This window comes from Carcharodon carcharias, chromosome 15 (genome assembly GCF_017639515.1).
Source record: "Carcharodon carcharias isolate sCarCar2 chromosome 15, sCarCar2.pri, whole genome shotgun sequence".
Lineage (NCBI taxonomy): Eukaryota > Metazoa > Chordata > Chondrichthyes > Lamniformes > Lamnidae > Carcharodon > Carcharodon carcharias.
Genome location: NC_054481.1, coordinates 57,205,012 through 57,764,130, shown reverse-complemented (window position 1 = coordinate 57,764,130; position 559,119 = coordinate 57,205,012). Strand labels below are relative to the sequence as shown.

The following is a 559,119-nucleotide window of genomic DNA, read 5'->3' as shown; positions in this document are numbered from 1 at the left end:
TGTAACGGGTGAGGGCTTATGTGGGTGTGTGTAAGGGGTGAATGTGTGTGATAGACTGTATATGTATGACGGTTGAGTGTGAGTGAGGTGTGTGTGAGGACTGGGTATGCGAGTGAGTCGTTTGTGTGTGTGGGGGGGTGAGGGGTGCATGTGCATGTGAGGGGTGAGCATGTGTGTAAGGGGTGAGTATATGTGTGTGTGTGAGAGCGTGTGTGTGTGAGGGGTGAGTGTGTGTGTGAGGCGTGAGCGTGTGTGTGAGGCATGAGCGTGTGTGTGTGTGGGAGGAGTGAGCGTGTGTGCGTCTGTGTGTAAGGGGTGAGCATGTGTGTGTCTGTGTGTGGGGGTGAGCGTGTCTGCATCTGTGTGTGAGGGGCGAGCCTGTCTGCGTCTGTGTGTGAGGGGTGAGCGTGTGCGTGCGTGTGAGGGGCCAGTCTGTGCACGTGTGAGGGGACAGCGTGTGTGTGTGTGTGTGTGTGTGTGAGAGGTGAGCATGAATGTGTGTGTGTGTGTGTGTGTGTGTGTGTGTGTGAGGGGTGAGCGTGAATGTGTGTGTGTGAGTGTGTGTGAGGGGCAAGCGTGTATATGTGTGAGGGACAAGCGTGTATGTGTGAGAGGGGTTAACGTGTATGTGTGCGTGTGAGGGGTGAGCGTGTGTGTGTGTGTGTGTGTGTGTGTGTGTGTGTGTGTGTTGGGTGAACGTGTGTGTGTGTATGTGTGTGTGTGTGAAGGTTCAGCGTGTGTGTGTGGGGCAAGCATGCGAGGGGCAAGCTTCCGCGTGTGAGGGGTGAACGTCCGTCTGCGAGGGGCGAGCGTCCACGTGCGAGGGGCGAGCGTCCGCGTGCGAGGGGCGAGCGTGCGCGTGCGAGGGGCGAGCGTGCGCGTGCGAGGGACGAGCGCCCACGTGCGAGGGGCGAGCATGCGAGGGGCGAGCGTGCGAGGGGCGAGCGTGCGAGGGGCGAGCGTGCGCGTGCGAGGGGCGAGCGTACGCTTGAGGGGTGAGCGTACGCTTGAGGGGCGAGCGTGCGCGTGAGAAGCGAGCGTGCGTGCGTGTGTGAGGGGTGAGCACGTGCGTGTGTGCATGTGTGAGGTGTGAGCATGTATGTATGTGTGTGTGTGAGGGGTGAGCGTGTGTGTGTGTGTGTGTGTGTGTGTGTGAGGGGTGAGCATGTGTGTGTGTGTGTGTGAGAGAGAGGTGAGCATGAATATGTGCGTGTGAGGGGTGAGCATGAATGTGTGTGTGTGTGTGTAAGGGGCAAGCGGGTATGTGTGTGATGGGCAAGCGTGTATGTGTGAGGGGGTAAGCATGTATGTGTGTCTGTGAGGGATGAGCGCATGTGTGTGTGAGGGGTGAGCGTGTGTGTGTGTGTGTGTGTGTGTGTGTGAGGGGTGAGCGTTTGTGTGTGTGTTGGGTGAGCGTGTGTGTGTATGTGTCTGTGAGATGGGTGAGCATGTGTGTGTGTGTGTGTCTGTGCGTGCGGTGAGCGAGCGTGTGTGTGTGTGCGCACGTGTGTGTGGGGTGTGTGTGTGAGGGGTGTGTGTGCGTGTGCATGTGACTCTGTGTGAAGGGTTAGCATGTGAGTGTGTGCACTTTGTGTGTGTGTGAGGGGTGATCGTGCGCGTGTTTGTGTGTGTGAGGGGTGAGCGTGTGCGTGTGAGGGGTGAGCATGTATATGTGTGCGAGGGCTGAACATGTGTATCTGTGTGTGAGGGGTGAGCGTGTGTGTGTGTGTGTGTGTGTGTGTGCGTGTGTGTGTCTGTGTGTTGGGGTGAGCGGGGGTGTGTCTCTGTATGAGGAGTGAGCGAGTGTGTGTATGTGTGTGTGCGTGTGAGGAGTGAGCGTGTGTGTGTATGTGTGTGTGCACGTGCGTATGACTCTGTGTGAGTGGTGAGCATGTCTGAGGGACGAATGTTTGTGTGACTGTGTGTGAGTGGTGAGCGTGTGTGTGTCTGTGTGTATGTAACGGGTGAGAGAAGGTGGGTGTGTGTGCACACACGCATTTGTTTGCGTGAGGGGTGAGTGTGTGTGCGTGATAGAGTGTATGTGTATGAGGGGTGTGTGTGAGTGCGTGGGGTGTGTGTGGGGTGAGCGTGTGTATGTGTAACAGGTGAGAGAGTGTGTGTGTGTGTGTGTGTGTGTGGGTGGGTGATGACTGTGTGTGTGAGGTGTGTGTCAACGTGTGAGGTGTGAACGTGTGTGTGTCTGTGTGTGAGGGGTGAGCGTGTGTCAGGGGTGATCGTGTGTGTCTGTGTTTGAGGGATGAGCATGTGTGTGTGTCTGTGTGTGAGGGATGAGCTGGTGTGTGTGTCTGTGTGAGGGGTGAGCATGTGTGTGTCTGTGTGTGTAAGGGGTGACCGTGTGTGTATGTGCATGTGTGTGTAACGGGTGAGAGAGTGTGTGTGTGTTTGTGCACATGCGCATTTTTGTGTTTGAGGGGTGAGTGTGTGTGTGATAGAGCGTATGTGTGTTAGTGTGTGGGGTGTGTGTGTGACGTGCTGTGTGTAATAGGTGAGTGCGTGTGCATCTGTGTGTGTAATAAAGTGAGTGCGTGTGCGTGTGTGTCTGAGGCGTGAGCGCGCGAGCGTGAGGGCTGAGCGCAAGTGCATCTGTGCTTGAGGGCTGAGCGTGAGTGCGTCTGTGTGAGGGCTGAGCACGAGTGCGACTGTGCGTGAGGGCTGAGCGCGAGTGCGTCTGTGTGAGGGCTGAGTTCGAGTGCGTCTGTGCGTGAGGGCTGAGCTCGAGTGCGTCTGTGTGAGGGCTGAGTTCGAGTGCGTCTGTGCGTGAGGGCTGAGCACGAGTGCGTCTGTGTAAGGGCTGAGTTCGAGTGCGTCTGTGCGTGAGGGCTGAGCACGAGTGCGTCTGTGCTTGAGGGCTGAGCGCGAGTGCGTCTGTGTGAGGGCTGAGTTCGAGTGCGTCTGTGCGTGAGGGCTGAGCACAAAAGTGCGTCTGCGTGAGGGCTGAGCGCGAGTGCGTCTGTGCGTGTGAGGGCTGAGGGCACGTGCATCTGTCCGTGAGGGCTGAGCGCGAGTGCGTCGGTGCATGAGGGCTGAGCGCAAGTGCGTCTGTGCGTGAGGGCTGAGCGCACGTGCATCTGTGCGTGTGAGGGTGGAGCGCGCGGGCATCTGTGTGTGAGGGGTGGGCGCGCCTGCATCTGTGCGTGAGGGGTGGGCGCGCCCGCGTCTGTACGTGAGGGGTGGCCGCGCCCGCAAGTGAGGAGTATGCCTGTGTGTGTGTGAAGGGTGTGTGTGTGTGTGAGGGTGTGTGTGTGTGAAGGGTGTGTGTGTGTGAAGGGTGTGTGAGTGTGAGGAGTGAGCATGTGTGAGGTGAGCATGTGTGTGTGTGTGTGTGTGTGCGTGATGGGTGTGTGTGCGTGTGTGAGGGGTGAGAGCATGTGTGTGTGTAACGAGTGAGAGTGTATGAGTGTGTGTGTGTAACGGATGAGTGGGTGTGTGTGATAGAGTGTATATGTATGAGAGGTGTTTGTGAGTGTGTGGGGTGTGTGTGGGGTGAGCATGTGTGTGTGAGATGGGTGCGCGTGTGTGTGTCTGTGTGTGATGGGTGAGACTGTGTGCGTGTGTGTAACGGGTGAGGACTGGTTATGCATGTGAGGAGTCTGCGTGTGCATGTGTGTGGTGAGGGGTGCGTGTGTGTGAGGGATGAGGGGGTGTGCGTGAGGGGTGTGAGAGGGTTGTGTGAGAGTGGTGTGCGTGTATATGTGTGGGGTGGGTATGTGTGTGTGGGGCAAGTGTGTGAGTAGCGAGCGTGCGCATGTGAGGGGCGAGTGTGTGTATGTGTGTGGGGCGAGCGTGCCCATGTGAGGGGCGAGCTTGAGCGTATGAGGGGCGAGCTTGAGCGTGTGAGGGGCGAACGTGTGAGGGGCGAGCGTGCGCACGTGTGTTAGGGGTGAGCACATGTGTGTGTGCATGTGTGAGGGGTGAGAGTGTGTGTGTGTGTGGGTGTGTGTGTGTGTGTGTGAGAGAGAGGCAAGTGTGTGTGTGTGTGAGGGGTGAGCGTGTATGTGTGTGTGTGTGTGTGTGTGTGTGTGAGGAGTGAGCATGTGTGTGTGTGTGTGGGGTGAGCGTGTGTGTGTGAGAGATGGGTGAGCATGTGTGGGTGTGTGTGTGAGGGGTGAGCATGTGTGTGTCTGTGTGTGAGGGGTGAGCATGTGTGTGTGTAAGGAGTGAGCATATGTGTGTATGTATATGTGTGTGCATGTGCATGTGTGTGAGGAGTGTGCATGTGTGTGTAACGGGTGAGAGTGTGTGTGTAACGGGGGAGAGAGGGTTTATGTGTGTGTGTGTGTGTAAGCGATGAGTGGGTGTGTGTGATAGACTGTATATGTATGACAGTTGAGTGTGAGTGAGGTGTGTGTGAGGACTGGGTATGTGTGTGAGGAGTGTGTGTGTGGGGGGGTGTGGGGTGCATGTACATGTGAGGGGTGAGCATGTGTGTAAGGGGTGAGTGAGTATGTGTGTGAGTATGAGTGTGAGTGTGAGCGTGTATGTGTATGTGAGTGAGCGTGTGTGTGTGAGGGGTGAGCGTGTGTGCGTCTGTGTGTGAGGGGCAAGCATTTCTGTGTCTGTGTGTGAGGGGTGAGCGTGTGCTTGCATGAGTGGACAGCCTGTGTGTGTGTGTGTGTGTGTGTGTGTGTGTGTGTTTGTGTGCGTGAGTGGCGAGTGAGTGTGTGTGTGTGTGTGTGTGTGTGTGTGTGTGAGAGAGGTGAGCATGAATGTGTGTGTGTGAGGGGCAAGCGTGTATGTGTGAGAGGGGTAAGCATGTATGTATGTGTGTGTGTGAGGGGTGAGCGTGTGTGTGTGTGTGTGTGTGTGTGTGTGAGGGGTGAGTGTGTGTGTGTGTATGTGTCTGTGTGTGTGAAGGGTCAGCATGTGTGTGTGTTGGGTGAGCGTGTGTGTGTGTGTACCTGTGTGTATGTGTGTGTGTGAGGGGTGAGCATGTGTGTGTCTGTGTGTGAGGGGTGACCATGTGTGTGTGTAAGGAGTGAGCATATGTGTGTATGTATATGTGTGTGCATGCGCATGTGTGTGAGGAGTGTGCATGTGTGTGTAACGGGTGGGAGTGTGTGTGTAACGGGTGAGAGAGGGTTTATGTGTGTGTGTGTGTGTAAGCAATGAGTGGGTGTGTATGATAGACTGTATATGTATGACAGTTGAGTGTGTGTGAGGTGTGTGTGAGGACTGGGTATGTGTGTGAGGAGTGTGTGTGTGGGGGGGTGAGGGGTGCATGTGCATGTGAGGGGTGAGCATGTGTGTAAGGGGTGAGTGAGTGTGTGTGTGAGTGTGAGTGTGAGTGTGTGTGTGTATGTGAGTGAGCGTGTGTGTGTGAGGGGTGAGCGTGTGTGCGTCTGTGTGTGAGGGGCAAGCATTTCTGCATCTGTGTGTGAGGGGTGAGCATGTGCGTGCGTGAGTGGACAGCCTGTGTGTGTGTGTGTGTGTGTGTGTGTTTGTGTGCGTGAGGGGCGAGTGTGTGTGTGTGTGTGTGTGTGTGTGAGAGAGAGGTGAGCATGAATGTGTGTGTGTGAGGGGCAAGCGTGTATGTGTGAGAGGGGTAAGCATGTATGTATGTGTGTGTGAGGGGTGAGCGTGTGTGTGTGTGTGTGTGTGTGTGTGTGTGAGGGGTGAGCATGTGTGTGTGTACGTGTCTGTGTGTGTGAAGGGTCAGCATGTGTGTGTGTTGGGTGAGCGTGTGTGTGTGTACATGTGTGTATGTGTGTGTGTGTGAAGGGTCAGCGTGTGTGTGTGTGAAGGGTCAGCGTGTGTGTATGTGTGTGTGAAGGGTCAGCGTGTGTGTGTGTGTGTGTGTGTGTGTGTGTGTGTGTGTGAAGGGTCAGCGTGCGCGTGTCTGTGACGAGCGTGTGAGAGGCGAGTGTGCACGTGTGTGGCAAGCGTGAGAGGGGCAAGCGTGCGCGTGTGTGTGGCGAGCGTGCGCATGTGTGTGACGAGCGTGTGAGGGGCGAGCGTGCGCGTGTGTGGCGAGCGTGTGAGAGGCGAGCGTGCGCATGTTAGGGGCGAGCGTGCGCATGTGTGCGGCGAGCGTGTTTGTGGCGAGCGTGTTTGTGGCGAGCGTGTGAGGGGCGAGCGTGTGAAGGGCGAGCGTGTGAGGGGCGAGCGTGTGCGCGTGTTTGAGGGGTGACAACATGTGCGTGTGCATGTGTGAGGGGTGAGTGTGTGTGTGCGAGAGAGGCAAGTGTGTGTGTGTGAGGGGTGAGCATGTGTGTGCGTGTCTGTGTCTGTGTGTGTGAGGGGTGAGCATGTGTGTTTGTGTGTATGTGTGTGTGTGTTTGTCTGTGAGATGGGTGAGCATGTGCATGTGTGAACGGTGAGCGAGTGTGTGTGTGTGCGCCCGTGGGGTGAGCGAGTGTGTGTGTGTGTGCACGCGTGTTTGTGGGGTGTGTATGTGTGTGTGTGTGTGAGGCGTGTGTGTGTGTGTGAGGGGTGTGTGTGTGTGCGTGTGTGTGCGTGTGCTTGTGACTCTGTGTGAGGGGTTAGCATGTGAGTGTTTGCACTTGTGTGTCTGTGAGGGGTGAGCATGCACGTGTTTGTGTGTGTGAGGGGTGAGCGTGTGCGTGTGAGGGGTGACCATGTACATATGTGTGTGAGGGCTGAACGTGTGTATCTGTGTGTGATTGGTGAGCGTGTGTGTGTGTGCGCCCATGTGTGTGTCTGTGTGTTGGGGTGAGCGTGTTTGTGTCTATGTGAGTGGTGAGTGTGTGTGTGTGTGTGTGTGTGTGAGGGGTGAGCATGTGTGTGTCTCTGTATCAGGGGTGAGCGAGTGTGTGTCTGTGTGTGTGTGTGTGTGTGTGTGTGTGTGCACGTGCATGTGACTCTGTGTGAGGGGTGAGAATGTCTGAGGGATGAACATTTGTGCGACTGTGTGTGAGGGGTGAGCGTGTGTGCGTGTGTTGTCTGCGTGTGAGGGGTGAGCGTGTGTGTGTGTGTGAGGCGTGAGCATGTGTGTGTGTGTGCACGCATGTGTGTGTAACGGGTGAGAGAAGGTGCGTGTGTGTGCGCACACACGTTTGTTTGCATGATGGGTGAGTGTGTGTGTGATAGAGTGTATGTGTATGAGGGGTGTGTGTGAGTGCGTGGGGTGTGTGTGGGGTGAGCGTGTGTATGGGTAACAGGTGAGAGAGTGTGTGTGTGTGTGTGTGTGTGCGTGTGTGTGTGTGTGTGGGGGTGGGTGATGAGTGTGTGTGTGTGTGAGGTGTGTGTCAATGTGTGAGGTGTGAACGTGTGTGTGTCTGTGTGAGGGATGAGCGTGTGTGTGTCTGTGTGTGAGGGCTGAGCGTGTGTGTGTCTGTGTGTGAGGGCTGAGCGTGTGTCAGGGGTGAGCGTGTTTGTGTCTGTGTGTGAGGAATGAGCGTGTGTGTGTCTGTGTGTGAGGAATGAGCTGGTGTGTGTGTCTGTGTGAGGGGTGAGCATGTGTGTGTCTGTGTGTGTAAGGGGTGACCATGTGTGTGTGTGTGTGTACACGCGTGTGTGTATGTGCATGTGTGTGTAACGGGTGAGAGAGTGTGTGTGTGTGTGCACACGTGCATTTTTGTATTTGAGGGGTGAGTGTGTGCGTGATAGAGCGAATGTGTGTTAGTGTGTGGAGTGCGTGTGTGACGTGTGAGACTGTGTGTGTAATAGGTGAGCGCGCGTGTATGTGTGTCTGAGGGGTGAGCGCGCATGCGTCTGTGTGTGAGGGGTGAACGCGCGTGCGTCTGTGCGTGATGGGTGAGCGCAAGTGCGTCTGTGCGTGAGGGGAGAGCGCGAGGGCGTCTGTGTGTGAGGGGTGAGCGTGTGTGCGTCTGCGTGAGGGGTGAGCGCGTGCGCGTCTGCAGGAGGGGTGAGTGCGCGTGCGTCTGCAGGAGGGGTGAGCGCGCGTGCATCTGCAGGAGGGGTGAGCGCGCGTGCGTCTGCAGGAGAGGTGAGCGCGCGTGCATCTGCGTGAGTGGGGAGCGCGTGTGCGTCTGCGTGAGTGGGGAGCGTGCGTGCGTCTGCGTGAGTGGGGAGCGTGTGTGCATCTGCGTGAGTGGGGAGCGCGCGTGCGTCTGCGTGAGGGGAGAGACGCGTGCGTCTGCGTCAGGGGTGGGCACACCTGCGTCTGTGCGTGAGGGGTGGGCGCACCTGCATCTGTGCGTGAGGGGTGGGCGCGCCTGTATCTGTGCGTGAGGGGTGGGCGTGCGTACGTCTGCGCGCGAGGGGTGGGCAAATGTCTGTGTGAGGGGTGACCGTGCACCTGTGTGTGAGGGGTATACGTGCACCTGTGTGTGAGTGTGAAGGGTGTGTGAGTGTGAAGGGTGTGTGAGTGTGAGGGGTGTGTGAGTGTAAAGGGTGTGTGAGTGTGAAGGGTGTGTGGGAGTGAGGGGTGTGTGAGAGTGAAGGGTGTGTGTGTGTGAAGTGTGTGTGTGTGTGAAGGGTGCGTGTGTGTGAAGGGTGAGTGCGTGTGTGAAGGGTGTGTGTGTGTGAAGGGTGTGTGTGTGTGAATGGTGTGTGTGTGTGAAGGGTGTGTGAGTGTGAGGGGTGAGCATGTGTGAGAGGTGAGCATGTGTGTGTGTGTGTGTGTGATGGGTGTGTGTGTGTGAGAGGGATGAGCACGTGTGTGTGTGCGTGTGTGAGGGGTGAGAGTGTGTGTGTGTGTGTAACGGGTGAGCGTGTGTGTGCCTCTGTGCGAGGGGTGAGCATGTGTGTGTCTGTGTGAGGGGTGACCGTGTGTGTGTGTGTGTGTGTGTGTGTGTGTGTGTATAGCATGTGTGTTGTGTGTACACGTGTGTGTGTATGTGTATGTGTATAATGGGTGAGAGAGGGTGTGTGTGTGTGTGTGTGAGCGGTGAGAGTGTGTGTGTGTGTAACGAGTGAGAGTGTATGAGTGTGTGTGTGTAACGGGTGAGTGGGAGTGTGTGATAGAGTGTATATGTATGAGAGGTGTTTGTGAGTGTGTGGGGTGTGTGTGAGGGGTGTGTGTGTGTGTCTGTGTGTGATGGGTGAGACTGTGTGTGTGTGTGTGAAACGGGTGTGTGTGTGTCTGTGTGTGACGACTGGTTATGCATGTGAGGCATGTGCGTGTGCATGTGTGTGGTGAGGGGTGCATGTGCGTGAAGGGTGAGCATGTGTGTGAGGGATGAGGGTGTGTGCATGAGGGGCTTGAGAGGATTGTGTGAGAGTGGTGTGCGTGTATATGTGTGTGGGGTGTGTATGTGTGCGAGGGGTGAGCGTGTGCATGTTTGTGTGTGAGGGGTGAGCATGTGTATGTGTGAGGAGTGAGCATCTGTGTGTGTATGTGTGAAGGGTGACAGAGGGTTTGTGTGTGTGTAATGGGTGAGTGGGTGTGTGTGATAGACTGTATATGTATGAGGGTTGTGTGTGAGTGAGGTGTGTGTGTGTGAGGACTGGGTATGCATGTGAGAAGTGTGTGTGTGTGTGTGTATGTATGTGTGTGTGTGAGTGCGTTGGGTGAGGAGGACATGTGCATGCTGGGAGTGTGTATGTGAGGGGTGACCATGTGTGTAAGGGGTGAGTATGTGTGTGAGAGAGGTGAGCATGTGTGTGTGTGAGGGGTGAGCGTGTGTGTGTCTGTGTGTGAGGGCTGAGCGTGTGTGTGCGCGTGTGTGTGTGCGCGTATGTGAGGGGCGAGCCTGTGTGTGTGAGGGGTGAGTGTGTGTGTGTCTGAGGCAGCGAGCGCGTGTGTGTGTGAGGGGTGAGCATGTCTGTGTGTGTATGTGTGATGGGTGAGCGTGCACGTGTGATGGGTGAGCATACGCGCGTGAGGGGCGAGCGTGCGCGCGTGAGGGGGGCGAGCATGTGCGCGAGGAGCGAGCGGCGCGCGTGAGGGGCGAGCGTGTGCGCGTGAGGGGCGAGCCGGTGAGGGGTGAATGTGCGTGTGTGTGTGAGGGTGAGCACGTGTGTGTGTGAGATGCGTGACCTTGTGTGTATGTGTGTGTGAGGGGTGAGCATGTGTGTGTGTGTGTGTGAGGGGTGAGCGTGTGTGTGTGAGGTGTGAGCGTGTGTGTGTGAGGGGTGAGCATGTGCATGTCTGTATGTGAGGGGTGAGCACATGTGTGTGTGTAAGGAGTGAGCATGTGTGTGTATGTATATGTGTGTGCATGTGCATGTGTGTGTGAGGGGTGTGCATGTGTGTGTAACGGATGAGAGTATTTGTGCGTGTAACGGGTGAGAGAGGGTTTATATGTGTGTGTGTGTGTAAGGGGTGAGTGTGTGTGTGAGATAGACTGTATGAGTGTGAGCGTGGTGTGTGTGAGGACTGGGTATGTGAGTGTGTGTGTGGGGGGGTGAGGGGTGCATGTGCATGTGAGGGGTGAGCATATGTGTAAGGGGTGAGTGAGTGTGTTTGTGTGTGTGAGTGAGCGTGTGTGTGTGAGGGGTGAGTGTGTGTGTGAGGTTTGAGCGTGTATATGTGTGTGTGTGTGTGTGTGCGTGAGTGTGTGTGAGGGGTGAGCGTGTATGCGTCTGTGTGTGAGGTGTGAGCATGTGTGCGTCTGTGTGTGAGGGGTGAGCATGTCTGCGTCTGTGTGTGAGGGGTGAGCATGTCTGCGTCTGTGTGTGAGGGGCGAGCATGTCTGCGTCTGTGTGTGAGGGGCGAGCGTGCGCGTGTGAGGGGCGAGCGTGCGCGTGTGAGGGGCGAGCTTGAGCATGTGAGGGGCGAGCGTGCGCGTGGAAGGGGCAAGCGTGCGCGTGTGAGGGGCGAGCTTGGGCGTGTGAGGGGTGAGCGTGGGCGTGTGAGGGGCAAGCGTGGGCATGTGAGGGGCGAGCGTGCGCGTGTGAGGGGTGAGCATGCGCGTGTGAGCGGACAGCATGTGTGTGTGTTTCTGTGTGTGAGGGGCGAGTGTGTGTGTGTGTGTGTGTGTGTGTGTGTGTGTGTGTGTGAGAGAGAGAGAGGTGAGCATGAATGCGTGTGTGTGAGGGGTGAGCATGAATCTGTGTGTGTGAGGGGCAAGAATATATGTGTGTGAGGGGCAAGCATGTATGTGTGTGTGTGAGGGGTAAGCATGTATGTGTGTGTGTGAGGGATGAGCATGTGTGTGTGTGAGGGATGAGCGTGTGTGTGTCTGTGTGAGGGGTGAGCGTGTGTGTGTCTGTGTGTGTAAGGGGTGAGCGTGTGTGTGTGTGTGTGTGTACGCGCGTGTGTGTATGTGCATGTGTGTGTAACAGGTGAGAGAGTGTGTGTGTGTGTTGTGTGCACGCGCATTTTTGTGTTTGAGGGGTGTGTGTGCTCGAGTATATGTGTGTTAGTGTGTGGGCTGTGTGTGTGACGTGTAAGACTGTGTGTAATAGGTGAGCGCGCGTGCATTTGTGTCTGAGGGGTGAGCGTGTGTGTGTCTGTGTGTGAGTGGTGAGCAGGTGTATCTGTGTGTGAGGGGCCAGTGTGTGTGTGTGTGAGGGGTGAGTGTATGTTTGCGTGTGTGAGGCGCTAGAGTGTGTGTGTGTGTGTGTGTGTGTGTGTGTGAGAGAGAGAGGGGTGAGTGAGTGTGTGTGTGAGGGACGAGCTTTTGTGTGTGAGAGGGGTGAGCGTGTATGTGTGTATGTGTGTGTGTGAGGGGTGAGCGTGTGTGCGTGTGTTGGGTGAGCATGCGTGTGTGTATGTGTCTGCATGTGTGAAGGGTCAGCATGTGTGTGTGAGGGATGAGCATGTGTATGTGTGTGTGAGGGGTGAGCGTGTGTGTGTATGTGTGTGTGTGTATGTGAGGGGCGAGACTGTGTGTTTGAGTGGTGAGTGTGTGTGTGTCTGAGGCAGCGAGCGCCTGTGTGTGTGAGGGGTGAGCATGTATGTGTCTGTGTGTATGTGTGTCTGTGTGAGAGGCAAGTATGTGTGAGGTGTGAGCGTGTGTGTGCACATGTGATGGGTGAGCGTGTGTGTGTGAGGGGTAAGCACGTGTGTGTCTGTGTGTGAGGGCTGAGTGTGTGTGTGTGTGTGTGTGTGTGTGTGAGAGAGAGGTGAGCATGTGTGTGTGCGTGCGTGTGACCCTGTGTGAGGTTGTGAGCATGTGAGTGTGTCGTGTGTGTGTGAGGGATGAGTGTGCACGTGTGTGTGTGAGGGGTGAGCGTGCACATGCTTCTGTGTGTGAGGGTTGAGCGTGTATGTGTGAGGGGTAAGTGTGTATATCTGTGTGTGCGGGCAGAGCGTGTGTGTGTCGCGCGTACGTGTAACTCTGTGTAAGGGGTGAGCGAGTGTGCGTGTGTGAGGGGTGAGCGTGTGTGTGTGTGTGGGTGTGGGTGTATGTGAGGGGCGAGCCTGTGTATGTGAGGGGTGAGTGTGTGTGTGTGTCTGAGGCAGCAAACACGCGTGTGTGTGAGGGGTGAGCATGTATGTGTCTGTATGTTTGTGTGTGTGTATGTGTGTGTGTGTGTGAGTGAGAAGCAAGTGCGGGTGAGGGGTGAGCGTGTGTGTGTGTGTGTGTGTATGTGTGATGGGTTAGCATGTGTGTGTGAGGGGTGAGCATGTGTGTGTGAGGGGTGAGCGTGTGTGTGTCTGTGTGTGAGGGGTGAGTGTGTGTGGGTCTGTGTGTCAGGGCTGAGCGTGTGTCGGGGTGAGCGTGTGTGTGTCTGTGAGGGATGAGCGTGTGTGTGCCTCTGTGTGAGGGGTGAGTGTCTCTGTGTGAGGAGTGACCGTGTGTGTGTGTGCGTGTATGTGTGTGTGTGTAACGTGTGACAGAGGGTTTGTGTGTGTGTAATGGGTGAGTGGGTGTGTGTGATAGACTGTATATGTATGAGGGTTGTGTGTGAGTGAGGTGTGTGTGTGTGTGTATGTGTGTGTGAATGTGTTGGGTGAGGAGGACATGAGCATGTTAGGAGTGTGTGTGTGAGGGGTGACCACGTGTGTAAGGGGTGAGTATGTGTGTGAGAGGTGAGCATGTGTGTGTGCGAGGGGTGAGCATGTGTGTGTCTGTGTGTGAGGGGTGAGCATGTGTATCTGTGTGTGAGGGGCCAGTGTGTGTGTGTGAGGGGTGAGCGTGTGTGTGCACGTGTGAGGGGCTAGCATGCATGTGTGTGTGTGTGTGAGGGACGAGCGTCTGTATGTGTGAGGGGTGAACGTGTGGGTGTGTGTGCGTGTGAGGGATGAGCTTGTGTGTGTGAGAGGGGTGAGCGTGTATGTGTGCGTGTGTGTGGGTGTGAGGGGTGCGTGTGTGTGTGTGTGTGTGTGTGCGTGGGGTGAGCGTGTGTATGTGTGTGTTGGGTGAGCGTGCGTGTGTGTATGTGTCTGCTGGTGTGAAGGGTCAGCATGTGTGTGTGTGAGGGATGAGCATGTGTATCTGTGTGTGAGGGGTGAGCGTGTGTGTGTGTGTGTATGTGTGTGTGTGTAAGTGAGGGGCGAGCCTGTGTGTGAGGGATGAGTGTGTGTGTGTGTGTGTGTGTGTGTAAGTGAGGGGCGAGCCTGTGTGTGAGGGGTGAGTGTGTGTGTGTCTGAGGCAGCAAGCGCATGTCTGTGTGGGGCGAGCATGTATGGGTCTGTGTGTGTGTATGTGTGTGTGTGTGTGTGTGCGTGTGTGCGTGTGTGCGTGTGTGCGTGTGTGTGTGTGTGTGAGAGAGGCAAGTGTGTGTGAGGGGTGATCATGTGTGTGTGTGTGTGTGATGGGTGAGCGTGTGTGTGTGTGAGGGGTGAGCGTGTGTGCGTGTGTTGGGTGAGCATGCGTGTGTGTATGTGTCTGCATGTGTGAAGGGTCAGCATGTGTGTGTGAGGGATGAGCATGTGTATGTGTGTGTGAGGGGTGAGCGTGTGTGTGTATGTGTGTGTGTGTATGTGAGGGGCGAGACTGTGTGTTTGAGTGGTGAGTGTGTGTGTGTCTGAGGCAGCAAGCGCCTGTGTGTGTGAGGGGTGAGCATGTATGTGTCTGTGTGTATGTGTGTCTGTGTGAGAGGCAAGTATGTGTGAGGTGTGAGCGTGTGTGTGCACATGTGATGGGTGAGCGTGTGTGTGTGAGGGGTAAGCACGTGTGTGTCTGTGTGTGAGGGCTGAGTGTGTCTGTGTGTGTGTGTGTGTGTGAGAGAGAGGTGAGCATGTGTGTGTGTGCGTGCGTGTGACCCTGTGTGAAGTTGTGAGCATGTGAGTGTGTCGTGTGTGTGTGAGGGATGAGTGTGCACGTGTGTGTGTGAGGGGTGAGCGTGCACATGCTTCTGTGTGTGAGGGTTGAGCGTGTGTGTGAGGGGTAAGTGTGTATATCTGTGTGTGCGGGCAGAGCGTGTGTGTGTCGCGCGTACGTGTAACTCTGTGTAAGGGGTGAGCGAGTGTGCGTGTGTGAGGGGTGAGCGTGTGTGTGTGTGTGGGTGTGGGTGTATGTGAGGGGCGAGCCTGTGTATGTGAGGGGTGAGTGTGTGTGTGTGTCTGAGGCAGCGAACACGCGTGTGTGTGAGGGGTGAGCATGTATGTGTCTGTATGTTTGTGTGTGTGTATGTGTGTGTGTGTGTGTGAGTGAGAAGCAAGTGCGGGTGAGGGGTGAGCGTGTGTGTGTGTGTGTGTGTGTGTGTGTGATGGGTGAGCGTGTGTGTGTGAGGGGTGAGCATGTGTGTGTGAGGGGTGAGCGTGTGTGTGTCTGTGTGTGCGGGGTGAGTGTGTGTGGGTCTGTGTGTCAGGGCTGAGCGTGTGTCGGGGTGAGCGTGTGTGTGTCTGTGAGGGATGAGCGTGTGTGTGCCTCTGTGTGAGGGGTGAGTGTCTCTGTGTGAGGGGTGACCGTGTGTGTGTGTACGTGTGTGTGTGTGTGTGTGTGTGTAATGTGTGACAGAGGGTTTGTGTGTGTGTAATGGGTGAGTGGGTGTGTGTGATAGACTGTATATGTATGAGGGTTGTGTGTGAGTGAGGTGTGTGTGTGTGTGTATGTGTGTGTGAATGTGTTGGGTGAGGAGGACATGAGCATGTTAGGAGTGTGTGTGTGAGGGGTGACCACGTGTGTAAGGGGTGAGTATGTGTGTGAGAGGTGAGCATGTGTGTGTGCGAGGGGTGAGCATGTGTGTGTCTGTGTGTGAGGGGTGAGCATGTGTATCTGTGTGTGAGGGGCCAGTGTGTGTGTGTGAGGGGTGAGCGTGTGTGTGCACGTGTGAGGGGCTAGCATGCATGTGTGTGTGTGTGTGTGAGGGACGAGCGTCTGTATGTGTGAGGGGTGAACGTGTGGGTGTGTGTGCGTGTGAGGGATGAGCTTGTGGGTGTGAGAGGGGTGAGCGTGTATGTGTGCGTGTGTGTGGGTGTGAGGGGTGAGCGTGTGTCTGTGGTTGTGAAGGGTGCGTGTGTGTGTGTGTGCGTGGGGTGAGCGTGTGTGTGTGTGTTGGGTGAGCGTGCGTGTGTGTATGTGTCTGCGGGTGTGAAGGGTCAGCATGTGTGTGTGAGGGATGAGCATGTGTATCTGTGTGTGAGGGGTGAGCGTGTGTGTGTGTGTGTGTGTGTGTGTGTAAGTGAGGGGCGAGCCTGTGTGTGAGGGGTGAGTGTGTGTGTGTGTGTGTGTAAGTGAGGGGCGAGCCTGTGTGTGAGGGGTGAGTGTGTGTGTCTGAGGCAGCAAGCGCATGTGTGTGTGGGGCGAGCATGTATGGGTCTGTGTGTGTGTATGTGTGTGTGTGTGTGCGTGTGTGCGTGTGTGTGTGTGTGTGTGTGAGAGAGGCAAGTGTGTGTGAGGGGTGAGCATGTGTGTGTGTGTGTGTGATGGGTGAGCGTGTGTGTGTGAGGGGTGAGCGTGTGTGTGTGTGAAGGGTCAGCGTGTGTGTGAGCGTGCGAGGGGCGAGCGTGCGAGGGGCGAGCGTGCGATGGGCGAGCGTGCGAGGGGCGAGCGTGCGAGGGGCGAGCGTGCGAGGGGCGAGCGTGTGAGGGGCGAGCGTGCGAGGGGCAAGCGTGCGAGGGGCAAACGTGCGAGGGGCGAGCGTGCACGCAGCGAGCGTGCGCGTGTGTTTCAGGGGTGAGAACATGTGTGTGTGAGGGGTGAGAGTGTGTGTGTGTGCAAGAGAGGCAAGTGTGTGTGTGTGAGGGGTGAGCATGTGTGTGTGTGTGTCTGTGTATGTGTGTGAGGGGTGAGCGTGTGTGTGTGTGTGTATGTGTGAGGGGTGAGCATGTGTGTGTGAGGGGTGAGCGTGTGTGTGTCTGTGTGTGAGGGTTGAGTGTGTGTGTGTCTGTGTGTGAGGGCTGAGCGTGTGTCGGGGTGAGCATGTGTGTGTCTGTGAGGGATGAGCGTGTGTGTGCCTCTGTGTGAGGGGTGAGCGTCTCTGTGTGAGGGGTGACCGTGTGTGTGTGTACGTGTGTGTGTGTGTGTGTAACGTGTGACAGAGGGTTTGTGTGTTTGTAATGGGTGAGTGGGTGTGTGTGATAGACTGTATATGTATGAGGGTTGTGTGTGAGTGAGGTGTGTGTGTGTGTGTATGTGTGTGTGAATGTGTTGGGTGAGGAGGACATGAGCATGTTAGGAGTGTGTGTGTGAGGGGTGACCACGTGTGTAAGGGGTGAGTATGTGTGTGAGAGGTGAGCATGTGTGTGTGTGAGGGGTGAGCATGTGTGTGTCTGTGTGTGAGGCGTGAGCATGTGTATCTGTGTGTGAGGGGCCAGTGTGTGTGTGTGAGGGGCGAGCGTGCACGCAGCAAGCGTGTGAGGGGCGAGCGTGCGCGCGTGTTTGAGGGGTGACAACATGTGTGTGTGCATGTGTGAGGGCTGAGAGTGTGTGTGTGCGAGAGAGGCAAGTGTGTGTGTGTGAGGGGTGAGCATGTGTGTGTGTGTCTGTGTGTGTGTGTGAGGGGTGAGCGTGCGCGTGTTTGTGTGTGTGAGGGGTGAGCGTGCGCGTGTTTGTGTGTGCACGCGTGTGTGTGTCTGTGTTTTGGGGTGAGCGGGTTTGTGTCTGTGTGAGTGGTGAGTGTGTGTGTGTGTGTGTGTCTGTGTGAGGGGTGAGTGTGTGTCTCTCTGTATGAGGGGTGATCGAATGTGTGTCTGTGTGTGTATGTGTGTGTGTGAGGAGTGAGCGTGTGTGTGTGTATGCGTGTGTGTGCACATGCTTGTGACTCTGTGTGAGGGGTGAGCATGTCTGAGAGACGAACGTTTGTGTGACTGTGTGACGGGTGAGCATGTGTGTTTGTGCGTGTGTGTGTGGTTGTCTGCGAGATGGGTGAGCATGTGCATGTGTGAGGGGTGAGCGAGTGTGTGTGTCCGCGCGTGGGGTGAGCAAGTGAGTGTGTGTGTGTGCGCGCGCGCGTGTGTGTGAGGGGTGTGTGTGTGTGTGTGAGGGGTGTGTGTGTGTGAGGGGTGTGTGTGTGAGGGGTGTGTGTGTGTGAGGGGTGTGTGTGTGTGTGTATGAGGGGTGTGTGTGTGTGTGTGCGTGTGCGTGTGACTCTGTGTGAGGGGTTAGCATGTGAGTGTTTGCACTTGTGTGTGTGTGAGGGGTGAGCGTGCGGTGTTTGTGTGTGTGAGGGGTGAGCGTGTGCGTGTGAGGGGTGTGCATGTACATGTGTGTGAGGGCTGAACGTGTGTATCTGTGTGTGAGGGGTGATCGTGTGTGTGTGTGTGTGTGCGCGTGTGTGTGTCTGTGTGTTGGGGTGAGCGGGTTTGTGTCTGTGTGAGTGCTGTGTGTGCGTGTGTGTGTGTGTGTGTGTCTGTGTGAGGGGTGAGTGTGTGTCTCTCTGTATGAGGGGTGAGCAAGTGTGTGTCTGTGTGTGTATGTGTGACTGTGTGAGGGGTGAGCGTGTGTGCGTGTGTTGTCTGCGTGTGAGGGGTGAGTGTGTGTGTGTCTGTGTGTGTGTGTATGCTTGTGTGTGTAACGGGTGAGAGAAGGTGGGTGTGTGTGCGCACACGCGTTTGTTTGCGTGATGGGTGAGTGTGTGTGTGTGATAGAGTGTATGTGTATGAGGGGTGTGTGTGTGTGCGTGGGGTGTGTGTGGGGTGAGCGTGTGTATGTGTAACAGGTGAGAGAGTGTGTGTGTGTGTGTGTGTGTGGGTGGGTGATGAGTGTGTGTGTGAGGTGTGTGTCAACATGTGAGGTGTGAACATGTGTGTGTCTATGTGTGAGGGCTGAGCGTGTGTGTGTCTGTGTGTGAGGGCTGAGCGTGTGTCAGGGGTGAGCGTGTGTGTCTGTGTGTGAGGGATGAGCATGTGTGTGTCTGTGTGTGAGGGATGAGCTGGTGTGTGTTTCTGTGTGAGGGGTGAGCATGTGTGTGTCTGTGTATGTAAGGGGTGACCGTGCGTGTGTGTGTGTGTGTGTGTGTGTGTGTGTGTGGGTGTGTGTGTGTACGCGCGTGTGTGTATGTGCATGTGCGTGTAACGGGTGAGAGAGTGTGTGTGTGTGTGTGTTTGTGCGCACGTGCATTTTTGTGTTTGAGGGGTGAGTGTGTGTGTGATACAGCGTATGTGTGTTAGTGTGTGGGGTGTGTGTGTGACCTGTGAGACTGTGTGTGTAATAGGTGAGCGCGCATGCATCTCGGTCTGTAATAGGTGAGCGCGCATGCATCTCAGGCTGTAATAGGTGAGCGCGCATGTATGTGTGTCTGAGGGGGGAGCGTGCGTGCGTCTGTGTGTGAGGGATGAACGCGGGTGCATGAGGGTTGAGCGCGAGTGCGTCTGTGCGTGATGGATGAGCGCAAATGCGTCTGTGCGTGAGGGGTGAGCGCAAGTGCGACAGTGCATGTGAGGGCTGAGCGCACATGTGTCAGTGCCTGTGAGGGCTGAGTGCGCGTGCGTCAGTGCGTGTGAGGGCTGATTGCGCATGCGTCAGTGCATGTGAGGGCTGAGTGCGTGTGCGTCTGCGCGTGTGAGGGCTGAACGCATGTGCGTCTGTGCATGTGAGGGTGGAGCACGTGTGCGTCTGTGCATGAGGGGTGAGCGCAACTGCGTCTGTGCATGTGAGGGCTGAGCGCGCACGTGTCAGTGCGTGTGAGGGCTGAGTGCGCGTGCATCAGTGCGTGTGAGGGCTGAGTGCACGTGCGTCTGTGTGTGTGAGGGTGGAGCACGTGTGCGTCTGTGCGTGAGGGGAGAGCGCGAGGGCGTCTGTGCATGTGAGGGCTGAGCGCGCATGTGTCAGTGCGTGTGAGGGCTGAGTGCGCGTGCGTCAGTGCGTGTGAGGGCTGAACGCACGTGCGTCTGTGCGTGTGAGGGTGGAGCACGTGTGCGTCTGTGCGTGAGGGGTGAGCGCAACTGCGTCTGTGCATGTGAGGGCTGAGCGCGCACGTGTGAGGGCTGTGTGCACGTGCGTCAGTGCGTGTGAGGGCTGATTGCGCGTGCGTCAGTGCGTGTGAGGGCTGAGTGCGCGTGCGTCTGCGCGTGTGAGGGCTGAGCGCATGTGCGTCTGCGCGTGTGAGGGCTGAACGCACGTGCGTCTGTGCGTGTGAGGGTGGAGCACATGTGCGTCTGTGCGTGAGGGCTGAGCGCAAGTGCATCAGTGCATGTGAGGGCTGAGCGCGCGTGTGTCAGTGCGTGTGAGGGCTGAGTGCGCGTGCGTCAGTGCGTGTGAGGGCTGAGTGCGCGTGCGTCTGCGCGTGAGGGCTGAGCGCACGTGCGTCTGTGCGTGTGAGGGTGGAGCACGTGTGCGTCTGTGCGTGAGGGGAGAGCGCGAGGGCGTCTGTGCGTGAGGGGTGAGCGCGCGTGCTTCTGCGTGAGTGGAGAGCGCGCGTGCGTCTGCGTGAGTGGGGAGCGCGCGCGCGTCTGCGTGAGTGGAGAGCGCGCGTGCGTCTGCGTGAGTGGGGAGCGCGCGTGCGTCTGCGTGAGTGGGGAGCGCGCATGCGTCTGCGTGAGGGGTGGGCACGCCTGCGTCTGTGCGTGAGGGGTGGGCGCGCCTGCATCTGTGCATGAGGTGTGGGCATGCGTACGTCTGCGCGCGAGGGGTGGGCAAATGTGCGTGTGAGGGGTGACCGTGCACCTGTGTGTGAGGGGTTTTGCGTGCGCCTGTGTGTGAGTGTGAAGGGTGTGTGTGTGAGGGGTGTGTGAGCGTGAAGGGTGTGTGAGTGTGAAAGGTGTGTGTGTGTGTGAGGGGTGTGTGGGAGTGAGGGGTGTGTGAGAGTGAAGGGTGTGTGTGTTTGAAGGGTGAGTGAGTGTGAAGGGTGTGTGTGTGTGTGAAAGGTGTGTGGGAGTGAGGGGTGTGTGAGAGTGAAGGGTGTGTGTGTGTGAAGGGTGTGTGAAGGGTGTGTGTGTGTGAAGGGTGTCTGAGTGTGAAGGGTGTATGTGTGTGAAATGTGTGTGTGTGTGGTGTGTGAGTGTGAGGGGTGAGCGTGTGTGAGAGGTGAGCATGTGTGTGTGTGTGTGTGTGATGGGTGAGAGTGGTCTGTGTGAGGGGTGAACACATGTGTGTGTGTGTGTGAGGGGTGAGAGTGTGTGTGTGTGTGTAACGAGTGAGAGTGTATGAGTGTGTGTGTGTGTGTAACGGGAGAGCGTGTGTGTGTCTGTGAGGGATGAGCGTGTGTGTGCCTCTGTGCGAGGGGTGAGCATGTGTGTGTCTCTGTGTGAGGGGTGACCATGTGTGTGTATGTGTGTGTGTGTGTGTGTGTGTGTGTGTGTGTGTATAGCATGTGTGTTGTGTGTACAAGTGTGTCTGTATGTGCATTTGTATAATGGGTGAGAGAGGGTGTGTGTGTGTGTGTGAGTGGTGAGAGTGTGTGTGCGTGTAACGAGTGACAGTGTATGAGTGTGTGTGTGTAACGGGTGAGTGGGAGTGTGTGATAGAGTGTATATGTATGAGAGGTGTTTGCGAGTGTGTGGGGTGTGTGTGGGGGGTGTGTGTGTGTGTGTGAGATGGGTGCGCGTGTGTGTGTCTGTGTGTGATGGGTGAGACTGTGTGTGTGTAACGGGTGTGTCTGTGTCTGTGTGTGAGGACTGGTTATGCATGTGAGGAGTGTGCGTGTGCATGTGTATGGTGAGGGGTGCATGTGCGTGAGGGGTGAGCATGTGTGTGAGGGATGAGGGTGTGTGCATGAGGGGTTTGAGAGGGTTGTGTGAGAGTGGTGTGCTTGTATATGTGTGTGGGGTGTGTATGTGTGCGAGGGGTGAGCGTGTGCATGTTTGTGTGTGAGGGGTGAGCATGTGTATGTGTGAGGAGTGAGCATCTGTATGTGTATGTGTATGCGTGCGCTTGAGTGTGAGGGGTGAGCGTGTGTGTGTAACGGGTGACAGAGGGTTTGTATGTGTGTAATGGGTGAGTGGGTGTGTGTGTGATAGACTGTATATGTATGAGGGTTGTGTGTGAGTGAGGTGTGTGTGTGTGAGGACTGGGTATGCATGTGAGAAGTGTGTGTGTGTCTGTGTGTATGTGTGTGTGTGAATGCGTTGGGTGAGGAGGACATGTGCATTTTGGGAGTGTGTATGTGAGGGGTGACCATGTGTGTAAGGGGTGAGTATGTGTGTGAGAGAGGTGAGCATGTGTGTGTGTGAGGGGTGAGCGTGTGTGTGTCTGTGTGTGAGGGTTGAGTGTGTGTGTGTGAGGGGTAAGTGTGTATATCTGTGTGTGAGGGCTGAGCATGTGTGTGTGTGTGTGTGCGTGTGTGTGTGTGCATGTGTGAGGGCTGAGCGTGTGTCAGGGTGAGCTTGTGTGTGTCTGTGAGGGATGAGCGTGTGTGTGCCTCTGTGTGAGGGGTGAGCGTGTGTGTGTCTCTGTGTGAGGGGTGACCATGTGTGTGTGTACATGTGTGTGTGTGTGTGTGTGTGTGTGTGTGTAATGGGTGACAGAGGGTTGTGTGTGTGTAATGGGTGAGTGGGTGTGTGTGATAGACTGTATACGTATGAGGGTTGTGTATGAGTGAGGTGTGTGTGTGTGTGAGGACCTGGTATGCATGTGAGAAGTGTGTGTGCATGTGTGTGTGTATGTGTGAGTGAATGTGTTGGGTAAGGAGGACATGAGCATGTTAGGAGTATATGTGTGAGAGGTGAGCATGTGTGTATGCGAGGGGTGAGCATGTGTGTGTCTGTGTATGAGGGGTGAGCATGTGTATCTGTGTGTGAGGGGCCAGTGTGTGTGTGTGAGGGGTGAGCGTGTGTGTGCACGTGTGAGGGGCTAGCATGTATGTGTGTGTGTGTGGGTGCGTGAGGGACGAGCGTGTGTATGTGTGAGGGGGTGAACGTGTGTGTGTGTGTGTGTGTGTGTGTGTGTGTGTGTGCGTGTGAGGGATGAGCTTGTGTGTGTGTGAGGGATGAGCATGTGTATCTGTGTGTGAGGGGTGAGCGTGTGTGTGTGCGTGTGTTTGTGTGTGTGTGTGTGTGTGTAAGTGAGGGGCGAGCCTGTGTGTGAGGGGTGAGTGTGTGTGTGTCTGAGGCAGCGAGCGCGTGTGTGTGGGGCGAGCATGTATGCGTCTCTGTGTGTGTGTTTGTGTGTGTGTGTGTGTGTGTGTGTGTGTGTGTGTATATGTGTGTTTGTGTGTGTGAGAGAGGCTAGTGTGTGTGAGGGATGAGTGTGTGTGTGTGTATGTGTGTGTGTGTGATGGGTGAGCATGTGTGTGTGAGGGGTGAGCGTGTGTGTGTGAGGGGTGAGCGTGTGTGTGTGAGGGGTGAGCGTGTGTGTGTCTATGTGTGTGTGGGGTGAGCAAGTGTGTGCCTGTGTGTGAGGGCTAAGTGTGTGTGTTTGTGTGTGTGTGTGTGTGTGTGTGTGTGTGTGTGTGTGTGTGTGAGATGGGTGCGCGTGTGTGTGTCTGTGTGTGATGGGTGAGACAGTGTGTGTGTGTAACGGGTGTGTCTGTGTCTGTGTGTGAGGACTGGTTATGCATGTGAGGAGTGTGCGTGTGCATGTGTGTGGTGAGGGGTGCAGGTGCGTGAGGGGTGAGCATGTGTGTGAGGGATGAGGGTGTGTGCATGAGGGGTTTGAGCGGGTTGTGTGAGAGTGGTGTGCGTGTATATGTGTGTGGGGTGTGTATGTGTGCGAGGGGTGAGCATGTGCATGTTTGTGTGTGAGGGGTGAGCATGTGTATGTGTGAGGAGTGAGCATCTGTATGTGTATGTGTGTGCGTGCGCTTGAGTGTGAGGGGTGAGCGTGTGTGTGTAACGGGTGACAGAGGGTTTGTGTGTGTGTAATGGGTGAGTGGGTGTGTGTGATAGACTGTATATGTATGAGGGTTGTGTGTGAGTGAGGTGTGTGTGTGTGAGGACTGGGTATGCATGTGAGAAGTGTGTGTGTGTCTGTGTGTATGTGTGTGTGTGAGTGCGTTGGGTGAGGAGGACATGTGCATTTTGGGAGTGTGTATGGGTGACCATGTGTGTAAGGGGTGAGTATGTGTGTGAGAGAGGTGAGCAAGTGTGTGTGTGAGGGGTGAGCGTGTGTGTGTCTGTGTGTGAGGGTTGAGCGTGTGTGTGTGAGGGGCAAGTGTGTATATCAGTGTGTGAGGGCTGAGCATGTGTGTGTGTGCGCGTGTGTGTGTGCATGTGTGAGGGGGCGAGCCTGTGTGTGTGAGGGGTGAGTGTGTGTGTGTCTGAGGCAGTGAGCGCGTGTGTGTGTGAGGGGTGAGCATGTCTCTGTGTGTGTGGGTGTGTGTGTGTGTGTATGTGTGAGGGGTGGGCGTGCATGTGAGGGGCGAACGTGCGCCGTGAGGGGCGAGCGTGTGAGGGATCAACGTGCGCACGTGTGTGCGGGTGAGCACATGCGTGTGTGTGTGTGAGGGGTGAACGCGTGTGTGTGTGAGATGCGTGAGCATGTGTGTATGTGGGGTGAGCGTGTGCGTGTGTGTGTGAGGGGTGAGCATGTGCGTGTCTGTATGTGAGGGGTGAGCACGTGTGTGTGTGAGGGTGTGCATGGGTGTGTAACAGATGAGAGTATTTGTGCGTGTAACGGGTGAGAGAGGGTTTATATGTGTGTGTGTGTGTGTAAGGGGTGAGTGTGTGTGTGAGATAGACTATATGAGTGTGAGTGAGGTGTGTGTGAGGACTGGGTATGCAAGTGAGGATTGTGTGTGTGGGGGGGTGAGGGGTGCATGTGCATGTGAGGGGTGAGCATGTGTGTAAGGGGTGAGTGAGTGTGTGTGTGTGTGTGTGAGTGTGTGTGTGTGAGGGGTGAGTGTGTGTGTGAGGCGTGAGCGTGTATATGTGTGTGTGTGTGTGTGTGTGCCTGAGTGTGTGTAAGGGGTGAGCGTGTATGCATCTGTGTGTGAGGGGGCGAGCATGTCTGCGTCTGTGTGTGAGGGGTGAGCGTGTGCGTGCGTGTGAGCGGCCAGCATGTGTGTGCGTGTGAGAGGACAGCCTGTGTGTGTGTTTGTGTGTGTGAGAGGTGAGCAGGAATGTGGGTGTCTGTGTGTGAGGGGCAAGCGTGTATGTGCGTGAGGGGCAAATGTGTATGTGTGAGAGGGGTTAGCATGTATGGGTGTGTGCGTGGGGTGAGCGGGTTTGTGTGTGTGTGTGTATGTGTCTGTATGTGTGTGTATGTGTCTGTATGTGTGTGTATGTGTCTGTATGTGTGTGTATGTGTGAAGGGTCAGCGTGTGTGTGTGTGTGTGTGTGGGGCAAGCGTGCGAGGGGCGAGCGTGCGAGGGGCGTGCGTGTGTGAGGGACGAGCGTGTGTGAGGGGCGAGCGTGTGTGAGGGGCGAGCATTCGCGTGTGAAGGGCGAGAGTGCGCGTGTGAGGGGCGAGCGTGGACGTGTGAGGGGCGAGTGTGGGCGTGTGAGGGGCGAGCGTGGGCGTGTGAGGGGCGAGCGTGCACGTGTGAGGGGCGAGCGTGCGCATGTGAGCAGACAGCATGTGTGTGTTTGTGTGTGTGAGGGGCGAGTGTGTGTGTGTGTGTGAGAGAGGTGAGCATGAATGTGTGTGTGAGAGAGGTGAGCATGAATGTGTGTGTGTGAGGGGTGAGCATGAATGTGTGTGTGTGTGTGAGGGGCAAGCATATATGTGTGTGAGGGGTAAGCATGTATGTGTGTGTGTGAGGGGTAAGCATGTATGTGTGTTTGTGAGGGGTGAGCGTGTGTGTGTGTGAGGGGTGAGCGTGTGTGTGTGTGAAAGTGAGCATGTGTGTGAGCGTGTGAGGGGTGAGCGTGCAAGGGGTGAGCGTGTGAGGGGCGAGCGTGCGAGGGGAGAGCGTGCACGCGGCGAGCGTGCGCGCGTATTTGAGGGGTGAGAACATGTGTGTGTGCATGTGTGAGGGATGAGAGTGTGTGTGTGTGCGAGAGAGGCAAGTGTGTGTGCGTGAGGGGTGAGCATGTATGTGTGTGTGTCTGTGTATCTGTGTGAGGGGTGAGCATGTGTGTGTGTGTGTGTGTGTGCACGTGGGGTGAGCGAGTGTGTGCGTGTGTGTGCGCGTGTGTGGGGGGTGTGTGCATGTGTGAGGGGTGTGTGTGTGTGAGGGGTGTGTGTGTATGTGTGAGGGGTGTGTGTGTGTTTGTGTGCGTGTGACTCTGTGCGAGGGGTTAGCATGTGAGTGTTTGCACTTGTGTGTGTGTGTGAGGGGTGAGCGTGCGCGTGTTTGTGTGTGTGAGGGGTGAGCGTGTGCGTGTGAGGGGTGAGCATGTACATATGTGTGTGAGGGCTAAATGTGTGTATATGTGTGTGAGGGGTGAGCATGTGTGTGTGCGCGCGTGTGTGTGTCTGTGTGTTGGGGTGAGCGTGTATGTGTCTGTGTGAGGGGTGAGTGTGTGTGCGTGTGTGTGTGTGTCTGTGTGAGGGGTGAGTGTGTGTGTGTCTCTGTATGAGGGGTGAGCGTGTGTGCGTGTGTTGTCTGCGTGTGAGGGGTGAGCATGTGTGTATGTGTGTATGCGTGTGTGTGTGTGTATGCGTGTGTGTGTAACAGGTGAGAGAAGGTGGGTGTGTGTGCGCACACGCAGTTGTTTGCATGAGGGGTGAGTGTGTGTGTGTGATAGAGTGTATGTGTATGCGGGGAGTGTGTGAGTGCGTGGGGTGTGTGTGGGGTGAGCGTGTGTATGTGTAACAGGTGAGAGTGTGTGTGTGTGTGTGTGTGGGTGATGAGTGTGTGTGTGAGGTGTGTGTCTATGTGTGAGGTGTGAACGTGTGTGTGTCTGTGTGTGAGGGGTGAGCGTGTGTGTGTCTGTGTGTGAGGGCTGAGCGTGTGTCGGGGCGAGCATGAGTGTGTCTGCGTGTGAGGGATGAGCGTGTGTATGTGTCTGTGCGTGAGGGATGAGCTGGTGTGTGTGTCTGTGAGGGGTGAGCGTGTGTGTGTCTGTGTGAGGGGTGAACGTGTGTGTGTCTGTGTGTGTAAGGGGCGACCGTGTGTGTGTGTGTGTGTGTGTGTACGCGCGTGCGTGTATGTGCATGTGTGTGTAACGGGTGAGAGAGTGTGTGTTTGTTTGTGTGCACGCGCATTTTTGTGTTTGAGGGGTGTGTGTGTGATAGAGCATATGTGTGTTAGTGTGTGGGGTGTGTGTGTGACGTGTAAGACTGTGTGTGTAATAGGTGAGCGCGTGTGCATCTGTGTGTGTAATAGTTGAGCACGCATGCATCTTGGTCTGTAATAGGTGAGCGCGCGTGCATGTGTGTCTGAGGGGTGAGCGTGTGTGTGTCTGTGTGTGAGGGATGAGCATGTGTATCTGTGTGTGAGGGGCCAGTGTGTGTGTGTGAGGGGTGAGTGTGTGTGTGCGTGTGTGAGGCGCTAGAGTGTATGTATGTGTGTATGTGTGTGTGTGCGCGTCTGAGAGAAGGGCAAGCGAGTGTGTATGTGTGAGGGACAAGCTTTTGTGTGTGAGAGGGTTGAGCGTGTATGTGTGTGTGTGAGGGGTGAGCATGTGTGTGTCTGTGTGTGAGGGGTGAGTGTGTGTGTGTCTGTGTGTGAGGGCTGAGCGTGTGTCGGGGTGAGCGTGTGTGTGTCTGTGAGGGATGAGCGTGTGTGTGCCTCTGTGTGAGGGGTGAGCGTCTCTGTGTGAGGGGTGACCGTGTGTGTGTACGTGTGTGTGTGTGTGTGTGTGTGAGGGATGAGCATCTGTATGTGTGAGGGGTGAACGTGTGTGCGTGTGTGTGTGTGTTTGTGCATGTGTGCGTGTGAGGGATGAGCTTGTGTGTGTGAGAGGGGTGAGCGGATCTGTGGTTGTGAAGGGTGTGTGTATGTGTGTTGGGTGAGCGTGCGTGTGTGTATGTGTCTTCGTGTGTGAAGGGTCAGCATGTGTGTGTGAGGGATGAGCAAGTGTATCTGTGTGTGAGGGGTGAGCGTGTGTGTGTGTGTGTGTGTGTGTGTAAGTGAGGGGCGAGCCTGTGTGTGAGGGGTGAGTGTGTGTGTGTGTGTGTGTGTGTAAGTGAGGGGCGAGCCTGTGTGTGAGGGGTGAGTGTGTGTGTGTCTGAGGCAGCGAGCGCGTGTGTGTGTGGGGCGAGCATGTATGCGTCTGTGTGTTTGTATGTGTGTGTGTGTATATGTGTGATGGGTGAGCATGTGTGTGTGAGGGGTGAGCTTGTGTGTGTGTATGTGCGATGGGTGAGCATGTGTGTGTGAGGGGTGAGCGTGTGTGTGTAAGGAGTGAGCGTGTGTGTGCCTGTGTGTGTGTGTGGGGTGAGCAAGTGTGTGTCTGTGCGTGAGGGCTGAGCGTGTGTGTTTGTGTGTGTGCGTGTGTGTGTGTGTGTATGTGTGAGGGGTGAGCATGTGTGTGTGCGCTTGCGTGTGACTCTGTGTGAGGGGTGAGCATGTGAGTGTGTGCGCGTGTGAGGGGTGAGTGTGCGCGTGTGTGTGTGCGAGGGGTGAGCGTGCGCATGTTTGTGTGTGTGAGGGTTGAGCGTGTGTGTGCGAGGGGTAAGTATGTATATCTGTGTGTGAGGGGTGAGCATCTGTGTGTGTGCGCGTGTGTGTCTGCGTGTCAGGAGTGAGCGTGTGTGTGCCTGTGTGACGGGTGAGTGTGTGTGTCTCGGTGTGAGGGGTGAGCGAGTGTGTGGTTGTATGTGGGGGCTGAGCATGTCTGTGTGTGTGTGTGTGTGTGTGTTTGTGTGAGGGGTAAGCATGTGTGTGTGCATGTGTGTGTGACTCTGTGTGAGGGGTGAGCATGTGAGTCTGTGCGCGTGTTTGTGAGGGGTGAGTCTGCGCATGTGTGTGTGTGAGGGATGAGCGTGCGCGTGTTTCTGTGTGTGTGTTGAACGTGTGTGTGTGAGGGGTAAGTGTGTACATCTGTGTGTGAGGGCTGAGCATGTGTGTGTGTGCATCAGGGGTGAGCGTGTGTGTGCCTGTGTGACGGGTGAGTGTGTGTGTGTGTGTGTGTGTGTGTGTGTGTGTGTCTCTGTGTGAGGGATGAGCGAGTGTGTGTGTGTGAGGGGTGAGCGTGTGTGTGTGAGGGGCGAGCATTCGCGTGTGAAGGGCGAGAGTACGCGTGTGAGGGGCGAGCGTGGACGTGTGAGGGGCGAGCGTGTGTGAGGGGCGAGCGTGCGCGTGTGAGGGGTGAGCGTTCGCGTGTGAAGGGCGAGAGTGCGCGTGTGAGGGGCGAGCGTGGACGTGTGAGGGGCGAGTGTGGGCGTGTGAGGGGCGAGCGTGGGCGTGTGAGGGGCGAGCGTGCGCGTGTGAGGGGCGAGCGTGCGCATGTGAGCAGACAGCATGTGTGTGTGTTTGTGTGTGTGAGGGGCGAGTGTGTGTGTGTGTGTGTGTGTGAGAGAGGTGAGCATGAATGTGTGTGTGTGAGGGGTGAGCATGAATGTGTGTGTGTGTGTGAGGGGCAAGCATATATGTGTGTGAGGGGTAAGCATGTATGTGTGTGTGTGTGAGGGGTAAGCATGTATGTGTGTTTGTGAGGGGTGAGCGTGTGTGTGTGTGAGGGGTGAGCGTGTGTGTGTGTGAAAGTGAGCATGTGTGTGAGCATGTGAGGGGTGAGCGTGCACGCGGCGAGCGTGCGCGCTTATTTGAGGGGTGAGAACATGTGTGTGTGCATGTGTGAGGGATGAGAGTGTGTGTGTGTGCGAGAGAGGCAAGTGTGTGTGCGTGAGGGGTGAGCATGTATGTGTGTGTGTCTGTGTATCTGTGTGAGGGGTGAGCATGTGTGTGTGTGTGTGTGTGTGTGTGTGCGCGTGGGGTGAGCGAGTGTGTGCGTGTGTGTGCGCGTGTGTGGGGGGTGTGTGCATGTGTGAGGGGTGTGTGTGTGTGAGGGGTGTGTGTGTATGTGTGAGGGGTGTGTGTGTGTGTGCGTGTGACTCTGTGCGAGGGGTTAGCATGTGAGTGTTTGCACTTGTGTGTGTGTGTGAGGGGTGAGCATGCGCGTGTTTGTGTGTGTGAGGGGTGAGCGTGTGCGTGTGAGGGGTGAGCATGTGTGTGTGCGCGCGTGTGTGTGTCTGTGTGTTGGGGTGAGCGTGTATGTGTCTGTGTGAGGGGTGAGTGTGTGTGCGTGTGTGTGTGTGTCTGTGTGAGGGGTGAGTGTGTGTGTGTCTCTGTATGAGGGGTGAGCGAGTGTGTGTGTGTGTGCATGTGCACGTGCGTGTGACTCTGTGTGAGGGGTGGGCATGTCCGAGGGACGAACGTTTGTGTGACTGTGTGTGAGGGGTGAGCGTGTGTGCGTGTGTTGTCTGCGTGTGAGGGTTGAGCATGTGTGTATGTGTGTATGCGTGTGTGTGTGTGTGTATGCGTGTGTGTGTAACGGGTGAGAGAAGGTGGGTGTGTGTGCGCACACGCAGTTGTTTGCGTGAGGGGTGAGTGTGTGTGTGTGATAGAGTGTATGTGTATGCGGGGAGTGTGTGAGTGCATGGGGTGTGTGTGGGGTGAGCGTGTGTATGTGTAACAGGTGAGAGTGTGTGTGTGTGTGTGGGTGATGAGTGTGTGTGTGAGGTGTGTGTCTATGTGTGAGGTGTGAACGTGTGTGTGTCTGTGTGTGAGGGGTGAGCGTGTGTGTGTCTGTGTGTGAGGGCTGAGCGTGTGTCAGGGGCGAGCATGTGTGTGTCTGCGTGTGAGGGATGAGCGTGTGTATGTGTCTGTGTGTGAGGGATGAGCTGGTGTGTGTGTCTGTGAGGGGTGAGCGTGTGTGTGTCTGTGTGAGGGGTGAACGTGTGTGTGTCTGTGTGTGTAAGGGGCGACCGTGTGTGTGTGTGTGTGTGTGTGTGTGTGTGTACGCGCGTGCGTGTATGTGCATGTGTGTGTAACGGGTGAGAGAGTGTGAGTTTGTTTGTGTGCACGCGCATTTTTGTGTTTGAGGGGTGTGTGTGTGATAGAGCATATGTGTGTTAGTGTGTGGGGTGTGTGTGTGACGTGTAAGACTGTGTGTGTAATAGGTGAGCGCGTGTGCATCTGTGTGTGTAATAGGTGAGCACGCATGCATCTTGGTCTGTAATAGGTGAGCGCGCGTGCATGTGTGTCGGAGGGGTGAGCGTGTGTGTGTCTGTGTGTGAGGGATGAGCATGTGTATCTGTGTGTGAGGGGCCAGTGTGTGTGTGAGGGGTGAGTGTGTGTGTGTGTGTGTGTGTGTGTGCGTCTGAGAGAAGGGCAAGCGAGTGTGTATGTGTGAGGGACAAGCTTTTGTGTGTGCGAGGGATGAGCGTGTATGTGTGTGTGTGAGGGGTGAGCATGTGTGTGTCTGTGTGTGAGGGGTGAGTGTGTGTGTGTCTGTGTGTGAGGGCTGAGCGTGTGTCGGGGTGAGAGTGTGTGTGCCTGTGAGGGATGAGCGTGTGTGTGCCTCTGTGTGAGGGGTGAGCGTCTCTGTGTGAGGGGTGACCGTGTGTGTGTACGTGTGTGTGTGTGTGTGTGTGTGTGTGTGTGTGAGGGATGAGCATCTGTATGTGTGAGGGGTGAACGTGTGTGCGTGTGTGTGTGTGTGTTTGTGCATGTGTGCGTGTGAGGGATGAGCTTGTGTGTGTGAGAGGGGTGAGCGGGTCTGTGGTTGTGAAGGGTGTGTGTATGTGTGTTGGGTGAGCGTGCGTGTGTGTATGTGTCTTCGTGTGTGAAGGGTCAGCATGTGTGTGTGAGGGATGAGCATGTGTATCTGTGTGTGAGGGGTGAGCGTGTGTGTGTGTGTGTGTGTGTGTGTGTGTGTGTAAGTGAGGGGCGAGCCTGTGTGTGAGGGCTGAGCGTGTGTGTGTGTGTGTGTGTGTGAGGGGTGAGCATGTGTGTGCGAGGGGTGTGTATATCTGTATGTGAGGGCTGAGCATGTGTATGTGTGATGGGTGAGCGTGTGTGTGTGAGGGGTGAGCATGTGTGTGTGAGGGGTGAGCGTGTGTGTGTGCCCGTGCGTGTGACTCTTTGTGAGGGGTGAGCATGTGAGTGTGTGCGCATGTGTGTGTGTGTATGTGTATGTGTGTGTGAGTGGGTTGGGTGAGGAAGACATGTGCATGTTGGGAGGGTGTGTGTGAGTGGTGAGCGTGTGAGTGTGTGCACGTGTGAATGTGAGGGGTGAGCGTGTGTGTGTGTGTGAGGGGTAAGTGTATATATCTGTGTGTGAGGGCTGAGTGTGTGTGTGTGTGTGTGCGCGTCTGTGTGTCTGCCTGTCAGGAGTGAGCGTGTGTGTGCCTGTGTGACGGGTGAGTGTGTGTGTGTGTGTCTGTGTGTCTCTGTGTGAGGGGTAAGCGAGTGTGTGTATATGAGAGGCGAGCCTGTGTGTGTGTGAGGGGTGAGCATGTATGTGTCTGTGTGTGTGTGTGTGTGTGTGTGTGTGTGTATGTGTGTGAGAGGGATGTGTGTGTGAGGGGTGAGCGTGTGTGTGTGTGTGTGTGTGTGTGTATGTGTGATGGGTCAGTATGTGTGTGTGTGTGAGGAGTGAGCATGTGTGTGTCTGTGTGTGCGTGGGGTGAGCGAGTGTGTGGTTGTATGTGAGGGCTGAGCATGTCTGTGTGTGTGTGTGTGTGTGTGTGTGTGTGTGTGAGGGGTAAGCATGTGTGTGTGCATGTGTGTGTGACTCTGTGTGAGGGGTGAGCATGTGAGTCTGTGCGCGTGTTTGTGAGGGGTGAGTCTGCGCATGTGTGTGTGTGAGGGATGAGCGTGCGCGTGTTTCTGTGTGTGAGTGTTGAACGTGTGTGTGTGAGGGGTAAGTGTGTATATCTGTGTGTGAGGGCTGAGCATGTGTGTGTGTGCATCAGGGGTGAGCGTGTGTGTGCCTATGTGACGGGTGAGTGTGTGTGTGTGTGTGTGTGTGTGTGTCTCTGTGTGAGGGATGAGCGAGTGTGTGTGTGTGAGGGGTGAGCGTGTGTGTGTGACTGTGTGCGCGTGCTTGTGACTCTGAGGGGTGAGCATGTGTGAGGGACGAGCGTTTGTGTGACTGTGTGAGGGGTGAGCATGTGTGTGTCTGTGTGTGTGTGTGAGGGGTGAGCATGTGTGTGTGTGTGCGCGTGTGGGTGTCTGCCTGTCAGGATTGAGTGTGTGTGTGCCTGTGTGACGGGTGAGTGTGTGTGTGTGTGTGTGTGTGTCTGTGTGTCTGTGTGTGTGTGTGTCTCTGTGTGAGGGGCGAGCCTGTGTGTGTGTCAGGGGTGAGTGTGTGTGTGTCTGAGGCAGCGAGCGCATGTGTGTGTGTGAGGGGTGAGCATGTATGTGTCTGTGCGCGTGTGTGTGTGTGTGTGTGTATGTGTGTGAGAGGCAAGTGTGTGTGAGGGGTGAGCGTGTGTGTGTGTGTGTGTGTGTGTATGTGTGATGGGTCAGTGTGTGTGTGAGGAGTGAGCATGTGTGTGTCTGTGTGTGCGTGGGGTGACCGAGTGTGTGGCTGTGTGTGAGGGCTGAGCGTGTGTGTGTGTGTGTGTGTGTGTGTGTGTGTTTGTGAGGGGTAAGCATGTGTGTGTGCATGTGCGTGAGACTCTGTGTGAGGGGTGAGCATGTGAGTCTGTGCGCGTGTGTGTGAGGGGTGAGTGTGCGCGTGTTTCTGTGTGTGAGGGTTGAGCGTGTGTGTGTGAGGGGAAGTGTGTATATCTGTGTGTGAGGGCTGAGCATGTGTGTGTGTGCGTGTGTGTGTCTGCATGTCAGGGGTGAGCGTGTGTGTGTGCCTGTGTGAGGGTTGACCGTGTGTGTGTGTGTGTGTGTGTGTGTGTGTGTATGTGCATGTGTGTAATGGGTGAGAGAGGGTGTGTGTGTGTGAGAGTCGTGAGAGTGTGTGTCTGTGTAACGAGTGAGAGTGTATGAGTGTGTGTGTGTAATGGGTGAGTGGGCATCTGTGATAGAGTGTATATGTATGAGAGGTGTTTGTGAGTGTGTACGGGTGAGCATGAGTGTGTGAGATGGGTGCACGTGTGTGTGTCTGTGTGTGATGGGTGAGACTGTGTGTGTGTGTGTAACGGGTGTGTATGTGTCTGTGTGAGAGGACTGGTTATGCATGTGAGGAGTGTGCGTGTGCATGTGTGTGGTGAGGGGTGCATGTGCGTGAGGGGTGACCGTGTGTGTGAGGGATGAGGGTGTGTGCATGAGGGGTGTGAGAGGGTTGTGGGAGAGTGGTGTGCGTGTACATGTGTTTGGGGTGTGTGTGTGAGGGGTAAGCGTGTGCATGTTTGTGTGTGAGGGATGAGCATGTGTATGTGTGAGGAGTGAGCATCTGTATGTGTATGTGTGTGCATGCATGTGTGTGTGAGGGGTGAGCGTGTGTGTGTAACGGGTGAGAGTGTGTGTGTGTGTAACGGGTAAGTGGGTGTGTGTGATAGACAGTATAGGTACGAGGGTTGTGTGTGAGTGAGGTGTGGGTGTGTGTGTGTATATGTGTGTGAGTGTGTGGGGTGAGGAGGGCATGTGCATGTTAGGAGTGTGTGAGTGAGGGGTGAGCATGTGTGTGTGAGGGTTGAGCGTGTGTGTGTGTGTGTGTGTGTGTGTGGGGAGAGCAAGTGTGTGTCTGTGTGTGAGGGCTGAGCGTGTGTGTTTGTGTGTGTGTGTGTGTGTGTGCGCGTGAGGGGTGAGCAAGTGTGTGTGTGCATGCGTGTGACTCTGTGTGAGGGGTGAGCATGTGAGTGTGTGCGCGTGTGTGAGGTGTGAGTGTGCGCGTGTGTGTGTGAGAGGGGTGAGCGTGCGCATGTTTGTGTGTGTGAGGGTTCAGCGTGTGTGTGCGAGGGGTAAGTGTGAATATCTGTGTGTGAGGGCTGAGCATGTGTGTGTGTGTGCGCGTGTGTGTGTCTGCGTGTCAGGAGTGAGCGTGTGTGTGCCTGTGTGACGGGTGAGTGTGTGTGTGTGTCTCTGTGTGAGCGGTGAGCATGTGTGTGTCTGAGGCAGCGAGCGCGTGTGTGTGAGGGGTGAGCATGTATATGTCTGTGTGTGTGTGTGTATGTGTGTGTGTGTGTGTGCGTGAGGCAAGTGTGTGTGAGGGGTGAGCATGTGTGTGTGTATGTGTGATGGGTGAGTGTGTGTGTGTGATGGGCGAGCATGTGTATGTGAGGAGTGAGCTTGTGTGTGTGAGGGGTGAGCTTGTGTGTGTGAGGGGTGAGCTTGTGTGTGTCTGTGTGTGCATGGAGTCAGCGAGTGTGTTGGTGTGTGAGGGCTGAGCGTGTGTGTGTGTGTGTGTGTGTGTGTGTGTGTGTGAGGGGTGAGCTTGTGTGTGCCAGGGGTAAGTGTGTATATCTGTGTGTGAGGGCTGAGCGTGTGTGTGTGTGTGTATGTGTGTGTGTGTGAGGGGTGAGCATGTGTGTGTGAGGGGTGAGCATGTGTGTGTGTCTGTGTGTGTGTGGGGTGAGCGAGTGTGTATGTGTGTTTGAGGGCTGAGCGTGTGTGTATGTGTGTGTGTGTGTGTGAGTGTGTGAGGGGTGAGCATGTGTGTGTGCGCATGCATGTGACTCTTTGTGAGGGGTGAGCATGTGAGTGTGTGCGCGTGTGTGTGTGTGTGTGTGTGTGTATGTGTGTGTGAGTGTGTTGGGTGAGGAGGACATGTGCATGTTGGGAGGGTGTGTGTAAGTGGTGAGCATGTGAGTGTGTGCACATGTGAGTGTGAGGGGTGAGTGTGCACGTGCGTGTGTGCGAGGGGTGAGCGTGCGCGTGTTTGTGTGTGTGAGGGTTGAGCGTGTGTGTGCGAGGGGTAAGTGTGTATATCTGTGTGTGAGGGGTGAGCATCTGTGTGTGTGCACGTGTGTGTCTGCGTGTCAGGAGTGAGCGTGTGTGTGCCTGTGTGACGGGTGAGTGTGTGTGTCTCGGTGTGAGGGGTGAGCGAGTGTGTGTGTGTGAGAGGTGAGCGTGTGTGCGTCTGAGGCAGCGAGCGCGTGTGTGTGTGAGGGGTGAGCATGTATATGTCTGTGTGTGCATGTGTATGTGTGTGTGTATGTATGTGTAATGGGTGAGTGTGTGAGAGGGGTGAGCGTGTGAGTGTGTGCACGTGTGAATGTGAGGGGTGAACGTGTGTGTGTGTGTGAGGGGTGAGTATGCGCATGATTCTGTGTGTGAGGGTTGAGCGTGTGTGTGTGAGGGGTAAGTGTATATATCTGTGTGTGAGGGCTGAGTGTGTGTGTGTGTGTGTATGCGCCTGTGTGTCTGCCTGTCAGGAGTGAGCGTGTGTGTGCCTGTGTGACGGGTGAGTGTGTGTGTGTGTGTCTGTGTGTGTGTGTGTCTCTGTGTGAGGGGTGAGCGAGTGTGTGTATATGAGAGGCGAGCCTGTGTGTGTGTGAGGGGTGAGCATGTATGTGTCTGTGTGTGTGTGTGTGTGTGTATGTGTGTGAGAGGGATGTGTGTGTGAGGGGTGAGCGTGTGTGTGTGTGTGTGTGTGTGTGTGTATGTGTGATGGGTCAGTGTGTGTGTGTGTGTGAGGAGTGAGCATGTGTGTGTCTGTGTGTGCGTGGGGTGAGCGAGTATGTGGTTGTATGTGAGGGCTGAGCATGTCTGTGTGTGTGTGTGTGTGTATGTGTGATGGGTCAGTGTGTGTGTGTGTGTGAGGAGTGAGCATGTGTGTGTCTGTGTGTGCGTGGGGTGAGCGAGTGTGTGGTTGTATGTGAGGGCTGAGCATGTCTGTGTGTGTGTGTGTGTGTGTGTGTGTGTGTGTGTGAGGGGTAAGCATGTGTGTGTGCATGTGTGTGTGACTCTGTGTGAGGGGTGAGCATGTGAGTCTGTGCGCGTGTTTGTGAGGGGTGAGTCTGCGCATGTGTGTGTGTGAGGGATGAGCGTGCGCGTGTTTCTGTGTGTGAGTGTTGAACGTGTGTGTGTGAGGGGTAAGTGTGTATATCTGTGTGTGAGGGCTGAGCATGTGTGTGTGTGCATCAGGGTTGAGCGTGTGTGTGCCTATGTGACGGGTGAGTGTGTGTGTGTGTGTGTGTGTGTGTGTGTCTCTGTGTGAGGGATGAGCAAGTGTGTGTGTGTGAGGGGTGAGCGTGTGTGTGTGACTGTGTGCGCGTGTTTGTGACTCTGAGGGGTGAGCATGTGTGAGGGACGAGCGTTTGTGTGACTGTGTGAGGGGTGAGCATGTGTGTGTCTGTGTGTGTGTGTGAGGGGTGAGCATGTGTGTGTGTGTGTGCGCGTGTGGGTGTCTGCCTGTCAGGATTGAGTGTGTGTGTGCCTGTGTGACGGGTGAGTGTGTGTGTGTGTGTGTGTGTCTGTGTGTCTGTGTGTGTGTGTGTCTCTGTGTGAGGGGCGAGCCTGTGTGTGTGTCAGGGGTGAGTGTGTGTGTGTCTGAGGCAGCGAGCGCATGTGTGTGTGTGAGGGGTGAGCATGTATGTGTCTGTGCGCGTGTGTGTGTGTGTGTGTGTATGTGTGTGAGAGGCAAGTGTGTGTGAGGGGTGAGCGTGTGTGTGTGTGTGTGTGTATGTGTGATGGGTCAGTGTGTGTGTGAGGAGTGAGCATGTGTGTGTCTGTGTGTGCGTGGGGTGACCGAGTGTGTGGCTGTGTGTGAGGGCTGAGCGTGTGTGTGTGTGTGTGTGTGTGTGTTTGTGAGGGGTAAGCATGTGTGTGTGCATGTGCGTGTGATTCTGTGTGAGGGGTGAGCATGTGAGTCTGTGCGCGTGTGTGTGAGGGGTGAGTGTGCGCGTGTTTCTGTGTGTGAGGGTTGAGCGTGTGTGTGTGAGGGGAAGTGTGTATATCTGTGTATGAGGGCTGAGCATGTGTGTGTGTGCGTGTGTGTGTCTGCATGTCAGGGGTGAGCGTGTGTGTGTGCCTGTGTGAGGGTTGACCGTGTGTGTGTGTGTGTGTATAGCATGTGTGTGTTGCGTGTACACGTATGTGTGTATGTGCATGTGTGTAATGGGTGAGAGAGGGTGTGTGTGTGTGAGAGTCGTGAGAGTGTGTGTCTGTGTAACGAGTGAGAGTGTATGAGTGTGTGTGTGTAATGGGTGAGTGGGCATCTGTGATAGAGTGTATATGTATGAGAGGTGTTTGTGAGTGTGTACGGGTGAGCATGAGTGTGTGAGATGGGTGCACGTGTGTGTGTCTGTGTGTGATGGGTGAGACTGTGTGTGTGTGTGTAACGGGTGTGTGTGTGTCTGTGTGAGAGGACTGGTTATGCATGTGAGGAGTGTGCGTGTGCATGTGTGTGGTGAGGGGTGCATGTGCGTGAGGGGTGACCGTGTGTGTGAGGGATGAGGGTGTGTGCATGAGGGGTGTGAGAGGGTTGTGGGAGAGTGGTGTGCGTGTATATGTGTTTGGGGTGTGTGTGTGAGGGGTAAGCGTGTGCATGTTTGTGTGTGAGGGATGAGCATGTGTATGTGTGAGGAGTGAGCATCTGTATGTGTATGTGTGTGCATGCATGTGTGTGTGAGGGGTGAGCGTGTGTGTGTAACGGGTAAGTGGGTGTGTGTGATAGACAGTATAGGTACGAGGGTTGTGTGTGAGTGAGGTGTGGGTGTGTGTGTGTATATGTGTGTGAGTGTGTGGGGTGAGGAGGGCATGTGCATGTTAGGAGTGTGTGAGTGAGGGGTGAGCATGTGTGTGTGAGGGTTGAGCGTGTGTGTGTGTGTGTGTGGGGAGAGCAAGTGTGTGTCTGTGTGTGAGGGCTGAGCGTGTGTGTTTGTGTGTGTGTGTGTGTGTGTGCGCGTGAGGGGTGAGCAAGTGTGTGTGTGCATGCGTGTGACTCTGTGTGAGGGGTGAGCATGTGAGTGTGTGCGCGTGTGTGAGGCGTGAGTGTGCGCGTGTGTGTGTGTGAGAGGGGTGAGCGTGCGCATGTTTGTGTGTGTGAGGGTTCAGCGTGTGTGTGAATATCTGTGTGTGAGGGCTGAGCATGTGTGTGTGTGTGCGCGTGTATGTGTCTGCGTGTCAGGAGTGAGCGTGTGTGTGCCTGTGTGACGGGTGAGTGTGTGTGTGTGTCTCTGTGTGAGCGGTGAGCATGTGTGTGTCTGAGGCAGCGAGCGCGTGTGTGTGAGGGGTGAGCATGTATATGTCTGTGTGTGTGTGTGTATGTGTGTGTGTGTGTGTGCGAGGCAAGTGTGTGTGAGGGGTGAGCGTGTGTGTGTGTGTGTGTATGTGTGATGGGTCAGTGTGTGTGTGTATGTGAAGAATGAGCATGTGTGTGTCTGTGTGTGCGTGAGTTGAGCAAGTGTGTAGCTGTGTGTGAGGGCTGAGCATGTGTGTGTGAGGGGTAAGCATGTATGTGTGCATGTGCGTGTGTCTGTGTGAGGGGTGAGCATGTGAGTCTGTGCGCGTGTGTGTGAGGGGTGAGTGTGTGCGTGTTTCTGTGTGTGAGGGTTGAGTGTGTGTGTGTGAGGGGTGAGTGTGTATATCTGTGTGTGAGGGGTGAGCATGTGTGTGTGTGTCTGCATGTCAGGGGTGAGCGTGTGTGTGCCTGTGTGACAGGTGAGTGTGTGTGTGTGTGTGTGTGTGTTTGTGTGTCACTGTGTGAGGGATGAGCGAGTGTGTGTATGTGAGGGGTGAGGGGTGAGCGTGTGTGTGTGTGTGTGTGAGGAGTGTGTGTGTGAGGTGTGGGTGTCTGTGTGTGAGGGGTGAGCTTGTGTGTGTGAGGGGTGAGCTTGTGTGTGTGAGGGGTGAGCTTGTGTGTGTCTGTGTGTGAGTGGGGTGAGCGAGTGTGTGTTGGTGTGTGAGGGCTGTGTGTGCGCGTGTGTGTGTGTATGTGTGTGTGAGTGTGTTGGGTGAGGAGGACATGTGCATGTTGGGGAGGGTGTGTGTGAGTGGTGAGCATGTGAGTGTGTGCACATGTGAGTGTGAGGGGTGAGTGTGCGCGTGTGTGTGTGTGAGAGGTGAGCATGCGCATGTTTCTATGTGTAAGGGTTGAGCATGTGTGTATGAGGGGTAAGTGTATATATCTGTGTGTGAGGGCTGAGCATGTGTGTGTGTGCGCGTGTGGGCGTCTGTCTGTCAGGATTGAGCGTGTGTGTGCCTGTGTGACGGGTGAGTGTGTGTGTGTGTCTTTGTGTGTGTGTGTCTCTGTGTGAGGGGTGAGCGAGTGTGTGTATGTGAGGGGCAAGCCTGTGTGTGTGTGAGGGGTGAGCGTGTGTGTGTCTGAGGCAGCGAGCGCATGTGTGTGTGTGAGGGGTGAGCATGTATGTGTCTGTGTGCGTGTGTGTGTGTGTGCGTGTGAGAGGCAAGTGTGTGTGAGGGGTGAGCGTGTGTGTGTGTATGTGTGATGGGTCAATGTGTGTGTGTGAGGAGTGAGCATGTGTGTGTCTGTGTGTGCATGGGGTGAGCGAGTGTGTGGCTGTGTGAGGGCTGAGCATGTGTGTGTGTGTGTGTGTGTGTGTGTGTGAGGGGTAAGCATGTGTGTGTGCATGTGTGTGTGACTCTGTGTGAGGGGTGAGCATGTGAGTCTGCGCGTGTGTGTGAGGGGTGAGTGTGCGCGTGTTTCTGTGTGTGAGGGTTGAGCGTGTGTGTTGAGGGGAAGTGTGTATATCTGTGTGTGAGAGCTGAGCATGTGTGTGTGTGCGTGTGTGTGTCTGCGTGTCAGGGGTGAGCGTGTGTGTGCCTGTGTGACGGGTGAGTGTGTGTGTGTGTGTGTCTCTGTGTGAGGGATGAGCGAGTGTGTGTGTGTGAGGGGTGAGCGTGTGTGTGAGGGGTAAGTGTATATATCTGTGTGTGAGGGCTGAGTGTGTGTGTGTGTGCACGTGTGTGTGTCTGCCTGTTAGGTGTGAGCGTGTGTGTGCCTGTGTGACGGGTGAGTGTGTGTTTGTGTGTGTGTCTGTGTGTCTGTGTGTCTCTGTGTGAGGGGTGAGCGAGTGTGTGTATGTGAGGGGCGAGCCTGTGTGTGTGTGAGGGGTGAGCATGTATGTGTCTGTGTGTGTGTGTGTGTGTGTATGTGTGTGAGAGGCAAGTGTGTGTGAGGGGTGAGCGTGTGTGTGTGTGTGTATGTGTGATGGGTCAGTGTGTGTGTGTATGTGAAGAATGAGCATGTGTGTGTCTGTGTGTGCGTGAGGTGAGCAAGTGTGTAGCTGTGTGTGAGGGCTGAGCATGTGTGTGTGTGAGGGGTAAGCATGTATGTGTGCATGTGCGTGTGTCTGTGTGAGGGGTGAGCATGTGAGTCTGTGCGCGTGTGTGTGAGGGGTGAGTGTGTGCGTGTTTCTGTGTGTGAGGGTTGAGTGTGTGTGTGTGAGGGGTGAGTGTGTATATCTGTGTGTGAGGGGTGAGCATGTGTGTGTGTGTCTGCATGTCAGGGGTGAGCGTGTGTGTGCCTGTGTGACAGGTGAGTGTGTGTGTGTGTGTGTGTGTTTGTGTGTCACTGTGTGAGGGATGAGCGAGTGTGTGTATGTGAGGGGTGAGGGGTGAGCGTGTGTGTGTGTGTGTGAGGAGTGTGTGTGTGAGGTGTGGGTGTCTGTGTGTGAGGGGTGAGCTTGTGTGTGTGAGGGGTGAGCTTGTGTGTGTGAGGGGTGAGCTTGTGTGTGTCTGTGTGTGAGTGGGGTGAGCAAGTGTGTGTTGGTGTGTGAGGGCTGTGTGTGTGTGTGTGTGTGAGGGGTGAGCATGTGTGTGCGAGGGGTAAGTGTGTATATCTGTGTGTGAGGGCTGAGCGTGCGTGTGTGCGTGTGTGTGTGTGTATATGTGATGGGTCAGTGTGTGTGTGAGGGGTGAGCATGTGTGTGAGGGGTGAGCATGTGTGTGTGTGGGGTGAGCAAGTGCGTATCTGTGTGAGGGCTGAGCGCGTGTGTGTGTGTGTGTATATGTGATGGGTCAGTGTGTGTGTGAGGGGTGAGCATGTGTGTGAGGGGTGAGCATGTGTGTGTGGGGTGAGCAAGTGTGTATCTGTGTGAGGGCTGAGCGCGTGTGTGTGTGTGTGTGTGTGTGTGTGAAGGGTGAGCATGTGTGTGTGCACGTGCGTGTGACTCTTTGTGAGGGGTGAGCATGTGAGTGTGTGCGCGTGTGTGTGTGTATGTGTGTGTGAGTGTGTTGGGTGAGGAGGACATGTGCATGTTGGGGAGGGTGTGTGTGAGTGGTGAGCATGTGAGTGTGTGCACATGTGAGTGTGAGGGGTGAGTGTGCGCGTGTGTGTGTGTGAGAGGTGAGCATGCGCATGTTTCTATGTGTAAGGGTTGAGCATGTGTGTGTGAGGGGTAAGTGTATATATCTGTGTGTGAGGGCTGAGCATGTGTGTGTGTGCGCGTGTGGGCGTCTGTCTGTCAGGATTGAGCGTGTGTGTGCCTGTGTGACGGGTGAGTGTGTGTGTGTGTGTCTTTGTGTGTGTGTGTCTCTGTGTGAGGGGTGAGCGAGTGTGTGTATGTGAGGGGCAAGCCTGTGTGTGTGTGAGGGGTGAGCGTGTGTGTGTCTGAGGCAGCGAGCGCATGTGTGTGTGTGAGGGGTGAGCATGTATGTGTCTGTGTGCGTGTGTGTGTGTGTGCGTGTGAGAGGCAAGTGTGTGTGAGGGGTGAGCGTGTGTGTGTGTATGTGTGATGGGTCAATGTGTGTGTGTGAGGAGTGAGCATGTGTGTGTCTGTGTGTGCATGGGGTGAGCGAGTGTGTGGCTGTGTGAGGGCTGAGCATGTGTGTGTGTGTGTGTGTGTGTGTGTGTGTGAGGGGTAAGCATGTGTGTGTGCATGTGTGTGTGACTCTGTGTGAGGGGTGAGCATGTGAGTCTGCGCGTGTGTGTGAGGGGTGAGTGTGCGCGTGTTTCTGTGTGTGAGGGTTGAGTGTGTGTGTTGAGGTGAAGTGTGTATATCTGTGTGTGAGAGCTGAGCATGTGTGTGTGTGCGTGTGTGTGTCTGCGTGTCAGGGGTGAGCGTGTGTGTGCCTGTGTGACGGGTGAGTGTGTGTGTGTGTGTGTCTCTGTGTGAGGGGTGAGCGAGTGTGTGTATGTGAGGGGTGAGCGTGTGTGTGTGTGTGTGTGTGTGTGTGTGTGTGTGTGCGCGTGCTTGTGACTGAGGGGAGAGCATGTGTGAGGGACGAGCGTTTGTGTGACTGTGTGTGAGGGGTGAGCGTGTGTGAGGGGTGAGCGTGTGTGTGTGTGTACGCATGTGTGCAACAGGTGAGAGAGGGTATGTGTGTGTGCGGACATGCATTTGTGTGCTTGAGGGGTGAGTGTATGTGTATGAGGGGTGTGTGAGTGTGCGGGGTGTGTGTGGGGTGAGCGTATGTGTGTGTAACAGGTGAGAGTGGGTGTGTGAGTGAAGAGTGTGTGTGTGTGTGTGTGTGAGGAGTGTGTGTGCGAGGTGTGTGTGTCTGTGTGTGAGGGGTGAACGTGTGTGTGTCTGTGTGAGGGGTGAGTGTGTGTGTGTTTGTGTGTGAGGGCTGAGCGTGAGTCGCGGTGAGCGTGTGTGTGTCTGTGAGGGATGAGCGTGTGCGTGTGTCTGTGTGAGGGGTGAGCGTGTGTGTGTGTCTGTGTGTGTGTGTGTATAGCACGTGTGTTTAGTGTACACGTATGTGTGTATGTGCATGTGTGTAATGGGTGAGAGAGGGTGTGTGTGTGTGAGAGTCGTGTGAGTGTGTGTCTGTGTAACGAGTGAGAGTGTATGAGTGTGTGTGATAGAGTGTATACGTATGAGAGGTGTTTGTGAGTGTGTGGGGTGTGTGTGGGGGGTGACCATGTGTGTGTGAGATGGGTGCGCGTGTGTGCGTCTGTGTGTGATGGGTGAGACTCTGTGTGTGTGTGTAACGGGTGTGTGTGTGTCTGTGTGAGAGGACTGGTTATGCATGTGAGGAGTGTGCGTGTGCATGTGTGTGGTGAGGGGTGCATGTGCGTGAGGGGTGACCGTGTGTGTGAGGGATGAGGGTGTGCGTGAGGGGTGTGAGAGGGTTGTGGGAGAGTGGTGTGTGTGTATATGTGTGCGGGGTGTGTGTGTGAGGGATGAGCGTGTGCATGTTTGTGTGTGAGGGATGAGCATCTGTATGTGTGAGGAGTGAGCATTTGTATGTGCATGTGTGTGCATGCATGTGTGTGTGAGGGGTGAGAGTGTGTGTGTGTGTGTGTGTGTGTGTGTGTAACGGGTAATTGGGTGTGTGTGATAGACTGTATATGTACGAGGGTTGTGTGTGAGTGAGGTGTGTGTGTGTGTATGTGTGTGTGAGTGTGTGGGGTGAGGAGGGCATGTGCATGTTAGGAGTGTGTGAGTGAGGGGTGAGCATGTGTGTAAGGGGTGAATATGTGTGTGTGTGTGAGAGGTGAGCATGTGTGTGTGAGGGGTGAGCGTGTGTGTGTCTGTGTGTGAGGGCTGAGCATGTGTATCCATGTGTGAGGGGCCAGTGTGTGTGTGTGAGGGGTGAGCATGTGTGTGCGTGTGTGAGGCGCTAGAGTGTATGTGTGTGTGTGTGTGTGTGTGTGTGTGTGTGTGTGTGAGGGGCGAGCGAGTGCGTGTGTGTGAGGGATGAGCTTTTGTGTGTGAGAGGGGTGAGTGTGTATTTGTGAGTGTAAGAGGTGAGCGTGTGTCTGTGGTTGTGAAGGGTGTGTGTGTGTGTGTGTGTGCGTGGGGTGAGCGTGTGTATGTGTGTGTTGGGTGAGCGTGTGTGTGTGTGTATGTGTCTGCATGTGTGAAGGGTCAGCATGTGTGTGTGAGGGATGAGCATGTGTATCTGTGTGTGAGGGGTGAGCATGTGTGTGTGTGTGTGTGTGTGTGTGTGTATGTGTGATGGGTGAGCATGTGTGTGTGTGATGGGTCAACGTGTGTGTGTGAGGGGTGAGCATGTGTGTGTGAGGGGTGAGCGTGTGTGTGTCTATGAGGGATGAGCGTGTGTGTGCCTCTGTGTGAGGGGTGAGCGTGTGTGTGCCTCTGTGTGAGGGGTGAGCGTGTGTGTGTCTCTGTGTGAGGAGTGACCGTGTGTATGTGTATGTGTGTGTGTGTGTGTGTGTAGCGGGTGACAGAGTGTTTGTGTGTGTGTAATGGGTGAGTGGGTGTGTGTGATAGACTGTATATGTATGAGGGTTGTGTGTGAGTAAGGTGTGTGTGTGTGCGTGAGGACCTGGTATGCGTGTGAGAAGTGTGTGTGTATGTGTCTATGTGTGTGTGAATGTGTTGGGTGAGGAGGACATGCGCATGTTAGGAGTGTGTATGTGAGGGGTGACCATGTGTGTAAGGGGTGAGTATGTGTGTGAGAGGTGAGCATGTGTGTGTGTGAGGGGTGAGCATGTGTGTGTCTGTGTGTGAGGGATGAGCATGTGTATCTGTGTGTCAGGGGCCAGTGTGTGTGTGTGAGGGGTGACCGTGTGTGTGTGTGTGTGTGTGTGTGTGTGTGTGTAGCATGTGTGTGTTTAGTGTACACGTATGTGTGTATGTGCATGTGTGTAATGGGTGAGAGAGGGTGTGTGTGTGTGAGAGTCGTGAGAGTGTGTGTCTGTGTAACGAACGACAGTGTATGAGTGTGTGTGATAGAGTGTATATGTATTAGAGGTGTTTATGAGTGTGTGGGGTGTGTGTGTGGGGTGAGCATGTGTGTGTGAGATGGGTGCGTGTGTGTGTGTCTGTGTGTGATGGGTGAGACTCTGTGTGTGTCTGTAACAGGTGTGTGTGCGTCTGTGTGAGAGGACTGGTTATGCATGTGAGGAGTGTGCGTGTGCATGTGTGTGGTGAGGGGTGCATGTGCGTGAGGGGTGACCGTGTGTGTGAGTGATGAGGGTGTGTGCGTGAGGGGTGTGAGAGGGTTGTGGGAGAGTGGTGTATGTGTATATGTGTGTGGGGTGTGTGTGTGAGGGATGACCGTGTGCATGTTTGTGTGTGAGGGATGAGCATGTGTATGTGTGAGGAGTGAGCATTTGTATGTGCATGTGTGTGCATGCATGTGTGTGTGAGGGGTGAGAGTGTGTGTGTGTGTGTATGTAGCGGGTAATTGGGTGTGTGTGATAGACTGTATATGTACGAGCGTTGTGTGTGAGTGAGGTGTGTGTGTGTGTATGTGTGTGTGAGTGTGTGGGGTGAGGAGGGCATGTGCATGTTAGGAGTGTGTGAGTGAGGGGTGAGCATGTGTGTAAGGGGTGAGTATGTGTGTGTGTGGGAGAGGTGAGCATGTGTGTGTGAGGGGTGAGCGTGTGTGTGTCTGTGTGTGAGGGGTGAGCATGGGTATCTATGTGTGAGGGGCCAGTGTGTGTGTGTGTGAGGCGCTACAGTGTATGTGTGTGTGTGTTTGTGTGTGCGTGTGAGGGGCGAGCGAGTGTGTGTGTGTGAGGGACGAGCTTTTGTGTGTGAGAGGGGTGAGCGTGTATGTGTGAGGGGTGAGCATGTGTATCCATGTGTGAGGGGCCAGTGTGTGTGTGTGAGAGGTGAGCATGTGTGTGCGTGTATGAGGCGCTAGAGTGTATGTGTGTGTGTGTCTGTGTGTGCGTGTGAGGGGCGAGTGAGTGCGTGTGTGTGAGGGACGAGCTTTTGTGTGTGAGAGGGGTGAGCGTGTATGTGTGTATGTGTGAGTGTAAGGGGTGAGCGTGCGTCTGTGGTTGTGAAGGGTGTGTGTGTGTGTGTGGGGTGAGCGTGTGTGCATGTGTTGGGTGAGCATGTGTGTGTGTGTATGTGTCTGCATGTGTGAAGGGTCAACATGTGTGTGTGAGGGATGAGCATATGTATCTGTGTGTGAGGGGTGAGCATGTGTGTGTGATGGGTGAACGTGTGTGTGTGAGGGGTGAGCGTGTCTGTGTCTGTGTGTGAGGGATGAGTGTGTGTGTCTGTGTGTGAGGGCTGAGCGTGTGTCGGGGTGAGCGTGTGTGTGTCTGTGAGGGATGGGCGTGTGTGTGCCTCTGTGTGAGGGGTGAGCGTGTGTGTGTGTGTACGTGCGTGTGTGTGTAACGGGTAACAGGGGTTTGTGTGTGTGTAATGGGTGAGTGGGTGTGTGTGACAGACTGTATATGTATGAGGGTTGTGTGTGAGTGAGATGTGTGTGTGTGCGTGAGGACCTGGTATGCATGTGAGAAGTGTGTGTGTGTGTTTTTATGTGTGTGTGAATGTGTTGGGTGAGGAGGACATGCGCATGTTAGGAGTGTGTGTGTGAGGGGTGACCATGTGTGTAAGGGGTGAGTATGTGTGTAAGAGGTGAGCATGTGTGTGTGTGAGGGGTGAGCATGTGTGTGTCTGTGTGTGAGGGGTGAGCAAGTGTATCTGTGTGTGAGGGGCCAGTGTGTGTGTGTGAGGGGTGAGCATGTGTGTGCACGTGTGAGGGGCTAGCATGTATGTGTGTGTGTGTGTGTGTGTGTGTGTGTGTGTGTGAGCGACGAGCGTCTGTATGTGTGAGGGGTGAACGTGTGTGTGTTTGGCTGTGTATGTGTGAGAGGGGTGAGTGTGTGTGTGTGTGTGTGTGTGTGTGTGTGTGAGGGACGAGCTTGTGTGTGTGAGAGGGGTGAGCGTGTATGTGTGCATGTGTGTGTGTGAGGGGTGAGCATGTGTCTGTGGTTGTGAGGGTGTGTGTGTGTGAGGGGTGTGTGTGTGTGTGAGGGGTGTGTGTGTGTGTGAGGGGTGAGCGTGCGTGTATGTATGTGTCTGCGTGTGTAAAGGGTCAGCATGTGTGTGTGAGGGATGAGCATGTGTTTCTGTGTGTGAGGGGTGAGCTTGTGTGTGTGTGTGTGTGTGTGTGTAAGTGAGGGGCGAGCCTGTGTGTGTAAGGGGTGAGTTTGTGTGTGTCTGAGGCAGCGAGCGTGTGTATGTGAGGGGCGAGCATGTATGCGTCTGCGTGTGTGTGTGTGTATGTGTGTGTGTGAGAGGCAAGTGTGTGTGAGGGGTGAGCATGTGTGTGTGAGGGGTGAGCGTGTATGTGTCTGTGTGTGTGTGGGTGAGCAAGCGTGTGTCTGTGTGTGAGGGCTGAGCGGGTGTGTTTGTGTGTGTGTGTGTGAGCGGTGAGCATGTGTGTGTGCGCATGCATGTGAATCTGTGTGAGGGGTGAGCATGTGAGTGTGTGCGTGTGTGTGTGAGGGGTGAGTGTGCACATGTGTGTGTGTGTGTGGGGGGTGAGCGTGCACGTGTTTCTGTGTGTGAGGGTTGAGTGTGTGTATGCGAGGGGAAAGTGTGTATATCTCTGTGTGCGGGCTCAGCGTGTGTGTGTGTGCACGTGTGTGTGACTGCATGTCAGGACTGAGCGTGTGTGTGCCTCTGTGACAGCTGAGTGTGTGTGTGTCTCTGTGTGAGGAGTGAGCGAGTGTGTGTGTGTGTGTGATGGGTGAGACTGTGTGTGTGTGTGTGTGTGTGTGTGTAACGGGTGTGTGTGTGTCTGTGTGAGAGGACTGGTTATGCAGTGAGGACTGTGCGTGTGCATGTGTGTGGTGAGGGGTGCATGTGCGTGAGGGGTGACTGTGCGTGTGATGGTTGAGGGTGTGTGCGTGAGGGGTGTGAGAGGGTAGTGGGAGAGTGGTGTGTGTGTATATGTGTGTGAGGGATGAGCGTGTGCATGTTTGTGTGTGAGGGATGAGCATGTGTATGTGTGAGGAGCGAGCATCTGTATGTGTATGTGTGTGCATGCATGTGTATGTAAGGGGTGAGCGTGGGTGTGTAATGGGTGACAGTGCGTGTGTGTGTAACGGGTAAGTGGGTGTGTGTGATAGACTGTATATGTACGAGGGTTGTGTGTGTGAGGTGTGTGTGTGTGTATGTGTGTGTGAGTGTGTGGGGTGAGGAGGGCATGTGCATGTTAGGAGTGTGTGAGTGAGGGGTGAGCATGTGTGTAAGGGGTGAGTATGTGTGTGTGTGTGAGAGGTGAGCATGTGTGTGTGAGGGGTGAGCGTGTGTGTGTCTGTGTGTGAGGGGTGAGCGTGTGTGTGTCTGTGTGTGAGGGGTGAGCGTGTGTATCCATGTGTGAGGGGCCAGTGTGTGTGTGTGAGGGGTGAGCATGTGTGTGCGTGTATGAGGCGCTAGAGTGTATGTGTGTGTGTGTGTGTGTGTGTGTGTGAGAGGGGCGAGCTAGTGCATGTGTGTGAGGGACGAGCTTTTGTGTGTGAGAGGGGTGATCGTGTATGTGTGTATGTGTGAGTGTAAGGGGTGAGCGTGTGTCTGTGGTTGTGAAGGGTGTGTGTGTGTGTGTGGGGTGAGCGTGTGTGCATGTGTTGGGTGAGCGTGTGTGTGTGTATGTGTCTGCATGTATGAAGGATCTGCATGTGTGTGTGAGGGATGAGCATATGTATCTGTGTGTGAGGGGTGAGCATGTGTGTGTGTGTGTGTGTGTGTCTGTGTGAGGGGTGGCCATGTGTGTGTGTACGTGTGTGTGTGTGTGTGTGTGTGTGTGTGTAATGGGTAACAGAGGGTTTGTGTGTGTGTAATGGGTGAGTGGGTGTGTGTGATAGACTGTATATGTATGAGGGTTGTGTGTGAGTGAGGTGTGTGTGTGTGCGTGAGGACCTGGTATGCGTGTGAGAAGTGTGCATGTGTGTTTATGTGTGTGTGAATGTGTTGGGTGAGGAGGACATGCGCATGTTAGGAGTGTGTGTGTGAGGGGTGACCATGTGTGTAAGGGGTGAGTATGTGTGTGAGAGGTGAGCATGTGTGTGTGTGAGGGGTGAGCATGTGTGTGTCTGTGTGTAAGGGGTGAGCATGTGTATCTGTGTGTCAGGGGCCAGTGTGTGTGTGTGAGGGGTGAGCGTGTGTGTGCACGTGTGAGGGGCTAGCATGTATGTGTGTGTGTGTGTGTGTGTGTGTGTGAGGGACGAGCGTCTGTATGTGTGAGGGGTGAACGTGTGTGTGTTTGGCTGTGTATGTGTGAGAGGGGCGAGCGTGTGTGTGTGTGTGTGTGTGTGTGTGTGTGCATGTGTGTGTGAGGGACGAGCTTGTGTGTGAGAGAGGGGTGAGCGTGTATGTGTGCATGTGTGTGTGTGAGGGGTGAGCGTGTGTCTGTGGTTGTGAGGGGTGTGTGTGTGTGAGGGGTGTGTGTGTGTGAGGGGTGAGCGTGCGTGTATGTATGTGTCTGCGTGTGTAAAGGGTCAGCATGTGTGTGTGAGGGATGAGCATGTGTTTCTGTGTGTGAGGGGTGAGCGTGTGTGTGTGTGTGTAAGTGAGGGGCGAGCCTGTGTGTGTGAGGGGTGAGTGTGTGTGTGTCTGAGGCAGCGAGCGTGTGTATGTGAGGGGCGAGCATGTATGTGTCTGCGTGTGTGTGTGTGTATGTGTGTGTGTATGTGTGAGAGGCAAGTGTGTGTGAGGGGTGAGCGTGTGTGTGTGAGAGGTGAGCGTGTATGTGTCTGTGTGTGTGTGGATGAGCAAGCGTGTGTCTGTGTTTGAGGGCTGAGCGTGTGTGTTTGTGTGTGTGTGTGTGTGTGTGTGTGTGAGGGGTGAGCATGTGTGTGTGCGCATGCATGTGAATCTGTGTGAGAGGTGAGCATGTGAGTGTGTGCGTGTGTGTGTGAGGGGTGAGTGTGCACATGTGTGTGTGTGTGTGAGGAGTGAGCGTGCACGTGTTTCTGTGTGTGAGGGTTGAGTGTGTTTATGCGAGGGGTAAGTGTGTATATCTGTGTGTGAGGGCTGAGTGTGTGTGTGTGTGCACGTGTGTGTGTCTGCGTGTCAGGAGTGAGCGTGTGTGTGCCTCTGTGACGGCTGAGTGTGTGTGTGTCTCTGTGTGAGGGGTGAGCGAGTGTGTGTGTGTGTGAGAGGTGAGCGTGTGTGTGTCTGTGTGTGATGGGTGAGACTGTGTGTGTGTGAGTGTAACGGGTGTGTGTGTCTGTGTGAGAGGACTGGTTATGCATGTGAGGAGTGTGCGTGCGCATGTGTGTGGTGAGGGGTGCATGTGCGTGAGGGGTGACTGTGCATGTGAGGGATGAGGGTGTGCGTGAGGGGTGTGAGAGGGTTGTGGGAGAGTGGTGTGTGTGTATATGTGTGTGGGGTGTGTGTGTGAGGGATGAGCGTGTGCATGTTTGTGTGTGAGGGATGAGCATGTGTATGTGTGAGGAGCGAGCATCTGTATGTGTATGTGTGTGCATGCATGTGTGTGTAAGGGGTGAGCGTGGGTGTGTAACGGGTGACAGTGTGTGTGTGTGTAACGGGTAAGTGGGTGTGTGTGATAGACTGTATATGTACGAGGGTTGTGTGTGTGAGGTGTGTGTGTGTGTGTGTATGTGTGTGTGAGTGTGTGGGGTGAGGAGGGCATGTGCATGTTAGGAGTGTGTGAGTGAGGGGTGAGCATGTGTGTAAGGGGTGAGTATGTGTGTGTGTGTGAGAGGTGAGCATGTGTGTGTGAGGGGTGAGCATGTGTGTGTCTGTGTGTGAGGGGTGAGCGTGTGTGTGTCTGTGTGTGAGGGGTGAGCGTGTGTGTGTCTGTGTGTGAGGGGTGAACGTGTGTGTGTCTGTGTGTGAGGGGTGAGCGTGTGTATCCATGTGTGAGGGGCCAGTGTGTGTGTGTGAGGGGTGAGCATGTGTGTGCGTGTATGAGGCGCTAGAGTGTATGTGTGTGTGTGTGTGTGTGTGTGTGTGTGTGTGAGAGGGGCGAGCTAGTGCATGTGTGTGAGGGACGAGCTTTTGTGTGTGAGAGGGGTGATCGTGTATGTGTGTATGTGTGAGTGTAAGGGGTGAGCGTGTGTCTGTGGTTGTGAAGGGTGTGTGTGTGTGTGTGTGGGGTGAGCGTGTGTGCATGTGTTGGGTGAGCGTGTGTGTGTGTATGTGTCTGCATGTATGAAGGATCAGCATGTGTGTGTGAGGGATGAGCATATGTATCTGTGTGTGAGGGGTGAGCATGTGTGTGTGTGTGTGTGTGTGTGTCTGTGTGAGGGGTGACCATGTGTTTGTGTACGTGTGTGTGTGTGTGTGTGTGTGTAATGGGTAACAGAGGGTTTGTGTGTGTGTAATGGGTGAGTGGGTGTGTGTGATAGACTGTATATTTATGGGGGTTGTGTGTGAGTGAGGTGTGTGTGTGTGCGTGAGGACCTGGTATGCGTGTGAGAAGTGTGCATGTGTGTTTATGTGTGTGTGAATGTGTTGGGTGAGGAGGACATGCACATGTTAGGAGTGTGTGTGTGAGGGTGACCATGTGTGTAAGGGGTGAGTATGTGTGTGAGAGGTGAGCATGTGTGTGTGTGAGGGGTGAGCATGTGTGTGTCTGTGTGTGAGGGGTGAGCATGTGTATCTGTGTGTCAGGGGCCAGTGTGTGTGTGTGAGGGGTGAGCGTGTGTGTGCACATGTGAGGGGCTAGCATGTATGTGTGTGTGTGTGTGTGTGTGTGTGAGGGACGAGCGTCTGTATGTGTGAGGGGTGAACGTGTGTGTGTTTGGCTGTGAGAGGGGCGAGCGTGTGTGTGTGTGTGTGTGCATGTGTGTGTGAGGGACGAGCTTGTGTGTGTGAGAAGGTTGAGCGTGTATGTGTGCATGTGTGTGTGTGAGGGGTGAGCGTGTGTCTGTGGTTGTGAGGGGTGTGTGTGTGTGAGGGGTGTGTGTGTGTGTGTGAGGGGTGAGCGTGTGTCTGTGGTTGTGAGGGGTGTGTGTGTGTGAGGGGTGTGTGTGTGTGAGGGGTGTGTGTGTGTGAGGGGTGAGCGTGCGTGTATGTATGTATCTGCGTGCGTAAAGGTTCAGCATGTGTGTGTGAGGGATGAGCATGTGTTTCTGTGTGTGAGGGGTGAGCTTGTGTGTGTGTGTGTGTGTGTGTGTGTGTGTGTGTAAGTGAGGGGCGAGCCTGTGTGTGTGAGGGGTGAGTGTGTGTGTGTGTCTGAGGCAGCGGGCGTGTGTATGTGAGTGGGCGAGCATGTATGTGTCTGCGTGTGTGTGTGTGTATGTGTGTGTGTGTGAGAGGCAAGTGTGTGTGAGGGGTGAGCGTGTGTGTGTGAGGGGTGAGCGTGTATGTGTCTGTGTGTGTGTGGGTGAGCAAGCGTGTGTCTGTGTGTGAGGGCTGAGCATGTTTGTTTGTGTGTGTGTGTGTGTGTGTGTGTGTGAGGGGTGAGCATGTGTGTGTGCGCATGCATGTGAATCTGTGTGAGGGGTGAGCATGTGAGTGTGTGCGTGTGTGTGTGAGGGGTGAGTGTGCACATGTGTGTGTGTGTGTGTGAGGGGTGAGCGTGCACGTGTTTCTGTGTGTGAGGGTTGAGTGTGTGTATGCAAGGGGTAAGTGTGTATATCTGTGTGTGAGGGCTGAGCATGTGTGTGTGTGTGCACGTGTGTGTGTCTGCGTGTCAGGAGTGAGCGTGTGTGTGCCTCTGTGACGGCTGAGTGTGTGTGTGTCTCTGTGTGAGGGGTGAGCGAGTGTGTGTGTGTGTGAGAGGTGAGCGTGTGTGTGTCTGTGTGTGATGGGTGAGACTGTGTGTGTGTGAGTGTAACGGGTGTGTGTGTCTGTGTGAGAGGACTGGTTATGCATGTGAGGAGTGTGCGTGCGCATGTGTGTGGTGAGGGGTGCATGTGCGTGAGGGGTGACTGTGCATGTGAGGGATGAGGGTGTGCGTGAGGGGTGTGAGAGGGTTGTGGGAGAGTGGTGTGTGTCTATATGTGTGTGGGGTGTGTGTGTGAGGGATGAGCGTGTGCATGTTTGTGTGTGAGGGATGAGCATGTGTATGTGTGAGGAGCGAGCGTCTGTATGTGTATGTGTGTGCATGCATGTGTGTGTAAGGGGTGAGCGTGGGTGTGTAACGGGTGACAGTGTGTGTGTGTGTAACGGGTAAGTGGGTGTGTGTGATAGACTGTATATGTACGAGGGTTGTGTGTGTGAGGTGTGTGTGTGTGTGTATGTGTGTGTGAGTGTGTGGGGTGAGGAGGGCATGTGCATGTTAGGAGTGTGTGAGTGAGGGGTGAGCATGTGTGTAAGGGGTGAGTATGTGTGTGTGTGTGAGAGGTGAGCATGTGTGTGTGAGGGGTGAGCATGTGTGTGTCTGTGTGTGAGGGGTGAGCGTGTGTGTGTCTGTGTGTGAGGGGTGAGCGTGTGTGTGACTGTGTGTGAGGGGTGAGCGTGTGTGTGTCTGTGTGTGAGGGGTGAGCGTGTGTATCCATGTGTGAGGGGCCAGTGTGTGTGTGTGAGGGGTGAGCATGTGTGTGCGTGTATGAGGCGCTAGAGTGTATGTGTGTGTGTGTGTGTGTGTGTGTGTGTGAGAGGGGCGAGCTAGTGCATGTGTGTGAGGGACGAGCTTTTGTGTGTGAGAGGGGTGATCGTGTATGTGTGTATGTGTGAGTGTAAGGGGTGAGCGTGTGTCTGTGGTTGTGAAGGGTGTGTGTGTGTGTGGGGTGAGCGTGTGTGCATGTGTTGGGTGAGCGTGTGTGTGTGTGTATGTGTCTGCATGTATGAAGGATCAGCATGTGTGTGTGAGGGATGAGCATATGTATCTGTGTGTGAGGGGTGAGCATGTGTGTGTGTGTGTGTGTGTGTGTGTCTGTGTGAGGGGTGACCATGTGTGTGTGTACGTGTGTGTGTGTGTGTGTGTGTAATGGGTAACAGAGGGTTTGTGTGTGTGTAATGGGTGAGTGGGTGTGTGTGATAGACTGTATATGTATGGGGGTTGTGTGTGAGTGAGGTGTGTGTGTGTGCGTGAGGACCTGGTATGCGTGTGAGAAGTGTGCATGTGTGTTTATGTGTGTGTGAATGTGTTGGGTGAGGAGGACATGCGCATGTTAGGAGTGTGTGTGTGAGGGTGACCATGTGTGTAAGGGGTGAGTATGTGTGTGAGAGGTGAGCATGTGTGTGTGTGAGGGGTGAGCATGTGTGTGTCTGTGTGTGAGGGGTGAGCATGTGTATCTGTGTGTCAGGGGCCAGTGTGTGTGTGTGAGGGGTGAGCGTGTGTGTGCACATGTGAGGGGCTAGCATGTATGTGTGTGTGTGTGTGTGTGTGTGAGGGACGAGCGTCTGTATGTGTGAGGGGTGAACGTGTGTGTGTTTGGCTGTGAGAGGGGCGAGCGTGTGTGTGTGTGTGTGTGTGCATGTGTGTGTGAGGGACGAGCTTGTGTGTGTGAGAAGGTTGAGCGTGTATGTGTGCATGTGTGTGTGTGAGGGGTGAGCGTGTGTCTGTGGTTGTGAGGGGTGTGTGTGTGTGAGGAGTGTGTGTGTGTGTGAGGGGTGAGCGTGTGTCTGTGGTTGTGAGGGGTGTGTGTGTGTGAGGGGTGTGTGTGTGTGAGGGGTGTGTGTGTGTGAGGGGTGAGCGTGCGTGTATGTATGTATCTGCGTGCGTAAAGGTTCAGCATGTGTGTGTGAGGGATGAGCATGTGTTTCTGTGTGTGAGGGGTGAGCTTGTGTGTGTGTGTGTGTGTGTGTGTGTGTGTGTGTGTGTAAGTGAGGGGCGAGCCTGTGTGTGTGAGGGGTGAGTGTGTGTGTGTGTCTGAGGCAGCGGGCGTGTGTATGTGAGTGGGCGAGCATGTATGTGTCTGCGTGTGTGTGTGTGTATGTGTGTGTGTGTGAGAGGCAAGTGTGTGTGAGGGGTGAGCGTGTGTGTGTGAGGGGTGAGCGTGTATGTGTCTGTGTGTGTGTGGGTGAGCAAGCGTGTGTCTGTGTGTGAGGGCTGAGCATGTGTGTTTGTGTGTGTGTGTGTGTGTGTGTGTGTGAGGGGTGAGCATGTGTGTGTGCGCATGCATGTGAATCTGTGTGAGGGGTAAGCATGTGAGTGTGTGCGTGTGTGTGTGAGGGGTGAGTGTGCACATGTGTGTGTGTGTGTGAGGGGTGAGCGTGCACGTGTTTCTGTGTGTGAGGGTTGAGTGTGTGTATGCAAGGGGTAAGTGTGTATATCTGTGTGTGAGGGCTGAGCATGTGTGTGTGTGTGCACGTGTGTGTGTCTGCGTGTCAGGAGTGAGCGTGTGTGTGCCTCTGTGACGGCTGAGTGTGTGTGTGTCTCTGTGTGAGGGGTGAGCGAGTGTGTGTGTGTGTGAGGGGTGAGCGTGTGTGTGTCTGTGTGTGATGGGTGAGACTGTGTGTGTGTGTGTAACGGGTGTGTGTGTGTCTGTGTGAGAGGACTGGTTATGCATGTGAGGAGTGTGCGTGCGCATGTGTGTGGTGAGGGGTGCATGTGTGTGAGGGGTGACCATGCGTGTGAGGGTTGAGGGTGTGTGCGTGAGGGGTGTGAGAGGGTTGTGGGAGAGTGGTGTGTGTGTATATGTGTGTGGGGTGTGTGTGTGAGGGATGAGCGTGTGCATGTTTGTGTGTGAGGGATGAGCATGTGTATGTGTGAGTAGCGAGCATCTGTATGTGTATGTGTGTGCATGCATGTGTGTCTAAGGGGTGAGAGTGTGTGTGTAACGGGTGAGAGTGTGTGTGTGTGTAACGGGTAAGTGGGTGTGTGTGATAGACTGTATATGTACGAGGGTTGTGTGTGTGAGGTGTGTGTGTGTATGTGTGTGTGAGTGTGTGGGGTGAGGAGGGCATGTGCATGTTAGGAGTGTGTGAGTGAGGGGTGAGCATGTGTGTAAGGGGTGAGTATGTGTGTGTGTGGGAGAGGTGAGCATGTGTGTGTGATGGGTGAGCGTGTGTGTGTCTGTGTGTGAGGGGTGAGCATGTGTATCTATGTGTGAGGGGCCAGTGTGTGTGTGTGAGGGGTGAGCATGTGTGCGCGTGCGCGAGGCGCTAGAGTGTATGTGTTTGTGTGTGTGTGTGTGTGAGAGGGGCGAGCGAGAGCGTGTGTGAGAGGGACGAGCTTTTGTGTGTGAGAGGGGTGAGCATGTATGTGTGTATGTGTGAGTGTAAGGGGTGAACGTGTGTCTGTGGTTGTGAAGGGTGTGTGTGTGTGTGTGTGTGGGGTGAGCGTGTGTGCATGTGTTGGGTGAGCATGTGTGTGTGTGTATGTGTCTGCATGTATGAAGGGTCAGCATGTGTGTGTGAGGAATGAGCATGTGTATCTGTGTGTGAGGGGTGAGCATGTGTGTGTGTGTGTGTGTATGTGTGATGGGTGAGCGTGTGTGTGTGATGGGTGAACGTGTGTGTGTGAGGGGTGAGCATGTGTGTGTGAGGGGTGAGCATGTGTGTGTGAGGGGTGAGCGTGTGTGTGTCTGTGTGCGGGATGAGTGTGTGTGTGTCTGTGTGTGAGGGCTGAGCGTGTGTCGGGGTGAGCGTGTGTGTGTCTGTGAGGGATGAGCGTGTGTGTGCCTCTGTGTGAGGGGTGAGCGTGTGTGTGTGTGTGTGTGTGTATACCATGTGTGTGTTTAGTGTACACGTATGTGTGTATGTGCAGGTGTGTAATAGGTGAGAGAGGGTGTGTGTGTGTGAGAATCGTGAGAGTGTGTGTCTGTGTAACGAGTGACAGTGTATGAGTGTGTGTGTGTAACGGGTGAGTGGGCGTGTGTGATGGAGTGTATATGTATGAGAGGTGATTGTGAGTGTGTGGGGTGTGTGTGGGGGGTGAGCATGTGTGTGTGACATGGGTGCGCGTGTGTGTGTCTGTGTGTGATGGGTGAGACTGTGTGTGTTTGTGTAACGGGTGTGTGTGTGTCTGTGTGAGAGGATTGGTTATGCATGTGAGGAGTGTGCGTGTGCATGTGTGTGGTGAGGGGTGCATGTGCGTGAGGGGTGACCATGCGTGTGAGGGATGAGGGTGTGCGTGAGGGGTGTGAGAGGGTTGTGGAAGAGTGGTGTGTGTATATGTGTGTGGGGTGTGTGTGTGAGGGATGAGCGTGTGCATGTCTGTGTGTGAGTGATGAGCATATGTATGTGTGAGAAGTGAGCATCTGTATGTGTATGTGTGTGCATGCATGTGTGTGTGAGGGGTGAGCGTGTATGTGTAACGGGTGAGAGTGTGTGTGTGTGTGTGTGTAACGGGTAAGTGGGTGTGTGTGATAGACTGTATATGTACGAGGGTTGTGTGTGAGTGAGGTGTGTGTGTGTGTATGTGTGTGTGAGGGTGTGGGGTGAGGAGGGCATGTGCATGTTAGGAGTGTGTGAGTGAGGGGTGAGCATGTGTGTAAGGGGTGAGTATGTGTGTGTGTGTGAGAGGTGAGCATGTGTGTGTGAGGGGTGAGCGTGTGTGTGTCTGTGTGTGAGGGGTGTGCATGTGTATCCATGTGTGAGGGGCCAGTGTGTGTGTGTGAGGGGTGAACATGTGTGTGCGTGTGTGAGGCGCTAGAGTGTATGTTTGTGTGTGTGTGTGAGAGGGGCGAGCGAGTGAATGTGTGTGAGGGACGAGCTTTTGTGTGTGAGAGGGGTGAGCGTGTATGTGTGTATGTGTGAGTGTAAGGGGTGAGTGTGTATCTGTGGTTGTGAAGGGTGTGTGTGTGTGTGTGTGGGGTGAGCGTGTGTGCATGTGTTGGGTGAGCGTGTGTGTGTGTACGTGTCTGCATGTGTGAAGGGTCAGCATGTGTGTGTGAGGGATGAGCATGTGTATCTGTGTGTGAGGGGTGAGCATGTGTGTCAGAGGGTTTGTGTGTGTGTAATGGGTGCGTGGGTGTGTGTGATAGACTGTATATGTATGAGGGTTGTGTGTGAGTGAGGTGTGTGTGTGTGCGTGAGGACCTGGTATGCGTGTGAGAAGTGTGTGTGTGTGTGTTTATGTGTGTGTGAATGTGTTGGGTGAGGAGGACATGCGCATGTTAGGAGTGTGTGTGTGAGGGGTGACCATGTGTGTAAGGGGTGAATATGTGTGTGAGAGGTGAGCATGTGTGTGTGTGAGGGGTGAGCATGTGTGTATCTGTGTGTGAGGGGCCAGTGTGTGTGTGTGAGGGGTGAGCGTGTGTGTGCACGTGTGAGGGGCTAGCACGTATGTGTGTGTGTGTGAGTGTGTGAGGGACAAGCGTCTGTATGTGTGAGGGGTGAACGTGTATGTGTTTGGCTGTGTATGTGTGAGAGGGGCGAGTGTGTGTGTGTGTGTGTGTGTGTGTGTGCGTGTGAGGGACAAGCTTGTGCGTGTGAGAGGGGTGAGCGTGTATGTGTGCATGTGTGTGTGAAGGGTGAGCGTGTATGTGGTTGTGAGGGGTGTGTGTGTGTGAGGGGTGAGCGTGTATGTGTGCATGTGTGTGAGGGGTGAGCGTGTGTCTGTGGTTGTGAGGGGTGTGTGTGTGTGAGGGGGGTGTGTGTGTGAGGGGTGAGCGTGCGTGTATGTATGTGTCTGCGTGTGTAAAGGGTCAGCATGTGTGTGTGAGGGATGAGCATGTGTTTCTGTGTGTGAGGGGTGAGCGTGTGTGTGTGTTTGTGTGTGTGTGTAAGTGAGGGGCGAGCCTGTGTGTGTGAGGGGTGAGTGTGTGTGAGTCTGAGGCAGCGAGCATGTGTATGTGAGGGGCGAGCATGTATGTGTCTGCGTGTGTGTGTATGTGTGTGTGTGTGTGTGTGTGTGTGTGTGTGTGTGAGAGAGGCAAGTGTGTGTGAGGGGTGAGCGTGTGTGTGTGTATGTATGTGTGATGGGTGAGCATGTGTGTGAGGGATGAGTATGTGTGTGTGAGGGGTGACCGTGTGTGTATCTGTGTGTGTGTGGGTGAGCAAGCGTGTGTGTGTGTGTGAGGGGTGAGCATGTGTGTGTGCGCATGCATGTGAATCTGTGTGAGGGGTGAGCAAGTGGGTGTGTGCGCTTGTGTGTGTGTGTGAGGGGTGAGCGTGCATGTGTTTCTGTGTGTGAGGGTTGAGTGTGTGTATGCAAGGGGTAAGTGTGTATATCTGTGTGTGAGGGCTGAACGTGTGTGTGTGTGCACGTGTGTGTGTCTGCGTGTCAGGAGTGAGCGTGTGTGCGCCTCTGTGACGGCTGGGTGTGTGTGTGTCTCTGTGTGAGGGGTGAGCGAGTGTGTGTGTGTGTGAGGGGTGAGCGTGTGTGTGTCTGTGTGTGATGGGTGAGACTGTGTGTGTGTGTGTAACGGGTGTGTGTGTGTGTCTGTGTGAGAGGACTGGTTATGCATGTGAGGAGTGTGCGTGTGCATGTGTGTGGTGAGGGGTGCATGTGCGTGAGGGGTGACTGTGCGTGTGAGGGTTGAGGGTGTGTGCGTGAGGGGTGTGAGAGGGTTGTGGAAGAGCGGTGTGTGTGTATATGTGTGTGGGGTGTGTGTGTGAGGGATGAGCGTGTGCATGTTTGTGTGTGAGGGATGAGCATGTGTATGTGTGAGGAGTGAGCATCTGTATGTGTATGTGTGTGCATGCATGTGTGTGTGAGGGGTGAGCGTGTGTGTGTAACGGGTGAGAGTGTGTGTGTGTGTAACGGGTAAGTGGGTGTGTGTCATAGACTGTATATGTACGAGGTTTGTGTGTGTGAGGTGTGTGTGTGTATGTGTGTGTGAGTGTGTGGGCTGAGGAGGGCATGTGCATGTTAGGAGTGTGTGAGTGAAGGGTGAGCACATTTGTAAGGGGTGAGTATGTGTGTGTGTGTGAGAGGTGAGCATGTGTGTGTGAGGGGTGAGCGTGTGTGTGTCTGTGTGTGAGGTGTGAGCATGTGTATCTATGTGTGAGGGGCCAGTGTGTGTGTGTGAGGGGTGAGCATGTTTGTGCGTGTGTGAGGCGCTAGAGTGTATGTGTGTGTGTGTGTGTGAGAGGGGCGAGTGAGTGCGTGTGTGTGAGGGACGAGCTTTTGTGTGTGAGAGGGGTGAGCGTGTATATGTGTATGTGTGAGTGTAAGGGGTGAGCGTGTGTCTGTGGTTGTGAAGGGTGTGTGTGTGTGTGTGTGTGGGGTGAGCATGTGTGCATGTGTTGGGTGAGCGTGTGTGTGTTTGTGTGTGTATGTGTCTGCATGTGTGAAGGGTCAGCATGTGTGTGTGAGGGATGAGCATGTGTATCTGTGTGTGAGGGGTGATCATGTGTGTGTGTGTGTGTGTGTGCATGTGTGATGGGTGAGCGTGTGTGTGTGTGATGGGTGAACGTGTGTGTGTGGGGGGGTGAGCATGTGTGTGTGAGGCGTGAGCATGTGTGTGTGAGGGATGAGCATGTGTATCTGTGTGTGAGGGGTGATCATGTGTGTGTGTGTGTGTGTGCATGTGTGATGGGTGAGCGTGTGTGTGTGTGATGGGTGAACGTGTGTGTGTGAGGCGTGAGCATGTGTGTGTGAGGGGTGAGCATGTGTGTGTCTGTGTGTGAGGGCTGAGCGTGGGTTGGGGTGAGCGTGTGTGTGTCTGTGAGGGATGAGCGTGTGTGTGCCACTGTGTGAGGGGTGAGCGTGTGTGTGTGTCTGTATGAGGGGTGACCGTGTGTGTGTGTGTGTGTGTATAGCATGTGTGTGTTTAGTGTACACGTATGTGTGTATGTGCATGTGTGTAATGGGTGAGAGAGGGTGTGTGTGTGTGAGAGTCGTGAGAGTGTGTGTCTGTGTAACGAGTGACAGTGTATGAGTGTGTGTGTGTAACGGGTGAGTGGGCGTGTGTGATAGAGTGTATATGTATGAGAGGTGTTTGTGAGTGTGTGGGGTGTGTGTGGGGGGTGAGCATGTGTGTTTGAGATGGGTGCGCGTGTGTGTGTCTGTGTGTGATGGGTGAGACTGTGTGTGTTTGTGTAACGGGTGTGTGTGTGTCTGTGTGAGAGGACTGGTTATGCATGTGAGGAGTGTGCGTGTGCATGTGTGTGGTGAGGGGTGCATGTGCGTGAGAGGTGACCATGCGTGTGAGGGATGAGGGTGTGCGTGAGGGGTGTGAGAGGGTTGTGGGAGAGTGGTGTGTGTGTATATGTGTGTGGGGTGTGTGTGTGAGGGATGAGCGTGTGCATGTCTGTGTGTGAGGGATGAGCATGTGTATGTGTGAGGAGTGAGCATCTGTATGTGTATGTGTGTGCATGCATGTGTGTGTGAGGGGTGAGCGTGTGTGTGTAACGGGTGAGAGTGTGTGTGTGTGTGTAACGGGTAAGTGGGTGTGTGTGATAGACTGTATATGTACGAGGGTTGTGTGTGAGTGAGGTGTGTGTGTGTGTATGTGTGTGTGAGTGTGTGGGGTGAGGAGGGCATGTGCATGTTAGGAGTGTGTGCGTGAGGGGTGAGCATGTGTGTAAGGGGTGAGTATGTGTGTGTGTGTGAGAGGTGAGCATGTGTATGTGAGGGGTGAGCGTGTGTGTGTCTGTGTGTGAGGGCTGAGCATGTGTATCCATGTGTGAGGGGCCAGTGTGTCTGTGTGAGGGGTGAGCATGTGTGTGCGTGTATGAGGCGCTAGAGTGTATGTGTGTGTGTGTGTGTGTGTGTGAGAGAGGGGCGAGCTAGTGCGTGTGTTTGAGGGACGAGATTTTGTGTGTGAGGGGGTGAGCGTGTATGTGTGTATGTGTGAGTGTAAGGGGTGAGCGTGTGTCTGTGGTTGTGAAGGGTGTGTGTGTGTGTGGGATGAGCGTGTGTGCAGGTGTTGGGTGAGCGTGTGTGTGTGTATGTGTCTGCATGTGTGAAGGGTCAGCATGTGTGTGTGAGTGATGAGCATGTGTATCTGTGTGTGAGGGGTGAGCATGTGTGTGTGTGTGTGTGTGGATGTGTGATGGGTGAGCGTGTGTGTGATGGGTTAACGTGTCTGTGTGTGAGGGGTGAGCATGTGTGTGTGAGGGGTGAGCATGTGTGTGTGAGGGGTGAGCGTGTGTGTGTCTGTGTGTGAGAGATGAGTGTGTGTGTGTCTGTGTGTGAGGGCTGAGCGTGTGTCGGGGTGAGCGTGTGTGTGTCTGTGAGGGATGAGCGTGTGTGTGCCTCTGTGTGAGGGGTGAGCGTGTGTGTGTCTCTGTGTGAGGAGTGACCGTGTGTATGTGTATGTGTGTGCGTGTGTGTAACGGGTGACAGAGGCTTTGTTTGTGTGTAATGGGTGAGTGTGTGTGTGTGATAGACTGTATATGTATGAGGGTTGTGTGTGAGTGAGGTGTGTGTGTGTGTGCGTGAGGACCTGGTATGCGTGTGAGAAGTGTGTGTGTGTGTGTTTATGTGTGTGTGAATGTGTTGGGTGAGGAGGACATGCGCATGTTAGGAGTGTGTGTGTGAGGGGTGACCATGTGTGTAAGGGGTGAGTATGTGTGTGAGAGGTGAGCATGTGTGTGTGTGAGGGGTGAGCATGTGTGTGTCTGTGTGTGAGAGGTGAGCATGTGTATCTGTGTGTGAGGGGCCAGTGTGTGTGTGTGAGGGGTGAGCATGTGTGTGCACGTCTGAGTGGCTAGCGTGTCTGTGTGTGTGTGTGTGTGTGAAGGACGAGCGTCTGTATGTGTGAGGGGTGAACGTGTGTGTGTGTGGTTGTGTATGTGTGAGAGGGGCGAGCGTGTGTGTGTGTGTGTGTGTGTGAGGGACGAGCATGTGTGTGTGAGAGGGGTGAGCGTGTATGTGTGCATGTGTGTGTGAGGGGTGAGCGTGTGTCTGTGGTTGTGAGGGGTGTGTGTGTGTGTGTGAGGGGTGAGCGTGTGTCTGTGGTTGTGAGGGTGTGTGTGTGTGTGAGGGGTGTGTGTGTGTGAGGGGTGAGCATGTGTGTATGTATGTGTCTGCATGTGTAAAGGGTCAGCATGTGTGTGTGAGGGGTGAGCATGTGTGTGTGTGTGAGGGGTGAGCATGTGTGTGTGTGTGTGTGTGTGTGTAAGTGAGGGGTGAGCCTGTGTGTGTGAGGGGTGAGTGTGTGTGTGTCTGAGGCAGCGAGCGTGTGTATGTGAGGGGCGAGCATGTATGTGTGAGGCAAGTGTGTGTGAGGGGTGAGCGTGTGTGTGTCTGTGTGTGTGTGTGGGTGAGCAAGCGTGTGTCTGTGTGTGAGGGCTGAGCATGTGTGTGTGTGAGGGGTAAGCATGTGTGTGTGCATGTGCGTGTGACTCTGTGTGAGGGGTGAGCATGTGAGTCTGTGCGCGAGTGTGTGAGGGGTGAGTGTGCGCGTGTTTCTGTGTGTGAGGGTTGAGCATGTGTGTGTGAGGGGAAGTGTGTATATCTGTGTGTGAGGACTGAGCATGTGTGTGTGTGCGTGTGTGTGTCTGTGTGTCAGGGGTGAGCGTGTGTGTGCCTGTGTGACGGGTGAGTGTGTGTGTGTGTGTGTGTGTGTGTGCTTGTGACTCTGAGGGGTGAGCATGTGTGAGGGACGAGCGTTTGTGTGACTGTGTGTGAGGGGTGAGCGTGTGTGTCTTTGTGTGTGTGTATAGCATGTGTGTGTTTAGTGTACACGTATGTGTGTATGTGCATGTGTGTAATGGGTGAGAGAGGGTGTGCGTGTGAGAGTCGTGAGAGTGTGTGTCTGTGTAACGAATGAGAGTGTATGAGTGTGTGTGTGTAACGAGTGAGTGGGCGTGTGTGATAGAGTATATATGTATGAGAGGTGTTTGTGAGTGTGTGGGGTGTGTGTGGGGGGTGAGCATGTGTGTGTGAGATGGGTGCGAGTGTGTGTGTCTGTGTGTGATGGGTGAGACTGTGTGTGTGTGTGTAACGGGTGTGTGTGTGTCTGTGTTAGAGGACTGGTTATGCATGTGAGGAGTGTGCGTGTGCATGTGTGTGGTAAGGGGTGCATGTGCGTGAGGGGTGACTGTGCATGTGAGGGATGAGGGTGTGCGTGAGGGGTGTGAGAGGGTTGTGGGAGAGTGGTGTGTGTGTATATGTGTGTGGGGTGTGTGTGTGAGGGATGAGCGTGTGCATGTTTGTGTGTGAGGGATGAGCATGTGTATGTGTGAGGAGTGAGCATCTGTATGTGTATGTGTGTGCATGCATTTGTGTGTGAGGGGTGAGCGTATGTGTGTAACGGGTGAGAGTGTATGTGTGTGTTTGTAACGGGTAAGTGGGTGTGTGTGACAGAGTGTATATGTACGAGGGTTGTGTGTGAGTGAGGTGTGTGTGTGTGTATGTGTGTGTGAGTTTGTGGGGTGAGGAGGGCATGTGCATGTTAGGAGTGTGTGAGTGAGGGGTGAGCATGTGTGTAAGGGGTGAGTATGTGTGCGTGTGTGTGAGGTGAGCATGTGTGTGCGTGTGTGAGGCGCTAGAGTGTATGTGTGTGTGTGTGTGTGTGTGTGTGTGTGTGTTGAGAGGGGCGAGCGAGTGCGTGTGTGTGAGGGACGAGCTTTTGTGTGTGATGGGTGAGCGTGTGTGTGTGTTGGGTGAGCGTGTGTGTGTGAGGGGTGAGCATGTGTGTGTGAGGGGTGAGCGTGTGTGTGTCTGTGTGTGAGGGATGAGTGTGTGTGTGTCTGTGTGTGAGGGCTGAGCGTGTGTTGGGGTGAGCGTGTGTGTGTCTGTGAGGGATGAGCGTGTGTGTGCCTCTGTGTGAGGGGTGAGCGTGTGTGTGTCTCTGTGTGAGGGGTGACCATGTGTGTGTGTACGTGTGTGTGTATGTGTGTGTGTTACGGGTAACAGAGGGTTTGTGTGTGTGTAATGGGTGAGTGGGTGTGTGTGATAGATTGTATATGTATGAGGGTTGTGTGTGAGTGAGGTGTGTGTGTGTGCGTGAGGACCTGGTATACGTGTGAGAAGTATGTGTGTGTGTGTTTATGTGTGTGTGAATGTGTTGGGTGAGGAGGACATGCGCATGTTAGGAGTGTGTGTGTGAGGGGTGACCATGTGTGTAAGGGGTGAGTATGTGTGTGAGAGGTGAGCATGTGTGTGTGAGGGGTGAGCATGTGTGTGTCTGTGTGTGAGGGGTGAGCATGTGTATCTGTGTGTGAGGGGCCAGTGTGTGTGTGTGAGGGGTGAGCGTGTGTGTGCACATGTGAGGGGCTAGCATGTATGTGTGTGTGTGTGTGTGTGTGTGTGTGTGTGTGTGAGGAACGAGCGTCTGTATGTGTGAGGGGTGAACGTGTGTGTGTTTGGCTGTGTATGTGTGAGAGGGGCGAGCGTGTGTGTGTGTGTGTGTGTGTGCGTGTGTGTGGGACGAGCTTGTGTGTGTGAGAGGGGTGAGCGTGTATGTGTGCATGTGTGTGTGTGAGGGGTGAGCGTGTGTCTGTGGTTGTGAGGGGTGTGTGTGTGTGAGGGGTGTGTGTGTGTGAGGGGTGAGCGTGCGTGTATGTATGTGTCTGCATGTGTAAAGGGTCAGCATGTGTGTGTGAGGGATGAGCATGTGTTTCTGTGTGTGAGGGGTGAGCGTGTGTGTGTGTGTGTGTGTGTGTGTGTGTGTGTGTGTGTAAGTGAGGGGCGAGCCTGTGTGTGTGAGGGGTGAGTGTGTGTGAGTCTGAGGCAACGAGCATGTGTATGTGAGGGGCGAGCATGTATGTGTCTGTGTGTGTGTGTGTGTGTATGTGTGTGAGTGTGTGTGAGAGGCAAGTGTGTGTGAGGGGTGAGCATGTGTGTGTGTGTGTATGTGTGTGTGTGATGGGTGAGCATGTGTGTGTGAGGGGTGAGTATGTGTGTGTGAGGGGTGAGCGTGTGTGTGTCTGTGTGCGTGTGGGTGAGCAAGCGTGTGTCTGTGTGTGAGGGCTGAGCGTGTGTGTTTGTGTGTGTGTGTGTGTGTGTGAGGGGTGAGCATGTGTGTGTGCGCATGCATGTGAATCTGTGTGAGGGGTGAGCATGTGGGTGTGTGCGCTTGTGTGTGTGTGTGTGAGGGGTGAGCCTGCATGTGTTTCTGCGTGTGAGGGTTGAGTGTGTGTACGTGAGGGGTAAGTGTGTATATCTGTGTGCGTGGGGCGCGCGTGTGCGTGTGCGTGGGGCGCGCGTGTGCGTGTGGTGCGCGTGTGCGTGTAGTGCGCGTCTGCGTGAGGCGTGCGTCTGCGTGTGGCGCGCGTGTGCGTATGCGTGGGGCGCGCGTGTGCGTGTGGTGCGCGTGTGCGTGAGGTGTGCGTGTGGTGCGCGTCTGCGTGTGGTGCGCGTGTACGTGTGGCACGCTTCTGCGTGTGCGTGAGGCGCGCATGTGCTTGAGGCGCCCGTGTGCGTGGTGCGCGCGTGTGCGAGGCGCGTCTGCATGTGCGAGGCGCGTCTCTGTGTGCGAGGTGCGTCTCTGTGTGCGAGGCGCGTCTCTGTGTGCGAGGCGCGTCTCTGTGTGCGAGGCGCATCTGTGTCTGTGCGTGAAGCGCGTCTGTGTCTGGGCGTGAGGCACGTCTGTGTCTGTGCGTGAGGTGCGTGTGTGTCTGTGTGTGAGGCGCTTGTGTGTCTGTGCGTGAGGTGCGTGTGTATCTGTGTGTGAGGTGCGTGTGTGTCTGTGCGTGAGGTGCGTGTGTGTCTGTGCGTGAGGCGCTTGTGTGTCTGTGCGCGAGGTGCGTGTGTATCTGTGTGTGAGGCGCGTGTGTGTCTGTGCGTGAGGTGCGTGCGTGTCTGTGTGGGAGGCGCAAGCGCGCGTCAGCGCGGGAGGGGGTGAGCGCTTGCGGGCGTCAACGCGGGAGAGGGTGAGCGCGCGCGCATCTGCGTGGGAGGGGTGAGCGCGCGCGTCAACGCGGCCGGGTGAGCATGTGTGTGCGTGTGAGGGGCCTGTGTGTGTGTGTGTGTGAGGGGCGAACGTCTGTATATGTGAGGGGCGAGTGTCAGTATATGTGAGGGATGAGCGTCTGTGCGTGTGTGAGGGGCGAGCGAGTGTGCGTGCGCGAGGATCGAGCGAGTGTGCGTGAGGCGCGAGCGAGTGTGCGTGAGGCACGCACGTGTGCGTGAGGCGTGCGCGTGTGGTGCGCGTGTGCGTGAGGCACGTGTGAGCGTGTGCGTGAGGCGAGCGTGTGCGTGGGGCGCGCGTGTGTGGGGCGCGCGTGTGCGTGGGGCGTGCGTGTGTGGGGCGCGCGTGTGCTTGTGCGTGAGGCGCGCATGTGCTTGTGCGTGAGGCGCGTGTGTGCGTGGGGTGCGCATGTGCATGGGCGCGTGTGTGCGTGGGGCGCACGTGTGCGTGTGCGTGGGGCGCGCGTGTGCATGTCAGTGGGGCACGCGCGTGTGCGTGAGGCGCGCGCGTGTGCGTGAGACATGCTCTTGTGCGTGAGGCACGCGTGTGCGTGAGGCGCACGTGTGCGTGAGGCGCGCCTGTGTGTGCGAGGCGCGTCTCTGTGTGCGAGGCGCATCTCTGTGTGCGAGGCGCGTCTGTTTCTGTGCGTGAGGCGCGTCTGTGTCTGTGCGTGAGGCGTGTGTGTGTCTGTGTGTGAGGCACGTGTGTGAGGCACGCGCGCGATTCAGCGCAGGAGGGGGTGAGCGCTCGCGCACGTCAGCACGGGAGAGGGTGAGTGCGCGCGCATCAGCGCGGGAGGGGGTGAGCGCGCGCGCGTCAGCGCGGGAGGGCTGAGCATGTGTGTGCGTTTGAGGGTCCTGTGTGTGTGTATGTGTGTGTGTGAGGGGCGAGCGTCTGTATATGTGAGGGGCAAGCGTCTGTATATGTGAGGGGCGAGCGAGTGTGCATGCGTGCGTGCGTGAGGGGCGAGCGAGTGTGCGTGCGTGCGTGAGGGGCGAGCGAGTGTGCATGCGTGAGGGGCAAGCGAGTGTGCATGTGTGCGTGAGGAGCGAGCGAGTGTGCATGCGTGAGGGGCGAGCCAGTGTGCGTGCGTGCGTGAGGGGCGAGCGAGTGTGCGTGCGTGAGGGGCGAGCGAGTGTGCGTGCGTGAGGGGCGAGCGAGTGTGCGTGCGTGAGGGGCGAGCGAGTGTGCGCATGAGGGGTGAGTGCATGAGGGGCGAGTGCGTGCGTGTGAGGGGCGAGCGCATGCGCGAGGGGCGAGCGCGTGCGCAAGGGGCGAGCGTGTGCCGGAGGGGCAAGCGCGTGCACGAGGGGCAAGCGTGTGTGCGTGAGGGGCGAGCGTGTGTGCGTGAGGGGCGAACGTGTGCGCGTGTGTGTGAGGGGCGAGCGTGTGTGCGTGAGGGGCGAGCATGTGCGTGGGTGCGTGAGGGGCGAGCGTGTGTGTGTGAGGGACCAGCATGTGTCTGTGTGTGTGTGTATGTGTGAGAGGGCAAGTGTGTGTGCGTGTGTGAGGGGAGAGCTTGTGTGTGAGGGGTGAATGTGTGTGTGTGTGTGTATGTGCAAGGGGTGAGTGTGTGTGTGTGTGTGCGCAAGGGGTGAGCGTTTGTGTGTGTGTGCGGGGTGAGCGTGTGTGTGTGTGTGTGTGTGTATGTGTGTGTGGACAGCGCGCATGTGTGTGTGTGTGTGTGTGGCTGCTAAGCTACCACTGTTTGTGGTGAAAGGCAACTCCCCAGCTTCAGTTGGAAGATCCAGTTAAACTGGGCAGAAGTACATAGCTTTGCAAAAGAAGAAACTGGTCTGGCAGTTATTATTGAAAACAACAGTATGTGTTTTTAAGGAGATTTGGGAAGAATGAAAGTGATCACCACAAAATTGAATGTCATAGGTGACTCTCAACCAAAATTTCTGAAGGCCAGAACCATGCCTTATGACATAAGACCAAAAGTCAAAGCTAACCTGAAGCGTCTGGTCAAGACAGGAGTCTTGGTACCTGTCTCCCTTGGCAAATGGGCAACACCCATTGTTCCAGTGCTCAAGAAAGACAGCTCCATACGTATCTGTGGAGATTTCAAAGTTACTGTTAACCCCGTGTTGTGTGCTGAACAATATCCACTTCCCTATATTGAAGACCTTTTTGCTGGCCTGGCTGGTGGACAGAAATTCTGCAAAATACATCTATTTTAGGTCTACTTACAAATGCATGTTGATGAGAAATCACAAGAATATTTTACCATCACAACACACAAGGGACTATACCAATATTGGTATTTGCCTTTTGGAACAACATCTGCTCCAGCCTTGTTCCAGAGGGTATGGACCAGATCCTGAGTGGCTTGCTTGGAGTTCAGTGCTACCTTAGTGACATCTTGGTAACGGGCAGGACTGATAAGGTTCATCTCAAGAGCTTGGATGCCACCCTGCAAAGGCTAGAGGAGTATGGCCTTAGGGTTTGCAAAGACAAATCTGAGTTTTTTCAGCCCCTGTGGAATAGTTGGGGCACGTCATTGATGCTGCTGGGCTTCACAAAGCACCCTCCAAGGTCAAGGCTATTGTGAGGGCTCCAGCTCCTCCAAATGCAGCCAGCTTCGCTCGTTCTTGAGACTATTGAATTATTATGGGAGATTTATTCCACAGCTGCCAATCCTGCTGAAATCACTGCATGAGCTTCTATGTCAGAACAAAGCCTGGCAATGGACAAAAGCCTATGACGCTGTGTTCAAAAAGACTAAAACAGCGCTAACAGATTCCAAGGTACTGACACACTTTGACCCCTCCTTACCTCTACAATTTGCACGTGATGCATTGCCTTATGGAGTTGGGGCCATTGTTTCACAAATAATTCTCTCAGATGTGGAAAGGCCCAAAACATTTGCTTCACGGACTTTCAGCAAAGCAGAGAGCCAAAACGCTCAAATCGATCGCGAAGCACTGGGAATCCTTTTCGGAATCCGGAAATTTCACCAGTACCTGTTTGGACGGAAATTCACGCTGCTGACTGATCATGGACCACTCACCTCAATATTCGGTCCACATACAGGCATCCCTTCTTTAGCTGCAAGCAAAATGCAGCGTTGGGCATTGATGTTGAGTACTCACACACATGACATCAAATATCAAAAATCTGCCTCGCATGGCAATGTGAATGGCTTTGTGAGGCTGCCGCTGCTAGTCAGCCACGTGGACACTGCTCAGCAAGACATTTTTACATTGCACACGTGGAGAACACACCCATCACTTCAGTCCAAATCAAGAAGAGCATTTGAGCGGACCCAACATTGTCCAAAGTTGTGGATCTTGTGATTTATGGCAACTCTTCCCTGAACATCCGAATCTCTCCTCACCTTCATCCTTCCGTTTCCAAGAGGATGGATTTATCAGTCACTTCAGGATGTATGCTTTGAGGCATGAGAGTTATTCCACCAACATTAAGGAAACCAATGTTGGACCAACTGCATTCTGGACACTGTGGAATAGTTTACTTGAAAGAGATTGCTAGATGCTACTTTTGGTGGCCTGGCCTGGACCAAGACATTGAAGCCTGGGCAAGACCCTGTCCTTCATGTCAGAGTGTGAGAAACATGCCTCAATTGGCATCCCTCCAACCATGGGATTGACCAGAAAACCCTTGGCAGCGCAGCCACATAAATTTCACTCAACCATTTGAAGGAACAATGCTCATAGTGGTTGTGGATGCTCATTCCAAACGCCAGAAGTTTCAGTGATGTCCTCGACCACAACTGAAAGTACAATTCAAAGGCTAAGAGAAATGATCAGTCATTACGGGTTACCAGAACAACTTACGACTGACAATGGACCTCAGTTTGTCTCGCAGGAGTTTGAGAATTTTTTTGAGAAATAATGTAATTCATCACATCGCCTCAGCACTATACCGCCCATCCACAATGGATTAGCTGAGAGATTTGATCAAACCATGAAATGTGCTTTAAGTTCGCCACGAGGACATTCCTCTATTCAAAAGCACCCAGACACATTTCTGCTGACATACCGAAACACACCACAATCTATGACTAAAGCATCTCCAGTATTCCGATTAATGGGACGGCAATTGCACACTTGCTTTGATCTGCTGACACCAACAAAAACAAGACAAGTTGTGCAAGATCAACAGCACAACCAAGTGGGGAGAAGAGCACAAAGATCAAAGCCAAGAATTTTCTGTTCTGGATAAAAAGTTCTAACTTGTAATCACGCTACCAGAGCTAAAAAAAATTCTGCTACAGTAATTGCTCAGACAGGACCTGTTTCACACACAATCCAAATTGTGAATGATCTCACCTATCAGAGACATGCTAACCAACTATTGCCAAGTCAAGCACCATCAAAGGATACATCTCTTGTGGAATAGCCACCTCCAAGTCAAGGAAAAAAAGCAAAAAACTGCAGATGCTGGAAATCTAAAACAAAAATAAAAATACCTGGAAAAACTCAGCAGGTCTGGCAGCATCTGCAAAGAGGAACACAGTTAACATTTCGAATCCGTATGACTCTTCAACAGAACTAAGTAAAAATAGAAAAGAGGTGAAATATAAGCTGGTTTGTTATATTTCACCTCTTTTCTATTTTTACTTAGTTCTGTTGAAGAGTCATTCAGACTTGAAACGTTAACTGCGTTCCTCTCCGTATATGCTGCCAGACCTGCTGAGTTTTTCCAAGTATTTTTATTTTGTTTCCAAGTCAAGGAATACTGACTCCAGTCCCAACTCCTCACTCTAGCTCGATTGAAGTTGAAGTCATCTCACCTTCGCCTGCATTAGACACAACTTCAGATTCTGCTACCAATCCCAAATTGCCATCAGTCTCTGATGAACATGACCCTGTAAAAGCACTAGAAGACCACCGTAAACCACACTAGGAGAGAAGACCTCCTGAGCGTCTGAATTTATAAAGTCAGAGTCTTGAGACGGGCTCAGTGGAAATAGAGACAGTCTACCCTCTTTCCCTTGTTCAGAAAATGTTTTGTTAAACTGAAATTTCCAATAAAGAGGGAGGAATATGTTATATATTGAATGTCTTGCTTAGCTTGCTGCACTTTGCAAGCCAGTGCATTTCGAGATTGCAGAACCTATGCTGTTTTGTTAGTTCTGTTACTGTAGTAGAATAAACCAGAGCTGCAATGTTCAATCACCTCCACGCCTCCGTGAGTATCGATTAGTCTTTAAAAAGTTATCGGTGGTACCAATATTAAAACATAACAGTAAGGGTAACGCTGTTGTTCCACAGTCGCCCAGCAAATATAATCGAAATAAATGCCTCATTTCCCATGTCAACAGTGACAACACTTACAAAGTATTTAATTGGCTGTAAAGCACCTTGAGACACCCAATGGTCTTCACTGAACGGTGCAATATAAATGCAAGTATTTTTCCTCAAGCAGGTTGGTCAACAGCATCCGCAGTTTTTTTGTTTTTATCTTATTATTTTTATGATCAACTTCTGAGGTCAGGTTAGCTCTTATTGGGTAATTATTGGTACTTAATAAGATACGTAGTATTCCACTGGGGAATTTTCACGGGAGGTGCAAAATTAGTACAATTGGCCACATTAACTTTAAAAAGTTCAAAGGACTTGAGTGGGCATGGAGATAATTGTACAGATTTTCGTCAATACCTGACAATATGAGGCACAAACATTGCTTCAAGTGTTTTTTGGCTCCACTAAAGACAGACTCAAGCTGCCATTTGCAGGCGGCTTTTCTCAGGTCGCCTCTCAGCCGCAGGGCTCCCGTTGCCTGGTTACCGCCCGAGGGCGTCTTTATCTTCCGCGCATGCGCAGAGATTGCGTTGCTGTTAAACCCCGATGCCCGAGGAGCAGCCAATCGGCGGGCCGGAACTGTGATCACCATGGAGGCCATTTGAGTGACACTCAGCATTTCCGGCACAGCAGCCAATTTAGAATCACAGGTTCCTGAGGAATATTAGCAGGTAAAAAAACTCAGGAGAGTGAAGATGCCCGGGGGAGGAACGCGGAGAGGGTGGGGGCTAGGCCAGGGGAAACGGGAGACTAATAGGGATGGGGCAAATGGCGACGGGGCTGGATTAACAGGGTGAGGTTAAACTGGAGGAATGTGGTGGTTCGGGCTAGAGAGTGGGACAGGGTGGAGCTGGGCTGTGGATGAGGTGAGATGGGGCCTGATGGTCTACGCTGTAGGTTTCTAAAATAGATAGCTGCATAGATAGTGGATGCATTAGTAATGATTTGCCTAAATTCCATAGATTTTGGTGCAGTCCAGCAGATTGGAAGTTAGCAGATGTAACACTGTTACTTCAGAAAGTAGAGAGCGAAAATAGAGAACTGTGGGCCAGTTGGCTTAATATCAGTCATCGGAAAAGTGCTAGAATCCATTATTAACAAAGTCTAAATGCACTTAGAAAGTCATAGTATGATGAAAGTCAACATAGTTTTATGAAAAGGAACAAAAACAAAAAATGTTGATAAAACTCAGCAGATTTGACAGCATCTGTGGAGAGAGAGACAGAGATAATGTTTCAAGTCCATACTCCCTTTAGATCTGAAGAAGTCATATGGACTTGAAACGTTACTCTGTCTCTCCACAGATGCTGTCAGACCTGCTGAGTTTTAGCATTTTTTGTTTTTGTTTCAGATTTCCAGCATCCACAGTATTTTGCCTTTATTTTTATGAAAAGGAAATTGTGCTTGACAAATTTATTAGAGTATTTTGAGGATGTAACTAGTAGGGTAGATAAAGGGGAATCAGTACATGTAGTATACCTGGCCCAAAAAACATTCGATAAGGTGCTGCATAAAAGATTAATAGGCAACCTAAGTGCTCATGAAGTTGTGGGTAATATATTAGCATGGATAAAGGGTTGGTTAACAGACAGGAAGCAAAGAGTAGGCATAAATGGGGCATTTTCAAGTTGGTAGGCTGTGCCTAATGGAGGGCTGCAAGAATCAGTGCTGGAGCCTCTGCTATTTACAATCTACATTAATGACTTAGACAAAGATACGGAGTGTAATGTATCTAAGTGTGCTAATGATACAAAGTTAGGTGGAAATATAAGCTGTGAGGAAGACATAGAGTGCAAAGAGATATAGACAGGTTAAGTAAATGGGCAAGAAGATTGCAGATGAAGTATAATTTGGGGAAGTGTGAGGTTATTCGCTTTGGTCATAAGAATGGAAAAGCAGAATATTTTTTAAAAGGTGTGAAACTTGTATACATTGATGTTCAGAGAGACTTGGGTGTGCTAGTATACAAGGTTAGCATGCAGGTACAGCAAGCAACTAGGAAGACAAATGGCATGTTGGCCTTTGTTGCAAGGGGACTGGAATACAGAAATAAAGAAGTCTTACTGCAGTTGTACAAGACTTTGGTGAGACCAAGTCTGGAATACCATGTGCAGTTTTGGTTTCCATATTTAAGAAAGAATATAATTGCATTGGATGCAGTACATCAATGGTTCACTACATTGGGCCTTGGAATGAGAGGGTTGTCCTATGATAAGAGGCTGAGTAAATTGGGCCTAAATTCTCTGCAGTTTGGAAGGATGAGGTAAAACATACTACATTCTGAAGGAGCTTGACCGGGTGGATACTGAGAGATTGTTTCCACTGGCTGGGAGCATGGTTTCAAGGTAAGGGGCCGATCATTTAGGACTGAGATAGGGAGAAATTATTTCACTCAAAGGGTTGTGAATCTTTGGAATTCTGTACTCCAAAGGGTTGTGCATACTCCATCATTGAATATATTTAAGGCAGGGATGGTCACATTTTTGTCATGAGGAATATGGGGAGAGGGTAGGAAAGTGGAATTGAAGTCCAGGATCAATAATGCTCGTATTGAAAGGCGGAGCAGGCTTAAGGGGCTGTATGATCTACTTCGTCCTACCTCTTGTGTTTTTTGAGAGCAGAAGGGATGTGGTTGGACAAAAGGAGAGGCAGGGATACTGGTGACGTGGTGGGGTGGGTGGGTGGGGTGGGGGGGGATACTGGGGGAGTGGGGGGAAAGAGTGTGGGGATACTTAGGGGGGAGAAGTGCAGGCATACTTGGGGGGATGGGGAGGGGGAAGTGCAGGCATACTGGTGGTAGGGGGAAGTGCGGGCATACCGGTGTGGGGGAGGGGAAGTGCGGGCTCACCTGGTGGGGGGGGGGGGGGGGGAAGTGCGGGGACACCTGGTGGGGGGGGGGGGGGGGGGGGGGAAGTGCGGGGACACCTGGTGGTGGGGGGGAAGTGCGGGGACACCTGGTTGGGGGGGGGCTGGTGCGGGAATATTTGGTGGTGGGGGGGGGAAGTGCAGGGATATTTGGTGGGGGGGGGGAAGTGCAGGGATACTTGGGGGGAAGTGCGGGGATACTGGGGTGGTGGGGGGTCGGAAGTGCAAGGACATTGGGGGTGGGGAGTGCGAGGATACCGGGGGGGTTGGGGGTGGAATGCGGTGTGCGGAAGTAGTGCGAGGACACCGGGGCCGTTTGTGGGGGGGAGTGCAGGGATACCGGGGGGTTGGGTTTGGGGAAGAATGCAGGGAAACCGGGGGCGGTGGTGGTTGGGAAAGGGTGCGGAGATACCGGGGGCAGTTGGGTTTGGGGAACAGTGCGAGGATGCTGGGGGCGCGGTTGGGGAAGAGTGTGTGGTGACGGGGTTGGTGAGTGTTGGAGAGTGCAGGGCTGGGGGAGGGCAGTGCGGGTAGGACAGAAGTGGGCAAAGGGGATAGATTGCAGGAAGAATGGAGTGTGTACTTATGGCAGGGAACAGTGCGAGGATGTCATAGTGCTGAGCCTTGAGGGAGACAGAGTGCAGAAGGGAGGGAGTGCGGGGACTGTACTGGTTTGGCGCAGAAAGGGAGCGGTAAACAAAAATATCTGGTGCTCAGTTGGCACCAAGATCACATAGAAAATTGTAACCAAGTCATCTCAGTGCAGCAGGCTCAATAAGCCAGTAACTGAAACAGGAAGGTCTGCCACCATAATCCAGGGCTCTGCTGATGATTGGCCAGCCAGCATGGCACATGGATGGAATACCAAAGTGTAAACCTGTCACTTGGGGCCAGGATTCTTCCATTCCGCTTCAGAAATTTTTCCTTGTAAAAGAGCAGCATATCTCCTAATAGGAAAATTGATTCTAGGTGACAAACACTGGAAAGCTTAGCAACGTTATAGAATTATACACCACTGGTGGCAACCATCTGGCCCATGTATCACTGCCAACTCTTTGAAAAAACTGTCCAATTAGACCCACTCCCCTGCTCCATAGCCCTGCAAATTTTTCCTTTTCTGTACTGGTGAAAATGTGATTTTAATTCTTAATCTTTAGCAGTCTCGTTGTTTAGCCATGCCAACTTGCACCTGAACTATTTGCATGAATGTGATGTATCCTCCAGGAGCTATAGTGTTTGCTCCATGTTAAGCAAACAGGAATCCTCAGTATAGCGTTCTAGTAGCTTGGTCCATAGACTTTTAGAACGTATCGATGGCTTATGTGTCAGTCACCTAGCTCACTCAACATAGACCCCTGACGTCCGAAGCTCTGATATTGTCCCACATGGCACCTAGATCATAGCGCAACTCCCTTTCAGTCCCTGTATCTAATGCAATATTACTCCAAACCGCTGATATCTTAAAGGTGCTTTAAGTGAGTGCATTTGTTATTCCTCTGAAACTTGAATTTTTGATGTTTTATGTTATTAAAATTTATGTTGGTGAGATAAGACAATTTCAAGTGACAGAGACTGGTGTGAGACTTCCAACGTTAGTTCCCCTCTCAGTTATTCCTAACTTATTCCGTTTTCTTGGCTCAAATTCTGATTGTAATGCAAGATATACTTTGTGAGCCTACTGCCCTAACATTCAAAGGTACTAGTAAAATGCAACAGTAAACTCAACTATTTTGATGTGGTTTCTTCTGTCTCTCAGGTGCTGACTTCAACAGCTGCACAGGTCCTGGCTGTGATACTGAGCTATATTTTTAGGCACGGAGATGGATTTCCTTATTCTGTTCCTAATTTACTTGGCCATTTGCATCTCCTGCATGGTGGTCGCTATCAAATTCTCAAGGCAAAGCCAGGAATGTTTTGCAAGGATCTCACACCATGTGACTCGGGTAACTGCAATTTAATAGGAATGTGTTTCCATCCCAGATCTGTGTTGAGCCAGCTGTTCTCACCAATAGCAGTAGAAGTGCTAAAATTGGGCTCTATGTCCCAGGGCTGGTAAAGGGAAAAGCAACCAGGGTCCTTACTCCTCATCGCTACTGAGTGACCTTTGCTGAAAAGTAAAATTAGAAAATGCTGGAAAACTCAGGTCTGGCAGTATCTGTGGAGAGAGAAAAGTAGAGTTACTGTTTCAGGTTGATAACTTTTCATCAGAATCTTTAGAAGAAACTGCTTGGCTGTGATGTCGTCTATAACTAAGTGACTTGCTGAACTGAAATGAATGCTCTGAAACAGTGAATGGAAACTCTTGAGTAAAATTGGAGACCTTGGCCTGAGCTAGTGCGAGATCCACCCAGTTGCTTTTTATTGGCCAAACAGCAAAACAGTGCCTGGAAATTTGCCATCAAATGAATGCAACTTTTTGCTTAAATGTTGCTCTGCAAGTTGCCTGTGGGAAGATTTTCTAACTGGTTTTGTATGTTGTTGATATACTAATTTTTTTTTCTCAGACTTTTTTGTTTCTATCAATTATCTATGTTTTTTCCTTGTTTTTTCCTTCTCTCTAGAAATTCCTATGATTCTACTCACGATTTCTGAAACAGATGCAATCACTATATTTAAAGGTGAACAGGATAAATAGCACATATCAAAGCACAGAAACAAGACATTTGACACAACTGGTCCATGTTCCACATGAGCTTCCTCCCACAGCTCATTATCTAACCCCATCAGCATATCCTTCTAGCATCTGGGTGTCCTTGTACATGAATTACAAAAAGGTTAGCATGCAGGTACAGAGGATATTTAGGAAGGGAAATGGAATGTTGGCCTTTATTGCAAAGAGGATACATTATAAAAGTAGGGAAGTCTTGCTACAACTGTACAGGGCATTAGTGAGACCGCACCAGCAGTACTGTGTACAGTTTTGGTCTCCTTACTTAAGGAAGGATATTCTTGTAAGCAGCTCAGAGAAGGTTCACTAGGCTGATTCCTGGGATGAAGCAGCGGTAGTCTTGTGCAGAAAGATTTAACAGGTTAGGCCTATACTCATTGAAGTTTAGAAGAATGAGAGGTGATCGTATTGAAACATGAGATTCAGAGGGGGCTTGACAGGGTAAATGCTGAAAGGTTGTTTCCCTTTGAGGGGGAATCTAGAACTAGGGGGCATAGTTTAAAAGTAAGGGGTCTCCCATTTAAGATGTAGATGAGGAGGAATTTCTTCTCTGAGGATCATTAGTCTTTGGAATTCTCTTCCACAGAGAGCAATGGAGACTGGATCATTGAATATATTCAAGGCTGAGTTAGACAGATTTTTGATCAACAAGGGAGTTAAGGGTTTTAGGGAACGGGTAGGAAAGTGGAATTAAGGCCACAATCGGATCAGCCATGATCTTATCAGATGGTGAATCAGGCTCACTGGCCAAATGACCTACTCCTTCTATTTCTTATGTTATCACACTTTACACGCAAAAGGTCTTTGGTTTGTTCCCAGGCAAAAGATCATGCAGTGTCAGCTGTAGCTCAGTTGGTAACATTCTCTCGTTTCTGAGTCAGAAGGTTTTGTGTTCAAGTCCAACTCCAGGACTTATAATCACAAAAAGCTGACACTCCAATGCAATACTGAGGGAATTCTGTACTGTTGGAGTTGCCATCATTCAGATGAGACATTAAACTAAGGCTCCAATTGACCCTCAGTCACATGTTTAAGATTCTATGACACTATTTTGAAAAAGAGCTGAGGAATTATCCCTGGTGCCCTGGCCAATATATATCCCTTGATCAACATTTGAAAAACAACTATCTGGTCATTATCACTTTGGACTATGTGGGAGATTGCTGTGTGCAAATTGGTTGCTGGGTTCCCTACAACAGTGACACACCTCAAGATTACTTCATTGGCTGTTAAGCACTTTGGAGCATCCAGTGGTTATGAAAGGTGCTATATAAATGCAAGTCTTTGTTCTTATTACCTGCCACAGACCCAGTCAGGAAATTATGTCTTTCATGAATCAGCCAGTTTGGTCAGTACTGGTGTTACAGTTCCACTGTTGGTGATGGACATTGAAGTTCCCCATCCAGAGAACATTCTGTGCCCTTGCTACCCTCAATGCTTCTTCTAAGTGGTGTTCATACAAAGAAGTATTGATCCATCGGCTGAGGGAGGATGGTAGTTGGTATAACAGCAGGAGGTTTCTTTATCCATGTTTGACCTGATGCTATCAAACTCTAAGGTTCAGGGTCAATGTTGAGGACTCCAAGAACCATGCCCTCACTCTGCTGTCACCTCTGATGGTTATATCCTGCCAATAGGACAGATATACCCAGGGGTGGTGATGATGGAGTTTGGGACATTGGCTAAAAGGTGAGTGTTAGGCTTTTGCTTGACTGGTGTGAGAGACAGATCTTCCAATTTTACTAGCAATTTCTCAATAGGCAGTATCCAAAGCCTGGGAGGTTTTAGAAAGTGATTTTCTTTTACTTAATGTCACTGAAATTGATTGGGCTGCAATTAGATTGGTAATTGTATTGCCTCTTGTTCAATATATGTTAGTATCTTGGTCCTGTCGAAGGCAGAGAATGGTGAGGGTTGTATGGATCTAGGGTTTGTCACAAAGAAGAGGTTTGTGATTTTTTTTATAACCTATGATACTGGTGAGGGAGCTGTGTTGCCAAGAAAATGGGTTGCTTTCATGGAGTAATTGATAAGGATTAGTAATATTTTAATACAAGAATATATAATTGGTCCATTTCAATTCACTGTTGAGCTTGCCACAACATTACTTTTGACCCGTTTATAGAAAAATATTGGAATCACTAGACAAAAAATGACCAAAGTCCATCTAGTCAACCTTCCACCACAGGTAGAATGACAATTGCATGATACAAGATAATGGCATTTTTAACAAATTGTAGCAATCAATCTTTATCAATTAGCCTACAACCAACCAAGATGTGAAACAAGGAAAACCACAGTAATGGAGAAGTTTGGGAACCGTAGGTTCAAAACCTCCTGTTCCTCCCAAGACATACTACACTCACCACACATCATGTCTCAAATTATACATATACCATATCCCAAAATATTATTCCATATTTATTCTTAGGATGCATGACACAGCAAAGCCACATTCCTAGTAAGGCTAATAACCCTGTTTTCCATTGCCCTTCCTGCATCCCTGTTTGAACCTCCTTATAGTTTCTCGTTCTGCCATCCATGCTGATTGTTTGTTCCAGATCTTTACTACTTTTTTATTGAAAAAAATTACCTTGATTTCCTATTTTTGTTTTGCCATGCTTCATTTGAATTTGTTGCTGAATTTTGTATGCAGCTGAAAATATGCTTGGATCTAAATACTCCAAACTCACAATAAACAAGCTGAAATGGTGCAATGGGCATGAGAAGGGCCACCTCATCGTGCTGGTTATCAGGAGGGACTGTGTTTGTGTTCCATTTTCATAACAGTGCCATTGCTTTTCTCAGCCTTTGTTCAGTGGTTAGTGCATTCTTTTGTGTCATTAGGTCATGGGCTCAAGACCCGGTCAGAAACTTGAGCACATAATCTAGGCTGACACTCCATTGTAGTACTGATGAAATGGTGCACTGTTGGGGGTATCGCCTTTTGGACAAGAAGTTAAATCAACGTCTTGCCCTCTTGGGTGAATCTGAAAGATTCCAAGGCATTAATTAAAAAAGAACAGGGGCATTTTCCTTGGTGGCCTGGTCAATACTTGGCCTCCTTTCAACATTACTAAAACAAAATGGACCATCTAGTCATTATTGCATTATTGTTTGCAAGAGCTTGATGTGTGCAAATTGCCAGATTTCCTACATTACAATAGTGCTTACACTTCACAATAACCTAATTAGTTGTAAAGTGCATCAGGATGCTCCATGGTCACAAAAGTCACTAAATAAATAAATGCCAGTCCTTTCTTCCTTTTTCACATCTCCATTTTCTTTTTGTTACTAACAGGTGATTGGGCCAGTGATTCCTCAATGGCTGCAGTTAGTAGTGCAGCTTGCTTTACGTAGGCTCATCCACCAGAGGTAAGTGTGGACATTCTGAAATCACCTGTGCATATCTACGATCAATCAGTTTGTACAAACAGAGTGAGCAACCGTCTATTCGCCACAATACTGCATTCAACTGAGGTTGGGAAAATTCCTGGTTGGCTGAATCAGTTGGGTATAAAACCATTTAAGAATTTTAGATGCTTCTATCAGATCCCCCATTTACCTTGTCTAATGAATAGTTTTCCAATGAATAGTGTCAGCTGTGGCTCAGTTCATAGAGCTCTCGCCTCTAAATCACAAGATTCCAAATTCAAGTCCCACTCCAGGGCTTGAGCAGAAAAATCAAGGCTGACAATCCAGTACAGTACTGAGGGAGTGCTGCACTGTTGAGGGTGACTTCGGTGAGCCATTAAACAAAGGCCCCATATGCTTGCTTGGTGGATATAAGAGATCCCATGGCACCATTTTGAAGAAGAGCAGGGGAGTTATTCCTTTTGTCTTGGCCAACATTTATCCCTTAATCAACATCACAAAAACAGATCATCCAGTCATTATTAACTTGATGTTTGTGGGAATTTGCTGTGCAAAAATTGGCTGCTACTTTTCCTACTTAACAAGTAGTTCAGTACCCGTGCCATGTGCTAGTGAGGCTAGAAATAGGAAGATAATGCAGCTAAATACGTGGCTAAGGAGATGGTACAGGAGGGAGGGTTTCATGTTTCTTGACAATTGGGTTCTGTTCCAGGGAAGGTGGGACCTGTTCCGACGGGACGGTTTGCACCTGAACTGGAGGGGGACTAACATCCTTGTGGGTAGGTTTGCTAGTACTGGTTCGGGGCTTTTAAACTAGATTTTCAGGGGGAGGGGAACCAGAGTGTTAGAGCAGATAGTGAGGTAGAGGAGGATAAAGGTCAAGGGAGGAATGCATGTATAGATAGAAATCAAGGGTCTGTCCGTGATAGAAATGTTCTCAGGTGCATCTATTTTAATGCAAGGAGTATTGTCGGAAAGGCAGATGAGCTTATGGCGTGGATTGGCACGTGGGATTATGACATTGTTGCTGTTAGTGAGACTTGGTTGCAGGTGGGGCAGGACTGGCAGCTCAATGTTCTGGGGTTCCGTTGTTTCAGACATGATAGAGGGGGGAGGAATGAAAGGGGGAGGAGTGGCATTACTAGTCAGGGAAAATATCGTAGCTGTACGTAAGCAGGACAGCCCAGAGGGCTCGCCTACAGAGGCCATATGGGTGAAGCTGAGGAATGGGAAAGGTGTGACCACACTAATAGGGTTGTATTATAAACTGCCCAATAGTTAGAGAGAATTGGAGGAGCAAATCTGTAGAGAGATAGCAGACCGATGTAAGAAACAGCAAGTTGTGATAGTAGGAGATTTTAACTTTCCACATGTAGACTGGGATTCCCATATTGTAAAAGGGCTGGATGGCTTGGAGTTTGTCAAATGTGTTCAGGAAAGTTTTCTAAATCAATATATAGAGGTACCAACGAGAGAGGATGCAATACTTGATCTCCTATTAGGGAATCAGACAGGTCAGGTGACAGAAGTATGTGTAGGCGAACATTTTGGGTCCAGTGACCACAATGTCATTAGTTTTAAGCTAATTATGGATAAGGATAGGTCTGGTCCTCGAGTTGAGATTCTAAATTGGAGAAAGGCCAATTTTGTGGAAATGAGAAAGGATCTAGGAAGAGTAGATTGACATAAGTTGTTTTCTGGCAAGGATGTGTTCAGTAAGTAGAAGGCATTCAAAGGCGAAATTTTGAGAGTGCAGAGTTTGCATGTTCCTATCAGGATTAAAGGCAAAGTTAACAGGCATAGGGAACTTTGGTTTTCAAGGGATATTGGCGATCTGGTTAAGAAGAAGAGAGAGGTGTATAACAGGTATAGGCAACAAGAAGCAAATGAGGTACTTGTAGAGTATGGAAAATGTAAGAAAATACTAAAAAAAGAAATCAGGAAGGCAAAAAGAAGACATGAGGTTGCTTTGGCAGATAACGTGAAGGTAAACCCGAAGGATTTCTACAAGTATATTAAGAGTAAAAGGGACATAAGAGTGAGGGACACAATTGGTCCCCTTGAAGATCAGAGTGGTCGTCTATGTGTGGAGCCTCATGAAATGGGGGCGATCTTAAACAGTTTTTTTGCATCAGTATTTACTTAGGAAACTGGCATAGTGTATAAGGAAGGAAGGGAAACAAGCAGTAGTTTCATGGAACAAATAGAGATTAAAGAGGAGGAGGTGCTTGCTGCCTTACAGCGAATAAAGATAGATAAATCCCCTGGGCCTGACATGATATTCCCTCGGACCTTGAGGGAGACTAGTGCAGAAATTGCAGGGGCCCTGGCAGAAATATTTAAAATGTCCTTAGCCACGGGTGAGGTGCCAGAGGATTGGAGGGTAGCTCATGTTCCGTTGTTTAAAAAAGGCTCCTAAAGTAAACCAGGTAATTACAGGCCAGTGAGTCTGACGTCAGTAGTAGGTAAATTATTGGAAGGTGTTCTGAGAGATTGGATATATAATTATTTGGACAGCCAAGGGCTGATTAAGGATAGTCAGCATGGCTTTGTGTGTGGTAGGTTGTGTTTAACGAACCTTGTAGAGTTTTTCGAGGAGGTTACCAAGAAAGTAGATGAAGGAAAGGCTGTCGATGTTGTCTACATAGACTTTAGTAAGACTTTGACAAGGTCCCACATGGGAGGTTAGTTCAGAAGGTTCAGACACTTGGTATCCATGGAGAGGTTGTAAACTGGATTCGAAATTGGCTGTGTGGGAGAAGACAGAGAGTGGTAGTGGATGATTGCTTCTCAGACTGGAGGTCTGTGAATAGTGGTGTGCCCCAGGGATCTGTGCTGGGACCATTGTTGTTTGTTGTCTATATCAATGATTTGGATGATAATGTGGTGAATTGGATCAGCAAGTTTGCTGATGTCACTAAGATTGGAGGCGTTGTGGACAGCGAGGAAGGCTTTCAAAGCTTGCAGAGAGATCTGGACCAACTGGAAAAATAGGCCAGAAAATGGCAGGTGGAATTTAATGCGGAAAAGTGTGTAGTGTTACATTTTGGAAGGTCAAGCCAAGGTAGGACATATACAGTAAATGGTAGGGCATTGAGGAGTGCGGAGGAACAAAGGGATCTGGGAGTTCAGATACATAGTTCCCTGAAAGTGGCGTCACAGGTAGACAAGGTTGTAAAGAAAGCTTTTGGCATACTGGCCTTCATAAATCAAAGTATTGAGTATAGGAGTTGGGATGTTATGGTGAGGTTGTATAAGACATTGGTGAGGCCAACTTTGGAGTATTGTGTGCAGTTCTGGTCGCCTAACTACAGGAAGGATATGAGTATGATTGAGAGAGTGCAGAGAAGATTTACTAGGATGTTGCCAGGTCTTAAGGAGTTGAGTTACAGGGAAAGATTAAACAGGTGAAGACTTTATTCCTTGGAGTGTAGAAGAATGAGGGGAGGTATGAAAGAAGTTTACAAAATTATGAGGAGTATAGACAGAGTAAATGCGAGTAGGCTCTTTCCACTTAGGTTAGGAGAAATAAACACGAGAGGACTTGGCTTTAGGGTGAAAGGGGAACATTAGGGGGAACTTCTTCACTCTGAGAGTGGTGAGAGTGTGGAACGAGCTACCATCTGACGTGGTAAATGCGGGCTCTCTCTTAAGTTTTAAGAATAAATTAGATAGATACATGGATGGGAGAGGTCTGGAGGGTTAGGACTAGGTGCAGGTCAATGGGACTAGCCAAATAATATTGCGGCACAGACTAGAAGGGCCAAATGGCCTGTTTTCTGTGCTGTAGTGTTCTATGGTTCAGAAGTACTTCATTGGCTGTAAAGTGCTTTGAGATGTCAGGTGGTCATAAAAAGGTGCTACACAAATGCCAATCATTATTTTTTCAAGCCTCTCATATTTTTCCATTCAAGTTTTGTCCTATTTAATCTACAATGCATCTTTTTTATGTTTCCAATATCCTTTGTATCCCAAAGTGCACGGTATTCCCAAATGAATAATCAGTGCCTAAGAGATTCTTTGTCACCCACACGGTTTTATATTCAAGAGCCTACTTATAAAAGTCAGGATATCATTTTGGTCTCCTGGCATTGCACTTGGGATCCTGTATATCTGCATCTTTCAATCCCATTGAGCATTTCGCCATTTATAGTCATTTGCTAGTGCAGAACTTTAGTATTGCTGAAAAAAAGAGACTTTTTTTGTCGAAGCTTTGTCTTTCACTCATCAGGACAATTCATAAGAAAATAGAGTCAATGGCAGTAAAAACAACATATTTATACTCCATGAGAGTATTGATTGGTTGGCAAGTGGACTCTGATTGGTAGATGCGTTGCTATGGAGTATATGAGAAACAGTATAAATATGTTGTTTCCCCTGTCATTGGTATTTTCTTGTGAATTTCCTGATCAGTACAAGACAAAAAACTTTGACAAAAAGTCTTTTTCCAGCAATATTCATCATTTATCTTTCTATTCTCTGTTCCAAAATGTGCCATATTACATTTATCTACATTTGCCACATATCTACCCACTTCCCTAAAGTTCCTGCATTCTACTTCAGTTTGCCACAATTCCTAATTTCGTATTGTTGACAAATATTGTTTATTTCCTCTTGGCTCCAAGTTCAAATCATTTCTGTATGTGGAAAATGTTAAGGCCTGACATAAATACCTGTGTTCCTGGAATTTCATTCCAAAGTTTGTATTAGTTCGTGCAAGTGGGGGCCAGGTAGCTATGACAATGATATAGAATTGTCCCAGAGAAGACAGAAGTTGTTGAACCAATGCATTTGCACAATGCAAAAGTGAAATTACCCTGAGCAAAGACTTAACTGGTAAATAGACAGGATAATTCCTTATGAATACAAGAATGTATTAACTTTTAGAGGTACTGAGGGAATATTAGGCACAATAAAGCAAATCAAGAATCTGATATTTCACTTTTTTCTTCTTTTAACAGAAGCTCCTTTTTCCTGGTCCTGCATCTTGTGTTAGAAGTAGCTGTGTATGGAGAGTATTCATGGGAAGTGTTTCCTTCCAGCTTGGAGCTGGGATTCAGACGAAGTATTTTGCTGCTGCCTTACATCCTGGTGCTTGGGAAGATGTACTTTTTCTATCAATGCTGCACCAAAGACCCTGGTAAGAAACTGCCTAATTGCTTTAATAGTCTGACAGATGTCTCACCCTAATCTGCTGTCACCCTTTCTCAGCTGACTGAGGCCATTCCTCAATGTTACCTGCAGCTCTTAACTGGCTGCTGTTGGTAGCACTCTTGCCACTGAGTCAAAGGTTTGGGTTCAAATCCCACTCCAAAAACTTGAGCACGTATCTAGACCAGCATTCCAGTGCGGTTCTGAACGAGAGCTGCACTGTCGGATTTGCCCTTTTTGGATGAGACCTTAAACCAAAGCCCTATCTGTCTCCTCTGACGGACGTACAATATTCCATGGCATTATTTTGGAGAATAGCAGGGGAGTTCTCTCCTGTTGTCCTGAACAATATTTATTCTTCAAACATAATTACTGACAAACAGATTTTCTGGTCATTAACTCATTGCTGTTTATGAGACCTTGCTGTGCACAACTGGCTGCCATATCTCCAAAATACAATGGTAACTCCACTTTAAAAGAGTATTTAATTGGCTGTAAAGTGCTTTGGATCATCCTGAGGTTGTGAAACGTGTTTTAGAAGTTACGTTTCTTCTTTAAGACAACACCTCTGCCTGCCTTTTGCATCTGGACAAATTAGTTTTTCTTTTATTCTTTCATGGAATTTGGGCATCACTGGCAAGGCCAACATTTGTTGCCCATCCCTCATTGCCCTTGAATTGTTTCAGAGGGCAGTTAAGAGTCAACAGTATTACCATGGGTCTGGAGTCACAAGTAGCCAGACCAAGGAAGGATGGCAGATTTCTTTCCCTAAAGGATATCAGTAGGCCAGATGTTTTTTTTTGTAACAATCTATGATAGTTTTATAAAAACAAAAAACTGCGGATGCTGGAAATCCAAAACAAAAACAGAATTACCTGGAAAAACTCAGCAGGTCTGGCAGCATCGGCGGAGAAGAAAAGAGTTGGCGTTTCAAGTCCTCATGACCCTTCAACAGAACCGAGAACTATGATAGTTTTATGGTCATTACTGAGACTAGCTTTCAATTCCATATTTTTATTAATTGAATTAAAATTTCACCAGCTGCCATGGTGGGATTTGAACACATGCCCCTAAAGCATTAGGCTGGAACTCTGGATTACTAGTCCAGTAATAATATCACTACACCACCATCTCTCCTAGCATAGTCTTTGATTACAATGTACAAATTAAACATAATTGAATGGTGCTGCATCATCTCTGCTGTTTGTTTAAAATTTTCTAAACTGGAAACAGTGCATTGAGCCAGATCTCTTCTAGGAACTTGCTGCAGAAGTGCTGCCTGTATTTCCAATCTTATCCTGGTTGCCAGATGGAACTAGCAGGTAAAAGCCTAGTGCTTTCCCCAAGAAAGGAGAGGAACGTAGAACATCGATCAATTGTTTACTTGAAGCATGCAGCACCCTTAACAGACTGGACAGAAGTCAGGGAGTTACAGGAATTATTACAAGTCAGATCAAAGAATTTTAGACACAAAAACAAAAGTAGATGCTGAAGATTTGAAATTAAAAACCAAAAATGCTGGAAACACTCAGCAGGTCAGGTAGCATCAGTGGAGAGAGAAACAGAGTTAACATTTCAGGTTATTGACCTTTCATGAGAACTTAGTTTCAGACACTTTCAATTTGTGGCTGTGATTGCCTCAACTGATTCACAGAATTTGCAACAGTTAAATTATTTGAGCTTAATGTGTATTTCTTGTTTGTTTCTCAAAGGTATGATTTCTCCTTCAAACCATAAGCAGCTGCTGAAAGTGTATATGTATGATGGAATTTTGTATCAACAATCCCATGTCTGCCCTACGTGTAAACTCGCAAAGCCAGCACGGTCAAAGCACTGCCGTAAGAAACTTACGTTTCTTGTTATTGTTCTGATAAACAGACAATGATTTTCAAATTCTGATGGACTTGCTGTGTATTTGCAGAAATGTTTTTTTCTCCCCTACCACAGTAGTGAATTCTCCTCTCCAGCCAGGGAAAGCACATGGCCAGTCAGGTCTTTGTGAGAGACTGCAGATGATTTGGGTCCTGCACTCTTACTGTACAAACAGTGGCTACCAACTTCTGATAATTGTAGAAAATTCATAAGAATGAATGAATTTGCAAGAATTCCTCTTTTTGAGCCATATATAAAACATGCAACTATTTTTTAAAAACTCAATTGCAGATTGAAAATGGTAAAACCCAGTCGACAGCACAATCAGTGGGGTGAATGGGGTTGGAGAAATAGTAGGCTTTTGCATATTGTACTATAGAAAACTAAAGGGACCAAGAGCAACTCGGCTACTAATGGCCACTAACATAAATTAACAAGTCCCTGGTGCTCCACAGGGTTGAGCAGAGCATATGGGCATTAATGGTGCACTGGTTCTGCCAGCTGAGATACGAAAACCAAAACATGGTTTCTTTCATAAAGGTCCCGATGACTCTTGGCCATAGAGCCACATATGCCATCCAGTAGTTCACCTGAGCAGCCACAAAAGCACATGTTCTAATATTATTTCCTAAAATCCAAAGGCGCCTCATATTTTGGCAGATACAGTCCTTTCTAGTGGATCAATTGTCCTCTGGGAATTCTCTCGTTTTAATCAGGATTTGGTAGAATAGCAGCGAGAAAAGACTTCTGTCTCTCCTACGTGGGCTGGATTTGGTGCTGGGTATTGGGGATGAAAGGAGAGTGCCCAACCCCTGGCACCAGTCATCTGCTAATGATTTCCTCTTCTCCTCAGGTGTGTGTAACCGGTGCATCCATCGATTTGACCATCATTGTGTCTGGGTGAATAACTGCATAGGGGCATTAAACATACGCTACTTCCTGTTGTACCTGGTGACCCTGTCAGGGATGGCAGCTGCTGTGGGAACCGTGACTGTGAGGTTCCTTATCCAGGTGGCACTGGTGTCTAACCTACATCAGGCAATGTATGTAAATACTGATGGTGAACATGTGCCTGTTGGCATCCTGTATATAGTCCAGGTAGAGTTATTTTTGATTCTTTAAATCTGTGGCCAATCTACATTGTTTGTTCAGGATTTTGTAAAAAAGTAAGTTGCTGTTGGATGATCTTCCAGAATCCTTGTACTATATAAAGGTTGTTAGTTCCACATAATTGGCAGCCAAGCCAAGCCATTTACTAGGAAATAGAATTTAGCTTGTAAGTGTAGAACCTGCTTTTAAAAAAGTAAAATATCAGTTAAATGCCAGATGCAACTCTGAAAAATGTTCAATCTTTCCCTCGAATGGGCATGCCCAGGAATTAACCTGTAACTGCCCCATTTTATCATTTCAAAAACTTGTTTTATCACACGATTTCACATGATCTTTTTTTGTCTTTGGCAGAACAATGCTATGCTTTGACAGGCTTCAATTGCTATACACATTTATTAAACAATAGAAAAATAGTGATAACATAATTTTACATTAACTAATGCCAGTTCATCTTGTTTTGTTAATGTATTTTATTTTGAGATGCATGCCTTGAATTCAGTAGTAATAAGTCCACCGAGGCTGAGGTATTTTTTTACAAAACTAAATTAAACATTTATTAATAGAAGAAAAGATTTTAAGCACATACATAGGTCTACAAATTACTGCTATAATAACTCCTAAATACCCTAATTAATCTGGCTCCCAGTTACAACTCTGTTAAGGCAACAGTAAAAAAATAATAAGTTTCAACAGACCCAGGCAAAGCACACAATACCCTGGACAGTGATATTCAAAGTGATTTTCTTAGCTTCGATTTCTATAGACAGCAACTTGATGCACATAGGCTGGAGGCTTTTCACACTTGTGTTAGATCTTAGAATTCCTTCACCTTTGCACATAATTTCATCTCCTTTATACATATTTCTCCCTTTTTAATGTAAATTCCGTTGTTCCAATATGTCTTTGCAACTTTACTTTCCTCATAATATAAATCATTCATAGTACTTATCAGTAACCTTTGGGAAAAATAAACACACTGCTTGGCTTTTTTTTTAAGCTCGGTGTAATATCCTACCATTTCTTTGAAATTCAAACTACTCTAATTTATCTAAAAATGCAAATTTTCCTCACGTTCTAAAACTTCAACCATGTTTATGCTTTTAGCATTTCAAACCTAGCTTCCCTTTTGATAACTCAAAGGCTCCAGACCAGCTGTCTCCAATGCAATTAAATCCCCCCCCACACACAAACTAATCCAAACCCCACTATTTATCTACCTTTACCATAAATCACAATATTATGAAAATTATTATATTTTCATGACAATTCCAATAATTGACAGCAAGGTTGTCTAACATACTAGGCCACAATCTAGGCTGCTGTACCTCTCTATCCAGTCCATGGACTCACTGTTAAAGATATAGGTACTTCCAAGTGAAAGATCTGCAAGAAGTGGCTCCTCCAATCATGCTGTTTCTCTCCTGTGTTTGCTGTGCACCAGTGAGCCTATCAGCAGCATATGTGGGAGAGTTACAGATTGTGATTGGGGGAGCAGTGTGAAGGTAAGTAGCCAAGGTCTATTCTCTCTCACCTTCCTGTATAGGCACCGGCCTCATAAAAGAGCACAGAGATCAAAAATGGAGAGCAGACCACGGTGACCACAAGGAACAGCAGTTGCAGAAACAGCGCCGACCAGGCCCCCCCAGGGCAGTTATAGTCTCAGATAGGGCAGAGTGTGGAAGTGCACCTTGACACTATCACAGCCATCCTGAATTCCTCCTTGGCAGTAACGTGTCTAAACCTTACAGGTCCCATATAGGGAGTGAGAGAGATTCTGCATGAATGTGAGAGAGACAGCAAGAGCCCTCAGACTTGGAGTGAGTCAGACACACATGCGCTTCCCGTCCTCCCTCCCCAAAAACCTATCCACAAAGCAGGCAGGGAGAGGAGGCAACCCACTTCTGATGCCCACTTCATATGACTCCCACCAAGACCAGCTCGGAGTATATGCTGTTAGAGGCAAACACAAGGTCAGCTTAAGTTAAACACAACTCCTTAGCTCAACCCGTCTCCAGCTCTGCTTCAGAAGCAAAAATGTTTTTATGGTTAGCTCTGCTGCTTGGCACTTTTTAGTAATGTTTATTTACTTTTTTTAAATTATCAATTTATTGCTTTGACATTGCTTTCATGTTGAATGTTGTGCCAAACTTTCTTTCCAAAATTTGCTCATTGACCCCTTGAGTAAGAAAAAAATTGGTGTGGTCAACCCTAATCTACAGGTTTTTTAAAGCCCAAGCCCCTCAATTTATTCACTGCACACTGATTATGTCTTCTCTCCTAGCTGGTGTCCTGAACTGAGTATTACTTTGCTCAATGTTATAAAATGACTAATTTGCTGAACTGATATGAAGAAGCATCTAATGTGAAATCTGTACCTTATCCTCTGGTTTCCAGGTTGCTCTCTGCTTCTGCAGTCACTAGGGTTAAAATCGCTGAGACATCTATGCTGGGCTCTGACTACACCATTGTACAAGTCATCAACATAGGTAACACTCTAGCCTGAGTCAGTAGGTCTTGGGTTCACGTCTTACTCTAGAGACACGAGCACAAAATCTAGGCTGACACTTCAATGCAGCACTATCTAATGAGATATTTAAATCAAGATCCCAGCATGATTCAAAGAGGGGCAGGGCCTGGCCAATGTTTGCCCCTCATATCACCAAATCAGATTGAGTCATTACAACAATGCTGTTTGCAAAATCTTGCTTTATGCAAATTGACCGCCACATTTTCTACATTAAAGCTGCACTTTAAAAGCAATATGGAACAACCTGAGGATGGGAAAGGTGTGATATCCATTGAAAAAAAATTGATTGTAACAGTAAGTAAGGACAAATAGCTGCAGAGGAGGAATAGGATGGACTGGTTCTTATTGCTATCTGAGTTACTGATGCTTTCTCTTATTCCATGTCTTTAATTACTAACACATTGTCCTTTTTGCAGAAACTGTTCCTGACCTTTCCTCGGATTCTTTTCATGCTGGGCTTCACGCTCCTCACCTTCTTTCTGCTGGCAGGCTACACTGCTTTTCACTTCTACCTGGTGATGACCAATCAGACTTCAAATGAGTGGTACAAACTTAAGAACAGTTGCCAGTGCCACATAGACAACAGCCGGCCAGACAAACGCATATGGGGCAACATCTATCATAGAGGGATCATCACAAATGTGAAAGAAATCATCAGCCCTGAGACAGAACAGAAAAAAATCAGATAAGAGACAGAAACTGACATTTTTGTTCACTTTCACCGAAAGATCCTTTGGTCAATGGTGAAATATTTGTACATTTTTTAAAAATTTATAGTTTCCACCAACTTTTTTTTACTGTGTCCAACAAATTAAAATTGAGAATGAGTTGATTTCTCCTTAGCCTCATTCCTCCACTCCATTGTGCAAATTGTACAGAGAGTCAGCATCACTTGGGCTAGTTCAGGCACTTTGTCCACAACATCCATGACTTTCTTCACTTTGTGCTCAATCCCCCTGACCTGAGAGGCTAAGGAGGACCATTTTTTCTGAGAAGGTGAGGAAATTAGTTTGATTTCAACAAGAGTTTGCCACTGTTACAGTGGGCCTGAATCTGCAATGCTAGTGAAGTGAGAGAACAGGTTAAATTAAATCTGGAGTGGTAGAGAATTGCACAATCAGGAAGCAGGCACAGTGATGGATGTGACAACATGATGTGGAAATCTAGATGTCTGTATGCATGAATTGCCAAAGTTGTGCGCACACGAGAAATCTGAAGCTTGTGGACCAATTGGGTACATGGCAATGGATGTGGTGAGGAAAGGTTTCTATAGGGATCACACTTGAGAGAGAAAGTGAAATAGGAGGAAAAGGAGTAATTAGCTTCTGGGTGAGGACAGAATGCAGGAGGCATCAGAGGAAAACTGAGTAATTAATAAGTTAAGATTCAATGTTTCTTCATTGTTGGAATTTCACAACTCTCTTACCACGTGGGTGAAATGTTCTGCCCAGCTTTTCTAATATTAACATTTCTGATTGATGCCTTTTAGTCAGAACTTGTATATTCAAAAAGATTGGCCTGGTGAAAGTGTTTTGGGATGGTTTGGGCTGTTGGTCAAAGAAGTAGCAGAGTCCCAATGAGGCCTTTGGGCCAGAACGCTGGCAAAGGGTGGTTAGAAGTGTCGCAGATATAGATGGGCGGGAATGAAAAGTTATCAACCTGCAATGTAAACTCCGGTTTTTCTCTCCACAGATGCTGCCTACCAGATTCTCCCAGCATTTTCTATTTTCGTACTACATCATGCCCCTAAGTATGAACTTATCTGTATCAGGTTGACAGTTCTTTTCACAACCTTATTTTAATTAGACCTTAAACTTTAACCCTTGAAGAAAAGAAACCCAACCTTGCTTAGCCTTTCCTCAAATCACACAAATCAACTTAATCTTAGTACCAGCTCAAGGGCAAAAGAGGGTTATTGTTTAGTGCCTAGAACTGTATGGGTAAACACCAAACAGATTCTTTGACAATTAAATGGTACACAAAGGAGTGATGTTCAAACTCCACCTTTATTTGCGGTCAACCAGGTCACATAGTGAGGATCAGCAAAGTAGTTATCTTGACACATGCCTTGAGTACACTGAAAATAAAACATTAAATTAATATAAAAGGATGAAATTCTCATACAGAACCACATGGCATTTTCATTCATAAAATACATCCGTTCCACAGAGCATGTCCCATGTCCAGGACACTGTAATGCAGCAGCCCTTGCTGATGGGAATGCCCCAATGCAGCAGTTAGCCATTGCACTTGCAAACAAGAGTGAAAAAAAATGTCCATCAGCAGGAAGATCCTGCAGTAGAGTTAAGCACATCTGTGCCTATTCTAAACTCTGCTACCCATCTTGAGTTTTAGTTCCTGAAACAATGACCCTGTGAATGGGCAATTATCTGTACTCCAGGCACACAGTTCATTACCAAGTAGCAAAAGCACTGTTGGCAATATCTAAAAGGAATACTTTACAATCTATACAATGCTAACATAATCTTTCTGCTATGAAAAGCTTGACAGGTAATCTCTGAAGGGACACATACCTTGCATCACGTGGATCTGTCACATGCAATTTGTTTTTTTTTTGTCACAATCCAGTTAGTTTTGTTCATACTTAAGGCCACTTTCTGCAGATATACCCGTCTGTTTTCCAAAATAAGTTTAAAAGTCCTCCACATTTGTGAAAAACGTCCCTGAAACAACTACCTAAATATTATTCATAAATGCATTATTTGATTAAATGAACTGTAATCTGGGGTAGAAAACATGCTGTTATAGAGAATCGGTTTAAAAAATCCTGCATTTTTATTTACAGCGAGATAGGCAACTCTCGAATCTTATTTACAACAGAGGCAGTTAGCGGTGGATGGCCTGGAACAGTACAAGTAAGCTCATTGTGTACATGCAACAAACCTGTACATGCAACAAACTATCACACAATATAAAAACAGCACTCCATCATGAAGAGTCCTGTACATTTAATGGAAGTAGAAGTACTACATCCAGTTTAACAGTCTCAAGGAGAGCAGAATCACTGTCAGGGCCATTGGCTCATATGTTACAATAACCAATATTCCATTTTTAATACAAAGGGCTCTGAGGTCTTTAACCAAGATATTGGGGATTAAATTCTTGAATTCTAGTTTTCCGTGACTCTGTTCACTATACGTCACATTCCTGGCGCAGAATTGAAAATAAATTCTTGTCCTTTTAAGAGATGAAACGAGAGGGTGCAGGATTCTCTTCAGGATTCCAACAGAGTTCAGAGGTGAGTGCCACAAGGTATCATTTATCAAAGGAAAGAGTAATCCAATGATACTTAATGCACAGAGCTACTCTTTGCCAAGATTGTTACTCCAAGTTGCCATCACTGCAGCTGAAACAGCAAGACAGAAACTTGTCATGACTATTTCATGAATCGTTTTTTAAATAAATGAGTCGACAAAGGTTGCATCAAATCAAGTGTCCTGCTGGGAACAACTCTGAACTACATTGACTCAAAAGATTGTGAATCTCTGGAATTTTCTCCCTGAGACAGTTGTCAATGCTCAATGGTTGGATGTCTTCAAGTCAGAGATGGTTACACTTTTGGATACCAAGGTGAGCAAGGGATATGGCAATAGTGCAGCTGGTGTATCTGACATAGAAGATCAACCGCAACATTATTGAATGATGGAGCAGGCTCAAAAGGCTAAGTAGCCTACTCCTGCTCCTATTTCTCATGTTCTTATGCTCAGCATGTCAGGCAGCAACTGTGGAGAGAAAACCATAAGATACCATTTCATGTCTATGACCTTTTTGGCAGAAGTGGAAGAAATTAGAGATGTGGCAGTTTTTAAGTAACTACAGAGAGGTAGGAGAAAGCAAAGAATCGGATACACAAAGTAACTGCGAGGAGAAGCTTAGCTGTTGGTCAACACTAATCCAGTTTATCAGCCCATCACATTGTCTCTTCCTGCCCTGCTCTCACCATCAGCAGAATACCTGTGGGCACAGACCCACCACTCATGTCATTGCCCAGTAACTGGGTCACATATCAACTCCATGCCCTGGGTACAAGTGCTAAATAGACTGCTCAGTCACAGTACGAAGTAACTGGATATCTCAGCACAATCAGTTGCAAACTGGCTCACAGCTTGAGTGATGCAGGAAGACCTTAAGCTCAAGTTTCATTAATATAATTTAATACAATCAGTATTGACACGCATCAATCTGTGGCTCGGAAAGCGACCTTTACATGGAGCTACCAGGCATCGAATTCCTGGTGTGAAGCAGTGACCAGTAGTGCAGTATTCAGGGTTCTTGCATCCACCCTATGAATTATTTCTTTTCCCTGAGTAGTGATGTGGGGAGGGTCAGTAAGAGCTCCCGTCATTCATTCATTCACCCACCACCACTGTCTGTATTTCCACATCTCCATCCTGGGTAGCAATCATGTATTCATCAGCGTGTTCCAGCATCTCAATGTCATCAGCTCCCACCATAGTGACAGTGTCGTGGCTGGTCTCCAGGCTGCTATCGGTCGTCAAGGCCTCTCCTTCCTCAATGCTGGAGGCCAGAGTCATTGCAACCTGCTCGGTGAGGCTATCAGGGGTTGCTATGGTGATTGCATCTGCTATTTCCTCATTGCTGTCTTCCATGGAAACATTTTGGACAATGATCTGATGGCCAGAGTTGGCCTGGTTCATGATTTGCTGCACAACTTTCATGAGCTGGTTGTCAACCTGAAGAGAAAATCAAGAAAGCTGAACAACAGAAACATTAATGCCAGAGAGGCCAAATAGAAATATTTAAATAATAAGTAGTAAAATCAAAACTGTAGACCCAGGAAATGACCAATTCTCTCTCTTCTGGCGTCAAAGAGCAACCACAAACCACCAACCTGGTGCTTAGAGCCTTGGATCAGAGTGCCCATATCACTGCTTCCAGCAACTTCAGCAGGACCCTGGCAAAGAAACACAAAAATAAAAGGAATGTTGAATATGACAGCTTTAAAAAAGTTACCACCAGCTCAGAAGACATATACACTGCTGCCCACATGCAAATCACACCTACATGATTGCCTCAATGCAATTAACATGTACACACAGCTATCCTCACACACACACATTACATGTGGACTGATAATCCGCATACAATTCTTATGCACAGTAATAACCACACACATAACATGTACACTAACCCACAAGCAATTGATGCAAACTAATAACAAATGTTCCCTCAAATTTGCCTTTGCTGTGCATAGACATTTGTTGCACTTTGTAGTTCCTTTATGATTGGTGTGCAGTTGTACTTGGGCACATCTTCAAGGGACCGCTTCACATGTGTGGTCTGTTTGCCCTTGCACGGCCAGGGGTCCATGCAGCTCAGTGGGAATGTTGCTAATAACACACAAGCGACTCAAGTACACCAATATGTTGTCACAACTCACGTGTACACTGACACATAGATCATGTGCACTAATAACTGACACATAGATCATGTGCACTAATAACTGACACATAGATCATGTGCACTAATAACTGACACATAGATCATGTGCACTGCTGCCCCATGCAACACATCATGCTCGGCTACACTTCAGGGAGATCAATGGCTGTACCACTGCTACCATTCTTCAGAAGTGTGGTGAAACCCACTGTTTTTGAATGTTGCGAGTGCCCCAAGTACCTCAATAATATACTCCTGTGTATTGGCCACCACCGAAGAGAACTCCACCAGCACTGTATGGGGGTCATCAGTGATGATAGTTGCAGCAACGCTATCTGTGGACTGGTCTGGTGACACCTCCAACTGGTCCAGTTCTTTACACCCAACATGACAACCTCCTCCAGAGAAAAGAAAAACACATTAATTTCAGACAGATTACATTCAGCAATGCAGCCCCTGAGCCTGTTCAGTTAGATTATGGCCGATATTTATCTTAACTTGGTTCTGTAATCCTTAATACACTCCTCTAACAAAATCTATCAACCGCAATTTTTTTTGGGGGGGGCGGGGGAGTGTGTTCCGGATTTCCACTATCCTCTGTGTGCAGAAGTGCTTCCTGACTTCACCTAAGATTGGCCTGGCTCTAATTATAAGGTTATGCCCCCTTGGTTCAGTACAAAGAATCACAGAATTGTGACAGCACAGAAGGAGGCCATCCGGCCCATCAGGTCTGCTCCAGCTCTCCAAATGAGTATTATGACTAAAGAACATGAGGAGGAGGCCATTTGGCCCCTCAATCCTGCCCCACCATTCAATAAGATATGGCTGATCTGCCCCAGACCTCAACTCCTCTTTCACGCCAGCTCCTCATAGCCCTCAACTCCCCAATATTTCAAGAATCTATCTACCTCCTCTTTAAATACTTTGTGATCTGGCCTCCACAACTCTCTGAGGTAGAGAATTCTAGATATTCAGTACCCTCTAATAAAAGAAATTCCTTCGCATCTCAGTTTTAAATAAGTGTCCCCTTATTCTGCAATTATGTCCCCTAGTTCAAGGTTCCCCCACGAGTGGAAACATCTTCTCAACATCTACCCTGTCAAGCCCCTTTAGAATCTTGTACATTTCAATAAGATCACTGCTTATTCTTCTGAACTCTATAGAATAAAGGCCTAATCTGTTTAGCCGTTCTTGATAAGTCAACCCTTTCATCCCAGGAATCAGCTTAGTGAATCTCTTTTGAACTACCTCCAACTTTATTTCTTAAATAAGGGAACCAAAAATGTACACAGTACTCCAGCTGTGGCCTCACCAACACCCATTCTCCTGCCTTTTCCCCGTACCGTTGCACATTTGTTTCTATGCAAATAATCATCTAATGCCCTCTTGAATGACTCAACTGAACCTGCCTCCACCACACTTCCAAGCAGTGCATTCCAGACTCAAACCACTCGCTGTGTGAACAAGTTTCTCCCCCCATACATTTGCTTCTTTTGCTAATCAATTTAAATCTGTGCGCTCTCATTCTCTTTTACAAGCGGGAACAGTTTCTCCCTATGGGCCTAAGTGCTGGAAAATGGGATTAGAATAGTTAGTTACTTGTTTGACTCGATACAGACGCGATGGGCCGAAGGGCCTTTTTCTGTGTTGTAGACCTCTATGACTATGAGGGAAATTGTTTTACTATGAGTGGTTAGGATCTGGAATGCACTGCCTAAGGATGTGGTTGTCGTAGATTTTGTTACGGCTTTCAACAGGGTATTGGATAATTATCTGAAGGAAAATAATTTGCAAAGCTCTGAAGGAGGCAGGGGAGTGGGAATAGCTGAATTGCTCTTAGACAGCCAGCATGAATACAATGGGCCAAAGGGCCTGTTTCAGTGCTGTAACTATTCCCAGATTCTAATAACCAGGGAGTTTTTGCAGCTCCCAGCAAAACCATTAGATTTCAGCTGTCTATGCTTTAGAGTCTTGAGTTTCCCCAAAATTTCCTCAATTCTCTACCTCTCTCTGCTTCTTTAAGGTCTTCTTAAAACCCACCTCTTTGACCAAATGTTTGGTCATTTGTCCTAAAATCACCATGTCAACTTTTGCCTGATTATTCTCCTGTAAAGCACATTGGAACATTTCACTACATTAGAAGGACCATATAAATGCAAGTTTCTGTTATTAAAAATAGCGACTGGAACTTAAGACCAATTTAAGCAAATGGCAGACGCAAATTGTTAAATTCCAATCCCACCCAGTGATGCCCTCCATCCCTACCAGGTGCCCACCTGATTTCACACCCACCTTTGGCACGTAAATGTCGATTGAGGGTCCCATGTTCAGCAAAGCCTCGACCACATTTGTAGCACGTGAATGGCTTCTCTCCTGTGTGGAGTCGCACATGTCGGATGAGGGAGCCCTTTTCTCGAAATGCCCGGGTACAGTAGTCACAAGCAAACGGCTTGTCCTCAGAGTGTGTCCTCAAGTGAACTTGCTGTGCGTTCTGGGAAAAGAGATATAAGCAACAGTAAACAGATCTCTCTGCATTGCGTAGAGTCACCACTGAGTGTACAAAGAAAAAAAACTTGTATTTATATAGTGCCTTTCACAACCTACGGACAGAAAGGACTAAATTCAAATTAGAGAGGTGAGTAGCTACACCTGGAATGCAGAGATACAAAGTTACAACTAGAACATATCAGGAACATAGCTGTAATCATAACTTGCATTGATACAATCAGAATGACAGAGTGTGCTATGATTGCACCGACAGCACTGTAATCAGAAACTAGAGATACAATAAGGCTACAACTAAACATACACAGACAGGGCTGTGACAGGAATGTACAAGAAGAACGGGTGACAGTCAAAGCACAGAAATACGCTAGCCACAGGACTGCCAGTCAGAGCTATGATCAAACAGAGAGCAAGACTGGGCTACAATCAAATGTGCAGAGAAACAGGTCTACTCCAATGCTGCCCTCATTAAGTCTCAGTGATACAGTGTATAAGATTTCTCAAATTCTTTTAAAATGCTGCTTCTACAATGCTAATCATCAGATTATTCACAATGATTATCTAGGGATTATACAAGGAAAGTAGGCCATTTGGCCTATCTAGCTGACAGTCGCATATAAGCGTTTGATCACTGATTACACCATCTAACTGCGACTCACATGACTTCAAAGATGTTGCCTTCAGTATCCCATCCAGAGGCTGAAACTTACATTCCACATGGCTGCTCTCACACAAAATATCAAATCCGGAAGCAAATCATTAATGCAGATGGAATTCCCCAATGTTCTCATATAAAGTGCATGATCGGAGTCAAGCCAGTTCTAAAATAGCCTTAGTCATCATATCAGGTGCCTATATAGGTGTCAATTCTGTTTCAGAGGGTAGCATTCTCAATTCTGAATCTGAAGTTTGTGGTTTTAAGATGGCGTCCTGAGACTTGGGCACAAAAATCTCTCTGATACACCCAGTGCAGTGCTGCACTATCATAGGTGCCATCTTTCCAATAAGATATAAAAGATTCCATTACTATTTTGAGCAGTGGAGTTCACTCCAGTGTCCTGGCCAATAGTTATCCCTTAATTAGCATCACTAAAACAGATTATGCAGTTATCATCACATGGCTGTTTATGGGATCTTGCTGTGTGCAACTGACTGCCATGTTTTCTAATTACAAATGACTACACTTCAAAATGACTTTTATTGGGTGTGAAGTGCTTATGGACATCCCAAGTCAAGACAGTCACTATAAGAATGCAAGTCTTTCTTTCACATAGCTAAACATGTCATGGTACTGGTTTACATATCATCCTGTTATTGTGCTGTCTCTCTGACCTTGGTCTTGTATCTTTTGCCACATTTTGGGCATGGGTATGGCCGATCATCCGAATGCGCCCTCATGTGTTCCTTTACATGGGCAATGCTCTTGTACAGTTTGCCACACTCCCCACATTTGAAGCGCCGCTCATTGTAGTGAGACTCCAAGTGCTTCCTCAGAATGTAGGCCGTCATAAACTCCTTCCCACACAGCTCACACCTGTGGGGCTTGTAACCTGGAAAAACATAGGTCAGGCTTAGCAAATATCTATGAGTCATGCTGCACAGTCCGATAATGGAGACCACTGAAGCTTGGGCTCTCCCTCAACTCTTTCTACTCAGCAGAAAGTCAACTTCAGGGGCTGACCCACATCTTCTATGATTTTAAATTGAAAATTATCAATGGGACTGTGCGCTAGAGACTAATTCCCCCTTTAACTCTGTGTTAAACTCACCCTATCCACACTGAAAGATAATATGTTCCAGAATGTCTTCTGCGTAGGATCACTGAACTCTTCACTATCTCTATACCGCATCTTTACAGATCAGTGCATTGATCCTCCACCATCCTGCCCAGCCTTCATTATCCAAATATACAAAAATAGGTGGCCAGAGATCCAGTGAAGTAAATGCACAGCATCAGAACTGAGCAACCAATGCAGTAAATGCACAGTAGCAAGCAGTTGGGAAGCTACTGTGGTAAGAGAACAACTGTGGCCTGCATCAGTATCCAGTGCAGCATATTCCATTCCTGGCATTAGGGGATCTTTATTTAACAACAACATGCATTTGTAAAATACTTTTACCAGAGTAAAACATTCTAAGGCACTTCACAGGAGCAATTATTTGACCTTGAGCCACATAAAGAGATATGAGGACCTGCCAATAAGGTATGTTTTAAGGAGCGTTAAAAAGGAGGAAATAGAGCCAGTGAGATTTAGAGGGAATTCCAGAGCTTAGGGCCTCAGTAGCTGAGGGCACTGCGACAATGGTGGAGCAAGAAAATCAGGGATGCGCAAAAGGCCAGAAATGAACTGAGTGCAGAGATCTTACAGGGTTGTAGGAGGTTATAGAGAAGTGACTGTATGTTAGGGGACTAAATTCACTTTTACCACCATGTCAAATTTGGTAAGAACACATGCTGAAAGGCAACAATAAAACATTGTGACCTCCGTATGTCAGTGCTCAGTCAGTGTTCCATTTTTTCTCTACACTTTCTCTCCTGTAGGGTCAATGCATTGTGATCTTGTTAAACACAAGACCAATAAGGCAGCATAACCTAACAATCATATTCACGATCATGGTTAATACAGGACTGAAGCGCTCACTTCTATCATTCCTCAGGTATGAAGCATGGAATCTGGCTGCAAAGGGAGTGCTATGAGCAAAGTAGATAACCTGGATTTGCAGACAAATTGAATCAGAGGGTGACAGCAACAGACCTACTCCTTCAATGTCCAGACCAGCACATATGGTAAAAGCAGCACCCACACATTGACCAGCAGAGAGCTGCATTGATGGGCTCATTGAGAGAGAAGGGACTGAAAGACAAGGTGATAAGTTGGGATTGATCAATGAAGAATGAACAGAATTATTGGAAATAATTGTCTCGTTTAATTCCTAAAATTTCTAGTGAGTTGATCTGAAGATACGTTTAATTGGGTGACCCTCTGTGATCTCTACACTCCCCCCAACTCTGGCCTCTTGCACATCCCCAATTTCCTTCCCTCCACCATTGACCTTCAGCACCCCCGACCCAAAATCTAGAATTACCTTCCTAAACCTCCCTGCCTCTCTCCCCTAGAACCACAGAAAAGTTAGAACACAGAAAGAGGCCATTCAGACCGTGGTGTCTACACCAGCCAAAAGAGAAAAAAAACAGCCATTCATTTTTAATCCCACTTTCCAGTACCTGGTCCGTAGCCTAGCAGGTTACACCACTTCAGGTGCAGATCCAGGTACTTTTAAATGAGTTGGGTGCTTCAGCCTTAACCACCAATTTAGGCAGTGAATTCCAGATGCCCACCACCCTCTGGGTGAAAAAGCTTTTCCTCATGTCCCCTCTAATCCTTCTACCAATCACCTTAAATCTATGCCCCCAACCCCCTGACCCCTCAGCTAGGGAAACAGATCTTTCCTGTCTACCCTTTCTAGGCCCCTAATAATTTTGTACACCTCAATTAGTTCACCCCTCAGCCTCCTCTGTTCTAAGGAAAACCACCGAAGCCTATCCAATTTTTTATTATAGCAGCAATTTCCAAGCCTTGGCAACATTCTTGTAAATCTCCTCTGTACTGTCACCAGGGCAATTATGTCCTTCCTGTAACGTGGTGACCAGAACTGTCCAAAACTCCAGCTGTGACCCAATCAGCATTTTATACAATTCCATCATGACATCCCTGCTTTTGTCTTCAATAACTCACCCAATAAAGGAAAGCATTCCATATGCTTTCTTTATCACCTTCTCCACCTGCCCTGCCAACTTCAGGAACTTGTGGACATGCACTTCAAGGTCTCTCACTTACTCAAACCCTCTTAATATCCTGTTTATTGAGTATTCCCTTGCTTTGGTTACACTCCCCAAATGCATTACCTCACATTTTTCCAGATTGAATTCCATTTGCCACTTTTCTGTCCACTCAACCAAACCATTAATATCTTTCTGGAGACAACAGCTATCCACTTCAGTATTAACTACACGGCCAATTTTTGTGTCATCTGCAAATTTTCCAATCATGCCTTTCACATTTAAGTCCAACTCATTAATATATACAGCAAACAGCAAGAACTCAACACCGAGCCCTATGGAATGCCACGAGAAACTGCTTTCCATTCACATAAATCGACCAGAACCATTTGTTTCCTGTCGCTGAGCCAATTTTGGATCCAACTCTCCACCTTTCTCTGTATCCCATGGGATCTCACTTTTCTGACCGGTCTGCCATGTGGGACCTTGTCCAGTGCCTTAATAAAATCCATCTAGACAACATCCATTACACTACCCTCATCAAACCTCCTTGTTACTTCCTCAAAAAATTCTATTAAGTTAGTAGGACACAATCTTCTACTAATAAAACCATGCTGACTCTCCCTGATAAATTTGTGCCTTTCTAAGTGATAGTTTATCTTGTCTCTCAGAATTGATTCCAATAATTTGCCCACCACTGAAATCAGACTGGCCGGTCTATAATTTTCTGGCTTGTCCCTCGCATCCTTTTTAAATATTGGTACAACGCTTGCAGACCTCCAATCCTCTGGTACCACGCCTGCATCTAATGAGGATTGTAAAATGATCCTCAGAGCATCTGCTATTTCTTCCCTGGCTTCCTTTAACAACTTAGGAGACAATCCATCTGGCCCTGGTGATTTATCCACCTTCAAGGATGCCAGTCCCTCCAGTACTTCTCCTCTCATTATGCTTTTGTATCTAATATTTCATACTCCTCCTCAATTAGAATGTCTGCATCATCCCTCTCCTTAGTGAGGATAGAGGCAAAGTACTCAATGAGAACCCTGCCCACATCTTCAGCATCAACACACAAGTTACCATGTACATCTCTGATAGGCCCTACTCTTTTTTTTAGTTATCCTCTTGCTCTTAATGTACTTCTAAAACCTCTTAGGGTTTTCTTTGATTTTGCCTGCCAATATTATTTCGTATCCTCTCTTTGCTTTTCTAATTTCCTTTTTTACTTCACCCCTGTACTTCCTAGGCTCCTCTAGGTTTTCTATAGCATTAAGCTTTTTATGACTGTCATAAGATTTCTTTTTTTTTGCTTTATCTTACCCTGTATGCTTCTTGATAACCAGGGGGCTCTAGATTTGGCAGTACCACCTTTTTTCTTTGTGGGGACATGTCTACATTGTGCCCATAGAATCTCACTTTTAAATACCTCAAACTGATTTGACATCGTTTTCCCTTGCAGTAGCTGTATATAATCCATTTTTGCCAGTTCACCTCTCAGCTTTGTAAAATTTGTCTTCCCCAAATTTAGAACTTTCGCTCCTGTTCTATCTTTGTCCTCCTTTATAGTGATAATAAATCTAACTGTATTATGGTCACTATCTCCAAAATGGTCACCCAATGCTACTTCATCCACTTGTCCAGCTTCACTTCCTAAGACTAAATCTAGAATTGCATCCACTCTCATTGGGCTTGTTACATGATGGCTGAAAAAGTTCTCTTGAATGCAGTTCAAGAATTTTTGTGCCCTTCACACTGTTTGTATCTCAATTGGTGTTAGGGTAGTTGAAGTCTCCAACTATCATTGCTCTACTGATTTTGTACTCCGAAATCTGCCTACATATTTGTGCTTCTAACTTCCTTCTACTGTTTGGGGGTCTATAGTAGAGTCCTAGCAATGTGGCTGCCCCTTTTTTATTTCTCAACTCAACCTATATGGCTGCATTTGATGCTTCATTTAGTATATCATTCCTTCTCACAGCGGTTTCCTTAACCAATAATGCTACACCCCCATCTTTTTTTATCCACCCACTATCCTGACTGCAAACTCTACATCCAGAGATGTTGAGCTACCATTTTTGACCCTCTTTAAGCCAAGTTTCCGTTATAGCTATGATATCATGCTGCCATGTATCTATCTGTGCCTACAGATCACTGGCTTTATTTGCTATACTCCTTGCATTTAAATATACACCTTTTAACAATGCCAAATTCTTGTGCTGCACACTTTTTAACCAGTGCTTCTTTCTGTCTTTCAGAGTCACTCACTAATTCTCCATCTCCCGTTCCCTGCTCTGAATTTGCCCCAACCTCTGCCAATCTAGTTTAAATCCCCCTTAGACAGCACTAGCAAATCTCCATGTGAAGATATTCACCCAGTCCTGTTCAAGTGTAGACCATCCGGCTTGTAAAGGTGCCACCTTCCCCAGAACCTGTCCCAATGCCTCAGAAATTTGATGCCCTCCCTCTTATGCCAGCCATGTTTTCAATCGCTCAATTCTCCTATTTCGATATTCACTTGCACATGGCACTGGGAATAATCTGAGATTACTGCTTTAGAGATCCTGCTTTTCAATCTCCTTCCTACATCCTTAAAAACTGCTTTCAGGACCTCATCCCTTTTCTTACTTAAGTCATTGCTACCAACATGCACCACGGCCTCTGGCTGATCACCCTCCCCCAGATGAATGTTCTGCAGCCACTCCGTTACATCCTTGACCCTGGCACCAGGGAAGCAATATTACATCCTGGAGTCACGCCTACGGCCATAGAAGCGCCTTTTTGTTGTTACTCACAATAAGTGCTTACATTGGAAGAAATGAGTCCAAAGCTCGTCTTTTAGTTCAAGACAGCTCTGCATGTAGCAGGCTCTCCCAGTCCCTTCCACACCATGGTGTTGCAGCTATACCCATTTATAGATGAGCCAATGCCCATCACCTGTTTTAACAATGCAATTGCCTTAACAATGTAATTGCCAGTCAACAAGATGATTGTTATTGGACAATGTAATCACTGACACACTGACAATTGTTCCCCTAACTAACAGATCCCTCGTGGCTGGGTGTCCCTGGATATGGAGCACGTGGTGTCTGCCGGCACCGTCAAGGCCTTCCATGCCCGGTGGGCACCGCAGGGTCTGGGGTGCTTTATCGACCCCCTTAATCACATTTTGATTTGAGGTTTGTAAGTTTTCTTTAAACTTTGTCTTTGGTTTTACAACTAACCTAACTTAGGGGCTGTGTTTACTTTATCCTTCATTTTGTTGATTTAGTTAATTAGGTTGGCTTTAAAAGAGCTAACTAACAGATCCCCTATCACTACTGGTCTTCCCCTCTGTACAGTAGAACTGCCTGTGGTGCCATAAACCTGGCTCTGACTGCACTCCTCCGAGGTACCAACACCCTTACCAGTACCCAAAACGGAAAACCAATTGGCGAGCGGGACCCCAGGGGACCCCTGCACTACCTGCCTAGTGGTCACCCATTGCCTTTCTGCCTTCAAGCTCCTAAGCTGCAGTGTGACTATCTCTCTGAACATGCTATCCACGTAGCAGTCAGCCTCACAGATGCACCACATTGACTTCAGCCATCACTCGGATTCCAAAACCCGGAGCTCAAGGTTCTGCAGCTTGTGACGCTTCCGGCACATGTGGTCGTCTAGGACAGCAGCAGCATCTAGGACTTCCCACATGTTATGGGACACGCATTCCATACAACTGAGCTGTCCTGCCATGATAAAAGCAAAAAACTGCGGATGCTGGAAATCCAAAACAAAAATAAAAATACCTGGAAAAGCTCAGCATGTCTGGCAGCATCTGCGGAGAGGAACACAGTTAACGTTTCAAGTCATTAAGACTCTTCAGAGTCATATGGACTCGAAACATTAACTGTGTTTCTCTCCGCAGATGCTGCCAAACCTGCTGAGTTTTTCCAGGTATTTTTATTTCTGTCCTGCCGTGACTTCAACTTACTTCCCTTATGTTAACTTTACTTTGTTTTGCTTATACTATTTTATTTTAACTGGCCTTGACTTAACTTTACTTCCCTATTGCTTGTGTTTCTTACTGAAATCTAAGTAGCTTCTTCTTTTAAAAATAATGTGTTTTTCTCATTTTCAACTACTGAAGACCCTCCCGTTCAGCTTTTCAATTCCTGGTCTCCAGCAGGCTGAGAAAGATAAAGGAAAAGAGAAAGCACCACCCTCCCCTCCTCACCAAACTTGCAGTGATTCCAGTCTGTACCAATGCACTCCGTGACGGGGCACCTAACCTCTCTTATTTATATTACTGAGATTCAGATGAATCTGGCAGTTACAGAACCAGATTAGGCCAGGTCCTTCGTTTGCTGATCTCACCTACTCTGCAGCAGAGGGCTTGATTTGCTTGATTAGCCCTGCCCAAGCCTCTAAGAAACTTAAAACTTAAAAACAGTAAATTTAAGTCAAATGCTAAATTGCAAGCAAGGTGTACTAGATTTTGTAAAAGATTAGCCCTTAAAATTTAAAATTTCACTCCCTTCTCACCAAACTTGCAGTAATTCCACTCCGTATCAGTGCACTCCTCTTTAAAGATGCTTCTTAAAACCTACTTCTTTGATCAAACTGTCCTAATATCCTTGTAATGTGACTCGATGTCAAACTTTGTCTGCTAATTGATCCTGTGAAGCAATTGGGACATTTTACTATTGCGAAGGTACTATATAAATGCAAGTTGTTGTTGAAGTGAAGAAGAAACTATAACTCTCATCACACTCAATAAATATTTGAGCACATGAGGCAATAACACAAGTGTGTGGCTCATGTGCCGGGTGCACTTACCTAAATGTGCTTTAATGTGCAGACGTAGGTAGCTGGACCCTCGGAACACTCGACTGCAGTGAGGGCACTGGAAGCCATTGTAGCTGCTCTCGCTTTTTGAGTTTATCTATTTATATAATAAAAAAGTGCAATACACATTTAAATGGAAAGTGCCAGAAAAAGTACTAAACCATCAGATCCTTCTGCACAGCCCAATCCTTGGGGAAGGTGCTAGGCTTAGAAGGAACTTGGCAGGGGACTTCCCCAGCCCCAGGATCTACGATCAGATTAAAACACATAGACATGAGAAAGAAAGTCTTACTGATTCAGAGACATTCAAGGCAGGTGATCAGAGTGAAATATGGATCCCCCACTGAGCTTCCTGCTCAAAACTCATGTTCAAGATCTGGAAGGAGACAGATTTCCCTGTGTGGCACAAGGCTGATATCAGGGATCAGAGAATATAATTAGGACTGACATGAGAAACTGGGACTAGTTCCACTTCAGTACACAAGGCTAAGAGGAAATTTAAATATTTTTTAAAGTCCTGAATGGCTTAGATGCAGCGAATAGAGAAAAACTATTTCTATTGGTCAGGAAGTGAGTTATGAGATCATTTAAAATTATTAGGGAATGAGGAGGAGGAGGAGGACTAGGCAAATTTCCTTATGCACAAGCTTATTTGAAGTTTGACATGCTTTGCCAGAGAGATTTTTTGAGTCAAACATCATTGTATCTTGTCATAGCAAAGCAAATAAACATTTGAATTATCACTCATTATTTATTCTCCAGATGTGGGTGTTGCTGACGTGGCCAACATTTATTAGCCATCTCTAGTTGTCTCTGGAGAAGGTGGCAGTGAGTCTTCTTGAACCGCTGCAATCCAAGTGGTGAAGATGCTCACACAGTGCTGTTAAGTTGGCAGTTAGAGGATAGGGATGAGGGGGGTGTGGGGTTCCAGGATCTTGACACAGCACACGTCAGGATGATGTGTGACTTGGAGGTGGTGATGTTCCCAAGCACATGTTGCCCTTGTCATTTTGGTGGTGAAGGCTGTGGGTTTGAAAGGAGCTGCAGATGAAGCCTTGGTGAGATGCTGCAGTACACCTTAGACAATGTACACTTCAGCCAAGGTGTGAGATCTTCTCTTGTGCAATGAACTTTCATGAGAATGAAGAAAGATGAGGGAAATGGAAATACCATCGAAATGTAAAAGATTAATAATTAAAAAGAAAAGTTAGGATTTATATCAAACCTTTCCAATCCTTATGATACCCTAAAACATTTCATTCATTGCCCATTAATTAGACTTGAAGTGTCATCTCTGTTGATAAGAAGGCAAAAACAGAAGTCAAGATCCCACAAACACCCAACAAGATCATTCATCAATTAGTCTCTGATTGATACTGTTGTTTGAAGGCTGGAAGTTAACACAGAGGGAATTGTTATTTATATTAATTGTGCTTAATTGTATGCAAATGCTAGACATTAAATGGGGATTCAGGTGTGCCCTATAAATAGATACAGACTGAAACTATGGTTGTTGGGTTAGGAGGTGTATGTTTGTAACTGTAACTGTAAATAAATGCTTATAAAAGTGTGTACAGATTGGATTCAATTTTATCCTTCGCCAAATGGCTTTCTGGATTATAACATGGTATTAGAGGATGGTTGCCTAAAGGTGAAAGTTTGAAACTAAGAAAAGATTTTTCAGACAGAAAATACAGTGGCCATTCTGGAAAACAGGAGAAAGTAATTGCAAATTGTCGGGGTATGATTACCCTCCAATGTTACTGAAGTCTGAACCATATGAACTGTGGAAGAATGAAATGGTCATGTGAACACTGATTAGGCCCTCTCAAAAGGAAACAAAGTATGACCTTGGCAATGTTGATTCCTACAAGAAGTAAAATTAAAAGTGAAGTGTGAATGCCAATCAGTTGGAAAGCGATAAAGGTTTAGACCTTCTAGAGTTCTTGGATAAAATCTACAAGGAAGATGACATGTTAAATGTCTGAGGTGTGGTAAGACTTTGATAAGATTTCAGAAAACAGATGGTCATTCCATGGAAGAATCTAACTTTAACAGATTGCATAAAAGAATGATGAAATTCAATTTGGGGATTTTTGGATTTTAAATTGCTGGATTGCAAGGAGAACAACGAAGAAAAAAACATGAACACCCTCCAAGACACAGATATACCAAGTATAGAGGCCATGATAATCTCACATCAGCTGAGATGGATGGGACATGCTGACAGAATGTCTGACTCAAGACTGCCCAAACAGGTGCTCTATTCAGAGCTACACCAGGGAACCTGCTCACATGAGAGCCAAAAGAAATGTTTTGAAAACAATCTCAAAGCCTCCATAAAGGTCTGATCTACTAATATCAACACATGGGAAGGAGATGCCCAATTGTGACCAAAATAACTATTCATTATTAAAAATGGTGTCAAGGCTGTCCAATCAACAAGAGTAGCCATTAAAAGAAAATGGCAAGAGAGAGACAGAAAGGGGAGCTGCTTAAACCAAAAATCTGCCACTAGTTCTGCTGACCAATAACCAATGCCTGCACTGTGGAAGAGCCTCCAAAGCTCATAAGCCATCAGTGAAACCACAGTCAACACTAACAACTCACTTCCACCCAGTCTTCTGCAAGGAAGAATCATCCTCGACAAGAGGGATTGCCGTGATAAATGAGAGTGATCATGACACAGGAAAAAGCTAAAAATCCAAATGCGAATTGCCTAGAGTGGGTACTTGGGTGATAAATATTCCAGAGGGGTCTTGTGAATGCAGGGATGTGGCAATTGTAGGACATGCAGGAAAATGTACAGGTAAGTTTAAATGTTGGTTGAATAATGATGGCCAAGAAGTGAGATCCATGGGCTAGCAGAATGGGATGAAAGAGTGGAGTATGAAAATATATTGCAAGTACTGATAGTGTGTCCGGAAGTGATTCGTGTCAGAAAACAATCACATACTGGAGAAACATCCTCTGATAGCGCAAGAGGGAGATCTCACGAGAATAGACCTGACAAGATAAAAGTGTAAGTAGATGCTGTGCTTGAATAGATTAGGCAATACAATAAAGGCCATAGAACATTTTCAGAACAGAACAAGAAGCAGGAATCCTTGCGGCTGTCAAGTTTTGGTGGCTGCCAATAAATTTGAGGATAAACTAATAAAATAGGCAAAACAAAGCAAATTAGATATTTGGAGGGAGTTTGAAGTATTATTCTGAGGTACTAGATAAAGGACAATCAGCTTTGTCACACAGTTGGATTTGTACTGAAAATGTCCTTGCAAATGGGGCATAAGGTCAAAGGGAGTCTGATTACTAGGGGATTTGAAGAGTGACAGTGATACAGATGTTAGAGTGGACTCACTCACAAATGGAAAAATAATCTTGAAAGTCATTTTAGCTATTTTAGCCATATATTCATGGAAAAGTAGATCAATCGACATAAGAGCCAAATTTCTGCAGGGTGATATTTTTCAGAGAAGTGTTTCTGAAATCACAAAAAGAAGCAGCAGATGCAAAAGGAAACTATGGAAATGAAAGAAATGTGTCTACGGTCTGAATGATTCTTCCAGCGTGTGGTATTTTCAATTGGATCTGTTTTGCTGAAAATAGTTGTGTTCAACTAAAAACAGATTCCACAGATTGGAGAGTCCACATCTCATGTTATGCTTGAATCAACATTGGGTAAAATAGTGCACTAGAGGTACCATATCATCTTCCTCCATCTCAATGCAATCGTCCTCTATGACATCCTCCTCAATGCCTCCCTCGACAGTCAATGGAGAATCTTCTGCGGATTTCTCAGAATCTCCAATTGTTACAGTTTCTATGACAATCCCAGAATTCCTCATGGCCTGACAGATCAGGTTCTCATTGCCAGTCTCCCCCTCTGGAGGCAGCACAGTGGAAGCAGGTGACTGTAGAATAAAGAAAAATATTGATCATCATCTCTTCAATAATTCAATAAGTACACATCCTTTGGGTAAAAGTATTCTTCTATAACACAGCTTTAGAATCATGCCTCACATATACACAGATTTCCCTAAATGGGACTGATCAATACTTCCAAGATTAAAAGATGATTGTGGATGAGGAAGGCCATTTGGCCCATCTTAGTCTGTTCAACCATCCAAATAGACTCCACAATCCATCATTAGAACATCTAATTGTTCCTTCAATAATTCCAGCACTTTCAGTTCCCCTGCTCTATCCGGAAGCCCGTTCCTGTTATCAGCTCTACTTATACTAATCTGAACCTTTGTCCTACCACACAATTTAATTTCAAGTAATATTCCACATTTACTTTGAATATCCTTTTGTCAAAATAAAACAGAATGTTGAATGAGATAGGCAGAATGGTAGAACATAAGATCAGAATAAGCCACAGTCAAACTGCACTTTGAACACTTTATCCATTTCTGGGTGATGAGACATGAGGAAGATATTTGAGCATTGGTGACAGTATAGGGATGAAGCATGAGACTGGTGGCCGGGGTCAGACTAGACTTTTCAGCCTTGAAAGGAGACATTTGAAGGGTGACACCCAATTCAAGAGAGTCAGGGCAGCCAATAGTTCTCAAGGTGTATGCATATAACGAATAAAGAGTTCGTTTAAAAAGAAAGGGATCATTTTGTACTTTTTGTTTTTTTAACTTACATAGCACCATTCATAACCTCACGATACCCCAAAGTACTTTACGGCCAAGAAAATATTTTTGATATGTAGCCACTATTGCAACAAAAGAAAAATGGCAGTTTACACACCTTAAACATTCACTCCCTCCACCACTGGCGCACCATGTCTGCAGTGTGCACCATCTACAAGATCCGCAGCAGCGACTCACCATATCTCCTTCGACAGCTTCCAAGTCCTCAACCCCTAAAAAACATCTATAAAACAAGGGCAGCAAGCACGTGGGAATGTCACCATCTCCAAGGATCTCTCCAAGTCACACATTATCCTGACTTGGAAATATATCATTAGTCCTTCATTATCTCTGGGTCAATATCCTAAAACTCCCCAACAGCATTGCGCAAGTACCTTCACCACAAAAACTGCAGTGCTTCAAAACAAGTGGCTCACATCACCTACTCAAGGGCAATTAGGGATGGGCAATAAATGCTGACCTTGCCAGCAGTACTAACATCCCATGAATGAATTGAAAAAAGCGAATTTACACACAAGCTCCCACAACAGCAATATGATAATAACCTGATTATATATTTTTTTGATGTTTGTGATGAATAAGTATGAGCTGTGACATCTGTTACGATCCAGTTAGGGACCAGTAATTTTTGTTTGAAAATAGACAAAATTAGCAATTCCAGTTACTAAGAGAATAAAGCCATATGATTCCACAGTTTCAAACAAACAGTAGAAATTTTACTATGTAAAAGTCAGCAAAGTAAACAGTCAATACTAACTGTCTTATACTCTAACATATAGAATTAACAGGCAAACTGTGGTCCAACACACTACAAACTGCACATTAAATGGCGGACCCAACCAAGACAGGTCCCATGAGTTTCTCAGCAACCTCCCATACATCAGTCATCACTAAGAGTCACAAAAATTCTTTAAAACTCTGTCTTCCTCATGAGAAATTTCAGTTTTTCTCCTTCAAAGAGCTCGTCTGACAGTAGCTCTACTCCACCCAAGTTTCACAGGCACAATGCTCACCCAAAAGGCACGCCATTCCAGATCTCTCTCAAATCGGCTCTCTCACACTGAGCAAATGGTGTTCCTGGGCTTCCCTAAGCCCCAGCCCCTTCAGCAGCACAGAACAAACGGCAGCACTTCAGATGCATGGAGCTGACTGTCCCCACCGTCTGTTCCTGACGTCCAACACGAGCTTGTTTCTGTGCTGTAAAACCCTAGTCCCAAAATTCGGTTTTCGCACCGTCTCCAAGCGGATTGTACTTGTGCATGTGTCAGTGTCAGCCCTCATCTCCAAGGCAACAAGCCCCAGCAGCACCGATAACAGGAGATGCTCTCACTGTCGGCCCTCACTCCACTCTGCACTTGCGCCAGAGCCCTAGTCATGAAGGGAGTTTTGGTCCTCAACCTCTACCCTGAAAACCCACAAACCCAACAATACAGATTCCCGTACACACCCCGGAGGAACTTCCTTGTCCTTTTTTGAAATAGTGCACTTCCTCAGTACTGCACTGGAGTGCCAGCTTAGAATTTTGTGTTCAAGGTTCTCGGGTAGAAATTGAACTCACAGCCTTCAACTCAGAGGTGAGAGTTCCACCCAAGAAATAATGAAGCTGTTATTAAGTATTTTGCTTCAGTTTTCAACGGATGAAGGTGAAAGACAGGGAGAGCTATCTGATGAGGAACAGTAACTAATGTAAATATCCAAAAGGAAACAGCTTTCAAAAATTACTGGGAGCAAAAACAAAAAGTCAATCAGTGTAAGTCCTAAATACTGAAGGAGTTTGGCAGGGAGATAACAGAAGCACTAACCAAAATTTTCTAACATTCTTTGGAAATGGGAATTGGCCCAAAGGATTGAAGAATGGCAAATGTTATAATCCTGTTCAAGGGATTTTTAAAAATTCATTTATGGGATGTTGGTGTCGCTGGCTAGGCCAGCATTTATTGCCCATTGCTAATTGCCCTTGAGAAGGTGGTGTGATCTGCCTTCTTGAACCGCTGCAGTCCATGTGGTGTAGGTACACCTAGAGTGCTGTTAGGAAGGGAGTTCCAAGATTTTGACCCAGTGACAGTAAAGGAATGGTGATTTATTTGCAAGTTAGGATGGTGAGTGGCTTGAAGGGGAACTTGCAGGTGTTCCCACGTGCAAGGTGTCTGCTGTCCTTTTCCTTCTAGATGGTAGTGGTTGTGGGTGTGGAAGGTGCTGTCTAAGGAGCCTTGGTGAATTGTTGCAGTGCATCTTGTAGATGGTACACACTGCTGCTACTGTGCGTTGGTGGTGGACGGAGTGAAAGTTTGTAGATGCGGTGCCAATCAAGCGGGCTGCTTTGTCCTGGATGGTGCCAACCTTCTTGAGAGTTGCTGGAGCTGCACCCATCCAGGCAAGTAGAGATTATTCCATCACACTCCTGACTTTTAGGGAATCAGGAGGTGAGTTACTCGCAACAGGATTGCTAGCCTCTGATCTGCTCTTGTAGTCACAGTATTTATATGGCTAGTCCAGTTTCTGGTCAAAGGTAACCCCCAGGATGTTGATAGTGGGGGAAGTCAGTGATGGTCATCATGCCATTGCCTGTAGGTGAACGGAATTATAAAATTGTAAGGTTCCACTTAATAATGGAGATAAATCATATCTTGTACAAATGATAAGTTTCTTTCTGTATTATCTCCTTCTTTATTTAACATGAAAGGGGATGACATTTTAAACAGAAGATATCAGAGCGTGTTGGTAAGGTTTACCTCTGGTTTTTGTTCAACCTCAGGATCCAGATCGTGGCTCACATTATGGACCTGCACTTCCTCGATATTTCCTTCAGAATTCGTCAGCACATTGATCATTGCTGTCGTTTCTGGGGAATTCGGTGTTGCCAGTTCTTCAATCTGTTTGTTTACTGGAAGTTAAAAAATAAGGATCGGGGAGCAGGAAGTGAGAAAACACTTGCTGAGTGTTACATCACTTGAACTCTCAGCTGCTTTTACCAAATACAAGGCTCACCATAGCATTTGGCTCAATACAATAAACACATAGCAATGGCTGGTGATGTAAAGGGGCTCTGGACACCTGTGGCAGAGAACACAGGACCACCAATAATCTCTCTCTCTCCTCCAGACAACAAGAGTGAGTTTCTAATACAATATTAACCAACTCCATATATATGCTGTCTAACCATTTTAAGGGGCACCTTGGTAAATTTGCCTGTTATTTTTGTATTTTTAATCAACTTTTCCTTCAACTGCTTGACCACAGCTGAAGAAGGTGGCCATTTCGCACGTTCAACCAAGATGTCTCAACAGACTACCTCATTCTTTCCCTCCCTTTTTTGAGGACATTTGAACTCTGCTTGGCATTGCTCAGGCTGGAATATAAGAAGGAACATAGGAACAGCAGGAGGTCATTCAACCATTTGAGCCTATTCTGCCATTCAATTCGATCACCCAACAACATCCACAACATTTTGGAAGAGAAAACTCAGGTTTCCACTACCCTTTGTGTGAAGAAGTCCATTCTGATATCATCAGAATCAGTTATGCCCCCTTATTTTAGATTCCTAGTTTCTCTTTCTACCCTACAATTTCCTTTAATCATTTTAAAACCTCAATTTAGATCACTCCTTAATCTTCTCTACTCAAAGGGATACAAGTCTAGTCTGTACACTGTCCTCAAATTTAATCCTTTCAGCCACAGTTACATTCTGGTAATTTACTCTGAACCGTCTCCAAGGACTCTATACCTTTTCCCAGAACTGAACTATATTCTCCATTGGGGGTCTAATCAGAGCTCTGAATGACTATTTGAATAAAGAACTTCCCTTTGTACTTCGCTCCCTTAAGATAAGAACAAACCCTCCTATAGCCTTTGTAATTAGGAACTGACATGAGCCTGCTTCTATGATTAGTCTGAGTCTTAATCTGCTACAATCCACATTTAAAACCACCTCAATCCAACATGTTAAGCATGACCAGAGTTTCTAATGGATCAACATGTTGCAGAACATGTGGTCAGTGTAGTACCTTCCTGAATCTCAGGTTTATTCACTGGCTCAGGCTCCTCCTGGTATGGTGTCGAAACAAGTTTCATTTGCTGGAACTTTACTTTCTCTGTACAAGGAGTGATGGCCTTCATATGGCGAGTGAGGGCTCCAGATTCTCGGAAACTCATTCCACACATTCGGCATTTGTAAGGCCGCTCATCTGAGGAGACACCGTGACAGTTGTTAGACCTCCAGTCTAAACTCTGACAAACCTTCCAACACAGGTCAAGTATGCTGGACCTTTACAGCCCCTCCTGAGAGATCAGTGATTTTATACCAATACTGAGCTGCTGAACAATGAAACATTTTTAAGGACTAATCAACAGATAGATTGATCAAATAAAACTCACTTTTACAAAGGGGACACCACCTCGGAATTCACTGGAAATCTGAATGAGATTATTCCAGACTTATGACATGTGTGGAGCATAAACACTAGCACAAACCAGATGGACCAATTGGCCTGTTTCTGTGCTATAATTAAGTAATTATAAAGTTTTCCTTAAAATAGACATAGGGTTAGAATTACACTGAGGAATTTGCCTTTATCAACAGGGTGTGTGCAAAAGTACACAGGTGAAAAGCAACAGAGAGTGGGGAAAGGGAAGCACAAAGTAACAATTGGGGTAAATCTGCCTGGAAGGAGATACTGAGCCTCACACTGTCAGGGAGCTTGATTGAAATCAAAGAAAGGCAGTCAGCAGCATTGGGAGCTCTTCAATTTGTGAAAGATGTGAAATGTCGGATGCCCCAGTGCCCACTGGGGGGAAATGAGGGGATTATAGGATCACTCAGATCACAGATGGCCTCAACAAGGAACAGAGTGGACACAGAGAAAAGTGCCAAAGGCAGCCAGCGAAACAGAGGCTTTAAAAATGCCTAATATCTGAATGGAGGAAGAAAGACAGAAGCTAAGAAAGCACTCACTGCTCACTGAAACATAAACTGTGTTACAACCAGACCTGGTCGCCTTGCCTGGTTTTTCTCACCTGTGTGCCGTCGGTTGTGTCGAACTAAAGATCCCTTTGTTCTAAATGCCATCCCACAAATCTTGCATTTGAAAGCCTTCTTGTCACTATGGGTAACCATGTGAGCCTTTAGGATGACAGCCTGCAAGTACAGCATCAGACCCTCTGAAAACAGGTGCAGGACTGGCAGATTCAAGTTACTGTTGTACACACACAAACAAACACACACACACACACACATACACACATCTTTCTAGAGGCATTTCTTGCAATCATGTCAAATTATCAGGATATCTTGAATCTCTGAGCTGATATTTCTGGCACTGTAGCAATTAACTCCATTTAGCACGTCAATGAGTTACTAATCAGTTCTTTATTAATGGACAGTATTGTGCCTCCAAATAGGAAAGGGGGGTGGGGGTGTGGTTCCACAACTGTAACTTTTGCACACCCCACTTTTCAAGGCATCCAAGCTGCTCAGGGCTCACAAGAAACTGGGACACCCCTGGATAGGGACACCCCTAGCTACAAAAGGTCAACAGCTCTTACAAGTGTTGTACATGGAGGATGTATATATTTTTTGAATTACAACATTTTGCTTGTTTATTTTTTAAAATTCTTCCATCTATTTCTCCTCAACCACCCCCAACCTTGCACAGCATACTATTCCTAAGGCAAGACACAATCTGCCATTATCACTCAGCCAACAGTTAAGTGACGCATTAGTGCTGCGCAGAACAACTCCCTTACACCAGTCTCAAAGGTTTACTGAACCCAAATGGAGACTGAATTAGGAAAGAAAAAACTGGGTTAAAACCCTACATGTCCACACACCTAACACTAGCAGAGGGGCAGTTCCATTTCATTCACTCCCCACAATTTACTCATGCTAGCAGTTTTGCAACCATACAGTCTGTAATTACAATCCGTCCCCAAAGTCCAGGTGATTTAACTGACCGTTTTGAAAGTTTTTTCGCAGATCTGACACACGAATCGCCCTTCATCAGTTAGAATCATCTCAAATCTCTTCTTTTCAGCCCCACTCTCTTCCTCCGAGCTTTTCTGACAACTGTGGCCATCAGCTCCATCACTGGTGGGATGTTCATTCTGCTGTAGCTGAGGGTATTCACACAATTGTTCCTCTGAGATCTGGCATGTCTTGTTGCTCCCATCAACTAGAAACAAGATTATAACTTAGGAGATGAAGCCCAGCACTGCACTGATGCAAGGCAAGCACAGCTACCCATCTTAAAAGAGGTCCTAGACAACAGTGACTCTTAGGTTACTGCAGCGTTTAAAGCTGCAGCATCATCCAAATTTCTCAAGGTTTTAGCTCCTCATAAAATCCTAAATTTGAAAAACAGAAAATTGCATGGGGCAGAGAATTTGATCTGGAACCTGCGTTCAAATTCCACCTGAGCTAATGGGCTCTGTCTGCTTTTCTAAGTGAAATGAGCTTGGCTAGTCTCAACCCAGTTCTCGTGCATCGTGAGCCACATTACAAGGCTGCACTTAATTAGCCAAATCATTCACAAAGGCACAGGATAGCTACAGTCCAGAGCATTATTCTGATGTTGGGATTGAGAAACATTAAAGGTACACCGTAATGGGAACAAAACTCTGCACCTGAACCATGTCATACCTGACCTGGGAGTGCTTAGTGTCAGCACTGGATGCCTGAAATGGCAATTGTTCTAAATCCCAGAGCTGAAACCTCTCACCTGTGATAAACTTCACAAAAATAAAGTAAATCTTTCCCGGAATTCCTCACCTGAGTGCGATTTACTGTTTGCTTCGGGCTGTGATAGGGAAGCCACAACCAACTGCGTGAGAGTGATTGCCGAGTCCAAGGACACTGACTCCTGGAAGCAGAGAGGGAAAGAGATTTAAGAGGCACATGGGTCTCCAAGCTGACTTGGAACCTGCCTCAGTTCCACAAATGTTTCACCTTCCATCAGAAAGGCAATTCAAACAAAAGGAGTTTCTGCTGCCCCATCAAATTTAAACAGGAGCTCTCTCCACCAGCTAAACCCCTTCCCAAAATAGAAACCTTACCACCCAGGTCTCTTTCAAATGATCTCCACCCATATCATCTATAGAGAATCAAAATCCTGTTTTTTTGTTTTTTTGGTTACCTCTAAATTTGGTATGGGGAGGTGGGTGGTAGGTAAAAGAAGGAGGAGGAGAGACAGAGAAAGACAGAGAAATTGCAAGAGAGAAAGAAAAAGAAAAAAATAGAGAGGGAATGAGGGAGGGAACAAGAGCCAGAAAGGGAAAAAGGAGAAAGAGAGAAAGAAAAAAAGATTATATAGCACTCTTCACAACCTCAGGACATCACAAAGTGCTTCACAGTCAATAAAGTACTTTGAACTGTAGTCACTGGTAATGTAAAAAATAATAACAGCAAGGTGCAGATGATGGAGATCCAGGCAGGGAGATGAAGAATGAATAGAGAAGGAACTAAAAAAAGTGAAGTGGGCAAGAAAAACAAAAGCAAAGAGCAGAGTAAGTACAGAAATTGATCACAGATGAACCTCCAACACATGAAATTGGAAGCACCAAATACCTTGGGAGTTGCCTGGTAGATATGCAGATGGTCAGAGTCACCAGTGGACAGCGCCTGGATCCGCTGGCATGCTTTCTGTAGTTTGTGGGTAATGAAAGCCTCCAGGTTGCAAAACTCTGTCTGACAACGGCCACATTTGTGAACATCATGCTCTTCTGCAAGGAAGATCCCAGAGTTAGTGCAGCAAATATATCACCCCCACCATCCCACCCAGAGACAATACAACAAATATTATTCGACTGAGACACTCATAAATTTTTGTTAAACAATGATATCAAAAGTTACAGAATAAAGGCAGGTAAATGGAGCTGAGGTACAGATCACCTATTATCTAAACAGGCAGAACATGCTGGAGGACCAGTTAGTCTTACTTCAGCTTTTACTGCATTGTGTGTTAGATCAGGACTAGTCAGCACTTGTGTCCTAAAACATTTTGACTACCTATAAATAATTCTTTGAAGAAACAAAAGGGCAGACTAGATAAACACATTGGAAATTGCTGATATAAAAATAATGTTTGAAAATCCACATGATAACATACAAGAGACTTATGGCAAAAGTAATGTCACAAACAATTAAGGGAATGTGGCCCCCTAGATGGACAAATGGTCAAGGGATAAAAAACAACTGATAGTGGTAAAATGAAGTCTTGGACTGGAAATATATCGTATGTGATGTTTCACAAAAGTTGAGTAAGACTCTATTTATTTTATGTACATGTTCTGAACTTGGGGATTCATGAACAAAACTGAAATAAGCTAATGCCTGCAAATTGGGAGGCATTGCAAATTATGAAGATTGTAAAAGACTACAGGGCATTGATGGGCAACCAGGAGGAGTAGGTAGGTGCCAGATGCAGTTCAATGTGGAAAGTATTGAAGTAAATCATTTTGTAAGTGCTTTTGATAAAGGAAGCAAAGTTTTAAAAGGCACAATTTTATCTGGCATATTGGAACAAACGATTTTGATAATTAGATACACCTAAAACAAAAAATGATGTAATCTTCCACTCATTCACTGCTTGGGGGACCCGAGTTTAGGATAAACTGGCAACTATTTCTGTTACACTTCTAAATATACTTGGGCATAAAGCACTTTGGGATATTCCAAGATCTCCCGAGTGAGGGAAATGAGTGAGAGGTTACTTTATAGCAATAGCAGAGGCTGTTAACAAAGTGTGACCAGCAGATATAACAGGAAGTGTGACATTTGCTGTATGTGCAACATTAAAATTGCTGAGACAGCAAAGAGTGGACGTAGAGTTACTTTAGGCTGGTTTCCTGGAACATTCACCCTAATTCTTTTATGATCTCAAGGGAGACCTTTGACTTTTAAAAAGAAATTTGAATGCCCAGTTATGAACTGAAAGAATTATGCCACAAGGTTTCACGTCTTAAACAAAAACCTTTACTGTACAAGGTTAAACAAAGTAAGGACTACTAACTTAACATTATACATTTAAATCCAAAAATCTCAACAGTACAATCCTTGTTCCATTGTTATTTCCACCCATTAGTTCCCCTATACTTTACAGGATCTTGAGGGTTCTCTCATTTGTGCCAGGTGTGCTACAGCTCTCAGGAGTTCTCTTTGATTCTCCTCAGTGTCCCCGTCATTCTCCAGGGTATGAGATTTCTTGGGGTCCTTCCATTAGCATCTGGCTAGGCGACCCTTCACATCTCTTTAAGCAGCTTATGATTCTGGACACCCAAGATCAAGCATGGGCCTCACTGCTTTCTTGTTCAGTGACTCCAAAATCGGAAAACACCCTTGGTTTTTGATAGCCCTTTTACTACTGATCTAGAGCTTCTGGCAAATTCTCTCCCTGCTTCTCAAAACTGCTCCCAGGACTGAACTGTAACTGCTGGAAGCTTTCTCTCTCTGTTTCTGAGCTGTTCCTGCTCCAGTCATGAACTCTGTCTGAAAAATCGCACAGGTAAACCCAAAACAAAATAGTACACCCCTGCAATTTATATCCACGTGACTTGGCACCCCAGGATGAACCAGATAGAGATTTCAACTAATTAACTTCATCTTCCAAAGCATATACTTTGATCTGAAAAGTCTATAGATTCTGAAAAGTATATAGAATCTTTATGAGTTTACCTTATTTACCAGTTGCTTTCCAATCTTTCTTTGATGCGAGAAATTACATGAATAACTTAATCCACTTACGAAGACAACTGCAGACATCGTGTCCAACAAGACTCAGAAAGGACACCCCACCCCCCGGCATTATTCAGCGTTTTCCCACTTCGCATTTGCCCAGATTAAATAAATACAGGACACCCTTTGAGTTTTAAAAACTTCAATCCCCAAGCTAAAAGTTATATTTCTAAAACATACGAATCATGAAATTAGACATTTTCATAACTCTGTCCCATGCCCTCCCATTGTAACCTTTGTCACTTGCTTCAAAAACATTGTCAAAAGCTACTTCACAAAACTCAGTTGATTACAATTCCAATCCGTATCAATCTACATCTTGGCTCGTTATCTTCACTGCTATGAAGCAATTTGGAGTATTTTGTTACATTAAAAAGCACTATAAGTAAAAATTATGCATAAACATAACATTTTCCATCTGTGGAGCGGTTCACAGGAAAATTAACAAACAAAATTTGACACCAAGTTACACAAGGAGATATGAAGGTGACCAAAAGCTTGATTTTAAGGAGCATTTTAAAGAAGAAAGAGACAGACAGGTTTAGGGAGGGAATTCGAAAGCTCAGGGTCTAGGCAACTGAAGACAAGTTCACCAATGGTGGGGTGCAGGAAGTGGGGAATGCCAAATAGGCTACAATTAGGAGCGCTGAGATCTTTAAGGGTGGTAGAAATGGGGGTGAGAGAGGTTGGGGTGAGGCTACAGAGAGAATTGAAAGCAAGGATATGCATTATAAGGCATTGAGAGACAGGGAGTTAGTGTAAGTCAGCTGAGATATAAATATTAATTCTTGATTAGAACCACAAAGCAACTGGTGGCAACAGATGATGGAAGGCTGCCAATATGTGATACCACCCTCTGAAAACTGCCAAATTTTAAGGGTGGCTCCAGTGACTCACCTGAAAAAAACACCGTTCAGCAATACAAAGTAAGCACATGCCTCAGTTTAGGACAAACTATCTTTGAAGGACAGTAAAACAAATCAGACAGCAGCCACCAACAAGGTGAATTGACTGGTCACTTTTGGCATGTTTGCTGTTGTTTGTTAGCTGCCTTCTAGCGACTGAAAATATAGGTCTCCTTTGCTTATGGGAGAATAGACTCAATGTTTTACACTCTACAGATGTGCAGAAATGTTCCCATGCTTTGCAAATGTGCCTCATACACAAACTACCTTTACATATATGCCCTTACAAATCTCCTGTGGCATTGCTCGTGTTAAACCGTGGATACATTAATTTTGAAGAACTTGAATTTTCTATAGCGTTTTTCACCGAATCCAGACATACTAAATGCTTCAAAGCCATTGAATTGTTTTGAGGTCTTATAATGTAGACAAATGCAACAGATAAATGTTGGTTCTGATGAAAGGTCATCAACCTGAAACATTAACTCTGTTTCTCTCCACTGATGCTGCCTGACGTGCTGAGTATTTCCAGCATTTTCTGTTTTTATTTGTGATAAATTTTGCTATTGTTGATTGAGGGATAAATGTTGGCCCAACTTCTTCAATTTATGCTGTTACATTGTTTACATAGACGAGAACTGGCAGAGGGGTCTTTGAATTAATGACTATTCTAAAAGACAGCATCTGACAATGCAGCACGAAAATGTCAACCTAGATAACGCACTCAAATCTCTGGAGTGTTGCTCAAACGCACAACAGTCCAGCTTAGGGGTTATATACTACCACTGAGCCAAGACTGACACATTACAGGACTATTGTGTGAATTAATGCAAAGCCAAAAAAGGGCATGCATTTCCACAGCACCTTTCACAGCTCTAGGAATTCCAAAATGTTTTACAGTCAATTAAATACATTTGAAATGCTGTCACTGTTGTAATGTAAGAAATGCATGAGCCAATTTGTGCACAAGGTCCCACAAACAACAATCTGATCATCACTAGATACATTGCATTTGTAGCGATATTGTTGGCCAGAAAACTGGGAAGAACTCCCCTGCTCTTCTTCAAGATAGAGTCATGGGATCTTTTATGTCCGGCTGGAAGCGAAGGTGTGGCTCAGATTTGCTTTTCATCCAAAACATGGCACCTCTGACAGTACTCCCTCAGTACTGTACTGGAGTATCAGCCTGTATAATAGACTCAAGTCTATGGAATAGAATTTAAGCCTATGACCTTCAGACTCAGAGGCAAGACTGCTCCCAATAAGCCAGCAGACACCTACAATTTTGCTGTGTGCACCTAGGTCCGTTCCTTTAAGGCCACACAGTTTACCTGCCATAAACTGGCACAACCAGAGATTAGAGGGTAATTATTTATCTGAAAATCCATGACCTCTGCCTCAAGGTCAGAAAAAATAGCAGAAAATGACTGGTTGGCTTTTTGTTTTAAAAGAAAGATATGACCCAGAATAAAGCATGATGAATTCAAACTTTTCTGGTCCTGTCATTGTACTGCTCAAATGAAGTTAGCTGATGCATGCAGACAGGATCATTCTATAAGATAAATGTTATTCTGATGAGGTAAATCTATGTCTTTTGAAGCCACAAAGTTGAATTACTGTTAGTTGGTGAGGAATTATGGTTTAGGTTACAGGCCTTATGCTACAATGAAATGTTTGGTTTACTTTCTAATAACAAACGTTATTTGAAAAATCAGTCACCTTCTGTGTGAATAAGGCATTTTGAATTAGTTGTCAGCTCATCTGTACATTGTAAATAATTTTCTTGCTTTCTTTACACCTTCTTCGCACTTTCTTTGCATTCAGGGATTCAAAACTAAGGTCTTCAGGTGAAGTGGAGTAAGAAGGTTGGAATTGTTAGACCATAGCACACGATTCCATCCCCATTTTCAAATTTGCACTCAGCAAACTTCCACAAACAGTAATGTGATATGGATCATATTTGTGATGTTGATTTAAGGATAAATATTGGCCTGAACACCAGGGTAACACCCTGATCTTTTTTGAGATTGTGTCAATATTTGTTTCTATTTTGATATATTATCTTTATTTGATTTGACATTGTATGCATTTAAATACAAAACCTTTAGGCATCTGGAAGATGTAAGTGGCTAGGAGATTCAAAACTGAGGTGCTCTAGCTCCACTACTGGGGGAGGGTGTAATTACAGAATGACATGTTGGCATTTTTCATTATGAGAGAGACAGATTTGCGTTTACATAGCCCTTTTTATGATCACCAGACTGCTCAAATTAATTATAGCCAATTAATTACTTTTGGAAGTGCAGTCACTATTGTAATGTAGGAAGCACAGCAGCTAATTTGCACTCAGCAAACTTCCACAAACAGTAATGTGATATGGATCATATTTGTGATGTTGATTTAAGGATAAATATTGGCCCGAACACCAGGGTAACTCCCTGCTCTTTTTTTGAGATTGTGCCAACGGCATCTTTCACATTCACCTGAACAGACAGGCCTCAGTTTAACATGCTATCTGAAAGGCAACAGCTCTAACAGTGCAAAGCTCCCCATTATATACACAGGCATTGGCATTTTTATTAAAAAAATTGAGAGTGACATGGAAAGTAAAGTTTTATAGAAAGGAATTTTGCACAGATACAAGATCTTTTTAAAATATATCATGGTTATTGCCCCACCACCCTCACCCCATTACTTCTAATGGTGAATTTGTAGACCTTAGTCAAACTGTTGCTAGTGTAGATTGGGTCTGGGAGGTTTTGTCTTCAGTTGTATTTCCAGTGACCATGTGCCATGATCCCGGTCTGAGGCTGTGGCCACTATGTCTGTGCTCAGTGTCAAAGCACTTAATGATGGATTGTACGAGGTAGAGCTAAGAGAGGGGAACAGAGATAAGAGATGAAGGTATTTTTACAATAGATAGAAGCTATGATGTGCTGGAATTTATAAATACTAGAGTGTTACTGTAGGTTCAAATGTGGAGTAATGCAACTAGAATTTCAACAGTCGGTTAAACAGCCAATGTACCCACTGTGCACGACTGCATGTACTCTATGTGTGAACTGCAGTTACTTTAGAACATCAATGGGGCATGGAAATAGGAAAAGGGGAGAGAGCGCAATGGAGGTTGGCACAGGGGAGAGGTGAGCCACAGAGGGCAGAGGTAGAAGTGGGCAGAGAGGTCAATAGTGGGCACAGAAGGCAGAGGTAGAAGTGGACAGAGATAGTGGGTGCAGGGGGCATAGGTAGGGCAGGGGGGTGGATGTGGGCAGGGGCACTTGTGGGCAGGGTCAGGGGGCGGGGGCAGGGGACGGATGCGGGTGGGCGGATGCGGCCGGGCGCACCGGGCGGATGCAGGCGCAGGGGGCAGATATGGACAGGCGCTGGGGTCGGATATGAGCGGGCAGAGGGAGCAGAAATACCGGCAGGCACAGGGGTAAAAGAGGGCACAGCAGGCAGAGTCTACAGGAGAGGTGGACACAGATAGCAGAGAGAGGGCAGCTAGACACAGGGGATGAGTGGATACGAAGTGGAAACGGGGGCGGCGGTGCAGAATAGGCTCGGGAACTGTTAATGGAGACCCAGGGCTAAGTATCAACCGGTAAGGTGATGCAGCGGGTCTTGCTTGAAAAGACGACCCTTCAGTCTCCGGCCTGGCCTGACTGACCGACCGACCCTGGCCTTTACTAAGGCTTGGCCGCCTCCGGCCCAGATTTTCCAAGAAAACGCTAAAGCCGGAGCCTCAGCCAGGGCATCACGTTACCTTCCTCCCCGACACCGCTCGGGGCCACCACAGGCTGCCTCTCTGCCGTATTCTCGGAATTCATCGGGACTTCCTCTCCCTTGTCGCAAGGAGCACAAAATGGCGGGTTTACGACCTGCCGCCAAGGGTGGAGCCAGCAGCGGAGCGTGCGCGCGTTACTGCGGCTGCGCGGTGCAGGGCGAGCTGGGAAATGTAGTCCACTAATTTGTTGCGCAACGTGGTTCAAGCTACCACTTTAAACCCGGTTTAAAATTAGATGGTAACTAGGTGGAGATGGGATCTTAGCTGAGTTCTTATGTTTGTTTTGCACCTGATCAAAATGAATTAAAAATGAATGGGATAGTGCCAGTTGTAGAAATGATTGTACAGTACAATTGTTCAGTTCACTCCTGAATATAAAACAAAAACAGAATTACCTGGAAAAACTCAGCAGGTCCCTTCGACAGGGCCATGAGGACTCGAAACGTCAACTCTTTTCTTCTCCGCCGATGCTGCCAGACCTGCTGAGTTTTTCCAGGTAATTCTGTTTTTGTTTTGGATTTCCAGCATCCGCAGTTTTTTTGTTTTTATCACTCCTGAATATCATATGTGGTCCAGGTCTCAACGCAGTAGAGGAGTGTGCTGAGTTGCAGTTTAACGTTCTAAACAATGACCCTAACAACATATGCTGGGCAGAAGAAAAGGCTGAACAGTTTTTCCAGGTAATTCTGTTTTTGTTTTTGTTGTGAACAGTTTTCATCTTCGCTGTCAGACGTCTCCTCGGCTCTCATAGTAGGGCAAGGACACCAACTCAGAGGTCCTGGAGTGCACTAATTCCATCAGCATGCACTCGTTGCTAAGCCAATGAAGTCTGTGCTGGCTCAGCCATGTTAGGTGGATGGTAGGCTCACAGTTAGGGTTATACCTGCCACATTGCTGTTTTTCATTCTCTTACTCAACAAAGGCATATCAGCTGCAACTTTTGCAATGTGCATCTTGTTTTTAGCATCACGTGGCAGATTGCTTGTAATTATGGGGCCTAGATATGTGAAGCTATCAAAACCTCCAGCATCACACTATCAATGACAATTAATGGCACTATGGCAACATGCTGGACCACAGCATTCACCTCCTTGATGCTGATAGTCAAACCAAATTCTTTATAAACATGAGAGTGTGTCCACTTGCCCATGAAGGTGTTCCTCAAGAATGGAATACTGGTTGGCAAATACTGACAATCTAGTGATCTATGAGAAATATTGGCTTTTCTGTCGTTTACCATTATACTTTAGAAATAATCTATCCACTGTCCTGACACAAATGTTAATTCATTTCAAATGGGTAATACATCATGTAAAATAGCAAATAACAACTGTATAACTATTGTTTGTATATACAGGGGCGTGTGGTTTGGGGAAATGGTGTAGAGGGTGTGGTTTGGGGGAAATGGTGTTGAGAGTGTGGTTTGGGGTAATGTGTGGAGAAGGTTGGGATCAGCCTGGCCATCTTCCTGGTTTAGGGACGGGCATTGGAGAAGGGGCGGGACCAGACTAGGTCCTTCGCCGGTTCCGCACTGGACGGTCTCTGCATTTGGCCATGGCCGCTGGTTGTGTTCAGTTGTCTCGGCCTCTTTGCTCACAGATTCTAGCATCGGTCGATACGCTGCTGTTTGACTGCGATGGGGTGTTGTGGAGAGGGGAAAGCCCGATCCCCGGGGCGGTACAGCTGATTAACCGTCTGCAGGAGCAGGGGAAGCGGGTTTTCTTCCTAACCAACAACAGCACCAAGAGCCGGCAGATGTACGGGGAGAAGCTGCGGGCTCTGGGCTTTCAGGCTCGGCCTGAGCAGGTCTTTGGCACCGCACCCTGCAGCGCGCTCTACCTGCGGCAAGAGGCCAGGCTCCGAGGATCCGTCTACCTGATCGGCGGCGCGACCCTCCGCGGGGAACTGCAGACCCAGGGCATCGCCTGCTCCGGCTCCGGCCCGGGACCTGAGCTCACTCCTGGGCCTGGACCCACGCAGGTTTGGGCGGCCGAGCCCCTCGACCCCGCTGTGGGTGCCGTGCTGGTCGGCTTCGACGAGCATTTCACTTACATGAAGTTGTGCCGGGCCACCCGCTACCTGCAGAATCCCGCCTGCATCTTCCTGGCCACAAATACCGACACCCTGCTCCCATTGGAGGGAGGCGGGGTCCCGGGTAAGAACTGGTAGAAAGAGGGAGAGGAGCTTTGATAGAGATCGGAGAGGATGAAGCTTCGAGTCATGTCTGGTGAAGTATCGCACAAGGGTACTGGTTTCCAGGAAATAAGTCAAATTCTGTTGTTGCACAGTTATTTCGTGATGATTTGGAGATTGGATTGTATAATTCGGATTTAATCCTGAATCAAAAACAGTGGCATAGAATGAAGAGAAAATTTGGTGTTTGCTGCAGTCAGCCGGATTATTTAATCCTTTGGTTTGTCTCAATAAGAGAAAGTACACCAGTATTACGAGCATCTGCGTGCTTTATACTGGGAAATTAAAATGTGGTAAGTGCATTATTATGCTCCATTCTTCCAACAGGAAGTTGGAACCAACAGCTGATGTTTGTCCGACTCTGGGTTCATTTGTGCCCAGTTACAATGGCCTTGGGCTTGGCCTAAATAGCCAAGTGGTTATGGTTCTGGGTTTGTAAACCCAAGATCAAGAGTTCAAATCTCACAATGGCAAAACTATGAAACAAAGTAACTTCATCTGAATTGGAACAGATGGAAATGTGTTTGTACTCGAAAGAGTTACAATGGCCTTGTCAGTCACTGCTTGCTCGGTTATCATGTACCATTGTATTGAAGTTCATAAATCAGCAGAGTTTGGTCCTATAGATGGATATACTGTGAAATTGACAGGCAGGAAAAGACCAGCTGATCCTTCAAGTCTGTCCCACACTCACGATGGTTGGAACATGGTTGGTTAGACACTTCCTGTCCTCACCCTGCGACCATATCTCTTGGGAGAGGCAAAAACAAAAAATCTCAATAAAGGAGAAAAATTAATCTGGGAAATTTTGCTCTGACCCCATTGCATAAACAACCAGTTCAGGACCCTGGATCAAGTGTTAAGTTATATAGCCACTCACCTTCTAAATGATGAATTAATTCTGACACATGAGAGGAGAAGCTGAAGCAGTGTGCATATTTCTTATATGATGCTTTTAAACCACTATGTTTGAGTCAGAAAATAGCCATGGAAGAGTAAGCAAAATGAGCAGAGCTGGACCCCATTACTAAGCCTCCTACAGTGCAAGAAATTCATTTACAGCCTCAACAATAAAACAATTATGTTGGGAATGTCCGTTCTGTCCGCAAGCACGACCCAGACCTCCCTGTCGCTTGCCATTTCAATACTCCACTCTGCTCTCATGCCCACATGTCCGTCCTTGGCCTGCTGCATTGTTCCAGTGAAGCTCAATGCAAACTGGAGGAACAGCATCTCATCTTCCGATTAGGCACTTTACAGCCTTCCGGACTGAATATTGAGTTCAACAATCTTAGATCATGAACTCTCTCCTCCATCCCACCCCATTTCCGATCCCCCCCTTTTCCAATAATTTATATAGATTTTTCTTTCCCCACCTATTTCCATTATTTTTAAATGTATTTCCATCCATTGTTTTACCTCTACCTTTTAGCATATTTCGATCCCTTCCCTTCACCCCCATCCCCGCCAGGGCTATCTGTATCCTGCTTGTCCTGCTTTCTACCCTTAATTAGCACATTCCATAGATAATATCACCGCCTTCATGACATCTTTTGGCTATCTCCACCTAAGACTGGCCCTCTATCCAGCTTTACCCAGCTTTATTCCCCCCCCCCAACCAGCTTATATTTCACCTCTTTTCTATTTTTACTTAGTTGTGTTGAAGAGTCATACGGACTCGATACATTAACTGTGTTTCTCTCTGCAGATGCTGCCAGAACTGCTGAGTTTTTCCAGGTGTTTTTATTTATGTTGGGAATGTGATGAGCATTTGCCAGGTGTGACCGTCTTATTCAAGCCAATTCTTAGGGTGGAGTGAAGATCTTTTCCATGGTAATTTTAACCCCGCTTTTCACTGACCACCTAATTGTGTCCCCCACAATTTGTACTAAAGCTGCAGCCCTTCCAAAGTTATCCTTTTAACTAGCGTAATACATGATTACAATACCTTGACACTAACTCTTTTCTTTCCCTCTCTCTTCACAGGCACAGGCTGCTTGGTGAAGGCCATTGAAGCAGCATCGAATCGCACTGCTCATGTCATCGGCAAGCCCAGCACCTTTATGTTAGAGTGTATGGTGAAAGAGCATGGCATCAATCCAAGCAGGACGGTTATGGTGGGAGATCGGCTGGACACTGACATCCTCATGGGGTCTAACTGTGGACTCCGCACCATCCTGACCCTGACTGGTGTTTCCACTCTGGAAGAGGCAAGGGCCCATCAGGAAAGTAACTCCCCTGACCGCCACAAGCTGGTTCCCAGCTTTTATGTGGAAAGTGTAGCTGACTTGCTTCCAGCACTTGATTGACAAAAGCAGAGCATCCTGTTGCTTTTATGAATGGATTTTATTTTATCCTGAGTTATCGTGTGTACTGTACGATCACTGTAAGATTCTGAATACCTCTGCAAAAACAAAATTAAAAATACCTGGAAAAACTCAGCAGGTCTGATAGCATCTGCGGAGAGGAACACAGTCACCGTTTCGAGTCCGTATGACTCTTCAACAGTCATACGGACTCAAAACATTGACTATGTTCCTCTCCGCAGATGCTGTCAGACCTGCTGAGTTTTTCCAGGTATTTTTATTTTTGTTTTGGATTTCCAGCATCTGCAGTTTTTTGCTTTTATCTGAATACCTCTGTAATGACAAGTGTTAAATGTTCTTGTGTAAAGTCTTTTTAATAACTGCCTGTAACAATGCCGATGCTTGTTGTGAATGAAGCTGAAACAATGTTGTGTTTCAGTGACAGATCAGGTGCACTTCACTGTGATATGGCAGCATAGTGCCCACATGAAGGGGAGGTGGTTGACACCATGTCTGTTAATGACATTGTCTGCTAGGGTACAGTAATGCTGGTCTTTCTGTATCCTACGAGATGCATTTTGACACAATCAAAATAAAATGTTATTGTTCTTTAGTTGTAGTGCTGTAGCGTTTGATTACTTCCAGGGGTGGATTGTGCTTTACTGTTGAAATTTATTGGATCATAGCTTTGGTCAATTTTGTCATTTCTGTCTATCAAAATGTGCCAGTGCTACATCATCAATGGCACGTCTATACTGTAGGCCTAGTTTAGTAACTGACCTTCACCAGTTCTAAATACTGTCAATCCTGGAATAGTAACAGGAGCTTTAGCTCTGCTTCAAATCTGCACCTGGTGACCTTAGCAGGGATGATAAGAAATGGGCCTTGTTCCAATGCTGGATGTTAATTCCTCATCTTGGCTGTATTGCTAAGGTTGTTCCTCACTCTACATAGCTCCTAATCATACACCATGTGGTTAATTGCCTAGGAAAGATGAACGATAAGTGAAAGCAGTTTCTGCACACCCTGCATCAAAACACTGAGTGGACCCAGCTCTCTATTTATTTCTCAGTTTCTATTTTATCAAGATCCTAAATGGGGATTGGGCACTCCCCTTTCCACATTATCCCATCGCAGTCAAACAGTAACACATGGACTGATGCTAGAATCTGTGGGTATCTCTGTTCACAATCAGAGTTACTGTGACATTGACCTGATCTTGTGATTATGGACTGATATTTGATTTGGTCTTTAAAGTCCAGAGCTGTTGGGTGAAATCTGACTACCCTAGTTTCAAAACGAATAGCAGGTCTATTTGTGGATCATGAGCACAACCTCCTGAATAGTAGACCTGTCAGTTGCCCTTTCCCAGAACCAATCAATTAAAAGCCCACCTCTGGGTTGCTGTCCATTAAAGGGGAGGGGAAGAAAAATATCTGAAACATTAATGAAGGATATCTAAAAGGATCACATGCTCGGTGCGATTCGCTTACTGAGAGACAGGAGGAAAATAGATGGAAGGTGTGGGATGGCTGCCACCATTCCCCCCACCCCGAGTTCACCGATGTGATCCTAGAGGTAATACTGAAAGCAGTCAGGGCACAGAAAGAAATCCTCTTTCCTGGGGGTGGTAGGAGGAGACCAAACAACCTCCTCAAAAAGCTTGACTTGAGGTTGCAGAGGAGGTGAGCAGCTGGAGTGTAGTGTGTCCTAAAGATTTCAGTGAGCTCCTGAGGTCCAGCAAGGTGAATGCCCTGCAACTCTCAGGCGGTAGCTGTTGCCATCACTCACTTCCTTAGCAATCTTCCGCACAATTATCATCTCAATCACACACTCTGCTGACAGAATCATTTCTCAACCTCAACAGATAGCACTAACGCCAAACTGCAATCTGGTTCCCTGTCACTCCCCATCCCACAGTTGTCCCCCTCAAATAGCTTAACTCCATCCTCAGCAACCATTTAACTCATCACAGATCCAACTCCCTGGCCTGGAACATTGCACTCATCCTATCAAAGACTCCTACAGAAGTTAGTTCTGCACCCCCCCACCCCATGAAAGAGTCCATTTTACCATGAGTGCCATGATGTCTCAGGCATTTGTGCTCATGATCACCCTTCCCTCATTGATAAACAAGGCAACTTCACGGAGAGTCATACGTGGCAAGTCACCACAATGAGGACCCATGACAATGACCTGCAAACTATGGCAGCAATCTTGCAAAGCTTTCAGCCATCATGGCGGATCAGCGCTACACTCAACTGCAGCTAAAGGTTCTCTCTTGTTTAGCAGGGAACTGCCGGCGGTGGGCCCTGAGAGGAAAGAGGAAGGCAGGGATAGTGACAGTGAGGGATGTTCTAAAGATCCCTCCAGATCACGACCCTTCCCCCTCTGACAGTCTGCCCTGCACAGATGCAGATGGTGCAGTGACAGGCTCCAAAACTCAGAGGATGTTTGCCATGGGCATCTTGTATCAGAGCAGGGGAATGAGCAGCCTGCCTGCATAAATTGTCTCAGCTGCACAAAGGGAGTCATTTGGGTGCTTATTACACTGTTACTGCCACATGGATTACATGTATTTCAATGAAGGCAATGATAATAAGTGACCTGATAAGTGTTATGGGATCATTTGTGTTCCACGCCACATTGAGCCTGAGTAAGTACGTGATGGTGAATTGGAATGAGAATTGATGTGGATGCAAGGCTTAAATAGAACATATTGGATTGATGTGTGTTTGTACCAAGCAAGTTAGTTATAGGGGTGGGGGGGTGGTGGTGCAGGGGGAAGCTAGCTTCCACAGGAGTCGTGACAGGACAAGTACAATGCCCCAAGCCCAGCACCCAGCTGAAGCATGTCTGGATGAGGGCATTATGAACTTCGTAGGTCTTTAACCACAGGCACCAACAGCATTTCAGGCTGTTACTGTGGCTACTCCATCTCAACCTCCTCCTAAGGACACCAGCATTCTCCACCATCCTCTGGTATCAGTATCAATGTTTTCTGAAGTACTAAATTGTGCAGGGTGCAGCATGACTATCCAGAATACCCTTGCTAGGCCATATTGAACAGTGGCCCCTGATTGGTCAAGGCATTGGAACCCCATTTTGAGCAAGCCAATGGTTTGCTCTTTTGTGGCCCTGGTAGTAAGACAGCTCTGGTTGTACCTCTGCTGTGCCTCTGTGCTGGGGTTCCTCAATGGGGCCATCAGCCAGCTCCTGAACAGATACCGCTTGTTCCCCAGGAACCATCCACTGAGGCCATTCTGTAGAAGGAAGACCTAAGTGAATAAAAAATAAAAATGAATGTAGAAAAAAGGGATTTAAAAAGGGGTGAGGATAGAGGAGAGAGTTCATGGTCTGAAGCTGTTGAACTCAATGTTAAATCCGGAAGGCTGTAAAGTGCCTAATCGGAAGATGAGATGCTGTTCTTCCAGTTTGTGTTGGGCTTCACTGGAATATCGCAGCAGGCCAAGAATGGACATGTGGGCATGAAAGCAGGATGGTGTGTTGAAATGGCAAGCAACAGGAAGGTCTGGGTCATGCTTGCAGACAGACCGAAGGTGTTCTGCAAAGCGGTCACCCAGTCTGTATTTGGTCTCGCCACTGTAGAGGAGACTGCATTGGGAGCAGTGAATGCAGTAGACGAAATTGAAGGAGGTGCAAGTGAAGCGAAGTGAAGCGCTGCTTCACCTGAAAGGAATGTTTGCGCCCTTGGATGGTTAGGAGGGAGGAGGTAAAGGGGCAAGTATTGCACCTTCTGCAATTGCATGGGAAAGGTGCTGTGGGAAGGGGATGAGGGTGGAGTTGGGGGTGATGGAGGAGTGGACTAGGATGTCCCAGAGGGAATGATCCCTATGGAATGCGGACAGTGAGGGGGGGAGGTGCGAGGGCAAGATGTGTTTGGTGGTGACATCATGCTGGAGTTGGTGGAAATAGCGGAGGATGATGCTTTGAATGCAGAAGTTGGTGGGGTGAAAAGTGAGGACAAGGGGGACCCAATCAAGATTCTTTGCAGGACACCGCCTTCCTGTCGCTTGCCGTTTCAAAACACCATCCTGCTCTTATGCCCACATGTCCGTCCTTGGCCTGCTGCAATGTTTCAGTCAAGCCCAACACAAACTGGAGGACAGCACCTCATCTTCCGATTAGGTATTTTACAGCCTTCCAGACTTAACATTGAATTACAAAACTTCAGACCATAAACTCTCTCCTCTAACCTCATCCCTTATAAATCCTTTTTCTACATTTATTTTTCTTATCCACTTATTTTTATTCATTTATTGTTTTATCCCCTTTTTATCCCCCTTTTATCCCATTTTCTATCCTTTTATTCCCACCACCTTCCCTCCCCCACCCCAAAAGGGTTACTTGTTCCATGTTGTTCTTTCACATAGTGCTTTGTTCTGCTATTATTACATTCTGCTTTCTTACCTTAACGCCACTATCAGCACCTTTTTTTGCCCTTACCACTACCATTAACACTCTCTTTGTCCATGACATCTTTGGCAATCTCTGCTTTGTCTGTACCTATCACTGGCCTTCTATCCAGCTTCACCTGCTCCATCCCCCTTAAACAGTATAAATTTTATCACGTTTCTACAACGTTAACTTTGATTCTCTCTCCACAGATGCTGCTAGAGCTGCAGAGCTTTTCCAGTATTTTCTGTTTTTGTTGTAGCTGACCTTAGCCAGTTTCACCCTTTGTAAGGCTGAGATCATGTCAATCTCAGTGACTTTTGGCTGTGCACTCGTCTTCTCCAATCTGATTTGCCGTTCCATTCCTAAAATAGCTTTAATTGCCTTTTTAAGTGCCTCAATTGGCTTCTCACTGGAACCATGTGGGTTGTCCGCTGCACTCGCAACCCATCCATGGGAAAGCAGAAGTGGGATCACGTCAGGATCTCAACCCAACACATTACGTACAATTTTCCTACCTCGACTGCTCTCAATCCCACCTCCAACTGTCTGGAAACGCTCCCCTGATTATGTTCATTTGCTTCCACTTTTTCACTCCCTACTCTTGGTGTTATTCTCTTCTTCAACCTTTGTGACTCGTGTTCTCTTGCTGCCACCACCCCTCATTCTAATTGCTCTGGTGATTGTTGAGTCAATTGTCTTCTTTTTGTTACATTTATTCAATTTCCTCTCCTCTGTGCTCCAGCCCACCCCAAAAGGTGCCGACACCATAGTGCAATACAATTCCCCAAGTGCTGGCTGAACACCAGTGCCTATTCTAATATAGGGATCTGTTCAGTGAGCTTTTGGCAGGGTACTCCATCATTGAGGCATCATAGCCTAGCCAAACATGTCTTCCCCGATGCCTCAAGCACACACTTTACAGCAAGGAGTTGGAACCTGAATGACACTCTGGCCCAACACTTCGAGGTCAATTACAGAGGGCATTTTAATAATATTACATCATCTACAGCAACTTACATTTATATAGTACCTTTATGAGGAAAAAAATCCCAACGCACCTCAGGGGCAAAACCAGACAAAAATGGATGCTGAGACACAGGAGACATTCAGAGTGGTGACCACTGGCTTGGTCACAGTTGGTTTTAAGGAATGCATTAAAGAAGGAGAAGTGGGTTAATGGAGGGAAGTTCAGAGCAGGGGCATAGATAGCTGAAGACATGACTGTCATGGGTGAATTGGGGAGTGGGGTGCACAAAAAGCCAGGTCAGGAACACAGAGTTCCAGTGTTGCAGGGATGAGGAAGGGGATTTTGGGGGGGGGGGGGGGGGGGGGGGGGGATTGTGAGGTGGGAGGAGGTCACAGAGATAGGGAGGTGCAAGGCCGTGAAGACATTTCAATATGAGGATGAAGGAGAAGATACAAGCAACAGAGTTTTCAAAAAGATTAAGTTTATGGAAAGCAGAGGATGGGGAGGTTGGATAGGAGAACATAGGAATAGTTGAGACTGGAAGTAACAAAGGCATGGAGAAAGCCAGGGTGCTAATACGATTTGACGGATATGAAGATGTGGGAAGAACTTGCATTTGCATACTGTCTTTCACAACTTCAGGACTTGCCAAGGTGCTTTATAGCCAGTGAAGAAATAAGTAGTCACTAATGTAGGAATAGCCTGAGTGCAGTTCACATGGGCTGGTTTCTTTACCTCTTTTAGTATCTCAGTCTTATTTGAAGTGTTTAACATTCTTATTTCTTCAGCTTTCCCTGGAAATTACACCTGTGTTTTAGAAATTGAGCTCATGATTTCCTGTGAAAATCAATGCAAAGCAGCTACTTAGAAAGGAAATGCATATGCGCTTGAGGGGGAAAGATTTGTAGGGCTATCAGGAAAAAGCAAGGGAGTGGAACTAATTGGATAGCCCTTTCAAGGAATGAGTACAGGGACAATGGGCTGAATAGCTTCCTTCTGTGGGGTATGACTCTAGAATATTGTTGCACAACACCCACTCCATCACTAATATCATGTCTTTAAATATTAATATCACCATTTGGATCTCTTAGGGTCCCCAACATTCCCCTGAAAAGAGTAAGTATATAACTCATGAAGATTAAATATCAACATAAAATATATGTCAATCCTTAAAATGGATAAATGAGTAACTGAAAGGCAAAAAAAAAACCATACTGCACAAAGCATGTGGTAAGAGGAGAGATTCTCTGGGAAGAGTGTGGGAGTTTACTGAAACAGGTGAAGAAAATATATTAGAGAAGATATAAAAGAGCCCAAGAGAAGGGTTGAACAACAGATATTAAACACAGTACTAAACAATATTCCAGTATTACGAGACAAACAGAACAATTAGAGAGGAAATGAGAATTCTAAATTATATATGTCATTGAATATGAAGAAACTACTTGTCAGCATTAATGTGGCATTGAGCTGACCTTTGACACAAACTGTGACTCAGCTCAGAGCTGTTGTGTCCCTCACTTACATCCTCTTTTTCATTTTCTTGATATAATTCTCCTCCTCATCTCTTTGCTGCCTTCTGTTGCTGTCATTTGTCTTATTCCTGCTGCTTTGCAGATTGTTAGTTTCCTCTGTTTTGCTTTCATGTTCCAAAGTTTCACCCCTCTTTTCCCAGTACTCCTCAGATACATTGGAACATACATTAACCAACCTCAGATATATGGAACATATTAAAGCTGAACATGTTCCAATTCCCTTCAAATACACCAAAACATTCTCTTACTCACGTTAGATTTTAAGGTCCCTCTAATATACCTGAACATATTCTAATTGCTATCAATGACTGTTTATCATTGCGCACCCGTATAGACTTTTAACTCCCCTCACATTCCTGAACATGCTCTTGCCGTCTCAGGGACTCTCTGGCACCAGCTGCTCTCTTGCTCCTGCCTTGTAATACTGGCATTCTTCAGTCCTCCACTTATTGTTGTTCAATCAGACCTGGCATCAGGTTGCAGCCCTTGGCTCCAACAAGCTGAGGCTCAGGAAAGGGAGTTCATGCACACAAGTTTCGGCTCCATCAATGAACAGTGTCGATATCCACAGCAGCAGCAGGAGCCAGACAGGAGAGGAGAATTGCAGGCAGCATTCTCAGAGTATGGAGAGAAGCAGAAGGATTGCAAATACCCTGAAGGGGGTTTTCCCATTTGTAAGTATAAGGTATCAGTGACATTCTAGGATCCACTGTTACCTTTAATTGGTTGTGTGTGTGTGTGTGTGTGTGTGTGTGTGTGTGTGTGGGGGGGGGGGGGGGGGGGGGGGGGGGGGGTTGGGTTGGGTGCAGGGGGGATTTTCTTCACGTTCAGCATGCAGTATATGACCAGCAACACCTTGGGTTGGCTGATCTGGAGAGAAATTGCTTAGTGCTAGTGACTAGTCTTTTTGACAGCTGCCAGTTTTATTATTTCAGAACTCTGGACTTTAATGTCAAGCAGAATTGGGCTGAATGCTCAGTCAGACAGGACTGCAGCAGGTTTCTAAGAAGCTGATGCTCCACAATGAGCTCAATCAATGGGCTCTTAGTTACTCTTAGTATTTAATTCTGATTGAAACTCGAGTTTGTCTTGTACCAAGGAAGAATTCCTTTCTGAGCAGCTCATCCCACAGACCTAAGATAAATCTCACTTCCTCTTCATTCCTGCAATTTAGAAAAGAATTCCATCTCATTCAACTAAAAGTGAATGAAAGTTGTGCCTATTCTGCAGACCCAACACTCGAACTTTCTCCTTACACTGTCCCCATTGCAGGTACAAGCAGATCGCTTGGGAGCCGAAGCCAGGACTGGGCTGCGCATCTTGTGGGGAGCTTTACTTTTTCTGGTCATGGCAGCAGTTATCGGGGTCTCAGCTGTGGGCATACTGAATCTGAGAGAAAGCAACCGGCAGGTAAGTTAAACTCTCAGCTTTGTCCCCTGCCTGTCCTCCAGGCTCAGGGCAATGGGCGGTTCAGGGACGGTTACAGAAAGTGAAAAGTTGTTGGAAACTGAACAGGAATTGGCCAGTTTGTAAATTTGAGACACCATGGTTCAGGGACCTTTACAACAAACTGGGAATTTTAGAAACAGTCAGGAACTGAACAAGGGGAGCCAGCCCAGAATCTTTAAAAGTTTAAAAGAAGCTGGGTATTTCACAGACTCTGACCTGTTTGCTGTATGTTTCCTGGAGTTTCTGGATCTATCTCTGCCACACGTTTTTGGCTCTGGCTTAACGTTTTACCCAAGTTACTCGTCCCCATCAGAAACACTGCATTTCATTTCAATTAATGGTTCATTTGGCTAATTTTAAAATACTTTGGACTATTGTGAGATTTTTGATCCATAGAATCATATAGCACAGGTGGTCATACTAAGAGGACTTCCAGATAGTGAACTTTGAGTGTGATGGTTCCTGATTGTATGTTTTCTGTAAATTTCAGCTCCTTGGACATATTCTGTGCTGTTTCGAAGTGATTCACGTTGCTTCTTTTATTTCCAGAGTTAACTCTGTAGAATGTAATAAAGATGCACGGTTAATGGACTGATTTTCCAGATTTTTGAAACTGATTTCATATTAATTGTTTAGTGGTACGCAACTTGAGTTTTGCTGAAAAAAGGAGACATGCTGCCTAAGTTTTTCATCTTGCACTCATCAGGACAGTTCACAAGAATAACAACAGGAAAGGAAACAACAATTTATACTGCTGATTGGTTAGCAACTGGACTCTGGTAGAGGTATTGACATGGAGAATGCAGCAGGGAACAGTTAATGGCCAAACCTTTCAAATTCAAACCAGACAGATGAATCTGATTGGTCAAGGCATCGCCATGGGGAATGAACCAGGAAATGGCAGTCCCCCAAGCTTCTGGTTAGTTGAAAAAGGCACAATCCGTGGGCATGCTCCTTCTGTCTGTGCGTGAATATATGTGACTTTTAGCATGCGTAAGTGAGCCACACTGTGAGCCAGACTAATAATCTCAAATTGGTTTTCAATGTCATTCTTAGCAACAGGCAAAGTGCTGATGGTACCCAACCAGCCCATGCTTGCAAAACTCAAAACATAGTTTCCAACATTAGATGTGATTCCACAATAGGACAACGCTTGCTAAACATTCCTGACTGTGCTTGAGTCGACCTGCTTGGTCTTGTGATCTGTCCTGACGAGTGTAAGACAAAAAGGTTGAATTCAAATTGTCAAAGTTTGAGGGGGTTTAAACTCTCATTCCCTGGATTGGTCCAGGCCTCTGAAGTAGTGCTCCAATAAAGAAAGAACTTTCATTTATGTGAAGCTTTTATATCTTAAAGCACTTTACAGCCAATAAAGTATGTAATGTAGGAAATTCAACAGTGAATTTGCATACAGCAAGCTCTTACAAATAGCAATGAGATAAATGGCCAGGTAATATGTTTTTAGTGATGTTGGCTAAGAGATAAATATTGGCTAGGCCACCAGGAGAATTCCATGCTTTTCAAAACACTGCAGTGGGATCTTTTATGTCTACCCTTGCTTTAAAATCTCAGCTGAAAGTCAGCACCTCCAACAGTGCCACACTCTCTTGGCACTGGAGTGCCAGTCTACATTTAACATTAAGATCTCTGCAGTGGGACTTAAATCCATAACATACTGTGTGAGATGTAAGAGTTCTACCCATTGAACCACCACTGCCACCTTGCTTTCCCAGGTAAGCTCACCAGCTAGGTTGATCGTCTCACCGTAATCCTGCTCATGCTGTAAACTCATCTCCAAGGGAAGACAAATGCATTTTTCATGTACAAATGCATACACATGTTTTTTCTATCTGTATGCATCTGTATTGTCCAGTCTGCCTTTTTTTCTCTAATAAGGTTTGTGTTGCCATGTTTGTTGCAATTCAGTAAAACCAAGATTGAGGAGACCACAGCCACAGATTTGAGGTTTTCTCTGGTTTTAATATTTGAGTTTCTACTCTCCCCAGGTTGTTCAGATAACATTACACGATGTGCAGGGTGCCATGGTCAGTCAGTCAGTGGTTGTGAACAAGGAGGAGGATCTGGTAACTTACCACATAATGGACAGGAACCACACAACAGTGGTGCTGTTTGACAGTAAGAATGTAAGTAAGGGGCTGAAGTGGCTCCATTGATGAAGAATGTTTTATGAATTCAGTTACGACTTGCTACTCAGATCTTTCTCAGAAGAATCCTCAGACTATAACTGTTACATAGAATTTATTGCGCGACAACAGGTCTATTCCAATGTTTATGCTTCACATAATCCTCCTTCCACCTTACTTCATCTAACCCTATCAGCATGCCCTTCCATTCCTTTCTTCCTCATGTATTTAACTAGCTGCTCCCTATACTATATGCATCTATTCTAATTGCTTCAATAACACCATGTGGTAGCAAGTTCAACATTCTAAGCATTTCCTAGGTAAAGAATTACAGAATCACAGTGCAGAAGAGGCCCTTCGGCCTATCGAGTCTGCACCGACACATGAGAAACACTGACCTACCTGCCTAATCCCATTTACCAGCACTTGGCCCATAGCCTTGAATGTTATGATGTGCCAAGTGCTCAACCAGGTACTTTTTAAAGGATGTGAGGCAACCCGCCGCCACCACGCTCCCAGGCAGCACATTCCAGGCCGTCACCACCCTCTGGGTAAAAAAGTTTTTCCTCACATTCCCCCCTAAACTTCCTGCCCCTCACCTTGAACTTGTGTCCCCTTGTGACTGATCCTTCAACTAAGGGGAACAGCTGCTCCCTATCCACCCTGTCCATGCCCCTCATAATCTTGTACACTTCGATCAGGTCGCCACTCAGTCTTCTCTACTCCAACAAAAACAACCCAAGTCTATCCAACCTCTCTTCATAACTTAAATGTTTCATTCCAGGCAACATCCTGGTGAACCTTCTCTGCACCCCCTCCAGTGCAATCACATCCTTCCTATAATGTGGCGACCAGAACTGCACACAGTACTCCAGCTGTGGCCTCACCAAGGCTCTATACGACTCCAACATGACCTCCCTACTTTTGTAATATATGCCTCGATTGATAAAGGCAAGTGTCCCATATGCCTTTTTCACCATCCCACTAACATGCCCCTCCACCTGAATTCGCTATTGGATTTTTTTTGTGACTGCTGCATACTTATTGACCCCTAGTTTGGACTCCCCCACAAGTGGAAACATCTTTCAGGTGGAAAACTTGGAAATCCAGATTTTCCTGTATTCTGTGGAGTTTTAGCCCAGAGGTCAGCCTGAGTGACAGGCTCGGTTTTCACTTGGGCAGGGAAAATTTCACAGCAAGTGACAGGAGCAGGTAGGAAGTATTTTGCTGTTGCTACTGGGAGTGTGGCAGGGCTGGGTGTCTAATGCATTACTCCGAAATGGCTGCCTGACCCCTTATACCACTAGACTTTGTATGTGGGGAGGGGGAAAAAGAGAATTTGGGGAGCTGGGGAAGCACTCCTGCTCCACCTAGCCTACAGACAGAGCTGTAAGGGCACTTCTCCCCAAATCTGTCCTTGCCTCAGCTAATGAGGCCTCAACCAGCCTCATTAAAATATTTAAATTGCCAACCCGGCTCCTGAGAGCAGGTTGTCTGCCCACCCTTTCTCCGTCTTCTGTTAAACCCAGAAACGGGTGGGTCAAGGTCAGGTTTGAGACTTTTAAAATTTTAAATATAACCCGACTCCAACCCACCCATTTTTCGGTGTTAAAATTCATCCCATTATTTTCAGACTCATGACTTTGACACCACAAGACTAGAGTGACCAACCTTCCTGTATTTTAAGGGACTGTCCCTTATTTTGTCTGTTTGTCCTGTGTCCCTTAAGGGATGCCTTTTGTCCCTTATTTTTAGGACAGTCTGTAGGAGTCTGGTCCTGGGAGTTTCCAGTGTAAGTTTGGGTGATTTGATCAGGTCTACAGGTAAGTGAGTAGGTCAGCAGAGAGATGATACTGTTTTGACTCAACAAGATAAGATTTAGATCATTTAACACGCCCCCACTCCCTTGCTCTCACACATATGAAACCCCCTCGCCCCCTTTGCCCCACTCTCATGGTCACAAGCAAAACTCAACCCCTCATTCCATGGTTAAAGTGTCCGTTATTTTAATTCATAAGAACTGGTCACCCTACATGAGTTACCTGCTTGTATTACAACATTCACAAACTCAAGCAATACTTTTGCAACACATTTGAAAAAGATAAAGTCACCTAGTGACTAAGGTCCCCAGCAACAGAATATTACCAAACCCTCAGGTCCTTGATTTCTCAAACATTCTGTTACTGCTCAGCTAAAACGTCTTAACGGGTGCAGTGGAAGCTCAATTTCTGTACATAAATTGAGCCTGAAGAAATATATGATTTTCTTGCTTTACCTGAGAGGTGCAGAGGTAAATTATCGGGTCTCATATGTACACAGACTGAACAATATTTTTCCCCTTGGCAGGGTTTAGTTTGTTACCAGCCTGGAGGGAGTAACATCTGTCTTGTTCGAAAAATGCTGGCTGCCGACCAGGAGAATATTCACACTGTTATCACTGCCCAGAAGCAGAAGGTAAGGCAATGTTAGCACCTCTTAGAGGCAGAGTCCAAATTGGAATATAGCTTCAAGGAGCTCCACAAACCAGGCATTCCAGCTGCCATTTCCCAGACATGCCCAGGTGCAGTTATGATAAAACTGTATGGAGAAAGGGAGCAAAGAAATTGTCTAGATTTGGTCAGCTGATAACATTGGTTCTTCAGCAGCAATGAGTGATATCAGTGATGAAATGGGTCTGGTACTTGTGATAGTGAGTTGTGATGAGTTACAAAAAAGTCCAGTTGCAATGAATGAAATCAGCTATCATGAGTGACCTCACTTATTTCCTCCAGATAAAAGTTGTTATTCCTGGGTTACACCTACACATCTTTGTGAGATTGGTGGAACACTGGGTACCATTCCTAATTGGGCTCCCTTCCTGATCTCTTCCTTAGACTTTGTTGATGTTGCTTCTGACTCTCTCCCTGGTCTTGAAAATTTCATTTATATTTCTGATTCCTCACTTTTACATGACCTATTTCTGGCTCTTCTCTTCCCTTTCTGGACTCTATTGCTCTATCTCTGGCAATAAGCTTAACTGACTTAAAATTTAAAAGTTAGTAGTAACAATAGGTCCACATTCCAGAATAGTAAGAAAAATTAATGATGAAACAGCAGAGGCACTGACCATAATTTTCCAAAAAAAATGTCTGTGGAAACAGGAATTGTAAGGCAGCAAATGTGGTTAAAAAAAGAGAATGAACATAATTCCCTAGAGCAAAATTGAAGTAAACTGAACTGTTAATGTACCTCACCTGCTTTAACATAAAGACAAGCAAGATAATTAACAAGGTATCAAACAAAAGGCAGTTTAAAGGGTAAGATGGTAGGTAAACTGTGGCAGCCATTTAATGAGCTCTTTCATAACTCTCATGGAAGATATAGTCTATTGAGAAAAAAGACTGAGAAGGATGAACCATCCATGGTTAACCAAGGAAGTTAAGAACGGTATCAAATTGGAAAAAAAGGCCACAATGCTGCAAAGATTAGTGGTAGGCCAGAAGACTGGGGAAATTTTAGCAACCAGCAAAAAGATGACTAAAGAAATAATGAGGGAAAATTATAATATGAGAGTAACCTAACAAGTAATAGAAAAACAGATGGTAAGAGTTTCTACAAGTATAAAAAAGGATGAGTAGCTAAAGTAAACAAGGAAAAGGCAGAGACTTTGACCAAGTATTTTGTATCTGTTTCCATAGTAGAAGATACTAAAAGCATCCTGATTATAGTAGAAAGTCAAGGTGTAAAAGGGAGGGAGGAACCTAAAACAATCATTATCACTAGAGAAAAAGTATTGGGAAAGCTAACGGGAAAGGCTGACACGTCCCCTGGACCCGAAGGATTTCATCCTAGGATATTAAAGAAGTGGCTGCAGAGATAGTGGATGCATTGGTTGTAATCTTCCAAAATACCCTGCATCTGGAAAGGTCCCAGCTGACTGGAAAACTGCAAATGTAGTACCTCTACTCAAGAAAGGAGGGAGACAGAAAACAGGAAGGAAGAGGTCTGTTATTCTAACATCTGTCATTTAGAAAATGCTGGAATCCATAATTAAGAGAGTAGTAGCAGGACATTTAGAAAATCAAGTAGAGTCAACATGGTTTTATGGAAGGGAAATCATGTTTAACAGATTTGTCAGAATTTTTTGAGGCATAACAAACAAGGTGGATAAAGGGGATCCAGTAGATGTAGTTTATTTGGATTTCCAAAGACATTTGATAAGGTACTTCATTAAAGATTACTACAGAAGATAAGAACCCATGGTGTTGGGGGTAATATATTAGCACAGATAAAGAATTGGCTAACTAGAAAACAGAAAGTCAGGATAAATGGGTCATTATCAAGTTGGCAAACCGTAACTGGGGGGTGCCACAGGAATCAATGTTGGGGCTTCAAATATTTTCAATCTGTACAATGACTTGGATGAAGGGACAGAGTGTATTGTAGCCAGATTTGCTGATGATACAAAGATAGGTAGGAAAGTAAGTTGTGGGGAGGATACAAAGAGTCTGAAAATGTACAAACATAAGAATTAGGAGCAGAGTAGGACATTCGGCAGGGGGAGTGTGTGGGGGAAGCAGAAAAGTGAAGTTGAGGCCATAATCAGATCAGCCATGATCGAATTGAATGGCAGAGCAGGCTCATGGGACTGAAATGTCGATTCCTGCTCCTATTTTTTGTTATGCTCTGAAATTCAAACTGTGAAATTATTAGTGTAATGCAGTTACAGTGGATATTTTTTGAAGACTATGTTGAAGCAGAAACCCTGTCCTGTAACTTGCAGCTTGCTTGAATCCCAGTGAAATTTACTGTATTTCATTTTAACTCATTGGCAGGAAATGTAAGTAACTCACTACAAGCCAGTAATGTTTTTGAAATCCAACTTCAGTTTGAAGTGAAACCATGACTAAGGACTGAGTGAGCTTATGGGGGTTTCTACTTGGACATCTACAGCACAGAAGGATTTACAGAGGTGAGGCAGGTGCAGCCTATTTACAAATATTCAAAGGCAGTTCTCATATTAAATAGGATAATAACTAATTAAGAAATACACTAATCTTCTCATACGCCTGGACATTAAATTCATTAAAAATTACAATATGCTACAGGCATATTTCTCATGGATATTAGCACATTAACACAAGCCATTGCACCAGCAAACAGAGTTCACCTGTGTATTTTGGCAGTGTGCTGTTGTCCAGAATGAAATGCATCCCTTGATGAGTGGCCATTGATTTAACACAGAGCCTGCTTTGTTTCACTCTCACTATAGAAGTTGTAACATTGATGTGGAATGCTGTGCTGAAACATCATCTCAGCTCTGTCTTCAAGTCAATTCCAATCAAGGAACTCATCGTTGAGGAGAACTAGAATTCAGTGAAATTTAGGGCACTCATTTGAATCTGTAGTGGCTACAAAAGGTCCTCCCTTCTTCTTCTGATGGCACTGACCAAGGCTGGGATACAGTTCCACGGGCTCCAGTAACCTCCCCCCCATGCAGCTATTCTTCACGTGCAAGCCCAAACAGTGAACTGGTCAACTGCGAGGAGAAGTCATAGAGTGTGAGATCAAAGCATCACCTGATACCCACTTTTCAGCAGAGGCCAGTGTACAGTAATCAGAATGTGGGACCCAGGCTGATTTTCACTTGCCTAATCAAAGCTCGCTAAAGCCAATTGTGCCACCTGCATTCTCTTGGCTAATTTCAGTTAAGTCAGCACTAATATGAAATCAGACCTTCTGTTCTGTATGGCTCATTACTGCTCTAAGCAATTAATTTACCGAATGGTAGGTTTGTCACTCATTTATAAAAGATGCTTTGCTGTTAAAAGACAGCCATAATTGCAGTGTTTGTAATCATACATCTTATAGGAATTTCATTTCTTCAGTATTTCATTTGCTATATAAAACAACTTATTTGTTTCTTCCTGACTCTGTGTTGGGAATTCCTTTCTCTAATGACCTTGCCCATTGCAGTCTCAGTCTGTTGCCTCATGTAGAGGAAGCTGTGTAGTAGATAAGTCTGACCTGGCAGTGGTGCAAGAGGATGTTGGTCAGGGTAGGCAAGATCTTGAAGTAAAATCAAGATTGTAATTTAAAAAGTGTCTCAAATTCTACATTGTATTTGCAGCACAGGGCAGGCCTTTCAGCATAGCTGCTCTGCACCAGTTGTTATGCTGCACATAAGCATCCGTCCTCCATTACTTTATTAAATCCTATCAGCATAATTCCTTTCTCCCTCATGTACTTATCTAAATTCCTTTTAAATGCTCAGGTTTGTTTTTAAACTCTTAAGTTTCATCTTTGCCCACTTTACATCCCATGTTATTATCTGATTAGTTACTTTCCTTAGCAGACATGTTCCCCAATTTTTGATGCTCTTTCTGTACAGGTCCTTCCAGTCCTATCCTACAGATATCTATCAATCTTTGTTCTTGAAAATATTTATTCAATTTTCCTTTGAAAGATGTAATGATCTCTGCCTCAAATGCTCCTGGCAAAATGTTCCAAAATCCAACAATCCTACATATAAAGGAGTGTCTCCTAACATCTCTTCACTCTTTAAGGGATAACTTTAAATTAATGACCCCTTATTGGCTCCCTAGGTAAAAAAAGCACCCTATCAAATTCTTTCATAATTTTAAACACATTTATTAGATCTTCTCTTGCCTTTTGTGTTTCAGTTTAAACAATCCCAGTTTCTCAACTCTCTTCTAGGGAGACTAGAACTGTGTGTCACAGTCTCATAATAAGGGGTCAGCCATTTAGATTTGTGTTCCTGCCCTCTGTGAGCTCTGCTCTCACTGTTGTTTCTCCATTGCTCCTGCTCTCCTCCCTGCTCTAAAAGCAATTTCTCTGTCCTCTGCTTTCCCAGAGCTACTGCCAAGGGTAGATATGCTCTGCAGTAAGAAGCAAGAATACTCATCTTACTGATATCAAGTAAATGCCTGTTCTTGTAAATAACATTATTAAAACATGTTTTATAGGCAGCATTTTCATAGTGTTCTATACTATAATTTAGATGGCGGAGGGGTCTGTGATTACTAATCAATTTCAAAATAGGTCTTTCAACCAAAAAGGTGTGAGAAACACTGATTTATGCTGTACATTTTATATGGTGTATAAATGCAAGTTCCATTTAATATCCTTCCTGTAAGAGGATGGCTAAAGCTGCACATATTACTCTAACCATGGAGCATTTTGGCAGAGGAGCATTTGAGGCAGGGAACAATACACAGTTTAAGGGAAAACTGGATAAATATGTTGAAGCAAAGAAAGATGGTCAAATATCTATAGAATGGGACTGAGGACTGTAAGGATCAATACCGAGAGAGCCAATTGGATCTGCCACCTGCATACCCAATTATTAATCCATGTCTTCCTAAAACCTTTTGCAGTCTGCTTGGTGTTTATTAATTCCTCTACTTCTGTGTTGTTGGCAAACTGCAAGATTACATTCCCTGTACTCAAATACATATACCAAGTTGTTTTTTAAATTCATTCATGGGATGTGGGGGTCACTGACTAGGCCAGCATTTATTGCCCATCCCTAATCGCCCTTGAGAAGGTGGTGGTGAGCTGCCTTGAAACACTGCAATCCATGTGGTGCAGGTACACCCACAGTGATGTTAGGGAGTTCCAGGATTTTTGGTTCAATCATGGACAAAAGAGCTGAACTCCCGAGGTGAGGTGAGAGTGGCTGCCCTTGATATCAAGGCAGCATTTGACAGAGTGTGGTATCAAGGAGGCCTAGCAAAACTGGAGTCAATGGGAATCAGAGGGAAATCTCTCCACTGGTTGCAGTCATACCTAGCACAAAGGAAGATGGTTGTGGTTGTTGGAGGTCAGTCATCTCAGCTCCAGGACATCACTGCAGGAGTTCCTCAGGGTAGCGTCCTCGGCCCAACTATCTTCAGCTGCTTCATCAATGACCTTGCTTCGATCATGAGGTCAGAAGTGGGGATGTTCACTGATGATTGCACAATATTCAGCACCATTCGCAACTCCTCAGATACTGAAGCATTCTACGTCCAAATGCAGCAAGACTTGCACAATATTCAGGTTTGGGCTGACAAGTGGCAAGTAACATTCCTCACCACACAAAGTGTCAGGCAATGACCATCTCCAACAATAAAGAATCCAACCATCGCCACTTGATGTTCAATGGCATTACCATCACTGAATCCCCCATTATCAACACCCTGGGGGTGACCAGAAACTGGATTGGACTAGCCATATAAATACTGCAGCTACAAGGGCAAGTCAGAGACTAGGAATAGTGTGACAAGTAACCCACCTCCTGACTCCCAAAAGCCTGTCCACCATCTACAAGGCACAAGTCAGGAGTCTGATGGAATACTGCACTGGATGAGTGCAGCTCCAACAACACTCAAGAAGCTTGACACCATCCAGGACAAAACAGCCCATTTGATTGGCACCACATTCACAAACATTCACTCCCTTCACCACCGACACACCGTAGCAGCAGAGTGTACCATCTACAAGGTGCACTGCAGGAATTCACCAAGGCTCCTTCGACAGCACCTTCCAAACCCATGCCCACTACCATCTAGAAGGATAAGGGCAGCAGATAGATGGGAAGACCACCACCTAGAAGTTCCTCTCCAAGTTACTCACTGTCCTGACCTGGAAACATATCGCTGTTCCTTCACCGTCGCTGGGTCAAAATTCTGGAACTGTGGGTATACCCACACCACATGAACTGCAGCAGTTCAAGAAGGCAGCTCACCACCACCTTCTCAAAGGCAACTAGGAATGGGCAATAAATGCTGGCCCAGCCAGCGAAGCCCACGTCCCATGAATTAATTTTTTTTAAATTTTGACCCAGCGACAGTGAAGTTGAAATTCAGTTTGATACAGAGACAACAATCTACAGTCCTGACAGAGGAAAACAGAAGGAAATACAGAGACATAATAATTAGATATATATATTTAATATGTTGTTCCCACTGAGCTATTGTAATCAGATTGCTCAGGAGTTGGAAACAGTGAGATTAGTTATAACCAAGATCAGCCAGGCAAAAAGTGAAGTTTAACAAGGCAGCATTCACATTTCACCATTCCTGGAGATCATGCTTAGCTGAGCCCACCCTTTGATATTTAAACATAATGATGATTTGATTCCAGCTTATCTGCAGTTTAGGAAAGAGGGCTGTGGAGAGAGATTGTTGGATTTTGCTGAACTAGAATAAGGGATCAGTTTAGTATTGTTTACAAATTTATAAAAAGTTAGAGGTCATTGCTTACTCCACAGGTACATGCTCATTTTACACAGTAGTCACGTTGTAGCCCGAGTGGGATTGCCCAATTAATGCTGAACAAGGGGCACATTTGTACACTACACTTATAGCCTCCAAACTCACCACAAAGATACAAGCATTTTTTCCACTCAAATGGTCATAAATGTTTGGAATAATCTATCAAGATAAGAGGCAAAGACTTTGAAGTTATCCAAGGTATAATTGGATCTCATAATGAGAATGAGAATATTAATATAGCTGAGGGATGAACTGAGGGTGGACTTTAGGTGGGGGGGAATGGACATGGACAGCGTTGTTATTACAAAACAATTCAGAGTCCAACAGCTGAGATGCCAGATGGGAAAATTGAGTGGTGGAGTGGCATTGAAGAAATGGGAAGCTGAGGCTGTGGAGGGATTTTGAAATCAATACATGGCGGGCAAGGAACCAGTGGAGGTTTGTGAAGGTATGGGGCGATATATGAATAACACTTAAATAATATATAGTTATATACCACCTTTGACGTCAAGGTAAGCCACAGGAGCATTGTAAAACAAAAGTATGCCACCAAGCCACGAGGAAATATTAGGTCAGATGACCAAAAGTTTCGTTAATGAGGTTGATTTTATCTTAAAGGAAGAAAGTGAGGAAGAGAGGTGGGGAGGGAATTCCAGAGCTTAAGGCATAGGCAACTGAAGGCATAGTGGTGGAGCAATTATTATTGGGAATGCACAAGAGACCAGGATTAGAGGAGTGCAGAGATCTCAGAGGGCTGAGGCTGGAGGAGATTAGAGAGATAGGGAGGGACAAGGCCATGGAGGGATTTGAAAACAAGGACATGAGTTCAGGATGTATAAAGTTTAAGCAGCAAATTTATCGTTTGGAAAAACGTAAGAATTATACAGAGAAAACATTGCTTATTTTAGTTCAACCAATTGTTGCTGCTGAGAAATGAAACCCAATTCTCCAGGGAGTATCTCGGAATTCTGAGTAGAAACAAAGTGGATCCGCTGGCTCTGGGACAGCACATTGACAGTCTCTGCAATCACATCCCTGTTTACTGGCTCCAGAAAAGTAACAGTAAGTACTATACTTAAAACAAAAAAATCAATGATTGCACAATGATATTTTATAAAACAGCAAGCCTCAGGTTAGGAATAACGTCCTTTCACTTATTTCATTTATATCTGGCAGAATTCAAAAAGTCAGATGTATAATTCCTTCATCTGCTCTACAATAAACTCCATTTGTCTATTGCTAGGATTCTTAGACAGGCAAAAACATGATGCAAAATGTTTACCACAAGGCTCTGTGGTTTAACAAGTGACATTGTAGCCTCAGACGTTTACAGCACAGAAGGAGGCCTTTCGGCCTATCACGTCCACGTCAGTCAACAAAGATCTGACTACACTAATCCCATTTTCCAGCAGTTGGCCCATAGCCCTGGAGGTTTTGGCAACACAAGTGAATATCTAAATACTTCTTAAATGTTACAAAAGTCTCTGACTCAACCACCTTTTCAGGCAGTGAGTTCCCGACTCCCACCACCCTCTGGGGTGAAAAAAATTCTCTACTCCCTCTCTTATCCTTCTACCTCTTACCTTAAATCTATGCCCCTTGGTTATTGACCCCGCGACTAATGGAAAAAGTGCCTTCCTATCCGTCCTATCCATGCCCCTCATAATCTTATACACCTCTTGCATACCAAGATCCTTCTGATCTTCAGTACTTTCCACGGTCCTTCCATTCATAGTGTAATCCCTTGCCTTGTTAGCCTTCCCCAAGTGCATTACCTCGCACTTTTCCAAGGTTGAATTCCACTTGCCACTGCTCTACCCATCTGACCAGTCCATCAATAGTCTCCTACAATTTATGGCTATCCTCCTCACTAATTACCACCCTACCAATTTTAATGTCATCCATGAACTTCTTGATCATATCCCCTACATTTAAGTCCAAATCATTTATGTACACCACAAACAGTAAAGGCCCCAGCACTGAGCCCTGCGGAACCCCACTGGAAACAGACTTCCAGTCACAGAAACATCCCTCTACCATCACCCTCTGCTTCCTGCCTCTCAGCCAATTTTGGATCCAGCGTGCCACTTTGCCTTGGATCCCATAGGCTCTTACTTTCTTGACCAGTCTACCATGAGGGACCTTATCAGAAGTCTTGCTAAAGTCCATGTAGACCACATCAAATGCACTGCCTTCATCAACATTCCTAGTTACCTCCTCAAAAAATTCGATCAAATTTGTCAAACACGACCTTCCCTTAACAAATCCATGCTGACTATCCCCGATTAATCCATGTCTCTCCAAGTGCAGATATAATCTGTCCCTCAGAATTCTTTCTTGTAACTTCCCCACCACTAAGGTTAGACTGACCGGTCTGTAATTTCCTGGTCTATTCCTTCCTCCTTTTCTAAATATTGGGACGACGTTAGCAGTCCTCCAGGTCTCTGGCACCTCACCTGTGGCCAGAGAGGATTTGAAAATTACTGCCAGGGCCCCTGATATCTCTTCCCTTGCCTCCCTCAACAGCCTGGGATACATCACATCCGGGGCCTGCAGATTTATCTATTTTTAAGGCTGCTAAACCCACTAGTACCTCCTCTCTTTCCAATGTTAATTTCCAATTTCCCCTAATATTTCACAGTCCTCCACCCTGATGTCTATACCTGTGTTGTCCTTTTCCATTGTGAAAACCGATGCAACGTATTCATTGAGGACTGTACCCACGTCCTCCAGGTCCACACACATTAACTCTATGGTCCCTAATTAGCCCTTCTCTTTCCTACTCTTTCCCTAGTTATTCACTCGCTCATTATAATTTTTTTAAAAACCTTTGGGTTTTCCTTTACTTTCCTAATTTCCTTTTTAAGTTCCCCATGCACTTTTTGTACTCCCCTACAGACTCTGCCATATTGAGCCCTTTGTATCTGCCATAAGCTCCTCTTTTTCTCTTAATCGTAAACTTTATGTCCCTTGACATCCAGGGTTCTCCAGACTTGGTCCCCACCTTTGTCTTTACAGGAACATATTTGCCCTGTACTCTCGCTATTACCTCCTTGAATGCCTCCCACTGCTCTGACAGTTTTATCTGCAAGTAGCTGCTTCCAGTCCACTTGGGCCAAATCGTATCTCATCTTAGTAAAATTAGCCTTTCCCCAATTTAGAACTTTTATCCCTGGCCCAACCTTATCTTTTTCCATAACTATCCTAAATCTAACTGAGTTAACTAACAGCAATTTGCACAAGTCCCACTCATGGAGCTCGTTGCACTCACAACCTAAACAATATTGTGCCATCTGGCCCATGAATCAGCTCTGAGAGGGTGCGGCTATGCTGTGAATTCAGTCAGTAATTAAATGGATGCTAGTGATCCTAATGGCTGAATTCCATTTGGCTGCTGTTTTTCTCACAATGCTACCTTTCTGCTTCAACAGGGCCTGGGATGCAACGGCTGATCTACTTCTGCATCGATATCTGTTTTCCAAACAACGTCTGTGTCTCCGTGTGTTTTTACTATCTGCCAGATTAAACACCCCTTGCTGCATCTTTCCTATGTTAGTCTTTACGATGACAGAACATAGCCAATTGTTAAAAAACAGAATTTAATGTACAATTCTCAGTCTTTTCTTTATTTTGACAATTCCAATTCCCTTCTTTCCCAGTTCTTATTCAGCATTCTAGCAATTGGTTACTGAACCTCAATGCAAGGACATGTAGCAACCTATGCAGAGAGAGGGAGGAAGGGGAATGAAGTTAGTTTTGATGGTCTAGTTGGTCTGTTGAAAAAAAAAAGTCACTGTTTGCCCCTTTTTCAGAATGAAGATCTTTCCCTTTTATTAGTGCTAAAAATTAGCAAAATTCAAGATTTTACAATGGCATCAGAAAACTAGTTTCTTTACACTGCTTTATGCACTGTTCTGGTTTGTGTTACTGAGATGTATACCGTCCATATATCTGTTTTTGAGCTTTTCAGAGAAACAATAAAATTGATCAAGTCAACATGGATAAACTTCTGCCATAGTCTGTAACATCCAGACATTGAAACACACATCACTCATCAAATCTTCAAAACTACACTCTATCTACAGAATGGGGAAATGGGAGTTCCGGAAGAGTGAGGCCATTCATTGCAGAGTGAAAGATACAAACTGAGTACTGATAGGAGAGAAAGGGGTCACTTAATGTAGAGTGGCAGAAGGACGTGCACAAAAAGAGTGAGATGGAAGAAAGAACTTGCATTTTTTCAGTGCATTCCATGATCTCAGGGCATCCCAAAGTGTTTTACAGCCAAAGTACTCTTGAGGTGTTGTCACTATTGTAATATAAGAAACATGGCATCAAATTTGCACACAGTAAGTTCTCACAAACAGCAATGTAATAACGGCCAGATAATCTGTTTTAATAATGCTGGTTGATGGATCAATATTGGCCAAGACATTGGAAGAACTCCCCTACTCTTTGAATAGTGCCATAGATCTTTTATGTCCACTTGAGAGGCTAGACACAATCTTAATTTAATGTCTCATCTGAAGGATAGCCCCTCCAACAATACAACACTCTGTGCTGCACTGAAGTGTCAATCTAAATTACAGGCTCAAGTCTTTGAATGGGGCTTGAAACCAGAATCTTCTGACTCAGAGGTGAGAGTTCTATCCCTGAGCCACAGCTGACAACCAAGACATACCAACAGAAGGAGGTCACTCAATGCAAAGCGCAAAAAGGAGCTGCTGCACAATTGTATGTAACGGATATAAAGAGTGTAAGGGATAGAGAAGCCATGCAAAGCACAGTTTGAGATGACAGAGATGACTCAGTGCAAACAGAATGCAAGGGATAGAGAGGACCAAAGGTACTGGAGTAGGCTATTTAGACTCTCCAGCCTGTTCTGCCATTCAATGAGATCATGGCTGATCTGCGACCTAATTACATCTATCCATGTTTGCCACATATCCCTTAATGTGTTTGGTTAACAAAATCTTAGAGTTAAAATTAGCAATTGATGCTAGGTCAATTGCCATCTGTGAAAAGTGTTCCAAATTTCTAACACCCTTTTCATGTAGAATTGTTTCCTAATTTTAAGTCCTGAAAAGTCTGGTTTTAATCTTTAGACTATACCCGGTAGTCGTAGACCCAACCAGTGGGAACAAGAAAAATTGCATTTATATAGCATCTTTCATGATCCAGGATATCCGAATGCTTTACAGCCAATTAAAAACAAAATAAGAAATGGAGAAAGAGATGAAGGGAGAGACAGACAGATAGATAGAAAAAGAAACAGACACCACTTAAAAGCCAATGAACACAGCAAAGACCATAGCAGTGTGAAACATAAAATTGGAACTTCAAGAGTAGATAAGATGTTGCAACAGACAGATGGACAAACACGCACTCACACACACACACACAATGAGATCTGTATCAAATTCAATAACAGACTGAAATGAATTCCATCTGCTTTGCACTTTTGTCCTGGTGTTGATTAGACATGGGATTTAATATTTCAATAAAAATTTGTTTAAAAGTACTTAAATGGCTCTCCTTTACCTGAACTTAATTTTAATATTCAATCCAAAAAAGTCTGAACTGGGAGGGAAGAAATGCGCCATACTATTTATCAGGGTCCATGTGCTCTATGGCACCACGTCCTTTGAGATCCCAGATTCAAGCAGTTGGTGAAAGGTCAACAACCCAAAATGTTAATTCTGTCTCTCTCCATAGATGCTGCCTGACCCGCTGAGTATTTCCAACACTTTCTGTTTTTATTTCAAATTTCCAGTATTTTATTTTTGTAAATGTGCAGCGACACAAGCGGATTCTATAACTACACCAGCTATTCAGAGCCAAAAGAGGAAAATTACTTGCATTTATATAGTTCCTTTTGTCTCCACACAGCACCCCAAAGATGGTAGCTTACTGATAGTATCTTAATACCCTTATCCTCTTGCACAAAGAACGAAAGCAGCATCCAGTCAGGTGTAGAAATAATTTATATTTGTGCGCAATTTTAATGATTTTACTCAGCAGATTAATGATTCAGGCACTCACTGACTGCATTGTAAAATCATTGGTCCATATTGTCTCACTGTGCAAATTGATATGTGGTTCTGGCGCTGGCACAAACGTTCTCCTGGATCAATACTAGTACATAGCAGGAAAAGTAACAACAGAGAGCTTACATTTTAACATTGCTCAAGATATCCTTAACTTATAACCTCAAAATAGTCACATCGTCACCACCAGCAATAAAATTGTACTTACCAATACCTCAGTCCAATATAAGAAAGTTCATTATATACTTCAGATGGTCCAAGTTTGGAAGTACAGAATCTAGAATTATGCTGTTGGGCACTTTTTCCACAGTTCAGGTGGACAAGATATGAAAATTTCACCCAGCTCTGCGCTTTACTGAAATCTTGGTGTCAGAACTGAGGCTTACCAGGCCATGAGTTACAACCTCACATGTCATGTGATGGTTGAGCCTGCCAAATGTCCACAAAGAAATGTTCCAGCCCTCAGCAACTTGAATTGATTTTGTCTTTTCATAGAGGCTTCAAAAAACTAATCTGGCTGGGAGCAATTTCAACAAGAGCTTGGAATGGGAATGGGGCGAAGAAAGGGATGGAAGGGTGAAAGAGCAGAGGGGGCAAGCTTCTTATGGAAATCTTCAGCCCAGCACGCTGTCATTGAAGGCCAGGCATACGACTGCTTTCTGATGGCCACTGTACTCCCGTTTAATTTCACCAGTCTCCACACACCACAACCGCGCAAGGTTATCTGAAGAGGCTGCAAGTGGAAAGGAGAATGTTATCCATCAATATGCAAAGAACTTCCATAATTCAGACTTATGGATTAAAATAATTTTAACGTACTTTATAAATGGCTTGAGGTAATTCAAGTGCAAAACCCTCACAAGCAGCCTCATTTAGTTGATAAAATAAGTGCTATCTAAATGGCTTCTTCAGGCTAATGTACTTTTAGACAAGAATCATCTGCATTTATATAACATCTCTCACAACCTCGGGATGTTCCAATGCTTTTTAGAGCTAATCAAGAACTTTTGAAGTGTGATCGTTGTTGTAGTGTAATAAACAAAGCAGCCAATTTAAAGACAGGAGGCCCCACAAACAGCAGAGAGATACATAACCAGTCTGTTTCAGTGATGTTGGTTGAGGGATAAATAATTGGCCAGGACACTAGGAGAATTTGCTAGTTTTCGAAATATACCATGGAATCTTTTACATCCACCCAAGGGATCAGTTGGGGCCTCAGTATAACTACTCATCCTAAAGACAGTAGCTCCAACAGCATAGCACTCTCTCAGTACTAGTCTGGAATGTCAGCTTAGATTATGCGCTCAAGTACCCAAGTGGGGTTTGACTTGACAACCTTCTGATTCAGGGCCACTGAGCCAAAGTTCGACTTGCCAAGCAGAGATGTAAAGTATTGCAAACCCAATACATTTCCAAACTGTCATTTCCACTACCTTAGCACTTGAGACCTTTGCTTTGGCATCATGATGTAAAGTAAGAAATCAATGAGACTTTTCAGAGATCCAAATCATAAATTCTTCCCGGAACACAATTGTAACCTAGAGCACCTCATCATCAGTCTTTGTGAAGCCTGGTGATAATAACAGAGCAGTTCTGGGCACAAGCATAAACAGTGCTAAAATGGAACCAGTTCCTTATTTTTATGGTAGACTTCTTACCTGTGACAATATACTGTGAATCGCCAGAGAATGCACAGTCCCACATCCAGCCCCGTGATGTCTCTCCTGGATTGTTGCTCTTGATACTAAGCTCTGTCATCAGCGAGAAGTTTGAAGTCCTCCATATCTTACAGGTCTGGTCAGCTGAGCATGTAGCAAGAAGTCTGTTGGGAAAGAGTAACAGGCCTTATAATGGGACTGTAATATAATGCACATTAGTAGGCTGGCTTAAAGTGTGATTGTTCTAGAATACATATGATGATGATTTCAAGCAGGATTGTTATTAAAATGCTACAAATGGTGCGTTTTAAGTGAAATCAACCCACAATAATGGGGGAGTTAAAGAGGGATTGTTCTAAAATACACGTCAGGCTTCTTTAGTCTCAACTTTCTTAGTGGTAGCCTTTCTGACACTCCGGTGTTTTGACGTTGATGTTGGTGATATATCCATTAGAAGGGTAATTCCCAGCACAGGTGATTCAGCTTTGATAAGGCCTCCTTTCAATGGATTGTAATTTTCCAGGTCCATTTAGACATTGGTCCCATGTTCCCACTGTTTAGTTAGAGAAATGAACAAAAAAATCTTGGGAGCAGGGGGAACATTTAAATCAGCAACACGACCAGTAGAGGCACAATAGTTCTCACCAGGAAAATTGATACTCCAAAAGAAAGGACAGAGGACAAAGAAACTATAAGCAGCACAAAGCACTGCTAACTGATGGATACACACCAGCTATCTATAGTGGCAGGTGGCAGCTGGTGCACCTCAGTACCTTATTCTGCCAGCTGTCATTGCAGTTCTCTCACCAGCTTTTATTACAATAGATTCTTGTGCAAATCCAGGTGAAACATTAAACAGGATTTTGTGCAATGTTTTTGGCTTGACTACTAACAAGCAATTAACAACCACAAATAACTAGTGTGTACACATACACACACACTAATATCCATACTGAAAGAATTCAGGAGTTAAGAATCCCACATATTCATAAATTCTATAAACAGAGTGTGGGGGCAAAGGTTTTTACAGCCAAAACAGATAATAAGCACTTTATTGAGACAAATTGTTATACACTTTTATTTTTAGTGCCAAATTAAGATTACTTTCTTCTCAGTTGGCTGTTGCACTGACAATTCATGATTTAAATAGAGGAAAGACTTGTGTTTATAAGACACCATACCATACCTCCAGAAACATCTCAAAGGGCTTAATACACAACTAATTATTTTGAAATGTAGCAACTGTCATGTAGGGAGACTTGGCAGCCATCTGCAAACAACAGGATGCCTTCAACAGCAACGAAGGATATAAAGGTCCTTGGAATGGTGCAAAGAAGATTTACCCAAATAGTCCCAAAAAGAGGCTACAAGGTTAGGTTGGAGCAGAGGAGATTGAGGGGAGATCTAGTAGAGGTTTACAAGATCAGGTTTGGATAATGGTAGATAAAGAAAAGCTGTTCCCATTAGCGAAAGGTACAAGGACCAGAGGACACAGATTTAACATTCTGGACAAGAGATACAGGGGGAGGGGTTGCAAGGAAGAATTTTTTTTATACATCAAATGCTGACGACCTGGAACTTGCTGCCTATGAGGGTAGTGGAAGTGGAGGCAACAAATTATTTCAAAAGGAAACTGGATAGACACTTGAGGGAAATAAACTTACAGGACTACAAGGATAGAGGGGAAGAAAGAGGCTGAGAGCCAGCATGGACTCAATGGGCTGAATGGCCTCCTTCTCTGCTGGAATCACTCAATGAGATGAATCTTCTGCTAATTTGTTTTGGGGGTATTGACTAATTGAGGAATGTCAGCAGGAAAACTATCTGCTCCAAGAAGGAGAAGCACTAGCTGAAGCACACAGAGGCTGAATGTCAATGTGACAAGCAGAGAAACATCACTGGTAATCCTACATAAAGTTTGAAGGACAAGGAAAAGAAGCATCAGTGTCATCATGTTATTGAATTAGTGGACCAAGGCACATTGACAGCAAGTACTGTAAGAGAGAGTCCACCAATTCAGTACAATGCTCGGAGCAGAGACATTTCACCAAGTCTAGTCTTACACTATACTTTAAAGGAAACATAATAGATGGATTAATCAAATTACAAAGTTTTCAGATATGTATTACTTTGAAACAGTTTTAAAGTATTGGTGACAAATCAAGTCTTTTAGCATAATAATCTGGTGAAGTCTGCTAATGGTTTTGTTTAATTTTGCCTCAAATAATCTTGACTGTACGTACACTATCAGGGTACCACTTGCCCATGTATGGATTTACTGGTTCTACTGCACACTTTCACAGGAAACAGAGTAATTGTTCGCCTAGACTATGCTCTCTTGCAGAATAATTTGTAAATATGTCATGTTTGTGTCACAATCAAGGCACATTGCAGCAGCCACAAGTTGAAGTATCTTCTCCCAACACCCTTCACACTCACTTCACATACTGACCAGTGAAAGACCAGTGAGAGTGTGGTAGTGGTTAGTGCATCACATGAACTAAAGGACTTACGTGGAATCAGGGCTGAACTTGCAGCGCAGAGCATAGCGTTTGTGAGCTGGGATTTTAGTCTTGGGAATAAGCTGGGTGACATCGTCGCCAATCCCTCCTGTCAGGTTCCACACATAGCAATTACCCTGGAGAGGAAGAAAAAGTAGAGAAACATGGTGCGATGCAGACAGCAACATCAGTTGGACCATTGGTTGCGCAGCTACCACCGACCAGCACAGACCCCGCAGCTCCCCCACCCCACCCTATCCTCACCCCAGCACAGGCCCTTCAGCTCCCACACTCCCAGCCCCCAGCATAGACCCTGCAGTTCCCACCTCCCCCAGCACAGGCCCTGCAGCTCCCACCACAGGTCCCACAATTCAGGTCCTGCAGCTCCTACCCCACCCCCAGCACAGGCCCTGCAGTTCCCATCATCCAGCACAGATCCTGCAGGTCTCATCCATGCTGCTACCTATGAAAATCTATGCCACTCATGGTTCCAAGTCACTTACCGAACTATTGATTGCTGCCATGTAGCTTGCATCTGGATCAATGTGCACTGCATTGACTGAAACATCTGGCTCAGGAATCAGCTGCTCGTTGTGGTCAGTTTTCAGATCCCAGATGTGAATGGCTCCACTCTGATCACCAACAATCAGCTCCGCCTACAAAATAATCCACATGGTTCAGAGTCCAAAGCAGAGTTTTACACTTCACAATGAGAATGGGTGGGTCAACACTTGAAGATTCCTAGAACTTCTTTTGGTTATCTCCACCTATTACTGGCCCTTTATCCAGCTCTACTTGTCCCACCCCCCTTAAACCAGCTTATACTTCACCTCTTTTCTATTTTTACTTAGTTCTGTTGAAGGGTTATTCAGACTCGAAACGCTAACTGTGCTCCTATCCGCAGATGCTGCCAGACCTGCTGAGTTTTTCCAAGTATTTTTGTTTTTGTTTAGAATTCCTAGAACTGTTGCTGTTAATGTTCTTGAATGCTGTGCCTGATAATTCTACAATGACATTCAGACAATTGACATCTCTAGGAATGAGGGACTAATCGAGAATCTGGGTTGTTCTCCTTAAAGCAGAGAAGTTTAAAGGTAGATTTAATAGGAGTTTTGATAGATTAGATAAGGTAAAACTGTTTCTACCAGGAGGAGGATCAGAAACCAGAGGATACAGATTTAAATGCCTTTGGCAAAGAAACAGGGGGGATTAGGGGAATTTTTCTTTTACAAAGCGAGTTATGATTTGGAACGCACTGCCAAAAAGGATAGTGGAAGCAGACTCTATATTAATTTTCAAAAAGAAATTGGATATATATTTGAAAAGAAAAAAAATTAGCAGGCTAAGAGGAAAGAGTGGAGCTAGTTGGATAGCTCTTTCAAAGACCAGCATTGACATAATAGGCTGAATGGCCTCCCTCTGTGCAGTCAGATTCTATCATTAACCCATTCTTTAAAAGAATATTCTATTTTCCTCATATCCCACGATATGGAGATATGGTTAGTTACTGAGGTATACATCAGCATCAGAACTCAAGTCACGAGCTGTCCTGCCACCCCCTGACCACTACTATCCAACCACTGTCCGACTTTAGCATTGCTACCTTCTTTCCAGTAGTAAGATTTACTAGGAGTAACAAGGTTATTAACTAACAGAGAAATGGCAGGGCTGTTCCAACCTCTGGAGGGCACATCCTTTGCTTTGTGGGAACTCTAGGACGCTTCCCGTGTCCTGGATAACCATTTCTGCAGGAAGTGTCATCAGTTGCAGCAGCTGGAGCTCCAGCTTTCGGAACTTGAGCAGAAGTTGGTGTCACTGCAATACATCCATGAGGCTGAGCTTCGTGGGTAGCACATTTATAAATGTGCTCACCCTCCAGCTTAAGAGTATGCAAGGAGAGAGGGAATGGGTGAGCACCAGTCAAAAAGCAAGTGGCAGGTAATGCAGGAGTCTCCTGGTTGCATCCCACTCTGTAATCAATATTCAGTTCTGAACTGATGAGAGTGATAGTTCATCTGGGGAGTGCAGCCAGAGCCAAGCCCAGGGCACCACAGGTGGCTCAGCTGTACAGGGTGGTACAAGGAAGACTGGAAGAGCAATCGTGAAGGCAAGTTGATAGTTAAGAGAATAGATAGGTGTTTCTGTGGCCACCGACATGAATCCAGGATGGTATGTTGCCTCCTTGGTGCCAGGGTCAAAGGTGTGACTGAGCAACTACAAAGCATCTTGAGGGAGGAGGGTAAAGACCCAGCAGTCGTGGTCCACATGAGTACACGTGACATAGGCAGAAATAGCTTAGTGGTCCTGCAGTCAGAATTTAGGAAGCTAGGTCAGAAATTAGCCAGCAGGGCCTTAAAAGTAGCAATCTCTGGATTACTCCCAGTACCATGCACAAGTGAGTATCAAAATAGGAGGACAAATCAAATGAATGTTTGGCTGGAAAGATAGCACAAGAGGGAGGGCTTTAGATTCTTGGAACATTAGGACCGGCTCTGGGGAGATGGGACCTGTACAGGCTGGATGGGTTACACCTAAATAGAGTGGTGCCAAAGTTCCTTGCAGGGCATTTTTCTTATGCTTTTGGGGGGGGGGGGGGGTTTAAGCTAACTTGGTAGGGGTGTGGAAACCAGGAGATAATATCACAGAGGAATACTAGGGTGCACAGAATACTGGGAGAGATAGATCGCACTAGAATAAAAAATAAGTAGCTAATAGGTGGGGTCAGAGTAAGGGAGTAGGTAATAAAGTCTAAATCAAATTTACTGTGCTGTATGTGAATGCATAGAGTGTGATAAATAAGATTGATAAATTACAGGCAGGTTGCCATATGGAAATATAATGTTGTGGCTATAACAGAGATCTGGCTCAAAGAAGGGCAGGATTGGGCATTAAATGTTTCTGGACACAAGGTGTTCAGGAAAGATAGAAAAGGAAAAAGAAAAGGGGAAGGAGTGGCAGTATTCATAAGGAGAGCATCAAGTGCTGGAGAAAGAGGATGTCCTAGATGAGCGTCGAGGACAGAATCTATTTGGCTAGCGCTAAGGAACAAAAATGGTACAATTACATTGCTCGGTGTAATCTATAGGCCATCAACTAATGGGAAGGATGTAGAAGGATAAATTTTCAAGGAAATTACAGAGAGGTGCAAAAATTATAGAGTGGCTATAAGGGGGGACTTTCTATATTTGGATAATTACTGGGCTAGTAGTAATGTAAAGGGTAAAGAGGGGCAAAAATTCCTAGAGTGTGTGTTCAGGAAAATTTTCTACAACAGTATGTTTCCAGTCCAACGAGAAAGGAGGCACTGCACTCATTCTTAGGAATGAGGTGAATCAAGTGTCAGTAGGAGAACATTTAGGGGACAATGATTATTGTATCATAAGGTTTAGGCTGACGATGGAAAAGGACAAAGAACAGTCTCAAGAAAGAATACTTAACTGGGGGAAAGCCGACTTCAATGGGATAAGAACAGATCTGGGCTGAATTAATTGAAATCAAAGATTGGCAGGGAAAACGGTAGCTGCTCAATGGGCTACCTTCAGAGAAGAGATAGTTCAGGCAGTCCAGGTATATTCCCTCAAAAGGGAAAGGTAGGGCAAACAAAGCTAGAGCTCCCTTTATGACAAAAGAAACAGAAATTAAGACAAAGGAGAAAAAAGTATGCTTATGACAGGTGTAAGGTAGAAAACACAAATTGAGAACCAGGCTGAACATAGAAGGTTCTGAGGGGAGGTGAAAAAGCAAATAAGAGAAGCAAAGGGGACATATGAAAAAAGACCGGCATATAAATGATAAAGGGAGGAGTAGAGCCGATTAGGGACCAAAAAGGGAATTTATACATGGAGGTAGATGGCATAGCTGCGGTATTAAATGAATACTTTACATTTGTCTTTACCAAAGAAGATGCAACCCAGGTCACGGTTGAGGATAAGGTAATTCAGACACTAGAAGGGTTTTAAATTGATAAAGAGGCAGTATTGGACAGGCTGTCTCTACTTACAAGTTGATAAGGCACCAGGAGCGGGTGAGTTGCATCCAAGAATATTGAGAGAAGTGAGAATGGAAATTGCAGAGGCACTGGCCATAATTTTTCAGTCTTCCTTAGACTCAGGTGCCAAGGACTGAAGAATTGCAAATCCTTGTTCAAAAAAGGGTGTAAAGATAAGCCTGACAACTACAAACCAGTCACAGAATCACAGTGCAGAAGAGGCCCTTCGGCCTATCGAGTCTGCACCGACATGTGAGAAACACCTGACCTACCTGCCTAATCCCATTTACCAACACTTGGCCCAGAGCCTTGAATGTTATGACGTGCCAAGTGCTCATCCAGGTACTTTTTAAAGGATGTGACCCGCCTCCACCACCCTCCCAAGCAGTGCATTCTAGACTGTCACCACCCTCTGGGTAAAAAGGTTTTTCCTCTCATCCCCCCTAAACCTCCTGCCCCTCACCATGAATTTATGCCCCCTCGTGACTGATCCTTCAACCAAGGGGAACAGCTGCTCCCTATCCACCCTGTCCATGCCCCTCATAATCTTGTACACCTCGATCAGGTCGCCCCTCAGTCTTCTCTACTCCAACAAAAACAACCCAAGTCTATCCAACCTCTCTTCATAACTTAAATGTTTCATCCCAGGCAACATCTTGGTGAACCTCCTCTGCACCCACTCCAGTGCAATCACATTCTTCCAATAATGTGGTGACCAGAACTGCACACATTACTCCAGCTGTGGCCTCACCAAGGTTCTACACAACTCCAACATGACCTCCCTACTTTTGTAACCTATGCCTCGATTGATAAAGGCAAGTGTCCCAAATGCCTTTTTCACCACCCCACTAACATGCCCCTCCGCCTTCAGAGATCTATGGACACACACACACCAAGGTCCCTCTGTTCCTCAGAACTTCCTAGTGTCATGCCATTCATTGAATATTTCCTTGTCAAATTACTCCTTCCAAAGTGCATCACTTCACACTTTTCAGGTTTAAATTCCATCTGCCACTTATCTGCCCATTTGACCATCCCGTCTATATCTTCCTGTAGCCCAAGGCACTCAACCTCACTGTTAACCACCTGGCCAATCTCTGTGTCAACCGCAAACTTACTAATGCTACCCCCAACATAGTCATCTATGTCGTTTATATAAATGACAAATAATAGGGGACCGAGCACAGATCCCTGTGGTACCCCACTGGACACTGGCTTCCAGCCACTAAAGCATCCTTCTGTTATCACCCTCTGCCTCCTACAACTAAGCCAGTTTTGAATCCACCTTATCAAATTACCCTGTATCCCATGTGCATTTGCCTTCCTTATAAGTTTCCCATGTGGGGCCTTGTCAAAGGCTTTGCTGAAATCCATATAAATTACATACACTGCACTACCCTTATCTACACACCTGGTCACCTCCTCAAAACATTCAGTCAAATTTGTTAGGCATGACCTCCCTCTGACAAAGCCATGCTGACTATCCTTGATCAAACCTTGCCTCTCCAAGTGGAGATAGATACTCTCGCTCAGAACTTTCTCCAATAGTTTCCCTACCACTGACGTGAGACTCACTGGCCCGTAGTTCCCTGGCTTATCTCTACCACCCTTCTTAAATAGCGGAACCACATCAGCTGTTCTCCAGTCCTCTGGCACCTCCCCCGTGGCCAGAGAGGAATTAAAAATTTGGGTCAGAGCCCCTGCCTCCCTCAGCAGTCTGGGACACAAATGAGTTTAGTAATTAGTCACTTTAACTTCGGTGGTGAGGAAACTTCTAGAAATGATAATCCAGGACAAAATTGTCAAATGGACAAATGTAAGTTAATTAAGGAAAGCCAGCATGGATTTCTTAAGGGAAAATTATGTTTAACTAACTTGTTGGAGTTTTTTGATGAGGTAACAGAGAGGATTGATGAGGGCAATGTTGTTGATGTGGTATGCATGAACTTCCAAAAGGCATAGATACAATGCCACACAATAGACTCGTGAACAAAAAGGTATAGCTCATGGAATAAAAGGGGGTAGGAACATGGATTGACTGAGTGACAAGAAACAAAGAATAATGGTTAATGGATGTTTTTCAGGCTGGAGGGAGGTTTGTAGTGGAGTTCCCCAGGAGGCAGTGTTGGGATTCTTGATTTTCCTAATATATATTAATGACCTAGGCCTTGGTTTACAGGATACTACAACATTTGCAGATGATATGAAACTTGGAAGCATTGTGAGGAAGATAACGAAGAACTTCCAAAAGACATAGACAAGTTGGTGGAATGGGCTAACAGGTGGCAGATGAAGTTCAATTTCATGCAATGCGAAGTAATTCATTTTGGCAGGAAGAACATGGAGAGACAATATAAAATAAACAGTACGATTCTAAAGGGGGTGCAAGAGCAGAGGCATCTGGGTGTACATGTACATAAGTTATTCAAGATGTCAGGACAGGTTGAGAGAGTGGTTAATAAAGCATATTGTATCCAAGGCTTTCTTAAAGCAGCATAGAGTACTAGAGCAAGGTGATTATGTTGAACTTGTGTAAGATACTAGTTTGGCCTCAGCTGGAATATTGCGTCCACTTCTGGGCGCTGCACTTCAGGGAGGATGTGAAGGCATTAAGTGCAGAAAAGATTCATGTGAATGGTTTCAGGGATAAGGAACTTCACTTGTGAAGATAGACTCGTGAGGTTAGGACAGTTTTCCTTGGAGAAAAGACGCCTGAGAGGAAATTTGATGGAGGTATTCAAAATCATGAGCGGTCTGGACAGTGTAGATAGGGAGAAACTGTTCCCACTAGTGGAAGGATTGAGAACGAGAGGGAACAGATTTGAAGTAATTGACAAAAGAGGCAAAAGCGATATCAGAAAAAACTTTTTCATGCAGTGATTGGTTAAGGTCTGGAATGCACTGCCTGAGATTGTGGTGGAAGCAGGTTCAACTGAAGCATTCTAAAGGGAATTAGACTTTTATCTGAAAAGGGAGAATGTGCAGGATTATGGGGAGAAGGTGGGAGAATAGCACTAAGGGAATTGTTCATTCGGAGTGTTGGTGCAGACACAATGGGCTGAATGGCCTTCTTCTGCACAATAACAAATCTGTGATTCACTCACTTCCTTACATTTCATTTCCTCAAGAGATGGATGGGGTTAACGTCAATTAGGCTGCACTTTTCGCTCATTCTTTCTGTCCTGAAGTAGTTATGATATAGTGATACTTTTAGAGCTGAATAATTCGCCAGAATTCAGAGAGCAGAGTCACCTAAGTAATGTAGATCTGTCATCACTTTTAGATCAGATTATGAGGGTTGGTGTGCGGGGAGCATGGCTTCCCTTTCCTGGGTGAATTGGGCTCTTCGTGGTCATTTTTAATGGTGCAAGCCCATGATTGATCAGATTTATTGAATTCAGCTTTCTACAACTAAAGCTGATCCTCTCCTCAACATGCGTACGACTTCAAGCACTTAAAAACTTTGGTGTAGCAACATAACCATTACCAGAGCATTCAATCCTGTTCAACACCTTCATTTTCATATAGTTAAAAGAAGATTTTAGCCCTTAGACTGTGATCTTGTGAGTCAGCAGGTGCTGAGCCAGGGCAGGTGAGGTCAGGCTGGATCAGATCACAGGTTCATTAAGTACTGACAAGCTATGAAGAGACTGCAAAGTGCATCAGCGCCACACACTGGCAGGCAATGCATACTGTGGGCAGCCTGAACAACGGATTTCCAGCTTCAACTCTTTTTATGTCTCCACTAGAGAACAAACACAGAGCTTCTCAGCATGTCCTGGAGTTTAGGTGTTGGGTAATGTTCCCTCTTACCTGATTGGGATGCAGGCAGACACAATTGATAGGAGCATTGACCTGGAAGATTCTTTGACACTGCAAGTTACGTGACCTGTCAAGAGAGGATTGCAGTCTAAGTTTCAGATGGACAACAACTTGCATTTAAATAGCACCTTTAATATCATAAAACGTCCCAAGACACTTCGTAGGAGCATTTGTTAGGAAATAGAGATAGTTTAAGTTAGTTATATGTGTATTTGGGTGTGTTAAGAATAAAGATATATCTTTAATGTTTAAGTTTGGTCTATACTTCTGTATTTGTCTGTTAAGAGAATATTAGTTTCAGTTTCACTTTAAAAAATACATGAATTCTAATGAGATTTATATGATTCTTGAAGAGAGTAAAGCAAACAAGGTTAGAAAAACTGTGCTGTTGCTGAGCAACTGGAGGCCCCAAAGAGAAAGAAAGGTAGTTTTGAGTTCAGATGGAAGCAGTTTGAGTTCAGTTGGAAGCAGATGCCAGAGAGACTGGACAGCAGAAGGACAGATAGCATGTCCTAAACTGAAGTTGAAGCCAGGATTCCAGAGAGACTGGATACTGGGAGAGGGAATTGCAGAGAGGACAGATTTCCCAAAAGAACTGAAAGGTCTTAAAGCCAAGGAGTGAGACAGAAAAGAGGGGTCCCAAGAAAACCTTCAAGTTAAAGGAAGAACAGGAGACCATAAGAAAAAGTCCTGGTTTGTGGAAGTGACAGTAAGGAGCAGAGAGGAAGGCTCCAAGTTTCAAGCTAACAGGGAGAAAGTTGCAGGAAGTAGATTTAAAGCGATATAGGCATGCGAGTAGTCAGGAGGGCCAAGGAGACAGTTGAAGATCTGTAACTCTTTACTATGGGCATGTGAAGCAGTAGTGTACTGTTGACAGCTGAGTCAGTGAGAGAGAGAATGTGTGTGAAAAAAAGCTTGAAAGCACGTGGTAATCCAGGGAAGAGGAACATTGGAAGGACAGTTCAAAACCCTGGAGGTGGACCCTTGTGGAAGGCATCTGAGAGAAAGCGTTGGTTTGGGAGAAGATTCCAAAGCAAGTTCTTAGAGAGTGGAGATAGGAAACCCTCATGTGAAAGACAGAGTTCAATGGGACTGGTTGGCTCACTGTGTGACAAGCGTCTGCGGGGAGCTGAGAGATCCATAGCATCTGTTTGGGATGGCATCTGTCACTTGGTTTCAGAGTGTGGTGTGTCTGACTACAGGTCGCCTATTGGTTTACATGGATTGTGAACATTAGAGTATAAGATAGCTTTTGTAACTTGTGTTATCCTACAAATTTGTATACATCTGTAAAGGTACAGTTGTGCTTGAAGGAGTATTGTAACACAGTTCATCTCTTCTTATTCAATAAATGTTTTATTCTTTTGTTAAAAGTTCATCAGTTGACTCTGTTCTGTAGCCACTCTCCACATATCTAAACAAAAAATAAAATTTAGGATCTATCAAGTCGAGTTCCACCCAGAGATTTGGCTTGTCCAGTAGTAACATTAGCTGGGATCATAACACAATATAAAGGAAAATATGACACTGAGTAATATAATGAGAAATTAGGGCAGGTGTTCAAAAGCTTGGTCAAAGAGGTAGGTTTTAAGGAGCATCTTAATGGAGGAATGTAAAGTAAAGGTTTAGGAAGGGAATTCCAAGTTTAGGGTCCAGACAGCTGAAGGCACGTACACCAAAGGTGCAGCGATTGAAATTGGGGATGCTCAAGAAAGCCAGAACTGCAGGAGTGCAGATATCTCGTTAGGTTGTGGGGCCAGAGGGGGTTACAAAGGTAGGAAGGGTAAAGGCCATGGAGGGTTGTCTGAACTTGAAAAAACATGGTGGATAGATCTGAAGATTCAAGAGAGAAATAAAAGTGGATTCAACAGCAAATATACCTCTAGAGAGCTAATACAAAAACAAAAAACTGTGAATGCTGGACATCTGACAAGAACAGAAAATGCTGAAACACCCAGCAGATCAGACAGCATCTGTGGAAAGAGAAACAGAGTTAATGTTTCAAGACTTATGATAAAAGATCATCAACCTGAAATGTTAACTTTGTCTCTATCTTCATAAAGGCTGCTTAACCTGCTGAGTATTTCCAGCATTTTCTGTTTTTATATCTATAGAAGGAAAAACTGTGGAGACCTTTTGCTGGATGCATGGCACTGGTTTCTTATGTGAATAAAGACGATTAAGTGAAGTCATTGTGAAACCAAAATCCAGATGGAAAAGGAGAAGGCAAGTGAAGTGATTGGAGATGGACCTGGGGGTGAAGTGGGGGATCTGGAGGCAGTGAGTGAAATAAAATATATTTGGAAACTCAATAGTGAGAAATATGATTAGTGAGCTTTATAGCTAATGAGCAGAATTTTAATCTCTGGAACCACTCATTTTGGCAGCAGGGCCCAAAAGACAGTAAAGTGGGTTTTGCCATGGCTCTTTAGTTCAGCCACAGAATTAGCATCCCACCTTTGGGATTCCGAACCAATTGGAGTGGATAGTGGAGTGGGTAGACCTGCATCTGAGTATTAAAACATCAATATTTAAAAGACAATGCCTTCATCAGTGTCGACCTGCCTAGTTTTGAATTTAAATAAAAGCTTGGCAGTTAACTGTTCCCTGGTATATTCTCCATGGCAACGACTCTATCAGAGTTTACTTGCCAACCTTTTCTCATGCAATATAAATTGTTATACCCTTTGAAATTTGGTATTCCTGTGAATCTGTCCTAAAGCAGCTGCTGTTCTGGTTAAGTTTTTAAAGGATTTCTAGGCAGTCATTTTCACAGGCCCATCAATCTCCATTGTACTCTCAACCCTGTTAACCCTCTAAGTTTCAGAGTGCATGGGAAACCCGCATGCTGGCAGTTAAAGCCAGAAGGAGGGTTAAATCTTCAGATAACTTCCTTTCTGAATATCTAAATCACTGACCTACCAGTCCCACAGGGGTTTTTCACACACTTCGAATTGTGCACCAATTAAATGTGGAGATGGGCAGGTTCATATTGGCTTCCGTGACATTTTCTCTTTCTTTAACGCCTTCTCCACATGTACATACATATGTGCCCCCTCTTGTAAGTTAAAATTCACCCCAATGTCACTAAGTTTGTGCACTATTTTCCAGGACAATTGGAAAAGATTTTTTTTTTAAATCATGATTTAATGAGGGGGAAGGAGTCAAACTACTGGTGATACTATGTAAAGACATTGGTGAGAGTCACTGCTGCAAATCCATATCTTACTAGTTATGTACCTCAGTGTTTTCTTTCATTTATAAATTAACAATCCTTCTGCCTTTTCTAAACAGTTCATTCAAACTGCAGATATACTACAACTTTCATAGTACTGCAGCACAATTCATGTATTTCAGTGATGGAAAAAGTGACAGTATAGCTCTGGGGTCATATCATCAATCCTTAGTAGTTGTAGGTTTTGAAATGTTCAGTGGTAGTAAAACTTTGGTTTTATGAAATTCTAACAGCTGGTTATCAGATGAATGCATTGTGTCATGATGTCAAGAATGATAGCATGAAGACTGCAAAACCATTCCTCAGCAAAATTGTTTGCTATATGTTGAGTGAAAATGTCACTTTAAACACATGCATGTGATATGATGTGCATATAAAAGGGGGTACATTAACATTCAGACATCCATAGGATATGTATGCTTAGAGGTTAGACACAGCTTCAGAATTCAAATGTGAATACGAACATAATCTGTATCCATGGCTGTGACAAAAGCTTAAAGAGGTTGTGGGCTCAAGCCCCACTCCTGACACTCAAACACAAATCCAAGCAGACACTCCAGTGCAGTACTGAGGAAGCATTGCACTATCAGAGGTGCCGTCTTTCAGGTAAGATGTTAAAGCTGAGGCCTCATCTCCCCTCGAGTGGTCATAAAAAAATCCCATGGCAATATTTTGAGGAAGAGTAGGAGAGTTCTCCCTGGCAAATATCGATCCCTAATTCATTTCACAAAGAAAAAAAGATGTGTTAACACATTGCTATTTGTGGGACCTTGATGTATGTAAATTGGCTGCTGCATTTTTTAAATTAGAAGAGATTATATTTCAAAAAGTTCTTCACTGCTTGTGAAGTGCTAAGCATCATCCCAATGTCGTGAACAACTGGTATTTATGTAGTGCCTTTAGTGTAATAAAATGACCCAAGGCATTTCACAGGGGCAACAAAATATGACAACAGGCCAGACAAGGGTATATTAGGGCTTTCACTTGCTGGGGCAGCAAACCTACTCAAGCAAAAGGCTGATTAGGATTGTGGCCTTTGATTAGTGTGTGACAGTTCATTACTGTAGTATTCATTTCTCCTTGGTTAGGGAAATACTAAGGATTGTTGCAATTTTTAAGTTTATTTTTTTAAAGAAGGCTCCTCCAATCTGAATTTTAAAAACTTGCATTTATACAACACTTTCACTTCCTCAAAATGTCCCAAAGAGCCTCACAATTAAGTACTTTTTGAAGAACACTCACTTATGTAATGTAGAAAATGCAGCAGCCAAGTTATGCACAGCAAGATCCTATAACAGTAATACAGGAACCTATTTTAGTGACATGGTTGAGGGGAAGATATACTGAGAAGCAACACACTATTCTTCATCAGGACAATGCTGTGGGATCTTTTACATACACCTGAGAGGGCAAACATGGCCTCTGGTTAATTTTGCACTCAAAAGACAGCTCCCCAACAGTACTAAGGGAAGGCTACACTATCAGCCTAGACTATGTACTCAAGTCTCTGGAGTGGTAACTCTTTTGTTAAGATGATGTAGCTCTTTTACTTGAACTTACAACTTTCTAACTCAAATGTCAGAATGCTACCAAGTGACCCACAGCTAACTTGTTGTTAATCTCTTGATAAATACCTGAGATCCCAGATCCGGGCCATGCAGTCCTCCCCACCAGTGTACATCCAACGCCCGTCCTCATGAAACCCCACTGAGGTGATGTTTTTGCTGACCCCATCGTAGTTGATGACTGGGTTTGGGTTGTTGGAATTCAGGTCATACATTCGGATATGTTGGTACCCTACAAGGTGAGACAAAGAAGGGAAACGTCATTATGTCAGATGAGACTTGCAACAGGAGAACCATTTAAACTGCATTACTTGATTCAAGTTGTGCTCCATGCTGCAAGACTGAGCAGCAACATAGTTAAAAATGAAGTCCCTTCTAAAAAGTGGGCATAAAACTACGCAAATTAAGATGCATCAGACCTTTCCCTGGTGGGCACTCACTTTCACCTTTCAGGAAAATTAAGTGTTTCAGGGCACAAGTAAAAAATTCACCAACCTTGAGCAAGATTAGAGAGTTTAAAAAAACATTCCCTCCTTCCTTCCTTTCTTCCCTCCCTTTCCCATAGGGGATGGATGTACCAATCTTAGTAATGTTAGGCATACTTCATATGAGTATGCTTCAGATACTAACTCCATTTCAACTACACAGGAGTTGTGTGTCAAATTGTGCTCAGACCTTCATCATTATTATTATTAATAATAATAATACCATTCAATAATCACACATTTCAGTGTGAAGTTTGGTACAAGGATCATGACCCCCAGGGCTGGCTAAAAAACATCATGATGAATGGAGTGCACAAGTGCTTGCTATTCTGCTTACCCGCCGCTGCGATCATACTGCGGTCCGGGGTGATTTCCAAGGCATTCACCTGCTGAGAACTTTATTAAGGAAGCAGAAAGAATGAAGCAGAGATTTACAGTAATTCATCGACCCAGCTCCTAGCACAAGTAACACACAAAGTTTCACTGGTGCCTGCTCTTCACCATGTGACCACAGGTAGTGGAAAAGCGGGTGGGCAGGGGTCGCCTCAGTCACTCAAGTTGTTACAGGATGTGAACCCAGCCAAAGACACCAAGAGTAAGGCATGCTCACGGCATTGCAGTTTTAGGTCCATTCTCACCATAAGATGAGTGCTCAAATGATGCAAAATTACAAAGAACAAGAGAATGCAGAAAGAGAGGGTAAATGTTGTAAATCTGAGATAGGAATAAGGAATGCTGGAAATTGACTATAAATTCAGTTGAGTTAGATGGAGACAATCCTTCAAAACCTGCTTCTATTTCAGTTTTTCAACACAGTTTTTCTTTCTATCTATTTTGTATTCTACATTTCTACATACATTCCTATGCTCTTATTGTTTGAACACAGAATGAACTTGTTTTGTTCCACTTAAAAGCAGTGTTTATCCTCAAGAAGCCTCATACAGGAAGCTCCCATGCATTTTAATATTATAACGAGTGCTGAATTCTGCATATTTCTGACATTTCAGGAAGTACACAACCAAACACAATGTTCACTTTAAAGAAAAAATGATGCATCAACTACTGCTTATTGCTGTATAACTATAATCATGTTTACAAAGCAGGATAGTGTCACCGACTGTGTAACTGTATTAAATTGCTATTTATCTGATCACTATGTATATGCACAGTGATGTTGTTTATGCAACAAGGTGACAGTCTATCTAAATCAGTGCTTTACAAACTGGAATCCACGGATCTCTGGGGATCCATAGGGACTTTTCAGGGACTGTGCACAATGGTTGAATGGCATGTGAATGAGCAACAGCCAGAGGCAGAGGTGATGAGAGTCAAGAGATGGGAAAGGGATGCAGCCACCACAAGTGCAGCATAGAGTGGGCAGGCTCTCTCACCTTGGGCAGTGTGCACAGAGGGGTACTCACAGCAGCAGGAAGATCATCAGTTAGACCTGCAATTACTGAGACTAGGGGTTGAGGGTTCAGCCTTGTTCAAAGGAGGGGGAATTTAAAAGAAAATATTTAATTTGGATGCATTGGTTTTTATTTTCCAGAGCTCCTTAGATTTTAGAAGAGTTCCCAAGGATTGGACAGGGGCAAACGTAACTTGCTGTTTAAAAAGGAGGAAGAGTCAAAACGGAGAATGATAGGCCAGTTAGCATAACATCAGTAGTAGGCAAAATCCTGGAACCTATTGTTGGGATGGGGTAACAGGACACTTCGAAAATTATAATATGATTAAGTAGAGTCAACATGGATTTATGACTGACCAATCTGTTTTTTGAGGTTATAACTAGGAGGATGGATAAAAGGGGAACCAATGGATATAGTATATTTGGATTTTCAAAAACCATTCGATAATTTGTCACACAAAATTAGGACTCATGGGATTTGGAATAATATATTTGTATGAGGTGAGGATTGCTTAAAAGACAGAAAACAAGAAAGTAAGAATAAAAGTAATATTTTCATGTTGGCAGGCTGTAACTAACAGGTTATGGCGTGAATCAGTACTTGGGCCTCAGCTATTTACAAGCCATCTTAATGACTTAGATGAGGGGACTGGGTACAATATATCCTAATTTGTACACAATGCAAAGTTAGGTGAGAAAGTTAGCAGTGAGGAGCACGCAAAAAAGCTGTAGGGGGATATAGGCAAGTTGGGTGAGTGGGCAAGGACGTGGTAGAGAGAATACATGTGATGAAGTGTGAAGTTATCCACATTGGTAGAGAAAATAAAAAAGCAGAATATTTTTTGAATGGTGAGAATGTGTGAAATTTTTGCATTCAGAGCGACCTGGTGTCTTTGTACATGAATCACAGAAATATATAGGTACAATCATACCTTAAAGCCCAGAATCCTCCATCACCATCCAAGGAAACATGCCATCTCACCAGCAGGGCCAGAGGTGCCGGCACATTGGTATAGTCAGGAGGGAGTAGTCCTGGGAGCTCCCAACATTGGCTCCAAACCCCACGAAGTTTGATCGCATTAGGTCAAATATGGACAAGGAAACCTCCTGCTGATTAGCACTGATTGCCCTCCATCAGCTAATGAAACAGTGCTCCTCCATGCTGAACTCCACTTGAAAGAAGCGGAGTAGCAAGGACACTTCAATAACCATCACCAAGAGTGGCTCAGTAGCACCACTACTGACCAGGTAAGCTGAATCCTGAAGGGAATATCTGCCAGACTTGGCCTGCGGCAGGTGGTGAGAGAACAAACATGAGGGAAAAACCTATTTGACATCTTTCTCATCAACCTACCTAGCGAAGGATTCACCTTTCTATGACTATCTATAGGTAGGAGTGACCACCGCACAGTCCTTGTGGGGACAAAGTCCCACCTTCACACTGAGGACACCGTCCATCATGTTGTATCACTATACCGTTTTAAATGGGATAGATTCAGAACAGATCTAGCAGCTCAAAACTGGACATCCATCAGCACTGTGGGCCTTAGCAGCAGCAGAATGGAATTCCACCATAATTTGTAACATCTTGACTCAGCATATCCCTCACTCTAGCATTACTATCAAGCCAAACCAACCATAGTTCAATGAGTGCACATGAGCATGCCAGGAGCAGAACCAGGCATACCTAGAAATGAAATGTCAACCTGGTGAAGCTACAGAAAAAAAAAGCGCCAAATGCATGTTAAACAGCAGAAGCAGCATACGATAGACAAAACATAAGTGATTCCACAACCAATGGACAATATCAAAGCTCCGCAGTCCTGCCACGTGCAGTCAGTAATGTGGTGGACAATTAACCTAACTGGAGGAGGCGGCACCACAAACATGAGCATCCTCAACGAAAGTGAAACTCAGCAAGTCAGTGCCAAAGACAAGGCAGAAGTATTTCTAACCACCTTCTGCCAGAAGTGCCAAGCGGATGATGCATCTCATTCACAACATCTCAGATAGTGAAGCAGTCCATGCCCTTATGTAGCTAGAACTGGACAACATTCAGGCTTGGGCTGATAAATGGCAAGTAACATTCATGCTACACAAGTGCCAGGCTATGACTGTCTCCAACAAGAGATAACCTAACCATTGACATTCAAAGGCATCACCATCACTGAATCAATATCATCCTGGGAGGTTACCATCGCTCAAAAACATAATTGGACCAGGCACATAAATATTTTGGCTACAACAGTAGGTCAGAGGCTGGGAATTCTGCAGTACCTTACCTCCTGACTCCCCAAAGTCAATCCACTGGGATGGTCCATGTTCTCTGAAAGATTTCTGATAAATTGCAGCTTGCTTCCATATTAGTATTCATGTTCTTTGATTTTTTTGATCATGTGACCAAGCTGCCTGGGAGATGAATAGTAGGGGAAAAAAGTCAACCAGAAGTTAATTATAAAGGTGAATAGGTTCCTGGGTGTGGTTCTGTGTTCAAGGAGTTTAGGTTTAGGTTACAACAATCTGACTACAGGAAAGGGAACATCTCTTTTCAACAGAATTCAGCTCCTGACTAAAGGAGTTTAAAACTCTGGTTAATTGAAGGACTCCACTAACAGTGAATCAGACTTCTGGGATAGCCAAGCTGAGGAGAGAGAGAGAGAGTGAATTTAGATCAAAGCTCCAGAGTTAAAGAATATTAGAAACAGGAAAGTTTCTGAGATGGCTATGCTTAAGACATTAGCGATGCCTGTGCAGAACTGGGAATTTACAACCATGGGACGGTTGGAGGAGATTCAGGAGTAAACCTTATTGGAAGTAGGCAGAAGACCCAAAAATTCTCAACCCTAATATGAATCTTCAAAGCAGTGCTCGGACCAAGTGGTTAATCCTGCAATTCCTGATAAGTATCAGACTTGCAAGTTTTGGGGGGGGGGGGGGCGGAGGAGAGGGGGTGTAACATCAAATGGATGTAGAAGGAAATTTGAGTTAAGAGGTTTGGTTTAGAAAATAAGTAACTATATTCATTGTACTTTTAATATCTTTAACATAACTGACAATTTGAGATAGAGTGTAATTATTAGTATTCATGTTCTTTATTTTCATGTAGTAAAATTCCTTCATTTTAAACAATGAATCTTGTCGTTTCATTCTTTTAGTAAGTACCTGGGTTTTCAGATTTTAAAAATAGCATGTCTCTACCAAGATCATTACATCATCATTGACAAGGCACAAGCAAGTCAGGAGTGCGATGAACTACTCTCCACTTGCCTGGTTGACTGCAGCTCCACCACTCAAGAAGCTGACCAACTATCCAAGGCAAGGCAGCCTGCTTGACAGGCACCCCATCCACCATCTTAAACATTTACTCTTTCCACCACCAGCATAGTGGCAGCAGCATCTACAAGATTAACTGTAGCTACTTGCCATGGTTCCTTCAACAGTATCTTTCAAACCCACAACCTCTATCACCTGGAAGAACAAGGGCAATAAACACATGGGAACACCACCACCTATAAGTTCCCCTCCAAGACATGCACCACCCTGACCTCGAACTATACTGTCGCACATTCACACTGTGGGTATACCTACAGCACAAATGAAAATATGAAATAGGATCATAAGTAGGCCATTCAGCCCCTTCGGCCTACCCCACCATTCAATAAGATTATGGCTGATCTGTTTCTGTTGAGTTCCACATACCCATCTACCCCCAGTAACCTTTGATTCCCTTGCCTAACAAGAATCTATCTACCTCTGCCTTAAAAATATTCAGTGACCCCCACCTCCACCGCCCTCTGAGGCAGAGATTCAAGGTCACACAACCCTCAGAAAAAATTTCTCCTCATCTCTGTCCTTTGGGGCGACCCCTAATTTTAAAACAGTGCCCCCTCGAGTGGTTCAAAGTGATGGCTGACCACCATCTTCCCAAGACTAAATAGGAATGGGCAATAAATCCGGGCCTAGTTGTTACTGCTCACATTCCATGAGTGAATAAAAAAAATTAGGAAGCAATGCAGTATGCTAACTTTTGTTACACAGGGTTTAGAATATACAAGTGAAGAAATATGACTATAATCATACAGGGTACTAGTGAGGCCATACCTGGAGCAGCGTGGAGTTTTGGTCTCCTGAAGAAGGATATATTTGACCTAAAGGGAGTACAACAAACATACACGAGACTGGCTCCTGGGATGAGTGGCAAAATAAATAGAAATGGCTGGAAATACTTAGCAGGTCAGGCAGTATCTATGGAGACTGAAACAGAGTTAACAGTTTAGGTCAATGACTTTTCATCAGAAATGGAAAAAATTAGAATGTAAGAGATATTAAACAAGTGAAGGGATGGGTGGAGAAAGCTTGGAAAAAGAACAAAAAGGTCAGCAACAGAATGAAACACAAGAGAGATTAAGTGACAAGAGTTAGTAGGATGAGGGATTGCTTATGAGGAGAAAATGAGTAAACTAGACCTATATTTCCTAGAGTTAACAAGAATCAGAGTAATCTAATTGAATCATATAAAATTCTTAAGGGACTTGATAGGATAGATGCAGAGAAACTGTTTCCCCAAGCTGGGCAATCTAGAACATGGGGTTACCCTCAGAATAGAGAGCTGTGGATGTTCAGTTGTTGAGTGTATTTTTGGGTACTAAGGGAATTAAAAGATATGTGGTTAGTGTGGGAAGGTGGAATTGAGCCATGATTTTGTTGAATGATGGAGCAGGCTCAAATGGCCTACCCCAGTTCAGATTTCTTATGTTCTTAAGTACTACTTAAGCTCGAAGGACACCAAAATGCAACTTGCTCAGATATTAAGAAGCATTATAATTTAGATGAAAGCACCATGAACACTAATCCATTTGAAAAGGGAACCTCCAACCAAAACAGTTTAAGAAATACTGAATTAAATGATTGCCAGCTGCAGAGACAGGAAATCTGATTATATTTATTAACATCAAATTTTATGGACGAGTGATTACAAAAGTACAAGACTTGAGCACATAATCTAGGCTGACACTCCAGTGCAGTACTGAGGGAGTGCTGCACAGCTGTAGGTGCTGTCCTTTAGAAGGGACATTAAACTGAGGTCCCACCTGCCATCTCAGGTGGACATAAAGGATCCCTTGGTATTATATGAAGAGCAGGTAAGATCTCCTGGTTGTGCCTGACCAATAATGATCACTCAACTAACATCACTAAATCAATCCAAATGGTCATTCAGTTCATTTGATGTTTGTGGGACCTTGCCACGTGCAAATTGGCTGGGACCAAGATGCAAGGATACAGAGTCCTGATGCTGCACAGTTCGGGTGCAGATGCCGCTGTGCGCCTGCCAGAAGCGGACGGTGTGATCATAACCAGCAGTGGCCAAGATGACAGGGTCACTGCCCACTGTGCCTGGGCTTGTGTTCATGGTGCAGGCCTCAATCAGTTACACCTGCAACAAGAAAAAATATCAGTATCATTGCCAAAGCTGTCAACCATCCAGTCCTTAGCCCTTTTGCCAGTGTGGTAGTATAGTGGCTACAGTGCTCGGTGAGAAACCCGAGGGTTGTGCCTTCAAATCAAGTCAAAATGTAAAACTGAATTCAACAGAGTGTGGCTATGTGTGGCCTGCCAGATTGTCGTAAAAATCCAGCTGCCAAGACAAGTCGATCAATTATAGTACCTGGGCTAGATTTGTAAATCCACCTTTCTCTGGGCTCATTTCCCTACTCAGGCCTGCCCAGCCCCCAGCGGGATAGTTACCCTCCATCCCACTGCCCCCTCCCCACCCCCGGCTCATTCCCATTCCCCTCCCGCTCCAGCCTGCACTTCCGCAGCTAACGTCTTTAAATGGCCGAGCCGATACGGAGCTACTGATCCCGGCTTCATCTCACTTTTTATCAGCTCGCGGCTTTTACTCACAACTAGGCCCAGTCCGTCTGTAAATGTGTCTCCCGGGTCTAGTCTTCTAAATGCGCCGACCTGCTGCACCGTCCACGAACAATCGGTCCGCCCGAGCAGCGGCTCCCCTGACCCTTCTCACCCCCTTCCCCCCCCCACCCCCTCTCCCCCCTCCCCCCCCACCCCCTTCTCACCCCCTTTCCCCCCCCCCCACTCCCTTCTCACCCCCTTCCCCTCCCCTTCCCCCTCCTATCTCCCCCTCCCTCCCTTTCCCTCTCCCTCTCCCGTGCGACCGGGTCTACTCGCAGCTTTGGTCCCCAGCATTTTTCTCACAGCCCTACAATATGGTTCTGTTCAAGTACATGTCCAATTGCCTTTGGAATTTCCTACAGAATCTGCTTCTACCATCTTTTCGGGCAGTGCATTCCCGTCCTTAACATCCCTGAAGGTCAAGCCCTGAGTTTTCGCTCCTGGGTCAGGGGTGCGGATTCGGGACATTTCCCGGCTCTGCAAACCCAACCCCGGGAGGAAAAGTCCCCCACAAGGTCAAGAGTTTTGGTCCAGGGCGGTGGGTGAAAATGGGAGTCGTGGCGGACGACCCCAGAACAAGTGCAGAGACAGCTGGGTGCGGAGGCAGGCTGGGCAGAAGGCTTCCCTCTGTGCCCCAGCACTGTGTGGAAGCTTTCAAAAAAAACAATAAAACAGTTCTCCAATTCTTACCCCTTTCACCCACCCCATGCCAAATCAAGGCACTTCATGTTCTCCACCCATCTGGCATGGCCCTCAAACCATCCATGCCAACCTATGCCCCTCTACCAATAATCCCCATGGACCCTCATGCACTCCATGCCACGCTTTGGCCTTCTACCCATCCTCTATGACCCTTTATAGCTCCTATGCCAACAGTGCCAGCACATGCCCCCCTACCACCCCTCTTTTAAATGTCTTGATAGTTCCTTTGACAGTTCCAGTGAGGTATGTACTTTTTATGCACATTCATGCTTAATTTTAACAATCCCAAAGGGCATCTTACCTCTCCAAAAGGTGTCCCAGAACCATATCCAAAAGGATACCTCACCTATCCAAGCAACTCAGCAAAGTTGAGAGCTGCTTCTAACAGGTATAATCTTCACATATTGTGTTTCCTACTCCTAGCTGGTGAAAATCTGATATCACTGGAGGCAGCTGCTGTTTTATATGGGTAGCTGTCTCCATGAACCACAGATATGCAACTTAGAACCCGCCCCATTCCCCATCTCTCCCCCCCCCCACTACAAAAATGTTCGGTGCCATGCTTTGGGGCAAGACTTCTGGGTCAAGCCCTCCACAGCCATTTTCATAACTATGGGGAGGCTCTCTATCTTTTCAAAAATTCATTGTTTCCCAAATTGTCACTGATCTCATCTCATTTGGGGATTACCCTCCAAGTCCTCCAACATCATGGTCTCCCAGCCATAAACAGTAAACATCTAGCTCCTTCTCAAGACCCACAAACAGGACTGTCCTGCTGCACCCATAATTTCAATCTGTTCTTCCCCCATGGAATTGATTTCTTCCTATTTAAATTCAACAGTTTCCAGTTTCCTGGCCCTAATCATCTCCTTTTTGTCATGAATGTCCAATTCCTTTTCACCTCCATCCCCTCAAGAATGGTCTGAGGGCTCTCTGTTTCTCCCTTGAACAAGACTCAATCAGCCCCCATTCACCCCTCGCATTCCATCATTGGCTGAACTTGTTCTTACATTGAAAAACATCTCCTTTGAATCCATTCAGTTCCTCGAAATATGAGGGCTTTAAACTATATAGCTGCAGGAGGCCAGCGGGGGAGGCGGGGCAACAAATCACATGAGGGAAGATGTGGTAAAATGAAGGTAAGGGACAAAGTTAGAGCAAAGTTCTTGCAAAAATAGGAAAAAGACAGAACTAAAGGCTGCGTATCCTGTTACGATTGGTTAGGGATCAGTAACTTTATGTTTAAAGTAGACAAAGTTTGAAATCTCAATTAACCAGTTCAATTTTTAAGGAGGTTGCAGCACTTAGAAAATCCTAATGCGATCAGGCAGAATCAACATGGTTTTGTGAAAGTGAAATCGTGTTTGATTAATTTATTCGAGTTCTTTGAGGCAGTAACAAGCAATGTGCATAAAGGGAAACCTGTAGTTGTAGTGTACTTGGATTTCCATAAGGCATTTGATAGGGCGGCTATTCCACAAAATAAGATCTCATGGTGTAGACGGTAACATATAACATACAAACATACAAATCAGGAGCAGGAGTAGGCCACTCGGCCCTTGAGCCTGCTCCACCATTCAATAAGATCTACTTGTGACTCTCTGAGAGAAAAAAAATCTCCTCATCTCTGTCTTAAATGGGCAATCCCTTATTTATAAAAATGACCCCTAGTTCTAGATTCTCCCACAAGAGGAAACATCCTTTCCACATCCACTCTGTCAAGACCCCTCAGGATCTTATATGTTTCAATCAAGTTGCCTCCCACGGATACAAGCCTAGCCTGTCCAACATTTCCTTGCAAGACAACCTGGCCCATTCCAGGTATTACTCTAGTAAACCTTCTCTGAATTGCTTCCAATGCATTTACATCCTTTCTTAAATAAGGAGACCAATACTGTACAAAATACTCCAGATGTGGTCTCACCAATGCTCTGTGTAACTGTGTAACTCTACTTTAGTATAGAATTCTCCTTGCAATAAATGATAAAATTCTATTAGCTTTCCTAATTACTTGCTGTACCTGCATACTAACCTTTTGCGATTCATGCATTGGGACATCCAGATCCCTCTGCATCTCAGAGCTCTGCAATCTCTCACCATTTAGATGATACGCTTCTTTTTTATTCTTCCTGCCAAAATTGACAATTTCACATTTTCCCACATTATACTCCATTTGCCACTCACTTAAGCTATCTATATCCCTTTGTAGCCTCCTTATGTCCTCTTCACAACTTACTTTCCTACCAATATTCAGATCCTTGTGGGACACCACCTTTTACATCTTGCCAACCAGAAAATTAACCATTTCTGCCTACTCTCTGTTTCTTGTTATCCAGCCAATCTTCTATCCATGCCAATATGTTACCCCCTACACCATGAGCTTTTATTTTCCACAATAACCTTTGATGCGGCACCTTATCAAATGCCTTCTGGAAATTTAAATATTGTACATCCACTGGTTCCCCTTTATCCACAGCACCTGATACTTCTTCTTCAAAGAACTCCAATAAATTGGTTAAAGATGATTTTCCCTTCACAAAACCATACTGACTCTGCTGATTACCTTATCTAAATACCCTGCTAAAATGTCTTTAATAATAGCTTCTAACATTTTCCCTATGAGATATGTTAAGCTAACTAGCCTGTAGTTTCCTGTTTTCTGTATTCCTCCCTTTTAGAATAAAGAAGTTACGTTCGTTATTTTTCAATCTAATGGAACTTTCCATGAATCTAGGAAATTTTGGGAAATTAAAACCAACACAACAACTATCACACTAGCCACTTCTTTCAAGACCCAAGGATGAAGTCCCTCAGGACCCAGGTTAATCGCAGCTCCAACAATCTGCTCAGTACTGCCCTCCCTGGTGATTGTAATTTTCTTAAGTTCCTCCCTTCATTCCATTTCCTGATTTACAGCTATTTCTGGGATGTTATTCGTCTCATCTGTAGTGAAGACCGATGCAAAATACCCGTTCAATTCATCTGCCATCTCCTTATTTTCCATTATTAATTCCCCAGACTCACAGTCTAAAGGACCAAGGATCATTTTGTTAACTCTTTTTTAAAATATCTATACTTAGTATCTACACTTGCTATCTGTTCTAATATTTCTAGCTAATTTTCTCTTATACTCTAGTTTTTCCCTACTTATCAATTTTTTAGTCATTTGTTTTTGTTTTGTTTGTTATATTCTGTCCGATCTTTTGAACTGCCACCCGTCTTTGCGCAATTATATGTTTTTTCTTTAAGCTTGATACTAACTTTTTTCCTTGGATTTTCTCTTTCTCATTGAAATGCATTTATTCTATGTATTCTGAAATATCCCTTTAATATCCCTATCCCTGAACCTAATTTGCTAGAATATTATTGCCCACCTCTAATTGCCCTTGAGAAGGTGAGCTTCCATCTTGAACTGTTGAAGTACATGTGGTGTAGGTACACCCACAGAACTGTTAGGTATAAGTTCCACGATTCTAATTCAGTGATGATATATTTCCAAATCAGGGTGATGCGTGACTTGGAGGGGAGCTTGCACGTGATGGTGTTCCTATAGGCAGAATATAATGCCCTTCCCTGTGGTAAGTTTAATGGCGGGGGGAGCACCTCCATTCTGATTAAGTCCATGATGGGATGACCATTGTCAATTGTCATAAATACCAATCTGATTCACCAATGCCCTTTAGGGAGGGAAAACTGCTGTCCTTATTTGGTCTGGCCTACATACGACTCCAGACCCACAGCAATGTGGTTGACTGTTAAAAAATGCCCTCTGAACAAGGGCATTTAGGGATGAGCAACAAATGCTGGCCTGGCCTGTGATGCACACATCCCATGAATGAATTTTTTTTAAAAGGCACTGTCTGCCGTGACAAGCAGAGTTCAACTGCACTGACTGTAGGGCCAAGTGGACACAAACTGCACCGACTGCAGGGCTAAGCAGATAGAGCCTGTGCTGATTGTAGGACAAGTGGGTAAAAACTGCACCAGCTGCCGGACAAGTGAGCACAAACTGCACCGACTGCAGGACATGTAGACACAAACTGCATGGACTGCAGGACATGTGGACACAAAAAGTGCTGACTGCAATACAAGCAGACAGGGTGCAATGACGTAGTGGTATTGTCACTGGACTGGTATTCCAGAGAACCAGAGTAGTGCTCTAGGGACCTGGGTTTGAATCCCATCATGGCAGATGGTGGAATTTGAATTCAATAGAAATCTGGAATTAAAAGTCTAATGATGACTATGAAACCATTGTCGTAAAAACCCATCTGATTCACTAATCCCCTTTAGAGAAGGAAAACTGCTGTCCTTATCTGGTCTGGCCTACATATGACTCCAGACACACAGCAATGTGGTTGACTGTTAAAAAATGCTCCCTGAACAAGGGCAATTAGGGATGAGCAACAAATGCTGGCCTGGCCAGTGATGCCCACATCCCATGAATGAATTTTTAAAATGGCACCATCTGCAGGATAGGTGGACGCTGACTGCGGGACTAAACAGGCACCAACTGCTGGACACGTAGACACAAACATGCTCAGACTACAGAACAAATAGACACAAATCGCACCAACTCTAGGGCCAAGCAGACACAAACGGTACTGACTGTTGGACAAGTAGGCACCGATTGCAGAACAAATGGACATAACCTGCACTGACTGCAGAACAAATGGACGCAAACTGCACCGACTGCAGGACAAGCGAGCACAAACTGCACCGACTGCAGGACAAGTGGACACAAACTGCACTGACCGCAGGACAAGTGGACACAAACTACACCAACTGCAGGACAAGTGGACACAAACTGCACCAACTGCAGGACAAGTTGACACCGACTGCAGGACAAGTGGACACAAACTGCACCGACTGCAAGACAAATGGACACGAACTGCATCGACCGCGGGGCCAAGTGGAAACAAACTGTGCTGACTGCTGGACAAGTGGAAACAAACTGTGCTGACTGTGGGACAAATGGACATAACCTTCGTTGACTGGAGGGCCAAGAGGACACAAACTGCACCGACTACAGGACATGTGGACACAAGCTGCACCGACTGTTTGTGTCCACGTGTCCAGCAGACCGACTGCAGGTCAAATGGACACAAACTGCACCAACTGCAGGTCAAGTGGATACAAACTGTGCTGACTGCCGTACAAAGAGGCAGGTCTAGAATGCATGCGCAAACCTAAATTTAGTTTGAACACATTCCACACCTGCTGAATAATTGGGAAAACTGAAACTGGTACATTTGAACCATTTTGAGGAAATGGTCAGGACACCACGACATTTAATCAAAAACTGGGACTGTCCCAGCAATACTGGGATATCTGGTCACCATATGTATTCCATCACTCTCCTGAGTTGTGCCTTGTATATCATGGAAAGGCTTTGGGGAGTCAGAAGAGCAATTATTCACTGCAGAATATCCAGCCTCTGAACTATTCTTGTGGTCACAGTATTTATGCTGCTGGTTTAGTTTAGTTTCTGCTCAATGATGACTCCCATGATGTTAATGGTGGTGAATTCAGCAGTGGTAATGCTATTGGATGTCAAGGGGAAATGTTTAGCTTCTCTCTTGTTGGAGATAGTTATTGCCTGATAATTGTGTGACTGAACTGAACACTGCAATCTTCAGTAAACCTCTCCACTTCTGACCTTATGATGAAAGGAATGTAACTGGTGAAGCAGCTGAAAATGATTGGACTTCTTGGAGCCCCAAGAAGCTCCTGCAGCAATGTCCTGGGTTGAGATGGTTGGGCCTCCAGTAACTACAATCATCTTCTGTGCTCAGTATGACTCCAACCAGTGGAGAGTTTCACTTCAACTACCACTGACATTAATTGTGTTAGGACTCCTTGATTCCATGTTCAAGTCAAATGCTGCCTTGATGTCAAGGGCTGTCATCCTCACCTCACCTCTGAAATTCATCTCTTTTATCCATGTTTGGACCAAGGCTGTAATTAGATCTAGGGTGGAGTGGCTCTGGCAGAAACCAAACTGAGCATCAGTGAGTAGGCTATTGGTCAGTAAGTGCCATTTGGCAGCTCTGTCAACAGCATCTTCCATCAATTTTCTGATGATTGTGAGTAGACTGATGGGACAGTAATTGGCTGGATTGGATTTGTCCTGCTTTTTTGGACACAACTGGGTATTTTTCCATTTTGTCGGGTAAACGGCAGTGTTAGAGTTGTACTTCTCGGTGGTGTCTTGGATGGTGTTGAGCTTCCTGAGTGTTGGAGCTGCACTCAGCCAGGCAAGTGGAGAGTATTCCATCACACTCCTGACTTGTGCTTAGTGGATAGGCTTTGGAGAGTCAGGAGATGATTTACTTGCTGCAGGATTCCCAGCCTCTGTCCTGATCTTAGAGCCACAGTATTTATATGGCTGGTCCAGTTAAGTTTCTGGTCAATGGTAACCCCAAGAATGTTGATGGTGAGAGATTCAGCAATTAATGCCATTGAATACCAAGGAGAGATGTTTAGATTCTCTCTTGTTGGAGATGGTCATTGCCTGGCATTTGTATGGTATGAATGTCCTTTGCTGCTTATCAGCCCAATCCTAAATGCTGTGCAGCTCTTGCTGCATGCAGGCATTGATTATACCTGAGGAATTGTGAATAGTGCTGAACACTGTGCACTCATCAGTGAATATCCCCACTTCTGACCTTATGTTGGCCGAAATGTAATTCATGAAGCAGCTGAAGGTGGTTGGGCCTAGGACACTGCTCTGAGGAACTTAGTAACGATGTCCTGTATTGTAAGTATCCAGCAATATAACAATATCTGATTTTTTTTCATTAGAATGATATTGTGCAGGAGGGAAAATGTTGAGAAACTGTTTTTATTTGTGGGTAACTCCAAGAAAGGGTATACATATGAGATAATAAATTAAGTGAAGAATTTAAAAGGAATGTCTTTATACAGTTTCTAAATGGAATTCACTGCCACATGGAATGGTTGAAGGAGATAGAATTGTTTCATTTAAGGGAAGGCATGATGGAGACAAGAATAGAGTATTAATAGAGGGTCTGGAATGCAAAAATGTATTTGGAGTGGGAGGCAGCCCATATAAATTATAAACACTGGCATGGACCAGTTGGGCAGAATGATTCATTTCTGCTCTGTAGATTCTATATAGTTTAGGTTGACGAGTCAGTACTGAACTGAGAGAGTACAGCACTGTTGGATGGCCATGTTAAACCAAGACCCCCACAAGTCTGCCCACTTGAGTGAATAAAAAAGATCCCATGGCACTTTATAAGAACAGCAGGGGCGGCCTCCTGGTTTGCTGGCAATTTTTTATCCCTTAGTCAGCATCTCAAACAGATATCTAGGTATCTATCTCAATACTGTGTAGGGGTTCCCCGTTTCCCTCAGAGAACCTCCCAACACTCAAGTTCGTGACACCAGATTCACGAGTGTATGGCTTGAACAGAATGACCAACAGTTTCTTCTGATAATTCACAATTGTTTATTGAATCACCCACAAACCCACAGTACAAAACAGCAAAATTTAAAACAACCTATTCCCAGTACCTGACACAAAGTCACCACGACTCGGTAAAAATTTACAAAAACACAGGCAAAACACCACGTCCTATCGTCAAACCTTAAGAAAAAAACCCTCAGACCAATATCACCAAGATATGGCTGAAACGAGTTACAAGGTACCGGCAAAAAAACACCAAGTTTTCACCCCAAATCTTCACAAAATCCTCAGACAAATATCACAAAGATTTGCCTGAAACTTACAATCCCCAAAATGGCTGGTCTGTCCACTGTTGACAATAGGCCTGAGTCAAGGTGACCAAACTCAACCCTTCTTCCGACTGCAGCCCAAAACCTTCAGGCCAATATCACCACGATATGGCTGAAAATACTTACAAACCCCAACATGGCTGGTGTATCTAGTGTAGACTGTAGGCCTGAATCAAGGTCACCAAACTCGACCCTTCTTCTAGCTGTAGCCCAGATGCTCAGATCTGCTCTGCTTTTATAATAATTTAATTCAGACATGTCAAAACATATTTCCTGTTGTTCCAATATCCATTTAGTTGATTCCATGCAAAGTCCAGACAAATGTCAACAGCTCCTGCTGGTTGAAATAATACAGGGTTTTCCATGGAAGATGTATCCAGATGAATATTATCAGTTCTCATTGTATGAGGAATTCTCCTGCTTTTTGAGGTGGCACAGTAGCAGCGCTTGATTCCAAAATTAATGAAGGTTTGAATGACCCTATTCCAGTATTATTGTCTGTGGTGGTTGAATAATTCCTTGAGTGTTTGCACTGATGATATGCCCTTTGTGCCATTGTATTGGTTAATCAGACTTCTTGATTGCGTTAGTCAATGTCCAAATCCTTTTGATGAATCTCTGTGTTTTCACTAACTGTCCGAATTGACCCCTTGCTGTCCAGCCCTGTACTGCTGACTGCAGCTTATTTTTTTTGAAATTTATAGTACCAATCATGAGGTCAAAATGTGTCCATGGGTTTGAAATTATATTCCATAAATTTCCCAGTTAGAAGGGATCTTGATCCTACAGTTGTGTGTTGACATCTGTTGTGTGCAAAATGGCTGCTGTGTTACACTACAATAGTGACAACAATTTAAATGGAACTAACTGGCCATGAAGCACTTTGGGACATCCAGCATTCTTCCTTTCTGTATCACGGGAAGTTTATCCACTTTGTAAATAAATTGAAATTGTACATTTTTACACATTTTGTGTGAAAGACTTACAGTAAAATCACTACATGTGAAGCACATTAGAATGGGCTAAAACATATGATAAGAAACTACACAAATACAATCATTATCTCAATTGTAAAAACAAAAATACCTGGAAAAACTCAGCAAGTCTGGCAGCATCTGTGGAGAGGAACACAGTTAACGTTTCAAGTCCGCATGACTCTTCAACAGAACTAAGGAGAAATAGAAAAGGGGTGAAATATAAGCTGGTTTAAGGGGGAGGGTGGGACAAGAAGAGCTGGATAGAGGGCCAGTGATAGGTGGAGATAAACAAAAGATGTCACAGACAAAAGGACAAAGAGGTGTTGAAGTGGTGATATTATCTAAAGGAATGTGCTAATTAAGGGTGTAAAGCAGGACGAGCAAGGTACAAATAGCCCTTGTGGGGGTGGGGTGAAGGAATCGATAAAGGCTAAAAAGTAGAGATAAAACAATGGATGGAAATACAGTTAAGAATAATGGAAATAGGTGGGAAAAGAAAAATCTATATAAATTATTGGAAAAAACAAAAAGGAGGGGGAAAATTGGAAAGGGGGTGGGGATGGAGGAGAGAGTTCATGATCTAAATTGTTGAACTCAATATTCAGTCCGGCAGGCTGTAAAGTGCCTAGTCGGAAGATGAGGTGCTGTTCCTCCAGTTTGCGTTGAGCTTCACTGGAACAATGCAGCAAGCCAAGGACGGACATGTGGGCATGAGAGCGGGGTGGAATGTTGAAATGGCAAGCGACAGGGAGGTCTGGGTAATGCTTGCGGACCGACCAAAGGTGTTCTGCAAAGCGGTCACCCAGTCTGGGTTTGGTCTCTCCAATGTAGAGGAAACCGCATTAGGAGCAACGAATGCAATAGACTAAGTTGAGGGAAGTGCAAGTCAAATGCTGCTTCACTTGAAATGAGTGTTTGGGCCCTTGGACGGTGAAGAGAGGGGAAGTAAAGGGGCAGGTGTTGCATCTTCTGCGGTTGCATGGGAAGGTGCCATGGGAGGGGGTTGAGGTGTAGGGGGTGATGGAGGAGTGGACCAGGGTGTCACAGAGGGAACGATCCCTATGGAATGCCGCTGGGGGGGTGAAGGGAAGATGTGTTTGGTGGTGGCATCATGCTGGAGTTGACGGAAATGGTGGAGGATGATCCTTTGAATGCGCAGGCTGGTGGGGTGATAAGTGAGGGCAAGGGGGACCCTATCATGTTTCTGGGAGGGAGAAGAAGGTGTGAGGGCGATTGCGCGGGAGATGGGCCGGACACGGTTGAGGGCCCTGTCAACCACCGTTGGCGGAAAATCTCGGTTAAGGAAGAAGGAAGACATGTCAGAGGAACTGTTTTTGAAAGTGGCATCTTTCAGAACAGATGCAACGGAGGTGAAAGAACTGAGAGAATGGGATGGAGTCCTTACAGGAAGCGGGGTGTGAGGAGCTGTAGTTGAGGTAGCTGTGGGAGTCGGTAGGCTTGTAATGGATATTGGTGGACAGTCTATCACCAAAAATTGAGACAGAGAGGTCAAGGAAGGGAAGGGAAGTTCCAGAGATGGACCATGTGAAAATGATGGAGGGGTGGAAATTGGAAGCAAAATTAATAAATTTTTCCAGGTCCAGACAAGATCATGAAGCAGCACCGAAGTAATCATCGATGTACTGGAGAAAGAGTTGCGGGAGGGGGCCAGAGTAGGACTGGAACAAGGAATGTTCCACATACCCCATTAAGAGACAGGCATAACTGGGGCCCATGCGGGTACCCATAGCCACACCTTTTATTTGGAGGAAGTGATAGGAGTTAAAGGAGAAATTGTTCAATGTGAGAACAAGTTCAGCCAGATGGAGGAGAGTAGTGGTGGATGGGGATTGTTCGGGCCTCTGTTCGAGGAAGAACCGGAAAGCAATCAGACTATCCCAGTGGGGGATGGAGATGTACAGGGATTGGACATCCATGGTGAAGAGGAGGCAGTTGGGGCCAGGGAACTGGAAATTGTTGATATGATGCAGGGTGTCAGAGGAATCACGGATGTAGGTGGGAAGGGACTGGACAAGGGGAGAGAGAATGGAGTCAAGATAGCAGGAAATGAGGTCCATGGGGCAGGAACAGGCTGACATGATCGGTCTGCCGGGACAGTCCTGTTTGTGGATTTTGGGTAGGAGGTAGAAGCGGGCCATCTGAGGTTGGGAGGCTATCAGGTTGAAAGCTGTGGAAGGAAGATCTCCAGAGGAGATGAGGTCAGTAACAGTCCTGGAAACAATGGCTTGATGTTCAGTGGTGGGGCCATGATCCAGGGAGAGGTAGGAGGAAGTGTCTGCGAGTTGACGCTCAGCCTCTGCGAGGTAGATGTCAGTGCGCCAGACAACAACAGCACCACCCTTGTCAGCGGGTTTGATGACAATGTCAGGGTTGGACCTGAGAGAACAGAGTGCAGCAAGTTCAGAGAGAGATAGGTTAGAATGGGTGAGAGGAGCAGAGAAATTGAGACAATTAATGTCATGTCGACAGTTCTCAATGAAAAGATCATGAGAAGGTAAGAATCCAGAGGGAGGGGTCCAAATGGAGGGAGAATATTGCACGTTGGTAAAAGGATCCATTGAACGGGGAGAGGACTCCTGCCCAAGGAAGTGAGCATGGAGACGAAGGCGGCGGAAGAAGAGTTCAGCATCATGCCGAGCCCGAAATTCATTGAGATGAGGGCGTAAGGGTATGAAACTAAGAGCTTTGCTGAGCACTGAATGTTCAGCGTTGGAGAGGGGAAGGTCAGGGGGTATGGTGAATACACGGCCGGGGCTGGGATTGGAAGATGGGATGGGGATAGAGGGACAGGCAGGGGTGGAGGGTCCTGGATGGGTGTTGATGTCGATGAGTTGTTGGAGTTTGCATTCCTTTGCACCTGAAAGAAAGAGACAAAGTTTCTTGTTGAGGCGTCGGATGAGACGAAGAATAAAATGAAACTGGGGGCACATACAGCTTTAAAAAAGGGTGCAGCGGTGCTGCTGAAGGGAGTGTTCTAGTGTGTTCATTTGGCGGTGCATGGCACTGAGAGTGGATCTCAGAATGCCATGAGAACAGCAGTCTGAGGAGTGTTATATGTCCCGGAGAAACCTATAATCCTGGGTGGGTTCAAAACGTGAGGGATGGAACTTCAGTTGATATCCATGTGGGGTAAGTTGGAGACGGAGACAGTCACTGAGGAAGGAAATATGGCTGTGAAAGCGGGTTTTAGTAAACACCTTGTCAAACACCAGGAGAGAAATGGAAAGCAATGAAGGTGAACAAGGCAAAAGAGAGATACGAAAATCCTGACAGAGAGAAGAGCAAAACTTCTTCAAGGTAGGCATTCCTTGGCAGTCATTTAAACACTAAGATAAAAGCAAAAAACTGTGGATGCTGGAAATCCAAAACAAAAACAAAAATACCTGGAAAGATTCAGCAGGTCTGGCAGAATCTGTGGAGAGGAGCACAGTTAACATTTCGAGTCCACATGACACTTCAACAGAACTAAGGAAAAATAGAAAAGGGATGAAATATAAGCTGGTTTAAGGGGGGTGGTGGGATAAGAAGAGCTGGATAGAGGGCCAGTGATAGGTGGAGATAAACAAAAGATGTCACAGACAAAAGGACAAAGAGGTGTTGAAGGTGGTGATATTATCTAAAGGAATGTGCTAATTAAGGTGGAAAGCAGGACGAGCAAGGTACAGATAGCCCTAGTGGGGGTGGAGTGAGGTGAAGGAATCGAAAAAGGCTAAAAGGTAGAGATAAAACAATGGATGGAAATACATTTAAAAATAATGGAAATAGTGGGAAAAGAAAAATCTATATAAATTATTGGAAAAAACAAAAAGGAGGGGGAAAATTGGAAAGGGGGTGGGAATGGAGGAGAGAGTTCATGATCTAAAATTGTTGAACTCAATATTCAGTCCGGCAGGCTGTAAAGTGCCTAGTTGGAAGATGAGTTGCTGTTCCTCCAGTTTGCGTTGAGCTTCACTGGAACAATGCAGCAAGCCAAGGATGGACATGTGGGCATGAGAGCAGGGTGGAATGTTGAAATGGCAAGTGATAGGGAGGTCTGGGTAATGCTTGCGGACAGACCGAAGATGTTCTGCAAAGCGGTCACCCAGTCTCAAAACCCTCCCACGGCACCTTCCCATGCAATCGCAGAAGATGCAACACTTGCCCCTTCACTTGCTCTCTCCTCACCGTCCGAGGTCCCAAACACTCGTTTCAAGTGAAGCAGCATTTCACTTGCACTTCCCTCAACTTAGTCTACTGCATTCGTTGCTCCCAATGCGGTTTCCTCTACATTGGAGAGACCAAACGCAGACTGGGTGACCGCTTTGCAGAACACCTTCGGTCTGTCCGCAAGCATTACCCAGACCTCCCTGTCGTTTTTCCAGGTATTTTTGTTTTTGTTTTGGATTTCCAGCATCTGCAGTTTTTTGCTATTATTTCAATTGCTCCTGCCTTCTGCACCTGTTTCTTAACAATACTTTACCACAATGTTATAATGTTTACTAGACTCTCCACATATACACAACTCAAGGTAGAATCGAGAACTGGGTGACTTCCAAAGTTTAGATGACCACAGGTGAAAATTTTGCTCATCTATTATTGTTCTTCACTGAAATTAGGGTTCATTTTGTGGGTTATATATTTTTTGTAGGTTAAATACATAGACAGATTAATATTTTATATATCAATATTTTTCTGCATTGAATATTTTTACACTTTGTAACTGGCCTCTTGGATGTCGCCCGGCGCTGGCGCTGCCGCTTTAAGGCAGGTGAGAGGAATTTAGGTCCTTGGACGGTAAGTGCCAGCTGTGCTGGGGACGCCTCGACCAGGCAGCACCCCAAGGCTAGGGGGCTCACGGAAGGGAGCGCGGCCGAAGCTAAGCAGAGACCGAACGGAGAGGGAAGGTGGGGCGCTGGGTGACTTGCTTTAAATGGGCTGCGGGGAAGCGGAAAAGAACAAAATTGGTAGAGACGGAACCGAGGGGACGGGGTGAGTATTTGGTGTCGGGGACGGGCACAGATCACAGCAAAGACTCTGGTGGATCAAACTCCTCCCGCACACCCGGGCATTGGGGAGGGACGGGGACTCTTCACCTCCCATTGAATAACTCACTGCCTTCATGCTAAATAACAGGGAGGCACGGTGAGGGTTCCTGGCCGCCCATTATTTATCCCTCGGAGCCCGGGGTCAGTCCCAGCATCGACAGGGCGCTAACCCTTCAGGAATGTCCTGGATCTCCCACGCCCAGGGCATTGCTGCCAGCAAACCAGGAAGAAACAGCCCCGAGGCATTTGGTTTCCTTTCTTAATTTTATTAGTTATAAAAATATTGGAAATGGTGGCTGGAGGGGGGGGCGGGGATGGTGGTGGAAGGTTGCATGATGGAGATGTCAGAAGCAGGTAGTAATATGTAATCTCCAGGGTGTGTGTCCAACCAGAACTGGCAACCTTGGCTGATAGTGAGCCGGATGTGTTTATCTGACTGAACTTGTTCTCACACTAAACAATTTCTCCTTCAACTCCTCTCACTTCCTCCAAATAAAAGGTGTGGCTATGGGTAACCGCATGGGCCCCAGCTATGCCTGTCTCTTTATTGGATATGTGGAACATTCCTTGTCCCAGTCCTACTCTGGCCCCCTCCCACAACTCTTTCTCCGGTACATCGATGATTACTTCAGTGCTGCTTCATGCTTTCATCTGGACCTGGAAAAATTTATTAATTTTGCTTCCAATTTCCACCCCTCCATCATTTTCACATGGTCCAGCTCTGACACTTCCCTTCCCTTCCTTGACCTCTCTGTCTTAATTTCTGGTGATAGACTGTCCACCAATATCCATTACAAGCCTACCGACTCCCACAGCTACCTCGAATACAGCTCCTCACACCCCGCTTCCTGTAAGGACTCCATCCCTTCTCTCAGTTCCTCCGCCTCCGTTGCATCTGTTCTGATGATGCTACCTTCAAAAACAGTTCCTCTGACATGTCTTCCTTCTTCCTTAACTGAGGTTTTTCACCGACGGTGGTTGACAGGGCCCTCAATCGTGTCCGGCCCATCTCCCGCGCATCCGCCCTCACACCTTCTTCTCCCTCCCAGAAACATGATAGGGTCCCCCTTGCCCTCACTTATCACCCCACCAGCCTGCGCATTCAAAGGATCATCCTCCACCATTTCCGTCAACTCCAGCATGATGCCACCACCAAACACATCTTCCCTTCACCCCCCCCAGCGGCATTCCATAGGGATCGTTCCCTCTGTGACACCCTGGTCCACTCCTCCATCACCCCCTACACCTCAACCCCCTCCCATGGCACTTTCCCATGCAATCGCAGAAGATGCAACACCTGCCCCTTCACTTGCTCTCTCCTCACCGTCCAAGGTCCCAAACACTCCTTTCAAGTGAAGCAGCATTTCACTTGCACTTCCCTCAACTTAGTCTACTGCATTCGTTGCTCCCAACGTGGTTTCCTCTACATTGGAGAGACCAAACCCAGACTGGGTGACAGCCTTGCAGAACACCTTTGGTCGGTCCGCAAGCATTACCCAGACCTCCCTGTCGCTTGCCATTTCAACATTCCACCCTGCTCTCGTGCCCACATGTCCGTCCTTGGCTTGCTGCATTGTTCCAGTGAAGCTCAACGCAAACTGGAGGAATAGCACCTCATCTTCTGGCACTTTACAGCCTTCCGGACTGAATATTGAGTTCAACAATTTTAGATCATGAACTCTCTCCTCCATCCCCACCCCCTTTCCGATTTTCCCCCTCCTTCTTGTTTTTCCAATAATTTATATAGATTTTTCTTTTCCCACCTATTTCCATTATTCTTAAATGTACTTCCATCCATTGTTTTATCTCTACCTTTTAGCCTTTTTCGATTCCTTCACCCCACCCCCACAAGGGCTATTTGTACCTTGCTCGTCCTGCTATCCACCCTTAATTAGCACATTCCTTTAGATAATATCACCACCTTCAACACCTCTGTGTCCTTTTGTCTGTGACATCTCTTGTTTATCTCCACCTATCACTGGCTCTCTATCCAGCTCTTCTTGTCCCACCCTCCCCCTTAAACCAGCTTATATTTCACCCCTTTTCTATTTTTCCTTAGATCTGTTGAAGAGTCATGTGGACTTCAAACGTTAACTGTGCTTCTCTCCACAGATGCTGCCTGCTGAATTTTTCCAGGTATTTTTATTTTTGTTTTTGTTTTGGATTTCCAGCATCCGCAGTTTTTTGCTTTTATCTGTGTATGTCATTGGATTTGGATATCCAGATGGCTGGCACAACACAAGTTGGCCCATGCAGTTTCTTCTGCTGTGCTAAATGTATGTCTTACTGTATTGAGATGTGGGACCTTGGCAGGATGGATTAAAGCATGGGTCTATGAAGCATGGGTCTATGGAGCCTGGCCTCTGCAAGTTCAAATGAATGGCTTCTTTTAATTGTAATATGATCTTTGTTTACACACTGCATTAATAACTTGCATTTTACTACACCCTTGAGTTTTAATGGATTAGGAGGAAATGGGAGTTGTGGAGAAGCTGTGATGATCTTGGTGCCTATAGGTCTAAGAATTCCTCAGGACTGAAAGGTATTACTTAGAGGCTGGCATGTGTCCAGCTTTACCACCACTCTCGTGCAGCACTGAGGGAGTGTTGCACTGTTGGAAGTTTCATGTTTTAGATGAGACATTACATTGAGTCTCTGTTTGCCCTCTTCAGTGGACATAAAAGATCCCATGGTACTATCTGAAGAGCAGGGGGTTCTCCCTGGTGTCTTGGCCTATATTTATGCAAATTGAAATGCAAGGTTTTTTATAAAGGGTGGCCTATCTACAATGCTAGGCCACAAACTGAAAATCTACCTCCCTGTTTCTGTTTGATATTGTAAAGATCATCTTTTTACAAGATTAATTCTTGAGCTGTGTGCTTTGCTGGAAAGGTCAAATTTTATTGCCTGGTTTTAGCTGCCCTTGAGATGGTGGGCCGCCTTCTTGAACAGCTACAGTTGGTACAGTATATAACTTGTCTGTAACTGTTTTGTTTCCCATACTTACTTCTACAGTACATAACAGGCAAGAAAGAATGATTGTTTGGTTTGGTGTGTGCAGTTCTTTATGTAACTATGGATATTGGCCATTCTGGAAACAATGATAGCAATGCAGTTGGCAGAAGTCTGATTCTCTCAGCTCACACTAACACTTTCAAATGAAATGAGTTTTAAAAATGTTTATATTGAGTTTAGAGACCAGAATTTCTCAGTATCTGGAAATGCCCATCAATTTGAGTCATACCCTACCTTAATCTGCATCATTTGGTCAAGCCGGATTCCGTAAGGTTTCAGGTTCTGAGGGAAACTGTGTGTGGTTATTGTTCATGCATGGATTTCTGTGTTAGGGAGATGCAGTTCTGACTCAGATTCAGGGGCCCAGCCCTGTGACAACGTGGCTGAACTCCAGTATATTTACCCTTATTGATTGCAGAGTACACAAACATTCTATGTTGCAACACCCTGTAAAATTAAGATCTATCCACGTTTGTTTCTTTTTAGTGATTCATCTTTTTATTTGATCCCAGAAATGAGGGAGGCACTATTTATTTCCTAACCAATTGCTGAAGTCATTACAGCTGAGTGGCATGCTAAGGCCCCTTCAGAGGGCATTCAGATTCAAACGTTACAGAAGTGAATTTCTTTGCTGTTTCAACAACAATTTGTATTTATATACCTATTTTAACATAGTAAAACACCCCAAGACGCTTCACTTGTGCGTTACCAGACAAAATTTGACATATCTAAAGATGGATACATTAGGACAGCTGACCGAACACTTGGTCAAAGATGTAGGGGTGAAAGATGTAGGTTTTAAACAGTGTCTTAAAGTTGGAGGGGTTTAGAGAGGGCATTCCAGAGCTTGGGTTCTGTCTGCAGACATCTACTTCTCAGAGGGTCAAACCACTGTTGGCAGATTTTCAGGCCTTTGTCCCCATCCCTTATCCACAGTCAAAGCTTCTTAAGGCAGTGGTTGGATCTACTTTGGGAATACTTTTGTTTACTATTATCATGGGCAGGCAGCAGCACCACATGCAGACTCGAGCAGCATTTCCAACTAAGACAAGACAGCACCACATCGCTGAAATCATCTCATCTGTGGTACAAAGTCTACCTTTGACATTGCAGCCTTGCCTCCTTTTATCTATCCCCTTCCCCTGCCAATAGTGGAACAATCCCTCATAGAACGAATTGTCCTAACACACAGCAACACAGTAGCACCTCACCCGTACATTGTCATTGCAAGATGTGAAGACATCAACTCGTATGACTTTTTCCTACATGAAGAATATGCCAGTGTGCATTCTATTTTACTACAGTGAATTCCAATGTGTAATCAATTTACCTACTTCACATTGTGCTGCTGTGGGTGCAAATTTTTTTCAAAAGCTCCTCCTGTACTGTTCCAGGGTGTGGTGGGGGTGGGAGTGGTTGGGTAGGGGTGGGAGGGTGGGTGGGTGGGGCAGATTTCAATATTTTCTCACTTGAGGGGCTGACGAGCAAATTTCAGAAAGATAAGGTTTGGCACAACATTAAACATTAATTTTAAAAAAAAGGCAAACATTTGAAAAGAAACAACTTGCTGAGCAAAACAACAAAGCCAAAGCGATAGATTGATAATTTAGAAGAATGAGTAATAAATAAAGATGATGATTAGAGTGTGTGAGGGTGAATCTTTGTGTCTGGCACACTCCTAGTCTCAAGGTGTTCACTCACTCAGTCACTCTGGAAGTGAGTGAGAGTGTGTGTTGGTGTGGGGGGAGGGTGAATGAGAATCCCAAGGCATGTGTGCACATGCATACACTCTCACCTCTCTCACATGCACACACTCACTCTCTTTCTCAGATACATACATACACACATTCTCCCCTCTCTCACATGCACTCCCTCTCATATACACACACACACACACACACACACACACACACACACACACACACACACACACACACTCTCTCTCTCTCACATGCACACTCTCTCTCTCACACATACACACACTGTTCCCCGCTGTCTCTCATACGCTCTTCCCCTCTCTCTCTCACTCACTCACACAAACACACACACACAATAACTCTCCCCTCTCTCACATGCACACACTCTTCCCCCCTCTCTCTTTCGCATGCACACACTCTCCCCTCTCTCTCTCTCTCTCTCATATACGCACTCTTCCCCTCTCTCTCACACTCACTCACACACAAACACACACAATCACTCTCCCCCCTCACATGCACAAGCTCTGCCCTCTCACACACTGGTGGGCCCCGCTCCTCCCCTTGCCCTTTACCCCCCTTGCTTCATGGCCCACTCACTCACTTTCTCTCCACTCACCCACTCACTCACTCTCACACACACCCACACACACAATCACTCTTCCCTCTCACAGGCACACACTCTGCCTTCTCTTTCACACACTGATGGGCCCTGGTCCTCCCTTTGCCCCCCTTGCTCCAAGGCCCACTCTCACCCTGGGCCCTGGAACTTACCTTGGAAAGTTACTTTCCCACTCTATTCTACTCATCCAATCACTGGTGAGCCAGTCAGCAGCAAATGCAGGGAGAAATTAGCCTCTGATTGGAGGAGCAACTTTACAGCATTTTTCAAATGTAAGTCAGTTGAATGTACAAGTTTGGCAGGCCCAGTCCTGAGGCCTTGGGGGCCACAATGTGACCCGCAGGCGGTGAGTTGAACAAGCTTGCATTAAACCAAGGTCATGTTCAGGTGGACTTAAAAGGCCTCACAGCATCTTTTCAGTACAAGTCCTCAGCTTTCAGCTAATATAGTTCCTGCCACTTATTGCAGGCGCTTTCATGTGTGTATGATTTGCCTGCTACAGCCAGTATAACATGATAACATTATTTTAGTAAGGGGCAGGAATGCACCTTCTGTGTAGCTTCATTCTGATTTGCAGCTTTTCTTAAATTGCATTAAAAACTGCAACCCCATTATAAATACACAAAATGTAATTGAATGTTAATGAAATGCTATTTAGAGATGTTTGTACTTGCATTCAGTGCACCTTAATGAGTTTTGAATTAGTGAGTAATCTCAGTTGCTTCTGCCCAAATTAAACTGAGCCCTTAAGACGCTATCAGCGGCAATTTTGAAATTGATATTTGTGCAAATGGAAAATGGCTTGTTTTTAAGTAGTGGAGACTGTAACATTCAAATGGGATAACTGATCACTCATCACGTTACGGTTTGTGGGACCTTCCTGTGCACAAATTGTTTCCCCTGCATTACAAAAGTAGTTAATTGACTGTGAAGCACTTTCATATGTTCTGCAGTTGTGCTGGAGCACTGTATGGACACAAGTCTATATTTTAGGCAGCATAAGTTCTGCTAATTTAAGATTTTTTTAAATCAACATTAATGATCTTGTTTTCTCTGTCCTGTCGGATTACAGATAAACATGACCCGGTTGAACTTCATGAACGTGTTGCGGCTCCTGGTTTTATTGATTGTAGTAATTGTGGGCTTGAAGATGTTTCCTATATTAAAGTAAGTTTATTTTTAAATTTATTTTCAGCATGCGGGTACCACTGGCACAGCCAACATTTTATAGATCACCCCTAGTTATCCTTGAGAACTTGGTGGCGAGCCGCCTTCCTGAATTGCTGCTGTCTGTGTGATGAAGATGTTCCTACTGTGCAGTTAGGGAGGGAGTTCCAAAATTTTGACCGAGCGACAATATATGTCGGTGTCAGTATGGTGTGTGGCTTGAAGGGGAAGCTAGAGATGATGGTGTTCCCAGGCCCCTGCTGCCCTTGTCCTTCTAGGCTGCTGAGGTCACGGGTTTGAAAGTCTTTCCTCAAAGAAAATAACCCAAAATGAGGTGTAGATTCAGCTTGGCCTGGGCATGATCACAGCGGCGTTCAAAGCCTGGCTGCAGGTCGGTGTAGAGTGTGACGGTAATTTCTTTTCATTGCAGATTCCAGCCCACTGAGGCACTGGATGAGCTATTCATGATAATTGCAGCTGAAAGATAGGATAATGAGAATCTCCATGGGAACACATTACCATGGCAGGATAAGTGTCAGTTAATTACTTGCTCTGTTTGCTTGTACCACAGTGTTCCAGCCCTGTACCAAATCACAGACTCAATTTTCTGCTTGAGGTACACTGGTTTCCATTCTACCCCACCCCTACCCAGTTGGGCCTCCAGCCCTTCCCTCCAATGACTGAAAGGAAAAAGAGAAAGGCTTGCAATTATATAGTGATCTTCACAACCATTGGGCATGTTAAAGTGCTTTACAACCAATAAAGTACCTTTGAGCTGTAGTCACTGTTGTAGAACTTTGGGCATTCCCCCAGTGAATTCTGTTTTTCATGACAATCTTTTACTCCATTCCCCAAGTTATTAACTTTCCCAAGTTGTTTCTAGGTTACTGTAGATTCCTTGTGTTTTGTTCTGCCAAGTTTTTCCTGACCACTAATCGAATCTTTCAGCTTGTTCTCCATTCCCATCAGTGTCAGTTCTCCTCTCCAATCTGGCTTCTGGGCCTCACTCTGCTGGCCTCTCTCTTTCCTCATCCCTGTAGCTGCTAACTTTCCTCTACCTTTACCTTAATTTAACTCCTTTCAAGCCATTTCTTCTCTTCATTAGTTTTGAACCTGGAGATTTACAATTTAATGGATAAACTACTGTCTTCACCAACCTCAATCCCACCAATATCCTAAATTGGAGGACCTTTTATGATAAATTGTGTTTAAGTGACTCTGCTGACTGAAGGTAAATGGCTCTCTATTTTAGAACAAAACAATCGGATGCTCTTGCAAAAGATAGCTTTTGGGATGAACATGGAGGAGCAATGCCAAATAGCCAAGAAATGGAGATTAACCAAAAAATGGAGCATGAAGCAATACAGAATGTTCAGCAGGAAAAGGATAAGGGAATGGTGGAAGTAAATCCAAAGCCACAGCAACAGAGGGATCACAGCGCTTCACTGATGAGAATTGTGCACTTGGACCTCAAAGGAGCTGCACCCAAACTTTCATATTTGCAACAGGTAGGAGGTGTCAGAGTTGAGTAGTTGAGGTGAATAGATGCATTAATGGGGGAATCTATAGAATTACATGAAGGAGAAAGGAATAGAAGATTCTGTTGATAAGGTTAGATGAGTGAGTTGGGAAATGTTTATATTCAGCGTAAGCACCTGTTGGGCCAAATGACCTGATTTAGTGCTTTAAATATTGTATAATGTTCGCTTCATTAAAGGGTTTGAAATCCTGAATGACTGATGGAGGCTGGCAAGGGGACAATATTGAGTGTTGTGTCTGGGAAGAATGTCTGGCTGTACTTGTGAGAGAGCAGAAGCATCTACAGTTGAATAGCTGCATCATGCTTTTACAATTGTTCGGTTTCCAGCTGCTAGTTTGCACCTTGTCACTGGCAAGGGGCAGGAAGTACTTGGGAGATGGGTTGGGCAGTGGGGATTGTAATAGATTGGAAAATGTCTACATTTAATTTTTATCGTAAATGGGCAACATAGTGGGGGGTAAAGGTTTAAATTATCAGGACAAGTTGCATAAACTGACCCTGTATTCTTTTGAGAATAGAATGTTGAGGGATTATCTGATCGAGATATTGGCAGATGGAGAGAAACTATTTTCTTTGGGGGAATCAATGACAAGGGGACATAATAAAATTAAAGCTAGACCAATGGGGAAGAAAATCAAGAGGTGCTCTGTAGGTCTGACAGTAGCTGTGCAGGGAGAAAAACAGTTAATGTTTCAGTTCGGTGACCTTTTATCACAATTTCTGATGAAAGGTCATTGATGTGAAACATTAACTCTGCTTCTTGTAGTACAAGAGTCTGGCATAGAAAGGGTTAACGTGGGACTGGGTACAGTACTGCCACACTTTGGTGTAAAAGAACATATGTCTTGTGTTGATCTGTTTCACTTCGGAGGAAAGAAGATCGGAAATGAATTTTAAAACAATCCATCAGCTTGGCTGTCGCCAAATCAGAAGTTTGTGGGTTCAATTCCTATTACAGCATTTAATCTAGGCTGGTGCTAAGGGAGTTGCTGCCTTTCAGATGAGATGTTGGACAGAAGGTGGTTATAAAAGATTTCATGGACCCTTTTAGTTTGAATAAGAGCAACGAGTTCTCATGATCCAGACGTTCAATTCAACATTACTAAAACAACATAACTTGTCACTTATCTCATTGCTGTTAATTGATCTCTACATGGTATAAACAGACCAGCAATTTCCCAACCTCAAATGAATTACATTAAAGGACATCTGTCAACTCCCCTAATTTATCTCGATCAGCCTACAATATGATGATTTTAATCTGTATTACTCACCTCTTGAACCAATGTCATCTTCTAAGCCATTAATAAAATTGAACTGCATTGCCCTTTGGCAGTGCTTTGGTTTCAAATTATGACGAGGCCCCGTTCAGATTCTCCCACTAATGAGATCTATGATATCTCACCCAGTTAGCTATGTAGCACAATTTCTATCCAATAATATCATGTAATCTAATTGTATCCTTCTATGAGGTACTTTAGCAAATGCTTTTTGGAAATCTAGATATACAGCATAAACAGGAATGCCATTATCCACTATATTAGACATTTGCTCGAAAGAGTTAATCAGGCTAGAGAGGTGAAGCCTACCGTTGCTTGCTGGGACCCCCAATTAATGGCAAAAGTTGCAAAGTTATCATAAATCTTATCCCATATATCGCTTTCCCACAATTTGCAGCAAGTTCGTGGGCCAATAATTCTTGGAATCCAGTTTTTTTCCCCTTTAATATGACCACATCATTTGGATACATTAGCACATCTGTGTACACAACTCCACAAGAGAGAAACACATAGGGTGATATCTACATGCTGACTGGTGTCTGAGAGGGAGTTACAAAGACAACAACAACTTGCATTATATAGTGCCTTTTACTGTAGTAAAATATCCTAAGTGCTTCACGAGTATAACCAGACAATTTGACACTGAACGACATATGGAGAGATTAGGATGGTGATCAAAAGCTTGGTCAGAGTGGTAAGTTTTAGGGTGCCTTAAAGGGGAGCAAGCTCGAGAGCACAGAGGTTTGGGGTACAGACTCCAGAAGCCATTGCCACCAATGGTGGTGCAAAGATTTTTTGAATAGTGTAGCATGGAAGTAGGACATGTGGCCAATTGAGTCTGCTCTGGCTCTTTCAAATCCTACTTCCCCACTCTTTCCCTATATCCCTGCAATTTTGTTTTCATTCATGTATTTATCCAAATTCCTTTTGAAATCAACTATTGAATCTGTTTCCACCACTGTATCAGTGCATTGCAAATCCTAATACTCGTTACAAAAAAAAATGTCTTCTCCTATCACCTCAATTGTTTAGATCTTGGCCAAACAAAAACAGAAAATGCTGGAAAAACTCAGCAGGTCTGGCAGCATCTGTGGAGAGAGAAACAGTTAGCGTTTCAAATCGGTATGACTTCTTCAGATTCTTCTTTCAGCTCTGAGTTTTTCCAGCATTTTCTGTCTTTTGTTTCAGATTTACAGCATCTGCAGTATTTGCTTAAATATTGAGCCCTTTGGTAAAGTGGGAGATGCACAAAAATATATAACATGTGGATTTCTCCCTGAGAGAGCAGAACTGAAAGGGAATTAGTACAAATGCAGCCTGGGTGTAAATGTGCTACTTTTTTTTCTTTGCAGATCTTTCCCCTTCTGGCCAGCGCTGGGGTCAATGGTATATTAATGGAGTATGAGGATGCCTTTCCTTACTATGATGGTCTTGAAATCCTCAAGTCCAACTATGCTTACAGGTAGCACTAAGCAAGAGCTGCTGGCCTTGCTCCATGAGTTCCTGATGTGATTATTTAAAATTACGTGTTCTACTATTTTGAAATTTAAGGAAGTGTCTCTTTTACCCCTGTTATGGTTCTCCACTCAGTTTGTACTGCAATCTGTACATAGTGCTGTTTTCCCACTGATGGCACTGACTCTTGCTGGGGTGCAGTTTGTTACAAGACTTTGTCTCCGGGTGTGATGCCCGGTAGAGGTAAAGGTGGTGGTTAAGTGGCACTGGAAAGTCCTCCGAGATAATATCCTGGGAATTACTAAACCCACCATTTGCCGCCTCACTCAACATTAAATGCATCTCTGGCCTCATTTACAAGGAAACTGGCGGGGTTCTTGGAAAATATCATCCGGGACTCGGTCACCTACACGGAACACGCTAAGCGGAAGACTCTTCCCGCCATGGAAGTGGTCTGTGCCCTGAAACGCCAAGGGTGAACTCTGTATGGGTTTGGTGGCTGAGGACAGTTAACAAAAACATTTCCACCAGTCCCAGCTGTGCTCTAGCACCCCACTTAAATATCTATTCTCCTTGGATGATGAATGTTGGCAGGCTATTTGATTTTTGAAATTAACCAAACCTTTCCTTGCCTGACATTACACGCATAATTTCTAGTGGGGGTCACCTGGTAATGAGCATAAATGGGGAAACCTAGTTGTTTTCCTCTGCTCCTTTCCTTTCCCCCATCCCATGGCTCTGTAGGCTGGGATGCTGCAGCCAATAATTGACATGGATGAGTTAATTTCTGGCTGAATCTTATCAATAGGCCTAAATGGTTTAGCTATGGAATAAGAAGATACTCAGGAGTAAGTTACAAGCAACAAGAATCATGGATACCTGGGAGTGAATTATGGGCTGAAATGTAATTGAAGGATTCAGGTGGTTTATATATAGACTAATGGATACCTGACAGCGAGCTACATGGCATTCAGTATTCCTTAACTCTAGAATATCTGTGTAATTTATAGATTTGTGTTAATTCCATCTTATTTTCACTGTGCAGTTCTGCCGATATTGACAAGATCCAACAATTAGCTGAGAACAATAATCTGGAGATTATTCCCTTAATTCAAACCTTTGGACACATGGAGGTAAGGTTAATGAGTGAGTGTGGGAGGGAATGTGAGTGTGCAGATGACTCTATCTCTGAATGGACTTCCTTTGGACTAGGTTTGTACCCTCAATAACAAGATGTATTGTAGATGTACAGCAGGTCTGAGGCCATCTGAAAGATAAAACAGGTTAATGTTTCCAGTGGGATCCTTCATGAGAAAACTGTCTGGTTTAGGTTTCAATCCAAATTCAGGAATCTAGTACTACTTGTTCACAGAGCTGCTGTACCTTACCAGTTTTTTTCTATTTTTAATTCTGCATTTTAATTTCTGTTTTAATCTCCATTCATTGACTGAAGCGCTGCCAGCTAAGCAGCTTGTTGCAACGTTGAAGTCCTCACCTATATTCATGGGCAGGGTTCCATTGCCTGGCCCCTCTGGTTCAAAATAAGGAATCTTTTTGAATTTCTCACGCAGCAATGGAACTGTTAGTGAGCAGCAAAATGGGGGATGGATAAAATTTGATCACTGGATGTGAACTTTGTGAGCATGGCCAGCATTTATTGTCCATCCTTAACTGCCCTTCAGAAGGTGGCAGTGAGATATCTTCTTGAATCGCCGTAATCCATGTGGTGTAGGTACATTGTGCTGTTATGGAAGAAGTTCCAGGATTTTTGACCCAGTGAATGAAGAAATGGGGATATAGTCCCAAATCAGGATGGTGTTTGGCATGGAGGGGAACATGTAGGTGGTGGTGTTCCCATGCATCTGCTGTCCCTGTTCTTCTAGGTGGTAGAGATCACTGGTTTGGAAGATGTTGTTGAAGGAGCTTTGTTGAGTTGTTGAAGGAGCTTTGTTGAGTTGTTGCAGTGCATCTTGTAGATGATACATGCTGTTGCCACACTGTGTTGGTGGCTGAGGGAATGAATATTTAAGCTGGTGGATGGGTGCTGATTAAGAGAGCTGCCTAGTCCTGGATGGCGTCAAGCTTATTGAGTGTTTTTAGAGCTAAACTCATCTTGGCAAGTGCTCCTGATTTATGCCTTGTAGATAGTGGACAGGCTTTGGGAAGTCAAAAGGTGAATTACTCTCCGCAGAATTGCCAGCCTCTGACTGCTCTTGTAGCCGCAATGTTTATGTTACTGGTCCAGTTAAGTTTCCGATCAATAGTAACCCCCAGGATGCTGTTAGTGGGAATTCAGTGATGGTAATGCCATTGAATGTCAAGCAGCCATGATCAAATTCTTTCTTGTTGGAGATGGCCATTGCCTAGCACTTGTGTGGTGCCTATATTACTTGCCACTTATCAGCCCAATTCTCTATGTTGCCCAGGTCTTGCTGCAAGCGGTCATGGACTGCTTCAGAATCTGAGGAGTTGCAAATGAATTACAGAATTGTTACAGCTCAGGAGGAGGCCATTTGGCCCATCGTATCTGCACTGGCTCTCTGAGCAATTCACCTAATGCCATTCCCCTACCTTCTCCCTGTAACCTTGTTTGAACCTTCCTCCACCACACTCTCAGGTGGTACATTCCAGAACTTAACCATTCGCTGCATGAAAAAGTTTTTCCACAGGCCACCTTTGCTTATTTTGCCGATTACTTTAAATCTGTGCCCTCTCATTCTCAATCCTCTCACAAGTGGAAACAGTTTCTCCCTATCTACTCTGTCCAGCCCCCTCATAATTTTGAATATCTCTATCAAATCTCCTCTCGGTCTTCTCTTGTCCAAGGAAAATAATCCCAATTTTCCATTCAGTCTTTATAATGGAAATACCTCATCTTTGGAACCATTCGCCTGAAACTTTTTTATACTCTCTTCAATGCCTTAACATCTTTCCTAAAGTGCAGCGCCAAGAAATAGATGCAATACTCCAGCTGAGGCCGAACTAACGTCTTATACAAATTCAACATAATCAAGAGTGGTACTAATCATTGTGCAATCAGCAGCGAACATCCCCACATCTGACCTTACGATGGAGGGAAGGTCATTGATGAAGTGGCTAAAGATGCTTGGGCCTAGAACACTACCCTGAAGAACTCTTGCAGCGATGTCCTGGACTGAGATGATTGGCCTCCAACAATCACAACCATCTCCCCCTGTGTTAGATACTACTCCAACCAGTGGAGAGTTTTGCACCTGATTTCCATTGACTTCAATTTTGCCAGGGCTCCTTGATGCTACACTCAGTCAAATGCTGCCTTGATATCAAGGGCAATCACTCTCACCTCCCCTCTGGAATTCAGCTCTTTTGTCCATGTTTGGACCAAGGTTGTGATGAAGTCAAGAGCTGAATAGCCCTGGCAGAGCCAAACTGAACACTGGTGAGCAGTTTATTACTTAGTAAGTGCCGCTTGATTACATTGTCAGTGACACCGTGCATCACTTTGCTGATGATTGAGGGTAGACTTATGGGTACGATAATTGTCTGGATCGGATTTGTCCTGCTTTTTGTGGACAGGACATGCCTGGGCAATGTTCGACATTGTCGGATAGATGCCCATGTTACAGCTGCACTAGCACAGCTTGGCTAGGGTTGTGATAATTCTGGAGCACAAGTTTTCAGTACTACCGCTGGGATATTGCCATGCCCCATCACCTTTGCTGTATCCAGTGTGTTCAACCATTTCTTGATATCAAATGGAGTGATTCAAATTGGCTGAAGTTTGGCATATGTGATATTGGGGAGCTCAGTAGGCCTTGATGTATCATTCACTTGGCACTTTTGGCTAAGATTGCTGCAAGTGCTTCAGTCTTGTGCTTTGCACTGGCATGCTGGACTCCCCTATCATTGAGGATAGTAATGTTTGTGGAATCTCCTCCAGTTAATTGTTAATTGACCCCTTCACTCATGGCTGGATATGGCAGGATTGCAGAGTTGGGTGTGGAATCACTTAGTTCTGTCTATACCATGCTGCTTTCACTGTTTAGCACGCATGTTGTCCTGAGTTATACCTTCACCAGGTTTGCATTCATTTTTAGTTATGCCTGGTGCGCAGTCTGGAAGATATATAGAACTTGACTAACTGAGTCAGTGGTAGTGCTACCAAGCCACTCTTGTTGATAAACCTTGAAGTCTCCCATCCAGAGTACCTTCTGTGTCCTTGTTACCCTCAGTGCTTCTTCCAAGTGGTATTCAACATGGAGGAGTATTGATTTCTCCGTTAAGGGAGGGCAATAGGTGGTAATCAGCAGAAAATTTCCCTCCCCCTGTTTCACCTGATGCTATGAGACTTCATAACAGTGTGTTTCCAGTCCCTTGCTTGATGCCAGCTGGATTGTCAGGTTTTATTCTTCAGCTTTTCTGTAGTGGTTTGATATGACTGATTTCAGAGGGCAGTTAAGAATCAACCACTTTGCTGTGGGCCTGGAGGTAGACCAGACCAGGAAAGGATGGCAGATTTCTTTCCCTAAGAGACATTTGTGAACCAGATGGTAGTTTCATTATCATCATTACTGAAGTTAGTTTTTGCGGCATTAGCCCAGGCCTCTGGATTACTAGTCCAGTAATATTACCTTTATGCTACCATTCCCTTATGCTGACATTACAATGTTCTGCAAAGGTTTTGTGTGCTAAAAAAACACACTGATGTTTTGGCATACTGCTACTCCATTTGATGGCCCTTGCACAGTGGTAACCAAGTCTGGTATTTATTTTTTTAATTTTTGATTTACTACGCCTCCCCTCTTGAAGGAATTGATTCCATCCTGCACCTGGGAGGCTCTAACCTGTTGACTCAGTGCTGCATCAGGTAGGGTTGCCCAGGAAGCAGTGGGAGGAGTATATTTCATAACAGCCTATTCAAAGTTATTTTCTGCTAATTTAAAAAAAAATCTAATGCTTTCAAATAAATGGGAATTTAGAGCTGGAAAAGGTGTGAACTGTTAGATAATTTGAAGTAAGTGAATTTGAACTAATTGTGATTAGTGTTGATTTCAGCTCATTCTAGTTGTGAGGAAAAGCTTTGTACTGAGGTGCTCCCCCTTAATCAAAGGAATTGAAACAAATGCAAGAAATGGGCTCAGGGCGTTGAACAGGTTGTGTGTTCCTGATGAAGATCCGTTTGAAAATTTGGTTATGGCTCTGGTTTTTTTTTCCTATCTCTAGTAGGACATGGAATATAACGAGTCTCAATCTGCCTGAGTGAATTTAGATCAAATGTTAAGGGGAAGCCCCTACTGTAATGCTAGTGCATTATAATGTAATCTTCCTTTGAGTACTTCTGCTGCCAGCAATTTCATTAGTTAGGGAAGTTTATTACTGCAAGATGGCATGTCATCTAAACTACTGCCAGTTTCCAATTTCAACATCAATATTGAAGTCTCTTGGATACATTCAAATGACTTGGCTTTATTCATCTTACTTTCTGGCCTATAACCTATAACTGTAGACCATATTATTGTATAATTGTAGATTGTTTCCTCAACAGTTTGTTCTCAAGCATGGTAAATATCGAAACCTCAGGGAGGTAGAGAGATTTCCCAATAGCCTGAATCCCCATTTGCCTGGCTCTCTGAATTTGGTGAAGGAGATGCTCTCCCAAGTACTCGATAAACACAGCAAATCTGGCTGGATCCACATAGGAGCCGATGAGGTATGTACTATGCAGTGATGTTCATTAAGTATATGGTACGTAACCATAGTGCTGTGGTGTTAACCCATCACCCCACCCATTGTCTAGCATATTATCAAATTTTTGTATTTATGCAGTTTCCATATCAAACCTCAACAGCTTACAATAATATGTAGTAATGGCTTTAAGGATGGAGCTTCAAGTGTGGTGGGTGGGGAGAGAGGATTAAGAAAAACTAAATGTATTGGGGGAGGGTGGAGGAATGACAGATGGAGGTGGTTGATGTGGACAGGTTGTGATAGGAATATAGAGTAGAATAGAAGCTACAGTACTCCAAATGAGCTGGAGATACATAGGGTGGAGAATGGATGTTCCCAACTTGTTGCTCAATGGGAATTTTCATTATGTCTCAATTCAGCCAGTCAATAAGTTGGATGTTTCCTATCATTCCTGGGAATTCAGTTGACAAAGGCATTGCTTACATTTTTCCAACTGGAAAACATTTAAAATTAAAGGGTTTTATAGTGATTATTGGCTTGATAGAATATTGACCTCATACAGTGTATAATTGGAGGAAGTGAGTGTAAAATTAATGAGAAATGAGTTATATACAGAGAGAATAAAATGAACTGGGAAAAGTGGGAAAGTGTTGCTCTTGTTAGACTGCAGTTCCTGGCTGTGCACATCTACCCTGAATCCCAGTGTGGTTTCAGAACTGGAAGATCTATATCTGATGTGCTCTTGTCAGTCTGGCAGCTGATAGAGAAATGCCATGAACAAAGGAGACCACTACATATTGCCTTCATTGATCTCACCAAAGCATTCGGCCATGTGATCAGAGGAGGTCTATTTAAGTTGCTGGAGAAAACTGGCTGCCATGCTGAAGCTGCTCAATGCGATCTCCTCTTTCCTTGACAAGTTGAGTAAGGTCAGCTATGACGGGAAAACATCGGAACCCTTTGTGATCCACAATGAGGTTAAGCAGGGTTGTGTTCTGTCCCCAACACTCTTTGGCATATTTTTCTTTGCTACCATCATATGCCTCAGGTCATATATAGAGGGTACCTATATGACATACCAGAACTGATGGAAAGATGTTTAACCTGAGATCCAAGATAAACGTGTGCCAAGTCCTCATTAGAGCGTTGCTATATGTTGACGACGTCGGGCTAGCATTCCATACCAAGAAACGCCTTCAATGTCAAATGGTCAGACTGTCTCATGCCTGTAAAGAGTTTGTTTCGACCATCAGCATTGTCAATATGCAGGCACGGTCCTGGATGTTGCCATACCATCATCTGTCAGCATTGACAATGTGGTACTGGAGGATGTTGATAGCTTCACATATCTAGGCTGCACAATCACCAGCAATCTGTCACTTGATGCTGAAATCAACACACACCACACAGCATCACAAAACCTGCAGGTGTTATGTCCAAGCTGAGTGTAAATGAGACAGCAGTTTGAAAAAGCTGAGTTCTTTTTAAAAAAAAACCCTAGAGGGAAACTTTAAACAACTGTTATAACCTATATTTTAAGTGGTATGTTTGAGATGCAACTCGAAGCTCAGGAATTGGACCACCAGTTCTCGAGAGGATTTATATTAAACTAAATGAAACGTTCTATTAAGTTACACAAGTTAAAATATATATACGTGGCTACAAATTACTACTATCACAACTTTTAACACATTCCCAAAATAATCTCCATTAAGGCAACAGCAACCCATAGACTTAACCAGACACCAGGCAAAGCATTTTCATCTTAAGAATTCAAAATGAGGCTCCTTTCACTTTGGTTCCTGTGGAGACAGTTGTAGGCTTACTTTGATATTACATTGCCCCTGCCCTGCACGGACTAAAACTTCCTATCCTTATACCTAGAACAGCTCATTAAATGTAAATTCTCATTGCATCACCAACCTCTTCTAACAATAAAACCCCTTTCAAAGTACCAATGTTATTAGTAATATAAACATATTGCTTGGTCTCTGCTAGCTAGGTACCAGATTTCACTCGCCTTCTTGAATGCTCTATTCAAAAAATGCAAATGCACGCTACCTCTCTTACATCTCAAAACTAGTACACGTCAAAGCACCCAGACTAGCTGGCTTTAATCCAATTAAGACACACCCATAGACTAAACCTCTATTTTAAAAGAAAAATATTTTCCAATAATATAATATACATTTAATAGCTTCATGACACTGAGTAAGAGTGTGGAACAACAGCAACCTGACTGAAAACACCAAACTGTGAGTTTTACCACAGGGAGGAGTCTGCATCCTTGTACTCTTTTACAGTGGTGAGACCTGGACAACATATGCAAGTCAAGAGAAAAGGCTGAACAGTTTCCACCTTCGCTGTCTCAAACGTATCCTCGACATTTATTGGCAAGCCATGTTCACCAATTCAGCACATTCCAGGACCTTTAATTCCATCAGCATACATTAATTGCTAAGCCAGTGATGTCAGTGCTGGCAAGGCCTCGTTTAACAATGGCCGTATACCCAAAGACCTTCTGTATGGTGAACAGGCCACTGGGTCATGACCTCCTGAATGTCCATACCTCTGCTACATGGACACCTGCAAGCGAGATGTGAAGATGGTGGTCATGATTCTGACAACTGGGCGACAGTCACTAATGGTCATGACCTCTGGAGGCTGAACGTTGGAAGGGCATTGTAAGAGGCTAGCAGAAACAAAAATCTCAGCTGGCTGAGAAGAAGGCCCAGAGAAAACAGGCTAGTAAATAGTGCACCTTCTCGGCCCACTGTCTTTTATTTAATTATTTCATGGGATATGGGCGTTGCAGGCTAGGCCAGCATTTTTATTGTCCATCCCTAATTGCCCTTGAGAAGGTGGTAGTGAGCCATCTTCTTGAACAGTTGTAGTTCATGTGGTGTAGGTACACCCACAGTGCTGTTAGGAAGGGAGTTCCAGGATTCTGACCCAACGACAGTGAAGGAATGACAATATAGTTCCAAGTCACGATGGTGAGTGGCTTGGAGGGGAACTTGCAGGTGATGGTGTTCCCTTGCATCTGCTGCCCTGAGATGAACACTGGCCAATGCAAGCCTCCCAGGGCTTTTGGTGGGGGTTGGTTTTCCCAGTGCTTTTGGCATAGGTGCTTTCAAAGAACTTCAGCTGCAGATCAAATGCAGTTTAAGTGTAATTGTCTGAACCGTTAGATTGCGAGATAGGTGAAGACCATTTGCAAATCAGCATCTACCACAAACATTATAACATATCCAGGAACAGCAGCTGCATTCTATGGAGGATTTCTACAATGAATCGAGGGTCATTGAAAATTCAGTGAGGAAGCTAAAATCCGTAATTAAGTATGTTTATTGCTGTTAACTGGTAAAACCTTGTCTTCCCCTTCCAGCTACTCAGTTGCGATAAATTCTATTGAGAATGTTCTGTGATTAGGTGGGGGGTTGGTGGTGGAGTGGATGCCATTTGCTGTAGGAACACTGAGGTTAGATAGTAGAATATTTGAAAAGCATGTGATATTGTGTATTTTATAATGTAATGTGATAAAACATCCGAAGCTACTTCACAGGAACATCATAAAACAATGTACAATACCAAGCCACAAAAGGAGATATTCGGTCAGAAGACCAAAAGCTTGGTCAAGGAGATGGATTTTAGGGAGTATCTTAAATGAGGAAAGCAAGGGAGAGTGGCAGAAAGGTATGGGAAGGTTATTCCAGAGCTTGAGGCATAGGCAATTGAAGGCATGGTTACCAATGGTGGAGCAGTTCAAATCAGGGATACACGAGAGGCCAGAATTACAAGAGAGCAGATACCTTGGAGGGTTCTGGGGCTGGAGAAGATTACAAGGATAAGGATTTTATAAAGAGTTTAACTTTCTTCCTTGTTATTTTCTGGAGGTTTTTAGTCTTGGAGAAAGTCCTGAATCCAAACAGTGGCTCAGTGAACAACGAGGAGACATTGGAAAGCTGTTCTTGGACCATGTCAAAGAAATTGGGAGTTTTTTGGTTAACAAGTATCCTGGGCTTAAGCTCCTCATGTGGGACGACATGATGCGGAAGATTAGTAAAGAAAGAATCAGTGGTGAGTCTTTTTAATCGCTTGTCAAATGGAAATGATGAGGTTTTGTGATTTTTGAATTATTCTGCAGCATGTTATGAAAATTAGTGCCAAAGTCAAAGGTCTGCAGTCTGTCTGCTGTATTGAAGGAGTTTGGTAAAAAAGAGTTTGAAGAGAGTATCATTTTGTTTAATGCTCAGATACAGCGAGGTTAGGTGCATTCTAGATAAATTATACTTGCTTTCATATAGTACCTTTCATGACCTCAGGACATCCTCAAGCACTTTACAACCCATTAGGTACTTTTGAAGTTTTTGAAGTGTGGTCACTGCTGCTATGTAGGAAACGCAGCAGCCAAGCTCCCATAAAACAGCAGTAAGGTCATGACCACAATCAGTTTTTTAATGATGCTGGCTATGGGATAAATAGTGGCCAACTGGGTTTGGGGGACTTCACTGATGGATGCAAGTTGCTCTCCTCAAGGAATCCCCATTTGAGACTTGCTAGCCTCTAGCAGCGCTATGATGGAGATACTCTGGAAGTACAGGCCTGTTCAGAAGTGCTGAGTGATTTCTGTGACCAGAGGCTAAATAACGTTTCTGATAAAAATGGATCTCTTTCACAGCCAGTGTGTTGGTTGCATATAGCTGGAATTCGTCTCTTCCCTTATGTAAAACTACATATGGTCTTTTTGGTCCCAGCCATTGTTTTGGGGAGCTGGCAGCAATCACAGCTGGTCACTGCACATTACAATGCACAGCAAAACAGATGAGTTGCATTTGGGTTTCTTGGAGTTGTTTCTGATTCCCCGTTCTGCTGCTGTGAATTAAGCAAATATTTGGTGTTTATATCAGTGTCCCAGTTTATTAATAAATTGAGACTCTGTTAATGATTTGGTTTTCAGCCAATCAAAACGGAAAAAGTGAATTGTATACGCATTACATTGCTGCTTTCACACAATCTCATTCTCTGACACAATTCCTGGAGTTTAGCCATGGCACTGTAGCTTTCTCATGCACTTAGTGTTATCTGCCCTGTGGATCAGGGGGAACACTCTTGCCTCCTAAGTCATTAGTTTGCAGGTTTTATTTCCAACCTGAGACTTCAGCACAAAATCTAGTTCAGACAATTCATGCATTAATAAAGGAGTGCTGCAGTGGGACTGTAAAGAGCTTTGGGACATCCCAAGACCATGAAAGGTACTACATAAATGTGTGTTTTTTTCATGCAATCGCTGCAGGAATAGCTAATTATAGATACTGTACCTTTCCAATCTGTTGAGACCTGGAACACCTTGTGTTTGGCAGCTTGATTGATCTTCTGGATTGCTCTCTCCTCAGAATCTGGTGTAACTGAATATATTGCCCCTGTGGTGTGGTTCTATCAGCCAGACTTTAACATTGAGCACGTAGGTAAGAAGAAATGGTCCTCAATTGTATGACTGTTTGACAGTCTTGCAGCTGATAATCATTTAAGATTTGTGTGATGATTTCAATCAAACCCTTTATTTTTAAATAAGAACCTTTTGACTTTTAGAAACATTGCTTGCCAAGTACATGGACAGTGGATTCAGGAGCATCTGGTTCGCAAGTGCCTTCAAAGGGGCGACAGGTGTTAGCCAGGTTTGGACCCCCATTAAGTTCCACCTAGAAAATCACCTTCGGTGGCTGCAGGTGATTAAATCCATCTCAAAGTTCCCATCCCTTCACTTCCAAGGGTTGGCATTAACAGGCTGGCAAAGGTGAGATACTTTATGCCCTTACTAATTCTCAACAGTATTGAAATTGGATTAGAAATTCTTGTGTTTGAATAGTGATATCAGGTCTATCTATTCTCATTTTAAATACTGTGCTATGGTGTCTTATTTGGGAACCTTTCGATGTCCCCTTAGGGACTTGTAGATTTACAAGCATAGTGGAAAGGTATTTAAATGAAACTTGTAGGGCAGCATTTATTGCTTGAATGGGCAATCTTGAAGCACTTGATGTACAACTGAGTGGTTTTAGGTCAGTTCAGTGAGAGTGGGATCAGTAAGGCTATAGCTTTCAATGTACCATGAACTCTACCGAACCAATGATTAAAAATAGTGACTGCCTAACTGTCATTCCGATTCAGCCAACCTGTACATCGAGCCTTTCTGGGAATGTATATTATGGAAGTTCTGATAATTTAGGAAGAAGATGATTTTGTTCAAAAGTTCTTCTAAAGAGATGTCAATTAGAAAGACATTTCAGACAATTTTATGTTTTTTCTATACCCTCCTCAGGTACGATCATTTCTCAACTCTGTGTGAGCTGCTGCCAGTTGCGATCCCATCCTTGGTGGTCTGCATACAAACTGTGATACATGGTGAGTTCCCTTTGAGTAATTGACTCTCGTTGTTTGTTTTGTTTTTGGACACCATTCACATTTTCTCTAGACAGCGTTTTTGTTATTTCACTTGTCCCATTACCATTTCCTTTTGTCTTGCACATGCAGCCCTTCTGCTATTGATCTCTTCTGCCTTCCAACCTCTTTTTTTTGTTATTTTTCCTACCCTTCCTCCTTTCACTGACTCACTTAAGACCTATTATATCTTTAACTTTTCCCAGTTCTAATGAAAGGTCATCGATCTTAAACATTAACTGTTTTCCCTCCACAGATGCTGCTAGACCTCCTGAGTATTTCCAACATTTTCTATTTTCATTTAGATTTCTAGCAACCACAGTATTTTGCTCCCATATTCTGCACCACTTGCCATAACCTGCTGATTTGGTGTACAGCTTGCACACTGCTCCTGCCAGCTACACTGGCAGTACAATGTATGGTTTTAACACTTCTCACTCCAAATATTTCATTCACTACTTTCTCCTTTTTTGTGATAACCTAGATTTAATATAGATTGTCTTCCCATGTACCTGCAATCAAAATATTCATTGGTGCAACTTATAGTCTTTATGCTCTGCTACAGAGAAACCTTGTCAAACATGTCTGTACATTATGTATCATGTCAATGCAGTACCTGACCCCTGTAAAGTCTCTGAAGTCAGAAACTTGATACTTCTGTTAAAGCAGGAACCCCACAACTTACTTAATACCAGCCACTCTGATTAAAAGATCACCTTTTCTTTATTGATGGGACCTTGTTTATGCAACTTAAGATAAAGAATGGTGGTGCTGGAGAACTGCACCAAAAATCATTAATAAGCACACCCAAATCTGATACAGCAAGGGTTCGATGTAGAGTTAAACTCCTTTTATACTGTCCCATCCAACATTCCTAGGGCAGGTAGGTACAGCACAGGTTTGATACAGAGTGAAGTTCCTTCTACTTTCGAATGAGTTTATCGGTGAGAAATGGAGCCCCTTCAGTGTGAAGATCTTTCTCTGACGTTTTTTTTTCCATTCACTCCTTCAGGCTCTTTCACAGATGAGGCAAAAACCAAATCACAGCAGATTTTGGGATTTAAAAATATTAATCTAGAAAACAATGTGAGGTAAATAATCTTTTCTGAAATTTTGTTTTTGGGGTGGTGATGAAGGAAAATGGGTTCTGACATAACAAGAAGCAATCACATAGGAGTTTGTGACCTGAAGCAACAAGGCTATGTGGGAATTAAAGCTAAGCAGGTGGAAGACAATAGTTTGGGGTAGAGGTGTCCTGGACCAGCCAGAATTTCTTGTGTCAACTATGACAATGCTGAACTCATCCTTTTCCATCTTTGCCAAAGCTGTTCACTTGATCCCTCACCCAGTGGATGCCCACCTTAAGTACAATCCAACAATACACATCATAATTTACCCTGGGCCTGGCTTCAAACCCAAAGATAACTTGCATTTATATACTGCCTTTAACATGGTTAAGAGCCCAATCCATGTCACCAAGAACAGTGGCTTCCTTCTGTCTCCATTCCTCATCCCACTACTACTAAAGCTCTCATCAATGTCTTCAGAATCAACCACCAGCCTCCCTAGATCCATCCTACACAAACTCTAAGTGATCCCTAGTCCTACTGCCTGCATCCTATCCCACAAGACCTGTTTACCTGGGCTGTTTCAACCTTCATTGGTTGCTCATCCCAGAACAACTTCAAAATTCTCCCTCATCTACAAGTCACTCCATATCATTATCACTCCCAATCTTACAATTTCTTCCAGTCTTAAGTCCCTGTTGGCACCTTCCACAGTTCTAACTCTGGCCTACCATGTGTTCTTGTCATACCCTTACTGTCTCCCCACCATTATCAGTGGTCTAGCCTTTGCTCATCTTGCCCCCCACAGTCTGAAACTCTTTTTCTCTAAGCCCTTTCACCTTGCTCTCTTCACTTTCACAGGCTTGCTAAAAGCATACCTTCTTGGTCATATCTTTGATTTCTTACTTTCCCTCCTGCTCTAGTCTGATTCCCAACTATAAAGCACCTTGGGATATTATGCTACGTTCAAGGTGCAATATACATGCAAGCTATTGAGATGTAGTCTAATGCTTTTGCGGATGCTCTAGGACCAGTGCTGGAGTTGTCCTTTGGAACTAAATGCCCAATGTGGTAATGGGAACTAACGCATGGTGTGTGAATATCACAATTCCTACTGGAAGAGATAGCCCAGAGAGGAGGGAAGAAAACTGAAAGGGTAGTGTGGAGACTTACAAGTCCTTTTGTGTTCTGATCTGTCTCTGATGCTTTGAAACACTAATGGCTGCATTTATGTTTTATCAGACCCATGTTGTCAGCCTCAGTTCCTGACATTGGGTGTTTTGTTGTTAGTTGCAACCCATGGGTAATTTTGTTGGATTTCCTAAGGCCAAAAAGTTTTCCTGGCTGCCAGCCTTGACAGGTTTACCTTCTGGATTGCAGACAGTTGCTTGAGACTAAGCATCAGGAGACAGCTGTGAAAGGACAGATCTCACACAATACATAAGCAGCTTAAATGTCATGTTCATCAGATATTCAGTATGCCTTTGATAAATACTTCTGTTTTTCTCCCATATTTTAGCACTGTTCTATTGCCAAATTGCGTATACACCCTTCTATTGTTTTTAGAATGCTTTCTGTACTTCTCAGCTATTGCTAACTCTGTGTCTGCTCTTTAACCTCTACAGTGAAGGAGATGGCACATTTGCAGGGGCTGAGATTTATCAAATGGTTCACTGGATTTATCAAAATCTGAAACCTGAAGCAACTCGTGTTCTAGAAAGTAACAGGTGAGGTGTACAGATGCATAGAAATTTCAGTACGGGAGATGTCTGTGACTGCCTATTGTGGCTATGTGATTGTGTTAGCTTTCATCAATCCCAATTTCCTGTTCTTCCACTTTCTACTTTAGTATTTTACTTCAAAACCCATCTGGGTTCTCTCAAATATTGTGATTAGATCAGCTTTGTTAGTTCCTTGTGCTAATCTATTCCATAGAAAGTACAAGACAAATGAGCTATTTATCCCAACCAGTCCATGTGTTATCTTATCCTCCACAGCTGTAGTTCTAATCCCATATATTCACTCTGTTCCCACATTCCTTTACTCCCCTAGCCTTGAACCACCTACCTAAACTATTCTTAAATGGTGGTACGGGCTCTGTTTCAATCTCTGACAGCCTCACAACCCTCTGCTTAAGAAATATATTTTCCTGCTATTTGCCTTACATCTTCTTGCTTTTGATCTTATATCTATATTCTCTTAATTCCAGATCCTTGAGTCATTAGAAATGATTGATTTCTACTTGTCTTGTTCCAACCCTTAATAATTTTAAATAACTCTTGAGTGAGATAAATCTTTCTAATTTCCCTGGCTTGTGCTGGATATTTGCACTCCAGTGAACTCTCGTATTGATTAAAAAGTTTGATGTTTACTACCCAATGATTAGAATGTTCCATCATTTCAATTTGGCCAGGGAAAGAACTGAGATGGAAACAGAAAAATGGAGTCTGTTCACACACTAGCCCCTCTTCACTCGTGAACCCCTTTTCATCCTCTCAAAGGCCCTGCTTTCACTTCTCTCTCTTTTTCACACTGTCTATCTCTCTATAAACTTTCATCTCTGGATTGCAATAATTGCACAGTTATTTGGTGTTTTGAGGATCCATCTCCTCGCCTGCATTATTTACCTCTATCTTTCCCAGATGGTTGCAATCTGCAACCCACCGTGTGAAAGACAGCTCAAAATTTGCTGGTACGACACATTTTGCCCCAGGTGGCAATAATTAGATGGTTGAGTGTCCTGATCCTCCAATGACAACTGTTGCCAAGATTTGCTGTTTTTCATAAACAGATGATTCAGTGTATTTTGTTTGAACTTATGCTCTGTTTAAACAGTGAGATACAGGGATGGTTCAGTTATTACAACAGGAAATACCGCTTTGCAAATCCTCGGAACATGGAGCATTTTGGCAGCGAAGTACTTAGGTGAGTTCCATTTGAGATTGGTAGCTTCTCTGAACCTTGGGTTGCCTGGAGTCTCCAGGACTTATACTATTGTTCCCTTGGTCTGGAGAATAGTCTATTGGTTATGTTACTGGGCTAGTAATCTAGATGCCGGGCTATCTACCACAGGGGCTGGGGATTATAAACTGTTAATAAATACAATCTGGAGTAAGGAGCTAGTATCAATTATGGTGACCATGTAACTACTGGATTGTCATTTAAAAATTTATCTGGTGCACTAATGTGCTTCAGGGAATGAAATCTGCCCTTCTTACTCAGTCTGGTTTATATTTGATTCCATACTCTCAATAATTGAGTTAATTCTTAACTGGCCAAAAAACTCCTCAATTAAGGGAAATTGGGGATGGGCAATAAATGCTGACCTTGCTGATGACGGCCACATCCAGTGAATGAATAAAAAAGGTTGCTGCAAGCAACTCTGGAGGAAAATTATCGGCAATAAAAAGTGCAGCTTATGTAAAAAAAATTTATTAGTTGTAAGAAAATCGGACATGGGACATTGTGGGGTTGGGGGGGGTGGTGAGTGTTGGGAATGGCTATTTGCATGATTTATAACGGTTAGTCAATCAGGTCTATCGCTTTCCAATTGGCATGGGAAGGCAGAGCATGGATGTGTTTGATGATCAATAGCAGGAATTTGGAGCAGGAACTCATGTGATGACACTTCCAGAAATTATATCCTTAAAGTGCTGGCTACAGGATACTGGCTGCCTCCCCCCTAAGGTACTTCACAACCTGATGTCACTGAAACCAGATAAAGCTACTCTATCATTGCAAGTAGATTTGTTACTGTCCTATTAAAATGTTAGTAGAATTTGATAGGGTAAATTCAGAGAAACTGTTTCCTCTGGTTGGGGAACCAAGAACAAAGGACATTATCTTAAAATTTGAGCTGGGCCATTCAGAAACCATATCAAGGCACACATCTTCAAATAAATTTGAGACACTCTCGTCCAAATGGCTGTGACCAAGATCGGTAAGTTGGAAAAAACAAAAAAACTGCGGATGCTGGAAATCCAAAACAAAAACAGAATTACCTGGAAAAACTCAGCAGGTCTGGCAGCATCGGCGGAGAAGAAAAGAGTTGACGTTTCGACTGTCGAAGGGTCATGAGGACTCGAAACGTCAACTCTTTTCTTCTCCGCCGATGCTGCCAGACCTGCTGAGTTTTTCCAGGTAATTCTGTTTTTGTTTCGGTAAGTTGGAGTTAGGTGTGGATATCAAAGGATATGGAGCAAAGGCAGGAAAAAGGAGTTGAGGTGAAGATCAATCACAATCTAATTGAATGGCGGAGCAGGCCCGAGGGTTGAATGGCCAACACCTTTTCCTATGTTCCTAAACAACAGATGAAAGATAACATTTTTATTCTTCTTTTGTCTGACCCTATTAATTATGCTGACAATAAAATTTATTTGCATTTTCTCACGCCTGCTGTTGCACCCAGAATCTGTCATTCATTTCTGAACATATTTTGAATCATATTTTTGAAGGATATTCAACTCTGGTTTGGGTTTGTGTAAAAGCTTTACCATCTCTCCATCTACAGTCAGTAGGGGATCCTTGCCTTATCACCCAAACAGCTGATACTGTGGTATTGGAAGAAGTATCTGTTTTATACAAAGGATATGCTCTTAATAAATAAAATAAGCTATTGCGCATCAGCGTTCAGAGAAGTAGCAGTAGCAGATATACGTACCAGCAACAGATTCTGATTTGGTGCAAAGTGAACTTGGAAAGTCTGTTAGTACTGGGCCTGACTGGGTAGTATGTGGCAGGACAATTTCTAATGGTGGAAAGTGTCCTATCTGCTAGGGCAATTGGTGTTGGTGCAAGAGGTATTGACTCAGTTTGTGCCTGATCAAGGAAAGCTTACTAGATTCTTCGCAGCTGAGTCACTGCAGTACATCCCTGAGAATGAGCGTTTTGTGGATAGCATGTTTATAGATATGGTCACCTCTCAGCTTACACAGGCAGAGGGAATGGATGACAGGCAGGCAGTAAAGGAATGCCCTGAATGCATACACCTTTATAAATAGGGGCATATAGAACAGAAGCAAAGACATTGTGATAAATCTCTATAAAACACTGGTTCAGCCTCAACTTTGGGCACCACACTTTAGGAAGGATGCGAAAGCATTAGAGAGGGTGCAGAAAAGATTCATGAGAAAGGTTCCAGGGATCAGGAACTTGAGTAACTGGATAGATTTGGAGAAGCTTGGGCTGTTCTCCTTTGAAAAGGGATTAAGAGGAGATTTGATAGAGGTATTCAAAATGATGATGGGTCTAGATAGAGTGGATAGGGAGAAACTCTCCGCTGGCGGAAACATCAAGAACCAGAGCACACCGATTTAAGCTGATTGGCAAAAGGAAGGGCAATGTGAGGAAAAACCTCTTTACACAGCGAGGGGATAGCATCTGAAATGCACTCCCTGAGAGTGTGGTGGAGGCATATTCAATTGTGCATTTCAAAAGGGAATTTGGATAATTTCTGAAGATAAAAATATTTGCAGGGTTACAGGGAAAAAGTGGGACTATTTGAGTTGCTGTTGCAGAGAGCCAGGAAGGACATAAGGGGCCAAATGGTCTCCTTCTGTGCTGTACCATTCAATGATTCTATGCTAGTGCAGTCTTATGTTATCTCAGGGTTTGTCAGTGTATTCTAGTTTGTGGCACAAATGCATGGTGGTGGAGGGGTTATTGGCTCATTATGTGTCAGTGCGTTTTGTATTCTTTGAGGGTTCATCAGTACTGGGTATGCTAATGCAGTCTGTTAATTCAGCATTCATCATTACAATCTGACTGCTTGTGCTTATAGAGCAATATGGTTAATGCAATTGTAAAATGTGTTCAGAATTCACAAGCAGTGGGAAGAGTACTTGGGAAATTTCCGCATGCAGATGGAAAAGATGTACTTCTCCGACACTGTGGAGGAATGGATGGAAGTGAATGTGAACCCATACATGGACCCGATTAGAAAGTTTGTGAAGGACTATAAGGAAATTATAGCACTAATGGGTGCACCAAAACAAAACTAGAAAATCAGCAAGAAACAACAAATTTGGGAATGCACAGCCACTGGTGGAATAACTGGAAACCATCCATCTACCCTATTTCTGTTATGACACATTAACAACTAGAGATCCAGGATCAAAACCCAACAAAGCACAAGAACTGGGTCCTACTTCAGAGCATATTATTTTAATTTGGGGAAAGAATCTGAGCTGCTGAGACTGAGATTTCTTGCTTTATTAGTTTTGGATCTTATCGTGATTGCACTCCAGAACTTAAACATTCACAGCAGCAGGAAGTTCTATCACTGCCTCTCATTCTTGGCCTATCCAATTCCACTTGGAATCCTGTTTTTCTACATGGCTTGCCGAGTACCACCATGACCAACCACTGCTGCCGAGCATGGCAGGTGATTTCACCTGGAGGAATTGCAGAAGCAAAGCAACTCGCTCCAGCTAAGGCACTTCTTCGGGATCTTGCACAGCGAACTCTTAATGAGTAGGTGATTTCTGTTGTGCAGAGACATGCTTGTTGTACACCCATTTAGAGGATGCGTGAGCAGTGCAATAAGGACTTGGACTATGTAATAGGTTAATTGGTTTGGAGTGGATTTACCAAAATCTTGGAGATGATCTTTGATTTAGATTTTTTTTTAAAGTATCGTTTTCACCTGGCATTTTCCCCATTTCATCTGATGTGGTGGATTGTAATCAATTGATTGTCCATGTTGATATTCTGGTCAACTAGGGGAATTTACTGTGTTCTCTGTAATTGCTGCTTTCTATTGGGGTAAATCACTATTTGACAACTAATTGAATATAAATAAATAACTACTTGACTAATCTGATACCAGATAATTAAGAATGATGTATATGGTCTAAGAAGGGTATGCCATGTGAGGTTAAACTGAAGCTAAAGTACAAAAGAAAATAAATTGAGGAGCTGTTTCCTAGAATGTTTAAGACTTGGGACTTTGCTCAGTAGCTGATGTCAGAGAGGAATCATTTGCAAAAGAACAGATACAAAGACTGAACTGTACAAAGGATTCTTAATTTAGAAATGTTTAAATGAAAGGACTCTATTAAAACAAAGAGGTGGAGAGTCCAGGCTCCAAGAGGGACTCTTTTCTTCCAATTTACACAAGTGACCTTGTAGAACTGATCTTGTTATTTGCACTGAACACCCATGGCACTTGGTAAGCTGTTGGTGGACACATTTGCTGCTTTTGCTCTTCTACAGTTATTCTACACCCTGCCCCCTGCACCCCCACCCACCCAACTTATAAAGTTGCAGTTTCCAGTTACATTAGATGTCTTTTAAATTTGCTTTTAAAAGCTCTTGTCCTGCAAAGGTCACAATGGGATGGAGAGAACAGAAAGTTTCTATTGTCAAGTAGACACAAGAATCAGAGGTGAGATGAGAAGAATTTTTTTAAGCAAAGCAAGTAGTTATGATCTAGATTGCACTGAAATGATGGTAGAAGCAGATTCAATAATAACTTTTAAAAAAGAAGTGGATTAATACTTGAAAAGGAAAAAAATGTAGAGCTGTGGGGAAAGAGCAGGGGAGTGGGACTAATTGGATAACTTTTTAAACAAACCAGCAAAGATACAGTGGACGAAATGGCCTCCTTATGTGCTGTAGGAGATGGGTGAAAATGCACGCTGGATATTGCCTACGTGCGTGAGCACTATTGCATTGCATGAGCACATGTGAGGAATGAACGTCAATCCTACTTTCTGAATAATACCCAATTCTTGCCAGAGTTCAGTTTCTCTCAGCCCAGTCTGAAAATGGTGCAGATCAGATTAGCTGGGCTCCCAGCTCAACCCTGTGGGATTTCTAGATTAGCCTGATCTATCCATTTGAGCCTGCTTGGATTTGCAAGTGTTTATTTCTGAAATTCCAAATTAGCCAAGTCTTACATTTTTTAACAGTGGGAGAAAATGAAGTGAATGAAGAAAATGAATAAAGAAATAACACCAATGAATGCAAACACAGCAGCTGCTATATTTTACCCTGGTCTTCTTTTAATACTCGATTAACTAAGGGATGAACAGAGCTTTTTTTCAAATTCCATTCCTTTATAATCTGGTCAAGGATTAATAGTGAATGTCTTCATCCCAGTTAATATACAAGCTTGTTGCTGCTACCTGGATGGAATTTTAGTGAGAAGGAGTGGAACTTATACATGAAGGGGAAGAAAATTGCAGGGTTCTGGGGGTGGGGGGGGGGAAAAGGGCAGGGACTGGGACTAATTGGATAGCTCTTTCAAAGAACTGGCACATAGATGATGGATTGACTGGCTTCCTTCAGTGCAGTATTATTCTATAACGACCATTCCTGTGCACCTCATAGCAACTGGTGAGCACATAGGAATGACTCTGGGTGGCTATATTTCAAATTTCTTCATTTCCCTTGGGGAACTGTTTGGGCTTTCGTTTTGCACTCTCACTGACACAACAGCCAAAGCCCATTAATAGTGCAGTCAAAATTCACATCTCTCATCTAAACATAAGCTGACGTAGGCACCTGCCTCTAACAGCACAATCCAGATCAGCTCCTCACACCAACAATACAAGTAAGAGGGCATTCAGATTGCATACGTCCGCCATGCTATGTTACTCAATGTTATTACAATTGTGCAGTTCTTCCTTGAGGCGTTTCCTTGCCTGGTTGAAGCTCTGTAACTACAAAGCTGGAAAAAAGAAATATTTTTATTAAGAGCTTCCATCTCACTGAGGAGGCTTCAGCCCAATCCAACAACTTGCTCTGAAAGCTCTGCTCACATTTTCACAGCTGTGACATTCCACCACGGCAGCTGAGACAATCCATAACCATTCTACAGAAAACAACTCATAACATTCTTAAAAAAGTCAATTTCCTCAATGTCCCAATGTTAATGGATTCTTTAAAAAAAAAAATTTCCAGGATCTGGATCTTCATCAAAAACTAATCAATTCTTCCTTCGTCCAGGTCGTAACCTGTGTACTAAGTTTCATTGAAATTCATCCATTAGTTTTTGAGATACATTGTTTACAGACTAACTAACAGTGGCGAAAACATTACCACCATCTGCCTTCGGTGGTGGAGGTAACTAGAGTCACTAACCGTAACTGGTGTCAGCTATGGTTTGGTGTTAGCAATCTTGCCATAGTAGGGAGGTTGTGAATTCAAGATCCATTTCGGAGCATGCAAAATCTAGCCTAACACTCAAGTGCAGTGATGTTAAACTAAGGTATCATTGCACCTCTAGATGTAAAAGTACACATTACACTACATTATTTCAAAGAAGAGCAAGGGAGTTCTCTCTGGTGTTCTGGTCAATATTTATCTTTCAATCAATACTACTAAAATGGTTTATCCAGTCATTAGCAACCTTGCTGTTTGTGGGACCTTGCTATGCTCGTATTGGCTACCCTGTTTCCCAACATTATGACAGTGACTACATTTTGATAAGTACTTAATTGTCTGTAAAGTGCATTGGGATGTTCTGAGATTGTGTCTGGTGCTATATAAATACAAGTCTTTTTTTCTCAACATCAAATATATGTAGCTTTGACCAGTGTGTTTAATTTGTATAAAACTTCAGTGTTTGTAACAATCGGCAGCCTCCAGAAATAAAAAGGCTGAAAGTCAAATATATTAAATGGTACGAACTCAAACACTATTCAGTACTTAAACCAAATAAGCAAGTTCATCAACAGGCCCCAAATCATGGGATAAAGGCAATTGTTTTGAATGTGGATACAGGTTGATTAGTCTGCTGGGTAGAATATTGAAATTGGTCGGTCTGGTGGTGAGTACTTCTGGTACTGGGCAGGAGGGTTAGCTTTTTATGGCAATCTCCTAATGCATGTCATTGCACCTTACCTCAGCATGGAACCGTTACCATTTTTAAAAATATGGTATCATGGGTTACCCACCGTTTTTGCCTATACTAATGTGATCCTGTGTTTTCAGTGCATAATTTGTTCATGTACCTGTGTACAATCTATATCGTGTAATGCTGTTGTGATTTTAATCCTTTTGCTGTAATACTTGAGTTCTCAATAAAATAGTTTCACAATAACTGAATTTGTGCAGTAGCTTCAAAAGATTACTTCAGTTGAGATTCTCCAAATATATAGCTGTTGGGTTTTCTTTGACCTAGCAGGCTATTTACAGTGTAATATTTAGCTCATTCCAGATGAATTTTCACTTTATGAAAAGGTAAACATGTTGATACTTGGTGTCATCTTGGCCCAGTTGGCAGCACTCCTGACTCTGTCAAAATGTTGTAAATTCAAGCCATACTGCAGGATTTGATCTAAACCTACAGTTGACTGCAAAACCGAGGGAATGCTACACTCTCGGAGATGCCATCTTTCAGCTGAAATGTTAAACAGTCCTCTGTTCAAGCAGAAATTAAAATCCCAAGGTCCTGTGCAAAGAGGAACTGCTGGTGTCCTGGCCAACATTTTTTACCCTCTAATTACAACACAAACAGATAAATTGGTCATTTGTGCTGTTTGCAGGACTTCAATCAGGCACAATTGGCTATGTGTCTGCTTAATGATAGTAAGTACACTTCTAAAGCAATTGCACTGAAACCTAATTGATGTGGCAGATACCACCATGCGTGGCCTGGAACAATTTGTGGTATGAAGCTTTGTGTTGTAATGTTTTTATTTCTATAAGAGGAAATACACATTAAATACACATTATTCAGCAGCAGATAATACAATTCTGCAGCACCCTGTTATCTAAAGCAGAGGCAAGAAAGACAAAGATTCCTTTGACACATCCGGATGTAGGTCCCCGAGCAGCAATTGTTGCACCTTTGTGTCTTGTCTCCTCAGAAACACCCCTTTCATTTCACTTGTGTGTTAAATTCATATCCTTTTTGTATTATGCAAAGAGCAACAAAGATTAATGAAGAAAAGTATTGGGTGGGAGAAGGGGAGGAGGATAGGGTGAAGGAAACACCTGAAATGACAAAATGGTAGATATATACATCAAAACCCAGTAACGTGGAAAAAAGTAACAGCCAAAGCTACCTTAAAATTCAAATTACAAAACTTTTTTTCAAAGATAATTTTTCCTTAATAAGGCTCTCTAAGTGGGCCTAGCTAGTGACAAGCACAATAAGGGCATAAACAAGAGCAAGGGTAGGCTAGTCAGCTCTTCAAGCCTGTTCTACCATTCGATAGTCTACCTCAGCTACACCTTCCTGCATAATCTCCATGTTCCTTGATTTTCCTTTAGTATCCCAAAATGCACTCATTTGTCTGGAATATATTCTCAATGGCTGAGCATCCATCTTGGACAGAAAATTCTATGGATTCACAAACCTTTGAGTGAAGAAATTTTTTATCTCAATCCTAAAAACACTTGACCCCTTATTCTGAGACTGTGACACACAATTCTAGACTCTACAGCCAGCGGAAAAATCCTCCCAGCATCTACCCCGTCAAGCTCCTTAAGAATTTTATATGTTTCATAGGATCATAAATAAGATCATAAGAAATAGCAGCAGGAGTAGTGCATTGAACCCAATCCTTCAATCAATAATATCATGGCTGATCTGATTGTGGCCTTAACTCCACAATCCTGCCTGTCCCCTACAACCCTTGACTCCCTTACCAAACAAAAATCTGTCTAACAGCCTTGAATATATTCAAAGACCTAGCCTCCATGGCTCTCTGTGGAAGAGAATTCCAAACATTAACCACCCTCCAAGAGAAGAAATTCCTCTTCATCAGCGATAAATGGGAGACTCCTTATTTTTGAACTGTGCCCCCTAGTTCTAGATTCCTTCACGACAGAAAACATTCTTTCAGCATCAACTCTGTTGAGCCCCCTCAAAATCTTATATGTTTCAATAAGATCACCTCTCATTCTTCTAGACTCCAATGAATATAGGCTGAACCTGCTCAACCTTTCCTCCGTAAGACAACCCTTTCATCCCAGGAATCAGCTTAGTGAACTATCTAAACTTCTTCCAATGCAAGAATATACTTCCTTAAGTAAGGAGACCAAAACTGTACACAGTACTCCAAATGCGGTCTCACTAATGCCTGTACAGTTGTAGCAAGACTTCCCTACTATTATTCTCTGTCCACCTTGCAAGAAAGGCCAACGTTTTATTTGCCTTCCTAATTGTACCTACGTGCCAACTTTTTGCAATTCATATACAAGAATACCCAGATCCCCCTGTACCGCCGGGACCTTTCCAGAAACTAGGGAATTTTGGAAGATTACAACTAATGCATCCAATATCTCTGCAGCCACTTCCTTTAAGACCCTAGTATGCAGGCCGTCAGGTCCCGAGGACTTGCAACATTCAGTCCCATTTTCCTAGTATTTTTTACTCCAGTTATTGTGATTGTCTTCAGTGCCTCTCTATCTCTCTTTTGCCCCTGCTTGTCTACTATGCTTAGGATGCTTTTTGTGTCTTGTGATCACATCCACAAACATTCACTTGCATCACTGACGCACAGTAGCAGCAGTGTGTACCATCTACAAGATGCACTGCAGGAATTCACCAATGCTGCTTCGACATCACCTTCCAAATCCATGACCACTACCATCCAGAAGGACAAGGGCAGCAGACAGGTGGGAATATCACCTGCAAGTTCCCCTCCAAGTCACTCACCACCCTGACTTGGAAATATATTGCTATTCCTTCACTGTCACTGGGTCAAAATCCTGGAACTCCCTTCCTAACAGCACTGTGGGTGTACCTACATCACATGGACTGCAGTGGTTCAAGAAGGCAGCTCACCACCACCTTCTCAAGGGCAATTAGACATAGGTAATAAATGCTGGCCCAGCCAGTGAAGTGCACATCCCGTGAATGAATAAAAAAATGAGCTAGAGTGACGGCAAGGGTCTAAAATCAACAGTAAGAAGTGGCTTTGATATGTTAATGAACCAAGAGAAACTTCAATCAGAGATTTACATAAAGCCATAATGGACTAGTTTGAATTGAGTTGTTTTAGTTCAAAGGAGATATATGCAGGCTGTAAAAAGGTGTAACTCTGAGGGTGGTTAAGTTAAGATTTGCAGAACTGTTTTAAAGTACTATTTACTGTGTAAAGCCATTCTTGTAGTTAAGTGTAATTGTGTTTTATTTTTTCACTAGTCTTTAAATAAAAGTTTACTATAAAAACATCACAATTAGTCGGGGACATCATTTCCTGATTTCAGAACCTCCTAATACTATACAAATTGAAAAAACCGTTTTGGCAGCCATTTAAAGTTTCCCTTTGGGATTCGGGCAGCTTGGCATTTATCATCAGTCATGCCATAACAACCCGCAAGTTGACTTTGTGATTTGTGCACAACGACATCCAGATCCCTCAGAGTACCAACATTTTCCAGTCTCACCTGGACAAAATTCAGGCTTGGGCTGATAAGTGGGAAGTAACATTTGTGCCACACAAATGCCAGGCAATAACTGTCTCCAACAACAGAGAATCTAACCAACTTCCCTTGACATTCAATGGCATTACCATCGTTGAATCTCCCCCCAACAACATCCTGGGGGGTTACCATTGACCAGAAACTGAACTGGTCAAGCCATATACATACTACGACTTTAATAGTAGGTCAGAGGCTGGGAATTCTGCGAACTCACTTCCTGACTCCCTAACGCTGTCCATCATGTACATACTCCCCACTTGCCCGGATGAGTGCAGTTCCAACAACACTCAAGAAGCTTTACATTGTCCAGGACAAATCAGCCCGCTTGATTGACACCCCATCCACCACCTTAAACATCCACTCCCTCCACCACCAATGCAGTGGCAGCAGTGTATACCATCTACAAGATGCACTGCAGCAACACACCCAAGTTCCTTTGACAGCACCTTCCAAACCCACAACCTCTACCATTTAGAAGGACAAGGGCAGCAGGTGCATGGGAGCACCACCACCTGAAAGTTCCCTTCCAAGCCACTCACCATCCTGATTTGGAACTATGTTGTCATCTCTCACTGTTGTTGGGTCAAAAAGCTGGAACTCCCTCCCTACACCACATGGACTGCAGCGATTCCAGAACATGGCTCAGCACCACCTTCTGAAGGAAAATTAAGGTTAGGCAATAAATGCTGGCCTACCCAGCAACTCCCACATCCCCTGAACAAATATATATAAAAAATGTTTTCTACTTTTCCTACTAAAGTGGTTAACTTAACACTTCTCCACATTATATTCTATCTAGTTTTGAATGAGGGAAAACTCTCACCTGCTCCTCCCATATTTCTCACCTCTTTCTTCCCCAAGGCCCATCATCTTGAACTGAACATGTGTACGTCAAGACGTTCAACATCTGGGCTGACGCGTTTACGTCAGACGTCCTGTGAGCATTTGGCGCGCGGCATGTGGTTCAGTCTCTTGATGAAAGCGGCTCCATGATATTCGCTGTGTCGGTTTGGCGGAGCCTCCTGGCGGTGGTGGGCCTCTCTCTAGCAGCCGAAGGACTCTACTACCTGATCCGTTACCTAAAGCGGCTCCGTGAGCGGCGGCCGCAGGTGCTTTTCTTCCCGGCGCCGGTGACATGCGTGCGGCCACTATTGCTGTCAAGTCCCGGGCATTGCGACTGCGGCCTGTCGCACCGGGAGAGCTCCCTGAGCTGCCTGGCCCGCTTGCTGCTCAGTGCTCGACACTCGCTTGATGTTTGCGTGTTCACCATCTCCAGCCTGGAGCTGAGCAACTCGGTGCTGGCGGTGCATGGCCGTGGGGTGCGGGTCCGGGTCATTACCGACTCCGACTACATGGCGCTGGCTGGCTCTCAGGTCGGCACCTTCAGGAGGGCTGGTGAGTGAATTAGGTCTTCAACCGACCCTCATCCATCTCTGTTAACTCCAGACCCGACTATTCAACAGTTCGCTTGACTGCCTCAGCACCCGCCCCTCCTCACCCCTCACCCCCACCGATGGCGTTTGGAAGGTTCACTAAGTTGACTCCTGGGATGAAAGGGTTGCCTAATAAGAAAAGGTTGTATAGGTTGGAGCTATACTCATTGGAGTTCAGAAGAATGAAAGGTAATTAGGCAGTCTACATTGGACGTCTCTCCATTACAGTGAGATTGTTGGTTAAATATATCTTGAGGGGCTCAACTCTGTAAATGTGGGGTAAGGTGAGGAAGGCAGGCCTCTATGAACTACCACAGCTGGTACAGGGATTAAACCCATGCCATTGGCTTCATTCTGCATCACACTCTACTCATATAGCTAACTGAGAAGAATAAGAGGTGTTTGTAGTATAAGCATATCTGGCAAAGCATGGGTTAATGTGGGACTGGGAAACAGTACTGCCTACAGTGTGATTTAAAGAGATACATGACCTGAGACTAGGGTCAGTTGTGGACTGGACAGAGACCTGTGTAGAAGCAAGAATGGAGGTAGCTTGGGCTATACCCTGTATATGTGTGCATAGTTACGTGTCATCAATAAACACTAAATGTTCAACCATACAAGGCTCAGAATCTTTGTGAGACCTACTGAACATACAACAGTGTTCTTAATGAAACATACAAGATTCTGAGGGGGCTTGATGATGAGAGGATCTTTCTCTCGTGGGGAATCTAGAACTGGTGAGGGGGAAGCACAGTTTGACAATAAAAGGTGTCTGCTAGTTAAACCTGAGATGAGGAGGAATTCCTTTTGAGAGCTGTTAATCTTGGGACTTATCTACCCCAGAGAGCTGTGGAGGTTGGGTCGTTGAATATATTCAAGGCTGTTAGACAGATCTTAGATCTACAAGGGAGTCAAAGGTTATGGGGACAGGTAGAAAAGTGGAGTTAAGGCTCAAGGAGCCAAATTGTCTAAACCTGCTCATTTGGCTGTAGTTTTATGCTCTGCAGTATTACTGACATAACTTCCAACTACAAAGTGGGCATGAGCATAAATGTATAACCAGCAGTTTTGCAATTGTTTCAGTGCTATATGCCCTTTGCATAAATGTGGTGTCCTGCTAGGACCAGTACATTTTTTTTTTGCTGAGAAACTGACTACTCTATCACTATGAATTGCAGTCCCCCACTTAGGTGGAGTAAGGTTAACTGATGTACTTCAACAAAAACAAATATGATATTTGTGAAGTCAGTACACACTAGCATAACCTACCCCAAAGGCTTTCATTATCCTTCAGAGAGGCCTTGATGATACAATTGAACTGTGAAGATGATCTAAAATCACTCTTTGTTGACAGGTATAGAAGTCCGACATGATCAGGATACAAACTACATGCACCACAAATTCGCACTAATTGACGGATTGACCCTTGTGACTGGATCTTTGAATTGGAGTGCCCAGGGTATTTTTGGAAATAAAGAAAATGTAATTATAATTAAAAACACTGATATTGTGAAGGCATTTGTAGAAGAATTTGGACGACTTTGGAATGAATATGATCCAGCAAAGTACAGCTTTTCTCCTCAAAGATGAATAGAACCCCACTAGTTTTGAGCAAGCATGGATTCTGCAGTAGTCCATTGGCAGTACTATTGGAGACAGCGGCAAGTAATACTTAAAATGTATCATAATTTCGATTGGATAAAATACGTTTGGCTTTGAAACTGTATTTCTATGAATCACATACATTTGTGAGAAAAAGATGACAGAACAACATATGTTCTCAGAAATAGAATATTTTAAGACGTTGCCATATGAATTTAAAAACTGAAATAGTGAATAGTGTGTAAGGACTCTAAAATATTTACAACAGCTTCCATTTATATAGTGCCTATAACATATGAAAGAGCCCAAGATGCTTAACAGAAATGTAATCAGAAAAAACGAGATATGAGGGGTGACAAAAAATTGGTCAGAGAGGTAGGTTTTAAGGAGATACTTGAATGAAAGAGATGTAGAGGTTTAAGAAGGAAATGCTAGAGCTTAGGGCCTGGACAGCTGAAGGCATGGCTGTCAACGGTTGGGCAAAAGGAGTGGGGGATACACAAGAGGTAATTGTTAAAAGAACACAGTTCTGAATTGTGGGGCTCGAGAAGGTTATAGAAATAGCGAGAGACAAGGCCACGAAGGAAAGTTCAGTTTGTAAATCAGAATTCATTTGATTTCGCCCTCTCCACATCCTTTCCAGCTTTCAATTATCCTGAAACCCCTGCAAATGTGTATTGTTTATGGAAGACCCCATTAATAATTATTGTACCAGTGGGCAAATTGTTTGAGAAATCATCTTTTATAAGCATTTATAATTGGAGAATTGAGGTTTGCTGTACTGTGAACTGTGATAATTTGAAACACTGAATGAATGTTGTTTTGTAGCCACATGTATTTCACTTTCAATCCATTCCGTGATTGCTGTAGCATTTTAATCATGCATGATAGTTTGAATGTCAAATTGTCCGACAGTGTTTTGCTAGAGTTTTCATTGAGTTTGCATTAATGATACTTGTTTGTACCTGAGGTCAGTACAGATGGAACTTCTTATTGATGAGGAATAGCATGCAAAATAATCACTCCTCATGCCTTGTAGAAATGATTCTGCTTGATTTCAGTTTTCATGTCCTTGCAAGAATTGGATTCTTTAAACAACTCAAATTATTCACTCCACTTCGATTTTAACACTACTGTTGATTTGACAGCAGCAAGAGAATAGTTTGCAGCTATCATGTTTAATGGAAGTCAACTTTCTAGTATGTGTAGCTGTTGAACTTCTAGTTTTAAAAGTTGCTAATTTTTTTTTAGCTGTTTGCAATATGAATACGAATTGGAGGGGTTCACCATGCAACAACAGGATTTGTGTCCTGAGTTTAGAACTAAAGTGGCTGTTTGGGTAGGGTAGAGGGAGTTTTATTCTGAAGCTGATTGTTGTGCTGACATGAGTCCTTGATGTTGACAGTAGAAAACAGAAATGGAAGGTATTCCATTCCCAGCTTTGACTTTTACCTAAAGAGGTTTGTAGCTTTACAGCTTTGTAGGCTGTAATTCTCAAATTTAATTAACTGTATGTCCAGAACTTTTTTTTTTGCATATGGCATTTTGTTTTGCAACCATGTCAAAGAATAAAGATGACTGATGTGTTTCAATGTTAATTCTAGATCCATTACTAAAACAGGAAAATCAATTAAATGGCAAAACACTGTTTAGAATTAAAGTCCATGTCTGCCTTTGCCCTATATCTCTGAACTCTTCTACTGCCACACAGTGGTGGATCATATCTCTTGTACCAATAACCCGCCTTTTGTAGTCTTTAAATTTCAGTAGCATTCCTCATGTCAATATCAGCACACTGCACTGGTTGATCACAATAGCCAAGTAAGGAGAGGAGTGGATGGGGATTGCGTATCAGTTCCTAAAAGTAAGCACAAGAAGCATAACATGCATGTAGTAACTTTATAAAATACTGAATTGGTCAATTTTGGAAAAATCATTATTTGTTTTAAAACACATTGGATTGAAAGAAAGTAAAAATATACATTTATATAGCAACTTCAGGACATTAGTGTTCCAAAGCACCTTGCAGCCAATGAAATACTTTTAAAAATGTAGTTACTCTTATGGGAAAACCATACAGTCAGTTTGCACACAGCAATGTCTCTCCAACAGCTGTGAGATAAATTACCAGATAGCCCTTAACTAACATCACTAAAACAGATTAAATTTTGGCCTAGATCTTGGAAGAACTCCCCTACTTTCTTGGGAGTCTTATACATCCATCTGAAAGGGAAGCTGGGACCTCAGTTTAAAGTCTCAACTGAAATACATCTCTGTTGGTGCACTACATATTTAGTACTGCACAAGTATCAGCAGCCTAGATTATGTATCCAAGTCTGGAGTAAAGCTTGAACCCCCTAACTCCAAGGCAGGAGTGTGACCACTGAATCAACGTTGATAACTTTTATCCCCAACAATTGAAATTTTTCCCAGTCAACTGCTTCGGCTCTGTTCTTTTAAATATTGCTATCTAGCTGCAAATCCATATCTTAAGAACTGGGATCATTTCCTTGCTCTGCGAGAAAGCGTCCAACTTCCACTCCCAATCTCTCATAACAGTGCTGAAGTTTGGTAGCACTGTTTAGCACTGCTAAAAGTTTGCATTTTAACAGCCTGTAAATTGGAAGGGGAAAGGAAATCCAAACATGAAAAGGGTGAGAAACTAGACTGCACTGTATGGATTTCAAAATGAGAAGAACTTGTAGAATGGTGCACTTACAGCTTGGAATGAATTAAATGGATGCAATTGTGTGGGTCCAATCCAGGATTATTACTCCTTTTTAATTTGACATTGACAAATATTTGTTATCAAAATTGCTTTTAAGTTCTTATGAAAAAGAGCCAGTAGCACATTAAGTGGAAAGGGAAATGCAGAAATAGGTTATTGTTTTGAAACCAGCAGTCCAGCTGGTCGATTAACCATATATTTGCAATGCAAATAAGAGCCAGGTGGCACCTAAATAAAGTTGTAAATTTAAAGAGCATAAATTTAAAAAACTTGTAATTTAAAAGCTTATATTTTAACATCCCACGATGAGCAAACTAGTTAACTAAAACATTTGCAAAAATATTGAAATTAATGTTTTAAGATTGATTTAGAATTCATTGAAATCTTTCCTGTTCCAAAAATTGTATGTCGCTGACTGCTGTAAAAAAATTTGTCATGAGCTCCAGCTTTCACATTGCTGCAACAACTTCAAAATCAAAATTCATTGGGTATTTTTGTAAGCTCCCACTGATGGGACGATTCACTAAGTTTATTACAAAAACATCCAACTGTAGCTGATTTTTAATGCGTTGTATGGTAGCTGAGAAATGGTAGCTACAATGGAACCTGGACTTGATTTAAGCCTAGATGAATGTGTACTTTTAGTTCAGGGCTCACAACCTTGCATAATGCCTTCGATTGTATTAAAGAGCAGGTAAATCAAGGCATGATTAGATGATAAAAGTTTGCATTTTAACAGCCTGTAAATTGGAAGGGGAAAGGAAATCCAAATATGAAAAGGGTGAGAAACTAGACTGCACTGTATGGATTTCAAAATGAGAAGAACTTGTAGAATGGTGCACTTACAGCTTGGAATGAATTAAAGTTCCGAGGAGTATTAACCATTGTAATAAGTTACAAAGCTTGTGATGTGGTGAGAAATTGGATGTTGAATGAGGGATCGCCTATCTCACCAAGGCTCCATCAACAGCACTTTACAAACCTGTGATGTCTACCACCTAGAAGGACAAGGGCAGCAGATGCATGGAATATCACCACTTGCAAGTTCCTTTCCAAGCTACACACCACCCTGACTTAGAACTATACCACCATTTCTTTACTGTCACTGGGTCAAAAGGCATGGAGGTGGTGAAGATGTGTAACAACTTTGTGACATTTTGCTATGTTAAAGGTACTATATAAATGCAAGTTGTTGTAGTAAATCAGCCATTACATTGTAATAGATTACCACAACGTAGTGCAGTTGTCAACAAAATCATGAATTTGGACAATGAGTCGAGATCATTGATTTTTCTTTAAACAAGTTGGGAGAAAGGACAGAACCCTGGGGAATCCCTGAGTTGACGTTAAAAAGAACTAACGACTCCTATGACTCAATCAGTATTTGGAAACTAGACAGCTATGAGTATAGATTTTTGTGCAAGACCATTTGGTAACAACCCAGAATATAAATTGCAGCAATTATTGATTAGCCCTCTGGCTCACACCTTGAGTTCAGTTCTAATCACCACAAAACAAGTGATTTGCTGCATGTCCATCGTCTTACAGACAGAAGGATGTTCATGACATCAAGAAACAAGGGAGATCTTTGTGCACTGTAGAGAACGCAAAGAAAAGCCGCAAGTTTGATCTCTAGTGGCAAAGTTGAACTTGGAAAAACTTGGGATTTTCAGCCTGGAAAGTAGGTGTCTGAGACAGTTTGCATTTATATTATACCTTTCATGACCTCTATGTCCTGAAGTGCTTTATAAATAATGTAACACCCAAAACATGTTTGAAGGTTGGCAAAACGATTGTACCAGTGCATCAAATAGGTGCTGCATAAATTTCTGGCTAAACAAAAGACTGAAGTGAGTGAAGGGCTGAATTCTTCAACTCCTACAAATTATGTTTTTCAGCTCATGCTTCGCAGTTAATTTTTTAAAAATTTAATCATTGGAAATTGCCTAATTATCTCTGAAGAAAGGTTGATGGCATTGTAGAGTAGAAGAGATTAGCAGTGATGCCAATTCTGGTGGGTTCTAGTCAAACACATTAAAACATTGAACCAATGTGAAACAGTTGGTCAGTACAAGCTTGCATTTCCCTAACTTTAATTAAGTGCGTTAAGTTACAAAAAGAGAATTCAGTAGCGAATAAACAAGTTATCAGTTCAATAACATTCTTTAAACATAATATTACTGACAATTCTGTGCAGCTACTGTAGGTAAAGTTATATTTTGTAATTAAAACTTTAAAAAAAACCTAAAGTTTTGCTTCACAGAACAGAACCTGAGGACAAACATGGAACTCATTCACGAATTCGATATCCAAGGACCTTTTGTAGAAAGTACTTAGCAAAAAAAAGGTGGAACAGTTCTTGACTCAGGTTCTGCTGCACAGAAAACACATACAGAGTTCAGTAGCACAATGTGATGCAGAGTTTGTGTTCATCATCACTCTCATGACAATTAATTCTCATCTCCATTTCTGCATGTGATCCTTCAAACAACAGCCTCAGGAACTTTGCATTTACTAAAAAATCAGAGGAGGCTAGATGGGCAGAAAGTAGTCTTGGCAAGCAGTGCTGCAAGCACAGCATTGCATGTGCTGTATTTTCTTTATTTGTGTTCTTTATATCCTGTATATAAACTGAACTGTTGCTTTCAGTTTGAAATATATTTAAGATTAGTTCTAGCACCATGGATGTATCAAATGCTGGAATAGCTCCATTTCATCAGCCATCACATGAAACTTTAGTGATAAATGACATGCATGATTATGGGGGGAATCCCATTGCTGTGTACACATTGTACTGTTACATATTACAGGGAAATGAATTCGTTTGTTTGAAATGGTCTTTAAGTTAAGACTCTAATTTGTTGCATTACTTTTGTCCCCTTCAGACTGGGTTTTCCACTTTGGGAATGGAACATTGACCATTTAAGGTACCCGTTAACAGCATCAAAGCACTCTCAGATCAGGGACACCACAGATTAGAAACTGCAAAATTTGCTCAAGCATAGCTGTGACATAATTAAGTTCCTTCCACATTTCCCAAGCGTGTGCCTCAAGGACCCTACTGCACAGTAGGAATTTCTATTCCTTGGTGAGCTTGTCAATTTAGTAACCATTTATGAACAGCTGTTATGAAGGTGAACAGTAATGGAGTGAATTCAACTTTGATCCATATACAAGATGCAGAAGTGAAAGGATACCATTTAACTTACTGCAGCACCCATTCTCCATGCCAAATTCACTATTTCTCAAAGATGGCTTCCCATCACCACAGCCTGATACTGGGAGAGGGAAGGCCAAGATCAACTCAGGTTAACATCTATTCCTGTTTCCTTTCTGCCCACTAGAATTAGGTTTGGGTTTAAAGCTACCACATTTGCTTCCTGTTTTACGTGAAGTTTTGACATTAGGGCCTAGAAATTTGACTGAGCAGCACCTATTTTTTGGGTGCTAAACAGCCACTTAAGACTTGAATATGGCAGGCATGAGCAGGATGTGCACCAACCAACACCCACACCTGAGGCAGGAGATAGGCTCATTATTTACATATGCAAAGGATTCAACACCTGCTTGAAGCCTCCTCTGCAACATTAGTTTACCCTGAAGCAGCTGCAATAGGAAAATTCAGGTGTGCAAGCATTCTAACAGACTGTCCTTAAAGGAACTGCTGCAGGCAGCAACCAAGGTAAATATTTAAAATATACTGCACATCCTGACCCCACATTAAACCATTGTAATGCTGCTGGACAGTGTTCCCTGTCATCTCATCCACTGGCATCCACCCCCTTCCCTCCCAACCACTACCACCCTTCCAACCTATTGGGGTTGATTGTCCATGCCTGTTTAGGTCTACATCAGTGGCAATAGCCAGCTATTTAAGAACAGTAGCAAAAAGGAATCTTGCACTGATCCTTGGCCTACTGTCAATTTACTGGGTCCTGTGTTTGCTGCATGCCTCTTCATTGCTCTGATCTGGGAGGAGTTCAGTATAAGGCATTCTTCTGGATGCCTTTCCAGAAACAAACAGGAAAATAGGATCAGTGAGCCAGGAAACCTCCTTTTTGCCTCACTACTATTGCAGCACCTGACATATACCCATTTGTTCGGAGTCTGGGCAATAAACGATCCCCAGGTGTGATGGACAGCAAAGTCGGATTTATTTTATGTAGAGGATAGAAATGTTTTTCCTAAAAGTAACAGGGAAGAAGAATTCCCAGATATTAAAACAATTTTTGGTTACTTTACTCAAGGGATTCATTGGTATTTAACACAGGTCAAGCATAACTTCAAGACATGGACTGCAAATCTGATTGTTAATAAAATGTCACATTATGGGTTAATGTGCAAAGTCAGGATGAACCAGATGTTTGTTCCCTGTAAGATTAATGATTGCTAACGTGAGGCAGTCTATTTAATTGAAGAGAGAGTAGCCATGGCCCAAAGGAATGTTGAATGCAGCAATCTTCTAGTCCTTGGGTTCAAAGAGCTTCATCCGTTCTTGCACTGTGAGACCTTCTTTTAGGCTCTATAGAGGAAGAGGGAAATGATTTATTCATGTGGTTATTTTGGGCGTCCTTTTCACCACAAAAACATGATGCTTGCTTTTATCCAGAATATGAACTGAATTGCAGTCAATGAGTTAAATATTCTGGTTAAACTATTGTAGAATCACAGAATTTTTACAACGCATCAAGTCTGCACTGGCTCACTGAAAGAGCAATCTACCTAGTCCCACTTCCCTGGCTTATCCCCGTGAAACTGTACGTTCTTTCTTTTCACATAGAAATTAAATTCCTTTTTGAACACCTCAATGAAACCTGCCTCTAACACCCTCTCCTTGCTTTTCTTATTAGTTTTTTCACTTCCCCTCTGGTGCTTCTGTATTCAGCCTGATTCTTAGTTGTATTTTCTACATGACATCTGTCATACATGCACTTCTTCCTTTTCATCTTCAGCTCTAACTCTCGTCATCAAGGGCACTCAGGATTTATTTGTCCTACCTTTCCCCTTCAAGGGAATATACTTTGATATTGCCTACAATACTGTTCCTTTGAAGGTGGCCCATTGTTCAGCCACCATCTTTTCTGCCAACATTTGATTCCAACTCACTGGAGCTGGATGCATTTTCATCCCATCAAATTTGACTTTCCCCCAATTAATTATCCCTGCAACGGATTGTTCCTTGTCCTTTCCCATGGCTAACCTAAACCTTATGATACAATGGTCACTTTCCCCAAAATGCTGTCCCACTGATAATTGATCCACTTGGGCCAACTCATTCCCCAGAACCAGGTCCAACCTGCCCTCTTGATGGACTGGAAACACACTGCTGCAGAAAATTATCTTGAACGCATTCCAGGAACTCTCGCCCCTCTTGTTCCTTTGCACTATTCCTATCTTAGTCTATATTTTGATAATTGAACCCCCCATTACAATAACTATGGTTGGGATTCATTGTGCCCGATTGGAAAATCTCGTAAGACGACCCTAGATGCGTTTCCTGGCACTGTAAATCCCAGTGATTGTCCCCACCCCCAGTGGCAAGTTGCATTTCCCGCTGTCGGATATCGGAAACTTAATGTGAATACATTTGCATATCATTATTGTGACCACACACCGGAATCTCCCTCCATCCCCCCCAAGTCAAACTTAAACCCCACATTGGCGTAATTTTAGAATGGCATGATTTACAACTGACTGAACTTCAAGGGGAACTAGGAGGTGAGTGCACACAACTTAGTGCAGCGCTCACAAGGATCCTGATGCAAGGAAGCAGCTCTGCAGATTCGGAGCAGTCAAACAATTCTCCACAGCGGGTTCTTTGTGGCTGGCTTGTGGTGCTGGGGCTAGGGCAACAGTGCCAGAGAGAAGGAGACCTTGGGACAATGGCAAGTGCCAGAGAGGAGACAACATTGAGGCTAGGGCAACAGTGCAGAGGGGATTCGTATAGACCGAAGATTGTACACTAATACATGCCGGGGGTGGGGTGGGGGTGAGGAAAACAGCAAGGCCAATGGAAAAATGTCAAAGGTGAGCACTCTTCCGCAGCTGAGACCATCTAGCTTGAACTCAGTTTACATGCTTGGAGTCAGGCTAGTCAAGCAACTGTGCCCACTCAAGCAGCACTAATTCCTGAGAGTGCTAATGATTGCTCCTCTACTTTCAACCCCTCTTGCGCAAACTTCAAAAGTGCTATGGTGCTGCAGAACCATTGGGCGACTGGCAAGCTTGAGGATCTCCTTGGGAAAGGTGGCCATGGAACAATGACAGAGGGGTGAACTCCTAATCCCTGGTACTATGTTTAAGTAGACATTGAAAAGTCACCCTCATGGTCCAAGCAAACCACAAAGCCTTGGAGTGCAGGTTAGGACCATGCCTGTGCCTGAGATGAGAGTTCAGGATGCAGTTGAGTAGCTGAAGCTGTCACTAATCGGTCACATGGTGTGGGGTAGTGATGGGTGGCGTTATGGTCAACCATCATGTGTACTAAACATTGGGCATCCATGTAGTGGCCAGGACTTTCTGACATGCATAAAGGGGCCTTGAGAGGCAGCTGCAGGTGATGAGTTGGCCAAGATTGATCCTTAGGACACAATTGCTGACCCTCATGTCTCTCTCTCTGATACTGCAGTGAGGAGACCATCAGGAAGATGGAGCCTGGTGATCTCACAGTCTGCCTCATCACATATATGCAGGAGAGAAGATGGGTGAGAGTTGGGTGTAATATGTGAATAATAGAATTTAGGGAGTAAATCACTCCTTAATGTCGAAATTACACAATGTGCATCAGCCTCTGACATTCAAAAATTACCATAGAAGCCACACATGAAACAAGCCAGTCTTACTGCCAGAGCCATGCATGATGGATGTCAGTCACTCTGCTAAATAATTAATGTAGGAACCATGAATGACATGTCAGCTTCAGTGTTTAAAACGCACTGTAGGAGCCACACAATGTAAGTCTCCCTCCATATTTAACATTGGTTGAACCACACATGCTGAACTGATCCATGTTCCACACACAATTGTTTTCACGTGCTCACACTTCTAACTAATTATCACTAGACGCTGCGAACAGCCAGATATAAGTTTTGATTTAATAAAGGATGAGCATTCGGCATACAAATTCTTACTGGGCGAAAGGGACTGTGGTATAACATGCACCGCACAATGTCAGATACAACTGTATGCTGACTTCATTGTGTAAGTGGACAGAACAATTCAATTTCTTACATACAAGTGATTCCATTCACTACTCAAACAATTCCTCACTGTAATTGTAGGTCATGTTTTGTATATCACGCAAAGACACGAGTCTCATTCTATAGAGAGAGCATTCTGTCTCTGATAGCATTCCAAAATGTTCTCACAAGAAACAAATATTGCATTCAGATGTCATTTTAGGAGGAAAACTCTCTGCAGCTCCAATAGATCTCAAACATAACAGTATTCCATTGCTTTGCAAAGAAATCTGAGCGAATGGGATGTTCAGTGGCAAATATCACTGCATAGACAAACACAAGGCAATAAGACTGGGTGAAGTAATCATTGGAGATGCAAACAACTTGAGGTTTCACAGTACAATGCAGAAGAGAGATTTAGGAGTACTGGTAAATAGCTCACTGGAACTAACAACACAATGTATGACAACAGTAAGAAAAGCTAACTGTACTTTGGGATACATTACCAAAGGGAAAGAGTGCAAACCGCAGGAAGTGATGATGATACAAGGCACCACACTTGAATACCTAGTCCTGCTCTCTGTACAATACAGCAGGCACATAAGATATTGCAGAAAAAGCCAACTGAGTTATAAGGAGTAGTTGAAGAACTTGGATTGTTAATGATAAGGCTCAGGGACGATATTACTCAAAATTCTTGAGAGTATAGATTGACAGAACTGCAGTAATGTGTTCAGAACTGCCATTAACTCTAAAACTAGGTTATGTGGGCTATTGCATTGATGAAGGAAGGTTCACAGTTTAGATTTAACTATTTTGCAGAAGGTAGTGACTGAGTGAAATGCACTGCCCATGGAGGCTGTGGAGTAGACTTCTTGGCCTCAGCTAAGAAGTGGGAAGAAAGAAGTAGGTAAAGGAATTAAGGTTCCAGAAGCTCCAGGACAATTAGCAGTCACCAGTTACAAAGTAGCATTAACTAACTCTGCATGCAATCGATCCAAAGCTGGATGGTATGATTAGCATTGAGTGATGCACCCACTGACTCATCATCCTAGATCACCTTTGCCAGTTGCAAACAGATATTCTCCAGGTAAGCAAACACAAAGCACTAAGATATTTCTGCAACTTATCATTTGAACCTACTTCTTCCATGCATCGTACTTGGGCAACAGCAGAACTTAAGACAAGGTAGGACCTTCAAAAATGATGCAAAACAGGGCATTCACCATCCTGATACCTACACAACAGCAAACTCGGCACAGGTACCTTTCAACTTTTCCACGAGACCTGCGCTATTTCAAACTAAGGGAGAACAAGTAAAATAACTGCAGATACGGCATTTTTTTAATGTAAAAACAGACTAGACTTTTCTCAGACCAGGAAACTACACAAAAGTATTTATTTTGAATGGATAGTGTAGTACCCTTGAAGCACGGTCAATGGAATAAAGCACAACATATTGATTATCTGACTGGGACACAATCTACAATATATCATTTGGATTTGGAATAGTGGAGTGCAGACCCTATACTGTCAGTGATGGAAGGTCTGAGAGACTGGATCAAAAAAAACTCACCTGCAAACAGTGTTGATGAGGGACAGCTCAAGGTTTGAGAAAATTCTCCTGAGACAGTAAACCTGGGTTCCAGACAGCAGTGGAACTGAGGAAAATCAACTGATCAAGGCAGTGCGACTGAGTAAAGTGCACCCTTGAGATTGACAAAGTTCATCCAACTTACAACAGCGAGTCAGAGTGACAGGCAGCTCCAGAACTGGGGTTGAGGCAGTGTCATCAATGATGGATAGTTAGGTTCATGAATAAAATCCAACTACCACCTTCTCAGAGCAACTAGGGACAGAAATAAAGGTGACCTTGCCTGCTTCGCCCACAGCCCAAGATCAAATTTTTTTACAAAGACTTGGGAATGAGAAAAACTCAGCAATAATGAAATACTGGCAATCGCTGGATTAGAAACTCTCCACTGAGGCATTGAGACTTTGTAATGAACAAAGCAGACTCTGAAATCCAGCACCTTTGGCTGGGAGTTGAGCCCATACTGAACTGATCATAAGAACTTTTTAAATAGGCGCAGGAGTAGGACACCTAGCCCTTCGAGCTTGCTCCACCATCCAGTAAGATCATGGCTGAACTTATATCTCAATTCCACCTTCCTGCACTAAATCATATCCTTTGATTCCCTTAGTATCCACAAATCCACTGATTCTCTTGAATATACTCAACAACCGAGCATCCATGGATCTCTGGAACAGAGAATGCCAAAGATTCATAATCCTTTGAGTGAAGAAATTTCTCATCTCAGTACTAAATGGCTGACCCCTGATTCTGAGACTGTTACCACTAGTTCTAGACTTCCCAGCTAGGAGAAACATCCTCCCAGCATCAACCCTATCAAGCTCCTTAAGAATTTTATCGGTTTCAATGAAAACACCTCTCTTTCCTCTCCACCTTAGGGAATATAGGCCCAGTCTACTAAACCTCGGCAAATAGGGCAATCACCTCATCCCAGGAATCAGTCAAGTGAACCTTTGATGAGCTCCTTAAAAGACAATCCTCTAGGTAAGGAGGTCAAGATTTTACACGGTACTCCATGTATGGTCTCACCAAGGCTCTATCTAAAATTCTTGACTCATGTTCCAATCCCCTTTATAATATAGGCTAACACATCATTTGCTATCCTAATTTTTTTAATTCATTTATGAGATGTGGGCGTCACTGGCTAGGCCATCATTTATTGTCCATCCCTAATTGAGAAGGCGGTGCAGAGCTGCATTCTTGAACCTGCAGTCCCTATGGTGTAGGTATACCCACATTGCTGTTAGAGAGAGAGTTCCAGGATTTTGACCCAGTGACAGTGAAGGAACAGCGATATATATTTCCAAGTCAGGATGTTGAGTGGCTTGGAGGAGAACTTTCAGGTGCTGGTGTTCCCATCTATCTGCTACCCTTGTTCTTCTAGATGGTAGCGGTTATGGATTTGGAAGGTGCTGCCTAAGGAGCCTTGGTGAGTTTCTCCAGTGCATCTTGTAGATGGTACACACTGCTGCTACTGTTCGTCAGCAGTGGAGGGAGTGAATGTTTGTGGAAGGGGCGCCAATCAAGCAGGCTGCTTTGCCCTGGATGGTGTCAAGCTTCTCGAGTGTTGTTGGAGCTGCACTCATCAGGGCAAGTGGAGAATATTCCATCACACTCCTTACTTGTGCCTTGTAGATGGTGGACAGGCTTTGGGGAATCAGGAGGTGAGTTAATCGCTGCAGGATTCCCAGCCTCTGACCTGCCCTTGTAGCCACAGTATTTATATGGCAGTTCAGTTCAGTTTCTGGTCAATAGTAACCCCCAGGATGTTGATACTGGGAGATTCAAAGATGGTTATGCCATTAAATGTCAGGGGGAATTGGTTAAATTCTCTCTTGTTGGAGATGGTGATTGCCTGGCACTTGTGCGGTGCGAATGTTATTTGCTACTTGTCAGCCCAAGCCTAGATATTGTCCAGGTCTCGCTGCATTTGGACATGGACCACTTCAGTATCTGAGGAGTTGTGAATGGTGCTGAACATTGTGCAATCATCCGTGAACATCCCCACTTCTGACCTTATGATGGGAGGAAGGTCATTGATGAAGCAGCTGAAGATAGTTGGGCCGAAGACACTACCCTGAGGAACGCCTGCAGTGATGTCCTGGAACTGAGATGATTGACTTCCAACAACCTCAACCATCTTCCTATGTACCAGGGATGACTCCAACCAATGGAGAGTTCCTCCACACCGATTCCCATTGACTCCAGTTTTGCTAGAGCTCGTTGATGCCACACTCGGTCAAGTACTACCTTGATGTCAAGAACAAGTCACTCTCACCTGACCTCTGGAGTTCAGCTCTTTGTCCATGTTTGAACCAAGACTGTATTGAGAACAGGAGCTGAGTGATCCTGACGGAACCCTAACTGAGCATCAGTAAGCAGGTTATTCCTAAGCAAATGCCGCTTGATAGTACTGTTGATGACCCCTTCCATCACTGTACTGATGATTGAGAGTAGACTGATGAGACAATAATTGCCCAGGATGGATTTGACTTGCTTTTTGTTTACAAGACATACCTAGGCAATTTTCCACATTGTCAGGTAAATGCCAGCATTGTAGCTGTATTGGAACAGCTTGGCTAGGGACGGGGCAAGTTTTGGAGCATGTCTTCAGTACTATTGCTGGAATATTGTCTGGACCCATAGCCTTTACAGTATCCAGTACCTTCAGCTGTTTCTTGATACAATATGGAGTAAATAGAATTGGCTGAAGACTGGCATACGTGATACTGGGGATCTCTGGAGGAGGCTGAGATGGATCATCCATTTGGCACTTCTGGCTGAAGATTGTTGCGAATGCTTCAGCCTTATTTTTTGCACTGATGTGCTGGGCTCCTCCATCATTGGGACGGGAATATTTATGGAGCCTCCTCCTCCATCGAGTTGTTTAATTGGCCACCACCATTCACAACGGGATGTGGTAGGACAGCAGAGCTAAGATCTGATCTGTTGGTTGTGGAATCACTTAGCCCTGTCTATCATTTGCTGCTTATGCTGTTTGGCACACAAGTAATCCTATGCTGTAGCTTCACCAGGTTGACACCATGCCTGGTGTTGGTCCTGGTATACCCTCCTGTACTCTTCATTGAACCAGGGTTTATCCCCTGGCTTGGTGGTAATGGTAGAGTGGGGTATATGCCGGGTCATGAGGTTACAGATTGTGGTTGAGTACAATTATGCTGCTGTTGATGGCCCACAATGCCTCATGGATGCCCAGTTTTGAGTTACTAGATCTGTTCAAAATATATCCCGTTTAGAATGGTGGTAGTACTACACAACACGATGGAGGGTATCTTCAACTTGAAGATGGGACTTCGTCTCCACAAGAACTGTGCAGTGGCCACTTCTACCAATACTGTTATGGATAGATGCATCTGCAGTTGGCAGGTTGGTGAGGATGAGGCCAAGTATGTTTTTCCCTCTTGTTGGTTCCCTCACTACCGATGTCCTTTAGGGCTTGGTCTGTGGTGGTGCTACCGAGCCACTCTTGGTGACGGACATTGAAGTCCCCCACCCAGAGTACATTCTGCACCCTTGCCACACTCCGTGCTTCCTCCAAATGGTGTTCAACATGGACGAGTACTGATTCATCAGCTGATGGGGAGTAGTACGTGGCAATCAGCAGGAGGTTTCCTTGCCCATGTTTGACCTGATGAGACTTCATGGAGGCCAGAGTTGATGGTGAGGACTCTCAGGGCAACTCCCGGCTGTATACCACTGCCGCCAGGGTCTGTCCTGCCAGTGGGATGGTGGTGTCTGCGACGTGATCTGTAAGGTATGATTCCGTGAGTATGAATATGTCAGGCTGTTGCTTGACTAGTCTGTGAGACAGCCCTTCCCATTTTGACACAAGTTAGTAAGGACGACTCCGCAGGGTCGACAGGGCTGGTTTACTGTTGTTGCTTCCAGTACTAGGCCGATGCCGGGTGGCCTGTCTGGTTTCATTCCTTTTTCTTGACTTTTTAGCAGTTTCATGCAACTGAGTGGCTTTTAAGAGGGCATTTAAGGGTCAACCACATTTCTGTGGATCTGGAATCACATGTAGGCCAGATCAGGTGAGGACAACAGAATTCCTTCTCTAAAGGGAAGCATATTAACTTTCTGTGATTTGTATACAAGGATATCCAGGATGAATACCAACATTTCCCCATTTCTCACCATTTAAAAAATATTCTGCTTTTCTATTTTTTCTAATAAATTGGAAAATAATGTCGGCAAGTTTGAAGTTATCCATCTGCCCTGTTCTTGCCCACTCTCTTAATCTATCTATATCCCTTTACATCCACCTCACAACTTATTTTCTAACCTAACTAAAAGGCTGTTTTCAAGTAAGTTGAGAGGAGATTTGATAAAAGTTTTCAAACGGATCTAGGCAGAGTAGGTAGAGAATGCTCCCATTGGCCGAAGGGTCAAGAACCAGAATACACAGATTTTAAAGTGATGGGCAAAAGAACCAAAGGCAAAACAAGAAAGAACTTCTTTTCCACATCGAGTGATTACTCTGTGGAATGTGCTGCCTGAAAGGGTGGAGAAGCCAGCTTTCAAAGGGGAAGTGAATAAAATTACAGGGCTACAAGAAAAGGGTTGGAGAGTGGGTCAGCTAAATTACTCTTGTAGAGTTGGCACAGACACGATGGGCTGAATGGCCTGTGTTGTAACCATTCTAGGTGAATCTATCTTTGTATCAACAGCAAGATTGGATGCATTAAACTTAGCTGTCCCCACCATCTAAATCTTTGATATAGATTCTATAAGAGGTCCAAGCACTGATTGCTTGCAGTACCGCCAACCTGAAAATGATCTGTTTATTCTTACCCTCATGTTTTTCTCTTATAACCAGTCCTCAATCCATGCTATTACCCCGAATCCCATGAGCCATATTTTTTTGCAATTACGTTTTCTGTGGCATCTTTTTGAATGCTTTTTGAAAATTCAAATGCACTAGATCTACTGCTGCCCCTTATAAGTTGGCTACAATCTCAAAAAACCCTTAGAATTGTCAAACATGATTTCCCTTTTATAAATCTGTGCTGACTTTACTCAATCCTATGATGATTTTCTAAGTGCTCCATTACCATGACCCTAATAATAGATTCTAGCATTTCCCTACTACTTGTCAGGCTAATTGGTCTATATAGTTCCCTGTTTTCTCCTCTTCTCCTTTCTTGAATAGTGGAGTTACATTTGCTACCTTCTAATCCACTGGAATTCCCGAAAATTGAGAGAAAATCAAAACCAACGTATCCACTATCTCTGTAGCCACCTCTTCAAACACTAGGACATAGTAGTCCAGGGGATTTGTTGGCTTTTAGTCCCTTTAATTTCTCCAGTACTATTTCTTTACTAATATTAATTTGCAGTTCCTCATTGCAGCAAGGCCTATCTATTCTGCACCATTTCCAATGTTTTTTTTAAACTAAGAAGCCTGATAAAAACTTTAGATTGAGCTCCTGAGTGAAATCCACTGATGCAGCTGGCAACAAATAACAATGTTCAATCCAATATTTTAGGTACAGTTCTGCTCATCTTAACTGGGCTTACATGCACTATTCATCATAAAGTGAAGACCGCTTGTCAATAGTTGTTTGTTTCTTTCCCCAGCAACTCAGAACCTCATCTCCCAACATTTTGAGTGCTGTTTGCTTACTGGAGATTAATTTCTTGAATTTCCGGAGTCAAACAGAGTATTGAGAACATGCAAGACTGTGAAAGTCAGATTCAAGTGAGTGGGAATCCGCCCATTCATTTCTCAAAGAGTGTAGAGGTGTTTAATACCCACCTTCGACCTCAGGGTCCTCAGCAGCCTGCTACTGGTTGGCTTGTTATTCTTCAAAAAATCTGGGTTACTTCTTGATTTCATGATATCTGGCAGCGGAATAAGTGGAGGCAACAGTTAATAATCTCATAAAACATTTAAATTGCAGTAATGCAGGAAAACATCAGTTTGAGAGGGTAATGGGTCTGCCGAACTGAAGTATGCTGCATCTTCCAGCATTGAGAGAAGCATATACAAGAGACTAGAACAAAAAACATGAGCTGGGAACCATGCCCAGAGCACAGCCCAACACTCAGAAGGCAGCAGATGGATAAACACAACTCTACTAACCTCTGTCATGTGTATACTCCGTTCCTTGTACCATTTGGCATTTGCAAACCAAACTGCAATAATCTGTGATAACTCAGGCAAAACTGTGCAGTGTGTGGTGAAGAATATAGGAAAAAGGGAAGGACTAGGCCATTCTGTCCATCAAGCACGTTCTGCCATTTTTGTTAACCACGGCAGCTTCTTCACAGAACCGCAATTGTTACGTTGCAGAAGGTGGCCATTCAGCCCATCTGCACCAGACCTCCGAATGAGCATTTCAACTAGTGCCATTCTCCTGCCTTCTCCCCATAACCCTGCACATTGTTTCTTTTCAAATAATCATCTAACTCCCTCTTGAATGCCTCTCAGGTAGTGCGTTCCAGACCCTAACCACTCACTGTGTGAATTTTTTTTCTCATATCGCTTTTGCTTCTTCTTCCAATTAATTTAAATCTGTGCCCTCTTGTTCTCGATCCTGTCACAAGTGGGAATGGTTTCCCCCTGTCTACTCTTTTCAGGACCCTCATGATTTTTAATACTTCTATCAAATCTCCTCTCAGCCTTCTTTTCTCCAAGGAAAAGGCTTCGACTTCTCTAATCTATCTTCATAACTGAAGTTTCTCATCCCTGGAACCATTCTTGTAAACCCTTTTCTCTACTCTCTCTAGTGCCTTCACACCCTTCCTAAAATGCGGTGCCCAGAACTGGACGCAATACTCGAGCTGAAGTCTAGCTAGTGTCTTATACAAGTTCAACATAATCTCCTTGCTATTACACTCTATGCCCCTATTAATAAAGTCTAGGATACTGTATTACTTTATTTCCTGTTCTCTCAACCTATTCTGCCACCTTTAATGACTTATTCATATGTATACACAGGGCCCTCTGCTCCTGCAGCCCCTTTAGAATAGTACCCTTTATTTTGTACTGTCTCTTCATGTTTTCCTACCAAAATGCATCACCTCACTTTTCTCCACACTGAACATCTGCCATATAGCTACCCATTCTACTAACTTGTTTATGCCCTTTTAAAGTTCTATACTGTCCTCCTCACAGTTTGCAATACTTCCAAATTTTGTATTATCCCCAAATTTTGAAAGTGTTCCCTGTACAACAAGGTCTAGATCAATAATATATATCAGGAAAAGCAAGGGTTCCAATACCAACCCCTGGGGAACTCCATTACTTCCTCCAGCCCGAAAAATGTCCATTAACCATTACTCTAAATTTCCTGTCACTCAGCCAATTTTGTATTCATGCTGCTACTGTCCCTTTTATATTATGAGCTGTTCTCACAAGTCTGTTGTGCGGCACTGGATCAAATGCCTTTTGGAAGTCCATGTACACCACATCAACAGCATTTCCCTCATCTACCCTCTGTTAACTCCTTGAAAAACTCCAGCAAGTTAGTTAAACATAATTTTCCCTTAGGAAATCCATGCTGGCTCTCCTTAATTAACCTGCATCTGTCCATATGACTATTAATTCTCTCCCAAATTATAATTTCTAGACGTTTCCCCACCACCGAAGTTAAACTGACTGCTCTGTGGTTGCTGGACTTATCCTTGCACCCTTTTTTGAACAAGGATATAATATTTGCAATTCTCTAGTCCTCTGGCACCACCCGAGTCTAAGGAAGACTGGAAAATTATGGCCAGTGCAATTTCCACTCTTATTTCCTTCTGTATTCTTGGATGCATCTCATCCGGTGCCTTGTCAAACTTAAGTATAGACAGCCTATCTACTACCTCCTCCTTATTAATTTAAACCTTCTAGTGTCTGAATTGCCTCTTTTTTCACCATGGCCTGGGCAGCATCTTCTTCCTTGGTAAAGACAGATGCAAAGTATTCATTTAATACTTCAGCCATGCCTCCTGCCTCCATGTGTAAATTCCTTTTTTGGTCTCTAATTGGCCCTACTCCCCCTCTTACCACCCTTTTACTATTTATATGCCTATAAAAGACTTTGGGATTCCCTTTTATGTTAGCTGCTAGTTTCTTTTTATACTCCCTCTTTGTCTCTCTTTTTTGCTTTTTCACCTCCGCTCTGAACCCTCTATTCAGCCTAGTTCTCAATTATATTTTCTACCTGACACTTGTCATAAGCACACTTTTTTTTCTTCTTTATCTTAATTACTACCTCCTGTGTCATGCAAGGAGCTCTGGGTTTGTTTGCCCTATCTTTCCCTTTTGAGGAAATACACCTTGACTGTGCCTGAACCATCTTTTCTTTGAAGGTAGCCCATTGTTCTGCTGCTGTTTTCCCTCTCAAAACATTCTTATCTGATGAATCCCAATTCCCTGCCCTTCTCCATAACATTTACTTCCAAAAATAAATATCTTGCCTCTCTTAAACACTATTGCAGTTATGCTAAGGGGAGTGAGTATACATTTACCATTGGAAGAAACAGGCTGCCGAACTGATCTATTGTTATTCAAATGACACCCTTCTGAATTTTAACATAAAGGGAGCTCAAGTATGTTCCCCACATCGTTACCGTAGGTAGTAACACAACAGTCTATCGTCTTGTCTCCCAGTGCTTCCGTGGCAGTTTTTAGTTGTTCTTTCAGCCGGTTGACATCACAGTCAGCCTTTGCTCGAACGATGCTCAGCTCTGTGTAGATGCCCTTATACTTATCTGTGGCGTACTTCTTGTCCTTACAAAACAAGCATAACAATATACATTAATTAAACTGACTGATTTAGCACAGCAGGCGCATGAAAAGAAAATCACACAGGATGCCGCCTAAAAGAAAATGAAACGATCAAGAATTAAATCATCAATGTACTTTCTGTTTCGATTTTTTAAAGAGAATTATTTAAACTGTGACAACTGATAATGTCATAGAAAACTAGTTTAGGTGTCAGAGGGCTTTGGATTAAGAACAACAGAGATACAGCCAGTAACATACAGCATTGAAGGAGTTATTGACCCCTGGCAGGGCAAGGGAGCTGGATTAACCAATAGAAATACAGTATGGAACACAGGGTTCTCTTTTGCAGGAATTAGAAGATTGAATCACTGGTTATCGTGGCCACAGACAAACATTTTTTTTTAGCACAAACAGAAACCTGTACATCCCTTGCTGATTTTACATTTCTCTGAGGGCACTTGTCATACACTCCCATTTCTCTCCATACTCTTTTATATTCAATGAATTAACCAGTACCTTTCTGAATGTTGTAAATAACTCTTTATCAATCACCACTTGTAGCATGCAGATAGCTACATGTGAAAGTGTCTTCTAATCTCCCTCTTTATATCATGTTTAAGATCAAAACCCATGTCTGATTTTTTTTTTACCTCAAATTCCATTTATCATTCTGAACACTTCAAATCAATCTTATTTCCAAAGAAAACAGTGCCAGTTTCTCCAATATTTCCATGTATCTCAGACCCTTGGCATCATTCTCAGCTGTTCTGTATTGCAGTTTGTTCACTACATGAGTTCCTCAAGGTAGTGTCATGGGCTCAGCTGCTTAATCAATGATCTTCCCTCCAACATAAGGTCAGAAGTGGGATGTTCACTGATGAGTGCATCATGTTCAGCATTATTTGCAACTCCTCAGATAATGAAGCAATTAGTGTCCAACCTGGACAACATTCAGGAGTTGATAAGTGACAAATAACATTTGCACCACACAAATACCAGCCAATGGCTATCTCCAACAGAAGACAATCTAACAATCTCCCCATGACATTCAATGGCATTACCATCACTGAATCCCCTACCATCAGCATCTTGGAGATTGCCAATGACTAGAAACTTAACTGGACAAGCCATATTAAGTATAAAGCAGATCAGAGGCTGGGAATTTTGCAGCAAGTATCTCGCCTCCTGACTCCCCAAAGCCTGTCCACCATCTACAAGGCACAAGTCAGGAGTGTGATGGAATACTGTCCACATGGCTGGATGAGTGCAGCTCCAACAACGCCCAAAAAGTTCGACATTCAAGACAAAGCAGCCTGCTTGATCAGCACCGTTCCCACCACTAGCACCCAGTGGCAGCAATATGTACCATCTAGAAGATGCACTGCAGCTAAGGCTCCTTCAACAGCACCTTCCAAACACACGACTCACACTATCTAGATACACAAGGGCAGCAGACGTGGGAGAAACATCACAACCTCCAAGTTCCCCTCCAGGTCACACACCATCCTAACTACAAACTATAATGCCACTCCTTCAATGTTGCTAGGTCAAAATCCTGGAACTTCCTGCTTACCAGCACAGTGAGTCTAGTACACCACATGGACTGCAGCAATTCAGGAAGGTGGCTCACCTCCATCTTCTCAAGTGCAATTGGGGATGGGCAACAAATGCTGGCCAGCAACAACCATATTCCAAGAACGAGTAAAAGATGTACAGTTAGATCTCTCCAATAGTGAGGAACCCAAAAATGCAGATGTGGCCTAACTTTTATTTATATAGTTATTGTGATTTCTCTTACACATCTGCCTTCACTCACCCTCAGTGCAGTCTGTAGTTCATCCTTTAGGGAATTAATCTCTTGTTTCAGGTACTGTATTTCAGATTCTTTGACCCGCAATAAAACCTGGAAATTTAACAAAAAATAGAAACGTTGTTTGAGTTTTCACCTTGGTCCTGATGGTATGCGTTCACTCAGAAAGTGCTCAAAAGCAGACATAGTGAAGTAAGGAAATGTGCAAGTGCAGAAGAGCCCATGTGAAAATGTAAGAGTGGAAGTATGAGTGTATACAGTATACACAGTGTGATGTTTTCTTTCTTGGCGTGAACTGTAATTGTTGTCTTTCACCACCAACCCCCAAGTTCAGACAGCAGACATTCAATCTGCACCACTCAGTTAACTATTAGAAAGATGAAATAAAGCCACAAAACTGAGGCTGTTTGCATGCAACCTCATTGGGCCAAGAGGGAATGGTACTTAAAATCCTGTTCTTACCTCCAGTTCATAGACATCTTTCCCTAGTGAGAGGGGTGAACCAGCATCCTCTCCCTTCCCTTCCTCAGTAACCAGCGCCCTTAACCTTGCAAATTCCGCAGCCAGGCGGTTATTTAGCTCCTGTAAAAGAATTAGATTCGGAGAACAGCTGGTGTCTCATAATCCCACAAGAATAATCATTCTACATGTTTTAATTGCAGCCATTGCAGCTCCGGAAAACTCATTAGAGAAATTAAACACAGAGGCATTTAAACATTGTCCTTATTTCTCCTCACTCCTTTTCTCTATCCTCAGCCTGCCCTCTCCCTTGAAGTCACTCACTCAAGGTATTATGATTCTACTGGCATTAATCAGCCGATCCTGCCTTTACTCAACCCACATACACACATAAACACACACATCAACCCTTGCAGAAGGAATCACTGAACAATGCTCAAGAATAGGAATTCTGGATGATTTTTCTCTTTCCTGGTACAGGGATACCGAGACCGATCCTAACTTTAATAGCAAGATTACATGCAGTCTTTGCTGCATTCTGTTAATTCTGTACCCCTAGCTCGAACTGTCTAGTTCTGTGATTCTTTTAGCATTATACATGTGTTACCTGGTTGTGAGCATTTAGCTCCTGATTCTCACGCTGACACTGCCGAAGTGCCTGCCGTTCGGCCTCTAATGCTTGAGCCAGGTGAGAGTTTTCCAAACACTTGTGGGAGTACTGCTCCGACAGAACCTGCAACTCCCGCTGGACAGAGCCCATTTCCTCTCTGTTAAACAGAGCAAAGAATCACCACGTGATCGGTGTGAGGACAGTCAGATCAAAAATAAAAGCAACCAGGTATAAGGATCACATCTTCCAATCAGAAGTAATTGTCACATATACAGCAATCTTTTTAGGTTTGTTCATTTGGCTTAAGGACCTTCAATTTTCAGATCTCAGGATCATAATTCAGAAAGGTAAGTATTCAAAGTGTGTCTGATGTACAGAAGATAGTCTGAAAACTTGAACACCATGGTACCAAAGCAGTAAACAGAGATTCCTACTCTGAGCAATGTGTACAATATAAAATCTACGGATGTAAACAAATGGCATGGGTGACCCAGTAGGGGCTCCAATATCTTTAGGTTTACTGGTGACACTGGGCTTCAAGTTGGACACGAGAACCTGACACCAGAGCCTTCTGATGCTGGTGAAACCAGAGTACTCAGATCAGAGCTGAGACACCAAAATTGAGATCCTGTAAATGTTACTGTAACAAAACCTGGTCCACTGTTTTAACCACGATAGCAAATTGTGAATGTTATACAAGTAGAGCCCACTGTATTAAGAATACATTGCTACTCATTTAGGAGTGCATGCACGAGTGAGATGCTTACTTGTGCTGTCTGCCCAAAGCCTCTATATCTGCATTCATACCACTGATCTGAGACCGGTTGGTTTTCTCTAACTCTCGCTCCAGCTCCTCCCTGTGGGCATTCTTCATTGCTTCAATAGCTACAAAGAAACAGCAAGACATAATGTTTGGCTCAAGAGCAACAACAGCAGTAGCAGCAGCCTTAATGTAGTAAAATGTCCCAAGGTGCTTCACAGGAGCACTATCAAATAAAACTTGACATTGAACCAGCTAAGGTGATGTTTGGGCAGATGTATAAAAGTTTGGTGAAGCAGTAGAGTGTATTAAAGGAAGGAAGAGATGTATAGAGGCAGAGAGGAAATTTACACAGGAGACCAGAACAGGAGCAGCATTGACATTTTTTTTTAATATTCATTCATGGGATGTGGGCGTCGCTGGCTAGGCCAGCATTTATTGCCCATCCCCAATTGCCCTTGTTCAGAGGGCATGTAAGAGTCAACCACATTGCTGTGGGACTGGAGTCACACGTAGACCAGACCAGGTAAGGACAGCAGATTTCTCTCCCTAAAGGACATTAGTGAACCAGATGGGTTTTTACAACAATTGACAATTTTAGACTTTTAATTCCAGATTTTTATTGGATTCAAATTCCAACATCTACTATGGCAGGATTCAAACCCAGTCCCCAAAGCATTAACCTGGGTCTCTGGATTACTAGCCCAGCGACCGTATCACCTCCCCTCGTTCCCTCTCAGGGGACTGTAAGGCTGGAAGAGATTACACAGCTATGGAGGGGCGAGGTCATGAAGCATTTCGAAAATAAGGATGAGAGTTTTAAAATTGATGCGTTGCTCAACCAGGAGTCAATTAAATCAGCGAGCTCAGTGGTGATGGGTGAACAGGACTTGGTACGAATTAGGATACAGACTGTAGGGTGGAAGCTGGGAGGCTGCCCCAGAGTGTGTTGGAATAATTAAGTCTAATGATAACAAAGCTATTGATGTTTCAGCAACAGATGAGGCACAGATAAAATCAGGTGACATTACAGAGATGGAAGCAGCAGGTCTTAGTGATGGTGCAGATGTGTGTTCAGAAGCTCATCTCAGGGTCAAATATGACACCAAAGTTACGAACAGTCTGGTTCAGCCTCAATTGCCAGAAATGATCGGCTGGGAATGGAGTTCATGGCAAAGACTGAACAATGGCTCATGGTGTATTACATATTGCAACAAATTAAGTATTTGGGATCTGATATCAAGTTATTGATTCAAATGCATAATCTAGAATCTGATATGATTGAAATTTCTATTTTTTTAAAAATTATGTTTACCTGCTATGGTTGCGGCAGTTTCCTCAGCCAGTAGGCGATCCTTCTCCTGCTGTAGTTTCTCTAGTTCACGCTGGTGCTGTTTCTGTAGCTCCTCAATCACCTTCTGATGTGATTCTTCCATTGCTGTGAAACCACGCTCACAGGTTTCCTGTTAGAATGGAAACAAATTTGTTCACAGTGCATCACATCCTTTTGCTGAGATGACTTCAGTTTCAATCAACAAAACCCAGCAGTAATATGTGTTCATCTTATTCTCAATTTAGCATCTACAGAGGCTACCCTGATGGCTCAGTGGTACATGTACCACTTGAATGTTTGAAATTGAACCATAAGGACCATGGAGATCCATGTTCAGGTCCCAGGCCATGTTGAGTTAGGTGAGTTGAGTCAGAACAGTACTGGGATATTAGAAGTGGCATCAATGCCCTGAACTGGGAGGAGAAAATTATCCAAGGCTTCTGTTTAATCATCTAGCATTCCCTAGTGAAAAGTGCATTGCCAGATGAGCAAGCAATTGTTTGTTGGTTGTGACGTCCCCAATAGATAAATAGTCAATCAATGTGCACTTTGCTCATGCATTGGGTAACTTGGGGCAGTGGACAATAACGCTCAGGAGTGGAGGGTAAAATGTTTTTAAAAAATGTACAAAATCTTATCATATCTGGTTTGTAATGCCAAAGGTATTTGCAAGATATTTGAATATCAGATAGTGATTGGAGGATGATATGGAATCAGAAATAATATTAAGGTGAAAATGTTGGGTTGAAAGAGACAGACTGAAGCCTAGGTGGCTTAGTGCTTAAAAGTATGAAAGCTCCAGAAGAGACGAAGTCCATTTAATTATGTTGTGAATATTTAGGGACTGCTATAGTATTTCCAATTACTGTGAGAGTGACAATGCACCCTTTTAGAGGTTGCATCAGTAACTAAATTGTGAACAGTCAGTTGTATCCCATTTCTATATGGGTTATAGAGAAACACCCCAAGCACTCATTCAGTACATGGTAGCAACTTAAGTGCAGTTTAACAATAGGTGACTAAGTGAAATGTTTCTGCTGATGAGATCTTGTGTCCAAGAATCTGCCCATCTATTTAGGTGGTTCAATCTGAATAACCTGTCAGAATGTAACTACCAGAAATACAATTGTTTTATTGCATATTACAAATTTTAGACCATAATGTGTTACTTTAATGTGTTAATTGTTAACTTATGTAGAAACCTTCAGATTGTCAAAATCTCTCTGGTATTTTTCCCTTAGATCTGCAGCGGTTCCCTCTAGCTGCTTCTGCCCCAGATCATCACGCATCATGTCCATTTGGGTCTCTAGTTCCTGGATCCGTTCGTGCAGCACTGTCATGGAGTCCAGCTCTGCCTGCTTCACAACTTGTAGTGAGTTTCTACCAACAGCCATCTTGTTGCACAGAGCACCTGCTCCATCACAGCTGTCACTGCTCTGCATCAAGAGGTTTTGGTGAAATATAATTTCTGAATTTTCTCTTTGATGTTCCAGAGATTTTTCTAACTGTCTAACCTTTTGCTCATATTGGTTGTATAAATTGTGCTTTTCCTCTTCAGGCATTATTAAACGCTCTTGTAACTTATCTTGTAAACTTTCTTCTAATTTCTTCATTTGCTCCCGATTCTGATCAGCCCTTCTTTGTTTCAGCATCTCTTCCATATTAATCAATTTGCTGCTTAGTGCCAGCTGGTACCCTGCTTCAATGTGGAGGAGATGATGCTTGTGCCTTTCTTGTAACTCTTGCAGTTCTTTTTGTTTCAGTTCTAATTCTGAGTCCTGCAGAGAGGCCTGCATCCGGAGGGTCTCATTTTCTTTTTCAAGCCCTGCAAGTGCATGTGAATAATCGTGCCATTCCTTCTGAAGTATCTGTTCATATTTTGCCCGTACAGAGGCAAGGTTTTTTGCATGCTCCTTGCACAAAGAATCTATATTATCACACGAATCTTTATATATTTTGAGCTCCTTCTCATGCTCTGTTCGCATTCTACTGACCACGTAAGTAATCTGAGCTTGAATCATGGCTTCTTGCACCAGCACAGATGCATAATTATTAATGTTTCGCATATAGATGTAGGAAGACAATACTTGAGAGACATCCAACAGCTTCTGACAAATGTCAGTGGCTTCCTCAAAAGTTGGAGTCTGCAAATCTTCAGATAATTGCTGAAGAACCATTGCTCGTTCCTTTAGCTGTTTAGCTAATTCTTCTCTGACTGTTCCTGAAAAATCCCATTCCATTTTATTCTCAGATAGGTTTTTTTTCAGCTGCTTATCAACAACATTTAAAGCCAGGCTCCGGGCCTCTTCCCGTTTGATTTGTTCTGCATATGAAATAAGCTCTGGCTGGTTCATATTTAGTACCTTTCCCTCAGGATCTGTTGGGTTTTCAAGTTCCCCCAAAAGTTGCTGCTTGACCTTATTAATCTCAACTGTCTTGGTAACCATTAGAACTTCTCTCAACATCTTTTCCTTCTGTTCGGTTTCCTGCTGTGCATCCCGAATACCTTCTTCAAGTTTTCCAACTTTTTCACCGAAGGATTCTTGTATCTTTTGCACTGTGAATGCCAGCTCTGCTTTAAATGATGCCCTATCAGCTGCTCCACTGGCAAACTCATTAATAAAACCATCTACCCTTTTTTCTTCAGCAATTCCTTCTGGTTGAATGTTCTTCCTCAAGTTCTCTACTTCCATCCAGAATTCTCCTTCTGAAATGATTTTTTTCAGTAAGATATCTGCAAAGTCTGCAGGGCTGTTTGGTTCCCTGACCGGGTCTAAAGTTGGCAAAGCCGATAACAAAACCTCAGCTTCTTTACCAAGGCTTTCTAAGCTCCGCACAATATCGCTATCTTTATTTTGCAAAGCTTGCGCCATTTTTTCAAGAATTAGGGCTTCAAAAGCTAGTTTATCAGCAAAGAGTTTCAACTTGTCTTCATCTGAAATCTCAGGTTGCTGAAACAGTTCCTTCTCCCTTGCCAACAGAAACTGTCCCTGGAGCGGTACAATCCTGTCAGCTGTGCCACGGTGCATCTGGTCCTGGGTTTCTTGCAGCTCTTTGCGTTGCTTCTGGAGGAATCTTTCCACCTGCTCCAAGCAATGTGAAGCATCAGCCAGGCTACTTTTCATGTCTGACAAGCTACAAAACTGAACTTTGTTTGTCTCTGTCTCATCTCTAAGATGGCTCTGGACATTTTGCTTACAGGTACCCATCAATGAACAGACTTGGTCATACTTCAGCTGCATTGACCCTAATTGGCTGCTGGTATCTTGGACTAGTTTCCACCTCCGTGCTTTTTCCACTTGAAGCTGCATTGTCAATGCATCAAGTTTAGACAAACCCACTTCAGTTGTCATCGGCTTAGAATGTGTTTCCATCAAATTCTCTAGACTTCTACCTTGCTGCTCTTCCAACTTCAGATTTACATCATTTTTTCCTTCAGTAACGTTAAGTTTCTTTTCCAGTGAATGAACAGTGGAAATGCAAAATTGCACTTCAGCTTCTGTGGGCTCACAATATGCTAGTGCATCTGATAGGGTGCTTTGTTTAGAACGGCACCCATCCAGGGTGATATCTGAAGTATTGTTGACCCACAGTTTTTCTGTTCTGTCATTAGGACTATACCTTTGACAATGTATGCTGGAGAACCTAATTCTTTGCTTTTTAGGGCAACCACGGGATGCTGTCTTGAACTTAACCTTTTCTAGAACTCGTGGCTTTGTTTCCCTGGCCTGAAGGTCTGAAGAGTCCAGTTGAGTTTTTAATTCTTCTATCACCTCCATAAACTCTTCATATTGTTGCTGTCGAACATTTTCGGAAACTTTGAGTTCCTCTTTAAGTTTGTCATTTTCTAGCTTAAGCTCTTCATTTCCAAGTTGCAATGTATTTAATTTTTGTTCTAATTCAATAATATATTTGTCAGTGTTTAACTTCAACTGAAAGTCTTCTCTACCACTCTCACTATTTGTGTTGGAACTAGCAGAGCAGAATTTCTGCAAAGCTACTTCCCTGATCTGCAGTTTCTTCTCTGCCTCCTCCAGGCTACTCCCCAGAGCAGTCAGCTTAACCAGGGTTTCATTAAGCTTTCTGTTCTTTGTGAAATTTTCGTATACCTCCCTGGTCTCCTTCAGTTCTGCATTCTTTTCTTCCAACATTTTCTGAGTTAGCTGAAATGCATCAGACAACTTTTCGTATGAGCTTTCCAGATTGTGAAATTGAGTCTGCTGACTCTGTAACTTGGCATTCTCAGTGTCAGTCTCCTTCAATTGATTAACCAGGTCCTCACATTTACACTTCAGCTTTTCTCTTTCATTATTAAGTTCTTTAAGACATTGTGACAGAGTCTGAATGGTTATTTCCTTCTCTTCCAGTTGGTACATAATCTGGCACTTCTCCATTGTATTTGCTGATAGCTTCAGATGTTCCATTTGCTGTTTGTGCTTATATTGCACAAGTTTTTCTTCTGTGTCTCTTATGTTTTGTCTCTGGATCTCCTCTTCCTCTTCATAAATTTGTTTTAAAACCTCATAGTTTCTATGGAGCCTTTCCTGCTCCCTGGCACCAAACTTACTGATGTCACATGATCCATCTTGGAAATCTGTTTGCAAAGTCTGTTGTTTTGCCAGTTCCTTGGAAGTCTGAATTTTCTCTAAATTTTCTGCACCATGTGGCCTGTCCTCACTATCCTTCAGTTGGAGTTTCACAGTTTTCTCTTTCTGTCTTCCTTCCTTCCATTGCTCTTGGATCCTCTGGCTTTCAGTCAGTAGTTCCTGCTTTTGTTTGTTTAATGCTTGCTCATTACCTGTCCCTTCAGACACTGTGCAACTTAATTGTCCCTGCAGCTTCTGTATTTCCATCTCCTGCTTTTGGATTATATTATTTGCTTCCTCATAGCTTTGTTTTAAAGTTTGAAGTTGCTGACTGGCCAAGGTTTGATGCTCATATTGAGTTATGAGCTCATTTTGAAGATCTCGGTTTAGTTTTTGGAGTCTTTGCCAGGCTGATGAAGGTGAGGGTATTCCCTTTGACTTTAAAAGATGATGAGAGATTAGTTAATAACAGTCTTTTCTCCAGATACTGAGTGTTACACCTCTGGCCAAAATGGGATCAGGAAAGATATTGCTAGTGTCACATTATAAGTTAGTCCACAGTGATCCTTTTCCATATTACATGGTTTGCCTCATCTTTCTGCCTGCTTCCAATAACAAGTTGCATAATAATTGGAATGGTTGAGTGCAAGAGGAGCGAGGAGCCAAATATTCTGATTTCTGGAGAAAATTCAGATTGAACAAATCTACCAATGATTGCAAGGAATTTGAAATACACAGAACACAAACAACAAGAGTCAAACAGAGACATGCAGAACTCTCTCAGCACCGAAGCCATAAAAGACATGGGGAAAAGAAGCAGAAATGTAGCTAAGTATTCACGATTTTTCAGCTGTGCTGTCCTGATAGCAAAGGCCAGAGATGTGACTCTCAGTGGTAACCCCAAAAGTTAGTTTTCATGCCACACATCAACATGCAAACAGAGGACTAAACAGAAAATAAACAAGACATTAGTAAAAATTTACAACATTGGAGAGGAGTGCTGCATGTATTATAATCCATAATGTGTTTCTGGAGTTACATGTGTATACATTTATAACTAAACAAATATAGAACTTTTCTCAGTATGCTAATCTTGAGTTAAATCAAGTGCTGTCGCTGATTATTTAAATACAGGAATGCAATTGTGGTGAGTACAGAATTTATTAATATTAACAAGCCCAATGTGACTGATCACAGTCCAGAGTGATGTAGCACAATGGCTATTCTTTTACTTACTTGAAGAACATAACCATCCCGTGCATTGTGTTCCCTCTCCAGAGCCGCCCTCAGCTGCCCCTGCAGCTCTCTGTTTTGTTCATGCAGCCTGAAGACCTCCTGATGTGACTGCTCCAACTGTGGTGGTAAAAAGCACAAATAAATGAAACAGTTACAGCTTCCTAAAGGAGGAATAGATGATTGGGAACAAGAATTACTGAGGTATTACAGAACCAAATTAAAGTTCTTTCTAGAGATGCTAGCTTCTTACAAAGGTTAGATAACTGGGAAAGGAATTATACCTCTATCAAGGAACTAGGTAAGGCGAACAAAGTTACAATGTCCAGAGACTGACAGAGCGAAGATTTGCTGAGGAAAAGAAACTAGCTTGAACAGGATTTCAGCACTGGGGTAGAATAGGACTGAATTTGTAAAACCAAATAGCTAGATTTCTGCGTCCTGATTGTTGGTTTTGCAGCTTATTTAAATCCTCTCAAAACAAGAGGTAGTTGGGCTACAAAGGCCCAACAGAGTGAATGAAGAGTGTCTGATCTGAACTGGAGTTCACCACTCAAGAGTTGCTAGCTTAAAATTATTTTCAGTTATTTTTGAGTCCTTTTGAATCCATTTATTGCAGTGAGACAGTGGAAACCAGTGTTACTCACAATTGACATCACAAGATGTGATAATCATGGGGGACATTAATCTACTTATAGACTGGTTAAATCAGGTGGGCAAAGGTAGCTTAAATGCAGAATTTATAGAAGGTTTTCAGGATAGTTTCTTAAAAGAGTATGTTCAGGAATCAACCAGAGAGCAGACCATACTAATATTGAGCAATGAGATAGGATTAATTAATGACCTCATAGTGAAGGTACCTCTAGGTAGCAGCAATAATAATTTGATTGAATTTTACATTCAGTTTGAGGGAGAGAAGAGAGGTAATAAGGGCAATGATGAGGGCATGAAAGCAGAGCTAGCTAAAGTGAACTGGCAAATGACATGAAGGGATAGGTCAATAGAGATGCAGTGGCAGACATTTAAGGGGATTTTCAGAACACACAGAATGGATACATTCCAATGAGAAAAAAAATTCCAAGGGGAGGACCCACCATCTGTGGTTAACTAAAAAAGTTAAAGAAAGTATCAAACTTAAAAGAAAAAGCATATAATTGCACAAAGACAAGTGACAGGTCAGAAGATTAGCCAGAATATAAAAAGCAGCAAAGAGTGATAAAAAGATTAATAAGGAAGGAAAAAATTGAGTATGAGAGAAAGCTAGCTGGAAATATGAAAACAGATAGTAAGAGTTTCTATGGATATTTAAAAAAAAGAGTTAACAAAGTGAGCATTAGTCCTATAGAAAGTGATGCTGGGGAATTAATAATGGAAAATAAGGAGATGGCAGATGAATTGAACAGGTATTTTGCATCAGTCTTCATTATAGAGGATACAAGTAACATCCCAGAAATAGCTGTAAGTCAGGAAATGAAAGGGAAGGAGGAACTCAATAAAATTATAGTCTCCAAAGAAGTGGTACTGAGCAAATTGTTGAAGCTGCGGGCTGACAAGTCCCGGGTCCTGATGGATTTTCATCCTAGGGTCTTAAAAGAAGTGGCGAGTGACACAGCTGATGCATTGGTTTTAATTTTCCAAAATTCCCTAGATCCAGGGAAGGTTCCATTAGATTAAAAATAGCAAATGTATTTTATTCAAAAAGGGATGGAGACTGAAAGCAGAAAATTACAGGCCAGTTAGCTTAACATCTGTCATAGGGAAAATGTTAGAAACTATTTTAAAGACATTATAGCAAGGCACTTAGAAAAACTCAAGGTAATCAGACAGAGGAGAGTGTGAGAGGAGAACCCCGGAACAGGTACTCAGTAGCAGCTAGAGGAGAGTGCAAGAGGAGGACCCTGGGACAAGCAATCAGCAGCACCTAGAAGAGAGTGTGAGAGGAGGACCCCGAGCCAAGCAGTCAGCAGCACCTAGAAGAGAGCAGAGGAGCTATAAAAACAGTGCGAGAAGCGGTGAGAGTTTGAAAGCAGAGGTGACTGAGGGAGTTCAGTGAGAAGAGAGGTGGTGCTCCTTTCCTTTTCTACCTTTCTTTGGAAAGAAGAGTGACAGCCTTGGTAAGTAGGACCTGATGAGTAAATTAGAAAAATGTAATATTTTTAAACAAGTAGCTATACTTGGATTTAGCTGAGTTACACCAGGAATAAGGGATATTTAGGGCCAATATAATAAAGTAATATACATAATCCAAAGTAGAATAAAGTTAATATAAGGGAAGTAGAGTTAAGACATGGCAAGGCAGCTTAGTCAAATGGAATGTGTGTCCTGTAATCTGTGCGAAATCATGGCGCTACCGTTGTCCTAGATGACATATGCAGGAAGTGCTGCACATGTGGTCACATTGCAGCTTAAGAGCCTGGAGACAGATAGGGAATGGGAGACCGCCAGGCAGTCCAAGAGAAGTAGGCAGGTAGTGCAGGAGTCGCCTGGGGTCCTGCTCACCAATTGGTTTTCCGTTTTGGAAGGTGGTGAGGCACTAATTCTTCAGAGGAGTGCAGTCAGAGCCAAGTTTGTGGTATCACGAACAGCTTGGCTGTACCGGAGGGGAGGAAGAAGAAAGGAAGAATAATAGTGATAGGGGATCAGACAGGTGTGTGGCTGTAGATGTGACTCCAGGATGGTATGTTGCCTCCCTGGTGCCAGGGTCAAGGATGTCACAGAGCAGCTGCAGAACATTCTTTTGGCAGAGGGTGGACAGCCAGAGGCTGTGATCCATATTGTTCCAATGACTTGGGTAGGAAGGGGGATGTGGTCCTGCAATCAGAATTTAAGGGAGCTAGGTAAAATGTTAGTAAACAGGACCTCAAAGGTAGTAATCTCCAGATTACCCCCAGTGCCATGTGCAGTGAGTACAGAATAGAAGGATAAGGAATATGAATGTGTGGTTGGAAAGATGGTGTAGGAGGGAGGCCTTTAGATTCCTGGGAGACTGGGACTGGTTCAGGGGGAGATGGCACCTGTACCAGGTTGCTCCTGAATAGAGCTTGGACTGAGCTCCTCACGGGGCATTTTGCTATTGCTTTAAACTAACTTGGCAGGGGTTTGGGAACCAAGAGAACATATTAGAGAGGAATTCCAGGGTGCACCAAATACTGGGAGGGACAGATAGCGCTAGTATAGACAATAGCGAGTTAATAGGCGAAGTCAGGGTGAGGCAGAAAATAACAAAATCTAAATCAGGGTTACTATGCATGAATGCGAATACATGGAGTATAGTAAATAAGATTGGGAGTTACAGGTGCAGATTGCCATGTGGAAACATGATGTTATGGCGATAACAGAGATCTGGCTCAAGGAAGAGCAAAGTGGGTGTTAAATACTCCTGGATACAAGGTGTTCAGAAAAGATAGGAAAGGAGGAAGGGTGGCCGTATTGGTTAAGGACAGCATTGCAGTGTTGCAGAAAGAGGATGTCCCAGAGCGTTCAAGGATAGAATCAATTTGGCTAGAGCAAAAAAGGTGCAATTACAATGCTCGGTGTAGTCTATAGACCACCAACTAGTGAGAAACAAATCTGCAGGGAAATTGCAGAGAGATGTAAGCATTATAGAGTAGTTATAATGGGGGACTTTAATTACCCGAATATAGACTGGGACAGTAATAGTGTAAAGGGTGGAGAAGGGCAAAAGTTCCTAGATTGTGTTCAGGATAATTTTCTACAGCATTGTGTTCAATCCAACAAGAAAAGATGCACTGTTGGACCTGGTTCTTGGAAATGAGGTGGGCCAAATAGATCAAGTGTCAGTGGGGGAACATTTAGGAGACAGTGGTCATTGCATTGTACGTTTTAGGATGGTGATAGAAAAGGACGATAGACAATCCAGAGTAAGAATAATTAATTGGACAAGAGCCACCTTCAGTGGGGCAAGAAAGGAGCTGGGCCAGATAGACTGGGACGAAAGATTGGCAGGAAAAACCATAGCTGAACAATGGGCTACTTTCAAAAAAGATTTGGTTCAGGCACAGTCGAGGTATATTCCATCGAAAGAGAAAGGTAGGGCAAACAAATCCAGAGCTTCCTGGATGAAAAAGGATATAGAAATTAAGAATAAAAAGTGTGCTTATGACAGGTGTCAGGTAAAAAATACAATTGAGAACCAGGCTGAATACAGAAGGTTCAGAAGGGAGTGAAAAAGCAAATAGGAGAAGCAAAGAGGGAGTATAAAAAAAGACTGGCAGCTAACATAAAAGGGAATCCCAAAGTCTTCTATAGGTATATAAATAGTAAAAGGGTGGTAAAAGGAGGAGAAGGGCTGATTAGGGACCTAAAAGAGAATTTAGCCATGGCCCCTTCGTCCATGTGTGAGGTATTAAATGAATACTTTGCATCCGTCTTTACCAAGGAGTTAGATGCTACCCAGGCCATGGTGACAAACAAGGAAACTCTGTCACCAGAGGGTTCAAAATTGATAAGGAAATGTTGAATAGACTGTCGGTACTTAAAGTTGACAAGGCACCGGGACTGGACAAGAGGCATCCAAGGACATTGAAGGAAATGAGTGTAGAAATTGGAGGGGAACTGGCTGTAATTTTTCAGTCTGCCCTGGACTCAGGGGAGCTGCCAGAAGACTGGAGAATTGCAAACATTACGCCCTTGTTCAAAAAAAGTTGTAAAGATGAGCCCAGCAATTACAGACTACTCAGTTTAACTTAAGTGGTGGTCAAGATTCTAGAAACAATTATTCAGGATATAATTAGTAGTCACATGGAAAAATATGGGTTGATAAGGAAGAGCCAGCATGGATTTCTAAAGGGGAAATCGTGTTAACTAACTTGCTGGAGTTTTTTGAAGAGGTAACAGAAAAGGTCAATAAGGGTAATGCTGTTGATGTGCTATTCATGGACTTTCAAAAGGCATTTGATACAGTGCCATACAACAGACTTGAGAGAAAAGTTATTGCTCATGGAATAAAAAGGACAGTAGCAACGTGAATACAAAATTGGCTGAAAAATAGGAAGCAGAGAGTAACGGTCAATGGAAATTTTTTGTGCTGGAGGATGGTTTGTAGTGGAGTTCCCCAAGGGTCGGTATTGGGACCCTTGCTTTTCCTGATATATATTAATGATCTAGATCTTAGTGTGCAGGGGACAATTTCAAAGTTTGCAGATGATATGATGCTTGGGAGTGTTGTAAACTGCAAGGAGGACAGTGTAGATCTTCAAAAGGACATAGACAAGTTGGTGGAGTGGGCAGATAGGTGGCAGATGAAGTTCAATGCAGAGAAGTGAGAGATGATGCATTTTGGTAGGAAAAACATGGACAGACAATATAAAATAAGGGTTGAAATTTTGAAAGGGGTGCAGGAGCAGAAAGGCCTGGGTGTATATGTGCATAGATCATTGAAGGTGCAAGACAGAAGGAGAGAGCAGTTAATAAAGCATTTAGTATCCTGGGCTTTATTAATAGGGGCATAGAGAAGAAGAGCAAGGAGGTTATGTTGAATTTATACAAGACACTCGTTAGACTTCAGCTGGAGTATTGTGTACATTTTTGGGTGCCACATTATAGGAAGGATGTGAACACATTGGAGAGAGTGCAGAAGAGGTTTACAAGAATGGTTCCAGGGATGAGAAACTTTAGCTATGAGGACAGATTGGAGGGTTGGGACTGTTCTCCTTGGAGAAAAGACGACTAAGAGGAGATTTGATAGAAATGTTCAAAATCATGTGGGGGCTGGACAGAGTAGGTAGGGAGAAGCTGTTCCCACTTGTAAAAGGATCAAGAATGAGAGGGCACAGATTTAAGTGATTTGCAAAAGAAGCAGATGTGACGTGAGAAAAAGCTTTTCCACACAACGAATGGTTCAGGTATGGAATGCACTGCCTGGAAATGTGGTGGAGACAGATTCAATCGAGACATTTAAGAGGGCATTAAATGATTATTTGAACAGAAACAATGTGCAGGAGTACAGGGAAAAGGCAGGGCAATGGCACTGGTTATAATGCTCGTTTGGAGAGCTGGCACAGACAGGATGAGCCAAATGGCCTCCTGTGCTGTTAAAATTCTGTGATTCTGTGTCAACATGGTTTGGTGAAGGGAAAATCATGTTTAACCAATGTATTGGAGTTCTTTGAGGGAGTAACTTGTGTTATGGATAAAAGGGAACCAGTAGATATACCGTACTTAGGTTTCCAGAAGGCTCTTGATAAGGTGCCACACCAAAGATTATTGCAGAAAATAAAAGCTCATGGTGTAGGGAGTAACACTGGCATGGATAGAAGATTGGCTGGATAACAGGAAAAAGAGTAAACATAAATGGGCCATTTTCTGGTTGGTAATGAGTGTTATGCCACAGGGATCAGTGCGGGGGCCTCAACTTTTTACAATTTATATAAATGACTTGGATGAAGGGACTGAAGGTATGATTGCTAAATTTGCTGATGATACAAAGATCAGTAGGAAAGTAAGTTGTGAAGAGGACATAAGGAGGCTCCAAAGGGATATAGATAGATTAAGTGAGTGGGCAAAGATCTGGCAAATGGACTATAATGTGGGAAAATATGAAATTGTCCATTTTGGCAGAAAGAATAAAAAAGAAGCACATTATCTAAATGGTGAGAGATTGCAGAGCACTGAGATGGAGAGGGATCTGGGGGTCCTAGTGCATGAATTGCAAAAGGTTAGTATGCAGGTACAGCATTGTGAAGGGAATTGAATACAAAGGTAGGGAGGATATGCTTCAGTTATACAAGGCATTGGTGAGACCACATCTAGAGTACTGTGTACAGTATTGGTCTCCTAATTTAAGGAAGGATGCAAATGCATTGGAAGCAGTTCAGAGAAGGTTTATTAGACTAATACCTGGAATGGGCAGGTTGTCGTATGAGGGAAGATTGGGCAGGCTAATCTTGTATCTGCTGGAGTTTCGAAGAACAAGAGCTGACGTGATTGAAACATATAAGATGCTGAGGGGTCTCAGCAGGGTGGATGTGGAAAGAATGTTTCCTCGTGGGAGAATCTAGAACCAGGGGTCACTGTTTAAAAATAAGGGGTCGCCCATTTAAGACAGAAATGAGAAGAATTTTGAGCCTTTGAAACTCTCTTCCTCAAAAGGCAGTGAAAGCAGAGTCTTTGAATATCTTTAAAGCAGAAGTAGATAGATTCTTAATAAGGAGGTGAAAGGTTATGGGGATAGGCAGGAATGTGGAGAAGTCAGATCAGCCATGATCTTTCTGAATGGCGGAGCAGGCTCAAGAGGCCAAGTGGCCTACTCCTGCCCTTAACTCGTATGTTCATAGGAATTTCTGTAGTGAGTGTCCAGAATAACCACAGATGTAAGAGATGTCTCCAGATAAATTCGCTCCAATTCAAATTTTCTGAACAAGGAACAGTTAGAGAAATTCTGCAGTACATAGGAAGAGGAAGTTTCTAGAATACAGATGCTCTCCAGCAGATTGAAAGGGATAATAATAGAGGAAGAAAAGCAGATCACCATCTGCTGTTGGGGGGGGATGGAGAACCCAGGTGGAAGAAGTTCAATAAACTCCTGGGGTCTGAAGCAGTCTGATGAATACATATATAAGGCTGGATACAAACAACATTGAGGAAGAAAAGCACAACCAATGCTATGGCACTGTGGAGCAAAAAGGGTGGAGGGGTAATTGACTGCAGGACTATATTGGTGATTAGAGTTTAGATCATGCGAGGACCAGACATTCACTTATGTAACTGTAAACATAATTTCCAAATACAGAGTTGCTTTCCAAATTCAATAAAAGGGACATAACTCTGAGTGCACCACTTAGAAATGGACAGGTTACAGAAGCTGTGGTTCAATGTTACAGGAAAGGATAGGACTCAGGCCCTACTGTTTTGGATGTAGAAGTTAGATCGAGAAGCAGAAAGTCAAAATATTTAACTTCAGCAGTATTATCAGTGCGCTGGTACAAGTAGATTACACCAGATTATGGAGTCGAATGTATGGCTAGAAAAGTGGTGTGGGAAGGAAGGATTCAGAGTTTTGGGACAGTGGAGTACAAGCGAACTGTACTGATAGAACAGCCCACACCTATAAAGAATTAGAACCAACATGGGAAGTTAATTAGACATTTGGAGAGAATGGGAGCAGCCAGGAGGACAGAAAACAAGGATAGGGATAAAAGGAAGGTGTGGTTAGTCATGTTTCATCAGGATCTGTGTTGGGGCTATTCTTACTTAATACTCAAATAAATTATAGGAACTGAAGAAATATCAAAATTTGTTGAAGATGCTAAATTAGAGGATATGGCAAGATTGTTAGAAAGATTGTGAAAGATTATGTAAGCAGATGCAGTTCAAGGCAGAAGATTGTGAAATTATATATTTTTGGATATCAAAGTAGAGAAAGAAAGTAGACCTTAAATAGTAAAATTTTAAATGGAATCGGGGAACCTTTGCTGTGCAGCTACACAGGACATTGAATGGAGAGCCGAAGCAAATAAGGCTATTAAACAGGAATCCTTAGTTTCTCCAGATACAGAGAACATAAAAGCGAGCAAGGTTGAATTTGCAGAAAAAGTTTAATTAGACAGTTGGTGTATTACGTACAATTTTTGGTACCTTACAGGGGATAGAAAAACAACAAAAGAAATATAGTGTAGATTTGTAAGATGTTACATGTGATAAGGGCTTGGATTATGAAGAGGAACGAGAGAGTTAGGGCTGAGAAGATTAAAAGATGGCCTTTTTTCAAAGCCTTCTTAATTTCTAAGACATTGATAAGGATGGAATATTATTCTAATTTTACATATTAAATACTCTGTTTCCATAATTGAAAAACCATTACAAAGTCTTACATCATTGGTCAGTCCTTACCTCCTTGTCCAACATTAACGCCAGGTCCTGGGAAGGAGGTCTTCCTTCACTGGAGGTCTGCGTAGTGAGGATAGGAACTTGTTTCTCCTCACGCAATGGTGTACATTCCACCTGCTGCCATCTATGCTCAATTTCAACATCAACGTTTTTACCTCTCGGGGATATGGTGGCCCCATCCACCTCCATCCTGTTCACATCATTGCAACCCAAAGAAAAAGAAACATCAGTTGTCTCAAATCGTTTCCGTCTCTCCTCTCGCCGCCGTGCACGGTCCCTTTCCAATTCCTGAGAGTCTGTTTCAAAATTAGTCATGGTCCTGAGGTACAGGGAAGTAGGTCTGTGAACATATCCTCCACTGGGTCGCTGTTGTGCCGGACGAAATTCTGCCCAATCAAATGTTCTTGAGCGCCCTTCTTTTCTTCGCTCCCGGGCCCTGCTTTTCTTCTGTTCAGCTTCTAAACCAGCTCCATCTGTCAAGGTTATTGCTGGTTTTGCTCCGTTGACTGATGCACCTTCAAACAGAGTTCTTACTTTCAGCTTCTCCTCTGAGATGTTCCTGTTAGAAAGCAAAGAGAAAGAAAATTACAGCCATCAGTCAATTAAACACATCTGCTCACATTCCCAGTGATTTAGCTACTCTCTTCTAGATTTCCCTTTTTGTTATGGCACGGCTGACGGTAAATGCCAAGCTGCCCAAATCCCAGAGGAAAACTTGAAACAGCTGCCAAAATGGTTTTTGCAATTTGTATAGTACGAGGAAAGGCGCTGAAATCAGGAAATGATGGCCCCGTGATGATTGTGATGATTTTATAGCAAACGTTTATTAAAAGAAAGAAGAGAAAAAAACACTTCCACTTAAACACAAGAATGACTTCACACATTACACATTACTTTAAAAGTTACACAGATCTTAACTTAACTACCCTCAGAGCTAACCGTCCCTTTTCTGTTCAGCAATTATCCTTATAGATTTCAAAATCTATAGAATTCCAGTAATTTTTACCATACACTGCCTTTTTTCGTAGGGGTGTCCTTGAGGCTGACAGCAACTGGATCTTCAGGTCTGGCCTTGTCCACACTGATTTCTGGGAGTTCTGTCCAGCTATCCTACTGGCTTCTGGGAGATCTAAACAGCTACCCCGTCACTTAGGCTTTAGCATTTCCTTAAATGTGTTCCTTCACTTTGATCTCTCTATTGTCTCAACCAGTCTCTTTAGAAATGCTTTTTTCTCCAGACTTGAGTAGACTCTACTTTAGCTCCTCATTTTTTTTTAAAAAGTAAACTTACCCTATCTTTACCTTATTTACTTACACCTTTTTACAACCTGCATATCCCCCTTTGAACTAAAACCACTCAATTCAAAGCTACTCCTGTTATTGCTTTATGAAAAACTCTGATTAAAGTTTCTCTTGGTTCATTAGCATATCAAAACCACTTCTTACTGTTGGCTTTAGACTCTTGCAGTCACTCTGGCTCTTACTCCAGTTACCACGTTTACACCCCCAACAGCCTGTCTTTCAGAAATATGACAGGGTTATTAACAGAAGAAAAACATTACAATTTCTTGTCTTCTTGACAATTTGCATCTCATTTTTTGACTATTTTCTTCCATTAGATTACTGGGCCGTGAGGAAGAGGGGGAGGAAAGGAAGTCTAGTTGTGATGCTTTGGTCATCAGAATGTGGGATGAGCTTAGAGAAGCAGTTGATCTTTTCCTGCCCATCAATTTTGTTAGTTCATCTATTTACAAATTGAATAGATTTGATAGCATAAAAGTAGAGAAAATACTTTCTCTAGGAGAAAAATCCAAACTAGAGGTCAAAATATGATAGCCACTCGTAAATTAAATAGGGAATTCAGAAGAAATTACTTTATCTGAAGAATTGTTAGGATGTGGAATTTGCTATAACATAGAGAGATTATGGTAAATAGCATTTTAATTTTTTTTCAGATGATCTGGGTGTCACTGCCTAAGCCAGTATTTGTTGCCCATCCCTAATTTCCTTGAGAAGGTGGTGGTGAGCTACCTTCTTAAACTGCTGCAATCCATGTGGTGTAGGTATACCCACAGTACTGTTAGGGAGTTCCACAATTTTGACCCAATTACTGATTTGGTTCCAAGTCAGGATGGTGTATGGTTTGGAGTGGAACTTGCAGGTGATGGTGTTCCCATGCATCCGCTGCCCTTGTCCTACTAAGTGGTAGGGTCCCAGAGGACTGGAAAATCGTTAATGTAACCCCCCCTGTTTAAGAAGGGAGTGAGGCAAAAGACGGGAAATTACAGGCCGATTAGCCTGATCTCGGTCGTTGGTAAGATTTTAGAGTTCATTATTAAGGATGAGATTTCAGAATACTTGGAAGTGCATGGTAAAATCGGGCAAAGTCAGCATGGCTTCATCAAGGGGAGGTAAATCTGTTACAAATCTGTTAGAATTCTTTGAGGAGGTAACGAGTAGGTTAGTCAAAGGACAGCCAATGGATGTTATCTACTTGGACTTCCAGAAGGCCTTTGACAAGGTGCCGCACAGGAGGCTGCTCAGTAAGATAAGAGTCCATGGTGTTAGAGGCAAGGTACTAGCATGGATAGAAGATTGGCTGTCTGGCAGGAGGCAGGGAGTGGGGATAAGGGGGTCCTTCTCGGGATGGCGGCCGGTGACTAGTGGAGTTCCGCAGGGGTCAGTGTTGGAACCACAACTTTTCACTTTATACATTAATGATCTAGATGAAGGAACTGAGAGCATCCTGGCTAAGCTTGCAGATGATACAAAGATAGGTGGAGGTACAGGTAGTATTGAGGAGGCGGGGAGGCTGCAGGAATTTGGACAGGTTAGGAGAATGGGCAAAGAAGTGGCAGATGGAATACAAGGTGGGCAAGTGTGAGGTCATGCACTTTGATAGGAAGAATAGAGGCGTAGACTATTTTCTAAATGGGGAGAGAATTCAGAAGTCTGGAGTGCAAAGGGACTTGGGAGTCCTGGTCCAGGATTCTCTTAAGGTTAACTTGCAGGTTGAGTCGGTAGTTAGGAAGGCAAATGCAATGTTGGCATTTATTTCGAAAGGACTAGAATATAAAAGCAGGGATGTGCTGCTGAGGCTTTATAAGGCTCTGGTCAAACCACATTTAGAATATTGTGAGCAATTTTGGGCCCTGTATCTCAGGAAGGATGTCCTGGCCCTGGAGAGGGTCCAGAGGAGGTTCACGAGAATGATCCCAGGAATGAAAGGCTTAACATATCAGGAACATTTGAGGACTCTGGGTCTATACTCGATGGAGTTTAGAAAGATGAGGGGGGATCTGATTGAAACTTACAGAATACTGAAAGGCCTGGATAGAGTGGATGTGGGGAAGATGTTTCCATTAGGAGAGACTAGGACCTGAGGACACAGCCTCAGAGTAAAGGGAAGACCTTTTAGAACAGAGATGAGGAGAAACTTCTTCAGCCAGAGAGTGGTGAATCTATGGAATTCATTGCCACAGAAGGCTGTGGAGGCCAGGTCATTGAGTGTATTTAAGACCGAGATGGATAGGTTCTTGATTGGTAAGGGGATTAAAGGTTACGGGGAAATGGTGGGAGAATGGGGTTGAGAAACTTATCAGCCGTGATTGAATGGCGGAGCAGACTGGATGGGCCGAATGGCCTAATTTCTGCTCCTATGTCTTATGGTTTTATGGTAAAGGGGTTTAGAAGATGCTGTCAAAGGAGACTTGGTGAGTTGCTGCAGTGCATCTTGTAGATGGTATACACCGCTGCCACTGTGCGACGGTGGTGAAGGGAGTGAATGTCAGAAGTGGGGATGTTTGCTGAAGACTGCATAATGTTCCACAACACTCACAAATCGTCAAATACTGAAGCAGTTTGCGTCTGCATGAAAGGGAGAGATGGTAGGCTATTCCATCATGGGGGTTATCATAGCAGGCCTACTCCAAGGACAGAAACTTTCAAGTATGAGTCAATGGCTAGTAATCAGGAGCAGGAGTTCTAGCTGGTTTTCTTTCCTTTCCTAACACAGATGCTCTGAAGCCAACTAGTAATCTTACTACATATAGTATTTTATTCTAAGTTATGGCTCAATTTACTATAAGCTGCAGACTGCTCAGCTTGAAGGTGCAAATTGTAAATGAGGCATTGTGTATAGCTAATGCTGCACTACAGGTGTTGAAAACAGGTATCAAGTTTCCTGTGAAAACTTTGTACCATGAGCAAAGGACAAGGTAGCTTTTGTTAAGCTGATTCCAAATTGATGGGATAGATTGGTACAAACTCCATTGGATCAATACAAGAACAAAATGCATTTATACAGCACATTTAATGTTGAAAGACATCTTAAGGTGCTTTTTCAGAAGCTTAAGCAACAAATATGGACATCGAGCCACAGAAGGAGAAATTAAAAGAGGTCACCAAAAGCCAAATTAAAGAGGTGGGTTTTAAGGAGAATATTAAAGGAGGAGAGGGAACTTGAGAGGCAGAGGGGTTAAGGGAAGGAATTGCTGAGCATGAGGTGAAGATAAGAGAGATGAACAAAAGACAGACGTCACAGGAACAGTGTGTTTGGGTAAGTGGAGAGGGACTGAAGAGTGGAAGTTGTAGTTCTGAAGGAAATTCCAGAGAAAGGGAAGGTTGATGTCACGGAGTGATTCAAACATAAAGATGATAATTTGAGGCATTAGAGATCCAGAAGGTAGAATAGGTCAGCAAGACGGATGACTGGGAATTAATACAGGATAGCTGAAAGGTCCAAGAGAGTTGAAAGAGAGGTTATGCCAGGTGTTATTAATATACATGGGGAAGCTGATGTTGCCAAGGAAGGCATTTAGATGCGGAAGAGGAGATGGTTCAAAGATGAATTGCTAGTAGAAATTCTATAGTTACAATTGCAAAGAAAAGCTTGTAATCAATGAGGACATGCCTCTGAGCAGAACAATGGTTTGTAACAAGATGACATGGTTGACTGTGTCAATGGCTGAAGAGAGATTGAAGAGGAACAGTAACAACTATAACAACTTATATATGCGCCATGATCACAGTCACAGAGAATGCCCTTTATGATTTTGGTTTATACTGTTTTGGTGCTGTGGGTAGAGGTGGAAAGCCAATTAGAGAGATTCATACAGGGAGCTGTTGGAAAGATGAGCACGGATTTGGGATGTAACAGCACAATTTCTCTTTGGAGAGGAAAAGGGAGATGAAATAGGGAAATGTTCACAATGAACATGAAAACTACATGACACATGTTGCTAATCACAACCAACAAATGACAGAGACAGACTGTGGCTCCAACCTTTGTTTCAGTACAGACATTTTCAGAGGAAAGCTCTTCCTGTGTTGCATTAAAAGAAAATCAGAGATTCATAAACAGTTGCAAAGTTAGAAGCACAAATCGATTAAAGGTAGTAATGTTAGAAATTGAAATACAGAAGAGCAATACAAATGAGAAAAGGGCCCATTGTGTTTGTCAAACCCATTTTAGTATGTGTAAAAGGTCTATGCAACATAAGTCTGCACATTCCTTTAACACCAAGCTCCCAAAGTTGCCAGATGACCTGGGAATGGTGATAAGTGCTCAAAAAGTCATAGAACTTACTCATTACCTTGAAGGTTCTCGCCTAACTCATGAATGCTTGTGTAGTTTAAGCTATGACCATTATACTAGCAATCTTGTTGCTGGTCTTTGGACCTCAGGAACGCTGCTCAGGTACTTTGAGCCACTTGCTATTGCTGTGAACATTTCCCAAACCTTTGACAAAGACTGGCACCACAATTTCTGAACAAACTCCCATTAAAACTATGTTTCTGCCTGACCAACTTGCTCTCGGATCGCCTGTGCTGTTGATAATGACTCATCCTCTGACAACTTTTCCTTTGACTCAGTGGTTTCTCAGAACTCTGTGCCTTTCCCTTCATATCAATGACCTAATTTGCTTATCATGCAGCATTATTTTTTTCCTGAATATTCCCTTCTACTTCATCAACTTCCAGAGCACTTGCCCTGTTGCCTTCTGCTTCATGCTACATCTAGATCTCCTCCATTTCACCATTTACCAAATGGTTGTTCCTCAGGTCACTTGCTTGTCTTGCTTGACAAGCCAGAGGAAATCGAGCGCTGCCTTCCTTCTCTGCAACATATTTCTTGATTTAGCTTGCCTTCACTTTTTAACTTTTCTGGTGTCCTGTACTATGGATTTTGACCAATGCTTTTCAATTAAAGACAATGAAAAGCTTTTCAAATTAACATGGGGGAAAAAGCAGAAGTCTTATTAGATATTTCCAATGACAATAAGGTGGCCAAGCCTGCAAACAGCTCATTTTGTGGGTGGATGTGGGATGTGGTAGAAGGCGAAGCTTAGATGGTAATCATCAACAATAACAACAACATGAACTTATATTGTACCTTCAATAAACCAAAATGTCCTAAGATGCTTCATAGGGGTGTTAGAAAACAAAATATGACATTGGGTCACATAAGGAGATATTAGGGCAGATGATTAAAAGCTTGGTCAAAGAGATAGGTTTTAAAGAGTGGTTTAAAGGAGGAGAGTGAGATAAGAAAGGCCAAGGGGTTTAAGGAGGTAAATTCCAGAGCTTAGAGCCCAGGTCGATGAAGGCATGGCCCCCAAAAGTGGACTAATTAAAATCAAGAATGCTAAAGAGGCAAGAATTAGAGGAGCATAGATACCTTGAAGGATTATTTGGGGCTGGAAAAGATTAGAGGTAGGGAGGGGCGAGGCCATGGTGGGGTTTTAAAAACAAGAATGAAAATTTTAAAATAGAGGCATTGCTTAAACAGGAGCCAGTGTAGATCAGCAAGCATGGGTGATGAGTGAATGGAATTTGGTGCGAGTTAGGCAGCAGAGTTTTGGATGTCCTCAGGTTTACGGAGGGTAGAATGTGGGAGAGGGTGTATTCAGTCAGGATTAACTCCATTACAATATGGCTGTCTCTTTGTTTATGTTGATTTACTGCATCAGAATCGGTGTCATTCTTTGGTTTAAGAGAGGCACCAAGGATTCCAGCTGCCAATTTTCAGACATTCTGCAAAGGTCACTCAAACTCCCTAGGTACCTACCTGGTTACATCTGGTGTAGTGACAGGATGCACATTTTTCATTATCGCTTGGATCCAGTTCCTGCGAATCCCTGATGTCATAGCAGACAACATGTACACCTTTGCTTTCGTCTAGATTACAGATTATAATAAAGAAGATGCACTAAGCACAGTGCAACACAGAATGGAAACTGTACAGCAAACAACATTAGAGAAGATACAGAATAACGGATAATTGGGAGTGAGTAACAGACTGGAATCTAATCACAGGTTTGGTTAGGTTTCACATAGAATAACTGGGAGAGAATTAAAGGCTGGAAATTCAGATGTTTATACCCCCTCCCTAAAGGCATTGTGGATGTACCTACATCACATGCGCTGCAGAAGTTCAAGAAGGCACCTCACCACCACTACCTCAAGGGCAATTAGAGATGGACAATAAATGCTGGCCTTGCCAACAACATCCACATCCCATGAATGAATAAGAAAAATATAAAATAACAGTATATTAAAGAGAACTATATGCTGAAATGTAATTGAGGGATTTGGACAATCTTGAAAAAGAACAAAATTTGACTATTTCAAACCATATTTTGAATTTTGCAATAATTCCTGGCCATCTGCTGTTAATTTAACCATTAATAAAGCTTTGAAATTTTGCACTCGAACACAAGGAATATTGGCACCTATCAATAGCACTAGCATAAGGTTTAACAAAGATAGCAGGGGCTCAGCATATACAGTCTTGGTCTACAGAGTGAATGAAATTATTTCATGTTCTCCCACCAACCTATCAGTTTGGCAGATCTTAGAATAGTTAAACCACTAAGACATTTAAAAAAAATATTTAGTGAGCATTTGTCAGAGGTTAGGAATCCTGTGGCGAGTAATTCACCAAAGCCTGTCCACCATCTACAAGGCACAAGTCAGGAGAGTGATGGAATACTCTCCCCATTTGCCTGGATGAGTGTAGCTCAAGAAGCTTGACACCATCCGGGACAAAGCAGCCTGTTTGATTGGCACTCCATCCATAAACATTCGTTCCCTCCACCACCGACACACAGCGGCAGCAGTGTGTACCATCTACAAGATACATTGCAGGAACTCACTTCAACACCTTCCAAACCCATGACCGTTATGAAGGATATGGGCAGCATACACATGGGCACACCACCATCTGGAAGTTTCCTTCCAAGCCACTCGCTATCCTGACTTAGAAATATATTGCCGTTCTTTCACTGTCGCTGGATCAAAATCCTGGAACTCCCTCCCTAACACCACTGTGGGTCTACATCCACCACATAGACAGCAGTGGTTCATGAAGGCAGTCACCACCACCTTCTCAAGGGTGAGTAGGGATTGGCAGCAAATGCTCGCCTAGCCAATGACGCCCACATCCCGTGAATGAATGAAAAAAAACTCCCAGGACAAGAACAGTGTCAATCAGATGCAGAGTAAGGCTTCCCCTATACTGATCGTTCAGGCATGCCTAAGTAAGGCGCAACACTGACTAAATGCAGAGTAAAGCTCTCATTATATCCCATACTTGTAAGAATGCTTGGCCATAGCAGAAGTTTTGATAGCTGAAATTATTTCTCTTATTAAAAACTGCCTCTTTAGTGTCAAATTGGGTAGTACTTTTGGTGTCACTCAGGTCCACTAGAAACTGTAGCAAATTATCTTAAAATTATTTCACGTAATCATCATTACAGATACTGTAGGATTCATGAGCTGAAGTGGCAGACAAATCCCTGAATTTATCCAGAAACTCTGTAAAAAGCCAATGAACATCTAATTAAAGATTTTTAAGTCACTGAGCTCAGGGTTTGGAGAGGGGCAAGTACTTGGAACACAGCCATTATTGGAAAGAACCTAGAGCCACAGATTATTAAAATTACTGTGGCAACACACACACAACTACTCCAATCTACCTGCTGGGGAATAAATGCTCCTGATTTAATCCAATATAAATTTGAATAATCTGTTGGTACAGAGACATTGCTCCATTTCATGTATTTATCCTGGAATATAATTTCAGATGAAATCTATACTTACATGGATCTGAAATCCATAGTTTCTCTGCACTTCATATTCAGTCACATCGTAGCAGCTACTTAAATCAATCTCACCATCTAAATCCACTGCCTGTGGAAACAAAGATGGAGAAGCTCATGTAAGATATAGACAGAGTTCTGCAGCAGCCAATCTCAGTTAAATAGCACAGCTGGATCATGAAAACCCAATCCAATACACTTGGAGTGTATGACATTGTCTTGCAAACTCACGAATAATAGATAGTACTAGGACAATATCCAATTAATACCCAGCTGCAGTGTATATACTGCTGGATACTGGACTCCGTTGGCTATGCTGTACAGACACAACTGCTATTAAGCATTTCCCCATGTGACTCTCATCACAATCAATGCTGTTAATGCATCAGCCTGGCTGCTGTGAGCTTCATACTTCCCTTAGAGTCCAAGTAACTTTACTTCCATTGTAACAGCAACATTGTCACTAAGAAATAACAAAAACACATTCAAAAGAATCGAACTGTCCTCATTGGTGTGTTAGGAAATAGAGATAGCTTAAGTAAGTTATACTTGTTTTTGTGGGTGTTAGGAATGAGTTTTAGCTTTAAAGTTTAAGTTTGATTTGTATTTCTGTATCTGTGTGTTTAAGAAGGGTCAAATGGAGTTTTGGTTCATTTTAAAAGGCTGTTTGCATTTCTAATGAGATGTTTATGATCCCTATGTGAAAGTAAACACAAGAGTAGGAAGAACAGTGCTGTTACTTAGCAACGGGGCATGGGGGGACCAGATAGGCAGGTTCCTCCCACAGGCACACACACACAAGAAAGACAGCAGTTTGATTTGGAAGCTATTTGAGTTCAGTTGGTTTGAAGACAGCTGTCAAGCAGAAGCAGCCTACAAGGGGACAGATAGCAAATCCCAAGCTAAGAAAAACCCCAAATGTCCAGGGGAGTGGAAGAAGAGAAAGTCCAAAGAAGACCTTTTAGTTAAAGGAGGGACAGGAACCTGAGAAAAGGTCCTGTTAAGTGAAATTAAGAGTGAGGGGCAGAGAGGAAGGCTCCAAGCTTCAGATTTAAAGTGAGAACAGCTTGTAAAAAGCAAGAAGGTTCAAAAGAGACAACTGGAGGTCTGTAATTCTTTGCTATGGACATGTGAAGCAGTGGTGTACTATTAAGGCTGAGTTGGTGAGAGACAGTGCATGACAGCTTGAGTGCCTGTGGTGATCCAGGGAAGAGGAACATCAGAAGCAGCATTTGAAATCCTGGAGGTGAACCCTTGTAGAAGGTGTCTGAGCAAAAATGTCAGTTTCGGAGAAGATTCCAAGGCGAGGTCCTGGAGTGTGGAGATTGGAAACCCTCGAGTGAAGACAGAATTCAGTGAGACTGGTTGGCTCACGCTGTGACAAGCATCTGGGGAGGAGTTGAGGAGAGATCCATAGCATCTGTTTGAGGTGGCATCTGTCACTTGGTTTCAGAGCGTGGTGTGTCTGACCACAGGGTGCCATAGGTTTACATGGACTGTGTGCTTATTGTGAACATTAGAGTATAAGATAGCTTTCGTAACTTGTGTTATCCTTACAAATCTGTATACATCTGTAAAGGTGTAGTTGTGAGTGAAGGAGTATTGTAATATAATTAATGTTTTATTCTTTTGTTAAAAGTTTATCAACTGACTCCTATGCCTCTGTCCAGTAGCTACTCACCACATATCTACACAAACAAAATAGAAATTAGCATCCATCAAGCTGGGTTCCACTCTGCGATCAGGCTTGTCCAGGGATAACCTCAGCTGTGGATCATAACAGGTGTTACCACAGCCTTACCTACCAATTGACCGTATGCACCACCCATGGTACTGAGCCATGTAGATCAAAAGTCCCTAATTTTGTCCACAGACTGTAATGTTGATAAATCTCAGCTGTTGTAGTGAAAAGAATGGCCTCAGTGTCTTTAGGTTACAGAGCAACAATTTAGTGAAGGTTCCCACTCCTGATATCCTGCTATAACGTGCATGTGTGTGAACAACAGGAGTGAATAGACTGGATCTATGGGCCATTCTCCCTATGGCTGAATACCATGCCAGTCACTGTTTGCATCACAAATTAAGAATACCACTTAGGGTAGCCTTGTTGAATTTTGACATGGGTCAGTGCATTCAAGAAGTGTAAAGAAAGAAGTTTAAGGCTGGAGCTGGAAATAAAACCCAATACAGCCATGAACATCAGCAGCTACCTACCAACCACCCTAGTCTGCAAAGATATGGCTGTGACACTCACCTCCTCTGCTGCAGAATCCCGGTAATACTTCAGAACCTGGTCAGTCAGAACGAACCAATGCTTCTTCCACTGAAAGAAAATAGAACAGTCACTGATACTCTCTTATTGGCACAACTTGCCTAGAAAGCCTCACCAACATACAGCCATTCCCTCCTTTCATGTCATGCTGTAATGTTCCCAAGTAGGAAACTGTTCCATATCACACAGTAAGGGCATAAGAATGGAGCCCTGGGCAACAGTCTCTATTTTCCTTGCTGAAGCTGAATGGCTTTCAATTTTAGTTTATGATTTTGTGTCAATGTTAGATAAAGGTAACAAATTAGAGACACAATGGACAAAAGGTATAGGAGTAAAAATACAGGAGCACTGGCTCTCAAAGGGTTAATCAGCACACTTCAAAGTAATTCATTGAAAGTCAAGTAGTTTAAAATGTTTCTAGAGAGATGATATTGTAAAAATACACTTCTTTCCTCCCAGTTACAAATCAAGCTGGATTTCCTACAAAACATATAGAATGTGGCATCCCTCACAGGATACCAAACCCTACCTGCAAAAATTTAATTTAGGATTAAGACATGGATGAGCATAACAGATGGCGTTTTACTCAACATTTAACTCATTCTGCAGCTGACCTCAGCACAATTGAAAAGCCAGAGTTAGTATTTTGGGTCAAATATGACTTCTTTCGAACTGGAGTTCTGAAGAAGTCATATTCGACTTGAAACGTTAACTCGGTTTAGCTCTCCATAGATACTGACAGACCTGCTGAGTATTTCCAGCGCTTTCTGTTTTTGTTTCAGGTTTCTAGCATCTGCAATACTTTATTTTTATTTTCGTGCTTGAAAAGCCATTGGTGCCCAAATCTGACACTGATGAGTGCAAAACTTTAACATAAACTGCAAGTAAAAAGAATAGGAAGACAGGAGGCAGTGTGAGGCAGAGTTTACCTTATGAGGAAAGGAGCAGTTTAATTTTGAAATGCTTTTCAAATAGTTCTTTATTCTCCAAACAGTTCACTACCAGCTGCATAAACCTGGAGAATACACAATGGAAGGACATCACCTACCCTGGGACCAGCACACTGCTCTGCAATGTTTTTGTCACCCAGCTGAGTGTTTGTGAATTTCACTAACGTTAGCTGTCTGAATTTGTTAAAAGGTGCAACACACGAAGTATTTCTAAAATGCTATGTTAAATATATGAGAATAAAATACTGGGCATTGGATGATTGTGATGGTGTGCTGAAAGGATAGAGCAGCATTTTTGAAGATCCATTTCGTGTAGTTGAAACAGATTTCATGCAGACAGAGTTGCAACTGAGATTTGCCAATGGGTGCTTTTAGCATGATCCTTCAAATAGAGATGAGGGAACTGTTATCACACATTTGGTGTTAGTTTCTTACCTGACCATCTGCAGAGAGTTTTGTCATCCAGCCTTTCTTAAAATTCAGCAGGTCCGGCTAAAAGGACAGAATAAACAGAGATGAAAGACAACAGCTTAACTAATAAAAGAACATATAAAAACCATGAACCAAAAGAAACTCTGTCATGTCCTTAGAGCAAGAACAGATGAGGCATACACCAAAAGCAGGATGACACAGAGATGTGCAACATACAGGATAAGATACAGACTTATATCTATAGACAGCTATAGAATTGCTTGAGGAGATTGAATTCTTTGCTGTAACATTGCCATAACAACTGATCCTTTCATTTACACCCCACAGCCATGCTCTCCTTCCTCCAGCCAGTGGGCTTCTTTTCCTTCTGTAAATGTGGTCTTCCCTCCCCATCTTGCATTTTGCCCATTTCGTTCCTTTCCCTATCCTCCCAATCCAGATTTTGTAGGTCTCCTTACCGTCACTGTTGATTCAGATGCTCTTCTGTCCAGTGACTTTGCCCTGCGATACTGTGGAAGAGACACTGCTGAAATGTCTGGAGCAGAGTTGATTTGGTCCGACTCAGATACAAAATCCTATGATAGTAACCAGCAAATAACCAAAGGTTTATTAGAAAGATCTTTTTAAAACACAGCCATTCAAACACTGAATTAATTACCAGATTAATTTAAAAGTACATTTCATCAGTGGGCTTCATGCCAAACACTTTGCACAATGTTTGAGAGAGGCAGGAGTGAGGGTGATGGTGAGTTTCAGAAAGGGTGCTTTTGTAGCCTCACTGACAGAGGCTCAAAATGAAATTGACTTGAGAATGATTATATCTTGAAAACATCTGATCAAAGTGAGGCAGGAATCAAAATAAAATTGGTTACCAGATGCACATAGAGGGCATTGGCCTACAAATCCAATAAGGTATATTGGCACTGTTCAGGCTAATGGAGAAGCCAAGTCCTAGGCTGGTCAGTCTTGAAAGGATTAGGCTAATCTGTTGCGGACTTGCAAAGTCTGGTTGTAATAAAAAATTGGGGAAAGGGCAGGAACCATAGGACCAGTGCATAATTTTCAAAGAGCCAGTATAGTTATAATGGGGTCAATGTGTTCCTGTGCTGTGAAACATTCCAATTCTAAATTAATTTGAAATTTTAAATTTTTTTTGTTCATTCATGGGATGTGAGTATCACTGACAAGGTCAGCATTTATTGCCCATCCTTAGCTGTACTTGATGTGGTGGTGGTGAGCCACCTTCCTGAACCACTGCAGATCAGGTGCTGTTAGGGAGAGAATTCTAGGATTTTGAACCAGCAACAGTGAAGAAGCAGCAATGTAGTTCCAAGTCAGGACAGTATGTGACTTGGAGGAGGATTAGCAAGTGGCAGCGTTCTCATGCATCTGCTGCTCTTGTTCTTCTCAGTGATAGAGATTGCTGGTGTAGAAAATGCTGTTGAAGGAGTTTTGGTGAGTTGCTGCAGCATGGTAGATGGTAGATAGCTGCCACAGAGGGAGTGAATGTTTAAAGTGGTGGATTTGGTGCAGATCAAGTGGGCCGCTTTGTCCTGGATGGTACCAAGTTTCTTGAGCATTGTTGGAGTTGCACTCATCCAGGCAAGTGGAGATTATTCCATCACATTCCTGACTTGTTTCTTGCAGATGGTGGCCAGGCTTTGGGGAGTCAGGAGATTAATTCCTCATCATAGAATTCCCAGCCTTTTGTAGCCACGGTGTTTATGTGGTAGGTTCAGATAAGTTTCCAGTCAATGATGACCCATAGGATGTTGATGGCAGGGGCTTCAGTGATGGAATGTCACTGAATGTCATGAGGCGATGGTTAGATCCTCTCTTGTTGGAGATGGTCATTGCCTGGCACTTGTGTGGCGTGAATGTCATTTGACACTTATCAGCCCAAATCTGAATCTTGTCCAGATCTTGCTGCATGCAAGCACAGACTACTTCAGTATCTCAGGAATTGTGAATGATCCTGACCATCGTGCAATCATCAGGGAACATGCCCACTTCTGACCTTATTTGGAGGGAAGCTCACAGATGAAGCAGAAAAAGACATTGAGTCCAAGACATGGCCCTGAAGAACCTCTGCAGTGATGTCCTGGGGGTCAGATGATTGGCCTCCAACAACCACTATCATCTTTCACTATACTAATAAAAGCTCCAACAAGTGGTGGGTTTCCCAACAAATCCCTATTGACTTACAATTTTGTTAAAGCTTCCTGATGTGACAATTAGTCAAATCCTGCCTTTTTGTCAAGGGGAGTCCACCTAACATCTGGAATTCAGCTCTTTATCCATATTTGGACCAAGGCTGTAATAAGGTCAAGAGTCAAGTGGCCTTGGGAGAACACAAACTGGGGATCGTTGAGTATGTTATTGGTGAGTAAGTAAGTGCCACTTGCTAGCCATGTCAGCGACACCTTTTATTATTTGCTGATGATTGACAATAGATGTTATTGGTGGATTGGATTTGTCCTGCTTTTGTGGAGAGTACATATCTAGGCAATTTTCCACATTGTTGAAGTTGTACTGGAACATTTTGGCTAGATGTGCAGCTAGTTCTTCAGTATTACAGCCAGGATGTTGTCAGCAGCCTTTGCTGTTCCAAGTGCGCACAGCCATATCGTGATATCACGTGGAATGAATCTGATTAGCTGAAAACTGGCAGCTGTGTTGCTAGGGAGCTCATAAGGAAGCCGGGATGGAACATTGAGTCCGCCTTTCTGCTTGAAGATAGTTGCAAATGCTGCAGTCTCGTCTTTGCACTGATGTTCTGGGCTCCCCATTTTTGAGGGGATGTTTATGGAGAATCCTCCTCTGGTTAGTTGTTTAATTGTCCACCAACAGAAAGTGGCAGGACTGCAGAGCTTTGATCATTGGTTGTGGAATTGCTTAGCTATGTCTATAACATACTGCATCCTGTGTTCAGCATGCACGTTGTCCTGTGTTGTAGCTTCAACAGGTTAGCACCTAATTTTTAAGTGTTCCTGGTGTTGCTCCTGGCATGCTCTCCTACATTCCTCAATGAACCAGGGTTGGTCCCCTGATTTATTGGTAATGGTGGACTGAGGGACATGTGGGACCATGCGGTTACAGATTGTGGTTGAATATAATTCTGCTGCTGCTGATGGCCCAAAGGATCTCATGGATGCCCAGTTTTGAGCTGGCTGGATCTGTTCTGAATCTATCCCATTTAACACGCTGGCAGAAGTCCCCAGACGTTAGAGAGGAGGACTCTGCAGTGTTGACCAGGCCTTCTTGTTTCCGGTACCTAGGTCAGTGCTGGATGGTATTTAACTTTTCTGCAGCGGTTTGATACAATGAATGGCTTGCTAGGCCATTTCAGAGGGCAGTTAAGAGTCAATCACATTGCTGTGGCTTTGGAGTCACATGTGAGCCTGACAGGGCTTCCTTGGAGGACATTAGTGAACCAGATGGGTTTTGAATGACAATGTGGTAGCTTCATGATCATCATTACTGAGGCTAGCTTTTTATTCGAGGTGTATTATTGAATTTAAATTCCCCAGCTGCTGCAATAGAATTTCTGCAAAATTATTTTTGCCACCGTCAGGCATTGCATGCAGTTCTGGACGCCATTATAGAAAGGGCATAATGAAAGATGGAAGAGGTATAATGAAGATTCACTAGGACAACATCTGGAATGTCAGATTATAGTTAATGGGTGCTTTTATTTCATTCTTGCCGATGATTGAGGAGGATCCAGTAAAGGTTTTTAAAATTATGAAAAATTTTAGACGGTAACTCATGGAAGATTGTTTCTTGTAGTTGGCAAATTGGTAACATGGGGGCATAGGCTAGAAACTGCCCATAGATAAAGCTTACTCTTTTCCTTGGATAGGATCTCTTCTCACTTCGACCTCGACATCTTTTGTTGTAAATGCTAGACTCAGAAGAGGAACTGGATGCTATCTGCTGGGCTTGCTCAATCTCCAGGGCCTCAAACTGTTCAATAACCTGTGACCTCCTATAAGGAAACATGGGAATCACATGAAACATCTATAGTGAGCAGTAAGGTATCCTCATACTTTAAGTGATGAAGATAGTACGACCTTCAAATCATTCAACTTTTCTACAGCTGCAATAATAACACGTAGCATTTTAAGGAGTGGGGAAAGGAAGTATTAGAAATATTGGGAAGACAACAATATTGAATAGCTTCATCCATGCTGCATATATTAAAGGAAACCCATTTTCTTTTGAAGATGCAATCTGACTGGTGAAATTTGAAATCCATGTACGTTATTAATCTGAGTCCTGCCACCTGCAGTTTAGTATTCCACTTCTGGTCAACTATAATGTTAATGTTTTCATTTACAATGTTTTATTTTTGGAGGGATAAACAGTTTTTTGAATGTGAATTTGTTGTATGTCTAATCATAGAATTAATATACTTAATATTAAAAACAAATGAGATAAATTATGCACCAAGAATAAAGCACATTTATGTGATGGAACCACGTTCCGCTTGTATAGTTTCAAAGTATAGGACATGGAAATACTGCAGGCCCTAAAGCTAGTTAAAAAAAAACTGACTCATTAGCAGCACAAGGACTCAGAGTTCATGATATATATTAACTGTGTCCTTAACCTGACTACAATGGAACTCACTGATGCACGAGGTAACATGAGGCTTTGTTATTGTAAGATATGAACTCTACCGCAGATTCATCATCAATTATCAGACTCTAATGCTTTCAATGATCGTTCTGATTTTAACTGTGATTTATAGTGAAATGGATAGCATTATGGAAAAAGACAGCATTAAACATAGTTGATTTCTGAGCATGTTAAAATCACCATATTGCAGTTAAGAGTACTACACTGTTCACTCAGCCACTATCAGAAGTTTGATTTGTCCTAGATTTACTGCTAAACTTTGCAGCAATAACAATTTACATTTAGCACATTTAACCTAGTCAAGCACCCCAGTGCACTTAACAAGAGGGATATCAACGAAAACATTTCTGACATTACTTGACAACAAGCAACAGAATGGAGAAATCAGGAAAAAGGCCTAATGATTGATCAAAGAGGTAGGTTTTAAGGGGTATCTTACAAGAGATGAGAGGTTTAGAGAGGAAATTGCAGAGCTTAGGGACAAGGCAGCTGAAAACATGGCCATCAGTGGTGCGGTAATAAAAATCAGAGATGTGCAAGAGACCAGAATTGGAGGAAAGTAGAGATCTCAAAGACTTTTAGGGCTGAAGGCAGCTCCACAGGTAGGAAGGGGCAAGGCCATTGAAGGATTTGAAAACAAGGATGAGGATTTTAAAATTGAAGTGTTGTTGAACAGGAAGCTAGTGAAGGTCAGCAAGCACAAGGGTGAAAGGGTGATGGATGAATGAGATTTGAAACAAATTAAGACATGGGCAGCAGAGTTTTGGATAAGCATAGTTTATGTAGTGTGAGATGGGGCAACTGTCCAGGAGAGCATTGAGGTAGTCAAGTTTGGAGGTAACAAAGAAAATATTTTCAGTGTGTTTGAGGTATAAAGCCATTTGTTAAATAAATGGATTATTTATTTGTGAGAAACTGATGAAAGGCTAAAGCTCAGGTATTTCCAAAATGGAAAGAACTCAAGATAAAAGGTAGCAAATCAGGGAATTGTGATTAATTGACACCATGTTTTAAGTCTAGATTGTGGGAGGAATGAAAAATTTAGGGAAGTAAGGAATTGCACAGTTTTTGAGATGCTGGGTAAAATAATTAAAGTAGTGTGATGAGTCTCATGAGGCAGTTTTATCTTGTGCTTGCAGCTCCCATTGACTTGTATGACTGAATTTTACATCACAGAAAAAGAATAACCCATTGTGCTTGTGCTGACTTTCTGAAAGAGCCAGCCATTTAGTCCCAACCCCCTGTCCTTTCCCTATTACTGTTACATTTTTCTTTCTCAAATATTTACTTCCCTTTAAAAGCTGTTATGGGTTTGTTTCCAGTGATTTTTGTTGTAAAGCAGTCCATGTCCTAACAATCCTCTATGTAAAACAAGTTCTCTCAAACTTCATTCTTTTGGTGGCTATTCTAAATTAACCCACATCTTTTTAAGTGAATAGTAATTTTATCCCATGTTGCACGACTTTAAATCTGGCTCTGTACTTCTTACTGTTTGCCTGTGTTATATGGGAATCATGTAAATTGGCCATCACTGACTGAGATTCCAATATCTAACTAATGTCTTAAGTCAGCTGACTGCTGCTCCAATTTAATCAGATGCCACACGACTTGCATATAAAGAAAAGAACATAAGAAATAGGAGCCGGAGAAGACCATACTGCCACTGAGCCTGCTCTGCCATTCAATATGATCACGGCTGATCTTTGGCTTCAACTCCACTTTCCTGCCCACTCCCCTTATCCCTTGATTTTCTGAGAGACACTTGCAACAATGTTAATTATTCTGCTCAGAGAGTTCAGCACCTTTCAGTTTCATAGTCGAAAATGCTAGCAGGCTGTTTGAAAGACGTTTGAAATAACTTGTAAATGGAATTGTAGCAAAGTATTCGCTGTGTGGAACAATAACTGAAACTAAGAGCAACTGTTTCTGGGAACAGTTCATCTGCCACTTTTTATATGGATTGACAGGAGAGGTGAGAAACTATAACTTGCCCTGCTGACACAGGCTATACTAACTGCCCTTAATTATTCGTTGTGAACAAAATGCACAGCAACTGAATGTTGTCAAGCAGCCCACACATGTAATACAGGCTGACTGGCTGGCAAGAATGTCACAGTGGACTAGTCTTCACTGGCAATTTATGGTCATTTGAAAACAAAGCAAAATCATTCATTGTAAAATGAAGGTTTGATTTCTTTGACAGGTAGCATTCAGAATCAGTCCTCTAGAATCAGCAATCAAATGGATGCGTGGCAGAGAGCAGGCGACAATGCTGGGCACGCAGCTAAGAGCAGATTAGCAGCAACACCTGGAAGAAAGCACTGGACAATCAGAAGTGAACCAGAAAAAACAAATCATTAATGTCCCCATTTGAGGTCATTCAACATCTTCTGTAAATCACGGGCCTGTGGGAAATATTATGGGACTGGGACTTAGCCCTGTCAACCCCTTCTAATTAAGCCAAAACAGAAACTGAAATGGTAACCAGCTAAGTGTGGAACACAGCCAGAGAGTTCTCGTTATCTTGACTCCCTTCTCTCTCCCCTTGTCCAGTCCCTTCCCACCTACATCCGTGATTCCTCTGACACCTTACGTCACATCAACAATTTCCAGTTCCCTGGCCCCAACCGCTTCCTCTTCACCATGGACGTCCAATCCCTCTACACCTCCATCCCCCACCAGGATGGTCTGAGGGCCCTTAGCTTCTTCCTCGAACAGAGGCCCGAACAATCCCCATCCACCACTACTCTCCTCCGTCTGGCTGAACTTGTTCTCACGCTGAACAATTTCTCCTTCAACTCCTCTCACTTCCTCCAAATAAAAGGTGTGGCTATGGGTACCCGCATGGGCCCCAGCTATGCCTGTCTCTTTATGGGGTATGTGGAACATTCCTTGTTGCAGTCCTACTCCGGCCCCCTTCCACAACTCTTTCTCCGGTACATCGATGATTACTTCGGTGCCGCTTCATGCTCTCGTCAGGACTTGGAAAAATTTATTAATTTTGCTTCCAATCTCCACCCCTCCATCATTTTCACGTGGTCCATCTCTGACACTTCCCCTCCCTTCCTTGACCTCTCAGTCTCAATCTCTGGTGATAGACTGTCCACCAATATCCATTACAAACCCACCGACTCCCACAGCTATCTCGACTACAGCTCCTCACACCCCGCTTCCTGTAAGGACTCCATTCCATTCTCTCAGTTCCTTCGCCTCCGTCGCATCTGTTCCGATGATGCTACATTCAAAAACAGTTCCTCTGACATGTCCTCCTTCTTCCTTAACCGAGGTTTTCCACCCACGGTCGTTGACAGGGCCCTCAACCGTGTCCGGCCCATCTCCCGCGCATCCGCCCTCACGCCTTCTCCCTCCCTCCCAGAAACATGATAGGGTCCCCCTTGCCCTCACTTATCACCCCACCAGCCTCCGCATTCAAAGGATCATCCTCCACCATTTCCGCCAACTCCAGCATGATGCCACCACCAAACACATCTTCCCTTCACCCCCCTTATCGGCATTCCATAGGGATCGCTCCCTCCGGGACACCCTGGTCCACTCCTCCATCACCCCCTACTCCTGAACCCCCTCCTATGGCACCACCCCATGCCCACGCAAAAGATGCAACACCTGCCCCTTCACTTCCTCTCTCCTCACCGTCCAAGGACCCAAACACTCCTTTCAAGTGAAGCAGCATTTCGCTTGCATTTCCCCCAACTTAGTCTACTGCATTCGTTGCTCCCAATGTGGTCTCCTCTACATTGGAGAGACCAAACGTAAACTGGGCGACCGCTTTGCAGAACACCTGCGGTCTGTCCGCAAGAATGACCCAAACCTCCCTGTCGCTTGCCATTTTAACACTCCACCCTGCTCTCTTGCCCACATGTCTGTCCTTGGCTTGCGGCATTGTTCCAGTGAAGCCCAACGCAAACTGGAGGAACAACACCTCATCTTCCGACTAGGCACATTACAGCCATCCGGACTGAATATTGAATTCAACAACTTTAGGTCGTGAGCTCCCTCCCCCATCCCCACCCCCTTTCTGTTTCCCCCTTCCCTTTCTTTTCCCATAAATTATAAAGATTTTCCTTTTCCCACCTATTTCCATTATAAAAAAATTTTAAAAAACCCCCACTAGAGCTATACCTTGAGTGCCCTACCATCCATTCTTAATTAGCACATTCGTTTAGATAATATCACCAACTTTAACTTTAACACCTATGTGTTCTATTGTACTATTGTCGTTGACATCTTTTGATGATCTGCTTCTATCACTGCTTGTTTGTCCCTACAACCACACCACCCCCCCCCCACACCTCTCTGTCTCTCTATCTCTCCGTCCCCCACACACACACTTTAAACCAGCTTATATTTCAACTCTTTCTTGGACTCGAACTCAAGTTCTGTCGAAGGGTCATGAGGACTCGAAACGTCAACTCTTTTCTTCTCCGCCGATGCTGCCAGACCTGCTGAGTTTTTCCAGGTAATTCTGTTTTTGTTTTGAGTAAATAAACTGCATCACTATCAACTGTATCTGTGATGTTCTTAAAGATGTCAAAAAGGTGCATCAGACAGGAAATCCTGACAACCTTTCACTCACCTGTGACATTTTCACTCCGCTTACATTTGTTCTGTCTCTCCAATGCATATTCCTCTCTGTCCTTCTCTTCCTGGACTTTTGTCTGTTTCTGCTCCTTTCACTCTATTTTTGTCCTTCACCTACCCCTCCCTCCTTCATTTATATACATCTTTCTCTGTCTTTCTATTCTTTTTCTTCTTACACTCTCACTTTTTCATTTTTCTCTTTTTACTCCTGTATTTATTTATCTTCTGTTCATTGCTCCTACTGTGGCAGGAAGAGACAATAACCTTGACACACAGGTACATGAGAGGCACCAGTATTAGGATTTTGATGAGGCAAATTAAAGCAACATTGGGATTTAAACACGGGAGGTTAAGGCAGCAGCATCATTGGCAACTACATCTACTGTATGGTGGAAGAGATGCTGAAGATGCTTTCTTACAACTTCTCTAAGTTTACAGTAAGTCCTTGTTTTAAGTTGCCATGATTTAAGTTGATTCGCTATAAAGTGGTGTTTGTTCCAGGTCCAGTTTCCTCAATATAAATCCTGATTTCCGGAATAAAGTTTTTTTCTTGCGTCATGATGTTTCACAAGTCATCACGCAATGCACATTGGCTCCCTTCATGCAATGTTGGGTCCTGTATGGTCGGCGCCATTGTTAATAGCGTGGTATTTGAGGCAAAGTCGATTTTTTTTAAAAAAAAAAGCAGTGGCATCCAAAGCCAAAGTTTATTAAGTTTCGGAGTTTTGCTATGGGTGAGACTTTTAAATGCCTTTTAAACATGACCGAGAAATGCCCAGTAAGTGTGCTTGCTGCTGCAAAGAAAGCAAGAAAAGCCATCAGCCCAGCAGTGAAATTGGATATTCTAAAACATCTTGAGGCTGGAGAATGAGCAGTTGATATTGCTAGAGTGCTTGGGCTAACCCCCTACAGCCAAGTCTTCCCACAAGATAACATGCCCAGCATCGAGGATCTAAATCATTCAAAGCCACCTCCACTGAAACACTTCAGAGATGCTTTGAGGATATCCCTAAAGAGGTAAAACATCTTCCCAACCCATCAAGCCAGAGCGGAAGCAATTCATGCCCGAACCTGAGGGACTGCCAATGAAGAGAAAAAGAGAAAGACCTCTTTAGGGATATCCTCAAAGCATCTCTGAAGTGTTTCAGTGGAGGTGGCTTTGAGTGATTTAGATCCTCAATGCTGGGCATGTTATTTTTTGGGAAGAGCTCGCTGTAGGGGGTTAGCCCAAGCACTCTAGCAAGAGTGTTATTTAATTTGAATTTTTACAGGACTTAAATAAGTGATTTATTTTGCATGTTATTTCAGCTAGGAATGCACAGTGCTGCATACGTATGGTACAGTTTTTCAACTTGTACATTGTTTTTTTTGGGTGAGAAACGTCCAATGGAACCCAACTCTGGCTTTAACATTGATTCCTATGGGAAACCATGATTCACATGAAGTTGATTCACTTAAAGTAGCAATCTTCAGGAATGCAGCCAAAACTTATAGTGAGAACTTACTATGGTTCATTGGGAGAACAAGGATGCTGCACCTGCAGGCTCAGCCTTTAAGATTTTGATTCAGCCATCTGTGCAACCTCCCACCTCAATTTCCAGCGCATAGTCACAGATGAGTGAAATAAAATGAGCAATGTTAATTAAAATCAATATGAAGCTCATTAGACCGTAACTTCTGCCCCGATTTTGTTTTCTTTTTCTTTGCTGATTTGTTTCTTTTCTTCTCTTATTTCCCTTCCTTTCGGACAGCAGCTATTCAGGATCCTGCCATTCACTCTTCCTCTGGACACATCTTTTGTTTCTTTACTTTCCCATTACCATCCCCTTTGTTTTCTTCCCACCTTACCCCTTTCACCTGCTCAAAAACTATTACATTTCTAACTTTTTCCTATTCTGATGAAAGGCCACCAACTTGAAACATTGGGCCAAATCTTCAGGTCTCCTGATTCGTGGGGACCAGACATACGACTGAAGACGTACGTCAGGACCCTGTAGAAGTCCTGATATGCAGACCTTGTGGGAATTGCCTGGAAAGTTTAAATTTCTGATGGGCAGTTCCCCAGGACACTGCACGATTGATTCTAGCTCAGAGTTGGAGCCAGAGACTTCAGACATTTCCATGATATTTACCCGAATAGCTACCCAGGAAATATGAGACAGATTAAAACCTAGTCTAACAATTGGGTAACTCCACAACTGACCCCATCAGCTCCACCAGCCCCCCGACACAACCCAATGAGTCCTGACTACCCGGCTACGTCCTCCAACCTGCCCATCTCCTGACCACCCACCTCAACCTGACTACAACGCTCTGACCCAACGTGACTAGCCACCTCACCCCCCCCACAGACCCAAACATCCCCCAACCCCACTATCCTCTGATCACCCGACTACTCTCCCCGATCCAACAAACCCCACCACTCCCAGCTCGACTAACTACACAGACTCCGCCCCCAACCCAGTCTGGCCCAGTTACCCACTCACTCATTCACTTACATTTGAAGACTAGACCTTTAAACTTAACATATCGCAGCTAGTGCTGTAAAAAAGGGGGCGTGTCCTGTGTTCCCCTGACTTTACTCCACTCTGACAGAGTTCTCCTTGGGACAGGCTGGAAGAATTAATCTTTGAATGCAGCGGTGATCCACTCATCGTTGTCAATGCTTGCAAGAGTCGGGCTATTAACCCTATTTCTCTCTCGCTTTACAAATGCTGCCGGACCTATTGAGTATTTCTAGCGTTTTCTGTTTTTATTTGCCTCCCTAATTTTTGCTGTACCTGCATTTTAACTTTGAGAGTCTTGTACAAGGACAATCAGGTCCCTCCGAATGTAAACATATCCCTGTCTCTAGGCAGTCAAAAAAATCTTTATTTTTCCTATTGAAGCAAGTAACTTCATATTTTACCACATTATATTACATTTGCCCACTTACACGACCTGTCTAGATCGCTCTGCAGCCACTTTGTGCTTGCACACCACTTACTTTCCCACCTAACTATATATTGTCAGCAAACCTAGATGTTACACTCAGTGTTTGGAAGGGCATTGGAAGAGGCGAGCAGAAATGAAAAGCTCAGCTGGCTGAGAAGAGGACAAGGAGAAAACTGAAGCCAGTGAATCGTGTACCTTCTCAGCCCACTGTCTTCCTCTGCAGCAAATGTGGCAGCTACTGCCATGCCCGAGTGGGCTCCTGAGCCACACCAGGTGATGCATAACACAGAATTGACCACCACAGCACAGACCATCCATCTTACAAAACAGAACACTGCCACCATTGTCCTCATTTAAGTGATTAATATAGATTATAAATAGCTAGAGTCCAAGAACTGATCCTTGCAGTACCCCACTAGTAACAGTCTGCCAACCCAAAAGTGTCCTATTTATTCCTCCTCTCTGTTTTCTGACCATGTTCTAACCCTCAATTCTTGGTAATTTATTGGGCTCAAACATGAGTTGTGTAATAGCCTATTGTGTGGCATGTGAATGCTTTTTGAAAATCCAAATACACTACACCTAAAGGATCCCCCTTATCCATGTTTGATCTTCAAAAAACTCTTAACAGACTTGTTAAATACGATTTCCCTTTCATAAATCCATGTTGACTTTGCTTGATCATATTACGATTTTCTAAGTGCCATAGTAATAGATTCCAGCATGTTGCCTACTACCAAGGTTAGGCCAGCTAGCTTCTAAGTTCACATTTTCTCTCTTCCTCCTTTCTAAAATAGTTTGCTACCTTCCAATTCTCAGGACCTGTTCTGGAATCTAAGGAATTCTGGGAAGAAAGAAAGACTTAAATTTATATAGCATGTTTCACAACTACTGTGCATCTCAAAGTAATTTCCAGCCAGTGAAGTACTGTTGAAGTGTAGTCACTGTTTTATTGTATAAAATATGTCAGCCAATATGGACATTGAAGAATGTGATAATAATCTGCTTTTGTGGTGTTGATTGAGTGATAAATATGACCAGGACACCAGGTATAACTCCCTTGCTCTTATTCAAAATAGTGCCATAGGATCTTTTATATCCACCAAAAAGGGCAGAGGGTACCTTGGGGGGGGGTTTAATGTTTCATCCAAAAGATGGCACCTCCAATAGAACTGCATTCCCTTAGTACTGTAGTGAAGATACTGTAGATCAAAATTGATGAATTCATTATCTGCAGGTTGTCAGGCCCACGTAATTTGTTGCCCTTTACTCCCATTAATTGCTCCAGTACTATGGAGTATCAATCTGACCATGCCTGAATTCCATGCACCAGGCACAGGCATGTATAGGGAGGAGAAGAAACAAGAAAAAAACACATGAGGGCACATGTGTTTGAGTGTGCACTAGGCAACATATACAGAGCAAGACACATTGGTATGTAAATATTGAGACACTGTGCATACCATACATAGAGTCTGAGACATCCGCAAGTGCATAACTACACTTGCACAGGGACAGGCAGACATGGAGCCAAACACGGTCAAAACGACAGCAGTAGTCCATTCAGCACTGCTCCTCCTTTCAGTTAGATCAAGGCTGATCTGTATTTCAACTCCATTAAAACGTTTGCTCCATCTCCCTCATTACCCTTAATAACAAAAATTTCTCAATCTCAGTCTTGAAAGTTTCAGTTGAGCCGCCAACATCCACTGGGTTTTGAAGGAGAGAGTTCCAGATTTCTATTACCCATTTGAGAAGAAGGGCTTCCTGATTTCACTACTAAATGCCCTGGCTCTAATTTTAAGATTATACCCCCTTGTTCTGCAAAGACAATCTGAGCCATACGTGCAAACTAGAAGATAGAGACACACAAATAATTTAATTCAATTTAAATGGAAAGTCAGGTTCAATGTTCAACAATTGTTCAAAAACCAATGTTGCTGGAAGCAGTGCAAGATGGTCTCTTCATACTGTATACATTAATTACCACAGGCTAATCATTGTCATCTCTCCTCACCACATTTAAGCTAGAGCTATGCCCTCTGCTTCCATGTGTAAATCCCCTTTTTGGCCCCTAATCGATCTTACTCCTCCTTTTACCACCCTTTTACTATTCATGTGCCTATAGAAGATTTTGGGATTCCCTTTTATGCTAGCTGCCAGTACATACAAACAAGGAGCAGGAATAGGCCATTTAGTCCCTTGAGCCTGCTCCACCATTCAATGAGATCATGGATGATCTGATACCTGAAATCTGCATCCCACCTACCCCCGATAACCCCTTGCTTGCCAAGAATCTATCCACCTCTGCCTTAAAAATATTCAAAGACTCTGCTTCCACCACCTTTTCAGGATGAGGGTTCCAAAGATTCATGACTCTTTGAGTGAAAAAATTTCATTTGTTCTCTGTTTTAAATGGGCGACCCCATTTCATTTCATCCTCCCTTTTTGCTTCTCTTATTTGTTTCTTTGTCTCTCCGCTGAACTTGCTATATTCAGTTTGGTTTTCCACTGTACATGCTACTTGACACCTGTCATAAGCACACTTTTTCTTCTTCATCTTAATTTCTACCTCCTTTGTCATCCAGGAAGTTCTGGATTTCTTTGCCCTACCTTTCCCTTTCAAGGGAATATACCTTGACTATGCCCGAATCATCTGTTCTTTGAAGATAACCCATTGATCAGCTACCGTTTTTCCTGCCAACCTTGGACTCCAATTTATTCAGCCCAGATCCATTCTTACCCCATTGAAGTTGGCTTTCCCCCAGTTAATTTTTACTTACTTAGGACTATTCTTTGTCCTTTTCCATCATCAGCCTAAAATATATGATACAATGATCATTGCCCCCTAAATGTTCTCCTACTGAGACTTAATCTACTTGGCCCACCTAATTTCCAAGGATCAGGTCTAGCAGTGCCTCCTTCCTCATTGGACTGGAAACAAACTGAAGAAAATTCTCCTGAACATAGTCTAGGAACTCTTGCTGCTCTCCATTCATTATGCTACTACTATCACAGTCTATATTTAGATAATTAAAGTCCCCCATCATAAATACTTTAGAATTTTTGCACCTTTCTGTAATTTTATTGCAAATTTGTTCCTCTACATCCTTCCCAATAGTTGGTGGCTTATAGATTACACCGAGGAATGTAATTGCTCCTTTTTTATTCCCGAATTCTAGCCAAATAGATTCTGTCCTTGATCTCTTTTTCTCCAGCACTGCAATACTCTCCTTAATCAATACCGCCACCCCTCCCCCTTTTCCACCTTTCCTGAACACCTTGTATCTAGGGATATTTAACACCCAGTACTGCCCTTCTTTGAGCCAGATCTTTGTTATAGCCACAACATCATATTTCCACATGGCAATCTGGGCTTGTAGCTCACCAGTCTTATTCACCACACTCCGTGCATTCACATACATGCATAGTAACCCTGATTTAGACACTATTACTGTCTCCTTTACTCTGACCCCACCTATTAACTTATTATTCCCTGCTCTAATACTATCTATTGCTCCAAGTATTCTGTGCCTCTTGTTACTTCTCTCTGTTCTCCTGGTTCCCAGACCCCTGCTGAGTTAGTTTCAATCCTACCTAGGGAGGTCAGTGCAAGGAGCAGGTCAACCCACCCACAGGCAAACTGGGTCGACTCCCTCAGTCACTGGTCCTGACGCAAGGTTACAGTCCAGATGCACCCTGTATAAGGTGATGGGCATGTATCCTCCTTCAATACCCTTCACCAATACCTTGGCACTTATTGCACTCTCTGGTGGAAAGGTCATGTCTTTTCCCAGCAGTTTGGCTGGCTCCTGTATGCCTCAGTATCAGTGTAGGCTTACTTGCCTTGCTCTGGGCAAATGTGGCAACTCTTCCTTTTTATACAAAATCTTTGTTACTCTCGGGGATTTTTTAAAACTCACCTGCATTCACAGTCGTGTGTCTAACAGGGATTTGCTGTCACAGTCAGATCACAGCCTGGTCTGCTGTGGTCTCTGATTCCCATTTTCTGCGCAGGGTTTGTGTGTCCCAACAAACCCCATGGGTTTTTCCTGTAACCTCCAGCAATCGACATGGAGGTGTCCTGCCATACAGCAATTAAAACATACAGGCTTCTTGGCCCCATTCTTCTTCTCAGCACCATCCTTTCTGAGCTAAGGAGAGCCCCCTGTGTTTCCATCTGTCCCTTGTCTCCCAGGGATGCTCAGTTTCCTATCACTCTCCCACCTTCTTTCCTTCTCAATTGGTTGGGGGTAACTAAGGAAGGGTTTCCTTTAGGATAAGGGTTTGTGGATGCGTTCATAATCATCAGATAGAGTTGCTGCCTGCCTGGCCCCTGTATTCTTTGTCCCTATATGCGTGGGTTCTTACTGAGAAGGGTATGGAGATTTTGAACTCCTCAAGGAGAATGGTTTCATGAAGGCTTTTGTAAGTGACCTCAACTTTAAGCACCCATACCCACCAGTCAAAAGCTGCTTAAGCTGTTTGAATTTGAGGTACGTCTGGTCAGGCTGCTTCCTGAATGTACAGAATTTCTGATGGTTCTTCTCTGGCACTAACTGGTACGTGCTTAAACTAGCCCTTTTTGCTGCCTCATAGCTTGTTGCACTTTCCTCAGGCACAAGGGAGTAAACCTCACATGCTTTTCCTGTCAGCTTGCTCTGCAACAGCAGGGACCCGTTTTGGGCTGGCCACTTTAGCTTTAACTGCTGTGCTACCCTTTTGAAAGATAAAGAAGGCGTCCACCTCTTCTTCATCAAATTTAGGGATCAGATGGGCAAACCTGAATACCTCAACCCTTAAGTCTGAGCTAAGGAGGTCTTCAATGGAGAGTGAGGTCCTCTCTTCTCAGCTTGAGCTATTTTAATTTAAACACCCTTTCCTTTTCTCTTTCCTGGAATTCTCTCTTCTCCTTCCATTCTTGCCTCTCCCTCTCTCTTGTTCCCTTTCCTCAAATTCGAGTTCCATTTTCTGCTGCTCCAATCTTAATATCTCTGCTACTAAATAATCGGTTTCAGGTCCTCAATTTCCATCTCTATATGTTTTGCCACCAGCTCTAAAATTTCCATCTTTCTGGCTTTTGAGCGTAACTCAATCTCCAAGTGCTTAGCTACACCTTTTAATTCTTCCAAGGATAGTGCCCTTAACTTCTAACCAGTTATCTCATCGTGCTCTATAAAAGCATTGACATTGAATGTGGACATTTTGACACTTCAGTATTACTGACCCAAGAAAGCCTTTTGCAGTTTTTAAATTGTTTTTGAAGGAACAATTTACTTTCGCCCCTCCAACTCTTTCGTCAGTCTGTGGGAACAATTCCAGATACGAGCCCCCAATTTTGTTAAGACCTGGTGAGAAAGGGTGAACTGGCTCTCCTCTATTCCACCTCATTTGGTCACAGCAAAGCTTTAAGTTTCTTTTTTGCGAGGATATGCCTTTTCAGAATCCAAATTATTTAACTATTTAAGCAGTGAGCAATAAGGAGCCAATCAACCAAGGTTCTTTTGAGTTAAAGAACAAATTTATTAACCACTAAACCTGAGGGAAAAAATAATAAAAACGCGATGTCAAGCATTCAGCCCTCATGCAGTCATTCAGGCTCACACACAAACACACGCGCACACACGGATATTAGAGATAAGGGCAGTTAGAGTCAAATTTTTAAAAAGTGAAGTGAATATACGGTTAAGTGTCCTTTGATTTCCTTGAGGTGTAGATTTTTGAACACTGTCTACATCTGACTGCATCGTCCGCAATGTTGCAATTATTACGAGATCTCAGCTCGCTGGCAGATTTCTAGTAAATTTGGCTTCCGAACCATGTAATACACTTGCTCCAAAAGAGGGAGAGCGGGAGAGAGAGCCCAGCCTTTGGCCTGTTTCCTCTGCTGAAAACATTCTTACAATTTCTTTGCAGTGGCTGGCAGTCTTGCCCTGAAATACTTCACCCATTGTATTTCTAAGGGGTTTTGGCTGGGACTGTCTGTGGGAGACACTGTATCAATATTCAGCACTTTGCATTTTAATGTCTCTACTTTAGACAGTGATGTCTTTTGATGGGTGTCCAGATTATAGGGAATTTCTCTCTTTGCACTCATGAGGGTGATCGATTTGTTTTTCATCTTCACCTTGGAAGGTGGCCTTGAATTTTTCAGTAATTTCAGAATCACAGAATCTCAGTGCAGGAGAGGCCCTTTGGCCCATCGAGTTTGCACTGACACGTGAGAAACACCTGACCTACCTACCTAATCCCACTTACCAGCACTTGGCCCATAGCCTTGAACGTTATGACGTACCAAGTGCTCATCCAGGTACTTTTTAAAGGATATGAGGCAATCCGCCTCCACCACCACCACCCTCCTAGGCAGCACATTCCAAACCGTCACCACCCTCTGGGTAAAAAAGTTTTTCCTCACATTCCCCCCTCAACCTCCTGCCCCTCACCTTGAACTTGTGTCCCCTCGTGACTAACCCTTCAACTAAGGGGAACAGCTGCTCCCTATCCACCCTGTCCATGCCCCTCATAAGCTTGTACACCTCGTTCAGGTCACCCCTCAGTCTTCTCTGCTCCAACAAAAACAACCCAAGTCTATCCAACCTCTCTTCATAACTTAAATGTTTCATCCCAGGCAACATCCTGGTGAATCTCCTCTGCACCCCCTCCAGTGCAATCACATCCTTCCTATAATGTGGTGACCAGAACTGCACACACTACTCCAGCTGTGGCCTCACCAAGGTTCTATACAACTCCAACAAGACCTCCCTACTTTTGTAATCTATGCTTCGATTGATAAAGGCAAGTGTCCCATATGCCTTTTTCACCACCCCACTAACATGCCCCTCTGCCTTCAGAGATCTATGGGGACACATACACCAAGGTCTCTTTGTTCCTCAGAATTTCCTAGTGTCATGCCGTTCATTGAATACTTCTTTGTCAAATTACTCCTTCCAAAGTGTATCACCTCACACTTTTCAGGGTTAAATTCCTTCTGCCACTTATCTGCCCATTTGACCATCCCACCTATATCTTCCTGTAGCCCAGTTGTGTTCTGTCTCATTTCAAATTGAAAAATTTCCAGTCAGTTGAAAACCAAAAATCATATTTTCAAAAATTAAGGGGGCACAGCCTCATGATACAATAGAAATGTTTTTTCTCTATCTACCCTATCTATCTGTTTCCCTTAATATCTTGAAAACTTCAATGAAATCGCCCTTAACATTCTAAATTCCAGGGAATACAACCCTAGTCTGTGTAATCTCCCCTTGTAATTTAACCTTTGAGATCCAGGTTCATTCTGGTAAACTTATACCAGGAAGTGTTGTGGCCCAGCAGATAATGTCTCTGCCTCTGTGCCAGAAGCTCCAGGTTCAAGTCCCACTCCAGGACTTGACGGCCAAGGAAGGTCATTCATAATGTAGCCAAACAGATTGAGCATTAACCCGCAAATCCTTCTAAAATAGGCCAATGGCAGCTGGTAAAAGTGGGAGAAATTGTGATTGGAAGAAATTGGAGCATCTACCATCACTATCCATAGCTCCAGGCTACAACATGCATGTAAAATTGTATGTTGCCACAGCAACATACAGGGTCTGGTTGGTTCAGTTGATTGGATCAGATTGGTGCAACAGCATGGGGTTCGATGTCCCTGTTCTGGCTGGGATGGATTTGGGACCTGCCTCCTTGCCCTACCTGTGGTGGAGATCGTGGTGCCGTGGGTTGGACCTGCCTTTGGGCAGAAAACTATTTCAAGGGAAGAAATCTCTGCTGCACTCCCTTGAAGGCCAATATATCCTTCCTAATGTGGCACCCAGGTATGGTTTAACCAAGGCTTTGTGTAGCTGAAGTATAGCTTCTAACCCCTTATATTCCAATTCTTTAGCCATAAAGACCAACATTCCATTAGCCTTTTTGATTGCCTTCCTTACCCTGATGATGCCATTTTAATGATCTATGTACCTAGACCCCAAAGCTTCTTTGGGCTGCCACTTTTTCTAGCTTTTCACTACTTAGAAAATACTTTGTTCTATTCCTGTAGATTCCACTGAAGCGTTCAATTCCACACAAGGTACTCGCTGCTTCCAACAAAAACAGATTGTTCTTTACAATGTTCAAAGAACAAAGAAAAGTTCAGCACAGGAACAGGCCCTTCAGCCCTCCAAGCCTGCGCCGATCAGTTTCTCCAGTTCCTTTTGCATTCCAACCAAACTCCACACTCCAGCCCCCTTTATACTCCTCCCACATCCCATTCCTCTAAGATAGGAGTAGATTTGTGCCTTTGCAGCAGTATCTTTCCTGGGGGCTTCTAAATCAATTTAGGAGCAAGCCTTAAGACAGAAAAAATACATTCTACAGCCTCTGCATTCTGCAAGGGGCAGCTGTTGTCACTGGGGCAAGTAGCGCAGATGAGGGCTTAGCGGAGGGGCTAGGGTCTTAGAAGCAGATGAGGGCACTGAAATGCCCTCAGGACCTTCACCCTCCTCACTAACTGCCACAGCCCTAGGTTGGCCTTCAGGTGGGTTTGATGAGACTGGCTGCTGGAGTGCAGCAGTCGTCCATTCTAGCAACTGTTGTGCCACAGTATGAACATCCTGTTAAGGCTATGCAACTCCTCATGTATTCCATGGAGGTCAGCACTTATACACTCCAGGATACTGAATGAATCTTGTACTCTTTGCAGGGAGTTACTCTGCTCTTGCATCCACTCTGAGTGATGCTACATGTGTTTCTCCATGAGATTGGCCATTCTCTCATGGTTGGAACTCATGTGGCTGGGACCCCAAGATAGGGTGGAGCTTATCATCACGATGGACTCCTCCACATGCAGTGCATGAGATCGCATTGCCTCAGGGAACTCTGCTCCAAATACTGTGCCCCGTAACATAACTCCTGAGGCCCTACCTCCATGCCTACTGGAGCATCATTGTGACTGTCCTCCCTCCTCCGAGGTGGATCGGAGGTGCACAGATGTCTCTGATTCAGACTCTTCCCTCCTGTACTGTGGTGTGGTGCACTTCACTACATGCTACTGACTCTAAACACACACTACATTTTTTCAATGTCCTAATATTTGTGTTGGTGGAATGTGGGCTAGTCAGATGCGATGGTGCCTCCTCCGATATTTCTTCCTCTCCCTAATGCCCAAGGGATGAGGTGGTCTGGTGGGAGGTTGAGCAAGTGCTACATGGACCTATGTAAGACACGAAAGGAGGTAATGAGGTTTAACCCTTTACATTGTGAAAGCACGCTTACACACACGCCATTGCCTTTAAACATAATTGCAGTGCCCTCATCAAGCAACCCAATTTTCACACTCCTCCTCATATGAACGTCCCTTTTGCTCAGTGAACTAACTAACCTGCACCAATTACCACCACCTTTAGCACCTGCTACGGATGATTCTCCATCCCCAACAATAAGCTGGGTGGCCACATTAGCTACCTCCATGGCTGTCGTCTCCAGTTTCTAATCACCTATTGTCTCACAGACCAACCCCCTGTGCAGACCATTTCTCTGGTATTGTGGGTCCTCTTTTTCTGCAAATATGACATAGAGAGTGATGTTAGCTTAATTTAGGTGCACACAGTGCTGGATAGAGATGTGAATGTACTGTGTGATGCACTGCCAGATTCAAGAGATTTGTTCCTGGTGGCACTATATATTAGGCTAACATCACTCTATGTCATATGTGCAGTAAAAGAGGATCCACAATGCCAGGGAAATGGCCTGGACCAGGGATGGGTCTGTGAGACTGTGGGTGATTAGAAACTGGAGACGACAGCCATGGAGTTAGCCAGGGTATCCGCCCAGCTGATTGTAGGGGGTGGCTTCTGACAAACAATTCACCTTGCCAGAGTGCAGCAGGTTGTGGAACCTCTTCCTGCTCTGAATCCATGATCTGGCATGGTCCCCTGCTGCACTCACAGTGGAGGCTATCCCCTGTCATGCCTTCTTGGTCACCATTGTCAGGTTCCACCGGCCACCCAGCTACAATATATTGCAGCATCTCTGGACCTCCTTGACCAGGATCTGGAGGTCCTGGTCACTGAAGCAGGGTGCAGCCCTTCCTGCTCCTTCCCCACTTGACTTCTTTGTAACATTTTGGCATGAGAAATAATAAAAAACATTGAAACACAAGGCTTCCAGCTTCAGTTGGTCTCACATAGAACATATGTCCGCTTACATACACAGGCCACATTCGCTAGCTCAGCAATGCTTGATGTTGGTTTGGGGGGATTGAAGGGGATAGAAATTGGGCTGCATGAATGCAGGGTGGCCTCTGTTCCTGTCACTTCAAGATGGCATATTGTGCTCCCAAACACAAACTACCCTGCTGGCCTGCTCCGTCTGAGTCACACAGTTTTACCATGACAGTGTGCCGCTGTGAGGGCCCTGTGCAAGGCTCAATTGCATGGCCGTACCCTGGAAAGAGGGTAGGTGGAAGGCTAAAGGTTCTGTATGTGGTGTCTACCAATCGTTCCATGAGGCATTATGGTAATCTGAGTCAATATCATGAGCAGCTGATGGTGCCGAGATGTTGCCATCTCCAAGGCTGTGTCTTGTAACATTTCCAGCCTTAACTTTGTAGAGTGTGCTCCTTCATTACAATGTAAATAAGCAGCAGTAATGTCTATATTTTCCTGTGGAAGGCCCATGATGGGCCATCTCTTCCTATGTCAGCAACCAGTTGGACAACTATTGCAGTTGGTACTCAACTGAATCTTGACTGATGTCTCCTCCCAGGACCAGCAGCAGTTCCATCCACTTTCTGTCTCACAGCAGGAACTCCTTACAGAGGCTCTCCCTTTATACCACACCTGAAATGTGTCACCCTCTGCATCTGTACTTTTTCCAGGGTTGGTAGCCTGCCTCCATCCTGCACCCCCACCCCGGAGCAAAAATCCAGTCGTTTGGGGCAGTTTCTCCCAAGACAAATTCGGCAAGTCGGGAAATTGCGCACCCAACTTGAGAGCGAAAATCTGGGCCCTAGTTTCCAACCATGTGTGGGAACATAGGAACAGGAGTATGCCATTCAGCTCTCGAGCTTATTCCACAATTCAGTTAGATTATACCTCATCTGTATCTTCCCATCTACCTGCCTCTTAACTCCATCTACCTGCCTTGATTCCATAACCATTAATATCCTTGCCTAACAAAAACAACCTATCCATTTCAGTTTTGAACTTTTCAACTGACCCCCAACCTCACTCAACAACTTGTAATATTTGGGGGGTGGGGACAGAAGAGAAGGAAGTTCCTGATTTCCCCTACCCCTTTTGTGAAGAAGTACTTCCTGACATCATCCTTAAACGGCTGAGCTCTAATTTTAAGATAATGCCTCGTTGTTCTGGACTCTCCTTCAGAGATACTTCCACAAAATTAAGAGACTACACCAGTTTTCCTTTACATTTATCCCGCCACTTTCTCCTTCCACTACCCTAACTTATAAAGCGCTATGCTGAGGGGAGTCAGGTGGGAGTCACTTGTTAATTTTAGATGCAATGACAGTACAGCTTATTTCAATTCCCAATGTTGACAGAAAGAAAGAGCACGTGTTGTCAGTTAAATTTTGTAACCCTTAGAAGTTATTCTAAAAGAATTTGAACATGATAAAGAGTGGCACTAATTTAGATGTGAAGGTTAATGTATACATCACACAGCTCCAGGCTCATAGCACCATCAATGAGCAAGGGATCTTTTATTAAAATATCTAACGTACACCAATGTCTGATCACGATGAGTTGGAAAGGATTCCTAAAGCATTAAATATCCCACTTGACTATCCAGTTTAACTCAATACCTAGTTGAGGAATTTGAGCATTTTTCTGCACATGATAATATTGTTAAGGAAAAATTAAATAAAAGCCACAGTTGGACAAAATAATTTTTTTTTCAGAAGAAAGCGGAGAAAGTTTTTAAGAATGACTGCTGGCTGAGGTCGGTCACTCCAGAATCTGTACCAGGAGAGTTTCAATTCAGTGACCATTAACACTCAAGGGACCTCTTAAAAGCAGCAGAGTTAAGGTCAAATATTGCTTACATCTACACCAATTTTCCTTAGCGACAATTTAAACAGAGTTTGAAAGTCAGGTTGTACACTTAGGAAGTCATGTCATTGTATTATGATTGTCCTCAGGGTGAGAATCAGGCAAACCAGCCAAGCAAGTGACACCCTTCTGTGAAACAATGGCAAGCTGCAGTGTCACCAACAGTACCTGCATCTTGCCTTATGTGCTAATTTTTTACATCATATACACAGAATACAACCTTGACATTCAATGGCATTACCACCCCTATCGTCAATATCCTGCAGGTTAATATTGACCAGGAAATGTACTGGACCAGCCATATAAATGCTATGGCTATAAAGCAGGTTAGAGGCTGGGAAATCTGTAGAGAATACTCACCTCCCGACTCCCCAAAGTCTGTCCCCCATCTACAAGACATAAGTCAGGAGTGTGATGGAATACTCTCCACCTGCCTAGGTGAGTGCAGCTCCAACAACACTCAAGAAGCTTGACACCATCCAGGACAAAGCAGCCCGCTTAATTGGCACACCATTCACCACATTCAACATTTACTCCAAAACCAATGCAAGGTGGCGGCAATGTGTACCATCTACAAGATGCACTGCAGCAACTTGCCAAGGCTCCTTCAACAGCATCTTCCAACCCGCAACCTCTACTACCGAGGAGGACAAGCGCAGCAGGTGCATGGGAACACTACTACTTGCAAGTTCCCCTCCAAGCTACATGCCACCCTGACTTGGAAATATATTGCCGCAGGGTCAAAATCCTGGAATTCCCTTCTTAACAGCACTGTGGGTGTACCTACACCACATGGACTGCAGCAGTTCAAGAAGTTGGCTCACCACCACCTTCTCAAGGGCAGTCAAGGATGGGCAATAAATGCTGGCCTAGCCAGCGACACCCACATCCTGTAAAAGAATAAAGAAAACAAAGTGAAACTTGTTGTTATTGCTGGTGACTCAACCTTCCCCCAACCTCTCGGGCATGGATTTGTTGCACGTATTTTAATAGTGGAAGAAGTTGGTTATCCTAACAAGAAAGACCAAAGTGGTGTGACTGAGGCCTCACTGCGTACAGTGCAGGAGGCTTTGAATGTTTACCCAAGTTTTCAGAGAGCAAGACTACTAGTAGCTCCAATGTCTGGTAGGATTCTTAGGGCTGGATTTTTGTCTCCCAGTGGTGTGAATGGGCTCATGAAATGCTGAACTCCTCTGTCTTCCTGACCTCGCATCATTTTCGTGTGGCATTTTCATGGGTCGAGAAGGCTTTGGGTGCAAAATGCACACGTCTCTTCAGGGACTGGGGACCGCATTGTGAAGGCCACTGGAAAATTGTATTTTCTACTGCGCACAATTTTCATGTGCTCGTGTGGGTTTTGGAAACCCTAAAAGAGTTAACCCTAAACTCTCCATCTCTTGGAGTTTTTGACCACTGGAGGAAGCCTGCTGAGGTGTCAGGAACGTTCTGAAAAGGTAAGTGTAAAATGTTTTGACATTTGTGTTCTGTCAGTTTCAGGCAATATAGCTGGAAGCTTTTGTCATGACCGCTGCATCTATTATGAATGCTTGGCCATGTTTCAAAAGCTAACAATGGCTTCAGCTCAACAGTGGTCTATTGAGCCAAGAACAGTTGAAACTTTCAGGCGGCTGCAATAGAAATGTTTTTGATGTGGTTTCTTGTTTGTTTACACATGTAATAGATACTTTTGTGCACTGAAGTAATTTTTCTTTCTAGGATCAATGGTAGTGTTTTTGAAATCTGAGTTTTATTAGATTGTTAGATGCTTAATTTTTACCCAATTATTTTAAAATAACTCCCATTACTATTGGCTCCTGAGGACTGTATATAGTGCATACTGGGTAAGTGGCTATGGAGAGTACATGGGGAACATGAAAGTGGCATGGGGTTGGATGGGGTATCTGAAGGGACATGGGGTGGCATGGGGGGTGTGAATGTGGAAAGTGAGGTGGTACACAGCGACATGGATAATCTGAGGGGCTTGGGGGTAGGTGGTGATTTGAGGTGGCATGGATGACCTGAGGGGTTCATGGGGGTAGGTGGTGGTAAGGGGCATGAGGGATGAGGGTTAGGGGGTCCTTGAATGGTGTTGGAAGCAGGACTGCTATGTTGGAGAACAGAGGCGCACCTTCTAACCAGCCTGCCTCCACGTCCACATTCCTCACGGATTCCATCGCAGCTCACAAAATGCACTGCAAACCAGTCCCTTGTGTGAAAAGTGATAAACTCCAGACAAAGTCACACATGGGTCACGTGTGCAGTTCAGAAGGTACAAACATGTGCAAGTAGGATTTTCCTGAGCCTACAGGAAAATCCAGCCCTTACAATCGATTTCAGGAAACAGAGATTAGGCCTTCTCTACCTACACATTTCTCCAAGTCACAAAATCCTGGGTTCAACTCCCATTTGAGCACAAAAAAGAAAGGCTGACATTCCAGTGCCATACCAAGGGATTGCTGCACTGTCAGAGGTGTCCTCTTTCAGTTGAGACATTGACCCAAGACCCCATCTGCCTACTCGGGTGGATGTAAAAGATCCCATGGCACTATTTTGATGAACAGAGGAGTTCTTCTGTGTCCTGGACAATATTTATCCCCCAATCAACATCACGAAAATGGATTATCTAGCCATTGTCACATTGCTGTTTGTGGGTGTTTGATGTGCACAAATTAGTTGTTGCATTTCCTACATCACCACAGTGACTACACTTCAAGCATATTTCATCAGCCATAAAGCCGGTGAGACATCAAGTGGTCTTGAAAAGTGGAATATAAATGAATGTCTTTCTTTTAAGTCAGTCTCCTCCAAGAGGCCTGCAGGTCCACGGAGGCACTGAACAGTAAAACTTCTATTTTGGTTTAAAAAAAGACAGCAATTAAAAAGTAATCATGAGGCCAATAACAGTCATTGAATCAGCTCGATGTACTGTACATGTTTATTGGTGACCTGAACTAAGGCCAGAGAACTGGCAGCAAATCAAAGGCCATACCCTGCCATCTGCTGTGTGAAACATGTATGGCAGAAAACAACAAAATATGGAGATAGAAAGGTGAATAACCTTTTTTAATCTCTTAATGACACTAACAAAATTCATAAATGTGTTTAACAACTGCTTGTTTCACACCAAGAAATAAGAGTCTATCAACAGTGATTGCGCAGCAAAGCAAAATTCTCTCCTTTATAAATCATGGCCTCAGCACAGATAATGTTCCTGGAATACCAGTGCCTTGGTTATCACAAACTGGTTGTCAATGAGCTCAGCACACTTAAAAAAGGATAAACATAGCAGTCACTGGCACGTAATATAGTACAATATAGGGGCAGCACTGAAGTCCTCATTATAGTCAGTACCAAAGGCTGGGAACAATTTTAACCTATCCTCTCAGCAAGAGAAGGATGCATGGAGAAGGGAGATCTGAAAAAAAGTTACAGAAATTGCAACAAAGAGTAAACCAAAACAATCAAGATTCAAAAGCATCAGGAAGTAGGGACACCATGCTTGACGTCACTTATTCTGTACTCTTTGTATCCTCGTTCTTTCTTGATAAAATAAATCTGTAATTTGATGGAGGCATATTCCAGTAGCCAAACCTTTCCAGACTCTTAGTGCTTAAAATTAAAAGAAACAGTGGCTTAGTGCCTGTCCTTGGACAGAAACTGCTGCACCATAGGGATGAAATAAGAGTCAGATTTTAATATCTACAATGAGTTTCCACCACCTTTAATTTCTTACCTTCGCTCAGAACCAAACAAACGTGCCAACTCCATTCTGCTAGGACTGCAGGTACGAAACCTCTGCTCCTGGTGCTCATCTACTCGGAAGGCCTGTTTGCTGCTGATCCTCTTGGCTTTGGGGATATCTGCCATTCTGACATAGTCCAGATTAATCCGTGTAGCTGGGGAATGACTTGGCCCTTCCCCAACCTTGCGGTTTGAACTTGCTATGCCCGTCTGCATGGTACCGCTGGTCTCTGAGTCCAAGGAGCTCTGGGAAGAGCTAACATAAGAACCACTGCTGTGAAGGTTACCTGTAGGAGGGAAAGGATCACTGCACAGGCTAGAGTGGCACGGTATTACCATGCTACTCTCAGAGGAACTGTACCTGCTGGGGGTGCTGCTTCCAGGAGAGGTGAGCTGCTTTGAGTCGGACTTCAGCTTCTCCAGGGAAAAATAGCCACTCTCCACACGCTTCTTCTGCTGGCTATCCACTTCATTACCATTTACCACACTCTGGGCTGCTGTTCAGGAGGAAGAGAGAACTTGTTTAGAATCAGAATTTAAAGATACAACAGACCTCCAACAAGGTGTGCAGAGTGATAATATGCTTAGAATGCACAGCAGTAAAAATAAGCTGTAGAGCTTAACTCTCTCAGCATCATTGAAATCAAATGATAGCAAGGCATCTGCCCACACCCTGGGTCAAATCAAGCAAGTATATTATTAGATCAATTTTTCTTGCACGCTGGATAGTTCACATATTGGCAGAGGTTGCATGAATAACCTAATGCTCCTGTACAAAGAGGCTGTGATAACACAGCAATGAACAATGGGGGTGTGAACAAGAATAAAGGGCAATAATACCCGGGTATTTTATTCAAGCCCAAAAGTAGATCTGTGCTGTAATCAGAGCAAAGCCCTGGAATTTCAATGATGTCACTATAGTAAGTGACTGGGTCAGTTTTGGGTGGATTAAAACAGAGGCGAGTGGTTCCTTAAAAAGAAACTCAGTTTGAACAGGTACACCTGTCAACAGAAATTCTATTACTGCCCGCGGATAATCCAGATTGTTTATCTACAGTTTTTCATTTAATGAATTCCAGGGACTAACAATCAACTATGTTTCTATATTTCACTCTTAGTATTGTTAATAATTAAATGCATTACAAATTAACCTGATTGTTTATTCCACTACCCTTTCTAATCACTTCTCAGTAGTTTAATTTTCTCAAACATTTTTAAACTATTAGCAGAAGGATTTCTGGCAACTTCACTTACTTAAAGCCCAGGTTGTTTAACTGCAGTTGTGCAGTTTAAGCAAGTGCTCTGTGTCTATAGGCTGTACTATTCTGGCTGGTGAAATAACAGAAGCATCCTGATACATATTTAACAGTTTTCTAACTTGTAATATCAACCTGTTCCTGACTATCAAAGGTACAATACTAACAGGAAAATAGGCCCAATACAAAAATTCAAGGCCGCAGGCTAACTCCAGCCAATGGCCAGTGTATTAGAAGAAAACAAAGCTTCAGATTTCATCAGAAAGCCAGTGGGGAATCTTCAGAATCAGTAATTGTATAGGGGCTGTAATCATAGCTCCATGGAACCACAGTCCAGTGAAAAACTGCTGCTCCAGGAGTTGAAGGGAGAGTAAAAGACCCTCCAAAGGAAGTAAAAAAACTGCTAAACTTGTACTATATGACCACCTAAAGTAATACGCCTGAAACGTTAGTATTCCAAAATGCCATTGATGTTGCTCCTACCTGATACTTTCCCATTATTTCCACTAACCTTCTCTAGGCACTGCTGATGGTCCAGAAGATGTGACAATAGAAGACTGGTTCTGTGAAGGACTTTTCATCATGTTACTGATGACATGGAGGTTTTTATTTTTCAGCTGTTCTTGTTCTTGCCAGAGTGTTGACCTGGTGCTCGGGACCTTCTCAGCATTTGGCATGCAACTGCTGGTAACTGCAACTTTAGCAGGTCCGGGCTCCTGTCACAAGTGAAATGAAAATGTCCATTTAATACTTCCAAGAATATCCACCAAATATTAAACTCACATTAATTTAGAAAATGCAAGCTCTTGGTATGTTGAATATATAAAATAATAATGGATGCCAGAGAATAATCAGAGGAATGGGGTATTAACAATTTATAAGAGCAAGATTTCAGCAGCTGAACCTTCTGATTAACTTGAAGCTTTGAAGTTGCTGATTAATTATTCGGTAAGTCTAAACCTAAATCTACTCAGATTCTACTATTGGCTTCATTAAATCCAAGATAATAGAATTCATAGAGTGACTTAGTCCCGCCTCTAGCATAATATGTCTAATTAATCAGTTACCTCAACAAAAAAAGATGTCGTACAAATAAAATAGAATGTGGTTTGTACCAACTGTAGCATGGTCTCAAGAGTGGAATTAGTCATCTATCAAGTAGCTGCAACTCAGGACCCCATAACATTGAATCCAAAAGCCATACCCTGACCCCAAACCACCACACACCTCATTGATCATAGTTGAAAGTTAATCGAACCATCTCCGGGTTTCTGTAAAATTTAAAAATTTGCCTATGATACCAAACTTTGGAGGTGTGGCAAACAATGAGGGTGCGACCGATGGATTGCAACAAAACACAGGTAAGCAAACAAAATGCACAGTCAAACAAACAGATGAAATTTAATACAGAGAAGTATGAGGTGATATGCATGTTAGGAGAAGGGACAGGGGCAGGTAATATAGACTTAATGGCACGGTTCTGAAGTGTGTGTAAGGACAGAGGGCTTCATGTGCCTAGATTTTTGAAGGCGGCCAGATATTTTGAGAGAATAGTTTGCAAAGCAAATGGGATCATAAATAGAGATAATAAATATAAAAACAAGGAAGTTATACTGAACCTTTAGCATACGAACAGATGAGAAAGGAGAAGGCAGCCATTCGCCCCTTTGAGCCTGCCCCGCCATTCAATAAGATCACAGTTGATCTGTTTGTGTTTCAAGTTCCATATTCCCATCTACCCCCGATAACCTTCGATTCCCTTGCCTAACAAGAAGCTATCTATCTCTGCCTTAAAAATATTCAGTGACCCCACCTCCACAGCCTTCTGGATAGAAAGCTCCAAAATCACACAGCCCTCTGAGAAAAAATTTTTTCCTCATCTCTGTTCTATAAGAGCGACCCCTAATTTTAAAACACTGCCCCTTAGTTCTGGACTCACCCACAAAAGGAAACATCCTTTCCACATCCACCTTGTCATGACCTTTCAGGATCTTATAAACTTCAATCAAGGCAACAACAAAAATATTGCCCCAGCTCTGGTCACTCACACTTTGTAACATCATAAGAAATAGGAGCAGGCCATTCAGCCCATCAAACCTGCTCAGCCATCCAATAAGATCATGTCTGATCTGAAAGTGGCCTTAATTCCACTTTCCTGTCTATGCCCCATAACTCTTGACTCCCTTGTAGATCAAAAATCTGTCAAACTAGCCTTAAATATATCCAATGACCCAGCCTCCACTGCTCTCTGTGAAAGAGAATTCCAAAAACTAATGACCCTTGGAGAAGAAATTCCTGCTCATCCCCGTCTTACATGGGAGACCCCCTGTTTTTAAACTGCACCCACTAGTTCTAGATTTCCCCATGAGGGTAAACATCTTGTCAACATCTACTCTGTCAAGCCCCCTTAGAATCTTATATGTTTCAATAAGATTACCTCTCATTCTTCAAAAGTCCAGTGAGCATAGGCCCAACCTGCTCAACCTCTCCTCATAAGACAACCCTTCATCCCAGGAATCAGCTAGTGAACCATCTCTGAACTGCTTCGATGCAAGTATATCCCTCTTTAAGTAAGGAGGTCAGAACTGCACGAAGTACTCCAGGTGCAATCTCACCCACACCCTGTACACTTGTAGCAAGACTTACCTTTTATACTCCACAGCCTCGGAATAAAAGCCAACATTCTATTTGCCTTCCTAATTACTTTCCGTATTTGCATGCTAACTTTTTGTGATTCATATACAAGGACACCTGAATCCCTCTGTACCACAACATTCTGCAGTCTCTGTCCATTTAGATAATATTCTGCTTTTCTATTCTTCCTGCCAAAGTGGACAACCTCACATTTTCCCACATTATACTCCATCTGCCAGATTTTTGCCCATTCACTTAACCCATCTACATCCCTTAACAGACTTATTGCATCCTTCTTGCAACTAGCTTCCTAACTATCTTTGTATCAGCAAATTTGACTATAATAGTCGGTCCCTTCATCTAATTCATTAATATAGATTTTCAATAGTTGACACTCCAGCACTGATTCCTACGGCATGCCATTAGCTAGTTTGCCAACCTGTAAAATGATCCATTTATCCTGACTCTCTGTTTCAAGTTTGTTGGCCAATCCTCTATGCATACTAATATACCTCCCCCAACACCATGAGCTCTTATCCTGTGCAGTACCCACTTTTGTGCCACCTTAATGAACACCTTTTGTAAATCTAAATATACTGCATCTAGTGGTACCCCTTTATCCAACCTGCTTGTCCCACCTTCAAAGTGCTCTATCCCGGCCAGAAGGCAGGAAGAAAAAAAATCAGTATATCTATGTCCGCCTGGCTATTTTATAAAATCATTTTTTCTCTTTTTCAAAATGGATGATTGCTGGACTGATAAAATGGCCGCAGCTGACCACAGGATTGGAGTTCTGCAAGCTTCTGGGCAGTTTAAACATGAACAAAGGCTAACACATCAAACCCCCTGGAATGTAACACAACTTGCATCGTACAAACATTCTAGCCAAACTAACACAAAGGGTTCGTAGACGATACGTCTAGACCAGCCAGCTCTGGGCAAAGGCAAAGTTGTTTGGGACTTGACGTTCTTCAACGTTCTACCAACGGTTCTTCGGTTATCTGCTCAAAACACAATGGGTTTTAACAAGAATGCCTTGTTAGCTTAATTGCTTGACCAGAAACCACCTATCACATGACCAAGACTTGAGCTGTTTGAATTCCTTTAATTAGACAGCCTCAGAATCTTCAGTAGTGGTTTAACCTCAGAAGAGGAACCTGAACTCCAGGTGAGCAGCCTGCCTCTGACCTCCATCTCTCTCCAAGTCTGATTTCCAGAAAGAACCCTATATTTTGCCAACAGAGTGAACTAGTATCCAGGATACAAAAATACTTTGCTGCATCTTCAACGGACTTAACTTCAACTGAGTTCCTAGGACCAAGACCAGGAATTCTGCCAGGCAAAGTCACCTGAAAGAACCTACATTGGATATTGACTTACTGGACACTGGACTCACGTGAAACCATAACTCTTATTTTTATCATGGTCTTGCCCTATACCTCTTTTTACCTTTATCCCTCTGTAAAGGGAACATCATTTTTTCCCTAATATTATTGTGGGATACTGAAACAGGCTTGAGAGGGCTGTGTGTGACTAATTTAATTAAACTGAAGACTGTCAGACAGCAAGGTTTAAATCAACAAAGGGTTAGGTGTAAAAGCAGAATTTTGAAATGGAAATGTATGAGTTAATATTTGCATTTGTAGATAAGTTGAGAGGTTTGAATTTCAAACAGACATGACCAGAAGTTATACAACTGACAAAAAATCGTAAATAAATAAGGCAAAGTTTTTTTTCCTGAAAATGCTGGCCATAATGACAACATGAAAGATTTTTATATTCTGGGAAAGGTAACTTCCAAAGAAAGGTTATAACAATGGATTTACAGATCAAAAGGGGAGAAATAAATTTAAGGCAAGATTGAAAGCTGTACGGTGAGTGGCCAATGAGATCTTGAAAGATGGACTGTGTGAAGACAGTCCTGTGAAAAAGCAGCCTCTAGCCACCCCAGAGAAGTGTTAAAAACAAAAAAACTGCGGATGCTGGAAATCCAAAACAAAAACAGAATTACCTGGAAAAACTCAGCAGGTCTGGCAGCATCGGCGGAGAAGAAAAGAGTTGACGTTTCGAGTCCTCATGACCCTTCGACAGAACTAGTGTTTGCTTGTTCCAGGAAGCAAGGTTTTGTTATAAGACTTGGATTTCCATTGTTGAGTGAGAGGGAGAGAGAGGCTGTGAAATACCTCCCTTACAGCAACAGTGGGTGCCTTGTGGTAATATTACTGGATGTTTTATAGGTTAAGAATCCATTTGAACTGTTGCCTGAAGAAGGGTGTTTATTTTGGGAGTATAGCTAAGGAGAAATCTTTTAGGATATGTTGTAAGATTAACTGTGTAACTGTAATCTTGTGTTTTTAAGTTTTCTTTCCTGAAAAATGGTTAATAAATGTTTCAATTTAATATTTAAACTCTCCAAAAGTGAAAGTGGAATCTTTTCTTCTGACTTCAGTTCACCTACCTTCTTGTAATAAAAACGTAAATTGCAAATTGTTACGATAGCTTGGCCAAGTTTCCCTTTGGGATTTGGTCAGCCTGGCAATTACCACCTTTTTAGACCAGCATTTATTGCCCACCCTTAATTGCCCTTGAGAAGGTGATAGTGATCTGCTTTCTTGAACTGCTGCAATCTACATGGTGTAGGTACATCCACAGTGCTGTTAAGGAGGGGGGTTCCAGGGTTTTGACTGAGCGACAGTGAAGGAACAGCGATATATTTCCAAGTCAGGATGGCGAGAGGCTTGGAGAGGAACTTCCAGGTGGTGGTGTTCCCATGCGACTGTTGCCCTTGTCCTTCTAGATGGTAGTGGTCATAGGTTTGAAAGGTGCTAAGGAGCTTGGTATGATTCTGGAGTGCATCTTTTGGATGGTACATATTGTTGCCACTGTGCTCAGTGATAGAGGGAGTGAATGTTTGTGGATGGGATGCCAATCAAGTGGGCTATATGTCCTGGATGGTGTCAAGCTCCCTAATTGTTGTTGGAGCTGCACTCATCCAGGCAAGTAGACAGTATTCCATCACATTCCTGGCTTGTGCCTCGTAGATTGTGGACAGGCTTTGGGGAATCAGGTGGTGTGTTACTCACCGCAGGATTCCTAGCCTCTGACCTGTTGTCATAGCCACAGTATTTATATGGCTAGTCCAGTTCAGTTTCTGGTTAATGGTAACCCCAGGACATTGATAGCGGGGGGTGCGGGGTGGGGGCTTCACTGATGGTATTGTCATTGAATGTCATGGGGCGATAGTTAGATTCTCTCTTGTTAGAGATGATCATTGCCTATTGTTTCATTACACCTCTTTTATTGTATGAGTGCAAAAAGGGGTGGACTTTGCGAAACCTTTTTCCCACTTTTTGTGGCGTGTAAAATAAATATTTTACCTTATCTCGAGTTTGCTGTGAGGTTATTAATAGAGGATTGCATAACTCCAAAACTGAAGCGTTGGGAAAATACACAGCTACTAATAAAGGGGGAAATCAAAAACCAAAAACATCTTTCTTTTTATGGATGGGTTGTGAGTGGAGAAATCAGGGCTTATCAATCTAGAATCTATCTAACTCGGCCTAAAAAACAATGGGCAAGAGATACAGGGAGGCTGTGAGGAAATAAGTTTTTACGCTGCAAATGAGTGACCTAGAATTTGCTGCCTATGAGGCTGGTGGATGTGGAGATGATCAATTATTTCAAAAGAAAATTGGTTGGGCACTTGAGGAAAATAAACTTGCAGGGCTATGGGGAGGGAATGAGGAAATGGAACTGACTAGATTGCTTTACAAAGAGTCAGCATGGACTCAACGGACCAAATGGCCTCCATCTGCACAATAATAACACTTTGAGCAGAATTTCACCAGTCCCCAGGTGGCAGGCTGAGTTGAGGGGTGGGGTGCTGTTAAACAGCAGGGAGCTGTGGCAGGATAGCTCCCTGTCGCAGTGCTCCATCAGGAAAGTTTCCCTATTAAGGACCTTAGCAACTTGAACCCGGGCATCCATGAGGCACTGTGGGCCACCAGCAGCAGCACAATTGTACCACAATCACAATCTGTAACCTCATGGCCTGGCATGTCCCCCGCTCTACCATTACCATCAAACTGGGGGATCAACCCTGGTCCAATAAGGAGTGAAGGGAAGCATGCCAGGAGCAGCACCAGGCATACCTAAAAATGAGGTGCCAACTTGGTGAAGCTGCAACACAGGACTACTTGCATGCTAAAGAGCAAAAGCAGCATACGATATACAGAGTGAAGCGATCCCACAACCAATGAATCAGATCTAAGCTCTGCAGTCCTGCCACATCCAGTTGTGAATGGTGGTGGTCAATTAAACAACTAACTGGAGGAGGGGGCTCCACAAATAGCCCCATCCTCAATGTTGGGGGAGCCCATCACATCAGTGCAAAAAACAAAGCTGAAGCATTTGCAACAACCTTCAGCCAGAAGTGCCGAGTGGATGATCCAACTCGGCCTCCTCCGGAGGTCTCCAGCTTCACAGATGCCAATTTTCAGCCAATTCAATTAACTTCACGTGATATTAAGAAACAGCTGAAGGCACTGGATACTGCAAAGACTATGGGCCTTGACAACACCCTAGCAATAGTACTGAAGACTTGTGGTCCAGAGCTAGCTGGGTCCTTAGCCAAGCTGTTCCAGTACAGATACAACACTGGCATGTACCTGGCAATGTGGAAAATTGTCCAGGTATGTACTGTCCACAGAAAGTCGTGCAAATCTAATCCAGTCGATTACCACCCCATCAGTCTACCTTACTCATCAGCAAAGTGATGGAAGGGATCATCAACAATGCTATCACGCAGCATTTACTCAAACAACTTGCTCAATGATGCTCAGTTTGGGATCCACCAGGACCACTCAGCTCCTGACCTCATTACAGCCGTGGACAAAAGAGCTGAACTCCAGAGATGTAGTAAGAGTGAGTGCCATTTGATCAAGTGTGGCATCAAAAAGCCCTAGCAAAACTGGACTCAGTAAGAATCAGGGGGAAAACTCTCCACTGGTTGGAGTTCAACCTAGCACAAAGGAGAATTATTGTGGTCGTTGGAGGTCAATCATCTCTGCCCCAGGGTATCACTGCAGGAGTTCCTCAGGGTAGTGTGCTAGGCTCAATCTTCGCTGCTTCAGCAATGAACTTCCCTCCGTTATAAGGTTAGAAGTGGGGTTGGTCACTGATGATTGCGCAATGGTCAGTACCATTCGTGACTCATCAGGTACTAAAGAAGTCCGTGCCGTTATGCAACAAGACCTGGACAACATTCAGGCTTGGACTGATAAGTGGCAAGTAACATTTGCACCACACAAGTGTCAGGCAATGACCACCTCCAACAAGAGAGAATCCAACTATCTTCTCTTGACATTCAATGGCATTACCATCACTGAATCTCCCGCTATCAACATCCAGGTGGTTACCATTGACCAGAAACTGAACTGGGTCAGCCAAATCAATACTGAGGTCTTCCCAAAGACGTCCAGCATCTACAATGCACAAGTCAGGAGTGTGATGAAATATTCTCCACTTGCCTAGACGAGTGCAGCTCCATCAACAGTCAAGAAGCTTGACACCATCCAGGACAAAATATCCCGCTTGATTGGCATCCCATCCACAAACATTCACTTCCTCCACCACCGATGCACAGCAGCAGCAGATACACTGCAGGAACTCACCAAGGCTCCTTCAACAGCGCCTTCAAAGCCCTCGACCTCTTACCACCTAGAAGGACAAGGGCAGCAGATGCATGGTGATCATAACCTGGAAGTTCCCCTCCAAGCCACACACCATCCTGACATGGAAATAAATTGTCAATCCTTTGGTGTCGCTGGGTCAAAATCCTGGAACTCCCTCCCTGACAGCACTGTGGGTGTACCTACACCGCATGGACTGCAGCAGTTCTAGGCAGCGGCTCACTACCACCTTCTCAAGGGCAATTAGGGATGGGCAAGATAAATGCTGGCCGAGGCAGCAATGCCCACATCCCATGAATGAATAAAGAAAGGGCCATTTTATGAGGCCGCCGGCATTTTGCTGACAGCAGGGCAGCCCCTTGCCGCTCTAGGAGGCTGCCGGTTTCACGGAGGTGGCAGCATGAGCGTTCATCAAGGCCAGAGGTTCCGTGGCTGTGGGCATGAAAGGCAGCTTCCGTGGCCCCAATGATCGCCATGGGGGGATTTCCCCTTCGACCCTTGACCCCCTGAATTTTTTATTTTTAATTAACTTACTAGGAGTCGCCTAGGGGTCTTTTGTCGACTCAGCAGCACCCACCTCTCCCACTGGTGCTGCTGAGGCTCCAGAGCTGCCAGTCCTCTATTTGGGCTGGCATCATCAGGAGACAGTCCGCTGTCCTTAATTGGACGGAGGCCCGCTCGTGGCTGAATAGGCCTGCAGTAAAATCATCAAGCTGATCTCATTGCCAGCAACTGCAGGCTCAGGATGTACTTTTTGCGCTGTGTCGGAGGGACCCGAAGCCTGTGGTAAAATTCAGCCCTATGACTCCATGGGCAGAATTTTACAGTCCCTTGCCAGTGGGTTTACAATTATTCAATCATTAGCCAGTTAAGGCTGCTTCCTGCCCAGCCTCAATTTTGAGCCTGGTGGGAGGAGTTCAGAGGCGGGGGTAAGCCCAGTAGCTCACCTGCTTGGATCTCGGGTGGCAACTGGGGGTGCCTCCCTCAAGAGCCCTTTCCACAGATGACACGATCACCACCACCCCCTAGTATTAACTGACTGTGGACTGCTGTGATGGGATGCATTCCCTGTCAATTCTTCAAGTGGAGGAGTGAGAAACCCTGCCATCTGAAAAATCCTACCCTATGATTTGTCCAACTGGCTTGGCCAACATTTTTCCCTCAACCAAAAATTGATGAACTGATTATTCAACTCACTGCTGTTTATGCAATTTTGTTGAATCCAAACTGGCTGTTACATTTGCCTACCATGACTACAATTTCAGCGGTAATTCATAGGACATCATGTACATTAAGACATTTCAAGACATGACTACACATTGTTTAAATGTTTACCGACAACATCTTGCCTCACTGACAAAGTGCTGCTGATGGGAATACAGGATCACTGACAATTTACACGAGCTACTCGGAATCCATCAAGATTTTAATTTTAAACAGCAGTGTCCCTCTTGTGGACTGGTCAGCAATAATATGTTTAAAATATTCTGCAATGATCCTGGATAAAGAATCATTTACGGAAAAATCTTTTGTTCATTTTATGTTCATATGTTCTGAAACCAAATAAATATATTAGCTGACAAACAAGGCTGCTGTTTCCAGGTAACAATCATAGGGATCTATTCTGGGAAAGGCAGAAGCCTCTTTTACTGCCTTTATTTTCTAAAAATACCAAGAGCTGATGGGGTCACTCCTGCTATTGTTTAAGCACACACTGTGTGGCTGTCACTTCTGTATTTCAGGAAAAGCACATTAAAACAAGTTTCCTGGCATATAATTCTCTGAACAATTGCAACAACCAGAAAAACGATTCTTATTAAAGTCTTGGACCCAGAAATTCATTCGTGCCTGAAAAATGGATGTAGCACCAAACGGGTACCAAAGTTTCTAACAAGGAAGCATCTGCTCATTACAAGTTGTAAATATCTCACCCGCCAGACTTGCACAGTCAAAACCTAAAGGGAAAGCCAAATTGAACAGCCACTGGAATCTGAGCATGAGGATTGTGATGCACAATTATCTCACACCTATTCATAGTGAAGCAAGAAGCATGCCAACTTCAAGTTGCTTGCTAATCATAATGTTTGTGCCATGCAACCCAGTACTGAACACAATGTTGAGTGGCTACATTCATATGAGGCTACCATCACTTGCACTACTTAAAGACAGGCTGCACCTCTTAAAAGAGGAGCTGCATTCTGGTTACATCAGATGCTGAGACTGGTTAAAGAAGAGTTGAAGACCGGACGAAACACACAAAAGATGGTCCTCGGATGTCATGTTAGAGGCCTAGGTGCAGGGTGCACAGGAGGAGAGGTGTCCTCCAGGCAGCTACAGAGAAAGCAGCAGGATTAAGTAGTCATTGCAAGTAATGCCTGAATTCTAGCCCTGAGGACCTGGATACAGTGCTGAAAGAAATTTAAAGATCTCACAGAGGTGGTCAAGGTCAATGAATGTCATACCGTCCCAGCTTCACCATCAGTCTCACACCACAACCCCTTCACTTGCCTACCATCAACCACAGCTCAAACCTCACATTGATAACCTCGCCCTCACATTTAGCACTGCTGCAAACCAGACTCTGATATCTCACTGCCTGCATACACACTGCCAGCTATTCAACAGTGGCAGGCATATTGTTTTGCACGACAGCCACTCACTTATTTCCTTTTCTCTTGCAGGACAAATAGGCCTGTAATCGGAGGCAGTAGCAGTAAATTGGCAGAGAGGCAGGCATGGCTGCATATTTTCATCTCCATTGAGGAGGCGATGCTGACCATCATTGGAGCAGCTGCCACTGAGATAGTGGCCAGTGATGGGGCTGAAACCGTCTAGGTTGTAGGTTACCATCGAATACACCTTCGGACCTCACCGGAGACACCAGCAACAGCGGCAGAGAATAAAAGAGAGCAGGGGAATAAGTCAGACACATGATCGGAGGAAGCAGCAGGAAATAAAAAAGAAAGAGCGGGGGAACAGCATGGACCTGCACCCTAATGAATCTATGACTTGTCAAATTCCATTGCACCCTTACGCTGCAACATGTTATGATTTATAATCTGTAGAAGGTGTAATGATGCACCTCCTATTTTCTTCCCCTTTCCTCACCCCAATCTTGCCCTTGTACCTTTACATTTTCAAATACTCAAGAACTGCTGCCTGACCAAGCAGTGGTGCAGGAGGCTGAATGCCTAGATGAAGAATCAAGAGGAAGAAACACCCTCAACTTAATGTGACACTCACAATCACCAGTTCAGATACTGGCACTGCATAAACTTTAAAGAGTAGCAGAGAGGTAAGATTTGCACATATAGTGAGTCACCAGGGACAAATGGGCTGCAGCCAGGTCCGGTTGTGGGGGGGGGGCACAGAGACACCAAGGTAGAACAGGTGTCAGCATTCCAAAGGGTAATGTTATGCACGAGTTCTGCTGCAGAGGATTCTGATGAGGACTTTGACGCATGACATATGGCAAAAGACTGACAGGAATGTACACAGTAATGCTTGATGCATTGACAGCCTTCCAGAAAGCCTGCTATCCCAGTCATGGAGGAGTCTGGCTCCAAATGCGCACAGGTCTTAGTGATAATATCATTTTATGATGAAACCGGTAGCCGCAGCACCAAAGCATCTGCAACTATGGAATCAAAAATTGCAGCTAAGGTGTCCTGAGCCAGCATCCGTCAAGGGGAGATGGTTAGATTCTCTCACGCGGAGATGGTCAATGTTTGGCCGTTGTGTGACTCAAATGTTCTTTGCCACTTATCAGTCCAAGGAATGTTGTCCAGGTCTTACTGCATTCAGGTATGGACTGCTTCAGTATTTGAGGAGTTGCGGATGGTACTGAGCACTATGCAGTCATCAGCAAACATTTCCACTTCGGACCTTATGCTGGAGGGAAGATTGTTCAGCCTAGGTCACTACCCTGTGTGCAGTGATGCCCTGGGGCTAAGAGGCCTCCAAGAACTACAACAATCTTTTTTTTTTTGCTAGGTATAATTCCAATCACTGGACAGCGTCCCCCAGAAACTGACATTGCTAGAGCTCCTTCGTGCTACACTCAGTCAAATGCTTCCTTCATGGTTAAGGGCTGTCACTCTAGCCTCACCTCTTGAATTCAGCTTTTTTATCCTTGCTTGGACCAAGGCTGTAATGCGGTCTGGAGACGAGTAGACGGGATGGAACTCAAACTGAGCATCAGTGAGCAGGTTGTTGCTAAATATGATAGCAAACATCTTCTATCATTGCTAATGATTGAGAGTAGATGATAGGATGGTAATTGGCCAGGCTGGATTTGTCCTGCTTTTTGTGAACAGGACATCCCTGGGCAATTTTCCACATGTCAGGTTGGTGCCAGTGTTGCTGTATTGGAACAGCTTGGCTAGGGGACAGGATTAGTTCTAGAGCACAAGTCTTCAGTACTACAGCCAGGATGTTGTCAGCATCCATAGCCATGGTTATATCTGGTGCCATGTGGAATGTATTGAATTGTCTGGCATCTATAACAGTGGGAACCTCAGGAAGAGGCCAAAATGGGTCATCCACTCAGCATTTCTGGCTGAAGATGGTTGCAAATCCTTCATCTTTGTCTTTTGCACTGATGTGCTGGCTCCCTCTTCATTTAGGGTGGGGAAGTTTGTGGATCTTCCTCTTCCACCATCATTTAAGACTAGATGTGGCAAGACTGCACAGGTTAGATCTGATCCGTTGATTGTGGGATGGCTTAGCTCTGTCTATCTGCTGTTTAGCATACATATAGTCCTTTGTTGTAGCTTCGCCAGGTTGACACCTCATTTTTAAGTATGCCTAGTGTTGCCTCTGGCATGCTTTCCTACATTCATTGAAACAGGATTTGTCCCCAAGCTTGATAACAATGGTAGAGTGTGGAATATGCTGAGCCATCAGTTTACAGACTGTGGTTAAATATAATTCTGCTCCTGCTAATGGCTCACACGCCGATTCTGAATCTATCCCATTTAGCATAGTGGTAGCGCCACACAACATGATGGAGGGTATCTTCAATGTGAAGATGTTACTTGGTCTCCACAAAGGCTTTGCACTGGTCACTCCCACCAATGCCATCATGGACAGATGCAACAGCAACAGGTAGAGTGGCATGGACGAGGTCAAGTAGATTTTTCCCTTGTGTTGGTTCTCTCACCACCTGCTGCAGGTCCAGTCGAGCAGACATGCCCTTCAGGATTCAGCCAGCTCAGTAGGTAGTGGTGCCTCAGAGACACACTTGGTGATGGATTGAAATCCCCCACCCATATTACATTCCATGCTCTTGTTAACCTCAATAATTCTTCCAACTGGTGATCAACGTGGAAGAGCACTGACTTATCAACTCAAGGAGGGCGGTAGATGGTAATCAGCAGGAGGTTTCCTTGCCCATGTCCGGCCTGATGCCATGAAACTTCATGGGGTCTGGAGTCAATGTTGAAGATTCCTAGGCTACTCCCTATTGACCGTACACCATTGTGCTGCCATCTCTGGTGAGTCTGTTCTGCCAGTAAGATAGGACATACCCAGGGATGATGATGGAGGAGTCTGTGACATTGTCTGCAAGGAATGATTTGGTGAATATGACAATTGTCAGGCTGTTGCTTAACTAATCTTTCCCAATTTTAGCATAAGTCAGTGCCCAGAAGTTAACGAGGAGGACTTTTCAGGATCAGTGAGGCAGGACGTGTCTTTGTCGTTTCTGATGCCTAGGCTGATGCTGAGTGGTCCATTTATTTTTATCCTTATTTTCCTGTAGTGATTTGATACAACTGAGTGGCCTGCTCGGCCATTTCAGAAGGCAACTAAGAGTCAACCACATTGATGTGGGTCTGGAGTTAAATGTAGGCCACACCAGGTAAGGGCAGCATATTTCCCCCCCTGCAGAACATTAGTGAATCAGATGGGTTCTTATAACAATCAGTAGCTTCATCATTATTATTAATAATTAGATTAGAATTTTATTCAAGACTTATTCGTTTTTTGAAATTAAATCCCTCCAGCTGCCATAGTGGGATTTGATGCCATGCCTCTGGATCATTAGTCAGGGCTTCTGGATTACTAGTAAAGTAACATTATCATAGTGGTACCATTTGCTACCTCTGCTAGTGAGCTGTCTGGGATTCCCACAGGTGTCCATAGCTCACGAGGCATAGTCTTTCAAGCTTAAAATCCTGGAGCCCATTTTAAATTGGAAAGGCTTTTTCATCCCGTGACTTGTTGCTGTAATGCACTACCAAATATGGTACTGTGCCAAGCAGACGAGAAAGTCATAACCACCCTTCATCTGAGCTGAGTTAGCTGATCATAGCTGGGGAAGATGTGCTTGTGCGAGGGACAGGAACATGAGTTTTCTGCTCTGGATCACTGTCTAGTAGTTCCTGGATAAAAATATAATTGGGGTTGTTTATACAGGATTTTGCCTGGCTTCCCAATGTAAAATAATGAATATCAGCTTTTTAATAATAGCTATTGTGTGCTTCTATTTTTTCCCTTTTCCCAATTCCTTTATACAATTTCAGCTGTGCCATTCAACACTATTTACAACAGAATGACTTATTATGCCTAAAATGTTCTAAACTCCTCCTCTTCCCAGTCCACCCCCTTTTAATGTACCCCCCTCCTCCCCAGGCGCTGACTCTTGCTAGGGTACTTTTCCAGATGTGATGGCTAACCCCGCGCCCCCCCGCCCACCTCCCCCCTCCCGCCCTCTGGTACTTCACTCAAGTGACAATTCTTTATGTATGAGCCTAGATGACAATCTTTGGCAGGATATCGTACTTTGGAGCACCGTTTGTCCCATCATTATTCTTAATTTCCTTCCTGTTTGAAAATGTAACAAGCCACAATGTGCCAGATCAGATTATTATTTCTGGACTGTATGAACTGCATTTGATCTACAGTCCTCAGCATCATTGGCAAAGCAGATCTGCAATATTCAGCCCTGGCAACACAAAGACCTACACGAGATACTTGACACATGAGCATTAATGTGAACCAACAAAACAGAGAAATGGCGATAACGGGGAGGCAATGGCGTAGTGGTATTGTCGCTGGACTAGTAATCCAGAGACCCAGGGTAATGCTCTGGGGACTTGTGTTCGAATCTCATCCATAGCAGATGGTGGAATTTGAATTCAATAAAAATCTGGAATTAAAAGTCTAATGATGACCATAAAACCATTGTCGATTGTTGTAAAAACCCATCTGGTTCACTAATGTTCTTTAGGGAGGGAAATCTGCTGTCCTTACTTGGTCTGCCCTACATATGACTCCAGACCCACAGCAATGTGGTTGACTCTTAAATGCCTTCTGATTAGGGATGAGCAATAAATGCTGGCCTAGCCAAAGATGCCAATGAATAAGTTTTTAAAAATTGACACTCACAACACTGACACATTGATGCTAACCAGTACAGGGAACAAAGACACCCGTATTAACTAGCATTGGCAATATCTACAACAACTCACATAGGCACAACTTGCACTGTCAGAGAAGAGATATCTATTTATGCAACTGAATCTCTCAAGTCAAATTTTTTTCTGAGTAGCCATTGAGATGCACAGCAGTTGATCAAGAGATGCATCTGATATAAATACAAATTAGAGATATCAAGCCAAAGAGAAACATAAGCTGTTACTGGGAGAAAGTGGATAGGCTAGGTCATCTATTTTAAAAGAAAGAACTTGCAGTTACATAGCATCTTGCCTAAAGAGTTTTACAGCCAATCAAGCACTTTTGAAGTATAGTCACTTTTGTAATGCAGGAAATACAGCAGCCAATTTACAGACAGGCAGGCTTCACAAACAACAATACAGATTGGCCAAGGCACCAGAGAGAACTCCATAGTGCCTTGAGGTCTTTTACATCCACCCAAGAGGGCAGACAGGATGATTTAACATCTCATCTGAAAGATGGTACCTCCAATCGTGTAGCACTCCCTCAGTATTGGAGTTCAGCTTAGATTTTTGTGCTCAAATCTCTGAAGTGAGACTTGAATCCACAACCCCATGACAAAAGTGAGACTATCTATATTCATTGTGATACAAAAATAGTCTCCCCCACCATCCCACATCCCCAGCATTTTCCTTTCTCTGGTATTGAGTGGCCCAGTGCAGCAATGTTAACTGCAAGTGTCAGAGCCAAATCCAGTGCATGGGTCTCCAAGGAGTCTTTGCCTCAAGGAAATTCAATCTGTTCAGCCTCTCAGGTGGCAGCTTTCTCAATAAGGGTCAAGCAGGTTGAAATTATCCTCAGGAACTTGATGTTCATTTATTTTTTTAAAAAGTGTTTGCTGATAGAAATAATAGCAGTGATATGCACCACTAAGCCTGGTCTGCCTCATTCAAGGTACTCACCTACTCCCCATAAACTGTACTGGAGAACAGGATACATGAGCTACTTAACAGGAAACAAATGCCATTTGCATAAAAGAGAGCTGAACATTAATAGTACCACTAACAACAGAAAGAAGTGCACAAGGAGTAAACAAATAGCATCCAAAAGTTCCCACTGAAAATTAGATGCGAAGCTCTCCCGATAGCTTAGAAAATGAGTGCATCGCTCAGTGAGGTATTTAAGCACATGTTTAAGTGGTCCTAGGTTGGATTACTGGCCTGCAATCCGTTAAATGATCTCATCCTGTTTGTGGTAGGATGCCATAAATTGACTTCTGTGCCCCTGGATTAGGGAGGATAAAAATTAGCTATAGCTCAAACTCCTGGTTGCTACCTGGTAACTACTGTTGGAAAGTGCATGTTAAATAGCACTTTGCCACTCAGTGTCTCGTCTCACGTGTTAAAGAATAGTAACTTGAATGAAGGCTGTTTGTGGCAGGATCACACCACAGAAAAGAGCCAGTGCCCTCAAAAGATATGGGGAGAAAATGGGAAATGGAAATATGAAAATCATGACTTCCTGCTGACATGCTTTCTCCATGTGGCCTGTAGATCACGGTGCTCTTAACCCTGATGGGAAATTTTTCCAGTATCTTTGCCAACATTTATCCCTCAACCAACACCAGTCAAACAGCTCAATTGGTCATTTATCTTGTGGCTGTTTGTGGGACTTTGCTAAGCACAAATTGGTTTGCCACATTTCCCCACAATGCAGTGGCCACATTTCAGCATAAAGAGTTGGCTGTGAAGCTCTCTGGAATATTCTGAGGTTATGTTCTATATAAATCTATGTTCTTTCTTTCTTGAAGCAATTCAGCCACACAAGCTTCATTCTTATTGAAAGTGAATCTTTTGTGTAATTGGAGAACATTTTAAAACTTAATTACCTAGTGATAGGCACCACAGGCAATAGGGTTAAATTCAACACAATGCAATGTATACGTCAAACTAATTTTATCTTTATAATTTAGACATTACCTGTGGTGTGGGAGGTTCCACTTTCCGTTTCTTTTTTTGATTCTGTTTGTTGGTGCGAGGATACACGACCAGCATTTCAAACCAGCTGAAAAGGAGAGATACAAAGACATCAGAACTCCAAGTGACAATAACACTGTTCACCAATTCTGGGAGTTTTATTCATAACAGACAGCAGCTTTTGCAAGAGAAAAATACAGATGATGTCAGAAATCTGAAATAAAAACAGAAAATGCTTAAAATATTCCGTCAGCGTCTGTGGACAGAGAAGCGCGGTTAATATTTTAGATCAATGACACTGTCACAATTGAATGCTAGTGGACCATTAAACAACTAACTGGAGGAGGAGGAGGTTCAACAAATATCCCCATCTTCAGTGATAGGGGAGCCCAGCACACCAGTGCAAAAGACAAGACTGGAGCATTTGCAACAATTATCAGCCAAAGGTACTGGGTAGACAATCCATCTTGGCCTCCTCCAGAGGTCCCCAGCATCACAGATGCCAGTCTTCAGCCAATTCGATTCACTCCATGGGATATCAAGAAACGGCTGAAGACACTGGATACTGCAAAGACAATGGGCCCTGACAACATTCCAGCAATAGTACTGAAGATTTGTGCTCCAGAAGTAGCCGCATTCCCTAGCAATGCTGTTCCAGTACAGCTACAATACTGGCATTGACCTGGCAATGTGGAAAATTGCCCAGGTATGTTCTGTTCACAAAAGGCAGGACAAATCCAATCCAGCCAATTACTACCCCACCAGTCTACTCTCCATCATCAACAAAGTCATGGGATGTGTCGGCGACAGTGCTACCAAGTGGCACTCACTCAGCATTAACCTGCTCACTGATACTCAGTTTGGGTTCCGTCAGGGCCACTCAGCTATGGGCTTCATTATGCCTTGGTCTAAACATGGACAAAAGAGCTGAACTCAAAAGGTGAGGTGAGAGTGACTGCCCTCGACATCAAAACAACATTTGACCGAGTTTGGCATGGAGTCATACTTAGTACAAAGGAAGATGGTTGTGGTTATTGAAGGTCAATTATCTCAGTCCTGAGACATCACTGCAGGAGTAGTGTCCTAGGGCCAACCAACTTCAGCTGCTTCATCAATGACATTCCTTCCTTCATAAGGTCAGAAGTTGAATGTTCGCTGATGATTGCACAATGTTCAGCACCATTCATGACTCCTCAGTTACTGAAGAAGTCTGTACCCATACGCAGCAAAATTAAGACAATATACAGGCTTGGTCTGATAAGCGGCAAGTAACATTCACGCTACGCAAGTGCCAGGCAATGACCATGTCCAACAAGAGAGAATCTAACCATCTCTCCTTGACATTCAATGGTGTTTCCTTCGCTGAATACCCCAATATCAACATCCTCGGGGTTACCATTGACCAGAAACTGAAAAGGACCTTATAAATATTGTGGCTACAAGAGCGGGTCAGAGGGTGGGAATTCTGCTGAGAGTAACTCACCTCCTGACTCCCCAAAGTCTGTCCACCATCTACAAGGCACAAGTCAGAAGTGCAATGGAATACTTCCCACTTACCTGGATGAGTGCAGTTCCAAAAACACTCAGGAAGCTTGACACCATCCCAGACAAAGCAGCCTGCATGGTTGGCACCCCATCCACCACCATAAACATTTAGTTCCTCCGCCACTGACGGACAATGGCAATAGTGTGTACCATCTACAAGGTGCATTACAGCAACTCACCAAGGCTTCTTTGACAGCACCTTCCAAACCCATGAACTCTACCACCTAGAAGGACAAGGGCAACAGATGCATGGGAACACTATCTCACAGTCAAACAGCATCCTGACTTGGAACCATATCGCTGTTCCTTTAATGTCACTGCGGCAAAATCCTGGAACTCCGTTCCTAATTGCACTGTGGGTGTTCCTGCAACACATGGATTGCCCCGGTTCAAGAAGGCAGCTCACACCACATTTGCCAGGGCAAAAAGGGATGGGCAATAAATGCTGGCCTAGCCAGCGACATCCATATCTCATGAACAATTTTTTTTAAAAAACACGGTCACAATTGGGAGTACTGATAGATGTAAGTTTCTAAGCAAGGCAGAGAAAGAATAAAAGGGAAGGTCTGTGATAAGGATGGAAAGCAGGAGAGATCAAATGGCAAAAGGGATGATGGTGCAAGACAATAAGGGATGGTAATGGGACAAGCAAAGAAACAAAATATGTATCCAGAGGAGGTGTAAATGAAAACTTCAAAACCATCGCCAATATGCAAAAACAAAATAACACAGAAGAGGAAAAAAATGGAAGCAGAGGTTATGATCAGAAATGGTTGAACTTTTTCAACTTTCTGTTTGATATAGAGAGCACAAAGTACACACCATGGATAGATGTCAAGCTACGTTCAAAGTCCTAAATTACATGTTTAAATTTTGATTTGGGACTTCAAACTCAACTTTCTAGCTCACACACAAAAACGCTATAAACTAACTATATGGTTACACCAAAGGTACTTCTGGACTTCAAGTCAAATCAGAATGAGCTTAATTTACTTTGTTAAAACCTTAACCCCGTTTACCCCATTATTCCCACAGCATGATTTCAATTTCTGCAAATAAGAGTTTCACTCTAAAGTGTTGCCAATTAAATAACACTGCACAGATCACAATCATACTTCGCATGAATATGAACCAACAATTTTCACTTGTACAGAGAGCGCCCTTTAACCTTTGCAGGGCTGGTGAAGATACACACAAAGCACAGTGATCTACAAGATTCAAATATTAGTAACAAAGTTAGCAATGGCATTGAACCTTGCAAAACGCCTTCATGTTCAACAGAGCAAATAATGTGTCAAAGTACAGAGATCCTCGATAAGCAGGAGTCTCAGTAAGTTATTCAGAAAGTAATAATAAGAACAAAAAACTTACTAGCCTCGAGCAAGGTTAGAGATTAGAAATAGAAAATAGTGAATATGTGAAAAGAGTCAGAGGAGGAAAGTGATTCAGGATCAACCTTTAAAAAGGTGCTGGCTTGACATCTGAGCAGTGGGATTGTTAAGGATTATAGATGTATTAATAGCTTGATTATTTATTCAGGAAAGTAGAGGAAGAATCTTAGCGCTTCTGAAGTTAGAATGAAGAGGTGGTGCAGAGATAACCATATACAGACTCTGAATGGGGCGAAATTTTAAACTGAATTGTCCCACTTTTACTTTGGATTTTCTTCTATTAAAATTGAGTTAAACAATAATTTGCAACATCTTCACAATACAGAGACGTAGGGCGGGATTTTCCGACCCAGCCTGCCACGGGATCATCCGGTTCCGCCAAAAATCAATGGATTGTCAAATATCCCGCAGTGGGTCCCGCTATGACATGACCGGAAAATCCTGGCCATGGTAGGTATAATGTGAGAGATGAGGCATTAGATGTAGTGACTGAGGGTCACTACATGGGTCAGTACTATACATGTGCCATAAATTTAATTAGCTTAAAGCTATTAATAGAAAGAGGAATAATTTACATAACATCAAGGTATTTCTGAATTCTCAAAATATCAAAGGTTTTCTTTTAATATAGTGTAAAATAAATATGTACTGACCGTGGAGTAAAGAAAAACCCAATTTGATTGCTATCAGTGATTCTCATTGCAAATCGTATGAGTAAGGATGTCAGGTAAAAGCATGAGACCATGAAAGGGAAGATGAAGAAAGGACACATGGAAGTAGGGACTCTTTTCAATGTGCATCCAATCCTGACCCCTTGACCACCACCACTCCTTCCACAAGTCAAAGCCCATGTGTTGACTCTTGTGCCATTGGCTGAGTTTGTCCCTGCAAGGGTATAGTTGGGCAGTCTTTGGCAGGCTCCCATAGCTTCAAAACTCAGAGGTCTACAATAAAATTGCTAAGGGTTCCCATGCTGCTGAGAAAAAGGCTGACAGCTGGCAAGTGCAGATCAAAGCCAATAAACACCAAGGTAGCAAAAATTATCTCCAAAGTTTTGGAAATTGTCTCCAAAGTAATAAAAGTACATTTTCAGAACAAATCCTGTGAGCAAAAGCCTTTTACTTAGGCAAGGAAGCAGGCGTCATACCTCAAAATTTTAAACCCTTTCTTGCCTGTTAGCTATTTAGCCTCATGAATCCCCACTGTCCTGTCAATTTGATTTACCTTGAAGTTCCAGGAAGCCCGGGAAACCCCTACACTCAGAGTTGGCAGAATCCTAGGTTTCAACCGTACTTAATTGCCATTTAACATTTAAACCTCAGACCCACCAGAGGGGTTTCCTACGTACTAACAAACTTGCTTGTGTTAAATGTGCAAGCTGGTGCATTCCTGTTAGATTCCTGCCACACCAACAGTTTCTGGTCTTTTAGCCTGTTAGCTGCACGGAAAACTTCCCACATGAAAGGGCTAAGATTCCCTCTATATGTTAATGAAATGTTTTAGGGTTCAATTTAACAGTATCGGTTAATCTTTTCTCATAACCTCTCCGTCTCGAGTATTAAGTTCTTCAATTAATTATTGTACTTTCCATAATGTCCCTGGCTGAATCATGCTTCTGACATTTGTCATAAATCTTTTTCTGTTTTATTTTGACTTTTATTTTCTTTTTCATCCAGGAGACATTAACTTTGGATTCTCTATCTTTTCCCTTCAAAGGAAAATGCCTAGTTTACACCTGAACTATGTCTTCTCTGAATGTTCTCCATTCCTCTGAGCCTGCTTTAACCTAAATGCTTTTTTTCAGTCCACTTGTTCTAGGCCCCTTCTTAAATCACTGATATTAATTTTTCCAAATTGAGCAATTCTACCTTTGATACTCTCTGGTCTTCTTTCCTAATTATTTTAAACCGAATCATGTTGTGGTTACTGTTAGCTAGATGATCTTCTCCTGTAACACACTCCACTTGCCCTACTTCAGTACTCAGAACTAGATTCAATACGACTTCCTACATTATTGGAATGGAGACGTATTGATCAAGAAAGTTTTCTAAAAGTATAGCAGAAATTCTTCTCCTTCCCTACCTTTAGCTATACGTTTTCCCCATTCTATATCAGGATAATTAAATCTAACATTACTAGCCTATTTTTGATACACGCATTTGAAATTTGGTGCCAGATTTGCTCATCTATCTCGTCTCACAGTTTGGCACCCGATAAAAAAATTCCCAACCATGTATCAGATACCCTTCAAGACAAATAGATTTTACTGAAAAAAAGTCATTTTGTCAAAGCTTTTCATTTTGCACTCATCAGGACAATCACAAGAATACCAATGTCAGGGGAAGCAACAACTTTATACTACATGAGAAGAGAGTGCTGATTGGCTAGCAAGTGGACTCTGATTGGTAGAGGTGTTGCCATGGAGAATGCACCAGTTAGTAGTGACTGACAGTTAACTACCAAGCATTGTTTGAATTTTAAACCAGGCAGCTTGACTTTGATTGGTCAAGGCATTGCCCTGAGAAATGAACCAGCGAATGGCTATCGCTTATTTGTTCAGCTGAAACAGACACAATGTGTGTATATGTTCTTTCTGTCTGCAAAGAACAGGATCCTGTGTATTAATATATTTAGCTTCCAGTACATGCAAATGCGCCACACTGCAATCCTGACTGACAATCTTAAATTGGTTGTCTGCATAATTTTTAGCACTGAAGTGGGGCTTTCAAGCTGTACTGCAATTATGGGGTTAAAATGATTCTCTAACATTAAGCTTATTAAGTGCAAAAGCAACAAAGCAACTTTACTGCAGATGTGTGAGTCACATGGTTTGTTTCAGTAAACATATCACAAACACATCCTCTGAGGACATCCTGCTGGATGATTGGTACTTAGCACCCTCTTTGACCCTACAAGTCTGCTCTGGACAGACACTAGTGCTGATGTTATTTCCACAACTGGAAACAATGGAGTCTACCAAGGTAAGCTGTCTCTGGATCCAAGGCTGTTCCTTGTGTGGAAGATTTCTCGCCTTCCACGACAGGGATGAATGAAACAAAAACAAAAATTCCTGGAAAAATTCAGCAGGTCTGACAGCATCTGCGGAGAGGGATACAATTGACGTTTTGAGTCCGTATGACCCTTCATCAGAACTAAGGCATATAGAAATGAGATGAAATATAATATGAATGAATATTGTCTGGGGCCATTTGGTTGTGCCGATTGCCTTCTCCGTTTCTTAATTAGATTACATGATGGTGGTTATCCTGTGTCATTGTTGTGATGTCTTAAATTCCAGTCCTCTTTAATGGTATCAGTTCTGTTGTGAGCAGCACTGTGATTGTAACACAATTAGAATAGTATATAAACTGCTTGAAACTTTGTATTGTTGGAGAATTCTCCTGGTTTACCAGTAGAGATTTGTCTCCCTACTGGTGTAAAAAAATTAAGGCTGCTTGACGTTTGAATGAAAGACTCTGCGTTGAGTGTTGGTTTAAAATACACCACAACAGCACACTTGAGAATTATTTAGCAAATGCTGTCCAATCGCAAAATCACATCTAATGTTGGACACTATGTTTTGAGTTTTGCAAGCACAGGCTGGGTGAGTGTGATCTGTACCTTGCCCATTGCGAACAGCGGAAGGGACAAGCTGTTTGATATGATCTGCCAGTCTTTGGATGCTACATATCACATCTGCCAGATGATACATATCTAGCATCACACTGGCACTGAAATTTATATACCGCATTACTAATTTATGAGATAGGCAGAACATCTTTTTGGCTTGATAGCAGCATCCTGTTAGCAGCGAATACCACACATGTTGCTACTGCACAGTAGCAACGTGAAACAGCTAGCTTCACCTGTTGCTCAAATTTTTTGAGCTGCCTTGCCCTTCCAGGGTAACCTGGGGTAGAGAGGGCACTTTTCCGGGCCCAAAGTGACGACCTTTGGCCCCTTCATGAGTTTGTGAGATATCCAGCGTGAAAATGATCTGTTACATCCTGAGTCCAATATGACTCTTCTTCAGAACTGGGGTTTCTCTCTCCACAGATGCTGCCAGACCTGAGTTTTTCAGCACTTCCTGTTTTTTGAATAAGAGAAAGTTAATTTAAAGTCTTATTTCAAGTTGAACCATGACAGCAGGGCAAGGTGTCATAGGCACAAACTGATAAAAAGAAAAGACTTGCATTTATATAATGTTTTTCATGACCACTGGATGTCTCAAAGCGCTTTACAGCCAATGATGTGTAATCACTATTGTAAAGCAGGAAATGCGGCAGCTAATTTGCACTCATCAAACTCCCGCAAACAGCAATGTGATAATGACCTGTTTTTGTGATGTTGATTCCAGTATCCATGATGCATCCTCAGCGTCGCATGGAAAAACAAAGCCACCAATGAGCAGTCCCTTCTAGGGCAAACATGCCAAGCAAAGAAGGCTTCACTGGCTTTAGCATGTGCACAGGGTGGAAGATGGTTGCATCCCCGAGGTTATGCAGTATGAGGAGCTTGCCGATCAGCAGGGTGCCCAAGGATGCTGTCATGAGACATGAAAACTCTCAACATCAACCACGACAAATAGGAAACTCTGGCAGACCATGGATACAAATAGCAGCACCAATGGTAGTCAGACATTCACCACCACAACTTGTGGTTTTAGAAGCCACAAAGCAGGTGCTAATTCTGCACACAAGGCGTCAGGAGAGATCATCCTGAGGAACAACTTCATGCGTGGCACTTATGGTGACCTTACCTTGATTGGCTTGTTCAGCCATGAAAAGAAGTGCAACAGATGATCTCATCTGACGTCACAAAAGTTCTGAGGCTGCGTTCCCATCATCTCTTGCAGCTGAAAGGATGCCAACCAACCAGTTGTGATGTTGATTGTGGGGTATTGGGGATAATTCCCCTAATCTTTGAAATAGTACCATGGGATCTTTTACATCCACCCGAGCAGGCAGATAGAATCTCAGAGATAAAAACAAAAAACTGCGGATGCTGGAAATCCAAAACAAAAACAGAATTACCTGGAAAAACTCAGCAGGTCTGGCAGCTTAGGCGGAGAAGAAAAGAGTTGACGTTTCGAGTCCTCATGATCCTTCAACAGAACCAGTTTAACGTCTCAGCCAAAAGACAGCACCTTTGACAATGCAGCATTCCCTCAATACTGCACTGGAATATCAGCTTTGATTTTTTTTTGGTGCGGAAGCCCTGGAGTACGACTTGAACCAGGAACCTTGTGATTCAGAGGCAAGTGTGCTACCAACTGAACCACAGTTGACACTAAAAGGCAAGTTCCAAGATGGCAGTCATGAAAAGGTTTTTCACACAAATATTGCCTGGAATGATTTGAGTAGGGTAGTGGAGGAAAAATTACAGGATCATTGAAAAAGCAGTTGGGTGCTACGATGTTGAAGGGATGGTGGGGTCCTGTGGTCAGCAGTGGCTTTAGGTTTCTATGGATAGAATGTGATATCAGTGGTGTATTGAGGCATTGATTTTCCTGTTCTCTATTCTTACAATTAAATTGTATGACAGTATGTACTTAAAAATATAAGAGGCAATAGGGGTTTGAATCCTCACATTAAAGGATAAAACAACAGATAACATAGCAATTGTTGTTCTTCAAAATAATTAATAGAATGTGAAATGCTTTAATAAGTTTCTGAGAGATGTGATAAGGCACTTTATAAATGCAGTTGTGTCTTTGTTTGACCATGGCTAGCTATTGGTAAGGCTATTGAGTGATGTAATTAACATAGATCTACTTAATTTAAGGACAATCATGTGGCGCTGACTAATCAAGAAACATCAATGTACAAAGGAAATGGAACCAAAGAGTTGCCCACCAACTGGCTTAGAAAGATACAGAGGTCAGTCACGACCCCAGGGAAGAAGTGGTTTATAATATCAGAAACAACACTCACCCATTGATGGTCTCTTTGTTTTCTGCACGAATGAAATGCTGTTTCTCTGGCATTATAATGCAAAGTGAGTTCTTCTGAGCTGTCTTACTCTCACCGTCAGTGACATCAGTGGAGAGATTCATATTAATGGTGCCTTGCGGAAGAGTGCTGGGCTGTTGTAATTAAAGAGGAAATTTCGGTGAATGGATTTATTTCAACTTTTGAGTCCTCCACAATCTCACATATGGTGCTGTTTTAAAAACAAACCACACAAAGCAAATACATCAAAATGCAATTAGTAATGAATAATTATCAATTCTTTAAAAATCAACTCAACCACATACTTTGATTTCCCCAGAAATTCACCCATCAATGGCTAAATGGCAATTGAGTTATTTGGTGGGTGAAATACCAGAGAAATTAAGTGGCAGATTAATGGAAAGTTTGAGATTCAATTTCCATCTGGAACTATTGCCTCTTCTTTAAAATCAGGTTTCACTTGGACATGAAGTTTCATAAGAGCTGATGAAAGGGCATAGACTTGATACATTATTTCTCTCTCCACAGATGCTGCCAGATCTGGTGTATTTCTAGCATTTTCTGTTCACAGGATGATATCCTCACATGTATTTGCTCAATTTTACTCCCGCCTCCACTTTGATGACCTAGCTCTCTGTAAGACCCATCAAAAACTCTGCTGCCCATAACCTAACCCACATCAAGTCCTGTTCATGCATTGCCCATTGTACTTGCTTACCTACATTGGTTCCTGGTCCACTAATGATTTTAAAATTCTCAATCATGTGCTCAAATCCCTCCATGGCCCAGCCGCTTTCGAAACCTCCTCCAACCCTAAACTCCACATTCCTCGTATCTAGAAACTTGAGCACCCATACTCCTGTCTTCCCACTATTTCCTTTAGTCCCAAAATCTGGAATTCTCTCCCAAATCCATTTTCACTTATCCCTCCTTTTCAAGAGCCTCCTTAAAACCTACCGCTGTTACCAAGCTTTTAGCACCCATCCTCACTCCTTTGGTTCAGTATCAATTTTTGTCTGATTACCTTTCTATGATGCATTTTGGAACACTTTCTTACGTTAAAGGCTCTATATAAATGCAAGTTGCTGTTGGAACCAACTATCTCTACACCCTAGTATTCCTGCTGTTAATGTATTGTCATTGTTTATATAATTGAAATATTTAACCACTCTAGTTCATATACAGTTACAATCCTGTTGAAAAGGTGTATACACTATATTTACTCCTGCTATTATATCCCCTATTTAATTAGCTGGGGTCACTATCCCTGAAATTCTTAATGTGCAGTCTATGTTGTCTATACAACACTGAAGTAGTAAAGAATGAAGTGTGAGTGCAGTCTGTAGAACAATATGTTACACCTGGAGGAGTACCTGATGACTGAAGGCCCAGTATCATGAAGAGATATTGTCTATAAATGTTATTGGAAATTGTTAAATTGGAATTGTAGTAGAGTCTGTATCTGTTTGTGTGCCTTAATTGGATTAAAGCCAGCTAGTCTGGATGCTTTGATATATAGTAGTTTGAGATGTTAATTGGGTAAACAGTAAGAATAGAAGGTAAAGAGTACATTTGCATTTGTTGAATAAACCATTCAAATGAATGGGTAAAATCTTGCACCTAGCTGACAGATGCCAAGCAGTTTGTTTTTTTCTCAGCTTACTAACAAAATTGGTGGAATGAAAGGATGTTATTGTTAGGAGAGGTAAAATGAAAAACCTAGGATACAATGGAAAATTTACATTCAAAGGGGAAGCTAGATATAAACAGAGAGGTTGTGTGTATAGGTCAAAGGCATTTAAGACTTAAACAGCCTGTAAGCCTACAACTGTCTACAAAGGAACCAAATTGCAAGGGATAAGAGCAAAAAACTGTGGATGCTGGGAATCCAAAACAAAAACATCTGGAAAAAACCTGCTGAGTTTTTCTAGGTATTTTTGTTTTCGTTTTAAATTGCATGGGACCTCATTTTGAATTTGTAAGGTCAAATGTGCTTTGCCTGGTGTCTGTTTAAAGTCTATGGGTTATTGTTGCCTTGGTGAAGATTTACCTGGGAGTGATTAATTTGGGGATTTGTTTAAAAGTTATTACAGTATTAATTTGTAGACATCTGTATTTAATTAGTTGTTAAATTAATAAACGTTTAATTTAGTTTTATGTAAAAAGCCTCTTGAGTCTTGGTGGTTTTATTCCTGAATGCAGAGCTGCATCTCGAACATACCAATTCAAAGCATAGGTTATGACAGTTGTTCAAGTTTCCCTCTGGGATTTAAACAACTCAGCTTTACCAACTGCTGTGTCATAACACCAGTAATTTTATAATGTGAAAGTCAATGGGATGTCTCGAGATACAGAGGTCTATCCAAAACCTCTCTTCTGCTCTCACTTACTCTATCATCAGTCTGAGATTCATTACCTGATCAAAGTGTTGGCTGACAGAACTGGCTGTTGCCTTGTATCACAGCAAATTACATGCAGGCATCAAAATGCCTAGAGCTGTCCCTCTGCATTGAATGACTATGCTATCACAGATTTTTCTAGACACATCTGTATTATAGCACTGCTGGTGACAGGGAAGACTCACTGTTCCACCCGTGGCTGCATTCACTCTCTCTCCAAAGTAACATTTCCATATTTGCACTCAATCAAAATCAGGCTATCATATTACCTAGCATAATTCAGCAATACTACAGACAACACTACTTCAAATGAAAATGTTACAAAAGGTGAAAGCATAGCATTGAGGGGTTACCTTACTGAGACAGAATTGTCAAAGCACCAAATGGGAATTTTAATGCCATCCCCGATAGGTGGGAGGAGGTCAGGTTAAACTGGTAAAAATGTAAAACATGACCCCCAAGATAATGCAAAAGTGCCTATTTCCGTTTCAACCATGATGGGTTTGGGGAGGTCCAGAAATCCATTCCGGAGAGATGAGTCGCTGATTATAATATCTAAACTCACTGATTATAATATTTAAGCTAAACTCCATTCCTCAGATTTTGGAATCCATTTGATTTTAACAGTTGCAAGTTGGGTCCCCCAGCGTTCAACAAACCTGGTGGCTGAAGGGAGGCAGGAGCTACCAGAACCAGTACGCAAATGCTCCTTCAGTGCTGCTTGAAGGCTAGAAAGAGCAAGAATGCTTCCGCCTCTCAAACAAACCTTCTGCAATCTCTCCCCCTCCTACAATACCTTTCTTGCTGCTGCATTCCAAGTGCCCCACTTCCCTGCCATCCTCTTCAGTTTTCAGGGACCAACCCCCACAGTTCTCAGTTGCAGCCTTCTACTACAAGTTGTCCTATCTGGCAGCAGGCCAGCCTATCAACCCGGGCAAGAACTAGAGTAAAGAAAATTCCAATGAAGTCCTCAGTTAAATTTGTCAGGACATCCGCCATCTTGGTATTTCCAGGTTTCCCAGCTGCAGACACTCTGCCTCTCCAATTCGTCATAAATATTGGGGCCAAGTTTCACCCAAACTTTCATTTCAACATGGCATACTTGAGACTAGATTTTTCTTTTTAATGGATTCAATTTGCTTGATTGGTCAGCTAATACTGGACAAAGTTTAGCAATAAATGAGTTGAGAGACTGTTGGCACAGTGTGGGTAGTCGTTGAATTATTCTAATTCCAAAGAGTATTTGATTTATTGTGGTTAAAAGATTTTGTTTTGCATCTCATTTGTGTCAAACTTGAGCTCCTAACTGAAGTGGCAGGATGTAATTTTTTACAACTCTAATTACAACATTACAAGCAAAACGAAAGGGCAATGCTGAGCCAGGAAACAGATATTTTCCTGGAGCTTCTATGTAAACAAGGCCACATAAAAACAGGAATGAGTACTTGACGTAAGGACTCTCTTACACTCACACCTGGAACCTGTTTATTCTCACAATGACACTCATCCTCACCTGAGCACTATCACACCCAGCTAGGGCTTCCCCACATTCTTATCCAGAGACCCATCACAGCCTTACATAGTTTATATGGATGGAAGAAAAGAAAATCTTGCATCTTATAGTGCTTTTTACGTTAGGCCATTACACAGTTGTTCACAGCCTTTGAAGTATGTTCAAAGCATAGTCACAGTTGTAATGCAGGTAAATTTTGAAAAATAACGAGCAACTACAGCTATGAAACTAATCAGTAAGACCTCCCATTAATCATTCAGTATTGATATTTTCAGATGCCCTTTCCTTCCTTGCACACCTGAATGCCCCTCTGACATTTGGTTAATTTCTAGAATAAATCTGAATATGCTGGCATCACTGCATATTGCAGGAAATCTGTAAGATACTGTCCTGCACTCAGTCACCTCACTGTAACCTCTCAGTAATTAGTGACCAATTTCCTCTTTCCAAACTGCCACATTCCTAATACTAGAACTGCACTCCTTGTTTTAACGAACTCCCCAGGATGTCTGAATCTGCACCTGCCTGCAGCAAGGTCTATCATTAACCCATTACTGCTGCTGACGGATGCTTTGAACATTATAAGTTTTCCTCCTGTTATTGTAGTAACTCCAGCTGTCATTACTATACACATCTCTATACTTCCTTCAGGCATCCAGTTCAAACAGCCTTCCAAACTATAAATAACTGTTAGAAATAGTTATCCTGATGAAATCTTACAGAGCAGCATTCCTAGGGCAATCAGTTCCAGTCTATGAATTGTCACCTAAAACAAGGTCCTACTTTTCCTCATAAAAGGGAAATGATGACATAAAGGTTTTTCTGCTCCATAGCACCAACATTCATCAAGCAGCAGGATTAGAAGTAGAAAGAACTGGGCTGATTACAGCTAATTCACCAATGCTAAAATATGGTTGTACACTAATGATCACTTGGATCTGCTGCCATTCGCATACATTAAACTACAAGATGGAGAGATCTGTGATGCTTTGCAGAGAAGAATGACAGTGCCCTCGGGCTGGGAGCTTATCACTCAATCTTCCTCAGCCAAAGTATTGTGTGTGGAGTCAAAAATCAGTGCAAGAAACTAACAATCTTAAAAAGAGATAAAACTGTTTCCTCTAGGCTAAGTTGATAAATATACTGCCAGTGTGGTATTGAACAATATAGACCAGGAAACTGCCAGGGTCCATACCTCATCTGTGCCAAGGTTGTTGGCTTCTGCTAGGCCAGTAATTGAGGAGCCATCCAGCCTAATCCCATGTTTGGGCTCTTGGTCAGGAGCCTTGCGTGTTATGGCAGTACAAGTGCGTGTCCAAATACTTTTTAAATGTGATGAGGGTTTCTGCCTCTACTATGTTTTCAGGCAGTGAGTCCCAGATTCACACCACCCTCTGGGTGAAATTATTTCCCTTTGTCACAACTCACTGGATATAGTGCGCTGTAATATCAAGCTCCACTGTTCCCCGAACCGTGACAAATGTGAAGAAATTTGATCAAACTACCAGATTGCCCCAATTTTACCTAATTGTTTAGTTTAGGTTAACAGAATACGAGCGCCAGGTTTGTAAACTTAGTAAGTAAATAACTGTTTATTGAACAAATTGTCTTTAACCAGTGGCAAAAGAAAGAAATATGAACTGCTAATTTCTAACTCTATAACCTAAACTTTACTCCTTCTTAAATCCTTATACACACACGCAAGACACACAAAAACATGGATTTTAAAGGTGGAATAGAACAGTTCAATGGCATCAATTCCAGAGTACAGGATTCGATGGGTTGATTTTGATCGACGTTTTCCAAATTTCTTTCAGTTCTTGTTGAGGACACAAAATGATCTTCCAGCACTTTCAGTATTTAGTTCACTGGTTGAGCACTTGCCTTTCAATGTCTTTAACAGTGATTTTCCCCTTTGCCTCTTGGCAGGGGTTTTCAGAGAGAGCAGGTTATAGAGATAGGAGGAGAACAGAAAAACAGCTAGTTATTATTGTGGAATTACTGGAATCTTATACACACAGGAGAAAGAGGTTTTAGGTTTTGTTCTTTCCAGGCTAGGAGCTATTCTGCTCTGCTCTCTCTCAAAACCTGGTCACCTGGTCAGAACCAATTAAAACGTTGTTGTCAGGCAGTTCCCTTGGTCCAGGACTCCTTTCCAGCACCATCCTGTCTTTCATGGCACACTCTGTTCCAGGACTGAAACATTGTAAATCTCTCTCAACCTGTTCCAGTGAACATGTCTTCCAAACTGCAGCTATTGTAATTTTAAATCCATAGTCCAACAGAAATAAAAAGATATCTTCCTTACCCCTTTGATTCCCCTCTAATCCTCCTATCCTAAATCTATGCCCCTAATTGATGGCCCCCTTAACCAGGGGCAATAAGGCTTTCTTACCCACTCTATCTAGATCCCTCATATTTTATACACTTTAATTAGATTTCCCCTCAGCCTCCTCTGTTCTAAAGAAAACTCAAATCTTTCCGCATAACTAAACTTCTCAAGCCCAGGCAACAGCCTCAAAATCTTCATTGAACTCTCTCTAGTGCAGCATATCTTTCCTACACTGCAGTGACTGGAACTGTACACAATCTTCCAGCTGTGACTGAACCATTGTTTTATACAGTTCCAGCATACCCTCCCTAGTCTTGTATTCTATGCCTTGGTTAATAAAGGCGACTATCCTGTATGCCTTCTTGACCGCCTTATCTACCTGTCAGCCACCTTCAGGGATACGTGGACATGCACTCCAAGGTCTCTTTGTTCCTCTACACATCTACATATGCTACCATTTATTACGTAATCCCTTGCCTGTTAGCCTTCGTTAACTCCATTTGCCATTGTTCCGCCTACCTGACTAGTCCATTGATATCCTTCTACAGTCTACAACTGTCGTCTTCATTTTCAACCACATTGCCAATTTTTGTAGCATCTGCAAACTTCTTAATCATACCTCCCTACATTCAAATCCAAATATATACCACAAAAAACAAAGGACTTAGTACGTTCCTGCAGAAACCCACTGGAAACAGCCTTCCAGTCACAAAAACACCCATCAACTATTCCCCTTTGCTTCCTGCTTCTGAGTCAATTTTGGATCCAACTTGCTACTTTGGCTTGGATCCCTTGGGCTTTTCCTTTTCAGACCAATATGCCATGTGGGACCTCATCAAAAGCCTTGCTAAAATCCATATGGACTACATCAAATGCGCTATCCTCATCGACCCTCTTAGTTATCTCCTTTCAATCATGTTAGTCAGACACAACCTTCTCTTAACAATTCCAAGCTGACTCTCGATTATCTGTGTCTTTCTAAATGAAGATTTATCCTGTCCCTCAGAATTTTTTCCAATAATTTTCCAACCACTCAGGTTAGGCTGACTGGCCTGTAATTTCTTGGTCTATCCCTTTCTCCCTTTTTAAACAATGATACAATGTTATCATCCTCCAGTCCTCTAGCACCACAGTGGCAGTCAGAGAGAATTGTTAAATGATGGTCAGAGCCTCTGCTATTTATTCTCTTACTTCCATTATCAGCCTAGAATACATTATGTCCAGGCCCAGGGATATATCCATTTTCAAAGATGTTAAACCCTTTAATTTTTTTTATTCACTATGCTAAGTTCATTTAATATTTCACACTCCTTCTCCCTGATTGCAATGCCTGTATTGTCCCTCTTTTTTGTGAAAGCAGACACAAAGTATTCATCAAGATCCATACCCATATCCATAGCCTCCACATGAAAGTTACCCTCATGGTCTCTAATAGGTTTCACTCTTTATTTAGTTATCATCTTGCTCTTTATGTATTTACAAAAAAACTTTGGGGTTTTCCTTGATTTTATTTGCCAATATTTTTTCATGCCCCCACCCCCTTTGCTTTCATAAATTTCCTTTTTCATTTCACCCCGACACTTTTTGTACTCCCATAGAGTTTTCTGAAGTATTCAGCCCTTGGTATCTGTCATAAGCTTCTCGTTTTTCTTCATTCTTTCCTTTATGACCCTTGACATCCTGGGGGCATGATACAGGGAGTAATCCAGAGATTACTTCTTTTGAGGTGCTGCTTTTCAGTCTCTCTCCTAACTCTCTAACTCTGCCTATGACACTGTTGCAGATATGGACCACGACCTCTGGGTCTTCACCCTCCCCCACCTTAGAATGTCCGGCTGCCACTCAGTGGCATCCTTGACCCTGGCACCAGGGAGGCAATATATTATCCTAGAGTCACCTCTGTGGCTGCAGAAGCACCTGTCTGTTCCCCTCATTATCAAATCCCCTACCAATATTGCTCTTCCATTCTTCTTCCTCCCTCACTGTGCAGTTGAGTCACCCATGGTGCCATTGACCTGGCTCTGCCTGTACTCCCAGATGAACCATCACTCTCACCAGTAACAAGAACTGAATACCAGTTGGACAGCGAGATGCAGTCAGGGGAAATCTGCCCTGTTTGCCTTAGGACCATGACAAACGGCCACAAAGACATTTATATTCACCAGTCCGACCATCATGCGTCTCCCAGCCATTTCAAGCCATAGAATTTTACAGCTGGGTTAAAGTTAAATGCAGAGAATAATTTTTGAAAACACAAACTTGAAGTTTACTTAAAATGCACTTTTGTGTAACTTGAGTTGCTTTGCAGAAAACAAGGGCTGTTGTGATCTCTAATCTGCTTAATGTTCTACTGATGAGGCATTGCATCAAAGAAAACATTGGAATTCCAGGCAGGCATTAAGCTTTAATGGGCATTTTTCTTAATATTTTACTTTGACCGGTTCCACTGTAAATCCCCTTCTGCGCCCTGCTAATCTGCTGTCACGGTCTCCCATCAGAGAATGGTTTAAATATTGCACATAATGTAGTTTTAATATTTCTCATTTGAATGCCTCACTTCTCTGACAGCCTAACAGCTGCTAGAAGAAAATGATTTAATCCTCCAATAACCTGTGTTCAATTGAGGAGGAAGTAGGACAATCTAGAATCTGCTCCCTGTGTGGGATTGATGTCCCTAACATGTTCCTGTCAGTACCATATGTCCAAACTTAATGGACTCCTTCCAGCTGTCACTAGTACACATGATTATCAGTTTTACATTTAAAAAGGCTACTTACCAATACAAAAAGTCAAACTTCAAATATGTACACTATCCTTATCCTTAAACACGTACGGGAACAGGTGATCTAGCATGAATCTGTTTTTATCCCTAATATAAAATAAAAACAGAAAATGCTGGAAAAAAACTCAGCAGGTCTGGCAGCATCTGTGGAGAGAGAAACAGAGTTAACGTTTCGAGTCTGTATGACTCGTCTTCGGGGCTCTGAAGAGTCATATGGATTCAAAACATTAACTCTGTTTCTCTCTCCACAGATGCTGCCAGACCTGCTGAGTTTTTTACCAGCATTTTCTATTTTTATTCCAGGTTTCAGCATCCGCAATATTTTGCTTTTATCTTACTGTTTTTATTCCTGTTCACATGCAAGATTCTTTCTGACTGTGAACTTGCTTTCATCACTCATCTTCACATCTGTAAAGCATGCTCCACCAGGTGCCATATGAACACAATTTGACAATCACCTGCACATAAACTTAAAGAGTGCTGCATGCTGGTTGTGCTAATTGCTGCAGTTAGTGACTGGAGCATTGGGGCTCACCACCCATCAGTCTGGGGAGATCTAGTTACTGCAGGGAGATCTTGGTTAGAGCATCGTGCCTGTGTTGTGTGGCTGCACGTAAGCCCAACGGTGGGAAAACTGTTGGAGAAAAAGCCTGAAATAGTCAGCAGCAGTGGAAGGGGGAGAGGTGGGTGGAGGGGGGCATGGTGAGTGGAATCGTCAAAAATGACACATAACGTCAGGGTCACATTCTTAATATTTGTATGGATGTTTCTCATTGTTATTTTTACCGGCAATGTTGAGTGGATCTCAATGTGCAACAAAATGATAACGCACAGAATAACACCCCGGCAAGAAAATAAAAATAGCACCCAGACGGCAGCTGGGCTCAAGTAACAGTGGCCTTTCCTTAGATTGACCACAGTAAAGTATTTCCTTTTACTACATTAAAGGCACTATATAAATAGAAGCTGTTGTTGACGTTGATGTAAATAAATTGCCGCACTCAAGAAAAATGATCAACAAAAATATTGACGGATTTAAAATGATTGTGCTGGAAAATGCATGTGTGGGAGCTGTTCATTGTTTGGAAAAAAAAGGTAGCCCTACGGGGAGGGAGTAAGACAATTACTGCTCTATACCCAGTAGGGCTTATGACTTCAATTCTTTCAATGTCCGAGAGTGAAGATATTTATTACAATATGGCACAATCTGTACTTGAACAGTGCGAGTGTGTACAGCAAGTTTAACTGCTGCTTTCTGCACAGCCTAAACGTTCACTAACATGTTGACAGGAGTTCTTGACGTTTCCAATCTCTTTCAACAAGTGCAACATGCAAGCAGCATCTCAACAGTAGTTTTCCTCCTGTAACAGCAAACAATAACATCTTTGTAGATGTTAAGTTCCAGAACAAAGCCAAACTAGCGCTACAGGAATTTTAGGACAGTGTAATCCCAAGTCCAGGATGTCGACAAGATAGATATGAAGAGGTATGGAGACAAATAATCACTTCATTCAATTTCACTGCAGTCTGAAGTTGAAAGAGCTTTTCTTTCAATCAGCATTAAACCAATAAGTGAAGCACAGCACAGCCACAATGCTGCCCTGCATTTGACATATGCGTCTTCATTAAACTGCACTATGATGAATAAAAATGAACCAGTCAAATAGACACTGAGCTATACCACCCTATCAAATATTCCCTAAGTTCAGTAAAGCTCAGGGCCGCGTCAGAAATTCTTGGATTCCTGGGCATCAAGAACATTGTTAACTCCCTTACCTCCACACTCAAAGAATCCTAAACACGCAATAAAATGCAATGGAAAGGCCAATGGAAAGTTTACACATGCAATAATAAAGCAAATCATGTCACAATATACCCTGATTTAATGAAACTGCTTAATTTGGTAACACAATGTGAATAATTCTGCTATTTCTAAGATTTACAGCAATAAGGTTAATATAAATGTCTTGCATGAATTCTTTACCACAATCAATCTAAGGAGAGGTCACTGCTATTTGAATCCATCTGCTGCCCAATTGCTGTTTTTATTTTCTTTCCACTGGTGTTATTTTGTGCATTATCATTTCATTGCACATTGAGATCAATTCAACTTTGCTGGTAAAAATAACAATGAGATTCACCCATACAAACACTAGAACATGGTCCTGACCTAAATGTGTCATCTTTCATGATTTCACTAACCATCCCAACCCCTTCACCACCACTGTTGGCAGCTTCAGGCTTTTTCTCCTGCAGCCTTTCCACGATTGAGATTACGTGCAGCCATACAACATAGGGGTGATGCTCCAACAAAAGCCATAGGGACACAGGACTTAGGAGCAAGAGCAGGCCATTCAGCCCTTCAAACCTACGAAATCTCCCCTAACAGGTTGAGTAGCCCCAGTGCTCCAGTCACCAACTGCAGGGATTAACACAACCAACAGGCAGCGTTTATGAATAGGTGACTGCAAAACTGTGTCCGTGTGGTCAGCTGGTGGAGGCCCTCCTATTTAGCAGGAGCCCCTTAGGCCTTTTAAGCCTCCCTCTGCGCAGTCCTGTCAAACACTCCCAGGTTTAATACTTAATCCAAATGATGGGACCAGTGAGAGTGTAACACTTCTGCAGTACTGTAATGAAGTATCGGCCTAGATTCTCTGCTCAAGTCCAAGGAATGGAGTTATTACCTACAACTTTCTAACTTGGAGGCAAGAGTGCTCCCACTGAGCCAAAGCTTACACAGGAACACCTGTAAACTTTAGCTTCCTACTTCTCTATACTACCAGCCAATCCATGGTTAATAGTGTTTAAACTACACACAGGCAAACATTAATTATTTACTCGATGCAAATTTACTACAGTAATAAAGTTTGAGCAACAGTAACCTTTTCTTGAATCAGCCTTTGTTTCCTCACTAATCAGATGTTTCTGACAGAATATTGTGATAGACTAAGACCACTCACTGTATAGTTTTAGAAAATATATATAGATATGTTCAGCACTCTTTCTAAAATTTAAAAAACTGAACAAAGACCCTTAACATGGCTGAAACTGTGTCTGTGACCCCTGAACAAAAGCAGCCACTTGGCAGTTTTAAAAAAAACTCACACCTCCTTACCTCTGAGGAGTCACTAACGACCCTCTGTGGACTGTACAGCTCAACTTCAACAAGAACTACACAAAGGCCACCTGCATTTAATAACCCTGGTTGGCCAGGAGGAGATGGATTGTCTGCTAAGACAAAGGCCCCACAACCCTTCTTTCAATTCCTAATGGCTAAGACTGTTTGGAATCCAGACAATGGATACTCATCCTTCATCAAATATAGTGGGGAGGTGGGAGTCATGTGACATGGGCCTCTGATTTGTGGAACAAGTAATATTGTCTTGCTGAACTGAAAAGCTCAGTCTGCTGTTTAACATCAGACTAGCAGGCCACACCAAAGGAGCTCTGGCCCAGGTTGGACACCTGGCCCCATCTATACTGCGTCTGCAGGAAGTCTGTACCATTGCCTAAGACTGATTCACTTCTGCATGCCTATCCCACAGCGTGAAGTCAACACTACTGGAAAAGTGAATTATCCAGCATCGGTTTTCCGCGCACTGACCTCCATGAAGGAACACCTCATTGGACTTTGATTCTGTACTCTGGAACCCATGTGAAACAATATTTATTTTCTCTGTGGTTTCTGTACTGTAAACCTTTCTTTTCTCTATTCCTCTCTTATTATCTGAATACAAGGGGGGTGTTGCGAACCCTCTTTTCACATTTTAAGTGAATGCAAATAAACTAACCTTTTGAGTTCATCCTATCTCAAGTTTGCTTTCAGGTTATCCATAGAAAATTGAATGCACCAAAACTGAGGAGTTTGGAAATATGCCAACGCTTATAATAAGGGAAACAAATCAAAACACCTTTCTGTTTATGGATGGGTGGTGAGAGGGGAAATTAGTACTATTTAAATTAAAACCTTCCACTCCTGTCTGTTACAATATTGAAAAAGAAATATCTCTTCTGTTACTTTTACACACTTCTATAGTGCAAAAGGATGTCAAGCTGCTGACAATACTATGAATAAACGCTACTGCATGTTGATCAAAAGGTCAGATCAGGAAACAACCAAGTTAGAACAAAGGAAAAAGCTTCACAATGAACATAAATTTGCTGGAAACATTCAGCAGGTTAGTCAGCATCCTTGCAGAGAACAGAGAAAGAAGATAACGTTGCAGTTATACATCCAACTACACCCGAAACATTAAATAGCTGACTCCAGTCCTTTGCCTTGCGTTTTTTTTTTGGCCAAGAGGTTCCCATTCACGAGTCTGATCCCTTCTTCAGGTTCCGGCCTCTTTAATTCTAGATTTGTCCCTTCAGATTTTCTTTTTCTTGACCATTTCATCAAAAACTGCTGCCGTGATATCAGCTACTTGAGTTTCTCCACTCCCGTTACTGACTCCAATTTATCTTCAACTGAACTTGTAACTTCCTGTACCCTTGATTTTAACTACATCAAGAAATCTACTGAGAAGGGAGGAACTGTTGTTGGAAGGCAGAAGTAACCCTACCAGGATTAGATCGAAATGGGAACTTGCTATTCCCTTTCAGATACCCTTGTTTACACTTTCATCACTCCGACTTATAGCTTCCCAGGCAACACCTGATCATTCACTTCTACCACATGCCACTGACTATGAACCCATGTGAGACAGCAATGTATGTATAATTCCTCCAATCTTCATTCGTTCAATGCTGAAATGGTGATCTTTTCTGAAGATATCAATTCTATCCGCAAGTGTGATCTTGACCTCCCTGTGAATCACCATATCAACTCCCTCCCATTCTGGCCACCCACATATTGCAACAAGGCTGAGTGCAAACTTCAAACAGCATCTGACTTTTCTCCAGGGTCCCTTGCAGCCCTATGGTCTGAATATTGCCTTCAGACCTCAGCTGTCTTGATTTTATTCTTTGTTTCTCTCACCCACCTTTCATTTCGCTCCCCTCCAATTTGGAGGGTTTTTTGATTCAGTACCTTTGTCATAGCTTTCTTTAAAAAAAAAATCAGGACTGTCAATTGATACTCCTTATCAGCCAATGAATTCGAGATGGGGCAGGACTTGCAGCAAATGGTGCACTTTACAGTAAACAAAGTAAATTACAAGGAAGAGTCTATTTACACAGCAAAAAGCAAAACAAGCAGAGTCTATTTAAATAATTTATTTTTAAAATTTTAAAAAGAATCTCTACCAACTGAATCAACAGCAACTTCTCCCGATAGAAGGACAATGATTTCTCCAGCAAATTGCAGTGAGTGAAGAATCGTTGCACCATACAAATTATGAGTGTAAAATTAATCCCAGTCACTTACAGCAGTGCTTTTTCCAAGTGGGTTTACCAGAGGAATTGTCCAACTATCTACATTCTGGCTAGGACTATGGTATCATTATACAGCACTACAAGGAGCCAGCCAGCCAGAGCCAAATCTTGCAGTGCTCAGAAGGGCCAGAAACGACAGTGTCTTTCACAGCTTTCATAGGTTTCTAACATGCTTCCAAAAATGAAGACTTGTGCAGAGAAGTTCACGTTTAGGAATATGGGAACAAGATAATGCCATTGAGACCCTCAGCCTATTCCACCATTCAAAAAGATCACGGCTGATCTGCAACCAACTCAATTGACCTGTCTTTGCCCCATATCTCATGATACTTTTGGATAACACCTAACAATCTCAAATTTAAAATTTACAAATGATCTAGCATCAATTGTCACTTGAGGAGAACATTTTAAACTTCCAGCACCTTTTGCATGCAGAAGGTTTGGCTCTAATTTTTAGACTATGCCCCCTAAGCTCCACAACTGGTGGAAATAGCTTCTTTCTACCTGTTTCCCTTAATATCTTGGAAACTTTGATCAAATCACCCCATAAACCTTCTGAATCCACCAGGTTTAAATTTTGCTATGAAATGTTACCTGTCTCCCAAGCCCTCTCTCACTTTAGATGGGGCTTTGGAGGTGTTGGGTGCATTTGGGCCTCCAAAGTCTTTAAGTGGTTAATTACTGGCCTCTTAAGTGCCTCATCCTGTCCCTGCCAACATTTTACTCATGGCAGGGGGAGGCCCACTTCAAGTGGGTAATGTGGCAATTTTTACTGGGCAAGCTGGTTCGGGGTCCCTGTGACCATCAGAGGCAAACCTCCCTATGCGACCACCCCCCCCCCCACCCCCCCCAAACCCGCCAAAAGGTCATCCCCCTGCAGCACCCACCCACTCTTAACCCTTGCACCCAGCCTCTCAAACCCGGCTTGCTACTCCCTTGCCAGTCACCAATTACCAGGCCTACCTACAGTCCAGCTTCCATAAACTCTTCTTCTTCGGGGACTGCCTGTAGTTCCAGCCGCTGCTTGAACTTGGCTCTACTGGGACTATAGAACTGTCAGCCAATCAGATGTGGACAGAAGTCTCACCCTTCAGTCAGGGATGGGGGTGTGGGGAACATGGTGCCCCATAAAATCCAGCTCCCACCGCCACCCGTCACCCCACCACTCCCTCAGTCGCTTTGGGCCTCTACTGCTTTTCACCATTTATAAGGACCCTGCTCTATCCTTTTTATGTCCAAAGTGGATGATCTCATATTTGCCAGTTTTTCTTTATTCACCTTATCGCTCAGTGACTCTCTATAATTTTAATGCTTCCATCCATTCTGCTTACAATCCTATCTAGGTTTGTGTCATCAGCAAATTTGGATACATGGCTTTCTATCCCAACATCTAGGCCATTAATAAATATGGTCAATACAGTCCCTCTCCTTCAAATCTGCTATTATTGCCCCTCTCAAAAACACCAACCCTTAACCCCACCATCCTTGCAAACTATACCCCATTTCCAGTCTCCCTTCCTTTTCTAAAGTGATTTAAATATTATCATTTCCATATATCAATGCACAAACAAGCTGTATTTCCTCTTAAATTCACAGTCAGAATGCAGATGAAATAAAACCAGCTGCATCTCGGAAAAAATCCCTTACAAACCACATAGTGAAACTGAAGGGAATAGATTCATCTGGGAGAGAAGTTCCCAGGAGAGGCTTGAGTTTTAAAGTTGGTGGAGACTTGGGTTTATTTCCTTTTGTTAAACTATCAAAACATTAATGAAAATAAGGGTGAACAGGGGTCACGAAACCAAAACCACTGTTTGATTCAAGCCACTGAGCTTCTTCTCAAAGGTTAATAGGCAAAGTTCAGCAATTTCCTTTGACTTGGCAGAACCCCTGGCTGACCTCTCAGAAGTTGTTCCTATGAATATGGGAAATTGGACCTGCAAATAGCTGTTTGGATTAGGGCCCACAAGTACTGTCGAATCACCGACCAGTCCTTACTAACCTATGGAAGGAACCTGGGGGAAAGTGTCAAAGTGACCAATCAAGAAGGACAAGGAGGGATGGTTTACTTTTGACACAATCATATATGATTTCATTTTGACTTTGAGAAGGGCCATTTCAGTACTGTGGTGGCCAAGAAACGTGATTTAAACATGGAGTTCTGAGAAAGATGGACAAGGATTAGAGAAATGATAATACTTTAAGTATTATAAGTATTATCATACTTATATATTATAAGTATTATAATACTTTAAGTACTTTGGCAAAGGAAGGGAGATTGGAAATGGGGTATAGTTTGCAAGGATGGTGAGGTTAAGGATTGGTGTTTTTGAGAGGGGCAGATTTGAAGGAGAGAAGGGCAGTGCCTGGAGAGGGAAAACCATTAACAATATCAGCTAGCATAGGGACCAGGAAGCTGGTTGGTCAATTTAGCGGCAATAGTGCCAAGAGAGCAGGAAGGAGGTGTCATGGACAAGGAAGTGGTATGAAGGTAGATAGGAGAAAAACTAGAGAATATCATGAGCTCAGGGTTAGGCTGGGGGAAATTTTAGAGGAAGTCTGGGATCCTGAGGCCATAATGTAAAGAGCGAGATCCTGGACTTTCACTTCATCACCTGAAGTGGGCAGTAAGTAATCACACACAGCTGTTTCTTCTTGGAAAATTTACTTCTGGCTACTCATTCACCTCTGGAATGTAATCACGTTGAAGGAAACCAACAGTAAATAGTACAAGTCAGAGGAAGTGATTCAGTAAAGCACAGCATGATTAATGTGAAGTATTTGTACTATGGCCATTTGAAAAACACCTAGCATTCTAGATTAAACTGTCCCAAGCTTGGTTTTGGTAGTGGAGGACAATTTCAGTATGAGATTTTGGTCAATTACAGCTAAATATAGGTTGGTCACTGACGGTGGAAGCGCTTGGGGTAAGTTAAGAGAATGGATTAAGAATGTCACACAAGAAGAAACATGTCTTGCAATATTAAAGTGTGTTAGCTTCAAAATGCTGTTACATTTTATTATGATAATTCCAGCCAAGTATGGCTTCAGCACTGGTTTGAATGCTCTCTCCAACTTCTGCTGCATTGTTGATTGTACAGATTTTAATGAATTAATGGTCTAGGTACAGAGCTGTGCATGATGGGAACATACGTCAGAAATACATATGTGGAATATAGAAGCAAGAATAGGCCATTCAGCCCCTCAGGCCTGCTCTGCCATTTAATGAGATCCTGGCTACTTTTGCATTTAGCGTATAATGGTTGGGTCCACTATCATAGAATATTTCTGCTTGTGGTCTTGTACCAGAAGCTATTGTGCAACATGTTCCAAGAAGGAGGAGGAGAGGAACACCAACGATGAGGAAGAGGGGTACTGAGGGCAGGAAATCAGAAGGTGAGGAAGCCAAGAATCTGAGGAAGGGAAAGACAGGAAATCGAAAAACACACCCATTTCAGGGGTATGCCATTTAAGAGCACTAAGTGACACCAGGAATATATCAGAATACCACAGGAGAACACCAGGACATATCAGAATTTCACATCAAGAGGTGACCTTGTTGGTGTTACTTAACTCAAATTTACCTTGTTGAGCTCAGAGGTTGGGAACTTAATTCCCGAAGGGCCTCAGACTTTCTGTGAATGCGCAGGCTGGGAGTGGGAGCACTTCTGCAATTTGCAAGTTCTTCCGGCACAGGACAAGTCCAGCGCGCCTGGGCAAAAAAAGGCACGGAAATACAAGTCAGGTGAACAGGTGCCGAGCGCCATAGCCAGCAAGTGTCCCAAGCAGGGGACAGGGTGAGGTCCCAAACGGAAGTCCCAGATAGCGTACAGAGACAGGGAACAGAAACAGGTCTCAGTTAAGTCGTTAAAAGAGAGAAGCAAAGAAACAGGCTCCAAGTTAGAGAAAGGGCTGCAGGGAACAGACTTTAAGAGAAAAGCAAAAAACTGCAGATGCTGGAAATCCGAAACAAAAACAAAAATACCTGGAAAAACTCAGCAGGTCTGACAGCATCTGCGGAGAGGAGCACAGTTAACGTTTCGAGTCCATATGAGTTCGGGTGAAGAGTCATACGGACTTGAAACGTTAACTGTATTCCTCTCCGCAGATGCTGTCAAGACTTTTAAGAGAACCCTGGTAATTGAAGAGGGCTGTTGGGGCATAGGTACCCCTTTGGAGCAATGGTGTTCTGCTCGGCGCAGCTGAAGATCTGAAGTTATGCCTGTAACTTGGTGTTTGAGTGCATACTCGAGAATCCAGGGGAATGGAATCTTGGGAGACAAGATTGAAAACCTGCAAGATGGGCCATTGTTGAAGCCACCCAAGTTGGAACGTCTTTTGGACAGCATTTCAAGGTAAGATCTTTGAAGGTAAAGATTGTGAGAGAGACAGAGTTCCATTTTGATTGGTTGACTCACAGTGTTACTGATGTCTGGGTGGATTGTTGAGAAATCTGTGGCATTTGTTTGGCCACATTTGGCATTTATTGTGCAGTGTGGTGTGCCCAACTATAGTCTGCTTGGTAATTCACATGTACCTCATGTTAACCCTGAATGTTAGAGCATAAGATAGATATTGTAAATTGTTTTATTTTTCTGACCTTGTATAGTAAAGTTTATTTTTGTTGGTTCAAGACCCATGGAGTCTTGTGGCTTTATTCACTGAGCAAATGTCTTAAATCTCAATCTTTGTCTACTTTAAACAAACCAGATCTCACCAACAACTTGGGGGTCTGGCCAAGGATCACAACAGTGTCCAATTTATATTGAAGACAATTCTAGGCACTGTTCACAGAATGTCCGGTCCGAAAATTGACCCAATGCGACAGCTCTGAGAGCAAAACCTGATGCCTCAGTCTCAGTGATTTAATCCATACATTACACTCTGTTCTTGCTCTTGCTTCTAATTACAGCTCTATAATAACATTACTTTAGCAGGAATCAGCTGTACAAGTCTCATAAGCACAAGTCAGTTGGCCCTATGGGCAGAATTTTAAAATCAACCTGTGCGCAGCAAGAAACCAGCATCAGGTCAAGAACCCAATTGTTGCTGGTGTGGGCTTTGCCAGGCTGTTTAATCCTGCCACAACGTTAGCATCCTGCTTCCAGATTTCCCAAGCCACTCAAGAGTGCAGACTTGATGATGACCCATAACTGTCTGTGGAGGATTTATAGTTAAAGGCACTCTGGCAGGGTGAATTGGCGAGTTCTACATTGATTTTCAAGACTTCAGCAACCATGGGATGGAAACCAGACATGGGGAAGCTGCCCCTCCAGTTCCCTGATTTTCCCTGGAGGTTCTGCTGTGTGCTGTGAGGGACTACAGTGAAGTGCTGTTTCCCACAACAAGGAGGTGGCCTCTCAAGGATCAAGAACGAGAGGGCACAGATTTAAAGTGATTTGCAAAAGAGGCAAATGTAATGTGAGAAAAAAACTTTTCACACAGCAAGTGGTTCGAGTCTGGAATGCACTGCCTGGAAGTGTGATGGAGGCAGATTCAATCGAAGGTCCAGCCTCTCAAACCATGCAGACATGGATGGAAGAGACCAAGGGAGTGAACAGGAGTTGACCCTTGAACCTGTATACAGTGCCACAATAGATTTAATGACATCATGAGGCCAGGGAGGGTGAATGGCTTCCCGCTTTCAGGTGCCAACTCCCACACTCTCGACTTCCTCAGCGTTCTCCTGCAGAATTAATTGCCTCTTTACATATTTTAATTAGAGACCCGACATCTTCACAAGGACTCCTAGACACCTCCAGACGTGCTCCGGTAAAAACTGGATGTCAGAATCACAGAACTGTTACAGTGCAGAAGGAAGGCATTTGGCCCATCATGCTTGCACCAACGCTCCAAATGAGCATTATGCCTTTTCCCCGTACCCTTGCACATTGTTTCTACTCAAATAATCACCTAATGCCCTCTTGAATGCTTCAACTGAATCTGCCTTCATCACACTTTCAGGCAGTGCATTCCAGACTCGAACCACTTGCTGTGTGAAAAGTTTTTTTCTCACAACACATTTGCCTCTTTTGCAAATCATTTTAAATCTGTGCCCTCTCGTTCTTGATCCTTTTACAAGCGGGAACAGTTTCTCCCTATTCACTCTATCCAGCCCCCTCATGATTTTGAACACCTCTATCAAATCTCCGTTCCAAGGAGAACAGTCCCAACCTCTCCAATCTATCTTCATAACTGAAATTTCTCATTCCTGGAACCATTCTTGTAAACCTCTTCTGTGCTTTCTCCAATGCGTTCATATCTTTCCTATATTGCGGCGCCCAGAACTATACAAAATGCTCCAGCAGAGGTCTAACCAGTGTCTTATATAAGCTCAGCCTAACCTCCCTGCTCTTGTACTCTATGTCCCTATTAATAAAGCGCAGAGCTTTATTAACTGCTCTGTCCACCTGTCCTGCCACCATCGATGATCTATGCATATGTACATCCAGGTGCCTCTGCTCCTGCACCCACTTAAGAATCGTACCCCTTATTTTATATTGTCTCTCCATGTTCTTCCCACCAAAACAAATCACCTCACACTTCTCCGCATTGAACTTCATCTGCCACCTATCTGCTCACTCCACCAACTTGTCTATGTCCTTTTGAAGTTCTATACTGTCCTCCTCGCAGCTTACCATGCTTCCAAATTTCATACCTTCCATAAACTTTAAAATTGTCCTTTGCACACCAAGGTCTAGATCATTAATATATATCAGGAAAAGCAAGGGTCCCAATTCCGGCCCCTGGGGAACTCCATTACAAACCTGCCTCCAGTCTGAAAAATATTCATTGATCATTTCCCTCTGTTTCCTATTACTATGCCAATTGCGTATCCATGTTGCTACTGTTTTTTTTTATTCCATGAGCTATAACTTTTCTCACAAGTCTGTTGTATGGCACTGTATCGAATGCCTTTTGAAGGTCCATGTACACCACATCAACAACACTACCCTCATCAACCCTCTCTGTCACCTCATCAAAAAACTCCAACAAATTAGTTAAACACAATTTTCCCCTTAGAAATCCATGCTGGCCCTTCCTAGTCAACCCACATTTTTCCATCTACGTACTAATTCTATACCGATTGTTTCTAGAAGCTTCCCCACCACCGAAGTTAAACTGACTGGTCCGTAATTGCTGGGGCTTATCCTTACAATCTTTTTTGAAGAAGGGCGTAAAGTAAGCAATTCTCCAGTCCTCTCGCACCTCCCAAGTCTAGGGAAGTCTGAATAATAGTAATAATAATGAGGGGGGTCATGTCAGGTTTCTAACACATCAGTATTTTTTTGGAAACTTAACCCTGCCAGCACCCAAATCCATTCCCCCATGGCAATTAAAATTGTACCCTATGAGTCATTTGTCACCGAGACTCCTGGATTCCTGAAATGAGAGAGTGCCAACATCTGCGAGCCCTGAGCCCTCCAGATTCCGGACTCCCCTCCTGGCTGCAGTGCACGGGATCTCAGCTCTCTTCGGGCAATGTCACAAAGCATGGCTCACCGCGGAGAAAAATTTGAATCTCCGATCTCCTGGACATTTGGAGGCAGCGATCGGGAGAGGCCCACAATTCCAAGACACATCCGATTATTCCAGGAAGATTGGGAACCCTACCTTAAAGGTCAACATGCCCCATATAATGGGCAGAAAAATAACTGTGGGTTCCACTGAGTTCCAAATTTGAATTCTTGTTAGACATTCCCATTATTGAACCCTAAATCAAAAATGTACACCTATATTTCAGGGTCAGAGTAGATCAGAGTGCATTCTAAACAGTGAAAACCAGAAACAGTGAAGGTCTAAAGAGAAAAACAGAATTACCTGGAAAAACTCAGCAGGTCTGGCAGCATCGGCGGAGAAGAAAAGAGTTGACGTTTCGAGTCCTCATGACCCTTCGACAGAACTTGAGTTCGAGTCCAGGAAAGAGCTGAAATATAAGCTGGTTTAAGGTGTGTGTGTGGGGGGCGGAGAGATAGAGAGACAGAGAGGTGGAGGGGGTTGGTGTGGTTGTAGCGACAAACAAGCAGTGATAGAAGCAGATCATCAAAAGATGTCAACAACAATAGTACAATAGAACACATAGGTGTTAAAGTTAAAGCTGGTGATATTATCTAAACGAATGTGCTAATTAAGAATGGATGGTAGGGCACTCAAGGTATAGCTCTAGTGGGTTTTTTTTTTATTTTATATAATGGAAATAGGTGGGAAAAGGAAAATCTTTATAATTTATTGGGAAAAAAAAGAAGGGGGAAACAGAAAGGGGGTGGGGATGGGGGAGGGGACTCACGACCTAAAGTAGTTGAATTCAATATTCAGTCCGGAAGGCTGTAAAGTCCCTAGTCGGAAGATGAGGTGTTGTTCCTCCAGTTTGCGTTGGGCTTCACTGGAACAATGCAGCAAGCCAAGGACAGACATGTGGGCAAGAGAGCAGGGTGGAGTGTTAAAATGGCAAGCGACAGGGAGGTTTGGGTCATTCTTGCGGACAGACCGCAGGTGTTCTGCAAAGCGGTCGCCCAGTTTACGTTTGGTCTCTCCAATGTAGATGTGGTCTCCTCTACATTGGAGAGACCAAACGTAAACTGGGCGACCGCTTTGCAGAACACCTGCGGTCTGTCCGCAAGAATGACCCAAACCTCCCTGTCGCTTGCCATTTTAACACTCCACCCTGCTCTCTTGCCCACATGTCTGTCCTTGGCTTGCTGCATTGTTCCAGTGAAGCCCAACGCAAACTGGAGGAACAACACCTCATCTTCCGACTAGGGACTTTACAGCCTTCCGGACTGAATATTGAATTCAACTACTTTAGGTCGTGAGTCCCCTCCCCCATCCCCACCCCCTTTCTGTTTCCCCCTTCTTTTTTTTCCCCAATAAATTATAAAGATTTTCCTTTTCCCACCTATTTCCATTATATAAAATAAAAAAAAAACCCACTAGAGCTATACCTTGAGTGCCCTACCATCCATTCTTAATTAGCACATTCGTTTAGATAATATCACCAGCTTTAACTTTAACACCTATGTGTTCTATTGTACTATTGTTGTTGACATCTTTTGATGATCTGCTTCTATCACTGCTTGTTTGTCGCTACAACCACACCAACCCCCTCCACCTCTCTGTCTCTCTATCTCTCCGCCCCCCACACACACACCTTAAACCAGCTTATATTTCAGCTCTTTCCTGGACTCGAACTCAAGTTCTGTCGAAGGGTCATGAGGACTCGAAACGTCAACTCTTTTCTTCTCCGCCGATGCTGCCAGACCTGCTGAGTTTTTCCAGGTAATTCTGTTTTTGTTTTGGATTTCCAGCATCCGCAGTTTTTTTGTTTTTATTTAGGTCTAAAGAGACTTGGGTTGGGTGGGGGATGGGCAAGTCCAAGAACACAGATCATTAAAGTGGCACAAAAAGGTACAGAAAATAATCAAAAGGCTAATAGAATGCTGGGCTTTATATCTAGAAGACTAGGATACATTGGGAAGAAGTTACGCTACAACTAGACAAAGCTTTGTTTAGACCACAACAAAAACAGAATTACCTGGAAAAACTCAGCAGGTCTGGCAGCATCGGCGGAGAAGAAAAGAGTTGACGTTTCGAGTCCTCATGACCCTTCGACAGACGAAGGGTCATGAGGACTCGAAACGTCAACTCTTTTCTTCTCCGCCGATGCTGCCAGACCTGCTGAGTTTTTCCAGGTAATTCTGTTTTTGTTTTGGATTTCCAGCATCCGCAGTTTTTTTGTTTTTATCTCTTTGTTTAGACCACACCTGGATTATTGTGTTCAGTCCTGGGCAATACACCTTAAATAGTATATTGGCCTTAGAGGGAAATTTGGTGATAACTGTGTTCCAAGGGTTAAATTATAAGGAGAGATTACACAAACTATGGTTGCATATCCTGGAATTTGGAAGGTTGAGGATTAATTTGACAATAGTTTTAAAGATATTAAGGAAAACAGATAGGGTAGAGAGAAACTACATCCCGTGGTTGGGGAACTAGGGGACATAACCTAAAAATTAGAGCTAGATCTTTCAGGAATGAAGTTTAGAAATATTTTGACATGCAAAGGGTGGTAGAAGTTTGGAATTCTCTTTCGCAAGCAGCAGCTTTTAATTTTAAATCTGACTAAAATATTTTTGTTAACCATAATGGGATGAATTTTTGTCTCTGGTTCATGAAATACAAGTCACAACTCCCAAACTGCTCCCACAAACCCAACCTCACCCATCATTTTCATAAACTTCGGAAGGAGGTGGCTTGTGGGCACAGCTTGCGAGCCAAGATTGGGTTCAGACTCGCGTTCAGGGTTGGAACACACCCAAGGCAGAGGCTGGTTCCTCCTGTAACCTGTGCGTAAAAGGACACCAAATGGTGCAATGCCAGCACATCATCCCAGGAATGGCCTGACACGCTGCTGGAGATGACTTCTTAATGTAAGTACATTTTTTTTTGCTGGTTATTACATTGTTGCCCCGTGTGAGCTGGCCCATCGATTATTTTCCTTAGTTATCAGTGTGTTAATTGTTTTCTGCCAATTTTGTCACTCTACTCTATCTTACCACTTCCCTGCTGCACCAGTCTTCTGATGCTTATCCCAGTTTGTCTCTTGTGTTTTAAACAAACATCAAGCAGCTGCTCACAAAGCTATGCAAGTGCCCACAGCAGCTCACTTCACCTGACGCACCCCTCATTCCAATTCAGACCCTCTCACATCCACAGCAACCATCTTGAAGTATTCCACCCACAGAGGATGCAGCAATCTGTGCATCACCTGGCCTACCCACAGAAGCACCACAAGGATGCCATGAAATCTCCTCCATAACCCCCTTCGCCAGCCAAACCTTTCCCTCCCATGCCATCCATAGAGCAATACTGTCCCCTTAGGAGCTTTTCACCTAATGAACAATACGACAAGGAAAGAGATCACATATATACATGCTGTGTGCTCCACAAGTTCGATGTCCTTCAGGTTTAGGAGCCCACCCCCAGTTCTTGTCATCTCCCTTGGGTTATGGGCTCTCTTCTGAAAGACAAAGATGGAAAAGGTGACTCCTCTCATTCCAGGATGGCCGACACTCAAAGCAGCCAGGCATCCCAGGGACAAGCTACTCCATGGTTCACCAAGCATGCCCTGGGAGATCCTCCTGCACCAGATGGAGGCTCACAGGAGTGCCTGTTACCCTTAGGGCCCTGGTAGCATCTCAGATCCACCAAGGCAGCCTGGGTCAAGATCACCGTGGTCAGTGCCTCAGCACCAGAGAAGCTGGATCCAGTGTTGTAACCACTTTAGTGACTTTCTGCACTATGGTAAGGTGAGTAAGATTCTCTTCTAATGTGTGCAGCCTGGCCTTACTGCATGCAGCATGGCTGGCCTTGTGCGCATACAGTGCACGTAACGCCTGGCAGTGCAGCAGCAGCAAATCACCATGACTAAGGGAAAACAATTTATGCTCATGGGAAAAAAAGTGGTGGAGAGTCATGTGCAACATCTTGGAGGCTTCTCCAAATACCATGAACCAAAATTTCACCTTTTCCATCTTTGCCTTTCAGAAGAGAGCCCACAACCCAAGGGAGATGACAAGAACTGGGGGTGGGCTCCTAAACCTGAAGGACATCGAACCTGTAGAGCACATTGTAGAAGAAAAGGCAATAGCCATCGCAAGCATGCCAGTGATGGCTGACAGCCAGTTCTCCCTCCCAGGTGCACAGCTGTGTGCATCATACAACTGCACAGCTGGGGTGGGAAAGAGGGATGGATGGTACTCAGGGATGGCAGTATGGCCATTCAAGGTGATGTTTCAAACCAAATTAGAAATCTGCACAGGCTGGGAGGCGTCAACTGGCAGCAGTGCAATGTCAAGGATGGCTGGGGAAGAAGGTCAATGGGAGGGTGGATGCTATGCAGGACATCAGCTCGTGACTGTCTCATGTTTTTCTTACAGGTCCATCAATTGTGCCCCCACCCCCAGAGAGGAGTCCAACCTTGGACAGGAGGAGGAGCCCCAGTAGTCCAAATGTGCACTGTCAACGCCTCATGAGACACCAGTCACCAGACTAGAGACATACACTCCAGTGGGTTTCAGTGTGGAGAGAGATTCAGGAACACTCATTGAAAAGCCAAGCACCAGTGTACTGGAGGAGGAGTTTGAGACAGGGGTGTCTGTGTGCAGCTCACCTCGAAAAGGGGAGGGCAGTGGCACGGTTGCTTCACGGGCAAGTGAGGTATAGCATGCGGAGTGCCCTTTGAGATTGATTACTTGGACATGCAACGGCAGGTAGGTACTAATCTAGTTGAGTTTCCTGAGGCATTGCAAGATTATCTGAATGAAGGAGTCTGTCATCATGATGACCTCAACAATGTCACAGGTTGGGGAGCACATGGTGAGCAACCACAAGACAGTAGCCAACCTCATCATGAGCCCCATGCATCAGCATGTGCAGTGCATGCAAGAGGTGCAAGACCTCCTGTGCAGTGGCAATAAGGCAACTGCAGTAGTAGCAGAGGAGCTAAGATCACTGAAAGGGATCAAGAACACCAGATCGGCTAGAAGGAATGACAGCTGAGCCCCAGCACGACAGCCCATCCAGCCACCGGGACACCATCCCAAAGGCTCAGCATTCAGAGGAAGAGGGTAAGGGTTTAAGATTTTGGAGGTAATTTCACCATCCTCTGAGTCCTTGGCCCATCAGACAGATGCTCCATCAACTAGCCGGGCACCCCTGCAGGGGTACAGATGGTGCACATTGAGGTAGGGCCCCAACGGGTCTTTGGATAACAAGGCCAATTACCACAACACTCACAGCCTGGGACTTGAGCAGCCTGCGTACAGCTCCTCTGCGACAATAAGGGGAACCCATGTAGGATTGTGCAAGAGTGGAGGAGAGTGTCGGTTACTGCACTAATGGGGTCACTGTGGTGTTTAGATAAGTTTATTTGTGTTAAAAAGGGAAGCAGAGTGTACATATAGCAAGCAAAAACATTTATATCTGGAAAATAACAACGATTTGTAATAAATATACAGAATTTTGTATGTGTCCATGCAGCTTGAAGTCTTGATCGTCTTAGCTGACCTGAGCTGTGCATCCACATGTGATTCATCAATTCTTCCTCAGGTTGGATCACAGGATCCTTCTAATGGCCTTCCTTTGGTATAGCCAAGCACCTACTCTGGCCTCCTGGTCAGCTTTCAACTTCATGGCAGAGTCCCGTCACATGAAGCGTTATTGTATGAGATGGTCAATGGCAACGTTGGCTTCCTACTTGGACTCCTCTGGGTGTAGCTGGACAACCCCTCCCTCGTATGTGGGGGCCCTCCTGTTCACCTTCTATTCCACCTCATGGATGCGTAATGCTTCCTCTTCCTCATTTTCCTCACCTAAGAGGCTCCATTCCTCATCATGTTTTGAGTTCACAGCGCCAGGTTGTGCAGCATACCACAGTCATTCTGGAAACTAGAGGTGCATACTTTTTTTTTTGAGTCCTCCAAGTGGTCCAGGCACCTGAACGTCACCTTTAGAAGGCCAACAGCCTGTTCAATGAGTGTTCAAAGGTGGCTCTCACCATACCTTCTCAGCGATTGGGTCTGGGGATATCAAAGGGGTGTGAGAAGCCACCTTCTGAGAGGGTAGCCCTTATCCCTGAGTATCCAGCGTGTACCAGGGGGTGGGGGTCTCAACATTCTTGGCAGCACAGTATGGCACTGTGAAGAGGGTTGGTCCTGAACTCAGGTGCAGACGTGTAAAAATCCTTTGGGTTGGTTGCAGATAAGTTGGATGTTCAGGGAATGGCAGCCCTTTTGGTTGATGTACCTCTCAGCATTTACATACAGTGTTCTTGTGTGTGCAGTCGGCAACGCCTTGCACCCGGGCGAGTCATGAGACTGACGCAAATTCTGTCATTCTCTGTGTCTGCACTGCACCATCTGTGTCAAAGGAAATGAAGTCATCCACCCTTGGAAAAAGGCCATTGGCTCCCTGATGGAACCACCAGCGCGCTGCGGACTGTGAGATCCCATAGAGGTCAGAGGCAAAGCTTTGCAAAGACTTGGTTGCAAAGAAATTGAGGGTCACCGTCACCTTAAAGATCACTGGGAATCCTGGTTTCCCCTTGACTGGAGATCTTCTCTCTAAAGGTTGCAAAGCTCAAGGACCACATCTCGGAACAGATGCATCCTCCTCCAACATTGTGTCTCAGTCATATCAAGGTAACTGACCTTGTTCCTGTATATCCTCTCAGGTGGGTAGTTCCTCAGCATTCTACACCTACTTCTCATAGGCACTCAGTATCATGCTGCCCTCTCTGAATTAGAACCATAATAAGCAATTCATTTCAGGCTGCTGCCGCTGTTCCACCTGTGCCCATACATTCCACAGATGGTATGGGGCTGGTCCCATTGTAGACTGCAGATATTAAAAGAGCTTTTGTTAACTCAGGAGGCTGAGATTGAAGGCACAGGGCTCCTCCTCTTGCTGCAGTTCAGATGTGGGGCGTGCCCTTTTAGGGAATCCTCCTTCCACTCCCCCATCTCTGCCAGACATTAAACTTGCTTGCAGGCAGTGTCTGGTGCTTCAGACATTGCAGCAAAACAGGAAGGTAGGTTTTTGTACTTTCTTCAACATCTCTTCCTGGTCTACTGAACTTCTCCACGACTCAACAATAGAGACGCACATTTAATGGAGTCAAAAACTAAGTGGGTGCCAATGAAAATAGGGGTTAGTGAAAATGATTTTTGTCCCCTACAGGGGAATACAACATCAGTGGGTCAGATGTGTGTTTCACATAGGAGGAATTCCCACCCCACGAAAACAGCAAGGTAGTGCAGGAGTTCCCTGGGGTCCGCCTCCCTTTCTAACAGATTCTCCGTTTTGGATAGTGCTGGGGGAGATGCTTTCTCAGGAGAATACAGCGAGAGCTAAGACCATAGCACCACAAGTGGCCAAGCTGCACTGGGGGAGGAAAAAAAAGAGTGGGACAGCAATAGTGATTGGGGATTCTAACGTAAGGGGAACAGATAGATGTTTCTGCGGCCGCAGGACGTTATGTTGCCTTCTTGGTGCCAGGGTCAAGGATGTTACTGAGCGGCTGCAGGACATTTTAAAGGGGGAGGGTGAACAACCAGAGGTCGTGGTCTATATCGCTACCAACGATATAGGCAAAAAGAGGGATGAGATCCGGCAAGGAGAATATAGGATATTCAATATTTAGGAAGGACAGGTAAAAAGGCAAAGGAGGTGAGGTGGTGTTGTTAGTTAAGAATGAAATCAGTGTGAGAGAGGATATTGGCTCAAAAAATCTAGATGTAGAATCAGTCTGGGTGGAGCTAAGAAGCAACAAGGAGCGGAGAACATTAATGGGAGTTATCTATAGGCCTCCAAACTGTAGTGGCAAGGTAGGGGACAGCATTAAACAGGAAATTAGAGATGCATGTAACAAGGATGCTGTGGTAATCATGGGTGACTTTAATCTACATATACACTGAGCAAACCAAATTAGCAATAACACTGTGGCGGATGAATTCCTGGAGTGTGTACAAGATGGTTTTTTAGACCAGTATGTTGAGGAACCAATTGGGGAACAAGCTATCCCAGATTTGGTTTTGTACAATGAGAAGGGGTTAATTAATAATCTTTTTGTCCAGGATCCTTTAGGGAACAGTGACTATAACACGATAGAATTCTTCCTTAGGTTAGAAAGTGAAGTAATCCAATCGGAAACTAGGGCCCTAAATCTAAACAAAGGAAACTACAAAGGTATGAGGTGCAAGTTGGGGAATTGGGGAACTTCATTAAAAGGCAATGGATAGGCAATGGCTAATATTTAAGGAATGAATGTATGCATTGCAATAATTATATATTGCTTTCTGGCAGAGTATTATTTAAATGGTAATAGATTGGGAAACATTGATGTACAAAAAAGGACCTGGGTGTCCTTGCGTGCTAATCACTGAAAGCAAGCATACAAGTGCAGCAAGCGGTTAAGGGGGCAAATGGCATTTGGCCTTCATTGTATGAGGACTTGAGTACAGGAGCAAGGATGACTTACTGCAGCTATACAGGGCTTTGGTGAGACCACACCTGGAGTAGTGGGCGCAGTTTTGGTCCCCTTACCTAAGAAATGATATACTTGCTATTGAGGGAGTGCACCAGACTGATTCCTGGACTGGGACGATTGTCATATGAGGAGAGATTGGGCCAACTAGGCCTGAATTCACTGGAGTTTAGAAGAATGAGAGGGGATCTCATTGATACGTATAAAATTCTAATAGGGCTGGACAAACTGGATGCATTTCCTCTGGCTAGGGGTCTAGAACAATGGATCACAGTCTCAGGATACAGGGTAGGCCATTTAGGACTGAGATGAGGAGAAACTTCTTCACTCAGAGGGTGGTGAACCTGTGGAATTCTCTACCACAGGAGGCTGTGGAGGCCAAGTCACTGAATATATTTAAGAAGGAAATAGATTTCTAGACTCTAAAGGCATCAAGGGGTATGGGGAGAGAGCGAAGTATGGTGTTGAGATAGAGGTCAGCCACGATCATATTGAATCACTGAATGATGGAGTAGGCGCGAAGGGCTGGATGATCTACTTCTGCTTCTATTTTTTATGTTTCTTTGTTTAAAAGGCGCAGGTCCAGGAATGTAGAGGAAAAGCAGATTTCCTCTTGGGGAAACAAAAAAACAATATCACCATTCGTGCACTGAAACTCACCTCCAAACCCAGACAAAAATTCAGTCCATGGAGTTAGGTCACAGATCAGCCATTTCATTGAATGACATAAGTGCGCAGGGCTAAATGGCCTCCTACTCCTGTTCCTCTGCTCCTATTTCCAGCTACAGGAAAGAATTTGAAATCACAACAACCACTTGCAGCAGGACCCAACCCAGAAATGATTCAGAGATTGAGACATAAGTACATTAACATGCTGACATACTGCTCTCATTGACAGACTGGGGTTATATGATTATACCTTTAATAATAACAGAGCTTCACACACACAAAGCTTCAAACAGCAACAATCCATGAGTCAGCTAGAGCTGTGCATCACGGAAAATCAGCCAGGGTGGCCAAAGGAAACTCTGAATGAAATGATTTAAAGTGCCAAAGAGGTTAATGAACTTCAGTGCAATGAAAACAGGTCCTGAACCAGAGCCATAAAACAGCAACTGACCAAGGCAAAATAATATCAGTGCAGCCAAAGGCTGGAGACTGCCGACTAACCTCAGCTTAGATTGGCGCATCATTAGACCATCTCCGAAGATGTGGGGATACATGTAAACAGATTGTTTATAATTGGAATAGTTTAGCAGCAGTCACAAACAAACAAAGCACACAAACAGATCTAAAAGGGAATGGGTTGAGAATGTTCCCAACATTGATATTTCATTTAACTTTTTTTTTTGGGAGTAGGGCACCTTCCCTCCTCTCCTGAAAGTGAGAGCACTTGCTGGGTATTGGTTGAACAGGTGTTGGTTGCTCTCTCTTACAAAATGGTCACTTCAGCAAGATATGTATGACTCCTAGACAATGAATGTTGGCGGGATATTCTTATCAATGAGGGTGCAAGGGAGAATATTGCAGCCTAGCCAAATCCTATCCTCATAATGTCCACAAATGCACTTTAGTAGAGGAGTCTTTGAATTGTCACTGACAGAACATACAAACATATGTACATATGTATTAAGAGCAAGAGTAGGCTGCTCGACCTCTCAAGCCTGCTCCGCCATTCAATAAGATCATGACTGTTCCGAATGCAACCTCAGTCCCACATGCCTGCCTTTCCCCAATAATCTGTCACCCCATTGTTAATCAACAATCTATCTAGCTCTGCCTTAAAAATATTCACAGATTCTGCTTCCACTGCCTTTTGGGAAGAGAGATCCAAAGATTCACGACGCTCTGAGAGAAAAAATTTCTCATCTCTGTCTTAAATGAGCGACATCTTATTTTTAAACAGTGACCCCTAGTTCTAGATTCTCCCACAAGAGGAAACATCCTCTCCACATCCACTCTGTCAAGACCCCTCAGGATCTTAAAGGTTGCAATTAAGTCATCTCTTACTCTTCTGAATTCCAGTGGATACAAGCCTAACCTGTCCAACCTTTCTTCATAAAACAACCCGCCCATTCCTGGTATTAGTCTAGTAAACCTCCTCTGAACTGTTTCTAATGCATTTACATCTTTCTTTAAATAAGGAGACCAGCACTGTACACAATACAGTCTCCCTCTCTTTCTGAATAAAGGAGTTATATTTGTTATTTTTCAATGTAATGGAACCTTTCCTAAATCCAGGTAATTTTGGAAAATTAAAACCAATGCATCAACTATCTCACTAGCCACTTCTTTCAAGACCTTGGGGTGAAGTCCGCACCTGGGGATTTGTTAGCCCGCAGCATCAACAATTGGTTCAATACCACTTCCCTGGTGATTGTAATTTTCCTGAGTTCCTCCCTCCCTTTCATTTCATAATTTAAAGCTATTTCTGGGATGTTACTTGTGTCCTCTATAGTGAAGGCTGAAGCAAAATACCAGTTTAATTCATCTACCAACTCCCTACTTTCCATTATCAATTCCCCAGACACACGGTCTATAGGGCCAATGCTCACTTTGTTAATTCTTTTAATTAAATATCTATAGAAACTCTTACTATCCGTCTTTATATTACTAGCTAGCTTTCTCTCATGCTCTAATTTTTCCCTCTTTATTAATCTTTTTGTCATTCTTTGCTGTTCTTTATATTCTTCCCAATCTTCTGACCTGCCACTAGTCTTTACATAATTATATGCTTTTTCTTCAAGTTTGATACCGTCTTTAACTTTTTTAATTAACCACGGATAGCAGGCCTCGCCTTGGAATTTTACTTTCACATTGGAATGTATATATTCTGTGTATTCTGAAAAAGCCCTTTAAATGTCTGCTGCTGAACTTCTATTGGCATATCCCTTAACCTCATTTGCCAGTTCACTTTAGCTCTGCTTTCATGCCCTCATAATTGCCCTTATTTAAGTTTAAAATACTAGTCTTGGACACACTCATTTCTCTCTCAAAATAAACGTAAAATTCAATCATATTATGATCACTGCTACCTAGGGAAGCCTTCACTAGGGGTTATCAATTGGGTTGTTATTTCATTGCTCAATACCAGGTCTAGTATAGCCTGCTCTCTGGTTGGCTCCAGAATATGCTGTTCTAAGAAACTATCCCAAAAACATTCTATGAATTCATCTATGCTACCTTTGCCCATCTGATTTTTCCAGTCTATATGTAGATCAAAATCCCCCATGATCAATGCTGCACCTTTCTGGCAAGCTCCCATTATCTCTTCTTTTATACTCTGCCCGACTGTGTAGTTACAATTAAGGGGTCTTTACATCACTCCCACAAGTGACTCTTGCCTTTATCATTCCTCATCTCAACCCAAACCGCTTCTACATCCTGGTTTCCTGAACTTAGGTCATCCCTCTCTAATGTGTTAATACCATCATTAATTAATAGAGCCACCACTCCACCTTTTCCTAACTTCCCATCCTTCCTAACTGTCACATACTCTTCCAATATTCAGGACCCTTCCAGTATTCAGATCCCATCTATGTCATCCTGTAGCCACATCTCTGTAATGGCTATCAGATCGTACTTATTTATTTCCATCAGTTCATTTGTTTTGTTTCGATTGCTACATGCGTTTAAATACAGAGCCTTTAGCTTTGTCCTTTTATTATTTTTGTAGCATCTAGCCTTATTTGCTGACTTATTCTTAGATTAGTATTGTCTGTCTCTTCCTGTCACAGACTGTTTATCATTTCCCATATTAATACCTGTCTCTCTTGCCTTGTTTCTACTCTTTGGTTTACCACATCTTTCCAAATTTGATCCCATGCACTCACTATTCAGTTTAAAATCCTCTCTACCTCCCTAGTTAGGAGGCTCGAAGGAAACCAGCCCCAGCACAGTTCAGGCATAGACCGTCCCAACAGTACAGATCCCACTTTCCCTAATAATGGTGCCAGTGCCCCACAAACCAGAACCCACTTCTCCTACACCCGTCTTTGAGCCAGGCATTTGTCCTATGCCAATTTGCACGTAGCTCAGGTATTAATCCTGAAATTACCACCTTTGAGGTTCTGCTTCTTAATTTGGTGCCCAACTGGTCATACTGATCATACACAGAGCCTCCTTCCTCATCCTGCCTATGTCATTGGTAGCTACATGGACCATGACCACTGGATCCTCCCCATCCCACTGCAAGTTCCTCTCCAGTCCTGAGCAGATGTCCTGAACCCTGTCACCAAGCAGGCAACACAGCCTTCGGGACTCTTGCTCTTTACTACAGAGAACAGTGTCCATCCCTCTTACTATACTGTCCCCCACTACCATTCCATTCCTTTTTGCTCCCTGACAGCTTCCTGTACTACAGTGTCATGGTCAGTTTGCTCGTCCACCCTGCAGCCCCCACTCTCATCCAAACAAGCTGGGAAAACATCAGACCTGTTGGGCAATTGCAGAGGGTCACACTCCTGTCCTCCGGGTCCCCTTACCTGCCTCACTTGCAGTCACACCCTCCTGTCCCTGGCCACTGACCAAATGAGAAGACCCTATTCTAAGTGGTGTGACTGCCGCATGGTATAAAGCATCCAGGTAACTTTCCCCCTCCTTGATGTGTCTCAGTGTCTGCAGCTCAGCCTCCAGCTCGATGACTCTGAGCCGAAGTTTTCCCTGGATCACAATGTTATCCAGGAGCTCCCACATGCCTTGACACATCACCTGTCCTGCCATCCTTAATGTGTTTTAAATAATTAAATTATATTGATCAAAAAATGTATGTTGTTTTCTAATATATTTTATTAACTTTACCACCAAATTGTATGCTATTTTAAACCTTAGGGATAGAATAGGACTTACCCACTTACCAGATACTCACCAAACAACTTGCTCCTTTCCCTGTAGTAGGGCAAGAAGCAATTTCTATGGGTGGGAAAGATAGAAAGAGGAAATGAACTCTTTCTTCCCCTTCACCGAACTCCCCTCTCACCAAACTCCAAGTCTTCACACAGTCAGGTGCTCTCAGTTTGCCAATGTTGCACTAAATCACAAAATTTTAACAGCAAAGGAGGCCATTCGGCCCATCATGACTGCACTGGCTCTCCAAATGAGCACTGTGACCTAGTGCCATTGCCCTTCCCTTTTCCCCATACCCCTGCACAATGTTTCTATTCAAATAATCATCTAATGCCCTCTTGAATGCCTCAATTGAACCTGCCTCCACCACACTTCCAGGCAGTGCATTCCAGACCCAAACCACTAATCGCGTGATAAAGATTTTCTCATGACACATTTGCTTCTTTTGCAAATCACTTTTAATCTGTGCCCTTAATTTATAGTAAACTGAACTGGGGCGACAGTAACCAGATTCAACCGGTTAGTTGATTAACTACTCAGCTCCTACAGCTGAGAGTGAATTTACCCTGTCTAAACTGCAAGAAAGAAAGAACTTAGCCTGCATGCACAGTACTTTCCAGTTACTGCTAATTACAGGCTAGATTAGATTTTAAGAGCAAAATTTGAGATCAAAATTAACACTTAAAACTCCCCTCTCATCAAACTCCAAGCCTTCACTCAGTTAGTCAGCTGCACTCACAAAACCCAGCTATCCATTCCTTTTTTTCCATGCTAGTTTCTTTCACTTTCCAATAACTGTGTGGTATACAAGAGAACAGAGGCTTTGCAAGAGTTCTGTTAACAACTAGTTTCTACCCTATCACACATACACCTTTTGGGTGGTTTAAGACTAGCAAAAAAACTGTTGTCAAGATTGCCTGGCAACAGACTTCATGCTGAATAAACCTTCCACCTCCTATCCAAATTATGCCAGTTGTACCTCTCTTGCACCAGCTGAAATACTTCGGTAGCATATGTGATAGTCCTGCCTCCCTGCAATTGCTTGGCTGTCTATGCTGGGGAACGAAGCTGCTCCCCTGCCCCTCCCCCCTCCATTTTAAATACAAACCAGCTTTCACCCATACACAACATGCATCATGGAGAAAGCTTAATGTATATAGCCTATATGGCCCTATTGGATGTTCAGTATAATGAGATGCCCCCCTCCCAGTTTGGGAGACTTCCTGTAAATCTGGTCGGACAATGCCCAATTGAGAAAAACATCATATTGTGTTTAAGCCAGCACAAATCTCCAAAGATAAAAAAGGTCTGGCTTTTTATTTTTAATTAACTTACTTTTCAAACAGCAACCACAAACAAGCATACCACGTCTGCACTTATATTACATACATACCCTAAACCTATTCGTACCATGCATGTACTTAAAGAATCACAGAATGGTTACAAAATAGAAGAAGGCCATTCAGCTCGTCGTATACATGCTGGTTCTCCAAAGGAGCAATTCACTTCACTTCTCCTCATAGACCTGCATAATCTTCATTTAGATAATAATCCAATTCCCTCTTGAATGCCTCAATTGAACCTGCCCCTACTACTTCCTCAGGCAGTGCTTTACAGATTCTAACCACGCACTGCACAAAAAAAGTGTTTCCTCATGACACCATTGCTTCTTTTGCCAATTACTTTCATGTATCCAAAACAAAAACAGAATTACCTGGAAAAACTCAGCAGGTCTGGCAGCATCGGCGGAGAAGAAAAGAGTTGACGTTTTGAGTCCTCATGACCCTTCATGAGTCATGAGGACTCGAAACGTCAACTCTTTTCTTCTCCGCCGATGCTGCCAGACCTGCTGAGTTTTTCCAGGTAATTCTGTTTTTGTTTTGGATTTCCAGCATCTGCAGTTTTTTTGTTTTTTTACTTTCATGTATCCTCTTGTTCTGGGTCCTTTCACCAATGGAAACAGTTTCTCCCTATCTACTCTATGCAGACCCCTCTTGATTTTGAATACCTCAATGAAATCTCCCTTCAACCTTTTCTTCTCCAAGGAAAACATTCCCAACTTCTCCAATTTTTTTATGTCACTGAAATTCTTCATCCCTGGGACCATTCTTATAAATCCTTTTTGCATTGTCTCTAATGTCTTCACATCTTTCCTAAAGTATGATGCTCAGAACTCGATGTAATACTCCAGTTTAAGCCAAACTAGTGTCTAACATAACTTTCTTGCTTTTCTACCCTATGACCCTATTAATAAAGCCTAGAATGCTGTATACTTTGTTAACTGCACACTCAACCTGTCCTACCACATTCAATGATTCATACACATATACACCCAGGTCCCTCTGCTCCTGCACCCCACCACCCCCCCCCTTTTGTTTTTAGAATTGTACCCTTTATTTTATATTGTGTCTCTGCATTATTTCTACCAAAAATAAATCACTTCCCAAATCTCTGCACTGAATTTCATCTGCCACATGTCCGCTCATTCAACCAACCTATGTCCTTGAGGTTCTATACTATCCTCCTCAGTTCACAGCACTTCCAAGTTTTGTATCATCCACAAATTTTGAAATTGTGTCCTGTACACAAGGTCTAGGTCATTAATATATATCAGAACGAGCAGGGATCCAAACAACAACCCCATGGGGAACTCCACTATAAAATTTCCTTCCATTGGAAAGCATCCATTAACCACTGCTTTCTGTTTCCTGTCACTCAGCTAATTTTGTATCCATCTTGCTTCCTTTTATTCCACGAGCTCTAATTTTGCTCATGTCTTTTTTGCAGCACATATCAAATACCTTTTGGAAGTCTATGTACACTACATCAACATTACCCTCATCGACCAGCTCTGTTACCTCAATAAAAAAAAGTTAGATAAACATGATTTGCCCTTAATAAATCAGTGCTGACTTTCCTTCATTAACCCACATTTGCCAATTTACTATTAATTTGCTCTGTAACCACTGAGGTTAAACTGACTGGCCTGTAGTTTGCTGGGCTTCCCTTTACACCCTTTCTTGAACAAGGGTGTAACATCTGCACTTCTTCAGTCCTCTGGCACCACCCCTGAGTCTAAGTGTCATGTCCCTAGACATGAAAGAGATCATAAATTGTTTAAATCAAACCTCACCTTTCTTGCTGAACCAAAAGATGGCTGTTAAAGGTCACATGATTTGCAGGTTGGCTACATTTTATGGAAATTTCCAACAGTAGTTACAGGACAAAAGCTCATGCATCCTTGTGGAACCTCTCAGCTCTCTTTGTATGGACATAATACAATCAACAAAACCAGGGGTCAGCAAACAATCTGTCTTCCCAGCCTGTTCCTAAAACAAAGGAACAGCCATCAAAATTCATTATACCTGCAGAGGCACTAACGGTCACCATTTATCTCCCAAGGTAAATGAAAGATTTTGACCAGAGGCATAGAAACTGCTTGATAGTCTACAACTGACTTATTAATGGGGAACATCACATGACCTAAGCCTTTGGAAAGTTTTCATATTACATTCCTAAATTCGGAAATCAGTCTGCTATTTAACTCTCAGTCTGCAAACACTACAGCAGGACTCCAGGCTGACCAACAGCCTGCATTAAGTCTAAGCCTTTGTGAAGCTTGTTTCTCTGGAAGATTTCTGTCATCGCCTGCTGAGCAGACTAAATCTCTGTATACCAACCTCATCTCACTACATCAACTTTAAAGGAATTCTACAACTCCTGCTTCAGTTGGCTGAAACCACCTGAACTGTAATTCCTACGTGAAGGAACCCTCACTGCATTCTGACTTTCTGGACGCCAGCAATCACCTGAATTGATATCCATAGTTGTGGTCCTTTTTCTTTTAAATTATTCAAGGTTGTAAAACCTCCTCTTTCCTATCTCCTTATGGTGTGTGTGTATGTGTGTGTGTATGAAGTTGTGAGCTTTGCCCGGGTTTGAATGTATGAATAAACAATACATCTGATTTAACTCTAAAGAGAGTTTACTGTGAGTCACTTTAAAAATTGACCTCATAAACCGAGGGGTTAAGGAAACACGTGACAGCCCATTTCAAAAATTAAAATACCTCTGCTTACGGACAGACAGCAAGATAAATAAAGGAGTTCAGTTTTGCCTCTCTCCCCTGCCCATAACACTAAGGAAGATTGGAAAATTATCACCAATGCCTCTGCAATTTCCACTGTCATTGCCCTCAGTATTCTTGGATGCATCGCATCCGGTCCTGGAGTCTTATCAACTTTAAGTACCAACAGCCTATCCAATACCTCCTCCTTATCAATTTTAAATCCTTCTAGTAGTTGAACAACTCCTCTTTCACCATGACCTGAGCAGCATCTTTTTCCTTTATAAAGACAGGTGCAAAGGATTCATTGAAAATATCAGCCATTCCCTCTGCCTCCATGTGTAAATCCCCTTTATGGTCCTTTATCAGTTCACCTCCTCCTCTTACCACCCTTTTACTACTTACATGCGAACAGAAGACCTTTGGATTCTCTTTTATGTTAGCTGCCAGTCTCTTCTCAGACTCTTTCTTTGCTTCACTTATTTGCTTTTTCAATTCTCCTATGAACTCTTTATATTTGGCCTGGTTCTCAATTGTATAATCTACCTGGCATCTGTCATAAGCATACCTTTTCATCTCCATCTTAATCCCTATCTCTTTTGTCAACCAGGGTGTTCTGGGTTTATTTGCCCTATCTATCCCCTTCATGGGAATATACCTTGACTGTGTATGGACTCTCTCTTCTTTAAAGGCAGCCTTGTTCAGTGACAGTTTTGTCTGCCAACCTTTGATTTCAATTTATCTGGGTCAGATCCATTCTTACCCCATTGAAGTTGGCTTTTCCCCAGCTAATTATTCTTACTCTGGATTCTTCCTTGCCCTTTTCCACAGCCAACCTAAAGCTCGCGATACAATGATCACTGTCCTCTAAGTGTTCCCCTACTGACACTCGATCTATTTGGCCCACCTCATTCCCAAGAATCAGGTCTAGCAGTATCTACTTTCTCATTGATCTGGAAACATGCTGTAGAAAATTTCCCTCAACACACTCCAGGAACGCTTGCCCCTCTCTGCCCTTTACACTACTACTATCCCAGGCTATATTCAGATAATTAAAGTCCTTATCATAACTCATCTATAGTTCTTGCACCCCTCTGCAATTTCCTTGCAAATTTGTTTCTCTCCATCTTTCCCACTTTAGACCACAATAAACAATGTAATTGCACCGTTTAGGTCCCTAGCACTAGGTAAATAGGTTCTCTCCTTGACCCAGCTGGGATATCCTCCCTCTCCATCCAGCACTGCAATCTTCACCTTAATCAATACTGCCACCCCTCTCCCTTTCCTTCTTTTCTTACATCTTTTCTGCATACAGTGTATACACCTGCTGTGAGTATACCTATATTGTGCGTGCAGACTTCACAATGTCACACACTGGGAACATCCTCCTAGTGCTTCCTAAATGAAATAAGAGCTCAAAGATCCAGCTCACTCTTGTTCCTCTTGAACTCCTGATCCCAGCTCCTGTTGCTTTAATAGTTACATTCATATTAAATTACAATTTATTTCAAAATCAGTGATGCAAACTTTCTGTTGAGCTGTTTCCAGACCTCAACAGAGTGATGAACATCTGCTATATTTAATTATAAGGAAAGTGAAAGGACACTAACCACAAAGCATTACTTTGAAAATCCACTTGCATCTGAAGCTGTTCATATATGATGTAAATGAAACACTCTGGATTAGACCAATGCGCTAATGTTGAAGAACCCTACACACAGCACCTCGTGTGAAGCCTTTGTGCTGCAAATAAGGCAGAATCTGTTCAAAATTTGCATATCAAAGTTAAATATCTGTCAGATGAGTAGCATTAATAATTCTCACTGCTGCAAACGTGTGCTGCAGCCCCAGGTGGTCAGACACTACAAAAAGGAAAGCAAGAAGAACATTAGAATCAATGTTTTTGTCTTTCCCACCAAATTTCTTCCATTTTTTCAAAGAAGGACCCCAAACCCCTCTTCACTGAAAACACACACACACACACAACTCTGCCCTTATATATGACAAATCATGTCAAGCCTATGTTTTCTTATGTGTTTGTGAAATAAATTAAAAGCTTTGCTGATATAAAAAGTTTGATGGCTGCATCCATCCTTTAAAAAAAATCTACTTTAATGGGATTCACTCTTTCCAAAATCTCTTCATCTTCCCGACAGGAAGACATTATATTAATCATATTCCATGGATGCAGCGTCGAGCTTTTTATAAATTTGTTACAGAGGAAAATATTTACATTAAAATGGTACACGCTTCCCTCTTGCTCCACTCTTTGTACTCAACCTCATTCAAAGTCAGGTTAAGCGATGAATCTTCTTACGAGCAATCACATCAAAGTCAGCCCAGGATGCACCATTAAAGCACAAGCCCAAAATTAGAACAGCTTGACTGCCAGGCTGCCAAAAGGTAGCCATGAGGATATCCCAACAGCAGTTTAGGAGCTGACAGGGCCTGAATACTGCAACTTTGTAATTTTGAAATTAGCAATAGTTACTAACGTGAAAGAAGAACAGTGAGCGAAAATAAGATCCACAGCTAGGAATTTTACTCCAACAGGATCGATTATGGTTGCAATAAATTGAATTCTGAGTTGCAAAAACTTACATTTCATATGACGGTGGAATCTTCTGATTCCATCCCAATGGGAAAATGGAGAATATTGATGGGAAACATTTAAAACTAGTGCAGTAAATGAGTAAGAATGTTCTTTTTAAAAATACCAAATGGGAGAAAGGGAATTGCTAACACTAGAAATCATGCTGTTTAGGAGTATTCAGCATCCCTCAGTACAAGAGGCAGACCTATGAAATAAAGATTTCTGAACCATGAAAGGTTACGTAGCGAATACCCTCATATTTAGTATAACTGATCTTATAGTTCAATGCAAAACCGTAATGCTGGTTATGCTGTAACAGAGAGAGCCGAGGGCTGGAGATTAAGAACAGCAGATGAAGATAATCTATCTTTTTTGATTGCCACTCAAATGTCAAAGTAGTAAAGGCTGAAGTAAGGGGTCCAGGGCCTGGATCCAAAACAGGTGCATTAGTAACTATGTTACTAGGGAGCCCCACAGCTGTTTCAGGACCCTTCCTAAATTTGGGTTTCTTTAAACACAGCCAGTTTGGGGCTGTGTTCAGGAAAACCAAGTCTACAAGCAGTCACCAAAAAGGCAAGTTTAAAAGAAAAACTTGCCTGAATGGGGAGCCAGGAAGCGCAGAGGGTCTCCTTCCTGTTCCAGGGCAGCCCCAAAGATGAATGTCACCCCTCAAGCAGCTCCCACACACACCCCACACCCTACTTTCAGGTGCCCATTTACATATGTGTTTCTTGACACTGTCCATAAGGGAAATATCCAAGATGAATCCAAAGACCTTAACCATAGGCCACAGGTTGTGCACTCTCTCAATGCAGTTAATTTTCCTTTTCTGTTATATCCTCTGGTGTTAAGTACTCTGACTCATTTCTGGGCTCATCCATTCAGTTACTGCCAAGTGAACCCCCTTGTGAATTCTGTTTTGTTCCTTCTACAACAAGTCCATCACCTGAACACAATGACTCATAAAATGTAGCTTTTGAACTGTTGAGGATGCTCCTCTCTTCTTCCTGCGCTGTATGTTCTGATGCCATGCAGCAGTCCTAACTGAGAGATCTGCCGACTTGCTCAGGTCACAGTCTCTGTAAATGGACTCAATGGGCTGAATCTTCTGAGGAGTGGCAATCACCATCAGATTGTCACTCTGCTCCTATTTTATCATCTTATACCAGAGCTCCGTATTTCTTGCCAGAACTTCCAAACAAGGCCTCTTCAGAAATGCAGGGCGCACCTCTTCCGAAAGTTCTTCCTCGTTTTGCAGGATTGTTGGGCAGGAAGCTAAGCTACGCATCCCCCCCCCCCTCCTTTTTTTTAATGGCACTAGCTGCCATATTCCAGTAAGTTCAAAGGTCCCTAAGCCACTTTTAGAAGCAAAAGAGAGAAGGGAAGTGTGTAAGATAAGTGGTTGAAGGGGTAGGGTGGCAGGTGGGTGAGTGAAGGGGGTAGAGTGGCAGGTGGGTGAGTGAAGGGGGTAGAGTGGCAGGCAGGTGAGTGAAGGGGGTAGAGTGGCAGGCAGGTGAGTGAAGGGGGTAGAGTGGCAGGCAGGTGAGTGAAGGAGTAGAGTGTCAGGTGGGTGAAGGGGTAGGGTGGTAGATGGGTGGGTGAAGGGGCAGAGTGGCAGGTGGGTTGGTAAAGGGGTAGGGCAGCAGGCGGATGGGTGAAGGGGTAGGATGGCAGGTGGGTGAAGGGGCAGGGTGACAGTTGTGAGGGGTTTGGGTAGCAGCTGGGTGAGGGGGTAAGGTGGCAGGTGGGTGAGGGGGTAGGGTGGCAGGTGGGTGGGTGAGGGATAGGGTGTGTTGGTGAGTGAGTGAGAGAGTAGGGGATAGTCAGGGACTTAGTCAGGGGGTCAGGAGGTGTAGTTGGGGAGTGCAGTGGGGAGTCGGTGGGGTCAAAAGTATTGTTACCCAGGAGTTAGAACTAGTTTTAATCCTTCTAACTTTTCCTTGGTAACTATTCTGGTAAATGAGTCAGAACCATCCTAAGTCTCCGACTCCAATTCAGAGTTTCGGAGGGCTCCAGACACAGGAATTGCCCATCAGAAGTCCAAACTTTCCAGGCAATTCCCGTGTAGTCTGTGCATCGAGACTTCTGAAGCGTCTCCCAGCGCATCTTGCAGGGGTACCTCCGAGGTATGACCATCCAGAGGTCGTAAGTTCTGGGCCAATATGCATAAGACTGGTCTAAGGTGACCACATGCTTTTCATTTTCCCTCTCTCCTTGCCAACCAGCACAACCTATTTTGGTGAACTAGTATAGATTTCAGGCTGTTAATCTCGATACCCGAACATGCAGCACCAATTCCAATGCAATTTAATGTGCTGCTCTTGGGCCTTTGAGCAGATGCCTATCACTTTATAAATCACAACTGGCAACACCAGTAACACAATATTACTGCCAACACCACAGACATGGCACAGCCAAAGAGGCTGCACTGCACTGCATATCTATCAAACAATCTGATTCTGCTGTGAATGGATCTTCTAACCAGTACAGAAAGCATGGAGGTTTCTACACTGACATTATACAAAGATAAAAATGGGGTCAATCATCATCTTTTCATGGCTTTAACCAAGAACATAGTAACACTAACATTCAAGTTGAACTCGAGCACAAGATTTGCTTTGTTTCAGATAACAATATGACGTAATGGAGAGCTTTTGTGCATCTTTTCCCTTTTATCTTACTCCTACTACCATAAAACAGACAATTCAGGATCATCTTTTAAATTAAGAATTTCAGAATTAGAACACCTATTACTTTCTTCAAGCCAAGATTCATAGTCATCAGATCAATTCACCAACAACATCTTTCCGTATATTAGCAGTGGTGAGGCTATCACTTGGGGAAGAGTAGAGAGAAACAGATTAGAGGGAGAGAGAGAGAGAGAGGCAGGCAAAGCATGTGCAAGAGAGAGGAGTGAGAGAGAGAGAGAGAGAGAGAGAGAGAGAAACAGACAGACAGACAGGAGTAATGACAAAGAGAAAAGAGAGATGGCATGGCCTGCAAGAGGGGAGGCAGGGAGATGGGGAAGAGGGTCTATGGGGGCCAGCGTGAGACAAGGGAGTAGAAAGAGAGAAGGATTAGTAGTGAGATAGAAGAGAAAAGAGAGAGAAAGGGTAGAAAAAGTGGGGAAGAAAAAGGGAGAAAGTGGCGGGAAGGAGTAAGTGAGGGGAAGGCAGACAAATTGATAAGGACAAGGAGAGTGAGAACAGGAAATAAGTGGGAAGAGGGATGGGAGAGTGGGAAAGGGAGCAGGAAAGGGAGATGAGGTTAAAGGAATGGGGGGGACATGGGAGAGATAGGGGGGGGGAATGGATGTCAGGGAGGAGAGGGAAATTCACAAAAGAGAGACATCAGTATTAGCTGTTTGGTTCATCCAGACAATTCATAACGATCCAGCAGGGGTTGTGAACCCTGGAAGCAAGTTAAACAGCTTGTCATTCGACATTTGAAAGTAACACATTTACTCCCCTCTTTCTGCAAATAAACACTGAACTGGCAGTGTATAGGTGAACAATGGACAATGTTAAAAAAAAATCCCCTAAAGCACCATTTCCCAAACTCCTGAGAGATCTGATGTTCCATCTTTATGGAATGTAAATTATTGGTTCAGATTCTTGAGTGTTCCTGGCTCTCTTCTCAAGAACAGAAATGTTGAAATAAATAAGGATTCAGTTAGGCAGCGATCCAGTCACAGCGAGTGTCACTAGCCAAATTTGGGTATCGTTGAGAAAACTGCAGAACTCGGGGAGGCCTCAAGGCTGAGGGCTTCCCAGGAACTGTGGCATATTCTACCTGAAAGGGTTCCAGGCTGGGAGTTCACACACTTAGATAACAAGCTAAGAGGAAGCAATCAGCTACTTTGCACATAAGAACTGAAACTCTGTTATTCTCCATATCATCACTTTGGCTTTCTGACTATGAGAATATTTTTTGCCACTACTTATCAGCGATTTTAACTATAACAAAATGAAATTTTTACCATATAAATTTACCTTTACACTATGACTTTACCCTTAGACTTTGCAACTTCACACTGCTGCCTAGATACTCAAAGTAATTTTCCCTTTACCATGCTAATTTATCTCCAGGTGACATTCCTTGCTGGGGTACAGTATCATGGGTGCTGAAACACCTCTAATGTAACACCAAACTGAATAATTGTTGGCCACTCATATAAAAACAGCATCATAGTCGAGCACAATCCTGTCCTTATCTGATGTCCACACATGCACTTTCTTATAAGAGTCAGCAGATAGTATGAGAGTGGAAAAAAAAACCTGGTCTGATTTTAACCTATTGTGACCATATCATCACCATACCGGAGACCAATTAACTTGGCACAGACCACAGATTGAATCTGAGATCTTTCTGGTCTGTATGGCTCAACTTCTCACTGGATACACCAAAACATCAAGGGAGAAATCCCAAATATATATTTTTAGCCATCGAAGGAAACATTCAATAATATGCTTTGAAAAGGAAAGTGGATAATTATTGAAACAAATAAGAAGGAGATGGGAAAAGGACAAGAGCAAAAGGACTAGTATTTACAGCAAGCACTAGGATAATGGGCTGAATGACTTACGTCAGTGCTGTAAAATTCTGTGCTATTGCCACTTGCAATTTCTGAAATGAAACAAGCACAGTACCTGGAGCATATGCAAATCAGTTTGGGAATCGTGCAGGCCAGTATCGTATCTTATCCTTCTGGCTCAACTTAATGAGTTTTATTCATTATTTACAGACAGGTTTTTCATTTTCCAATTCATTGTTGTATAAATAAACAGAATGCCCCTCCAAATTGCAAAAAAATTCAATCAAGGCAGCATACAGTGAGTTATTTTAATTAGAATAGCATAGGGCAGGTCATCAGAGGTAGAAACCTTCATTGTTATAAGTTTGTGCCCGGCAATTGTGGAAATAATTTTTTTTATTGTGCAGAAAAATTTCATTAGGGCCTCAAGCAACAGAAATAAAAGGTCATGATTAGACACAGTACTGAAAGTTTTCTAGGTCCTAAGCTCTGGTATTCCCTCCCTAAAGTTCTCTTTAAAGCCTAAGACTTTGACCAAATTTGTGGTCACCTATGATGAGAACCTCGTCCTCAAATACTCTGTCACAGTCAACCCAAGGCTGAGCTGGCACACTGGAGAAGGTGATGAATTTTGCCATCTATGGACAGAATTTTCCGTGTCGACTGGCATCAGGCGTCATGATGGACAGGAGCAGACAACATGGTGGGAAGGCCAAAAATCGGTTTCACGCCGTCGTGCAACCAGTTTACAATCATCCGCTCCGCCCCTTCAACGGCGGGCTGCATTCCCCGCCACCACATGTCGGAATGTAATTTTAATACATCTGCATATCATTATATGCCCTGCTCACTGGAATCATCCCCCACATCAAATTCATTGCCCACGTCATCAGGAAAACACGCCTGTGCAGAACACATCTTGACGAGTGTGACGGGCCGATGTTGGGGCTTACCGTCAGGACCTTGCTCACATTGTGGACATCTGAGGAGCAGAAGATGCTAGACTGGACCCTGGAGGAATGTGCATGGCATGCTGGGTGGATTCCCATGGACATGGCTCTGCCGCGAAGCAGCTTAGAAGTTTTGGGTGGGGGGGGGGGGTGCGAAGAACGATGGTGTCGGGGTTTGAGGTGGGGGGGGGGGGGGGTTGGAGGGTATAATGGGGGAGAATACAGCTACCAGGGAGGAAGGTGTAAGGGGAGAGGAAGGTGTAAGGAAATGTGTCCACATGGGGTGGGGCAGGGAAGGAAGGAGGAGTCTTTGAGGGGAAGGAGCACACGAAGGGATGCCAAAGTGCCCCATTTCCCTCTCACGTTGCCACTGCAGGCTGCCACGATACAGTGCAGGTCTGCGCGCATCTCCGCATTCTGCAGGATCTGGGTCTTGATGGCATCCGCCATCCTTCCCATCAAGACTTCCATATACACACGTGGGCACCACTTCATCAGAGAGCAGGCGGATGCACACCTCTAATTCGCATGCCACTCTGTTGAGAGTTTCCAACAGCTGTGTGTGATATTTCCCCATCTTCTGCTGACTCTCCAGGAGGAGTTGGAAGGCCCTATCCATAGGCTCATCATCTGACTCAGATCTCTCAGATGCCTCTTCCCCAGCAGCCTTCCTAGTATTGGGGAGTTTGGCTAAACCTACCTCCTCCTGTTGCGGACGCATGCCCATGCGGTGACTACCAGATTGTTAACCCGAGATTGCTCTAGATTTAGGTCCCACCGAGGTGTGTATCTGCACTGGTGAAGGGTGTGGATAAGCGCCGTGATGGATCTTCCAGGCTACTTATTTCCAGCTCTTCAATGGAGGAGGTGTCCTCTTGGCTGGAGTTGAGGATGTGAATGGAGCTGAGGGACTGACTGGCCGAGGGTGTCGGTCGCTTGGCAGAGCTCCCTGCCAACCAAAGTGTGGATGATTATGGCATGGCAGCACAGTCATAAGCAAGCGAGAGAGCACTCACATTTTCGTTGAGAGGGGGATGATGTGGTGCAGGATCCTCACATCAGTGTTTGCCACTGACCTCACCATCATGATAGGCACGGTCCACATCCTACGTCCTCATCAGTTAGCGCAATGGCACGCTCATCAAAGTGAGGGAGGGGCCTAATGTGGGCCACTCCACCCCTGGCCTGGGACCTCTCCCTGCTGCAGTGAGCCAGCTTCTACTGCATGAAGACAGATGGAGAGAGTGTGAGCCTCCGTGGCACTGCATGGAGGTTTGTGGGGTGAGCGGTGTCATGGATGGGATGAGGACGCAAGCTCCAGAGGATACGAGCTGAAGGAGATGTGAGGGTGTGTGAGAGAGTTAGTGATGTTGTGTCTAGAGGTGAGAGATCCCCATGGATGTGTGAAGGGTTTGAGAGAGCGAGAGAGCGAGAGCAAGCAAGAGAGCGAGCGAGCGAGAGCAAGCGAGCGAGAGAGAGAGCGAGCGAGCGAGAGAGAGATAGCGAGCGAGAGCGAGCGAGAGCGAGCGAGAGAGCGAGCGAGCGAGAGAGCGAGCGAGCGAGAGAGCGAGCGAGCGAGAGAGCGAGCGAGCGAGAGAGAGCGCGAGCGAGAGAGAGCGCGAGCGAGAGAGAGCGCGAGCGAGAGAGCGCGAGCGAGAGAGAGCGCGAGCGAGAGAGAGCGCGAGCGAGAGAGAGCGCGAGCGAGAGCGCGCGAGCGAGAGCGCGAGCGCGAGCGAGAGCGAGCGCGAGCGAGAGCGAGCGCGAGCGAGAGAGCGCGAGCGAGAGAGCGCGCGAGCGAGAGAGCGCGCGAGCGAGAGAGAGCGCGAGCGAGAGAGAGCGCGAGCGAGAGAGAGCGCGAGCGAGAGAGAGCGCGAGCGAGAGAGAGCGCGAGCGAGAGAGAGCGCGAGCGAGAGAGAGCGCGAGCGAGAGAGAGCGCGAGCGAGAGAGAGCGCGAGCGAGAGAGCGCGAGCGAGAGAGAGAGCGAGCGAGCGAGAGAGCGCGAGCGAGAGAGAGCGCGAGCGAGAGAGAGCGCGAGCGAGAGAGAGCGCGAGCGAGAGAGAGCGCGAGCGAGAGAGAGCGCGAGCGAGAGAGAGCGCGAGCGAGAGAGATAGCGAGCGAGAGAGATAGCGAGCGAGAGAGCGAGCAAGAGAGAACGAGCAAGAGAGAGCGAGCAAGAGAGAGCGAGAGCGAGAGCGAGAGCGAGAGTGCGAGCGAGCGAGAGCGAGAGCGAGAGCGAGCGCGAGAGAGCGCGAGCGAGAGAGAGCGCGAGCGAGAGAGAGCGCGAGCGAGAGATAGCGAGCGAGAGAGAGATAGCGAGCGAGAGAGAGATAGCGAGCGAGAGAGAGCGAGCGAGCGAGCGAGAGAGAGCGAGCGAGCGAGAGAGAGCGAGCAAGGGAGAGCGAGCGCGAGGGAGAGCGAGAGCGAGCGAGAGTGCGCGCGAGAGAGCGCACGAGAGAGAGCGCGAGAGAGAGCGCGAGAGAGAGCGCGAGAGAGAGCGCGAGAGAGAGCGCGAGAGAGAGCGAGAGAGAGAGCGCGCGAGCGAGAGAGCGCGCGAGCGAGAGAGCGCGCGAGCGAGAGAGAGCGCGAGCGAGAGAGAGCGCGAGCGAGAGAGAGCGCGAGCGAGAGAGAGCGCGAGCGAGAGAGAGCGCGAGCGAGAGAGAGCGAGCGAGAGCGAGCGAGAGAGATAGCGAGCGAGAGAGATAGCGAGCGAGAGAGATAGCGAGCGAGAGAGAGCGTGAGAGATAGTGAGCGAGAGAGAGCGAGAGCGCGAGCGAGTGAGAGAGCGAGCGCGAGCGAGCGCGAGCGAGCGCGAGCGAGCGCGAGCGAGAGCGAGCGAGAGCGAGCGAGAGCGAGCGAGAGCGAGAGAGAGCGAGAGAGAGCGAGAGAGAGCGAGAGAGAGCGAGAGAGAGCGAGAGAGAGAGAGCGAGAGAGAGCGAGAGAGAGCGAGAGAGTGCGAGAGAGAGAGAGCACGAGAGAGAGCGCGAGAGAGAGAGCGCGAGAGAGAGAGCGCGAGAGAGAGAGCGCGAGAGAGAGTGCACGAGAGAGAGTGCACGAGAGAGAGAGCACGAGAGAGAGAGCGCGCGAGAGAGAGAGCGAGAGAGAGAGAGCGCGAGAGAGAGAGCGCGAGAGAGCGCCAGTGAAAGAGAGAGACTTACCCTGGCGGAACGGAGGAGACCATTCATCTTCTTTTGGCACTGGGTGACTGTCCTCTTTTGCAGAATTCTGGCACTGACCACCACTGCCACCACCTCACATGATGGATTGTTGACTTTGTTTGCTGGCCTTCACCGAGAGGGAGGTGAGAAGACTTTGCAGTGGGCATCCACTGCAGCCAGTGGTTGCTCGAGAGAGGTGTCACTAAATATGGGGGCAGCAGGTTTCCTCCCCTTGGCAGCCATCAGTTTGCAGCAGCTTCCTATACTTGAAGAGTGCTAGCTCTTTGCAGGGGCAGCCTTTAAAAATGATGCACATTTTGCTGAAGGCCTGTTGTGATGGCAGGGCTGGTGAATGAGAAGCCACCCCACCAGCAACCCAGTGTGTTTCCTGGGAATGCATGACTAACAAGGTGGAACAATATGGCACGAAAAGCCGCCACTGTGGCCAGTGGGTAAAACGTCCTTTCTCCCGCCCACTGTCACACTTAGTGCAAAATCTGGGACGAATCCACCCGATGTCTTGCCTTCATCAAGAGGAGGCTTCCAAAATATGGAAAATGGTCCATATTTCCCTGGACCTCATCACTGATCTTAATTGACGGGGAGAAGTGTTTTGCTGTGTGAGCTGGTTGGAAGAGGGCGTTAGTTTTCTGGTTGTTTAGTGAAAGGCTCATTTTCTCATATGCTTTGGAGAAGGAGTTGATAATGACCTGGAGTTCAGTTTCTGACTGAGCCCACACACAATCATCATCTGCATTCTGGAGGTCACTGCACAGCACAGCTTTAAAATCAACAAGGGCAAACTTCACAGACTAGTCTAGATCAACACAGAGGTAGAGCACAGATAAACTAAAACCACACAACACAATCTGGAAATGAGCACCACATACTGAATCCTACAATCTAGGTAGGACAGGCAGAATGCAAGACCCACAACTGTGCACAAAATAAAAATGCAAAAATTTTGTTGAGATGCTCAGTTTCGGATTAATTTTATCCTAATGCAGAGCTTAAAGAGTTAATAAAATGCAAAGAGAAATGCTTTCCCATGCTAGTCACCTTCTCAGGTACTCTGAGGTTTAAGAGCAGCTTCAGAGTGTGGAATGTTGAAGGTGCCACAGGGGAGGAAAGTTGGCCCTGTTCCAGGCCTCAGAGGGAACATGACTATCAACATTTCAATATCAGAAATCACTGCAGTTTCACTGAACTCCTGGTTACAAGAGAGACAAGCAGAAATTGACTGCCATAAGTCACATCCCATAAGCCACTTCAAGCAGAACTGAATATAACTGTATTTCAAAGACATACACCAGTGTAACAGTCACTCTCCGTCCAGGTTACATAAACAAAATCTCTTATTAACACCACTCCATACATTACCAGGGCTAAGTTGGTGGTGCAACTGACAACAGTACAAAGATACAATTTACTGGGTGGTACAAAAACCAGAGATTTGGGATATCACATCTGCTAGTCCAATCCATATCATTTAATCTATTATTCAACACCAATACAACCAAAACTGTTCACTGTTGAACATTAAATGCCCCTGTTTCCTACCCTCCATCCCCATTTTAATACTCTGTGGAGCTCATAAACCAGGGACCCAAATACCCAATACTTAATACATGATCATATCTATAAAATAGAGCAGAACATCAAACTTATTATTTTTAATGTGGACAATGCGTCAGACTGACTTCAGCCCCACTATTTAAGGAGTGTCTCTTAACACAGATCATGCTGTTAAGGTTAGTGATTACTGTGTCAGCTAATGCATGCCCATTACGGCTTCAAATATTTCTTTACCCTCCACTGATTTTCTTCTTTCCTAAAGGCTCTCCTTCTTGCTGTGTTAGTTATTTGGTGCCAGCAATTCTCTGTACCTCAGCCAACTTGCTATTTCCCATGCATGAGCTTAGACAGCAAGTACTAGAAGGCAATCGAACTGCAAGGAAAATCATACCTGTGCCCAATGCTGCCCTCACCAAACCTTCATACCTGCATTTTCTAACAACAGTCACTTGATATCAAAAACAGAAATTCCCAATTATGTTAATTTCTTGCACTTTATTTGTGAATAAAATACTTTCTATTTATAGTTTAGAATTTAAATATTCTTAGCAGGTTGAGCCAATAAGTATCTGCACCACTCATTTGCATCATACTGTAGAATTGGTATTTTCAAATTTTATAAATGCGGAGTCAAGTAGTGATAACTTACAACACACTCATTTACTTCAGTTTATACTGCAGAAATTAAAGGGAGTCCATGTCAGGAGGGTGGTGACGAGGAGGGGAAAGAAAATTGACTACATCAGCTAGCTTGGATATCAGAAAATAGAGTTGAATCACCAGCAGTTATGTGGTGAGAGAATCAAACGTGCAGGAGTCAGAGCTCATTGATGAAATGAGCTTGGAGAAAGGAAGATGGTGATGGAGGACATCGGATATGAGGGCTTGGCTGAGTCAACAATGTGGGGGGGGTGTGTGGTGTGTTGGTGGAGAGTGCTGGGGCAGGTAGTAGCAGCATACATAGTTGCACATATGGTCTTGAAGACAATAAATCAATTATTTCTTCTTATTGGTGTTTGAGGTAAAGTGAAGGTTTAAGAAAGCAGTTGGGATGTGGGAAAATAAGAGTCTATGATTACCATAGTGAAGGCAGGTAGCGGTGCTTTAGGGGTCACGCATGGTAAAACTTAACCAAATCAATCTAGGTCTGGTGATTGATGACTAAGACAGCTGCACATGAGATGTCAAATCTACACCTCTCTAACTTGAGGAGCAGAGGCAGGTGCTGTATCAAGTAAAAGATTAATTGCCTAATATGAGAAAAGGCATTGCAAATGAAACAAGGGTTGAATTAATCAGGGTAGCAATGCCAGAGATATTATAACAGATGGAAGGCCAAATTGGGGAGAAATTGGAATTCAATGCAATTCTGTGACAAAGCTGTGTAAAGAGTCTCCGCCTCTCACCCAAGGGTTAATGATGAGATGTTTGGTTTGGAGGAACATAGGAGAATGGGCGGTTCAGCATGATGAGAAATTGGCCTCATCGGGGATCAAGACTTCAGGTAGAGAGAGAACACAAGAGACAACTAGGTAGTGGGGTCTTCAAGGTATTGGTGGGAGAATATAAAAGGAGGACGAGATTGAGTGAGGATAGGAGGGCAGTGAATTTGATGCACTGGGTGGAAAAGACATTGAGCCTCCAACCCAAATTCTCTCAGTTACCATGACTGCATGCTTTCACTTCTGCAACAATGCCCGACTCCACTCATCTCACCGCGAATGCTGAAATCCTCAGTCATATCTTTGCTACTTCTGGACTCGACTATTCCAACACTTTCATCACTGGCCTCCCACCTTGCACCCTCCATAAACTTGAGCCTGTCAAAACTCTGCTGCTTGTATCCTAGCTCGCATCAAGTTCCATTCACCCATCACCCCTGTGCTCGCTGATCCTACAGTGGCTTCTGTTTCAGCAAAGCCTCAATTTGAAAATATTCATCATGTTTTCATCCTTGTCCCTCCATGGTCTTGCCCCACTTTATCGCTTTAGCCCTACAATTCTCCAAAAATGACACTTCTCCAATTCTGGCCTCTTCCACATCCCAATTTTTATTTTTTCGCCATTGACAATCGTACCTTAAGCTGCCAATCCCCGAAGCTCTGGAATTCTCTCCCCAAACTTCTTCGACTCTGTCTCCTACCTTAAGGTACTCCTTAATATCTCCTTACATAACTCGATGTCAAATTTTATCTGATAACATGTCTGATGAAATGTCTTGGGATGTTTTACTATGAAGAAAATACTACATAAACACAGGTTTCTGTGGTTACACATCCAGCATGTATAAGGAAAAGCTCCTCACAGCAATACAGTCAACTCTTGGAATGTTTTTTTGTTCCACTCCTCATCCATTAACCCAGCCAGACATGTAACAGTGCCTGGCTCCACAAGCAGATAAAGCAACCATTGCTGAAAGATATAAAACATTAAATATATTCCTATTTTGTAATCTGCAGCCCTTTAAACATGATATTATTCCCTGTAAATATTATATTATGCACTACACTGTTTACATTATTTCATACTTTGTACTTCATTCCACACTCCCTCCACAACGGCAGATCTGTCACCTGTATGCCTCATGCTGGATCCAGTCTTACTACAGATCCATCTCTTTGCTTTCCCTACATTCCAATAGGTCTCCAGCAGTTTTGACTTTGCTTTCACACTGGTCTGGTTTTCATTTTGTTCCACACCCCCACCTTTTGCTGAACAGAAGATTGAGATCACGTCAAACCCACACACAGCAGCCTTTCCTTTAAACCAGCACTCTGCATGGCTACAAAAGCAATGTGTTTGATTTAACATTTAAAGATCACACATTTAAAGAACATGGCATTTCAAAAGACAGTATGGGTGGGAAAGACATCAATAAACATGGCTACAGTCATCAAGCCTGGTCTTGTACTGGTTTAGTTTAATTCCATCACCTGATTTTGAACCTATTTATAGAATAAACCAGACTATACAGAGAGTATGTAGTAAACCTGGTCTAGGTACAGCTCCTCTCCTACATGCAGTTCTGTTTTTTTTTTACAGCACACAGATTTCCTGAATGTGCGCAAAGGAATCATGCAGCAGTGAACAGTCCACAGGTTTATTTTCACCATAGAAAACTTACATGAACATGAGCAGCAGAGCTCACTCCCCTTCATAAGCACTGTTTCTTTCTTGATGGCTCCAAGTTAAACTGAACAATTCTGAAAAGAAGATCATGGAAAAGAGCAACTTGGAGCCATTCACTCTCATTTTTAAGTCTCACCCCAACACACAGTTTGGAAATAGTTTGGTTCAGCATCTGCTTGCAATTCAGTTTTGCCTCAAGCCTCTTTTTACTTCCTCAAAAACTATGACACAGGCACAAAGGGCAAACCTAGTAAATACAAACACTTCAAAACCAGTTCCGGCCACTGGTTATATCCCAGAGAGTCTTACACTACATCGAAGTTCAAAGCAGGGTAGGGATAGAATGTTAACTCGCTGTCGCCAAAGGTATTTTTCTCATTAAAAATGCATTGTTAAACAGTGGAGCTAGATGGTTATAGCTGCAAGGTGTTTGGGTCAGTGGTATTTTCCTCTGACTGCTCGTTAAACAGCTCAGAAAGTGGGTTGATCCAGCCCAATTCTATATTTCTCCTTCAGAATTGACTTGTAGATAGTATTTTGTAAGTTAAAAGCTTACGAGCACGAAAGGCAAGTACTAAGACAAGGTGCAGAGCCAACAGAAACAATTAAGTCAACACCAGAGTAAGCACAAAACAAAAAGGGTCATTTGCAGCAAGTCAGATAGAACAGCCCAAGGATAGTGTAACATAGGGAGGCACAAACCAGCTTTATATAGTGCTTGCACATCTCAGAATATCTTCAAGTGCTTTGAAATCAGTTAATTACTTCTTAACTGTAGCCACACTTGTTATGTAAACAAACATGGAAGCAATTTGCATATATAAAATGATCCTTCAAATAGCCATTGAAATGAATAACTAATTAATCTTTTTTGTTGGTGTAGGTCAAAGAAGGAATTTTGCCCAGAGTGGCAGAACTTACTGTTCTCCTTTGAATATTGCCTGGATCTTTCATACCCATCTGAACATGCATTTTGAGGTCTTGTTTGAAAGTTTCTTCTGAATGATGGCACCCAGCTTCTTATGGTGCTACAATGAAGAGTCAGTCTAGATTATTGTGCTTGGTGAGGAGTAGGGTTTTCACCCACAACTTTATCAGTAGTGAGGCTGCTACCAACTGTTTCAATCTGACAAGAAACTAGGAAAGAACCAGAACTGTTGGAGCAGTGACTCAACAGGTCTATACCCAAGTCGGGGAAACACAGCAAAGTCTGAAACAACGTACTGAATTAAAATAATTGTTTAGCTTTCAGATAATGAAGGAATCCTTGAGCTGATTGAAAATACCTCTGAGTTATTCGGCATGTGTAATGTTAACCACAATAGACAGGATGCCAACCTGTGTTTACATTATTCATGTCAGTCTGGATTCCAGTTTGTGTTTATACCGTATAATTGTCTCATTTTAATATTATAACTTTTAGGTTAGTAAAAATAACAAAGTAAATCATGGAAGTGCTGCAACTGAGACTGACACTCTTGCTGATAGAATGAGACGATGTTTAATAGAACCTCGGTTTGCACGATGCATTATAATTCTGACCTATAACCCACACACTATGCTGGTAAGAAACAGATTCAAAATGCTGGCGAGTCTCAGCCTCTGTTCAGTAATTCGCAACAGATCGATGACCCAACAATATCCTCCAGGGGCTTCATTAGACCTTTAATTCCACCACACTGGGCTGGATCCAAAACTAGGTTCCAAAGATAAAGCCCTGTTATTTTTATCCATTGCATCATCTAGTCTCCAACAGCTGGAACTATTGAGTAAGGATACCCCTAGACTCTTCTTCTTCTTAGGCAGTCTCTCGGGATTGAGGATGACTTGCTTCCACTCCTGTTCAGTGGGTTCCGAGATGGCTGATAAGTAGGCTTTACCACGTGTGGGGTGGGTGGTGCTTGAAGGGTCGGACGGATGAAGTGTTTGGAGGTTTGTGCCTGCATTTGGATGTCTTGACTTCACCTCTGCATACTCCCAACGAAATCTCTTTCTGTGTTCAGTGCCTTCCCAAGTGAACCAGACTGAAAGAGCATTGGATTTTGCAGCAGAGGTTCCCCGCAAGCTTAAGGGGCTATTGACTGCACACAGGTAGCCTTAAGAGCTCCCTGGCATCAGCCAGTCAATTTTTTCATTAGGAAGGGTTTCCAATCTTCAAACATGCAGCTGATATGTGATCACAGAAGACAAAATCCTGCATGTTTGCGCTCAGCTCCCAGGGAGCTCTCACGATGCCCACATTATGTACCACTTCCAGGTGCCACAAGTTTTTGAAAGACCTCAGCGATTGCAGGGATGGGTCCTTGGAGACAAGGGATGCCCCCAGAAGATCTGGTTGATGATGCTTGTTCGCTGTCTGCAGAGTGCAGCCGAGGTGAGCCACAATGCCGCACATGCCTTTCCAAGGTCCACGATTGAACATATAGGCCCTCTAAAGATGAGTTTCAGATGTTTGGACTGCTCAGGCAGGGCTCTCCAATGCTCATCATAAAATGTGTGTCCTGGATCATCGTCTACTGCACCCTGCACAACCTCAAGCTACAAAGGGGGGATGTTTTGGCTGAGGGAGACATGGAGGACCGAAATATTTCCACTGATGATGAGGATGGTGAAGGAGATGGTGATTACGAGGGCCAGGATGTCATGGAGCCACACGCAGAGGCCAATACAAGGAAATGACACAACAGAGGCTTGTGACAACCTGATAGCTAACAGAGTCCAGGCAGAGTAAGCTGCTAAGACCTTTTCTTCACTATTTGGTTTTCAATATTCTGCTGGCTGGCAGGCCACAGCTCCTTTTTGTTTACAGTCATTATACTTTGCTCTAACTCACCTTGATTTGTTATAGCTGAGTTAAATTGCATTACTTAACGTCTGCCCTGTTGATGATTTGATCCTTTGCGTGCACCAAACTGTGCTGAGATGCAGAGCTGTGGCGCTAAATGCATTAGAACCTGCACAGTGCTCCATTCGGGCACCTGCAAGTAGAAATGAGATTTTTCCCATGCCCTCGCAAAGTCCATATGCGTGGCAACTTGGAAGCAAAATGAAATCTTACCTCAGAAGGGATGCACTCATGTCACACTCACACCTGCTCCCAATAGGTGGACAGACCTTGCAGAGATCTCTTTCAGGTGGAGCAAGATATATGGATGCACATGGAGAAACAGCACGAGAACACCATTAGGTCCCTAGAGGTTGCTCCTCCACATAGGTTGATCAGGGAAGTTCATGTTCCTGCTCCCCCAATCATCACTGGTCCATAGTAAACCCATATCCCTTGACATCTTTGTCAGACTGAAAAGTTTCAAGGGTTCTTTGGAGTCCATTCACTGAGACTGCCTCACCTGCACTATGGTTGTTGATTAGCAACCACTCTGGAGCCTCCAATTGCAGAGATTCCTACAAGTCTCAGTCCTAGATGGCCTTAGTATTCATGCGAGACTGTGATCTGTCATTCAGGACACCCCAGCCAAGGTAAAGATCTTTCATGCATGGATCCTGCAGAGCCCCGTTAGAGCTGCAGATACTTCATCTGGATAGCCTCACAGTCCTTGGCACGGTCCAGCACACAGGCCCACTCTACACTCTCTCACCTTATGGACTAAGACCCCAGTCCTTCAATGAGGTCCAGTGCATTTTGGTTACAAACTCTTAATGCAAGATCTACTGTAACCCTTGATAAGGCAACAAGCCAGCCAAAAAAAAATCTCGTGAGGTCTCACAAAGGCTTCAGTCAACTGCGCACACACCTTTTTACTCCTACATTCAACCCCTATTACAATCATGGTTAATTTGCCCGTTGTCTCCTTACTTGCAGTCCTCACCTGCATGTTAGCTCAAAGTGAGAAATCAGCAAGGACAGCCAGTTAACGATTAGACATGCCCAACACAGCTTTCTCCAAACATGTAGGGAAGCCTCTGTTTTTCTACTGTTAAGAAGAGTTAACTCTGAAACTGCATCCAGTGTTCCTTGCCCCTCACATAACATGTTTAAATCCCCTTCAGTACTCCCTGCATCCACCCACATCTTACATCAGGGCAAAGCAACAGGAGATGCAATGAGCTCATTGAACACTCTGCGCAGACATCATTTACAGAGGTCAGAACGTGGTGAGCTGCAATTAACGGTTTGCATGATGCATGCTCAGGCCGAACACTCAAGTGATGGCCAGTGCTATATTATGCACATAGACACACAGATAGATGGGCACGCCACCGCCTGAAAGTTCCCCTCCAAATCATTCACCATCCTAACTTGAAAATAAATCGCCATTCCTTCACTGTCGCTGGGTTAAAATCCTGGAACTCCCTTCCTAACAGCACTAAGAGTGTACCTACATCGCATGGACTGCAGCGGTTCAAGAAGGCAGCTCACCACCACCTTCTCAAGGGCAATCAGGGATGGGCAATAAATGCTGGCCCAGCCAGTGAAGCCCACATCCCATGTATGAATAAACAAAAAGTGGGATTATTGAGACATCACTATGTTGATAACGTGAGAGAAGTGAATATTTAGCACAAAGGAAGATGGTTGTTGAAGGTCAATCATCTCAGTTACAGGATATCACTGCAGGAGTTTCTCAGGGTAGTGTCCTAAGCCCAACCATCTTCAGCTGTTTCATCAATGACCTTCCATTCACCATAAGGTCAGAAGTGGGGATGTTCTCTGATGATTGCACAATGTTCAGCACCATTCGCGACTCCTCAAAAACTGAAGCAGTCCACGTTCAAATGCAGCAGGACCTGGACAATACCCAGGCTTGGGCTGACAAGCGGCAAATAACATTCATCCCACACAAGTGTCAAGCAATGACCATCTCAAACAAGAGAGAATCTAACCATTGCCCCTTGGCATTCAATGACATTACCATTGCTGAATCCCCCACTATCAACATCCTAGGGGTTACCATTGACCCAAAACTGAACTGGACTAGCCATATAAACACTGTGGCTACAAGAGCAGGTCAGAGCTTCGGAATCCTGCGGCGAGTAACTCACCTCCTGATTCCCCAAAGCTTGTCCGCCACCAACAAGGCACAAGTCGGGGGTGTGATGGAATACCCTCCACTTGCCTAGATGAGTTCATCTCCAACAACATTCAAGAAGCTTGACATCATCCAGCCCACTCGACTGGCACCCCTTCCACAAACATTCACTCCCTCCACTACCGACACACAGTGGCAGCCAGTGTGTACCATCTACAAGATGCACTGCAGGAACTCACCAAGCCTCCTTAGACAGCACCTTCCAAACCCACGACCACTACTATCTAGAAGGACAAGGGAGGCTGGCACATGGGAACACCATCACCTGAAGTTCCCCTCCAAGCCAGTCTCCGTCCGGACTTGGAAATATATCACCATTCCTTCACTGTCGCTGGGTTAAAATCCTGGAATTCTCCAACAGTACTGTAGGTACACCTACACCATATGGACTGCAGCAGTTCAAGAAGGCAGCGCACCATCACTTTCTCAGGTGCAATCAGGAATGGGTGATAAATGCTGGCTGAGTCAGCAACGTCCACACACCATGAATGAATAAAAAAAATCTATTGGAGCTCATTATCAGGCTCTGATGGGGGCCAAATCCCACTTCCTAAATGCCTGCAACCACCGAAGCAACAAGTGGCAAGATGGAATTCAGGATGCTTCCAAACAGTGCAAGTGAACATACATTGGCTAGAACCAAAAGCATATACAATGTACACCTTTTGTTACCCATGTACCTTCAGAACTGCTTTATCTTTCTTTTTCTATTACTGTGTCCGGGTGCAACCCCGACATCCACAGCTGAAGTGCAGGCAAGCTGCTGACTGCTATGCCCTGTTGACTATGACAACTTTGGTGGGCTTCCTCTGGTGGCCTGACGCCAAGAGGGCCCTGGCCTGCTAAGGGTCTCCTGCTCAGGTGCACGCTCCTCCAGCTGCCTGATTGGAGGTGATGGGATCACTGGCAGAGGGGATATGGAGCAGCAAGGCACCTTGAAAATGTCCTGGGATGAAGCCACTGGGGTGCCTACCTGGCGATCCTCCTTCCTATGGTTACCTGATGGCACCTTCATGACTCCTAGAGGAGGACAGGCACCTGGAGGGAGGTCGAGGTGCCCTTTTCCCCTTTTACCTAGCCACTGCTGCACTGGACCCATGGCAAGAGCTAAAGAGTGCAGGTCTGAGCACATATCCATTAGCCACCGTACATTATGCTGCTCCTGGGTCTCCAAGGGGGCCATCATGCTTTCCATGGAGGCAGCCAAATGTTCACATGCCGGAGCCACAGCAACAAACAAAACTTGGCCGGACTCCTCCAGCCTTTGGTCCAGTCTGCGCATGGCATCTGGAATTTCTGCCTGATGTTCCAGTACCTGTCTCTGCATCCCCATCAAGGATGAGTCCAGAGGCTCGCCATGTGCAAGGGGCTGAGCAGGGGCCTAATCGCCAGCAGTCCTCCAAGTGTCAGAGACCTCAGCTGTCGCTGCCTCCACCAGCTGTGGACCCATGTCTGTGACGTGCTCACCAGCGTGTGACTCTGAGCCTATCCTAGAACATGCACCCACCGAGGTGAATATCTGCGTTGGTAGGGGGTGCAGGAGAACATCATGATAGTGTATCCTCGGAAGCATCATCCTCAGAAGTGGGGTTGGTTCTGTGACAGGTCTCCCCTGTGAGCCTCCCCTTTTCTCGCTAGTATCTGGAATGGAGCAAAGAAAGATTTGTGGATGCCTAAGCAGGCTCCCTTATTAAAGCAGTGTCTCATTTGATTGGCACATCTGACAACTGCAGACTGGAGGCATCCTCACGAGCTTCCAGGGAGAGTGCTATCTCGCCTTCAGCGCAGGCACAGATCTGCTCCTCCCGGCTAGCTCAGTGGCCTCCTCCTTGAAAGGGGCGAGGATTCTGATGTCAGGCAGGCTGCCTCTGGCCTTGGTCCACTCCTTCCTGTTGTACGTGTTCTTGTCCTGCAGAAAGGCAGGAGGATTGATTGTCATCCCAATGGGTGCATGAGCAGTTTAGGAACACACATGCCTATGCCAGCACTGAGCCCTCCCCAGTAAGTGATTAACAAGCAGGATATCCTGCCACTGATATAAGATGGAGAGCATCAAGTGGCTTCCACACAGTCAGTGCACATATCCCATCTGTTGCTGAGTCCTGCAACCTAAACCCCTGTCAGACGCTCACGTGCACTCGCATACTTACACTGCCTAATGCACTTAAGAAGGATGTCATTTTGCAGTGAGTAGGCGGTGTCACTTACCCTGACAGAGCACAGCAGACTATTCATCCATTTCCTGCAATGCTAGGCACTTCTTCTGTGGGCCCCATGGGCGCTAACTTCCGCTGCAACCTCTGCCCAGGCCGCCGTGGTCAGACGGGAGGGCCTCCTGCTACCATCCCTGGAAAACAGCACCTTCTGCCTTCCTGTACGGCCTGGAGGAGAACCTGCAGGGAGGTGTCACTGAATCGTGGGGCTGCAGTAGTCTGCTCTGGGACATACTGCCTATGGCATGGGGAATCTGGAGCTCCTGGCCTGTGCAGTGAGTGAATGGCTGTCTGGGTGCCCTTTAAACATGGTGCCTGGACCTTCGTCCACATGAGGAAATGGCAGCGACGTTACTTCCTGCTGACCCCCACAGCGAGAATCAGCATACTCCTCGCGGATGCATATGTAATGAGTTGAACAGTGCAAAATTGTGGTCAATCTATCTCGCATCCCCAGAGGAAATTATTCTCACTTCCACGACTATCACCAAACTTAGACTCCAGAACAGAAGATTCTGACCTTAGAATTAATGAGGAAAGAATAAAGAATGACATTTGCTATTACAGAACCTTCGGTCTTTCATCCTACATCTGAAAGGGTTACATGAAGATTACGGCCAGGTTTCAGAGTACAAAAGTGATGGGAAAATCATAGACCCTCCTATTAAATAACGTGTCTACAGAGTGAAGCTGTGATTTACAACCTTATTTGGTCTCCTAAGGGGATTTATCTAGTTGGGTTTTAAGATGCTGATGTTTTGGATAGGATCATACAAAATTGCAGGACAGGGAAAGAGTCTTGGCTGGCCTCAAAAGCAAATTCTTTTCACACATTCTGTCAAGTATCTAATTTTCTGCAATTCCTGCTCCATGTCTCCTGTACGGCCTGTTCCATTGTTACGACCCAGCCCCAGGTGTGATTCCGCAAAGTTGTTGATCCAGCGAGACCCCTCAACTTGTCACCGTCTGGCTGGGACATCCCCAAATTATTTTGCACTGGGTGAGGAGTGATGAACTGGCTCCCTGTCTTTATTCAGCATCAACCACCCCACCATCCTCTGTTGGTTGCAACAAGATTTAATCGAAAAGGAATCCCTTTCCCGGATACCTTTTTCTCAGATCCAATCATTCTGGTTTTGAAAGAGCCAATTTGATCAGACTTTCTTGAGTTAAGGGTAAGAATAAATTTATTAACTACTAAAAGTAAGAAAGGATAAAACACGCGCATATACGATCATACAGGTTAGAAGTAAGAATTTTGCTTGAAGCAAAAATTATATATATGCATATATATATTATATATATACATATATAATTTTTTTTAAAATGTTATACGGAACAGTTCTTGACTCGTGGGGTGATCGCATTGCAGCAGTTGCGATTCGAGATTACAGTAGAATTGACTCCGGTGGATGAATAGTCAGATTCAAGATTCCAGTAGAGTTGACTCTGGCAGATAAGTAGTCAGTTTCAAGGTTCCAGTAGAGTTGAATTTGGTAGACAAATCGGGATACCTGCAAAACGGCGATCTGCAGGGGCAGTATGAGTGGCTGTTACTTCTGAGTCAAACTTCCAGCACTTGTTCTCTTTCGGAACACCCAGCAACAGACAAACAATGGTAGCTTTTCAGCTCACTGTTAACTCCTTCTTTGTATAATCCAAGTGGGAAGCGAATTCACAAATCTGTCTGGGCATGGCCCACAGGATTTCTTGATGAGGTGATACTCATCTCCCATTATGTCCCATTGTCTCTACCGAAGGGAGCAATTAGTTTCTGGATGCCTTTAGAAATTCCAGCCAGTGGCTTGTGTGGTTTTTAAAAACTCAGATCTTATTTTTACAGTCCAATATTTGCGGACGCAATTCGGTGTTTTTCCTTCATTATCATGACACCATTCACCATCCTCTATGAAGTAGTTAAACCATCTGTGCACCTTCCCTGTGGTATAACTTGTAAGCTTGAGCTCATGTTCCCTGGTCTAGGGTTGATGACAATCTTGAATATATTAGAGTACAATCTGGCAATTCCTTAGAAGTTTTAAATAATATCTCCTGAGACCTCGCTTCTCCACAATAATACTAGGTTCTTTAATTTCTCTTATTGGCTGGATGTTGGCTGACATCCTATTGATGAATTGTTTCTTATTGTTGTTTGTTCATTATCATAAAATAAAAAATATATTCATACAAAAAAAAGTGAGTTTACAAAAGTAAGGTATCCAACTTTTGAGCTTGTAGCTGAATACATATGACAAACCCAGTAAGAGGGCAGTATACAATTAGACAGAATGTGCGCCTTTCCTTGTCCCACACCCTATCCACACAGGCAAAAGAAGGAGCCCTACACTTAAGTGAAAAGCAAAATGTGCAACCACAAGAATTCCAAGACTGTCCATGTACAAAAATTCCAAGTTCGACACTCCCCCACTCACCCCAAGATGAAAGCATTCAAGCTCCAACCCTCATCATGGATGCAAACAGAAATATTACTGACTTTTGGAGTTTGAGCTGATTATTGGTGGGAAAGGGAACTGGAAAGAGTATGTCCCATCGGTGTGTGCTCCCATCGGTGTGTGCTCCCACCAGCTGAGCCACTGTTAACTGTGATGTTAATTAAGGAAACATATCATAGGTCTGAGCAATGGGTGAATTGAAGGAATTGATGAATAGCCTGTGATGTCTTAAGGGGGAAGAGGTGCAGAGAGCCATTGGTGCTGAGTGATTAGAGTTGAATTGCAGGGAGACAGAGGTGGCAGTTCTCATCATCAATTCAGAGAGGGGCTGAGAATCTCCATGTACTACAGCAGCTGAGCTTAGAAAGTAGATGGGAGTTTTGGCATAAATCAGTCATGAGCAGACAGCAAGCTATATGGAAAGTATGCTAGGGAAGCATAGTGACTATAGAACCTGTAACAGAGCCAGAAAAGATCTGGCACATAGAGAAGCAGGATACTTCCTACAGTTATAGAAGCTGCTGTTGACACTCATTATTGATCATGTTGAAAGTTTTGGTCTACTCCATGGCTATCAGTATGACATTTAGCATTTCCAGTCCACTGATGATTTAGTTGACAACAGCCACTTTTGTACTGAGTTTTGCCCTCTAGCTTCAATTTTTCCACTGCATGTCACCAGTGTAATTCTGACCACTAAAAGCATAACACTGGTGATAGTACAATCTGAAAGCATTTTCCCAATCATTACAGAATCACAGAATTGTTACAATGCAGAAGGAGGCCATTCAGCCCATCGTACCTGCATCGGCTCTCCGAATGAGCAATTCAGTACTGCGAATCCCCCGCCTTCTTTCAATATGTAAACATGGGGGGGCCTAAGATCTGTTACAGGATCAGTCCATCACTTCAATCTCAGTCCAAGACAGTTGTCTTGGCTCTTTACCTTGAAATCTCAATTTAAGAAGAATAAGGGCAACATTACCTCAATCTTTTTTGTTGTGGTACACTGCCTATTCATTTAAGTGTGTGGGCCCTTTTAGATTTTTTCTGTGGTCACGTACGTCTGATAACTTCAACAAGCCGACTCGTGCTCAGCCTGTACATGCACTTAAGGGATGTGGAAACAATGAGTGCCAAAATGTTTCCAATAAAGACAGATCGTGAACAGGAAAATTCCAATACCAGCTGCTCAACACACCTAGTGGTCATTCCGACAGGCTTATTTTAATTATACCAGGTCATAATAATGATTATGGAAATAATAATTCCTATCCATTGTACTTGCCTCTCGCATGGCTGGGGAAGCAATTATAGTTCAAAGTCAAGGCTAACAATCCATTCAACAGCTTCAGCTGGTGCAGTGTGAATGATTGTGATGCCACCGGGAATGGATCTCTCAAGGCAGAAGTTCAATATGTGGCACTGGTCTGACTTGGATGGCCAGAGTCAAAACTTGAGCTGTTCCTCACGCTCCACTTGTGGAGCAAGTGGCCACATTTTCCCTGGCCCGCCCTCAAGCAGTGCAGCGTTGTCCAGATTTTCTCTGGAAGGTTGAAATTTGGGACTCCACCACTTGGGTCATATGCCAGGTTGCAGTTGGTGATGTTTGCAGTCAACCAGGAGGTGCTTCATTGAGAGGTAAGGCTGTCGTCAGTTTGTAGGGTGTGGAGTGTGTTCCAGTAGGGGCTATGGGATTTCAGACGGGTGTGTGGATTTTTTTGAGGTCTTCTACCAATGGGAGTGCTTTGTTAGCTGTCAGCTGGTAGTGTTCTTCGCAGTGGTTGTTTTCCCTGCAGACATCAAGAGGTTCAACGTGTGCTAGCACAGGAAACCACTCGATCTGTGCTGGTCTGAACGTCCCAGAAATAATCCTCATGACTTCTGAGAGGTGGATATCTACCACATTTGTGTGGCGGCTCCTAAGCCAGATTGAGCAGCAGTGCTGTGCTGTTAAGTAGACCAGGCCCCACTTAGCAACCAGCAGGTAACAGCTGCAAATGACCCTCGAACATTGCCTCAGTTATCAAAAGGAAGAACTCAAACTGCTGTGTAAATATGAGAACAAAGAACAAGGACAAAGAGAAGTACAGCACAGGAACAGGCCCTTCGGCCCGCCAAGCCTGCACCGATCATATTGCCCGTTAACTAAAACATTTTGCACTTCTGGGGTCCGTATCCCTCTTTTCCCATCCTATTCATGTAGTTGTCAAGCTGCCTCTTAAACACCACTATTGTACCTGCTTCCACCACCTCCTCTGGCAGCGAATTCCAGACACTCACTACCCTCTGTGTAAAAACTTGCCCTGCACATCTCCTCTAGTTTTCTCCTCTCACCTTAAATCTAAGTCCCCTAGTAATTGACTCTTCCACCCTGGGAAACAGCTTCTGACTATCTACTCTGTCCATGCCACTCATAATTTCGTAAACTTCTATCAAGTCGCCCCTCAATCCCCGTCACTCTAGTGAGGACAATCCGAGTTTCTACAACCTCTCCTCATAGCTAATAACCTCCAGACCAGGCAGCGTACTGGTACACCTCCTTTGCACCCTCTCCAACGCCTCCATATCCTTCTGGTAATGTGACGACCAGAATTGCACGCAATATTCCTCCCTTGCCTAACCAAGGTTCTATACAGCTGCAGCATGACTTCCCAGCCTTTATCCTCAATACCCCTGCCAATGAAGGCAAGCATGCCATATGCCTTCCTGACTACCTTATCCATCTGCGTTGCCACTTTCAGTGACATGTGGACCTGTACACCGGATCCCTCTGCCCGTCGATGCACTTAAGGGTTCTGCCATTTACTGTATAATTCCTGCCTGTATTCGACCTTCCAAAATGCATTATCTCACATTTGTCCAAATTAAACTCCATCTGCCATTTCTCCACCCAAGTCTCCAACTGATCTATATCCCGCTGTATCCTTTGACAATCCTCTTCACTATCTGCAACTCCTCCAACCTTAGTGTCGTCTGCAAACTTATTAGCCCAGTTACATTTTCCTCCAAATCATTTATGTATACTACAAACAGCAAAGGTCCCAGCACTGATCCCTGCAGAACTCCACTAGTCACAGCTCTCCATTTAGAAAAGCACCCTTCCACTGCTACCCTCTATCTTCTATGACCAAGCCAGGTCGATACCATCTTGCCAGCTCACCTCTGATCCCATGTGACTTTACCTTCTGTACCAGTCTGCCATGAGGGACCTTGTCAAAGACCTTACTGAAATCCATGTATATAACAATCACTGCCCTTCCATCGTCGATCATCTTTGTCACTTCCTCGAAAAACTAGATCAAGTTAGTGAGACACGAGTTCCCCTTCACAAAACCATGCTGCCTCTCACTAATATGCCCATTTGTTTCCAAATGGTAGTAAATCCTGTCACAAAGAATCTTCTCCAATAACTTCCCCACCACTAGCGTAAGGCACACCGGCCTGTAATTTCCTGGATTATCCCTGCTACCCTTCTTAAACAATGGAACAACATTGGCCATTCTCCAGTCCTCTGGACCTCACCCGTAGCCAGTGAGGATACAAAGATTTCTGTCAAGGCCTCAGCAATCTCCTCCCTTGCCTCCCTCAGTTCTCTGGGGTAGATCCCATCTGGCCCTTATCCACGTTAATATATTTCAAGACGCCTAATACCTCCTCTTTTTTGATCTCAACATGATCCAGGCTATCTACACACTCTTCCCTAGACAAATCGACCGCTAAGTCCTTCTCTTTAGTGAATACTGATAAGAAGTATTCATTTAGTATCTCTCCCAACTGCACATTTCCTCATTATAAAACCCACAGCCATTTGAAATCAAAAATGAATCTCCTCAATCACTGCATGAAACTATTGTCTGCCAGATATTTGTGTATTAACTACACCTTTTATTGCACTTTGTATTTTAAATTTAATGCTTACAAGCAACCTTTAGCCGATGTATGCATCACCACCCCCATTCACACCACTGGAACAAAACTTAATGGGCTGCATTTTACAGACCCCATGGCTGTGTCTTTGGCAGGGGAGCACATAAAATATTACAAATGGCTAGCCCTCCAGCGTGACCCTCCACTTCCCTTCCCACCCCTCCCTAGAATACCGGATCTCTCTCCGCAAAAATAAATCCAGACTTACCTTAGTCCAGACTTACCTTACCTTAGATATCCATGTTGTCTTCTTCTTGGGGCTGCTTGCAGTCCCAGCAACACCCGTTACTGAGTTCTGGCACTGCTGGGACTGGAAGAGCTACCTGCCAATCAGGTTATCCAGTAGTTCTCGAGGACAGGACCTCTTTCCACTAAGAGGTGGAAGTCCCATGCTGAGCTTGTCAAGGCCACCCACAGGATAGTATTTTCAAGTCAGTCGCTGCCAGGCTGGGGAGCAATACACCACCCTGTAAAATCCAGTCCAATGTCACGTTAGAGGAATTCTACGCAAAATGGCTGGCCCATAGGGTTGGGGAGGGAAAAGTGTAGGCCAGTGCTTCCCGATTGTTTACCCACTGTGACCCCATTTTGAGGCTTGAAAATTGCTGTGACACCATAGCATGAGCTAGGTGGGAGGTATATAGCTGAGAGCGCGGGGAAGTGGAGCAGTAAGTGCGATGTGAAGGGAGCTCCGAAAGCAGAGGGAGGGGTTGTTTAAACTGCAGGGTTTTTAAACGTAGAGTGCCTACCTTGCCATTGGCTTTCTTTGGAACATGATTCAGGCCTCAAAGTTTGGACAGTTAGAACATGCATCATTTAAAAAAAACACGCGGGTTTAAAGGAGCTTTGCAGCTGTTAACACTTGGTCAGAGCTCACAATAGACATTGCTGCCTCAGAGCTCGCGACCCCAAACTTTCATCTTGCATGCCCACATGACCCACAGTTTGGAAAGCTGTTTTGTAGGCATTAACCTAGACACACCTTTGTTTGATGATACTGGTAAAAATGTGCATAATGACAGTATTCCTAACAGCTTGGAGTTTATCCAATGTGCAGGTGAGCCATACAGATCAGGAAGATCCCATGTCTGAGCTCCAATCTAAACAGAGTTAATTTTGAGAACCATTATGTGCAAAACCCTCAGCATCCCAGCGTGAACAGAATAAGGCTCAACTTTGATCCCCGGTTTTTGAATAGCTCACTGGTGATCATGCTCAAGGCTTTTTCATGACTAATGCCATACGAATACTGGGAAAATCAGTGTATCAGCATACCCAATAAGCAAGTCAGTCAGGGTAAGAGGAGAAGGTTGGGGGGGTGGCGGTGAAAGCAATTTGGCAAGAAAAATTTTACAAAATATTATCCTGCCTGAATGTCGTTTTCTCTGATAATTTGGTTTGATTTCATCTCATTTCGAAGCAGTTTTTTTGCTGTCAGGGTTGTTTGGGCAAGAAACAGGTGCCTTCTGTGTGGCACTTTATCGACTGCCTTTTGGAAATCCAAGTATATGACATCTAATGGCTCTCCTAAGCTTCTTAGCAGAGGGCAGCCCCTCAGCCAGAGTCCACTTGCCAACCAATCAGCATCCTCTTTCTCCTGTAGCATAAATTGTTGTGATCGTTTGAAATTTGGCATTCTTGCATTTGTCCTGATAAGTGCAAGACAAAAAGTTACAGCAACATGTCTCTCTTTTCAGCAATCTTCTTGGTAATGTTAAAGCAGTATGATTAAAGATGAGCACAGGGCTGTGATGTCTGGCTGCTGCTTAAATAAATAATTTTTTTTAAAAACCTACTTCTATAGCAGAGGGTATGTTTACAAGGTTGAAATATGTTAATACTGCATTCTTGCCAGTCAGCAGGCATTTGACTGGTGAAGGCAGTAGCATTATTACATGCACTCTCTCATTACCCTCTCACTGAAAAATGTTCAGACTGGTTTCTGTTAATCACAAAAACATATGCAAAGCACAAGGCCACACTAGAACATTTGATAATCAGGTGATCTCTGAAACTTTAGTTAATTGGAAGGTTTGCACCCAATACATGAAACCAATGAAGTTCATTTCAAACTGTGCACTCCACAGGGAACCGCTCCTATCTATACTTCATCCCTTTTATAATACCATTAAATAGTGATAACTCTCCTTCTGAAAGCCCTGTGATAATGGCTGTAAAAACGAAGACCCAAACCTGCTCCCTGGAGGCTTTCCAGAATCCTTGATGATAAGAAGGACAAGAAAGCAGCCAACATAAACAAAACGATTAGGCCAGGATGTGCCAGCTTTTAGACAAGGAAGAATATTCTAGCAACAGTTAACTCTTTAAGTTTCACAAACTTCCATAGAGGTATGTCATTTTGTAACCTTAATCATTTCCTCAAACATCACATTGCTACTGTTTAATGACAGCAGTTAGCCTCCAGTACCAACACCACCATACTAGACCATACTGACAATACATCCCCCACCCCACCACTACTCCCCTCCCCCAAACATCCCAGCCTCCAAAGGAAATCTTTCTCCAATGGACCAAAATAAAATGGTGACAAAGCAAGACACATGACCATAACAAAACTTGGATTCAGTGACACTGAGAACTGTACCATAATCTTGACTCAAATGGGAGCAGTGAGCAGTGGATTCTGAACATGGAGCCAACCAGCTGAGTGAGCTAACTGGGCTAAATGTGCTTTTCATCCCCTTCATGAATTGGTGAGAGTTCAGACTAGCAGGCTGAAAATTTACCAGCACCTTGCTCAGTTTGTTATCGTTTTCTCTGACTCCGCCACACACATACATATAAATGTACCCTGCAAAATGATGATTACAGAGCCTTGCAGCTTGTAACATCATGTCATAGAATCATAATAACCCAAGAGTAGTTTTGTGCTGCAGACCAATGTCTCCTGAGAACAGGGCCGTGAGTAAACCTGTCACTCAGGATCTCAAACAGCCAGAGACCTTCATCATGTCTGTCTAAGCTCCAATTAAACCCAGATCCTGTGAATGAATAGGTACAGTTTTAGAAGAGACTTGACAGCCAGTCCTTAAAAATAATCAGGTCAGCAGTGTTAAATTCCAGAATCAGTGGGGGGGAAGTGTGGTGGGGGGTGAGGGTTTGGGGACGGGCGGGAAGACTCATCAGGCAGGAGTCACATCTTTCGGTACAATTTTTTTTTAAGGGGTGCTGGAACAGAGAGCTGGGGGGGGGGTGGCAGAATAAATTGAGAAGTTTGTTTTAAAAAAGACATTTGTCTCCCTTACTCTTATAAACAGTGGCATGACAAAAGCAAAGACATCGTGTTAAATATTTATAGGATGCTGGTTGGACCCCAGGTGGAGACCAATTGTGTCCAATTCTGGGCACCACGCTTTAGGTAGGATGTCAAGGTTTTATAGAGGAGGTTTACTAAATTGGCAAATGAGCAATTGTTCTCCTTGGATCAGAGAAAGTTGTGGGGAGATTTATAAGTGGTGTTCAAAATCTTGAAGGATTTTTGATAGAGTAGAAAAGGAGAAACTGTTTGCAGTGACAGAAGGGTTGATAACCGGAGGATACAGATGTAAGGTGATTAGCAAAAGGACCAGAGGCGACAGAAGGGAATATATTTTGACATAATGAGCTATGACGATTTGAATGCAGCGCTGGAAAGGGTGACAGAAGCAGATTCAATAACAACTTTCAAAAGGTAATGGGATAAATATTTCAAGGGAAAAAATGTGCAGATTTTTGGGGAAAAAGAATGGGAGTGTAACTAATTGATAGCTTTATCAAAGTGCCACAGGCACAACTGGCTGAATGGCCTATTCTCCTCCTACACTGTCATTCTACGCTTTTATTGGAAATTAGGTGTTTGGTACACCATATAACAGCAGGATCAAGCTCTGCTATGTTGTCCTGTAATCAAATTATCTATGCTTATATATTGAGAATTGCCAGTTTGTTGAGATACAATACCACCCAACTGTTAGTCAGCGCCTTTAGCGGAGAAAGGAAGTTGGGGTGGAAGGGGATAGAATTTTGTGGGCGCACAGAGGAAATGTTCTTTAGCATTATTGAAGCTTCTTATAGAGAATTATTCTGGAGAAGTTCTTTTTCAGGTTATTTTTCTGCACTGGTCCCTCTCACATCCCCCTTGATAGTTCATAGATATCACACTACAGATGTCTGAGCACAGCCTTCTACAAGATTCACGGGAAAGCTTTCAGGAAAATAATCAAATCAGTTGGAAAGAAACAATCTAACAAATGATTGAGGCCCAATGTATTATTAAAAACAGGCAGCATGCAATTTAAATTCACTTATACTCGGATTCCCCATAAAAGAAAGTTTCTCAATCCACATTGGCCTTCAACTAATGCTGCTATTTTCAAAAGGGGGTACTGTAACTCTTATTAAACCTTCTGCACCAACTGAAATAGAAAACACAAGTATGGCACGAGAAGCATGCCTTAGTCAGCAGAAGGTGAATGGTGCCTCAACCTCCTCCTGCTGACATTGTAATCTACCACAGCACGATACCATAGTATCATGTGGTTCTTATAGAAAACCAAACAAATTACAAATTTTCAAATGTTTGCATGTGTACTCTGAGTATGGGGGAAATATATTAAATCCAGTGTACAACATGGCGTCATTTCCTTGTTGTGAGTGGGGGGGGGATCAAATATTAATTGATTGTGTTTTATGAAATCTATAATTTGTTCCATTATTTTGTTTATTCCATTCATTACAATCCTAAGCAGACACTTTGGAATGTGTACACACTGAAAATTGTAACAGTAATGGACAAGACAAACTCATGAATTTCAGGGTGGATACTCTTGCAGTAGCTTCCTTCTTTATGCACTGAGCAATGATTTATGGAACTAACATCGCCTGCTGTCATAGCATTCTGGTAACGTTAACTCAGGTCTGTCCTTAATAGGTTCCATTTTTCTCCAAAGCTGTTTCTTCCACTTTCTGTCCTTAGTTGCTGAAAGTGTCTCTTCATACTTTACAAACCCGATATTTAAAGAAAATCGTTCTCCTCCAACCCCCCACCCAACAAATTCCCAACTCGGGCAGCCCCCTGCTCAGGGCCCTAACTGATGACATTGAGAAATCAAACATTCACCCTTTGCCTGTAAACACTCCAATTCCCTTAGGTTTCTGTTTGAATTGTTGCACCATGGGTCCTCTGAGGTTATAACAGCTTTCTCAGGCTAATTACTGTGTCGGGCTCCAAAAGGAATTCCTCGTGACATAATTTAATGTGACAGTTCCTCTGAATGACAAACAGGCAATTTAAGGGATTTTGGGATTGGACATTATATATTTAGTAACAAATTTCGATTGAAATTACAATTAGAATTATTAGAGAGGAAGAACCATTTATTACACAGTCACTGCAGCCAACTCCAACAAAAAAACTAATGAAATAGAAATGGGCAGAGGGGGCAACTAAGCTTTCACAACTGAAGATACAGGATAATGAAAATCTCCTTCAGGCTATCAGTATTTTTTTTTAAGTATTTTGAGTAATTCAGGTTCATTTTTTTAAAATGTAGGTTCTTCTGATTAGTGAAAATTGGCTATATTTATAAATTCTTCGCAGTTTCTGGTAGTTTTCCAGCTACTTTCCTCAGTTTTATATGTTCCCCACCTCTTCAATCTGATTTATAGCTGTTTGGCTCTAAATCAATTAGCTATTATAGCAAGTGAGAGGGCAAAAGCACGACAACATAAAGTACAGAAGACTTTTCAAATTCAGGAGAGAGGGGTCAGGGAGTGGGAAGATGAGTGAGATGGGGGCAAGAAAAAGAATAGATTTTATGGTAATCTGAATAGGAACCTATTAGTCAAATGACTAATACTGAACAAGAGTACCCTCACTGGCATTGAGGGTGGAATTATGAATCAATTTGGTACAAAACTGTGTTGTGTCATTCCTCACAAAACTTGGGGTTCATTTTAATTAGTCATCAATACTTGGCTGTGAAGCATAAATCAAAAACTGCTTCAAGGCTGCTGTTTCATTCTCAGAGCTGAGACAGCCTATAATTAACTTGAACAGAGTCTGCAGGGTCTACCTTTTAAGTATTGTACTTACTGCTGTATAGCTGGTAGCATCATCATCAATAACAATTTCTGGGTCTAAATTAATGCAGCAAACCGCCTCAAATCCAACCTCAGACTTGCAGCCTTGTCCTAGTCAGAAATATATAGGCACAGGGCAGAACTTAACAAGTGGCAGGGTTTCCCCACCACCACCTGAAGAGTCATGTTGGCTGCCCTGCAGCCAATCACGTTAACTGGCTGAGGTGAGGCTTTTGTCCCTCACTCGGGGGGAAGTCCTGTCTCAGAGAGGCTGCCAGCCAATCTGACTGGCCAGCAACTCAGCAATCCCAGCAATGATGGTGGGAGCAGTGGCCACCACTGGGTCTAGAAACAGTCCCCAGATTCTAAGTCCCTTAGCCAGGAAGAAGGTAAGTGTGGGGTCTTGCAGAGGGAATGGATAAAAGAAAGGGGTGGGGGTTCTTGATGGAGAGGCCAGAGAGGAGGAAGGTCTTGGTTTTGGGGGAGGTGCCCGCCGATGTGGGAAGGGGGCCAATGAGGGAGGCAGCCCCCCTAAGACCCGAGCTGGGCCATCTGCTAGGCTTCCACCCACCCCACCGCCCCCAGCCTACCCCGATCCCTGAATGCCTCCCACCAGCCTCAAAATTGAGGCCAGGCAGGAAGTAGCCCTTAAGTGGCCATTAATTGGCCACAAGGGCTTCAACTGGGACGAGGGTAGGTAGGCCACCATAGGCCTCACCCACCCCTAGTAAAATTGTGAGGTCAGGGGCGAGGCAGGTGGGAAGGTCACCTGGTAATTTTCCCCCACACTCCACACCACCTGCATTGCCACCATTGGGGGCCCATAAATTTCTGCCCGTAGATACCAAACACAAACAAATAGTTAAATGCCAAATTGTAAGATAGCATGCAGAAAGAAAGCCTTGTATAAAATGCAATACTAACTTTCCTTCTAATAAGTACGAATATGGTTTGAGGTTAGATTGTAATGATCCTATGCTATTTTCTGGCACTCCCAGTCCAAAGGCTTAAGCACATAGCTCAACTGACACTTCAATTTGATATGATGGAGTGCTGCACTGCTGAAAGTGCTGTCTTTCAGGAGTGATACTGCATACCTGGAACTCCCAACCTAACAGCACTATGGCAGAATATTCACCACATGGACCATATCGATCCATGAAGGCACGCCACCATTTTCTCAATGGAAACTGGAGTAAACAATGCATGCCACTTTTCTTGCAACATCCACATCCCATCCCAAGAATTAATAAATAAAAATCTACATCTATTGGTTGATCACAATAAGAACGTGCCACATTATGACAGTGGATGTTTTCCAGCAGATGTATGAAAGTAATGGCGGCATCATGCATATCTGTGAGCATCTTTATCCCGAGTTTCAGTTATAAACACATTATTACTATCCCTCCAGGTATCTACTTTTGAGTGAATAGCAGAAGGCAAAGGTGAAGTCAGCACAATACAGATCCAATTTCAATTTCAACTTCTCCCAAGTTCTGAGCTCAGCCACTCACATATGGGGAGATAGTGACAGACAAGGTCAAAGCTGATAAAACAACCAGATCAAGAATTATCAACACACCTCTCTCAAATAACCACAATAAGCCAGAACCTTGGAACAAATCACCCATCCAATCTCAGCAGCAGCAAGTTTCAAACTAAAGGCAACTTAGGGGACCAGGCTGAAAACAAGTTATTATTCAGCTATAGCAGTAACAGCTCGTGCTGCATTTCTGTTTTGGTGATGAGCAGGGTGGATAGAGGAGCATTTTGTCAGAGAGGTCAATTTGCTGCTAGGAGGAATTGGATTTAACCACCAAATATTTGAGACAAGAAATCAATTGAATAAAAACACCATTAACTGCTCTATGCTCCAATTCATGAATAAAACAATTTACTTCTCCTCAAATCAGCAGAATTGCACTGAATGTCTGTGGTTTCATGGCCATGAGAATTTCTGCCAAAAACAGAACTCACACAGTGCCCTTCAAAGTGCCAAGCATAACACATGACACACGTGCAATCATCTGTACCAGATGTCAGTGGAAAAGAAGCACATTACAACAAAAAGTCAATCAGGATATCAACAGCCTGTAAAACCCATGCAAATGGCAGTCCATAATTACTCATTGGAAGGGTTCCCTTGGCCAATTGTGTATTTATAGTCACAGTACTCCTATTGAATAAAAACACATTACAAATGAATGCCTTTTTGGCTTCTGCATTCAGCAACATAGCTCTGAGAATGGGAAGTGCTCAAATTGAGGGGATGGGTGGAAGTGAGGATGAGTTAACACATTTACCTCTCAAAACATCATTGCCCCAATTAGGAGCGGGGGGGAAGGGCAGTAACAAAGGTCAGAACAAAAAGTTCCCGTTAAGTGCATATAGTTACCCCCATACCAAAGCACATACTTTGGGGACCATAAACAATTTTTGTTTGCAATGGGGCGAACTGCAGATAAAACCTTTTACTAAACAGAACACAAGTTGTTCACCAACCGTTGTGGCAGCACTGCTGTTCCAGGTCCACTTCAAGTTGCAGCAGACAAGTGCAAATAACACAAGAATAAAATCATAATTCAAAATGTATCTGTAAATGCAAGGCAGCAAACTCCTAAACACAAACCCATTCTTCTTTTTCCAGCTTCTCCCATTTTACTTGGGGTTGCCACTATGCTGGTTAATCAGCCTTTTCCAACTCGTCCTGTCAGTCACCAATTCTTCTTCTAATCCCACTGCATTTAAGACTCTCACCACTGCATCTTTCCATCTGGTCTGAGTACTTCCCCTTCTCCCTTCCCTTGGCAGTCCCAACTCCATCACTCAGCTCCCCACATTTCCCCTCTCACTCCACAACAGATCATCATACAACTTCAATCTCTTCTCTGCTACTGTCTTTGATGCCCCCACAATCTTCACTGACCCCCTGATGGACTGGTTTCTGATATTGTTCTTTCTTGTTACTCCACACATCCATATCAGCATCCATATCTCATTAGTACCCAGTCGTTCTTCCTCTCTTCTTGAAGTTGGCCCCAAGTTGCTGCACTATACAACAGGGCCAGTCTCACAAATGTCTTGTAGATACTCTCTTTCAGTTTCAGTGATATTTTTCCATCACATAACACTCCGTTGCACTTCTTCCAATTAAACCAACCAGAGTTTATCCATTGCTTAATTTCCATTTCTAAACTTCCATCTTCTGCCACCATTGACCCCAGGTACTTGAAACTATTCACTAAGTATTCACTCAATCTTTACGCCTTGACCCTGATCCTCTTCCCTAGGTGCAAAGTGACAGTCGATATATTGGATCTTTGATCTACTGATTGTCATGCTTTTTCTCCAGTTCTCCAGATACTTATTCATGTTGTCATCATGCTCACTACATAGCTCAATGTCATATGTAAACATCATTGATCATAGTACTATCTGTCTCACTTGCACAGTTAGAACATTCATGACAAGTAGAAAGAGAAAGAGGCACAATGACAATCCTTGGTGCAATCCAATTTTGGCTTTGAAATTCTCACTTTCCCCCATGCTGCATCTTTCTGTTGTTTGGCACTCCTTATACATATCCTGTAATATTCGTACGTAATTCTCAGGGACTCCACGAACTCTAGCACATTTCCAGACTTCCACCCTAGGCATCCAGTCATAAGGCTTCTCTAGATCGATGAGTATATGTTGCGTTGGCCTTCACTTGTCTCAAAACAAAAATGGCATCAGTGGTGCTTCTTCCGGGCATGAATCCGAACTGATCTTCATGGATTTCCACTATTTTTCTCAGTCTCTGGCCTATGATTCTCTCCCATATCTTGAAGGTATGCGGTAGGAGTTTAATTCCTCAGTAGTTTTTGCAATCTTGAATGTCTTCCTTTCCTTAGCATATTGGTACCAAAATGCTTTGCCTCCATACCCTTGAGATTTTCTCTTAACATTACACAGTTGAGTAGCTTATTCAGGACCTGGACCCCCACATTCACCTAGATATGTATCTCATCTGTTCCTACTAGTTTGCAGTCTTTTATTCCTTTTAGTACTGTTCTGATTTCTTCCAGATTGATGCTAGTTATCATTCCTTGATTTTTTTCCTAAACACAAACACTATTTCTATTTATAGCATTAGTAGTAGCAAAACCAATCCCAAGAGCAATTACTTGATACACAGGCTCTGCTCACTGCACAACTAACCCATTTACATTCTGTGAGGAATTGGCACCAAATTTGCATACACAATGCATGCAATGAAAGTACTATGATGTGTGTATATTATAATGCAACATATGAAGAGCTGTTATTTTATCTTCACCGTTGGGGTTAAACAAAAATTGCTTCACTGGCTTACCAATGGCCAGAAAACACAGCTGCTGCATCAAAAATGACCCATGGTGATATTGGTGTCTTTCTTTCTGTAACAAGACTATCATATTCACTCTCAGGAAATGGCCCAATGTGTTTTCAGACTTATAGTTAGAATAAAAACAAAATAAAACATCAGCTGAATCCAGCAACTAACCAAATTACATTTATGCTGCTGTCAGCGGCAGTGCTGCCTCTGGACATCAGTTTGATTGTACCAACATAATAGTTCTATGTGTCACACCAACCATTCTTATGGTCTGTGCTGCTTTGCCAATTTCATGATAGTATGACCATATTGTGTTGAGGGCTTGCAACCAAAACTACTAGATAAAACTGCCCAAAACAATTTTGCATGGGACCCTTACTTGTTGGGGTCTGCAAGGGAAGAGGACTTTCATTCTCATTAGTTTGGGGTAAGCTTGGAAACAGGAATGAAAGAAAGAGAAATGTTTGTCACAATATGTCAGTCAGCTCCTATAAAATATTTAATTTCCAGAAAGTCCAATTTTATTTAATTATTTCTTGAAAAACTGCCCTTAATCTAACTGGTAGGTATAAAATTCTGCTAGTTAATTGCAGACCACGTTGCCATAAAATTTGTCAGTTGCAACAAGGTATGGAAATAATTCCCAAAGCCTCAATTTGCATCCTCACTCACAGTGCACAACTTGGGAGCAGCAAAGGTCGATGGATTAAACTATCTACTCAAACTATATCACAGAAGCATATTTTTACCTGGTGTAGTCTACAAACTCTTGGTGTAGATTGAAGTTACAAAGTTAATTCAATAATACCACGTTTCATAAAGAAACATTAGATAAGAGCACACAGACCCAAAATTGTGCAATCATATAGCATATGGTTCAACCAAGCTATACAAAATTATAACTAAATGCAGCTTTAATAATGTAGCTCTTTGTTTAACAACAAAGCCTGGAAGGAAGGAAGGAGTCTATGCACGAAAATTGTCCTGGGTTTGCCTCAACTCCCATCGATTCCCAATCGAAGAAACGGTAAATACATTCCCTCAATTTCACCAAGGGAAAATAATCAAGCAGTGCTATTAATATCATAATTACTGCTGAATTTCATCTGAATTCTAGGTTAGAGTTCAAAAGTCAGAGTCACAATTGATTTTTATCCAAGGTTAATGAGTCACATATTGTTTGTCATTCAGACACCAGATGATTCATCATATATAATTTGCAACTATCACAGGCTTCTCATTTATCTAATTTCTTAAAATTTCCCATGCAAAGTTTATACCTGCAACCATATTCTCTCATCAAAAACAGGTTTTTCTACCTCTGCAACATTGTTATCTCAACTCCTCTGTTCATATACATGCTTTAGTTATCTCCAGACTCAATTACGTGATCTCCTTGATGACTGCCCAAACTCTACAAATTCCAATTCACTTGTGCGTAGAGAAAACTTCCAACTGAATTAGTATTCCCATAAAACTGATCATCGTCATTTTTACTCAGTGGTCACCATCCCGCCCCGTTCCCCACCTCCCTTCACTGTCAGAACCAGACTGTTCAAGCAGGTAGAGTACTTTCATTGCAACCTAAGCACTGGTGGTCACAATTACCCATGCACCTACTCCCTCGCATTCCAATATCAGCTTCACCAGAAGCCAAGGCATTCAGTGACTCTCAAATTCCACCCCTCACTGGCTTTGATCCTCCATTCTCAGCTCTGCTTGTCCCTATTAGTATGTACATTGCAAGTAACACTACACAGCAGCAGGTTAAAATCACCCAGATGAAAATGATGAAAAGGGCATTCAACTATCTTTTAGGAACCAAGAGGAATCGAGAAAATCCAAGAAAACTTACACGGAGAAAGAAAAGTGCTAAAAAAAAACATGATCCTGCCAGATGACAATTGTACTGAAGAGACTGACCAGTATTTTTGTGCATAAGTCCACACTAACCTACTTTTAAAATTAAACCATGTTTCTAATTAAACAGCAATCCTCCTGTAGCATGTGCAGTTAAGGTCTTACAGACAAACTGTACAGCTCCCATCACAGCCGGTTTTGAATTACATCCTTGGAACAGCATTTGATTACTTTCTCATTAATCCTGTTCTCACTGATCATAAGTATCCAGACAGGTCACATTTCTCAGTAAGTAGGTTCTCAGGTAACAAATGAAAAATGAGGGGCTCCTGTACCAACCTCTTTACAAGGTGAAGCCAGAGACTTCCATTGTTTTAGTGGAAGCTCGTCTAACATTACATGCCACTCTGAAAAGCAAATTGATTATAAATTAATGATTACAAGTCCAGCTTTTTAGTAAATTTGTGTATCCTTTTGGTCCCCATTCCAAAATTTGCCAGTGAATCAAAGTATGTTGCAGAAAATGTTATTTTATTTCAACTGTTGTTTGAAGTGGCTACAATCCACTCAATTGAACATATGGCTTTTGGCTGAGAGTCTACCATAATTTGGCATTATTTAATCCAAGTGATAGCATTTCTGAATTTGCCATATTCTCCTACAACTCAGCAACATGGTTTGCATGCAAATAACAAATCTATTTCACACAAAAACCTTTTTTTATCAGCAACATGGAGGCAGATTAAAGACTGGATGTGTACTGTGTGTCCCTAAATGACGGATACACAATTATAAAGTTCTCTCTCCAGAGGCATTTACCACATTGTCTCCTCCCCTCAAACACCCTAGAATAGCAAATTAGAATAATCTTCAAACAGTCTCATTTAAAAGAACCATGTCTGTCTTTATTTCTGAACAATTCCTCTAGGCACCTTGTTGAGACCTGTTTTAACAGGAATCTATACACTGGGAATGACGACAGGGTGTAATATTTTCCGCATCAAACTTGGCATTTGCTACTTTCTTTTGCATTTGTACTTATTGACCCCAAATTTTCCAAACTCTTCTATTTTCCAAGATTTTTTTTCTATAGTTTTCATCTTTCCACCCTCCAACCCTCCCTTTAAAAAAGCCGGTTTTACCTCAATGATTTACCTTCTTAATGGGAATTTGGGACTGAAATAAATTAAGAACTTGCTATACATTTTGGTGCAGCACAAATGACACCATCTGTCTTTCATGCCATTTGAAATAAAGGTACATTGAAGTTTCACTGTGAATTAACAGCACGCATCACGAAATATAGAGAGGGTGAACTGCAATTAAACCAAGAAATGGCCATGGCTACTGCATCATAACAAAGATAACACAGGATCAGGAAAAAAAAGGAGAGTGAAGATTAAGAAATAAAGAAGCAAATTGCAATTAAACACTTCCAAAACTCACCTGACACAAAAAGATTCATAACATCTACATACCAACCACCTGAGTCTAAACTAGATATAAACAAGTGAACTTACCGAGTCATCCAATGCATAACGTAGTAAGCCGTGCTCGTACAGGAGAAAAAATCTTCTCTGCCACTTCTGTAAGATAGATTTTGGTGTTTTCAATGTTACATAGTGTTTCAGTCAATAAATAAAAATCTGTGATCAAGTTACTTTGTGCAGCGAAAGATATGCCAATTTTTGTGCAGGGGAGAGGGGGTATTGATGAGATTCTATGAGATTCAATAACAGTGTCAAAATGAACAGCAGAAAGCCAGTTCCAGGTCATAAAAAATGTGATGAAAATCTCTCTTGGTCATGCTACATCACCACAAATACCAATCAATTACCAACTACACAATGTGAAGGATGGGGAAAATATATTTTACCCCGTCATGTAAACAGCAAATAACGAAAGCGTGACCTTGCGGAAGACAACACCAAACACATGCTGTATAAGTTGACCTCTGAAGCCTTGAAAAATCCCTCCAAAAATGGGGGGGTCAACTTGTATGCTGAGTATAAAAGTGAACTGCCAGTGTAGGTGTGGGTAGTCACCATCTTTGTTGTTGAAGCTGCATTCATTCAGGCAATTGCAGAGTATTTCATCACACTTCTGACTTGTACTTGAGAAAACCCAGCCTCTGACCTGTTCTCGCAGCCACAGTATTTATGTGGTTGGTCCAGTTAAGTTTCTGGTTAGTTGAAACCTCCATGATGTTAATGATGGTGGATTAAGCAATAGTAATGCCGTTGAACATTAAAAGGAGGTGGTTATATTTTCTTTTGTTGGAGATGGTCATTGCCTGGGACTTGTGTGGCATGAATGTTACTTGCCACTTATCAGCACAAGTCCAAATATTGTCCAAGTCTTGTTGCATGTGGGCATGGACTGCTTCAGTATCTGAGGATTTGTGAATGGTCCTGAACATTGTGCAATCATCAGTGAATACCTCCACCTGACCTTTGCTGGAGGGAGGTCATTGATGAAGCAGCTGAACATGATTAGGCCAAGGATACTGCCCTGAGGAGCTCCTGTACTGAGTCCTAGGGGTGAGATAATTGGTCTCCAGCAACCATCTTCCTTTGTGCTAGGTATGACTCAAACCAGCGGAGAGTTTTCCCCCTAATTCCCATTGACTCCAGTTATGCTAGGGCCCCTTGATGCAACACTCAGTCAAACACTGCCTTGATATCAAGGGGAGTCAGTCTCACCTCACCTCTGGAATTCAGTTCTTTTCTCCATGTTTGGACTAAGGCTGTTATGAGGTCCAAAACTGAGTGCCCCTGGAGGAACCATACGAACATGCAAACATATGATTTAGAGACAGGAGGCGGCCATTCGGCCCCTGGAGTCTGATCTGCCATTCAATAAGATCAAGTCTGATCTGATTGTGGCATCAGCTGCACATTCCGCCTGCCCCCGATAACCTCTGACTCCCTTGTCAACCAAAACTGAGCATCAGTAAGCAGGTTACTGCTGTATAAGTACCGCTTGACAACACTTTCACTGACACCTTTCATCAGTCCATCTGATGATCAAGAGTAGACTGATGGAACAGTAATTGTCTGGATTGGACTTGCCCTCCTTTTTGTGGACAGGACATACCTGGGCAACTTTCCACTTTGTCCAATGGACACAGTATTGTAGATGTACTGGAAGAACTTAGCTGGGCACAGTGCTAGTTCTGGAACACAAGCCTTCAGTACCACAGCCAGAATGTCATCGCCTTTGCTGTATCCACTGCACTCAGGCTTTTCTTGATACGTCGAGTGAATTGGCTGAAGAATGGCATCTGCAATGGTAGGATTGTCTGGGGAGGGAAGGAGTTGGGAAGAAGCTCCTTCGCTCGGCAGTTCTGGTTGAAGATGGTTGCAAAGGCTTCAGCAAAGTTTTTGCATTCACAATCTGGGCTCTGTCATCATTCAGAATGGGAACATTTATGGCATTTCCTCCACCTGTTTAGTTGTCCACCACCATTCATGGCTGGATGTGGCAGGACTGCAGAGCTTTGAACTAATCCGTTGGTTGTGGGATTGCTTAGTTCTGCTTATAGCATGTTGCTTTCACTGTATTGCATAAATATAAAACAGTGTTGGAGCTTCACCAGGCGGGCAGCTCTCCCAATTTTGGCACAAGTCCCCAGATGTTTGTGAAGAGGGCTTTGCAGGGTCAGTTGGGCTAGGTGTGCCACTGTCATGTCCAGTCTCTAGATCAATGCCACATGATCTGGTTTTATTCTTACTTAACTCTTTTGTAACAGTTTGATATTACGGAGTAGCTTGCTAGGCCATTCCAGAAGGCAATTAAGAGGCAACTACATTGCTGTGGGTCTGGAGTCACATGTAGACCAGATCAACTTAAGGCAGCAGGTTTCCTCCCAGAAAGCGAATCGGCAAACCAGATGGATTTTCACAACAATCCAGTAGTTTCATAGTCACCATTATGGAGACTGGCTTTTTATTCCAGATTTATTAATTAATTGAATTTAAATTTCCAGCTGAATGGCGAGAGTTGAAATCATGGCTCCAGAGTATTAGTCCAAGCCCCTGGATTACTAGCCCAGTAACAGAACCAGTATACTATTATTCCTAAACAAAAACAGAATTACCTGGAAAAACTCAGCAGGTCTGGCAGCATCGGCGGAGAAGAAAAGAGTTGACGTTTCGAGTCCTCATGACCCTTCGACAGAACTAGTTCATGAGGACTCGAAACGTCAACTCTTTTCTTCTCCGCCGATGCTGCCAGACTGCTGAGTTTTTCCAGGTAATTCTGTTTTTGTTTTGGATTTCCAGCATCCGCAGTTTTTTTGTTTTTATACTATTATTCCTGTCTCAGTCAACGTCATTGCTCCTGTGACAATCACATGATGCATTATTTCAATAACTTGCTTTGCTAATCAAGATGGATACATCAATTGTTTGTTTCAGATGCAGTAGAACAATGATAAATATCAAAAACTGCAATATAGCTCCCAGGCCAGCATACCAGGCAGAATGTCCTTATGTTTGAGACCACAGAGGCTGGGTGGGGGAGTGGTGGATACTGTGAGTTAAGGGGTGAAGGTATAATGTGGACCTCAGAAGAATTAGTTGGGAAGGGAGAAGGATGAAAAGTTCTGACGTCTAGCAGCATTTTGGAAAGAAGTCTGGACAAGATGCACTGAAAGGCAATGAATTATTTTGCGATTCTATACAGGAACATAAAGTCATGGCTTCAGATACTAACAGAGATAAACTGGCTATTTCAGTAATTTTCCAGCTCATTTTCAAGATGTGGAAAGACAAGAAATCAAAATCAATTCTGTATATAAAATTGGGATTTATTTATTTCAATCAAAATGTTTTTGTTCAGACTAGAAGGATGATTTAACAACACAGTCTGAAAGACAAATTTAAAAAGTTCTGTTTTCAGGTAAAGTTCAAAACTATCTTCCTTGTTGTAACTTCAGAAATCCATGTTTAGGGACACAGCTAATAATTTACAACATTTCATACTTAAGATTTCAAAACAATTATTTACATAAAAATATAATGAAGAAGTTATGAAACAATACCAAAATCTCCACCTCCCCATGTGGCTAAACGCAAAGATTTCCTCCCTTATCAGCAATGCCCGTCTCCAGAGCCCTCTGTTATCAAATTCAAAGATCTCATCCCATGTCCCCAACCCCAGTACTCCAAAAAAAAGTCTCTTTCACTACTACAGGAACTCCAACTTCTCTATTGTATCCAGTACTATGGTATCCTTTGACTCCACCATGTGTAATGCCCCAAGTTATTTCGCAGCACATATGGTTGAGAGATGTGTCCATCGCACCTCAGGTGACACACATGCAAATTTCTTCATGACACTTGAAAGGTATAAAAGCCAAATCTCTTTATTTTAACCCCATGCCATCGCACTAATCAATATTAATGCCTTTGTATTTCCCCGTCCTGACAGCAGTAGGGACATTGCATACCCTTCCTTACTGGCTAAAACTTACAAAACAGCCTGCCCAGATCCTATGGCCTGACATGGAGCTTATCTCTGGCTATTCTCATTTTCCTTCTGAGAGGGTAGCTTGTGAGCTTAGAGATATTATGGTATAATCTCTGGCTTCATGCTGGATAATTGTGATTTTGAATCCCAGGGTGATACCACAACTCCACCCAGTCTACCAGCAATTGAGCATCCTCATGAGAAGTGTAAACACTGACACACCCACTGCACTCACGCAGCTGGTGCACTTAAAAACCAAGGCTGAGGAGGAAAAGATTTTTTAAAAAAATCAACCTCCCTAATAAGATACCTATCAGTCGACTGCTGTGGTGCTGAACATAACTCCTTCATTGCTGAAGGAGACCAAAGGTGAAGGGAGAAAAAATTAAAACAGAATAACTCACACTGCTTGCATTGTACTCATACAGATGCCATTCACCTTGTGGGGAAGACTCCAAATTTCACGGTGGGGAGTTCTCTCTCACAGTTTCCACATGCTGTATGTGGCAGTGCGCCTCATCCATATAAAGCACATATCACCTGGAGTGGGCCCCATCATTAAACGCAACATGAGCCCCATTTGGCAGACTCCTCTCTGCAAATATGCTTATAATATTCTCTATTAATAGCAGCTACTGTCCCAGCAATATCCATCAGATATCTGAAACACATCAAAGACCATAAGACCATAAGACATAGGAGCAGAAATTAGGCCATTCGGCCCATCAAGTCTGCTCCGCCATTCAATCATGACTGATAAGTTTCTCAACCCCATTCTCCCGCCTTCTCCCCGTAACCTTTGATCCCCTTACCAATCAAGAACCTATCCATCTCGGTCTTAAATACACTCAATGACCTGGCCTCCACAGCCTTCTGTGGCAATGAATTCCATAGATTCACCACTCTCTGGCTGAAGAAGTTTCTCCTCATCTCTGTTCTAAAAGGTCTTCCCTTTACTCTGAGGCAGTGCCCTCGGGTCCTAGTCTCTCCTACTAATGGAAACATCTTCCCCATGTCCACTCTATCCAGGCCTTTCAGTATTCTGTAAGTTTCAATCAGGTCCCCCCCTCATCCTTCTAAATTCCATCGAGTACAGACCCAGAGTCCTCAAACGTTCCTCATATGTTAAGCCTTTCATTCCTGGGATCATTCTCATGAACCTCCTCCAGGGCCAGCACATCCTTCCTGAGATACAGGACCCAAAATTGCTCACAATATTCTAAATGTAGTCTGACCAGAGCCTTATAAAGCCTCGGCAGCACATCCCTGCTTTTATATTCTAGTCCTCTCGAAATAAATGTCAACATTGCATTTGCCTTCTCAACTACTGCGTCAACCTGCAAGTTAACCTTAAGAGAATCCTGGACTAGGATTCCCAAGTCCCTTTGCACTCCAGATTTCTGAATTCTCTCCCCATTTAGAAAAAAGTCTATGCCTCTATTCTTCCTACCAAAGTGCATGACCTCACACTTCTCCACATTGTATTCCATCTGCCACTTCTTTGCCCATTCTCCTAACCTGTCCAAATCCTTCTGCAGCCTCCCCGCCTTCTCAATACTACCTGTCCCTCCACCTATCTTTGTATCATCTGCAAACTTAGCCATGATGCCCTCAGTTCCTTCATCTAGATCATTAATGTAGAGTGAAAAGTTGCGGTCCCAGCACTGACCCCTGCGGAACTCCACTAGTCACTGGCCGCCATCCTGAGAAGGACCCCCTTATCCCCACTCTCTGCCTCCTGCCAGACAGCCAATCTTCTATCCATGCTAGTACCTTGCCTCTAACACCGTGGGCTCCTATCTTATTGAGCAGCCTCCTGTGCGGCACCTTGTCAAAGGCCTTCTGGAAGTCCAGATAGATAACATCCTTGTCAAAGCTTTGTCTAAACTATTCGTTACCTCCTCAAAGAATTCTAACAGATTTGTCAGGCATGACCTCCCCTTGATGAAACCAAAGGCAGGATACAAAGTTTGATTCTTAAGAGCAGTTAATTAACTGACAAAAAGACTCTTCAACTTACCCTTGATCGTTGCACTGGATTTTCAAAGTCAGTTCCTTCAGGAGCCAACAATAACCAGCCCCCATAGATAGGTTTTGCCTGAAATATAGAAAGCAGGTCAAATTAAACAAAAAACTATAAGAGTCATAACTGAGATAATTACATAATTTAGAATGTTTCCTCTCCTATTTTCTACCTTTTTCTTGAAAGTACTTATCCTTGCTAGGGTATCATCCCTTATGGTATCTCGCTGAAGTGGGAATTTTACCTTCAAGATAGATAGTGTGTGGAGGCCTATTCCATTTTATGGGGCACCATAATCCCTAAACCTGCCCTTGTCTGATGTCGCCACCTTCCTCCACCACCACCACCTCCCTCAAACATCCACACTTTTCCTCCAGAAGGTACCACCATAGTGATAGTGGTGGAATTTTCTGAATTCTTAACACAGAGCTGTTGAGGCCAATTGTAGTGCCGTCACTACTGTCTACAGATTGGAGTCTAAATTTGGGATCTTCAATTTGGGATGGCTCAAGCCCGGACCACAGAAGTCTGTGAATAAATATTCAGAAAAAGCACAGCCTATTAGCCAAATATTTAAAATGAATGCAATAAAAATGGAATTCGGTGAGCCCAACACAACACACCCTCCCAGCCAGTCCAATGCAGCATGCAAGGCTGTGCACCCCAGTTAGCCAAGTCCTGATCCAGATGGCAGATGCCAAGTTCTATGCCAAATATAAGTTTCCAGCTCTTAAGGAAATCCTCCTTACAGCTGATGCAACTCCACCTCAACATTCCATATTAGCCTAAATACAGGGTAGAGGTATCAGTCGCAAAGCTTCACATCCATTTTTGCTGCTCATAAACTCCATTAGTGATTGGAACCTATTCCTTTGTATAGCTCAAGCACAGAATTAACTGCCACTTGAACCAGGGCACAGCATATTCATTAAGTCTCAACAATATCATGGGCTTATCACCTGACAGTCATCACATAAAATCTAGATTTTCCTGTATTTTTAAACAGCCCTCCAGCATAAATGACATAACTATCTTTGTTATTGTTGCCTCCAGTTCTAGTTGCACCCTGTGGCTCTACCACCCAATACTTTATTGAACACCCCTGACTCCAAATTATCCAATATTCATTCATCTGAACCAGTTATTTCCGGTGACATTTGGATAATCAAGTGTATAGTTGCTGCAGATGAAGTAATTCAACTGAAATAGTGGATATCAGTGGAAATGGATACTAAAATAACTGAAAATGCATTATGAAAATGCATGCCTTCATTTTTACTGCTGATATTCATTAATGCTCCAATCAACTCTTCTGTCAGTAATTGTCTCTTTATACTCTTTTGAGTATGCCAAATGAGCAAAATAAACTAATTAACTGATGAATCACCTCTAAAAGGGGTACTGTAACAAAAACAAAACGTTAAAGGAAACCTGAATGAAACTAAAATGTCATTTTGGATGGAGAGAATGTACTCTAGCCCCTGCGACACCCACCAGTAGCAGAAGGCCTCAAGCGTAGCAGTGGACACTGTGTACTCCCTTTCCAGGGACACCCAGGGTTTAGAGTAAACTAATTAACAAATTAACTAATAAACAAGTTAACAGCCCCTTAAAGGGGCAATGTACCAAGACAAAATTTTAAGGAAACTTATCAAATTAAATTCAAATAATATTCCAGGGCTGATGATGCACTCCAGCCCCTGTGGCCCCATTGGTCACTGAAGGCCTCAAGCATATCAGCTTAGTCCCTGGAATGTTCTAGACAATGACCACACGTGCAGGAAAAGTCGTCAGTTGCAGCAGCTTGAGCTCTGGGTTTCGGATCTTGAGCAGCAGCTGGTGTCACTGTGGTACATTCATGAGGCTGAGAGTTTTCATGGGTAGCATCTTAATAGCAGTTTAAATGTATGCAAATGTAAAGGAAGTTGGTGACTGCCAGGCAGTGCAGGAGTCCCCCCGAGTCTATCTTGCTCTCCAACCATTATTTAGTTGTGCATACTGAGTAATGGCTCCTCTGGGGAATGCAGGCAGAACCAAGTTCACGGCATCACAGCTGAGTCAGCTGTACAGGGGGTTGCTGCTGAAAGGCAATGAAGGAACAGTGGTAGGGGATTCAATAGTTAAGGAACCAAACAGGTGTTTCTGCAGTCACAGACAAGAGTCCAGGATGGTATGTTGCCTCCCTTCTGGCAGGGTTAAGAATATCACTGAGTGGCTGCAGAGCACTCTTGGGCAAGGGGGGGAGGGAGGGGAAAGGGTGGGGTGAACAGCCAACAGTCATGGTCCACATTGGTACCAATGGCATTGGCAGAAAGGGGAATGAGGTCCTGCAAGCACATTTTAGGAAACTAGGAAAGAAACTAACAAGGAATTATCTCAAAGTTGCAATCTATGGATTACTCTCCTATATCATACCCTAGTGAGTATAGAACTAGGTGGATAGAGCAGTTAAATACATGGCTGGAGAGATGGTGCAGAAGGGAGGGGGGCTGATTCAGGGGCAGATGAGAGCTGTAGAAGATGGGCTGCACCTGAACAGAGCTGGGACCAATGTCCTTGTGGGGTGATTTACTAGTGTTATTGGGGCAGGTTTAAACTAACTTAGCAGGCATGTGGGAACTAGGATGTAATATTACAGAGGAAAAACAAGGTGCACAAAGAATTGGGTGAGGCAGATAGCACAAGAGTAGGAAATAGTAAAGTAATCTATGCGGCTAGAGTAAGGGGGAGTGCAGTAAGGTCTAAATTAGGTCTATTATGCGTGGATCTGAACACAGAGTATGTTAATGTTGGTGAGCTACAGGCTCAGATAGCCACATGGAAATGTGCCATGGTGATAACATAGAAACATAAAAAATAGGAGCAGGAGTAGGTCATTCGGCCTTCTAGCCTGCTCCGCCATTCAATGTGATCATGGCTGATCCTCTGTCTCAACGCCATACTCCCGCACTCTCCCATACCCCTTGACACCTTTAGAGTCCAGAAATCTATCTTTTTCCTTCTTAAATATATTAAGTGACTTGGCATCCACAGCCTTCTGTGGTAGAGAATTCCACAGGTTCATCACCCTCTGAGTGAAGAAATTTCTCCTCATCTCAGTCGTAAATGGCCTACCCTGTATCCTGAGACGGTGGCCCCTTGTTCTAAACCTCCCAGCCAGAGGAAACATCATCCCTGCATCCATTCTGTCCATTCCTGTCAGAATTTTATATGTTTCAATGAGATCTCCTCTGATTCTTCTGAACTCCAGTGAATACGGGTCTAGTCAGCCCAATCTCTCCTTATACGGCAATCCTGCCATCCCAGGAATCAATATGGTGAACCTTCACTGCACTCACTCTATGCAAGTATATCCTTTCTTAGGTAAAGAGATCAAAACTGCACACAATACTCCAGGTGTGTTCTCACGGAGGGCTTGTGCAACTGCAGTAAGACATCCTTGCTCCTGTGTTCAAGTCATCTTGTAATGAAGGCCAACATACCATTCGCCTTCTTAACCTGCAAACCTGTTTTCAATGATTGGTGTACAAGGACACACAGGTCCCTTTGTACATCAACATTTCCCAATCTATCACCATTTAAATAATACTCTGCCATTCTGTTTTTCCTACTGAAGTGGATAACTTCACAGTTATCCACATTATACTGCATCTGCCATGTACTTGCTCAATCACAACCTGTCTAAATCACCTTGAAGCCTCTTAACACCCTCCTCACCACTCACATTTGCACCAAGTTTCGTGTTGTCAGCAAACTTGGAACTATTACATTTGGTTCCCTCACCCAAATCATTGATATATATTGTAAATAGCTGGGGCCCAAGCACTGATCCCTGCGGTACACCACTAGACACCGCATGCCGTTACAAAAAAGATCCATTTATTCCTACTCTGTTTCCTGTCTGCTAACCAATTCTCAATCCTTGCCAATATGTTACTCCCAGGCCCGTGTGCTTTAATTTGCACACTAACGTCTTATGTGGGACTTAATCAGAAGCTTTCTGAAAATCCAAATACACCACATCCACTGGTTCTCCCTTATTTATTCTGCTGGTTACATCCTTGAAAAACTAGTAAGTTTATCAAACACGATTTTCCTTCCACAAATCCATGCCAACTTATTGATCCCATTGATTTTTTTTCTTTTTACGTGTCCTGTTATCACAGCCTTGTTAGGCTAACCGGTCTGTAATTCCCCGTTTTCTCCCTCCCTCCTTTTTAAATAGTGGGGTTACATTTGCCACCCTCCAATCTGCCAGGACTGTTCCAGAATCCACAGAATTTTGGGAGATGACAACCAATGCATCCGCTATCTCCGTGGCCACCTTCTTTAGTAGCCTGGGATGTAGATTATCAGGCCCTGGGGATTTATCGGCTTTCAGTCCCATTAATTTCTCTAGCACTATTGTTTTAGTAATACTAATTTCCTTCAAATTCTTCCTTCTCACTAGACCCTTGGCTCCCGAGCATTTCTGAGAAGTTATTTGTGTCTTCCTCCATGAAGACAGAACTAAAATAGTTGCTTAATTGTTCTGCCATTTCCTTGTTCTCTATTATAAATTCTCCGTTTTGCATTGTAAAGGACCTACATTTGTCTTCACTAATCTTTTTCTTTTTACATTCTTAAAGAAGCTTTTACAAAAGTCTGCTTTTATGTTCCTTGCAAGTTTACTCTCATATTCTATTTTTCCCATCTTATTCAATCGCTTGGTCCTCCTTTGCTGAATTCTAAACTGGTCCCAATCCTCAGGCTTGCTACTTTTTCTAGCAACTTTATATGACTCCTCTTTGGATCTAATACCATCCTTAATTTTTTTGGTTAGCCATGGTTGAGCCACTTTTCCTGTTGTGTTTTTGCACCAGAAAGGAATGTATAGCTGTTGCAATGCAAACTTTCATTCCTTAAATATTAGCCATTGCCTATCCACCTTTTGCCTATTGCCTTTTAATGAAGTTCCTTAATCTATTTTAGCCAACTCATGCCTCATACCTTCGTAGTTTCCTTTGTTTAGATTAGGGACCCTAGTTTCGGATAGGATTACTTCAATTTCCATCTTAATGAAGAATTCTATCATCTAGTCACTCTTCCCTAAAGTGCCCCGCACAACAAGATTAATTAACCCCTTCTCATTGCACGATATCAAATCTTGGATAGCCTGTTCCCTAGTCGGTTCCCCGACATATTGGTCTAAAAAACCATCACATATACACGTCAGGAATTTATCCACCATAGTATTATTGCTAATTTGATTTGCCCAGCCTATATGTAAATTAAAGTCACCCATGATTACTGTAACACTCTTGTTACATGCATCTCTAATTTCCTGTTTAATGCCATTCCCTACCTTACCACAATGGTTTAGTGGCCTATAAACAACTCACACTAGTGTTTTCCACCCCTTGTTGCTTCTTAGCTCCACCCAGACTGATTCTACATCTAGGATTTTCTGAGCCCCCTCTCTCACTGTTGCACTGATTTCATCCCCAACTAACAATGCCATCCCGTCTCCTCTTCCTTTTTGCCTGCCCATCCTAAGTATTGAGTACCCTTGGTTATTTAGTTCCCAGCCTTGGTCACGCTGCAGCCATGTCTCCATAGTCGCAATCATATTGTGCCTGTTTACATCTATTTGAACTGTTAATTCGTCTACCTTATTGTGAATGTGCCATGCATACAGATATAGCATGTTTAGACTTGTCTCTTTAACATTTTGACTTTTTTTTTAATGTTAAGGTCCTATTTGTTGGTAGCCCTTGAATCCTCCACCTTCCACTTTGCTTTCTATTTTTCTGTCTTTCACTCCTAGCTTTGTTTCCCCCTCTTGTGTCTCCTGCTCAGGTTCCCATCCTCCGCTACTCTAGTTTAAACACTGCTCCACAGTGCTAGCAAATAGCCCCAGGGGGATTTTGGTCCTAGTTGCTGCTGGGGTGCAACCCATCCACCTTGTACAGGTCCCGTCCTCCCCAGAATTGGTTCAGGAATCTAGATCCCTCTCTCCTACACCATCTCCCCAGCTATGTATTCATCTGGTCTATTCTCCTATTCCTAATCTTGCTAGCACGTGGCACTGGGAGTAATCCTGAGATTACTACCTTTGAGGTCCTGCTTTTTAATTTATTTCCTAGCTCCCCATATTCTGCTTTCAGGACTTCATCCCTCTTTTTACCTATGTCATTAGTACTGATATGGACCATGACCTCTGTCTGTTCACCCTCCCCCTTCTGAATGTCCTGCAGCCGCTCAGTGACATCCTTGACCCTGGCACCAGGAAGGCAACATACCATCTTGGTGTCACATCTGTGGCCACTGAAATGTATATCTGTTCCACTTACGATAGAATCCCCTGTCACTATTGCTCTCCCATTCTTTTTTTCTCTCACCCCTGCCCCATGCAACTGAGCTACTTTGCCACGGACTTGGTTTCTCAGGGGAATGCAACAAGAGTCATCTTCACCAGAAGTATCCAAAACGGAAAATCTTTCAGAGAGGGAGATGGACACAGGGGACTCCTGCACTAATTCACAATGGGATTGCAGATTCTTAGCTACTGAATGGAATTCCACAGAATGGGTGTGAGAAGAAACCCATTCTATCACAAAGAGATGTAAATGGATGAAACTCAAACACTATTGTGCGTCAATGCTCAAGTTGTCAAGGACCATTTATTTGGACATTGGAAAATCAAATACGATGATCACCTGACAGAAACTAGGCTGTGATAACGAATGCTTATTAACACACAAAAAGATCCTGAAGGGTACGGACAGGATAAATAGGGAGAAACTGTTCCCACTCAAGCAAACATCAAGAACTAGAGGGCACAGATTCAAATTAATTGTAAATGTGATGTGAGGAAAAGATTTTTCACCCAGAAGGTGGTTGGAGTCTGGAACAAACTTCCTGAAAGGGTGGTGAAGCTAGGTTCAATCAAGGTATTCAAAAGGGAATTGGGTTGATACCTGAAAAGAGACAATGTGCCAGGTTACAGGGTTAAAGCAGAGGAGTGGGACTAGGTGGAATGCTCTTTCAGAGAGCCAGTGCAGACTCAGTGGGCCGAATGGCCTTATTCTGCACTGTAAAGATAATATGACTCCCTGCCTAGTGCTTTTACTGTATCTGGCGGTCACCCATTCCCTTTCTAACTGTGCATTCTTTACCTGTGGTGTGACCACCTCACTACATGCCATCCACAAAGATCTCATTCTTGTGGATGCTCCACAGTGACTCCAGTTGCAGCTCCAGCAAAACAGATTTCAAGTAGCTGCAGCCGGAGACACTTCCTGCACGTGGTCGCCCTGGACACGAAGTGACTTCCCACATTGCAGGGGAGGAGCATTCCACTTAGCCAAGCTGCCCTATGACTTACCTCCTTCACTTTTACTTCCTCTAGTTTAGAGAATATTAAGGACAGAAGAAATACTTACCAAAGCCGCTGCTCTTCTTACTGAGGAAAGGTAGAAAATGAAAGGATCCCTCCTTCCCTCTTCATCAAACTCCCTCCCTCACCAAACTCCAACTTAAACACTCTAATGTATCCCAAAGCAGCACTCCAGTGAGGCGTGGTTCACAAAAGGGTAAAACTGGGTTCTAAATATTCCTGTATACACGGTATTCAAGAAAGATAGGGAAGGAAGGAAAGAAAGTGGGAGGGGTAGCAATATTAAGGAGAGCATTATAGTGCTGGGGTGAAAGAGACGATGTCTTAAGGGGTCAAGGGTAGAATCCATTTGGTTAGAACTAAGAAACAATAGAGGTACCATTGAACTAAATTCTACAGGCCACTAACCAGTGGGAAATAAATTGAGAAATAAATTCACAAGAAAGGACTAGAGGGGAATGGGGGATTTTAATTATCCCAACATAGACCGGGTCAGCAATACTGTAAAGTGCAGAGAGGAGGAAGAGTTTGAAATATGTTCAGGAGAATTTTCTAGATCAGTATGTTTGTAGACCAATGAGAAAAGAGGCATTGCTGGATCTGGCTCCGGGGGATGCGATCAGTCAATCCAATGGGGTGAGAACGGATCTGGCCCTGGTAAACTGAAATCAAAAATTGACAAGCAAAACTCTAATGGAACAATGGGCTGCTTTTACAGATAGTTTGGGTGCAATAGAGATATATTTCGGGGGGGTGGGAGGCCAGTGGTGGGAGCATGGGAAGGTAGAAGAAACAAAGGATGACAAAAGAGATGGAGAGTAAGATGAAGCAGTGAAAGGGTGTATATGACAGATAATATAAAAGAGCACCAGGTTGAATATTGGAAGTTCAGAATGGAAGTCAAAAAGCAAATAAGAGAAGCAAAGAGAGAGAGAGTATGAGAAGAGGCTGACAGTTAACATAAAAGGGAAATTTTTATAACCTTTTTACTATTTATAAGCCTATAAGTTGAGTATAAGGCCCAAAAGGGGATCTGAACATGGAGGCAGTGGGCATGACTAAGATGGTAAATAAACACTTTGTACCTGTCTTTACCAAGGAAGATAATGTTGCACAAGTCACTGTGAACTAGGAGGCAGGTGAGTTATTGGATGAGGTAAAAGATTGATAAGGAGCAGGTATTGGATATGCTGGCTGTACTTAAAGTTGATAAATTGTTATGACTGGATTAGATGCACCCTAGGATACTGAAGGAAGTAGGGTGGAAATTGTAGAGGCTCTGGGCATAATCTTCTAATTTTAGATACAGGGGTGGTACCAGTGGACTGGAGAATTGCAATTGTTACACTTCTTCAGAAAAGAATGCAAAAATAAGCTCGGCAACCACAGGCCAGTCAGATTAATCTTGGTGAAGAGTTTTAGGACAAAATTAGATTAATTAAGAAAAGCCAGCATGGAGTTAAGGGAAAATCTTGTTTAACTAACTTGGCTGAGTTTTATTTTTAAGTTAACAGGGAGGGTGATGATGGTAATGTGGTTGATGTGGTGTACATGGACTTCCAAAAAGCATTTGAGAAAATGCCACATAACAGGTTTGTCAGCAAACTTGGAACTATTACATTTGGTTCCCTCACCCAAATCATTGATATATATTGTAAATAGCTGGGGCCCATGCACTGATCCCTGCGGTACACCACTAGTCACCACATGCCGTTACAAAAAAGATCCATTTATTCCTACTCTGTTTCCTGCCAGCAAAGCTAGAGCCATGAATAAAAAGGGACTTAGAGACATGGATGTGAAATTGTCTGAGTGACAGGAAATGGAGAAAAGTGGTAGATGGTTGCTTCTTGAACTGGAGGAAGTTATGTAGTGGGGTTCCCCAAGGATCGGTGTTAGGATCACTGTTTTTCTTGATCTACATTAACGACCTGCACCTTGGTGTATAGGGCACAATTTCAAAGTTTGTGGACAATACAAAACATGGAAGTATTGTAAACCATGAGCAGGACAGTGTAGAACTTCAAAAGGGCATTGACAAGTTGGTGGAATGGGCAGACATGTGGCAGATGAAGTTCAAAGCAGAGAAATATAAAGTGATCCATTTTGATAGGAAGAACATGGGGACGCAATACAAAATAAAGGGCTTAACTCTAAAAGTGGGTGCAGAGTCAGAAGGACCCAAATGTTTATGTGCATTAGTCATTCAAGGTGGGAGGACAGGTTGAGAGAGCAGTTAAGAAAGCATACAATATCCTAGGCTTTATTAATATGGGCATAGAGTACAAGAGCAAGGATTTTTTAAATTCTTTCATGGGACGTGGGCCTCGCTGGCTAGGTCAGCATTTATTGCCAACCTCTAATTGTATTTGAAAAGGTGGTGGTGAGCTGCCTTCTTGAACCACTGCAGTCCATTTGGTGTAGGTAAACCCATGGTCATGTTAGGAAGGAGTTCCAGGATTTTGACCCAGCAACAGTCAAGGAAAGGTGATAGAGTTCCAAGTCAGAATAGTGTGTGGTTAAGAGGGAAACTTGCAGGTTCCCATGCATCTGCTGCCCTTGTCCTTCTAGGTGGTAGATGTTGCAGGTTTGTAAGCTGCTGTTGAAGGAGCCTTGGTGGGTTGCTGCAGTGCACATTGTAGATGACACACCACTGTGTGTTGGTGGTGGAGCGAATGGATATTGAAGGCGGTGGATGGGGTGCCAATCAAGCAGGCTGCTTTGTCTTGGATGGTGTTGAGTTTCTTGAGTGTTGTTGGAGCTGCACTCATACAAACAAGTGGAAAGTGCTCCTGACATGTGCCTTGTAGATGGTGGATAGGCTTTGGGAGTCTTTGTTGGAGATGGTCTTTGCCTGGCACAAATGTTACTTGCCGTTTATCAGCCCAAGCCTGTCTCTTTCCAAGTCTTGCCACATATGGGCACGGACTGCTTGTGCAATCATCAGCAAACATCCCCACTTCTGACCTTATAATGGAGGCAAGGTCAATGATGGTCCTTGGACACTTGTTGAACTTGTATAAGTCACTAATTCAGCCTCAGGTACAGTACTGCATCCAGTTCTGGGCAGTGCACTTTTAGGAATAATGTGAAAGCATTAGAGAAGATGCAGAAAAGATTCACGAGAATGGTTCCAGGAATGAGGAACTTCAGTTCTGAAGATATGTTGAAGAAGTTAGGGCTGGTTACCATGGAGAAAAGAAGACTGAAAGGAGATCTAATAGAGGTATTCAAAATTATGAGGGGTCTGGACAGAGCAGATAGGCAGAAACTGTTCCCACTCATGAAAGGATCGAGAACAAGAGGACACAGATTTAAAGTAATTAGGAAAAGAAGCAAAACTGATGAGCAAAATCTTTTTCACATAATGGGCAGTTAGGGTCTGGAACACACTGCCTGAGTGTGGGGTGGAGGCAGGTTCAACTGAAGCATTCAAAAGGAAATTAGACTGTTATCTGAAAACGAAGAATGTGCAGGTTATGAGAAGAAGGTGAGGAAATGGGACTAGGTAAGTTGCTCAATCGGAGAGTCGGTGCAGATACGTTGGGCCAAATGGCCCCCTCCTACGCTGTAACAACTCTGTGATTCTGTAACAGACTTCGAGAGAACAAAGACAAGCTGGTGGAATGGGCAGACATGTGGCAGGTGAAATTTAATGCAGAGAAGTGTGAAGGGGTTCATTTTGGGAGGAAGAAGGAGGAAAGGCAATATAAAATAAAGGATACGATTCTAAAGAGGATGCACAAGCAGAGGGACCTGGGGCTTTTATGCACAAATCATTAAAAGTGCCAATGCTAGTTGAGAAAGTGGTTAATAAAACTTAAGGGATCCTGAGCTTTATAAATAGATGCACAGAGTATAAAGGCAAGGAAATTATGAATCCTTAAAAATAAATCACTGTTTTGACATCAACTGGAGTAGTGTCCAATTCTAGTCACCGCACTTTAGGAAGGATGTGAAGGCATTAGAGAGGGTGCAAAAAAGATTCACAAGAATAGTTCCAGGGATTAGGAATTTGAGTAGTTGGATAGATTGGAGATGCTGGGCTGTTTTCCTTGGACAATAGAAGATTAAGAGGAGATTTGATAGGTGTTCAAAAGAGCAGACAGGGAAAACTGTTCCTGTTAGCTGAGGGATCAAGAACCAGAGGACATCGATTTAAGACGATTGGCAAAAGAAGCAACAGTGGACATGAGGAAAAACTTTTTACAAGGCGAGCGGTTAGGATTTGAATGCACTGCCCAAGACTGGTGAAGGCAGATTCAAACGAGGTCATCAAAAGAAAACTGGATAATTGCCTGAAGGGAGAACTTGCAGGGCTACAGGAAGGTGGTGGTGGAGTGGGATTAGATGAGCTCCTCTTAGAGAGCCAGCATAGGCACAGCAAGCCAAATTGCCTCCTTCTATGCTGTAATAATATTTGCAATAGAGAGAGTGAAACAACTATTCACTAGAATGATTCCTGGGATGAGGGACTTGTCCTATGAATCACAGAATCACAGTGTAGAAGAGGCCCTTCAGCCCATTGAATCTGCACCTACATGTGAGAAACAGCTGACCTACCTACCTAATCCCATTTACCAGCACGTGGCCCATAGCCTTTAATGTTATGACGTGCCAAGTGCTCATCCAGGTACTTTTTAAAGGATGTGAGGCAACCCGCCTCCACCACCCTCCCAGGCAGTGCATTCCAGACCATCACCACCCTCTGGGTAAAAAAGTTTTTCTTCACATCCCCCCTAAACCTCCTTCCCTTCACCTTGAACTTATGCTCCCTTGTGACTGACCCTTCAACTAGGAGGAACAGCTGCTCCCTATCCATCCTGTCCATGCCCCTCATAATCTTGTACACCTCGATCAGGTTGCCCCTCAGTCTTCTCTGCTCCAATGAAAACAACCCAAGTCTATCCAACCTCTCTTCATAACTTAAAATGTTTCATCCCAGGCAACATCCTGGTGAATCTCCTCTGCACCCCCTCCAGTGCAATCACATCCTTTCTATAATGTGGCGACCAGAACTGCAACAGTACTCCAGCTGTGGCCTCACCAAGGTTCTGTACAACTCCAACATGACCTCCCTACTTTTGTAATACCACCTTATGAAGAGATTGAGTAGACCATGCCTATATTCCCTAGGATTTAGAAGAATGAGAGTTGAATTCATTAATCTCTAGCCTTGACTATTCAACGCACTCCTGACTGGTTTCCCCATTCTACCTTCTGTGAGCTTGAGATCATCAAAAGCTTTGTTCCCCATGTCCTTATTTACACTGCCCATTCACCTATCACTCCTGTGCTCTCTGGCCTACACTGGCTCCCAGTCAAGCAACATCTTGATTTTAAGATTCTCATCCTTGTTTTCAGAACCCTTTGTGGCCTCAACCCTCCATACCTCTGTAATCTCCACAACCCCACAACTTCTGAGATGTCTGCACTCCTCTAATCCTGGTCTTTTGAGCATCCCCAGTTTTACTTCATTATTGGTGACCATGCCTTCAGTTGTCTAGGCCCTGAACTCTGGAATTCCCTCTCTAAATCTCTCCAACTCATTACCTCACTTTCTTCCTTTAAGATGTTCCTTAAAACTTACCTCTTTGACCAAATGACCTAATACCACTTTATGTGACTTGTCATCAAATCTGACTTTATAACACTCCTGTGAAGCACCTCAGTTTTATCATGTTAAGTGTGCTACATAAGTAGAGTTATTGTTGAAACAGATACAATCTTAAGGAGCTTGATAAGGGAGATGCTGGGAGGATGTTTTCCCTGGCTGAGAGTCTAGAACTTGGGGTTACAGTTTCAGATTAAGGGGTTATTTAGCACTAACATTGAGAGGAATTTCTTCATTCAAAGGGTTGTGAATCTTTGGAATTGTCTACCCCAGAGAGTTGTGGATACTAGTCTTTGGGTATATAAGATATAGATTGATTGATTTTTCAATACTAAGGGAATCAAGGGATATGGGATCGCGCAGGAAGATTGTCAAGAAGATATAATAATTCACATAATGTTATTGGAATTTATTGTAAATTAGAGCAATAGTGGGATGTGTCTATGTGTCTACATGTGTCTGTGCGTGTGCGAGATTTAATTGAATTAGAGGCAGTTAGTCTGGGTGCTTTGATCTAAGATGAGAGGTTAGGTTTGAAATGTTAATTAGATAAACATGGGGAAGTTTAGAAACATAGGTATCATGGGAACATTTGCATTTTGAAATAAACCAGATTAGATTGTTTTCAAAGGAGGGGTGAAATGTGCCACTTGGCCAGGTGAAGTTTAGAAACTGCGTGTTTATTTTTCGCAAAGATTATTGAAAAAACTTAGGGTTTTATTATCAGGGAGATAAAGTCCGAAGACATAGTGATACAATGGGTATTTGCATTCAAAGGGAAGATATGTATAAAGGAGCAAAGGCTGTGTGCAGGTTAAGGCATTTTTAAGATCTTACAAGTATGAAAAGCCTTCAGTATCTATGCCTCAAGCTGCGGTCTTTAAAGGACTGAGGTTAAGAAAATTCACTTTGAATTCAACTGGAACAGGGTATCATGTTTCTTTGCTTAGGTCTTTTAAAATCTGTGTGTCTTACTGTTGCTTTAACGAAAGTATTACTGGGAGTTAGATTGATTGGGGATTTAGAAGTTATAGTAGTAATTTGTAGATCTATGTATATATTTAAAATCATTTCTCTTATTAACAAATGTTTAATCTGTTTTATAAAGGCCTATAAGACTTGGTGGTCTTATTACTACAGAATTCAAGGCATGCACCTCGAAATTTATACACATTGAAAATTAGTTGTGACAGTTGTTTCAAGTTCCCCTCTGGGATTTGAATAGCTCGGCATTTATCATCTGCTGTGTCATAACAAGATGGAGTTGTAGATCATCAGCCATGACCTTGCTGAATGGCAGAGCAGGCTTGAAAGGCTGAATAGCCTGCTCCTATTTCTTATGTCATTTTATGGAGGGGAGTAAGTCTGCCTGTGGTTACAAAACAGGCTCTTTGATTTCTGAGTTATAGTAGACATTCTACTCAGGTTTGCTTGAATCTTCTCGGCATGGGAATGTATCTTTACATGCACAATATCTAGGTAAAAATGTTGAACAGAAAACGTCTACCACAATATCCTGGCTTACTGTTATCCATCATGTACTATCATGTTCTTGCCTTGAGTAGGTAGAAGGATAGACATGCTAACAGATGAAAACTCAGATTATAAACCAAGAGACAATTTATTTAACGTTAAATCAGGCTGATGAAAACATTCACTAAAAGCAGTATATTTATAGTTGTTTACAAACTTGGCTGCTCCTTGGAGTATTATAACAAATACACTCTTCTTGGGCTATCTCTCACCACAACATTGATCTTTGTGAAGAGCTACTTGCTTTTTATCAGGTGAAACACGTCCACTGAGCCAAATCTAACACAGTCTCTTTGCTGGCCTTAATAATGGATGAGCTGGGCACAAGAGGCCACAGGTAAAACCACTCTCAAATGCCCAGGTAATAGATATCCCTGTTAAAGCAACTGCAAGAAAATGATTGACCCTGCCATCAGCATGACTCAAATTTTCATCTCAGATACACCCGTTAATCATGAATCACCAGCTCAGGATAGTTTGGTTCTTTTATCATTGCCAGAATCCCTCAACAACCTGTTCAAGATCCTGTGAAGGCATGTCAGAGATTATAGATTTCAAAGCCATATTAGATCAACAACTCAACATTTCTTAAATAATAGAGGATACTAGGCCAATCAAACAATCATTTGGACCAAACTATCCATCACAAAATTGCTAATTGCATATGGAAATCCCATGCAGACAACCCATTTAGGTTCTGAGCTATGATACTTTGAACGAGTTAGGCACTATCACTGTGAGAACCTGGGTTTTTAAACCCTTCACATGCCATAACCTGTCTAATCAGGAACTAAGTCAATAACCTAAAAGATAAAAAGGCTCAATTTGTTTGTCACATAGAACACCACTGCAAAATATGGAAATGTCCAGCAAGGCATCAAATGCACTCTAGAATCCACATCTTTTCAGTATTTTTTTCAGAAAAATTCCAAATCTGGGTGAAGGAAACGATCAACAAACACGTCATGTTTCAAGGCTTTTGATGACTTGGCCACGGAAGAATTTTGGTGTAATTTATAACAAGTTATTACTATCAAGTTAAATTTAGTAGAGTAGATCTACAGAACAGCCATGTGCTGGGATATAGATTTGAATTCAGACATGGCATCGAAAATATTTAAAATATTCGTGATTTATTAAATTCATTCTTGTAAACGTTCATACAGAGTATGTTGCAATGGCTCTATTCATTTGTGCTCAACATGAATTGGTTGCCAAGAAAGTGTCGTCTAGGTGGCAATGCTGGTTTGATTGGCAGGCTCAGATGTGCAATCTCTGGGCAGAGCTGGGAAGCAGTGAAAGATCAAGCCATTAGCTTACTGCCCAGTTAAGGGAAGACGACACAACCAAGGAATATGTATGATCTGGCAAGGAAGCCGGACCTAAAGAGAGAGGGCTCTCTCCTTAAATTCAGGTATAAACAGCTGCCAGGATCATCTAGTCAGAAGAATGCACTTAGACCACCAACAATAACAGCGTCATGTGTTTTGTTCTTTGCTATGCTATAAGTTATCTTCCAAAGGTAAGATGTTAGGTAAATGTTAATCAGCTTATTCATTTATTGGTTGTTAAACAGACCTTGTTAAATTAGCATTCAAGCTGCCTTTCAATGGATTGAAACTGTGCATGTGGCAGCATGTGAGTCATTACAGTATCTAGTTCATTTTTCAGGTTTCATTGATATGGTAAAAGCAAAAAACTACAGATGCTGGAAATCCAAAACAAAAACAAAAATAAAAATACCTGGAAAAATTCAGCAGGTCTGACAGCATCTGCGGAGAGGAATACAGTTAACGTTTCGAGTCCGTATGACTCTTCAACAGATTTGCCTTGTCACACTATTGCAGGACTAGCTACTGGCTAATAAAGGTAAATTCCCAATTATAACAGCCACAGGATCTAAATATAGAAGAGTCTAATTACACTTAACACAGGCAAATACCATACATAGCACAAACTGAAAATATGTAACATATAACAAGGATGGAGTGGAGCCACAGAAGAATACATTGAGTCTCAAACAAGTCTGGAAGAGGAAGATAAAAATCTGGTCTCCAGAAAATGCAGAGCTATTTGAATCCTCTAGGTTTGAGAGCAGCCTATATTTTAGCTGCACATTATAGTGAGTTTTGGTCTTGGGAATTTCTGTGGATATCTACTGTTTTCAAGTTATACAGAAAAAGAACTATCTTACGGACATGCTTTGAATGGCCAGTACCTTTACTAGCCAGTAGGAGAGGATTTTATAAGCATTGAATGCACACCCTGTGCTGGTGCCATTGAGGTACGTATTTCAGTATGAAACTCAAGATTAGCAAATGCCAATTCTACAATTAGTTTTATTTATGATATGTGCGCTCTGCCCAAAAGCAGGTCCTTGGCCCATTAGCTGCTGATGCTTTACCCTGAGCAGATTTCTTGGCAGCTGTCAGTGGTGGTTTGCCATTGCCTTCCACTCTCAGAGGCAGGGCAAGAAGGCTGAAACCTAGAGAAAAGGAAGAAACTTGTACAACTATATTATCCTAAACCAGGCTTGTCCAACCTTTTGCATGGGTGGCCACATTTCAATTTTTCTCATACTCAGACGACCTATGAACAAGTTTCAGAAAAAAGGTTCGGCACATTAAACATGGATTTCAAAAAAAAAAGCTGATGTAAGAAACGAAACAACTTCCTGAGCAAAAATAATTAGATCAGTTATTATTTATTATTTTTTTTTAAAAGTTATGACAACTATTCAAGTGTGAAAGGGTGAGAGAGTGTATACGCAGCTCACCCCCAGTCTCAGTGTATTCAATTACTCATCCTCCCCACTGTGAGAGTGCCTTTTGGGGTGAGGGTGAATGAGAACACAAGAGAGTATGGGAATGAGCCAGACATGCTCTCCACTCCCTCTCTCACACACACACCTTCGCCCTCGCCCCTCGCTCCCAGGCACACCCGCCCCCTCACCCCCACGCACACCCGCCACCCCTCCTCGCGCACGTGCGCTCGCCCCCTCTCTCTCGCACGCGCGCTCGCCCCCTCTCTCTCGCACGCGCGCTCGCCCCCTCTCTCTCGCACGCGCGCTCGCCCCCTCTCTCTCGCACGCGCGCTCGCCCCCTCTCTCTCGCACGCGCGCTCGCCCCCTCTCTCTCGCACGCGCGCTCGCCCCCTCTCTCTCGCACGCGCGCTCGCCCCCTCTCTCTCGCACGCGCACTCGCCCCCTCACTCACGCGCGCTCGCCCCCTCACTCACGCACGCTCGCCCCCTCACTCACGCACGCTCGCCCCCTCACTCACGCACGCTCGCCCCCTCACTCACGCACGCTCGCCCCCTCACTCACGCACGCTCGCCCCCTCACTCACGCACGCTCGCCCCCTCACTCACGCACGCTCGCCCCCTCACTCACGCACGCTCGCCCCCTCACTCACGCACACTCGCCCCCTCACTCACGCACACTCGCCCCCTCACTCACGCACACGCGCCCTCTCACTCACGCACACGCGCCCTCTCACTCACGCACACGCGCCCTCTCACTCACGCACACGCGCCCTCTCACTCACGCACACGCGCCCTCTCACTCACGCACACGCGCCCTCTCACTCACGCACACGCGCCCTCTCACTCACTCACACTTGTCCTCTCTATCCCTTTCATACGCACACACATTCTCTCTCCCCCCCCTCAGACACACACAAACGCTTACCCTCCCTCTCTCTGTCTCTTACGCTCTCAGACACACAAGCTCACCCTCTCTCTCTGACAACCACACACCAAACCTCCACTCCCTTGCCCGCCCTCACTCACTCCCATATCCACTCCCTAGCCTATCCCTTCACCCTATCCTCGCCCACTCCCTCCCTCACCCCTAGCCCAACCCCTCCCTTGCTCCTTCCCCCGCTCTCCCTCTCACCCATTCCCTCGCTCCCTCCCACTCCATTGCTCCCTCACCCACACCTTCGCCCTCCCACTCAACCTTCCACCCTACCTCCCACCCATCCGCTCACTCACCTGTAGTCTCACCTGCCCATTCCCAAGTCAGCTGCGGGATAGGGGAGGTAGGATGAGAGCAGAAGAGAGCCCTGGAGCTGGGCCTGAACACTGGTACCCACCCAGGGAAGTGCTGAGAGCAGGTTGAACGCAGTAAGGGATCGGGGTAACTGGGGGAACACAGGTGGAACCGGGGGATCCAGGGAAACATTGCCAGAACAGGGGGAACTGGGCAAACACAGCCGGAGCCTAGCCAAAGCACTATAAACTGGTGGTTCGGGGGGGTGGGGGGGGGCATAGGGAGCTTTGGCCCTGCACACTCGAGCATTGCCAGAGTTCACTGATAGGTTCACTATTGAACCTAAGAGCGGCAAACACAGGAGTTAAACGGACTGTGATTGTAAGAGCAGTCTCCTGCAGAAACCTTCAAACTCACTGACTCGTCCTGCCGGCATTTTCAACAAACTCTCTGGAGGCCACATGGAGGGGCTTCGCTGCCTCCGGTTGGACATGCCTGCCCTAAACAATCTCAGGATGTCTGGAGTGTTTTACAGCCAATTAATTACTTTGGAGAGAAGTCACTGTTGTGACATAGGGAAATGCAGCATCCAATGTGCACACTGCAAGATCCCATAAACAGCAATGACATTAATGACTAGATATTCTGCTTTAGTGATGATCTTTGGAGAGAAATATTGACCAGGACACTAGGAGAACTCCCTATTTTTCTTCAAATAATTCCATGCAATCTTTTACCTGAGAGGCCAGGCAACAGTCTATTTAACATCTCATCAGGATTATGGCACCACCGAAAGAGCAGCTTTCCCTCGGTATTCAGCTAGATTATGTACTCATATTGCAAGCATGGGTCCTAGCACAGGAATAGTTTCTCTTCTTCCATCAGGTGACTGACTCAAAATGATACAACTCCTCTGCTTACCTGTAGTTCTGATTTGTAACATGACTTAAATAGGCTATTTCAGATGCTTTTTGTATTCAACTGGGTTGGTGTTACATTGGTTAGGCATTCATCCAACCCCCATTTGGTCTTCAGCTGAGAATTGTAAACTACACTCATCACTTCCCTCAATGCACATAACCGTCATTACAGTGCAATGGTGATCGCTAAAGTTCAGGTCAAATCTATGTTCTTACACAGGGCTGTAAAATATTAATTTGCTAAATGGACTTTGGTTGAAAATCTAAGTTGGCACATAAATTTTATAGGCATGTTTCCAGTTGTATGTTGTCAGTTTAAGCACCAACCCACACACACTCCCTTTTTCGCACTGACATAGTTCCTCATTCAAGGGTAGGGGAGATGCAGACATTCTAGTTAAAGAGGAGGATTGTGAAATATTTGATACAACAAGCATAATGAGAGAGGAAGTACTGGAGGAACTGACGTCCTTGAAGGTGGATAAATCACCAGGGTTGATGAATTGTAACCCAGGTTGTTAAAGGAAATCACGGAGGAAGTAGCGGATGCTCTCAGGATCAATTTCCAATCCTCACTAGATACAGGTGAGGTACCAGAGGATTGGAGGTCTGCGAGCATTGTACCACTATTTAAAAAGGGTGCAAGGAATAGGCCAGAAAATTACAGACCTGTCAGTCTGGTGCAAAGGTGGGCAAATTATTGGAAACAATTCTGAGGGACAGGATAAACTGTCACTTAAAAAGAAACAGATTGATCAGGGATAGTCGGCAAGATTTGACGTTAATGGAAGATCATGTCTTACTAGCTTAATAGAACTTTTTGAGGAAGTAACAAGGAGGATTGATGAGGGTAGTGCAGTGGATGTTGTCTACATGGATTTTAGTAAGGCTTTTGACAAGGTCTCACATAGCAGACTGGTCAGGGGTGTGAGATCCCATGGGATACAGGGGAAGGTGGCAAGTTGGATTCAAAATTGACTCAGTGACAGGAAACAAAGGATCATGGTCGATGGATGTTTTTGCAAATAGAAAGCGGTTTCCAGTGGCATTCCACAGGGCTTGGTGTTGGGGCCCTTGCTGTTTGTAGTATGTATTAATGGTTTGGACTTAAAATGTAGGAGGCATGATTGGGAAATTTGCAGATGACACAAAAATTTGCTTTGTAGTTGATAATGAAGAGGATAGCAGTTGTCTCCAGCAAGATATCAATAGTTTGGTTGAGTTGGTGGAGAGTGGCAACTGGAATTTAATCCAAAAAAGCATGAGGTGGTGTATTTGGGGAGGGAAAATAAAGCAAGAGAATACTCAATAAACAAGACGTTATTGAGAGGGGGTGAGGAAGTAAGAGACTTTGGAGTGCATGTCCACAGGTCACTGTAGGTGGCTGGACAGGTGGATAAGGTGGTAAAGAAAGCATATGGAATGTTTCCCTTTATTGGATGAGATATAGAATACAAAAGCTGGGATTTAATGACGGAACTGTATAAAACACTGGTTAGGCCACATCTGGAATTTTGTGTACAGTTCTGGTCACCACATTACAGGAAGGGCATAATTGCTCTGGAGAGAGTGCAGAGATTTACAAAAATGTTGCCAGGGCTGGAAAATTGCAGCTATGAGGAAAGATAGGATAGGTTAGGGTTGTTTTCCATAGAACACAGAGGAGGCTGAGGGGTGACCTAACTGAGGTGTACAAAATTATGAAGGACCTAGATAGGGCAGGCAGGAAACATATGTTTCCCCTAGCTGAGGGGTCAATTACCAGGGGCATAGATTTAAGGTAATTGGTAGGAAGATTTGAGGGGACACGGGGAAAAACTTATTGCACTCAGAGGGTGGTGGGTGCCTGGAATTCACTGCCTAAATTAGTGGTTTAGGCCAAAACACTCAACTCATTTAAAAGATATCTGGATCTACACCTGAAATGCAGTAACCTGCAAGACTACAGACCAGGTGCGGGAAAGTGGGTTTAAAAAGGAGCGGCTAATTTCTCTTTTTTTCTGGCTGGCGCAGACACGATGGGCTGAATGGCCTCTTTCTGCACTATAATGTTCCTATGATATGGTTCTAAGTATTAAATTTCATATCACCAGCAAAAGGAAGAAAGGAATAACATAGACAACTATCAACTAAATTAGCTTTAAGTCAGCAGTAGAAAATTACTACAGACTATAATTAGAAATCAAAAATTAATACTTAAAAGGACATAGACCAATCAGAGATAGCCAATAAGGATTTGTGAAGGACGGGACACGTTTGACCAACCTGATGTAATTTTTTGTGAAAAAGTGGATAGGGAACAAAGGGCTGGAAAAAAATACAATATATGGACTTTCAAAAAAAATTTGATAAAATGCCATGTTAGAAATTGATTGAGAAAATTAAGTCCATGCTATAAAAAATATGGCAATATGGGTAATAATAACAAAGTGTGACTGGAATTGACAAAGCATATAAACTTACGCATGCACCAAAAAATAGGGTAATGAGAATGGAAAAATGGTAAAAAGGCAAAATTAAAGGCCCTTTATTCGAATGCATGCACTATTTGTAGCAAGATAGATGAATTGATGGCACAAGTAGAAATAGCTGGGTATGATATGCTGGCCATTATAAAGAAACGAGGCAGAATTTTACAGTTCCCACTGGCTGGTTTGCAGTTGGGACCATAAAATTCCTTGGATGGCCTTCCTTTTGGCCTCCCTCCCACCCTCAACCTGTCTGCAATTTTACATGGGTGGGTTAGGATTAGGTTTAGGACTACTTCCAGCCTGGCCTCAATTTTGAGGCTAGTGGGAGGAATTCAGGGGTATGGGGGAAGCCCAGCAGGTTAACTTACTCGGGCCTCAGGTGGGAAGGGGGGTGGGTGCCTTTCCCCATGAGCATGCCCTCACCACAGGGTCAGCAGCCCCGTGGATGCTCGCTCTTCTCCCAACAGCCTCTCAGGACCCTAACCGTCCATCCCACCCAGGCTTCACCTCTTGTCCCCACTGTGAGACCCCCCCACCCCACCTTTCCCCTACCTGATCCTGAACTCCAGGACTCAGAGTAAGGGGAGTTCTTGTAGTCAAAGTCCTTGTCATTGGTGCTTTTTTAAAAAAATTTGTTCATGGGATGTGGGTATTGCTGGCTAGGCCAGCATTTAGTGCCCAACCTCTAATTGCTGTTGCTGCAGAAACAACAGAACTGCCAGCCAATCAGATTGGCTAGTAGCTCTCTGAGGTGGGGCTTCCACCCGAGTGAGGGCCATAAGTCATGCTCCCTGGCAATTAATGCTCCCATGAGCATTAAATGGCTATTGGTCTGCTGTGATTGGCAGGGATGCATCCCCACCAACCCTTCTGGTGATGACGTTTCACCATCCAAAAAAATCCTGCCCATGGTTGCAAGGTGACAAGTCTGAGAACTGAATATTCAGGGGCATTTGACATTTTGAAAGGATAGGAACAAAGGAAAAGGTGAGGTAGCACTGTTAATAGAAGACGAGATCAGTACGGTAGTAAGATATGATCTCGACTTGCAAGTCCAAGTTGTAGAATCAGTTTGGGTGGAGATGAGGAATAGCAAGGCAAAGTAGTCACTGATGGGAGCAATTTGTAGGCTCCAAACAGTAACTGCACTGTAAAACCAGAATGTAAATCAAGAAATAATGGCTTGTAAGAAAGGTACTCCAATAATTGTGGGCAATTTTAACCTTCATATAGGTTGGACAAATCAAATTGGCAAAGGTAGCCTTGAGGACAAGTTCACAGAGAATATTCAGGACAGCTTCTGTGAACCGTATGTTGTGGAACCAACCAAGAAACAGATTATTTTAGACCTGGTAATGCGTAATGAGACAGGATAAATTCATGATCTCCTCGTAAAGGATTCTCTGGGGAAGAGTGATCATACCATGCTGGAATTTCATATTTGGATCTTAATCTAGTGCCTTACTCTTAAATAAACACAATTACAAAGGTATGAAGACAGAGTTGGCTAAAGTGGACTGGGAAAATAATTATAAGTTAAGACAGTAGATAAGCAGAGGCAGACATGTGTGGAGATGTTTCATAACTCTCAGCAAAGATGCGTTTAATTGAGAAAAGACTCCTACAAGAAGGATGAACCATCTGTAGCAAACTAGTTAAGGTTGGTGTCAAATTGTGAGAAAAAGCCATCAAACTGAAAGAAAAATGCATACAATGCTGTGAAGATTAGTGGTAGGCCAGAAGATTAAAAAAACTTTGGAAAGCACCAAAGGATAACTAAAAAAAGTGGGAGAAATTGGAATGAGTAAACTAATCAGAAATATAAAACAAACAGTAAAAGCTTAAAGTATATAATAAGGAAGAAAGTTAAAATAAAAATTCCTTAGGCAATGAGACTGGGGAATTTAATAATGGGAACCAGGTAAGAACAGAGACTTTCTGCAAATATTTTGTATCTGTCTGCACAGTAGGAGACACTAAAAGTATCCCAAGAATAGTAGAGAATCAAGGGACAAAAGGAAGGGAACTTAACAATCACTATCACTGGAAAAAAAAGTACGAAGAAAACTAACTAGTCTAAAGGCTGACAAGTCCGCTGGACCTGATGGCCGACATCCTAGAGTCTTGAAAGAAGTGTCTGCAGAGATGGTGGATGCATTGGTTGTAATCTTGGGAAGGTTCCAGCAGATCAAGCATTATTGCAGGGTGGGTGGAGTATTAGAAGGGAAGTCTTGCTACAAATGTACAAGGCATTGGTGAGACCACACCTAGAGTACAGCATACAGTTTTAGTCTCCTTGTTTAAGGAGGGATCAGACAAGGTTTACTCGGTTGATTCTTGGGATGAAGGAGTTATCTTTTAAGGAACAGATCAGTTAGTTGCACCTGCACTCATTGCAACGTAGAAGCATCTTGAAATGTAAGATTCTAAGGGTGTCTGACAGGGTAAATACGAGAGAATGTTTCCCTTGTGGGGGGAATCTAGAATGGGGGGGGGACATTTTAAATATAAGGGGATCTCCCATTTAAAAAGGAAATGAGGAGGAATTTATTTTCTGAGGATTGTTAGTTTTTGGTATTCTCTTCCCCAATGAGCAGTGGAGGCTAGGTCAGTGAATATATCCAGACTGAGTTAAACAGAGTTTTGACTAACAAGGAAGTCAAGAGTATGCAGGAAAGTGGATTTTTGGCCAAGATCAGATCAGCATGATCTGACTGAATAGTGGAGCAGGCTCAAAGGGCTGAATGGCCCACTCCTGCTCCTATGTCTTAAGTTCTTACACTATGCTAAAAGAGAAAATGGTGGCATGAACAAAGGGCTCATTGAAAGAGTCATTAATAGATTATTCTCAATCGAGTAGGTAGTGGCTTTTTGGAATATACAAATAAATCTTGCATAGAAACGAACATGCTAACCACAAACCTCACCTCCTGTGGTCGTTATTTATGGTCATATATTTCCACTAATATTTACTGCTATAAATTGTTGCAAACATTCAATTTTACAGTCAATTCTCAAGATGCAGTTGCTGACTTTGGCCATGAGGTCTCGCTGAGGTACAATATCACCTACACCTCCAAAAGGGCCACTACTGAGCAGACAATAGACCTCCTAAAGATGAGGTTTAGATATTTGGATCACACAGGTGGAGCACTCCGGTATTCCCACAAAGTGTCCTGGATCATCGTTGTCTGCTACACAACAAAGGGGGGGATGTCTTTGCAGCGGGAGACATGGAGGACCAAGATGTCTCCCCTGCCAATGAGGACGAGGAAGACGATGGTGATGGGGAGATCCAGGATGTCATGGAGGCACAGGATGAGGCCATGGCAAGGCAGCCACGGCAGACAGGCCTGTGACAATCTAATAGCTAATAGATTCCAGGCTGAGTGAGTGCTGATACCTAAGTTTTACACTGTTATTTTTAATCCTCTGCTGGCTGCAGTTTAGACCATACATTATGGTTTACTTTCATTGACCTTGTTTTCTGATGGCTGAAATAAATTGCACTATTTCACGTTAGCTCTGCTGGTAGTGTGATCCTTTGCATGCGCCAATCCGTGTCAATAGACATAAGTCTTGTGCCAAAAGCAGGCATCAGTACCTACACATTGCATGCTGCCGAAAAATGATTTTTTTCCTTGGCTCCACAAAATCCATATACATGACACAGTGAAAGCCACATGCAGTTTTATCTCAGCAGGGATGTACTCATGTCACCCTGACACCTCTAAATGGGGAGGATGCGTTGCAGAGACTTTCAGGTGGACCCAGAGACATAAGTTCATAGGAAAGAACAGCAGGAGCAAGCCATTTGGTCGCCTCTAGATTGCTCCGTCAAGCACCTTGATCAGGGTTGTTCTTCTAACTGGTCATTATTTCCTTCAATACCCCAAATCCCTTGGCATCTTTATCAGCTAGAAATCTATCGACCTAATTGATGAGCATTTTCAATGACAGTACCTTCACTGTGTTATGAGGTGTTGAGTTCTAATCAGTCGTCACCGTCTGACTGAAAAAAAATCCTACACATTTCAATCCTAGATGGCCTACCTATTGCTGTGAGACTGTGTCCCCTGATTCTGGGCACCGTAGCCAGGTTAAACATCTTACCTGCAACCACCCTGAAAGAGGTGTCTATGCTTCACATAGATAGCCTCTCAGTCCTCTGCACTGTCTAGCATACAGGCCCATTCACCTCATGGGATAATTTCCCAGTCCCTGAATTAAGTCTGGTGCACCTTTGTTGCAATCTCTTTACACAAGGTCTAATCCTTCCCTAGATAAAGAGATGAGCAGGGCACAATAATCCAGGTGAGGTTTCACCAAGGTTATATATAGTCAATTGGCAAACCTCTTTAATCCTACACTCAGTCCCTCTTGTACCAACTTGCCAGTTGCCTCCTTACTTGCTGGCTACACCTGCACGCTAACTGAAAATTACACTAGGGTGAGGACAGCCAGAGCTGTTTGGACACCCACACCCCTCCATTTTCTCAACATCTAGGAAAGCCTCTGTTTTTCTATTCTTCAGAACACAGTGAAGGGCCTCATGCTTTTCACGCTCTCACTCCATCTACAGTGTTCCGTGCCGCTCAAATAGCCTGTTTAATTCACCTTGAGGACTCTTTGCATCCTCCTCACATCAGGACAAAAGCAGCAGGAGATGAAATGATTTAGCTGCAGGCTCTACACAGACAAAATTCTCAAAGCTCAGAACCTGGTGAGCTGCAACTGATGCACTGCATGATGAGTGCCTAGGCCACATTTAAAGATTGGCTGATGATTAAGCATCCTCATGGCGAAATATTCAGTTATCACAATGCTGATAATGTGAAACAAAGTGTCTCAAATGTAAGACATAATCAGAATCTGATATGTGGCTCAAAGATTAGTGTGGGAGAAATGGATTTCGGTTCATGGGGCACTGACACCAGTACTGTGAAAATGGGAACTGTACCGTTGGGACAGTCTTCACCTGAACCATATTGGAATTAATGTTCTGGTGAGTCGTATAACCAGGGTAGTACAGAGGGCTTTAAACTAAAGAGTGGGGGCAAGAGATCAAATTTGGGGAGATGTGATAAATTAAATAGAAAAGACAAGGCATGAGAGCAAGGTAGGAATAAGGGAAACAATGATCAAAGTGTGGCTAGAAGGGGTAGAGTATACAAACTTAAGAGTGCACCAGCAAATAAGACTAGAGGTTACAAAAAAAGTAAAAAGACAGAACTAAAGGCTCTGTATCTGAATGCATGTGGCATTCATGACAAAACAAATGAATTGACAGCACAAATAGAAATAAACATGTATGATCTGATAGCCATTACAGATACATGCCTACAGGATGACAAAGACTGGAACCTGAATACTTAAGGGTACATGACATTTAGGAAGGACAGGAAGCCAAGAAAAGGTGGATGGGTAGCTCTGTTAATTAAGGATGACATTGGTACAGTAGAGAGAGATAACCTTAGTCCAGGAGATCAAGCTGTAGAATCAGTTTGGGTACAGATGAGAAATAGTAAAGATAAGAAGTCACTTGTCGGAGGTTTCTAGGCCCCCTAACAGTAACCACACTGTAGGACAGGGTATACAGGACTAAATAATGGGGATTTGTGAGAAAGACACAGCAATAATCATGGTTCATTTTAATTTACATATAGATTGGACAGGTCAGATTGGCAAAGGTAGCCTGGATAATTAGTTCATAGTGTGTTTTTGGGGCAGTTTCTTAGAGCAGCATGTTTTAGCACCAACCAGAGACTGGCTACACTAGATTTGGTAATGTGCAATGAGACCAGGTCAATTAATGACCTCACAGTGAATGTGCCCCCAGGTTGTGTCGATCATAATATGATTGAACTTCACATTCAATTTGAGGAAAAGGAGTATGGATCTAAGACTCGTGTTTTAAACTTAAATAAGGGTAATTATGAGGGCATGAGACAGAGCTGGTTAAAATAAACTAGCAAATTAGGTTAAGGGATAGGTCAGTGGAGATGCAGTGGCAGGCATTAATGGAGCTTTTTCAGAATACTCAGGAAAGGTACATTCCAGTGAGAAAGGAAGACTCTAAGGGAAGGACACACCATCAATGGCAAACTAAAGAAGTTAAAAATAGTATCAAATTGAAAAAGTGTATAATTCCACAAAGATGAGTGGCAGATTAGAAGATTGGACAGAATATAAAGAACAGTAAAGAATGACTGAAAGATTAATAAGAAGGAAGAAAACAGAGTACAAGAGCAAGCCGGCTAGAAATATAAAACAGATAGTAAGAGTTTCTACAGGTATTTGAAAAGGAAAAAGGTAAAGTGGATGTTGGTACTCTAGAGAGTGAGAATTGGGAATTAATAATGGAAAATAAGGAAACGGCTGATTAATTGAATATATATTTTGTATCTATCTTCACTGTAGACGATGCAAATAGCATACAAAAATAATTGTGAATCAGGAGGTCAAAGGGAGGGAGGAATTTAAAACAATTACAATCACCAAGGAAAGGAGAGAAGTATTAGAACTAAAAGCTGACATGTCCCCAGGTCCTGCTGGACTTCACCCGAGAGTCTTAAACGAAATGGCTGCTGAGATAGTGGATGCATTGGTTTTGATTTTCCAAAATCCCTAAATTCTGGAAAAGTCCCATCAGATTGGAAAATAGTGAATGTGATTCTTCTATTCAAAATAGGAACAGAAAGCAAGAAACCACAGGCCAGTTAGCTTAACATCTGTCATTGGGAAATTGTTGGAACCTTACTTAAGCGGTCACAATGGGGCATTTAGAAAATCTCAACACAATCAAGCAGATTCAACTTGGTTTTGTGAAAGGGAAATCACATTTGACTAATTTATTGGAGTTATTTTAAGGAGTAACAAGCAACGTGGATAAAGGGAGCCTGTGGATGTGCTGTACTTAGATTTCCAGAAATCATTTGACAAGGTGCAACATCAAAGGTTACTACGCAAAATAAGAGTTCATGATGAAGGGGTTAACTTATTACCATGGACAGAGGATTGGCTAGCTAACAGGAAGCAGAGAGTAGGGATAAATGAATTGTTTTCAGGTTGGCAAGTGGAGTGCTGCAGGGGCCAGTGCTGGGCCTCAACTATTTACAATTTATATCAATGACTTGGATGAAGGGACCAAATGTGCAAAATTTGCTGATGACACAAAGGTAGGTAGGAAAGTAAGTTGTGAAAAGTACATAAGGAGTCTGAAAAGGGACATAGATAGGTTAAGTGAGTGGGCAAAAATCTGGAAGATGGAGTATAACATGGGAAAACTTGAACTTGTCCACTTTGGCAGGAAGAAAAGAAAAGCAGCATTTTATTTAAATAAAGAGAGGTTGCAGAACCCTGAGGTACAGAGGGATCTGGGTGTCCTGGTACATCTCCTTGGAGAGAAGAAGGCTAAGAGGAGATTTGATAGAGATGTTCAAAATTGTGAGGGGGCTGGACAGAATATTTCCCCTTGCGACAGAGAGTAGAGCTAGGGGACATAGTTTAAAAATAAGGGCGCACTGACCTCTACCTCGCGGAGGCTGAGTGTCAACTCGCAGACACTTCCTCCTACTTCTCCCTGGACCATGACCCCACCACTGAACATCAAGCTATTGTTTCCAGGACTGTCATTGACCTCATCTCCTCTGGAGATCTTCCTCCCACAGCTTCCAACCTGATAGTCGCCCAACCTCGGATGGCCCGCTTCTACCTCCTACCAAAATCCACAAACAGAACTGTCCCAGTAGACTGATCATGTCAGCCTGTTCCTGCCCCACGGAACTCATTTCTCGTTATCTTGACTCCCTTCTCTCTCCCCTTGTCCAGTCCCTTCCCACCTACATCCATGATTCCTCTGACACCTTACGTCACATCAACAATTTCCAGTTCCCTAGCCCCAACCACTTCCTCTTCACCATGGATGTCCAATCCCTCTACACCTCCATGCCCCACCAGCATGGTCTGAGGGCCCTTAGCTTCTTCCTCAAACAGAGGCCCAAACAATCTCCATCCACCACTACTCTCCTCCGTCTGGCTGAAATTCTCACACTGAACAATTTCTCCTTTAACTCCTCTCACTTCCTCCAAATAAAAGGTGTGGCTATGGGCACCCACATGGGCCCCAGCTATGCCTGTCTCTTTATGGGGTATGTGGAACATTCCTTGTTCCAGTCCTACTCTGGCCCCCTCCCACAACTCTTTCTCTGGTACATCGATGATTACTTCGGTGCTGCTTCATGCTCTCGTCGGGACTTGGAAAAATTTATTAATTTTGCTTCCAATCTCCACCCCTCCATCATTTTCACATGGTCCATCTCTGACACTTCCCTTCACTTCCTTGACCTCTCTGTCTCAATTTCTGGTGATAGACTGTCCACCAATATCCATTACAAGCCTATCGACTTCCACAGCTACCTCGACTACAGCTCCTCACACCTTGCCTCCTGTAAGGACTCCATCCCATTCTCTCAGTTCCTTCGCCTCCGTCAAATCTGTTCTGATGATGCTACCTTCAAAAACAGTTCCTCTGACATGTCCTCCTTCTTCCTTAAGCGAGGTTTTCCACCCACGGTCGTTGACAGGGCCCTCAACCGTGTCTGGCCATCTCCCGCGCATCCGCCCTCACGCCTTCTCCTCCCTCCCATAAACATGATAGGGTCCCCCTTGTCCTCACTTATCACCCCACCAGCCTCCGCATTCAAAGGATCATCCTCCGCCATTTCCAGCATGATGCCACCACCAGACACATCATCATCCATCACCTGCCCCTTCACTTCCTCTCTCCTCACCATCCAAGGGCCCAAACTCTCCTTTCAAGTGAAGCAGCATTTCACTTGCATTTCCCCCAACTTAGTCTACTGCATTCGTTGCTCCCAATGCGGTCTCCTCCACATTGGAGAGACCAAACGTGAATTGGGCGACCGCTTTGCAGAACACCTGCAGTCTGTCCGCAAGAAAGACCCAAAACTCCGTGTCACTTGCCATTTTAACACTTTACCCTACTCTATTGCCCACATGTCTGTCCTTGGCTTGCTGCATTGTTCCAGTGAAGCTCAACGGAAACTGGAGGAACAGCACCTCATCTTCTGACTAGGCACTTTACAGCCTTCTGGACTGAATACTGAATTCAACAACTTTAGATCTTGAACTCCCTCCTCCATCCCCACCCCCTTTCCGTTTCTTCCCCCTTCATTTTGTTTTTTCCAATAATTTATATAGATTTTTCTTTTCCCACCTATTTCCATTATTTTTAAATCTTGTATGCCCTGCTAGTCTTTCCACCCCACCCCCACTAGAGCTGTACCTTGAGCGCCCTGCCATCCATTCTTAATTAGCACATTCATTTAGATGATATAAACAACTTCAACACTTCTTTGTTCCTTTGTCTGTGACATCTTTTGATTATCTGCTCCTATCACTGCTTGCTTGTCCGTACAACCACACCACCCCCCCCCACCAATTTTCCTCCTCCCACCACCACCTTAAACCAGCTTATATTTCACCCCTCTCCTAATATTCACTCAGTTCTGTTGAAGGGTCATGAGGACTCGAAACGTCAACTCTTCTTCTCCGCCGATGCTGCCAGACCTGCTGAGTTTTTCCAGGTAATTCTGTTTTTGTTTTGGATTTCCAGCATCCGCAGTTTTTTGTTTTTAAAAATAAGGGGTCTCCCATTTAAGACAAAGATGAGAAGAATTTTTTTTCTCTCAGACGGTCATGAATCTTTGGAACTCTCTTCCCCAGATAGCGGTGGAGGCAGGGTCAATGTATATTTTTCAGGCAGAGGTAGGTAGATTCTTGAATAACAAGAGTCAAAGGTTATCAGGGGTATGTGGAATGTGGAGTTGAGCCCACAATCAGATCAGCCATTATCTTATTGAATGGCAGAACAGGCTTAAGGGGTTGAACGGCCTAATTCATATCTATGCAACCGCGCACAAACCTGCAGGATTTGTCTGGTGTGATCACTTTTCAGCTGAACATTAAAAAAAATGAAAACCGTTGCTGTTGATGAATGTAGCTGGCTGATGCCAGAGAGCTCTCAACGCCACGTATGGAGTCAATCGCCTCTTGCACTGCAGGAATCCTTCAATTTCTGCAAAACCCAACGCTCTGGCTGCCTGGCTCTCAGGATCCCAGTGTAATCTGACAAAATCATGAGCTCTCCTGAAGAGGGCATCTCTCACCTCCCAGATGATTTGTGCATCACTGACCGATAAATGCTGCACAGTTGTGTCAATCTGCTACAGATAATTGGTCGGGGAATGAAAGACACTGGAAACAACAATGGCATACTCAGCCCTGTTGACCCTGCAAAGTCCTCCTTATTAATATTTGGGGGCTAGTGCCAAAATTGGGAGAGGTCTCCCCACAGACTAGTCAAGCAACAGCCTGACAGAGTCATACTCATGGAATCATAACTTACAGATAATGTCTTAGGCACCACCATCACCATCTCTGGGTATGTCATGTACCACCGACAGGACAGACCCAGCAGAGAAGGCAGGTATACACTGGTATACAGACAGCAGGGAGTCCTCAACATGGACTCCAGAGCCTGTGACATCTCATGGTACCAGATCAAACACGGGCAAGGAAACCTCCTGCTGTTTACCACATACTGCCCTCCCCGCCCCCCCACCCTTCAGCTGATGAATCAGAATTCCTCCATGCTGAACACCACTTGATGAAAACACTGAGGATGGCAAGGGTGCAGAATGTACTCTGGGTGAGTGACTTCAAATGTCCATCACCAAGAGTGGCTCAGGAGCACCACTACAGACTGAGCAGGCTGAGTCCTAAAGGACACAGCTGGTAGATTGGGTCTGCAGCATGTGTTGAGGGAACCAACAAGTGGGAAAAACATACCTGACCTTATCCTCACCAACCTGCCTGCCGCAGATGTATCTGTCCATGATAGTATCAGTAAAAGTAACTACCACACAGTCCTTGGGCAGACATGCTGCAGAAGTCCATTCTTCACATTGATACCCTCCCATCGTGTCGTGTGGCACTACCAACGTGCTAAATAGAATAAATTTCAAACAGATCCAGCAACTCAAGACCGCGCATCCATGAGGCGCTGTGGGCCATCAGCAGCAACAGAATTGTACTCAACTACAATCCACAACCTTATGGCCTGGCATAAGTCCAACTCTACCATGACCACCAAGCCAGGGCATCAACACCAGTTCTTTGAAGAGTACCAGAGGGCATGCCAGGAGCAGAACTACACATACCTAAAAATGAGGTGCCAACCTGGTGAAGCTACAGCACAGGACTACTTGCATGCCAAACAGCATAAGCAGCAAGCCATTGGCAGAGCTAAGCGATTCCACAATCAACATATCAGATCTAAGCTCTGCAGTCCTGCCATAACCATTCATGAACGGTGGTGGACAATTAAACAACCCACTGGAGGAGGGGGCTCCACAAATATCCTCATCCTCGATAATGGGCCAGCCCAGCGCATCAGTGCAAAAGACAAAGCTGAAGCATTTGCAACAACCTTCAGCCAGAAGTGCCAAGTGGATGATCCATCTCAGCCTCCTCTGGAGGTCCCCAGCATCACAGATACCAGTCTTCAGCCAATTTGATTCACTCTACATGATATCAAGAAATAGCTGAAGGCACTGGATACTGCAAAGACTATGGGCCCTGACAATACACTGGCAATAGTACTCAAGACTTGTGCTCCAGAGCTTGCCACGCTCCTAGCCAAACTTTTCTAATACAGCTAAAACGCTGGCATCTACCTGGAAATAGGGACAAATTGCCAAGGATGTCCTGTACACAAAAAGGAAAACAAAACCAACCCAGCCAATTACTGCCCCATCAGTCTACTCCCCATCATCAGTAAAGTGATGGAAGGGGTCATCAACAGTGCTATGAAGTGGCACTTACTTGGCAATAACCTGCTCACTGATGCTCAGTTTGGGTTCCACCAAGGTCACTCAGCTCCTGACTTCATTACAGCCTTGGTCCAAGTATGGACAAAGGAGCTGAACTCCGGAGGTGAGGTAAGAGTGACGGCCCTTGATTTCAAGGCAGCATTTGATCAAGTGCAGCATCAAAGAGCCCCAGCAAAACTGGAATCAATGGGATTCAGGGGTAAAAGTCTAAGCTGGTTGGAGTCATACATATTACAAAGGAAGATGATTGTGGTTGTTGGAAGTCAACCATCTCAGTTCCAGGACATCACTGCAGGAGTTCCTCAGGGTAGTGTCCTAGGCCAACCATCTTCAGCTGCTTCATCAATGACCTTCCTTCCATCCATAAGGTCAGAAGTGGGGATGTTCACTGATGATTGCACAATGTTCAGCACCATTCGCGACTCCTCAAATACTGAAGCTATCCATGTCCAAATGTAGCAAACCCTGGACAATATACAGGTTTGGGTTGACAAGTGGCCAAGTAACAATCACGCCATACAAAGACCATCTCCAACAAGAGAGAATCTAACCATCACCCCTTGACATTCAATGCCATTACCAGTGCTGAATTTCCCACTATCAACATCCTGGTGGCTACCATTGACCAGAAACTGAACTGGACCAGCCAAATAAATACTGTGGCTACAAGAACAGGTCAGGAGCTGGGAATTCTGTGGCAATTAATTCATCTTCTGACTCCCCAAAACTTGTCCATCATCTACAGAGCACAAGTCAGGAATGCGATGGAATACTCTCCACTTGCCTAGATGAGCACAGCTCCAACAACACTCAAGAAGCGCAACAGCATCCAGACAAAGCAGCCTGCTTGATTGACACCTCATCCATCACCTCCAACATTCAATCCCTCCACTACCAATGCACTGTGGCAGGAGTGTGAACCATCTACAAGATGCACTGCAGCAACCCACCAAGGCTCTTTCAACACCTTCCAAACCCACAACCACTAGCCCCAAGAAAGATAAAGGCAAAGAGTGAACACCACAACCTGCAAGTTCCCCTGCAAGCAACACACCTGACTGAGAACTACATCACTGTTCCTTCACTGTCGTTGGCTCAAAATCCTGGAACTCCCTTCCTAACAGCACTGTGAGTATAGTTACACCACATGAACTGTAGCGGTTCATGGCAGCAGCTCACCACCACCTTCTCAAGGACAATTAGGGATAGACAATAAATGCTGATCTAGCCAACCATGACCACTTGTTTTTTTATTCTTTCACAGGGTGTGGGTGTCGCTAGCTCGGCCAGCATTTTTATTCCACATCCCTAATTGCCCTTGAGAAGGTGGTGGTGAGCTGTCTTCTTGAACTGCTGCAGTCCATATGATGTCGATATATACCCACAGTGCTGTTAGGAAGAGGGTTCAAGGATTTTGAACAAGCAACAATCAAGGAATGACAATATAGTTACAAGTCACGATGGCATGTGGCTTAGAAGGGGACCTTGCAGGTGGTGGTTCTGCTGCCCTTGTCTTTCTAGGTGGCAGAGGTCACAGGTTTGGAAGTTGCTTTCGAAGTTGGTGAGTTGCTGCAGTGCATCTCATTGATGACACACACTGCTGCCACTGTGCATCAGTGGTGTACTGTGTGCATATTGAAGATGCTGGATGGGGTATCAATCATCCCGTTAAAGGATTTTTTAAAAATAGCCCATTCACCACTCTACAATTGGACCAATGCATACAAGACATGCTTACCCTCCCATACCACCCCAGACAGTCTGGCTTCCTTCCCTGGGCACAGTCCCGCCTTCCCTGCCAACTCTGCCTCCCTTGCCCAGCCTCAACTCTGCCCTTCCCTGTTCACTCTGCCTCCCTTGCCCAGTCTCCACGCACTGGTACCCGATCTTAATCAATAGGCTGATATTTGAATGCGTTCCCCAAGAAGGACAAAGCTGCAGTTACTCAATCCGAAGTCCAGGAAGAAGTCCACCTCTCCAGGTTTATGCCACTTATTTGCAGTCGTAAATTTTAATGCGTAAATTTGACTCCGCCCTTCCCTGTTCACTCTGCCTCCCTTGCCCAGCCTCCACTCCGCTCTTCCATGCCGAGTGTGCCTCCCTTGCCCAGCCTCAACTCTACCTTCCGTGCCGAGTCTGCTTCCCTTATCCAGCCTCCACTCTATCCTTCCCTGTTGACTTTGTCTCCCTTCCGCCCTTCCCTGCTGACTCTTCCTCTCTTGCCCAGCCTCCAGTCCACCCTTCCCTGCTAAGTCTGCCTCCCTAGCCCAGCCTCCATTCTGCCCTTCCCTGCTGACTCTGCCTCCCTTGCCCAGCCTCCACTCCACCCTTCCCTGCTAAGTCTGCCTCCTTTGCCCAGCCTCCACTCCGCCATTTCCCGTTGACTCTACCTCCCTTGCCCAGTCTTCACGCATTGGTACCCGATCTCAATCAATAGGTTGATATTTGAATGCGGTCCCCAAGAAGGACTAAGCAGCAGTTACTCACTCCAAAGTCCAGGAAGAAGTCTACCTCTCCAGGTTTACGCCACTTATTTGCAGTCATAAATTTGAATGTGCAAATTTCTCGCTCACAGAAAACTAAATTGGGAGGGGGCACTTAATTCTGGCAGGCTGGCCCTTAACGAGCATGCATGAAATGCAAATGCACGTAAAAGTGCTTCCCAACACTTGGCGTTGTTCGGAGAACTTAACTGCAAAATTCCCACCATCGGGAAGCTGGATCTTGACCTCCTAACTAATTAAGTTCCCCCTCCCACCTTTCTTCCTGCTCCAGGCAGGCCCAGAGGATTCCACCCACAGCTTTATACATTTTCTTATGGGATCGTTTTTGACAGGCACACAAAATGGATGCTACAATATAAAACTTTACAGTACAATTCTTAACCAAACACCAGCTAGTTTAAGAATAAAGGGGTGGGAGTTAATACTTGCTCATCTGCATCAACAACCTCTCACTGATCATTTTTGCAATTGAAAGCTTTCACTTTCTAATGAACCAAATATAATGACCACAAAAAAGTCATAACGTGTATGTTGCTACTACCGTCTTCATTTTATCACTGAAAGCAATCAGTAAAGTCTTGGTAATGTTTACATAACAACATTCACACTAACTCCAGTCTCAGTGGAAATGCTGAATATTTACAAAGATGGTTAAATGTTACCATCAGTGCAAATTCACCACTGGTTTTCCCTTTCACATTTCTTCCTTCCCTCTACCCTGTACCAAGTTTGAGATTACCACAAACTCAGATACACATTCAAATTTTTAAAAAGGGAAGCCCCGCACAGCATAAATTAGCCACTCTACAGATGGTGGTGGTGATCAGAAATAGGCTGCCTAGGGTTAACAGAGGCAGATAGCATTGAAAATTTTAAGAAAGATTTGGATACATATTTGAGCAAGTGGCAACTGCTAGTATTCATACTTTGTGAACCAACAAAATAGGCTGCAGAGCCTTTACTTATCTTAATACTTTCCTATGCCTCTTCCAATCCAGTTCCATTTCCAAAAACAGTTCAAGACAACTCTCTCCACTTGTGTAAGGAAGCAACCAACTAATGCATGTGCCATGCATTACAATGCAACTGAACCCGAGATCTGTGTGGGGAATTGTGCACATGCAGCTACATATTTAAATGCAGCATATTTTACCATCATCCAGCACACTGCCCCACCCTATACTTCATTTCATTCAGCATGTGGTCCAACCCATGTTCCATATCATTAAGTAAACTGCTGCACCTCTGCTCCATATTATCACAGCACATTCCTCCACCCCATTCATATCATTCAGCACACTTTCTCCATATTATCATTCTCAATTGCTCTACCACTGCACATCTCCATATTAGAAATTAACAATTTCCCCCGCCTGGCCTATATTATAATACATTACAATACCATTCGAACATATATAAATTCAGCACATTGCCCATCCTCCTACTGTATGTCACCATTCAGCACACTGTCTCACCACCCTGCTCCACATCATTCAGCATATCGTCCCAAGTTCAAGAAAAATACATTAGGAAGGATGACCAAAACCAAGGCCAGAGACGAGTTTTAGGAAGGGTCTTAAATGGGAGGTGAGGAGTAGTAAGACAAGAGGTTCACAAAGCTAATTCCATAGCCTGAAGCCTAGGGAAGGTAAATTACACTTGCCATGGTTGTAGGAAGTTACAGAGATGGCAAGGGACAAGGCTGTGAAGGAACTTAAACAGGAGAACAAGAATGAGGTGCTAGTAAACTGGAAGCCAATGTGGTTCAGTGAGGATAGATGAAGGTTGAGCAGGATTTAGTGCAGAGTAGGATAGAGGCAGTAGAATTTTGGGTGAGTTTGTTTAGAGAGGGCTGAAGGATAGGAGGTTGGCCAAGACAGCATTGGGTCTAAAGATGTCAAAGGCATGGATGAGGTGGTGGGCTTGGCTGGGCTAGGGGTGGAGGCAGGTGATTTTAGAGGTGGAAGCAGCACACAAAGTTACAAGATCAACTCAGGGATGAATAAGACACCAAAGCTGAAAACAGCCTTGTTCAACCTGAGATAATAATCAGGGAGGGGAATTCAAATTATTGGCAAGGATGGAGAGTTTGTTGTGGGACCAAAAGCAATGGCTTTTGTCTACCCAAAGTTTATCTGCAGGAAATTGTGGCTCATCTGAGACTGGATGTTGGAAGCAGTTTGACAACACAGGAGTGGAGAGGTGGTGGACAAGTAGAATTGGCTGTCACTTACATATATGTGGAAGCTGAGCTGAGGTTATAATACTGACTGATGTGGTTTAGCAAGACCAGTTAGAATCATTGAAAATTAATGGCACAGAAGGAGGCCATTCAGTCCATCATGTCTGTACCAGCCAGAAAAAGCTATCCAGCCTAATCTCACTTTGCAGCTCTTGGTCCATAGATGACAGCCATACTAGGGAGAATGACTGGGGTGGAAGACAGTAAAGATCGAATGGAATAAAAGTCTGCTCTGTCAGTTTGATGAAAAGTCAATGTGAAGATTCTGAGCAGTCACAACAATTTCCTAATGGCTTTGAGCTTGCATCACTAGCATAATGATAATTTAGCAGTAGTTAGCAATTTTGCACTTTGCAGGACGCCTGGAGTAACGTGCAATACAGAGTCTTCTTCAGATTTTAAGACTGAGGCATGGTATTGGGACAGAGTGGGTTATGGTTTACTTTGCAATTAATCTTGTTAATTTAGCTTGGATTATTTGATGCTAACATTAGATGCCCAAAATGGGAATTTTGCTCCCATTTCCCAGCACTAATATCACTCACCCTCATGAGCAGTAAATTCACAAAAGGTGTATATACCTATTTTTGAAACAGAATTATTCAAATCTACAGTCTTATCAGTTCTGAAGCAATTGATCTCAGATGAGGTATCTGTAAGGATGCTACAATTGCTTTTGGTGTCTCCAACAAATGATCCCTGCTGAAAAGTACACATGTGGATATTAGATGAGGACATGAATCAAATTGTATTAAATCAAACATCAGCAGTGAGTATCAAATACAACAAGCGGAGTATTAGAAAACGTGCCACCAGTGATTCTTTCCATTTAAATCAATGGAGGAAGTAGGGTTTGCATTTATATAGCACCTTTCATGACACTGGACCTCTCAAAATGCTTTGCAGCCAATGAAGTGCTTTTCAAATGTTGTCATTGATGTAATGTAAGAAATGAAGCAGCCAAATTGAACACAGCAAGCTTCTAGGAGCAGCAATGTGATAATGGTAGAATAATCTATCTTTGTAATATTGATTGAATGAGAAATATTGGCTAGGTAAACAGTGCTAACTCTCCTGCTCTTCTTCGAAATAACATCATGGGGTCTTTTATGTCCACCTACGAGGACTGACAGGGCCTCGATTTTAATTTCCAACCAAAAGACAGCAACTTCAATAACATAGCACTCCTTCAGTACTGCACTAAAGTAGTCAGCCTTAATTTTTGTGCTGAAGTCCTGGCATGGGACTTGAACCTACAACTTTCTGACTCAGAGACAAGAGTGCTACCAACTGAGTCATGGTTGATTACCCTAAGGAAGGAAAATCATAAGCAATGGCCTCTATTTTCCACTGCATTCAAGGCAGAAAACACTGAAATTAGAAAATACAACCCTGTAAGAAATGGCTGTGATGGCCCCAATATTATCAAAAAACCTGTCACCACTTACTAGTAGAAAGTTTTATGGTTCAGTACCCAAGAGGGTCCAGCAGACAGCACAATTATTGGAAGATAATCAGTGCAATGCTTGCAATTTTCCTCCCATTAATATTAATGGATACTAAATTGCAGACAAGGCAGCCATAATTTTCTGATCACACTACATGCAAACCTCACCAGTGGTGCTGGCCTCAAATTTCATCTTATGTCTAGGTCCAACCGTGAAGAGCAACCACCTGAGAGAGGTACTGGTGTCTATAGAATGGTAGCTTAGTATGAATCAACACTTACAGAGTGGAAAGCAGAAAACAGAAAAAAATTGAAGTAGGTACAACAGAACTACAATGTCATTGCAGGAAATACAATGGTGTTGTGAACAATTTAACTTAGTCGCCATCTACAAAACCTTCAGGTGAAGTTGGAGCTTGACGGATCAGGGTAAACTAGCGTAATTCAATCCCCATTTTAGAAGTCATATGTTTTTACTTTTAAAAAAAACTTTTACAAAGCTGATGACAGTTTAGGAAGCTACGTAGTTGGTTACAGAATTGGCTAAAGGAGCTGGGGGATGCAAATCGGGGTGCTGCATTGCCATTATTGGAAGGAGGGTTATAACTACAGTTTACATTATAAACGTGGACAGGAATTTATAATAGGATAAGTTGACATAGGAAATGTATGTAGATAAAAGGGTTTTAATATATTATGTATCATCATGTGTGTTTTGCCCAAAGGCAGGTCCTTGGCTCATTGTCTGCAGATGCTTCAACTTGAGCCATTTTCTTGGCAGTTTTCTCATTAGTAGTGGCTTGCCTTTGCCTTCCATCCTCAGGGACAGAGCAAGTCTACCTCAGCTAGAACAGGAATCAAACCTGCGCAGTTGGCATTATTCTGAACCAAACACAAGCCATCTAAATGGTCCCCATATTATACAGAGAGCTATAATAATTATGATCTGTTGCAGTGTTTTTGTTCCAGGCTAGATCTTGCATTGAGAGACAAACAGGACATTGCAACAGAGCCAATGCTTAACCGAAGCTTGAATTTCAGACATAATGGCTGATATTTTACTGGAATTTGAAGTGCAGTGAAATACTGGGATATCAATGGAAATTCAAATGAAACAGATAATCACTGGAATTGTTGGGGTATAGCCAAACCTCTACTCTTGCATTCTTTAACTTACTCAAATGTTCAAAGCAAAACAATAATTCTGCTCATCCCTTTTTTAAAAAAACAAGTGCTTTAAAGCTGAAATAAAAACAGAAGATGCTGGAAACAGAGGTTTCATCAGCTCTGCCTCTTCTTTCAGATAGTGACATACCTTTTTTTTAAATTTTCCTGCCTTTTTAAAAAAATCTTTTCCATCCAGTTAGCTTCCAGTTGGCATTCTGTCTTCACATGCTGGCGCGATGTGCGGGGTTTTACGTTTATTGCTGGAGGCTGAGAGACCTCCTATGGATAAATCCCTAGGTAGAAATCTATTTACCTCCCTCCGCAGCAGCTAAATGTGACCCTGACCTTTTGCTATTTCAATGATATAAATCAAAGTAAGTACAGAACCGAGATCTAATTATACAGATTACCTATCGCACTTTGAGGTCTGGGATTACATGAAGCAATTCCCACTCTAAATAAAGCGATTATGTAAACACAGCATTATAGAGGCTGATGACATAAAAGTACATGGTCTCAGGAGACAATTAATTTAACTTTTCAAGGAGGAGGAGGAAGAAGAAAACTCGAATCTTGTATCCGGCACAGTCCCAAAACCGCTGCTTTATTCCTGCATTTTGAAAGCAAGAAACTGAAATGGCCCGTTGGTCACGCAAATTACTGCACCGGGGGCAGAACCCCAGCCTCAATTGGATAACAATTGGGAGAAAAGTGCGATTACGTAGCAAAATCGCAATTGAAACACCGAAGAGTCTTCTCTCTCCAATCCACAAACATTTAGAGTAGAACGTGCTGAGCCATCGCGAAATTTCAAGGGTTAACTGCCCGAGTGCTTGCGAGGGAAGTTAGGGGATGTGAATACATTCAAATATTGAACTGAATGGCCTGTGCACAATCCACTCTGCAGCCTAGCAAAGTGTAAACACGGTGGGCGCCGTTGATTTGTGACTAATAGTTATTTACATAAAACTCAAATTATCTCTTACATCAAATAAGGTCAGGCAGAGCTCAGGCTTACAAAAGACAATTAGGAAATGGTTGGGTAATCTTATAATAAATTCAGACTCTGCTTCCATTCTTTAGTTCTGTACATTTGCGGACGCTATTGCGTTTAATGTTTTGAACTTAAATCATTAAAACATAAATTGAGACAAAATAAGAGCTAACGCGGCCAATCCGTTTGCAAACATACCAGGGAAGAGTTCAGAAGGGTTTTATTTTTGCTCACCTGGTTCAAATCTTGGTCGGAGGTTAGATGCGATTCCCGGGATTTGAAACAGTTCTGACACTTGCTCTGATTGAAGATATTCGCCTGGAATTTTCTACAAGCCGCATTTTCTTTGGCAGACATGGTCCCGAAGAACAGTAAAACAAGCCCCGAGTTTGAGAACTCCCATGGATATTGGGACAGACCTTGAGAGACTGCAAGGGGCCGGGACTCCCTCTTTCCCTTCAGCCGCTCAACAATTTCCCTCTAAATCCTGGTCCCGAACCAAAAACGGCACTGGTTGCATTCTTCCCCCCCCCCCCCCACTTCAAAAAAAAACGTTGAAGGACAATCCTGGAGCCAACAGGGATTTCAATGCCTGACTCCCCGCCACATAACGCTGGAGCTGACCGGGACAACAAGCTCTTGCTCGGGTTTATGAGTTAGCAGTCTGGTTGAGATCTTGGCCTCGTTCACACACATACAACGTCTCCCTTGCCTGGTTGTAACTTCAAGAACTCCAACACTCTGAGCTATAGCTTGGTATCCTGCGCTCTAACTCTGGTGAAACGCCGGAGCCAAAACTCACAAACACAACCCAGCTCTGCAGTCTGCAACGCCTGCGCATTTCCATGTACACGTCATCCACAACCACCTTTCCCGTACAACTCTGGGTGAGTGAAAGACAATTACTGTACTACACCATTAATCTCCAACCCAAAACAAGAGTGATTGAGAATCGACCGAAACTATTCACGTCCAGTTCCACAGAGGGCAGCGAACAAAGTCAACAACTAACCTCCCCAATCCAGAAAGCAGTGAGACTGGACAGCTCCATTTTACTATACTCTGCAGTTCATTTTCAGGATAGGGTCTAAGCAATTGAAGTTTACCTGAGAACGTTTGTCTTGGGGTTTGTAAAGATGGGGTTGACCATTGAGCCCACTTTGCTCACCCTCTGGAAAAATGTACGATACTCCGATCTAACTGTCCTTTGAGCAGTCCTAATTTTTGCATCCCCACTATGCTACCCACAAAGTATACTAATTCTAAGCATTGATCATCTTTTTACATGCTTCCTGAACATCAACCTGAACTTGCCTTTTACCAATATGTACGTTTTTCTCTTTGTCATGCAGCTGAGGTTTAACTAAAAGCAGTTTCTATTCTACAAGGTATCTTATTCACTTGCATGTCTTCTCGTTTGCCTCACTTCAAGGATGAGGAAACTATTTCTAGCCTCTTCTAATAGCAAAGCTTCGAGAAAAAGATCAGCCTTTTAGTTCTCCCAGGGAGAATTAAATCATGAGCTAACAGGACTCTAGTCAAATATAGCATCCAAGCCAACATAGTTTAATCTATATGCAGTATATTGTGAAAGGATTTGCTTTCTTGTTAATTCAGTGTGTAAATGATGTACGGGCCAACTTTTTCATGCATTTCACACATTTGTTTTTAATGGACGTGGGAACAAGGGTTGTGCAAAGAATGCTTTAAATAGGTAAAGGGCCTTGATGCCCGGGGCCCCAAGAACTCTTAATCCAGCTTGGAGTCCTTCTGAGCATGTCTTTCAGAACAAAAACAGAATTACCTGGAAAAACTCAGCAGGTCTGGCAGCATCGGCGGAGAAGAAAAGAGTTGACGTTTCGAGTCCTCATGACCCTTCGACAGAACTTGAGCTTTGAATTTTTTCTTCCATTTCTATAATAAGAACTGGGCATGGTATTCAAGGTGTAACCTGAACAGAGCTGTATGGTTTCAGTCTGATGGCCTCAGACTTGTGCTTTATAACTCAGCAAACTGTTTGCTTTTTAGTGATCCACAACAATGGACACACAAAACATTCATTCCACTTTGTACTGCAATCTTTTTTCATCCTCTTCCCTCATCTACTTCAATATCATTATTTAAAGATAATATGTAATCTGTAATATCATGTGGATATTAAATTTTGTTTGCCAAAGTCTGGCAACTTGCAATTTGTGCCTAGGTCCATCTGTAATTTATTGGCTTTAACAAAAATTGTGTCAACTGAAAATATGGCCAATTGCAACATGTTTCTGAAGCCAAGACATTTATTCAAACAATATTGTCCAATACATTAGTTACTAGTCACATGTGACTAATTGGGAATCCAGATATAGATAATTGTATTTTTGATTAGTAAATAAAAATCATTGAGCATATAATTTCAATACTCATATTTACACGGTATATTCAACCTGCATTGGCTCCCAGTAAAGTAATGCCTTGATTTAAAAATTTTCATCCTTATTTTCAAATCCCTCCATGGCCTATTCCCTCTCTATCTATGTAATCTCTTCCAGCCCTACAACCCTATAAGATATCAGCGCATCTAATTTTGGCCTCTTAAGCATCGCTGATTTTAATCACTCCGCCATGGTGGTTGTGCCTTCTGCTTCCTGGGCCCCAAACTATGGAATTTCCCCCCTAAACCTCTCTACCTCTCTTTCCTTCTTTAAGATGCTCCTTAAAACTTACCTTTTTGGCCAAACTTTTGGTTTTCTGCCCTAATATCTCCTTATGTGGTTCAGTGACATATCTTGTTTCACAATGCTCCTGTGAGATGTTTTGTTACATTAAAGTCACTATATAAGTACAAGTTATTGGTACTGCTGCTGTATGTGATATATTTTAATCTTTTTTGTAAATTTGTTGGTAAAATGGTAATACAAAAAGCAGAGTAGATGTTTTTTGATTACTATGCATCATTTACTTCTTTGATTACTGAATAGTTGTAGATATTTGTTGAGTAACCCAGGTGCATCTTGCTTTACATGGTTCAGAACTACATTGTAAGGTACATCTACCATGTCAATAGGGGAAGTGAGCACACAACATGTTCTTAGAGGAGTAGAAAGAAAGAGACTTACGAGTCTTTGGGCCTGAGGCAAAACTGTAACAATTGAGATCCAGTGGGATTCTCTCCTTCAATGTCTTCAGCATGAGTTAAGGAAATAGCTGAAGGCATTATAAAATCATGGAATGATTACAGCTCAGAAGGAGGCCTTTGGCCCTTTGTGTCTGTGCTGGCCAACTAAAGGAGCAATTCACCTAGTGCCACTCCCCTACCTTTGTCCCATAGACCTGCAAATTTTTCCTTTTCAGATAATGATCTAATTTCCTTTTGAAACCCTCAATTGATTCTTCCTCCACCACACTCTCAAGTGGTGCATTCCTGATCATAATCATTTGCTGTGCAAAAAAGTTCTTCCTCATCACCATTGCTTCTTTTGCCAATTATCTTAAATCTGTGCCCTCTAGTTCTCGATCCTTCCACCAATAAGAACAGTTTCTCCCCATCGACACTGTGCCACTTGATAGGACTGTTGATGATTCCCTTCCATTACTTTACTGATAATGGAGAGTAGGCTGATGGGGCAGTAATTGGCCAGATTGGATTTGTCCTGCCTTTTGTATATTGGATGTACCTGGGCAATTTTCCACATAGCCGGGAAGAGGCCAATATTGTAGCTATAGTCAAACAGCTGGGCTAGGGCTGTGGCAAGTTCTGGAGCACAAGTCTTCAGTACTATTTCTGGAATGTTGTCAGGGCCCATAGCCTTTGCAGTATCCAGTGCCTTCAGCTGTTTCTTGATATCGCGTGGAGTGAATCAAATTGGCTGAACACTGGCATCTGTGATGCTGGGGACCTCCAAAGGAGACTGAGATGGATCATCCACTCGACACTTCTGGCTGAAAATTGTTGCGAATGCTTCAGCCTTATCTTTTGCACTGCTGTGCTGGGCTCCTCCATCATTGAGGATGGGGATATTTGTGGAGCCTCCTCCTCCAGTGAGTTCTTTAATTGTCCACCATCATTCATGACTGGATGTGGCAGGACTGCAGAGCTTAGATCTGATTCGTTGGTTGTGGGATCGCTTAGCTCTGTCTATCACTTGCTGCTTATGCTGTTTGGCATGCAAATAGCCCCGTTTTATAGTTTGACCAGTTTGACACCTCATTTTTAGGTATGCCTGGTGCTGCTCCTGCATTCTTCATTGAACCAGCGTTGATCCCCTGGCTTGATTGTAATGGTATAGTGGGGAAATGGCGGGCCATGAGGTTACAGATTGTGTTCAAGTACAATTCTGCTGCTGCTGGTGGCCCACAGTGCCTCGTGAACGCCCAGTCTTGCGTTGTTAGGTCTGTTCAAAATCTAACCCATTTAGCATGGTGATAGTGCCACACAACACGATGGAGGGTATCCTCAGTGTGAAGGTAGGACTTCGTCTCCACAATGACTATGCAGTGGTCACTCCAACCAATACTGTCATGGACAGATGCATCTGTGGCAGGCAGGTTGGTGAGGATGAGGTCAAATATGTTTTTCCCTCTTGTTGGTTCCCTCACCACCTGCCGCAGACCCAGTCTAGCAGTTATGTCATTTAGGACTCGGCCAGCTCGGTCAGTAGTAATGCTATTGAGCCACTCTTGGTGATGGACATTGAAGTCCCTCACCCAGAAAACATTCTGCGCCCTTGCCATCCTCAGTGCTTCCTCCAAGTGATGTTCAACATGGAGGAGCACTGATTCAGCGGCTGAGGGGGGGGGGGGGGGGGGGGGGGGGGGGGTGGCGGTACGTGGTAATCAGCAGGAGGTTTCCTTGCCCATGTTTGACATGATGGCATTAGACTTTATGGGGTCTGGAGTCGATGTTGAGGACTCCCAGGGCAACTCCCTCCCGGCTGTATACCACTGTGCCGCCACTTCTGGGGGCCTGTTCTGCCAGTGGGGCAGGAAATACCCAGGGATGTTGATGGTGGAGTCTGGGACATTATCTGTAAGGTATGATTCTGTGAGGATGACTATGTCAGGCTGTTGCTCGACTAGTCTGTGAGACAGCTGTCCCAATTTTGGCACTAGCCCCCATATGTTAGTAAGGAGGACTTTGCAGGGTCAACAGGGCTGCGATTGCCTTTGTCGTTTCCAGTGCCTAGGTCAATGCCGGGTGGTCTGTCCGGTTTCAGCAGATGGCCGATAACTGAGCTTAGCCACTCTCAATTCAAACAAAATCCAGTTAATTGAACTAATTTAGCAATCAAATCTACATTACTTTAAAAATAGTTCAATGCTCACAGTGCCTTTTTCATATCAACATGCATATAAAACAGCCTTCACAGGAAACTCCTGCTTGGGCCAAACTAGCTTGCCTGCACTCAGCAGGATCTTACTCTCATCATGTCCCCTTGATGTCAAAAAGTAATGCGTGAATCTATATGGGCAAGAGGCAGATTAGATTGAAGTTTTGATTAAGAATTATTTGGAAGACGACCTTGCTGGGCATGTTCTTCCTGAGAGATCCTGGTATGGAAATACTCATGTTGTGAAAAAAAGCAAGCTGTCCCGTGCAGTCACTCATTTTGCTCTGGTCATGTTTTTTGGCACCAGTTTTGAACTACATGGGATGTTTGGTGAAAGGTGTGAGAGGCAACACTATATTGGGTGACCTGTAAGGCCATTGCAATAGCAAATTGGTAACCGCTTTAAGTGCTGTTATGTATTTCTTCTCGAGACTTGTGTGCAGAGCCGAGGTTGCAATCTCTCCTCATTCTTAGATTCACACGCATTTGGTATCGAAAGCGAGTGGAAAGCGATGAGCTGAAAATTTCTCCTACATGCAGCCTTTCTGCGGGACCCTCCGCGCCTCGCCCACCGATAGCCACTAAAAAAAACGCGCGCCAAATCCGACGCATGCGCATATCACCGCAGTTCAGTGTCAGTCCAGTCATGCGCAGACCGCATGTTGTTGCGATGATCGCGAAGTCCACGTGCGACAGCTGTTAAAAAAAATTGCGTGAGGGCGGAAAATAGTGGGCGCGCCGATAACATTCAAAACCTATCAACTGAAGAGAAACAATGCAGAAACTAAGAGAGCAAGGAGGAGTACTTTGAGTGATAACTATAAGGTGCTTTGTGCGCAGATATCGTGGCAATTTGGTGCCCAGTGATACCCCCGATAAAATCAGACGATCTTGCATAAGATCTAAAGCTTAGAGAAGTACAGAGGAGCAGCGGAGAGAGACCATGATGGTTATCGCTGGAAGACTGAGAGTTGTAATTTTATTTTGGGGTGTTCTCAGTGCTGGTTTCAACCTTTCACCCTGTTGGTGAAGGAACTCTTCCGTGATTATTGTGGCTGGCTCGGCCCTTGGTGTCTATTTTATAAAGATTTTAATCAATGGCTCCAGCCCGTTAGGGTGGCAGTGGAAATCAGTGAAGGACCGCTACCATCTCGAAGGATAAGGGCAGTAGATACATGGGAACACCACGACCTTTCTGATTTGGAAATATATCGCTGTTTCTTCACTGTCACTGCGTGAAAATCCCGGAACTCCCTCCCTAACAGCACTGTGGGTGTACCTACATCACATTGACTGCAGCGGTTCAAGAAGGTAGCTCACAACCACCTTCTTAAGGGCAATTAGGGAGGGGTAATGAATGCTGGCCTAGCCAGCAATGTCCACATCCTGTAAATGAATAATTAAAAAGCTGCACCAATGGATCCGAGCTTTTTTGTGAAATGACACCTTTTTGACTTTTTTAATGCTGTGGATTTCAAACTACAGACATCTTTGGCTTGCAGAATTTCCACAGCTACAGCTACTTAAACATGACCTTTAAACCATCACAGAATGTGTGAAATGCCTGAAGGGTGTTTAAGGAGAGAAGACATTAAGTGCCACTGTTGATCCTCACCACAGAGCTGCTGTTTATACTGCCGATGTAATGTTGTGACCATCTATCTCTGCAATCCCCGTATCCCTGTAGTGGATGATCTCACTTTCCCTAGCAGATATGTCAAAGTGCCAGGGAACCACACAGATTAAGGATTCGTCCGGGATTTGGACAAGCAAATGACAAGTCAAGGTGACCTCTACAAGAGCTACCCAAAATAATGCCACAATAAAGCATAGGCAGCCAGAATCAAGGAGGGGCACCAGAAAGGAATGGCAAATCTGGTTGCTGCTGAGATGACCAGCAACCCTCCCTCTACCAAGTTCCCAAGTGAGGAAAGCATGATGAAGAAGGACACAGAGAGGGAGAAAGAGAAGACAAAGGGTGCTGCGACAGCTGCCAAACACCAATACTATCCCCTGAGTCACCTCCTCTGCAAACAGAATCAATGGAAAAGGAGGCAGCAGAGGGACAGTCGGGTGAGTTGCAAGTGGTTAAGCGGAAAACCACAAAGAAGACCCAAAATGGGAGTAAACCACCACCCAAATCCTTTGCAAGGCAGCCCATGTCTGAAATGGACTACAGTGGCTGCTCTCATCAGATGAGGAAAGGCAAGAAATAAGACACTTGTAAAAGAAGTGGCAAAACACAATGGAGCCAGAAGAGAAGACCCCCCCTCCCCCCTCAAGCTTTGAAACACTGGAAGCAGCGAAGGACTCAGCACACTCCCAACACCAAAGTGCCGAGTGAAGTTAGACACCCAGCACACCCCAACTCTGGGAAGCTGGGAGTAGTAAAGCACTCAGTGCACCCCAGCTCCAGGAAGCTGGAAGTAGCAATGCCTTTGATGAGAAACAAAGGGGAAAGACAGCATCAATGGAGGACAGCTTGAACCTCCATGCTTGCAATGTCGCCCTAGTGGAACAAGCTTTTTGTGGGGGACCAGGAAGGTTTTCTCAGCCCAATAACATTGAAAAATTTTGTGAACATGGATATACAGAAACATATCCAAGGTCTGGGACTAGCATAGACAACTGGACTGGTAAGCGACACACAGTTTTATTGGGTCTCGAGAGTTTCTCCATTAACATGCACTACGTAAAGGTTATACGTGATGTGCGGCAACCTTGAGGTACTTGCCAAGGTTAAAGCTGACCTAAGATAAAAGCAAAATACTGCGGATGCTGGGGATCGGAAACAAAAACGGAAAATGGTGGAAAAACTCAGCAAGTCCAGCAGCATCTGTGGAGAGAGAAACAGGGTTAACTTTTAGATCTAGCAGCATCTGTGGAGGGAGAAACAGAGTTAATGTTTCAAGTCCATATGACCCTTCTTCAGTGCTCTGAAGAAAAGTTATACGCACTCAAAACATTAACACTCTTTCTCTCTCCACAGATGCTGCTAAATCTGCTGAGTTTTTACAGCATATTCTGTTTTTGTTAAAGCTGACCTACTGTTTCTACAGGAGTATGGAATACCTCAGCATTGACAGGCAGTGGTTGCGATGGTGATCCCGTGGGCCATCGATCTGGCCGGGGGAAGTGATTACCATTCTTCTGGCCTTGGTATTCTGCTGCAGGGAGGCAACTTCACCATCTCCAAAGTTGAGGAGTTGGTGGTCAGTTGCCTCCTTGTAGCAGACGAAATACTCCACTGCAGTTAATCAATGTATACGCCCCAGCTCTAAACAGTGAGTGGCTGACTGTCCTCCAGCAGCACACTGCTGCTGGCAACATCCAGGTGGGCATTCCAGCTGGTGCCTTAAACTGTATCATTGATGTGGCTGGATGATCCAGCAGGACTAACTGCCAATTGGATCCCATGTCCAGACTCCTAATGGAAATGATAAAAGATGCCAATGTTTTCAGCAACCCTGCAGTCAGAACGCTGCATAGGTACATTTGGTCAAGGCCAGACACAGTCTGTCCATTCCAGGATAGACTTCCTGTTTGTGTCTTGTGTAGTTATAGTCAGGTCCACCATGTCACTAATGTCCCTCAGGGAAGGAAATCTGTCGTTCTTACCTGGTCAGGCCTACATGTGACTCCAGATCTACAGCAATATGGCTGACTCTTAACTGCCCTCTGAAATGGCCTAGCAAGCCACTCAGTTGCATCAAACTGCTAAAAAGTCTATAAGGAATGAAATCGGACAGACCACCCAACATCGACCTAGGCATCAGAAATTACAACAGCACACTCAGACTCAGCCTTGTTGACCCTGCTAAGTCCTTCTTACTAAGATCTGGGGGCTTGTGCCAAAATTGGGAAGCCTGTCTCACAGACTAGTAAAGCTACAGCCTGACATAGTCATACTCACGGTATCATACCTTACAGACAATGTCCCAGACGCCGCCACTACCATCCCTGGGTATGTCCTGTCCCACCGGCAGGACAGAACTAGCAAAGATGTGGCACACTGGTATACGATCGAGAAGGAGTTGCCCTGGGAGTCCTCATCATTGACTGCAGACCTCATGAAGTCTCATGGCATCAGGTCAAAAATGGGCAAGGATACCTCCTGCAGTTTACCATGTACTGTGCATTTCCACCTCCGCTCCCCAGCTGATGAGGGAACCAACAAGAGGGAAAAAATACTTGACTTCATCCTCTCCAACCTGCCTGTTGCAGATGAATCTGTCCATGACAGTATCGGTAGGAGTGACCACCGTAAAGTATTTGTGGAGATGAAGTCCCATCTTCACATTGAGGATACCTTCCATGGCACTACCACCGTGCTAAATGTGATAGATTTTGAAAGATCTAGCAACTGAAGACTGGGCATCCATGAGGCACCATGGGACATCAGCAGCATCAGAATTGTACTCGACCACAATCTGTAACCTCATGGCCCGGCATATCCTCCACTTTACTATTACCACTAAGCCAGGGGATCAACCCTGGTTCGATCAGGAGTGCAGGAAGGCATGCTAAAAGCAGCACCAAGTATACCTAAACATGAGGTGTCAACCTGATGAAGCTATAACACAGGGCTACTTGCATGCCAAACAGCATAAGCAGCAAGCGATTTCACAACTAACCACAACTTAGATCAGATCTAAGTTTTCCAGACCTGCTAGATCCAGTCACTTATCACTGGACAATTAAACAACTCATTAGAGGAGGAGGCTCCACAAATATCCCCATCCTCAATGATGGGGGAGCTGAGCACATCGGTGCAAAAGATAAAGCAAGATAAAGATATGCAGCAATCTTCAGCCAGTAGTGCCAAGTGGATGATCCATTTCGGCATCCGATGGAGGTCCCCAGCATCACAAATTAGATTCGATTCACGTGATATCAAGAAACAGATGAAGACCCTGAATACTGTAAAAACCAATGGGCCCTGACAATATTCCGGCAATAGTACTGAAGATTTGTGCTCCAGAATTTGCCGCATCAGTAGCCAAGCTGTTCCAATACAGCTACAACAACAGCATCTAACTGACAATGTGGAAAACTGCCCAGGTATATCCTGTGCACAAAAAGCAAGACAATTCCAACCCGGTCAATTCTTGCCCCATCAGTCTACTCTGAATCATCAGTAAAGTGGTGGAACGGGTCATCAACAGTGCTATCAAGTGGCACTTGCTTAGCAATAACCTACTCACTGACACTCAACTTGGGTTCCGCCTGGGCCATTCAGTTCCTGACCTCATTACAGAAGAGCTGAACTCCAGAGGTGAGGTGAGAGTGATTGCCTTTGACATCAGGATATTATTTGACCAAATATGGCATCAAGGAGCCCTAAAAAAACTGGAATCGGGGCAAAACTCTCCATTGGTTGGAGTCATACCTAGCACAAAGGAAGATTGTTGAGGTTTTTTTTATTTGTTCATGGGATGTGGGTGTTGCTGGCTAGACCAGCATTTATTGCCCACCCCTAACTGCCCTTGTTCAATGGGTATTTTAGAGTCAACCACATTGCTGTGGGTCTGGAGTCATGTGTAGCCCAGACCAGGTAAGGAAGGCAGATTTCCTTCCCTAAAGAGGATTAGTGAACCAGATGGATTTTTATGACAACTGACAATGGTTTTATCAACATCATCAGACTTTTAATTCCAGGTTTTTATTAAATTCAAATACCACCATTTGCCATAGTGGGATTTGAACCCACATCCCCAGAGCATTACTCCGGGTTTCTGGATTACTAATCTAGTGGCAATACCACTATGCCTCCACTTCCACTGTTGTTGGAGGTCAATCATCTCAGTTCCAGTTTCAGTAACATCACTGCAGGAGTTCCTCAGGATAGGGTTCTTGGCCCAACCATCTTCAGCTACTTCATCAATGACCTTCCTTCCATCATAACGCCAGAAGTGGGGATTTTCGCTGATTATTGCACAATGTTCAGCACCATTCGCAACTCCTTAGATACTGAAGCAATCCATGTCCAAATGCAGCAAGACCTGGACAATATCCAGGCTAGGGCTGACAAGTGGCAAGTAACATTGGTGCCACACCAGTGCCGGGCAATGACCATCTCCAACAAGAGAGAATCTAACCATCGGACCTTGACATTCAATAGCATTACCATCGCTGAACCCCTGACTATCAACATCCTGGGGGTTACCATTGGCCAGAAACTGAACTGGACTAGCCATATAAATATTGTGGCTACAAGAACAGGTCAGAGGCTAGGAGTCCTATGGCGAGTAACTCACCTCCTGACTCCCCAAAGCCTGCAGCACAGTGAGCTGCTGGCTGACACTGTTGCTTGACATCTCGATTGCATTGCAGCAGTGAATGTGGCACTCTGGACACACATGTACCAAATCATACTGGAACAATACAATATAACATACCCATTTTTTACATCAATATAATTTTTCCAATCTTTAACTTGTTTACATCTAAAGTAAAAAAAATTAGCAATTGACTTTTATAATAAAACTGAACACCTTACTGGTCTTTTATAGCTTGTTTTCTTTTCTCAAAAATGTTATTTGTGGTATCGCTTAGATGGTAAGATCTTGTGCTTCCATCTATAGATCTACAAGAATTGTGCCTCCATCTCATGAATTTGGCATTCATCACTCAGTGTTGTGTTAGAATGCTGTGCTGGCGATGTTGCGTCTTGTAGTATCAGGGTTGTGCGTGCTATGGCTGATGTTGTGTTGCTTATTGTTAATGTTGCACCACATGTTGGTGATGCTCTTGATGTTGTCTCAGTTTTTAGTGACATTGGTATTGTTGATCACCTTTGTTGCTTTTCCAGCTCAAATGTAGGTGGTAAATGGACTCCATTCCTTCTAAGTTGCTTACCAGTTTCAGTTTCGAAGATGTATGGAGTCTCAGCTTCATGAACAACCTTAGCTGGGTTCTCAGTTTTCATGATTGGATCGTGTAGATGTACAGTTTGTCCTCTCAACAACTCAGATAGGGATTTGGCTTGCTTGTTGAAGTGTTGACCTCTTTTTACCTGTACATCAGTGACTTGTCTCACGTCCTCCTGGTCAATTGGAGGGTGTGCTTTCCTTGGCAAAGTTGTCTTGTACTTCCTGTGATTGAGTAGCTCTACATGCAATTTCACATCAGCCTTGCAAGGTGTAGCTCAGACTGACAATAAGCCAAGGTTTGGGTCTTCCTCTTTCGGTATTTTGTGAGGGTTCTCTTGACCATCTGGACGTATTTTTCTATAAAACTGTGTCCTGTTGGGTAATCTGGTGTTAAGGTGGTGATGTTGAATCAATACTATTTAGACAATTCCCTAAATTCTGTGACGGTGAATTGGGTCCCATTATCATATATTACTCTTTCAGGAATCTCTTGCTTAGCAAACAGAACTCATACTGCTGAGATGATTGTTGTAGCTCTCAAATCTTTCACCTTTCTGATAAAAGGGAACTTTGAGTGCTACTATTATGAGATGCCAAAGAGGCTACAAAGGGATATAGACAGGATGATAAGTGGGTAAGAACATGGCAGATGGAAGTGTAGCATTTTTGAAAGTGGATAAATCGGCAGGTCGAGATGAAATGTATCTCAGGCTGTTCAGAGAAGCAAGGGAGGAAATAGAAGCTTTGACCATCATTTTCCAAACCTCTCTGAGTACTGGAGTGTTGCTGGAGGACTGCTAACTGTGAAACATTATTTAACAAAGAAGTAAGGGAAGGACTGCGTAATTACAGACCAGTCAGCCTCGATGGCGGGCAAATTATTGGAAAACATTTGGAAGGACAGTATTAGTCATCATTTAGAAAGGCATGGATTAATCAAGGACAGTCAGCATGGATTTGTTTAGGGAAGGTTTGTCTGACAATTTTGATTGAATTTTTTGAGGAGATAACAAGGGTGATAGATGAGGGTCTACATGGATGTTATCAAAGCTTTTGACGAAGTGCCACATGAAAGAGTGATCAGTAAAGTAAAAGCCCATGGGATCAAAGGGAAAGAAGCAAGTTGGATCCAAAATTGGCTCATTGGCCAAAAGCAAAGGCCATCGGCTTGGCAAGTATTTTTATGCCTGGATGGCTGTTTCCTTTGGGGCTTGCTTTTCATGCTATATATCAATGGTATAGACTTAAATGTAGGGGGCATTGTGAGGAAATAGAGATAGTTTAAGTAATTTGTATTTGTAGGTATTAGGAATGAGTTTTAGCTTTAAAGTTTGATTTGTATTTCTGTAAGTGTGTATTAAGAAAATGTCAAATTGAGTTTTAGTTTCACTTTAAAAGATACCTGCATTTCTAATGAGTTTTATGACTCTTGGGAGAGTTAACTCTAGAGAGTTAAAAAAACTGGGCTGTTGCCTAACAACAGGGAAAGAGGCAGGCCCCTCCCATAGATACACACACAGGAGAGACTAGAAACAGCAGTTTGATTTGGAAGCTGTTTGAGTTCAGTTAGTTTTGAAGACAGCTACCAGGCAGAAGCAGCCTAGAAGGCTCAAATAGCCAGTTCCAAGCTTAACTTGGTTGAAAGTAGCTGCCAGGAAGAGACTGGAGCAAGGGCATTCGTAGCAAGCCCCAAGCTAAAGAAGGAAATCCCCAAGAACCCAGGGTAGTAGAACAGGAGAAAGTCCCAAGCAGACCTTCTAGTCAAAGGAAGGACTGGAAAAGGCCCTGTTAAGTGAAGTTAAGAGTGAGGGGCAGAGAACGGCTCCAAGCTTAAAGCTCCAAGTTGCAGGAAGCAGAGTCAAAGCGACATAAAGGCTTGTGAGAAGTCAGAAGGTCCAAAGAGGCAACTGAAGGTCTGTAACTTTGCTATGGGCATGTGAAGCAGTGGTGTACTATTGACAGCTGAGTCTAAGAGAAAGCATCAGTTTGGGACAAGATTCCAAAGCGAGTTCTTGGAGAGTGGAGACTGGAAACTCTCGTGTAAAAGAGTTCAGTGAGACTGGTTGGCTCACAATGTGACAGGCATCTGGGGTGTGGAGTTGATGAGAAATCCATAGCATCTGGTTGAGCTGGCACCTGTCACTTGGTTTCAGAGTCTGGTATGTCTGACCACAGGTTGCATATTGGTTTACATGGACTGTATACTTACTGTGGACATAAAAGTATAAGATAGGTTTTGTAACTTGCGTTAGCATTACAAATCTGTATATATCTGTAAAGATATAGTTGTGGGTGAAGGAGTATCGTAATGTAGCTCATCATTTTTTGTTGAATAAATTTTTTATTATTTTAATTATAAGTTCATTAGCTGACTCTGTTCAGTAGCCACTCTTCACATATCTAAACAAACAATTAAAAGTTAGGATCTATCAAGCTGGGTTCCACTCTGGGATCAGCCTTGTCCAGTGGTAACATCAGCTAGGATCATAACAGCATGATTAAGTGAGAAGTTTGCATATGGTACAAAAATTGGTCATTTGATTGACAGTGAGTTAAAAAGCTATAGACTGCAAAAAGATACCAATGGACGAGTCAGGTGGGCAGTAAAGTAGTAAATGGAATTCAGTCCTGAAAATTGTGAAGTAATAGAGGGTTAACAAGCATTGGAATATACAATAATTGTAGGATACTTAGAAGTGTAAAGGAACTTGGAATATATGTCCTGAAGGTAGCAGGGCAAGTAGATAAGGTGTTTGAGAAGGCATATGGAATAGTTTTCCCTTATCAGCCAAGACCTGGAATATTAAAGCAGGGGGAATTATGCTAGAACTATTTAAAGCACTAGTTATGCCAGTGTTAGGCAAGAGTACTGCCTACAGTTCTGGTCACCACATTACAGGGAAGATGTAATTGCACTAGAGAAGGTAATGATGATCATGAAACTACTGGATTGTTGTAAAAATACCTCTGGTTCGTAAATGTCCTTCAGGGAAGGAAATCTGCCATCCTTACTCAGTCTGGCTTGTAAGTGACTCCAGACTCTCAGCAATGTGGTTGACACTGAAATACATTCTGAAATGGTGTAGCAAGTTGTATCAAACCACTACGGAAGAGTCGAGGAAGAATAAAACGGCAAGGAGCACCGAGCATTAACCTAGGCACCGGAAACAACAAAAGCCTACACAGCCCAATCAACCCAACAAAGTCCTTACTAACATCTCACCAAATTGGGAGAGCTGCACCATAGTAAAGCAACAGCCTGAAATAGTCATCCTCACTAAATTCTGCCTTGCAGCAAATGCCCCAGTCTCCTTCATCAACCTAATAAAAACAGAAAATGTTGGAAATATTCATCAGGATAGGCATCCTTTGTGGAGAGAGGAAACTGAGTTAAGGGCTGGGATTTTCCAGTCCCACCTGTGGCAGGCGTAATGGTGGGAGGGGAGGGAAAATATCGTGGGAGCAAAAAAGTCAGTTTACTGTCGGCGTAAAAACAGGTTGCGATCATCCGCTCCCACCCTCACTGGTGGCACTCTTTTGCTGCAGCACCATGTTAGGAACGCCATTTGAATACATTAGAATATTATGAATGCTCCTTATCAAGACAGCTGCTTGAATCACATCTCCACGCTGGATCAAAAGGCCACACTGGCGTCTAATTAGACCGACGTGATTCACAACTGCATATAAGCAGCTTGCACCTGGAAATCTACACTTCACTCATGACTTTGAGGTTTGTTTGCCTATCTTGCATTGCTAAGCGCTCGCGACACCTTGGACTCTGCGCCAGCTTCACATGCAGCATTTTGTTTTCAAAGAGGGGATTACAGAGACAAGGCTCCTTATACCAGACCAATGGTAAGGCGAGGGTAGGTTGTAATGTGCTACAGGGCAAGGGCTTGACTGCAAGGTGGAGGGAAGAAAAGACAGGCAATGGAAGGGCTGGAGTGCAAGGCCTCGGTGGATGTGGCGGGGGGGCGGGGGGAGGTGGGAATGGTGGATGACAAAACAGGTAAGGGAATGGGCTGGAGGGCAATGGCTCAACTAGGGTGGGGGGAGACAAGACAGGCAAAGGAAGGGGCTGGAGTGCAAGGGCTTGACTTGGGGGAGGGGGAAGACTGGGGAAGGTTGCACTCAGGCACTTGACTGCGGATGGGGTAGACTGGGGATGGTTGCAGACCCATGACTGGGGGAAGTGTCCTCTGGGCCAGAATTGGGAGAGAATCTCCTCCAGAAGGAAATAAGCATGTCGGGGCCAGAATTGGGAGAGAGTCACTTACAGGACATAAGCATGTCAGGGTCAGAGTGGGAGGATTGCAGAGTGAAGAAGCGCTTCAGCATACATTGCTGAGCTTCCAAAGACAGTCCTTGTCCCAGTCGAGGGAGGAAGAGGGCACGTCAGTCCATTGTCAGTCGTGCCCATAGTGTGCACAGGGTATAGTCATCACCTCACACATGATGAACTGGGGGGTGTTTCTCATGGTACCCGGCCACAGATGGTACAGTCAGAGTCAGGAGAGGCATCTGTAGCCTGCAAAAATGGAACAGATAGTGTAGGAGCTGGCACTCGATTGTCTCATAGTGGGGGGGTGTCCATATATGTGACAATACAGCAGACCTCAAGATGGGCAGGGACATGGAGACATCCACCTCAAACAACTCGGGGATAACACAGGAATATCAATCACAATTACAATTAGATCAAAGCTCATAGGGGAAGGAGTGAGAGTAATAGGAGGGAGGGAAACCTGTACGTTATGCTCCTCCAGGACTTATACAGTCACACAGGCATGGTTGAAGCTGGTCTGGAAATAAACCTGACGACCACCATCTTGGAACCTCAAGCAATGGCGTGCCATAAAGTGAAACTAAGAAAAAATGCTGCTGGGGAGGGCAGTTTTGGCTTCTTGGAGGAGTGGATCACAGCACTGCCTGGGGGTGGGAGGGGGGCAATTAAAGGTACACCCATCTGGAATCTGTATTACCACATGAGGAGGAATGCACAGCTGAGACGTGTTAGGAGTATCTCAATAACTATAGAGGCAATCTGGAGCCTTCAATGTAATAGCGGATTCATGTGAGATTAATTCCAATGCATTCCAATTCATGCGAGATTAATTCCAATGCATTCCAATCATCAATATTCCTGCAATAACCCATTGTTCCAATCATGGTAATTTCCCAGTGTGATAATGACTTCGAAAATAAGTGGCATCTGGAGAAACAGGAGAAGCCTCTTGGAAGACCCTCCTCAAAACCTTGCAGCTGGCAGTTTCAGAGATGGGAACTCACTAAAAGAATCTTATCCCCTCACAAAGCATGTATCCTCGTGTATTCCAAAGGATGTAGTCATAGAGTTCACTGAATGGGTAATTCATTGCCTCAAATAAATGCAGGACTGGCCTGGCCAGTCCAACGCTTGGCCAAATCCAACTCATAGCAGTAGATCTACTGAAATGGGGCTGAGGGGAGAAGCATACTGTGACACTGAGAGTGGTCGTTGGATTGTATTGGCTCATAGGTGCCTAGACTGTAACCAAGCCCTTGAACCACAATCACTCACATGTCAGTGACAGAAAGAACCTTTGGAAGCTGAAGCTCAGTCATGTCTTTCTTTCCATGTTACTGCAGAGAGGAAACCTTCAGGAAGGTGAAGGGTGCATTTAAAGTTGCCTCCATCATTGCTTGCAGGCAGGAGGAAGGGAGGAGAAGAGTGCTATGGCAGCGCTAGGCTCATGAAAGGGTGGAGCTTCACCCTGATAAGCAAGGACTAGCAAGGAACCCTCTGGACTCAGAGGGTTTGGCTCTCAGAAATGCTGCATGTAGGCCCCTCTCAAGACCAAGGGTGTACAAAAGATGCATGTCTTTTCTGAAGATGAGCAAGAGACAGTGTTGTCGATGCCTTTGCATAACTAGGGATCTGGTGGTTCACATCTACCACATTCTCCAGTAGTTGACACAGTGTTGACTGGGAGGACATCCTTTACCAGTGGCTTTCACTGCCAGTTTTAACTTCTACATAAATGGCTCTTCCCAGGGTTCCTCTGGCGACCTCTATGGATCTCTCAAACTTCCATCCAAAGTGCATACAGGAGGTAACTGACACCCTCTTTGCCAAGGCCTACAATTACGTGCACTTTGCCAGAGATCAAGCTAGCCAGGACGCCAGATGTGGAATGGGTGCAATTCTATTACAATGGTGGAAAGTATATGCATGTGGTGAACATCCATGCCACTATTGTGCTCCTAATATTTTTTGATCTTCCTAACCCTACTGCTAGGTCTTGGTGCATCCCCGATATCCACAGCAGACATGGAGGGCCCACTGACTGCCACATCCTGTTGCTTGTGATGACTTTGGTGGGCATCCTCTGGAAGGCCGAGACTTGGGGGTCCCTAGCATTCTTTGGACCTCCTGCTGTGGGTCAGGTGCATCCTCCTCGGCCTGTGGAGCTGGAGGTGATGCAGTCATAGGCAGAGGGGATTGGACATTCCTGAAGTCAACTGGGTGGATGGCCCCAGGGTGCCCAACTGCTGGTCCTCTTCCTTATAGGTGCCCAAGGGCCCCTGGCTGACTCCTTGGGGAGAAGGGGCACCAGTAGTGAGATCTAGGTGCCCTTGGTGCCATCTCCCATAGCTACTGGTGGATGTCACCCCAATGCCTACAGTGATGGAGTATAACTCCTGCAGCAGCACAGAAGACTTGTCTTGGATCAAGGTCTCCATGGCAGCCGCCATCCTACCAGTGTTGATCTCAGTGCACTGGCATGCCAGCGCTATTACCTCAGACTGAATGTGGACAGACTCCTCCATTTGTACATTGCAATCTGTGGAATGCAGCTGACAACCCTGCCTGATATTCCCATGTCTGTTGCTGCTGCTGCATTACCTGCATTAAGACCGAGTCCACAGGCTCATCATCTGACTAGGACTTAGCAGAATCCTGGCCTCCAGCAGCCCTCTGAGCGTCAGACCTTGGATGTCTTGCCTCTGTTTGCTGTGACCCAGAATCTGTGCTGTTCTTACCAGATTGTAACACCAAGCCTGCTCTAGATCTGGGTCCCACCCTAGTGTGTGTTTCTGCACTGGTGGAGGGTGTGGGTGAGTGCTGTGATGGGTCTTTCACAAGTCTTCAAAATCAAAATCCGAGTTGCCTTCGGGGCTGCAGATGAGGGGCTGGCTCCTGGAGTCCCTGGGGCACTCGGCTGTAGTGTCTATGAAGGACAGAAGAGATAATTAGTGCATGGCAACAGATTCCAAGACATAACATATCGCTCACAGTCTTGCTGTCTGTAGGATCAGCTGGTGGGGGTCCTCATTGGGTGTGCACCGCTGACCTCACTGTCGCCACAGGCACAGTCTCAGTCCTATTGTCCAGGTGTTCTGCACAATCTTCATACTGGGAGAGGGCCTTGATCACTGGCACCCTACCACCAGTCCAGGACCTCACCCCCTTGCTGAGGGTGGTCTTGGCCTGCATGAAGATAGATGAAGAGAATATGAGTAGGAAGCATGCCAAGCCAGATTATAAGGGTGCCTGCCTTGTGTTGGTGCTGAGTGGAGCCATGTACGGGATGAGGATGTCAACTGTACAAGATGTGAGCCCAGATGAAGATATCAGGGTGTGTGTGGGAGAGTGAGTGGTGGAATCCCTTTTGCTGGTAGTGTGTGACACCCCTGTAGACTGTCATCTTGCGAATGTGTGAGGGGCTTGTGAGAGTGTGAGCTGAGAGGGATGAGAAGGTTGGCTTACCCTGGCTGTGCAGATGAGATTATTCATCTGTTTGTGGCAGCCTTATCGCTGTTCTCCTGTGGGCTGAGGTGGCCACCTCCCAAGCTGGGTTGGTGATCTTGTTGGACTCACCGGCTATAGAGGTTATGGCAGGCCTCGACAGCCTCCAGAAGGAGACCCAGCGACGTATCACTAAACTTGGGGGCTGTATTCTTCCTGCTTTTGGGGTCATTTCTGCCTGGAGCAATCCAGGACTGCAGACATTGAAAGATCTGTGTGCGGGTGCGGCTTAAATATGGCGCCCAGACTGCGGATCCGCTGAGGAAACGGCGGGGCGGGCAAATCACAGGCCACCTGCTGGTCCGACGTCGTATTTGCGGCTGATGCATATTTAATGAGGCGAGAGGCGTACAATCAGGTGTGAAAACACGTCATTGTGATCGGTGGGGAATATGCCGCTTCTCCCGCCCGCCACCGCACTTCATCTGTGGAGGGGAAAAACCTGTCTAATGTTTCAGGTCTATAATCTTTCAAGATTTCTGTTATGACCTGGAATGCGCTTCCTGGAAGCAGATTCCATAATAATTTTCAAAAGGGAATTAGATAAATACTTGAAGGGGAAAAATATTGCAGGCATATGGATAAAGGGCAGGGGAGCGGAACTAATTGGATAGCAATAGCTTTTTTCAAAAGGCACAGGCAAGATGGGCTATATGGGCTCCTTCTTTGCTGTAGAAATCATAGAACCAACATTTACGGCACAGAAGGAGACTATTTGGCCCATCACATCGGCACAGCTAAAAAGGAGCTGCCCAGCCTAATTCCACTTTCCAGCTCTTGATCCATGGTATTGCACTTCAAGTGTATGTTCAAGTATTTTTTAAATCCGTTGAAGGTTTCTGCCTCTACTCTTTCTACTGATTATTTAAATTTATGCCTCCTGGTTATTAATCTTTCTGCTTTGGGAAATGGACCCTCCCTATCCACTTATTTCTACACCTCAGTTAAATTTCTGGTCAGTCTTATCCGTTCCAAAGAAAACTACCCAAGCCTATCTAAATCTTTCTCATAACTAAAACTGTCCAGCCCTGGCAACATCCTTGTAAATCTCAACATGACAATGTGGAAAATTTCCCAGGTATATCCTGTCCATAAAAAGCAGGACAAATCCAATCCAGCAATTACCATCTCATCAGTTTACTCTCAATCATAAGCAAAGTGATGGAAGGTATCGTTGACAGTGCTATCAAGCAGCACTTATTTAGCAACAGCCTGCTTATTGATGATCGGTATGGGGCCAGGGCCATTTAGCTCCAGACCACAACACAACTTTAATCTTATCTGTTGTTATGGGATTGCTTAGCTGTGTCAATAGCATGTTGCTTCCACTGTCCATCATGCATGTTATTCTTTATTGTAATTTCAGGTTGGCATTTCATTTTTAGGTATACCCGGTGCTGCTTCAGGCATGAACAGGCCCCTGGCTTAATGATAATGGTAGATTGATAGATATACTGAGCCATGAGGTTACATATTATGGATGAATACAATTCTGCTGCTGCTGATGGTCCACACCACCTCATGGGTGCCCAGTTTTGAGCTTCTAAATCTGTTCTTAATCTATCCCATTTAGCACGATGGTAGTGAAGAAAAAAAGGCCTGGATAGAATGGACGTGGGGAAGATGTTTACATTAGTAGGAGAGACTAGGACCTGAGGGCACAGTCTCAAAGTAAAGGGAAGACCTTTTAGAACAGAGATGAGGAGGAACTTCTTTAGCCAGAGAGTGGTGAATCTATGGAATTCATTGCCACAGAAGGCTGTGGAGGCCAGGTCATTGAGTGTATTTAAGACCGAGATAGATAGGTTCTTAATTGGTAAGGGGATCAAAGGTTACGGGGAGAAGGCAGGAGAATGGGGTTGAGAAACTTATCAGCCATGATTGAATAGCAGAGCAGACTCGATGGGCCGAATGGCCTAATTTCTGCTACTATGTCTTATGGTCTTATGACCTGGTCTCCCCGAGGACTGTGTGATGGTCATCTCTGCCTATACATCTGCATCTGCAACAGGTGTGAGAGAAACAGCGGGGCCATTTACAGCGAGAGTGTGAGAGAAACAACACAGTCGTTTACAGTGTGAGAGAAACTGTGGTCATTTACAGGGTGAAAGTTAGAAGCAGCGTGGTCATTTACAGGGAGTGAGTGCGAGAGGAGCGGCGCCTTTAACAGAGATAGAAGAGTGTGAGGATGAGGTCAAGGTTTTTCCCTTTTGCTGGCTTTCTCACAACCTGCCACAGGCCTGGTCTGGCAGACTTCATGGAGCTTCTTGTGGGGTTGACAGCCAGTTATGCATCACTATCAGAGCTATAATTTTCAGTTAAAATAATATAAACAATGAAATGTGGAAGGATTGCTGCAAATGTCTCAGTGAATCAATATGAACTGCATCCCTCTCAATTACCTGTGGCTATCAGTAAAGGGAATTAAAATTTGTGACTTCTCTTCCCTCAGAAATGTCAAATGTTGAACCATTGACTCTTCAGCATTAGTCTACAATTTTTATGAGGCCACAGCTTCGTTCATGTCCTCTCTTCCTAAAACTTTATTTGAGCAGTTTACTGGCTCAATTTATTCCTGCTCCAGAATTGTTCTCTTATGGAGAGTGATAAAAGGTGGCAAGGACTGAAGAATTTATTGAGCTACATTAAAAGTATAATTAGTTTTCCAGCTATTAAGAGACATTTAGTAAATTCAGTTAAAACTTTTACCGAGCAAATAACTTTATGTTCCGTGAAAATTCTTGAACTCAGATGCATAACAGTGACACTTCAAATTAATGATTTACACCATTTCCTTTGAAGCAAGTTGCAAAACGCTTTGCAGAAAAACAACCTGTATAACTAGGGTTCAAAGTTCCAATTGATTATATGCCAGCAAATATAGGTGTTGCATTTCGTTAACACATGGTGTTGGTGAAGAGCTTGTAGGTGTTTACTACAAATATAAAATTTCCACATTCACAGATAACAAGTTGACATGTGTTACAAGCCAGGTGATTCATTATATACTAGGAGAGTTAAGCTCAACTAGTTTATCAATCTGAGATGACATTGAATTACACTCTAATTAACCATTCATAATATAATGCAGGGTGGGTTTCTGGTGCATTTATTTGTTTTTGGACAAGTTGGGTTATTTTCCTGAGTAGCTATTTTGATAACCATTCCCAAACAGCCAAATCCTATATTCAAATCACCTGATTTGAAATTAAATATTTACCCATGATCTGCTCATGCTTTATTTCACAACATGCTAAGGGAAGATTGCGTGAGTTGGAAATGTCATCCATTACGACATCTCAATCTTCCTAGTAAAATCAAGAAGTATTTCATTTACAGAGAGAGTGAGATAAACAGCGGGGCCATTTACAGCGAGAGTGTGAGAGAAACAACACAGTCATTTACAGAGTGAGAGAAACTGTGGTCATTTACAGTGTGAGAGAAACAGCAGGGCCACTTACAGAGAAAGTGTGAGAGAAACAGCGGGGCCATTTACAGCGAGAGTGTGAGAGAAACAACACAGTCGTTTACAGTGTGAGAGAAACTGTGGTCATTTACAGGGTGAAAGTTAGAAGCAGCGTGGTCATTTACAGGGAGTGAGTGCAAGAGGAGTGGCGCCTTTAACAGAGAGAGAAGAGTGTGAGACCATTAAAGAGCACGAGAGGGAAAAGAGCGTGGAGAGCAGCTGATTGGTGAGTTGGATTGGTGAGTATTTCTAGTCTAAAGTAAAAGTAAAGTCTTCAGATTGTATTTAGATTTCTAGTCTTTTTTTTCTCTTTTTCTTAAAGATAACTTGTTAAGTATAAGATCGATACTGGTGTGTATAAAAAAAATAACTATAATAAAATGTAGAGTGGGGATACTAGAGTAATTAATTAATAAATTGAACAAAATACGATAGCAATGGCAGGACGGGTGATGTGTTGCTGCTGCAGCATTTGGGAGCTGCTGGACACCAAGGTGATCCAGAGCGAACACATCTGTACCCAAGTGTTTGCAGCTTGAGGAAGTTTGGATCTGAGTTAAGGAGCTGGAATCCGAGCTGCAGACATTGCGCCACATCAGGGAGGGGGAAAGCTATCTGGACACTTTGCTCCAGGAGGTGATCACATCCCTCAGATTAGGTTATTCAAATTTGGTCTGTGATCAGGGACAGGAGGGTATGACTGCAGGTGAAACAGGTGTGGGGACCCAGATGGTAGTGTTCGAGGAGCCTCAGCCTCTGCAGCTGTCCAACAGTTACAAACTTCTTGCAAACTGTGTGGATGAGAACGGGGACTACAGAGAGGATGAGCGAACTGACCACGGCACCGTGGTACAGAGAGCCGTTCAAGTGGAGGGAGGAAATGGGAGCGCAGTAGTGGTAAAGGACAGTATAATGAGGGGGATATATACTGCTCTCTGCATTTGTGAACATGAGTCCCGAAGACTATGTTACCTGCCCGGTGCCAGGGTTAAGGACACCTCCTCAGGGCTGGAGAGGAACTTGGAGTGGGAGGGCAGGGATCCAGTTGTCATCGTCCATGTTGGTACCAACGACATTGATAGGACAGAAAGGAGGTTCTGCTGAAAGAATTTGAACAGTTAGGAGCAAAATTAAAAAGCAGAATCTCCAAGGTAATAATCTCGGGATTGCTACCTCAGTCAAGGGTAACCCAGCATAGGGCAATTAAAGTCAAAGAGTTATATGCGTGGCTCAGAGATTGGTGTGGGAGGAATGGGTTTCAGTTCATGGGGCACTGGCACCAGTACTGGGGTAGAAGGGAGCTGTACCGGTGGGATGGGCTCCAGTTGAACCGTGTTGGGACCAGTGTCCTGGCGAATTGAATAAATAGGGCTGTAGAGAGAGCTTTAAAATAAATAGGGAGGAGGGTTCTGGAAAGGGGATATGTAGGCTTACAAAGCAAAACGGTATGGCAGCCTTGCAGGGCAGCTATTTAGGTAGTGATACCCAGATTGTGACAGGAAGGGACAGAGTGTACAAATGTTTTTAAAAAGCAGCATTAGGGTCAAAGGGGGAAAAAATGGTAAAAAAGCAAAATTAATTGCCCTTTATTTAAATGCACTTAGTATTTGGAACAAGATAAATGAAAGGCACAAATAGAGGTTAATGAGTATGATCTTACAGCCATTACGGAGAAGTGGTTACAAGGAGATCAAAGCTGGGAACTAAATATTCAGGGGTAGGTGACTTTTCTAAAGGACAGACAGGAAGGAAAGGGTGGTGGGGTAGTTTTGTTAGTATGAGATGGAATAAGTACAATAGCAAGAAAGGACCTTGGATCAGCAGATGTAGAATCCATATGGGTGGAGGTAAGAAATAACAAGGGGAAGAAAATACTGGTGGGAGTAGTCTATCGGCCCCCTGACAGTCGCTATATTGTAGGACAGAGAATAAATCAGGCGATAATGAGAGCATGTGAACATGGCAGTACATTAATCATGGGTGACTTTAATCTTCATGTAGATTGGAAAAAACAAATTGGCAGAGGTAGACACGAGCAAGAATTCATAGAGTGAATTCAGGACAGTTTCTTAGAACAATATGTTGTGAATCCAACCAGGGATCAGGCTATTTTGGATCTGGCAATGTGTAAAGAGGTAGGTTTAATAAATTATCTCAGAGTAAAGGATTCTCTAGGAAACAGTGACCATAATATGGTAGAATTTATCATTCGATTTGAGAATGAGAAACTTGAGTCAGAAGCAACTGTGCTAAATTTAAATAAGGCTAATTACAATGGAATGAGGGCAGAGTTGGCTAGAGTGGACTGGGAAAACAGTTTAGCAGAAAAGATGGTTGATGAACAATGGCAGACGTTTAAGAAAATAGTTCATGACTCTCAACAAAGATATATCCCAGTGAGGAAGAAGGATTCAAGGAAGGAGATAAACAAACCATGGTTCACCAAGGAAGTTAAGGACAGTATCAAATTGAAAGAGAAAACATACAATGTGGCAAAGATTAGTGGTAAGCCAGAGGATTAGGAAAGTTTTTAAAAACCAACAAAAGATGACAAAAAAAAAATAAAGAGGGAGAAAATAAATTTTGAGGGTAAACTAGCAAGTAATATAAAAACGGACAGTAAGAGCTTTTTTAAATATATAAAAACAAAGAGAGAGGCCAAAATGAACATAGACCCCTTAGAGAATGAGGCTGGGGAAATAATAATGGGGAACCAGGAAATGGCAGGGGAGTTGAATAAATACTTTGCTTCAGTCTTCACGGTAGAAAATACTAATAGCATTCCAAAAGTACTAAATGATCAAGGAGCAAAAGTGGGGGAGAAAATAAATACAATAACTATCACTAGAGAAAAAGTACTAGGGAAACTAATGGCCAATAAGTCCCCAGACTTGATGGGTTGCATCCTAGGATATTAAAGGAAGTAGCTACAGAGATAATGGATGCACTGATAGTATCCTTAGATTCTGGAAAAGTCTCAGAGGATTGGAGAATGGCCAATGTAATGCCTTTATTCAAAAAGGGAGGAAGACAGGTAACTATAGGCCTGTTAGCTTATCATCTGTCATTGGAAAAATGTTGGAGTCTATTATAAAGGATGTAATAGCAGAGCATTTAGAAATACATAATCTAATCAAGCAGAGTCAGCATGGCTTCATGAAGGAGAAATCATCCCTAATAAATTTATTAGAATTCTTTGAGGAGGTAACAAGCAGGATAGATAAAGGGGAACCAGTAGATGTAATATATTTGGATTTCCAAAAGGCGTTCAATAAGGCACCGCACATAAGGCTACTTAGTAAGACAAAAGCCCATGGTGTTGGGGGTGGTATATGAGCATGGATAGAGGATTGGCTAACTAATAGAAGACAGAGAGTTGGGATAAGGGGGGCATTTTCAGGATGGCAACCTGTAACTAGAGGATTGCCACTATCAGGGATCAGTGCCTGGGGCCACAATTATTTACAATATATATTAATGACTTAGACGAGGGAAGTTTGCAAATGACACAAAAATAGGTGGGAAGGCAAGTGGTGAGGATGACACAAGGAGTCTACAGAGGGACATAGACAGGTTAAGTGAGTGGGCAAAAACTTGGAATATAATGTGGGAAAATGTGAGGTTATGCACTTTGGCAGGAAGAATAGAGGAGCTGAATATTATTTAAATCAGAAAGACTGAAGAAGGCTGAAGCACAGAGGGATTTGGGAATCCTTGTGCATGAATCCCAAAAAGCTAACATACAAGTTCAACAGATAAAAGGGAAGGCAATTGGAATGTTGGCCTTTATTTCAAAAGGGTTGGAGTATAAAAATAGGGAAATATTGCTAAAATATACAAGGCACTTGTTAGACATTACCTAGAATACTGTGAACAATTTTGGTCCCCTTATCTAAGGAAAGATATACTGGCATTGGAGGCAGCCCAGAGAAGGTTCACTAGGTTGATCCCAGGTATGGAGGGATTTTCTTATGAGGAGAGGTTGAGTAGGTTGGGTATGTACTCATTGGAGTTTAGAAGAATGAGAGGTGACCTTACTGAAACATATAAGATTCTTAGGGGGCTTTACAGGCTAGATGCTGAGAGGTGTTTCCGCTTGTGGGAGAGTCTAGGACTGGAGGGCACGATCTCAGAGTAAGGGGTCACCCATTTAAAACAGAGATGAGGAGGAATTTTCGTCTCTCAGAGGGTAGTCAATCTGTGGAATTCTTAACGCAGAGGGCTGTAGAGGCTGGGTTGTTAAGTATATTCAGGGCTGAGACAGACAGATTTTTAATCAGTAAGGGAATCAAGGGTAATAGGGAAAAGGCAGGAAAGTGGAGTTGAGGATTATCAGATCAGCCATGATCTCATTGAATGGTGGAGCAGACTTGATGGGCTGAATGGCCTACTTCTGCTCCTATGTCTTGTGGTCTTAAAAGAATATAGCACCGATCAGTTACTTATTAGTGTGACATAGCAGATTTATTCTCTGTTCATCTTTCTCTTCTACAGTATTCCCATAAAGGGTTTCCTATGTTTTATTGAATGATTGGGCAATTAATGATTTGGAAATATTTCCTATTATTACTTGAATTTGGATGAACTGTTAAACCAAGGCCCTGCCTCCCTCTCTCAGGTGGGCATACAATATCTCATAACAATATTTTGAAGGAGCAATTTATCTCCTGGGTCCTGGACAATATTTATCACTCAAACCTATTACAAAAAACAAAATATCTGATCATTATCACATTGCATTTTGTGGGAGCTTGTTGTGTGCAAATTGGCTGGCACGTTTCCCCCATAAAATAGTGACTATACTTCAAAAGTACTTCATTGGCTGTGAATTACTATGGGATGTCCCGAGTTCATGAAAGGCACATTATAAATGCAAGTCTTTGTTTTTCTCAATGGGTTTGTTGGAGACAGTTTGCCCTCAGATAGAAACAGTGATTTCCAGTTCTTCCTGTATTACCTGATTCAGTTGGTTTGTGCTTTGTGTATTGCAGAGCACACATGGAAATAAATTGATAAAAGCAAAAAACTGCGGATGCTGGAAACAAATTGAGTTCTCTCAATTTGTAGGAAGATCATTGGTCAAGTTGCGAAAAATTTGATAATACTATATACAGACAAGGGGAGAGCTATTCAAAAGTAATTTCTTATTCCTGAATGATTGATGCCCTAATATCATTGAACAGTGTGATACAAATAGTCAGCAGATGGAGGAGGAAATGTCTGGATAGGAATTTTCGATGAATCATTAATGGCCGTGCTTGGCAACATTCCTGAGCTGTATGAAAGAGAGTGATCGTTGTGGACTCATTTAATCAGGAGATTAATTGTTGATTTAACCTGCCGTGGTAAATATACCTTGTCATATGACATAGTGAGAAGCAAAGAGGTTGCAAAGTAGGTTAAAAAGGACATGAATATTTTCATTATGATGAATGTTTAGAGTACTCTTTGTATCCTGTGATCTGTATGCCTTGCGTGCATTTCTAATCATTTTATCTTTCATAGTTCAATCCTTGAGGGAATCCTGCCTTTTCAGAAAGTGGCTATGAAGTTTCAAAATTGGAGGTGTTTTGCTCCCTTTGTTTTTTTATTGGTTCTGTTTCGCCTCTCTGGAAATTCCAAACACCACCCTGCAAGAAATCATCATACACATGGAATATAAGAACATAAGAAATGAGCAGACATTCAGTCCTTTGAGCCTGTGTTGCCATTCAGTAAGTTTGTGGCTGATCTTCTACCTTAACTTCACCTCTTGGTTCTCTTAAAATCCAAAAATCTATTAATCGTTGTCTTGAATACACGTAACAGTAGCTCTCTGGGGTATAGAATTCCGAAGATTCACAATCCTTTGAAGAAATTCCTCCTCATTTCAGTTTCAGATGGTTGGCCCCTTACTCTGAGATTGTGAGCCCCTAGTTCTAGACATCCTATCTCAGGAAAACATCGTCCTAACATCTATCCTATAGTTTCAGAACTTTTCCTTCATATATACCAAATAAATTGTATTTCTAATGTTATGATCTCAAGAGAGACCATTAACTTTTAAGAAGAAATTTGAGCTCCCAGTTATTAGCTGAAAGAATCACGCCACAAGATTTCACTTTTCAAACAGAAACTTTTATTGTACAAGATTTAAACAAAGCAAGTACTACTAATTTAGCACGATATTTTGTAAATCCTTATTATTTAAGCCCCAAAATCTCAACAGGACATTCTCTGTTGTATTTTATTTCCAACCAAAAGTTCCCTCATACATTACAGGACCTTGAGGGTTCTTTCACTTCTCCTGAGTCCAAACCAAGATGTGCCACAGCTCTTAGGATTTCATTTTCATTTTCCTCAGTTTCCCAGTCTGGCACTTAGACTTCCAAAGCTCCCTGCCTCTCTCTCTCCATCTCTCTGTGAGGATTCCACTGCTGACCTTTTCCACTAGCTTTACCAGGCAGATCTGACAATTTTAATTCCTTATGCACTTGGACTTTTCATTCTCATCACAGGCCCCACTCGCAATTCCTGCTTTTGACCCAAGATCAAGTACATCCCTGATTATAATGCTCCTTGTTCTGGCTGCTCACAGATACACAACTTCCTTCTCACAGTTTTCTAAGCTGACTATCTCTGCAAGAAAACACACAACTAAACCCAAACAATAGACTGCTTCCATGCCACAGCAACGTGGCACTTCTGGGATGTCCCAGATGAAGATCCAAACTAATTATTTCCAATTCTCAGATTTGTCCTTTAATCTGAAAGTATATAGATATTTAAGAACTGCCCTTGTTTACCAGTTGCTTTCCAATCTTTAACAAAAACAGAATTACCTGGAAAAACTCAGCAGGTCTGGCAGCATCGGCGGAGAAGAAAAGAGTTGACGTTTCGAGTCCTCATGACCCTTCGACAGAACTAGAGTGAGTCCAAGAAAGAGTTGAAATATAAGCTGGTTTAAGGTGTGTGGACTCTCCCCCCGCCACACACCTTAAACCAGCTTATATTTCAACTCTTTCTTGGACTCACTCAAGTTCTGTCGAAGGGTCATGAGGACTCGAAACGTCAACTCTTTTCTTCTCCGCCAATGCTGCCAGACCTGCTGAGTTTTTCCAGGTAATTCTGTTTTTGTGTTGGATTTCCAGCATCCACAGTTTTTTTGTTTTTAGCTTTCCAATCTTTCTTTGATCTGGGAAATTACATGAATAATTTATCCCTCCTATGAAGACAACTGTAGGCATCCCATCTCTCCCAAGACTCAGAAAGGGGTTACCCATTACTTTGGACTTGGAAAAATTTATTAATTTTGCTTCCAATCTCCACCCCTCCAACATTTTCACATGGTCCATCTCTGACACTTCCCTTCCCTTCCTTGACCTCTCTGTCTCAATTTCTGATGATAGACTGTCCACCAATATCCATTACAAGCCTACTGACTCCCACAGCTACCTCAACTACAGCTCCTCACACCCCGCTTCCTGTAAGAACTCCATCCCATTCTCTCAGTTCCTTTGCCTCCGTCGCATCTGTTCTGATGATGCTACCTTCAAAAACAGTTCCTCTGACATGTCCTCCTTCTTCCCTAACTGAGGTTTTCCACCCACAGTCATTGACAGGGCCCTCAACCATGTCCAGCCCATCTCCCGTGCATCCGCCCTCACGCCTTCTCCTCCCTCCCATAAACATTGATAGGGTCCCCCTTGTCCTCACTTATCACTCCACCAGCCTCCGCCATCAAAGGATCATCCTCCGCCATTTCCGCCAACTCCAGCATGATGCCACCACCAAACCCATCTTCCCTTCACCTCCCCCCCCCCCCACCACCACCCCCGGCGGCATTCCTTAGGGATCATTCCCTCTGGGATTCCCTGGTCCACTCCTCCATCACCCCCCTCCTCCTCAACCCCTACCCATTGCACCTCCCCATGCCCACGCAGAAGATGCAACACCTGCCCCTTCACTTGCTCTCTCCTCACTGTCCAAGGGCCCAAACTCTCCTTTCAAGTGAAGCAGCATTTCACTTGCGTTTCCCCCAACTTAGTCTACTGCATTCGTTGCTCCCAATGCTTTCTCCTCTACATTGGAGAGACCAAACGTAAACTGAGTGACCGCTTTGTAGAACACCTGCGGTCTGTCCGCAAGAATGACCCAAACCTCCCTGTCGCTTGCCATTTTAACACTCCACCCTGCCCTCTTGCCCACATGTCTGTCCTTGGCTTGCTGCATTGTTCCAGTGAAGCCCAATGCAAACTGGAGGAACAGCACCTCATCTTCCGACTAGGCACTTTACAGCCTTCTGGACTGAATATTGAATTCAGCAACTTTGGATCTTGAACTCCATCTCCACCCCCTTTCCGTTTCTTCCCCCTTCATTTTGTTTTTTCCAATAATTTATATAGATTTTTCTTTTCCCACCTATTTCCATTATTTTTAAATCTTGTGTGCCCTGCTAGTCTTTCCACCCCACCCCCACTAGAGCTGTACCTTGAGTGCCCTGCCATCCATTCTTAATTAGCACATTCGTTTAGATAATATCACCACCTTCAACACTTTTTTGTTCCTTTGTCTGTGACATCTTTTGATTATCTGCTCCTATCACTGCTTGCTTGTCCCTACAACTACACCACCCCCCCACCACTTCTCTCTCTCTCTCCTCTCCTTCCCCCCCCCCCCCCAACCTTAAACAGCTTATATTTCACCCCTCTTCTAATTCACTCAGTTCTGTTGAAGGGTCATGAGGACTCGAAACATCAACTCTTTTCTCCTCTGCCGATGCTGCCAGACCTGCTGAGTTTTTCCAGGTAATTCTGTTTTTGTTTTGTAAGGGGTTACCCATTGTTCAATGTTTTCACACATCTAACTCTGACCTTATTAAATAAACACAGGCCACCCTTTGAATTTCAATTACTTAGGCTTTGTTTATTGGCCTCTCAAAACCCAGTTTTTTCACCATTTATCTCAAATTTTAAAATTCAATTTCCAAACTAATGATTATATTCCTATAACATACGAATCATGAAATTACACATTCATAACACTAACATACACATCTGCGGTTCATGAAACATGGAAATTTCAGCTAAAGCATATTGATGGGTTGAGGAAGTTAAAGGAAGATACTTCATACAAAAATATTTAAATAAGTAGCAAGCAAAATGCCACATCTTTACTGTTACCTTTTGGGAATCATCAGAAAGAAGAATTTATGCACGAGAATTGAAATGTAACTAACATAATAGCAATCTTTGAGGATGAACAATGGGATAATCCAGGTAACTGTGAATCAATTAGCCTAACACTGCTGTGGGATAGGTCTAGATAATCATACAAAAAAATTAAAAGATGTGTTAAAAAGAAATTTCTTTACCTATATATACAAGAGCAATAGTCGATTTCATCCTGTGACACAGGACTCTGTGCTCTACAGGCTGTTCCCAGGGAAACACACCAAGACAAACATCAACTGCAGCTGGAGGATCATCAACTCGGTGAAACACACTCTTTGGTCTGCCCGAAACTTGTTGGTCTTCCAGTACAAGGAGTTGTCCCCGACCGAGTGTTGCAGACTGGCACATTCCAAAGTCCAGGAATACGTGTTGATGGATGCACTAAAGCTTGGGGCAGCTGCCGCAATGGCGCAATGGGGAAAGGTCGCTGTCTTAGATCTTTCTGCCATAGTGCACTGAGGGGCTGGGAATGGTAAAGGCCCCTCGGGCTGTATGGCTCACAAAAAATGTATGCATTGAATACTAATTGTATTATAAGTGTATTGAAACACCTCAGGGTGCAACATGATGTGTGTTGATAACTCCAATCCCATTGCACTATCTGGTTGTCTGTAATGACCATATTGAAACGATTGTAATATTCATTGATTGTATTGAAGCACCTCGTGATCCACGTGTAAAAGTTGAATTTGATCGCACATTTTGTGATGGCGATTTAGAAATGTTTTGTAATGTTCTTCCAGATAATTTATGACTTTTGGCCAAAAAATCCAAACTCCAACTTACCACCCACTCACCGCTGAAGTCACACTTGCCCTGGTGCAAGGCGGCTGTTCAGCAACTCATGCCTGTGCAGAATAATAAAAATACTTTTTGCTCCTTTTTTGCTAGTTTTGGGGGCAGTGTTTATGGAAATAGTATCTGACCTGGCAACCCTGTGATCAGCTGATGTACCACCGTAAACAATTAGCTAGCGAGACGATGGGAGAGGGTGAATTTCAACCCCTGGAAAATGTTACTGATGTATAAATCGACCCATTTCTTTTTGGCTAAAAGTTTAGTCTTAGAAACTTGATTTTTACATGAGTATATACAGTAGATGGTTAAGATTGCAAAATTCTGTGCTGCAATTCTTTTTTTTAAGTAGATCCCATGAAGCCTTATAAATGGGAATTGGATAGTCACTTAACAAAGGAAAATTAAAGGATTTAAGGAGAAAGCAAGGGAATGAGATTAAACTATGTAGCTCATAGGAAAACACTAGCACAAATTTGACAGATCAAATGGTCTGTTTTTTTGTGTGACCTCTAATTCTAAAATATAGTTTCCTTTCGAATATTTATCTCCAATAATTGCTCTTCCATATCATGCTCAGGTACCCTTACTGTTCCACTTCCATTGTCCTCTGTAAAATCTGGAGCAAAATTCTTATTAAACATCCTTGCCATTCTGCCACTCTCAAGTGCATTGTGCTTTCTTCACCTAAATGGTCCCACCCTGTTTATATACCATTTAAAAAAAAACTTGTGTGCTCTTTGATTGTGGTGTGTTTATACCATTAATAGCAAATTTACAGTTTCGCACTAACAGATTCAGCAAGCAATTGCACCATATGAAACTACATTCAGCAGCCACTGAACAGAGTGGTTAAGTAGAAGAATTTAGGGCGAAGATTTCAGAGATTGAAATCTAAATGACTGAAGGCATAGCTTCCAATGATCAGGCGAATGGGGGATACACAGAAAACAGAGAGCAAAGAGAGATTTATGGAGCTGGAGAAGGGTACAGAAATAGGAAGAGGCAATGAAGTATTTAAGGAGACAGTTGATAGTGAAAAAAGAAGGCAAGCATTATCTTTGCTCTTCAAGATTATCCTGGAGTAGTGAGCAGTTTGGGTAGAGAAAAGTGAAGGTAAGCAAGGTCAAATGGGTCAATTCTAAAGAATGAGCAAAGAGTTTTAACAAATTGGGGAGGAAAGGTTAAGAAAACCTCAATTGACGCACACAAACCAAGGTCTAGAAACAGACTAAACAAGCATGATTAAATTGATTTACAAGCCTATGCAAGCAAGTTTTTTTTTTAAAAAAGCTGTCCAAATCCTGTAGGTGAAGGAAATCACTGGAAGAATACCCAGGAACCAACGAACATGTTAAAAAAAAAGGCAATTCAGAGGTAAAGAGGCCACCATGAATGATCATTGATGCAGGAATTAAGGAATTAAGAAATTCTTACAAGAGTAGCTGACGTTTCTTAGTGTATAATAAATACAATGAACTGCCTGCATTCAGTTTGGAGCTGTGCGTAATGAGTGGACACTAAGCCAGGGTGGGGAGCAGGGGCCACAGTTGAAAGAGGGGAGGAAAGGAAGAATTTAGGGAAGGGGCAAAAGCTTAGTCAAAGAGCAGGGTTTTACAGAGTTTTGTGAAGACAGGTGTGCGATTTCAATTCCAAGCTTGGCACCCTGCCATCACATTAATTTAAAGTCCCAAACCCACACTGTGTCAGGAACACAAAACACGCATGTGTTGCAATTTAAATTTTAAAATCACTCAATTAGTCCAGAGTCCATTGCCATCCACTCAGCAGCGGTGGGCATAGGAAGGAGGTGGGACACAGGAAGCAGCAGGCCCAATTTAAAGGGTAATTGGCAGCCATTGTTGTGGTTGCCGTTTATTTCAATAATGGAAGGAGGAGATGAGCAGAGTGCAGTAGGTTGGGAGGGTCCCTGTGCCAGGGCAACCTCACATTTCTCTGACACCTTACTTCGTATGCTGCTGGAGGGGATGACATCACAGAGAAATATCCTATTCTCTGCCAGGAGCATGAGAAAGACTGCAAAGCTGACCAAGAAGGCATGGCTGGAGATGGTTCTTGTGGTTAGGAGCAGAGGAATGGTGAGGAGGAACTTGATCCAGTGCAGGAAACATTCAACTGAACTGCTTAAGTCTGGGATGGTGAGTCCAAAGATAGACTTGGATGGTATGTCTCTTGGGTAGCAGTCACCAGAATACAAATGAGAGGGGAGCCCTCAGGACACAGGTTTCTCATGACCATAAGATAGATGTACACAAAGTAGTATTGGTGACCCTTAAACATAGTCCATTATCCTAGCACTACTGGACAGTGAAGACTGGAACATGTTATTTGAATGAAAGCTAAAAACAGCGAGGGCGAGAGGCATTGTGCTAACAGCGCCTTTCTTCACCTCACAGGCCAAATGGGAGAACAAAGGCAAGGAGAATGAGAGGGCACATTTGGATGGTGGGGTGCCCCACCTTGCGTCTGTCTTATTCTGAGGAGCTGGCCCTTGATCTGGCTAGAGTGTCAAGCCACCAGGATGTTGGAGTCAGAGAAATGGGAGTCCAACTTAGACAGGGTGAAAAATTCTCAGCACCCCCAGATTAAGGGAATACCTGGCACCTCCCTGTGCAATGTGCTGTCAGTTCATAAGCTATCCTCTCATTATTTTAAGTACCAGAAGCATCTGTTGATTGTGTCAGTTTTTCATGACTGCCCTCTGTTATGTCTTCCATTGAACCAGTTGCAGTTAACACACTGCTACCATGTTCTGGAGAAGTCAAAACAAGAAGAAACATCAGCGTGTGCATCCTCCAGTGCAAATTCTTGCATCTCAGTGGGTCCTCACATGAAATTAGAAACAGTGGCACAGGGTGAAATGCACATCATTTCAGAGACAGGGGAGACAAAGTCCGCAGTAGGAAATCCCCCTCAGAAGATGGAGGACAGATGCAGCTCTGCTCAGCAAAGCGGACATGCAGAGGCTTATGAGTCACAAAACATGGTGACTCTACCTGGCAGATCAGCATGAGATATGTGCTACATGTCAGAGCTATCTGAGGTACTGCGGAGACATAATATGAGGATAGAGGAATCCATTCATCTCATGCTCTCCACAATGTTTCAGTGCTTTGAGCAAATGCACAGCTCCATTGAGAGAGTGGTCAATCTCATGAAGAGACATATGCAGCAATGGATACAGAAACACGGCTCTAACATGCATGCCGCAGTCTGTAGCATGACCAGCCAGTGGCACAAGTGGCACATGGAAGCATGCAGTGGATGCCAGCTGAGCCCTATCTGATCCATCTAATTATCAAGGGCTCCATAACAGGGTTAAGGAAGTGGAAGTGGTGATGACATTCCCACCTCTCATGAGGCTCTGTCATCATCATCCATCTCCATGATTCCTCAGATGGACAAAGCATTTGTAGAGTTACGTCTTGTGACAGAGGCTGACCCTGCAGTGATGCCAGTGCAGCAGGCTTTGAAGGTAACTCCCACAGCACCTTCATGATGAGACCAACTGCCAAGGCATCTCAATCCCAGATAGGTACTAATGAACAGTCTGCCTTCGCACATCCTCACCCACAGGGGGAGCAACTCATAGGAGTGGCCATGAGGGGAGGCCAATGTGTCAGTGATGTCACTTTGTGGGTCACTTTGGTGTTTCTGTTCTACTTGACATCAAACCGTTATATGCTAATGCACTGGGCATATTGTTGCATTAAGGCAGATTTGTATTTTTCTATTTCATCATGGGAAAGGACAGGAGAATGGAAAATGAGGCTTAGCAAAGAAAAGAAGTGTGTTGAGAAGACTGTGTCAGGTGGAGACTCTGAGGCCTTGCAGTGTTTATACCCTTGAAAAGTTACTGAAATTTGTTCTTCATGAATGCTTTCCCTCACTCAGATGAAGGAGACTCTCCTCTCCAAATGTCCTGCAGATTGAGTCTTGCTCAGGTGAAACATATCTGGATAAGTGTGGCCCTAGCCTCCCTGTCATCCTGATGAGCATGCCACTTCTTGAGCCTACCACTGTGACATCCTGCAAAGCACGTGAAACGTTCTCCAGTTCTTTTTCAGCCTCCTTCTGGTCTTCCTTCTCCTCTTCCTGCACTTCCTCTTCTGAGGAGTCGTGCCGGTCCAGTGCTTCTCCTTTTTCAAGATCCACATTTCTCTGGAGAGTTATGTTATGGAGAGTGCAGAAGACCACCATGGTGCTCAAGATCCTAAAGGAGTGCACTGGCCAGCACCACCTAAACTGTCAAGGCACTGAACCTCTTCTTCAATGACCTGCTCAGTGATAACTCTTGTGCGCAGGTGTCATCAGTTGTAACATCTCTCAGCCTCCATGGCCAACAACCATCTCTTCAGGAGATAAACCTTTTATTCTAACAGCCTTCACAGATGACTCCATGAAGAGATGGGCACCTGTGGTTGCAGAAGGGCAAAGGTGCATGGCAGTTTCTAGGATAGTGTGCACAAACTGCCTAAAGTGCTTGTTGTGGTTGTATACCACCTGAGCGTTTAGGGAGTGAAATCCCTTCCTATTGATGAATCTTCTTGGCTGGTCAGTCAGTGCCTTGATGGCAAAGAGGGTGCCATCAATAATCCCTTGTACCTGAGAAGAATTCATCAAAGAGGTCCCACTGCTCTTTGAACTTGACTTCTGCTTTGTGCCTTGAATTCAATATAATACTCTGCCCTCATGAACAAAGCATCTGTCACCTCCATGATGCAGTGGTGTGTTGGCTGACAACAAGATGCCACCAATATCTGCTGCTGCTGCTTAGAAGGAACCAGTTACAAAAACATGCAAGGCCACCGTGACTTAAAGCCATAGGGAAGGCCATGGCAATGGTTCCTGCGAACCCTCACATGACACTTAATGAGGCCACACAAGTCAGCAGCCATCTATCTGGACAGGTGCAACCTCATGCGATATTGATGCTTCAACATATATCCAAGTAGCTTCTCCTTTGGTGGCAGTTCCTACACTGAAGGTATCACCTTCATTGCCTTCCTGCTCCTTGTTCCTCACCCCTGCACCCCTGTTGCCCTAGAGTCTGCTGCTGCTCCTGCAGATGCTGCTCCTATTGCTAGTCAATCCTATCTCAAAGTAGTTTTATCCCATTTCCTGTTATGTTCTTTCAATTGGAATGTGAAATCTTCCTGAACCCCATCTTATGAACCAATGAGGCCTGTATGTTGAAGGAGGAACAACACCTCATCTTCCGACTAGGGACTTTACAGCCTTCCGGACTGAATATTGAATTCAACAACTTTAGGTCGTGAGTCCCCTCCCCCATCCCCACCCCCTTTCTGTTTCCCCCTTCTCTTTTTTTTTTTCCCAATAAATTATAAAGATTTTCCTTTTCCCACCTATTTCCATTATATAAAATAAAAAAAAAAAACCCACTAGAGCTATACCTTGAGTGCCCTACCATCCATTCTTAATTAGCACATTCGTTTAGATAATATCACCAACTTTATCTTTAACACCTATGTGTTCTATTGTACTATTGTTGTTGACATCTTTTGATATTCTGCTTCTATCACTGCTTGTTTGTCGCTACAACCACACCAACCCCCTCCACCTCTCTGTCTCTCTATCTCTCCGCCCCCCACACACACACACCTTAAACCAGCTTATATTTCAGCTCTTTCCTGGACTCGAACTCAAGTTCTGTCGAAGGGTCATGAGGACTCGAAACGTCAACTCTTTTCTTCTCCGCCGATGCTGCCAGACCTGCTGAGTTTTTCCAGGTAATTCTGTTTTTGTTTTGGATTTCCAGCATCCGCAGTTTTTTTGTTTTTATCTCTGTATGTTGAAGGTCCTGGCCACCATCCAAAACTGCCCCAAAATGTCCTTGTCCAGAGTGAAGAAATATTACAGATAATCCTGACACTATACAATTGGTTGCCTCTGGAGGACCTTCTCTGAGCCTTTCCTCTTTAATCGTGCTTTTTGCTGGTATCCCACTGTCCTGAATCGCTTGCCACTGTGTCACTGCCTCCTCCGTGTGTGGGTCTTGTTCCTTAACAAGAAAATTCCAAACTGGCCCCTAATAAATTGGTGACAAACTCGCTAACAAACATAACTAGCTATTTCTACATTTCAGGCAGGTTGCCTCTTCCTGCTCCTGTTTCAGTTTCATGTCGGGAAATTGTCAGGCGAACCTGGGGGGCCGGGCTTAAGCATCCCGGCCTCATATTGAAATAAAATCCCGGCCAGGGAGAGAGATATGCTGATGCAGCTCCAGAAAATGATGACAAAGCTCTCTTTGTAGTTTTGTAATTGTTCAGTGCCATTAATGATAACTATTTTTATCAGAGCAATGATTTTTTTCTCTGTTTCTCTCTGGTTTCTCTCTCCTGCTCCTGCTCCTATGTTCCTATGTAAATTGTGCCATTTTTGACTTTTGTGAAATTGTTTTACATAGTGCACTAGCATCACCAATTGGCACAAAATTGCATTACACCCATACAATAAAAATTCTTCTTCAGTTCTCTTTGCCTGAAGGCAAGTCTGACCCAGAGTGCCATGATCTCCACCAAGTAGGGCAAGGAGGCATGTCTTAAGTCCATCCCAGCTGGGACAGGGATTGAACCCCAAGCTGTTGGAACCAATCTGATCCACACTAGCCATCCAGCCAACTGCACCACCTCACCGACAACAAGGAGTCTTAGTTGCTGTGGCAATGTGCACTTTTACATGTATGTTGTAATCCGAAGGAATGAATATTGATGGTGGAGGTTCCAATTTTCTTTTCATCACATGGCTCACCAGGAACCTTTCCCACTCTTACCACCTGCCTCTGGTATACGTTGGAAGGATATATAGATTGATACACAACCTGTTTAGCCACATTATAAACACAACGTAATAAAAAGAGAAAATGCTGGAAAAACTCAACAGGTCTGGCAACATCTGTGGAGCGAGAAACAGAGTTAACATTTCAAGTCTGTATGACCCTTCTTCCAGCATCTGCAGTATTTTGCTTTTATCTTATGAACACACCTTCTTTGGCCATCAAGTCCTGGAGTGGAACATGAACCTAAAGCTTCTGGATCAGAGCCTGGAATGCTACCCACTGCACCACAAGACCACCAGAAGAAAGATCCTGGTCTAGAAATTACTTTGGAGTTCTGTTGGTTTTCTACCTTAAGGAAGAGACGGGTGGAACAAATTTACTATCTTTTAAAGGGGCAGAATCTTCCATTCACCTCTTACAAGGAAAATGATATCCAGTCACATAACCAGAGGCAGAGATTCCCAGCAACTCCTGCTCCTGAAGTTGGCATGGCAGTTTAGGAAATGGAGGCATACCGGAGTCCTTAAAGGCCTATTTGGGCCTCACCAGTAGGACCCAGACCAGCCAAGCAGTCTGAACACCAGAAGACTGCCAAATTAAAGACAAACTGCTGCTAGATCAGCCCTGTTGCTGGGAGAAGGGGTGGAGTAAAACATGGTTGGGGAAAAGAGTGGGTGAGTCCTGGATGGGTCCTGGGTGGCCCCACCCTTCCAAGTGTGGAGGACCAACAGAGTTCTTACTGTCCTGGGGTAGGGGGCCACCACAGGGTCAGCTCTGGCAGACACAGCTTGCATCCATATATTTTGTACCCCACTGTTTCCTGGTTGATGTCACAAGGTGCCCTCTCAAAGTGCTCAGCTGTTTCTCAAATGACTGGAGTCTTTGGCTCCACAATCATCCATTAGTCTAATTTATGTGCAGACCATTTTTTCTGTGAAGAAGAGCTTCCTGATCATTCTAAAAATTGTTTTTCACCAGTTTTAACCTGTGCACTTTTAGTCCTGCTGTCTTGATTTCAATTGGACAAATTAACTTTCTATATTGCTTATATACCTCTTAAAACCTACCTTTTTGACCAAGCTTTTGGTCATGAGTCCTAATGTCTCCTGTGACTTGGGGTTAAACTTTGTTTCATAATGTATCTGTGAAGGCCTTGAGATGTTTTACTTCAAGGCCACTCTATAAATGTAAGTTGTTGTTAAGGTTATCTTGAAAGTAGCGAAACCAAAATCTGCCATCCTTACCTGGTCTGGCTTATATGTGACTCCAGACCCACAGCAGTGTGGTTGACTATTAAATGCCCTCTGAAATGGCCTAGCAAGCCACTCAGTTGTACCGCTACAAAGCCTATAAAAAGGAATGAAATTGGACGGATCACTCAGCATTGACCTAGGTACCGGAAGCAACAACAGCAAACTTAGTCATACTCGTGGAATCATACCTTAAAGACAGTGTCCCAGACACCACCATCACCATCCCTGGGTATGTCCTGTTCCACTGACAAGAGGTGGCAGCACAGTGGTATACAGTCAGGAAGGAGTTGCCCTGGGAATCCTCAACATCGACTTGGGACCCCATGAAGTCTCATGGCATCAGGCCAAACATGTGCAAGGAAACTTTCTGCTGATTACCACCTACCACACCTGCCAGGGTGGGGGAGGATCTAGTCATTGTGGTTCATATAGGTACCAACAACATAGGCAGGACAAGAAAGGATCAGTATGGGAAGCTAAGTACCAAATTAAGAAACAACCGCAAGTGAGCCATATGCCAATTGGCATAGGGAAAATAAGATTAAAGAGATGAATGCTTGGCTCAAAGACTGGTGTGGAAGAAGTGGGTTCTGATTTGTGTGGCACCAGTACTGGGGAAAGTGGGGGCTGTACTGTTGGGATGGCCTATACATGAACTGTGCTGGGATGAATGTTCTTGCGAATCGCGTAACAAAGGAGTAGTGATGGCTTTAAACTAAGCAAGAGGTGTGAGAGATCAAGCTTGGGTAGATGTGGCAAATTGAGGAGTAGATTCAAGGCAGAAGACCATAATAGTAATATGGGAAATGAGGGTCATAGAATGGCAGGAAGGGTTAGAGAAATAAAACTTAAGAATACAACAATTGTCAAGACTAGTTCTTACAAAGATAACAAAAAGATAAAACTAAAGGCTCTGCACCTGAATGTACATAGCATGCATAACAAAGTAAATGAACTAATAGCACACATTGAAGTAAATAAATATGATCTGATAGCCATTATGGAGACATGGCTGCAGGATGACAAGGATTGGGTCCTGAATATTGAGGGGTATATGACATTCAAGAAGAATAGGGAGCCAGATAAAGGTGGAGGGGTGGCACTTTGATCAAGGATGGCATTTGTGCAATAGTTAGAGATGACCTTGGTTCAGGAGATCAGGATGTAGAATCAGTTTGGGTGGAGATGAGGAGTAGTAGGAGAAAGAAATCATTAGTGGGGGCAGTCTACAGGCCCCCTAACAGTAAGCACAATTTATGTCAAAGTATACAAGAAGAAACATTGGGTGCTTGTGATAAAGGGACGGCAATAATTATGGGTGAATTTAATCTATATATAAACTGGAAAAATCAGATTGGCAGTAGTAGCCTGGATGAGGAGTTCGTAGAATACTTTTGAGATAGTTTCTTAGAGTAACATGTTCTGGAACCAGGCAGGTTATATTATACTTGGTATTGTGTAATGTGACAGGACTAATTAATGACCTCAGAGGTGAAGGCACCCCTAGGTAGCAGTGACCGCAAAATGATTGAATTTTACATCCACTATGAAAGGGAGAAGAGTGGGTCTAAGACTAGTATTTTAAACTTAAATAAGGGCAACTATATGGGCATGAAAGCTGAGCTAGCTGAGGTGAACTGGGTACTAGACTAGGAGATAGACCAATAGAGAAGCAGAGGCAGACAGTTAAGGGGATATTTCAGAACACTCAGAATAAGTATATTTCTACGATAAAGAAAAATTCTAAAGGGAGGACCCATCTGTGGTTAGCTGAAGAAATTAAGGAAAGCATCAAACTTAAGGAAAAAACATGTAACTGCGCAAAGCTGAGTGGCAGGTCAGATGATTGATCAGAATATAAAGAACAGCAGAGAATGACTAAAAAGTTAACGAGGATAAGAAATTAGAGTTTGAGAGGAAGCTAGCTAGAAATGTAAAAACAGTTGGCAACAGTTCCTACAGGTATTTAAAAAGGGAAAAAGTAGTGAGTCTTGGTCCACTAGAGTGAGGATGGGAAGTTAATAGTATATAATAAGGAAATGGTAGATGAAATGAACAAATATTTTGCCTCTGTCTTCACAATGAAGGACACAAAAAACATTCCAGTAATAGCTGTAAATCAAGAGGTGGAAGGGAGAGGGGAAATTGGTGAAATTACAATCACTAGGGAAGTGCTACTTAGCAAACTGTTGGAACTGCGGGCTGACAAGTTTCTGGGTCCTGATGGACTACATTCTAGGGTCTTAAAAGAGGTGGCTGATGAGGTAGCAGATGCGTTGGTGTTAATTTTCCAAAATTTCCTAGATTCTGGAGAGGTTCTGGAGGTCAAACTGGAAAGTAGGAAATATAACTCCTCTACTCAAGAAGGAGGGGAAGCAGGAAACCATTGGCCAGTTAGCTTGACATCTGTCATGGGGAAGGTGTTAGAATTGATCATTAAGGAGGTTGTAGCTCGGCACTTAGAGAAACTCAAGGTAATCAGGAACGGTCAATATGGTTTTGTGAAAGGGAAATCATGTTTAACCAATTTATTGGAGCTCTTTGAAGGAGTAACATGCACTGTGCATAAAGGGGAGCCTGTAGATGTGCTGTCCTTGGATTTCCAGAAGGCACTTGATAAGGTTATTGTGGAAAATAAAAGCTCATGGCATAGAGGGTAACATGGATAGGAGATTGGCTGGCTGGCAGAAGACAGACTATGCATAAATGGGTCTTTTTCTGATTGGCAGTATGTGACAAGTGGAGACCCACAGGGGTCTCTGCTGGGGGCCTCAACTTTTTACAATTCATATTAATGACTTAGATGAGGGGAGTGAGGCATGATAGCTAAATTTGCAGATAATGCAAATATAGGTAGGAAAGTATGCTATGAAGAGGACATAAGGAGGTTGCAGAAGGATATAGATAGGTTGAGTGAGTGGGCAAAAATATGGCAGATGGAGTATAAAGTGGGAAAACGTGATGTAGTTCACTTTGACAGGAAGAATAGAAGAGCAGAGTATTACTTAAATGGAGAACGGCTGCAGAATTCCAAGCTGCAGCAGGATCTAGGTGTTCTAGCACATGAGTCATAAAAAATTAGCATGCATGTACAGCAAGTAACTAAGAAGGCTAATGCGAGGAATTGAAAATAAAAGTAAGGATGTTTTGCTTCAGTTATACAGGGCATTAGTGAGACCACATCTCAAATATTGTATGCAGTTTTATTCTTTTTTAAGGAAGGGTGTAAATGTGTTGGAGGTGGTTCAGAGGAGGTTTACTTGTGGGTGAATCCAGAACTAAGGGACACTGTTTTAAAATTAGGGGTTGCCGTGTTGGGACAGAGATGAGAAGAAATTTTTTTCTCTGAGGGCTGTGCAACTTTGGAGCTCTTTGCCTCAGAAGGTGGTGGAGACGGGGTCATTGAATATTTTTAAAATGGACGTAGATTGATTCTTGTTAGGCAAGGGAATCAAAGGTTATCAGGAGTAGATGGGAATGTGGAATTCAAAACACGAACAGATCAGCCATGATCTTAATGAATGGTGGAGCAGGCTCGAGGGACTGAATGGCCTACTTCTGTTCCTTTTTCACATGTTCATATGTATGTTGAACTGATGAATCAGTAATCTTCCAGGTTAAACACCACTTGGAGAAAGCACTGAGGGTGGTTAGAGTGCAGAATGTACGCTGGGTGGAGGACTTCAATGTCCATTACCAACAGTCGCTTGATAGCACCGCTCTTAGCCGAGTCCTAAAGGACATAGCTGCTAGACTGGGTCTAACAGGTGGTGAGGGAACCAATGAGAAGTAAAAAACCATTTCACCTCATCCCCATCAATCTATCTGTCACAGATTCATCTGTCCATGACAGTATTGGTAGGAGTGACTACCGCACAGTCCTTGTGAAGATGAAGTCCCGTCTTCACATTGAGGATACTCTCCATCATGTTGGGTGCCACTACCACCGTGCTAAATGGGATAGAATTCAAACAGATCTAGAAACTCAAAAGCATCCATGAGGTGCTGTGGGCCATCAGCAGCAACAGAATTGTACACAGCCACAATCCATAACCTCATGGCCCGGCACACCCACGCTTTAGCATTACCATCAAACCGGGAGATCAACCCTGGTTCAATGAAGACTGCAGGAGGGCATGCCAGGAGCAACACCAGACATACCAAAAAATAAGGTGTCAACCTGGTGAAGCTACAACACAGAACTCCTTACATGCCAAACAGTGAAAGCAGCATGCGATGGACAGAGCTAAGCGATCCCACAACCAATGGATCAGATCTAAGCTCTGCAGTCCTGCCAAATCCTGTCATGAATGGTGATGGATAATTAAACGACTCACTGGAGGAGGAGGCTCCACAAATATCCCCATCCTCCATGATGGGGGGAGGCCAGCACATCAGCAGTATTTGCAACAATCTTTAGCCAGAAGTGCCGAGTGGATGATCCATCTTAGCCTCCTCCTGAGGACCCCAGCATCACAGATGCCAGTTTTCAGCCAGTTCGATTCACTCCATGTGATACCAAGAAACGGCTGAAGGCACTGTATACTGCAAAGGCTATGGGCCCTGACAACATTCCAACAACAGTACTGAAGACTTGTGCTCCAGAACTAGCTACGCCTTCAGCCAAGCTTTTCCAGTACAGCTAAAACACTGGCATCTAACTGGCACTGTGGAAAACTGTCCAGGTATGTTCTGTCCACAAAAAGCAGGGAAAATCCAACCCGGCCAATTACCACCCCATCAGTCTACTCTCAATCATCAGGAAAGTGATGGAAGGAGTCGTCAGCAGTGATATCAAGCAGCATTTACTCAGCAATAACCTGCTCACTGAGTGTCAGTTTGGGTTCTTCCTGGCCCACTTAGTCTAAACTTGGACAAAAGAACTGAACTCAAGAGTTGAGGTAAGAGTAACAGCCCTTGACAACATGGCAGCATTTGATTAAGTGTGGCATCGAGGAGCCTTAGCAAAATTGGGGTCAAAGGGAATCAAGGGGAAAGCTCTCCACTAGTTGGAGTCACACCTAGCACAAAGGAAGATGGTTGTAGTTGTTGGAGTTCAACCATCTCAGTCCCAGACATCACTGCAGGAGTTCCTCAGGGTAGTGCCCTGGGCCCAACCATCTTCAGTTGTTTCATCAATGACCTTCCTTCCATCATAAGGTCAGAAGTGGGGATGTTCATTGATGATAGCACAATGTTCAGCACCATTTGCAACTCCTCAGATACTGAAGCAGTTTGTGTCCATACCCAGCAAGACCTGGACAACATTCAGATGGCTGATAAGTGGCAAGTAACATTTGCACCACACCAGTGTCAGGCAATGACCATCTCCAACAAGAGAGTATCCAACCATCAGCCCATGACATTCAATGGCCTTACCATTGCTGAATCTCCCAATATCAACATCCTGGGGGATACCATTATCTCCAACAGAAAATAACCCAATGATGTCCCCATGATATTCAATGGCATTAGCATTGCTGAACCCCCCACTATCAACATCCTGGGAATTACCATTGACCAGAAACTGAACTGGACCATATAAATACTGTGGCTACAAGAGCAGGTTAGAGGCTGGTAATTCCGTAATAAGTAACTCGCCTCCTGATTGATTGATTGCTTGTCCACCATCTACAAGGCATAAGAAAGGAGTGTGATGGAATACTCTCTATTTGACTGGACGAGTGCAGCTCCAACAACACTCAGGAAGCTTCACACCATCCAGCCAAAGCAGCCCTCTTGATTGGTACACCATCCACCACCTTCAACATCCACTCCTGCCAGCACTGTCACACTGGCAGCAGTGTGTACACTTACAAGGTGCACTGGAGTAACTCACCAAGGCTCCATCTACAGCATGTTCCAAACCTGCGATCTCTATCATCTAGAAGGACGAGGGCAGCAGACGCATGGGAACACCACCACCTGAAAGTTCCCCTCCAAGCCACTCACCATCCTGACTTGTAACTATATGGCTGTTCCATCACTATCACTGGGTCAAAATCCTGGAATTCTCTCCCTAATAGCACTGTGGGTGTATCAACACCACATGGGCTGCAGCAGTTCAAGAAGGCAACATCTCCACCACTTTCTCAAGGACAATTAGGGATGGGCAGCAAAAATGCTAGCCTAGCCAGTGACACCCATGACCTGTGAAAGAATTTAAAAATTGCTCCTCCCTGTCCCGAAATTGTCTGTGAGGTGACTCAGAGAAACTTCTACAGATGACATCCCTCAGCTGTGTGGAGGAAGTTGTCAGATGTTGGATTTGTATAAAATAAGAGAACCAATCTGGTTGGCTAATGATGCACTGCAAGTTTGCACACTGATGCAGTACATAGTGCTCTTGTACAGCACATGAAGCTACTCTGAGCTGCAGATTGTTTCAGTGTGCCTGTGGACTCCCTAAGGTACAATTCAACTTTAGTGGGTGTCAAATCTATATTAAATCAGGCATCATTATACACTGCGCCCAATTTTCCTGTCCACGATGGACAGTGGATCTGCCTTCAATAAGGCTTTGCATAAATGCATATTAAACAAGTTGGAGACAGTAGGGCCATAAAATGTTTCTCTGTAATGTTGCTGGAGTTGGCGCAATGGGTAGCAGAGAAGCTGAAAATTGTAACCAGAATGCTTCTGGCTACCTCCGGTGCAGCGATGTGTCCTGGCTGACAGGGCACTTGTGTGGTCATGCCCTGCATAAGCTGGAAGTGTGCAGAGTGGGCTGATCATAACATCAGTCAGCCTCTTCAGGTAAGTTGGCGTACATTCTGCCAATTTGAGCTGTTCAGCTGCACAAGGGTCAAGCGTCAGGTGAGTGCTTTTGACTTACTTTTGCACGTGTAAAGTTTGTGGAAGCACTGGAGGGTTTTGGTAACTTGTTGAATTTTAAAGGCAGTTTTGTTGTATCCTGACATGGAGCTTAGGGGAATTTTCTACCCAGTCAACATCACAGCCTGCTAAAGTTATAGGGCTATAGTTGCAGTTGCAGAGACATGGACCACAGGCTGCAAAGAGGGGAAGCTTTGCACAGGGGATAAAAAAGTACAGCTCCTAGCCCTACCCACCAAGTGCACTATAACGATTCTGATGGAGACCAACAATTTTTAAAGAGATATGAATTTCCAAGCAAACAATGGAAAGAATTGCACAAGATTTCATGTTTTAAGACTTTTACTGTAACAAAGAAACTAAAATCAGCTTAACTAAACATTATAAAGCAGGCAACTAATACACTAAACTACAGAGAAGGTATTTTTCCCCATTAACTAATTAACAGAAACAAAAACCCCACACCATGTTTATACATTATGCCAGGCTCTCAGTAGACATGTCGCCTTGTAGATTCAAGTCCAAATACTTCCTGACTTTTCGAACAGGCTCCTTCTCCCACCCACATCAGAGTGAGTCTTTCAGCATCCTTTTGAAAGTTGCCTCATTCACTCTTCCAGCACATCCAGCAGCAAGGCACCGTCAAGCAATCCCTTGGCTCTTAAATCTCCACAAGTTCCATCTCTTTGAATAGAGAAGCCTTTTCTATCAGCATTCTGCTTGGGGCTAATACAATCCCTCTGCTGCACAAAGTGGCATCACTCTCTCTTTCTTGGTTCTCTGAGTCTGAAGGACTGTGTGCAGAGAGACCAGTTGCCTGTGTTTTGTATCAGCATAGTCTCATAGACTCATAGATGTTTAAGCCATGCCGGTCAACAAAGATCTGACTACACTAATTCCATTTTCCACCGCTTGGCTCATAGCCCTGGAGGCTATGGCAATGCAAGTGAATATCTAATTACTTCTTACATGTTAGGAGAGTTTCTGACTCAACCACCCTTTCAGGCAGTGAATTCCAGACTCCCACCGCCCTCTGGGTGAAAAGATTTCTCCTCAACTCCCCTCTTAGTCTTCTACCTCTTACCTTAAATCTATGCATCCTGGTTATTGACCCCTCTACTAATGAAAATAGTGCCTTCCTATCCACCCTATCTATGCCCCCCATAATCTTATACACCTCTATAAGGTCCCCTCTCAACCTTTGCTGCTCCAGGGAAAACAACCCCAGTCTTTCCAATCTTTCCTCACAGCTCAGACTCTCCAGCCCAGGCAGCATCCTGGTAAATCTCCTCTGCACCCTCTCCAGTGCAATTACATCCTTCCTATAATGTGGTGACCAGAACTGCATGCAATACTCCAGTTGTGGCCTAACCAGCATTTTATACAGCTCCAGCATAACTTCCCTGTTCTTGTATTCTATGCCTTGGCTAATAAAGGCAAGTATCCCATATGCCTTCTTAACCATCCTATCTACGTGCCCTGCTACCTTCAAGGATCTGTGGATATGCACACCAAGGTCCCTCTGATCTTCAGTACTTTCATGAGTCCTACCATTCATAATGTAATCCTTTGCCTTGTTAGCCCTCTCCAAGTGCAATACCTCACACTTTTCTGTGTTGAATTCCATTTGCCATGGCTCTGCCCATCTGACCAGTCCATTGATATCCTCCTGTAGTTTACGGCTATCCTCCTCACTATTTACCACCCTACCAATTTTCATGTCATCAGCGAACTTCTTGATCATACCCCCCAATATTTAAGTCCAAATCATTTATGTACACCACAAACAGCAAGGGCCCTAGCACTGAGACCTGTGGAACCCCAATGGAAACAGACTTCCAGTCACCAAAACATCCCTCTATCATCACCGTCTGCTTCCTGCCTCTCAGCCAATTTTGGATCCAATGTGCCACTTTGCCTTGGAACCCATGGGCTCTTACTTTCTCGACCAGTCTGCCACGAGAGACCTTATCAAAAGCCTTGCTAAAGTCCATGTAGACCACATCAAATGCATTACCCTCATTAACACCCCTGGTTACCTCCTCAAAAAATTTGATCAAATTTGTCAAACATGACCTTCCCTTTCCCATGCTGACTATCCCTGATTAATCCATGTCTCTTCAAGTGCAGAAATATTCTGTCCCTCAAAATTCTTTCTAGTAACTCCTCCACCACTGAACTTAGACTGCTTGGCCTGTAAAATTAGATGTGAAAACTAGCACTCAAGTTTCTATGAGTTTCAGCCAGGACCTCTGTCCCTGTGACAACTAGATCACATGGGCCTGTCTCCAGGCACAGAGTTCAGCATGATCACCATCCCCCATTCCAGGACAATCTGTTTTACCTTAAATTAAAAGCAACAATTTAAAACACCTTATAAAGTCTCTCATTTGTAACAATATTCAGTGTATATCCACTTCAGCCAGGAGAAATGTGTGAGGTACCTACAATTCACCAAAGAAGTAGTCACAGAACTGTGCCACCTCCTTCAACACAGCCTATAGTTGCATAGCAGGATGAGGGTGGCACTGCCAGTGGCCATCAAGGTCATCATCATCTTCAACTCCTATGCAAGCAGATCCTTCAAAGCAGGAGCAAGTAACGTAGCCAACATTTCCTAGAATGCCATCTTTCACTGCAACAGGCAGGTGACAAAAGCCCTGCGCAAAAGGAGAGGGTCTTCTTTTCTAAAAATGTAGGAAAAAGGAGCAGGAATAGGCCATGTGGCCCTTGAGTTTCCTCTATCATTCAATAAAATCATGGCTAATCTTTGGCCCCAACCCCACTTTCCTGCCTGATCTTAATACTTGATTCAAATATATTAGCTTTGATTATACTCAATGCCTGATTGTCTGACACCCAGTATTAGGTGAGCAGAAATTTCCTCCCACTAAATATTGGGAAGACTGAAACCATTACTTTTGGTCCCCGCTACAATTTCGCTCTCTCGCCACCTATTCAGTTCCCTCTCTAGCAACTGAGGGTGAACCAAACTGTTCACAACCTTGGCGTCATATTTGACCCGAGATTAGCTTTCAACCACACATCTGCAGCATCACTAAGACTGCCTATTTCCACCTCTGTAACATCACCTATCTCTGCTCCTGCCTCAGCTCTTCTGCTGCTGAAATTCTCAACCATGCACTTGTTACCTCTTGATTTGACATCCTAACACACTCCTGGCTGGTTTCCCCATATATGAATCTTTGTAAACTTGAGGACATCTGAAACTCTGCTGCCTGTATCCTAACTTGCACCAAATCCCACTCAACCATCACCATTGTGTTTGCAGATCTACATTAGCATCTGGTTAAACACTACCTTGCTGTTAAAACTCTTATCCTTGTTTTCAAATTCCTCCATGGCCTTGCCCCCTCCCCTATGTCTGTAATCTCTTCCAGCCATACAACTCTGAGATATCTGCAATACTCTAATTCTGGCCTCTTGAGCATCCACAAATTTAATTGCTCCACCATCAGTGGCAGTGCCTTCAGTTACCTAGGCCCTAAGCTCTGGAATTCTCTCCCTAGACCTCTCTGCCTCTCCATCTCACCATCCTCCTTTAAGACACTCCTTAAAAGCTACCTGTTTGAACAAGCTTTTAATCATCTGTCTTAATATCTCCTTGTGTGGCATATTTTGTTTGACAATGCTCCTGTGAACTGACTATGTTAAAAATGCTATATGGCAAGAATTTTACATTGATCAGTGTACGCCCAACACAAATGGCACGAAATGATGTCAGGCTTGTGCCCTGACGTCGTCGTGCACACGAGCAATATGGAGGCCGGCAGGCATGCTGGGGAGTTGAAGCTGCACCTGCCAAAGGGCCAATTAAGGCCATTAAAAACCATTTTATCCACGATCTTACATTGCCCATGCGATTTCGTGCTCATCACAAGGGCAGGCGGGAAGCCCAGTTTTAACAAAACCTTATCCAAGGGTGGGATGAAATGTCCGGGGTGAAATATAATTTAAAAAATATATCTAGGGATTTCTTAGAAATGAGGAAAAGGCGGAACAGTGGCACTAGGTCACAATGCTCATTTGGTGAGCCGGTGCAGACATGATGGGCTGTTAAGATTGTGATTTTTTTGAGTTCTGCTGTCAGGTGCTTGAATGTGCTGCATAGACAGTTTGGTGAATTTTTTTTCTTGTTATTTAATCTGTACAGGTTTGCAGCTCCCTGAGGCAACTCCACAGCAGCTGTTGGCCTTCAGGGAGCTTGCGAGAAGCGCCCACCCACACCCTTATTTTTGTTGGCACCTGCCCTCTTCCTTCTCAGCGCGCGTTTCACGTTAGCTGGCCAGTTAATGGAAATTGCATCTGGGGGCCGATCACAGACAGAAGCGTATTTCGCATAACCCGAGTCTATGCTCCCCAGTTCTGTTCTCTCCAGCTTGGGGGAAATACAACTCTCAGCATTTACTCTGTCAAATTCCCACAGAATCTTATATGTCTCAGTGAGATGACCTCTCAATCTTCAAAATTCCAGACAGTATGGGTCGATTCTACTCAGTCTCACATCATAGCACCACCCTCTCATCCCATAAATCAATTTAGTCAACCTTTATTCTGCTGCCTCAAAGACAGGTATATCCGTCCTTAGGCAAAGAGCCAGGAATCCAATGCCAAATGTAACGTTTTGAATTCCTTTGGATCCTACTGGGGAAGTTGTGGGGGGAACCTGACGTTTGGGCAGCCCAGGGTCTCCATAAGTTTTTCCCAGGGTTTGCGCCCTTGGGAGGGCAATCCAGTTTCACTAAAAAGCGTTAACATTTGGAGACAGCAGTTACAAATGTATGGCATAGATAAAAGGTGCTGGAGCTGTCGCTGATTGTGGGAGGGACCACCATGTCCCACTAGTCAGCCATCTCAAGTTAGGCAGTCCCCAACTAGTACCCACCATGGTCCATCTGCTTAAATGGGTGCTTGGAGTTTAGAGTCTCTGCTTAACAAGTGCATGGAATCCATCGCACCAGGCAAACAAACGAAAAGAAAGAAGATACCAACTCTTTGATTGGCAAGCTGGAAAGTCAGGACCACATGTACGGGATTGACAGACAACTTGCAGCTGGTTGATAGCTCGCCCAAGATGGCTGTGATCTACATGGAACTTGATAGGCTGAACATTGACATCCCTTCCCTATAAGAGACAAGGTTAGGAGAGCAGATCATTGAAAGATTTGAAAAACATTACACATTCATCTAGCGGGGAAGAGTTCAGAGGAAACACAAGGAGGCTTCACTGTAAGGAACTCGCTACTCTTGATGATAAAACCACACCACAAATGGTTCAGAACATGTTCTCTCCATCTGCTTCTCTATTCAAACAGGGCCAGTTAGCCTCGTGAGTATCTATGCTCCAACACTATGCTCTACTACAGAGGCAAAGGATCAGTTCGATGAAGAGTTTGACACTTCTATCAGCAGAATCCCTAAATCAGAACACCTTTTTGCCTACTGGGAAATTTCAATGTAAGAGTGAGCATGGACCACGAGGCATGGCCCTTCTGCCTGGGACATCGTGGCCTCAGAATGATAAATGAGAACAGACAAAGACTATTTTTGAGCTTTGCTGCTACCACGAACTTTGTGTAATTAACACCTTCTTTCAGAATGAGATGTCCTAGAGACATCCAAGATTAGGACATTGGCACCAGGTGGACTTGATCATTACCAGATGCAACTGTCTGAACAGCATTCTCAACACACACAGCTACCACAGTGCTGACTCTGATACAGTGATACAATGACTACTGATTACAGATTTGCCAGAATATCCAGATGTCCTTTAACACACAGGAATGCTAAGGATTTGTATGAAGGGATCAAAAATGCAACAGGTACATCAACAAAGATGCAAATTATGGCAACATCTTGAACCATGACATTTATCTTCCTGATGCTTATGGTCAAACCAAACTCTTTACATGCATAAGAGAGTCTGTCCATTTGCCACTCAAGGTGTTTCTCAATATGGAATGCTAGTCTGGCATCAGCAGCGTAGAGCAACTCTCTGATGAGGACTTGAAAACTAAGGCAGGGTAGGCCATCCCTGACTGTAATAAACAGTTGGAAAGATGGGTGGAACACTACATTTAATTGAAAGAACATGGTCACCAAGGAAGTTCTAGACACCATGCCTGTCATGGCAGAGCTGGATAACAAACCAACAATGGAGGTGCTTAGTAAACTTATTGACTCACCTGCCATGGGCAAATCTCAAGGTGATGATACTATACCACCTGGACTCATCAAGCACAGGAAACCAACACTCCTGCAGCATCTGCACAAACTTCTCTGTCTGGAGGGAGGATACATTGCCCCAGGATATGCATGATGCAAAGATTGTGACCCTCTAAAAGAAAACCGGAGGTATGTCCATGTTCATGGTGGTATGTTACATCCTCCACAGCCTTGTTATCATGAGGCTGCAACCCTTTCCACCAGGCATTTGGAGGCCACCTCAAGAGGAAGAGGCATCTGGAATGCCTTTGCGCTGGACAGATTGGGGATGGGCTGTCCACAAGCAACTATTGAGACTCCAGTTCCCCTAAGATGTTAGTCCATCATCACCATTGCTCCAGAATTCCCCACCTTTTATTCTATCTGCTACATACCATCATGGCATCCTCTTGGCCAAGACCCTGAAATAAAAACCACCAATACAAACCTTTCCATTTCAACCTAATCAAACAACATACTCAATAATAGACACAAAACTGAACTAGCGCTCTTGTGTATCCTCTTAGTGACAGTCATACTGTTGCCTTTGCCTGGCACTTCTAGGCAGTGCTACTCTAGTTGTTGCAACATGGCTGGTGGAAGGCTGTTGACTTTCATGGAGGAGGCTGCAGCTGGCTTGTGCGGCTCTGGGCTTTGAAGGGCTGGCTTCAAACTGCATCACCTCATCAATGGTGGAAATAGCCTTGGCTTGCTGGCTGATAGGCAACAGCAAGAGCGCACAAATGCTGTAATACTGAGAGAGGACAGCAGGTTCATCCTCACCACCACTGGCACTATCCCAATGTTGGTGCCTCAGCAATCCTAGTAGTCTGTTGAAAGTCAGATTGCTGGACTATTTTGTGAGCCTGCATGCCGTTTTGAGAGCTGCAGCCATGATGGCAGCAGTCTGAGCTTGCATGGCAGCAAGCATAGATCTCATGGCCTCAGTCTGAGCTTCCACTGCAGCACTGAGATGCTAGGTGGCTTCTGCATAGAAGCAGAGACATCAGCCACCAGGCAATCCCGTAGTTCTACAAATGCTGTCATGGAGTTGGACAGCATTTTGATGCTGGAAAGGATAAGCTCATGGTTCTGCATGAAACCCTGTGCAAGTTGGAACTAGACTCTCCCATGCTCTTTGACAGTGACAGGAGGTTATCTGGCAAACCTGCCAATGCACCAAGCATTTTGGTGTGCATGGTCATCAGCATTCTCCTGTACATGTCCCATTGAAGTCCTCAAAGTCCCCTACAGCAGAATTTGTCTGCAACCTCACCCTCTGAGCAGCTGTCACAGGAACTATCCTTTCCTCCTGGCCTGGCTGCAATCCACTCTTGCCCAATGACTCACTAAATGTAGATCCTGACTCTATACTACCCTCTAATGTTTGCTGAGTGCCAGTATTTGAGCTGGTGGCTGCGAATGTCAGATCAAGTGATGGTGTTTCTTCCTCAGACTTCTGTAGCAGCTGGCTTCCCTCTTCAAGAGGCTGAGGGCTGGCCAGGCAGTAGTCCTTGGGTATCCGAAATCAAAAATTCAAAAGGGGAGTGTTAGGGTGAAGGAAGAGAGGGTGGGATGGAAAGCAAAAGATCCACAATTACACCATCTCTAGTTTTCACTTCATGCATGATAGCAGGATGAAGGGGAGATGGGATTTGAGAAAGTTATAAGTCAGGAGTATACTGTATTTTGTCCTGAATGTTCTCGGCCACACAAAATTCAATGGGCTGTGTCAGCCATCCACATGATATAGAGCACCATCTCCTCCAAAGGGCTCCAAGATGATTGTGAGGCTGGCAGCATTGATATGTGTGTCAGGGTGAGGTGGAGTGTCTGATGTTTAGGCATGAGTCCTGATTGCTGTTTGGATCAGCGGTGGGAATGTGGTACACTGAGGATTGTGAGCTTATGGTGATGTAATGGGCGAGAGATAACCTATGAAGATGCATTCAGTCATGTGATATCATTGAATTTCTTGCATTGCTCTTGCCATGTCCTCAAGGTGAGATTCTAGGAATTGACGTCCCTGGCCACCTGCTCCCATTCACTCTACAGTGTTTGCCTTGAAGGCCTCCTGATCCACTGCAGAAATACTGCTTTTCTCCTTTGCATCTCCTTAACTAGTGCCTCCAACGCTGCATTGGAAAATCTGAGTGCCCAGTCTCTGCTTAATTCCCATCTGTTGTTTCTCCTCGTAGCCAGACAGTCAGGTCAGCTTCTGTATGATGAGTTCAGCTTCCCTTTAAGAGGCAGACTGCCCTTAAAATGTACAGGCTCACTGAAACACATGTTAGCCAGGCAGGCTGCTTGGCCCCTGTTGAGCGTGCAGCTAGCCAACAATGTGTTCGACAGAGTTCATTGCTGCCTGCCTCAATGGGACCAGGCACAGGCTAGTGACAAATAGTGACCTCCCACCCCTGCCCCAGCCATCCCTTGGTGCCTGAAAAAAAGAGCAATCAATTTTTTGCATCTGGATGTTCTAGATACCAGTTGCAGTTCAGTAAATCATTGACTGAAAGAGAGAGAAAGAATTTGCTATTAATTAGGGGAGGGTTACCAGGCTGGGAAAATGTACTATAGTGGATTCCTCTGAGATTGGTTGTCCTAATTTACATAAGATATTGTACAACTTTAGGTTTCTACGGAAGAATGAGCCAAAGGGGTTGAATGGCCTTTCTCATATGTATTTATTTTTGTCATCAACTGAAAGAATTAAAGAAGTGGTCCAGCCCAGCCATCCTCTGCTGTAAACAAATTTCCTGAGTAGGTTCAGCACCTGTTTCTGATATTATGTATGCCTTTCACCTTTTTCTAATTTTCCTTTGTGAGGTGTTGATAGCTGAAACCCAACAAATTAGTTCAATAGTAATGAGAGTAGCATAGGCCTGAGAAATAAATATTTTATATATATGTTTCTATTCAAAATTAATTGCATTTGCATCTTGTAAATTAATTTTCTAGGGAGCAATGAAACTTTGGAGATTTCAAAAATTAAATCTGTGTCTATTACATTATTCTCCAAATGTTAATGAATAATAAATGTCAATTAGAGTCATTGGGAGGAATTTAATCCAGGTGATGGCAGTCTTGCCCGCTGGTTGAAGAGGCATTGAGAGCCCTGCATCGCTTCCTTTGGAGAAGGTCACCTGTATAAAGCGCCAGTCAGGCACCCAAGTGGCCAGTGGTGAGTCTTCCTGTGATCTATGACCCTGGGTGCAGAAATCCTGCCAATCAGCCAATTCGAGGCTGACAGCTGTCCATTGCTGGCAGCGCCACTGGGTGAGCAGCGGTAACTGTCATCGATGCACCCACCAGAGGCCCAGGATCAGCAAGGATCCCAGGCCATTGGCGAGTTAGGGTCATGGGGTGGGTGTCACTGGCTAGGGGGATGTAAGGCGGTTGGAAGAAAGAGCTGGCTGGTGGTTCTGAGCAGGCCTCCCCTTCCTGATGTTGGGTCCCTCTATCAGGCACTGAGTGCCTGACAATGAGGGATGCACCTTGGGAACCTACAAGCAAACATGACAGAGTTTTGCTTTTCAGGCTCCCAATGTGGCAACGCCTCACCTGCTGCTGGTTGATTACTTGCAGAGGCGGGATGAAGCCTTTAAGTAGGCATTAATTGTCCACTTTAAGACCTCAATTGGTGTCAGGGAAGGAAGGCTGTCCACGAACCTTCCCACACCTAAGTTAATCGGACAGAGGCAGGAAGGTATTGGGGTTCCCATCCCACACCCTCTATCACAGGATTGCAGAATTGTTACAGCACAGAAGAAGACCATTTGACCAACCATATCTGCTCTGGCTCACAGAATGAGCAATTCCCTTAGTCCTATTCCCCCACCTTCTCCCCATAACCCTGCACGATCATCCTTTTCAGATGAGAGTCAGATCCCTTCTGAATTCTTTGATTGAACCTGCCTCCACCACACTCTGAGGCAATGCATTCCAAACCTTAAAACTTTTTCACTTATCAAGTGGTTATCTCATATCACTTTTGCCTCTTTTGCCATTAACTTTAAATTTGTGCCCTCTCGTTCACAAGTGGGAATAGTTTCACCTTATCTACTTTGTCCAGACCCCTCATGATTTTGAATACCTCTATAAAATCTCCTCAGCTTTCTTTTCTACAATCTACCTTCATAACTGAAATTCCTCATCCCTGGAACTATTCTTGTGAGTCTTTCCTGCATTCTCTCTAATACCTTCACATCCTTCCTGAACTGTGGCACCCAGAACTGGATGCAATACTCGAGCTGAGGTTGGACTAATGACTTATATAAATTCAACATAACCTTCCTGCACTTGTACTCTGTGCCCATATTAATAAAGTCTAAGATACTGTATGTTTTAATAACCATGCTCTCAACCTGTCCTGCCGCCTTCAATGACTTATGTGTATATATACCGAGGTCCCTCTGTTCCTACACCCCCTTTAGAATTGTACCCTTTTTTGACTCTCCTTATTCTTTACCAAAATGATTCACTTCACATTTCTCTGCATTGAACTTTATCTGCCACTTGTCCAGCCATTCCATCAACTTGTCTATGTTCCTTTGAAGTTCTGCACTATCCTCCTCACAGTTCACAACACTTCCAAGTTTCATATCATCCACAAAATTGTGCCCTGTATACCAAAGTCTAGGTCATTAATATATATCAGGAAAAGCAAGGATCCCAACACTGACCCCTGGGGAACTTAACTACAAATCTTTCTCCAGCCCAAAAAGCATCCATCCGCTGCTCCCTGCTTCCTATCACTCAGCCAATTTCATATCCATGTTACTACTGTCCCTTTTATTCCATGAGCTATAACTTTGCTCACAAGTCTGCTGTGTGGCACTGTATCAAGTGCCTTTTGGAAATCCATGTATACCACATCAGCAACATTGTCCCCATCAATCCTTTCTGTTACCTCTTCAAAAAACTCCAGCAAGTTAGTTAAACATGAATTTCACATAAGGAACCTATGCTGGCTTTCCTTAGTTAACCCACATTTGTCTATGTGACTATTAATTTTGTTCCTGGTTATCATTTCTAAAAGTTTTTCCACCACCAAAGTTAAATTGACCAGCCTGTAGTTGCTGGGATTATCTTTACACCCTTTTTTGAACAAGGGTGTAACATTTTCAATTTTCCAGTCCTCTGGCACTACCCCTGAGTCTAAGGAAGACTAAAAAATGATGGCCAGTGCCTCTGCAATTCCTATTCTCACCTCCCTCAGTATCCTTGGATTCATTTCATCTTGAAGTACAGACAGACTATCCAATACCTCCTCCTTATTAATTTTAAAACCTTCTAGTGTTTGAATTACCCCCACTGTCACCATGGCCTGGGTAGCATCTCCCTTGGTAAAGATAAATGCAAAGTATTCATTTAATATTTCAGCCATGCCCCCACCTCCATGCATAAATCCCCTTTTTGATCCTTAATCAGCCCTAGTCCTCCTTTTACTACCCTTTTGCCATTATATGTTTATAGAAGACTTTGGGATTTCCTTTTGTGTTAGCTGTCATTTTCTTTTCATACACCCTTATTTTCTTATTTGCTTTTCTCTTATTTGCTTTTCCACCTCTCCTCTGAACCTTCTATATTCAGCCGGTTCACCATTGTATTTTCCACCTGATACCAATCAGTATTACACATTTTCTTCTTTATCTTAATTTCTATCTCTTTTGTCATCCAGGGAGCTCTGGCTTTGTTTGCCCTATCTTTCCCTTTCAAGGGAATATACCTTGACTGTGCCCAAAATATCTCTTCTTGGAAGGTAGCCCATTGTTCAGCTACTGTTTTTCCTGCCAATCATTGACTTCAATTAATTTGGCCCAGATCAATTTTTACCTCATTGAAGTTGACTTTCCCCAGTCTGGATTGGGAAATTTAGGGATTCCATCCTTACACTGGATTGTTCTTTGTCCTTTTCCATGGTCAGCCTAAAGCTTATAATACAATGATCATTGTCCCCTAAATGTTCTCCCATTGACACTTAATCCACTTGGCTCACCTCAATTCCAAGAACCAGCTCTAGCAGTGCCTACTTTCTCATTGGACTGGAAACATACTGCTGTAGAAAATATTCCTGAACACACTCTAAGAACTCTTGCCATTCTCTGCCCTTTACATTACTACTATCCCAGCCAATATTTAGATAACTAAAGTCCCCCATTATAACTGCTCTATAATTATTGCAACTAATTTCCTTGCAAATTTGGTCATCCACATCCTCCACATGGGTTGGCAGCCTATTGATCACCCCAAGCAATGTAATTGCACCTTTTTTGTTCCATACTTCCAGCCAAATCAATGCTGTTCTTGTCCTCTCTGGCACATTTCCTTTCTCCAGCACTGTAATGCTCTCCTTGATCAATACTTCACCCCTGCCCCTTTTCTTCCTTTCCTATCTTTTTTGAACACCTTGTATCCAAGAATAATTAACACCCAGTCCTGACCTTCTTTGAGTCAGGTGTCTGTTATAGTCACAACATCATATTTCGACGTGGCAGTCTGAGCTTGTAATCCACTAATCTTATTGACCACATGTATTGCATTCACATACAGGCACAGTAACCCCGATTTAGCCTCTATTACTTTCTCCCTTACTCTGACCCCACCTAATAACTTGCTATTCCCTACTCTAGTGCTATCTATCTCTCCCAGTATACAGTGCACCTTGGTATTCCTCTCTGATATTATCTCCTGGTTCCAACACCCCTGCAAAAGTTAGGTTAAAATCTTCCCAATAGCACTACCAAAGTGCCCTGCAAGGAACTCAGTTCCGGCTCTACTTAGGTGCAATCCATCCAGCCTGTAGAGGTCCTATCTCCCCTACAGTCAATTCCAATGTTCCAAGAATCTAAAGCCATCTTGCACCATCTTTCCAGCCATACATTCATCTGCTTTATCCTCTTATTTCTATTACTACTGTGTATGGTATTGAGAGTAATCCAGGGGTTACTACTTTTGAGGTCCTGCTTGCTATTTTCCTACCTAGTTCCCTAAATTCTGACTATAGGACTACATCCCTCTTTCTCCCTATGTTGTTTGCACCTATTGTCACGACTCACTGGGGATGGTGCGCTGTAATATCAAGCCCCACTGTTCCCCGAGCAGTGACAAACGTGAAAAAGTTTGATCAATCCACCAGATTGCCCCAATTCTACATAACTGTTTAATTTAGGTTAACAGAATACAAGCACCAGGTCTGTAAACTTAATAAGCAAATAACTGTTTATTGAACAAATTGTCTTTAACCTGTGGCAGGAGAAAGAAACATGAACTGCTAATTTCTAACTCTGTAACTAAACTCTACCCCTTCTTAAATCCCTATTCACACACATACAAGACACAAATGACACACAAAAACATGGATTTTAAGGGAGGGATGAAACAATTTAATAGCACCAATTTTGGAGTACAGAAATCGATGGGTTGATTTTGATTGATGTCTTCCAAATTCCTTTCAGTTCCTGTTGATGACATGAGGTAGTCTTCCAGCACTTTCAGTATTTAGTTCACTGGTTCAGCACTTGCCTTTCAATATCTCTAACAGTGATTTTTCCCCTTTCCCTCTTTGCAGGGGCTTTCAGAGAAAGCAGGTTAGGTTATAGAGATATGAGAAGAAAAGCCAGCTAGCTATTATTGTGGAATCACTGGAATCTGCCACACACAGGAGAAAGAGGTTTTAAGTCTTGTTCCTTTCAGGCTAGGAGCTATTCGGCTGAGCTCTGAAGAGTCATACAGACTCGTAGCATTAACTCTTTTTATTCTCTCCACAGATGCTGTTAGACCTGCTGAGGTTTTTCAGCATTTTCTGTTTTTGTTTCAGCTATTCAGCTGCACTGCTGTCACACAAAACCTGGTCACTTGGTCAGGAGCTAATTAAAATGTTATTGCCAGGCAGCTCCCTTGGTCCAGGACTCCTTTCCAGCACCATCCTGTCTTTCATGGCACACTCTGTTCCAGGACAGCAACATTGTGTGTGTGTATATGTATATATATATATATATATATATATATATATATATATCTCACCCTGTTCCAGGGGACATGTCTCGCAACCTACAGCCATTGTAATTTTAATCCACAATCCAACAGAAAATAAAATAAAAAGATATGTTCTTTACAACAGTCCAACAAAAATAAAAAGATATGTTCCTTACATAATGCAGACCATAACTGCTAGCTGTTCACCCTCCACCTTAAGGGTGCTCTGCAGCCAATCACAAACTTGACACTGACACCAGGGAGGCAACACACTATCCTAGATTCATATCTGCAGCTGCAAAAATACCTGTCTATTCCCCTAACTATTGGATCACCGATCACTATTGCTCTTCCAGTCTTCCTTGTAACCCCTGTACAACTGAACCTCCCGTTGTGCCACGGACTTGGCTCTGGCTGCAATGGAAGTTGTACCATCATCATGGTTGGGTCCACAACTGTGCAGAGTTGGCCTATTTCCAATCTGGTAAGGATAAGCTCCAAACTCTGTGTCAAGTCCAATGCCAACTTGGTGCTGGACTCTCCATGATCCTTAACATTGACCACAAGCTTTCTGGCTGGCTTCTCAATGCACCAAGCATTTCATTATGCATACCAATCAATATTCTCCTGTAGGCTGTCCCATTGAAGTTCTCATCTGAGTCCTCTGCAGCAGAACTTGTGCATAGCCTAATCATCCAGAGAGCTGATATCCTTGCTATACATGCCCTCTACCCTGGCTGTAGGCCTTTGTGCCTGGTGTCTCACCACATGCATATCCCACTTTAAGCTAACCTCCAAATTATGCATAGTGTCCATATTAGATCTGCTAGCTGGGAAATTAAGTGGCAGTGTGACTTTATCGTCACTCTCTTCTTGCTGTTCTTTCACTACCTGGTCAGGTTGCACTTTTTCCTTACCTGAAAGGAGAAAGGTTCAAGGGTATGGTGGTGGCATGGGGAATGGCATGGGGAGTGGTGGGGGTGGATGGGAAGTAAGATGTACATGCTTTTAAATCAGAAGAGAGTATGGGATGAAGGAGAGGCAGGATGTGAGGAGGAGGATTAGATATGAAGATCAATGGATTCAGCCTAGCCGCTGGCCATAGCTTCAGCAGTGACCCTTCCAATAATGGTCAGCACCGTCTCCTCTACAGGGTTAGGATACATAGGCATGCCATTAACACATGTTACCACTGCTTGTAAACTACATTGTCCTGCAAGAGAGAAGGAGGTGTGTCATTTAGTGTTGTACAGTCTGTGATGTGGCTGCCACAGCTGTGAGACATGGGTGCGAGGTCTGCAGCGGTGCTAAGCATATGAAGGTTAGATGGAGCATATGAGTGCCAGATATGATTCCTGATTGATAGAAATTGTTTATAAGTGAATGATGGGGGTGTGGTGAATAGACCAGTGCCTGAAGCTAGTGGTGCAATTATTAGGATAAGGCACGAAAATGCGCTCACTGTCCTTGACCACTCATATTAGTAACTGAACTTCTTATAGCGCAGCATCCAGGTCCTCGAGACTTAGCTTCTAGTATTGACCTGCAATGCTTTCTGCTCCCACTGCCTTCTGAGCATGTGTCTGGAGGGCCTCCAGGCCCCGTTGGGATCCTCTTTTCCTCTTCCTCCACCAAAGCCTCCAGTGCAGCATCTGAAAACTTTGGGAGCTCACTTTCTCACACGTGCCATTTCAATGTTTCCCAGGTCAGAATCATTTACTACAAGACTGCTAATACCTGCTCCAGCCTCAAGCACCTTCTCTTTAAAAGTGTAGGCTGGCTTAAAATGGCGCTGCACACTCATGATTTTGACCACTTGCTGATGCATCCAGTCATCAACAGTGCAGTTAGCACTGACTGATCACTAAAACCATTGAAATGCGAGATATTGAACTAGCCAGCATCGGCCTAGGCACAAGAAACAACAAGGGCAAACTCAGCCCTGTTGACCCTGCAAAGTCTTCGTTACTAACATCTGGGCGCTTGGGCCAAAACTGGGAGAGCTGTCTCGCAGACTAGTCAAGCAACAGCCTGACATAGACATACTCTCAGAATCATAATTTACAGATAATGTCCCAAACACCAGCATCACCATCCCTGGCTATGTCCAGTCCCAATAGCAGGACAGACCCAGCAGAGCTGGCAGCACAGTGGTATACAGTTGGGAGGGAATTGCCCTGGGAGTCCTCAACATTGACTCCTGACCACACAAAGTATCATGGCATCAGGTCAAACATGGGCAAGGAAATTTCCTGCTGATTGCCACGTACTGTCCCCCTTCAGCTGATGAATCAGTACTCCACCATATTGAAAGCCACTTGGAGGAAGCGCCGAGGGTGACAAGGGTGCAGAATGTACTCTGGGTGAGGGACTTCAATGTCCATCACCAAGAATAGCTCGGTAGCACCACTACCGACCAAGCTGACTGAGTCCTAAAGGACATAACTGCTAGACTGGGTCTGCGGCAAGTGGTGAGGGAAGCAACAAAAGGGAAAAACATATTTGACCTCATCCTCACCAACCTGCCTCAGATGCATCTGTCTATGACATCATCAGTAGGAGTGACCTATTGCACAGTCCTTGTGGAGACAAATCCCACCTTCACATTGAGGATACCCTCCATCATGTTGTGTGGAACTACAACCATGTTAAATGGGATAGATTTCGAACAGATTTAGCAATTCAAAACTGGGCATCCAAGAGGCACTGTGAGACATCAGCGGCAGCAGAATTGTACTCAACCACAATCTGTAATCTCATAGCCCGGCATATCCTCCGCTCTACAATTATCACCAAGCCAGGGGATCAACCCTGGTTCAATGAAGAGTGCAGGAGGGCATGCCAGGAGCAGCATCAGGCATACATATCCAAGAATAAGGTGTTAACCTGGTGAAGCTACAACACAGGACTACTTATGTGCCAAACAGTACAAGTAGCAAGCGATAGACAGAGCTAAGCAACCAACGGATCAGATCTAAGCTTTGCAGTACTGCCACATCCAGCTGTGAATGGTGGAGGACAATTAAACAACTCATTGGAGGAGGAGACTCCACAAATATCCCCATCCTCCATGATTTGGGGAGCCCAGCACATCAGTGCAAAAGATAAGGTTGAAGCGCTTGCAACAATCTTCAGCCAGAAGTGCAGAGTAGATGATCCATCTCGGCCTCCTCTGGAGGTCCCCAGCATCACAGATGTCAGTCTTCAGCCAATTTGTCACCGCAAATGATATCAAGAAACAGCTGAAGACACTGTATACTGCAAAGGCTATGGTCCCTGACTATATTCCAGCTATAGTACTAAAGACTTCTGCTCCAGAACTTGCTGCACCCCTAGCCAAGCTGTTCCAGTACAGCTACATCACTGACATCTACCTGGCAAGTGGAAAATTGCCCAGATATGTCCTATATACAAAAAGCAGGACAAATCCAACCCAGCCAATTACTGCCCCATCAGTCTACTCTCGATCATCAGTAAAGCGATGGAAGGGATCAACAGTGTCACGAAGGGGCACTTGCTTAGCAATAACCTGCCCACTGACATTCAGTTTGGGTTCAGCCATCGCCACTCAGTTCCTGACCTCATTACACACTTGGTTCAAGTATGGACAAAAGATCTGAACTCCAGAGGAGAGGTGAGAGTGACTGCCCTTGACTTCAAGGCAGCATTTGACCAAGTAAGACATCAAGCAACCCTAGCAAAACTGGAGTCAATGGGAATTAGGGAGAAAACTCTGCTGGTTGGTGCATACCTGGCAGAAAGGAAGATATTTGTGGCTGTTGGAGGTCAATCATCTCAGTTCCAGGACATCACTGTAGGAGTTCCTCAGGGTAGTCTCCTAGACCCAACCATCTTCAGCTGCTTCATCAAAGTCCTTCCTTCCATCATAAGGTCAGAAGTGGGGATGTTTGCTGACGATTGCACAGTATTCAGCACCATTCAAAACTCCTCAGATACTGAAGCAGTCCATGTCCAAATGCAGCAGGACCTGGACAATATCCAGGCTTGGGCTGACAAGGGACAAGTAACATTCACGCCACACAAGTGGCAGGCAATGACCATCTTTAACAAGAGAGAATCCAGCCATAACCCCTTGATATTGAATGGCATTACCATCACTGAATTCCCCAAAATCAACATCCTGGGGGTTACCATTGACAAGAAACTGTCTAGGAATCCTGCAGCAAGTAACTTACCTCCTGACTCTTCAAAGCCTGTCCACCATCTATGAGGGACAGGTCAGGAGTGTGATGGAATACTCCCCACTTGCTTGGATGAGCGCAGCTCCAACAACACTCAAGAAGCTTGACATCATCCAGGACAAAACGACCCTCTTGATTGGCACCCCATTCACATTCACTCCCTCCACCACCACGCACAATGGCAGCAGTGTGTACAATCTACAAGATGCACTGCCGGAACTCACCAAGGCTCCTTAGACAGCACCTTCCAAACCCACGACAACTACTATCTAGAAGGACAAGGACAGCAGACACATGGGAACACCACCACCTGGAAATTCCCCACCAAGCCACTCATCATCCTGACTTGGAAATATATTTCCATTCCTTCACAGTCACTGGGTCAAATTCCTGGAGCTCCCTGTGCTGTGGGTATACCTACACCATATGGACTGCAGCTGTTCAAGAAGGCAGCTTACCACCATCTTCTCAAGGGCAATTAGGGATGGGCAATAAAATGCTGGCCTAGCCAGTGATGCCCAGATTCCATAAATGAATTTTTAAAAATGAGCAGGTAGTAAGAAATTGGCACGCTGCTGCATTGCAATCAACACACATGCGTTATTCGCGCATTGTGATACTTGTAACTATTTTCAGAGGTTACGAATTTAACCCTTAAATGTCTTGTCACACACATTTCATTTGTTTTGGATGTCTGAAGAGTTCTGAGTTAATTTATGGATTCTTAAAATTTCATTTGTCGTACAAATGTTTCAGCAATTGTCTAGCTGAAAAGACTCACCAAATGGGAAGAAGCTTTAAAGTTTGCTGTTTTGTTTGTTTCAAGCTAATTTTGTCAGCAGGAAATGCAGCTAAAACTACCACAATGTGAATCATCTCATTTCCTCTATGAGATGGGAGGTTGTGACTTATGATTCTATTTATGCATTAAGGCTTCCCCTTTTAGTCTCAGAGCTCCAAATGGGTTTCACACAAACTTTCTGTATGAAACAGTGAACAAGAAAGCAAATCCCCCACCCCTTCATTGTCATGTATTTTGCCTGAATAATTGGGCTCCTCATTACATATCAAGTCAAATTCTTCCCACCACCAAATCATCTTCCCTACATGCAATTGATTTATTCATAAAATGGTTCACTTATTGAAAATTATAAATGAAAGTTTCTAGATAATTACTTGCATTGAACATTTTCAAACTGAACAGTCTTTTTTCTTGAATTTTGTGCTTTTGAAGGCAATAGAGTTACCCCTGACAACAGTTCCCCATTTCACACATCCAAGAACAGGTGGGTTGGGATCAAGTGGGAAATTAAAATTGTTGCAAATTAAGCACAACCGCAACCCAGTTCCAACATGCCAATTTCCAGGTGTTACAGAAATATGTTTGGCTGCGTGCAAATTACCTTCACCTTGGAGTTGGTGCCATCAATAGGATATGTGGGGAGATCATTAGTACTGATGGTTCAATCATTAGCACATGGGGATCAGGAGATTTTTAATTGAATTAAACAGGTATTTGAATTTAACGTCTTCAGGATATACTTCCCAAGACTCAGGAAACTCACCTGTGAAAATGAGGTTTGGGATTGAGCTGCACTTCATGGGGGTCTTTAAAGTTCAGAATGTCTGATCTCAGTTCAGGCTCAGTGCTTAAAAGCTGTTTTCACACTTCTTCCTGGCAAATGTTTCACAGAGAGTTCTTGTCAGCAAGGAGCTTTTTGAGAAGTTTGGTGGCTCTCAAATGGATGGCAACAGGATGGGGGTGGGGAGGGAGTGTGCCATGGATGTTTGTGAGACTACATCAGATGGAAAAGACAATCATCATCAAAGGCAGTGACGTGCTGTGATGGCATCAGGACAAGAAGGTGCACAGGAGAGAGGTGCTCAAGACGGAGGTGCACAGGGGGTGGGGGATTGCAGAACAGCAAAGATGAAATCAACAAAGAGGCCAAGGCTGCAAAAGGTACTACCCAAATGAGAGTTTACTGACAGAGGTTCAGCTTCCTTGGCCTATCTGAAGAGCAGTGTATCCTCAGGCTCTGATTGACTTTGACATTGACATGCTGGTAGACATCTGCAGTCTCCTTCAAGAAGTGCTGTTCCTTGCTGGACTTGGTGGTCACACATTGCCTGTCGCCATCAATGTCACCACCCTCAAATTCTTTGTCTCTGGCTACTTCCAAAGTGTTACTGGTGACATCACTAGGGTCTCTCAGTTGGCTGCCCATAAATCTAAACAACAAATCACAAATGGGTTGTTTGCCAGGAACTCAACTTATGTCAACTTTCCCTGTGACAACAATAGCCAGAGTGTGGGTGCACTCAGGTCACCACTTGAACTGGATTCCCGCAAGTACATGTAGAGTAAAAGGGTTAACTCTAACAATAGCTGCTGAGCATGTGCATAAGGGACTATGTTACAGTAATGTCACTCACTGAAAGAAGATGACTGAGGGGTATCTTTGAGAGTAGCTCCAGCTATGTCTTGGTCTTAACCTTTGTAAATCGTTAGCGTGTAAATATATGTATTTTCAACAAAAGACCAATGCCTCCACAAAGATCTCTTCTAGAGTAAGAAGCTAATGAATCCTGAGATAAAACCACAATAACAGATGGTGGCAGCAGTGACTACATCCACAGAGAACCAGTAGAAAATGGCAGGAAAAACCTTGTGAAATCCAGCAACAGTGCAGCTCAGCACATGAAGGACTTCGAGGCCAACCCAGCAACCACACTGGAGATGACAAAATAACGAGGGCAGCCCAATGACTGTCAAGGCAACCTTGAATCAAGGTGAAAAACGGCTACTACTTTTCCCCTACCAGAATAATTTCAAAATATAGGGTGCCCCGGAAAGGCTGAGCAATGGCAAAATTGGTGACGTCATTTTACCCAGTACTTCAATGCCTCAAGCCTTGGGAGTAACGAGTAAGATGAAGTCAGTACTTTGTTATACATTGTTGAGGGCACAGCAGATGACATGCGGGCCACGCACTAGTGAATGGAGACAGCCTCCTATGAGAATGTCATCGGAGCCTTTGAATCAAACTTAGTCTTCATAAAAATATTGTCATAGAGGGGCCAAAGTTTAATCGGCACAAGGTGAAGGGATTGACTCATACATCAACGTATTTTACCACCTAGCTGAAAATTGAGAGTATGGAACAGTAAAAGATGACCTGATCAGAGATAGAATAATCATTGGCGCTTTAAATGAGAATCTCTCCCTCTTACAATCTCAGGAAGATTTACATTTAAGTAAAGCTGTACAACTGGCCAGACAGGCCAAAGAGCAGAGGCCGAATAAGGCTTTTGTCAGAGGTGCAAGGGAAATACCCCAAGAGCAGCCTAATGAAGTTGTTCAATTTGTGCATTGTAAAACCGAAAGTGTAGCAAGGCAGCAACCAGGGATATACCCTGAAAAGGTGTCAACTTCCATTTTCCAATACCCCCGCTGAGGCGGGAAGATGGTTCACAGGTGGGACGAATGCCCTGCCTGAATTGCGCAGTACCATGGCTGTGGAAAGTTGGGCCATTTTAAAGTAGTCTGGCATTCCAGGAAATCTATGTTTACAAAACAGAAGGAGAAATCTACACAAGCAATCTCCACTCAAGAAATTCAAGATTTTGACAAACAGGGAATCCTAGGAGAAATAAAGGAAAATAAAAACCAGTATTGGAGTGCAGACACTGATGTAAATGCGCATCTGACCAAATTCAAGCTAGACACAGGAGCCAATGTCTGTGTTATCCAACAGAGTTTCACAGCCAAATAAAATGACACTGCAGCCATCCTCTATTCAACTCCAAGAACCACAGGAGGATATTGTAGATCTTCCACTTCTCTTTGGGGATGGGCTAGAAGAAGCGGGAACAGGGTGCACCAAGAGTGATGGTGACCACCCGCAAGATGATATTGTAGACCTTAATTTGCTCTTTCAGGAAAGTTCAAGAGAATGAATCTGCCTCAGAGGCAAATGATCTGTTGAAAGAGAAGGTCCTGGACCTTGCTGCACTCTGACTCCACTGCCAATGATCGTGAAGTTTTTGTTGTTTCTTTTGAGAAGTATCCTTCTGTTGAAGAAGGTAATAAGGAGGTAAATTTGTCTGCTTATTCCACTGAGCCCACCAACAGCATGCAATAACAATTGCAAGCAGCCAGCATAAAGCTATCCAAGGTGAATGAGATGCTTGACTCCAAACTGGATCAAGTCAATAGTGAAAGCTCAGAGGATTTTAAACCACAAAAATGTAAGCTAGAGTCTGCACTTGGATTCTATCAGCAAGCCATGGAAGCACTCAAGCTTTCTTCCAGTAAAGAATCAGAGGCCCAAACTACAGAGTCTCAAGAGCTGAAGAGTACCTTAGAAAAACTTAAAGTCAAGCATCAAATGGAACTTGAAAATATTAAAATTAAATACGAATTGGAGAAATCTAACTACCTGAAAGAGAAGCATGAACTACAAACACATATATTAGCACTCACACAGCACTACCAAGCCACAGAGAGGGATTTACACATTAGAAATGGTGCAACAAAAGAAAACATATTGCAGTACAGGAGTGTATAAATGATGTACCGCATCTAAGGAAATGGCCAAAGGTAGAAGAGTTGGCTACAAAGCAACTATTTGAAGTACTGACACTAGCAATCTTTCCCATTACTATTGAGACTCTTGTAATAAAATTGCTCAGCGCTGTTGTTGAACTTTCAAGCAAGTCTGCAGACCAGAGTACTACACAGGAACTTCCTATAGATCCCAGTCCTGAAATTTACTCCATTGTTGATGACAGTGCAATCCTACTTTCTGCAACTGACCCCGAGATCTCATCATCTGCAGTGGATCAGCCTCACACTGCAGCAAGCCTGGGAGTGATACCACTGCCTCTGGTGGAAGCAGTGGCAAAGTGGTAACATCACTGGACTAGCAATCCAGAGGCCCAGGCTAATGCTCTGGGGGATACAGGTTCAAACCATGGGAACTGGTTGAATTTATATTCAATTAATAAATCTGGAATTAAAAGATAATCTCAGTAATAGTGACCAAGAAACCATTGTTGTAAAAACCCATCTGGTTCACTACTGCCCCTTTATGAAGGGGAAACGGCCATCCTTACCTTAGGTGGTCTGTGTACATGTGACTCCAGACCCACCACAATGTGATTAATTCTTAAATGCCTTCTGAAATGGCCTAGCCTGCCACTCAGTTGTATGAAATCATTATGAAGCCTAAAAGGAATGAAACCCAATGGACCACTCAGCATCAACCTAAGCACTGGAAATGACAATGGCACACCTAGCTCTGTTGACCCTGCAAAGTTCTCCTTACTAACATCTGGGGGCTTGTGCCAAAATTGGAAGAGTTGTCCCACAGATGAGTCAAGCAGCCTGACAATCTTACTCACAGAATCATACCTTACAATGTCTCAGACACCATCATCACCATCCCTTGGTATGTCCTGTGTCACTGACAAGAAAGACCCACTAGAGATAGTGGCATGATAGCATACAGTCAGAGGGAGTTCCTTGGGACTCCTCAGCATTGACTCTGCACCTCATGAAGTCTCATGGCATCAGGTTAAATATGGGCAAGGAAACCTCCTGCTGGTTACTTCCTACTGTCCCCCGATCTGATGAAAGCACTGAGGGTGGCAAGGGCACAGAATGTACACTAGTTGGGTGACTTCAATGAGCATCACCAAGAGTGGCTCAGTAGCACCATTACTGACCAAGCTGGCTGAGTCCTAAAGGACATAGCTGCTAGACTGGGTCTGTGAAAGGAGGTGAGGGAAGAAGAGGGAAAAACCTACTTGATCAAGTCCTCTACCTGTTGCAGATGCATCTGTCCATGACTGCATTGGTAGGAGTAACCGCTGCATAGTCTTTGTGGAGATAAAGTCCCATCTTCACAGGGAAAATGTTAGAAGCTATTATTAAAGTAGCGATAGCAGGGCACTTGGATAAGCTCAAGGTAATCAGGCAGTGTCAACATAGTTTTGTGAAAGGGAAATCATGTTTAACCAACTTATTGGAGTTCTTTGAGAATAAATGGATGTACTATACTTAGATTTCCAGAAGGCATTTGGTAAAGCGCCACATCAAAGATTATTGTGGAAAATAAGAGTCAGGAGGGCTAAAAGGGGTCATGAAAAATCACTGGCAACCAGGATTAAGGAAAATCCCAAGGCCTTTTATACATATGTAAAAAGCAAGAGGGTAGCCAGGGAAAGGGTAGACCCACTCAGGGACAGAGGTGGGAATCTGTGTGTGGAGCCAGAAGAAATGGGAGAGATACTAAATGAATACTTCTCATCAGTATTCACCAAAGAGAAGGACTTAGCGGTCGATTTGTCTAGGGAAGAGTGTGTGGATAGCCTGGATCATGTTGAGATCAAAAAAGAGGTGTTGGGCATCTTGAAGAATATTAAGGTGGATAAGTCCCCAGGGCCAGATGGGATCTACCCCAGAGAACTGAGGGAGGTAAGGGAGGAGATTGCTGGGGCCTTAACAGAAATCTTTGTATGCTCACTGGCTACAGGTGAGGTCCCAGAGGACTGGAGAATGGCCAATGTTGTTCCATTGTTTAAGAAGGGTAGCAGGGATAATCCAGGAAATTACAGGCCGGTGAGTCTTATGTCAGTGGTGGGGAAATTATTGGAGAAGATTCTTTGTGACAGGATTTACTACCATTTGGAAGCAAATGGGCGTATTAGTGAGAGGCAGCATAGTTTTGTGAAGGGGAGGTCGTGTCTCACTAACTTGATCTAGTTTTTCGAGGAAGTGACAAAGATGATCGACGATGGAAGGGCAGTGGTTGTTATATACATGGATTTCAATAAGGCCTTTGACAAGGTACCTCATGGCAGACTGGTACAGAAGGTAAAGTCGCACGGGATCAGAGGTGAGCTGGCAAGATGGATACAGAATTGGCTTGGTCATAGAAGATAGAGTATAGCAGTGGAAGGGTGCTTTTCTGAATGGAGAGCTGTGACTATTGGAGTTCCTCAGGGATCAGTGCTGGGACCTTTGCTGTTTGTAGTATACATAAATGATTTGGAGGAAAATGTAACTGGGCTAATTAGTAAGTTTGCAGACGACACTAAGGTGGGAGGAGTTGCAGATAGTGAAGAGGATTGTCAAAGGATACAGCGGGATATAGATCGGTTGGAGACTTGGGTGGAGAAATGGCAGATGGAGTTTAATCTGGACAAATGCGAGATAATGCATTTTGGAAGGTCGAATACAGGCAGGAATTATACAGTAAATGGCAGAACCCTTAAGTGCTTTGACCGGCAGTGGGATCTGGGTGTACAGGTCCACAGGTCACTGAAAGTGGCAACGCAGGTGGATAAGGTAGTCAGGAAGGCATATGGCATGCTTGCCTTCATTGGCAGGGGTATTGAGTATAAAAGCTGGGAAGTCATGCTGCAGCTGTATAGAACCTTGGTTAGGCCACACTTGGAATATTGCGTGCAATTCTGGTCACCACATTACCAGAAGGATATAGAGGCATTGGAGAGGGTGCAGAGGAGGTGTACCAGAATGCTGCCTGGTTTGGAGGTTATTAGCTATGAGGAAAGACTGGAGAAACTCGGATTATTCTCACTAGAAAGACGGAGATTGAGGGACGACTTGATAGAAGTTTACAAAATTATGAGTGGCATGGACAGAGTAGATAGTCAGAAGCTTTTTCCCAGGGTGGAAGAATCAATTAATAGGGGACAGATTTAAGGTGAGAGGAGAAAACTATAGTGAAGATGTGCGGGGCAAGTTTTTTACGCAGAGGGTAGTGAGTGTCTGGAATTTGCTGCCAGAGGAGGTGGTGGAAGCAGGTACGATAGTGGTGTTTAAGAGGCAGCTTGACAAATACATGAATAGGATGGGAATAGAGGGATACGGATCCCGGAAGTGCAAAATGTTTTAGTTAACGGGCAATATGATCAGCGCAGGCTTGGAGGGCCAAAGGGCCTGTTCCTGTGCTGTACTTTTCTTTGTTCTTTGTTCTAAAATAAAATATCATGGTATAGGGGGTAACATGTTGGCATGGATAGAAGATTGGCTGGCTAACAGGAAGCAGAGAGTAGGCATAAATGGGTCTTTATCAGGTTGGTAAGATGTAACGAGTGGTGTGCCACAGGGATCAGTACTGGGACCTCAACTGTTTACAATTTATATAAATTACTTGGATGAAGGGATGGATGGAATGGTTGCCAAATTTGCTAATGACACAAAGATAGGTAGGAAAGTGAGTTGTGAAGAGGACATAAGGAGACTACAAAAAGATATAGATAGGTTAATTGAGTGGGCAAAAATCTGGCAAATGGAGTATAATGTGGGAAAATGTGAAATTGTCCATTTTGGTAGGAAGACTAAAAGAAAAGCATATTATCTAAATGGTGGGATTTAAGAGCTCTGAGATGCAGAGGGATCTGGGTGTCTTAAGTGCACTGTTTAAAAATAACGGGTCACCTATTTAAAACAAGAGATGAGGCGAAATTTTTTCTCTCAGACAGCCGTGAGTCTTTGGAACTCTCTTCCTGAAAAGGAAGTGGAAGCAGAGTCTTTGAATATTTTTAAGGCAGAGGCAGATAGATTCTTGGTAAGCAAGGTTATTGGGGATAGGCAGGTTGCAGATTTGAGGTTACTGTTAGATCAGCCATGATCTTATTAAATGGCGGAGCAGGCTGGAGGGGCTGAATGGTCTATTCCTGCTCCTTGTTTATATGTTCAAACGTAGGCAAAGACCATTTCCAACAGGAGAGAATCCAATCACCCCCCCTTGACATTCAATAGCATTACCATCACTGAATCCCCCCATTATCAACATCCTGGGGTTATCATTGACAAGAAACTGAACTGGATCAGCCATACTGTGGCGACAAGAGCAGGTCAGAGGCTAGGAATTCTGAGGCTAGTAACATACCTGCTGACTCCCCATAGCTTGTCTATCCTCTACAAAGCACAAGTCAGGAGTGAGATGGAATACTCTCCACTTGCCTGGTGCGACACCAACAACACTCAAGAAGCTTGACACCATCCAGGACAAAGCAGCCTGCTTCTTTAGCATCCCATTCACCACCTTCAACATTCACTCCCTCCACTACTGATGCAGTGGCAGCAGTGTGTGCCATCTACAAGATGCACTGTAGCAATGCACCAAGGCACCTTTGACAGCACCTTCCAAACTTGCAATCTCTACCACCTAGAAGGAGAAGGGCAGCAGATACTTTGGAACATCACCACCTGCAAGTTTCCCTGCAAGCCACACCCTATCCTAACTTGGAATTATATCATAATTTCTTCAGTGTCACTGGGTAAAAATCCTGGATTTCCTTTCCTAACCATATTGTGAGTACACCTACACCACATTCTCTGCAATGGTTCAAGAAGGGGGCTCACTACCGCCTTCTCAAGGCAATTATGGATGGGCAACAAATGCTGGCCGAGCCAGCGATGCCCACACCCCATGAAAAAATATTTTTAAAAGAGAGCAATTTCTACCCTCAGGGTAGTAGTGATGTTCTCCTTTCCTTATCTCCAGCAATATCTTCAGGATGTTCAAAACAAAAACAGAATTACCTGGAAAAACTCAGCAGGTCTGGCAGCATCGGCGGAGAAGAAAAGAGTTGACGTTTCGAGTTTTCGAGTCCTCATGACCCTTCGACAGAACTTGAGGGAGTCCAAGAAAGGGGTGAAATATAAGCTGGTTTAAGGTGTGTTGGCCGGGGGGTGGGGGGGGGGGTTTGGGTGGGGGGGTAGAGAGAGAGAAGTGGAGGGGGTTGGTGTGGTTGTAGAGGCAAACAAGCAGTAATAGAAGCAGATCATCAAAAGATGTCACAAACAACAGAACAAAAGAACACATAGGTGTTAAAGTTGGTGATATTATCTAAACGAATGTGCTAATTAAGAGTGGATGGTAGGGCACTCAAGGTATAGCTCTAGTGGGGGTAGGGGGAGCATAAAAGATTTAAAAATATTTAAAAATAATGGAAATAGGTTGGAAAAGAAAAATCTATATAATTTATTGGAAAAAACAAAAGGAAGGGGGAAACAGAAAGGGGGTGGGGATGGAGGAGGGAGTCAAGACCTAAAGTTGTTGAATTCAATATTCAGTCCGGAAGGCTGTAAAGTGCCTAGTCGGAAGATGAGGTCTTGTTCCTCCAGTTTGCATTGGGCTTCACTGGAACAATGCAGCAAGCCAAGGACAGACATGTGGGCAAGAGAGCAGGGTGGAGTGTTAAAATGGCAAGCGACAGGGAGGTTTGGGTCATTCTTGTGGACATTCTTGCAGACTATCTCTGGTGATAGACTGTCCACCAATATCCATTACAAACCTACCGACTCCCACAGGTACCTCGACTACAGCTCCTCACACCCCGCTTCCTGTAAGGACTCCATCCCATTCTCTCAGTTCCTTCGCCTCCGTCGCATCTGTTCCGATGATGCTACCTTCAAAAACAGTTCCTCTGACATGTCCTCCTTCTTCCTTAAGCGAGGTTTTCCACCCACGGTCGTTGACAGGGCCCTCAACCGTGTCTGGCCCATCTCCCACGCATCCGCCCTCACGCCTTCTCCTCCCTCCCAGAAACATTGATAGGGTCCCCCTTGTCCTCACTTATCACCCCACCAGCCTCCGCATTCAAAGGATCATCCTCCGCCATTTCCGCCAACTCCAGCATGATGCCACCACCAAACACATCTTCCCTTCACCCCACCTATCGGCATTCCATAGGGATCGTTCCCTCTGGGACACCCTGGTCCACTCCTCCATCACCCCCTACTCCTCAACCCCCTCCTATGGCACCACCCCATGCCCACGCAAAAGATGCAACACCTGCCCCTTCACTTCCTCTCTCCTCATCATCCAAGGACCCAAACACTCCTTTCAAGTGAAGCAACATTTCACTTGCATTTCCCCCAACTTAGTCTACTGCATTCGTTGCTCCCAATGTGCTCTCCTCTACATTGGAGAGACCAAACGTAAACTGGGCGACCGCTTTGCAGAACACCTGCGGTCTGTCCGCAAGAAAGACCCAAACCTCCCTGTCGCTTGCCATTTTAACACTCCACCCTGCCCTCTTGCCCACATGTCTGTCCTTGGCTTGCTGCATTGTTCCAGTGAAGCCCAACGCAAACTGGAGGAACAAGACCTCATCTTCCGACTAGGCACTTTACAGCCTTCCGGACTGAATATTGAATTCAACAACTTTAGGTCTTGACCTCCCTCCTCCATCCCCACCCCCTTTCTGTTTCCCCCTTCCTTTTGTTTTTTTCCAATAAATTATATAGATTTTTCTTTTCCAACCTATTTCCATTATTTTTAAATATTTTTAAATCTTTTATGCTCCCCCCACCCCCACTAGAGCTATACCTTGAGTGCCCTACCATCCACTCTTAATTAGCACACTCGTTTAGATAATATCACCAACTTTAACACCTATGTGTTTTTTTGTTCTGTTGTTTGTGACATCTTTTGATGATCTGCTTCTATTACTGCTTGTTTGTCCCTATAACCACACCAACCCTCTCCACTTCTCTCTCTCTCTTCCCCCCCCCCGGCCAACACACCTTAAACCAGCTTATATTTCACCCCTTTCTTGGACTCCCTCAAGTTCTGTCGAAGGGTCATGAGGACTCGAAACGTCAACTCTTTTCTTCTCCGCCGATGCTGCCAGACCTGCTGAGTTTTTCCAGGTAATTCTGTTTTTGTTTTGGATTTCCAGTATCCGCAGTTTTTTTGTTTTTATCTTCAGGATGTTCTTCATTCTTCTTTTCACCTACCAGATTCATTCCTTGTTCAGGTATTGAATGCTTCTCCTGTCATCACAGCAGTGGTGAATGATACAGCTGCAACGTTCTTCGTAGGGAGCTGAAAGTGCCTCATTTTGTCAAGATGGTGCTTTGACCTTTCCCCAGTGTGCAATGCAGATGATGATGAGCAAGAGAGTTTCAGTTCGCTCACTTCCTTTAAGGGGTTGTGATCATTCAAGTCCTGGAGGGTTCTCTCTTGAATCAGGTTTTCTGTGATTGCTTTTCACTGCCTTTACATTCAGGTCATCATAAGTGTCACAGCCCAGGAGACATCTGTCGTGAGAAGCTGCTATCCCACTCCACCAATGTGTCTGCCTTCCAAGGAAATGATAAGGGAACTGATACAACCTACACATCCTCCAAGAGAGCCAAGAACTCTATTGGGGTTTAACGCCTTTGGCAAAATGACTTGGGGGCAGTGGTGGGCAGGGAAGTTGGCGATGGATGGAAACTGTAAATAGTACATGAGGTTAACAGTTTGTGAGAAGAGTCAACTTGGGGAAAGGTAGAGTAAAGGGTTAACTCTAATAATAGCTATTGAGCATGTGCATAAGGAGCTATGTCACAGTTATGTCACTCACTGAGAGAAGACGACTGAGAGGCATCTTAGAAAGTAGCTGCAGATATGCTTTGATCTTACTTAACCATTGTAAATGGTTAATACTGAATCCAAATAAATATGTTTTCAACAAAAGACCATTGCCTCCAGCAAGCTTTCTTCCACAGTAAAAAACTAACAAATCCCAAGATAAAACCATGATAACAGAGGAGAGTACTATCAATTGTACAAACATGGCAACCTTGGGACCACCACATCAACCAAGGGTTTTATAAACTGCGAGGAATTTTATTCCATCATTTTTCAGCTAATGCATGGAAGTTCATGCAGCTGCGTACCAGATTACCTGTAAGCTATCATGATGCTTTTATATGTGGCAATCCAACTTTCCAGACCTTTTCATTCTAGGAATCAGGCTTAAGGCCTGGCTTGTAAGAGACAAACGGGCTGATCAAACCTTTAACAAACCCCACCAAAGGGATGCAGGAGTGCTACAACAAGAGCCACATGGCCATCAAGTGTGTTATTCACAATGCATCAATATTTTGAAGATGCACTTCAGTTGTCTAGGTAAGCCTGGAGGGGCCCTTAAGTGCTTACCAGTGCGGGTGTCCAGAATCATAGGGCTGGATTTTCATAGCGCAGGAATGGGCTTGACAATTTTGTGCAATCGCCTGTTGTGCAGGTCTGTCAGTATGTCCCCGTCTTCAGCCTGTTTTGAGGGAAGCTGCTTCTAGTAGTGATGGCTACCCACCCATGGCGGATAACCAATTTGGCCAATTAACGTGCCTATTGGTGGCATACAAATTCACCCATGGTGAATTACATTTGCTGTAATTTATGCATAGTGGCTCCGTATGCCTTTCATCAAAGATGGATGTAGGGGCAGGCAGCTCAGATCCCTGCATTTACTGATGAAGTTATTTTGGTCAAATTCTCTGGATTTCAAAGTTGCTGAGGACTCTGGCAAAGGCTGCTCCGCCTGCACCTGTGCAGGAACAGACTTAGCCCTTAGGAATGAGGCAGCATATCAGGTACTGGTTAAGAAGCTAGAACAGGGTGAGACAATGGGTTGGAAGTGGAAGCGCTTCAAGTGGAGCTCCCACTTCCATGTCCCCTTTCAACCTTCTCCAGGACCAGCGTCACATCACTCCTACTGCTCTGCTCCAGCTTGATGAAGATCAGTGACATGTTGTAAAGCCATGGATAAGGGACATAATATTCTCTGCCCTGACATGCAGAGAGCAGGAGTTGGGGGATTGTGTTAGTGGGGGCGGTGAGATCGGGGTCCTTGGGGGAAGGCCATTGTGGGAGAGCCCTGATCAAACATTCCTCAGGCAGGCCCCTGGATTACGTTGCGTACCCAGCATATGGCATTTCTGTCCAACAGATTGTGCACAGGATACCAGAAGTGGGTGGAGCACTTCCATCTTTAATTGACACGGCCATGGTTGTGGTGCTGGGAATTGTGAGGAGTAGGAGAGAGATACTCCTTGTTAGCAACTGGAGGAAGAAGCTCGATGCCAAGACAAAGACATGGTTAGAGATTGTGGAGAAGGTCAGCAGCAGAACTGTGGTGACTATGCTGCTGGATCAGTGCAAGGAGTAATTTAATGACCAGTAGATCAGGAGAGAAAAGTGCAATGGACATTCGCATACATCATGCTGCACGAATCATCCACGCCTTCACTCTGCCTTCTCAAGCCTGCTCCATCACATCACTCCTCACACTCAATTATCTTGTAAGTGCACCCATCCTTTCTATGTATTTCCTCACACCAGCATCTACCCTTCCACATTCCCACTTAGCCTCATCCTTATGCAATGTCATGTCTCTCCCTCATGTTCAGTCTCACCAGATGCACGCCATAAATTGAATGTAATGGCACGTGTTCACCCAATGACAGGAATCTTCTTTCTTTCCTTGCAGGAGAACCCAGCAAGAACATCAGGGGGAGGGAGAACACCAAAGGGGGCCCTCTAGAAAACTTGCAGCTCAAAATTCCTGAGGAAGAGGCAGAGAAAATGAGTTATGGAATCCCTGGATGTCAGAGATGGGAAATTCAGATAACTGCTGATAGAATTAAATAAAAGCTACCTATATATTTTATGGCGCTCAGACTTTGTTTCAACAGCGAGTGAAATATGATAATCTTCATAATGATAATTTCCAACATTCTTGCTTGCCACAACTAATTTACAACTTTTATTTCCCAGGGGGCCTACACGCATGCAGTAGGAGTCAATGAACATGGCAGGTTACAAATCCTCAGAGTAGTAACGTCATTCTGATGGTGCACTGTCGCAGGACTCATTCAGACCATTAATCAGCTTAGATACTCATATTTCAATGGGAAAACTAAGACAAATAGTTGGGATTGCACTTGGCAACTCAGACTTCACAAGTGAGCAGCAGCAGATGGTGAAAACAGGAACAGCAGTAGAGAGTCTGCATCGAATAGCACATCCCTCTCTAAGCTCTGCTCAGCTGAAAACAGATGCTGTACCTGAGGCTATCGGAAATGGAGAGTGAGTCACTGAGCAGCTGCAAACATTGTGCATTGCACTCACAGGCCTTCCAAATTGATTCATCATGATTGCAGAGAGATTTGAGGAATCCACCTCAAGCATGAAGGGGTAATGTGTCAGGGCACTAAGATATTGCTGCCTTCTATGCTTAGAGTGGTCAGTACCATGGACCATTATATGCTCCTTCAAATGAACCCATGCATGTTTCAAACACCACTGTGAAATCTCTGGATGCCAGTATGTCTGCCACCTTAAATAGGTTGACAGATACCTTAGCCTTGGCCTTGATCTGCACAAAAATGTTTTCCAGCACAGTGAAGTACATGAGGGTAACAATGGTGACAGGGTTAGGAACAGGAGAAGACCATTTAGTCCCTCAAGCCTTTTCCACCATTCAACGTGATCATGGCTGATCTGCAACCTAACTCCATATAACCACCTTTGCCATATGTTCTAGATAACCTAATAGGGAATCCAAAAGTCTTCTATTGGTATGTAAATAGTAAGAGGAGCGTGGAGCCAATTAGGGACCAGAAAGGGGATCTACACATGAAGGTAGAGAGCGTGGCTGAGATGCAAAATGAGTACTTTGCATCTGTCTTTAACAAGGAGGAAGATGTTGCAGGAGTCAGTGATTGAGGCGGTAGTTGATGGGCTAAAAATTGATGCTGAGGAAGTATTAGAAAGGCTAGCTGAACTTAAAGTTGATAAATCACCAGAACCAGATGGGGCGTATCCAAGAATACTGAGGGAAATAAGGGTAGATATTGCAGAGGTACTGGCCATAATATTTCAATCTTTCTTAAATACAGACATGGTGTCAAAAGACTGGAGAATTGCAAATGTTACAATCTTGTATAAAAAATGGTGTAAGTTTTAAACACAGCAACTACAGGCCAATTAGTTTAACCTGGGTGCTGGAAAAGCTTTTAGAAATGATAATCAGGAATAAAATTAACAGTATTTGGGACATATGTAGATTCATTAAGGAAAGCCAACCTTTATTAAAGGTAAATCATGTTAACTGAGTTGATCAAGTTTTTTGCTGAGGTAACAGAGAAGTTTGATCAAGGTAATGTGGTTGATGTAATCTATATTGACTTGAAAAAATTGTTTAATAAAGAGCCAACTAATAGGCTTGCCAGCAAAGTCAAAGCCCATGGAATAAAAGGGACAGTGGCAGCATGGATACAAAGTTTGCTGAGTGACAAGAAACAGAGAATTGTGGTGAATTGTCATCTTTCAGACCGGGGTCAGTACAAGGACCACTGCTTTTCTGGTTATATATATATATATTAATGACTTAGACTTGGATATAAAGGGCACAATTTCAAAGGTTGCAAGTAACAAAACTTGGAAGCATTGTGAACTATGAGGAGTATAGTGATAGACTTCAAGAGGACATAGACAGTCTGGTGGAATGGGTAGATGAAATTTGAATATAAAGGGATACATTTTGATAGGAAGAATGGAGAGAGGCAATATAAAATAAACAGTACAATTCTAAAGGACGTGCATTAATAGAGGGCTGGGTTGATGTACATAAATCATTGAAGTTGGCAGGGCAGGTTGAGAAAGTGGTTATAAAACACGCTTGTCCAACCTTTTCATGTGGGGGCCACAATTCAACATTTTCTCACTCAAGGGGCCAATGATCAAATTTCGGAAAGATAATGATTGGCACAACGATAAACATGAGTTTCAAAAAAATGCTGAGATATGAAAAGAAACAACTTGCTGAGCAAAGAAACAATGAGTAGTAAGTAAAGATATGTATTATAGTGTAATAGGGTGAGTGTGTGTGTCCCCAGCTTACTCAGTCATCCTCACCCACTGTGAGTGGATGAGACTGCATGATGACGTGTGTGGGCGAGGGTAAATAAGAACCTTGATACTGGGAGTGAGCCAGACTTATGGACATACTCTGCCCCGCAC

At 44.4% G+C, this 559,119-nt stretch overlaps 8 protein-coding genes and 1 long non-coding RNA gene across 31 annotated transcripts; 6 read left to right on the top strand and 3 right to left on the bottom strand.

The window, feature by feature from the left end:
• The first annotated feature begins 71,838 nt into the window (after nucleotides 1-71,838).
• zdhhc4 (zinc finger DHHC-type palmitoyltransferase 4) lies at nucleotides 71,839-91,659 on the top strand. Of its 3 annotated transcripts, XM_041205877.1 has the most exons (8): nucleotides 71,900-71,930; nucleotides 73,509-73,604; nucleotides 75,881-76,067; nucleotides 80,094-80,167; nucleotides 85,129-85,307; nucleotides 87,031-87,156; nucleotides 88,044-88,288; nucleotides 91,244-91,659. In XM_041205877.1, the coding sequence occupies exons 3-8, from the start codon at nucleotides 75,945-75,947 to the stop codon at nucleotides 91,514-91,516; spliced, it is 1,020 nt and encodes a 339-aa protein (XP_041061811.1). In that variant the 5' UTR covers nucleotides 71,900-71,930; nucleotides 73,509-73,604; nucleotides 75,881-75,944; the 3' UTR covers nucleotides 91,517-91,659. The 3 variants fall into 3 exon arrangements, with proteins under 3 accessions (XP_041061812.1, XP_041061810.1, XP_041061811.1); XM_041205878.1 differs by lacking the exons at nucleotides 73,509-73,604; nucleotides 75,881-76,067 and adding an exon at nucleotides 76,686-76,742 and having other exon boundaries at nucleotides 71,839-71,930; XM_041205876.1 differs by lacking the exon at nucleotides 73,509-73,604 and having other exon boundaries at nucleotides 71,863-71,930.
• A 1,155-nt stretch (nucleotides 91,660-92,814) lies between these two features.
• On the bottom strand, nucleotides 92,815-126,530 carry e4f1 (E4F transcription factor 1). Of its 7 annotated transcripts, XR_005945261.1 has the most exons (15): nucleotides 126,412-126,524; nucleotides 119,578-119,732; nucleotides 118,783-118,873; nucleotides 117,969-118,186; nucleotides 117,033-117,153; nucleotides 116,024-116,203; nucleotides 114,752-114,903; nucleotides 111,060-111,269; nucleotides 107,347-107,452; nucleotides 100,086-100,303; nucleotides 98,541-98,739; nucleotides 96,489-96,646; nucleotides 95,701-95,763; nucleotides 93,362-95,542; nucleotides 92,815-92,904 (listed from the first exon to the last, which is right to left on the bottom strand). XR_005945261.1 is itself a non-coding variant. In XM_041205873.1 (14 exons), the coding sequence occupies exons 2-14, from the start codon at nucleotides 119,724-119,726 to the stop codon at nucleotides 95,198-95,200; spliced, it is 2,151 nt and encodes a 716-aa protein (XP_041061807.1). In that variant the 5' UTR covers nucleotides 119,727-119,732; nucleotides 126,412-126,530; the 3' UTR covers nucleotides 92,815-95,197. The 7 variants fall into 7 exon arrangements, 6 of the variants coding, with proteins under 6 accessions (XP_041061807.1, XP_041061803.1, XP_041061809.1 ...); XM_041205873.1 differs by having other exon boundaries at nucleotides 92,815-95,542; nucleotides 117,969-118,127; nucleotides 126,412-126,530; XM_041205869.1 differs by having other exon boundaries at nucleotides 92,815-95,542.
• A 1,380-nt stretch (nucleotides 126,531-127,910) lies between these two features.
• On the top strand, nucleotides 127,911-131,051 carry LOC121287878 (phosphoglycolate phosphatase). Its single transcript, XM_041205879.1, has 2 exons — nucleotides 127,911-128,587; nucleotides 130,612-131,051. The coding sequence occupies exons 1-2, from the start codon at nucleotides 127,987-127,989 to the stop codon at nucleotides 130,932-130,934; spliced, it is 924 nt and encodes a 307-aa protein (XP_041061813.1). The 5' UTR covers nucleotides 127,911-127,986; the 3' UTR covers nucleotides 130,935-131,051.
• A 7,297-nt stretch (nucleotides 131,052-138,348) lies between these two features.
• bricd5 (BRICHOS domain containing 5) lies at nucleotides 138,349-154,499 on the top strand. The gene is made up of 6 exons (XM_041206145.1): nucleotides 138,349-138,526; nucleotides 139,125-139,262; nucleotides 141,308-141,445; nucleotides 143,792-143,899; nucleotides 151,611-151,764; nucleotides 154,134-154,499. The coding sequence occupies exons 1-6, from the start codon at nucleotides 138,401-138,403 to the stop codon at nucleotides 154,226-154,228; spliced, it is 759 nt and encodes a 252-aa protein (XP_041062079.1). The 5' UTR covers nucleotides 138,349-138,400; the 3' UTR covers nucleotides 154,229-154,499.
• mlst8 (MTOR associated protein, LST8 homolog (S. cerevisiae)) lies at nucleotides 139,246-181,416 on the bottom strand. 8 transcript variants are annotated; one of them, XR_005945284.1, is made up of 10 exons: nucleotides 181,316-181,416; nucleotides 180,693-180,845; nucleotides 174,341-174,392; nucleotides 173,588-173,750; nucleotides 168,710-168,785; nucleotides 161,412-161,564; nucleotides 160,921-161,045; nucleotides 158,408-158,571; nucleotides 156,958-157,482; nucleotides 139,246-139,858 (listed from the first exon to the last, which is right to left on the bottom strand). XR_005945284.1 is itself a non-coding variant. In XM_041206139.1 (9 exons), the coding sequence occupies exons 2-9, from the start codon at nucleotides 180,819-180,821 to the stop codon at nucleotides 157,364-157,366; spliced, it is 981 nt and encodes a 326-aa protein (XP_041062073.1). In that variant the 5' UTR covers nucleotides 180,822-180,845; nucleotides 181,316-181,416; the 3' UTR covers nucleotides 156,669-157,363. The 8 variants fall into 8 exon arrangements, 6 of the variants coding, with proteins under 6 accessions (XP_041062073.1, XP_041062074.1, XP_041062075.1 ...); XR_005945283.1 differs by lacking the exon at nucleotides 139,246-139,858 and adding an exon at nucleotides 154,507-155,011; XM_041206139.1 differs by lacking the exon at nucleotides 139,246-139,858 and having other exon boundaries at nucleotides 156,669-157,482.
• Nucleotides 181,417-195,528: 14,112 nt separating this feature from the next.
• Nucleotides 195,529-229,802, top strand: zgc:113333 (beta-N-acetylhexosaminidase). Of its 7 annotated transcripts, none has more exons than XM_041207290.1 (15): nucleotides 195,827-195,906; nucleotides 197,922-197,945; nucleotides 202,213-202,307; nucleotides 203,560-203,815; nucleotides 206,480-206,589; nucleotides 207,628-207,715; nucleotides 212,107-212,271; nucleotides 216,146-216,329; nucleotides 217,646-217,717; nucleotides 217,842-218,046; nucleotides 218,572-218,654; nucleotides 219,703-219,781; nucleotides 221,383-221,484; nucleotides 222,593-222,682; nucleotides 225,573-229,802. In XM_041207290.1, exons 2-15 carry the CDS (start codon nucleotides 197,922-197,924, stop codon nucleotides 225,754-225,756), a joined length of 1,737 nt encoding a protein of 578 aa, XP_041063224.1. In that variant the 5' UTR covers nucleotides 195,827-195,906; the 3' UTR covers nucleotides 225,757-229,802. The 7 variants fall into 7 exon arrangements, with proteins under 7 accessions (XP_041063227.1, XP_041063228.1, XP_041063225.1 ...); XM_041207292.1 differs by lacking the exon at nucleotides 195,827-195,906 and adding an exon at nucleotides 198,264-198,351 and having other exon boundaries at nucleotides 197,902-197,945; XM_041207293.1 differs by lacking the exons at nucleotides 195,827-195,906; nucleotides 197,922-197,945 and adding an exon at nucleotides 195,529-195,558.
• A 4,286-nt stretch (nucleotides 229,803-234,088) lies between these two features.
• On the top strand, nucleotides 234,089-238,553 carry pld6 (phospholipase D family, member 6). The gene is made up of 2 exons (XM_041206335.1): nucleotides 234,089-234,532; nucleotides 235,928-238,553. Exons 1-2 carry the CDS (start codon nucleotides 234,127-234,129, stop codon nucleotides 236,161-236,163), a joined length of 642 nt encoding a protein of 213 aa, XP_041062269.1. The 5' UTR covers nucleotides 234,089-234,126; the 3' UTR covers nucleotides 236,164-238,553.
• Nucleotides 238,554-240,967: 2,414 nt separating this feature from the next.
• On the bottom strand, nucleotides 240,968-476,024 carry LOC121288054 (myosin phosphatase Rho-interacting protein-like). Of its 2 annotated transcripts, none has more exons than XM_041206333.1 (23): nucleotides 475,747-476,024; nucleotides 433,334-433,411; nucleotides 427,362-427,427; nucleotides 344,591-344,742; nucleotides 335,725-335,809; nucleotides 318,535-318,739; nucleotides 316,760-317,264; nucleotides 292,655-292,796; nucleotides 289,267-289,383; nucleotides 288,812-288,868; nucleotides 287,409-287,477; nucleotides 285,156-285,245; nucleotides 283,123-283,232; nucleotides 276,057-276,612; nucleotides 267,210-267,326; nucleotides 261,370-261,517; nucleotides 260,062-260,179; nucleotides 259,292-259,451; nucleotides 258,688-258,807; nucleotides 258,232-258,318; nucleotides 256,259-256,418; nucleotides 253,455-253,540; nucleotides 240,968-243,425 (listed from the first exon to the last, which is right to left on the bottom strand). In XM_041206333.1, exons 1-23 carry the CDS (start codon nucleotides 475,867-475,869, stop codon nucleotides 243,366-243,368), a joined length of 3,411 nt encoding a protein of 1,136 aa, XP_041062267.1. In that variant the 5' UTR covers nucleotides 475,870-476,024; the 3' UTR covers nucleotides 240,968-243,365. The 2 variants fall into 2 exon arrangements, with proteins under 2 accessions (XP_041062267.1, XP_041062268.1); XM_041206334.1 differs by having other exon boundaries at nucleotides 317,129-317,264.
• LOC121288056 lies at nucleotides 262,692-288,462 on the top strand. Its single transcript, XR_005945297.1, has 3 exons — nucleotides 262,692-262,759; nucleotides 267,252-267,410; nucleotides 288,421-288,462. It is a non-coding gene; the product is annotated as an uncharacterized LOC121288056 (long non-coding RNA).
• Nucleotides 476,025-559,119: the final 83,095 nt, after the last annotated feature.

Coding starts and splice junctions, on each gene's coding strand:
- e4f1 (XM_041205869.1), bottom strand. CDS start 126,475: ATGAATTCCGAGAATACGGCAGAGAGGCAGCCTGTGGTGGCCCCGAGC. Junction 116,204..117,032: donor ACACAACCGACGGCACACAG/GTGAGAAAAACC, acceptor GTGTCTCCTCAG/ATGAGCGGCCTTACAAATGC. Junction 96,647..98,540: donor TCGACATTTACGTGCCAAAG/GTGGGTGTGAAA, acceptor TTTTCTCTGGAG/GAGGTTGTCATGTTGGGTGT.
- LOC121288054 (XM_041206333.1), bottom strand. CDS start 475,869: ATGTCTGCCAAAGAAAATGCGGCTTGTAGAAAATTCCAGGCGAATATC. Junction 267,327..276,056: donor CGTTAATGTTGGACAAGGAG/GTAAGGACTGAC, acceptor TTACCACCACAG/TTGGAGCAGTCACATCAGGA. Junction 261,518..267,209: donor GGGATGGTTATGTTCTTCAA/GTAAGTAAAAGA, acceptor CCATTCTAACAG/GAAACCTGTGAGCGTGGTTT.
- zgc:113333 (XM_041207290.1), top strand. CDS start 197,922: ATGCTGCCTGCTGAATTTTTCCAG. Junction 212,272..216,145: donor TCCACATAGGAGCCGATGAG/GTATGTACTATG, acceptor TATTTTCTGGAG/GTTTTTAGTCTTGGAGAAAG. Junction 222,683..225,572: donor TTTGGCAGCGAAGTACTTAG/GTGAGTTCCATT, acceptor AAATGTGTTCAG/AATTCACAAGCAGTGGGAAG.
- zdhhc4 (XM_041205876.1), top strand. CDS start 75,945: ATGGATTTCCTTATTCTGTTCCTAATTTACTTGGCCATTTGCATCTCC. Junction 85,308..87,030: donor ATGCTGCACCAAAGACCCTG/GTAAGAAACTGC, acceptor TGTTTCTCAAAG/GTATGATTTCTCCTTCAAAC. Junction 87,157..88,043: donor AGCACGGTCAAAGCACTGCC/GTAAGAAACTTA, acceptor TCTTCTCCTCAG/GTGTGTGTAACCGGTGCATC.
- bricd5 (XM_041206145.1), top strand. CDS start 138,401: ATGAACAGTGTCGATATCCACAGCAGCAGCAGGAGCCAGACAGGAGAG. Junction 141,446..143,791: donor TGCTGTTTGACAGTAAGAAT/GTAAGTAAGGGG, acceptor TCCCCTTGGCAG/GGTTTAGTTTGTTACCAGCC. Junction 151,765..154,133: donor CTGGCTCCAGAAAAGTAACA/GTAAGTACTATA, acceptor CTGCTTCAACAG/GGCCTGGGATGCAACGGCTG.
- pld6 (XM_041206335.1), top strand. CDS start 234,127: ATGATATTCGCTGTGTCGGTTTGGCGGAGCCTCCTGGCGGTGGTGGGC. Junction 234,533..235,927: donor CGGCACCTTCAGGAGGGCTG/GTGAGTGAATTA, acceptor CTTTGTTGACAG/GTATAGAAGTCCGACATGAT.
- mlst8 (XM_041206139.1), bottom strand. CDS start 180,821: ATGAACACAAGCCCAGGCACAGTGGGCAGTGACCCTGTCATCTTGGCC. Junction 173,751..174,340: donor CAGTATGATCGCAGCGGCGG/GTAAGCAGAATA, acceptor CTCACCTTGTAG/GGTACCAACATATCCGAATG. Junction 158,572..160,920: donor AAGTTCAGCCCTGATTCCAC/GTAAGTCCTTTA, acceptor CTTTCCCAACAG/ACTTCTTGCTACATGCTCAG.
- LOC121287878 (XM_041205879.1), top strand. CDS start 127,987: ATGGCCGCTGGTTGTGTTCAGTTGTCTCGGCCTCTTTGCTCACAGATT. Junction 128,588..130,611: donor GGAGGGAGGCGGGGTCCCGG/GTAAGAACTGGT, acceptor CTCTCTTCACAG/GCACAGGCTGCTTGGTGAAG.